The 576,716-nt window shown below is 41.8% G+C and overlaps 27 protein-coding genes, 5 long non-coding RNA genes and 1 other non-coding gene across 174 annotated transcripts; 21 read left to right on the top strand and 12 right to left on the bottom strand.

The window, feature by feature from the left end:
* Positions 1-10,494: 10,494 nt before the first annotated feature.
* Positions 10,495-85,821, bottom strand: LOC107996218 (homeotic protein distal-less). 5 transcript variants are annotated; one of them, XM_017054168.3, is made up of 5 exons: positions 83,964-85,821; positions 76,617-76,858; positions 16,874-17,045; positions 15,500-15,812; positions 10,495-14,898 (listed from the first exon to the last, which is right to left on the bottom strand). In XM_017054168.3, exons 1-5 carry the CDS (start codon positions 84,457-84,459, stop codon positions 14,880-14,882), a joined length of 1,242 nt encoding a protein of 413 aa, XP_016909657.1. In that variant the 5' UTR covers positions 84,460-85,821; the 3' UTR covers positions 10,495-14,879. The 5 variants fall into 5 exon arrangements, with proteins under 5 accessions (XP_016909657.1, XP_016909661.1, XP_016909659.1 ...); XM_017054172.3 differs by having other exon boundaries at positions 76,617-76,840; XM_017054170.3 differs by having other exon boundaries at positions 83,979-85,821.
* Positions 85,822-85,956: 135 nt separating this feature from the next.
* LOC114577308 (uncharacterized) lies at positions 85,957-87,348 on the top strand. The gene is made up of 3 exons (XR_003697294.2): positions 85,957-86,442; positions 86,572-86,794; positions 86,952-87,348. It is a non-coding gene; the product is annotated as an uncharacterized LOC114577308 (long non-coding RNA).
* A 21,589-nt stretch (positions 87,349-108,937) lies between these two features.
* On the bottom strand, positions 108,938-110,617 carry LOC107996184 (uncharacterized). Its single transcript, XM_017054105.3, has 6 exons — positions 110,601-110,617; positions 109,882-109,945; positions 109,548-109,726; positions 109,399-109,480; positions 109,237-109,327; positions 108,938-109,129 (listed from the first exon to the last, which is right to left on the bottom strand). The coding sequence occupies exons 2-6, from the start codon at positions 109,928-109,930 to the stop codon at positions 109,060-109,062; spliced, it is 471 nt and encodes a 156-aa protein (XP_016909594.1). The 5' UTR covers positions 109,931-109,945; positions 110,601-110,617; the 3' UTR covers positions 108,938-109,059.
* A 1,402-nt stretch (positions 110,618-112,019) lies between these two features.
* Positions 112,020-112,729, bottom strand: LOC107996229 (uncharacterized). Its single transcript, XR_009832413.1, has 3 exons — positions 112,674-112,729; positions 112,337-112,442; positions 112,020-112,163 (listed from the first exon to the last, which is right to left on the bottom strand). It is a non-coding gene; the product is annotated as an uncharacterized LOC107996229 (transcript).
* A 1,789-nt stretch (positions 112,730-114,518) lies between these two features.
* On the bottom strand, positions 114,519-118,892 carry LOC107996228 (uncharacterized). The gene is made up of 2 exons (XM_017054185.2): positions 118,737-118,892; positions 114,519-117,130 (listed from the first exon to the last, which is right to left on the bottom strand). Exon 2 carries the CDS (start codon positions 117,128-117,130, stop codon positions 116,423-116,425), a length of 708 nt encoding a protein of 235 aa, XP_016909674.2. The 5' UTR covers positions 118,737-118,892; the 3' UTR covers positions 114,519-116,422.
* Positions 118,893-122,642: 3,750 nt separating this feature from the next.
* On the top strand, positions 122,643-143,569 carry LOC107996223 (glutamate decarboxylase). 3 transcript variants are annotated; one of them, XR_001765754.3, is made up of 12 exons: positions 122,643-122,903; positions 123,830-123,915; positions 124,327-124,417; positions 126,963-127,199; positions 132,428-132,744; positions 133,003-133,254; positions 133,638-133,705; positions 137,592-137,670; positions 138,895-139,044; positions 139,280-139,474; positions 139,737-141,808; positions 141,938-143,569. XR_001765754.3 is itself a non-coding variant. In XM_017054178.3 (11 exons), the coding sequence occupies exons 2-11, from the start codon at positions 123,859-123,861 to the stop codon at positions 139,908-139,910; spliced, it is 1,620 nt and encodes a 539-aa protein (XP_016909667.1). In that variant the 5' UTR covers positions 122,643-122,903; positions 123,830-123,858; the 3' UTR covers positions 139,911-143,569. The 3 variants fall into 3 exon arrangements, 2 of the variants coding, with proteins under 2 accessions (XP_016909667.1, XP_061939926.1); XM_017054178.3 differs by having other exon boundaries at positions 139,737-143,569; XM_062083942.1 differs by lacking the exon at positions 123,830-123,915 and having other exon boundaries at positions 122,646-122,903; positions 139,737-143,569.
* Positions 126,940-132,432, bottom strand: LOC133667174 (uncharacterized). The gene is made up of 2 exons (XR_009832411.1): positions 131,973-132,432; positions 126,940-127,176 (listed from the first exon to the last, which is right to left on the bottom strand). It is a non-coding gene; the product is annotated as an uncharacterized LOC133667174 (long non-coding RNA).
* A 340-nt stretch (positions 143,570-143,909) lies between the features above and the next one.
* On the top strand, positions 143,910-146,342 carry LOC107996176 (fumarylacetoacetase). Its single transcript, XM_017054098.3, has 8 exons — positions 143,910-144,110; positions 144,592-144,821; positions 144,890-145,030; positions 145,102-145,355; positions 145,429-145,635; positions 145,725-145,870; positions 145,953-146,070; positions 146,147-146,342. The coding sequence occupies exons 1-8, from the start codon at positions 144,027-144,029 to the stop codon at positions 146,221-146,223; spliced, it is 1,257 nt and encodes a 418-aa protein (XP_016909587.2). The 5' UTR covers positions 143,910-144,026; the 3' UTR covers positions 146,224-146,342.
* Positions 146,343-146,480: 138 nt separating this feature from the next.
* LOC107996177 (fas apoptotic inhibitory molecule 1) lies at positions 146,481-148,114 on the top strand. Its single transcript, XM_017054099.3, has 5 exons — positions 146,481-146,568; positions 147,153-147,382; positions 147,456-147,581; positions 147,653-147,702; positions 147,764-148,114. Exons 1-5 carry the CDS (start codon positions 146,549-146,551, stop codon positions 147,932-147,934), a joined length of 597 nt encoding a protein of 198 aa, XP_016909588.1. The 5' UTR covers positions 146,481-146,548; the 3' UTR covers positions 147,935-148,114.
* Positions 148,115-148,173: 59 nt separating this feature from the next.
* LOC107996179 (uncharacterized) lies at positions 148,174-149,112 on the top strand. 2 transcript variants are annotated; one of them, XM_017054102.3, is made up of 3 exons: positions 148,174-148,301; positions 148,368-148,490; positions 148,589-149,112. In XM_017054102.3, the coding sequence occupies exons 1-3, from the start codon at positions 148,217-148,219 to the stop codon at positions 149,110-149,112; spliced, it is 732 nt and encodes a 243-aa protein (XP_016909591.3). In that variant the 5' UTR covers positions 148,174-148,216. The 2 variants fall into 2 exon arrangements, with proteins under 2 accessions (XP_016909591.3, XP_016909592.3); XM_017054103.3 differs by having other exon boundaries at positions 148,176-148,301; positions 148,391-148,490.
* Positions 149,113-149,277: 165 nt separating this feature from the next.
* On the top strand, positions 149,278-149,932 carry LOC133667173 (coiled-coil domain-containing protein 113). The gene is made up of 3 exons (XM_062083944.1): positions 149,278-149,419; positions 149,479-149,678; positions 149,769-149,932. The coding sequence occupies exons 1-3, from the start codon at positions 149,314-149,316 to the stop codon at positions 149,913-149,915; spliced, it is 453 nt and encodes a 150-aa protein (XP_061939928.1). The 5' UTR covers positions 149,278-149,313; the 3' UTR covers positions 149,916-149,932.
* Positions 149,933-150,392: 460 nt separating this feature from the next.
* On the top strand, positions 150,393-154,643 carry LOC107996204 (angiotensin-converting enzyme-like). The gene is made up of 13 exons (XM_017054155.3): positions 150,393-151,348; positions 151,680-151,817; positions 151,914-152,072; positions 152,135-152,234; positions 152,315-152,458; positions 152,545-152,848; positions 152,950-153,102; positions 153,163-153,287; positions 153,364-153,539; positions 153,620-153,780; positions 153,850-153,972; positions 154,049-154,233; positions 154,312-154,643. The coding sequence occupies exons 1-13, from the start codon at positions 151,259-151,261 to the stop codon at positions 154,407-154,409; spliced, it is 1,956 nt and encodes a 651-aa protein (XP_016909644.1). The 5' UTR covers positions 150,393-151,258; the 3' UTR covers positions 154,410-154,643.
* A 27-nt stretch (positions 154,644-154,670) lies between these two features.
* Positions 154,671-162,438, top strand: LOC107996206 (protein FAM210A). Of its 16 annotated transcripts, none has more exons than XR_009832405.1 (11): positions 154,732-154,885; positions 154,959-155,149; positions 155,224-155,512; positions 155,585-155,730; positions 155,804-155,883; positions 156,005-156,023; positions 156,187-160,126; positions 161,254-161,275; positions 161,354-161,953; positions 162,038-162,154; positions 162,263-162,438. XR_009832405.1 is itself a non-coding variant. In XM_017054159.3 (7 exons), the coding sequence occupies exons 2-7, from the start codon at positions 155,011-155,013 to the stop codon at positions 156,197-156,199; spliced, it is 690 nt and encodes a 229-aa protein (XP_016909648.1). In that variant the 5' UTR covers positions 154,733-154,885; positions 154,959-155,010; the 3' UTR covers positions 156,200-156,410. The 16 variants fall into 16 exon arrangements, 3 of the variants coding, with proteins under 3 accessions (XP_016909646.1, XP_016909647.1, XP_016909648.1); XR_009832404.1 differs by having other exon boundaries at positions 162,038-162,182; XR_009832406.1 differs by having other exon boundaries at positions 161,254-161,615; positions 161,726-161,953; positions 162,038-162,182.
* On the bottom strand, positions 156,462-163,175 carry LOC107996203 (LIM domain-containing protein jub). Its single transcript, XM_017054154.2, has 6 exons — positions 161,262-163,175; positions 160,261-160,351; positions 158,468-158,637; positions 158,336-158,398; positions 158,087-158,269; positions 156,462-158,007 (listed from the first exon to the last, which is right to left on the bottom strand). Exons 1-6 carry the CDS (start codon positions 163,173-163,175, stop codon positions 157,786-157,788), a joined length of 2,643 nt encoding a protein of 880 aa, XP_016909643.2. The 3' UTR covers positions 156,462-157,785.
* A 552-nt stretch (positions 163,176-163,727) lies between these two features.
* On the top strand, positions 163,728-176,650 carry LOC107996208 (uncharacterized). Of its 2 annotated transcripts, XM_062083945.1 has the most exons (5): positions 163,728-163,882; positions 164,069-164,154; positions 164,231-164,328; positions 164,920-165,088; positions 172,396-172,800. In XM_062083945.1, exons 1-5 carry the CDS (start codon positions 163,859-163,861, stop codon positions 172,403-172,405), a joined length of 387 nt encoding a protein of 128 aa, XP_061939929.1. In that variant the 5' UTR covers positions 163,728-163,858; the 3' UTR covers positions 172,406-172,800. The 2 variants fall into 2 exon arrangements, 1 of the variants encoding a protein (XP_061939929.1); XR_009832410.1 differs by lacking the exons at positions 163,728-163,882; positions 164,069-164,154; positions 164,231-164,328; positions 164,920-165,088 and adding exons at positions 170,779-171,763; positions 175,391-176,650 and having other exon boundaries at positions 172,396-175,232.
* A 1,050-nt stretch (positions 176,651-177,700) lies between these two features.
* Positions 177,701-213,786, top strand: LOC107996187 (uncharacterized). Of its 3 annotated transcripts, none has more exons than XM_017054116.3 (6): positions 177,701-178,256; positions 179,343-179,562; positions 202,173-202,429; positions 203,243-203,306; positions 203,450-203,698; positions 203,992-213,786. In XM_017054116.3, exons 2-6 carry the CDS (start codon positions 179,359-179,361, stop codon positions 204,343-204,345), a joined length of 1,128 nt encoding a protein of 375 aa, XP_016909605.2. In that variant the 5' UTR covers positions 177,701-178,256; positions 179,343-179,358; the 3' UTR covers positions 204,346-213,786. The 3 variants fall into 3 exon arrangements, with proteins under 3 accessions (XP_016909605.2, XP_028521711.2, XP_028521712.2); XM_028665911.2 differs by lacking the exons at positions 177,701-178,256; positions 179,343-179,562 and adding exons at positions 191,045-191,069; positions 191,151-191,290; XM_028665910.2 differs by lacking the exons at positions 177,701-178,256; positions 179,343-179,562 and adding an exon at positions 189,797-191,290.
* On the bottom strand, positions 180,422-181,068 carry LOC133667172 (uncharacterized). The gene is made up of 2 exons (XR_009832397.1): positions 180,912-181,068; positions 180,422-180,846 (listed from the first exon to the last, which is right to left on the bottom strand). It is a non-coding gene; the product is annotated as an uncharacterized LOC133667172 (long non-coding RNA).
* On the bottom strand, positions 206,431-286,665 carry LOC107996186 (voltage-dependent L-type calcium channel subunit beta-2). Of its 36 annotated transcripts, none has more exons than XM_062083906.1 (12): positions 286,323-286,643; positions 283,757-284,624; positions 257,713-257,802; positions 224,642-224,758; positions 223,355-223,474; positions 222,908-223,118; positions 221,708-221,796; positions 220,314-220,450; positions 220,076-220,241; positions 219,627-219,996; positions 218,646-218,684; positions 206,431-214,789 (listed from the first exon to the last, which is right to left on the bottom strand). In XM_062083906.1, the coding sequence occupies exons 2-12, from the start codon at positions 283,988-283,990 to the stop codon at positions 214,602-214,604; spliced, it is 1,761 nt and encodes a 586-aa protein (XP_061939890.1). In that variant the 5' UTR covers positions 283,991-284,624; positions 286,323-286,643; the 3' UTR covers positions 206,431-214,601. The 36 variants fall into 36 exon arrangements, 35 of the variants coding, with proteins under 35 accessions (XP_061939890.1, XP_061939900.1, XP_061939892.1 ...); XM_062083916.1 differs by lacking the exon at positions 218,646-218,684 and adding an exon at positions 217,659-217,720; XM_062083908.1 differs by having other exon boundaries at positions 222,944-223,118.
* Positions 286,666-286,699: 34 nt separating this feature from the next.
* LOC133667171 (uncharacterized) lies at positions 286,700-287,701 on the top strand. Its single transcript, XR_009832396.1, has 2 exons — positions 286,700-286,965; positions 287,090-287,701. It is a non-coding gene; the product is annotated as an uncharacterized LOC133667171 (long non-coding RNA).
* A 1,215-nt stretch (positions 287,702-288,916) lies between these two features.
* LOC107996185 (protein abrupt) lies at positions 288,917-358,121 on the top strand. Of its 13 annotated transcripts, none has more exons than XR_009832393.1 (9): positions 289,101-290,172; positions 307,238-307,665; positions 308,014-308,835; positions 327,080-327,310; positions 327,406-327,612; positions 327,719-327,881; positions 328,096-328,149; positions 329,168-330,223; positions 343,240-343,382. XR_009832393.1 is itself a non-coding variant. In XM_062083901.1 (9 exons), exons 3-9 carry the CDS (start codon positions 308,629-308,631, stop codon positions 343,734-343,736), a joined length of 1,524 nt encoding a protein of 507 aa, XP_061939885.1. In that variant the 5' UTR covers positions 289,102-290,172; positions 307,238-307,665; positions 308,014-308,628; the 3' UTR covers positions 343,737-345,866. The 13 variants fall into 13 exon arrangements, 11 of the variants coding, with proteins under 11 accessions (XP_016909601.2, XP_016909600.2, XP_061939885.1 ...); XR_009832394.1 differs by lacking the exon at positions 329,168-330,223 and adding an exon at positions 341,598-342,532 and having other exon boundaries at positions 289,102-290,172; positions 343,240-343,380; XM_062083901.1 differs by lacking the exon at positions 329,168-330,223 and adding an exon at positions 333,120-333,284 and having other exon boundaries at positions 289,102-290,172; positions 343,240-345,866.
* Positions 358,122-394,283: 36,162 nt separating this feature from the next.
* On the top strand, positions 394,284-404,268 carry LOC133667170 (uncharacterized). The gene is made up of 2 exons (XR_009832392.1): positions 394,284-398,377; positions 400,215-404,268. It is a non-coding gene; the product is annotated as an uncharacterized LOC133667170 (long non-coding RNA).
* A 116-nt stretch (positions 404,269-404,384) lies between these two features.
* LOC107996166 (putative sodium-dependent multivitamin transporter) lies at positions 404,385-503,674 on the bottom strand. 4 transcript variants are annotated; one of them, XM_017054075.3, is made up of 7 exons: positions 409,207-409,442; positions 408,750-408,887; positions 407,964-408,185; positions 407,543-407,886; positions 407,366-407,485; positions 406,630-407,301; positions 404,385-405,139 (listed from the first exon to the last, which is right to left on the bottom strand). In XM_017054075.3, exons 1-7 carry the CDS (start codon positions 409,210-409,212, stop codon positions 404,887-404,889), a joined length of 1,755 nt encoding a protein of 584 aa, XP_016909564.2. In that variant the 5' UTR covers positions 409,213-409,442; the 3' UTR covers positions 404,385-404,886. The 4 variants fall into 4 exon arrangements, with proteins under 4 accessions (XP_016909564.2, XP_061939879.1, XP_016909565.2 ...); XM_062083895.1 differs by lacking the exons at positions 408,750-408,887; positions 409,207-409,442 and adding an exon at positions 499,598-503,674; XM_017054076.3 differs by lacking the exon at positions 408,750-408,887 and having other exon boundaries at positions 409,207-409,430.
* Positions 437,665-524,897, top strand: LOC107996164 (tensin-1). 50 transcript variants are annotated; one of them, XM_062083845.1, is made up of 21 exons: positions 437,665-438,583; positions 458,606-459,052; positions 463,259-463,444; positions 483,308-483,385; positions 489,146-489,367; positions 489,874-490,037; positions 490,175-490,324; positions 493,805-494,102; positions 494,356-494,593; positions 509,600-509,883; positions 510,053-510,672; positions 516,001-516,214; positions 516,434-516,625; positions 517,704-518,315; positions 518,803-519,149; positions 519,565-519,654; positions 520,714-520,822; positions 520,919-521,102; positions 521,177-521,542; positions 521,661-521,943; positions 522,073-524,897. In XM_062083845.1, exons 2-21 carry the CDS (start codon positions 458,984-458,986, stop codon positions 522,230-522,232), a joined length of 4,866 nt encoding a protein of 1,621 aa, XP_061939829.1. In that variant the 5' UTR covers positions 437,665-438,583; positions 458,606-458,983; the 3' UTR covers positions 522,233-524,897. The 50 variants fall into 50 exon arrangements, with proteins under 50 accessions (XP_061939829.1, XP_061939832.1, XP_061939831.1 ...); XM_062083857.1 differs by lacking the exon at positions 437,665-438,583 and adding an exon at positions 447,221-455,466 and having other exon boundaries at positions 517,704-518,111; XM_062083843.1 differs by lacking the exon at positions 437,665-438,583 and adding an exon at positions 447,221-455,466.
* Positions 524,898-525,166: 269 nt separating this feature from the next.
* Positions 525,167-531,471, top strand: LOC107996167 (carboxypeptidase B-like). Of its 2 annotated transcripts, none has more exons than XM_028665920.2 (11): positions 525,167-525,302; positions 526,279-526,593; positions 526,678-526,777; positions 526,916-527,021; positions 527,443-527,604; positions 528,694-528,907; positions 528,998-529,228; positions 529,314-529,498; positions 530,076-530,238; positions 530,409-531,177; positions 531,325-531,471. In XM_028665920.2, the coding sequence occupies exons 2-10, from the start codon at positions 526,391-526,393 to the stop codon at positions 530,425-530,427; spliced, it is 1,383 nt and encodes a 460-aa protein (XP_028521721.1). In that variant the 5' UTR covers positions 525,167-525,302; positions 526,279-526,390; the 3' UTR covers positions 530,428-531,177; positions 531,325-531,471. The 2 variants fall into 2 exon arrangements, with proteins under 2 accessions (XP_028521721.1, XP_016909567.1); XM_017054078.3 differs by lacking the exon at positions 525,167-525,302 and adding an exon at positions 525,606-526,034.
* On the top strand, positions 531,135-532,679 carry LOC114577315 (trypsin-1-like). The gene is made up of 4 exons (XM_028665923.2): positions 531,135-531,177; positions 531,325-531,613; positions 532,021-532,336; positions 532,521-532,679. The coding sequence occupies exons 1-4, from the start codon at positions 531,135-531,137 to the stop codon at positions 532,677-532,679; spliced, it is 807 nt and encodes a 268-aa protein (XP_028521724.2).
* Positions 532,680-533,450: 771 nt separating this feature from the next.
* LOC107996165 (trypsin-1-like) lies at positions 533,451-534,988 on the top strand. Its single transcript, XM_028665922.2, has 4 exons — positions 533,451-533,631; positions 533,744-534,050; positions 534,251-534,560; positions 534,645-534,988. Exons 1-4 carry the CDS (start codon positions 533,580-533,582, stop codon positions 534,807-534,809), a joined length of 834 nt encoding a protein of 277 aa, XP_028521723.1. The 5' UTR covers positions 533,451-533,579; the 3' UTR covers positions 534,810-534,988.
* Positions 534,989-535,130: 142 nt separating this feature from the next.
* LOC107996170 (venom peptide isomerase heavy chain-like) lies at positions 535,131-536,463 on the top strand. Its single transcript, XM_017054081.3, has 4 exons — positions 535,131-535,298; positions 535,430-535,745; positions 535,808-536,123; positions 536,202-536,463. The coding sequence occupies exons 1-4, from the start codon at positions 535,202-535,204 to the stop codon at positions 536,370-536,372; spliced, it is 900 nt and encodes a 299-aa protein (XP_016909570.1). The 5' UTR covers positions 535,131-535,201; the 3' UTR covers positions 536,373-536,463.
* On the bottom strand, positions 536,409-539,905 carry LOC107996168 (carboxypeptidase B-like). Of its 2 annotated transcripts, XM_028665921.2 has the most exons (7): positions 539,476-539,791; positions 539,042-539,236; positions 537,941-538,051; positions 537,599-537,732; positions 537,341-537,516; positions 537,024-537,252; positions 536,409-536,945 (listed from the first exon to the last, which is right to left on the bottom strand). In XM_028665921.2, the coding sequence occupies exons 1-7, from the start codon at positions 539,768-539,770 to the stop codon at positions 536,583-536,585; spliced, it is 1,503 nt and encodes a 500-aa protein (XP_028521722.1). In that variant the 5' UTR covers positions 539,771-539,791; the 3' UTR covers positions 536,409-536,582. The 2 variants fall into 2 exon arrangements, with proteins under 2 accessions (XP_028521722.1, XP_016909569.1); XM_017054080.3 differs by lacking the exon at positions 537,941-538,051 and having other exon boundaries at positions 539,476-539,905.
* A 330-nt stretch (positions 539,906-540,235) lies between these two features.
* On the top strand, positions 540,236-542,411 carry LOC107996174 (uncharacterized). Of its 3 annotated transcripts, XR_003697310.2 has the most exons (6): positions 540,283-540,441; positions 541,091-541,295; positions 541,362-541,564; positions 541,625-541,767; positions 541,873-542,002; positions 542,129-542,411. XR_003697310.2 is itself a non-coding variant. In XM_017054094.3 (5 exons), exons 1-5 carry the CDS (start codon positions 540,334-540,336, stop codon positions 542,223-542,225), a joined length of 756 nt encoding a protein of 251 aa, XP_016909583.2. In that variant the 5' UTR covers positions 540,236-540,333; the 3' UTR covers positions 542,226-542,411. The 3 variants fall into 3 exon arrangements, 2 of the variants coding, with proteins under 2 accessions (XP_016909583.2, XP_061939881.1); XM_017054094.3 differs by lacking the exon at positions 541,873-542,002 and having other exon boundaries at positions 540,236-540,441; XM_062083897.1 differs by having other exon boundaries at positions 541,873-542,130.
* Positions 542,412-543,538: 1,127 nt separating this feature from the next.
* On the top strand, positions 543,539-569,399 carry LOC107996171 (piezo-type mechanosensitive ion channel component). Of its 13 annotated transcripts, XR_009832390.1 has the most exons (38): positions 543,539-543,926; positions 548,548-548,640; positions 551,101-551,316; positions 551,415-551,644; positions 551,797-552,228; positions 552,725-552,877; positions 553,922-554,033; positions 554,112-554,221; positions 554,306-554,572; positions 554,679-555,005; positions 555,087-555,379; positions 555,454-555,581; positions 555,660-555,802; positions 555,883-556,059; positions 556,131-556,641; positions 556,731-556,826; positions 556,920-557,362; positions 557,440-557,845; positions 559,519-559,581; positions 560,092-560,237; positions 560,952-561,122; positions 562,373-562,639; positions 562,734-562,810; positions 563,212-563,286; positions 564,026-564,302; positions 564,372-564,535; positions 564,621-564,761; positions 564,851-565,015; positions 565,088-565,235; positions 565,323-565,537; positions 565,602-565,760; positions 565,841-565,967; positions 566,041-566,447; positions 566,575-566,864; positions 566,943-567,195; positions 567,273-567,500; positions 567,589-568,375; positions 568,822-569,399. XR_009832390.1 is itself a non-coding variant. In XM_017054083.2 (37 exons), the coding sequence occupies exons 2-37, from the start codon at positions 548,577-548,579 to the stop codon at positions 567,674-567,676; spliced, it is 7,539 nt and encodes a 2,512-aa protein (XP_016909572.2). In that variant the 5' UTR covers positions 543,539-543,926; positions 548,548-548,576; the 3' UTR covers positions 567,677-568,765. The 13 variants fall into 13 exon arrangements, 11 of the variants coding, with proteins under 11 accessions (XP_016909572.2, XP_061939820.1, XP_061939821.1 ...); XR_009832391.1 differs by lacking the exon at positions 560,952-561,122; XM_017054083.2 differs by lacking the exon at positions 568,822-569,399 and having other exon boundaries at positions 552,755-552,877; positions 567,589-568,765.
* LOC107996173 (uncharacterized) lies at positions 568,751-570,626 on the bottom strand. The gene has a single exon (XM_017054093.3). The coding sequence runs from the start codon at positions 570,624-570,626 to the stop codon at positions 569,715-569,717; it is 912 nt and encodes a 303-aa protein (XP_016909582.1). The 3' UTR covers positions 568,751-569,714.
* A 603-nt stretch (positions 570,627-571,229) lies between these two features.
* LOC107996172 (venom serine carboxypeptidase) lies at positions 571,230-573,213 on the top strand. Its single transcript, XM_017054092.3, has 2 exons — positions 571,230-571,660; positions 571,809-573,213. The coding sequence occupies exons 1-2, from the start codon at positions 571,379-571,381 to the stop codon at positions 572,928-572,930; spliced, it is 1,404 nt and encodes a 467-aa protein (XP_016909581.1). The 5' UTR covers positions 571,230-571,378; the 3' UTR covers positions 572,931-573,213.
* LOC107996175 (lysosomal thioesterase PPT2 homolog) lies at positions 573,042-574,559 on the bottom strand. 2 transcript variants are annotated; one of them, XM_017054096.3, is made up of 4 exons: positions 574,318-574,559; positions 573,943-574,192; positions 573,739-573,857; positions 573,042-573,676 (listed from the first exon to the last, which is right to left on the bottom strand). In XM_017054096.3, exons 1-4 carry the CDS (start codon positions 574,468-574,470, stop codon positions 573,323-573,325), a joined length of 876 nt encoding a protein of 291 aa, XP_016909585.1. In that variant the 5' UTR covers positions 574,471-574,559; the 3' UTR covers positions 573,042-573,322. The 2 variants fall into 2 exon arrangements, with proteins under 2 accessions (XP_016909585.1, XP_016909586.1); XM_017054097.3 differs by having other exon boundaries at positions 574,268-574,461.
* Positions 574,560-576,716: the final 2,157 nt, after the last annotated feature.

Here is a 576,716-nt window from a genome sequence, read left to right as displayed (position 1 = left end):
TGGCCATGTTCGGCCATGTCGAGGCCGTGTCCAAAAACGATGGCGACGAAACGTCAAGTTTAACGAGGATCGAGTGTGAGGCGAATTTTAATCGGGAGAACGGTCGATATTTGATATACGCCTTTTTTGTACAATTACATATCAAGTTTATAAAAATGTTTTCCAATGTTGAATGCACGACGTGATGACAAGTATCAAAATTCTTCCCAATCCTGTTAAAATTGCGAAACCTGTTAAAGTCTTCCATCTTTCTAGCCTCGAAATCTTAATTAAAAAAAAAAAAAGAAAATCAGGAAATCGAAACAAACGAATTTACCAAGTCCCGTTGAGGTGTTCCTTTGTCGTTAGCTCTTATTAATGAGCTGCAGCGCACGTTCCTCCGGTAATCCGATTGTCGAGCAAATTCGAAAATAACAGCTCGTGAAATAAAACGCGGGATGCGTGTGCCCGAACAAAGGTCGAAGGGCGTTTGGCAAAAGAGGGAAGGGGGGAGGGAGGGTTGACGCGTGGCATCCGAACCCTGAAATCGGAGGCGATGATAGGTTAAAACGGTGATCCGTCGCTATATACCTACCTCCAACGAGTCTCGTTATCGTTGTTGTTGTACAAGGGGATCTCTCGCTCGACCCTTCGTGTTTCATCTAGCCCTTGGACGGGTTTCATGAACGTTAAACAACGATTGGCCCGATATTATCGATGTTTACGAAAACACGTTCCACATGTCTTGGCAACCTGACGTCGCTTATCTTATGCAAGTTATATGGATTTGAACGGGTGTACGCCATTTGTTCCTTTAAGAAGCTTGAAGACAAGGCGGTATCATAGGGGTACCTGAAGTATCATCATTAGTTTACATTGTGTATGCGGATATTTATAAAAAAATCTTAGACACCATATGTTGATGGGAAAGGCGATATATTATTCACCTCGAAAGTTTCTTATGCAGATTTTGATGCTAATGAATTTCGTTTTTCGAAAAAAAAAAAGAAAATGAAAGAAGAAAAAATTCGAAGAAGCGACGATAAAATTCTAACGACTAAAAATAATAGAACCGTTGAATCTTTTTTTGCATTTAGAAACGGCAACAACAATTTGTAAAAAAGATAAGAAACGTTTCGACAAAGCGATCGAATGAAAGAAAGAAAAGAAAAAGAAAGAAAGGAAAAAGAAAGAAACGTTCGTAGAGACATTGAAAAAAAGAAGTTGAAAACGTTTCTGACTGATAGGCGTGTCGGTTGAGGGGGTGTCGCCAGGAATATTTTATAAATTAATGTCAATGCGAACGACGATATCCAATTACACCGGAAGCACCCGGTACAGCACGGGGCCGACTTACTGTCGGGGGTTGGCTGCGAAATCGAAGGAGAGAAAAAGGAGAGAGAGAGAGGAGGGGGGGAGAATATCGGGGTGAAAAAAACTTACGGGGGGCGCGCACCGAGTCCTCCCACATTGTAAAGTACCCCTGCACTCTAACACCGGTCGGCTTTTTCATCGCGCATGCTTCTTTTCTTTTTTTTTTCTTTTCCTTTTTTTCTTTTTTTATAACCCTCCTCTCGATCGCGATTGTGTCCGAGACACCGGGGGCGTGAACTCGCCGATGCCGGCACTGGCCTCCAGGCATTTTTCGCATTTACAAGCGCCCCGAAGAACCGTTGGTGCTCGCGAATAGTCCAGCTGGCGACTCGCTCAAGGAAATTTGCGAGTTTGCACAACAAGCTGCAAACGTGTTTGCGTGTTGCACATGGATAATGTAAATAAGTTTTATGATTTTATGATTGCAAAAAATGATAAAAATGTTAGGAGCGAAGATCTTTATTCCGTTTGAATAATGCCTCTGATATCGGAGAATTTTTATTTTTTTTTTTAAGGATTTCTCTAATTCTGTTTTCTATGATTTTTATAAGTGTATTATTTTTTCGCTTTGATTTTATACATGTATTCGTTCAACTTCGTTTAACTCTGTATCATGATTATACTAATTGGCAAGCATCTTTGCAAACAATTTTTCGTTAAAATTTAATATTAAAAAATGTAATGTCTATATTTTCCCTTGATTTATTTTGCTTGCTTATTGTCCTATCTATCAGAAGATATTGATTGAGATAACTGTTTCAATGACATATTATTTTGGAGCCCACGATTCCGTCTCCCGCGTGGAATAATAGGTTGCGCCGATGATATCTTCGATTGTACGACAGCAATTGCTTGCTGAAAAAAAAAGCAAAGGAGAATTGCACATAATTGCCTTCTTCGATTTTCCCTTCCTTTGATTTGATCCAAAAAAAAAAAAAAAAAGAAAGAAGAGAAAAAAAAAGAAAAGGAACACCGACTTGCCTAACTTTTCCTGATCAATTATTCAACGCGCAATCGTGCGTTAGCTTTCCTTTCCTTTTTCCTTCGATTTCGTTTGATTGTACGATTTTCACTCGCCCGACCTACGATCGTTCCAGATGAAACCGTGAAAACGCTTGAAGTCTTTTTCTTTGAAGTCTATAGAACGATTTTAATTGTTCGAATTTTTTCTTCCATGATTGTCATTCCACTCGATAAATATATATTTTTTAACAATTTAACGGAGAACATTAAAATCTCTAGAGTCTAAATTGTATAAAGACATCAACAAAGCTAACGCCCCGCCAATTTTACTATAACGTATCTTCATTGTACATAAAAAAAAAAAAAAAGAAGAAAAAAAAGAACTATAGTTCAAATAGTGAATAAGAAATTAGATAGACAACGCGAACATCCAAGAATAAGAAAATTTCAAGAGCGTCTCGCGAGCGAACAACACGTTCTCCCCACGATTGAATAATACATGAAATGTTGCCTTTCTTAACGTCGTTCGCGGTCGGCCGACAAAAGAGATATCGACAAAAGAAGTTGGCCCTCGGTAATATAGACTCGTACGTCCAGCCTTCTTGAAACATGCATGAAAAACAAACAGATTCATCCGTCAATCCGACACCGTTAATTCGATAATACGTACGATATCGTCTCGATCCTTCCTTCCTTCCTTCCTTCCTTCCACGAGAGGGGGGTGGAATTGGGACAAGTAAGGGTGGCGGAAGAATTTAAATTCTTTCGAGGCTTCATCGAGGACCACGGATGATTTCGCCCTCCAAGAGATAAGATCTGAGATCACCGCTGGGCCCGTTAACGTCGGATTAGTGTCACCAGCCCTTTTACAAACCGACCCCACTCGACGAGAGTGGGTCAGAGGGTCGGACGACGCGCGCCCACTGTCCAATGGGACTTTAAATTCACTCTGCTTCGCTTCGGCTACCACCGTCCCGCAGGATGAAACGTTTCTTCAAATCTGTTTATTTTTGCGCCGACAGGTAGCTGGAGTGGCACCGTCGCTTCGAAAGAGCTCCTCCTCGGGAAGCCATCCTCTTCGATGGCTTGCCCCTTAATCCCCTTAACCCTTCTTAACGTCCCGGAATAAAGAATAAAGATGTGGACAGATCGGTTCGACGCACTTGACTTTTTTTTCTCTTTTTTTTCCTCTTTTTTTTCCAACGAAAATTCGGTCTTTCTGGACTTGCGAGAGTTCGAGTGAGAGAATCCTTGAGAAAGGAGAATCTGGGAAGAATTTTACTTTAGGTTTTTTTCGTGATGGACGAAAATTGTTTTTCAAGATTGAAGACAGGAAAATCGAGGAATGAAATTGAATGTGTTTTGTAATTAACTCCGAATTTTCATTGGAAAGTTCTTAAACCACGATTCGCGAGATTTCTTTAAAATTTTTCGGGGATGAAAATTTGGGATTTTGAATCGTTTCATTTTTTTTCCTTGTGTTAATTTGGATGTACGATGAAATGGGAAGAAAATTAGGAGAGTTCGATTCGCGTGGCATCGAGGCGTTTTATAAAAATTGCAACGAGAAAATTTACGAGGATGGAAACGCGAAAATGTATTCGATGAAGGAGTAAGTACAGGAAACAAGGAGGAGACTGAGACTTGATACATACGTCGGGATTAGCCCTGGCTCCTTAATGAGCGTTAATGGCACGTGATTTCTTAATCACCTTAACGATCACCATGCGCATAACTCGTCGCCGTGGACAGTGGGGACCAATAAAAACCAATTTATCCGATATACTCTCTGCGTTATACCGATTCATCTGACATTCTTTTCTTTTCCGCCTTCTGCGACGCAGCGATCATTATTTTTTCCTTTTCCATTTTTTTTTTCTTCTTCTTTTTCTCTCCTACTTAATAATCATTGCTTTATTCATTTGTCACGACTTAATTTTCTCAGAGGTTTACACACAATTTTTTTTTACATTAACCCGAGATTCATTTTCAATTATCGGCTTGTATTCACTTTGTAATACTTTAAATTAATCCTGGCTACTGGAACGGCTATTGAAATCAAAATGCATTAGAAAAACACATTAATTTCCTCGCAAAAATTCTCATTTCAATTTCAAATAAATATTACTCCATTTAAAAATTTGAAATTTAAATGTTATTTTATTTCACATTCAGAAAAACTTATTATTATTAACGAAGTGTGGTAAATATTTAATATTTACATATACCAAGTAGAACGATAATGATTCTGTCATACAAAGTAACAAACTCGAGAAAAATATATATATATGTATACGGATTATAATTTTTGAATATTAATGCGATTAGCGATATATGTATTACATATGTATTACATATATCGATGCAATGTGTCACTGTCGCATAACATGTCGATATAAGATCTTCAACTTGTTTTTCTTCTTACGCAAAAAAATTTCTCGCGCATAGTCATTAATAATGACGTTCTTATTCAATAGCGACAAGCTACGCGAGAATTTTCAATTTCGAGTCGAACGACATTAACATTGATCTCGAAAGATTATAGATTCGCGAAAAATCCAAAGAAAACTTTGAACAGACCATTGCTATTTCGCGTTCGCACAATTGTCTCGATTGCACGATTAATAATATCGCGTTTCGTAAAATTTTTTGGACCGTATTTTTCAAGTACAGTATTCATTATTTAATTATCGCGTAATTCGTTTTAAATCGTGTTGTGACTCGATAGTAATAATTATCAATCGCGAGTATAAATAGAAGAATATTTTATCGAGAACGAGTGATGACGAGTCAAATGAATTTTAATACTGAATTTTTTTCGTCAAATCCAATGGACACACATTTATGATGATTTTTTTACTATTCGTTTAATCGGTAGTAGAAGTGATATATATTTAATTGTAATCTTCGATTATCCATATTCGAAGCAATTAAGATTGTTCAAAGATGCTTGTACTTCGTATCATTTTTTTCCAATTTCGAAGAAAAACATTCGATCAACGTTCGAGACTTTAATTGCTCCGCTCATCCAGTATATCATTTTTCCTTTTTTTTCCCCTTTTTTTCTCTTTCTTCTCTTCTTGCCACATCTTATTTAATATGTGCGAAACGTCGTTTACCCGTTTAATTTCGTATTGAATATTCATACAGGCACGGTCACACAGTTTCCAGGCAATAAATACTACCATTTCCATGTAAATTCGACGCGGTTATTGTGTCATTTCGAAAGCGAAAAAAACATGATGCAAGCGAGCGTCGTCGTAGGACCGATTGTTGGATCATGTCGAGTCGATGCCTTGTTTTTCTCTTTCTCCTTCTTCCTCTTCTTCTTCTCCTTCCCCTTTTTATTTCCACGTTTCTATTCGCCAAGGACGCGTGGCGTCTTACCACGCCACGTGGCTTCAACCCCTTGCGAGACAAACGATACGCTGGGCGGAGTTCCGCGTTCGTTTCCTTTCGACCTTTGTGCCCATTGCGCCCTGCCACTCCTGCCAGCTGGATGTCCAGAAGGCGTCGCGACAATTCCACGTTTTAAAAGCCGTTATATAATGCACTTCCTCTTGTGAAATGATTCCATCATCTAGATCGATTTTCGAATTTTCATTCGATCTAATATTTCTCTCTCTTTTTCTTTTTAAATCGATATTATCGATTCCTTTCACGTTGCTATTGGATTTGATTTTGTTTTCGAGTCAATTCATCACTATTTTTCTTTATCTTTACCAACGATACGTTCGTATCGGTGTACTTTGACATTATAATTAATAAAACTAGTCAAACTCGTTTCTTCCGCAAGGGATTAAATTTGATTTAACGAAGAAATATGAAGGACGAAGAGATATGAAAAATATATATATATATATATTATAAATTAAATATTGGTATTATAATTTATTTATTAATTATTATTCCAGTAGAAATACCAATGGTAGAAATATTTCTATATATATACACTGTTGCGAGGTGTTTAAAAACATATAATCTGTAAAAACAAATCTGTTAAAAACATATAATAATAATGTAATCTATAAGCGTTTAAGATGTATTCAATATCCTCGTTTGTAAATTAATATGAGAATATAAAAGCGTTTAACAAAAGCGAATAGAATGGGATGCGATGAGAACGATGCGAAGAGGAATATCTCGTTATCGAATTAACATTATTATATCGTTGGCGAATAAACAGGAATGGTTGATTATAAATTCATTTAATATATTGATAAAAAACAGAGGTGAGCAATTAACGAGTTCAGGCCCTCCTTTTTTAAGAACAAAACTCTCCGTTGCAACATCACACGATACAATATGATCCTCTCATAAAATATATTAATTTTATTTCAACCACGTGAACATATATTTAATGTATTCTTATGAGATTCCAATGATCGATTACGGAGATTCCCACAATTCGAACAATTCCACTCGATATTATCGCGAAAGAAACGCTGTCGCTTTCGTTCGCCTCGTAAACATCGTGTTTTCTCGCGGCCACGGCCTTCAAGGCCGAACTCATTCGTTTCCATCCACACACGGAGGAGAATTATGAGATTAACGCGGTGAACGAGGCTCCGGCCAAGAGAGAAAGATGGCTGGGGCGGCCAGAAGGTTAGGGTTGCCCGACAATGTCGCGCAAACGAACGAGCCACCCTATGCGCGGGCCCGCCACGCCCTTCTTGCTGCGTGGAATCGCAAATTGGCACCCCAACCTGACCACCTCTTGCTTCCACCACGTCTAACTTCACTCCCCTAACTTTTCCTCTTTTCCTGCCCGTCGACACCCTTTCCTGCTCGACCTCCCTCGACCCGAGTCTGGACCACCGATTTCCGAACTTGATCACTATTGATATCATCGTCCTTATAATTTTCTTTCCCCCAACTCGTCCTATTATCGTTTATTAAATCTAAATTTTCCACCAACGAATCGTATGCGAATTTCTCTAAATTTTTCCAAGAAGATGGATAAATATCGGCGATCGATGTTCGAGGCATGTGATCGAAATTATCGTAATTTTCGAAACTCTAGCTTTCGTTACCGGAGATAGAAATCTCGCTTCCTTCTGAATTCGGATGAAGAATCGAACGAAACGAAAGTTTCCTCGAAAATCGACTCGCAATTCTTTCCTAATAATAATAATAATAACAATAACAACAATAATAATAATACACGTAACAGATTGAAACGAAGGACACATTTATCAGCGAGGCTTGTCACCGAGGTTGTCACGGTGCTTCTTCATCCCGAAGACAATCTAGCGAAAGAGAGTGGTCTAACAGCGATGATCCTCGGTCGGATAGAGGCGGTTTATGGTGGTGGAAGGAAGGGACGAGAAATAATAGAATTAGTTCGACCAGACGAGGAGACCTCCTCACTTAGCTCGCTATAATACGAGCCAAGTTCCGTCACGAAGACCTTAATATCCGCCACTTCCTCCGCCTCCCACTCGTTCGTTTGTTTATTCGATATCGTCCGCCGTCTTTAGCAGGCCGTGGCTCGCTCTTCCTGACCCCTGCACGATACTAATTCCCTTTCCTACTGCGCTATATTCTTTCCGTCCAACACGCGCGTGCGCTCGTGTATCATCGACGCCGATCATCGACACCGATTATCTTTCCCTTTCCCATTTTTTCGATTCCCCCTTTACTTTTTTTATTATAAATTATCCTATCCTATATATATATATATAATCTCGAATATAATTTCTTTCTCTCTCTCTCTCTCTCTCTCATTTTATCTTACATTTTATCATCCCGTTCGAAAAATTGGAGGAGAAAATTATTTCGATAATTATTTCAGAATCAGCGTCCCGATCCTCGTCCACGATAAAGCGACGTAGCGAAGTAGCGCGCGCTTCTCTCGCTCGCCTAAGTAAGCACGTGGAAGGCATCAAGATGATCGTGACGCGCGATACTTAACTTCTCGAGCAGTTTAATAGTTTAATTTTCTGCTCGCCTCGTGTGTTTGTTCTCGGCTTCTAGATTCGGATCTCATCTTCGGCGATGCAATTAAAGAGGTTGGAGGGCGGGGGGAGGGGGGGGGGAGGGGAGACAGGGATAATAGAACAAGGGGGATGTTGAGGGGAAGTTGAATTAAACGAGGCTTGGAACCACGTTTTGTCTGGAAACACGATCTTCGACACGGATTTTATTAAGACTCGGAAGTACTCGTTAACGATTGACGCGAATGATCTCCTCCTCTCCTCTTACCTCGTTAGCCTAACGAACTTGGGATAAACCGCAATTGACCCCGTTTCTCCCGCTTTTTTCTTGGATGGAAAAAAAAATAGCCCGGTCAATCTCTCTCAAGTTTTTCTCCCAAGTTTATCGTCCCTCTTGGAATAGTAATAGACGTTATAAATCCATTAGAAAACGATAGATAGAAAATGAGATACGAGATACAAGTAGCTCGAGATAGAAGCGTTTGATACGACGCGATATATATGTATATATGTATTGAACTCGTCAAACTCGAGCCACGCGCAACGAGTGAAAAACGTCTCTCGGAATTCGATCGGTTCGCCGAGTTTCAACGATGGAAAACGCCACTTGGCGTGGAAACAGAGAGAGAGAGAGAGAGAGAGAAAAGGAGAAAGAAAAACGAAAAGGAGCAGACAATCCACTCGACGTAATCTTTTCGAAGGTACGTCACAATGAATACCGACGCCTTACCCAGCCGAGGGCCCACACAGTCGAGAGAGAGAGAAAGAGAGAGGATCCATCGACCATTGTGTCCATTATAGGTTTTTGTCCCCCCTCCCCCGGTTGCAAGGTTTCCCCGTGCGTCTTGTGAGACTTTGTGCATTGTCGTGCCACCGCGTCGTGCCCTCTTTCCACCGCTCTCTTTCTCTCTTTTTCCACCTCCTTCCACACTCCTTGATTGTTCTTCTTCCCTTCTTTCTTTCTTTCTTTCTTTCTTTCTTTCTCCTCTCCCCCCCCTCTTCTCCCTTTTCACCGAGTATAAGTTTACGTTTGGAAACCGCGGCCGAGACGCGCACACCGCATTCATCGGTAACATCGGTACACCTTTTTCCGCCGATGGTCCCGCACGGACGAGCAAGCGTAGTCGCGCGTAGCGAACGAGTGAGCGAGTGGTGTGCCGAGAATGGCCGCTTTTGTCGAAAGAGGAAGAGTGGCCTTTGTCTCGTCGTAAATCAATATCCAGATAAACGAACGATTTAATCGTCGGATGGGTAATTGGCTTATTAAGCATCGCCGCGATTATTACGATCAGCCGAACTCGGATTGTAGCCGAGGAGAAGTAGTCACGATTGATGGAATCTCTCCGTGGTCCATGGATGTGCATCACATCGTACCGACGGATATCAGATGTAATTGTTTTTTTTTTTTTTCTAAGTATTCCGAGTATTTATCCGAGATGAGAAAGATAAAGAATTAATTTTTGATGCATCGGTTCAAGCGAAATAGTAAACTCGATTTTGAGATATTTTTTGGAACATCGGTCACATACCTTTCCTCTTGTTTTTTATTTTTTTGGTTTTGATCATGAGATTGATTCTATTCTAGAGAATTTTCGATATCCGAAATGATCTTTTTCTACGAAGTCTTGTCAAGATTCTTTGATTCTATCTCCTGATACATGATCAGAAAATACGTTGTTTGTAAAGTATGAAAGAAATATCGCGTAAAATGTATTCAGCGAAATAGAATAACATTTATACATACCAGAGGGAATTCCAGTTATTCCCATTAAGAAGTTCGTATCATGAAAAAATTCCACACGATTGAAATCTCGATATTTCACCAATTTTCCAAGACTTCCAAGACATCGTGTAGACCGGTAGAGGACGCGGGATAGTCGGTGGCTTTGCTTTAAGCGAGATAGGAGTACAGTTATCCATAAAAGTAGAGCATGCGTACACCGCCTCTAGAACGGCAGGTGGTGTCCGCTACCGGTGAACAAAGAGAAAAAGGGAAGAAAAAAGAAAAGAGAAAAAAGAAAAAGAAAAAAAAAAGGAACGTACCGTCAGGACATCGGATTTTGCCTTCGTTTTCTGCTCGGTTCTCGGTTCTTCCTGGAAACGAGCGATCCATCTATCTCTGTCCTCTTTTCGAAACACCACTTTCAACAACACCGCCATTTCCATTCCAAAATCACGAATAAATCGTGAGAGGAGAGGGTTGGTTGAATAATAAGGTTACACGTGAATTCAAATCGATCGATTTAAATTGAATTAATTAGTTATTATTCATATTTTATACAATAGTAATCATAATTAAGGTATTTTAGTCCTCGTAATATCTATATTCGTACAAGGGTACTTCAATAAAATTGATAAACTGGGGTCTGCCGTGTTGTTATTTAACCTATATGTATATAGACGATTCTCTGGCTTCCTCTCTTTCTCTCTCTCTCTCTCTCTTTCTTTCTTTCTTTCTTTCTTTTTTTTTCTTTTTCTTTAATCCCATATCTTTACACATCTTATCACAATATCGTATTTTACACAGATTCTTCTTCTTCTTTTTTTCTTCTTCTTCTTCTTCTCCTCCTCCAATTTTTGTATTTACGTCTTACGTGCTAACAGGGGGTTGGGCCCCGGTGCAATATTTACACGCACACGAGGGAAAAGGGGGATCGAACATTTTATAAATCTGTTCACGCCGCTCACATCCGACCCCCGTTTCAGCTTGCACCGGGACTAGTAACGCTAGTAAATTCTACGGACTCCATCTCTTGTTCCTCCTTTTTCTAACCCCTTGCATCTCTCTCTCTCTCTCTCTCTCTCTCTCATTCACGCACGATGCTCCATTATATTATCTGTTCGCAACACTCATCCCAACGCCAACGCTTCGTTCGCATCTCCATCGCAAAAGTCGAAGTCCGTTTCGCTCGTCCTCGGCCGGTTCTATTCTATTATCCCGCGAACTCGACGAAAGCGTGACAAAGCTGAAACTGCAACGCGTTACGCGTTTCTTCTCGCAACGGCGAACACAATCACGAAGGAGAGGAGGGGGAAGGGGAAAGGGGAGAGACACGCTTCTTTTTCCCCTCCCCTCGCGTACCCCCCTTTTTCCTCTTAATTTTTGCTCTCGAGGAGTCGACGAGAGCAGGATAAAAAAAAAAGAAAAAGAAAAAAAAAATTCGAATAACGGTATCCCGCGCGCGCGTTAAACACCTCGAAGACAAACACTTTCGTCCAGTTCGTCGCGCGAATCGAATTCGTTTTACGCTGTTTTTCTCGTTTTTTTTTACTCGCGCTCGCCTCTTCAACGCGCAACTTTTAGGAACTTCGAGGGGCACATTCGAGTGTTAATTTATTACGCACGCGCGCACGCCTCCTTTTTATTATTGCACCGAATCTAAACGCGTTCCTCTCCGTTTCCCTCCGTCGTGTGTCTCCGTCCGTTTTCAGGTTGCGGTCGGATCTAACGGCACTTATTATTTGGCGTAGCGAGGAAGGGAATCACTCTCGTCTAGATAATCAAGCTGAATCGAGGCGTGCGCCGTGACCGTCGTCGTTGGACGTTGACGTCGCGGGCGTCACCAAGGTGCGTCAAGGCGAGAGAACGATGGGAAAATTTTGGAGAAATGGCGAAAAACGGAGGGAAAACGCGTGGATCCTTTCCATCGTCGATCCGTTGCCGATACAACGAGGCTCCAGGCCTCGTTTTCTTTCTCTCGCGGATTTCGAGGTAACACGCGATGGCTCCAGATGTCCAGCGGCGTGAAACTGGCTTTGTACTCTGTTCCCATGTCGAGAGTTTCACGATGGGAAAGCTCGAGCGCGCTCGAGGAAATATTCTAACGGGGAATTGCCGGGGAATCACGAAACGTAATTCGGTCGAAAGAACCTTTGTTGATCTGTTTCATTCGATTAATCTTTCCGTTTCTTTAATTTTTTTATTTACTTAATTAATTCTCGCGTTCTTAAAAAATTCGAGCTATTCTCGAAATACGAATAAATTATTTAAATTTCGAAAGATACAAAAATTACGATTTGTAACACGTAACTGAATTCTTTTTTCTGAAATTAAATTATGAATTGATATTTTTAATTTTCATGTACTTTATAAATGAATAAAATATTCGGAATGCAAGTAAAAATATACACGGATCAAATTTGTTTCGTAATGAATGCGATAAGAAACATAGTGTTAATCAACTGTTATGAAATTCATATCACTCGAGTGAATAAAATCTTAATAAAAAAAAAAAAAAAAAAAAAAAAGAAAGAAAAAAGAGAAGAAAAAAAACCGTATTAAATATAGCGTATACAATATACGATAAAGTTAATCAGATTAATTGCTTTTAAGGATAACAAATCTAATTCCATTTGCGATATCTTATTATAAATTACACGCAATTACCCGGAATTATCTAAAATGATTTTACAATTATCATTTTAAATTATTATTATTCCAATTATATTATGCGCGTACGAGTTTCGAATCCGGTCGATACACCATGTTAAAAACAAATCGGTGATCGATCGATCGTGAATCGAAAAAAAAGACGAGGTTCTTTCGACGCAGCTTTCACGAAGTTTCACGAATCCTCGGGTGCGAATCGTCGAGACGGTGGCATCTCCGGAGGGGGCGAAAAAAGAAGGCAGAATCAGGAAGTAAAGGGAGCGTGCAAGACCGCGTTCTCATGAGACGACCATTATTGTTGCACCGACACGAGGATTTGGGTCAGGCGGTGGGGCACACCGGCCCTCCCAGTTTCCCCTGCAAACCGCAAGCATCGTTTCGTTTTCTTTTTCTTTTTCTTTTTTTTTTTTCGTCCTGCGGTTTCGTGGCGTCTCTTTGAAAGCTAGGCTACATCGGTATCGTCGTCGTGGTGATGGCAAGATGGCAAAGGGTGAGCCGGCATGGCCGACGGGGAACGGCGTAAAAACAGCGTAAAACCTTGAAAATTCGTCTCTCTTCCTCGGTTCCTACGATCGAAAATTATTTAGATTCGAGAATTACGAACAGAGGGTTAAAACGATATCGAAAGAAAGAGAATTTTTCCCAACGAGTTGAGTTGGAAACGAGAAAGATTACACGGGATCATCGCGAATGACAGATGTTTCCACGTTTCGTCCGTGCCCATTTTCGAGGAACTCTTTTTCACGAATGTTTCGTTTTTCTTCTTCGTTTCTTTCCCCTCCCCCCCTCTCTCCCTCTCCATTTATTTTTCTTTTTTTTCTCTATCTCTCTTTTCTCGTTCCTTTTTCACGAATTTAATGAACCGGCGCACTTGTCAGAACTGTCCGCCGCGACGTCGAGCGGGATAATGATTTTTTCCATCCTGGCCGTGCACGGCCTCGGGTTTCGTGGTAAATCGCGCGTATCTCTTCGTGTCCTCCGCTCCTTTTCGGAGGAGGGTCCCCTCGGTTGGTTAGGTTGCTTCATCCGGAAAGGAGGGGACCGGTGATTACACCGCGCCACCGTGATTGCCGAGATCGTTTGACTCACGAAAATGTCATTAGGATTTCATTACTTCCAACCGCCTTGAGGAACGACCGTTTCTCGGCGACTCGAGAGACTTTGTGCAACCTTCTCTCTTTCCCCTTAATTCCCTTTCTCTCTCTTTCGTCGCCTCCTCCTCTCCTGTCCACTCTGTTCGTCCCTCTCTGCTTCTGTCCTCTTTTCTCCCGCCCGCCTCTCCCTTCTCGCTCTTGCCGTTTCGTTTCGCCCGACGAGATCCAGCTTCCAGATCACGAAGTGGGTCAGTCGCCTCGGTTGGCCAACTGTCGCGAGGGATCGACCGATCTAACGTCATCGACCGCCAGCCACCAGATTGACATTTACGATGGAAATACGGGGCTCATCCTCGCGGCATTATATTTCTTCAGAACGCGGCGAACAGATCTAGAGACGATCTGGCGAGTGAACATCCTTGCCCCGTCGTCGTCTCCCCGCCATTTTCGCGGAGATCGACCGCTATCTTGACATTTAACGAAGCTGTCGGAAATTGTCCCCGCAAATCCACGATCGTTAAAATCCCATAGATCCGTAATTACGTTAGATCGATCGATCGACCGCCACCCGAATCTCTGGTATCGCGCGCGTTTCTCGAAGATCGCAAGGAGAGATCGCTTTCCGATCTCCGACCGAGGAGATTCCACGCGTAACCGTTGTTTGCGCGATCTTTCACGGCCGCCCGATTTTCACAGATGAGAAACGAGATCGTTCCATCCACCCGAATTGCGCGCCTATCGATCGCGCCACTCGCGATGCGACATCGTCCGTGATTCCTGACGATTCCTCGGCGAATATATATATATTTTTCCAACGTCGCGACTTTCGAATTTGAGTTTCTCGACTCGACGTCACCGCGATCGATTCCGTACATCGGATCAACGAACGCGAGGAATTTGATTTTACTCGTAAACCGACGGACGGGCCCAATACGTGAGGGGCCGCAAAAACCGGCCGATATGAACACGCGGCTGTCGTTAGAAGGAATGGAAACTATTTCTTTTTCTTTTTTATTAACATCGAACGTGAATTCCATCCCGACAGGTGGTATACGTATTCGCACTTTGGGGCAGGGGCGCTGCCACGTCCGCGGCGCCACGAAGAAACAGTTCCTCCTGAACACAGCTCGAAGGACATCTTCGTTAAACCGCCGGCCACACCCTGAAAAAATACCAGAGACGAACGAGCCATTAGAACCCAACCCTTCGAGCCATCCAGAACGAGAATCGAGGGGAGGGAAGGACGGTGGGTCGTTTTTCCGTGCCATTTCTTTGCTTCGTTCGTACCGTTTTAACGATTTAATCCTGCTATCTTCTTCCATCTCCGTGCAAATGGTTGCAATTTCATCTTCCGATTTCGATTCAACGGATACGTTATTGTTTCTAGAGTTACAATATATCCTCATATTTGAATAAACAACGAATATATTTCTTGAAAATTTATGCTCGAATTGTGCTCGAATCTCTAAATTTCTCCATATCTACGAAAAAGATTTATCCCCACGTATCCTCGTTAATTCAATGGAAATATTAATAAATATAAGAAATTCCATAGTGAAACGTTACCTTAATCGCGATATTCTACCTTCGAGAAATTTTCGAGAAATCGAATGTTACTGATATATACTTAAATTTATTTCCACGTGTATATTAAAAAGAAATCTTCGTAAAGTAATTGAAGGGATTCGAAACGACCCAACGATTCTATCGTTTCCCGCGTTTCTCGAACGAGCAATGCCCTCGAGAAGGAAAATGTCACTTACGTGAGTAGTCCGGGATTAGGATCCGCTTGGTACCACGAGTACTGTGGCATGTAGCCCGCGTGGTGCGGCGGCGGCGGCGGCGGGGGTGGATGGTGGCCAGGCGTGTGGGGGTGGTGGTGGGTGTGCGGTGGCGCGTGCGGATGCGGATGGTGCTTCATCTCGCCCGGCCAAGAGGGTGCGGGCGGGCTCTCGTTGTGCTGAGGCGACATCTCGCTTCCGGGGCTCGAACTGCCGGGGGTGTGACCCCCCGCGCCGCCTCCCATTCCGCCGAGGTAGCCTGTCGTCGGACTGCCCGACACCGAACTTCCGCCTCCTGAAAACGGTAACGGAGAACGGGTTCGAGATCGATCCTTCTCCTTCGGATATAGACTTATTTTGCACGGAGGAAGGGAGGGAGGAAGGGTGAGAAGGGAAGGGTGGAGCGTTTCGTTGACGGAACACGGAGGGATGATCCCGATGGGGGGCCGTTTGGGTTGATTTAGTGGATTGGGAGGAAATATTCGCGAGGATCGATCTGGAATCGAGGGAGTTGAAGGAGGGATGGTTGAAGAAGAGTGGGAAGAAAACGGGGATTGATTTGCGAGTATTTAAGAGAGGAGGAGGTGGAAGGAGGAAGTAGAGTGGATCTATCTAGAGGACAAGTTGATTTGTCGATATTAAATTTTTGTAAATCTTTGGTGTGGAATAGAAAAGATGATCGATGGAAGAGACCGAGTTGATTCAAGGATGTGGGTGGTTGGAGGAAAAGAGTAGATCGATGGATGGTAGATTGTCGATCTTGAAATCGATCGATCGAATTTTTATAGGAATAAATTAAAGAAAGAAACGAAGAAAGGAAAAAGGATTATTTAGAATCTAGATCGGAGATTTCAGAAAGTTCGTTAGAGATTCATCGGAACCAGTTGTATCTCGAAGTCTAGACATGCGGATGAGCAAGGTTGTCGAGCTGTTACGTGCCAGTGGCGATTCCATCTTTAATTGATTTATATCTTCCGATCCGATATTCGTGAATTACATTCGTGCCGCGAAGATAACAGCTGCACGGAATTTTTTGTACCTTTTTCTTTCTCTCTTTCTTCCCCCTCCCCCGACCTGATTAATCCGTCCACGTTTAACGCGCAAAACGTTCACCTCGTTAAGGCGAACTATCCGATCCAAATATCGATCCGAGAACCGATACCGAAACTGAATATTTTCGGTCTCATTAAAGCTATATAGAAATCGTGTCCGATTCGATCCTCGGCTTCAATCCTCGAGATACATACACAGATATGAGTAATAATTAAACGGTTCTCGACGTTGCGTGGATTATCCACGCGAGACGATCGAGATAATAATACTTTCTCCACGTACGAGAACACCCCGTGTACTCACCTCCTTGCATGAGACTTCCGGGTTGACCCGGTTGAGGGGATGGTCCCCCCGGTAGCGCGGTTCCACCGGCCAGAAGGCTACCGTGCTGCCCTCCGCCACCACCGCCGCCCTGCTGCGCCGCCTTCATCATCTTCTTGTATTTACTTCTTCTATTCTGGAACCAGATTTTCACCTGCAACAAAAATCGAACGGATCAGGTCAGGTGAAACTCGTTTCGCGACTTGTCAGTGGAGTATTGGCGAGCGAGACCGAAACGACGAGGGAGGGGAACGAGGAGTAAAAACGGGAGTTTGCACGGAGGGGGGAGGGAAAAGGGGGGCGGGCATAGGTAGGTAGGTAGGTAGGTAGGTAGGTAAAGAGGAGGTAAAAACAAAACAGAGAGAGGAGAGACTGCTACGTCGCAACCGAGGTTGATGTACTATTTAACGTGGACCGAGAGACGCTTGTGCGCCGCGTACGCCAGAGACCGGCAATTTTCACTGTCTCTGTTTGCCGCTGTCCTTCCGCCCGTCAAACATCCGATAATTACAGAGCCCGATATGAATTTCTGCGAGTACGCACCGATCGTAATGATACACGCTTGTTCGGTTAGCACACGTATATATATATATATCTCGCGAGAGGGACAAGCACGTAGTCTGCCACGATTTTATCGGGGTACAGCGATCGGTTGTATCGACGACGAACGAACGATGCAACTAACGTCGCTGGCTAACGTCGAATATAACGATAACGACGTCGAATCATCGTCGCGCTACCGGGTTTCGAATCGAGTACGGAGGAGGGGGAGGAGGAGGAAGGAGAGAGGGAGGGGAATAGGGGGAAAGAGAGAAGAAAGAGAGGAAGGGGAGAGGGGGGAAAAAGGACGTAAGAAACTGCTCGGTTTCGTAACTATCGTTTCTTTTGCCTAGACGCGGCGCACGAGGAACGTCGAGTTCGGCTTGTGCGACGGATACTAATGCGCCGGTGCCGCTCTTACGATTGCACATGCGGTGTTTTTTTTCTTTTTTTTTTTCTTTTTTTGTTTCTTGGCGCGATCTATACGCGAGCCGCGTGCACGTGACGCGGTGCTCAATCTTACGTAAGCACGGCTTAGGCGAGGAGAGAGAGGAAGACGGGAGAGGAACATTTCGTTTGCGAGTAAATGGCAAGCGTTAACCCTCGGATCAGGTTGAAAAAAAATCCAGGAAGCGGAGGATCGGCTTTTTCAACCGGTCAACGTTTCCTTTAATTCGCTCCTCCTTTTGGGGGAAATCGAGAGTTGGTTACTTTGTATGCTAATTCCTCGCTTCGGGGGACGAAACGTAACGGATGTCGGAAACGTGAATAATTGCGTCAACCCTTGCACGATCTGGTTCTCGTTCGTTGCGTTATTGAATTTTTTGCTTTCATCGATAAGATTTAACGCGTCGCAAATTACAAGCTTACCAATTCGACGCTGTTTCATCATCATGATGATGTTAAATTAATAACAAGAAAATATACATGAAATTTCTTCTCAAAATTTTAGCAAGAAAGCTTATAACTCTGGGCTTCGTAATTTGATCCAAATTTCAAATTGATATCGTTCCGTGAGAAAACCCAGACATATTGATTTTAAGATAACCTCCAACGAAAGCAAAATGCTTCCCTCGCCTCGAAGACCTCGTGGCGCGTAGAATTTAGGAAACTCGATACTTCCCTCCCCCCTGTAATCGAACGTTCAACCGTACACAGCAATTTCCTCTGTTAAATATTAATCGAAGAAACTGTACCTTCTTATCAATCACCGCGAGAGAGGAAGATCCAAGAATCCTCCGTGTCAACCCTCGAACGTTGCGCAACCGACGACCGAGCCGGACTTGGTGAGCTTAGTCCACGACTTTTTACGCCTTGGGCGTCAATCAAAAACCGTACGGTTACTTTAATTAACTAAGTCGGCTCCGTGAAGCACGGAGCCGGAGGCCACCGGTTGGCAAGGCGGAGAGATGGCCAGAACGAGCGGGAGCGAAGGAGAGGAGAATGAAAAGAGGGGGAGGGCGTTGTCACGTCAAAACGAGTTCATTAAAACCGCAGCCCGGCTTCGTCTAACCTCGAAAGAAACGCGCCACATCGTTTCGCGGCATTGTTTCGCGTTTTGCAAGGCGGAATCGGTCCGTTGAAACTTGCGCTCCGTCCATCAACTGAGTGCGCACGATGCGCGCTGTGTGTACACGCGAGGCTATGGTGCACGCGTTGTACGGTATGGTATAAAATGGCGCCGCCATTCGGTGCACGAAAAGTGCACGTTGCGCGCGAACAACCGCGAGATTCTTCTCCATAAGCCGCCTCCTACTGGGGAGCGTGTGCCCGGCGTGCCGGCGCAAATAAATCTCTTTCTAATTGCTCGATGAAAAAGTGGAGCGTGCTTGGATGGCGCAGGAGGATGGCGCCCGACAAAGGGGCCAGCGCTAAAACCTCATCCAAGAATGGTTTATTTCGTTCGTCGGCCTCTGGATCCTCAGTATTCGCTTTGTTTATTGATATTTACAACCATCGTGACACACGCGGTATACGGAGAAGAATATAAGAAGAAGAAGAAGAGGAGAAGGAGGAGGAGAAGGAGGAAGGCTTTTAGGGGACAACGGGGTGGTGACGCTTTTGTACCGCGAGATATTCGCTCGCGAGTTACTATTACGACTCTTTTTTGTCACATAATCCACGCGGTATCTTCTCGTCATAGTTTGTGACGCAGGTGTGGATGCCTCCGTTTCGAAGCGATGACGGGCTTCTTCTGCACGGAGGAAACTCTCGTAGGCCGATCGAACGAGACCAGTTCTGATCTACAGGATCTTTTCATCTACGAATAAATGAAGTATTCTCTCGTGTTATGCTCTCTTCAAGAGAGACCACTTTCCGACATCGATTATCGTAATCAGGCTAGCCACACGGATGCGGCGGGACATCCGGACGGCAGCAAGAATTCCGACAAAAAACGCACGGGCCGCGGTTTAAAATGTATGCAAATGCGCGTGACGAGTCGGCACCGCCTCGCGATGGAATACGTAAGTATACGAAGGGCGGAGGAAGAACAAGAGGACGATGAAGAATAAAAAAGAGCAAGACGAAGAGGAGGAGGAAGAAGAAGAAGAAGAAGAAGACGAAGAAGAAGAAAAGGAAGAAGGAGAAGAAGAGGCGGCGTGTGCGGAGCGGACATAACGCCGATGGCCACTGGAACGGCACGGTGGCAAGCTGCTGTTATCTCTTTCCCTCCAGCATCCCGAGCCACGTACAAACGCGCGTGCACCGGCTGTGTGCGTGGCTTTACGCCGCAGCCACTTGGAATGGCCGCCCCGTGTGCGAGTGCAAAAATTGCTCTCCTCCTGCAGTGGCCGGTGGTCGCGCGAACCTTTCCACGGGGGAGGAGGAGGGAAGAGAGGGGCGGAAGGGGAGACGACGTCGTCGCTGGCGTCGTTGACGTCGGACCAGCAACGGCTTCCGACGTGGCCCCCGGCGGAAGCCGCTCCGGTAACAGCCCCCGCCTGTCGATATCGCCGATGCATACTCAATGAGCGACAGATCGTCGCCTCGGGGTGAAGGGGCGTTGGGTATATAGAAGACGGAAAGGGGTACAGCGGCAGCAGCACCAGCAGCGGCACCAGCACCAGCAGCCGGGACAAGGTTCGAGAGTAAAAAAATACGGCAACGTTTCGCCTGCGTGAATCCCCGCGCGCGCACGCCGCCTGTTTAATATTTATGAGAGAGGCATCTAGGAATAATCTACGTCTAAATGAAAACGCTCCCACCGATTCGTGCCGCGATCTCCGAGAACACTCTCTCTTTCTCTCTCCCCCTTCTTGCATTTCTTGGCCCCAGCTGTTGTGCCAACAACTGGATGGATCGTCCTTAGACTGGTTCATCCACGATTAAATTATTCCCGCTTTGTTCGATAAAGGATCGTTTTCTTTTAAATTTTAAATTTCGTTCTTAAAGGCGAAAGAAAACGAGTGGCAGGGTACAACGGTTAGAATATCTATTGGTTTTTTTTTGTAATATTATTAAATCCGAAGGAAACACGACAATTCTGGTTCGATATCGAAAAGGGAAAAAAGAATCGCAAGCGATTCGCGGCGAAGACTGCGTCTGACCACAAACAGTGCTAATTCTACTGCGAGTCTAGGATTCTACCGCGCAAAGTTTCCAACCATAGTGTCTACGTGTATCTGTGCGCACATACACGCGCATAGCTCTCGATATTCGTCACTGAGTGATGTGTGTCAGCCGTGGATACCGTAATTGATGCTTGCAAAAATGTAGTCCTTGACTTGATAATACCAGTCGATAGTGGCACGCCGTTTCAGCGCGCAGTTCTGCTAACTGTAGTTACAACCTAGTTATACAATGGCGGGACGTATGGACGATAAAACTTTCGGAAGGTTTCGAAAGGTTATGGTAATGCGAACGTAAAAACGGAGAAGTTCCGTTGCATCTGACTCACGCGCTTCCTTGGGAAACGTCGGATCGTATCGTTCTAAAGCCGAGCTAAACTAGATACCAAATTTATTTCTGTGTATCCTTATTACGGGTAACGTTATCTCCTTTCCACGTAATAATCGCCGCTCTAACTTCTATCTTCTCTCTTCATCCTTTCTTTTTTTTAACGATATAATATAACGTGGAATTGGAGGAATCCTAATTTTCATTTTATATATATATATATATATATATATATATATATATATATATATATATATACCATATATATATATGGGTTGTGGAGCGAAATGTTAGATTAAAAAAAAAATTTTGTAAATGATGTACTAAGGAAGCTTTCCAATAGATTTCGCGTCATAGAAAAGTCTATTATCTATTCCATTAACGGTCTAGACTGTATCATTCCTCGAATAATCGAAACGGGGGCTGGACAATTAAACGCAATTAGTCTAATGGTGGTCGCTGCGTGAGCAATAACGCGATATAAAACCAATAGAGATGGCTGGAAGTCATAATTTCTCTAGCTATTGATAAGGCCGCACGCGGCCTGATATTGTTCCACGTTTTTAACACATTCCGTTTGACCAACGGCCACGATGTTTATCTACGTATAATTACTTTGTTTTTCGAATAAAACTCATCGGGAAACCAGTTTACAACTGTGCTGTATGCAACGCGATGTCGAACACCAATAACCTTAACAATATATATCCGTATACAAATTATTATCAATTATATCTAAGTAATCATTTTTCAAGAAATCTCTTTATCATTAAACGGGAGAAATAATCTTGTCCGATCAACTAGTAAAATTATTACAAATTATATTTTATAATACTTGAAATTATCTCTTCCAGCTTCGAATTATACACATTTTTGTAACATCTTCGTTCAGCATCGAAGCGGTAAATCCATCATTTCCAGAGTGGAAATCTTCCTAAATGTCCAAATTTATTCAAGACATGATTCTTCATCCTCCACCGTTACTGTAATATATTGCTCTTTCGAATTTCAACTATCTTCGTCTAACATCAAATCACGATCATTATCCTCGTTCATTATTCCACGGAGAGAAGCAATTAAATTTCGAAAGCCAAAACTAACAATCGATCCCATTTCTCGAGAAACGCGTGTCCAAGGCGTCGCACAAGAGTTGTCGAAAAAATACCGTGGAAGATACAACCGCGAATTATTTAGCCAATCATCGGGTTTCGTCCACCTTCGCCTCGCGGATGGCCGTTGATACAAAATTGAAGGTTATATCGCAACGGCGTATCGCCGGTCGGATCGGAGTTATATTCCCGTGGCGGGTCGATCCCTGTCCATACAGACAGGGGTCCCCTTTGGCGTGTTCTGAATGATCCAATCTGTCCGCACAATAAATAATCACGCGTATCGGCACGGCCTACCTGCGCCCTCCGAAACCCGTAACAAACTAATCCGTCATCGATGGCGGATGGCGGCCACACACTGCAACACGCATCTGAAAGGTTTTTCAACGGCGGATCGGCGATCGATCGAGATGGAAACGAGCATGTTATTCGCGCCAAACTCCAATTCTCGAATAAGGGGTGGGGGGTGAAACGAAACGAGGATGAGTTTGCCGGAAATCGTCAAACTTGTGACTTCGCGGAGGATGATGTTCGTCAACCTTTCGTTGCAACGATCATTCTTGCTATTTTAAATCGCGTGATGATCGTGTCGAGATGCGACTCTATCCTCGGGAATATAAATCACGAAGAATTAATTGAAACAAGCATTTGAAACGTACCGTGTGACGTTTCGTCCAACTAATATCGTTACTTATCGAATCACTCTATCAAATCGCATTGGTCCCGGCCGATTGCCCTCGTGGGAACGACGGAACCAACGAATCGGGGGATTCGAATTCGATTACGAAATTTTTATCAACGTGTATTCAACGCGTACAACGACACGAACGACATATGCGCCCGGTTTTCGAAACTGACTCGAACTGTTGGAACATGCGAGCAGATATCTACGTGGTTACCTATGTTTTCTATCTAGTTGAGGGTGGTAGGGGAGAGACGAGGGAAGGGAATAATAACAGCCGTGTAAATGCGTCACTAGGGCCCTGTTCGTTCGCATAATGCTATAATGTCTCCTCTTTTTTTCTTTCTTCTCTTCTTTTTTTTTTCTTTTTTTTTTTTTTATTTCGCTCGCCCGTTCACTCCCACAATGCAACGTTCGTCGGTTCGTCCCGTGGCCCGCTACTCCCCCGCGCCGGCCCCTGCTTCGCCGATTCCCACTTCCTGCCTGGCATCGGTGATGCGCAGTGCCACCTTAACAACAACGAAATTCCCCAGTGGTGCAACGGCTCGACCCCCTCCCTCTCCCCCTTACGCTTCGCGTTCTTCATCGTTGCGTTTCTACGTTTCTTTTCTCTCTCCGTTCCTCCTCCTCCTCCTCCTCCTTCTCTTTTTCTTCCTTTTTCTTTTTTTTCCGTTTCTTTTCCCATTTATTTCTTAGCGAATCCACGCTCCTAGCTTCTTCTTCGTTAGAACGCGAGAAACGTAAATAAGAAGCGGAGGACGAGCGAATCGAAAGGAGGGGTACCGTTACACATTTCCTCCGATGGTATCTGCCTGGTTTGGTCAGCTTCGAAAAAAAAAAAAGAAAAAAAAGAAAAAAACAAATTTAAGTTGGAGTTTCCGTTTACGGAAATAAGCTTCGACCGTGGTTGGACACGTTGGACAGATATCGATCAACGTTCGTGCGATATTCTCGCCTCGTCTGTGTTTCCCCATTTTTTTTCCTTTTTATCTTCCTCTTATTCCCCCTTCCTCTCCCCCTCCTCTCTCTCTCTCTTTTTTTCTAATCACGATCGCGAGAAGCGTTTTGTTCGTACCAACGATGCACAATGGAGCACGTGCGGCGCACGTTTGTTCGTCGAGCGGAGGAATCTTAATCGCGAACCGCGATTACCGCGCGGAGCGTTATTACGCGTATATTTTCAACGGCCAAGGATCTCTACGCCTCGTTTCTCGTCCGCGCGCGCGTCCTCTGGGGGGAGGAAGGGAGACGAAAAACGGTGAAATCGAAACACCACGTTTTACACCACGATCACGTAGAGACGTGCGCGGTGGCGGCGTGAGGCTGCGACAGCCGGAATACGAGCGGTACACGCGCGTACCCTGTCACCGTTTCCTTTGTCCCGGCTACCATTTGTTATTTTGTACATATTCATAACGCCGTTACATCATCGCGTACCGATGCATTCTCTCCGCCGGCCTTTTTCCTTCTCTCTTTTTCCCGTCTCTCTTTCCACCTGCGCGGACACGCACACCTCGTCCCGGTTACTGTTCATCGATACCCGCGCTCAGCCTGAATTCAGAATTGGGATTTAATAAAGCGGCCTGCCAGAGAAACTGGTGGAAAAATTCCGATCCATTCTCGATTACCAACTTATCCGATCGTCGTTTCTTTCAAAATTCACCTCGCCGATCCAACGTTTCTTTCCGCATCCCAGAAGCGATCCACTTCGTTGGAACAAGCTTCTCGCAAGATAAGAGAACAGGAACAGGATCTATGGCAAATGGGGAGAGCATTTAAAGCAGAGAATGCGACGTAATAAATATTTCGTGTCCTCCAATAGGGAACAAGCCTGGGCAAAAATTGTGAAACGTACGTACGTACGTAGGACGTAGGGGAGTCCCGTTACCTGTTTACGTGGTTTTATAACAAAATGCAGATGGAGCGGCGGAGCAAACGTTGAACCACATCTCTCTCTTTCTCCCATCTACAGAGGCAGATCCTTGCTTACGTGAGAAATCTTAGGGAACCGTTATTGTATATCGTAGCTGGCTGTCGTTCGCAAGACACAAAGGCCCTATTCATCCGCGTGCAATCGCATGCATAGGAACACTGATCCTGACTTCCACCTCGGCATGCCTCGCATCGCTTCGCGCCATCCTCTTCGGCAACCAGTGCCTCCTCGCTCGCTCAACCTCGTTAGATCGCGGCCAAAGAATAACATCCGGCGTTAGAACCTTTGGTTGCCACTAAAGGATATCCCGATTACACCCGAGGCTTTCTTCGCTACGAAAATATTCCGTCAACCGTTTAGAAACAGGCCTCTCTCCAACGACTTTCCGTCGATCGTCGCAAATTTTTCTCCACGACTTCCTCCACAACTTCCACTTTCCTTCGATATTCGAGGACAAGCGAACACGCTTTCGAGGAATATCCTTCGTCGAGACAACGTCATAAATCTTCCTCTCATCATCAACCCCTTCCTTCTCCCCCTTTGCAAAGTGGCTCGATCACGGCTCAACGGCTCGCGATCCTCGATCGTCATTGGCATAATTAACGACGCAGGCATCCAAGCTCGGCCGATTCCCATGTCGGTATTCGCGAGTTTCCACGAGCTGCTCTCGGAATAAGTCCTCGTTTGTAGGTGGATACCTTCGTCACGGTGAGCGGTTCGCACCATGCTTTACCGGACAATCGTGGTGGACGCGCTCGAGGACGATGAGCGGAGACAGGACAAGGGAGAGAGAGAAAGAGGCAGGCGGGGAAGGATGAGTGGAAAAAAGACGCGGGTAGGAGGGGGAGAGAGAGACAGAGAAAGAAAGAGAGAGAGAAGGGACCTTCTTCTTGGTAGCGGCCGCAGAGGAAGAAAACGAGGGAGTAGAGGGAGCAGGGGGGCAAGGGGCAAGGAGAATGTCGTGCTGTGCTCATCGAGGTGTAGATCCTCGTCCCCTGGGTCGTTCCTACGCCGTGGTCAGCGTCCCACTAAGCCACGGTCACGTTTACATTCGCGTTCTGACTGCGTTTAAATTGCACCCGTGCATAGAAAAATGAGCCTCTCCGTCTTTCCTACTCGTCGCTCGCCTCCTCCTCTCCCATTTCTCTTCCTCTCTTTCTCTTCCTCCTCTTTCTTTTTTTTTGAAGCGCGCTTTTCTCGCGCGTTCTTCGATTTTTTCCCGATCGTCTCACCGATTTCCATCGGCGCGTTCTCCGCCAAGGATATTTAAATGGAAATAAGGAAAAGAATAGCGAATCTTTGCCGCGATCTCGATAAATTTATATTTCCAACGATGATGCACGATACAGCCGTTCTACACTCGTTACATCATTACGTCGCAATTTTCAGACTCGCGTAGGGGTAAGAAGTAGAGAGAGAGAGAGCGAGGATAATTAATTTTCCTCTCTTGTCAATAAAGCGTACACGAAAAAATTATACAGATAAAATGTACTTGCTACAACATCGTCGAACCGCGTACAAAGAGAGAGATCATAAGAAATGGAATTAATATATCTCAATCTTCTTATTACTCTAAACCCTATCGATAACCCTAAACGTTAAGCATAAAATTGGATAAGATCGAGCGCGATTACGGCATATCCTCACGATGTCGCACGTGAGATTAAGATGTAAACGACACGTTGTAACCCGCAGGCCGATGGACTGATTGGCCCCTCTTTGTTCCTCTTTCGTGGAAACCGTAAAGTCCATTTGAAGCGCGCACAGTTCGCGCTCCGATGGGCTGCGAGAGCGTTCCTCGACTTTTACGGAAATCGGGAACCTGGGAGCACCGTGAGCCATGTACAGTGCTCGGCCTATGGTGGCGAATGACCTAGCCCGATCCATAAGCGTGTATACCTCGCCTCGAGAGCACCCCGCTTTCGCGAGACGAACACGAGCATGCGTGCGTGTGCGTGCGTGCTTTCACGAGGAGCGCGATGTTGGAGAGGGGCGGGGATTGAGATATCGGGGCACGGGCTGATAAATGAGCAGAGACGCGTTTTCTTTTATCAGGGACGCGCTTGTTATTAATCCGGTTCCCTGTCGCGGTTCAAATGCCGCGAATGCCTCCCTCTGAACAAGTCTTCCTAGCGACTTTCGATTCGAGATCACTAGACGCGAGGAAGCTCTGATGAACTTTTGAGGCTTTGAGTCGAGTTGATATTTTGATAAGATTCGATGTTGTTTTGGACCGATGGTCAAGATCGAACGAAAGTGTGTAAGGATGCTGATCTGATATTTGAAAAATTAATATATTCAACGGGATGGGATGAAGATGTAGGACGGTGGACGGGAATCTGGAGGAAATGGATAAGCGAGGTTTGTCAGTATCGTTGATCTGATATCAATACGTTCAATTTTTAATATTATCTGATGAATTCGAGTACGAGAAAGGACGCACAATGACCTGACAATGATTAAATCCGCGAAGAAATTAATGAATGAAATTAATAAAATTAATCTCGATACGGAATATCTACTTTCGGAACGAGTAATCAAGTGATATCGATACGACGGCTAAATTTTCACAATTTATAATATGATGGACGATAATCTATTCAGCCGTTATGAATTTCTCGAAGAGCAGAAAGGGTTCGATCAAACGTGTAACACTGGTGGAACATCATCGAAGCACCGAAGTAATTTCGGCGGACCTCGTCAACAGGTTTCCATCCGGCCGGGTCCAGAAAAGATTAATCTGCAGTTACGATCAAAAGAGCGGCTGTAACGGATGCTGCGCGTATGTAAATCGGCGGCGACGTGTCTCGCGGGCAAAAACTAGACTTCTTCGCTCGTGTTTACAGTAATAAATTACAAGTGGACAGCCACGGCGATGTCACTCTCGCGTATGCTCGCCGTGCACGCTTCCTCCGCGCTGTACGTCGCAGGATGATGAAGTGGCCTCTCCTTCCTCCCGGCCGGGATACGCATTATATCGCGCTTGTCTTTCCACACGTTTGCCTTATCCGTGTACGTACACCCCCGTGTAACTCCTAAGTACCAGCACACTTACGACTACGAAAATGAAACAGAAAACTCATTATCCTTCGTGTTGAAATCGCGCTCAATCGCGATGTCGAATTGAGAAATCCAAATATTTTTTAAAAATTAATTTCATTCCTCTCGTGCTTTTCCTCTTTCATATTATTCTTCCACGATTTTAACATTTTTCTACCATTACTCAGATTTCTCATATATATATATATATAATTTCCTATTTAATCACAATTATGCAATTATATAATTATATACGTCTCTCGTATCGTGTGGTATCGTATCGAAATCGATAAATCAATCATCGGTGGACACGAATAGACATCAAATAAAATTTGAGAAACGATACCAGCAACCAATAATTTTCCATACTCGTCATACTCGTGTGCATCGTTGTGTGCGAGACGTAAGGCAGAACAACAGGAGAGATAAAGTAACTTATCGTCCATCCCACGATACACACATCGATACACATATCCTCGATCTAAACATCGTGTCGAGGGGGAGGGGGAGGGAAATCCTCGTGATTAGCATAGATCGTCGCGTTTCCTGTTCCACGAAAAAAAGAAAAGAAAATTTCCGCTCGATCGAGGCAGGGATCGACGGTACACTAACCTGATTCGCAACAGGGATTGAGAAGAGGCCTCCCCCACCACTCGTATTTCCTCGTTTAAATTTCTCGCGACTGTTTAACCGGGTTCTCTCGCGGTTTCATCTCTCGAGCGATAAAATCGCGGCGGATTAAATACCGCGGTTGTTTCGTTTAATCGGGATTCCCTCTCCCCTCCCGCCCCCCTCAGTGGATGAGCACGAGCTACCTTTCGATTCTTATCGCAACGATTATCGCGCGTGGAAAGAGAGAGAAAGAGAGAAAGAAACAGAGGCGCGCGCGGTTTCCTTATGAATTTTGATGATATCTGATCGATGACTCGCGAGCAAAAATCCGACTCGTTAAAGGGAAATTTATAACCCGACCTATTCCAGTTTCGTGCCAGAGATTCTATGGACGGACGTGCCGCGTTGGAAACGGTAAATTATACGCGAGAGCTCGCACATGCACTTTCCGTTCGACTCTTTTCTCGTCCCTCTTATGCATTCTGTCTCCGTTCAACTCTTTTCGCCGATTTCCTGCATCCAGAAACGCAGCAGTGGATGACAGCGCGTACATCGGTTCGGTTGTATTCGGCCGATACGAAAATTTTCGAAACGTTGGGGGCCGTTTTGGGAGATATTTGATGCAAGAGCGGGATGCTTCGAGCGAAAAAAGTCGAGTTTGTTACACGTGCCACGTGCAATCGTCTATGAAATTATCGATATAGGCGGTTGGGTTTATCTTGTCTGAACCGTGTCAGGTATGATTTTTATTCGTGGTCGCGGAGAAATGCCGTTGAAGAAACGAAGAAGCGATCCGGTTGGAAATGGGGACAGTGTATCTTTTGCTTAATCGAATTCGTGTCAAACTTGTCGTCCGGCAAATTTCGAGCCGTCGGAAATAACGAATAATAAAACTCTTATTATTATTATTATTCTAACTATTGAAAAAGCGCGAATCTTTGAAACAATTTCAAAAATTTCGATTTCAAAAAATATGTATATATATATACAGAAAAATAAATCGTAAAAATCGTTCGCGCGGTTGAAACTAAAAAATTTCCAAAATTTTTACAAAATCAAAAGCAAAAAAAAAAAAAGAAAAAAAAAGAAACGAATCATAACGAAACTAGAAAACTTTCGCTTCTCCTAATTCCCCACCCAAACCGATCGTGTGCAGGAGCCGTAAGACGGTTCGAAATTATCCGAAGTGCTCTGGAGCACGTGCAATTTTCGAGCAGTTTCCGCGGGCTGGATATCGAAGAAAGAAGAGGATGGGCCGAGGGGAGGGTGGGTAATTTTAGCCAGGTTGCCGGTAATTTCACGCTTTTACTCGGCCAGGTTAGCAAGGCTTGGCTCGTTCTCGTGGAAAATGTCGTCCTCCTCGCGTACACTCGGCCGTACACATCGGAGCAAGACCGTCTCCTCTTCCTCTGTCGCGTTCGAGTAAAGGCCTTCGAGTGGGTGCGCGCACGAAAACCGCGAGACCGTACATCTAGATAGTTACGGGACATGACTTCCTCGCTCGCGGGATTTTATCGCCCCAGAAATCTGCTGCCGTGTGCATGAACGCTTACGTGTATCCGTGCATACATGCACGCATGCACGTTGCTGCACACAATCGCGCAGCCAACAACTTGCCGCCGCCCAAAGATTTGCGATTGTTCACTTGCCGGTTATGGCGGTGTCGCCGTGAACACCGGAGGACATCGATGGCCGATCGAACGAACACGAATGAAATATAAACGTGCGGAATTTTCGCGTAGGTATATAACTGTATGAATCGAAGGATTAAGGGAAAGTCGAGAAGGTTACGAACGTGGAATGACTAACGTGGGATTGGGACCATCGTGCGAGACAAAGGGAAGTAGCAAAGTATTATTGTAGAAGCGCATACCACACCGTGCGGATTAAGATCGTAGAATGGTTGAAAGGCACGAATCTCGTTTGGGTAAGGATACCGTTAATGCGCGATAGAAAAGCAAAAGTAATAGAAATTAGAAAAGCGGGGAGCGAACGAAGTTGAGAAAATTTCTAAGGCGAATCGAAGGATTAAGGGAAAGTTGGAAAGATTGGATTGCGATGGGATAACGTGGGATGGAGAATATACAGAATGAAAAGGAATAATCGAGGAATTAAGAATGCAGCGTAGGTACTTTCGATTCCTTTGGACAAATATTAAACCTATAATTATTAAAAAACTTTTAATAATTATAGGGAAACGAAATCAGGTAATTTCTACTCTAAAATATCTTTCTCTAAAATTTATAAAAATTACTCGAAAGAGAAAATTTCACGCATCGTTCCAGTCAATATAATTCTTTCTCCCTTTCCTTACGGTTTCCATCCGTATAACGGGGAGATACACGAGGGTGATCTGCGCGTTTCACTCACGCACTCGGCCCAAGGGAACTCAGGTGAGAGAGAGAGAGAAAGAGAAAGAAGGAGAGGAGAGAAAGAGAGAGAAAGGGAGAAGGAATTGTTGTTGGTCAAAGTCAGGCTGTTGGCTAGTCGGAGGCTCGACTCGAAGGAGCAATCGTTTGCAAGGAGCAACGAGCGATCGTTGATAAGGGTATAGATGCGCCCCGGGTGTAGGCGTAATAAATTGTTTGCTGATTCTATTGAGCCTACACGATGAAAACAATGGGGCAAATGAGAGACGGAGGACGACCGAGGAGGGATATCAAGGAAAATGAAATATTGCCTCGATCGTGGATGTCGCCGATGATCAACGTTCGATTTCTAATCCCAATTTTTATCGATCTTTGTTATTTAAATATACACTCGCATAAATATACAGATTATTAGATTCAATGTCGGAATCCTAACTCAAAGTATATTTACTGCACTGATTATAGTCGATCGAATGTAAGATAGGATCGTCCAATCTTTATTTTTATTTTGACGAGCGAAACAAATTCAAAGCTACTTCGAAAGCTGTCTCGAATTCTTGAATCGTTTTAAAATGTATCTAATTCTCTTTTATTCTTGGACGAGACAAATATTTCCACGGGCTCCGAAAATCCGTTTTTAATTAATAAAAATAATCGAACGTATATCGCGAAATCAACGATCGAGGCTACGACACAAAAAAGCGATCGTTTGTCGATCGGCTCGAAACCGTCTTCTCGGAGGCGAGAACGAGCGGAATCGTCTCGTTCTCTAAGCCTTCGTGAATCATTAAAGAGGCGGTGATCAAAAGAAGAACCGCGATGGAACGTATTCGACGATAGAGGAGCCCGTCTTCGGGAGTTAGACACCGGCAAAAGATCGCGTATCTCCGCCACCTCGCGCTGTCTCACGCGAGAGTATTGTTTCACGTTTAACGGCAAGGTGAGGTTATGCAATCCTTCTATTCGTGGAGGCGCGAGAAGACGAAGAGGACGAGGACGAAAGGAGGAAGGAGGAGGAGAAGAAGAAGGAGAAGAAGGAGAAGAAGAAGAAGAAGAAGAATAGAAGGAAGAAGGCAGTAGATTGTATCGCGACGTACGATCACCGTGGCTAACTATGATGCGACGTGTATGTGTATTTACGTGCACCCGCCTTTACCTGATTTCAGGACGCCGCACCATCTTTCTCTCTTCTTCTTACTTCCACCTCTTTCTTCCGAGTACGATGGAACGGGAGCTCGAGTATTTGTCGAATCGAAATTTTATATTCTATTTTATTTTTTTCAAGCGTTTGGATAACGTAAGTATCTGATTCGATGTTTGATATCGAACGGATTATCCTCTTTTTTTCCCCAAAAATCCAAAAATTTAATTTAAATTTAAGCAGTTTTTGAGAATTTTGGGAACGATATTGAAATTTTGAAATATCGAACAAGTAAATTTTGAAATTGTTGAACGATTATCGAAATATGAAATGTGAAATCTTCGGGACCGAGTTGCGATTTTTGAGAAAAATCAAAATTTTGACGAGAATTTTGGAATTTTGAATTGTTCGAGAAATAATAAAATTGTACGATTATTAAAAGTAGGTCGAATTATGATCGAAGAACGAGAAACGGTCAATGGAGCGCGAAGAGAAAGATATATATATATATATATATATTTCGCGTGTATTTCTTCGAATGGTTGGTGTCGGTACAGGCAGATGGAAAGCGTGACGCAAGGTTAAGAAGAAGTGGGTCGTATTTTTGCGGGAGCGAAGTTACAAGAACACCAACACACGCAATTAATACTAACCAACTCCCGATCGATCGGGACTAGCGATCTCTCGAATAATACTCAACGTCGTATTACCTCTTCTTCGTTTCTTCTTCGTCGAAGAATCTCGAGGATATCCTGCTCGTTAAATCCTCCCATTTAAAGCCACGATTTTCGCGCGAAGACAATGCGCGACGACCTTAAGAAGCTCCGCTGTTTTCCCGGCGCCTATAAGGCGCACGTTCATTAATCTCGATCGGTGAGTCACACACCGTGAAGAACTTTCATCGAGGCGTGGGCCCTTTGCTTCTTAACTCTTTCTTAACACACACACAAAAATCCGATGGAAAGCCATAAACCACCGATTCATTCGCCTCTATCTGCATACACGCTGCAGAGCCGACTCAAAAGAATCTTCCACGGATCGAAACGAATTCTCCGTCTTATTTCGTATCTAAAACGTTCGAACGTAATCGAGAGATAACATAGATTTTTCTTTTATCGATCGTGCGTAAAAAACTCAACGATAAAAAACACACACACACTTACAATACACTTACAATAAAATAAATTCAAGTCGCAGATAGAAATGCGAAGAGAGTGCCTCGTAACACGTGTCGAACGATCGAATTCCGAAACGTAAATGAAATATGTAAACACGATCGAGAACGTATGTACTCGCGATAATAATATTTATCCACCGAAACACGAGCGAAATACGAGCACGCGTATAAACAAAAGAATTACGACGTTCGTCGAGCCGATAATCCCTTAATAATAACAAACGAGGAACGAAACTTTTGCCGCGAAACTGTTCAATATACGTGTATCCCGTCGCAGGGAAGGAAGCAGAGAAAGAAAGGGGAGAAAAAAGGAAGAGAACGGGTATACGTAGGAGAAGCCGTTATAAGGTGGTGTCTGGGAAACGGTTAATAGGACAAATTACACTAATAAAAGGTAACAACGTCGGCCGTTTTCACGGTAGAATAACAATGGGCCTCGCAGGTCCATTTGAATATTTCCCTAATGCCCGGCCGGCCACGGCTGCGGCGGACATGCGCGCGCTTTTTCCTACGCATCAATGCCCAGTAGGTTCTGGGTTCCGTTGGTCGTCTGTCGTCCGGAAGGGTAGGTCCTGCCTACCACGAAACTCGCGTCCCCCGACTCGTGTCCTCTCTCTCTCTCTCTCTCTCCCTCCCTCCTCTCTTGGGGGAGAGCGGGCACCGTGTCCGACGACGTGGCATTAAATTCGTTCTGCCACCCTGGCCATTCGTCTGCCGCGCTCCCGGCTCCGTGTGCGAGCTGAGCCGCGCGTATATCCGCTCACGGTCGCACGCTGCCGCCCGGAATTTATTGTCTTTTGTAATTGGATTATTGAGCTGTAACCGGCCGCACGTGACGCGTTCCTTTTATACCGTGTGGCAAGGTTGTTGTACGGTAAAGACGGTGATAATCGTCGTTCGGTTTTGTTTCGGGCTCGTTGCGGGGGAAGACTTGGTAATCAGGAGCTCGAAATTGACCGTGTTCTTGGTTAAAAAAGAAGAAGAAGAAGAAGAAAGAGTAGTTTGTTGAATAATTTTTCATCGTTGAAAAATTTGCGTCGAAGAGATTTACGAGGACGAATGATCGATGGAATTTTATTTAAGCATTAATCGGAGATTATTTTGTTCAGAGAGATATTAAAATAGAATCGGGAATAACGTGGAGGAGTAATCGATGGAGGAACGTGGTAGGAGGATACGCCATGCTGGTTCATCGTGATCGGGGACTGCTTTGCTCCGGTATTGGACGAGGATCGATTGTCGGTAGGGCGCCGGTCGAGGGGGTTCCTCAAATACGGGGCTGCGTTAAAAGCACGCTTAATTTCACCGTGACACGGAGGTATCGCGTCCCGGCCAATCGGAGCATCGAACGATCACGGTCGAAAAAGGAGAACGCGATGACTGGGGATCCAGGACGTATCGATGGATCGAAACCTTCACGGTGCCGAGCGCACGACCGCGATTCCATCGCGATGCTCGCCACAATTATACTCCTTCTCGATTATGCTCAAACTATTTCCAATTTCGATTCCTTTATTCCTTCACGTACGAATAATTATTTCAATTGTTTCCCGCCGTCTAAAAATTAATCGTCGGAAAGTTTTCGGATTAAAGTTCACTTCGAAGTAAGCTCGATCGATTGTCCTATCCAAACTTTTCGCTCCTTTCAACTATCATTTTCAATGTGCAAGATGTAAGAATCGCCGCGATCGGTCCAAAATTATTACGTCCAAAGATCGATTGACCGCGGCGCGCCACTTGGGAGGATGGTTAAACGTCCGAAGGAAAAAAAAACATCCCGAAGATGTAATTCCCGAAGCGTGCAGGCCACGTCCGTGGCTCGTTAATTCGAACGTGTGGAAGAGCGGATGCGCCGAGTCCGCTCGTTTCCAGGCCACTTTTCACGAGGCTCCGCGTCCCGGCTCGAGGTGTGCTCCTCGTCGAACTCGAGCATCGGCAACTCGTGCTCGAGGAACGGAATGGGCGTGTATGCGCGGTCTCCATACCCGATATTCCCGGACGACTCACGACTCGCCGGAGAAACCATAAAGTTTCCGCCATAAGTTAGCGACCGGCAATGGGCAGTAAAAGGAACGGTTGGATTTTCATGCACCGGTTGAAAACGAGGGGGCTTACGCGTCCAGGAGAACGTAAAATCGCGGCTTTCCGACCCCTTTCGCTGCCTCTCGATTGTAAAACTCATCCCCGTATCCCGCCTTTTTTTTCTCCCCACTCGCGTTTCCCCTCCGCTTTCTCACCTGCCCGTTTTCAACGCCCCCCTCCCGCTAATTCGCTTTTTCTCGCGTTTCGAAACCAACGACTATCATCGGGCAAGTGGAAACGAGATGCGGAGATCCCGCCTAGGTATTGGCTTTTTACGGGTAAACGCGGAGAGGAACGTCTATTCTTTTTCGACATTACTCTTACGTCACGAGACACTTTTGAGAGTTTAATTGCTCGGAAAGAGTTTACGTTTATAAACTCGGTGACCGTTGTACGAAGTAATGGGCTCTAGATGGGACGGATTGCAACGTTTCGTTGCACGTTTCCCCTTACAATGATGTTTTACAATCGAAAAACAAGGAGCGCGGGTTACACACGGCGTAGCTGTTTTTACGATCACTTTCCTGTTTACCAGGAAAACACTCGATACGTAACACTCTATTAGCCAGAGGCTCCTTCCGAGGCGAGCGCGAGCGGGGTAATGTAATAAACGATACGAAATGCGGGGATTAATAGAATCATAAGGAAACGAGTTCCCGATATATATCGCGCGGATCGTTAATTGAAGTTTCCAACGTGCAGTCTCGAGAAGTGTAAAAAAATATATATAACATTCCGATCGCTGTTAATACTCTTCTCGCCGGAGATGGAATATTATTGAACGGTCCAGTTTCACGGTTCGTCGAGGAACTTGGCGCGAGCGTATCGGTTCTGAATGAAAACTGTTTCTGGTTCGACCAGAATTCCAACGTTGTGTCCCCACGTTTTCCGTCCGAGATACGGTATCAATGAGCGCGAATCGCGCGCAAATACACGCACGATTTTAATCGACGCGTATCGAGGCGGCCTCATTAGCCTGCTGGCCCCTTACGATATTCTCTGATAATTACGATATTCCGACGGATATACCTCATCGGATCGGTCGGATGGAATCGTGGACGGCAACTTTGACTCGCAATTTTTCTTACTAAGCATTCTTATTTTTTTTCTCTTTCCTGTTTTCTCTGCTTTTGTTTTTTTTTCTCTCTCTCTCTATTTCGATCTCGATTTGTCCGGCCTCCACATTTTTTTACGCCTTTCGAGTTTTCACGGGATAATTATTATACGTAATTTTTGCTCGGTGAATGGTAACGAACCAGTTTAAAAACGAGGAACAAAAATTGCTACCGTGTGCATGAGATGCAACATTTTCTTCGACAGCTGACATTATTTCAATATCTCGGGAGGTTTGAAAGAAGTGGTATTTCCACATTCTAACCGAGTTCTAAATGTTATTAAAGTTGTGGAAGCATATTTTAATATTCATACACGTGATATCGCGTTAAATTGGTCGTAAACTATCTTTCTCGCGAGATAATATTTATAACTTATCTTTTACACACCATTCCCAGATTTAGATTAGGTTAAAAAGTTCTTCCGTGATTCAACAAATCCAACTTGTCCAATTTCAAAAGTATTCGATTGTCCTGGCTCGGCCATCCATCTCGATACGTCGGAAAGTCCACTCTGGGTAAAAATTTCACTTTCAAAAATCCCCCCGGCTCCGCAATTTTCTTCACTCGACCCGACGCGATCATAAATCTTGATCGCGGTGGAACGTAAAGTGTCTTAAAAGGAAATCGTCCAGATGGAATCCAGTGGCCGAAAACTTTGCTTCTTCCCCTCCCTCTTCTTTTTTCTCTCTCCTCTCCTCTCCTCGTTGCGGGACACCGGGAGTTGGCGCGAAGTCTCGACTCGCTTTCAAAGAAACGAACGTTGAAACGGACTCGGCATGAAAGTAAGCGATAGCGATCCGACAACTTTAATTAACTTTGACATTGCCGCTGTAATTACGGGCGTCATTAAAGCCACCGGCATTGTAATTGAGTTAAGAAAAGCGATTTGCACCGGGAGCGAACTGGAAAAGTCTTGCCCGATCCGCGACGATCCTGGCCGTCCTCCAGCCAATTCTTTCACCTCCCCGCCTCGCGCTGTCGTCGCCATTTATTTACGACAAATATTGGCCAAACGATGGCATAACCGTGCGTAAATTATCCCGGCTGTTTAACTCGGCCGCTGCCGATGATTTATTCATCGCGAACCTTGCCATTTTTCCGCAACGATTACGTAATAATTCCTCCATCTCGCGGAGAAGGACGACGAAGGAGAATGAAGAATGTCGCGGAACAGGAGGGAAAAGAAGTGTCGAGTTTCTTTTCTTTTCTCTCTCTCTCTCTCTTTCTTTTCCTTGGATCTTACACAAAGTCAAGATCGAAGAGAGAAATATGGAATACGTTATAAATGTGTAATCGCGGTTTTTCATCGCGCGCGATTCCTCTTCGCGCGCCGGTACGCAATCGGGTCTCGATCTCGCGGGGTCAAGAGATTATTTTATGAATATGCATACGCCTTTACTCATACATATACATGCGCGGGTAATTCATAATGGTCCACTCCCCCTCGACGTGCAACGACTCCGTCGTTAATATCTAGTTTACTCTCGCGTTTTGCGCGCCGCCGGTATACCGGCGGGAGAAAGACCGGTAGGCCGTTTTAAGTGGCTTGTCGACACTTTGACAGAAACACGGTTACCACGAAACTGATATCACGTCGTCCAGCGTTCCACCTTTATGAATACTTATCGCGGGGGGGTCCGTCATCGAATAAAAAAAAAAGGAGAAAAAGGGAAGAGGAATGGAAGAAGGAATGGCGAGGAAGAATGATAGAGCGTAAACGATAATAAGATTCTTCTCACGCGAACAAATTTATTTTGTAATTATTTTAAACCGCCACTTTTTCCATTTTCCGACTCCGTAATCACGAAAGTGCAAACATATTTTATAAGTATAAATATATATATTCATTTGTCTGGAAATGGATTCTCTATATATCAAAACCGTTCCTCCGAGTTTACAGACGACGAATCAAATTCTTTATCGATAATCATCGAACAATCGTCGAAAAGATCGAATTACCAATTACCATAAATGCAATCGTTGGATGGTTATGCGCTTATCGATCCTGTATCGCGAAACGACACGCGAAATCTTGAATTAAACATAATAAACCCCCTCTCCCTTCCCACCTCGCGTACGTACATACGTACGTACGTACTCGCATCTTTTTCCCCCTCGAAAATTCACCTTTCTCTCTTCCCTTCCGTCTATCCACATGTTCCACTTGCACGCGAGCAAGAAGAGGTAGGGATGAGCGGGGAAGAGACGGTGGAAAGAAGGAGAGAAGAGGAGGAGGAGGAGAAGAAGGAGCATGGGCGAACGCTCGGTATTGATGCATAAAACGTGCATATTTACGGAGCCTGTTTTCACGGATGTGAACACCCGGTATGCACCGCTCGAGAGAGGAAGGCAACCGGGCCCCGGACTGCATCACGAGCGCCATTTATTTATTTTACCCCGGCGGATGGATAAAACTTGTTTACGGTGTACGGACACGGGCGTGTTGTGTGTACGCGCGTAGAAAACCGCGGTTCGCACAAAGCGCGGATTTGCCCGCGTAACGAATGACGACAGCGTTCGACCTCGTTGACGCTTCGATTTTCGTCTTTCCGTGGAGCGAAATAAAGAGAGAGAGAGAGAGAGAGGAGGATACTTGGTTCTCCTTGCTATCTTAACATTAACATCGGTGGTACCCTGCGACGGCACGGCTAGGGGAAGAGTAAGTAAGTAGTGAAGTTGGTGGAGTGAATCGACACGGTGGAGAAATAATTTCTACGCGGAGGAAAATGAAAATCATCTTGCGGCCTCGTGTTTGTGTTTAGGGACTGGCAGAATGATTGATCTCGGGTTGATACGGAAACGTTGGCCTCTGGAAGATTGATTATCGGTGTACTGGCAAGCGTGCAGTTGGTATACATAATCGTCGCGATTTGCATGAGCTCACCGTGCGTCTCCATCGTGTCTCTAATTAATAATTAGTCGTGACTGAGGCGCGTAGATCCGCAGATGGATGTACGATGTTCGCCGTTTGTTAGCCGACTTTTGTGCACTCCGTGCAATTCCGCGTTCGATATATCGCGAAATTTTGAAATATGATGTAATTACAGTTAGACGAGTTGTTTACGTTCAAATTTATCTTTCGTTTATCGGTAACGAGCGTTTCCACTTTCCGCCCCACGTGTGTCGTGTCCGTTATCGATTTCATAACTGTCGATGAACGAGAATATGAAATTAACGCCTCGGAAGGATAATTGGATTTAAGGGGTTTGATAATCCGCAAATGCAAAATGTCAATTGTCGTGTGATACTGGAAGGAAAAAAAAAAAGAAAATCATTTTATTTAATTAGAACATTTTCTTCAGTCAAATGATAAAACTTTAATGTGCCTATTGTATATTTTTCTTATCGTATGAAGTATCGAATTTAATATTTCAATGCTTGTCTAATTCCTTCCAATTTTTTCCAAAAGTCAAGCGAAATATCTTTCTTTCTTACCAATTCTCAAAAACTTTCCTACTCTAAAATATCCCTCAGATATAATTCCTCTAACGAATTAATTCTTTTCTTCTTTAAAACAAATATATATATATATATATATATATATATATATATTCGTATTCCTGCAAAATCCATATGCAAAATATCAAGCAATTGCATACATAATGTTCATAATTATCAACAATAGAATCGTATATCGCAATATCGAGTAACGAATATTGGGCAACAGTTGGCAAGTTGATGATGGCACGGGGAACCGGCTGCACCGGCTGGTGCCCGCACTTTTCATCCCTCTGGAATCACCATGTTTACGTGTTATATGTCCGTCTCTTTCCTCTTTTCCATTTTGAACGTTGTCTCCTTTGTTGTCTTGTGTACGGAAAAAAAACTCGTTCGAACGAATACATTTGCCCGATTCGTATCGGAAAACGGGCAGCGATGATTATTACACGAAGATGGACGATGTAGATATCCAATTGCGGAGGAATTAAATAACGTAGAGTGACTGCGAGTGACGCAGTCGAAGATATTCCGATTAGGAAAATTGATTTCGTAGATCGATTGGTCACGCATGAGATGCAAACCTCGTCTCGGCGTACCCCTTCCGCACGGTGATGCGTGACATTAAAACGGGGAATTTTTATCCTCCGTGACACGTACGTTGCGCCGATCCAGATACGTGGGAAGCTGTGCACGACACGCGTAGGAAGTGCGTGTTACCCACGCGCGTCACACGTTGTAATGTACCGTTGTGTAGTGTCTCGTTGATGGCCGCAGTGGAAAAGATCATAGAAAGTTGTACTGTAACACTGTAATTGAATCTACCCTCACGGTTCGTTTTCGACGAGGATGGAGAAGTGACGGAAGGAAAATTTTCTCGAGAAAAAGAAAGATTGGAAATTTTCGATTTCTTTTTCTTCGATCGACGATTTTCTGGACGGAACATCGGCTTGTTTGATGTGTTATTGTATTTATAAAAATATGTATATATAAAAGAAAAAAATAAATAAATTGAATCGGAACGAATGAAGATGGGATATGATACTTGAATTGAAAAATTTGGAAATTTTTTTCACGAAATTTCCCATCTCTTTGAAGATGGGAAGATAGGAGGGCAAGGAAAGTTGTTAAGATCGTTCACGCGTGATGGTACCAAGCTTCATTGTTGGAACAGGGAGGAAATAATTTTCAGCACGTCCTTGGAGAAGGGGGCATTTGTCCTCCCATCCGCAGACGGGCTCTTAATGGGTTTTTAGCCGAGGCCGTAAAACGCATTAAAACTCGTACCGATGACGAAGGAGGAGGTTCCTCCTTGCCAAAAATCAGGCTGTGCATCAAGGTTCCCCCTACAAATTCACGGCAGCACAGTGGTACTTAACACTCTTCACTTGTTTCGCTAGAAATGGCCAACTAACTTGTCAAACTCTACGTCCTTCCATCGTTTCTTCTTCTTCTTTTTCTTTTTCTCTCGTCGAAAATGATAATTTATCAATAACACGGATCGATGCTTGAAAATAATTGATCGAACGACTTACTATTAATAGTAACGAAAATTTAATATGAATTTACAACTTATTTCGGGGATAAAAACGATATTGCTGGAAGATTCTTGTAAAAAAAGGAAAAATGAAAGTTGAAGAATATTTTATAGGTCGATAAGATCGTAACGTTTCAAATTGAGATTCTGACAAGGTAACGGCGTTAGTGTTGGTACAATGTTGTATTGAGAAACACTGGCAGGACCATCGTGGGCGTACCTCAGCACATCCCATATACCTATACAGGTTATATAGTGCTATAGGCTTTTCGTGTTTAGGCGCAGTACTGCAGCCATGCCGCTTCCAAAAACTGCCGCAGTAAGACGATACTAATTTTCTATTAGGGTGTGCAAATGTGCAAAAACCGCCATTATTAGGTGACGAAAATCGATCCCTGTCCTCAACCCCTCTCGAGGTTGAACACGTTTCTCAACTTTCAGGAAACGAAGGCATTCACTTCGTGTCATTTCACGTCACTTTACTAGGTCCACCTATGAGCAACTTTCTGAACACTTTTATCTGAATCCAAATCATGACTCGTTTCTATCCTTGAAAAAATCAAGGAGAACCTGATAAAAGATCAAGATATCAAGATGATTTTGAAATATTTAATTAAAAAAAAAAAAAAAATAGGATTCAGAGCGTTAATTTACGATCAATTGAAAAATTGAATAAAATTCAATGATGATTCGAGATATCAGATATAAAGTGAGATTCAAAAATCGATTTACAACACAGAATTTTTAAAATACTTTTCGATAGAAATACCTTTACCTTCCTTAATTCAAAGAGAGATCCTAATTACAAATCCATTTATTCAATCAAGATCCCATTGAGTGAATATTCGCAACACTACGCAATATTACTCTCTACACCACATTACCTATCCAATGCCGCACAAATACCAGGAACCGAGTAGTTATCTAACAATTATCAGATTCATCAAGGTCGCCCATATCATTTTTGGGAACGGCCTTCGCAATCTTTCTTCAAACCTTTCCCTAAAATTGTCGTATTCGAATCTTTTCACAAATTCCCTTTCGTCGATCCTTCTGAAACATGTACCTCGAATCTGTGCATTGTTTCACAAACAATAATTGAATCAGAATCGAATCGAATACCCAGTGTAAAAATCGATTAGATACGTTTATTCCTAGCAACCTTTTTATCATCCAATATTTTATTCTCCAGCGCAATTCTGGTCACGATGAAAGTAAAAGGCAGAGCCGGTAGCGACATAGTGATAGTGGCAGTTGCGACGCTTCACATGGGATTGAGTTATAAAACTGTTCGATCGTGGAGCGGCTTTTAACAGGAAATAAAGCCGTGCAAATTATCCAGGTGAACGTCGGTTTGGGCAGGAAGGTAACGGAGAAGAGAGTATTATGGTGATCCGACGTATCATGGCCGGACGTTTAACGAGCAGTTAACGGGGTGCTCGGCTAATTACGCGCTGCCAATAACGTAACCAGTTTATGTTTCGGATCAACGGCTCAATAGACCCGAGCAAGATTTTCTTCACACGAGTCGTTAAATTAAGGTTGTATCTAATTTCAAATTTTCACGAATCTCTGAATTTTTTTAATTATTCCTCATTCCGATTTTTGATACGTTTAGATCGATTTTCGAAGGTGAAGAGAAGTTAAATTTTTCGGAAAATTGGATTCGGTTTTTGGAGTACGGCTCGAGTCGAGTTGAGTTTAAGACGTTTCGAAGTTGGATTTTGTAATTTCTTTGAAATTTGTTGAAAGATAAGCAGCTAGAGAACGATTTAAGAATCGTGCAAGATCCTTCATCGTAACCCTCTGCTACCCCAACAGCGTCAACAGCGATTACCGTTAATTAACGGAGACGAGAGTTGGCACGCTTCGACCAGGCTCAAATATTACTGCGTGATCAACGGTCGGACCAGCTGATAAGAATTAATCACAAAGAGGGATTCGATATTCGGTAGGCCGAAAAGATAGCGGAGCCCGAGAACTTCTAGCTTCGTGCAAAATCAACGAAGATAAGGAAGACGTATTAGATCCGTGAACCGAAGTAACAAAGTAGAGAGTCAGTTAGAACGAAGTAGAGAAGGAATTCGCGTGTAGTCAGGAACGTAGGCGGGTCTCTCTAGAAGGCTTTCGCCTCTATTCGAGTGCACAGGTCCAAAGTGGCTTTCACCAACTTGGAAGAGGATCACAATGCCTTGTTTCGAGAGGTTCCCGCGTAATTTTCTCGAAGGAAAGGAAAAAGGAAAAAAAAGAAGAAAGAAAAAAATCACGATTCCAAAATTCCTCCTCTCTCTTGGCTCGACATCTATATTTAATGAAATACAATTTTCAAAACTCTTATCGAATCCATCGCATGCGGTTTTCACGACTAAATCGAATAACTAAATCGAGTTTGCATGGCGTAGCTATTTTTATTTATCATGCCGCACGATGAACAGTCCGAGAAACGTACTGCACGGCTGTACTGTAACCGCGGAAGCGTATCGATTTGTAACGTTTTATCGAACACCTCTCCCCCTGCTTTTCCTTACGAAACTGCTTCCAAGTTTTAAGAAATGCCGCGTAGTTTCGTGCTGAGATTCTTCTTCTTTTTTTTTTTTTTCGGTAAAAATAGAACAAGGAAGAAACGTAGGGAAGAAGGGGGAAAAAGTTTCGTGTGGCTGTGTGTTGGTGCGGCGCGAGGCGCACAAGAAAACCAGCTTGTAACAAATTACATAAAAGACAAGAATCGCGGGATAAACGGGAGTAGAGAGAGAGAGGGAGAGGGGAGAAGAGGGGATATGTGTGTGGAAAGAGAGAAGGAGAATGGCAGCCGGGTAAACGTGTAAATTGCACGGACTGGCCACACGCGATACCGATCTAACGTGGTCCTGGATAGAGGTGATTAGAATGCGGTTGCAGCCAATTGAACGGTATCGATCGATTCGATATTCGGGTGTAAATCAGATCGTTGGCTGCTTGGAATGCTCGTGGTGGATATGCAACTCGTTTTACGTCGGATTATATAACGCGGATGCACGTGAAGAAATATCCTTTTGTATTTTCCGACAATCTTTGTACCTTTGAAGAAGTCTATTTTTAAATCAATAAAGTTAATAAATCAAAGTCAAGAGGATTCGGAATAGATTCTATTTTCAATCTCAAAATGTAAAAATTCCTCTTCTATCCGCGGGAAGTAATCTATCGCGATTAATTTAGAGATTCCTCTAAATCTTTCTTCACCGATAATTTCAAGCAACTCGTTGTCTCGAGTAATCGATCTCGAAACTACGTTAAATTTGCCAAAACTTAAAGCAAAAAAATGCTCGATCTCAGAAGAAAGAAATCACGCAGGATAGATTCGAACGGAGTGACCCAAATTTTCCATCCCACCAGCACCTAGGTACGTTCAATTACGATTCGATTAGTTGCTCTTACGCGCGGCCGATTTGCGATCGACGTCGCGTAGGCAGAGGAAAAAATCGGGCATTACACGCGTACGAATCGGTCTGGGAGATTAGAGATAAGGGGTGGCAAGAGGTGAAACGCATAAATCACGACGCCGTGTCCGCTCGATATCGATCTATTTAGACGGGAAACCGATTGGTACACGCGGCTCGATTGAGCCGCGCCGATCTAACCGATCCGCGCTTATAAATCAGAACTGGCCGCTATCTTTTTCCCGAATGCCGTGGATTTCTGCGCCGGCCGCGGCGATGCGCAGCAGAGGTCGGGCATAAATATTCAGCCTCGACAAGGCTGCTACACATGTATACGTACAAGAAGAGTTCTACCTCTTAGAGACGCGTACCTAAACCCGCCAAGATCGCGCCGCTTTTACCTCTTGGCCATTTCTGCGCTTCTATACGCTCGAGCCATGTGCACGGATGCACGTTTGCGCGCACTCGTATGCAGCTCGTTCTCGTCTAGTCTACATCGATCCAGCGTATACGTGTATCCGTGTTCGTGCACTTGAATTCGTGTGCAGAGAGGAGGGAGAGGGAGGGAGTGATACTTCGATCGGTTCGAGGAATTTAATTGGAAGTCGAAGAGCGATTCGATGATCTGGATTAAGGTTCTCTTTTATTGCTATTAAATGTGACTTTTTTTTTTCCTTTTGTCACCTCGCAATATATCCATCCGCGTTGATCCAGTTTAAGCGATAAATAAATAAATTTTAATAACGCGATCGATTGAGGAAGGATAGGTAGGAACAATAACTGATCGAAAATTTATGGGTCATGAGACAGGTGTAAATTGTAGCTGGTAAAGGTTTCGAGGAATATTTAATGGTTAAGTTCGAGGATAGATGGAACATTTGTCTTTTGTTTTCATTTCATTGGACGTTTGTCACAATTCAACGCGTTGGCGTGTTTCCTATTTTTCTATGACACGTTCCGTTCTCAACAGACAACGAGTATCAATTTTTAGTCACTGACATCAGAAATGTAAAGAATCTTGGAGAGATATTCGTCAATTTTTTTCTTTTTTCTTTTTTACTCTTAAGTAATATGTAGGTAAAAAGTTCCTTTTGCTCGCGGGAGGACGCGGCCTAAGACACGTGCATTCGCATATTTATAGTGGAACGAAGGACTCTGTGTTCTGTGAAATATCACCAACTTGACAAACGTCAGAATAATCGACTTCAATTCTACAATTACGTAACGAGCATTATTCTTGTCGAATAATCAAAAGCAATTAATTTCATAATTTTTCGAATTAATTGCAAAGAAATCCAATTCTCTTGATCCACTTATTACTCCCTATTGGATTAAAGTTTAATTTAATAAAAACATTAACTATTTTAGACGAAAAGGATTGCGCAATCGAAATTCAAAGAAAAAGGAAAGATGATACGATATGAAGAATGAACCGATATCCCTGCAACATCTAAAGGGAAACGGCGATCGATTAATCGTGGCAAACGGTTTAATTAACCAATGAACATGATTACGCCAATCTGTGAGATATGAAATTCTCTTTTTTGTGTACTACTTACTACCGCAGACGGATTAATTTCAAAGTAATCCAGGGAATGGATGCTATTGCAAATGATTTTTCTTATTAAAAGAGAAATTAACGAAATCAACGTCACGTTCGACTTTCCAAACGAAAAACATTGATCTTCGCTCGTTTGCGAAAATATCCAAGAACTAAAGATTAAAAAAGAAAAAAAAACTATTTTCATATTATATATTATAATATGATCAGATAACGATCAGCACAAAACAAAATGAATTTTAAACGAGTAACAGGAAACTACTACCAACTTGTTTCTTGATTATCATTTTATTAAAACGAACCGTGTTCGTCGGTAGATTTCTCGGTAGAAGTTTTTACTTACTCGATTGAAAATGTTGACGCACGTTTGACATCTTTCTAATCATAAAGTCGTGATTAGTTACTTGCGAGATGTAATAAAATCGATCGTCGTCTCGGCCTGTCCGTCTATGAATAATTTAATCGTGCAGCTACATAGACACGAGGGGAAAGAAAAGAAGAAGAAGAAGAAAAAAAGAAGGACGAATCCGCTGAAAAAGGGGAAAAATTGGAATGTTAATGTTATTCATTATAATACCCGTGAATTAATATATAATCTGACGTAGATTGCGCGACTTTTATTATCGATACTCGATACGTCGATTTCGCCGACCTTTATCTTCACCGTCACGTCGAATAGTTATACGCGGTACAACATCCTTTAGACATACATCGGAGAGGCTGGATCCTTTTACTCGGACAACACGAGTATAAGTAAAAGTTTTCGCCTGTTTACACCTGCCTACCCATTCTCGATAGATCCTCCTCCTTCATCGAGTGTCCCCTTGGGCCACGTATTTTTCTAACAACGACCCGTCGTCTCGATTTTTCCTGTCACTATCCTGTCCAAGAAACGCGCAACGAGCGCGAAGATTGTCAGAGTGGATACGCGGTGGATACCGTGCAAAACTCTCGACAAAACGAGCAATCTACTCTTGCTTCGTAAGAGTCTTACGAAAGAGTCTTCTCGATACCCGACAGATTTTCAAAAAAAAAAGAAATCTTCATTCGAACATTACGAAGCGAATTTATAAATAATTATTATAAATAATAAAAAACGGAAATATCGTTGTTTCAGCATCGAATCAATTTCGGTGGAAACCATTTTCGGTGGAAACAAATCGACGAATCGCAACGAATCGACGTAGACTACTTGGTGGAATCATCGGGTGGTCAAAGGACTTCCGGTCCTTCCTATGGTGGGACGGGGGCCTGAAAGGGCCGGATGCGTGGAAGCGTACCAGTCGGTCGTGGCCTCTTACGCAATCGCGTATTACTACGTGTCACCGTGGCAATCGTCATCGTCGGTGTGCACCGACGTATGGAGGAACGTGCACGCGGGAAAGAAAAGAACGACGAGAACGACGGAGGACAGAAGGATAGATACATCGACTTCTCTCCTCCGTTCCAAGTGGGGAAGTGGGGCCTTACGTAATTTCTTCTTCGCGAGAGCGACTCGCGGCTAGCGCACAATCGTGAATGTGGAGACCACTACAATCCTCGATCCCGTGTACGTGCATCTCTGCGAGGAAGACGCGTGATCGTTGGTTGCGTATATCCATCGTTTCGCGGAAATCGGACAATTTGTCGACGATTCGTTAACGCGGCCATTGCAGGTTTTTCGTTATTATTCTCCTTCACCGTGATGACAATGGAATATTTATTCTCTCCTTTTTTATTCTCTTCCCTTCCTCCCTCTCTCTCTCTCTCTCTCTGTCTCTCTACTTATTTTTCATTATCCTTTGTATTCTCGCTGGAATCGCGGGAAGAATCGCCTTCTGGCAGATTCCACGCGACCACGGGTAACCACGAAGAGGAGGCATAGATCATTAATTGAATCGCGATTCGAGCGGAAGAATTCGCTGATTCATCGACGTTAGTGGCACAGAAACGTACGAGCGAATAGGTTATTATTCAGAAACGCAATCGTATGCGTTTACGTTAAGAAAATCGATTTCATCCTTCCATCCTCGTCCAACTTTTCAACTGGTTGGAACGATCCGATGGACGATCCATCTCGGAATAGAACCGATTCCCCCTTGTTACCAGCCCAGTGAGATCGTTAAGCCTCTTTTTATACGCGCCGCCGGCATCGCTCCATCGATGCCTTTTTTTCTCTCTCTCTTCCTTCTCCTCCTCCTCCCCTCCGAGATTCTTCCGCGATGTGGAAAAACACATATTTATATATTATAGCGTCGCGTCGCGAGAAATGAAAATTCAACGCGGCGGATATTATTAGCATGTTGTGTGTCGTTGGTGTCGTGTCGATCGAACGCGTCGAGAGAGATCATGCCGCGGAAACGGGAGACGATTGCAATTATTTTTCGCGGCTGTTGACGAGGAGCCACGTTCCTCGGCTAATAAGTCATTGACGCTCGCCGTCACGTCAAGTATGTGCGTATCACTTGTATCCTACTTGCGTATCCCTCGCGAACCCGTTCTTCTAGCTTTCTATCCAACGTTCGATGTTTCCTCGACCAATTCATACGTACACAATGTTTCTTATCACTGATTGTCTCACGTCCCTCGATCCCTGTCCATTATTCGAAAAGGGATTTGATCCATCCCGTCGGAAAGAAAAATGGAGTTGCTACTTTCCGAATTATAACATCCGCACGGGAAATTTTAAAGTAATATATGAACTCGATTTAATCGTAATTCGATTCTCTTAGAATATTACGATTTTGTAGATTTTCGTGATTTTCGCGAGTGTCTTTTGCCTCATTTTTTTTTTTGTTTGAATCGAACCTGTTTGCTCGATGCATTTTAAGGGGATAATTTTGTGACAATGATTTTGCCAATATGTATTCTCGATCCGATTTCGAATTATACGGAATTTAAAAGAGCAAAGTGTGTGAAAAAAAAATTGTATACAAAGTTTGTAAAGATCATTCATAAAGTTTAGAAACAGCGAAAAGAATGTTATTTATTCTTAATCCATTGAACGCATACACGCTCAATGTACACGCAATTAAAGTAAAACCAGTTTTAATAAACTGTTTCCACTGTTGCTCTACATAATCACGACTACAGGTCTCGTATACGCGAGACAAAATTATTACTTAAAATATCTAAATCTTTTTCCATTTGAACCACTATATGAATCATAACATACGTTTTATCAATCGTAATATTTTAAACTAACTTGCTTTAATCACAATAATCAAAAGCACGAGTTACAATTAAATGACTAATGTAGCGCCAAACATTCTACGCCCATAAATAAACAAGTAAAAATTAAACAATTTAAATTCAAACTCAAATCGTAGCAATTACTTATGACTCAACTATTGAAACTAATCAAGATTTACAAATTAAATGTATATGTATTCCATTACTTTTTATCATTTTATCGATCATTTATATCAATAAATATCTGTATCTATAATTTTTTTTTAATGAGAAATGATATAACGAGTGAAAAAAACAAAAAGGAATTATTTTCTTTTTTTGTTTATACACATATCGCTATCATTTTATTAATTTACAAACACGAGATACAGCGTAAAGATGCTGAGACCGCATCGCATATATTAACATTTCCTGGAGAACCGGAAGAACGCCGACTTAGTTGCATTCATTTACGGTGGGAAACGTAATGATAAGTTGAAGAAGCAAAAAAAAAAATTCGTTTCATGGTCGCACATCGTTATCATTTTATTATTAATTTATAAATGCAGGCTCAAAAACCTGTGTTATTAACGTTTCCTGGAAAAAGAAGAAATTCAACTCGCATCTGCGCATTGCGATTTACAATAGAAAACGATGGTAATAAATTGAAGAAGAAAAGAAAATTCGTTTAGTTATTGCACATCGTCCATTTCATCGTTATCGTCGTTTTATTAATTTTGCAAACACGAGGCCGCTTCGTTATTAACGTTTCCTGGAGAACTGGAAGGGCACCGGTTCAGCCACAGGTGGTTCTCCTAGCCTGCTACCGATCTCCTCTTACTCTCCTTTCTTTCTCTCGCCTCTTCGCCTCTTTCCTCCCCTTTTGTCGCGCCTCCCGTTTCCCTCGCGCGTTTTAATAATACGCGCTGCGATCAAATAAAAGCGCCGCGCGCTCCCGGCCAGTAATTGCTCGGAATTGCGACGAGCACGTACAGCGCGATAAAATATTTCGCCTATAAAAAGCCGGTTCGGAATGTTTTATACATATGGAATATACTTCGCGGCGGCATGTTTATTCATCAGGATGGATCGGGGACAGATTCGAGATTTTCGTTCGTTCGCGTGGATCATTCGTTTTATACGTTTTATGTAAAGGTGTTATCGGCTCGTGCGCTGAATCGAAACGGTATCGATGATACGATAATTTAATTACGATTGGATAGTAGCAAAAGAATGCGAGCATAAGCAATGGGAATTGAAATTAAACCGGATGCCGATTAATATTTCAATTGGATGATTTTTGTCGAATTATCCTTTAATGAACGATTTGTAAAATGGAGGAAGGGGAAAGGATTTTTATTTAAAACGTGGTTTAACGTCTTAAAAATTACGTGATATTTAGTTGGTCCGGGTATTTTCTGGGTCAAGTGATTTTGGAACATTAGAGATTTCGAAGTCGTATAAAATCTAATAGTAGAGGAATCTTTTCTTCTAAGAGTCTCTCAGTCCGATATTTCCATTGTTTCTACGGATGAGTATGGAAGCATCGATACGCTACTTTGTTCGTACAGACTCCAAGTATTACCGTAATTCCATCTTACAACTAATGAAATATACAAGTTGTGCTATTCATCAAACCACGCTTGAGTCATGGTGAAGTCAAGAATGTTTCTTATCAGGAAACTTATTCACAATGTTTCCTAACCGAGACAATTGAAGCTACTATTTACCTACAGTGACAGGAAGTTACCGCATAACAGAAGGAAACTAGTTAAAAAAACAAAAGACTATAGATCGCTATTTCTAAAAGTTTAATAACCTAAATTACTTTAAAGTAATTTATTTCCCATATATCCAAGGTTCCAAGATTATTCTTCCTGCTCAAGATTTCGAAGCTGCTCAACCAAACAAAATCTTTCTTGTTTATCCAAAATCAATTGAATTCTTTATTTAAGAATCGTTCAAGAAAATTTCATAAATCAAATTCCGGGACAAAGATCCATAACAAAGATCCCTCCAAAGTTTTTCTCCAAAGCCTACAAACCAACACCTCTGAACGATCAAGATCGACAAGATCATCAAAGTCGGTGCTCTTTGTGCGTCTCTGTAAACGACTATATTTTCCATCTCGACAACCGAACAACCTTTCCTGCATATGCATATAAGCGTATATGCAGGAACGCGTCAGACCTGGAAACCTGAGGACGATTGTGCGGCCAGATGCCGACGCGCAGTTTCGAATCCGCGATCGAGAAATAAGAAGGAAGAAGAAGAAGAAGAAGAAGAAGAAGAAGAAACGAAGAAGGAAGCAGCAGGACTGTTGTATAGGTACGTCGTAATGACTGGATCTCGGGAAGCGGCCGATGGATCGCTCGAATACCATGGTAGCATCGCGAAGCCGCATTTTTCGCGTAACTGGAAAGACTGCGCGACCATGGGCGCCCTTTTCTCTCTTTCTTGAAGTGGCCGGTGTGAGCGGTGAAGAGAGAAAAAGGAAGAAGAGGTAGGAAAGAGGAGAGGCAGACGAGGAGTTGTTGTAAGAAACGAGGACGAAGAACGGACGAAGTTCAAGATGGGGAAGGGAGAGGGAAGGAAGGAGATCGAAGGTCGAAGAAGGAAGACAAGCGTGACTATCGTGGCCGATTACGACGATGGCCAAAAGGAAAATTCTGACTCGTAGGTGGCATTTTATCGTGATTAGAAATCCTTCCTCTTCTTCTTGATCGTCGAGCGGACGCTGCCAGTTGCTATACTCGTGGCAAGATGGACTGCCACGCTCGAGGGATCCTCTGACGCGTCGCATCCGCAACGACGGAATTCTTACATAACCCGCGCCACCTCTCGTTCCACGTTTATTGTTGCCGTTGCCTTCGTTTCTGTCGTTTGCTCGAAATGCCGATGTCGTCATTCCACCGGGGAATTCAGAAGGCGAGGAGATTGGTGGGCCACGGGGGGCACCAGAAGGTTGCACCAGAGACGCGAAATTTATTCTGGCGTTTGAGAAGTAATATCGAAAATTAATGACGAAATCAATGGATTACTCCAATATTTCAAATTCTCATTTCTGAATATTCCTACTTTTAGATTTCAGGATCGGAAAAAGTATACATAGATTAGTTTTGGGTTGGAAAAAGTATTCCACGCCATGGGGATGGAAGATTGGACAGAGACGCGTTTTTCTGGCGTTTGAAAGATGATTCTTTTTCAATACTGTCGAAAATTAATGGCGATTAGTGGCAATAATTCTCATTTCTGAAGATTCCTATTTTTGAATTAGATTTGGATCAGGAAAAGTATACATAGATTAGAAAAGTACAATAATGGCTACTCGAATATATCCCCGAGGAATAGATTGAAACGGCGAATGTATTATCGATCGACAACCGGGGACGAGGGTAAAAAGTGGAACGAGAGGAGGCGCCGCGGCCTCTACGAGGCGCGAATCTCGCGGCATGAAATCGCCGCGACGAGAGAAAACCTACGGGGCCTTATAATGGGTCGGAGAGCTGGTCGAGTTCTCAGGACGCGGATGGGGAGAGAAAGAGAGAGAGAGAGAGAGAAAGGGAGAACAGGTGCGTGACGTCAGGTGGGCAGCACCTCAGGGCCGCGCGAGTGAGGCCCCTTACTACTTTTCACTGAAACAGATCGGTGGTCAAACGGCGCCGCTCGCAAACGCGCGCACCTTCACACAAGCGTTTATTTCCCTTCGCGAGCTGAATAATCCGCGGACGGATCTCGTAGAAATCGCTATATCCTCGAGATCGATGCGAACAATTTTCTAAGTTGTCTATATTTTGTTTGGAAGAATATTGTAAATCGTTTTCACGCGATACGTAAGGAAAGAAAGATAGCAAGTAACGATTTCACAAAAATATAGAATTCCAAGTGGAAAGTAACAGGTTCGTAATGACTCGTCGCGATCGTAGAAAGCATGAAGAGGCAGGATGGCTTTCCCGGTTAGAAAATGATCGTCGAAAGGAGGAAAATCGAGAGTAGGGGCAGAGGAAGAGTAGAATCGTGTTCAGGATGAGATCACAAACAAATCCTTGATCCTCGACGAGGCGTCATGCGTTGATCCGTTGAAACGAAGATAACGTTGCATCCGTGGCGGATAGGAAGGCGAGGACAGAGGAGAGCCGAGCTTGTAAATTATGTATGAGAGTGTACTCATGGGAGATTACATAATGGCTTGTTTACGGCTGCACGTAAACAGCAATCAATGCAAGCAAACCACAATTGCGTTTCGTCGAGAGGATCGTAGGTTTCGACGCGAGCTGACGCGAAATCGAATTTGACGCGGAAACGGGGATACTGTCGAGATACTGATGGGCTTATCAATTATTTATGACCATCGACTGTCACTTTTTTACGTTATCCAAAAAGTATCGACACTCGATTCGAACGAAGCCTCTATTCTTTGCTCGAGAAAAAGAGTAATTAAGTAATTAAATTAAATCGTTGTTTTCTACCCACAAGACCACGATGACATTGGCAATTATTTATTAGAAGTTTAGAAACTTTGATCTATACAGATCCTGAAAACTAGTTAAAAGAAGATACGCAGAGGAATATTATAATCTTGATTATACATGATAAAAGAAATTTTGGTTCGTTGATAATTATGCATAAATCCTACAGTTTCTGACGCATGTGATTATAATCACATTACAGAATTTCAAGTTCGAATTCTTTCGATGACCGAGTCTTTTTTAACACAACTTCTCACAGTGGCACGCCGCGTAAATTACACGAATTAATTCGACGGTTTCTTTGAAGACAGTTAGCCTCTCTTAACGAGCATTTAACACAACACGGCCTATGCGAACGATTATTAATGACGGCGAATGTATTAAGCGGTATATGAACGTCTGGGGAAATCTATTTGCATCGTGTTGCACAGCCTATCCTACTCTCCAACATACTCCTTCTCCTTTCCATCCTTTTTTTCCTCATCTGTTCGTCGGTTTCTATTATAACCGTGACACGATCGTTCAAACGATATCGAGTGAAAACTTTGTTAATCAACAACACCAGGGATTTCAAATCTCTAGCAATCGTTTAAACGCATCAAATCCTCAAGATCGCAATATCGTTCGATCTTTCACCCATCGTTCGATAAACGATAACGAATCGTTTTCCCCTCCCCCCAATGATAACCATTATCATTCTCTCACACGCTTTATCCAACATTGTTCTCAGGATCTTTCCAATGCCCTCGACCAACCTCCTCCTCCTCCTCCTTCTCCTTTTTCATTCTCTCTTTCTCGCCCAGAGTTGCCGATGAAAAAAATGTAATTAAAGACGCGCGCTCGCGCGGTCCACTCACACTCACACACCCTCGCACACGCGTGTGCACACAGGTGTGTATACGTATATAATGAAAGTGGATGGCAACCGGCGGCTTGGCCGCTTCGAGTGAATGACGCCCGAAGGCCACGAAGGTGCCGCAACGTGTGTGCAGTTGCAGTGGTTACGTGCACACGCACGCAACAACCGCGGCTCTTAAGTGCCAGTTAGACGTTCAGCTTTGCGCGAAAAACTGCCTCCCGCCCCGCGGAAAGAAGGCGCATCGATTCGACATGGAGGCCAAGGGGAAAAAGGAATCGGCGGTGTGCATCAGGTGACACGAGGATTGGCGAGAAGGGTTCCATCAAGCGGGGGAAATTTTCTCCTCGTTCCGAGAAGAAACGAGGAGACCGAATGAATGAAGACATAGCGTGGTGTTTTTGCCACAACGAACTTGAAGAACCGTGAAGGAAAAATTCGTTTTCTCATCTTCGCTTTCGCGAGAGGGTGAAGCTTCGCGTTCGAAGATCGAAGAAGAGTTGCGTTGAAATCACCGACGATTGGAATTTGAAAGTAAGATTGTTCTTCGAAAGTAATTCTTGTAAAGTATTGGAAACAAAAAAAAAAAAAATGAAAATGAAAAATTAACGAGAATTATTCTCATTATAAATTTTATAATTAAACACTTGTGTACGAATATTCGTTATTTTTGTCGAACATTAATATCTGTCAATTGGTTTTTTTTATGAATTTGATTATTTATATAGTTATTATTTCCTAATTCATCCGAGGAGATTTCAATTTTTAATAAAATTGATCTGTAATAAATATAATAAGTATAATAAATATAATAAAGAAGCGTGCGAGTACAAGTTGGAATAAAAAAAGGAAGGCTCACGTTAAAGGAAAGCTTCCTTTTTTTTTTCTTTCTTTCTTTTTTCTCCTAACGTGGCTCGCGTTAAGAAGAAGAACGATAGCAGGCCGTAGCTACTTTCCACGTGTAATTGGGTTAGATACCACTCCCACTTTTTCTTTTTTACCCGCGAGATTTCCCATTATATCCTCCGTTGGCTGCCGATCCTTGCCACGACCAGAAGATCGATTCTGCCAAGGCGATCCCTCGTTTGTAACCGGAAGACCGGGAAAGGTATCGAGAGAAAAAGTCCATGTTTCTCTCTCTCTCTCTCATTCTCTCTCCCCACGACCACGTTAATAGGCAATCTTTCTTTTTCTCTCTCTCTGATTCCGTGTCTTTTTTTTTTCTTAATCAGGCAGACACACAACCATTACCTCCGTTTCCTTTCGCGAGAAGTTCGATGGAACGAGGCGTGATTCTGTTTTGAAACTTTTTCGAAAATTTCTATCTTTTGTTTGTATTAATGTCTTTTTTTTTTTTTCATTGAAACGATTTAACAAGAGTGAAAGAAGAGAATCGTATTTTATGATGTTGTTATTCGAGAACGAACTGGATGCATCGTACGAGAAAAACAAGAAAACGACCCACGTTTGAATGACGCAATTAACGCGATAGTTTCTTTTGTTCGATATTTAACTTTCGATACGCGAGAAAGCATCGTTCGGAGAGGAAGAGATGTGGACAGAGATTGTGTCAAACATCTACGCAATTATCAAAAATAAAATTAAGAGACCGTGAAAAAGAAGAGGGTACAATTTAACCATACCACGAATGAAAATTATTATTGGTAGTCATAAAAAATTACTAATTACCTTACTCATTTACGAAAATAAATATAAATTTCTACAATAATAATTAAGCAAATACGTTACGTAAAAATTACGAGACACCTACGCAGTTACCAAAAACAAAGTCAAGAGGCCGTGAAGAGGAAGAGGGTTCACAACAAATTGAACATTTTTTAATAAGAGGATGCAACTAAACGAGACGCGACCGAGTCGCTTTTGTTTTTGGAGGTCAGAACGAGAGGAGAGTGTTGAGCAGCACTAATTGACCTCAGGGGCCCGACTGACCCGGCGTGCGTCCGAGCTGACAGCCCGGACCAGCCGACGATTAAACTTCCCGTTAATATTGCTCGCTCGTTCTTTTTCCTTTCGTCTCTCCTCTTTCTCTCTCTCTCTCTTTTTTTCACTCTGCTTCTCCTATGCCAGTGCGTCTTCCTTTCTCCGTTTACCCCCGTTTCCCTCGCTCGTGTCCATCCTTACACGCTTATCGTACTCGTCCATCCAATTTCTCTCCTCTCTTCCTCAATTCGTCCCTCCCTTGCACAAAGTTTCTTCGCCAACCTTGCCTTTTCCTACACCTACGCCTCGCCGATACGAGATATCTATGAATATTTATGACGGCGATAGTCCGCCACCACCACCATCACTGCTACCGAGCACTCGGTCGAAAACTTGGCGCAACCAGGGGGTGCACAGAACCATCCCCGTTTCAACCTACCATCTAGAATTCGATGCGACGCATCACGCGATTGTGTCGTGTATCGATCTCACGATTGTTTTTGAAAGATCGAAATATCGATAAATGGGAAGGTCTTTTAATTAAAAGGAAAATTTTTAGTTAAAAGTGGAAACATCCTTTCTCGATCCTTCTTTATCATCATTCTCGAATCAGGACACGAGATATATAACCTTCGTGTAACGAGCGATGATACGAAGGAATGCGATACCTCGCCTCCCCACCATTAAGCAGCATTAAGCCATCCCTATCGGAGCAATTAAAAAAAAACTTTATAGAGGATACTCGAGATGACGATCAGCGCGTAACTGTCACGATCGAGGATCCCCTCTCTGAAACAAGTGTTTACGATGCACTTGCACGTGCATCGCAACGTCCATAACGCCACATCTGAAAAGGCGTTCGCCCCTTCCGGTCCCCATTCCCATCCGTTCCCCGAAATCGCTCGGCCATTTTCGACACTTCACGGTTCGAAGGTCCCCTTGGCCGCGATCTTCCGACTATTCTCCGACGTGCGGTGAGCGGAAGTCGAACTACTACTACTACTACTATTACTCATCGAGCGGGGGATACGTGGACGAGGTGATTTCGCGGTGAAAAATTTTCAGTGCGGCTGGTTTCCGGATCTGGTTGTCGTGGCCCGGCCAACGAGCGAATGAGCGAATGAGCGAGCACGGCCACGAACGCTCCTCGCTCCCTGTCATTATTTCCCACAGCCGCCGTATGTTTCTACGGTTCCGCTAGGCTAATCCCGAGGCTCGAGGAGAGGAACGATACGGAGGGGACACGGGGAGCGAGAGAGAGAAAGAGGGAAGAGGCCACTGTGAGAGGAAGGAAGGATTCCTCGAGGGGCCCCGCGTACAACCTGTCGTGTCCGCCTTGACAAAACAGCGAAATTGCCTTGGGGGATAACGGCGGCGGCGACCACGGTCAAGAAGAGCAAATTCTTCTTTTATCAAAAATGGAGAGAAAGAAATGGTTGGGCGGAAAGCAGCAGTTTTATGAAAGAAAGGGAGATAGCCCTTTCTCACGGATCCACCGTGCCCCTGTGCTTCGAACGAGAACGGTCGATGGGGTGGGTTCTTCGAGACGTTCGCTTCTCGAACGAATAATTTTTTGCCGAACTTTTGAAACGTGCGTCGAAACAAGTGGTGTAGTAGCATTTGTATTTTCTCTTTTTAAATAAAACGTAATTCTAATTGATTGAAGATTGTCAAGAAAATTGAACAGAAAATGCTAGATAACGATTGAATTTCCAACTTTGAAATTCCTCGATGCGAAGGCTAGAAGCAAATCAATCTGAATACGTTTTCGAATTGGAATTCCATTGTTTCCGGGGCGAGAAACTGCTTCGTTACTTCGTTTTTCTCTACGATTATTTCCTGATTGCGCTCTTACGTATGTACGTAAGGACTTGTGAATTATGACGTATGTGAATTATGCAGGTGAGGTCAGATATGAAAGCTAGGGCTCGGGGTTCGTAGGTTCGTGGTCGGCATACCGTGGTGCAGCGGCATCCTGCCTTTGTGAACGTTTTTCAGTTTCTCTCTTTCTCTTTCTCTCCCTCTCCCTCTTCCTCTTTCTCCTCTTCCCCTATCATTTCTCTCTCTCGGTTCGCGGCTGTTGCATCGCGCGCTTAGAACGGAACCACAGTGGCCACGGACGGAATAACGAGAAATTTGCCTTTGACAGTGGTTAAAAATAGAAGAGGCGGGATTTAATTGAATAAAAATCCAAACTCGGTCGTCCATTTATAGATACCGAAGGAAACTCCAAAGTCAGATATAAGTGTGCCGACGTTTCCTATGAACGGCGTTCGATAGGGGAGGATCGATGCACTCGTGGCAACGTCATGCATATATCATGCAAAAAGAAACACGCACGATTATAAAATATAAGGAAGAAAGGAAGGAAGGAGAGACGTTAATAAATAAATCAATCTTTGCATAGTACGTGTAAATACGCAATTCTTCTGAAAAAGGAAAAAAAGAAAAAAAAAATAATCGAGCGAGAAAAACTCGGTTAAACAGGGGTGGGATTATCCGAGGATTATTCAGGAATGTTCGATCCCATTCCTCGAAAGGGTACATCAGATCGGTGTCACTCGCGTGTAAGTTTGCAACGACGGGCGGGTCGAAGTTTAATTCTGGAGTGGTGGGTGTATCGACCTAGTACGGGCATGAGTTAATAATAACAAAGAATCTGGGCCCTCGTTTCGCTGTCGTTGCTCACGTCGTCGCAAGGAAGGGGGTTCTCGTAATGAAACAAAGTTTCTAATCGTTAGGCAGGCGCGCCTATCGATCCTCATCATCGTTCCTCGTTGCTCCTCGCCGGTTGATGGTCGTGGCAAGGAAAAGTTTGCCATTTAAATTGCCGGATAACTCGCCGCCGCGCTAGCACAAGTTGTACACAGTGATGTACAATCCACCTCCGCACCCGCGTAATCCGGATCCTAACCACCCTAAGCCCGGGAACCCATCGTTGTCATCCTCAATCGTTGACATCGTCGATTCTTCGTTGTATAATATTCTACGAGAGACACGTAGAACAACTATAGGCCAACTTTTTCGACGTTTCCGTTATCGTGAAACGCTGTAAAGTTGGACTGTAGCGTTCGATGAAGTTCAAACGACGTTGCTCGTGACGTTGACGACGACGCTTATACCGCATCAACGAGTCTTTTGTACTCGGTCGTCAGAATTCGTTAAGCGGATGAATTCGTGGAATAAATTTTAACCTTCTCGACACAACGATTTTGACGAGACATCGCGCGCATCTTCGAGGAAAAATTTCGCTTCGAGCGGTTCTGGGTTCTCCTTTGTCTTCAGATTATTTTCAGACTTCTTCTTTCTTTCTTTCTTTTTCTTTTTTTCTTCTTTTCCTTCGAAGCGGTATAAAAATATACGCGACGCCGTAAAATTATTCGAAATTAAATCGTTTCCGCGGCTCAGATGTTTTTTGCGAACACGCGAACTATTATCCGGTTCGTGTTGTAACGATGAAATTAACGATCCATGAAACCAATGCAACGTCCCGATGGAAATTAGCCTTAAACATTAGGATTAGGATTTTTATGTTTTCTGTTTCGTCGGTTATCGTAATTTTATTATCCAACGATTGTTAAAGAAACAAGGATTCTGTTTAGGCTCACGACAGTGCCACGAGTTCTTAATTTGAGCGGTACGATGAAAATTAGAAATTCATGGGATTTCTTCTTGGGAATTATCGCGAGAGATAACTTTAATTATTTGAAAAAGAAGGGGGGGAGGGAAAAGATGATGGAAGAAATGTATAATTTTGGAATATTTAGACTACCGACTTACGAGTTAGGGCTACGTATTCCTAACATTACGGCCTAGTTAATACGTATACCTCTCGAGAGGTAACACGATAGCACCATCGCGGCCCGATTTACAAAGAGGATCGATCGACAAAGGGCATCTGATAGAGGCTACACCGGGATCTTGCATTGAATGGATCGCGGTCGGTTCGTGGTGTGGTTTACGCGCTCCCAAACGCGAGTGGTATGATACCGGGGTGTAAGACTGCGAACATTTAAGCCCTACTTACACGTGCCAATTTGGAACTTCCAGTAACCTTGATCAGATTCGAATACCCAGAAAAATTTTAACGAATTATCGCAGTTCATCTAAGAATCTCGTTTAATATTGCACGAGTATCACACCGATATTATATCAAAAATCCTTCGATTCTCGTCACGATTATCTACCTTTCTTATTATCTACGTGCACTTCTTTGTTTCGTTTACGAAATCAAAGGAGAAGTAAAGTATAAAAGTATGAAAAAAAAGAAATAAATACAAATTCTTAATAAAGAAAAGAAAGGACAAAAAATGGGAAAGGTGGCGAAAGTCAGACTTGGAAGGGAGATCGAATCGCCTCGAAACTTTAATTTTAACATTCACACGTCACTCGCCACGTGCTCGCTGATAATGATCGATTCTACGTGATGTGAGATCGGTGGAAGAAAAGAAAAAAAAAAAGACAAAAAAAAATTGAGGATTTTTCAGCGGTGTGAGGCAAGCTTAAAACGCGAAGGGGCCCGGATCCTACGGTTTTGGAGGAAGAGTACAAAACGCAAAGGGCTCGGAGCAAAGACGAGACGGTGGGCGGGGCGCTTCTCGGGCTCCAAGGCGATCCACTCCGACCTCTACCTTCTTACTTAGAGAGATAGTAGGCGCGCATCAACGCGTTACATCTTTCATGAAACGGCAAATGAAAGTTAGAAGATTGGAAGAAAAAGTGGCCGGTGCGCGCGCGATATTTCGTTGCACGAGACGCGCGCTGTCCGAGGAATCGCGGTAACAACGCAACAAACGGCAGCTGGCTGAGATAGCATCGAGCATGATCGGTGCGAGGCTGCTCGATTCTGACAGCGCATTAAAACCCGCTCTTTTTTTCTCCATCTTCGTACAGTTATAATAACCTACGCCCGAAAATAAGTCGCGGATATTGCGATGAGACAGACGGCCCTCAACTCGCCGGGTAGACAATAATTATGGCCAGAGGCTTTGAGAAAGACACTCGCTTGTGTGTAGAGAGAAATTTTGTTTCGTTTCTTGTTCGAAGCTTCGTTAAAAATTGATGTCTTTATTTATTAGCAATGATGACTCGTTTTTGTCGAATAGCTGCAGGAAGCGAAAAAGTAACGAGAAATTTTTATCGTGCGAGAAAAAAGTGTATAGGAATAAATTTGTATTAAAAAAAAAAAAAAAAAGATTAAAACTTCGCTTGGAGAATTTTCATTTTTAATCTTATTCGAAATTATAATTTTAAATGAACGTAGCTCGCTAGACTGCTTTTTATTGATTTTTTTTTTTTTTGAAACTTGTAACTTGTTTTTAATTTTCTACGAGATCTTACGTAGAAAAATTCTCCAGAATGCGATCAATTATCAATTATATTTCGCTCGTGTATTTTCAATTTTTCATGATTGTCATGGGAACAGAATCGAGAATCTATATAAAATATATTAATCTCGACGACGATCATTCAATAATTACTCCTGTATCATGCATGATAGATATATTCAACCTCAACGTCGAATTGAGAAAAAAAATATCATTAATTCTAACTTCACACACTTTCGAACATCGTTTCTTCATCGATCATTTCTTATTTTTCATTCGTCGATAGAACAACCGGAGCTAGTTAAAATTCTTCGTAATCTTTTTTCGTAATCTTTTCGTAACACGAATGTTCCATACTTGACTATTTCGAAAAAAAGATCGTAGAAAAATAAATTTAGCCTATCCTATACCCACAAGGAGACTTATCCCTCACCAAAATGACGCGTATCGTCGTGATGATCGGATCGTGACCCTCGAACAGGATTCGAGCGGTTGCAAAAGATCTCGCGATGTGGTGCACGTCTCTGGTGAAGAAGAAGACGTCGGTGGATCGATCGATCGGCGATCGATGCCCGATTGAGACGTTGCTCGGGGTGCGCGCTGCCTCCGAACCCGGCTCCGAAGTCCTTTTTATTCTTCCCGCCACAGCTTTGTGTGCAGAAACGGATTGACGAACGATGTGTCAGCGGTGACAACTGGCGCATGCGCAGCCTGAATACGAAATGAAGCAGGACGTTCGGTCGCGCCCGGACGATCGGCTCCCGCGCCAGCTCACCACGAGCCCGCGCGTCTTTGCCCGCTCCATTTTTACCCATGTACCGAATGAATAATCGATGCCGATGTGTCGCGGACGATGGCGAATTCATCGGCCCGCCACATTTGTCATCACCTTTGGAATCTAGCGACACGTTCTTCTTCCGAGCCACGAGATCAGGTTTCGATCGACGATCGACGGACGTTCCTTTCGTTTAGAAAAAGTACAACAGGGAGGGAGGCATTTAGACGACGAATTAATTAATTACGTGCGTATGGGGAGTACGTCTGCAAGTTAGAAGCGATTCAATTACGAAACTATTCTGAAAATTGTAGACGAAAGAAATCCGATCCGGTTATATTAAGGCGAATTAAATGTGGATTGAAAATAGGTATTGATAGATGGGATAGAAATTGGTGGAGATTTAGTTACCAAATATAAGATGTATAATAATATAGATGTATTCGAGGCAAATGAGATTCTCCGGCAACCGAGTTACGCGATGTCAATGATAAGAAAGGGAAAAAGAAGCGCGAGGGGAAAAAGTGGTTGAGGAGATGATCGTGCCGGTGAAACGGGTTGTCCCGACTCGCAGATGCTCGTTTTCCTTTCACGATATCATATAGATAGTGTTTTTTTTTCTTCCTTTCTTTTTTCGCTCAATTAACGTCTCACGTTTCCGGAAGCGAGGGCCGCTCTCGACGGAATGAATCGGTTTTCGAAAAAACGTGAGATACGCACGAACCGCGGTTACGAGTACGAGTTTCGTACTTAATTTAATTTAATTCCTTTCCGAGGAACGTGAACCGCGCGCCCAGCCCGATAAATTGAATCGATATATACATAGGCTGTCAATCAAGGTCGTGCCTCGCCTCACGGAAATTCTCACAGCAAAAATAAAACGCCTCACGTAACTCGCGATTACGTAACAATGCGCGCACCTGTTCGTCAATAATCCAACGAAGATATCCGGCAATGCAATCTTCTACATGCCTTTCCCGAAATACATCGTTCCGTCAATCGTAGGAATCGATCGATCCGCCTCACTCCCTCTATTATCCACTCCGCTCGATCGAAATCCTCTCCTGGAAAAGAATCCGCTCCACGTGGATCACCAACCGGAGGCCGAACAAAGAAGAAGAATATAAACCCGTGGAGTAGTAGGTGAACACCTAAGGAGGTCCGCACCTCCCCACGAAGCCACGGTACAGGGTTGTAAAACGAGGCCCGGCCCGGAGCAATGCCGCAACTATGCGGTGTACATAGGGTCGCCTTGGCGGCAATAGAAGGCGAACGGAGGAACGTCGACGCTTGTGTGCAACGGTGGATCACGAGATGGGCAGAGGAAAGGGTGAAGCTGAACGAGGAAGGACGAGAGGGAGAGAGAGAGAGAGAAATACGCGAAGGGGAGCCGCCATGAAACAAACGAATACCGAAAGGGCTGACCTGGTGGAGAAAGAGGAAGGAAGAGAGAGAGAGAGAAAGAGAGAGAAGCAGAGAGAGAGAGGGAGGGAGAGAGAAGGAGAGAGCGGCTGTCGCTGGCAGAGAGAAGGGCGGTGGAGGAGGAGAAGGAGGAGGAGGAGGAGGAGAAGGAGGAGGAAGCAGCAGAAGAAGAAGAAGAAGGCGACTCCGGGTAAGAAACCGAGAAAGCAAAAGCGCGGGGACGCGCTGCCACTTCAAACGACCCGCGCATTCGTCCTCCCTCCACCCGGTCGAGGTGGTTGCCGCGCGAGTGGAGGATGGATACGCGAACGAGAAAAGGAGAGAGGAGGACGAGGAAAAGGAGAGACGGGATGAAGGAACCCGGGACGGCTACTCTGGATTCCTATAATTGTTCATTTTTGCAAATTCCCGAGTTTTTGCCCGGGGAGCCCGAGGAGTTCGGTAACCCCAGCGACCGTTTCGTTTCGTGCCTTCGTGGCTTCGATTCTTCTCTCCGGTGTCACTTTGGAGCATCTCTACGTGGGCAGCTGAGCTTCTGGCTTTTCGTGTTCCCCACGCTCGGTTCGAGGAACGATTCGAGACATCGTGCGGGAATTTGTATAATTTGGATAATGTTGGGGGATGCGTGTTCGTCGGTTGTTGTTCCACGCACGTGTGGAGACCACACGGGGCAGGTATGATAATTTTGTTTCAGCGTTTTGATATTCTTCTTTTTTTCTTTTTGTAGCTGGGCCGATATTCAGACTCTAGGTATGATATTCATTTCAATGTTGATCGACGAAGAAGAAACGATGTTCAAAGAAGTGAGGAGAAGTTAGGAATTTAGCAGAAACTTGTATTTTCGTTGCGAGATTAAAAAAAAGTAATTGAATAAAATTCGATGGATCGCGAGGCAGAAAGAGAGAGAGAAAGAGAGAAAGAAAGAGGGAGATAAACATTTTTTCCACGATCTCGCGTGAAATGCATAATTCCATGGTTGTGATCGTTAAAACTTGTCCAGAATATACTTCCCACCAGCTGCCAACTTCTCTTCTTTCTTCTTCTTTCTTCCTCGCTTCAAGTCTTTCTCGGAACTCGTAGAATTCTAGAGGTGATTCTCGCGTGCGAATCGTGAGTTTTCGAACTGGGACGATTTGTAACCGGATAGCAGAAGTCGTGAATTTTTTTTCCGTCAAGTTGAATAGTTGATGGAATCTGTTTGACGAGAGAAGGTAAGATAAGACTTCGAAGGTCGCGGATATCTTTTAAGGGAAAGAAATCTCTCTGTGGAAATTATAGTTTTCGTGGCATAAAATTCGGTCTATCCCTGTCATTTTCTCCTCAAACCCTGCAGACGATCGCAATTTTCTTTCTGAAATAATAGAGTCTTTAATCTAAAATTCTAAATATTAATGAAAGCAATTCATCCACATGGAATATTTTACTTGCACCTAGTAAGATAACTTGTACCTAGCTGATAGGTCGCTAAAATATGTACCCTTCTTACGCGAAACTTGTATTTCCAAGTAATATCTCCATTGATAAGAGGCAAGAAAATACATGTTCATTTGTAAAAAAAAAAAAAGAGAGAGAGAGAAAAGGAGAATCCAATTACGCATAAAAGTTATCAATCGAGAAGATAACGGAAAACGGAAAATAGTCGAGTTTAAACCGATAAAAAGAAACTTGTTCCATTTCGGAACACGAGGAACAAGCTCGTCGATCCCTGGATGTTCCCCGTTTCCCGAATTCTTAGATCCTCTTTCTTTCCAGGGGATCGTGCGCGACTGCCACGAGAGAGGGCTCGGATTTACCGGCGAAATGTTGGATTTATTAGATCGAGATACGCGTGGGCGTGCCTGGACGTGCCCCCCTGCCCACCCCTTTGGCCTTACCGTTAGCTACGTGCACGAGAGACTGTTCGAAGCTCGCGATGCACGAACCAAACTAACCTAGACACACCGGGAGAGAGGAGAAGCCGTGGTTAAGGAACACGCACACGCGTAGGTCGAGCCAAGAAAGTGAAGGAGGACCATCGCCAACAGACGTGGCTTGATGAAACTTTGAAACTCCTCTCCCGGACGTTATTGTTGCGCGTCGTTCTAGGAATCAAAAGAGAGAGAGAGAGAGAAAGAGATGTGGGTATCGTGAATTCGATCGTCGGCGCCGAACGATGATTTATAGACGAGTTGAGAGAGAGAGAAAGAGAGAGAAAGAGAGGGTGAATTCGTGAGACCAAGACGAAGAAGAAAAACGGAGGAGGAAGAAGAAAAAGATCGAAGAACGGAGGGAAAGCAATATGGAACCGTGCTATACCACGTTGGGAAGCGTATTACTCGTGGGAATCGTGAATCATCCCCTTTGGCCGAACACGGAGAATGTCCGAAGGCTTGAATATCGACTTCGATGAAGGAGAAACGGTGAGAAGTGACGGTGGATTGCGTGTGGTTAACGCTTCGCGTTAACGAGATGCGTAATGTCGGGAAAAGAGGCGAGAGCGGAAGTCTACGGGCCGGGTTTCTGGTCTGGGCCGAGGTCTGGGGAAAGTCCATGGGAGGGTAGCACGGTAGGAAGAGACGCGGAGGTCTAACTACGACCTATCTAAGACCGATTCACCAACACAGGAAAGCTAGGCTAGAGGAAGTCTTTTGCTTTACCTCCTGGCGGCAAGCAACGCCGCTGCAACTCGCCAGGTTATTTACAGCTTCTTGGCATGGAGGTGAGCTCTCGCGGAGCCCGGCCACTGCCAGCAAGAAGGAAGTAAGGATGATTTATATCCGCTGCTACCAGTGCTGCTCCCAACCCGCGATAATACCAATCATTATCATCGCTTAATAACAGGCATTACTGCCAACATTGAAATAATGTGTGTGTACCCCAAGCTGGCTCAGCCATGGCTGACCCATTCCTACACCATCGCGAAAGATACTCTTCATCCTCCTTTCTCTCTTTCTTTCTCTCTCTTCATCCTCCTTTCTTCCACGTTCCACACCATCATCAAACGTTAACATCGCCACCTACTCTTTTCTCCTCTTTCTCTATGCCCTCTACGAGATGTACGTATAGCACAGGGTCTGGATCTGGGTTGATATCGTAGACTGGTGCCCTTTTACCATAAAGTTGGTCAGGTGCAGGCGTGTGCGCGCGCGCGCACTCGCGCGCCACAAACGAAACGCAATGCGCCGCCGGTGATCTTCCTGAAAGATCTTCGAAGAAGGCGGGGTAAGGGAGGAGGGATTCGTTCCCTTCTCGGTGCAGGGATTCCTCGCACGAGGGAGGAAGGAAGAGGGCGCTCTTCTGCCGGTCGAAACCCCTCGAGCCTGTTTTGCGCGAATTCTTCTCGACTCCGCCGTGGTTCTCCACCCGAGGGACCCGCGTTCTTCCGCGCTCCTCGCCCAGGTATTTTTAGTTTTCGCCTCTTAATAATTTCTCAGAAAAGTCCAACGTCCTCTTCCCCTCCGCGTTCCTTTGTCCGACTTTTTCCAATCGGAAAGAGGGGGTGGGGGAAGAAGTGAAAACTCTCGCCGCTCGAATATCGGATGAAGGTGAACGTAAAAATCCGGTACGAGACGAAAATAATGGAAGGTGAATCTGTAATTGTTGTTTAATTAAGTAGAAGGCGTGTTTATTCATCATCCGTGAATTGAACCTTATTCGTGATTACTCTCATTAACCTTCAATTGGTACGGTGAAATGCCGGTTACGTAACCGGTGGGGTAGTGTCAATGTGATAAAAGAAGTAGGTTAAACGTACGCTTTATCTACCCGCCGCGCCGGGTACCATTGTGCTCGCGTTAATGTTCGAGCAGTTGCAAGTTTTCTAAATGATAAAGAAAGAAGAGAAAGAATTGAAATTCGATGTAAATAACGGTGTATATAATATCGAATCTCGGAACAATTTCTACTCCATTAATTTCCAATCTTATTAAAATTTAAACGAGCGACAATCCCGATAAAAAGAGAATTATTTCAATCCCCGGTTGAATTATCGGTTGAACGTAAATATCCGAATAATTGGTTATTAACGTTTATCGAAATAATACGAAAAGAAAATTGAAAGAAATCGGGGTGTGTAATCACACCCAATGTATCGAGGCAAACAAATGGCGCCCCTGTCTCACGGCAATCGACACGGTGGCGCTGCATTTCGCGTGGCGTACTGGAAGAATCGCGGCGGCCCGCCGTTTCTGCAAACATCGAACTCGTCTGCCAGTAATTATTGGTATTTGAGGCACTGTGGGAGGTCCCACGAGGCACGCCAACTCTTTCGATCCACGTACATGAACACGCCGCTGCGTGAAAATAATTATCGGCCTTCTCCGCTTCTTCAAGAGGCAGCCACAGTGCTGAAGAAGAGAGAAAGAAGGTATGCGAGTTCCAAGGAAGGGATACATCGCGGCAGCCATCGATAAAGGAAAGACGAGTTTCTATCGCTCTTTTACGTTCCTTTTCTTTTCTCCCGATCGGAAAAGTGCGATCTCCCTTGTTCATCTTTTTGCACTCTTCATATTTTTCTACCTCTTCTCTTTTTTTTTCTACTTTAGATAAAATTTACGATCAAAATGGAGCAAAATTTGATTCTCTTAATCGGGAAAATTTAATCGTAATTATCGAACTCCCTCAAATATATTTATTTTTCCATCTCGAACAAAATTATGATCGTCACGAAACTAAAAACCGCACGAAATTGTTTCCGATGAAACTGGTTAGCAAAAATTCACCGCAATTCATAGTTCATAGTGTTTGTATTTCTCGGCTGTGGAAAAACGAGACGAGTTGTTGCGGTTTGCAACAATTTGTTAGAATTTTAAAAAGTGGAAAGGGAGAGATTGGACGAAAGAATCGGTCGATTAAAGAAAGAAGAAAGAAGGGAAAAAGTAGTGAATTATCTCAAGGATACGAGAGAATTTCCCTAGGATGGACATGTAACCGTGCGCGAATCGGTACACTAGATTTTTCTTTTTCAATATTATTCTTCGCCCCATTGAACACTATTTAATTACCTATACGTATTTTTCATCGATGGATAAAGCGGTAACGCGACACAGTTACGTCAGGCGTGTATGACACGCGTGAAATAGCAAGCGAAATAGTGCGCGGGTTTCGTAGCCTGGCAGAAAAACTAGTATTACTAGATTCGCTTTTTTATCGGTCGTGGAACGGTTAAATGCGTTTTCCAGCTGGGGAACAAAAAATAACGCGCGATTAAGAGCGTCAAATATTGAAGAACGACTTGGAACGACACTTTGTTGATAACGTTGTTTTTCTTTTTTATAAAAAAAAGAAGAAGAAGAAGAAGAAAATCAATCGCACGCAAAATAAGAAACACTGAGGAAATTCGATCGATAAAATATAATTTCAAGTGCAGATTTCTTAATATTGAAAGAGGTAATACGATATCAAGGTTGACAAAATGTGTGTAGAGATATGAAATGTATATGCAAAGGAGAACCGGTGCATTGAAGCGATATTTATGTGGAATACGTTGATCGACTAAAAATTGTCGGTATATCTGGGTGAAGGAAAGTATACAGCGAAGACGTATGATTATAGCGACAACGCAATCCATTAGACAACGGAAACATCAATCCTATGGCGCGTACCATCGTGTACGACAACTTTCGTCGATTCCGAGGGAAAGTCTGAACCTATGTCGTTGCCTTTGACGATGTTGTCCCCGAACATCGCGCAATAAAACAGGCTGGACACGAATAAAAGGATTCACACGCGTATCAAGCGATTCAAATGATATCAACAAACTGTCCATTACGATTCGTTGTAATCCCTCGTTCGAAGGTACGAATCACTCACCCGTTTCCTATTTCCTTTTAACTCGTACCAAACAACTCGTACGCGATTAAATTATTATAAAAACACAATTTTTCTTCCTCCCATTATTACTTATATCCTCTAACTTTTCTCTTTTCACCATAATTGGAAAGCAAACAAAATTCAAACATTTCGAACGCTACAAATTTTATCTCACGAATTTTCATTCACGAATCATCAATCCCTCATAAATAAAATCATAAATAAAAGCAGCCCAGCAGAAACGAGTAACACGTAACGCATCGTGTTAACGAGGTAGCCGGATAACAAGATCGGAATAAAATTGAATTAAACAATGTCGTGCACGATTCACGTGGATCACCCGGCTCGGTGTACGAAAATACACAAGGGTGGGCGCGTGGGTGGCGCGCACGAACGATCCGTGGAATAATAAGTCGTGCCATGCCGCGGATCGCGTGCCACGCCGCGAACTTTCCCATTTGTAGCCCTGTGGTCGACAGATACAGAACCGATAGCGAGACACGATCGGTCCTTTATTAGTTTTATTGCGGGAATGTCGATAACGCGGAAGCTGACGGAACAGGGATGACGATGGCTCGTTTCGCGTAACGTAATACGGAGACGGGGAGTTCGATTCGTTCGTACGAGTTTTATTCGCTGGACACATTTCTTATCCCGACACGCACGAACCGGCTAACGCGTCGATAATAGCGCGATAAGCTCCATCAATGCTGGGTGGTTACTCGGATGGAAAAATAGAATGGAGTAAGACGTGGTGGAGGAGAAGGGTGGAGGAAAACTGGCCAGATCGAAGAAGAGAAAAGCGACTGGCTCGGTTAATTGGTCTCCTTCTTCCTTGGAAGAAAGAGTGTTTTGTATCGAGTGCACTTAAGGTAAAGTTTTTAGGTGAATTGGAAGATGGTTTCTTCGAGTACGATGACTTCGAGTCGATAAATATTCGTAGATATATTTATGCACGTTACTTTTTCCTGTATTTTTGTTTTAATTAGTTAGAATTAGAACTTGAACAGACATTGAAAAATTTAATATTACACTGTACTTTGGAATGATACTAAATTAAGCGTCATTAAGGAAAATTGACATTCGAAAATTAATTTCTGTTCTAAAAAAAAAAAGAAAAATTTGATTTTTATCTAATTTGAATGGAAAAGATTATTATTTAGAGGTGCGAGATGGGAGAAAAATTGTTAAAAAGTACAGTAATTTTTTCAAACGAGTATAAACGAGTGCAAATATTAATTACTATTACCATACGGACCGCCTAATATCGCTGAACACAATGCGGCTGACATTCTAACATTGGCGAGCACCACTTTCACGCCGGCCGTCGCCAAACACCGAGTAGAACAAGCGGTGTTCTACCTAATGATTCATACGCGAGTCCGTCCAGCAGAATCATCAATTATATTCGAGCCATTGTTCCGCGACTGGAGACCGGGCCCTCCATTATCTAATACATCTAACCTACAAAACTCGTACAGCTAGGTCGTGGCACGCTCCGCCATAGTTGGGTTCCACCTTTGAATCTGATAATAAAGATTAGAAACACAGGCATAAATATTTTATTATGCCGACTTGTTTAAATAGGATGAAAAATTCAGGGACAAAGTTCGCCCCGATCGTCAATCGACTTACATAAATTCTCGTAACGTTTATTACGTTCGAATTGGGATTATTAATTAATTCTACTTATCATTTATATATTTTCGCAGAAATTGAGTTCGTTATCCTTAGCGGCGATCTATGTATACGGGCGAAAGATCATGCCAAAGAGTGGTGGCATGTGGCTGCGCTGGCCAACGTCAATGATAGGCAGATAAATGGACGCAGATAAACGAGCGGAAAACGAGGGAAAGGTGGAGATACGGGGAGGAAAGACTCTGTGCGAGTGGTTATTCGCGGATCAACGTCTGCCACAACCATATTTCGCAAGTGATCCGGTGTTACGTAGTATTCCGGTAGCATGAAAGGAGGGAAAAAATCGTAGAATGCGTTCCCTCGTTACAATTTTTCTCTTTTCCTGATTGACAAGTGTCGGTCCTCTACGATATCTATTTAAAAAAAAAAAAAACTATCAGTCACGTTAATAAAAATTTCGATTCAGAGATAATCGATTTCCCTCGCTCTTTGAACTTTTAAACTCTTCGTTTCAAGGCATAGCATTCGATCGATCAAATCAAAAGTTCCCTCAGAGTCATCTTTTCTATATCAAATTCCGATAAAAGATCGTGTGCTCGATCTTCCTTTTTTCATCCCTCCCACTTCTGGCAAGATCCACTTTCTGAAACACAAACGCTAAATGCAATTAGTTATTCACGCCTTAACCTGCATCGATTTCGACAACACTCGAATTTTCCTCGAAATACGTTGCGTGGTTTGCAAGATACGCGATGCCGCTACTTATTGATCACGACAGAGATATGGAAGTTATCCGGGTAACGCAACAATCATTGATCGCACGATGCATTGTTCAATTCCGATTCGTTCGTACATTCGCCACATTCTTCTTTTCACATTGTTGCACAAAAAAAACAAATGCAACATTGCATAGCGTTTCTAGAAAGTTGCTACGAGAGAATGGAAGAATCTCGCTCGAATTCTCCAAGTTCTGCACGCAGGCAGAAAAGCGTTACATTAACCGATCGATCCAAGGTTTTGTATATCGGCGTTTACAGTGACAGCATTATCTTATTTCCGCGGCTGATCGATGGCAGAGGGTTGGTAGCCCGATTCGATCGTTCACCGTCGCGACATCGATACCGCCTACGTGTCTCCCACCCCTATGTGTCCGTTTCAATAATAAATAACAGGAAGCGTAAAGAATGATCGACGGGGGCGAGAATATCTCTCGATAGCAGGGAAACGTTACGAATATCTGTGCGCGCAGGTGTGCACGAATCGTGCGTGCACGTTTGGCCGAGAATTATTTGGCGGATTTCAGGGGGGGTAGAATGAACTCTCGTTCCATCGAACATCGAGATTTCGAATTCATTCCGCGTCCCGTTCTTCCCCTGCGCGACTTTCGAATCTCGTTTCGACGCGTTGGCATTCCCAGGGCCAATGAGGAGAGATCGAGCACGTTGCTCGGTCGAAGACGAAGAAAAAGACGAACACCACCACGCCCAAGGTACGTGGCAGGAACGCAGACGGCCGTGTTGGTACCTATGTAGCCGCGTCTACGTGTCTATCCCCTTTGCACGTACAAGCTCCTCCTCGTGGCGATATGTACTTGGCGTGTACGAGTACTATCCGTCCTTGTTACCCTCTCGCTCCCTCTTCATACCCTATGGCAGCACGGCGGCACGAACGCGCGCTACCACGTCCTCAAATTGAAGCCCCGAAGAAAAAGAGATGCGTGGCCTTCTCTCTTCGAACCTCGCCTCGCTTCGCTTCTTCCCTTCTTTCCTTCGTTCTCTTCTTCTTCTTCTTCTTCTTCTTCCTCCTCTTCTTCTTCTCCTTCCTCTTCTTCTCGCAATCCTTCGTGTTCTTCGTTTTCCGTCGTGGCAAAGTCGAACGGTGCGAGTAAAGCGAAGGGGAAACGAGGGAAGGAAGGAAGGAGGGGAGAGGAAGGAAAGGCTAAGAGGGATAAGAAAGACGCGACACAAACGGGAAAGAGGAACGGAGAGACGAAGCGGTTTCGAGGGGGAGGAGACCAGGAACGAAGGGAAGATGGAAGAGTATCCGAAGGCTGTGTAGGCGCCATGTTGCGGCTGGCGATGACAAGAAACCCGATGCGACGGTAGCGCAGGGCCAACGGTACAGACAGAGGCGCTTGCTCGAACGCCTTGATTGGCCGATTACAGATTATACACGGTGCACCCTGAAGAGATGCACCGGCAACGAGATTCCCGGGGATCGGCTACCGTGATGCCGGCACACGGCTCTTCCACGTATGCGTAAACGTATGTTGATTCGTCAATGCTTGGACGGTCTGCGATGCAAACTACCCTTATATGGGGAGAGAAAAGCGAAGCCCGGGGGAAAGTGGTTTTAAAGTGAAAGGAAGAAAAGAAATTGAGAATGTATCTCGTGCTCCACGAATATGGAGAAATTTTCGTGAATTTTTTTCCCTTTTCGAATTGGGAGAAACAAACGAATGAATTTGAATTTTTTGAATTCCGTAGACAAAAGTTAATAATTCCATCTCGAGGGAATCTTTAAAGAGATTCGATCGTTCGTAAAAACTTTATTACCGATTTTACTCGATCGGATATTCTTCGTAAAATTTCTTGGTAAAATTCTCACGAGAGAAGCTCGATATCGTTTTTCCCTTTACGCGTTAGATTTTGCAACAGAATAAACGAGCGTATACGGGTAACGACGATAACTTTCTACGAGGCTCTGTTGAAAGTAACAAATTGGATCTAGAAATAAAATTCCAATTCCAGAGATACCTCTATTGAAAATCAACGGTGGAAACGGTTCTTGTTCCGTGTTATTTTGCAAACAAACGTGACACGGTGCCGCGATTACTCATCAGCCTGCGTCGGGCTCGATTCTCTGCGCCCAAGTGGGAAGGGGAACAACTCCCGCGGAGCTCAGACTAATGAAATTATCCGGTCCGGGACCCCCTGCGACGACATCACCAACCTACGACAGCCAGTTATCCCGTGATTACGCAGTTACGTATCACAACGTGTCTACCTATGTGAAAACCTATGGTCTTTTGACGTCTATTGAGCGAAGGGAGGATCGGAGCACGAGTAAATCAATTTGAGGATCAATTTCCATCGTCGGTAAAAGATTACATCCGTTAATATTTACGAGATGTAGAAATCTTTGCATAATCGCCACTCTAAATAAATATGAATGAAAATATTAATCGCGATTTCTCTTCCCTTCTTTTCTTAGGATTGGGAGATTAAAATTTAATCTGAAACAACGGTCGATCGAATACTCGGTTGAGAAAATTGACAGAAACTCGAGAAATCCCATAAAATCACGAATTGCAAGTTCGATCATAAGTGAACGGCGCTATATACAAGAGGCGAAGGTAGATTTTGCGAGGTAGTTCAGCCTCGTTACAATTAGCTCGGAGGCGCGATCTAATAAATCGTTAATTGGAAACTGTGGGACTATCCGCGAGAAATTCATGGCCTCGAGGAGACCGGCTCCAATTATCCTTTTGACCACGGCTCCCTCCCTTAATAAATCGTTAATTGGAAACCGAGCCTGATAATTAGGGGAAAGCCTGCCGCGATGTCCACCGTGGAAAGGTGGAAAAACTTCGCGATCGTTCGGACACAATGATAATTTACGATGGCCTCGTTAGCGTTTCGCGGCGCTCCGTTTCTCCCCCTCTCGACACGCTACCGCTCCGGCAACCCTATCCCCGATGTCCAGGGCGTGGCGGATCGGTGATTTAGTAAAGTCATTTGTGCCGATAATGTTGACAGATGCCGTCCATCCTGGGTCCTGTTACGCTGGACTGTGCAACAGGATCTCCTCGTGATTTCAAGGGGTGGAAACGTGACTATCTCTCGCGGATATCGGGTAGAAATTTACCACGAAAAATGGCATACGCGATTTTTCTAACACGAAAGGATCGTGGGATTGATGTCTCATCGAATCGATTTCAATTTTGGATACAAAATCTTGGAAGATTGGAATCTTGAAACCCTTACGCGGATTGAGTAAATAAAAAAAGGGTTCGGTTGTTTCGTTTTTGAAGAAATATTTTGAAAGGAATATTGCGGGCTTGGAGGATTAAAAGATTTAGTTTCTAATTTGGGAGATTTTCAGTATTCTTAGGTGATTCCTCAAGTTTAAATTAGTAAGTTTAAAGTGTTTTATGAATACTACGCTAACGGTACCTCGGTGCAATAAAATTCATTGCGGCAATTGGAAATGCGGCATCGGGGTGTAAAAATAAAATACGACGACTGCTGCTCCTCCACTATGTGATAATACAGGTAGGAATAATACATGGGTTAAATTAAAGCTAAGCATCATCATTGAAATAGTCGTATATATCTCACCCGAACTCAATTATATCTTCTTCTGAACGTAACATCGGAAGATATTACTCGTTTCCGTAGAGGGATTTTCCCGGCGTACCCGGAGCTGAACCGAATGAAATTTTCATGGAAACCTGGACTTAATTGCCGAGATAACGTGAAAACACAGTGGATTCCAGGCGTAAAGAGTCACGGAACAACATATCCGCGTGTTGTTTCGCGTGACGAGTGCGGGCGTGCATCATCTTCGTCGACGATCGTGCACGTGAGAACACGTTAGATCGGTACTTCCGTGAGAGGGAAGGAGGACTGATCGTGGAGAAAGAAAAAAAGGGAGGGGGGAGAGGAAAAAAATGAAAGAGAAGGGACGTACTCGAAGAAGAAACTGACCTGCGTTTGCGTTAATCCAAGACTCGCCGCAAGCTCCGCTCTTTCCGGTAACGCGAGGTATTGCGTTCTCTGGAACCGCCTGTTGAGCTGTTGCAACTGAAGGCTGCTGTAAATCGTCCGTGGTTTCCTCATCTTCTTTCCTTTACCGTTCCTCAAGGAACCGCCGCCACCACCGCCGAGCTCGTCCACCAGACTGCCACCCTTGTCACCCAATGGCGAGAGGTCTGCGAACATGCACCACCCTAATATCAACTTTCAGAATCCTCATCACCGATTGTGTACGAACTAAAGAGAAATTGAACAGAAAGTTGGAACGATCGATTCGACGTTTCGAAGATTGGGACGAAAGATTTGGGAAAGAAAGGCGAGGGGAAGAAGATAAAAGATACGGTGGAGGTGTTGACTCTGGATGGAGAGGAAAGAGGATGGAAGGCTTGTCGAAGATCGCGACAAAGGTTCGGGCGTAGGTAGCCGCGATAAATCATGATTAATCTCGTGTAATTTGCCACGTGTGATCGTTATCGCGGCGAACAATATCGGAGTGCTAACCATAGTGTAATTAATTAAAAAAAAATTGTTATAAATTAATCATCGAATAATTACGCACCGACTAAATAAACGCATCGTGCCAGCCCGGCCAACGCTATCGTACGTACGATCGCGCCATTATGTTTATACCCTAATTACAATGTAGCGTAATACGGCGCACGGTGTGAATCCTTGAACGTAACACAGTCATTTAGAAATCCAAACAGGCGAGCCTTGTCATTTTCCACCGATGGTGATTTCAAGCAAATGTCAACAGTGATAAAAATTCGCCAAGTACGTATCAAAGGCATGGCCTCTAATTTAACTTCCCGTGCTTTCTGCGTTTCGGAAAAGGTAGAAATGGAATAGGGAAGAGAAGAAAACGACGAAATCTGAAATTATAATAGCAACTTGGAATTAGCGATACCGAATTTTGCATGTATACGATGCCGCGTACACTGTACACATACCCGCACATACACATCACACACGCGCTAGCACACACGACGACGTAAAATTCTTATGATTTATTGCAAAAAGGGAAGCGAGGGCGTGTAAGGGGTAACCCGTGGATCAACGAGTTACAAGATCGATCGCGAAACGACACGGCCGTAATTCTGATTACGCGTAAAATGGCAGATACATTTTATTAACGAGCGATTCCGTTTGCACGGCTGCTTATCCTCGCGGATACACCGCACTGTTCGCCGCCATTGTGACGAATGAGCAATCGCGTGTTGATACACACGAGGTTTCCATAGGCGAAAGATTCTTCGAGAAGGCGGTGTCCTTCGTTCAACGAGACACTGTTTTTGCGCTGTCGTGACCGATATCGTCGAATACATTAACCTACACTATATCCCGTCAGGTGAACGCGATAATGTTTATTCGGTGTTTTTATCGGTTTTATGGCTGGCGGGTGAGGGGAGTCGTGATGTCACCGAATATATATCGCATCACTTTGAAACGAATAATGGCTGCTTTGTTATCTGTTTGCCTATATATATTTTCATATAATGACTAATGTTTACTTACGAGAATTATTGAAAAGTACTATACCTCTGTTACTGGTTTAATTGGGCAGAAAAGCAATATTTATATACTCGTGTTTTGAGAATAGTAAAGGAATAATGCGGTAATTATAACATTTCCGGTTTGAAAATTTATATACTGTCAGCCAATTTCATATTCTAATTGTTTTTTTGTGTTCAGATTAAATATATGCTTTTTAACATACTAAGTGACTAATATAATATTGATTATAATCTATGTGTTTTTATGAATTTGTCACGATCACTCGAAAAATCTTCTTCTTATCGAAATAATTTCGAAGTTGTAAAGCATCATTAAGAAAATTTTTTAAAATATCATTCATTCGATTAAAAGGATATTCGCCCACACTGATATTTCATAAATTCCCACAAATGGAACACATCGACGCTGCAACTGTACGAGAATGTCACGCAGTATCGAATCGCATTTCTTATCACGAACACAACGAATTTATCGCCGCTCGTTGCCCATTGATTAGCCGATCAACCGCCTGTTAATCACAGCCTCTGATGCAACGCAAGTGCGGCCAAGTAAGAAAAATCGGTGGACGAAAGGAGTTTACGGTTTTACAACACATTTTTCTCGGGTGTAGAGCGGCCGCGTTGCGAGATCATTAACGCTCGGCCGTATGCAAAACGGCCGCTGAAAACCGCTCGCGTCGCGGTGAAACTGCTACTTTGCCGTAATTCGCTCATTTGCGAACGGTCGTGCGTTCCCAACTTCCTTCGCAACCTCGTTCCCTTCCCGATTTTCGCGTGTACGCGATCGATCGATTATTCAACGGGAATAATCGTCCTCGAAGGCAATTTGCCGACCTATATATATATATATATTCCCGATCGTGGAACATAAAACATAAATGCGTATCACCGAGAAGAAAAGCAGATGAACTATTTAGAAGTGGAATTTCTTAGATATGAGAATACAGATCAAGTTTTTTAGTAATTTTCTTCTAAATAATGTAGTCGTTGGTCAATTATTTTGGAATTTTACCGATGTATAGAATAGAATAGAATAGAAAATAAAAATAAATTCGTGAAACTTACTTTTGCTTGTTGAAGAAAATTAGGAAATTCAACAGTGGTAAAAAGCAGAGAAAAAAAAGGAAATAAAAATAGAGGAGATTATTGCAATATATTGTTGGTGCATTTGCATCTGCATCACTTCTGAACCCTCGAATAATTGTGTGAACAGCAGTTTGAATCGTTCATAAAAAAAACAAAAGCATTCTCATTGGCATATATATGAGTGAGTATACATAAATATGTTTAACGTCAGTACAAAATTCCCGTACAAGTTAATGGTTTCCACGAAAATCGAATAAGTTTCGGATCAAAAAATAACGCCTTCTGGAAGCTGTTCGAGTTGCACGTTGGACTAAACACCAGAGTTAGACGAATAGTTTATTGTGGATCGCGCTGCAGCTAGCCGCGACCGGTGCACTTTGCGTGACGACCATTCGAACCCTACTTTTCTCATTGTCAGCTGGAGGAGGGGGGAGGAACGAACCAGGATCCGGTTGAGTGGCAGCCGCACGATATCTACGGATGTATCTACGCCAGAGAAAACACGACTTCCGCGCAAAATCCTCTGGACGAGATGAACATCGAGACGAGGATCGAGGCCCATCGTCATCTTCGACGCCGTCATCCACCTCTGACTCGAGTGCAGACCGAGTCTGTAGGTATCCACAGGCGTGCTCCACAGGTCGGTGGAACGCTAATCCTTGTGAAAACAACCGTTTAATACCTAATCCATCACCCTGGGCCCGGGTTCGGGGGGCGAGTTCGAGGGGCGCGCATTGTCTTTGAACCGTTCCGGATTAATTTGGCCTGGTGGTTGGTCGCTGCCAGGTCCAGTGACTAATGTAGAGTTCGGTAAAGGTAGCCACGCTAATTGGATTCTGGTTCCACGGGTGCATTCGCTTCTTCGTTGCAACTTTGACTGGACGTGGATGGGGGAGGGAGGAGGAAGAGGAGAAGGGGGAGGGAGCGATGACAAGGGAGGCCGAAGTGAGAGCAGGGCAAGCACGAAGAGGAACGATGTTAATGGCTGGTTCATTTGTCGCGACGATGAGATTGCTCGCCGATATATTCTATCCGAGGGAGACAATGTTTGCGCATCGTCGAGTGTGAAATCGTGCGGAGGATCTTGGACAATTGTGTACACGATCTCGCCTCTCCTTTCGTATTCTCTTGGCTCTGATGTGTCGTCGTCGGTCAAGTCCCCGATGACTTCATTTAGAGATATTGAAAAAAATTGATGGAAGAAATTTTTCACGCGCGATGATTTCGAAATGTGCTGGTTAGACCGTGTATTTTTTTTTCTTTCATTAGATCTTGTTTCGTAATTAATCTCGTTATCAACGAGGTGTGATTTTTTTTGTACATATATATATAAATACCAATTTATTGAAATTACTGAAAATACTTAGATGGGAATATGAAAATATATTTGGAGAAGAAATAAAGAATTGTGGGAATTTCAAAGTAATTATTTTCAATTAAAAGAAAAAAATTCTCAACTAAACGTTCTACGAATTCTTCTCTTTTTTGAAATATTATTATTATGGAATAGTAAAATGTCGCGTATTTTGACAAAAAAGCTAGCAAAAAAGTTAGAGGCACAGAAGCACAGGTGGTTAGAGAAGCTCGAGAAGGATGTGCAAACAATGGCGTGCACCTTGGTAATTAACTCGATCGCGATTCTAAAACGATATTTATTATTTAATTAATTCAATCGCCTTCATCAGCGGGACAAACGAGGATTACGAGAGGAACGACGAGTAAATTCTTTCGTCGCAATTTGTCACACGCGTAAACGAGCCTCCTCGTAAACGATTAATCCCTAACGATCGGCACACGATACGTTCGAATTAACCAATTATCGCGGTACAATTACGACGAATCTCGCGTTACAACGCGGAAGACGCGTGTTGTGAAGAAGTGGAACAAGGAAAAAAAAACAAGAGAAAAAAATGGAAAAAGTAATTGCGATTGAATGATCTACGAGGATCGGCGAACGATCGATAAATGAACGGAGCGACACGTGGCGAGATCGTTCGATAAATCAATTTCCAGTGTTATCGTGGAACACTGTCACAACACTTTAATGAAAATCGACGGCACATTACGACACGACGCGGTCGTGGCAATTCGTCGGCCGGAGATCCAACTCCCTCGAGCGAAATTTTCTAGCCGGCCGATCCGGTTTTTTACGTACTCGTCATAATTCTATCCCATCGGAGCTCGTTCTAATGGTTTATGAAAACCGAGCACGAAAAAATTGTCATCCTAATGAGAGAAAATGACCTATAATCTGAACGATTCCACGGAACGGTCGTGGCCACTGAAGAACCCACATGGTAGAACGGTAGCCCATTACGTTACTACGATTCTAACCCTTGGAAAATGACACGCGTTTCTTTCTTTCGGCCTATTCGATGGTCAAGCATTTCCAATTTAATCGCGATCGATGTAAAAATATCAGGATCAGGAAAATTGCCGAGAATTCAACCCTCGCGATCGTTTACAGGATTCTTCCATTAGAGAAAAAGCGAACGATATCGCGTAATTCGCCACTGTATCTCGAGGGGCGAACCCCTTTCGATGCGCTTCCTCATCGGAGATTCATCGGTTCTTTTTCTTTTTTTTTTTTTTATTCTCATAGTAATTTCGATAAACTCACCGATTTAAGATTATCTATAACCGATATGTCTGTGCTTACGAACTATCCGAAGGGGTGGTACCAATGGGTGAAAGCCTCTCGTGGTTTCCATAATGCAGAAACGTTGGAACGTGCGCGTTCACGGGGGTAAAAGACAGGTGGAAGAAGAACATCGGTCATTATTAATTTACGGGGGTGGAAAGGGTTCTCAGAGGGTTGTCGATTGTCTCCCCTCGTAGGGACGGGTAGAAACGTGCATCTATAGCGAGAGTTTCCACGGAATGAGAAAAAAAAAAGAAAAAAAGAAAAAAGAAGAAGAAGTGAAACTCGTGTAAATTCCTCTTCAATTAATTTAGGATTTGTCTTCCGTGTCGCGAATACCGTCGCGTTTAAAGAACTGAATATTGCACGTTTACATCGACGCCAGGGGTATTGTTGTTCGTGGCCGTCGATTCGTGGATGACAGCTTCATTGGAGAGACGATACTACACCGATGGTGGAATGTATTCGAACGGATAATACTAACGACGACTGGTCGTTTTCTTCTTTTTCCATTCGTCGTGGCGACAAGGTTAGTTAGTGAAAGATCGATACCGACTTTTCTTTCACGATGAAACACCGGGAAATTCAAAGATAAGAATGTGTGAACGAATAATTGTATTTACATTGGTGAAATTTAATTGGCAATTTATTATCGCGCGAAGAAGGAAATAGAAATGAATATTAAAATTGCTTTAATAAAGATTGTTTACGCGAATTAATATATTTAGAAATATAATAAATATTTGCGATACTTTGTGCACGTTATAGAAAATAATTTTCTTCAAATTTTTGCTTATCACGCGCTCTTTCACTTTTGTAATATTTCATTTACCAATTACTATAATCTTCGTATCAATTTCATCCATTTTAACATCTCGAACATGTTTCGAAAAATTTTGGAAATATCCAATAAAAATTTTCTTTAAAAACAAAATTTTCCATAAACATTCATAATCGATTACTAGCACGAAAATCGAATTAAGAAGAAATGTCTTAGTATTCCAATTCGATAAGTTAGTATAAATATATTTCAACTATATATATTTGAAGTTGAAAAAAATTGACAAAGCAGAAAAAAAGAAGAAAAAGAGGAAGAAGGTGAGGAAGATGTGGAAAGAAACAGTGGAACAGTTGCGTATTTGGCTGTTTGAATATCTAACAGCGTTTTTCGAGGACACTGGGAGGCCGCGACTATTCTCATTCTGCCGAGGGGGGCTTTTTGTTTCGTTCGTTAGCCGCTTTGCGGGACTTTTTCGGGTCCCAAGAGGATTCTCTTTCCTAGTCGTATATCTTATTCCGCTTCTCGAACGTTATTGTGCCTGTCCAGGCCGTCGACCGACCACTACCTGCCACTCTAGATTCTCTCTTCCGTTTTCGTTTCTTTTTTGAATCATCCTTCCACACGAGAAACCAACATTCGAGGCAAGAGGTTCATTTTGCATCCATGGATCGACACACGTGACGTATTTCCATTGATCCGATCTATCGTACGGAGAAGATTAGATAATGAAACTACTAAGTGATGTTAGAAGCAAAGGAGTATCGTCTCTATGTAATTATCGATGAGTTATGACTGGAGTTATGGAATGGCGAATATGAATTTTCACTTAAGAAAACACGCAAGATTAAATGCATCTTTCTAAAGTAGAAATCTATCGGCGGGATTAGACAAGCGACATTATTCGAGGAATTAGGAAATATTATAATCGCATAACCACGAGGCTGGCACGATGCTTCTTTATAATCTCTTCGACAGTTGAAGTCCGCGCAATTTAAAATTGATTTCAAATCGTCCGATCGAAAACTTTGAAAAGTTCACGGTAAATTCGAATCTCATCCAGTTGATTGATTACAAATCGACACAGCAATCATCACCGTGAACCTTCCAACACCCCCTCGTCCCAAGAAATCACTAAAATATCACGCTTAAACAAACAAGACGTCGAAATTCAACATCCTCGCGATCCGATCGACTACCGATTTCGAGGGACGAAGGAGGCCAACAACTAGGTTAACTATTCTAATAATAGAAATATAAAAATGGCTGCGAATACATACAGTTAGGGTACTCACCGTCCTTGGGCGGCGAGGGGCATTGAGGCGCGTACGATCCCAGGTGATATCCGTAAGCGTTGTGCTGGTGCATGGGCGCGAACGGATATCCGGCCAGCGCGGACCTAGGACTGGGGAATCCTGCATCCGCGTGTTGCTGGTTCCCGCTGCCTGGTCCCGACGTTTGGTGACTTAGCGCCCCGACTTGATGGGAGAACTGATGGGCGCCGGGCACGTTGTGCCCACCTGGGTAACCGCCACGCAGGCTGGCAGGATTGTACAGATTATTGTGTTGCAGCTCGATGAACGCTGATTTGCCACTCTGCGAGACGGGCGTGCTCGAGGTCGTGCTGTCGCCGCCGTTCCCAGGTGGTCCAGGTGTCACCGAGCCCAGCCCCGTGTGATGAAGATGCTGTTCCATGTCGGAACCACCACCTCCTGCACCCGCACCACCGCCACCGCCGCCACCGCCTCCGCCTGACGGTCCACCGCCACCCGACATGCTGTTCGGGGTCGGGGTACTAGACGGACAGGGGTCGCCCGCCCCGAATGGGCTCCCCAGGTCCGTGAAGTTGAGCGTCGTCGTGCTGCCCGGACGCTCCACCTTAGTCGCGACGTCGATGCCGCCGCCACAGCCTACGGTTCTCGCGGACAAACTCGCCGACGACGTCGTCGCCGCCGCCGTCGCGCGAACACCGTACGGGGCCCGAATCTTGGGGGCCTCTGTTTCACGATTCGCGACTCTTCACTATTGTTGCCCGGATCACGGATACGTTGTTGGATCGTAGATGAGGAGAAGAGGCGACATCTCCGATTTTTTTGGCGACTTATTTCTTTCTTTTTCACGTGGATGGTTTGGCTGATTCCACTGGTGGCGATAAGAGAGACAGATGCTTGTTCGTTGACTCGAAGAACTGATTAGATCAGTCGCTGTAACTGTCACTGTAATTGTCACAGGATTTGATTACATGTATATATATATATATATATATATTGTTTCTCTCACGTGTTCACACGTATACACACTTATTTGAGAAATTTTTTGGTAGAGTTTGAGTTAGATCGATTACAGTTAAATCACTAAAAAGCACTTCACCCGCGTAGCAGTTTACGGAACTGAATCCAACTGTTGTTGTTTGTACGGTGACAAAGGATGTACACCAAAGTCATGCACAGGAAGTTTCGTGCGTCACTGCGCGAGCTCGTCACGCGTCAGCTCGTCATCGATTCGCGGTAACGTTCTCCACGACCGCGTAAACCGGCCATTGATGTGCGATTCTTTTCACTGCGCGACGGAGCGCGGGTATCGCGCTCTCGATTCTTCCGATCGCGATTTCAATTACCGGTCACTGTTAATCACGCCTCGATCGCACCACACCGGGTCGAGGTCCCGGCTTAATTGGGGGGGACACTTGGCCGAAATGGAAAATCCCGAGATCGGCGATATCGCAATTTGCGCTCCAACTCGTCCGACGGGGGACCGGCAATCTGTTGATCCGAATACTGTGCGGTCCTATCGTGACAGTACACTCGCGCGAACTGCGTGATTTAATTGTACGTCGCCGATGACACAGAGGCGTGCGCGCGCGCGCACGCTCGCTCTCGTTCAGCGGCAGCCAGCAAGTGCTTTTTCCACACGCGCGTATGCTGTGATTATTCGACGCCGATGAGCATCGTGGCTCGGCCGACGTGGTGTCGACGTGGAAAACGGTAACGACGATGCGCCGGCCAGGGTACAGAAGTAAGAAGAAGAAGAAGAAGGCGACGACGGCGACGAAGAAGAGAGAAAAGCACACACGCGCGCCTGGCCCAGTAACTGCAGTGCACACCGCGCGGCGCGGACCGGTATAATGATACATAATGAAGCCCGAGCCTCTCCCCGGAGCCCGGTGCACGGTTTCCGAAAGTCGCCGCGGTGGCGCCACTCAAGGCCACGCCCACACCGGCCGTTAGCGCGCCCACCGATTGGCCGCTCCACCATTCCCCCACTCCGCGGCTGTGACGTCTAGCTGCTCGATTGGTCGCGCGGAGGCCATTATGGTGTCCGTGTGGGCGGTGGCGTAACTCGGCCACGCCCACACGATTCCTGACACCCTCGGGGCCCCTTCGCTCGTCGAGGTGTTTTCTCTACCTGCCCGGGGACCCTTTTCGTTCGTCGTGCGCGTACTACGCTGCCACTACTCCCGACAGACTCCGTCGGGGGTATAGCTTGGCAAAGAAAGCCAGAGACCACGCTTCGACCAGCTACGCTTGTATGCATGGAACGCGGACTTTCGACCGCCAAAGAGACTCCCCCGGTTCCCCTATCGACCGCGAATTCGACGGGAATCGAGGGTTGAGGGTGACGCTGACATCTGGGACGCGAGTGAATTTCCTTTCTCCAAAGATCCGGTGGTTTTAGTTTTTGTTACGTTCCTCGAAATTGGAATGTTCTTTCATTCGCGGTTCTTGTAATCTTTCTTGTGACGCTTATTTTTATTTTATGGTAAATATTACGGTTCGATTTTTTTAAATTAATCAGAATGAAAAAAAAAATATTGAATTCGAAATTTTTTTTTCCTTTCAATTGATTCCTCGTGTTCTTCTGAATTTGGTTTTTATATTAAAAATGAAGAATTTAAGAAGATACAATGAAATAAAGGACAATCGAACGTCAACGTGACAGTTTGGCAACAGACGTCCTTGGCTCCGCCCATTAACCCACCGCGAAAGGAGTGGACCGGTATTGGAGGTGGAGCAGCTTGAACGACACGTTTTTCTGTTCTCACGTACACGCAACTCGTTTGCTAATTACTTGGATCCATTTTTCGAAGGGAATCTTTTATCGAACGTAGTCGGTACGGTAATTTTTCATTAAAGTCGTACATACCATATCTTCACGAATTAATTATTCATCGAAGATGTAAAATCATTTCTCATAGATTTTTCTCTTTCCTTGATATCCATTTTTCTTTTATTCTTCTCATTCGTCAAATATTTTTAACGATTCTACAGGATGGTTACAATCGTGGATCGTAGAAAATTGCACACCGCGAAAAGGAACAACGCGTCGATCCGTGTGACCTAAATTTTCCTCGAAAGATGCTAATCTGGTTGGCAGTCGCATTATAGGTAATAGAATTTTTTATCGGAACAATTTCGCGCCGGTTATGCAGAGGCCGGTAGCACGATGGAAGAAAAAAATTTCAGCCAGCGAGCAAATTTCGTAACGCGACTGGCCTTTTTTTGCCGATCGTATCGGTGCGAATGCAACAACACGGTAGACAAGTGAAGGCGCTGAAAAGGATAAAATCCTGGATAATCCAAAGCGTGGTTGCTCGCCCACGAGCAATCTTTGTTTCTTTTATGTCTCTATCTATATAATTAATACTCATCATCGAGATAAATTTTTCCAAAATAAAATTCAAAACAAAAATTCTTTATATTTTTTCTCCCATTTGTGCTATACGTTTCCACGATAAATCACCACCTCGTATTTCATATTATCGCACAAATGTCGCAACACGTTTTATCGAATGACGAGTCAACATTGTACAACATCGTCAAATATTTAGTCGTCCGTAATGTTGCCTGATTGCGAATGGGATGCGCGTCATTGGCTCTGGTTACGGGACAAGATTAAAGCTGACAAAATCAGGACGACAGCAAACGTCTAATTAAGTCGAAAGTCTTGGAGCGGGTGGGAAACGACACGTTCCTCGCAGCTCACCGCCCCTTATCTGATCGTTCCTAATCGTCTTCCCAGAATTGACGTTATTTTTTTCTCTTTCTCTCTCTCTCTCTCTCTCTCTCTCTCTCTCTCTCTCTCTCTCTTTCTTTCTCCCTTCCGCCGACGGCAATTTTTTCCATCCATTCTCCATAGTTACCAACGGATCCATTGTTCGTCACAGATTTAACTAGAATGGATTATTGCGGTAAATTTACCCGACCGCGTAATCGGTGAATAATTTTAATTATGCACAAATTTAAGCACATGCATGAATTGATATTATTTTATCTCACTCCCCTCTCATTTTGTCAACCCCGCATGGGAAATCTCAAATACGAGTCTGTTTACTTGGCATTCCCAGATATCGATGATAAGAATTCCAATTTCATCCTTCCCCTAGCCAGCTTCATCAACCACTATTTCACTTCTCCGAGGACCATCGTGCCAGGACAACAATAACATTCTCAGCACTCAAGTTTCGCGAATAACGCGGTAAATATATGCACGTATATTACAGGAAGTCGTGCCCTAACCGAGACCGAGTTCGAATTTCAAAAGCAAAAAAAAAAAAAGCGTCATTGCGATTCGACGAAAAAGCAGCACTGCATCCTGGCTAGACTAGTTAATAAAAATTTCTCACTCCTTCACTCTTACATCAGGATCACGATATTTTTCTACATCTTTCGCCAAATTCATTCTTTCCTTTTGCTTTGCTCCTTCACTTCTTTTCCGCCTTATTTTCATCAATTCCTCCTCCTCCTTATTTTTATCAATTCCTCCTCTTCCTTATTTTTATCAATTCCTCCTCCTCCTTATTTTTATCAATTCCTCCTCTTCCTTATTTTTATCAATTCCTCCTCTTCCTTATTTTTATCAATTCCTCTTCCTCCTTATTTTTATCAATTCCTCCTCTTCCTTATTTTTATCAATTCCTCCTCTTCCTTATTTTTATCAATTCCTCCTCCTCCTTATTTTTATCAATTCCTCCTCCTCCTTATTTTTATCAATTCCTCCTCCTCCTTATTTTTATCAATTCCTCCTCTTCCTTATTTTTATCAATTCCTCCTCTTCCTTATTTTTATCAATTCCTCCTCCTCCTTATTATTATCAATTCCTCCTCTTCCTTATTTTTATCAATTCCGCCTCCTCTCCCTTATTTTTATCAATTCCTCTTCCTCCTTATTTTTATCAATTCCGCCTCCTTATTTTTATCAATTCCTCCTCCTCTTTATTTTTATCAATTCCTCCTCTTCCTTATTTTTATCAATTCCGCCTCCTCCTTATTTTTATCAATTCCTCCTCCTCCTTATTTTTATCAATTCCTCCTCTTCCTTATTTTTATCAATTCCTCCTCTTCCTTATTTTTATCAATTCCTCTTCCTCCTTATTTTTATCAATTCCTCCTCCTCCTTATTTTTATCAATTCCTCCTCCTCCTTATTTTTATCAATTCCTCCTCTTCCTTATTTTTATCAATTCCTCCTCCTCCTTATTTTTATCAATTCCTCTTCCTCCTTATTTTTATCAATTCCTCCTCCTCCTTATTTTTATCAATTCCTCCTCTTCCTTATTTTTATCAATTCCTCCTCTTCCTTATTTTTATCAATTCCTCTTCCTCCTTATTTTTATCAATTCCTCCTCCTCCTTATTTTTATCAATTCCTCCTCCTCCTTATTTTTATCAATTCCTCCTCTTCCTTATTTTTATCAATTCCTCCTCTTTCTTATTTTTATCAATTCCTCCTCCTCCTTATTTTTATCAATTCCTCCACCTCCTTATTTTTATCAATTCCTCCTCCTCCTTATTTTTATCAATTCCTCCTCCTCCTTATTTTTATCAATTCCTCCTCTTCCTTATTTTTATCAATTCCTTCTCTTCCTTATTTTTATCAATTCCTCCACCTCTTTATTTTTATCAATTCCCCCTCTTCCTTATTTTTATCAATTCCTTCTCTTCTTTATTTTTATCAATTCCTCCTCCTCCTTTTCTTTTTTATCAATTCCTCTTCTAAGTCAAATTTATCAATTCCTCCCCCTCTTTATTTTTATCAATTCCTTCTATAACTATCCTCAGCGTTCAGGTTTCGCGAAAAACGCGGCAGATATATGCACGTCTATTAGAGATAATCGTGTCCGAACCGAGACCGAGTTCGTATTTCAAAAGCAAAAAAAAAAAAACGGGTCATTGTATCTTGGCGAAAAACCGCCAGTGTATTCTAGCTAGACGTTAATGAAAATTTTTCTCTCCTCCTTTGCATTAAAATCGCGATATTTCTTTCTATATCTTTTGCGAAATTCATTCTTTCCTTTTGCTTTGCTACTGCACTTTTTTATTTTTTTATTTCTGCCTTCCCCTTTGCATCAATATCGCGATATTTCTTTCTACATCTTTCGCCAAATTCATTCTTTCCTTTTGCTTTGTACCTCCACTTTTTTATCAATTCTTCCAGTTCTTTATTTTTATCAATTTCTCCTATAACCATCCTTATCACTCAGGTTTCGTAAATAATGCGCAAGATATGTGCACATGTATTAGAGAGAATCATGCCCTAATTAAGACCGAGTTCGAATTTGAACGGCAAAAAAAAAACATCATTGCGTCTCGGCGAAAAGCCGCTACTGCACCCTGGCTAGACGTTAATAAATAAAAATTAATAAAATTTCTCCCTTCCTCCTTGCATCAATATCGCGATATTTCTTTCTACATCTTTCGCCAAATTCATTCTTTCCTTTTGCTTTGCGTCTCCACTTTTTTTTATCAATTTTTCGTCTTTATTTTTATTAATTTTCCCGCTTCTTTATTTTTATCAATTCCTCCTCTTCCTTATTTTTATCAATTCCTCCTCTTCCTTATTTTTATCAATTCCTCCTCCTCCTTATTTTTATCAATTCCTCCTCCTCCTTATTTTTATCAATTCCTCTTCCTCCTTATTTTTATCAATTCCTCCTCTTCCTTATTTTTATCAATTCCACCACCTCCTTATTTTTATCAATTCCTCTTCCTCCTTATTTTTATCAATTCCTCCTCCTCCTTATTTTTATCAATTCCTCCTCTTCCTTATTTTTATCAATTCCTCCTCTTCCTTATTTTTATCAATTCCTCCTCCTCCTTATTTTTATCAGATTCGATTATTATTTTCCAAGGCGAGATGATTGAAGAATTAGGCGCGACAGAAGAAAGATGAGAATCAAGAGTAAAGAAGCATCGAAGTGGAGACTGCCGCGTTAACACAGGGGACATTTCTTTGGCCAAATGGTAATTACATCTAATCAGTAATGCTGGCCACAATTACCAGGCTCGGCAGCGGGTATCGTCTGCGATGATACTAGTTGCCGGATAATATACCGTTCATTAACATTGCATCACGTTCCGACTAAGCGCACACCTACTCGATGCTTCAATTACACGCGAATATTTATTTCCGATGCACCGTGAGATTAATTACACAATAATCGACCGCAATGGAAAGAGCTAATTTTCGCATAAAGGACAATTCAGATTCCGTATCCAAGAGCCGAGTTAATTCAAATCTATTTTTTGCTATTTTTCTGCAAGTTTTTATTTTTAAACGATAATAACGTGATTGAAATTAATATTTTTTAGATTGATTTCAATAGGTATCTTTTAAAAATATATATTCAACAATTGTCATGCATTGAACGATTTTATTTCTGGATTAACATTCAAGTTATTCTATTCATCCAAATAATGAGAAAGGAGAATTCGAAAAATCAGGTACCGAGACTCGTCGGAGGATTTTTAAGCAGTAGGTCAAAGGCTCGAGGATAACCAGTATTCGTGTTTTAAAGGATCCGTTTCCTCCCATCGATGGTTATAACCGGATGCAAAAATAACCATCGAAGTGCCGCCGGTGTGGTGCTTAAAATCGAATTTTTCTACGTCTCGCGAAGAAAATCACTTCCCTCTTGGTAATACAAGGGTACACGATGCGCCCTCAGGTACGGTACTAGGCCAAAAGAGCGTGGCACGCTCTTACCAGCGCGAAATTACATTGGGGGGCTAATTGCACGGCGGCGGTAGCGCAAACACGTGTCATCAGTTGACCACCACCACCACCACCATCACCACCGCCACGACCAACACCACCGACCCATCGGCATGGGCATCACCATGCAATGCCTATGGTGGGTAGCTGCCGCGGTCGGTTGTGTACGGTGAATTACGTAATTGAGGTAAATGGCGGCTATCCAGAGTGCGGGGAACTGTGCTAAATAAAATGCCATTCAATTAGGCGACGAGAGGACCCGCGTCGACGTTGCTCACCGTTACACTGTACGCCTGCCTGTGACGAGCCACCGTACAACTTTCCTAAAGCCGATAGCTTCTCTTCTCCTGTGCTCGAGCGAAACTTTCTACTTTAAAAAAGATCCCGCGACAGGAAGAATCGGCGGATAATTGAGCAGGCTTAATCAGCACGCCTTGTTGCTTCTCTTTCGAATGTCTGATCTCGGAATATCGGAATCTCTGTTCGGTGAATCGAATGAATGTTGAACTGTATTTGGGCAAAATGTGAAGAATTTAATGGAAATTTGACGTAAAATTTTTTTATTCGAATGAAACGTAAAAAAGGAGAAAATTTGGTTATGATAATGAAAACTTCAATAATTGAGTAAATAATTGAATTTTGTTTTTTTGACTGATATAACTCATCGTTGTGAAATAGATGATTGATGGAATAGCATAGATAAAAATTTTAATATAAAAGAATCTGAATTAAAATCCAGATTTTTAATCATATTCATAAAAAAATTAATTTTGTACAAATATCTGCAATCTACAGAAGAATTTAAATAAAATTTACTGAATGTCTATTCAAATTTAATAAAAATTTTCGAGGGATAAAATGAAAAAAATTGGTTGGTGTAATTAAATCTTAAGCACACTTTAGAAATATATGATGGTGTGACTGAAAAATTTAAGCGAAAAATTATAAAAACCTAATAGACTTTCACACGAAGAATTTTCAAGCTTTTATGTATCCATCTAAATGGTGAAAAAGATACATCGACGAATTTCCGCGTGTTTCTAATGGACCGATACGAGGGATGAAAGGGGAAGAAATCGATGGTTTAGCGAACGATGTTCCTTTCCATGGTTTCTTAACACACCTTCCATTTTTTTATGGACCAATTTTGCGATTCTATGCATCGAGAGAGGAAAACAGGAGCAACCATTCTCTTAGTGGAAAGTAGAATATAAACAGTAGCGGCGTGGAAACTCGCGGACGAAAATTACACGGCGAAGTGGCGGTTTTATACTATCCACGGTTCTCGTTTCCCGGGCAAATCAAAACGACGTAAAAATATTTCTAAATTACAGCGCGAAGTAACACTTTTATCGCCCCGGTGTAATTGCGACTCGCATCTCGCAAAACGAGAACTTTCTCTCGCCTCTACTTTCGCAGTTTCCGCGATCACCTCTTTTCCATTCCTTCTCATTTTCATTCCTGACTACGATCCAACGATTCTGCCTCCTTCTATCCCGTGGAAAAACAATTTTCATCGTCGTGCCTATTACACGACAGTATTAAATCAGAACAATTTTTCTTTAAATAATTCTCAGATAAATCGATAAAATTAAAAATATAGGTCAATGAAATACTAAGAGAAAATTTAAAAATTCATTTCAAAAGAGAAAAGAGAAAATCTTTACGTTAAAAATTATTGGTCCTAAAATTTAATTGAAAAAACAAAGTAAAAGGATTTAAAAGAATTATTGAATTTCAAAGAGATGCATTTTCGTTTGTAAAGTTCGAAAATTCCACACCCTTCAATTCGTTTTCATTATTCCACAATCGCGATCATGAGGGTACGAGCAAAACTCGGAAGGGATAGAGGCCGGCCGATGGCAGATCTCGAAGAGCTGCTCGACGCCCGGAGCAGTGACAAGCACCGATCATAATTTTCGTTCTTTACTGCCAGAGCAGTAAAAGCCTGGACGAGTATGGGTGGGCGTTGCCCGCAAACATTGTGTTTGACCGTGTTCCACACGGTATTACCCCGTCCAAAATCGTTTCCTATATTTAGCCATGTCCCACCCCCGCCTATACTTGGAAGTAACTTCAAACATCCTACGCGTTTGTAAAACTCTCTAAGAAAAATGGACGAAATCGGCTCGGCCGTAATAAAAAGCGCCACCTCCTTGAAACGAGTTTATTTCCAATTCGAAAATGCATCGAAACTAGCTATGTCCATTTATACGTGCGGACAGGCGTGTACTCTTTTTTATTTTCTTCTTTTCCTTTCTTTTTCACGAACCTAGTTTATGCAGGCAAACGTGTACAAACGTATGCGGGTATGAAATTATAGATCAGGTGCACCAGATCGCTGAAACATCCGGCTCATTAAAATTTCAGTTTCGTTTAATTCGATTCGTAGTGTTATGCAGTTTTGCGATATCGAGAAAAACAAATCGCATCAAAAGTATATCGAACGAGTTGCATTGAGTCGCGATAATATTTAACGAGATTCGCGAAATTTATGATCAATGAAAGAATCGGATGAAAAGACAAACAACAGAAGGAAGAACAAAGAGACTGTTCAGAAAGGAGGAGGAAAGAGGAGGAAATAACGAGGATCGTAAAGATGGTTTCTGTAAGGGATGAAAACGTCTTGGAGGAATGAATGGCGCGTTCATGGCGAGAATATCAATGAGGGAGAAGATTCATCGAGTTTCTCCAGAATCGTGTCAATTGATGAATATTTACGAACATCCAGGATTTATTTATAGATCGAAATCGTGGAAAATTATCTCGAATTTTTGGTAGGAATTTGTAATTTATAATTTATCTGATGAATATCTTGGAATTATAATATGATGCACGCGCACAATCTGATGATTAATCTCGGCGCATACGGGGAAATTAACGACGATCGAACTTCTCTAAATTAAATGTTCTCGTTCCCCTCGCGAACGCAGGTTTTTAATGATTGTTCTAGAAAATCGATCCGATTCGAGATTAACCGGCCATTTCCCACGTTGGAATCGACTGGAGGCAAAGATCGATCGAGGAAAAAGAGGAACATCCGCCGGCACCTGTAACCTTTCATTGAAGAGATGTCCAGAAGAGAGGGCCACACCCTTCAACGATGGCGTTCCTACACCCTCTGGCCGATCGTCACTTTCTACGATGAAACTCGGCTTTTGTTTCTACCGTTCCATTCACCTAAAACAGCCGCAAGACCACAACGTTTCCTCTCCCTTTTCCACGTATCTGGAGGAAGGGAAAGGAAAAAAGAAAAGAAAAAAATAACGCGGCGGTATCGGAGGGAGGATGGAGAGGGGAAAGGAAGACGAAGGGAATGGAAGGGTAGGAGACAGAGAGTAGGAAACGGGTCAGTATAATTACAGGGGCGATCTTGGCCGAGTTGGATGAGTGACAGTGGAGACCACCTTTCTCGATCTAATGGCTCTTCCGTTGAGGAAGTGACGATTCAAAATTAGCTTGGAAAAATTACTTTCCTATACGGCGGCAAGGTGGAAGACATTGGACCGAATCGTAAACCAAAATTCTACAAACGTATACACGTTCCATCACTTTTATTCTACAATTAACTCTCTTTCAACCCCTGATCGGATACAATTAATAAAACGTAAAGAAGATTCTTAAATACAAATCTGAGAACCTCAAAAGTTTTGATATAATTATATTCGACTCTTCAGAAACCGAACGAAGAATAATCTTGATAAAGTTAGTTAGGTTGCACTCTCCTATGATAATTGCAAACCAGAATCTCCATATCACCGTTTCCTCGAGCCCGTGAGAGAAGGGTGGCTTCGTGGCCGCGTACAAAAGCTGGAAGACAATGGAGGGCGGAAAAAAGGGCGCTCGAGAGGAAAGGAGAGAGAGAGAGAGTATTGAGAGAGAACGTCAGCTGGCCGCGTTCTCGCGTGACGACGCTCCGAACCGTCGGTTCGGCTCCCTTCGTCGTCGTCGAGGAAGGCCCGCTTCGTGTATCTCTGTCCTTCATTACACGTATCGTGGTGGTACACGAATACATACGCATGATCGTGTGTACGGACGGGCAACACGAAGGAACGGCAACAATCAGGTCGTGTGCGTGCCTGAAGCCGTGCGTGCACGCGCTCGCGCACGACCGAGCCTTCTAGCCTCTCTCTCTCCCGTGTACTCGTTCCCTTTTCCAGGAGAACCGCATACGGGGTGTTCTCGCATGTGCGTGCTAACAGAGAGAGCAACGTTGAGCTCTAGCCACGCTAGCCCGCAGCGCTCGATGTCAACTCGTTGCCATGCATCTGCCTAACCGGCCTTCGGCTGTCACGCCATTGCCGTGGAGCCGTGGAGCGATCTCACCGTGTTGCCCTCGTTCGCGAAAACCGGGAGATGGAACCATAAATGTTGCCCCTGCGTGAGATCTATTGATCGTGCAGTTAGCTTAGGCGATAATTATAGCCTGGTCTATGTCATGTTTCTTAAATCAAACTTTGTATTCTTTTATTTGTAATATTTGTTGGGAAGAATCAAAGGATCGATAGATACTAAGCCATAAATAGATAGAATGAAGCTTGAATAAAAGATTTGCCTTATTCTTTATTACTTCTTTAAACATTTTGTGCTCTTCTATAAATTTTTGTACATTTGTACAAATATTCATTGTCTACTTACGAATTATCTATGAGACCCTAAGACCCTCCGAAGGGATTTACGCAAATCTTCTTTTAGAATGTAAGTATAAATTTATTGTTTTCTACATTTGAAAAATGATAGGAATGGATCGTTGTTCAATTCCAAAAATAGCAGATTCATTTCGACGAGACTATAAATTTAACAACATTCTTCATCAATCACTTCTGTACTTGTTGTTAACACCCTTTTCCTAAAGTGGAATATTTCAAAGAGACCAATACAATAACTTCAACACCAACGAGACTCTTAAAAGAAGCAATGGTTAGCGAGGTATGAAGTCATCCCATCAGGTGGTCCATGATGGTTGCACGGTATGTACCGTTGATTGGCACGCAGCAGCAAGTGCAGAGAATTGCCTGCAGGGAAAGAAACGCGAAGATTCTTTGCGGGGAGAATTCGAGGGGTCGAAGAAGGGTGGTTAATCCCGTTGGACCCTAACCGTAGAATCTCCCCTTGTTCTTCTCTCTCTTGCTCTCTCTCTCTCTCTTTCTCTCTCGTAACATAATTGGCCCCTGCTTGATCTCTAGTCTGGTGCCAGAAGGGATTTCTAGGAGTCGACTCGGGCCCAGTCCAATTTCACCGCCGTTTATATCCCGCCTAAGAGACCTGGCTCCGATATTTATCGGTGATCCAATAAAAATCCGGATTCGATCGTTAAAAAAATACAATTGATTTACGAAGCGTGAGAAACGATAATGGCTCTCGACCGTGAAGGGAACGGTAGCGTTTGAATTTTACATTCCACCCTTACCTCGATAAAAATGAGGAAGAACGTTTGCAAATATGTCGTTCCAAACGAATCGATGAAACGATAAATTATTTCAGGGCGAGGTATATCTATATAAACCTCGTATAAGTTTTATTGCGACCGAGAACAAAGGAGAATCAATCCGGGAGAGGACAGAAAACAGAGTCGATGAGAGGGTAGCCGAAATAATTAGCGGTAAGCACGAAGAAGGTCGGTCGGAAGGCCGTGGCCAGGAAGCGGCGTGGGGAGTCCTGTGATCTTTGGGAAGTCACGGGTCAGCTATGTGTGCTTTGGCTCAGTTTTTGCTGGCGAATATTACCGCGAGCAATTAGCCCAGGCTCATTAGTTACTGTCCAATCAATCAAACCTTTGATCCTCGACGGAAGGAAGATACTTCCTTGTAAAACTGTTAATACGTGGAAGAGGTTGCGACGAAGAGGTAAGTTTCCTGGAATCTCCTCCTTCTATCTCTCGATCTCGTTTATTTCTCGATTTAACCAAAAGGATTTATTCCATCGAAGAGTTATAACTATCGATGTAAATTAAAATTATTTCTAAAAAAAAAAAAAGAAAATCACGATGTAGGAGAAGAAGAGGAATAAGAGATGGTTTCGAAAAATCGAATTAGAAGGAATATCGAAGAGAAGGCAATATCGTGGCACGACGCGGTGCAGCATCCATCTTCCTCAAGATCCACCGGTTGACCCTTTCCGCGGGAGTTAAACGAAAGACCAGGCAATCTACTCTGGCTGCTTGGTTCCCGTAGATTCATTAGTCAACTGGCTAAACACTGTTGCCGCTAAGTAAGCTGTAAAGCTTGAACTATCAACCACTCGGGGAAAAAGGACAACAAGGAGATGCGTAAGGATGAACTCGATTGATCGTCGCCGGATGATCGTGCAGAAATCGCTGTCACGTGGCTATTAGATTCTTTCCAGCAGCTGGTCGCGCCTTAATGGGCCCACTTAAAAGTCGATTAATTATAACCGGAGTAGGTTACCTTCTTCGGTCAGACGATTTTTACTTTCATCCGTGTTTTCTGAAACTTCATGAATCCTCGGGTTTCACGTCTCACTCGATGGTTTTATCTAATTAAAGATGTATCAACGATAGAGATAAATTAGATCTAAGTTAAATGCAGTTTAATACTTTGAGAATATCTTTTCCCACTTACGTGTAATTGTAGCTTATCTATCCCTTTCCATTTTAATACCATTCCACTGACATACATATCTTTCTACAATTCTGTTTCACTCGATCGTAATTCGAATCTAATTAAAACAAAAAAAAATATTTTCAATCGTAAAAGCTAATCCGAAAAATTAATTGATCCGTAAGTGCCTCGCTCGTTATCCTTCCATCTACTTTAAATCTCAAACTACCATTTTATGGCAAAACAAGAAGGAATAATCCAATTCCAAATTGTTCAAAATCTCATTGTCGATCTAAAATCTCAATTCTTTTCAAATTTTGATTTCTATCCGTCCCAAACTACTATCCTTGGACGTATATAAATCCTTTATAACGAAACGGGGAGGATCTTCTTTACTTTCGATTATCTTCGACACGAAATAACCCAAATACGAGGGCAGCACGTGGTCAAAACGCAACAGCTCGAGGGGACATTGGTACAGGGTGGTGTGACGTGGCCTGACACGATGTCGGGACTATCCGATCCCGGTGTTCGGGGCCAGGGTACATCGTGGCCGTACATGATGTATATGGTGCGCGGGAATAGGGGCGGGGCGGAGACAGATGGGCGTGCGGAGGATCCCTTTGAGGCTGCCGCGTGCGGCGCCAGTGCCTCTGCCCTGCAACTTGTTCTTTTACCTCTTTGCCTCCATCGAAAACCTGCGGTGGATGCTCGGAGCGGCTCCACCGAGGAAGCCCTTTCCCTGGCGCCACTTCGAGGAAACCATCCTCGTCCAATCCTTTCCTCGAGCGGAAACCAGTAACGTCGTCAATCCACGTCCACGTTAACTACGACCAAATTTGTCCTCCGTGTAACGGCGGTCATCAAAATGGATCGATCAGAGAAAAAAGAGAAAAGAAGGGAGAGAAAGATCGTTGCACAAAGTTTCGTGGATCTGCGTTTAGACGCGTACGATACGTCATACGCGTATAAGGAATCGTTGGGAAGTGGAGAAGCAGAGGCTTGTAATGCGAATGTAATTACTCAATTCATCTTGCGTCCGGGCTAATTGCGCGTTCTACGTGATCTCGATTAGCCGGGCCAGCGGCTTTAATTGCCCCTGAGTCGATTTTACGAGTCGCGCGCGATTCGCGTGTCTTGTAATCAGACATCACCGAGCAGAGGAGATTGATTACGGAAACGCTTGTTTCTGCCCAGTTCCGTTCGCCTCATGACACTTTCGCCCCTCGTTATTAACGATCTACACCCTAGATCGCGGGCTGTAAGTGTCAGTCGGCGTGATCTCGAGTATCATTCTTCGCCAGTCCATCTCGTGTATTTGTGTATGTGTGTCGGTTGATAAAAAGTCCGTTTTGCCTGATTATATAATTGGAGGAGGGGAGAAGGGGAGGGCCGATGAACGAAAAGGGAGGGCGAGAGATACCTTTGACTGCGATGGTTGCGCGATTTGGAGGAGGGAGGAGGGACATCGCCTGGAGGCAACCGAGTCGTTTTACCGAGAAGTGTTAGGAGAGAAGAGGCAAGGAATTTCCCGCGAGGCTCGCGTGTCCCGGATTTCAGGATCGTAGGGTGAATCCTCCTGGCGTCCTCGATCTTCTCTCTCGAAAAAGAGCCCCTCCAGGGGTTGACTAGACTCCGACTTAGGATACATAGGAGGCGAATCACGCGAACCCCGGGGCGATCGAAAGGTTAGCACGGAAACATCAGCCTCGCAGATCTCTCTTCCTCTCTTTCCTCTTTCCTGCAGATCGAGGAGAGGAAGGAGGGGGGGAGGGGGAAAGAAGCCTCGAAACTGAATTATGACCGTTGATTACTGTCGTTCGAACGTGTTGCTTCTACACCGTTTTATCTTGGCTGCAAACGATCCTGTCGAATATAGAAGCGGTTAGATCTTAGAAGTGGCTACTAAAGCGATGATATTCAACTTCTTCATTCTAAAGAATAAGAGAAAAAAAAAAAAAGAAGGAAAAAAAAACGTGGAAATTTATCTTTAATCCCGAAGACGTGCGTGATCTCCTGGAGTAATATTATAGGAAATACTAGCTACTCTTGAAGATTGATGTTTGTAGCAAAAATTGGAAAATTTTGCCTGTAGCGAATTTTCAACCAATGATGGATCTTAAGAAGAATTTCAGAAGGAAATGTATTTGATTCCTCTCATCTCGAAAGCTAATATAAGGATTCAATTGATTTACGATCCATCTCCCATATAGGTATTCACATATACAGTACTGTCGCGTGGCAGATCTTTTTAAAAAAGTGTCACAGGTAGTTGTAGCTTGAAAGATAAAAGCCGGATTATCCATCTAATCTATTGTCACCAGAATCGTGACAAACGCGTAACCAATTTCGAAGATAGAGATCGGTTACCAGAAAAGATTCTGAATGGATTTAGCACCCACTAAAAATGTGTAAATATTTGATGCAAAAAACATGTCTGAAAGGTACTGGTGAGGCCACCGTGTTGGTCAGTCGGTGTCCTTTATAGAAATCAGGTAGGTCTTTGGCTGCGGCCGACCTTTGTAGTCAGGCCTAACCTCGTTTGTGAAACAAGCCGGCTACAGGTACGCGATAGACAAAGACCTCACCGCTTGTTCGTTCGCCTGTTTAGGGATCTGGTTATAATTGCTTTTGAGGTTTCCAATATACCACGATATTTTTGGGTTTGTTTCTTTTATTATACTTCCATCGATTCCCTAATGAATCAAAGCAAAGATAGAAATAGGAAGGAGGCCGTATTTCGAAGATTTTCGAGTTTTGTTATCAAATTGTACAATTTTAAATTCGTGGAGAGGAATGGAACGATATTCGATGCATTTCTTTTCACTTTAATTCGATTCGGGAATAGGAAAAAGTTCGATCGATCGTGGACTGGAACCGACGTGAAATTTCGTGGTCACGAGTCAGGAGAAATCACAGGCTAGTCCAGTTTCCACAGCCTCCATTTACGAACCCTTTTCCTTGGAGCGCCAGGCGCCAACGTTTCACGCCTTCTCAAAGATCTATTGCTCTTTTTCTTTATTATGAAGTTATGGTTAGTTATAGGTCCCGAGATCTCTCAAAAATTATATTTCTTCAAATAGTTCCTTCAACGAAAATTCTATAAAACCAATCACGCTATATTTCTTATATTACCAATAAAAGTAATTTCTTAAAAAAAAAAAAAAGAAAAAGGAAGACAGAAAGATCTCGTTTTAAAGAGAAATATCAAAAATTCGTCAAAAAAGAAAAAGACTACAATATCGAGACTAAATTCCTGTCACAATGTTAATAAGAGTCCATCATAAAATAAATTATCCTCTCCAACTTGTACCTCTTCTACTCAACCACCTCTTTCTTTTTCCTTCTCATACACACCAGGAATCCCTCGCTCTCTGTTCACCGACCGTTTCAGTGCAAGTCATTCCAGAATAATTTATAACCCGAAGGATCGGCTAAACGGTCGAACTGAGTTAACTAAACGCCGTGCTAATTTCATTTAACGCCTGTATCTGCCGGAACTCTCTGCGGGGGGTTGTTTATCGAGTGTCCCTTACGACTCGTGGCCTCACCCCTTTCCTCTTCTTACCTTCTCGGAGCAAGCCTCAACTCTTCCACGATGCTTCTCCAGAAAGCTAACAAAAGATTCTTTTTCGACCTCCTATCCCTAATACCAATATACGATAGGTGCCACTTCTCGCGTGAAACGTGTGGGGTGAGACGGAGTCGAGAACACGAAGAAAAAGAGGGAGCAAGAAACGGCGGACGATAGTTTCTTTCGCCACGGCAATCAAAACGAATTCGATGGCCTCGTTAATGTCTGGTTTTATCGATTTGGGACCGAGCGTAAATTCCGCGGAACGACACCTACCCTCCTGACTCTTCATTAGATTCGAAACTCGCCGTGTTGAAAACGGATGGAAACGCGTTGCCCCGACACCCCTCCGAAACGATTCTATTGAAAATTACGACGACGCCTTTGGTCTACATTAAGAAATTCGTTCGGCTTCCGAAGTCTAGGAACTTTCTTTCTCTGATAAATTACGAGCCAATTTCTGGCACGTTCCTTTCGCATCGAATCGACCGATCTATTAAGAGAAGCCTGCAATCTCGCTAAGATTCTCTTCCTCTCGAGCGACGGCAAGATCGAGGATATAAAAAATTGTTTGGATTAGAGAACTGTGTCAACGATTATTCGCGTTCGCGTTTTCTTTTCTCATCGATCCTATTTCTTTTTTTCTTCTTTAAGATTAATTATCAAGCCTCGATAATATCGGCACGGTAGCTTCTTCGTTTCGGTCGACACTTTAATGGCTGACACATTGATTCAAGAGAACAGGCGGAGGGAGGAAGGACGAGCAAGAGGGGATAGATACGGAGAGGAGACGGTAGCAAGGACGTCTTTTATTTCTTTCGACTCCTCTCGGTACTACTACTACTACCTGGCACTCTCTTTCTCTTCGTTCGCAGGAAGATAAAGGATGGTAATTGTTTTTTTTCCTTCTTTTTCTCTTTTTTCCTCTCTTTCTCTCTCTCTCTCTCTCTTTCTCTGTCTTTTTCCCCTCCCTCTCGCCGTTCCTCTTGTCGAGTTTCTGTTCCTCCTCGAGCACAGGGCGTCGCGTTGCCTCGCCGTCATTACACGGCATGACAAGGCGCCTCTGTTCCAGGCTCCTCTCGACTTCTCGCCACTTTTTCTGCTCCCCATTCTCGTACCACCTTTTCACACGCTTCTGAACGGCAGAAAAGACTCGAACACGGCAGGAAGCGACGTCTCTACTTGTGCGCGGCCCGTGATAACCTTTCAACCCTCTTCAAGAAACCGTCTTCGCATTGTGAACGAGCGATTCGAAGTTGGGTAACAGGGAGGTGGGAACGGTTCGAGATAAAAGTCGATGATGACGAAATGGTATCTCGCGGTTGTAACACGGTTGCTGGATGACATGGACATTCGTTTCTTTTCACAAGGTTTTGTTTTAATATATCCTTAATATATCCTCTTAATATATCCTTGCCTTGTAAGACAGATCACGTAAAAGAATTTGTAAAATGTTTTAAAAATATAACGCATTTATATATAGAAAATATAATTATTGCATAGATATGGGGATTATAAAATTGGAATCATATTTTTTTCAACCGAAAAAATTTTTTTTCTCCAAATATTGCCAGAATTGCAATAGAAAATACTGCGAATTTCATACAGCTTTATTACAAGTTTGAAATCATCTCTCAATACAAGAATGAAAATGTTCATATACGTTCGAAACCTATAACTTTACAAAACTGAAAGATAAAAATTCAAGAATGATGAAACTTTACCGCAAAAATTGAAAGGTACAAACTGTTCGATCTTATTCCAAGAAAATTGTGCACGATTTTTGTCGTGGCGCACAAGGATCTGACTTCTTTTTTTTTTTCTTTTTTTCACACGAGCCGTATCCCGAGGGAAGTCCGGCCGGCAGGTTTACGAGTCCTACACTTGTACGTTCTCCTAATTGATCCATGCCCGGCCGCCAGTTCTACCTGCGGGGATGAGAAGGCGGCACACGGACAGAGACACGGCCGAGGCGAGCGCGCACACGCAGAATATCGGGAGTGAAAGCCACGGGCCCCTCTCGCAGGGTGAAACGGAGCAGGAACCAGGAACCAGGGCCTACATTTACTGGCGGCGAATTACCCTGCGTGGAAAAAGCTTCGGACGGAGCAGCCAGTTCCTCTCACCTTCCTACCCTCCTCTACCCTCTTCCTCGCCCTCTTCTCTAATTCAACTGCATCCTTCCAGATCTCTCCTCGTTTCAGGGCATTACACAGAATTTCTGGAAGAATGAATAAAGATCTTTCTTTTATGGGAGGAGGGATTAAAATGAAACCTTCCACCGAAGTAGTTTTTTGCGTAGATTTAAACACGAGGAGACGAATTTCATTACTGATTAATTCCTCGAAACGTGAGATATAAAATTCTCGGATTAATTCCGATATCGAATAATTCAAATCATACGTATATTCCTTCAAACTCTTTTCTCTCGTAAAAGATTTTCTTCTTGCTTAGTAAAATTTTCAAGTATCACTATATACCAAATTACGCAAGGAACTTCATATATGAAGATTCCACGGAAGATATCGAATAACACGATATCGAATATATATACCACGCATCCCAAACGAATCAAGTCCATTACCAAATTACGAGAGAAACACACCCAATCCCTCTCCTCCTACAAAAAGAATATCCTAAAAAGAAATATCGACCGTGGCAATTCCCAAAGCTTTTTATCGCGTCGAGCGATCGATCCGCTCCCTGTCCCCGTGTGCATGCGAATGTAAGAGCACGAGAATATCGCGGTTGTGTCCCATTGTTGATCGTAGGAGTGGTGGCGAGGCCGGTGGGTCGAAACGTGTTTCGGCGACACTGTCGAATTATTATCCCTCGTGCAAACGCGACAAGGACAGGAAACTGAAGTGGGCATCGTGGAAAGAAATAAAAGAGAGAGGGAAGACAGATTCACAGAGAATGGCGAACAGCGACAACAAGTTGTTCGTTAAATAGGTCGCCGATCGGGTGGCAGTCTCGTGAAGCACGGGTTGAGGAGAGAGAGAGAGAGAGACAGAGAGAGAGTCGGTTGCATGCCACAAATTGGCTCAAATATTTACGCAATTGGCATGATAACCGCATTACGTGATTATGTACGGTTGTTGCGCGCGATCTCGATGCTCACCCTCTCATCCCATCATCGCCACCACCCCTTCTCTCCTCTACTATGTTCCGCTCGTCTCTCTCTCTCTCTCTTTCTCTTTCTCTCTTCTTCATCGTCTGTTTCTGTCTCTTCGTTCCTATCTCTGTCGTTCTCCATTACGTCCCGTATAAACGACAAATCAGGGTTATTAAACGACTGGGACACGGGACACGCGCATTGTTCACTAGTTGTTGCCCATGCAACTTCCGCTTTCGACCTTCTTCCGGTTCTTTTCGTTTTCGATTCGTCTGTCGATTCGTCGATTCGTTGTTCGTCTCTGAATGGTCTCTGGAAAGAGATGATTTTCTTTTATGGTGAAGATCGAGAGAGATGGAGATTCGTGAGAGAATCCAACTTCTAAGTGAAATTTTTTAAAGTTTAAGATTGGAATTGAGCGCACTTTTGTTTAGAAATAGAAAAATCGGGGTTATTTATCTTTTGAATAATTCGTCGAGGAAATTGCAAATTTCTCGCAGTGTTTGCAGCATTTTTCAACAGTTCTACATTAATTGAATATCGTAAAAAATAATATGTGATTCCATGGATCTGGAAAACGAAGGATTTCTACTCGATCTTCACCGAGTAATGGCATAAAAGATTAGTCATCGGTGTAATCATCGATCGTTTGAATTGATCAGTGAATGCGAAAACGAAATAATCATATGTGCATTATAGAATATATATAGAAAAATTATAATAGTGAAGGAGTTAAACTACCCATTTTGTATCAAGTTTTATTATTGACTAGTTATTAATGTCCTTCAGTTCCTGGTACGCTTTGATCATCTTAAAAAAAATTGATCTAGAAATATAATCGTGAACAATCGTAAATTACAGTTTGCATAAAATACATCAAGATGTACTATCTTTTTTCGTTAAAAAATCTTCAATATTTATGTACACACTATCAAAGAATATTTCACTTGTAACATTCTAAGTCTTTAAATTTAAAATTCACATTTATATTTAAATTCGAACATTTAATTCAATAATTTACAATAACAAAATATCTTACACCTCACACCTCTTATCTTCAAACAAAATATCCAATCAATCTTCAAACACGCTTCTTACCACACACCTGATTAGCATACAACGAAGCATAACATTCCTCTACCTTTGTTCCTCCATCGATCGATCGATATTATAATAGAACTAATCTTTCGATCGCTAATCAACAGCATCGTTCACCTGCACCACGGGCAAAAACATTCATTATACCAATACCAATGGCCAACTGGCCGATATATATTTTTTTTCTCCATCTCCTATCCACCACCATCGGTTGGAAGAAACCGTAGGTATCGGTGTGATGGAAAAATGGGAGAATAGAAGGCCCACAAGCCGCCATCCCGGTCCCAGAGGCGAAGTTCTGCTTCGTGATTTCCTCCTCGGCCAAGGAGAGGCTTCTTCTTCGAAAATACAGTTACTCTGGCCGGCGATCTAACGCCGATCCGTTACGTAACACTCCGTGGAAACGCTCCGTGTCGACTTCACCTCGTCCCTCCGCCTCGAACGCGAGTTACGTGCGGTTTCCGTAAATTGCTACGTGCAAACCAGCCCGGTTGTTCACTGGTGTTCTCGTCCTCCCCCGTGCGCAGCATCTCTCCTCGTGTCTTCTGACACATCTCGCGCCTCGGATAATACCGAGAGGGAGACGGAGGCGGAGGGGGAGGGGAAAGGGTGGCGTGTTTCACGGAAACTCGGCGATGGTATTCGATGAAAAAATCGTGTATATACGCTTGGCCTCGCGGGAACGTGAAATTCGTCTTACGTGCGAATTATTCACGCGAGCAGAGAGGGAGGCGAGGAAAGGGAGGACGGAGGCGTGGAAGAGAGACGCGACTTTAAGATCCAGGACAAATCTTACTTCTCTCATCTTACGTCCTCCTCCTGCTACGTCCTCCTCCACCCTTCCTTTCCTCTGTTTCGGCCCTGTTGTGTTACAGCATTCGGTCTCGCCACGGTAGTCATTACTTGAATTAAATAATACTCGGTATAATTATTTGGAAAGTTTACGGCGAGATGTATGGGTCGCTCGTTCGGGGGAACGAGGAGGAGAGCGCGGCTTTTAATTACGCGGCTGGTTCCAAGCAACGCTTCTTCGAGGATTGCAACTCTCTGCATCCTCATCGGGGTAATTAGTCGATGTTTAGAAAGCTGCACGTTGGATCTATCGATGACGAGACGATCTAGTGTGCGCGATCTCGTGAATGTGGTACTCCGATTCGAAAAAAAGGCCTGGTTTCTTCCTTATTGTTCCTTATTGGCTGATTTACGCTATACGGGAATTCGGTTAAGGGTATACGAAAGAGATGGTTGACCGAATATGGCTTTGTAAGAATAATGAATTGAAATTACCGGTTACACGGTTGCCTCCGCGTAAACACCGAGCATTGATTTAAACACCGGGATTATTATAATTACAACAATTTATTGTCTCGGGGTGCAGCCGAGAGTACACAGGGAGAGGATGACTCGATAGAGGTATTGGTGGCGCCAACTCTTGGCAAGTTTTGGAAAGTTGAGAGTTCGATTCTGCTTGGTGGCGCCATCTTCCAATGCGCGCTGAAAACTGAACGCGGAAATTTGATCAATTTGTTTCGTTAAATTTTATTAACGCGTAGTTGGAAACGTTATTACGACTAATTTTCATACTTTGTTTAATCAATTTTTAGTCGATAGGATCGATATAATTTATATTTATATATTTCAATATGAATTACTATATAACAGAGTTTTATAAACTATATTTTATAATGTTAAAATTGTACGAATGGAGAACTTTTGTAAAGGATATACTGAATTTTGACGAGAATAAAATTTAACAAATTGCATCTTTCGTTTACGTAAAATTTAATCAAGGAAATTCTGAGACTTATCGACAGTAGATGAAAATTCCTTGAAAGTTTCCATAAAATGGTACTATAGAGATATATTTTCTAGAGATTCGTTTCATTTTAACCAGTATATGGTGCGAACAATCACATGGTTGATCAAAATTCTACTCTTTCATTAACATACGTATTGATATCATCGAAATATTATACGGATTAATATATTCCACATTATTATAAAAAATTGTAAAAATACATTAGCATCTTCAGCCTTTAAGAATTAAAATAACGAATAAAATTACAATAATCTATATCGCGTGGAGTAAAAAAGGGGTAGTTTTTTTTTTCTTTCGTATATTTTTCACAATAACTGTACAAGCGTACGCGATATTATGTATGTGACCCTTTCCCGTGTTATTTTTTACGCACGCCACGCGAGATCGATAATCGACAATTACGCGAGACTCGGTTGTTATGTACGTACATACGCGTACGCTCACGTTTCGAATATAACATCTAGGAAAATTATCTTCCATATGAAAACTGACAGGGGACGCTTGAAACTGCAATTTCGATCCTTTCGAAGACTGGCGCCTTTTAACCTATTCCTTTTTCAGTGACGGGATATGCATTACGATCGTTGCACAATCCTTTTCACGAATGACTATGCAATGAAATAGATCCTCTTTTTTTAAATTTTGTAATTTTTCAATATTTTTTTAATATCTGTTACTTCAAGTCCTGGATATTAGATTCATAGATCGTATGAGAATTATACCTAGAGGAGATTATTATTCGACTTTTTAATCGTTTCGACGCAGATGTGGCGAAGCGTATCATTTATTTATTTTTTTTTTTTAAGGATTACAATCGATGGCACGTGTAAACCATATGGCAGAAAAATTTGGCAACGAAAATTTTGGAATTATATATTTTTTATTCACTGTTCCTGGCAATTGCCACATGACTGGCAATTTCATTTTCGATAACAATCTTTAAATAACAACCGTTAAATGAATCGATAAGTAAAAAAAGGAAACGGTCTTGTATAATAATTCTTTAAAATATTTCGTATAGTGATATTTTATATTGCAAAAGAATTATCTGAGAATATTATTATGAATAGTATTTGTTACAGGAAATTAAAAGATAAAAATTCATTTTCTATTTACATGTTTATTTTTCATAATAGTTTACCCAACACCTTAAACACCAACGATGACTATTAAATATATTCATCCACGGGCATAATAACGTCGTCATGTCACTCCATTTATATTAATTCTCCTCCTTCTCCATGGGTTCGTTTCCCGTCCTCTTTTTTCGTTTCCATATTTCGTTGTCAACACTTGTCGAAAGAAACGAAACGAAAGTGAAAAAAAGTAGCCAAAGTTTTAAATATTTTTGTAGTCAAGAAATGTAATAATCTCTTTTTAATAATTTTTACAAACGTACTCGTCCGACGTGTCTTTAGAATAACCAGCCAGAGTTCGCCAGAGTTCTCGTGGTCCTTCTATCGCGAGAGGAAAATGTTGCCACGACCAATCTGTCAAAAAAAAATAATTGAATTAAATTTTTTGTCGTTTCAATTTCACTGATTTTAAAGAAATTTATTACCATCAACCGATGGATAATCCACGCGCCTTTTTATAGGTCTTGAAAAGGGTTCGTCGAGAGAATATTGCGGCCAAGATTCAGACTTAAAAAATACAAAGGTAAATTTGAATCGCGTTGGAATTGAAATTGTTTATTTTAATCACCACTACCTGACCATCGTGGTTTCCAAGTTTTGGAAGATTTTTTCGAGATTTAAAGAAATCGTCGTAACCTTCGCTGCGTCCCACGCGAGGAATATTCTTTGCGATTTTCAGGAAGAAAGCAGGCACTTCGTCGGCCGTCGAGACATTTTCACAAATTAGCAATGTCAAAATTGCGATCCAGATGGCTAGAAAATTTGGGGAGAAATTTTTAAAAAATCAACTCAAGAAAGCTATATCGAGACTCACCGATTAGGAAAAGAATGAAAGAAGGGAAGACACGTACTTCAAAAGAAAAAACTCACCAACATCAAAGAAAGCGGGATATTCCAAAAGAACTCACCACCAACGAAGAAACAACGCACGAATCCCAAAAAACGCAAACTTGTCATGGTCTCGCTTCGGATCTGCAAACGAACCGATCGAATCCTCAATCAATCCTCCGTTTCTCTAAGAAACCGATCGAATCGAATTGTAAACGACCACGTTTGTAACGAAGAATCTTATCTCGAGACTAGGTCCACTCCCGTTGAGACCATCCTCGTTTTCTCCTCCTCGAAAACGTATCGAAAACAACTTATCGAAGAAGATAGATCGCACGCGACACGCGTTCCACGAGTGTATGGTGGAAACTGAGCGATTTTTCCTAAGACTTCTTCCATTATCGCGACAAGTGGACAGAATGCTCGGGGTGTCCGTGGGCGAATGTATAGTTGAGTGTGCATTGAGAGAAACCCCATCGCATTTAAATATTGCGGATGTTTGTCGTGGCATCTGCGCGATGATCACGCGTGAGAAATCTTCAAGAACGTATAACTGTAACCGTTCGTACATTCGCGTTTTCGTTCGACATTGAAACAACGAATTTCAAGATCCGAGATACGCGTAAAATAATCGATCTGTTTCCCTTTATGGAAACATATACGGGTGTGTGTGTGAATGTGTAATTTTTTTCTTCTTACGTATAATTGGAGAAGCCAGAGAACGTTTAGAGGAGAGAATATTGAAATCAGTTCATACCTGATAAGCGCGATTTTCCAACACGTGTCGATGGTTACTTACCTTTTCGCGGGTGACGATAAACTGAACCGAAGCGTTCGATATCGCGGTATTTATGCAAGGATTGAGGATCAATTAGGTATTTCGATCAGGTCGATTTTAATGCAAATCGGAGCGGACACTTGTTGCACCCCTATGCCGTTGTCGAATGAATTTCAAGTTAAGCGGATTGTCGTCGAGTAATTTTTGTCCGAGGAATAATTGGAACAATTGTTTATTGTTCAGGTAATTCGTGTTGAATGATTTGAGTCATTAAATAAACGTGTAAGTTCGTTTCGAGTTTATTTATTTTTTTTTTTTTAAATTTTTCAGTTTCAGATTTCAAAGATGTTGATACGAGACTTATACGAGATCGTTTCGTTGTAATTTTTGAGATAAATTTGAAAGACATAAAAGTGAAAGAGTTGTTCAAGAAATATTTAACGAAATGATCTTTTTTATTTGATACAAATGATTTATTTATATAAATTTATTATCGTGTATTTTTTTTAGGGAAGACATTGATCGGTCAATTATTTTGCTTACAAAAATTGTTTTCTCGTTCACGCAAGAGTCAGCATAACCCTTATTCCGGCAGGTGATCGAAACGTGCTCTCCATATCGAATCGTTCGATCTGCATTTCAGATATTGGGAAATTCTGGAATTTCATTGAATCTCCACAACGCGATATGTAAATTATTTAAAATCAAACGCTTTCTCGATAGAAAGATTCTTTAAATTTTAGAGGATTAATTTTGTTTGGAATCTATAAGGAGCTAAAAGTTGAAAGAACAAAATTTATTCTTCATATATTGAATATTATAAATGATCATTTAAAAATCATTAAATAAAAAGAATTATCGTACAATTTTTTATATTTATAAATTTTCAAGTAGAAAAATAAACATGGAAATTAAATGTAAACGTAAAAAAAATGACAGAAGTATGTTGAAATATTGTTAAAACATTGAAATAATTTGAAGGAATATCAGACTTTATTATAGAAACATTTCAGAAACATTTACAGAATTGTTTAATTAGTATCGATATGAGATTTAAGCCTTATCCTACGAGGACGAGTGATCTGGACGATGCGACGAATTTCAAAGCGATAGAGTGATCGTTGAATCAAATATCGGCATGTTTTACACTATTAGACGTAGATAACGTATATTAAGCGACAGATATTAGAATTTGATGCTGGAATCTTGGTTCTGTATCTTTAGTTGGAGTCCTGACGTGACAGCCAAGCGTTGCATGTCTCGCTGACGACTTCGCAGACCGATGACATGGCTCGGCTAGTGATTTCGTAATCTGCATCACGAACAGTAAAAATCATTTATATCGAAAGGAAGGAATAATATATGGAGGAATACTCGAGACGAATAAAAATAAAAAATCTAGAAATTTGAGAATTTGATAAATTTTGAAATTACCAGTGATGGTGTTGGATCGCTTGCCGAAAATGCTTCCATTGAAAGGAGGCTTTCTGTAAGCGGCATCTACGCTGATGGCGAGGATGAAGAGGACAGCAACCATGGCGAGAACAAGGCGGGTGGATACCATTTTCATGCGAGTTTTGCGAGCTATTTGGAATTAAAATTATTTGATTATTATTTAAATTATTCGTTGAACTAAAAACGACGAGAGAAAGAAAGTAAAAATATGGTAGAATACTAGTTTGAAAGTTTTCCGAAGTTGTACTTTGATCAGTTATTAGAGGTTTTTCTTTTTAACAAGAAATAGTCAATTTACTCACAAATAAAAGGCGATGGGACTTGTGCGGTAGTTGATCAGCGAATGTTGTAAACAAGGCAAAAGCTTCGAGCTTTTATAGTAGAGAAATGAGCCGAAGATAAATATCCCTATCAAATACAGATTCGCCTACATTATTTACAAGTGAACTGAACAAAGAGTTGGTCTAAGAACATATCGATTTGATATTTTTTATGTTAAAAATATACCGTATCAACAGAAATAAAAAGCAAAGGGTATCTAAATTTCTTTAGTAAATCACAGAAGATTTAAAGAAGATTTTCTATGAAATAAATTTTTTTTTGTACGATATAACTGTAACTTGTAATTCTGATGGTTACCTTAAGCTGGAAGATGTCTTCTCGAAAGGAAGGATCGCTGTGATCTGTTGTTTTCGGAAGAAGGCTCGGCTTTTATAAGAAACCAGACTGCACATCGTCTTATGTGATGTGTAATATCATTATAGATCAATGTGACAAGCTATCAGGATCGAAATACAATTATACGTACTGATTACCTTCTGTCCCAAAGGAAATGACAATCTAGTTGGCAATAATGAAGAATTGTGTATAAAAGTAAAAAGAAAAAATATATATAACGAGTAATTTTATGTTAAATTGTAAAAAGAAATTATTATATATCATTTTTAATAAATTAGAATATTATTATATAACGTAATTATAATATACGCATTATAATTACGCATAATATTATGCAAAAAGTAAATATCTCTAGAATTAAAAAAACTTGGAAAAATTCATTTAACAGAACGTTTTTCATCGTCTTATTTAAATTTAATAATTAAATTTTTAAATGAATAAATCACTTAGGAATATTTATATTAATTCATGTTATTAAATTTATATATAAAATATGTGCAGATATTATACGATTTAATTTTTATCTAAAATATTTATTAATATTATAAGAAATAAACAATTTTTCAATTTTTTAGAATTAAATCTGAAAAAATATATTTTAAAGCATTGCATAAAAAATATGTTATAAAACATTATAATATGTATATTTTATATTTAAGGATTTCAACAATGTGTATTTTTGAAAAAAAAACGATAAAAATGTGTTGAATTAAATTCCTGAATCTTATTAGTAATCGTATAGTAAGAGCGAATGTAAGACAAGGAGAGTTTATAGTGAAAGAAGGATAGAGATAGGTACGAAATTATGAAATCAGCGCCATCTTCAGTGTGCCGCAAATGAAACACAAGTTAAACAAAGAGAGCAAATATTATAACAAGGATAGAAATAGAAGAATTGATTACTAGCGCCATCTCTCGTATTTTGACGATACTTTTCAAAAAATATGCAAAATATTATTTCCATAATTACTCAAGAGATGGCGCTGTTCTTTAATTCTTACAATACCTTATTTATATTAAAGAGGTTCCTTTTGGTCTTAAGAGATGGCGCCAGTATTTAATTCCTATCCTACTTTATCTATATTAAGGAGGTTCCTTTTATTTTCGAGAGATGGCGCTAATATTTAATTCTTATCCTACTTTATCTACATTAAAGAGGTTCCTTTTCTTTTTGAGAGATGGCGCCAGTGTTTAGTTCCTATATTATCTCTTTAATGCAGATAAAGTAGAATAGGAATTGAAAGCCAGCGCCATCTCTCGAAAATAAAAGGAACCTCCTTAATATAGATAAAGTAGGATAGGAATTAAATACTGGCGCCATCTCTTAAGACCAAAAGGAACCTCTTTAATATAAATAAGGTATTGTAAGAATTAAAGAACAGCGCCATCTCTTGAGTAATTATGGAAATAATATTTTGCATATTTTTTGAAAAGTATCGTCAAAATACGAGAGATGGCGCTAGTAATCAATTCTTCTATTTCTATCCTTGTTATAATATTTGCTCTCTTTGTTTAACTTGTGTTTCATTTGCGGCACACTGAAGATGGCGCTGATTTCATAATTTCGTACCTATCTCTATCCTTCTTTCACTATATACTCTCCTTGTCTTACATTCGCTCTATATTTATAAGTCGTATTTAACTACTTATAAATGATAGAAGCGAAATTTTAATTAATCGTGCGTAATATTTTAATTATCGATCTTTTTTATATTCCATTTAATATTGAAAATATTCATTATGAATTTGATTAAAACTTTTTTAAATAAAGTTCAAATAAGATTTAATTTAAGAATAGGCATTATATCGGATATTATGTTATTTATTTATCGTATGACAAAACATAATGCGAATATTATATTCACTTACATCATATATACATAATGTACAATCGCAAACAATAAATAATAGAAATATAATCAGAGAATGGAATAACTTGTATAATTTTAATGACAAATAGCATTTGAGCATAATATTCGTGATATATCTACCTTGATTATTTAATTTTATAACTGTTTCCTGACAGCAACCGCATATACATATCTTATGTGTACGTATCAGAATATAATAACGCATTATTAATATTAACAACGATTAAATTGTACATATCATATCCTAAATTTGTAAATTGGTACCCCAAATGTTTCGATTCCTTGGTATATCATAATATAATCAAATAAAATCTTGGATGGGATTATTTATATAAATATTTACAAAGCAATTATGTACTTATAACTATATGTAGCCAATAAATCGCTGAAGTCGAGTCTTTCGCGCACTTTTGATCGTTATTTCCGGATTATTTCGATGTTCACGTCGATATATCGCGAAGAATTTCCGTTTGTTCCGTTCATCTGTTTACGATCTTGCGAAAAACATAATCTGTAATTTTTACACGACAGATGGGATACTGCGTCGAAAGTGCGCAAGAGACAAAATTTGCATCGCTCAGGCATACTAGAAATCTACGTCTTATTGTCGCGTCACAACTTTTTTGAAACGGCACACTATATAAATAAACGAACGCACGTTTTTTTTACTCCCGCTCGAAGGAACGCGAAGGAAGATCATTTTGCAGCCATCGACCAATAATCGATTCCTCCCTCGACTCCGGAACGTGGTTACGTCAAAAAAAAAATAATAATAATCGCTTAAACAACAATTGGTACTCGCACGCTTGCATCTGCATTCTGCACTGTGATCTGTCGGATCTTATCGAGTCCTCGAGGCTTGGTACAGCCATATGCGAAGTAGCAAAGAGACTACGAAATGGAAGACATGGATTTTGTTTCGTTTCGCTTAACAAACATCTTAAAACATCTTTTTATTCTAATTCCCTTATTTAAATACAGGTGTCGTGTAAAAGATTATCCATTTACGATAAGAAGAAATCTTACAGAGCTATTACGCGATGATGACACGACGATGCACGCGTTAGTTGCATCGCGGCCACGTTATAAATATCGTTTTATTGCATAATACACACATCGCACTTTAGCGTCCCGTTCACACGCCTCGAGTCGGAACAATGCTCGTAATTGTGTATCGCCTTCAAAGTTTCTTAGACTGTAAATACGGTGCGAAGGAAGTGTTCTTTCTCTTATCGTGGAGACGGTCGATAGTCCGTTACAATGAAACACGTCTTTGTCTCAAAGAAAAATCCCTCTATTATTGCAGTGTGATAAAAAGCTTTTTCCTTGAACGTTAAGCTCCCCCCCATTAAGCGCGTGAACCGGACCTAGCGTCTAGAGAAAATCTTAAGCCTAAGAAAGCAATTAAGCCACGACCGATAATCGTTTCGAAAAAGGAACAAAAAAAAAATTCCAATTCTGAACGCCGTGATCTCATCGTGATCGATCTTGATCGATCAAGAGAGCATCTTCGGATAAAAGGGGAGCGAATTTCCCATATATATATATATATATATATATATATATATATTTTATCATCTCCTATACCTTCCGATATGGACAAATATCTCACACGATCGAAATGCACGCCCTTCCTCTCGACGAGGATTATCGGCCAACGCGTAGGTTAAGAAAAGAAAGGAAAAGAAAAGAGAAAAGAGCTAAACAATACGCGTTTTTATCAACTAAATAAGACTAACCTTACGTCCTATTATCGGTACCAATCGTCCCGACTAATCTACGAGATATGTAAATTCGTCCATCTCCTCTTCATCCGTCCCATCGCGTCCCTCCTTCACTTCAAGGTATAATGTCGCAATGACAGGCGCTGCCACCCTTACCGTTGTCGCACTGGCTGATACACCACAGATCCCAATCCATGGAATCCTCGTCCATAGGCGAATCATTGGGGCTCAAATTATCGGCGGTAGCGTTCTTCTCCATGCTCGACGTGTCGATCTCCACTTGCACGCTCCTCCCAGAAACGTTCTCCTCGATTCCACGCTGATCCCCGACAGAAGGGAGAAGAGCCACGGACCAACGTTCGTCGATCTTCTTCGACACGCTTCCGTCGATCTCGTTCAACCGATACCTCTCCAATTCCTCGGCCCATCGACGACGATTCTCCTTCTCCTCCTCCTCCTCCTCCACCTCCTCCCCATCGAGCTTTCTCGCCCTCTCATCACGGTCTACGTGGCGACAGGGGCAACGGTGACGCTTGACGAGCGACTCCCTGAACGCACGACAGACGGGGGTGTCGTCGTAGCGGAGGGTATCCGGCGAGGCGGCACCATGACACGGGGTCAGGCAGAGGACGAAGAGATTCGGGGACCGGGCTGCACCGGACTGAAGGACGAGGTGGTCCCGATGGTGGTCGCAGACTCCCGTGATTTCGGGGCTGGTGGTGTTCCGTGCATGGCAGAGGTGGACGCATGCGTGGTGAACCGGATGCGCGGCGACCGTGGCCAACAACAACGACAGCAACACCCACCGAGGTAGAGGCGTCATCTGAAAGTGATGGCTAATCGATACGGAAGCGGACGAGAAACGTTCCGATGGTTTCGGGGTCGGAGGAGGCATCGGAGGGATTGGTTATGGGTATCGAGAGTTTCTCCATCCTACACCATCTCTCTATCTCTCGCTGCTCCGGTATTTGCTCTCTGGTGTAAGCGATGTGCACACATATGCATGCACACACGTAGGGTGGCTCGAACGATGGGCGAATTGTGTAATGAACGAACGTGGAAAGAGGAAAGTGAACGAGGAATGACTCGAGTTTGATAAATTTATCTATTTGGAAATTAGTGAAACGTTTATATAAATTGTTGTAAACTATTTTTACAGGATGGAGAGATGAAATCTTTTTATTCCGCATATGTTTTCCATAACGGGTGTACGTATATTGCGCATGATCTGATTGTAAAATGATTAATAAATGTACCTATCTCCCTAAGGAATGATTAATGTCGCATAATATTCTGATTTATGATAATGTATGAAATATAATAATGATATGTACGTACGTTGAAATTCGAAATATGCTCATAATATGCTCATAATCAATTCTAACATGAGTAACGTTATTAATATTTAATCTATATTACTTCGTCGAATACCTCGTCATATCTAAATAAAAAAAAATATCAAGCATTCAATAAAAAAATAAATAAATAAATGAAGTGATTATTAATCAAATTGAATACGTTAGATACGATAGGTGGAGTTAACGATTGTGCGTTTCCTAAAAGGGATTATTTTTTAGTCGAAAGAAGAATTTGATTCTAGTATTACAGAACACTGTATTTCTCAAGTTCGATTGACAGAAAAGAATAGAATCTTGAGTATCCGTTATCGGTTTTGAGAGCCGTGTGTCAATAATTGGTCCCGTTTCGAGTTCGAAACGAGCAAACTTTGCTATAAATTCCATTAATTGTTAGCAGCAACTTGTATCTTTTCGAACGATCGGTCGCCTTTATTTCTGTATCGAATTGCTTCGAAGAGTTTCTCGAATTAAAGAAGAATTTACGAAGGAAAAAAACTCGAGACACGTTGAATTCTTTTTTAATCGTTATTGATTTTATATACATACGTTACAATTTTTAATTTTGTATATTTATTTTCATTGAAATCTAAAGAAATTTACCGAAGAATAAGCTTTCGAGATTTCAAATAATTTAAAAAAAAAGAAAATGGATTTGTATTGTATTTTTATTATTCAATTGACACGCGCGTATTATTATAGCGCTAATTTAAATTTCGTTTGAGAATACGGAGAAGCTGCACACCAGTTGCTTTTCAGTGCATGAAATAATCTTAGAAATCTTATTGCTCTTTCATTGCTTTGACTACCAAGCATTCAAATTCATTCATATATTCCTACGAATATTCGAAACGAGAAAATTAAAATTTCTTTTTACGACAAAGGATTTCACGTATCGAAAAATCATTTTTGAAAAATTTTCTTCCTTTTCCAATGTATAAAAATTTCAACGCTTTTACAAAAAATTATATATAGAAAATTTCATTTATAGGATTTCGATCGATATGAATTACAGGAGTAACGAACGTTCGAAAGAGTAAAAATTAAAATAATAAAATAAAAATAATAACTTACTCTGATATTTTTTAAAAAGAAAAGAACAGTAAGAATAGATTCTGAATGTAAAGTTGATCTTGTGAAATATCAGTCAGAGGATTTTGTTTTAACGACGCAGGCTACTGGACTCGACTGTTTGATCATCGACGATTAACTATCATTGGCGATACAGTCTGATTACATATAAATGCATTCAGGAGGCAATAACAGAAGATAACGATGGACGATTCGCATTTACGTTCATTTTTTTTTTCAGGAAGGGTCACTGTCCATTCGAGAGACATTGATCAACGAAAATTTTACAAATTATACATAGCTGTTCGTCTCTCCATTCATTTACATATATTATTATTTTTATTATTATAAAATATAATTCGCAATATCATTTTCACATGACACAATATGCTCGAGAAATTTCAATTTTCTCTTATAAATTGCAAAATAAATTGCTGTTATAGTAAAAATAAGATTACTGTATTGATAAATTAAAGTATATATCTTATGTCAACGATGAATGATTAGTTAAATAACGATAGCCAATTAGAAAAAAAGTAAGTAAAAATTATCTCCTAGAAAAGTTGTAAAACGACTGTTATGATAAAAAAAATCTACTTTTTCATTTCGTTATCTCCATTCATAGTTGAAGTCGTGTAATTATAAAGATGTTGCATAAGAGTCTCAATTAAATTGTGAATTCATGGGATGAAACCATATTTTAACCCATAATTAAAATCTTTGATCAACTTTATCTGCTCGTCCATGGAACCTTATCGCGAAACGATTCGATAACGATGATAGGAGATGATGCGATAGAAAAATATTAGACATTCATTACTATAAGAACGAAATAATATTTAATTTCATTTAAACCTCTCGTCTCGTTCGATATTAAAGATAGAATTTTTCATTTTCTGATCGTGAAATACGAATTTTTCCAAGGGATCATATATATCGTGTCACTGGCATTTACGTTTCCGCGAAATACCTGCCTACCAAATGAAAAATAACCCCGAACGAGATAAATGTGCAGACGAAATTCGCCAAGTTTTCAATCTAGGTTACTCGAAATTTGTTTCACAGAGCAAACGAGTAACTGTTGTCCGGCTCTATGAATATTCACGTTCACGCTTAATCCTTTCGCGTATGCACAAATACGTGCATATACACTATAGTATATGTGGGATATCGATCGGATTTCAATCATATCCGCGAAATTCTATCTTCTTCGAGTAAATTATCTTTGATCGTTTGAACTGTTAAATCACGTTCAACTCTCATTTCAATTCTTTGTCGATTTATTTGCAAGTTTGCCTAATAATTTTGCATTTGAATTCAATAATAAAATATTCGTTTCATTGTAACAATGAAAAATTATTATTATTTTTTTTTTCTTTTATTTAAAAACATTAGTAGTTTCTACTCGAATTTGAACAAAATATGATTACAAATAAAATACTTGAAATGTGCAAAGATGTATCTGTATTGAAAACAATCTATAATTGATCACTTACGATTGATCTTTGAGAGAAAGATAATCACTTCGATATCGAAAAAAAAATAAAATTCTGTTGGTAAATACATTAAATTGTAATATGAAGATAAAATAATTATGACCTATTTGTTTTATTACTTAATCTTACTTGAAAAAAAAATTTGATAAAATTGATTTTTTAGTTTAAATTAATTACTACATAATACTACATAATTGCATATCAGATAAATATGTGCATGGTAATATTTTTATATTGATTCGTAGACAAATTAATTTACGAAAAGAATGAAAAGAAAAAAAAAATTAAAGACTCGAGATTAAAAATTTTAAATTATAAATTTGCATTCTGCATTTCCTTTGAAACAAATAATCCGTATTATCTAAAAGCGCAATTCCTCTAATCGATTCTCTCGCGATTTTTCTTACTCGCGAAACAAAGCAAGAAAAAATGGGAAACAGCCTCGAGGAAACAATGAAAAAGAAACTTGGACACAAATAATTTGCATTCACTGTACCGACATCGAAAGATTTATCCAAAGACGTTCGAAGATTCTTCTCTTACTTGCTCCAGGCAAGCTCCATCGTTTCAATTTAAACTTTCTGAGAAGTAAGAAAAAAATATCTGTTAAATCTTTTCATCTTAGGCTTTTCATCTTCCTTTTCAAAATTTTACAATTAATAAAATATAAAAATGTCATCGTTATTAATTGATTAAATTACATTTTCGAATTTGAATTTTTAATCGAGATGTCGAAAAATTCTTATTGAAACGAATATTTAACGATTAAACAATTATATCAATACGTTTCAACAAATTAAAGATAATAATCGTCACTCGACTTTGTTTTATCTTCACGAGACTTGTCATACTGATATAATGAAATAATTGCAATCGCAATCGACAGAAACTCGAATGTACTCAACATATAACGATACGAATTATCCGATAAAATGGAAGGTAAGATCGGATACTCTTATCCTGCCTAAAACAAACTCTTTTCTTTTTCTCAAAGCGCTCCTCTTTGGATGATTTTACGAACGATTTTACACCAAGATTAGTGGTGGAACAAGGAGGATCGTTGAAAGAAAGGAACGAATTCGCATTATCCGGCGGTGTCTGAAAAACGTACGAGAAGAGGAGAAGGTGTATCGACCTCGACGATGCGATTAAGTACACTCGAGAACGAGTTGTTACGTCCCTGGCACTTTCTGGGTCTTGCCCTGTCCTCCACCCTCTCACGAAGGACGGAGGAAGTATTGATTAAATTCACTGTCGGCCATTTTGCCTCGCCATCCGATTGGCTGCCGTCCATTTTGTCCTTCCTACCCTTTCCTACCTCCTCTGTCTCTCTGTTTCTTCCTCCTCCTCTGTTTTTCATTCTCGTTACGTCTCTGTTTCCACTGTCTCTTTCTTTCTCTTTCCCTTTCTCTTTCTCCCTCCTTTCTTTCAGTTGCAAAGTTCTCAACCCCCACGAAGGAAACGAGAGTGGAAACAAGAGTGGAAACGAGAATGGAAACGTGAGTGGAAACGAGCATGCGTCGCGACATTTTCCGCGAAGAGAAATCGGCGATCGGAGATTTTTCTCTTTTTCACCATCCTCCCCATTCACGTTCCATCGTTTTTCCATCCCGGAAGAATTCTCTACGTTCGACTCTCCGCGTTCGAGAATCGCGTTCGTTCGCGTTCCTCTGAACCGAAACGAATCACAAATTCTTAGAAGGCTTTCAATTCTTTTTAAATAGATAATTTGAATTTCTCGAGATCCTCCGGGAATACTCTGTATTCTAGGACGCAATTTCTATTCCAACTATGATTCCTATTATTCCAACGATTCCTAGTATTTCCAATCGTTCAATCGAAAGAAATCAACGGAAGTCGAAAGAATTGATCTACCAACGTGCAAGGCATTTTTCACGTTTCGCCCAAATTAATTTACAATTAATTTCACCCACCAGTGAAATAATTTCAACATTATTGATCGGAAAACTATACTCGAAGTCATCACCATCATCCTCCAAGAATTTCACTGTCCTCGCCACCCCGAATAACGCGGGTATTTCGGCAAACGGGCAAGCGTGCCGGAGATTTCGCGGCTAAGTAGCCCCCTTGGAGCCCATCAGGTTCCACCTCGGGAGCGCATTCGTAAACGTATAAAAGGAGACAAGGGGTGCAGCATTCCCTTGCGGCGAGAACCACGCGAGATGATGCCTCGATGTATCTCGAGGGCCGGAGGAAACAGATAAAGCGTGGAGCGATACGTCACACTATCCTCTCTGACGTCAGTATGACGTTCGAACGGGGATTGGCCGAGGTTCGACACGCCTACGCGGGCCACCCCCGTGCCACAGCACCCCCAGCACCCGTGCACAGAGGGTTTCGTCGCCCCGCCCACGCAAAAACAACCCCCGCCAGGTGGAGGATAGGGTGCGTGGGTTGCACGAGAGAGAGAAACTGGGTCAGGCAGACTCGAGGCAGGCCGAGTCAGGCCGAGGCTCGAGAGTCGTCCAGGCGTTTTCGGCTGGAAGCAGTCCCTTGGAAACCACCCCGAAGCCCGTCGTCGCTTCCACCACGGTCTACCGTCGTTCCATCCACGAGTCCTTACACTCGGTTAGGACCGATTCCATCCCCTGTTGAGCGAGAGTGAGCGAGACGAGTGAGGATCAACCCCCTTCGAGGTGATACGAAGGAATTGGTGAGTGATTATATTTGGATAGGAACGGTTTAGTTGCAACCCCTTTCTCTCTGTCATCGTCCATCCGTTTTCGGATGATCGAAAGGGTTTTTGGAAATTTTTGGAAAGAGGATTGGAAAGGGAAAATTGGAAATGTAATTTTGATAAATTTGGGATATTTCTTCGAAATCCTTTCGATTCTTTGGGTAGATTTATTCTTTGTCGCTTTCACGCATTCCTCATTCTCGCTTCATTCCTGCTGATGGCATTGAGAAATTTTTGGACACATGGATCGTTTCGGATCGATTCGTTTTCATATTAGTTTTTGCATTTAGCTTTCTCCATTGTACGAGATATTGAATGATAAACAATGCTTCCAAGATTTATCCTTATTTTTTTTTTTTAGCATTTTTATATTTTTTAATATTCAATTAAAAATAAATACTATCTACATCTATGGATACTAATAAAAATTGGACAAAAAGCTGCACGATAATTATTATGTACTATAATTCGCACTATCTATCTATATTTTTAATAATCCTGTTTCATCAGAATGGTGTGATTTGATCTCTCTTCAGGACGATCTGTCGCTTTATCTTTTTACGCTCCAAGGACCAGTCGATCGGTTCAGAGAGCAACGATATCGATATTGAAATTTCAAGAATCGAAAAATTGAAAAGTTTTTAAGATATGGAACGAAACGAGAAAGAAAAAAAAAACAGAATGAAAATGAACAAAATGCTCTCTGTCCATGTTTCTTTGGTCGCTCGGCCTGCCGTGTTCCTTCGGCGTTTTAACTCTCGCTTCGCAATTGTGCAATTTCTGTCAAGCTCTTGCTGGATAATAATAATAATACAAAGAATAATAATAAGAAATAATAAAAGAAGTACGAAAGTTTGAAAGAAGCTCGACACTGAAGCGGACACTGTTGTTGATTGTTGTAGGAACTGAGGCGAGGGGCACAAGCAGAGACATGGACAATGTGCAAATGATCGGCACTAAAATCACAGCGATCAAGGAATACTTATATGTAAGGCATTCCATCTCGCTGCACGTCATTCATCCTGTGTTTCTCTATGTCTATCTTTTGTTTCTCTTCATTTTCTTTCATCGTTTGTCACTATGTCACCCATAATTCTTCTTTTCTTTCATTCCTTTTCTTATTATTTTTCTCGTTAACCCTTTCGTTTCCAGACTTCAATTTAAAAATCTTATAAAAAGTAAAAATGCTGTATTTATCAAATGTTAAAGATTATAAACAAATAATTTGGGAATGAAAGGATTAAGGAAGATGATTGCCTGAAAAGAATTTTCTTTCTTCGACAGAATTTTCGAAGAGATTTACTTTATAATTTATTATTCTGTATGGAACGTCAGTAATAAATGTTTTACCAATGTTCGTCGAATTCACTGATTGACAAATTTACGTTGTGAATTTCAGAATTTCGCCAGAACACATTCACCAACCAGACTAATGAGCTCCGAAAACACCTACTCGCTCTCCAAAGAGCACTGTAACTTGAAATATTCGGGTGAGTGTAAAGATTGCTTCTTTCAAAAATATTTTCAACGTCATCCAGCATGCTCTGGACATTGTAAGATATTTAAGCGTCAAAATAGCATGGAATTTTTTATAAACTCTATATTTCTACTTGTATATTATATTTATTCATTAAATCTATAAATTACTTTGCAACGCATTTCAACGTTACAGCTTACAGAACAAAACCTATTCTCCTGCACGATTCATTTTTACTTGTCTGACCACGTACGGTTTATATCTACTTATCCTACTGATTGTCTCGTCTCGCCACGAATCCAAGCAAATTATCGTTCTATATCGAATCATTTCCCTCGTGTATCCGGACTCTGAAGCCTCTGGCTTCCCGAGAATGAAATCCAGGAGTCACAATATTGTCCTGATTTCGCGAAGCTCGCGGATCGGAAGGGTGCATAATAATAGAGGATTTAGAATTGGCCTGAAGAGGCTCGTAGGCGACGAGTGGCTGAGGACAGATTACACGCCGCAGAAAGGGCGGAAGGGTTTGTTGTAGGGAATCTGTTTACGTTTTACCAACTGTAGAATAACGATAAGAGTTGTGCATATAAATTAGATTTAAAATATAATAAAAAGAAAAAAATTCAAAGTATCAGCCAAAGAATTTTGAAATTAATTTTTAAAGTTGTAGCTGCGCATCAAATTCTCTTAATTTTGTTATTAGTGTTTTCAATTATTATTAATTTTTATTTGGTTAATTTCTAGTTAAAATCATGAAGCAAAGAAATTGCAAAAATTTGTCAGAATTGAAAACGAAACATTTCTTCAAAACGTTTCTTCAAAGATTGGAGCAATCTCTTTCCCGCTCGTTACTATAAATTAACCCCGTAATCCCGCTTATAAATTGCTGGAACTAATTGCCACGTGTAACAACCCCTAGAAGGCGCTTTGATTAAACCTACGAATAGAGGGTTCGATGCATCTGGTGCCAAATGACGCATGAGTTCCACGTAGATGGAATCTGTAATTCATCCTGTTGAAATTGCATGTATTCGTTGTTTCTTGCATGATTCGATTGTTACAATTCAACTTACCGATTGTTGTGTGTGTTAATTTAATCGTTGATCGAATAAAAGTATTTACTTTGGTCTTGATCACTGAATCCATCGAAATTTTTACAATGCTTGAAAAAAAAAGGAAACTCTGACAGTCTTTTTTTGGACATTAGATTGATAGAGGTGGATTAGCCGAAGCAGAGCCCTTGGAAGCCAGGGATTTCTCTTGTCTAACCATGGGCTCAGAACGATTCACCATTCCACGCACCCTTCTTTCCCATTCGATTCTCATTCATCGTTCTCGTGATTATTGAAAAATACACTTGTTCTTCAGTGATAGTCTTCTATTTTTTTCTTGGACGAACTTCTATCTTAAAATATTTTTAAAATATTTAAAAAAAAAACGAAATATTTTAAGACAACGACGTGTCTTAAATTTTGTTAAATAGTTGTTCGTTATATTATTTCTATATTAATTTTTCTAAAAATTTTTATTTGGTAGGAGGAAGGGAGAGAAATTCTTTCTTAAAAAAAAATTCAAGCGTCCTTCGTTAAAATAAAGAAACAGAGACTTTAAGATACGAATACTGAATAGAGCAGAGTCTGTTTATCCATAGGATCTTCTTAATGCAATGGGAAAAGAAGGGTGGTTTACGGTATACTTTATGGTTACGTTGCGACTAAAGGACAGTTCAATTTACCAAGGATTTACCACAAACACATTAAAATGTCCCATTGTAAATGTTTTTTCTTTATCAAAGCAGAGCAAAGAAAAATCATCTTGAAATCTCGAATATTCCATTATTCTTTTTCTTTTTCGGGCCAAATCTATATTTTTTAAATATTTATTCTTATTTTGCATCATTGTATTCACGCTTTTCTCTTAAGCATTTTCATTCAATGTTGTGACATGTATGTTATGCGATTGCATGGAAACTTTTCGAACAGCAAAACGAGTCATCACCGACATAAGACACGAAGAAGAAGAGGAAGACGACGAGGAAGATGAGGAAGAGGACGAAGAAGTGAGATGGTGTCATCCCACCAAACAAGTGAGAGTGTGTCAATATAGGTCTATACTTTCAATTGTTTGATGAGGTGAAATCATTCTAATAATTGACGTTTTCTGGGATGGAGAGAGCCGGCGGTAGGTCGAAGGGCACACGAAATAAAAAAAAAAAAGGAAGGCTTAATTGAAACGGTATTAAATCGATCGGTGTCGCTGTAGAAAAGATTTCACTTGATTATAACAATTAGAGAGTCATCAGTAGACAATTTAGCCTATCATTACGATTAATTTTTTTGCGATCAAATGTGGTTGTTTGCATAACACATTAGAATTTGTTATCTTAACATCTTCGAAATTATAAAATTTAAAAAATAAAAAATTTGTCCTGAGAAAAGAAGGAAGAGGTAATGTCGAGTCTTCTTTGTCATAATTTTGAAGATACTAAGGGAACAAACAGCGATTTGAAGGATAGTAGGATGTCTATTATTCGAATTTTTAATTTTTATTGCTCTCAGATATCCTGCCGCAGAATGCCGAAGGTTATCCAGCGACCAGAGAGTTCCTGATGAAGGTGGTAGACATTCTGTTGGATTTCATCAAGTCCACGAATGATAGAAACGCAAAAGTGCTCGATTTCCATCACCCCTCCGACATGATGCGTCTCTTGGATCTCGAAATTCCCGATTCTGGCTTGACTCTTCAGCAACTTCTCATCGATTGTTCGACCACCTTGAAGTACCAAGTTAAAACAGGTAAGTTTTACGTCCATATTTAAAAATTTTATTAATTAATCTTAAAATTAGAATCTTAAAATTAAAAAAGTTGATAAAGTTAATATATCGGAATTAAATTAATTAATCTATGAATTTTAAATTTAAAAATTATGAAATAAAAATAAAAGGAGAGTTAAGAAGGATTAAATGATGTTTTTAAATCGACGATGAAAATTATCTGAGGGAAAAACTGGAGGGAATTCGAGGATGTCTAGCAGGGAATCGTTTAACACTGTACTATCGCATTTCCTTGCATTTGGAAGGGCGATAAGCCACGTAATTTCATATTCAATTTAGCATACGCGCTCTAGGAGCGGAGATAAGGTGGCTAGAGACACTTTCAGCATTTCCGCAGGCTTCAACCCCACGAAATATACACATTGCCCTCGTGCACGTGATAAATGAGCGAGGGTAACTGAAATAAAAAAGTTGTGCGGTATCTGCGTACACCATCTAAGTTGCTCCTTTTTTGGAATGAAATAGTTTTCAGTTGAAATTTCTATGATCTTTCGTAAATAGAGAGAATAGAAAAATAGGAATTAAACTGAATAACTAATTTTTTAAAAATATGAACTTAAAAACTCTTTTTAACTCTTTTAACTTTGTTTTTATTAAATCGAATTGCAAATTCTAAATTTCAAGACTCTGATTGGAAATTTTCAATAACTCTAAAACGAAATTTTTGATCTTGAATTGAATTTTCTATTTATGAATCTGTGAGAAAAAATTTCGAATCGCACAAGCCATGCACGAAATGTATTAATTCGGCCACTGGCGAATTCATCGAGGCTTTCGATCGAGGAAACGCCAAAAGTCAACCGCAAATCCCCCACGAAAGTTCGCTATCTCGGCCAGGATTCGATTACCAGGTTGAATAGATGCTAATGCACAATGGAAGAGGGCTAACCGAACTTAGGCCAGGAATCAAGCTTGTCTGGTAGCGAGAGTCGATGGTGACGAGCCACCCTTGTGTATAGAAAGACGCGTGCACCGTGTATACGGACAAAAACTCGTTATTAGATTACGTGCCACGAGACATTCCCTTCTAGTAACATAGCATTTGATCATAGTCATCGAAACCATGAAAAAAGGAAGGCATTCTCCCTTCTGCTGTGGAATCGATTGATAGGAGATACGTTTGGAAAATATTTTTTTGGGGTTGCTGGATGATAAGGTGATGATAGTCTTCTGAAATATGACGTGGTAAGAGAAGAAAAGATATCTGAGAGGTTTTAAGAATAGAAATTATTTATGAGAATATTTTTGGAATACTTTAAAAATAAAATATGAAATTAGGAATAAGTTTGTGGAATTTCCATTAATTTCCAAAAATCATGGAATAAATTAATTAATTGATTAACAATGAAATCTCGATTAATTGCGATACAGCTGGATACATCGTTGTTGATTTTTGTTTATCTTATTATATAATATACTATTCAACCACGAAGATTGGAAATTTCAATGTCTGGATAAGGACTGTACGTTTCCTTCGAAACTCGTCGATATCGGAAATAGATGCTCCAGTTAGTTCGACCTGGAAAACAAGATTCTCACATCTAAAGAAATTTCCAATAGTACATAAGACTTGGCAAGATTACAAAAAAAAAAAGAAAAAGAAGAAAATCGTTTTTCCATTTTCAATCTCTAATTTTCCATGAAAAACTTCGATTTCCGCTACCAAAATTAGGATCTCCTTTTTTCTTTCGAATCCAAGGATGAAAACTATCGGAATTCGGAAGGGGGGAAAAGCACGGGAAAGAAGAATACAAACTGTGCCCATCGAAAAACACGGTTGTAGCGTTAGTGCACGTGGCACCACTGGGCAGAGTGGTGAATTCAATAGGATCGGTGTAATTAAGAGCCATTTCTACACGATTTTCCCTCGGTGGGATCGAGGGAAATAGTAAATAGGGGCGAACGAGCGGAGAGGAGGAGGGGACCGCACACCATCGAGTGAACCCTTCGTCGAGCTTTCGCCGCGGACGCACCGGGTACACCCATTGGAATTTAAATTGATATCGATAGCTAGCCGTGGAATGTAGAAATCGTTTCGTCACGGAACGCACAAGTTGTTACGTCATTCGATCGGTATTCTCACCATGAATGGAATTCATCATGAAAATCATGGCTATCCAAATATCGTAACATCAACGACAAACCCGGAGAATGAAGAAAAAAAGAATTCTTGGCAATAAAAGATTTTTATTTAAAATATTAATCGTTTCTGATAATTCTCACAGTTATCCAAATATGAAGGAATAAAAATTTTATCAAATTGCCAATAATAGATATCTCGACAACGAAATAATGAATATTATGAACATGGAACCTGAAGTGTGTTATTAATTTTCTTCCATCGTTATTTGAGTTCGGACATTCGAAATGGTTTCTTTTTCGTGTATGATTGATTGCACGGTATTAATGTTAAGTCTGGGTTACACACTTCTCTTCTTACAAATCGTAAGCCCTATAATATATTACCCTGATCTGCGTGGAACAGGTTCTCCACGTTGTGTTCCCTTTCTCTTCTCGATGCGGGGAAAGAGGGCAAATTAGTCGGAAAATAATACCCTCAGACATTGTAATTGCTCGTAAAAGCAATCCAGTGAAAGAAACAAATCATGGAATCCATAGTATAATACTTATAACAAGTTTACTTCCATATGTTGACTCGAAAATTCATTGATATAAATATTTACGAGGAATATTTTTCAACAAATTAAACAAAGAAGCTGTTAATTTAACACAAATTCAATAATAATTATCTTTTTAAAATTAAATAAAAGATAATCTTTATATCAAATTATTTTGTAAATGTGAAAGAGATCACTTTCGGAGAAAAAGAAGATCGTTCTCCATTAGTTTTAAGAGTTGTCCTCTATTTTGCCATTACTTCGCGGCGATGGGAACGAGTCTAAGGGGATCTGGTTCGAAAATCCCTGCAACTCTATGCAGAATTAACATACACTTAAATCTGCATAATACGCCAACTTGCCTGGCTTATCTCGATCCGCACGTTGCACTCTCGTGCATTTGTTTTTTCTATCTTCCTTCAAATTACACAAACACCCCCAATTCCATCACGTATTGTTACACTGAATTTCATTAAACATTCTCACAATAGAGCACCAATTTTTAGAACACGTTTCCCTCATTTTTAAAAAACTTTTTACACTTTCCAATAGAAACTTTAGCAATATCCATTAAAACGATCTTCTATTTTCCCCCTTCCCTCTAAATTTATTCTTCGTATTTATTTTATAAAAAAAATTTCATTTAAGAAGCGAGGCATGCTGAAACTTGTACCCTCGATTTATCTAATGTGGATGTAAATGAGCTATAAAATACATTTGCAACGGATGATGGCGTACAATGGATAATCTCGCCAGCTGGTCGAAACAGTTTGTTTTTCCTGAGTTCTCCTCCTGATTTGAGAGCCTCTGCAAACAATCTAGTCGCGCAGCGACGCGTGTGACGCGCAAAATGCGGGCTCCTCGGACCATCGACCCTCGGTGCTCTTGGAAAAATCGGGGGTGGAGCAGGGAAAGGGAGACGTCTTGTTGCACACCCCAGAACCGGACGCGTGCCACGATCCACGGACCAAGATAATTGCGAATAACACCGCGACAAACGGCTCCAGATACCGCTGCCCGATATCGCCTTCTGGGGTGGAGACTTTTTTTGTCCAGATATACACTCGTCACGATGCTTTGGCCAGTGATTGAATTCCACCGTTAGGATTTCAGGAAAGAAAAGGAAGTGATAAGGAGTTATGGATATGATTATTTGGATTATTGATCTCTTTTCGAGGTAATTCAGTTTTGAGACGTATGTTAATTTGAAAAATTGAAACTTAAAAAAGAAGGTGTTAATGTGTAATTGAATTATTTAAATTTTATAAATTTATATTTAAGATTAATATTTTAAGATTTGTGAGTATTTTATCGTTAAAGTATTAAAGTATTGGAAAAAGTATTTTGATTATCGGGGTAGCAAAAAGATAAGAAATTGTGATTCGATTCCTGATCTCAAGGAAAATTACGATCTCAAGTTAGAAATCCAGATGTTACAAGGGGAACACTTAGACCCCCAATAGGTTGGCGTCACACGTCAATCAATCACTAATACCGTGAGATTAAAATGTCCAGACACCACCCTCTCACGAAACTTTCTCTCTCTCTCTCATTCTCTTAGTGTTTGGTCTTACTACCGAGGGTATTTATCGAAAAAGAACGTAACGCGACTCTGGAGGTTTCGCCCGGAAAACCGAATATGGCCGTTTGGTTATCAAAGGTTATCGTGCACTCGGGGGAAAAAGTCTTTTCGTGGCCGGATATTCAATGGAGTGAATCCATCAATTCTCGGGATCAAGGGATCTACGTTATTTAAGAGAATGATAGGATGTAAGGGTGGGCAAAAAAATCCTGCATCATGGAAAACATAAATTTCGAGCATATATATGGTAGCTATTGTTAAAAAAAACCTCTACTCTATGAATATAAATGTTTTCATTACGATTTCTATATTGCATAAACATCTCTTCTTAATGTTTAAAATTTACAAAATTGGTTCAATTTTTAATACAAATTATTCTTCATTGTAATCCTTCAATTTTATTTTGCAATTGCAAAAATATTTTTTTCCTAATATCTAAATTGACTCGTTGTTAATTCTTAATACAAAACATTATTAATTCTTAATAATAAAAAAAAAAGGAAATATAGCAAGGAGAAACGATAAGTTACTCACATGCAAGAAACAGTAGCGCTTGTACCCTCCGTCTGCATCAGAAGGCAGGCTCCCATCGAACAGAAGCATTAACCCTGATCCTGGCGCGATGTTCAGCAGAGCGGATGACAACGTACTCAGAGAGCGGCTTAAAGCTCTTTTCCCTCTTTCCATCCATGTGCCTTTCGACCTCACTGCCACTGCCACGAATCTACACTATATAATATAATTTTTGGCCACGTGCCACGTCACTGTTATTAATTACCCTACAATTAAGAATCGTCTTCGAACAATCACGATTTCAAAGGAATTAGAACCGCTACCCTTGATTCAAAATAGAAAACGATTAATTCGAACGCGTTTCTCTTCCATAATAATTGTTTCGCAAATCACAATCGACAATGAAAAGATATTCGTCTCTAGAATTGTTGAAAGATAAATTGATTCGATAATTCTTTTCTCTGGTTTTTGCTTAGGTCATCCACATTTTTTCAATCAATTGTCCTGCGGTCTGGACCTCGTCTCGATGGCTGGCGAATGGTTGACAGCGACAGCTAATACCAACATGTTCACCTACGAAATCGCGCCGGTGTTCATACTGATGGAGCACGTGGTGCTTCAGAAGATGAGAGAACTGATCGGTTGGAGCGGTGGCGACTCCATCCTTGCCCCAGGAGGTTCCATCAGTAATCTGTACGCCTTTCTCGCTGCCAGGCATAAAATGTTCCCTATGTACAAAGAGCGGGGCCTCTCCGCAGTGGGTGGACAGCTGGTTATGTTCACGTCTGACCAGGTACGTTTTGCTCTACTTATCGCTTTTGTGCCTTTGCGGTATGTCATCGATAAGATAGGATCGTATCGCTTAGGATAAAATTCTTATATAAAACGACGTGTTATCTTATTTATCTCTTGAGATACAGAGTTATAGATAATGGAATTATGAAATTATCGAAATAAAAACCTTATTTTTTTTTCCTTTTTTCTTTTCTAAATCTACGGAAAAATAAACGGAAATGTATGTTTGAAATTTTATTTATTTTCGTGCGAACAGTGCCATTATTCGGTGAAATCGTGCGCCGCTGTCTGCGGATTGGGAACGGACAATTGCGTGATGGTTCCTAGCGACGATCGAGGCCGAATGATTCCTTCGAAACTGGAAGAATTAATTCTTGAACGCAAGGCCAAAGGACACATCCCCTTCTTCGTGAACGCTACCGCAGGAACGACCGTCATTGGAGCGTTCGATCCTATTCCAGAAATCGCTGATATATGCCAGAGACACAAGCTCTGGCTGCACATCGACGTAAGTTTCTAGATCATTTAATTTTCTCCAATAATAATAAAACGATCAAGACAATATAATTTAATCGACCAGTGTAATGTGTACAAAATCGAGGATGAAAAGTGTTTCGAAGTTAGAAAGGAAGAACAGAGAATTCCACTTAGCTTAGACAGATTATTCAAATCTGCGTTCAACGTTCGAACGATAAATGCCAAATGCCTAAGAGCCTTAACGTAAATAATAAATGTGAGAAGCGTCATCTAGTCGACGGCCAGTATTTCGATCGGTTAAATTAGGGGAAAATTCGGAAAATCTGGGCTTTGCTCGAAGTCAAAACTTACGAAGTCTTTAATACACAACAATTCTTTAGTTTCTCTACATTTTACAAAATATTTTTTTCTCAGGCGGCTTGGGGTGGTGGACTGCTTCTCTCGAGAAAATACAGGCATCCTCGAATGACAGGCATCGAACGGTGAGTGAAAGAAAAAAAAAATAGAATAACTATCTTTGTAAAAATACGATACATCTTCACCCTCAAACTGTTCAATCTTCTCCTTAAGATATATATATATAGCTTTTCGATCAATCAGAAACACCTCCACACGTGTTCTATAGAGGGGTGGCTTAATCCTCATACTTTATAGTTTATTGAGGCTTAGTTTGATGGAGTCACTCGGAAACGAAGTATACACACACAATGTGGATAAAATCGATAAAGTTTCTTCCAAGTAGATAAAGTTTTTCCTGGCTAGAACGAGATTTAAACTTAAGAAAAGTCAGTTTGCATATGAATAGAGAACTGAGAATAGATATTGGTAGACTTCATCTGTAAATTAAATTTAGTCAATCGCAGGAACAATCATACGAAATTAATCAAACTTCAAACTCTGATTTTAATTCTACGTGTGCAGAATATTAACAATCTTTTCTCTTCATTATTATACTCATATTTAAAGAATAAAAACATTGAAATTTTAAGAATTGGCTTCATCTTCCTCTGAAAATAGAATTATTATTGTTTGGCTACTCGCAAAGTTTCTCGATTAACTATACATTAATCTACAATAATCTGGACACAATGTTGGAAATAATTCGGATAAATTAATCGACGCGGAAAGAAGATACCTGCTGGCAATTTCTCGACAGTATCGTAATCCATGGAATCGAGGGGATGGATGGAAAGGAGTGACTCCTGTCCTCGACACATGCGAACTTTCGCATATAGAATCGCGGAGGCGAGTGATGTCCGACCCCTCGTGCTGCAATTGGGGGTCAGGGATAGGCCGATTCAGGGGGTGGCTCGGATGGGGTTGGCGAGATTAATCCACGATTTGCATCCGGCCGCATCTGCTCCCTTCATTCAACCCCCAGACAGTCCGTGACCCGAAAAAAAGTGGCACGAGGCCTGTCGAGAAAATCATTTTCACTCGAAAAGTCATCCGAACTCGGAGTAATATCGAATACTCGCGTCGGCTTGCTTTCCAATTTCGTGGAATTTACTCGGAATTTTTTATTTAGAAAATTTTTTCCGCAACAACGGAATATTATAGCAACACGTATGCTACAAAAGATGCACGAACAATAGCTGTCATGCATATTTCTCTTTCTACGCGCGAGTAGTTATCGAGATGAATATTCTTTGTCGCGAAATGAAATTGAATGAAATTGAATCTTTAACATTTACCATTTTCGTATTGCAAATTTTTATAATAATATTCGGATCATAGAATTTCTTTCTACCATCGTTACAAAATATTATTTCCAATTTTAAATATTTTTCCAATATCTGTATTACCAATTTTCGAAACACATAATTTCGAATTGAAACTATTTTCACGATACTTCGAATTATTTTCATCAATAGTTCATAGTAATTCGATTTTCACAAAGCTTAAGAAAAAATCCGAGCAAAAGTCCTCCACACTCCATGCAATCGCCTTGAATTTCCTGCTTGCACAGACTGTACTCCAGAACTTCCTTCCTGTGAAGGTCTTGATTAAAATGGCAAACGAAAAATCCGAAGGACGAGCAACAGCTGGATCAGTTCCCTGGAGCGCATTTGCAGAACAGAACTCTCCTCTTTATATATCGACGGCGGCGCCGCATCGTACTGTGCCTTCCGCGGGTCTGAAATAAAAGACCGTGCCTCGACAATGCTGGATTAAACTCGTACAAAGGGAACAGAGCTTTCCTCGTTCTCTCGTTCAATGTCGCTCTCCGTCGCTCTCCAACCACTCCCTTCGTTGTTCATCCCTCGAACAGAACGGCGCGGACTCGCGAAAAGGAGGATCAGAAAGGAAAGGGAGATCGTGATTCCAGCGTCGCGACAAAGTCAGAAATGATTACGCATAAAAGGTGGTTGAGGAAGGAAGGAGAGGTCTGCAGGCGGAAGTGAAGTTGAAAGTCCTTCTCTCGATGGATTCGACAGTTTTGTCGCGGGCTTCCATGCTTTTCACGTGTATTTTTCCTTCGTATACACACGCTTTCATGCAAATTACACGATCCTCGATTCCCTGGAGCACGATTATTCCGATCTTTTTCGACGATCGCTGCGAATTGTCTTTGTTTTGTGAAGAGAGATGTTCTTTTAAGACTCGTCTATTCTATTTCTTTCTTTAAATATCGTTTGTTTGTATCTTCTTCTAATTTTGATTTTAATGTCAGAATGTCTACATAAGAATTATTAATTTTCTCTTCGTTCGAATTGGAGGAATCTGACTGAGTTTCAATTGAAAACCAGTTCTTTTTTTTTCGCGCTTAGCTTTTCCTAAGTGGTGAGGGATAATTAGCAACCCTCGTGATATATATTGCGCGGCTTTTGGGGTTGGCACCTAGGATGAATTTAAGAGTGAACGGAAGGGCGCTGCACGCGCCAACCCCAGCTGCGAATCGCATTAATCACTCGAGCTTTATACCCACACATTATGCACACTTTTATCGATACCTTTTTTTAACTAATGGAAAATTAGAACACGTGGAGCAACACGTTCAATCTTTCGATAACAAAAATTATATAACTCATTAATTGAATCGTGAACGATAAAATATAAAAGCTATTGAAGCTAAATGTGTAACTACAAAGTGTATTTATGAATGAAGTGATGCAAATTGTGCGAAGTGCACGAAATTTGGAATGGCACAAGCTCGTGAAAATGGCGGTGATACAACGTTACGATAAACTCGTATAAGGTTGAAGAGGATGCAGAAGAGTGACTAATGACAAACGGCTGTCGCCGACACGGATCTCTTTTCCTGGTTGCTTCGAGTACCCTCGCATCATCCACAGAGCAGTCGACAGACAAGTAGGGATAGTGTCGCGATATATGTGTCAGTTGCCAAGTGTCGATAACGTTTGTCATCGGACGGCCACGCTTGTCTGCACGTGCACGCCTGATTCTACTTGAGCCAAGTTAACCTCTATTTAAACGAAACGGTTGAAGCTTCTCAATAATTAACACTGAAATTTATCTATTCTATTTTTACTATCTTCCAACTTATATATACAAATATATCTCGTTCTAAAAATATTTGAAATTTCACCATGAGGATTTTTATATTTAAAAATATCGTATATCATTTATTTTTGTATGATAAGTTATTCTAATAGAAAGGTGAGCGACACTTGTTGAATGCATAGGAAATTAATGTCAAATAGTACACAGGTTCTCGCGTTTTGTGCCACGGATTAAGAAGGGTTAGGAGTTTTTGCCGCAAGGGTGTGTCTCTTAGGAGCAGGGTTAAATCCAATCCCGTGGCTATATTAATAGCTCTTCTCTCGAATTGATGGACCGCGCTGCGTGGAGGGAAAATAACTCATATTTTATCCCCTATTGGTCCCAGTGGGAGTGGATAAACGTTTGACGACCAGCTGAGCTCGACCGCCTTTCTCAGCCACCTTCGCTCCTTCTCGATAAATCGCTGATAAAATCTGTTCCAGTCGCTTCCTTTCATTTATCCCTTGTTATTGAATCGAAATTTGAATCGCAAAAAACTTTAAACTTCTTTATATTTATCGCGTATTTCGACTTTGATATCTTAGAATATTCTCTTTTTAATTATTCAAAATTATATCGCTCATTCCATATACTTTATAAAAAGGATTTCAAAATTTTAAGAAAAAAATTAATAATATTGTATAGTATTAATAAAAAAATCGTTCTTTTAAAGGACATAGAAAGATTTTTTGTAAGAAACTGTTATATTATCAATTTCACATTCTTTCAGTTTTCAAACTTTCAACCCCTTAACGACCATATCCAATTTTGATTTATTTCGAATAAAATAATTCGGTCTTTAAGGGGTTAATAACGATGTATGCGCATGATATTCTTCATAAAAAAAAACACGATCGTTCACAGAGCCGATTCCGTGACCTGGAACCCGCATAAACTCATGGGGGCGTTGCTTCAATGTTCGACGATTCACTTCAAGGAGGACGTAAGTCACTTTCAAATCGATTACTATTCGTCTTATCGTAATTGTAAAAATCGTTCCACGTGCATGTGTATCCTGGCGAACAAATCGACATCTCGAGATCCCGTGGACGGAAATTCCTGTCTTCTGTAAGGGTGATGACACAACGGTGGCTGCATTCCGAGGGGCCGAGACGTGTACGCGTTGGAACGCGGCACTGCAGGAATTTAATTAAACTAAGAGATAACATATGTTGCCGACCGTACCACCGTGGCTCGCACGAGGGTTTATTCGCCCCCGCACGCCTGCGTAGTTATATTGCCGACTCAGAACTTCCCCCTTGGATATTAAAATTCCGTGCACCGGCTGCCACGGAACGTTTCGAACGAGGGAACTTCTTTCCTTATTCTTAATATGTTACGTTTGGCGATCGGTTGGTTAAGAAATTGTTGCAAATTTGTAAGCACAGCTCGAGTATCGATTTGTAATATATAGTATATGATTTATGGAAATTTTAAAAAATTTTAATGAATTTTACGTTCAAATTATTCAAAATTAAAAAAAACTTGTAGGTGTTTTTCATCATTGTTGATGTTTGAATTAACAATTGAGATTTTCATTTTTTTTTTAATTTTTCTATAGATCTCTTCACTAATTACACATTATCTCTCACATATATATCATTTGAATTACAATCATCTATTGTATTTAAATGAGATATATTACAGTTTGACAATTCTAATGTTGAGAAAGACAATATACTTTTGATAATTTTTTAAATTCGTGCACATTTTTAAGCGTAATTTTCTTAATTTTCCTGTTGGTTACAGTAAAAACAAAATCCTTTTCGCTGCAATTTTTTTTTATTACATGGAAAAATAATGAAAGAAATGACACAATATTAAAAGAAAGAACGTTCGATTTACGAGGACATTCAACGAATACGAAATCGTAGAATCATGAGGTACAATGGCGACCTGTAGGGTGGCAGGATACCATTCGCCATTTTGTAAATTCAATATCCCTCAGTTTCCCTCTTCCTGCGCATGAGTTCTCATATCGACCGGGACCCGTCTCTCACGTTTGTTCTTTCTCGCGCCTGTCAATTAGAAAGTTTCTCAAACATAGCTCGAAACGTATGCTCATTGTGTCCTGTAAAATGAGTTGGAAAAACTGGAAAACCGAACAACAACAGACGAGACTATCCCCATCTCGCCTCCTCCATGCATTCGCTTCTTTATTTTCCAGGGTTTGCTGATTAGCTGCAATCAAATGTCAGCCGAGTATTTGTTCATGACAGACAAACTGTACGACGTGAAGTACGATACCGGCGATAAAGTGATTCAATGCGGGCGTCATAATGACATCTTCAAACTTTGGTTGCAATGGCGAGCCAAGGTAAATAGCATAGATCGAAGAAGAATTATGCTCGATTCGTGAAAACGAAACAAAAAATAAAAATAGGAAAATAAATTTTTTCACGAAGAAGATTGAATTAAGAAAATAATTTTGATATATTTTATTAGATAAGCGGTTAAAATTATGTTTAATTTAATGGAAACGAAAAAATGTGATAAAAATGGAAGAAGAAAGAAAAGGATTGCAGAGAGATAGAGAATTTTTTTTTATATAGGGTACAGAAGGATTCGGGAAACACATGGATCGACTGATGGAACTTTCGGAATACATGGTCAGAAGGATCAAGCAGATGCCTGACAAGTATTACCTAATCCTAGAGCCCGAAATGGTGAACGTCTGCTTCTGGTATTTGCCAACACGCGTTAGAAACATGCCGCATACTCAGGAGAGAATCAAAATCTTAGGAGATGTGAGATTAAATCCTAACTCTTCTAATTTTCTATTCTTTTTCTAAACTATTTTATAAATAACAGTATCTTTAAACATCTTGTGCATTTCAATTATCAAACTTCTCAATTACGAATTCCAATATTCTGATTAATTTGACCAAGCTCTGACTATTCTTGTGAATAATATAATACTTACAGATCTCTTCTTTATCACTGATTTACATAATAATAGCAATTAGCCAACAGTGGAAGAAACAACAGAGGAAAACAATGTGTTCACAGATCTGTCCAATCTTGAAAGGCCGAATGATGCAAGCTGGCACACTGATGGTAGGTTACCAGCCGGACGATCGACGACCCAATTTCTTCAGAAATATTATCTCGAGTGCCGCGGTCACGGAAGCGGATGTCGATTTTCTGCTGGCGGAAATGGACCGGTTAGGCCACGATCTGTAAGAAACCTGCCTGTTCTAATTAATTACATAATCAACCGAGGGGGCACGATTTAATGTAAATCGCGACACCATATCGAAAGTGAAATATTCCTGTTGATATTAGAAATTCATTAACGAGCAGGAGTTTAACCGCGTTTCATCACGTGTACAAAATCCGGAGGTCAAATTCGAGAATCGCAATCATGATTAATAATTTAAGCACCCACCTGCTCTCTTCTCTTTTCTATTAATGGAAACTTTCCATTATAAATCGATATCGTTTGATTAATCATAATTTACTTTTATTATCAACCATAAGAAATGAAAACCAATGGCTAAATTAACGATAATTGTTTCTCTATCGATGGAAATTATTATATTTTGCCTTTTTATAATTTAATTTGGTTATTCGTAATCGAAATTGACGAGAGAAGGGAGTGGTGATTATCATCGTAGCACGAAAAAGAAAAAAAACGCTTCTTCAGCATATTTACGAAGCAACAAACCGAAGATCAAAGGATACTCATAGCACGTAAGTTCTCTAGATATAAGCGTATATCCGTGAAACGAAAGAGTCAAGTTAAAAAAAAAAGCTCTAGCGATGCTTCCGGCCGTAAATGTTACTAGTTCTCATTCTCAGCGCTATAAGTACTTTCTTAGAGGGTGAAGGGAGACGAAGGGATAGCAACGATGTGTTTTCATCGTAAAATGAAGCAATAGTAAAGTATAGATATATCATCACGCTTATAGTCAACGATTCGGTCCCTTCATTTTTTTAAATCGATAATTTGATTTCTTGCTCGAGGATATATGCATACGAATGCACACAGTCAGTCCCGTTTCATTTATTATTATCCTTGCAGAATTTGTAGAGTCGAGATTGATCTCGAACGAACAATTAGATTTGCGCAAGTTGGCGCAAGTTGAACAATATAAACAAATAAGCGAATAAAAATTAAAAAAAAAAGGAATTCTTGAAATTGAAATGAATAAAAAAAAGAATTCGTTCGAATAGAACGAGATAGAATGTACAAAATATTTTTACTTGGAATGGAGTACTTATATAGAAGAAATATAAAGATAATATCACGATTAAAAACGATAACTTTAATTTCTCTGGTTAGATAGTTACAATTCATTTTGCTCGTTAATTCGTTGAGATGATTAAAATGAATTTGTTATTTATTGATCGTTTGCAAAATTTATCGTTATAATGAAAGAGGTATGGCATTCATTATTATACAAATGTATGTATGTTATTATTTATTATCGAAAGGTTTCATCAAAACAGAGAGAGAATATTTATTAATATAGGAAATTTGGGGGAAAAAAAGAAGTATAAATATAACGTTAAAACAAAAAAAAATATATAATTATATGAAGAACAAAGCGTATATTATATACATATATATATACATATATAAATATATATTTAGCGTTGAGATTTTAAAATACAAAACACAAACCCATGAAAGTACATGCTTTTTCAAGTATTCGTGCGAACGGTTGTCATTTAGTTCGTCGATTACCTTTATATACTGTTGGAAACTGATCTTATTATATAGTTGATGAAGTCTTCTTAGAAATTAGTTTTCATAGTTTATCGAAACGCGTTTACGTCTTTCACGCGACACTTTTAGAGGAATTCTATTCGATCGTTCGTTAGTTAGCCCATCACTTCTCACATATTGATTCGTTTCATTGATCGAAAATAAAGCATCATTAATCGTAGTTTTGTTTCTTTTTTTAAATGGGACGAATAAAAATATTTACGATAATTTTGCTCCTGTGAAAAACGACGAAAAAATCTCAATCTGTTCGACAAAGAGAATAAAAGGCAACACTTAAGAACCGAATGAATTCTATATAGATTTTTCGATTCACTCGCCACCGAGGTAAAGAATGAAGATTACTTTAAATGTAAGTAAATACAAAATATTTAGGTATATATTTAAGAAAGGATACCTAAATGTATTTATTGTATTAAATCTACGAATTTACTTAACGCTTTCTTTTCCCGTCGATACTTACCGAGCCGATATTCGATAGATATTCATGAAAAATCACAAGAACGAACGAACGAGATATGTGAAAGCATAGAAAAAACATGAAATATCCAGAGAACGTGTTAAAGTGTTAAGACAGGCAAAGGATCGATGCAATATTGTTTAATTAGTAGAATCGATATTTAAGTCAATCTTTAACGATCAATCTTAACGATACATCGATTTAAGATTGACGAGAAAGAAAGAAGGAGATTTGTTCGAATTGTTATATATAAAATCGAATGAAATCACGATGCATTAAACAGTATTATAAGCTGGCAGAGGTATGTATTTTTAAAAGAAAAAAAAGAAAAGAAAAATATGAAATGAAAGAAATAACAAATAACCATTCATCTGACCATGATTATCGATACCTGCAGAAGAGACACTTTATCGAATCGTTGTTGTTAATTGTCTACAATTTTATCGGCGTTATACATTTTTTTAACACCAGTCATTGATATTGCCGACGAATGGCTGATTTTACTTCGATGAATTCACTCTTGTATTTTATCGTAATTAAAAAAAAAAAAAATGAGAATATAACGTCATGCACACATATACATAGACACATATACGTACATCAAAGATTTACGAGAGGAGGAGGGGAAAAAGATAATATATTTGTACAGGCAATGAATTTATCTAAGTAGAAGTCTCGAATCTTTAATCCACATACAAATACACATACATTTGGCAAACTTAGGAATTTCACATCATTGTGAATGTAAATGTAAATGGTCGCCATATCAGTGCCGTTAATTAACTACGGTTTTGTATATTCTTGTGCCCATTTCCTCCATCTACTCATGAAGAACCGAAAATTTGTAAATAAGAAAATATATAGAATATGTTCACCATTTTATCGATGTGAAAATTATTTGAGATGTGTAATTAAAGTGTTATATTCTATTCCTGTGACATTGTTATTACATACTTTACGCTGTTATAAATCATTGTTACATACTGTATTGTAATTTAATACATTGTTGCACATATGCACTTTAGTTCTTATATCTATGCACTAGTAGCGAGATATGCATGATGCACTGTTGTATTTTTCGATGCACCTAATTAAAAATTTTTTTTTTTAATTTTCAAACCAAAGCACCAAACTAGACGAAATCGGCACAAGTATAATTAACGTTGGTCAATTCCTTTTCTTGTGATTTATCAAATTGATCCAGGGCTCATCAACCCTGACCTCGTTATTGTTAATTATTAGTCTTAAGTTGAAACAACAACAAAATCCGACGTCTTCCAAAATGAAAAAGAGAGAGAGAAAGAGAGAGAGAGAAAAAAATCAGAGCAGCTATCCTTATATTATAAAATTGTATGTAATTAAACAAAGAAAAAAAAAGAAGAAAACGAGAGTACATTTATATATATAATATTATATATATATATAAATAGATGAGGAGAAAATTATATATAAATAAATATATATATACATGTATGTACACGTGTGAGCAAAACTCTCCTTGACGACAAAATGAGCGAAAGAATATGGACTATGTAAAGATCTATGCGGCGTTAGCGATGATCGCTGACACGTCGTGATTCTATGACAAGTATCACCTAATTGACCCTATTATCCACTGTATATCAATGTCTAATAAACTGCTGTTATCCCAAATTGTCAATAAGTGTTACGTGTTATTGTTTGTATCCTATCATCAATACAAAAAAATTATTTAAAACAATCACCACGAATTTATAGACTATTAAAATTGATGTATTATTTGAAAATATATTGGGAATATTATATCATTTATATCATATATCATTATATCATTTATATCATAAATAACAAAATATGAATAGACAAAATATTTTGAAGAGATAAAATGCAAAAGTGGTAAAGAATTGCTCGACTAGACACGTGGTATATTAATTCGTCGATATTAAAAGTTTCGATATTAAAAGATGGAAAAAATTAGGAACCAGTTAGACCAGAGGCTCGTTCATAACAGATGAATAAATTATCTCATAGTGGCTAGTCGACCTTGACAAGCCTCTACCATTATCATATATACGTATATGAAAGTTTTAAAACAGTTGATTTAACTCAGTTGCGTGAAATAACCGTGATTATGAAGTCTTTTGTGGAATATTCCTCAGATTGTGATTTTCCAATTGAAAATCTTCCTTATGGTGTCTTTTCTACAAAAAATAATGTAAGTAATATAAAATAATGTATATCGAATTGTAACGTTATTCGTGGAAAGTTATAGGTTATGTAAATTTTAAAAAAATATTTTTCATTGTGATATAATTATAATTCATGACATATATTCATTTGATATAGTAACGATGATGAAAAATAACTAATATATTACGCGATAAATTTTAAAAATAATTTTTTTAGCGGCGTAGCTAAAATATTTTTGGCTTATTATTAGTGCAGTAAAGCGCCATCTAGCGATTGGAATAGTAAAAATAGACTATAAAGACGCGAATATTCTAATCAATTTCAAACAAAATTAATCGTTTGAAATGTTAAAAAAATCATTTGGAATGTTTGATAAATAAACTATCATCGATAATTTTTTTAATTTGAATTTTTTTAAATTGAATTTATCAATAATACCTACTGTCAAACCACATTATCGAATGTTGGTAACATACTGTATTAAGATAAATTTCAAACCTTTTCAGCCACAAAAAAGAATAGGAGTAGCAATAGGCGAGGAAATTTTAGATCTATCTGCTATTGCGCATCTTTTTGATGGACCATTATTAAAAAACAAGCAAGATGTATTTCGTCATGATTATCTCAACGATTTTATGGCCTTGGGAAGATCCGCTTGGATAGAAGCCAGAAATAAACTTCAAGACTTGTTATCAATCAGTAATCCAACCTTGCAAGAACCCAATATTCGTTCAAAGTAAAATAAGAATTGCAATAAAAATGAAAAATAACAAAAACGTATATTTTATACGATTATTTTTTCAGTGCCTTTGTAAAACAAAATGAAGCAATAATGCATCTACCAGCAAAAATTGGTGATTACACAGATTTTTATTCCTCGATTTATCACGCCACAAATGTGGGCATCATGTTCCGTGGAAAAGAAAATGCTCTGATGCCAAATTGGTAATTAATTAGCTTTAAATTAATCAATTAATCATAATAATAATTATGATTAATTGATTACACATCCATAGGAAACATTTACCAGTTGCTTATCATGGAAGAGCGAGTTCAGTCGTCGTTTCTGGGACACCGATAAGAAGACCTCTAGGTCAAACAGTTCCGATAGAGGATGCAGATCCAGTTTTTGGCCCTTCAAGATTAGTAGACTTTGAATTGGAAGTAGCTATCTTTGTCGGAGGACCACCTACAAATTTAGGTGATGCTGTTCCAGCGTCTAAAGCTTACGATCATATTTTTGGAATGGTTACTATGAACGACTGGAGTGGTAAATTTGACGCAATTATTAATAAATAACAAAATAAAAGTACATGGTCAATTGAAAAAAAAAAAAATTACAGCAAGAGACATTCAAAAATGGGAATATATTCCATTGGGACCCTTCGGTGCAAAAAATTTTGGAACTACCATTTCTCCATGGATAGTCACTATGGAAGCTCTAGAGCCTTTTAAAGTACCCAATGTGCATCAAAATCCAACCCCATTCCCCTATTTACAACACAATGAATCTTGTAACTTTGATATTAAATTAGAAGTTGACATTAAATGTAAGCGTTTCGTAAAAAAAAAAAATTGTTATTTAGAAAAACAAGAAAAAGAAGAAATTGTGTCATACTTTTTTATTATTTTTTTCTAGCTCCAAACGGTACCGTTACAACCGTCTGTCGCAGTAACTATAAATTCCAATACTGGACACCCCAACAACAATTAGCTCACCACACCGTAACCGGATGCAATATCAATCCAGGTGATTTAATGGCTTCCGGTACGATAAGTGGCGAGGTGTGTCTCTAAAATTTTTACCCATTACCTTTTCAATTAAATCGTCGATGTCCAGATGGTAAAAAATCCTGTTACGTTTCAGGCTGCTGATTCTTTTGGCTCCATGCTTGAGCTCAGTTGGAAAGGCACTCGTCCCATACTGTTAAAAGATGGGACCAGCCGGAAGTTCCTGCAAGATGATGACGAAGTGATTATTCGCGGTATGCTCGCTACTTTCGTTTGAATAATTTAACATGTATATAGCCAGATTATTGACAATCGAGCATTGTTTTACAGGTTATTGTGTCGATGGTGGGTACAGAATTGGATTTGGATCGTGTTCGGGGAAATTGTTACCTGCTCTTACGAAATGATTTTTTTTTAATATATTAAATTTCCTATACTTTGGAAGTTAATTTAAAAACTACTTATCATTTTCACTTTTGTATATTGTATACATTTATGAATAAAATAGATAGTGAATAAAAAATTATATATATAGTATATTAATATATATATAATATTATTGTTGGAATGTATGATGGAAATAAAATTCGATTGAATGAAAATTATGTTAACAACGTTGCGATGGAACATACTGTGATATAAAATAACTGGAATATCGATCCGTAAAAATAGTGAATTCGATCAATAAAGACAGCAGTACAGGTGCAGGTTGAACGTAAGTATCAACGAAACATGGCTGGTATGCTGTTAAAGTGAGTAAAATCCGATGAGATTTCGTTTATTTAACAATTTTTATTCGTAGATAAATAAAATAATGCACAAAAATTGTTTTTCGCACTTTTTTTTTACTTAAAAAAATATAATATCTATCATACAGTTGACATATTACGTAATTTATATTAAAAGAGGTCAGAAATCAGATCAATAATGTCAATGATATAGCACTATAATAATATCAGTAAACTAGAACTATCCATTTACCTTGACATAATTAATTTTCCTCGGTAATTTAATTTCTAATTTTATGAACAGTCATACATTTCAAATTGTACAGTCATAATACTTTACTATGTTCTTAAATTATGTTTTTAAATTCCAATAAATTTTATGATAATCTAATTCAAAACTGTGCATATATTTTTAATAATATTCAAACTTTATTGAACAATCATATAATGGTAAATCATTGTACTGTAATAAAAATTCTTTTTGAAAAAGAATATATTCTTTATTTTAAACATAAAAAATATAATTTTTTTGTACTTTAAATGACTTTAAATGACCTTAATATGATCTTAAATAATTTTGAAATAAACTTAAAGAACAAATTTTTTAGAAGTTTGCATACTTTGGAGGCGTTAGACGAACCAACAGCAAAATGGAACGTTCCTTTAAACGATGGAAATCATGTAATAGAATTCGAACATGGTACAGCGACAGGTCGTCGATTGGTAAGAATAGATGGGAAAGAAATATTTCACAGAGATTGGATGTTCAATCTAGTTGGAGACGAAGTCTTCATGTTCAATGGTAACAAATTCGTGATTAGAATCGATCCAATTCCTGGTAAGTATATATTTTACATTAATCACACGTATCGTTCAATTAAACGATCTCACTCTTTAAATAAATTACATAGGTTTAAAATATTCTTACACATTGTGGGTGAATGGCAAGACTTACAAACATTTTGTGAGATCGCAGTCAAAAATTTTGGAAACCTGGTTGGCTAAAGTTAAAAATGAAGAATACAGAATAGTGCTAGGTAATAATGCTTCCTTCTCGATAATAAAAAAGATTATTAGTAAAAAAGAAATAACAATATACGTTTTATAGATAAGCAAACGCAGAACGTTTGGGTTAATAGAGAACAGGTTGAAACAGAGGTAAAAAAAAATGATTTCTCTTATAAGTAAAATAAATTATAATTAAAATTGTTTACTTTAGAATGAATTTACCGATGATGGCGCAGAAATTCTATTCTCGGTAGGCGATATTCCAGCAACAATTAGAACTTATAGTTCTGGACAAAAAGATATTGGAATAATATATTCTTTATATATCGATGACATAGAGATCGAAAAAGAAACTCTACTAAAAGAAGATGAAGAAATATAACCGGATACACGATGAATTTATTTGATAATTATGTTTTTATTGTTTCACGTACCATAAAAATTTATTACACATTGTACATAATATACAACGAATCACTATGCAATAAAATCATTGAAATAATTTAATTAATTGTGAATCAAACTTTGCAATTAAAATCTTGAACACAGCAAAGAAAGAAAATTTCAGTTCTATTCAGGTCATAAGTAATAAAAATTCTAACCCTAGTTCTATTTTCATCCCAGATTTTTTCCCCGGATTTCTTTAAACGAATCATTAATCACAATGTCTCTGTCAATACGAGAAAGTATAATCAGCATCGGATCTCGAATGCTCCAAAGACACATAGAGGAAGACGTACATTACGATGGTGCGTGCCAATTAAATATCATAGATCAATGTTCCTCATTTTAACCTAATCTTCGATCGATTATAGTAATGACCATCGACGAGTTGCAGGAAATGCGAGAAAATTTGTTACAACAAATCTGGATGTTGACTTTAGAGAACGATATTTATGAACGATACTTGTCACGTCAGGATCCTCACAGTCTAAAAGGTAAAGAATAATTATTTCCTCTTAAAAACAAATATTAACAAATTTAAATCTCGCATCTCACAAAATTCACAAAACGATAAAAATTTTTAAAAATCAAGTCATAAAGGCTATCCTCGAGAGAGAAAAGATCACTCGAAGAATGACAGCGCACTTGATACCAAGAGCAATGTCGCATGTAAGCTTTCGGGAGAGTTTATTCAATATACACGATCCGGGAAGGCTAAGTCCAACCGTGCACAGCGCGTCTTCCCGATCACCATCCATAACGCGATTTAGAACGTCGAGTGTCGTAACATTGACCGAAGGAGCAAAGTTAGAGAACTTATTTAAACGATTATCTATTTCTTCTATCTCTTCTTATTTCGTTATTTCACGCATCAGAATCCCGATACCTCATCGTATAGTAATGGCGAAGAAGGAAATAGAGGAATTGAAGAAGAAATTGGATATTTTGCAAATGTATGTGAGAAAGAGGAAAATGGACTTGAAGGCTCACATAGACGAGATCGAAATACGGATCAATGAGATCCAAGAGGCGAAGGAGGATTTCGAAGTGGAAGTGGTTACGGAAGGCGTGGATCGATTGACAGGCAAGATACCTGCCGAACGACTGATCAGGTGATTGCGCGTGTGATCGGAACGTGTTGCAACGTGTTGTGAATACGTTTTGTTTTTTACGCGTGGGATCTCGCGAAGATTCATCGAGGAATGGCTGAAATCGGCGAGCACGATACTGGAGAGGCTGAGATTGAAGACGGCCACTGTAAAGCTTCAGATCAAAAGGGCCAGACTGCAACTTGCACAGAGGAAAGAGCTCGGGGAGATGCTTCACGTCATCGATTTCGAGAAATTGAGGATCGAGAATCAGGATTTTGCAAAGTTGCTCGAGGAGAAGAATCTTTATGTGATCGATATGAAGAAGATCGCAGGTGATTGATCGAGAGAGATCTGTTACGGAGATTGGGTATATATTTTCTGTTCGTAACAGGTTATTACCACTTGAAATTGACGCAACACAAGCAGAAACTGAACGATTTATCGGTAAAATTGAAGGAATTAAAGGAGGAGACCATGTTGAAACAGAAACAGATCGAGGAGATAAATACTGAGTATGATATTTACGCGAGCCAAGTGAAGCGGCAACAGAAAAAATTGACGCAATTGTTGAATTTCACGGAGAATCATACTGTAAAAATTTACATAATCTTATTTTTCCTTCCGATAAAATACGTATAGGTTGGTGGCAATACATATAAGGTAATATCATATTTTTTTTAGGCACCTGATATTTTAGACTTTATCAAACTTCAAGAAGAATACGTGGAATTAGAGAAATCTTATAAATTATTGCAGAGACGTAGGAATATAGAAAAGATAATATTCGAAGAATATAAGAAGCAAACAATATGGAAGAAGAAAAAATAAAAAAGAGGCAAAAAGTAGATTTATTTAAAACATTTACCTAGTTTTCCTATCATTGCAGTATCTAAAATCATTTCCACTATTCGAACGCAAAACGTTTCTTTGTTGGGAGCTAGGGATGCAATTATATCTGTAAAAGAATTACGATGGTCTAGTACCGTCACTGGTTACGCCACCGGATAATTGGAGTTACGGTGCTTGTTTAGAAGACGAAGGAAGCTTGAAACGATCGTCCACTTTCCATGACAATATATACTTTCCATAAAACGAATTATTTGAAAAAAATTTTTTTAAACGCAACGACGATTTAATAATTTTATTTTTTGATCCAGAAGTTCAATTTTTTATATATTTTACCCTCAATGGTAAAATCTTTTAACATTTTAATAACAATACTTCTTTCAAAATTTTTGCAATAAAAAATTTTATCAAAATAAATTTTACTAAAATAATTAAAATAAAAGTTATCATTCTCGAAAGTGGGATGAATTCACAATTTTTGAACATCATTGTTGAAACGATCATCAATAATTTCATTCAATTCACTTTTTCATAAAGATCCCTCGTTAGAGATTCTTGTTTCGGTTCTCTGATTTTTTTTTTTTACAAAAGAAACGAAGACTTCCATCCATTTCCCATTTCCATTCCAAATTGCATTCATGCATTGTTGTAAACGCATTAAGAAACTAAAATCGGGTTGAAGATGGGAGGATTTTGGCGTGTGCCACGGTATGTTGGATGGTCACGCTTCACGCACTGACGATGCCTGTCCCTTCCTCTTTTCGCCCGTGGAATATCCGTCCCGGAAGACCATGTCTCTCTTTCTGAATCTGGTGATTCAGTTTCGCGACGACAATCGACGATCGACGTACCGATTGTTCGATCAATTGCTGATCGAACTAGTGAATAGTATTTATCGAAATTTTTTTCGAAAAATTTAAATAATACTTTTTTACTTATTTGAAAGAGGAGTTGAAGATATCTTCATCAAATTTGATGAAGTTATACATGTGTGGTATACGATATAAAAAATTATCAAATCAAATCAAAAGTTATAAAAGGAAGTGAAAACTAGATTTTATGTATTAATCATTGTGAAAAAGAAAATTTATATTTCTTCTTCATCAATCTTGTTTAAAATATAATTTAAAAAAAAGAATAAAAAAAATAAAAAGTAGACGCATTAGTGAAATGATAAGAATAATATGCTCAGTGGTGCATGAAGAATCGATTAGTCAACATCCTGACTTTCTAATTCCATTTTATTTCCCGTGAGGATGAAAAACGATTTCGAGAACCATCCACGACTTTTTCTATTTATTTGATTGATTTTTGGTTCTATTTGAATGATGGTAAAGATGATGATCGTAAGAAAATTAATCGGTATCTTGATCGTTTGCTCTCTGATGCAAGGAAGCTTCAACAAATATTTAGAGGTAAATATAATATTAATTCAATGTTTTCTACTTCATTGTCGTTCGTAAATCGTTAACGGTATTTGGAGATGATATACTTTGATAAAAGCTTGCCTACTTGACACGGTTGGAGAAAGATTCATTATACCCTCAAGGATATTAGGCCAAATTCGTATTTAAAATTCTAATTAGTCATGCATCACATAATAGCACTATCTAGGCCAGAAGAGAATGATTTTCACGCTTAACAAATAGTGTTGCACAATTTTATTACATTGTTGTTTGGTTACATGAAGTAGAACGTGATCGAACGTATTAAAATCCCTTTCATCTTTCTTTGAATTTAATTCAGGGTATGAACGTGAATTTAGGGGATGCTTTGCAGTTTCTTAGAGAATATGACAATGAAGCTTCTGCGATGTGTACAAGAGTAATAACTGCGCAATGGAATTTTGCGACGAATGTCACTGAAGAGAATCGTCGAAGAATGGTAAACTATTAACTATTAAATACAAAATTCTAATAAAAATTTAATCTCCAAAAATCGTTATTTATATATATATTTATATTTCTTTATCTATCGTAGATAGAGGAACAATCTTTGAAATTGAAATTTGACCGAATTTCATGGAGGAAGGCTGTAAGTTTTGCTTGGAGTCGAATAGGAGATCCCTTCGCTCAAAGGGAACTCAAAATGATTGCTATAAAAGGACGAAATTCTTTGACTGATGACAAATTTAATGAGGTAAATATTAAGATATTATGATAGTCAATTGAAAGATTAAAAAAAATCGTTAATATTTTCAGTTACACAATCTTATATTGGAAATGAAGGAAATATACGCGAGAACACGAGTGTGTCCTTACAGAACTATAGAAGCAAATTGCGATCTAAGTTTGGATCACGGTTAGTTTCTACATCAAGTTTAAAGTAGAAGATAAATCGATATAAAAATATCAAATAACTGTATTCACATTTTTTTTCAGATGTGAATAAGGCAATGGCAAAATCGAAAAACTATGATGAATTGTTATATTATTGGCATGCTTGGCACGAAGCCACTGGGCCTCAATTGAAAAACAAATACATAAGATATGTTCAGTTAGCGAATCAAGCCGCTAGATTAAATGGTGATAGAATAAAATTATATTTAAACGTGTACATATAAATATTTATTCTAAAAACTTTCTCTTTTCAAGAATATCTTTCGATCTAGGATTTCAGGATGCTGGTGATCAAATGAGAGAATTCTTCGAAGAAGAATATTTCCAACAGAACACAGCGGATGTAATGTCCGCGATTATGCATTTGTACAAAAATCTCTTCACTTATGTGAGGACAAAATTATTCGAAAGATACGGGGACAAAGTGAGAAAGGATGGACCACTTCCGGCGCATATCTTTGGGAACATGTGGGCCCAAAATTGGGAAGAACTTTACGATCTGGTGCAACCGTTTCCGGCAAGTAAGAAACTTGATGTCACTTTGGAGATGATGATTCAAAGTTTCACGTCTTTAAGGTAATATTTATTCACACATTTAAATAAATTGATATTTAATTTTATCATTAATTGATATTCAAAAAAAAGAAAAAATTAAATAAGATTGAAAAATATTGAAGGATGTTCCAAATAGCAGAGGAATTTTTTACTTCACTCGGTATGAAACCAATGCCTCCTGAATTTTGGAGATTCTCCTTGTTTGAGAAACCTATCGACAGAGATGTAAAATGTTCTCCTAGCGCTTGGGATTTTTGCAATAGAATCGATTACAGGTATTTATCACTACTAATTGATTATATTACAATTTTACTTATTGAAATTTCATTTTACAGGATAAAGCAATGTACGAGAGTCACGATGGAAGATTTACTATCGGCTCATCACGAAATCGCTCGATTACAATATTATTTGCAGTATCGAGATCAACCATTATTATTTAGGAACGAGGCAATTCCAGGTGACGAGAAACATCATCAATCTAGTAATGAAAGTTGAATGACTGAATGAATATTAATTTCACGACTGTAAATTAGGATTTTTCGAGGCAGTCAGCGATGCAATCGAACTCTCAGTGTTCACGCCTCAACATTTAAGTAAACTCGAATTACATGACAATACTACGGATGATTATGGAAGCGATATCAACTTCTTAATGCTAATGGCGCTTCGTAAAATTGCCTATATGCCATTTGCTTACATAGTCGATGAGGTTTCGCAATATTTTATTTACAAATACGATATCTTTATTGAAATCGATATATAAAATTTGTATTTGTATTATGTTAAAAGTGGAGATGGTATGTATTCAACGAGGGTGTTGCGGATATGACGAACAAATGGTGGGAATTAAGGTTACAATACCAAGGAATTGTTCCACCAGTACCACGATCGGAAAGAGATTTCGATCCTGGTTCAAAATATCATGTACCAGCTGATGCTCTTTACGCCAAGTATTCAATTTTCATTACAGTTATAATGCAGTTTAATAAATCCCAATATTGATACGACTTTATTTTTAGATATTTTGTTGGTGTTGTTTTGCAATTTCAATTGTTCGAATCTTTATGTGAAATAGCAGGCCACACTGGTGATCTACACACCTGTGATTTTTACAGATCACGAGAAGCTGGAAGATTATTATCGTGCGTGATAAATTATTACGTGACGATAGATAAAAATTAAAAAAATATATCTTATTTCTTTTTTTTATTTCTTTAGCGATGTATTATCGATGGGTTCATCTAAACCTTGGAAAGATGTTATACGTCAAATGACAAGGGGAAGAACAAACAGAATGGATGCTGGAGCTATATTGAGATATTTCGAGCCCTTAAATCAATGGTTGAAACGACAAAATGAAATGGAACCGGTTGTCGGATGGATTACAAATCGCGACGATACAGGTAAATATAAAAATAATAAAAAAGACTATATTCTATAAAATATATATATAGCTATAATTGTTCTATAATTTATTTCAGCGTTATTTTTTCACTGGTACCAAAATAACGCTCGAAAAATCACCTCGCAATTATTTCTTCCATTGGTTTTAATTATTTCGCAAGTTCTAATGTATTAACAAATAAATATAGATTGAAATATCATTGTACATATAAAAAAAATTATGTAAATATCTTATGAAGTCTTTAAAACAAAATTTATGTAATCAAAGATAATTATATTTTATGTATATGTACTAGCAATTGATGCCAAAAATCAGCATATTTATATATTATATTAAAATGTTCCCATAATGTTTTGTATTGTAAATTTATTTATAAATATTCTGAATCAATCTTATTGCTATTAAAAATAATAACCAACAGTTGTTTATGAAGTTCCCTGACAAAATATCTTAGCAAACATGGCGGTCGCCTATATATCGATGCGTAGCTCGGTAGATGGCTCAGCTGTCGATGATTGTGTTCCGATCATCAAACAGTCTTTTACAATATACGACATAGAAAACATGTGAGTTTTTTTTTGCTAATATATTTACGTAATTTTTATTAATAACAACGTAAGTCAACGCCGCCAGAACATAAAAATCATCCGGTAAGTTGTTCTGTTCAATTTATCTGCGTAAAACGTGTGAATCGAAAGAATCAATATTATAATTGTCTCGCAGCACGAACAACAGGATTTTGTTGGTTAGAAATATCAACACTCGTCTTTAAAAAATGGATATGATTTTTTGCCGGGGCATGAGATTTGCATCTACTTTAGGATTTACTCCTATACTGACGACAAAAAATTTCTTAGAAACAACGCGTTTTATACAATATACGAATTCAGGACGTTGGAGATTTAAACTTTTCGGTAGGTTAACGCGTAAAGTTATTACTTTGACAATGATTCAAATATACGAGACAAGATGATATCGTCAATTTCAGAAAAGCATCTACATTATAGAAATTTGTCATGCAATTATGTCCCGTTTTTCAATCGTATTAAAGCGTATGAAATCCCATATAAGCATAAATTTACTAAGAACATTCTGGTGGCGCGATATTATAACTTGAACGCTAGTAAAAGGAATATTCCGAAGGTAGAACCGGCAAAAAAAGTAACAGTGTTTGCGAAAATGAAGCAAATGACGAAGGACTACTGGCATGTTTTAATACCAGTTCATATAATTACTTCTATAGGTTGGATGGTCTCGTTCTATTTTATAATTAAAAAGTAAGCTTTGTTATATGGTATTTGTATGGTAAGTTACACAATCACACTACTTTGCTATATCTACTTTTTCAGTGGTGTGGATATTACATACGTTATGGAACTTATGCATTTTAGTAAGAAATATGTAGAAGTGGTAAAAAACTCAGATGTTGGAAATTGGGCATTAGCATATCTTCTTTATAAAATATTCACACCTCTTAGATATACCATCACTATAGGTAATTAAAGACTTATGTATTAAATTTACGATTACGAAAAATGAATAATAATACATTCGTATATGACATATAGGATGTACAACAATGGCAATTAGACAACTTAGCAAATCGGGAATTGTAAAACCCCTGTCATTTGGTAAACAATCACATATGGTATGCAAATATAATTATATTTAAATTTTTTTTTATTTAATCTAAGATTTAAAACCCAATTTACTATTTCCAATTAAAACTGATATATATAAATTATTTCTTACATGCCTTCTTGATGTAGTCTGCATATGAAATTGTGTGTAGGTTTACTTTTTTTTATTATCAGAAATTAGAATTTATTTTTATTTTTATTTATCTCTATTATTATTTTTCTGCCTGTCTTAAATTTTACGCTATTTTTATATTTAGGGTATCTAATTTTATATTTCTTCGTATGTAACATGTACCCTATGTTGTAGACAGCAGAATCAAGTAAAACAACAAAAACAGGATTCAAAACGATAGAACGAAGTACGGAACCTCCGAAAACATAACGAATAGATAAGACGAAGCTGTTTAATCAATGGATAAAAATATATAAATCCGAAAACCTGGATGATCGGGTGGATGTATATTAATTCTTGTAAATGTGTAAACGTTATGATGTTACGATAAAAGAAAAATCTTGTATGTAATATTATACAAAAGATAATGTATAACTCCTTTACCTTTAAATCTTAAAAATGAACTAAGGCTGGTCAGATATATCTTTCTTTATTGAACGGATGTTTTTTTACTTTACATACCGTGCATACATTTAAATAACATTGTACTTTTCATCTACAATACACGCAACTTATCATCAGCCTATGTTATCTACACGCAGAAGTATTTATTAATCAGATATAGAGAAGCTTTTTTTTGGCAGCACATTTTGTGCGTTGTAGCATCTTAAAATTCTATTCATCTTTAATATATCGAATATTCCTAAATTCAAATATTAAGATTTATATAAATTTCCAACAATAACATTATGATTGTATTATTAAAATTCCTGAGTAATAATCATAAACGTCAAAGAGTATTAAATGAAATTTTTGATAATAATTGTAAATAGTAATTGATATATGATGTATTGTCGTAATAAATACTGTTAACAAACGCGATACATCGAATATGGTAATAATACGGTATATTTATTGTAGACCATCATACCGAGGCGAATCCAAATTCTTAATTGTAAAAAAAGGAAAAAACGGACACGATCTGATAAAATTGTGCACATACTATATACACGAACTAAAATAAGGAATCATTGCTTAACGACGATGTAATTATTATGCTAATATATCACAGTTGCCTGCGCAACTCGTTCATCCTAACGAGATTACTGCATTGTCGCAGTACCTTAAACAAAATAAATAAGAGCACATATATTAAATATACCGTTAACTTATATTAATAGCTGTCAATGGAAAATTGTTTCTTGTAGATCGCAAGGATATATACGTATATTGTTAAAAAAGATCAAACATCGACCTGACTATAAAATCTAAATGATCCCAAGAGGCAGTGTATGTATAAAGGCGTTTTAAGCTTATAGATATCGTCTGCAGTCAATATACATGCATCGTTCTTATACATACTATATTAATTATTGTATCTATATATATATATATATCCAACAAGACTCTTTCTATTGTTTTCAGATATATATTCTCGATATAGACTGCAGACTCGATATAGATCTGCAGACAATTTCTGTAAGTATCTACGCGCCTTAAATATTTCAATTCTGTATCCAGTCTTGCTAGGTTATGTCAACGTCTCACGTTATAGAGGAACAATAAAGCTATATTATTTTCATAGATATAGATTAATCATATTGCATAAATATTAACATCTGTGTTTTCTACGAATTTCTACTTTGTAAACTTTTGATACTTTGATAGACATACGTAAGTTTTATATTATTAATTAGGTCGGTTTGTTTAATCAGTTCTTATGATATTCATCATTGGATGATCGATACGCGAGCGCAGTTCAATTTTAAACATTCAATTTAAAATTTGTTAACTTAACTTATCCCATAAATTGATAGCTAGCTGATACTGGCTGTGGTGCCCTGGGTTGCGTGTGGGATATGCGTTGGATGTGGCACGCACGACACATAAGTCTACCATCGAGTGGGTAGCATCGTTTGTCCGGTTCATCGGTCAATTGCATGCCACAATCTTCACAAACGTAACAATCTACGTGGAAATCTTTGTCCATGGAAACGACTCTTACGGTTTCCTCTGTGCCCTGAAAAGCAAGATCTCTCATTATTCAAAATCGCGTCTATTTATAGAAGAAATTATATCACAAAAATGAAATTACTTACTTCGACTGGAGTGATTCCTTTACCACAGGAAGCACATTTTGGTGCGAACATTCTGTGGTAATCGTTTACGCAATAGATTTTATTATCAACATCCACGGTGAAGGGAACACCGTCAAGACATTCGTTGCAAACGCAACATCTAAAGCATCCTGGATGATAGGACTTCCCCATTGCTTGTAATATCTATGGACAAGGGAATACTCGGTTAATTACCAACATAAGTCATCTTAATATCGTCGACTTAATTACCATTTCCATGATGAGGTGACCGCAGATTGCGCATTTCTCGGCGGTTTGTTGGAAGCCAGAATACTACAGACAAAACGTTCTATGAGCTACGTCATCGTATCACGCGTCCATCGCAATTAGTGTCTTACGTACCAGATAATCTTCCTCACAGTATACCCTTCCGTGAACATTATAAAATGCTTTGCCACGTAACGCTCTTCCACACGAACAGCATATAAAGCAATTTGTGTGATAAAGGTTCCCCATGGCTTGGCAGGCTTGGCCAGCTCCAGTAACTTTTTCACCGCATGTATGACAAATACCTGACAGAAAATATCAACGTATACTTTACAGATATCGCGTCAAAACCATATGACAATATTTTCTTCATGGCAATAAACCCCTGAACTATTTTTGGAATTGTGCGAGTGCCTTGTCAACCATAACTCTATAGTTCGGTCGCATTGGCAGCGTTTAAAAATACCCCCATCGATACTCGACAATGAGATCCGCTCTTCAGGGTCGATAACTGTCAGAAACATAGGCTAATGGCACGATATAGAGGAACTAGCTGGAAGAAACGCACTTACAACTATCAATGGGTAATACCGGCCCTGCCATTCCCACCACAGAAATCCTTTATCCCTCATTCACCGTTCGTGACACTTGCAGTTTCGATTCAATAGTTCGGTTTCACTAGGCCAGTCTCGCTCGAACTAGAATCCGCCAACGAGTCGGACTAGTCTATCTATAACAAGATTACTTTACCGCGGCGAGCGCGACCTGGCCACGGTTGTTTGCCGTGTATAGGACGTTACACGAAGAATAGTAACTCGTACACAAAAACGAAGAGGAGTACAAACTAAGCTCAACCTAAACGCCAGGCTACCTCTCGACTCAACATTGGCTCGCTCAACTGAAGTTCCTATCCACTCGCGCGGATCTTTCAGTTCCTCTTTGCCTCGTGTTTAAGCTACGTTCAAATAAAATCTAGACCACTATCGTGTATGAATAATTCTGAAAATACTGGTTTTAAAAAAAAATGTTAGGAAACCGAATATAGGCATGGACGAAAGTAATTTGCATCGAATGCATGCTTATCTACATTGATAAGTGTTTCACGATTGTATAATTTTTCGAAATTATTAAAATAAGAAAACGTGAAACTTTATTTTTAACGTGTGACAAAATATTTTAGAAATTTTAAATAAGTAATGTTATAAATCTCTTCGTCGATTATGATGTGGAGGATAAATCATTGATATTTCTGCACCGTTATTATTTGAAGGTTCTATCTTTATATTCGTGCAATATTTTTCATTGAAATATCGAATAATTGATTTCAAAAGAGAATAGACTTCGAGCAAAATGCCCAATGTGAACATCACCTTACGTTGCATCGATACTCACGTATAATACAAGGGAGAAATGATATATGTATGCGTGTATCTTAACATACGCATGTAACGCGCACACTTGCGGTGCTTCATGTAGGTGCTAAGACACGTAGGTGGAAACGAATGGGCAGAGAGTGAATGTCAACGAAACGTCGTTGTTAAAAAGTTTCGCGACACACTGAAACTTGACTCCATTTTCCGAAACCGGTCTAACCAAGGAGGGAACTTGCGCCGTGGGAATTGGCACGGTACCCCTGCTAGTTTTTTATTCCTTCTCGGAATCGGCTGCAAATTATGGATCGGAACGTGTCGGAAATTAAGTCCCCTAATGATGGAATTATGCGAAATTATCGCATTTTTGATCTGTTTAAACATATTACATCAATATTGCTGGAAAAACGGATCACGATAATCGGTAAGAATAAATGAATATTGTTCCTAATAAAGATGATGCAACGAGAAAGTTTGGATCCAACAACAGATTTAAAGATATCGGTGGAATATCTTTGTGAACGTTCGACGATTGTTTTGGTATTGTTCGATTCTTACCAAAGTATTCCCCTTCTTCTTCTTGCTTTTCCATCTCCTCCTCGAGTTGTCTCGTCAACTCTTCTATTTTTCTCTCCGCTTCGGTGGGCCCCTGCAAGAAATAAATCACATCCCGCGTTGTGATCGGTCGGGTGACAAATGGTGCCATAGATCGAGATAGGATTTCGTCATAGGGACACATAAATTTGCATACTGTTACAAACAACGTTTCAAGAGGAAAAAAGAGAAAAGTCGATACATAGGGTATATTACATGCATCGCGGGAATGCGTACACAGTCTATGAATAAAATATTGCACGGTAACTATACAGCGTTTGTCAGGAGCTGACAATTTACAATGTGTGATTCAGCGCGAGTTCGAAGAAAGGACTCGTCACGAATCGTAAAATATCGCATTTCTTTTCCAACGATGCCAAAAGTCCTCGAAATTCATGCCAATTTTTTTTTTTTTTTTTTTTTTTTTTTTCTTTAACAAATCATGAAAGAAAATATTTTTCGAATTGTTTGAAACAGTATATCCATCTAGGCAGACGGCTAATCTTATCGTCACATAGGTCAGTCATTACGTAAAATATTGGCGATAACGATTGACATTCGTGACATCATCGTTTAAGTATGAAAAGAAACGCAAAATTTTTTATAACTTGTTTATAACTTGAACGGGATGAGAATGACAAAAAAATATACAATTTTTTTATTTTTTCTCCAACAATAATTTCTAGAAAATCATCGGAATACATTGTATAAATAAAATGTTAGTTGTTATAGCTTTTATATTAAATCAGTATGCAAATAGATCAGTATGCTTGGCAATCGGCCAACACAAATCGAAAGCAATGATGCGTTCTCGTAACCCAATTAATATGATTGTAGCGATACATTGTGGACTGATTTTACAAAGAAAAAAAGTAGAAAATACATTTATTAAAAAATTATTATATTAATTGGAGAAATTGGAGACAAGTTTCATATATTAATTTTTTTATGTTATAGTTCCTTACGGAAGGTCTCGGTGGTATGACATTGTAGGGTAGTAATCCCTTGCCAGATGGTTTCATTGGTGGACTGACTGACTTTCTTTCCTCTGGTTCAGGTTCGGATGGCCTTTGTAGCACAGGTACGCCAGCGTTTAAAAAGACAGGACCGGCCACACCACTGGTCACTCCTGGAGGGAGACTGGTAATTCTAGGTCCATGAATATTTGGATCAGATTCTGTAGTGGTAGGTGTACCAGTAGTCACTGGTGTTTGTATTTGACCACGTAGAGGACTTCCGATATTATTCGTGGAAGATGGTGATACATGTCTTGGTGAATTAATCACGTTTTGTGCGACTGTATCAGATGATATTTGATTGTGAGTTGGACTTGATTTTGGAGAACCTCTTATATTATTGTTATTAGTTACAATTCTGGAATTATCATTACGGCTAGGTGAATACATAGGAGATGGTTTTGATGTTTCAGAAGGATCAGGTACTTCCTGAACAAAATTTCTGTCATTTTGTAAATTACTTAATCTTAAATGCTCTGTTGATCTATTAGAAGAATAAATTGGAGAATTTCTGGCAGGAAAATCTGCTCTAGGTTCTTGATGATGATAATTTCTTTCATTTGGTGGCAACACTCTATTTGGAGAATAACAAGGAGAATTACGGCAAGCAGATTGCTCTGCTTGCCTCACACCGTAAACAGGTGAGTTTCTAGCTTGAGTTTCTCCTGTAATATTTGCATTTGTACTTCTTGTATTTGATTCTATGTATGGTTTATAATTTTGAGGACTATCCTGACGATATTGTGGTTGTTGTACGCTCTCTATATGATTTGAAGCTCTAAATCCATGCTGTCCACTTATTGAACTATCCAGAGTACCACGATAATGATGAGGTTCTGGAGGTAAGCGGATTGGTGGAGACTCACTGTGGTAAGGAAGTCCTGATCTGGGAGAATGTTGTTGTTGTTCAGAATTATAATTAAAATTTCTGGTTGGTGTTTGTAATTCAGATGGTGGAACATAAGCACTTCTACCAGCCTGATGATCCAAAGATGAAGAAGATCCTTGTAAGTACCTTGATGTAGAGGAGTCAACACATCGTTGTAAACTTGAACCATCATAACTTTGACCACGTATATTACTTCCTCTTTGTTGTGTATATGATAAACTTTGTGTTATACCTCTCTGATTTTGCGTTTGACCTACTTTACCAGTCATGACAACATAATCACCACCATTAATTGTAGCTGGATGATAATAATTTGGTGGAACTTGTGGACCAGGTTTATTTTGTGTATTATCTGGGAAATGTACTTCTTGAATATTTTCATATACAGGAGGTGCCTCATATGGAGGTAATTCTTTTGCTGGAGATGCAGATTGGTAACGATTTCCAGTAGGCACTTGTGGTTGTGCTTTTCTAAAAGTGGGTTCATAAGATTCACTTGCTAATGAACCTCTTGGACTACTTTTAGGACTTTTTCTAGATTCCACTGGATGATAATAAGGAGGATGAGGTTGATTTTGTTGCGGATAGTAGTCAATATTTTCATATACCGGTGCTTGTTGATGACTGATACGGTTTTGATTTTGTTGCTGAGCACTGATTTGTTCCACAGGTTTTGGTGTGGCAAATCTTGATGCAGCTATTATATTTTCACGTTCATATAATTTGTAATCAGTTGTTGATTGTCTACAAGTATCAGTATTACTTTCAATGAAACTTTCAATAGCACCAACTGGTCTACCAGACACTCTGGTATCCGTTCTTGTTATGGTATTTCTTGACACGGGTACCTGGGCCTCAGGTCGTGATCCCGTGACCCTACCGGTACCCGATGCACCGCCGGCGTCAATGGGTTCATCCCCGAGTTGCAGATAACCTAGCTTTTGTACGTAAGAATCGTCGGCCGAGTTACACATTGGCAGTGATTCACAGTAAGGCGATCGATGATAAGAGAAAAAGATTTCTTGATTATTGTGCGAAAATTATATATCAATATTGTTTAAAAATAAGACTTCAAAAAAATCATTACAAAGAAATTCGACATCGTTCAACAAGCTGAATCAGCTCGGTGGTCGTCATGTCAAATCGATTTTCTTCGACTTGTTTCTTCGCCTAACCTTTTTAAATCGTCTTTATATACACTTCTTTTTTTTTCACAATCGTAATTTTTTCATGAGCTGCGACAAAACACGACACACATATCGCGACGAAGTTTACTGGACAAAATCAGGGCCGTTTTTCCCCCACGATTTTGGGATACGCCCCGCGATCACGGCGCCTCAAACTCAGCTCTTCTTGCTTCGACTAGCGTTTTTTCACCGGCACAAAATCTCGGATAATTCGTTCCGTACGAAAAATCACCACCTGCGAAAATTCACACGATACGCACACACATGTATCTCACACGCATCGTGGTTCGTCAAACCAGATACCTACGAGACATTTTCCCCTGCTACGAATCATCCAGACGAAACCTGTGTTATTATCTTTCTCCACTATGTGGCGCCACAAACCCGATTTCAGTAAAGGAAAGTAAGATTCCTACATTCAAAATAACGACTTATCCTTTTAGTTGAATTGGCGCTATGGTCGGTGCAAAATGAAAATCCATCCGTTGACAAAGGTAATACAAAATATTTTCTTTTATTATAATAAAACTCAATTTTTTTCTTAGGAAATCAATTATTATTATTCAAGGATGACTACGTTTACATTGATATTTTTAAAGAATGTAACTTTCATCGATATATTTTACGAAAGAAAATGAATTTTTTTCGTAGACACAAAAACTAATAGATATCATTTTCAGCTTGCCTTAAAACGCATAAATGGATTCCTTCTCTCTTCCCTGTCACCCTTTACGTATTTAAATGAAGATATCTTTATCGAAAACAGGTAGGAATTTAACACGAGATCGTTCCCCCTCTCTACTGGTTGTTGGTAGAGCAGAAGCAAATGCATTCAGTAGTAGCCGAAACAGGTTTTTTCAGGACCTGGCTAGGAACAGAATGGACAGGTCGACAGGTAAAGATGCAGGATCCTGTCTCGCGCGCCATCATGCATTCACAGGTATCGTGTCTCGCATAATAATGTAACGTAATTCCAATACACACTGTCTGCGTTTTGTATCTACCATGATCGACACGTAGAAATTATCTATCAGTAGCATCTCTTGCATAGAATATTATCTATCAATCAGGAATATCTCTTGCATACACTTAAGTCAAGGATCAAAAAATGGATAGTTGATGATTTTTTTTATTATTTATTACATATCCCACATTAAGAGTACACGTTACAATTGCTTGAAAAGGCTTCTTGTGCTTGATTGATGTAACAAGACGGTCATCGATACTTCATCGATCTGAAAGATTTGGGATAATCGACGCCTTGTTCACGAGATCGCGTTACCGACAACGTGATCGATGGATTCTGAGAATGAAAGAAGCAATGAAATTAATCACGTATGTTCACTCGTATCGTGTTCTCAATTAATTTGCAACAATTGACACATAACCTCTCGGCGCGATGCATCTCCTCAATTAAAATCGAATCGTGTGACGATTGTCTGGATTAATGATTAAAATAACCGTTTTATCTTTCTTATATTCCAGAATATAATCCATAAAAATTAAATTAATTTTTTTTTTTATTTCAAAGTTCAATCATTGGCTCAAGTTTGCACATGTGCTGTAATCACCGTCTCGTTGTCTTCCTACGCGGGAAAGGAACCAACTTTTCATTCGTCGTGTCTCGCAGCTGTTCACCAATCGCAACAACGTGGGCGAAAGCGACCTCACACTCAACGAAAACTTTATATTTTCGAAAGGTGAACAAAAATCACAGATTTCTAGCCTTCGAGCCACCCACGAGACGGTAAAACCCACGTTTTTCCAAGCACCTGCGCGGCCATACATTAATACTGGTTGATACTGGTTGGTTAATACTGGTTGATCGATCGATCGATATCGCCTCTGACGTAACAGTACGTGTTTGAATCCCGTCTTTCCATTAGCCTGTTTCTTAATAACCAATCTCTCGTTCATAAATACTATAATAATGAATTATTAGAATTAAAAAATTTAAATCTCGTGAATTTTTGACGATAGAAAATCATAGTTGATTCGAAACCTATTAAAAAGATAATAATTAAAGGATCTAGGATTAGTAATTAGATAACAAGGGTAGATATAATTAAAACAAAAATACAGTTTTATTACTATTTACAATAAATATTCAAACTCGCGATTCATTGCGCGTGTGCAGCGAGCGGAAGTAGAGAAACTGACACCAGATCACGATCCATTTCTGTCGAACTGCGGTACAATATGACATCAGGGTTCTCATGTACTGCCACGTCGTTGTGACAATAAACACGCGGTTTACGGCCGCAAGATCGCACATGTGTTCACGTGCACACGCGCTTACGCATTTACGTACGCGTAAAGAGAGGTTGGCTGTGTCGTGGGCGAACACAGGAAACGTGCAGTCTTGTGCTACCCGCATGGCTCGGAATGCACGAGAATAGAATCGCGTCCGATCGTATCCGTGTACGCCCCTACACGCGCGTGTCCATCTGTCTTGGTGCACAATAGAAACGACACCCACCACCGCTCGTGCACTCAGGACAGAATTTATGTTTGTAGAGTGGTGGATGGATGTAGTATCAGTGGACGCTTGTATATTATAATGATCGGTTAACTACATCCTCTATACCGATCGCGCGTGTACGCGATAATGGTGTGTACGATACACCTGTGTGCAAGCTGTGCACAATACTCGCGCTTGGAGATGTACAGGTTGTTTCTCGACTCCAGTTGTACGGTGACTAGGCGGAAAAGACGATTTCTTCGCGGAAAAAGATGAAAGACCGATATATCCACGGCGTCGGGATGGTTTAATTAGATATAATTAGATCCTTTCTGTTTACCGATTTATTGTATACATATGCTGATTTATCGTGGCACAAAGGGGATTTTAGCTTTCTAAAAAAGGAAAGCGCGCGACCGTGTGATTTTTGTCGACAATTAGGAAAGTAAGATTTCGTTCACGATCAAATTTCCTCGAGTTCGACTTTCTTCCTTTTTCTTTATCCGTGCCGATAATGCGTTTATGCGAGCTTACACCGTTCCTTTTTGTGCCATCGAATCGAATTCCTACACCTTTTAATATCGATGCGACGCCCCAAGCAACGGAAGTCTTGCCGGTTCCCTCGTTTAACATGTGTGCAAGTGAGTTGCACGTGTTTCCATCGTGTATGTCTCGTTTCGTAACGACGTGTGAGTGGATTGTGTCGCATGCGAGACTGCTTCGTATTACGCTGCTTCTTGGTTGCTACCTTGTCAGGAATTCAGACGGATTTAGACGGACGATCGATGTGATTGAGATGTCGCATCGTCCAGAACTCCCTTAAGTTTCCTTCGATCTTGCTCGTGTTCTAACTAGAAATTTATCGATATTGAGAGTAATTATTCGTACATGTAATTATTAAGGATCTTCCCCATAGAACTAGTGAACGAGTGGAATGTTTACGATAATTAACGTCAGCACGAACGTAAGATTCTTTTTTCACGCGGTATACGAAACTCATCGAAAGTGGCACGAGACTTTACGAGTTTCATTAGCAATGCAAATTGTAGTTCGTTGCTTCTTCGCGTGAAACTGTTTCGATGGATAAAGAATATTTACCTAACAACGTCGAAATTCACGGTAATTTAATTAAAATCGAAGATCTTAACTCTTTAGAAGCAATAACCCATTCTTGCTATGCATTGACAATTAAAATTAATTTTTTTTTTACGCATAATTATAAGAAATTAGTCGATCAATCGATTTTAGTAGAAACTCTCACGCGAAGATGTTTGAGTCATAAAAGGTACTTAGCTCTGTCAGGTTACTTTCTATCGCCATAAACGCATCTTTATCCTCGAATGCCGAGAAAATAATCGCGGCACATTCGCAGTTCCCATCCATCTTCTGGGGAAACAATAGGTCGTCCCAAAGGAGGAGAGACGAAGAAAGACGAAGAAGGCAATCGCTTTCCTTTCTCAGAGGTACGAGTTAAAGAACGACGACCGTAACGAGGCTTTCGCGATCTTGAAAGCAAGAGGAGGTCTATGAATTTTAAAACTGTCTAATCGATAAATAATTAATTATACTTCGTGGAATATCCGGTTAAGCGCACTGTTCCTCGAACGATAAAGAAAAAAAAGGTGAAAGTGAAACAATAAAGGAAATCTCGGAAACGGGCGAAGAAATGGCAAAGCTTGCGTGATCTCGAAAGCAAGAGGATAGGAGAACCACACCGTTGGAAAATGGAACTAAAAACTAATGGAAACAAGATAGATTCGTTTGTCCATAACCGTGGAAGATGCGAATATGTGTAACGAACGGTTAATTTGGCTGCGTCACGCGATTCAGGAAGGCCGTTATACGCGAAGGACGCTTCCCACGTTATTTCGCGTCAGATGCTACGCTACTTATCCAGGGACACGTTCAAAATAATTTTCGAGTACCGTTGAAACGACCAATTTAATTCAGCGACGTCCTTAATTATCCACGAAGGAAGTTCCAATTAATATTTTGACCATTGAATCTAAAAGAAGAGTTGCAATTGCACGATGAACGAATTTCCTGCACTGGGATGGATGGATTGCGTTCCTTCGCGTTTTTAGGATCTTGTAACGAGGATACGATTGCGTTTTCTGCCTTTCAGGTGAATAATTGGTATCTGTGCGAATGGAAAGTGTACTACGGTTGCTATGAGAATACGAACGAAGATCGATTAAGTTTGAAACGAGGATGCAAGACTCTCGTTGCAGGAAATTTGGTTATTATTAATTAAGGAGCACGATTGGCTTGAGAAAAAAGTTGAAGTTAAACATTTGGACCAGAATTCGACGAGACACGTCTCGGTTCGCACGAGATCACACGAGATGGTCACGCGCTACCAGTTCCAAGGTATGGATGTCGAAACGTGGTGTGTTCGACAGAAGGTTTCGGGTTCCCAGATTCTCCGTTACGTCTTATATTAGGTCGTCTCGTAAATTAATCGCTGATAATTATAATATAATATTTATTCTAAAATTTCCCATAGCGAACTCCGTTTCTGCGGAGAAAATAAATTTGTTACATAGTTAGAGCTGTGTGGATGATTTCATTATGGCAACGAGAGCCGAGGGAAAAATGGCGAATTTGTGCCGGAAATATGAAATTCTTAAGCAACGAAAGTATCGTATGCACGGTCGCATATTGCACGGCGCCGGAAATGCGTAATACCCCGTGGTGAAAACTCGATCGCACCTTCATCATATCCTGAAATTAGTTAGTTGGTTAAAATTCTCAGAGCTCAGGAACAAGTTTCACCGCGATTAGAATTCTAACGATTTATGTCACTTATTTCTTAATTGCTATAAAACTATTTTCCCACGTACGATATTTAAAAATTTCTAATTGAAAGTTATTTCGCTACTCGATTACAGAGCTTATACAATTTAAGTAAACCATTGTGTTATCATTCGTAAAAAAAATATTCCACTAGTGTATTTTTTATTATAAATCTTATATTATAAGAAACTTTCGTGCTAATGGATCGTAATTGATTCGAGTTCGATTCGTTTCACGTGAGTTTCAAGTTGCACGCGATCTCTCTAATTGTGAATCACAGGAAGGCATCGTTGCAACTTGACCTCGAGCCAATCACCCGTTTCTCCAACTCATACCGCGGAAGTTCGATTTTCAGAAAAGAATTATCTTTTACCGACTTATTGCCGGAAATCCCTCGATGCCCTTATCTTGCCTTCTACGGAATTATACCTCATATATTCGATAAAATATCGTCCTTCGAGAAATCTGTGTCACGTACGCTTGATCAACGAATAAATAAATGCTAGAAAGCATCATTAAAACGATCGGTATGATTCACATATATAATTATTCCCGTTTCCATCTTGTCTAAATGATAGATAGTACAGATCCACGGTCTTTCCATGCAAGAACGCCATATTTACTCATCGTCACTTTATCGTATACAATTATCGTTCGATTGCACGAGCCAAGCTTTGATCAAAGATCAACAAATGAACCGTGATTTATTGCCATACTATTAGTATATCCGAGATACCGTCGAATCATGTAGTAGCCAGTGCCAAGAATACGTGACAAAACGCGCAACTCGATAAATGTCCACGTGCGTTTCGAGTAACGAGTACCATTGTCCAACTATGGCTTTACAATTCCCTCGGGGTGAGGGGAACAATAACCAAATATAATAATAATAATTTCTGTCCAACGTAATTTTACGACTTAGCTTTTTTACCTCATAACGGAGTGGTGCATGAAGTAACGGCACCTGGGTATCGACGTTAATTAATCGCATCTTGCATATGTCCGAATGCAGTCTTGTGTGGTAACTTCCGACATTCCTGCTGATTTGAAAAGAATGAAATTCATAGCCAGTGCGTGTACGCAACTATACGCGGGGACACACGTGTACGTGAGAAGTAACGTGCACGATAAGTTGACGCAGCAAGATGCGAAACGTTGTCGCAAGGAAGGCAGTTGCGTGCGTAATAAAGCACGCTGGGTGGTGGAATTTAGACAATTTTCAGTAATTGACATTGTTCCTTGCGACCATTCCTCGATTTTTAGTTCACGGATAACGGTATTAAATTGTGGTTTGTTAGCGGTATAACGTCGAGTAGTGGAATAGCGTGGAACAACAAGGATCGGAAAATGCGAAGGGATCTATTAAGATCGTTAAACGTATTGTCGAAATAATTAAAAATTACTTAAAGGATGTAAACAGAGTTAATTATATGCAACATTTTCGAGCGACGTACATTTACAAAATAGGAATAGGGGATAAAGAAGCAGGCGTGTGCCACAATCGAGTATGAAACACCACACCCTTGGTAGGGCCGCACCCTTGGCAAGGCGCGGTCTATTGCACCTTTCCACCCTTGCGACACGCAAACATACGCCGGATCATCACTCCACCGTTTCCACGTAATGAAGCCACTTTAGCATGATTACACGTGAAAGCATCCTGATGAAAGAGGAAATGGACGTCACACGGAAATAATGGACGTTTTTCGAGGAACAGCTCGTATATCTTTCGTGACAGAAGCTAATAATTCTAGCGACAACGCGAATCCTCTCCCGCTACGATTTCGATCTCGATTGTAATTATAAATCTGAACGTGACAACGAGGATCCGTTAGAAATTAGAAGCGGTTTGACGCACGAATCGTTTCCAACTCGGAGAGAATATCACTTTCCGTCTCATTAAAGTCGCGATCTTGTCAGCCATTTTCACCTTCTTCCGGAAACGAGCCCCCACTTCCGGGTGTACGCGCGATTTCGCGACGAACAATGCCCGTTCGATTCTATTCCACGGCGTATGCCCCTGTATTTCCGGCAATACTTAAATCGCTTCCACTTCCGGCGGAACTTAACCTATCTAACCGTGACGACGAAAATAAAAATCGACGAAAAATGAAGCTTTGCGAACTACACTTCTCTTTCGAAAATTGTTAAAAAATAAAAAATTACTTACCGATATTTAATATTTCATTAACGTTAGGAGTTTCTTTTTCTTCGATATTGCAATTTCATTTTAAATAGGATTATGAGATGACCGAGCTTCGTAAAATTTGTTTTATTACCAAGATGCTTACTGTTATGCAAGAGAATTTATTAGCATTGGTAGAGTGGCTTGTATCGGATGAGCAACATTACTTCCATCGTACAAGTACTGCCATTAATTACAACTTCGCGTGAACTTTGAACTTTTCACGGACGTTTTTCGTTTCAGAAGTTCCATCCAACTTCTTTTGAATCTGTATTCTACGATTTTCTACGATCGCCGGTTGAAGGTGTAGAGCATAACGAACGAGACTCGCATGGATCCGCGAACGACAGGATGATATACGTCCCGATTCTCCGGTTACGATAGATCCGCGGTTGAAAGACGATTTATTCCCTCGCGGCGTCTATTGTCAGTGGATGTTTGTCAGTGGGCGACCAGAATTGTTTACCCTATGACATACTCGCCGGCCTCTTAGTCATAACTTACTCGTCATACGATATTCAACGAGGCTACAGCGGCGTAAACGTGACGTACGTTTAAGATAAAAAGTATTTTAACAATGGAACATGAGCGTATGCCTCGGTCGTAGAATTATCAATCGTATTTGTCGAACGTGAGATGCGCCTCGAATTTCTTCCTATATATATGCAATATATAACAGGAAGTCGAAGATTAAATGGAATTCTCATCCTATCGTTTTGATACCACTTATCGTCTATTATAAATTAGAGAAGAGAGAAGGAGAAAAAAATAAACGAAGAGAGAATAAAAAATATTGCTTTTACCGATGCGGTAGAATAATTTTATACTTCCCGATCCGTTTGGGATTGCTCTTTGTCGTGTGCAAGGATATTCATCGCCCCTCGTTGCCATCTGTGTCAACCTCGTTCGAAGAAAGTTCACGAACCGTGTAATGTAAGTAAGTAAGTCGATCGTCGGAACGCAAGTAGGTGTTGCTGCCACTCCCGAATTACCGATCCTACACACTCGAAACCAATTAATCCATTATATAACGCGTACGTCATAGAAAGAATAATTACTTTCGTCGTTAATTAAACGCGCGTGACGTAACGTTCGAGTTCTGTTCGAGATCACTTGCAAATAATCCGTCTGAATAATTTCGATGTTACAATGACTGTACGTTTCCCTTTGTTGTAAATTCAAATGCTTCCGCTTGGCCCAATTCGCCCAAGGAGGTATTGGATATTTTTTTGATACGTGACACGTTTTCAAGAATGGCCTGAAAGGAACGGAAATTGGTTATTAAGCTTATCGAGCGAGATTTAACACCTGGAGTATGACTGGTCTAGTTTCGCCTGCCCTCGATGACTTTTCCTTTTTCTTTTGCCGGCTATAAATTAAGAATACTTTTAAGAATAAGAAAAGCTGATCGATTTTTACTTTCCGAATTATTACGATATCCAGTTTCCTCATGGGATATTCTCATACTCGAAAATCGGCCAATAGGCGTTCTAATTCATTCTTACGGATACTTCAGCGCAAGATCAATCAAATCCCAATTGAAATGTAATTTTTATCGTTTTTAGCGATATCTGACACATTTGATGAAGTGGATCTGAAAGAAACGACAGGCTTAAACGGTTTCGAGTCGCTTCAACGATGAAAGCAACACTCATGGGAATGAAGAACTCATCGAAGAACTATCTCGTGGACTAGATGCCGTCGGCGAATCTTGTTACAGCGAATGCCGCGGGATATGCAATCGAGAGATATGCTTCTCTCGATCCACTTAAAATTTTTTGGACTCCGTTACTCTGGTTTTCTTGCGCTACTTGCAACTAAAGGATGCTCGCATTACAGTACATTCGTATCGCGCGTAGGGCACACTTACTTCTAAGAATTTCCACTCGTTAAAGTAGATCGTCGTAATAAGAAACCAGTAACTTCCACTGTGACACATATTTTATCTCATAAATATGTTTATTTAATGATTTTACTCGTATTTGCGTGTTTAGCGAAAATTTCTCTACCGTTTTATTTGTTCACTCTATCTCTAGATAGAGTGTTTATTCGGATTATCGTTACAATTTACTTCTTGACTGACAGGATAATTGTCTCGTTCGTGTCAATTGGAAAAAAAAGCAGTCAAGTAATTTATAAAACCTATCCAATTTTCAACGAGTGGACAAATTATCGATCGTCGTAATTAGCAATCGATCTTATTTAACTTATTATTCTAATTTCGAATTATCTCGAGGATCGTGTTTTATAACAAATCTTTGAACAAACAGCACGATGTTATCGAATTTAGTATACAGTTACAGACGAAAACAACACCCATGGGAAACGAGAGGAACTCGACGATGACCATGGGGAAAGAGACCGTTCGATGTTGGGGTCCCTCTGAATGCATGCAGCACGGAACGGTCCCGGAAATCAGTCCCGTCACGCAGACCGGAAGCTGAACGATGCCACGACGATGGATTGACACTAAATCCCATCGCCCATTCTCTTCTTTTTCTCTCTCAATTCGATACAATTACCCTTTCCGTGTTAACAGGTTACGAGCCAAAATAAAACCCTCTCGCTGTCTTATTTAATTTTTAGAAAAAAAAAAAGAAAAAACAATTATTTCCCCGTACGATAATTTTACGCAAAATTTTTCCACGATGCTTAATAATCTTTTATCTGTCCCATTCTTTTTCAACATTCCTCTTCGAAAGGACCTGCAATTGTCTCGTCAAAATGAAACTGCGCGTCGAACTGTACATCGATACCGGCGCTTTGTCGGCCCGTTTCCGCCACAGTCCCGTAACCTAAAATTTAAAGATCCTCGGGGCTAATATTTTCAGATTGTAACACTCGGTTTAAGACGATATTCGGTTTCGATACAGGCGAACAGGTTCGCCTTGCAAGGTGAGATGCGTGCTTCTCCCGTTCTTTCATTCTCTTCCACCTTCTCTGTCTGCCGCGTTTTCGTCTCGAAACCCACACGAGCCCTCTTATATTCGTGTACTGTCGGCGCGTCGGTGCGCGTACGTGCACACGTAAGGGGCTCGTGCAGGTGCACAGTGGGCGTGCGCCGTGCAGCCTGCGAAAGAATTGCACACGAAGGAAGAGACTCGGCTGTGGGAAAGTAACGCAACACCATGAGAGCCTGGACCGCCGCTGCCAAACTCCCATAGCGGCGTGTATAGTGGTGCTGGATGCGCTCGCTGCGTGCACGAGGATAAAGTGGCTGACCACCGTGGTTCCGATATGCTCTCTGCCTTCGCCTTTCCTGTCTGTCAAGCCTGCTTCTACGAATTGCTGAAAATATTTTTAATCGTTACAGAATCTCTGTGATTCTGTAACAATAATGGTACGATTTAATATAATAAATCTTTCGTAGAATATAATTTTAAAATATGATCGAGTCTTTAATATTTGGAATAATATAGGATTGAAATGTTCTTTAATGAGAAAAGTTTCCAAAAAATTGAGAAACGACAGATCTTAAACGTTATCCAATTTTTCCACGTCGAAATTATATAATCTGTAAAAAATCTATTCCAGGAATTTTATTATCTTACCAATCCTGTAGTTTTCTTTCATCAAAAAAGTGCTTTGTGAGGGAGCCACGATATTTTTATCGCTTCGAGTGGTAGGACTTTTCAGATATGAAAGAGATTTTTACGATTCCGGGGCTGCTTCGACCACAATCCTCCACATTGTACGGAATTTAAGTACTTTCTAGGTTAGTCACGACGCTTTCATTGGTTAAAATGTGGAACGTTTGATGGAATGGAAGGAGATCTGAGTTACGGCGCGCCACGGAGGTGCCTCCATGATGAACGAGCGAATCGAAAGTCACACTCGAGTGCTCTTTTTCGCATGACATACATGTTTCAGACTTATCTGCCGATTGCAGCTGCGACGAGTACGATCTAGTTGCCGAGGCTAATTGAATTTTCTCCTTGAGATCGTCGTGGAACGAAGCCAGACCGCCGAGGGAAATGCTTCTCACAGGAGGCTCGTTGTTCGCGACAAAAGGGAAGAGTGTTGCACCAAGGAATCGCGATATCACGCGTCTCTGAAACGACACCGACGTTGCACCGTGTTTATTTCTTCTTACTTAAGGGTCGGAGAGCCCCTTATAAAATCCATCTGATCGTGCCGACATTGGAATCGGAATGCTGTGTACAACAGCACTTTGGTCTCGAATAATAAAGAACGACAATAAATATATAGATAAGAATAAAGGGAAAGCTTCTATCGAAAAAATTTGATGCAAGGAGAATATAATTTTTAAATTTGGCGAGTGAGAAGTATCATTTTCAAAATTTCTGATCGATGTACTTCCAACAATAGTACCTGTATTGTGTGTACGAGCATCGAATTACTAGGCCACCCTACAGAAATTCCCTAAGGATATTCTGCTCAGGTATAACGATATACCTTCCTTTTCTTACGATTCTCCACTCAAACAGCACCCTATTCTAACGCTCATCGATTTCGTTCGTGTCGGTTCTCTTCGTTGTGCCATTGTGAACGAAATAACGTTCGTAGAAAAAAAAATGAATAAATATTTTCTTTTTAAAGATAATCGCTCAAGGAATTCATAAGATCTTGGAGAAGAATATTCATATTACGTGGCGAGAGAAATCAGTAAAAATGATTATGACCGACAAGAAGGAAATAGAATTGGCCGCTTCTCTTCCGGAATGAAAGGAAAAATATAACTTTCGTTCGTATCTCATCTTCGATGGAAACACATTTGTCCGTTCTAGATTGTATCTGGAGCACTAGAAAAGGAAATTTTTTTTTTTTTTTTATGGGAAATAATCTTTAATTCTTCCGCGAGTACGAACATTTTTATATAACGAATTATGAATATTAAATTTATACCTTTACTCCTACGCGAGTTTATCGTTTCTCTTCGAAGGAAATCAACGTGAAATCTTTTTTTCCTCCTTTCGTACGTATGTAAAAATCGCCGCCCATACGTCCGTGTGATTTCGTGTGATTACGTAGGAAGCAATCCTTGTTCTTTTGTAATTTTATTTCCGATTTGTCAATACAGGCATATAAATAAAATATCGAATCTTCTTTAAGTCCAAAGACGAAACTTGCGTAAAAGATAACTCGTCATGGGTGATTTAACTATCGCGTAGGAGTTTATCAGAAACTAGACTGTTGTAATGTTTTTTATTTCCTATTAGAAAAAAAATTGTCTTAGAAGAAAAAAAATTCACATTCTCAGTGAGAAATATTTTAGAATATCGAAACAGATTTTTCAAACGTTTAAAATTATTTATTTCGAAAAATTCGCATACGATTCGCATCCTTTTCGAAGAAATTCACTCATAAGTTTTTGTTAGTTGCTATTTACATAGATTTATAGAGAGCTTGACAAGTTTTCTGCTAAACGAAAGGAGTAGAAATAACTAAACATGGCAGCTATTAGCGGCTTGACTGCATTTTTTTAAGAATCTCGAAAGTTGCGCGTGACATCCATTAGTAGGTAGAACTCGTTGTTCCAAAGACGTTTGTAATTTACACGCTTAGGAAGCTACACGAGACGTTTACAGAATTTCAATCGTCATTTAAGGCGTCACCTGTCACAGGTGAATTACTTCTCACCCCCTGGATCGCCTTATAACACTAAAAAAAAAATACCAATGAACACTTGTACCCACGTACTAAAAACTTATGTAAAATATCAAATCTAACTATCTTATATCTTTCCCCCTTTTTATACGACGTCGTTAAGTTCGTCGATATTCAAATTTGATCACGTATCTTCTCGCTTACGATAAACATTCTTGTCAAACCAAAAAAAGAAACCAGAAATAACTTGTACTACGAATAAATCATTTACGATTTTATTACATTAAATAATAAATTTATAGATTTATAAGAAATTAAAAATAAATAGAAATTAACGAAGAAAATTTTTTTTTACAAATTTTTTTACAATTTTTTACAAATTGAAATGCTTATTTTAATATCATAATAAAATTTTTGATAAAAATTATCAAAAATTTTTTTCAATTATGATGGAAAAATCATTTACGATTCTATTAGATTGAATAATAAATTTATAAATTTATAAAAAATTAAAAATAAGTAAAAGTTAACGAAGAAAGTATTTTTTTATTACAAATTGAAATGTTTATTTTAATATCACGATAAAAATTATCAAAAATTTTTTTCAGTTATGATGGAAAAATCATTTACGATTCTATTAGATTGAATAATAAATTTATAAATTTATAAAAACTTAAAAATAAGTTAAAAGTTAACGAAGAAAATATTTTTTTATTACAAATTGAAATGCTTATTTTAATATCACGATAAAAATTACCAAAAAATTTTTTTCAGTTATAGTGGAAAAATTTGCTACATTAAATACAATATTTAATAGAAAATAATTGCGAAATACGAATATTTAAAAAAAAATTACGTATTGAAACATGAAAATTTAAAAAAAATTTATCGACCACATATTTCCTTTTTTAAAAAATAAACCTCATTAAACCTCGTTTCGCCCAATTCGCATATCTTTTATCCTCGCCGACTTGTACATTTCCTAATATATGCACCCCTGAAAACCAATGAAGGGTCAGCGAAACGAGACGAAAGCAAAAAGCGAATTAAACTCCGGACATCCTTCTGGCTTACGAACGCCCATGCGTTGCTGAAAAATTACAATCTTCGAGATAAAAAGAGAAAACGCATAAAAAAAGAAATCGAAATAAAAAAAGGGAGAGAAGGGTGGACACACGACCGTAGGATACCAAGCTTCACGCCCCCGCACTCACACAGAGAGACGTAGTATAGTATAGAACGGTCGACGAGTCTCGTACGCTCGCAGGAAGGTCGTTTTCTTTCCTCTACGCCTCGTAAGTTTACTACGTCGACTTTACACAACGGCACACGCGTCCCGTACCCTTCAGTCGTAGCGCAGCTCTCGTCGCGTGTGGAACGGTCGCGTATTCGGTGCGACGGGTGATTTCAACGCTGGACGAAGCGCGTTTTTTATATATTTTTTTCTCTCGTTCGTGCATCGAATTTTTCGCAATCGTTTTTCGTAATTCGAGATAATAAAAAAAAACTGAGAATATTAAAAAATAAACTCGTATTTCGTGAATCGTGAATCGTCGACGAAGATAGTTTTTTTTTCGCGCAGAGTGTATCGTACCGTAGTGTATCAATCCGAAAATTAATATCTTAATGGACGAAATCGAAGAGGATTTAACAGTGACTATTCAATAGATAATGTGTTGTTAATCGAAGAGACGTAATATCAAGGGAAGAGAATTCATCTCGCAGCGTCGTAAGCGGCGTAATATCGTATTGGATGCACTCAATGCCACTTGTTCGCCAAGTGTAAACATGATTCCCGCGCATTGACGTATGCACCGGACCGCGTATGCGGGCTGCACTCAGCTGTGAATTCGTAAAAGTGAGTATTTGCGTGTGAATATTCATAACCGTTGTCGTATCGCCAACGATAATCGATCCTTCTTCGTCCATTTTTCTTTGGATACACGTGACGATATCCTTATTAGACTGCATTCGTCGGTATGCGTCTAATCGAGGAGGATATAATTAGCACGATCGATTTTATAGTATATCGAATTCATATCATGGGATAGGAAACGTTCTTAGAAACGTAACGTGTTGCCGCTTTTACGCATTATCGAGTTTCAAACGTAGAATAGTTGTTTATTATTAATAAGGGGGGGTATACAGTTAACGCTGTGAGAATGGTTGCCGCGTTTTTATTCTTCTTTTTTCGCTTCCTTGTTATGGAAACATTTAACAATCGGGCCACGTATTGGCTTCCTCCTTGAGCCGTTTCACGCGTTTCGTTGGTGTTTAGCTTCTGGCGCGCAGCTGCGTCGTTCTTACGTTGTTTACGCGACGTTCAAGGGCTTTCCCTTCGTCTATTTAGTCATACTGTTTTCGCCAATACATACGAAATTGCTACGTCGATGGCACTTACTTTTTTCTAACCGCCACCAGGTACCAGGTTAGCTCGGCAATCACCCGCTGCTCCATGATAATTATCGAACGTCCTTCACCACGCTTCTTTCCTTTTGTGGCCTTGAAGAGGGAACCTGAAGAAATTACCTGTTATATTAAACGTTCTATTCTCGATAAATATATATTATCCTATCTGGAATGAAATAGCTTTCGAGATAAGAACGGAATCGGAACGACCTGTTTTCAAAATTTTAAATTTCTTTTCAGCATCGGAAAAATCTAAATTTGTAATTGGTTACTATTATCGTAAATGGCTCGATCAAAATCTTTATTTTAGTAAAAATCAAAATTCGTTACGATAATAATTTCGAATTTATAATAAATAAATCGACAGCAATAAATATTCAGTTATATATTCAGTTATATTACAGTTTTTAAACGGAAAGATAAATTTATGTACCAAATATTCGAAAGAATATCTAATTGAGTTAAGAAATATATCATTTGACAAATTATATCTCGAACATAAATAAAGGAAAGAACAATGGAATTCTGGTTCCAGGTGAGATCAAAGAGGCATGCTGAAGCACGTGTCAGTCTCTCCTTGGAGAGGACGAGCGGACAGCGTGAGTCTCTCTTCGAGCGGAGGTACGAGTAGCTGCGGAAGCGGAAGTCCTACCCCTGGACACACACCGCCGCCTTCGAGAGCGTCCTCCTGCGCTTCACTCGCACCCCTAACCGCCCTTTCCAGCTTCTCACCCTCCGATGCGACGTCGCAACAGGTAAATCAACGATTGTCAAAAAAAAAAAAAAAAGAAGAAAAAAGAACTGGAGTTCTATTCTTTTTATTCGCATAAAATCAAACCCCATAAAAGATCGTGGTAGACGAAAGAGTCGCGCGTTTAAACGGGTAGAGAGCGAGGCAGGAGGGTACAAAAAGCAATGACGTGGTTCCTAATAAAGCAAACGAGTAGAACAAAACGTTATCCGTGACGGGCGTTGAAACGAAGTTCTCGTGAAAACGAGAATAAAACGATTCGATTGCACTTTATTAACAGATTAACACGTGTGTCCTTGCTCGTGTTAATGAAATTCGTCGACGAGAACTTCGTTTATTATAATCCGTGATTATATTTTTGTCGTTTAGATTACTCTCGCGATTATTCTCGATCGAATTATACAAAATTATAGCATTAAAAATTATCGTTAGCATCGATTCGTATTTCAAATTATTTCGCTGTAGCAAATTTTTTTAGTTATTAGTTAAGAAAGATAAATAGTTTACCCCGGTTATGATATATACGTTAAGCAATATTACAAGGAATATTTATCACCGATCAAGAGCATTATTTAAGAGAAATTCAAGAGTGAATCTTCATTAAAGTAAAGAATTCTCGCGTGCAAAAATTGGGGACACTTCCAAACGAGCGTTAATTGATTCAAGATTTATTCTTGAATATTTTTCACCGCTTTTGATATTAGCACTGACAGAAGTCAGGTTTGCGAAGAGGGTGAATTTCTCACGATCCAAGTGTCCCCAATTTTGTCAAGCTGCAACTGCAGGCAGTTCGGTTTCGCATCCCTTTTTTCGCTCGTGGAAACACGACTCTCCCGAGGCTCTTGATCCGAGCAAGATGTTTAGGGTGGCCAGTTTCGGCCGACATCTGGGACCGAAATCCTCGTCCATTTGAATACGAGCAAAACTTTCTACGAACACCGACGCATTGCCTCTTTCCATAGAATTTCGATCTTGTTGATATAATTGGCATATCAAGTTCGCATATCTTCATTCGCATACCTTCATTCGCGAATCATCATCGTCGATATACCGCCGCGTAGTAAATAAAAATTAGGGTCATCGCATTTAAAGCGCGAACTTTGCATTATTGCCGGCATCCTAGTTTCTATAGCTCCAGATATTAAATACACGACTGTTGAATAGCTCGGTTTTCATTGTATCTACGTTTGCCTGGCCTGTTTCGCACGAGGCCACGTCAAAGGTCGTTGCAAACGTGGTTGAATTCTTCCGTTAGCTTCTTCGAGGAGAATAATTGTGCGCCAACATCCTGGTCACAGTAGTTTGAATATTTTTGTAGTTATTTAGCGATCCCTGGAAGTCCGTATTACTCACCTCGAAGAGAGCCATAAGAGATGTTATTTAATTTACACCTTCGCGTAAGATTTTTCTACGAACTCGTGAAAAAGATGTTTCAATTTTTTCCTCTTCGGGGAGAAGATATATCGTTTTCTTCTTTCGAGTTTTCGGCGGCCTTTCGATGTGGCCTGAGTTTATATCTTCGTCCGCTTGTCCCCCAGTTTTTGTCCATGGAACCGGGAATTCTCTGTGAGAATCCCGCATGCCAAGGCGTCGCACATTGCGGACGACGACTCACAATGTGAAGTGAAAAACTATACCGCCGTAACCCTGGTGGATCCACTTAATCGCGCTTGCTCCCTGTCTACCGACCTTCGTTTCTTAATAGGTTGCTCGATATCAAATTAGAGGGATGACTGTGTCAAGTATAATCCGATCAAAATGAAAAACGCGATACGGTAGAAACGTTCTCTCCGCGTAAAATAATTCGTATCGATTTTTATGAAAATTTTTTCTAAAAATTGATATGGAAAAATCTTTTAAAGGATAACGAAAAGTTATGTTTTTCGAAGAGAAGACAGGGAGCAATGTTTCCCGGACAAAAGATGAAGAATAAACAAGTGTGCTCCGTTATAGATACCGAATGGCAGTCCGAAATATCGGCGCCGTGTGGATTACTGCATAATCGCTTCTTATGATAAGTTGTCGTCGTAGCTATTCAGTCGTCGAATAGATAACGAGTTGTACTTTGATATGTTACTCCAACTGCAATTTCTTTTTCTATATTCTTTGACCCTTGTAAGAATTCTTTTATCTTTTTTAACAGAAATTTTTCGCGTACCACTTTTCGTAATTGGAATAATTTACGATAATTTTTCTTTGATTTTTGTCTCTCTTTCTCTCTCTTTTTTTTTCTCTCGAAATTGAGAATCGAAACTATTAAAAGACTATTCCAATTTCGGTGCAACGCGATCACAGAAACATTATCGTATTGAAGATAAGATAAAGAAGCCGCGGAAGTGTCATGATCTTACGATTCCGTTTGCCGAGGAATACGTTGGAACCGGTATGTTGGAATAAAATGAAGTCTGGTCAAGTTTTTTTTTCAAAAACTTGCGTTAACTAACTGTAGAACGATCGCTGAGATGCTGTTGCGGCTTTCACTATACCACACAGCTTTACGTAACTTGGACGAATGAAATGAAAAATCGTCGGTTCGCGTGCAATGATCTCGATAATGTCAATGTCTTCTCCATTATGCAAAGTGGTACGTCATCACATCATTCTAGAAAATATGCTTGACTCTGAGCAGAAATTGTCGCTTCCAATTCTTCCAAAATTAAATTTCTTCTTTTATTCCTTCTTTTCTTACAAAATTATCGTGAAAACGTTTTTCCTTTTTTCTCGGCCATCGATAATGCGCTTTCTTCTTTCCACATAAATTTTCTATCATCCGTTCTTCGAGGTACATTCTCTTCCCATAGTATCAAAGGGTATCGAGGCGAATTAAAAACCGCAAGACTTTAAAGAAACTCGATCCTGAGGAGGATCTGGATCATACCTATCCTTGATCGATCATGGTATACGCGAAATCATGTTCCACCTTTTCGTTCCGCCTCTTCGTCCCGGACCTGTCCCTCGCGTTCTCGGACTTCGCAATATCCGGCGCGGCGGCCCGTGGTTCCGCCTTTCTTGTTTACGTGTACCCTTTATTCCAACCGGTCTCGATAAAACGTTGTTCTTCCATCGGAATGTTCGATTTTTATCGACGTCGATCGATCGACCTTCATCCTTGTGACCATTCACTCCTAGATCCTCTTTTTTCTGATTCGTCACAACAGCCTTCCTCGCTGATAAATAAATATTTGAGAGCATTTATTTTGTAATCCTTTTACTTTTTTTTTTTTTCAATTAGGGAAAGATCAATGGAGATGCTCGATCCTCTCGTCCTTATAAGTGACTATAATTATCTATTACTAGCATAGCTGTAGGATATTCCAAGGATTTGTAGACTTTTCTTTGACGATAGGTATTATAGTTTATATCAGATATTGTTTATTATATTGGGGCAATGATATTTTAGAAAAATGAATTTATAATCGTACGTCGGTAACTTTAGACTGATTAAATTCTTAGAATTTAGAACGATATCTAAAAGAAGAACAAAAATTTTTAATTAAAAGAGGGAACAAACGAAGAGACGCTTTTTCACACTATTCAGAAACTGATCTCACTTTCAACACGACTAACTTTTCTTCACGAATTTCTTGCCGCTCTGGGTAATAGCATTGTCTTCGAAACAATAATCAAAGTAGTAGTCCTTGCGCAACCAGATCTCCAATTGTCTTTTCATAAAGAAAAACTGAGTTTGAAGGAAGGAAAAGATCGAGGAAGAAAAAGATCTCGTGTCTTTCCCATCGATTGATCTCGAAGTGTGTAATAAATTGTTGTTCGATTATAACGTGCTGGGTCGCCCGCATGATATGGGAAGATGAACCAGAGCCTGGAGAAAAAAACCTCGTCACGTCTGGGCGAAGAATTTTTTTTTCTTCTACAAAAGCCGGTAGAAAGAGTGACAATACCCCATAATCAGGATACAAACGATTCCTTGACCGGTTCCAAGGATGCTCCTCTTACAGAATGCATCGTATAATCAACAAAGTTATGTCCTCCGCTAGAAGTCATCTTTTTTATTTTTTTTTTCTTTATGTATCCGCCCGAACGACGGACTGGGCACATATTCACACGATCAGAAAACTGGAGTACGAGGAGTAGAGGGGTTGTTCCTCGTTCCACGGTCTCCACGTTGATTTATTATCATGCTAATGAGTTTATGGAACGCTGCCTATTATGTAATAGTATTAAGTGGCGCTTTCCAACGACGAGGGAATGTTATTACGTCACGGTGTAGGAAAGCGTAATCGTTGCAATCGTTCCTTATCGAGGGTTACCGTTATCGAAGAAGGAAAACAACCCTTTAACTGGATTATTTTACTCGAATAATCGAATCGAGATGGAATTTGACGATTGTTGGAAGGAGAGAGACAGTGGATGGATCTCAAACGTAAATTTTCCACGCTCGAGTTTTATTTATTGCTAAACCGTCGAATGCAAGGTGTGACGTCTGATCGATTCGAGCCTCGTTCGAAAAAACACAATGAAATTACCGATCGATCCTTTCGATGCATACAATTTTTAGAATCGTCTGAAATATTTAGAAAGAAAGTCACGCAAGAAGATGCCGTCCCTCTCATCCATCGCGTATAATTATAGGTCATTATCCGCCTCTAAGTAAGAGGAACAACTCGCGAGGAATGAACTCTTCCGTTCGAGCGCATCAGGGACAAGGGATTTTTTTAAACGAGTGCCACCTCTTAAAGAAAACACTCTAACAAAAACATGGTTGACATGTGTGAAGGAAGAAATATCGAGGGAGGATAGAAGGTTTTTTCCAATGTTTCATGGATGGATTAGAACTCGCGCAACATTTTTCCACTCGAATATTCGATGCATAGTTGCGCTTATTTTCATTGACAATCCAAACTTTAGAAGAAACATATGTACGCGTATTCGGCAAAGCTGTTGGCAATAAATCGTGAAACGAACGAATCCGGAGATAACTTGGAGAAGGAGAGCAGTCGAGCGATTAAACGGATGGAATTCTCGTGCAATCTCGATCCGTTTCGTTTCTTTCGAGTGTTAAAACTTTCTCGAGATAAGGCCCGATTCATTCGCGGTTAAACGTATAAAATGTTGCGAGACTTCCGTCATCCTTCAATTAGTATACCGAGAATCGGTGATTCGGCTTCCGTCGAGATAACCGACCGGCTATCGATCATCGAACACAAATAAGAACGTCTTCTTGTCGTTTATCTGAACTGTACAGCCTCTTCCAGTGCCACCCTTTTCTTCCGTTATCTGTGCCGTTCACCCGTTTTTCCTCGAACTGCTCGCGTATCGGTGGAAAGAGGACAATCTGAAGATTGGCGCCAGTCAGAAGAATCACTGTAATGCACCACACTTTAAATAATTCGTTATTTATTCAAAATAGAAAATCTCATTCTCGTCTCTGCTGCGATCCTTGAATCGCTCTTTCTATTATCGTTATTATTATTAATTCTTTTAACATCATACGTTTAAGTATCTTTTTACTTCATCGAAATAAGAAGATAAAAATTCGTAAAGTTTAACAATCGATACTTCGAGGTTTTTTTCTAATTTGTAGAGGAAAAGAAGAAAATGAAAGTCGACGATGTTTTGAATCGAATGAAAGACAAGGTAATCGTTCATTGTCAAGTCGATGCTAATTTCGAATCGCATTGAAAGGAATACCTCGTAATCGAGGATCGTGGGCGAACGTTTGACATTCAGATCTCGGGATCGTTCGTTTTATTAGCGTAAACCGATCCGGTCGTTACCTCGTTCCCGGCTTATTAATCGTCACGGTTGATTCCGCCACTTCTGCTCGGTTTCAATGCCAGATGCGAATTCGGGATTGAAACCGTGTCCCTTATTATACCGCCGTCACATCCGCGATTTAACGTTTGAGCCGATCGTTCCAGCCGGAATTCGTTGCTTAACGCGCACGACAATCGCCGAATTACGCAACGTCGTGTGACGCACCTTTCAACTACGTTTCTCGGACAAAATCGACGGTAATGAGTTTTATCACGGGGCGAATTCTCTTCACGAACGATGACGAGGTCGATTAAGAAATTCGCTGCGTGATTCCATCATTTCATTTTTCTACTTTCGATAACTTTCGATTGCATTATGAGTGTAAGATTATCGATAGAAATATAAATAGAAATTGCACAGTGTCACCAGATCCGCTTATCCGCGCTGGATATCCCCAATATAAAGGAAATGATGGTATATTTGCCAGTATTGAATCACTAGAATCATCAAACGATAGAATTTATTCGAAGGCAAAGGAGAGAGAGTTCATTGATTTTGCCTCTCTTAAAATGTAATTCGAAAGATATAATTCGAAATCATGCTTGTTCGAAACGAAAGTAAGAAGTGGAACAAACGGACGAAGAGAACGTGAAAGGGTTTCTCCAACTGGGATACCTAAGAATCGTATTTTATTACCGCTCCTTTTCTCCTCGTAAATCTTAGTGTCCCGCAGGGACACCGGCACGTTGCAAAATCGTATCGTCGGTCAGCTCTGGATTCAAGGCCGTGCACAAGAAACTTCGATTACGAGTACAAAGACGTCGTACGTTCGATCGAGACTCGCGACCCATTCATGAGCATCACCGTGCGAATTCTTTAAGCATGAATGTTGGCTGGGATTGGTCACAAGTTGCCGGTGAAAGCATTCACCGGCAACCTATTCACACACGTGGTCAAACGAGTATGCGAAACTGCTCTTGACTGGCTGTATCGAGAATCAGCAGTGCCGCTTGTGACGCATGGCGAGCAATTAGGCTACTATTTCTCGTTGTTTATTGCGTCGTAACGGGATTAATCATCGTATCAGTTTCCCCGACAACGTAATTTAATCTCGAAAAATTGCAATTTTTTTTTTTCGTTACAGTATTATAAAATCGAAAAAAGAAAAAAATATTCGGCAATACAGTATTTCGCAATACATAATTACACGTATTCGCTTTCTCTTTCTCAAAAGTGGAAAAACGAGCTACTTTCCACGATTTCTTGGGAAACACCTACAGAGTGCATAACTTATCACCCGGATAACTATAATCCCCGTCACCGTACCCTCAGATTTGCCCACATGTACGCACTGTTCACGTCTCGAGCACGTGCCAACTAGCTGATAGCATGGGTCGTGGTGTGCACGTCGGTGCAAAGGCGCCAAAAGGTCTTGTGACACGAGGAATTCGCGTTACAAGACAATTGCGTGGATCGCGCTTATCCGTTCTTGATTCTTTCAACAAGCTTTCAACAATCGATCGATTGCTGCGTCCAACATCTAAATTGTTCGTTAAAGCTCTGCTAAAAAGAAATTTCCAAGAATTGTTCTCGAATATCTCGATTTTGGATTAATATATCGGAATTTTTCATTTTTCATTCCTTTCTCAATCTTCTTACGCAATTCCTTTTGGCCGTATTGAATTCTCGTATGTACTACACCTTACTATCGAAAACCTTTTTGTTCGATGGATTGTCGTTCCATCGATCGACATCTGTTCGAATAGTAACAATTGCGGTTCCAGTGCAGATGGCCGCGCTTCGTGTTCCTACGAACGTCGAACAATCATCGATTGCGACACTTAACATTCTTCCTGCATCGCTCTTGCTTTGCACCCTTTATGGATCGAATAATGATACCCTCGGTGGTTGGCACGATATTCGAAGCGAGGAAGAAGGTGGGACCGCCATGCGTGGTCAAATATACCGCGCGTGAAACATGTTTCTGCGTGTCATTCCTCTTTGTGATAGGTGTCCGGTAGCTTAGGAAAGTTTGCTCGACTTTACTCCACATCGATAGATCGAAACAGGATAACAACAATGGAATTATTTAATATTTCGCGAATGGGAAGAGATTTCGATCGAGACTTTGATGAAAGCAGTTCATTCATGGTTGGTACTCCGTACAATTTGGCACTGACAATGTACAATAAAGGCTTTCAGTAGTTCCATCGAAGATATGTTACAAATTTGTACCTTCTAACTTTTTTTTAAATATTCTCGGAAAGTAAATCTTTTACTTTTCCTCCAGTGTCTTTCGACATTTTAGAATTTCGAAAATTTTGGAGAAATTTAGAGTCATCTGTTAACACATTTCACTTCGTTATTTAGCAAATGTTTTTTAAAACATTTATTCATCAATAAATCGAAACAGAAATGTGTGCTATGCTCGAAATTTGTTAAAATTTTCATTCCAAAGAGAGTTTACCATCGTAAATAGAATCTAATCGTTTCTACAAAATACTCGGAGTGTCCTCACGCGTAGAATATAATACGAATTCCCTTCCGGAATCGTGCATGAGATAAAAATTTCGAGAAGTTTCGTGTTACCTACTCAACCGCAACACTTAATCATTCCGTCCATTCAAGTTATATATATATATACATACGATTCTTCTTTTCGTCGCTGCACACACGCTCTCGTTAACCTCTCGTATATATTTAAAATCGCAATGAAAACCATGGTGTATACGAGAGAAGAACCGCAAAAGTGTTACGATTTCTCGAGTCAATGGATAATTCGATGGTGTTATGCGTGCATAATTTCACCAAGATTCCATTGTAACTGTATATATATATATAATAACACGGCTTTCACCCCTCCCCCATGTTATGTTATGACTCGAGATAATGGAGATTTATCATCTTCTTCTATTTGCAAAAGATTTTTCTATCTTCGTCATTCACGTTCCCTCTTCGAACAGACGTCCCTAATAATTGCCTCGGTTTATACGTTTCCCTGACTACGGCTCAATAAATTCTCATTAATTATCAGGGGTCATGGAAGCCGCGCACAATAACGGGGAGCGTCTCGATTATATCGTTTTCTCTATGGACGAGATTTTGCGTGGTGTAACCGGCACAGATCTTCCTTCATCATTGGGAAATAGTAATGGAAACGGGGTACGGAGATCGCGGCTCGATCGAGCCCCGACCATCTGGCGCACAGTGCTCCCATTCACTCTTTCTTTCGTGAATTCTCCTCTCCCCCTCGTCCACTCCCCGTTGTCGTCGCTCTCTCTTATGCCCCCCTCCTCCCCTTTTACCGCCTTTGTGCTCTGTTCGCAGTGGTCCCTCGTTTTATATCTTCGCGCGATATCAACCGAGCCGACGTCGTCAACGCTCGTCTGATAATCGTGTTTGCCTTATGGCGAGTCTGAATCACTGAATCCCGCGAGAAGATAAACTCTCGACGCGAGTTTTCGTCAAATTTTTCTTCGCCGAAGAAAACTGTGACTTTTCGAGCTTTGGAATTTTTGAATTTTTATTTTAGAAAAACTCTATACGGGATAGATACTGCTTCCAGATCGGTCCCCGCGTTAGTTAAACTCCCTTGCCATTAACCTAGATCCTAGGTTTTAAATCTAGACTTCGATTTATCACTGTTTTAAAAGTCTACACGCATTTTTTAGTGGACGTAATAATATCTTAAGTATTCGGTTCAAAAGTTTATCTTAATGGAAGTTTCACTACATTCTTCGTACCAAATGATATTATTCTTTTTTTCTTTTTTTTTTTTTTATACAAGAAGAATCTTGTCTTATCGGTGCACGAGAAAAATCCTGATTTTGTTGTATGAGTAGGTTTGATGCAAATCATCCTTCGGTATGAATCACTTTGATCGCGCGCTAATTAGTCTATTACGAAACGTGTATGAGTCATTGTAACAAAGGGACAAGAGGCGGAAACCACATTGATGAGATGCATAGGATGGTATCGATTCGGAGAATACAGGCTGCTCGAACCGCTAACCGGACGGAAAACCGAATGGTAAAGTCGGAAATATGTACGCAAAATGATATTATTTGTGGTCCTCCTTTCTTCGTATTTCTCAAAAATCGACGCGAAAGCCCGTAACTTCGACTTCCGCTTGCAAAAAAATTTCGAACTTTACTTTCCTAATTCACTTTTACTTTCCCGATATTCGACGATCGAGAAATACGCTGTAAGAATAAATAAATACGAGGAAGGAACGTGGATAATTTTTAATTTTATTTAATTTTAATCAAAGGATTAATCACTGCATGAAATTTCAATTTAAATTTAAAATATTCGTTTAAGAGGGAAGGACGAAGTGGCAAGTGTTGACGTTAGTAGCCGCATTGTTTCCACACGCAACGAGTGGATTAAGGGAGCTCGCGCGATGGCCGGCCGGCCAGCGCACAGGATCGTTAAGGCGCGCTCGCGCGCGCTCGTTGAAACGCGTAAACGGTTGTGATACACGCTGCAGTAGCGTACGTGTTACGATGTATTATGAGTTAAACAACGTAATGATAGGCACGGCGCCAGTAACGCGGCGTATCTCTTGCGTGCCATGTAACGGGTGTCTCGAAACACGCGAGCTCCACGCGAGCTCGCCCCGAGTCTCTCGTGGACAATCGTCGAAAGTATCTTTTTTTCCACCGTCATTCGTTTCCACCGTCTCTTATTACTCCCGACCGGTTATAAATACCGTTACCACGATTTTATGCGTTAGCGATAGATGAAGTTCAAAGTTTTCCATTGTTCTTGGGAGTCGTTTATACACACGCGAGTGATAAAATTAATTGAAAGCTTAAGATTAAAATTATATTTGAACACGTACGATGTTGGACGACGTATGTTGCAAGATATAAACGGAAGAATATCATCGTACGCGAAAAATGACGGAATGATCAGGGCGGATCACAATTTCTCACAAAATCCATGCTGGGAGCTTCTTATCGCCGTGTTACCACGATTTCAACCTTACCCACGACTACTACTTGTGACGAAAGAGTTAAAGCACGGACACGAAACTTCCGGTGCAATGAACCCCGCACCGTTGAAGTAACGCGCGGCGTTGTTACGACACCAATATTAGTTTTACGACCAGCTTCTGGAAATAGATCGATGAAACCGTACGTCATCGAACGGTTGTTCGACAGCCTATGTTTAGTGGGCACAGTTGAAAGAGCGCAGAATGCACCTGCAACGCACCCTCCACCCACGAGGGGTTATAACACAGAGTCCAAAGGGACGTGACCGATCGTGGCAATATTCTCGCTTCCTTTTCCTCGGCCTATCTCAACTTGCTGGATAAATAGAGTCGTTCTATTTTTAAGGGAAATATTGGGAAATACGATCTCTTCATATTCAATAACGATCGCCAGCTTAAATATTTTTTCGCGAATTAGCGAAAATTGGAGAAATATTTCATTTGTTCGAAATCTTGTGGATTGAATGAGGGTTCGAGAGTCGAAACTCTCCATTAATCGAGGGCAGAAAGATATTTTGGAATCGTCAATTTAGAAAAAGTTGGAATGTCGTCGAAACGTATCGTTAACAGCTGTTTTTCGGTCTTAGTGACATAGTGTGACGACTTATTGACACTTGGTCAAGTGAAGTCAAGAGGACGGGTTAAACGAGCGTCATTGCTCGTTTATTTTCGACTTATTGGCAATAATCTCGTGCATCGTTAACGAAGCGGGGATTCCCCCTTGGCGCGAAAATCTACTTCGATTAATTTCCACCACGGAGGAAACGATCGATCGAGGGAGAATGAAATTATGGAAAATGGTAACTTTCGATACTCGCATACATTTCGCGGTGAGTGCCTAAGTTTTGCATTATTCATGAAAAGAACCACCTTCGTTCCAGATAACCCTACCCAAGCCGACGACCTTATCGCCTTATGGTCGCGGCAATTCCAGTCAGGTGTATGCATTGTGTATGCACCGAACGGAAGGGCGATTTTACGGGCCAGGTTTGAAGGGATCCAGAGGGATGGAGGAAACAGGGTGATTATGTACATAGATAAAAATAAGGGAACATTTTTCGTTTTCGTTTCTATTTTCTTTCTGGCTACGTGAAAAACACGTTGATTTGAACAAAATTATACGTCAAATTTTTCAATTTATCGCGTAATTTGGTGTAATTTCGGTATGTATAATTTTAAATGATCCACGATTTCGATTTGAACGAATCAAGATCGAATATTTTTTGGAATCTTATACTTCTAAATAATGATGAGATAAAATAATTTTTCTATTCCTCTATCGAACAATGTCCCGAATTTAATTATTTCTATTCTATTCGAGGAATTTCGAATCGCGTTTGATTTAAAAAATTTTAGATGAAGATACATCGGGGAGAGGTGAAGGATGTGAAACAATTTCACAACATTTGACGAAATACGAAATACGGCGAGTGAAAAATTCTGTTGAAACGAGATTAGAATCGTACTTACCTCGAGTTAATGCTAGAATCGTATTGTCACCCTTCCACGGTCCACGAACCGGATGTAAGCGTTCCGTGCGTGCTGGTTGTACCCGCTAATAATCGCGCGCGTGTTGGTGGTAACGGGGGACTTAAAGTTGGTCGAGTTGTTCTCGTTTAAAACAATCAGCAGCAGAGGAAGGACCAATTATACGGACCTGCGACCGTCTGTCACCGACCTCCTGTTCTCTTAATATCGTAGATCAGAGAGCACTAGTAAATATAAACAAGATGAACAGAAGAGGAGGAGGAGGAGGAGGAGGAGGAAGAAGAAGAAGAAAAGAATCGCCCTCCATCAATCACGGATGCAATTCGAGGATAAAATTCTGGGAAATAATGTCGATTCAACGTCACGAATCCCCTTTAACGAAATAATACCTTCAATTAAAACCCTACTTTCTCGAGAATCAATCCCCCCATAGATCCGTCGCGAGGATATAAATGATCCAGAGGATAGATAAACAAGATAATAATCTCACCTATTAAAAACGTAAGCCATAAACCGAACAAAGGGAAAAAAATTTAAGAGTTTCTATCTGGCTTTTAAGAGAGAAAGAGAGAAAAAGAAAAAACAGAGAAAAAATATTCTTGCGAATAAAGGGGTAATTTCGACCAATGAATCTTTTGCACATCTCGTCTAATGTATGATTAACGTGGAAGTAAAAGTTAAACAAGAAAGTTGGACACGCTTACGTGTGCAATTAGTCACCGTAAAAGATTTAATACTGGGTCATTCGTTTCTGGTAAACATCGACAGGATACTATTTTCAATTGGAACAATTACACATGCGCGCACACGCGTGATTAGAACGTAAATCACTCCGAGATGTTGTTACACATTCTCTCTGCCCGTTTCTAAAAGAGAGTCGAACGAATTTAAAGCCCGACTTCCGAGCTGGATTCACGATTTAATTTATCCGGCCATTAAGTCCTCGCGACCCACAAATCTCGCTTCGACGATTGTCGTTCCTTAATTCGGATGAGAACGGAACTGAGCGGATGGAAAAGAAAAAGAAAAAAAAAGAGAATGTGGAAAGCGACGAGAATAGATCCGTTTTAGGCCTGTTTTCACCTGTGTCGACGCGCGTGAAAATCTGATGCGAGATTCCCTCCTTAATTGCTCACAGTTTCTTCTCTCCTCGAGAATTCCTTCTCCGTAGCGACAATTAGTTTCACGTCTGCCCTCGCTCGCGTGGCGCGCGACCGACGTTTTAATTGGACGTATCAAGTGGGCTTATTTCTCGAAGAGCGGTGCTAGAGGTTCGTCAGACGTTTTACAGAGTAGAAGCACGCGTCTCGAGACCACATCGCATCGACGGAAGAGCTTGCGTACTCGTATTCGTTGGGAGCAGATCGCTACTTGAAAAGTGGAGGAGGAGGAGAAAGAGGAGGAGGAGGAGGAGGAGGTCGAACAGCCGCGTCCACTGCTCTCCACGGCTCTCGACCTCTCGAAGTGGACGCGAAGTCCGGGAGAGTCCCGTGTAAACAACAGCTGCGCTGATTTCCTGCCCGATGACTACTGTATGCTATATATATATATTAAAATATCGATTTCGATCGTGACGCGGAAGATCCCTCGCCCGGGCAATCTTGATGGAGTTTTACAAGTGGAACAAATGAAACAATCAGGTTCAACAATACGCGCGAAGAACGATTCCTCGGCATAAACCGTTTTCTGCGGTTCGTTGCGCGAAGCGTTTATTGGATTCATTATCTCCAATTATACAGTTACCGAAGCAAAAAATTGGCGCAACAACGCCGGAGAGAAACAGGATTGAATTACGATACGATGTTAGAAGCGTTGCAGCAATTTTTTAACTCCATCTTTCGATTTCTCGGGTAGCGTTTATGTCGATAATTTCTACGGTTATTCCCGGCCAATGGCCTATCTAAATATAAAACGAAAAAAGTCGATCCCATCAAGGATGCATTAACTCACGATTCAACGATTCAGAATGGCGGATCCAGACTCGCGGTGTCCATCAGCCGAGGAATCATTATCAACGAGCATGCATCCCGTTGCAGTTTTGCTTTCATCTCGTGCCAACGAGCCTTCGAATCCTCGGCCGCCATATGGCTGGAGAGAAAAAGTATCGGTAGGAAGGAAGTTTTCCAGCATGACCGTATTATGTTCCAAAGAACATATTGGGAGGAAGAGGATGGACGACGAGAGGGCGGTGCGTGCACGTGAAAGCGGGCACGCGATGAGGGCACGTGCCCTATATTCTTGAAGAGAGAGAAAGAGAGAGAGAAGTTCTTTTGTGGAAGCGCCGGAAACGGGTGTCAATTGTCAGCCACTTGGACGTGCATCACCGGACATTGTCGTTCTCCAGAGGCTGAATTCGAGAACGTCACGGCCCGTGTGGTCCTACGCGAATAATCGCACGACGATATGGATATATCCTTTCGCGAATAATCGCACTCAGAGCTACTTGTTGACACTTGGTTTCCGTAGAAAAGAAAATCTCGAATTAGAGAAAATTTAGGGAATTACGATGAATTATCTTGAGAATCCAAACTCTCGTTATTTAATTTTGGGAAGGGTTCGATCTTGCAACGCGTCTTTTCCAAAATTCTTTCGATTACTTAAAATTGATATTAATTAGGTATCTAAGAGAGCGCATCTCACAATCGACCGAATCGAAAGAATTTCTTATGACGATAGGAATCGTGCATAATCGGCTCACGTGCGCGTTAATCAATTGAAATGAGTGAGGGGGAGGGATCGGTTTGAAATTCAAGTCTCGTTTTCTCGTGTGGTTTCGAGTCTCGCCGCGTAATTTCACTTACTCCTCGGACACTTACTCTTTAATGAAACGTCGTTCGGTCGTCGATCCGCGATAAGGATGCTTGGCGTGCCACGAGGAATGGTTCATCGCATAGCATGGCGAACGCTTTCTGCGGTTGCCATTTGTCGAAACGGTATTCGACTGCATCGTTAGAGATTCGCTCTCGTTTTATACCTAATAATCGTCCGTGACGAGACGTTAATTAATCGTCTCTATGCGCTCCACGGATCGAGAAGCCCGAGCTCCATAAGACACAGGGATACGTGCGTCAATCTGGAAAATGTAGCGCAAAAAAAAAAACGTCTGATTGACGGCGAGATTACTTGCTACAGCCCATTTTACCACTTTCGTTTATTCACGTATGCTCGTTACATATTCCCTCAGAGATTGAATTTCTTCTTTTGGTACGATACATTTTGCGGCGAACATCGAACATCGTGTTTCTCATCGATGAGATTTTCCGTTATAACCAGTATTTGCACTGGTTAGACATTTATAGATTATTTTGTTTATCGAAACTATAGACGTTCATCCATTCTCGGTTCTACTACTAGTTGAGAGAAGAATGTTTTATACATACCATACGAAATGTTGAACTTGAAATATTCCCGTTAACCAAACAGTTTTATAATTATTCTGTGCGTAGCTGTTCAAGCTCCGATCTGTTCAATGTAAATCTACTAAAAATATTCGTTTCTACTTTGCTATTATTTTCAAAGATTTGAAAAGAAATGCTTGGATTCTTAAAATATTCATTTCGAAGCTCGTGGACGCACAGTGTCCGTAATTGCAACGTCCGACGACAGCACGAAACGCTTGCCTCCGTTAATGCAAGTGACAGTGATTGACCCTCGCGAGAAATTCTCGACCTCGCCACGCGAGCTCCCGATTGACCCTGTTGCGCCTCTTTTTCCGGGACAGAAAAAGAGCCAATCCATTCACGAGTCTTTGAATCAAACATCGTTACAAGAAGTTATCCTCGCTCGTTAAATACCGACGACCAAGTCCAAAACTTGGTTCGATACTCGCCGCGTTTCGTTTCAGATTCACGATAAGTTCGCTCATTGTTCGCCACTGCGGTATCGTCTACGGCGCATAACACAACTGCGTAAACAGGATATGCAAAACTAACTCGCAACGCGATTACGAAATCTGTTTTTCCTGTTCGTTGTTCGAATGATATTCCAGAATTCGTCGCTTCGAACGTATTCGTCTTTGGATGATTCACGTTATGAGTGCAATTTATGAATCTCATTAAGAATCTCGAGGTTCGACCAAAAGTCCATTCCTCGTTGGGATACGATGTAAAATACGAGAAAAATCCATCGGCGGAAAAGTAAAATACTTTTCGAAACGAGAACTCTTCTTCCACTCTCTCCCTCGCCAAGTTTCTAGGTCTCTCGCGTGGGTACACTGCTCCTTTCAGAATCGCTTCGACCGATTTCCAGGCCAATCTCGTCCCCGGATTCGATGAGAAATCAACGGGCTTCCCTCGTTTCCGCTGCGGATTCTTACTTTCGCGCCGCCACTTTCCCGCAGCTGGGAAACAATGAGCCACGAAAGCCTGGGAAGACTAATTGTCCACGGATAAAGCACACTTCGCACGCTCGATGCGAAACGTGTGTACATTTGGCGGTGGTAGTGGTAACGTTCGTTCGTTCTTTTGTGCCTCGATTCGTCGCACGACCCGGTTTACATAACTTCGCCCGATGTGTAACGGGGATAAAAATCGGATTGGGTAACCCCATCCCAGCTTCCTCCATTCGCGTAAGACCGAGGGAAATCTTGGTCGAGATCTTGGCGTTGGCGTTTCCCTTAATTAACGCGTGGCTTCTTCGCGCGTTCCAGGGATTCGGATGAGGATTTCGACGTCACAGTATCGTAACAACAAGACAAAGTATACGATACTTTGATGTGGTAGAGATAATCTTTGCTTTAGAATTGCTTGAAATCTTTTGTTGCATCGACGGTGATAATTAATAGTATTATATTATTTTTCAAGTAACAAGAATCGAGTTCACCGACTTTCCAAAAATTTATTCTTGCACGGTTAAAATATCTTGGATTGATTCGATTACAATTTTTTTTCCGGCTGATTAATTAAAGAAATCGATACGATCGAGCAACTAACAACGAGGAAACACGATATTAAAAGCGATCGATTTTTCGCTGACCGCGTTGGCCAACATTGATGACACGGGTAGCACAAGGTGTCTGTCTCCTGAATATTATATACGCTCGTCTTACGGCTCGTATTATACCTGGTCAGCGAACCCTTTGTCGCTGCAACGAAACGCAAGAGGATCGCTCTTATTTTTATTACAACTATATTTCCACCTATATTGGATGTCGTTTCCATAACGTGACCCCGTAACTATCAAGCAACAAGATCCTTCGAGGAATATACTTCTCAAGAGATGATTCAAGATAGAGAATCACTTTCCATCTTCCGACGTTAAATCCCGGTGAAGAAGCTCCCGGTGACCTTGATTTCCGTCCAGACCAAGGGCAACCGTGCGGAACAAGCGTTGCACGGTTTCGTGGAGGGAAGGATACGCGAGGAAGGATACGTATTCCAACCCGTATTCAAGGACGAGTTTTTGTTCTAAGCGTCGCCAGATCCTCCTCCTTCTGCTCTTCGTTTTCCTCCTCCATTTTTTCCCTTTTCGTTTTTTTCTTTTTTTTTTTCGGCCGGAAATCGGAGAGTGGGGACGCGTGCTCGAACAGCAGCACCTGAGGACATGAGCGCGGAGAGGAGAGAGGACAGTGGCGGCAGCTGAAAAGCACGTGCCAGCGCGGAAAGGGGTAAAGGAGGACCGTGTCGTTCGGGATTCAATGGAGTTCTGGGATAAGGAATTTATTATAAGGGAGTTCCTACCTGGGACTGGCCGATACTGCCACCATTCAAACCGAGGTCGTGCACCGCGTCTGCACGTGGGCTCGCATGAAAATTAATGAACACGCCGTTCGTGTGACGAAACGAAGGGAGAAGAAAGAAAGAAAGAATCGAAAAGTCGGCGAGGGAGCTGCCACCGCTTTATCGTCTTCGTTACGTGTCGCCTTTCGTTTCGTCGTTTCGTTCGCAGGTGTATATGTATAAGTAGACGAAAAGTTCGATCGACGTTTTAATTTTTTTTCTCTTTGTCTCTCTGTTATCTTTACTTTCTATTAATTATCTTGTTCGAATTATTTATAGATTGATGTTATTTTTTTTTTTTTTTACTTCTCTCGCGGTTTTTCTTCACGATGGAAATGTGCTCGTAAAATTTTATGCTCGGTGTTGAAAAAGCCGAGACGGGTAATAATAACGTTTGTCACAACGTATGGCGGTCAAAAAGGGGGGGGAAAAAAAAGATAGAAAGGGAAGCAGATAATGCATATTACTAGGCGTTGAGTGGTTCCATTGGCGTGGGACAGTCGTCGCGAAGAAATTGTAGACAAACCGGCCCAGCACGATTTTCTTCGCGCTCTAATTATAAAGTGGCTTCTCATAATCCCTCTCCATTTCCGAAAAATCGACCAAGCTTTTCTTCGAATTGCGAATTCCGAGTCTCTTCTCTTTCTCAGAGAAATTTCCATGCTTGGGAAACGCGATCCAACTAGTTCCAATAACGTTTCGCTCATCACCATTATCATCATCATCATCATCGTCGTCGCCGTCGTTGCGAATTAAGCAAATTGTGGCTGATATTATTAATTACAACGAAAAATATAGTTACGAGTACGATATAACGAGTTTGATAATTAAAGGCGATTTATTGAAAAACGATACTTTTACTAGAGAAAACACTTCTCAATTAATTCAATGAGAACGGTTTTACCTTTAATTACGTATAAATATGCAAATCTGTTAACGGATTAGAAAAATAGCAAGGCCGTTCAACAGCATTTCCGTTGAAAGGTGTCGTTTACCTTGCCTGGAATCGGGGATACGTGATATACCGGGTGTCGCATCAGCTTGCCATTCCATTCCAACCGGTGTAAAAGAATACAGATAACGATAAGCCCACGATAACGCGATCTATTTTCAGCACGTCGACGAACCACTGTGCGTATTTATACATGGAAATTCGCCGTGAATAACTGGACGATGTTGAAATAAACCATTGTGCGAAAGATTCACTCGGTTTGGACGGGGATTGACGATGGGTTGAAAACTCTAAAGTGCACGCATTCTTCGAAGCACGACGAAGATTTATAAGGGGCTTGATGAATTCCTGTTAAGGAAAGACCCTTCGTTATAACGCACCCTGCGAGCATATGGCGTCGTCCTCCATTCCACCCCAATGCTCTTCCTCAATCTCTCCCCCTCTGAATTCTTTCTTTTTAGAGTTTCACGCTCGATACGCCGGATTACTTACCCGCTGGATTTTCGTTTAACGCGAGTGGTGGACTTCCTCTTCGTCGAATTCCTGCCTGTTAACCACCTCATTAAAACGATTTCGTTTACACGAAAGAACGTTTTTTTGACTTCCACGAAGGGAACTGTTAATTCTTCAAAGTTTCACTTCTTCAAATTGTCTTGTTCTATTCTCGAATTAGAAAGTGAATACAATTTTTATTCAAAAACTTTAGAAGAGAATTAAATTATCCATCTGAGTTAAAACGGATCTATTTACATATGTACGAGTACATTATATTACAAAATAGAAAGTACACTATATTTTTATGATACATAAGATAAGAAAATTTAGTGTTTTACAAATATCTTAAAATTACATCAAACTTGTATTAGCAACGCTTTCATCGTGATGGATTTGAAAAATATTTTCACATGGAATATGGTTAAACGCAATCTTCGATGCAATCTTAGATTTGTCAAAATTGACGGGGCAAGAGTATTGAAATTGTTTCTTCTTTGGAATATAATTTTAACGATTACCTCCATGTTCCCGAACGAACACCTCTTCTCCAAACGGAAATATCCTGATGCGTATTTCGGTTTGTAACCGGCTGCAAGTTATTGATGTCTCCTGACGGGGTGGCTTCTCTCTCTGAAACTCGTGACGAGTGACAGACCCTCCCTTTGACACTTGTATGCGGTCCTCTACACACTTTTTCTACCTTCCGTGTTATTTTCTCTTTCATTAGCCGCCGCCAACGAGGAAAATACATCGAACAGTTTCTTCCTTTAACAACGATCGGTTGGCTCAGCATTCTCTTGGAATGCACTATATTACTCGTACCGTTATGTAAATATCGCGACGAACACGATCGACATTGTTGGCCCACAAAAATGTTATGACTGCTGCCTGTGTGGTTTTATAATGGACCCCTCGATAGTATCGTTTACAGTTTGTTAACCCATTAACTGCCATCTTTTTGTCCAAGTTTTTGTCCAAGATTTCATTGGGCCTAATCGCCCATCTCTTTTTTATTTATCCACTTTAAATTTCATCGATTTTTCAACAATTAAAATTATCCATTTCATTATCCAATATCGATACGATTTCGAAGTAAAAGATTTTAAAATAATAATTAAAAGAATTCGATCTTGCTTAAATGGATTGAAAATCAATAACTTATTCTATATTAAAAATTGTAATAATACGTTAATACAAGATCAATAGTTTTGAAATAATACAGGAAGAAAATATTAGAAGACACGAAACAAAGGAAAGTATCGCACACTGGGAAGTGGTAAAGGAATTTGAAATCGTGGAACAAGAAGCAAAGGCTTCGTGGCCACGTTCAAGGGGCAAAAAAAGTGGAAGAAAGATCGATACTGGGTGCACGAGCACCTGAGAATTCTTCGTAAACCGCATTTAATGTTCGCGCGTAATCGTATTGGAATTCCTTCGATGAATCAGAGATCTCGCAATTCTTGGCGACGATCTTTCGTCTCTTTTCCGAGAAAATTATTATTTATCGCATATCAGGTAACACGCGAAAGCTAGCTCAAAATTCTACAACAATCCAGGCCAGAGTTTCTAACGCGTTCATCTCTCTGTCTTTAATAAGCGTATACCGCTTTGCTAAAGGTAGTTAGAAACGAAACACGCCAATCTCTCTATCGATTCTGGGTCCTCGTAAAACACCACTGAGAATTCCACGATGAAGGCGTGCTTGAACCCCGCTGTTTGTTTAGCTGAAACGCAAATACGACCACGAGCCTGGCATTTACGTTCTCTCTCGTTCGTACGAAATTGAAATATCGAATGTATCGAAACGTCGAGAAAAAATTCTTGGAATAGAAAATGATACTTTACGTATATTACTTGTACAGGAGACGAAATGCGGAATAAAATATTTCAATTTTTAATCTATCTCTTTGTCTATGATTTAATATTATTTGCATACAAATGTACGAAATTAAAGTTGCACGCATCGAATAAATTTAGACTTATATTTAATTGGAATATATCGAATTTATTACGGACAAATGTATCGAACACGTAATAATTGACACGCGCGACCCTTGAACTCGTTCACGACACGAGCCTTTAAATATAATCTCCGTTTATCTCCAATCTATCCAGAAACCAAATAGCCAAATGGGGCCGATGCATAAAAGGATGATATTGACGTTACGAACTATACGATAAAAGGATAATCTCTCTGATATCCTCTTTGAAAACGTGCTTGCACGGCGTGGCCGTGGCTTAGCGAAAATCCAAACGAGCTCGATCATTCATTTCACATGATTTCGCTCGGTACACCGGTAGGTGAAATCATTGTGCGCTGACACGTAGCCGTGATTCGAGCAGCGGCAACTTTTATCACGGGCACGATTCGCCGCATTTGGCGCGGAGATTGTTACAGTTGGGAATAAAAGCGCGATCATAAAATCTGCCTACACGTGTTTTCGAAACATCGAGTATGGTACTTGCGAATGTGTGGGCCAAGCCTTCCACCAACCAACATCTGGTCTATTGATAGATTGGATTTCCTTATGCTTATAATTAGCCTCGATCCCAATTTGCCTTTCCCTGTTTCTCGGCTATTTGGGAGAAAGATTGAAGAATCCTCGATTGGAAATTTAAATGGAAATTTAATTTTGTTTGTATTCGAAATCTTGACGAAAACGATCCATGGATCATGTTACTGACATCGATTTTCACGAGACACCCCTCCCCTCCCCTTCCCTGTATTTAATATTACAGGCTACCGCTGCGTAAACGGGGCTTTAATCTTGACATATGAATACACACAAGGATGACTTTTAACCATCTGCGAACGGGGTGATCTGGTGTCTGGTTTATTTTCGGTGCACGCATCCCCTCGTAGCCGGCGTATCTGAAGGGTTGATAGCGTTTTATGCACCGCGCGTGGCCAACGTCTGTCTCCGGGTTAATTATGGACTAATTGTCAAGCTTCTTGTCGCGTTGGGTTTTTACCATTTTTTTCCCTCCTCTCTTTTTTTATTGACTCTTCCTTTCGACAACAGAACGTCTCGTTTTCCTGAGCTCCTTTTAAAACGAGCTCGTTTCCTTTCCTAGAAATAATCCTAATTCTTGCTTGTCAAAAAAAGGAATTGTTCAAACACTGTTAAACCTTTCGGAACAATACTTGGAAATATCAGCTCCTACAAATTATCTCCTATAAATCCTTGAATCCTATCCGAATAAAACCTCGATGAAATATTACTTTTAACAAAAATTCGTGATTCTTGCAGACAACCATAAAGGTGTACGCCAACTGTCTTCGGCCAGACATCGAGTACAAGACCCTGAGCATCACGTATGAGACGACTTGCCGTGAAATCGTCCAGAACCTATTGAACAAATACCGAATGAGGCACCGTGACCCGAGACTGTTCTACCTCACCATGGAGGTGACCGTGAGGAGACCGAACGTGAGGACCGTGCTCCCATTGGACGAGGACGCGAGGCCGGCCGTCTTGCAATCGTGTCATCCTCGTGGCGATTCCAGGTACGATTCTATCCATATCCCCTCGTTCTTCTTTCCTAGGGCTTTCCTTTCCCTCGGTTTCGCTCGGCTTCGTGACGTAATTTCAGGGCTTGCGACGGACCGTAAACATGACTTCTTGTGGGTCGATGAGCACGAGCCAACGACGAGCAACGTCTCTTCTTTCGAGAGAAAGAGAGAGAGAGAGAGACAGAGAGAGATTCCCTTTGTTCTTGGTTCCTCTGGAGTTGTCTGGCTTGACCGCGCACGAGACGTGCCTTTATTTATGCTAACGACTCGAAGAACGAGAAGAAGGAACACGTGTCCGCGTCATTCGCTAAGAGATTTTTAATCTAGGCGCCTTGTTTCTCTCGATTTCCATGGAAATTTAGATTTTGGACATGGAAAGAGACTGCTGAGAAACGATTCAATCTTGGAGAAAGGACGTACTTTTTTTTTTTTTTTTTTTAATTTAAGACGCAGGAAAGCAGGAGGATGTCTTCTCCTCGTAATTTGAATGAGAAACGAGTAAAGTTTTCTCGTTAGGGAAGATTTTCTTAATTTCGTTGTACAAACGTTTGTAAATCGAAGGGAGAGACGTTTGGATTTTAAGTATTGAGTCGGCCGGTAGAAGAAAGACTGGAAGTCACCGATGTTTTCTCGGCAGTTCGAAACTTCCGGCGAAGGTATACGTTACGTAGGCAGACAGTGTTTGACTGGAACGTTCCTTGGGCCCTTGTGTTTTTACGTAGAAGTAGCGTTGGTCGATCCCTTTTGAACTCACCGGCTTCTACGATGATCCACGGATCGGGATTCACGGATGTTTTCTTGTTGCAGATTCTCGTTGCAGACCCGCCGCGGAGGACTTGTCAAAATATACGACAGCGCGCTCATGTCCGGAGTAAGTTACGCGCACTTTATAACAATTTTTCACGTTTCCTCGTAAACTCGCGCGTGCACAGTTCATTTACGAGATCTCCTCTAACTGGAATACCATGTTTATTCCCTTTTTATTTATATATTTCTATTCTATTCTGTTCGCAGTCGAAATACAAAAGTCTGCTAGTGTCCGAGCAGACCACGGTCGATGAATTGATCCAGATGCTATTGAGTTGCTACAGTTCTAAGGAACGCGTCGAGCAATTCTCCCTTTACGAGGTCTGCGAAGGTGAAGAGTATCAAAGGAAGTTGCATCCTGACGATTCACCACTTAAAGTCACGCAACGATGGACAAGCGCCGATCGTCATCTTCGCATAAGACGCAATCCAGACTACAATCCTCATAGGAGAAAAGTAAGAGAATTAGCTTCGCCTTACGATTCTGCTAATCGAACCGCAATCGTTGAATAAATTTTCTAAATGTACTCGTAAAGTAAAATATTAAAACACGATTTCTATCGAACGTATATATATTATGCGCATTCTCGCGCTTCAACACAAAAGAATTCCACATCTTGGATGTACTCCAAGATGGCCGAATGTAATTACGAGTACAGGCGCATCTCAAAACAGTGCGTCAACTATCGGCATTATTCATAAGAATATAATAGAAAGTCAAATTTGTTACGCAATCGTTTTGTTTGCAGAGTATGTGGGCGTCAGACTCGAGCATCAGCATGGCGATGTCAAGATTGAATCTACACGGCACTCATCAGACTCATTACAACCAAGGGAATGACAACAACAATCATTTAGCGTTGTATCAGCACAAAGATACAAGTTCGATCAATAATAACAATCTCCATAAGATCGATCCGCATCTATCTTTAGGCTCTTTGAATCAGCAAGCAAGAATCGTGGTGCCCCATGCGACGCAACTTCCGCAGTTGCAAATCCCGCGGTTGCAACAATTGCCTCAAAGTGTCCCATCAACGCCAATCTCGTCGAAACATATTACGACGACCTCGTATGCGGACTATGAAAATTATTTGTTCATATAAATATTTTTAATTTACAATTTTATTTCGTGTACATTTGAAGAATTACGAAGATAATAAGACGCGAAATGGATCGGAGTTGCAGCTGTTCGAAATGCGCTGAGTTAGTTTGTTGCAGCTTTTAAATCGTATTGAACAGTATTTGACATTTGATTGAGCAGTGAAAGCTTCGCTATGAGAAGAGTTTGGAATAATTTTTTGAAGCGAAGAATTAAAGATTTCTTCTTTGCAAAGAAGCATATTTAAGATTGCACGAATTCTTTAGATTTGAGGTTACTTATCAAATGGTAGTTCGATATGATGGTAGAGGGAATATGGTTCGTGTCTCAGCTTTTCGCGTCGGTAAAACGGAACAAAGAGAATTTACAATTATAGTCAATAGCGAGAAACAATTGTACCAAAGGTAGACGTACGAAATATTAGATAAATAGTGTATTCATCCTTATATTGTATAAATGTATTGCGTTAGAAAGATATGCTAAAAATTGATTAAGAGAAAAAAATATAACGCATAAGTCTTTGAGACTTATCTAAGAAAGCAATGAGAATTTGAATTTTACCATGAGAATATTTTACGGCAAATTTGTATAAAATTTATACAATTATGGTATAAAATAGAGAGTTTAATATCTCATATTTATATCTCGGAAATGATATTTTATCCAAGAACGTTGCAGAATGCAACCTCTATTATTTATTTATAACAATCGTGTAGTGTCTAAGAGAACGAGCCAGAAATTTTAAATTATTTTTAATAGAATCCTGTGCTGTAAATTTCGTCGTGCAATACGATCGAACAGGGTTCGAGTATATTCGTGTAAATATATCCAATAAACGACGTGTTACAACAATTTTAATAATTACCACTAGCCAGTCAACCAGCAAATGTAAATGTTGATATAATTCTACATTTTAATTTTGTACGTATACGTCGTTCCTGTGCGAAATTATCGTATTCGTCAGTTGGCATTTAAAGACGCTACATACATTATTGATGCGTTATTTTTTTTTTTTTTTGTTTTTTTTACAAATCATTGTAAATAGAAAAGGTCTCTTTTACTTTATTACGTTTCGTCAATGTTGCACTGATTGCCAAAGAGTCGTCATGAAATAAAAAAATAAAAAAGAATATATCGTTTAATCGTACGACAAAACGAATAGAAGTTATCTTCTTTGTCACTTGCACGTATTGCAAATATGAAACTAAAAATTATCACGCATAGAAATAGTGCAAGTAGGACTTAACAGCGTAATTTATGTAATGAGTACAATGAAATTTGTATTATTTTGAATAACAAATAGAGTGTAAATATTCATCTTGTATCGTCGTTTATAATTTACCTAAGAAAATATCGTTTTACGTGTCTAAATTTTGATGGATATTTTAATTCACCTACAATCTGCATGTTTCCTTATAATCTTATAAAACGATATTATAATAATAATAATAATAAATATATGGAATGAGAAATCCCCAAAATATGAGAATACTATGAATATACTTGAAGTAATTTCAAACAACTTTCCTTTAGTAAAAACTTAGGATTTTGTTAACAAATTGTTAACAAAAAATTAATCATGGAGCATAAATTAATATGATGATAGAATATGAACAAATCCAAGCAAATGTATCGAAGAAAATTTGTTGAATATATAGTAAGTAATTTAAAAAAAAAAAGAAAATTATATCGAATTACATCCTATTTAGGAATAATGAATAAACTAATTAATTGTTATTTGTATAGAGCACAAAATATCGAATTCATTCGAAATGAATAATGTCAAATTGTAGTATAAAAAAACGAATATAAAAGTTTTTCAAGGAATAAACAATAAATATCTATTAAAAGAGAAGAGAAAAAACAAAAAACAAAAAAGGAAAATAGAAAAAAAATTGATAAAGAAAAGATGGAAAAGGGTTGATATTTGAAGAGGAATGACAAAAAAAGAGGAGAAGAGACTGATTAAATTTTTGGATCATCCATGTATTAACGAAGAATGACAAGTAACGAAGATCAATAAGTAAAATTTCAATCTAAATATTTCACTTATCTGATCTTGTTTAAAAACGAAATGAGACTACGTTGCTTCGTGTGATGATAAAAATTTTATTTACAAATGCGACAAATGTAGGAATTTTAGTTACCAGTGACGTATCGGAGAGAAACGAACGTGTAACGGGTTGGTCGATTATCGATCGCTATATATTTTCAGGATAATTCTTAACAATAACTCCTTTGTGAAATCTCAATTTCTTCCTTAATAATCTTGAACACGCATTCTCTTCTCCCGTGTCTCGTTCTCTCCGTGAGATCACTGATAGAGGAGAGAATCACTGAGATGTAACAATAATAAACTTTACATTAAATACGATTAGAATCTAGCTATTTTTTTTTCTTTTTTTCTTTTCAGGACTATGCGGAGTGTTACAATAATAGAAATATTCATTTTCCAAGGAGAAAGGATTCTTCTTGCGCGATACTTTCTGGAAAAAATTTGGACAAGGGGGCCGTGTCGAAAGGAATTTGAGGAGTGTAGGGACAAATAGGGAATGGGGAATATACTTTTTTTTTTTTTTTCGTTTGAAGTTTCAAAGGATAACATCACAGCATTGACATATTAACATCGAAACGATCAAAGCATCGCGCCGCTTCGAGATTTCGTCGAAGATGAAATTAATCCGATCCATCGATCGAATCGATTCGCTGTTCCCAAAATAATTTCGAAGCTCCCTCGCGTCCCGGTCAAAATGGACGGAGAATTTGAATCGTCGAAGAATTCTCGAAGGGCGCGCTGCCAGGGCCGTAGCACTTTTTCATTTTTTGCTATAGAACAATTTACAACATCTCGATAATTAATCGCCTCAATTCCATCTCCGAACAATCTCGCATTCTCGCGCACGGTGAACCGTGATCTCCTCTTTTCTTCGCATCTTTACATCATCCGTCTTTTTTCTTTCTCTCAAAAATTTCGTTCACGCAAACGCATACAAGCATATACACACTCTTTCTCCACTCTCTCATCTCATTCGTCACACTTACGATACGATTAGACGAATCGTTCGACTCGTTTGTAAATAGCGAAGCAAAATCAATTTATCCTTCTGAATAATAATACTCCCTTTATTCACTTTACTCGCACGCTGATTCCTCCGCGAGAACAATGAAATAAAATTCCCCTCTCATCTCTCTCTCTCTCTCTCTCTCTCTCTCGATTTTCTTACATCTCTTCCTTCGTTCGCTTGTCCACAATCGAAATCAATCGCGCCAGGGAATAATAGACAATATACACAGGGAAAAACCTTTGATCCAACGAACCAGCCGCAAAAGAAAATAAAGTGACTGAGGGCGTGGGTGTGTTACGTTTCCCATTTTTTCTTTTTCCTTTTTGGGGATACGTGTACACGCCACGTGGGATAGACACGCGTGAAAGCGTCGAAATTGAACACGTTAGAATTGATGTACTTGCAGGACAATCGTCGTCCTCGATGTGACGCCGGTTGATTCGAATCGACGATCGCATTGCGTATACGAGACAGCATGAGAAAAAGTAGCTCTTCAAGTTGATCATATCGACGTCATTTCTTCATTTTTATTCATCGAGTATTAATTGTAAAAAAAAAAAATTATAAAAATATTTAGCTGCGTTTCTTTTTTTTTTTCTTTTTCTTCTTTTTAACAATGTTTTATGCAATTTCTATTTCAATCTCTATAACAAGTCATCAGCTAATTCTAGAACGTTCTAAAATGTGTGATCGACGGTAAATCATCAAATCTTTTACGTTTCTTTTCTTTTTTTACTAACCATGTTTTTTGTTTTTTTTTTTCTAGGTTATGTCTACTCGAATAAATCAAATACGGAAAGCAGTAGCAGTAGCAGTAGCAACAGCAGCAGAAGAAGCCGATAACTCGCGTCGATTTTTTGCATTCTCTTCGCGCGGAAACGTATTTACGCGTTTATCAGATTATATGCATAATCGGAGACGAAAATCACGATTATCGAGTCGAACCGACAATGGCGTCCATCGCGATCCTTAACATCCTTAACTTCTTCTCTCTTACTCCCTTCTCGTATTTTCTCACTGTACACACGAGATATATACTTTCGAAATCACGCAACCAACAATATTTCATTGCGAAAGCCTTAAGGCTCGTTTACAAGGACAGGCGTTTCGCGATATCTCTAAAAGCACATCGAGGCACGGTCCGCATTCACGAAAAGGAGGATCTTTTATTTAAAAAAAATCTTTTTAAAAAAAAAGAATAAATTTTAAGAGGAAAGTATAGATCCTTCTTCGTTAATGCTTCGCGGTTCTCGCGGTTTTTTATTCTTCTATTATTTCTTCTTCTTCTTCTTCTTCGTCTTCTTCTTGGACCTTCCAACCATTCGCAATTGGGGGTTGCATTCTTCGAGGAAGGCGTCGATCGATCGCACGAAAATCGTTCGCCGCGACGCCGGCAAAAAGCAGCCTGAATTTTTTATTTTTTTTATTTTTTTTATTTTTTTTTTTCAACAACACGTTCACGTGCACACGGTGCAAGCCAACGCAACAACACACTTCTAATTAATTTTTAAAGATCAATTCGCGCCCTATTTTTTTTTTTTTTTTCTCTTTATACATCGAACGAATTGTACTTGCGCCCTTTCGACCCTCACTACCCTTGAAGAAAGGCTCGCCCTCGCTTCCAGTCTTCCCTTTCTCGTCTTTCCGTTTCTTCGTTAGACAGCTTAAACATCGATAATTAAACACTCGTAATAATGTTCTCGTTGAGTTTTTCAAGAGATATAATTCGATTGTGTTCCCGATTGGACTTTCAACGTTCCTGCGTGTCATCGCGTATTATTCTCCAGTGAATTTCCTTTTTTTTGTTTTTTCTTCTTTGCTTTACGAATTTTTCTTTTTCTCGTCTATTTTTTTTCTTTTTTTTTTTTTTTTTAATACTTTTTCTTTTAAGTTTTCTTTTAAGGGAAGATATATTTTTTTTTCCTTTTTTTCTCTTCATCTCCTTGCTAGAACAGAAGTAGTGTCGATTTTATATCGTATCGAACGAGTTTCTCGCGTGCGAGGTTTTTCTTTCTTTCTTTCTTTCTTTCTTTTTTAATCCTAAATCGGAGAAACACTACAGAGACTTTTTTTTTTCATTTTACGTAAATCCGAATTGCTGTCTGATCGAAAGCTATAAAGTTACGATTCATATTATAATTTATTTATTTAATTTCTTTTTTGCTCTCTCTCGTTTTGCCTCTTAATTTAACGCGCTAATGGACGTGTTGCAGATACGCTAGTATTCCAACGATATTATCGAAAAGAAAGATCGGACTGGAAGCCGCTAATATTCCTAATTAAACCAAAAAAAATCATTACGAACCGACGGATACTCGCGTCAGTAACTATTATATAGGGGATCGTTTCGTCGAAGAAATATCAAGGGTATCTCGATAATCGTATGATTTTGTGGATGTGGATTGTTTATGTGTATATATATATATATGACTCGTGTAAGACGTCGTATTTTCAGATCTGCGTGACGTGGGTTTTTAATAATCCGTTTGCTTATCGAGACTCTTAGAAAATATTATAAAAAATTTCCATTTCGCTATCAACTGGCGTCAACTGGACACCGTTACACATCCTCTATCGATCGCTTTAATTTACGTCGGATGACGTCTAGAAAAAGTACAGTATACAATAGCTATGATTTAAAAATCGGTTGGCCTAAGCGTCGCAACGCTATTAGTATTTATAATCGCAGGAACAGATAATTTTGTTAAAATAATCGAGCAGACGCGCGTTAATAACATGTTTTTGATACGAACAGCATCGGTTCGACACGAGGAAACATAGTTCGAAAGAAACTCCAGCTACTAACCGGCATTCGTTCGCAAATCACTTTCGAACACAGTCTCGAGTAAACGAAAATGCACGCGCTCGTTTTGTACTTCGAATATAGACTCTTTTATGCCGAAGTAGAAGCACGAGTATCCTCGAAAATAGACATCACCAGTGGTTTGCAAATATATATATATATTTCATCTAGTATTTACAAACGCTGGCTACAAAAAACATTTTACTAGTCAGCGATTAATAAATTCGAGTAACCAATAATACTCGAATAAAATCGAGTTCCTCGCGAAACTCGAAAATCGGATCGTTCCATTATTCGATATCGATTCTTCGGCTTCTCTTCTCGCTTTATAAAGCATCTTCGACAAGCAAAATTAGACCAAGAACACCAATTATCTCAGCCAATAAGATAAATTTCAATTTCAACAACGTTATCGAGCAAAGAATAAGAAATCGAAGCAAGAACGCATTCTTAAAGTTAAACACATTCGCGTGAAATGTTAGTTTGATCTCATTTGATGATGCCGTTCAAATTTAATGAACAATATCGCCAAGATATCTCCGTGATCTTCAACTATCGATACGATCGTTCAGCGACGAACGAAGGATATGTTTGACAAGAATTCGAATTTACTTTTCGATGAAACGACGCTAACGGATGAATGAAAGGAAGCGGAAGATGTAATGGAATCGCGATCCACGCTCGAGTTTCGAGGGAATCTTTCGCTTAACGAACATGTAATTCGAAAATTTCGTTACCGATCGTTTTCTTCCCTCTTCTGATTTTCTTCTCAAAGAAAATAAAAAACGTATCAGCGATCGGTCGAGATACGAGTGCGGAAACGATCGTTGTGATTAAATTTGGCTAAAATTTCACACAGCAATGGTCACATTTCGTGTCTTGAAAGTATTCGAACGTAATCGTTCCTAGGAAAGAAACGCTTCGTATTCGCTAGTTCTATAATAATATATAAGTTTGTAGCTAAAATTTCCTAAATTATTTTTTTAGAAAAATTCATTACGTTACGTTTCGTGTTTTATTTATTTTTTTTTTAATTTTTATTTTTATTTTTTTTGTCTTTTTTGTCTTTAATTATATTGGCCGTGCGCAAGGTTATTTTTGCAAAGAGAGCGGCGTGCTCGAGAACTCGTTCGTTCTACTTAAGAAACAACGTTGATGCGTGCCTCTAAAAAAAATTCAATATACACGAACGATCGGAACACGATCTGTGTTATCGGTTGTCACGATTGCACTCGAGTGAAAATCGGGCCTTCTTGCGCGATTAAATAATAATATTTATCGGTGAGAAATTTACAAATTGATCAGAGTTGTCGAAATTAATCGAGCTCTAATTGAATAGGAGGAAATTTCAACGGGAAAATTTTATAAATTTCAAGTCATTCAACATCGACGTAAAATTATAAAATTTTTAAAAATATCTCAACCTATAACTCGTAACTTGTCAGTTCACTAATATTATCCTGCACGAGGGCGCTAGTGCAATTTGATTGTGTTTCTATGTGTACACGCGTGTATGAGTGAGTATGTGTATGAAGTATGTGTGTGTGTATATATGTATGTATGTATACATATATATATATGCATGTGTGTATATATGTATGTATGTATCGAATCAATTATATCATAAATATTTTTCGTATTTTTAGTTGCAGCAAGTTCGTAGTGCGTAGTCAAAAGTGTCCACGCTTGATCACGAGGAGCGGAAGTGAATCTTAGATCCGTAAAAACAATGACGAAATCCGACAAATATTTTTCAACCATCAGTTGACGACACTGTCACATTCACGAAAAGATCGGAAACGGAAAGGACTCATCTTTTTAAAGGCTTCTTACAATATTTACACGATATCTATTGATTCTATGGTAATATAGTATCATTTTTCTCGCTTCACTTTTTCATCTCTTTCATTCTAATTTCTTTCATTTTCTCTTTCACTCGTTCTTTTTTTCATTCTTTCACTCGTTAATCTCGATCGGAATTTTTTTGTCGAACGACAAATGTGGAAGTGTTCATACTGTGTACATACGTATACAATATATATATATATATAATTTTTTTTTATATATATATCATTATTTTTATATATGTATACTATATACACAAAATGTGTTTCTCCGTGTATGTTCTATATGTATGTGTACGTCTGTATGTGTAACATGTGTATACCTGTATTCATTTCACCAAATAGACTCTAATAAAACGTATAAACACGTCAACCTAGCGCGGCGATCATCAACGCGCCATCGAAAATCGAAAACTTTCAATCATGTGTACGATAATTGATTATCTGATTCCCAACCCATCGCCACGCATCTTTATTCGATTCGTTTCTATTTTATTTTCTTTTTCTTTTTTTTTTTTTTTTCTCTTTCTCTCATCACGTGAAATCGTGAAATTTTTTTCGAATCTCGCGACAAACGCGCCACGAAATTTCTATATAATAAATCTCTATATATATATATAATAATAAGAATTTAATCATGCGATCGATCCTAATGTAATCGGCTAGAGTGATTCTCGATCTTTATATTTTCTTTTATCCTCTCTCACCATTACTCCCTAAATCGAAGCAACTATCGCTTTGTTCCGTCGGCCGAATCGAAATAATTCTACGCGAAAAATTTCTTGTTTCTCTTTTCGATTTTCTTCCCTCTTTCTTTTTTTCTCTTTTCCGATCTCGTCAACCGTCCGAACGATCGTCTATTTATCTAATTTCGAGCGAAGATCTCGTGGCGTTTTTCTTTTTTTTCTTAACAAAGACCCGATGCCGATTCACGAGCATTTCTCCTATAAATCATCGATCTTAAAAAATCTTATGATTCTCGTGGGGGTGGGTATAGGGGCCCAGGAGGAGTCAGCGCAAAAAATTAAGGCCCCAGGGCTCTTTTTTCCTCTCATTCTTTTTTTTTTTTTCCCTCACACTCGCATGTAATATAATCTTAATACCTCTCTTATCACTCTCTGATTCTGTATATAATTTTCTTTGGTTTGTTCTCGTGTACATACTCATCTCGTTGAGCTGGCTCCGCGAATGGGGGATTTATCCTGTGCGTACCTTCATCGACAAGGACATTCGATTATCAACCCGCCCATCGTTTTACGGAATTCCTGTTGGAAAAAATTTTCTCGTGAAAGTTTTCGTTGGCGTCATCCACCATCATCATTCTCTCTCTCTCTCTCTCTCTCTCTCTCTCTCTCTCTCTCTCTCTCTCTTTCTTTCACGCAACAATTCAACTCACAACTTTGCATAAACTGATCTAAAGAAAATTCTGTAAAACGAGGGGGAACGGAATAAAGCCATTTTACTCGACAATGATCTCTTTCTAGAACAGGATGTGTCTACGGTGTGTCTACGAGTATATAATACAATATAGAAACGATATAATTACGAAATCAATCAAGGCTTCTTTCTTTTTAATCGAGATACCATTAAGAAAATAGAATCTACATGTGTGTATATATATATATGTGTGTGTATGTATGTGTGTCTGCCACTATAGACACTTTACTTTGTTACGATTATTACGCCATGTATCTTGCATATCGCTGGAACTAAAAAAAAAAAAAAAAAGGAAATCACGCTAATTCGTTAATTATTGATTTCAGAGAAAGCTCCGTATATAAATCGATAAATCGCAACAGCGGAAAGAAAGATAGATCTGGTGGAAAACAAGTGGGGCAAGCGTGCACGCGTATCGCTAATTGTCTCAACAATCCAACAAAATAGGACGAAAGCAAGAACAATCGAAACTTGAAGGAAACTTCTTCTACTTCTCAACTTTCTCCACTACGATACGGTAAACAAAGTAAAAATAAGATACGGTATCTCTACGGTAGCGTACACGCTTAATCTCGGTTAACGAATGGCGTTCAACGATGCTGTGTATCTATCTATTGTACGTACATAATAACAAGAACTACTCTCGAGAGATATTATCGAGAGAAACGTAAAGAACGAAATAACAAAATTGATTATAAAGAAGAAATATTCTGCGTGACAAAGTACATACGTGCAACAAACGCACGCTGAATACAAATCGTGAACGAAAGGGCGATAATATCTATTATAAATCGTGGGATTTAAATTACGAACAACAAGGAAGGGAAGTTTCTAACTATCATTATTGTAAATAGCGATTCGAACAAAATGAACCATCTGAACGGGTAGCGACAGGAAAGAAACCCCACTAACAGACCAGAGCGGCAAATATTATTATTATCGTTATTATTTTTCTTTTTTTTTTCTTTTTTTTGCTTGTTTTCTTCGCTACGGTAGCGTAAAAAGCACGTTTTTCGTACGTTCAGTAGCGTACCAGGTGGCGACCCCACTAAAGAGCAGTGGTGCGCAGGTGGGGACAGCGCTGTAGCGACAGGCCCCGGGGCCCCAGCTCCTAAATGGCGTTCAATGCGCGCGGATCTTGCTGCTGGCGACGCCTAGATGCGCTCCCGTAATCGACGCCACTGACGTACGATTCCTCCTCGTTGCCGTAGTCGTGTTCACCACGATCGCCCCGATCACGATCCATCCTCTCCAGCCTCGACTTCCGGCTCCCCTCGCTCACGTGTCCACCGCTGTGTCCTGCATATTATTTCGTTATTTCATCGTCAATCAATTTTGGAACATTCTCGTTTGGAGATTGTTCACACGAGCTGTCCGTGGAGCTTGAATTTTTGTAACCTTTAACGATCCCTCTTAATCCGAATTTTTCTCAAATCCACATTAGGGAGGGATTTACTCGTAGAGTTACAGAAATTAAGCTGATTACAACCCTTGTTGTCAATACCATTTTTCACTTGGAATGTCTTTTGAATTTTGTTATCGAATTGTAAAAATTGAATTGCAATTTTTAATGAATTTTTCAAGTATTGACACGTAGGGTTTAATTGAGTGGGTAAAATTCGAAAGGATAGAGAGAAAATAAATTTTTCTTTCGCTTCGGAATATTGAATTTTCACAAGATGCTATGAATATGGAACAGCACTCCTTTCGAATTTTCGAAATCAAACTCGACGGAAAAAATAAAGCAACACGGGTGTCGAGTTCGATATCGATCAATGTCACTCAAAGGCTAGATTACACACGCAAAAAAAAACCAGTGTTATTTTAAAATTAAGCTAATTGTCACAGTATTTTGTAGAAGTACGAGTTAATCCATCTATGCGTCATATTTAGATACACCGTAACGACATATCACTCACACAATACATGCAAGCTAGCTATGCAAAAAGAGGGATAAATAGGATAAAAAAAAGAAAAACGAGAGGGGCAAAAAAGACACGGTTTGCAAAGACTCCGACGTTCAAACGGATTATCATTGCGCTGGAGCGCGAGCATCGACAATGTGGACGAGTTAAAACCTCGATTTGCAAGTTCTCCTTCACAGACTTGCTTCGACTGAAAAAAAAAGTGCTCTTTTAAGATAAAATTTCAATGCATTAAGTTAAGAGAGAGACAAAAAAAATGAAAAAAAAAAAAAAAGAATAGAACAGTAGAAGAGAGAGCATAAAAACAAGTCAATGACCAAAAAAGAAGATCCATCCATGATTCGTTCAGAAATTCCTCTTCGAAGTAATCACGTGTGTAATTCTATCCAAAAATCCTCTGTATATAATCCTCTCGGTTCCCATAAGTCTCGTTAATGCTTCTCGTTAGACTATTCTATGTGTCAACCCTATTCTATGTGAGAGGGGTTGGTGAAGGGGATTTTTTTGCGAGACAACCAAAAACAAAAGGGTGGAAAATAAAAACGAACAAACAACAGAACTGAAAGGGGGGGAGAAAAAAAAAAGAAAAAAAAGAGAGAAAGTCTCTAGTTAAAATTAGAATTTGCAACGACAACGTAAGGAATCATCAATTCAAACAACAAGAACTTGATCTCAACAGAGAGAATGGTGTCGAAATACGAGAAAAATAAAATAAAAATAAAATAAAATAAAATAAAATAAAAATATATATATATGAAAAAGTGAGGAACATTCGAGGTGAGAATGAAATGTAACGAAATGTAACCAATGGATTAATCGAAAATCAAATCCTTCTCTTTGGACAAGAGAGACAGGGTGTGGGATCCGGGTATCAAACCCGGTCTCAAACCCTGCCTGTACTTACTACGCGGCCTCATTTAAGGAGGTTTCCCTATAAACACAGTCTCTAATTCTCTCAAACGTCATCCTAATCCCCTTTCTATCGAGAATCGGGGGGAGGGGGGATGGACGACAGACTGTACAATTGGTCGGCCGATCAATCGCCGTAAAATCTCATCCTTGATGAGGAGGAAGTGTGGAAGAGCGTCGGTCGTTCTAGGCCCGACCGTCGTCGTGGGTGCGAGCGTTCTTTTAGCTCGACTCTTTGGGCCTGTTCTCATCACCGTAGGACAACTGGCCCTGTTTTCGGATGACTCCCGTGGCAGCCACCGCCTCCACGGCTTTTACACGTAAACAAAGAGAACATCGGAGTCAGAGCTGATTGCCGATCGTACTTTCGTTGATATATTTTTTTTCTTTTTCCTTTTTCTTTCGTTCTTTTCTTACTTTTTCTTTTTTGTTTTCATCTATTTATTTTCCTTTTCATTATTAATTTTAATCTTAATTCTGTCCGGAAATGATGATAGCTTTTCACGTGGAATATTTCCCTTTTCGTGTATCGTCGTCGAGGTTTGGTCGAGGATTGTTGAGATTCGTCGAGAACGGGGAAGAGAATTTTTTACGATGAAAAACGAAAGAAAAAAAGACAAAAAAGTATGCAGAGTGGTGCGATTTTTTACGTGATGTGTTAGTTCTTGCGTAGCATGAACACACGCGTGGATTTAACGTGATCGACTCTTCGACTGGCGTGGAAATTCAAAAGCGAAGATTTTACTCATCATTCATCGTTCTTTCTCTTAATTGATCTTCGTTTCGTTTTTTAAAAAATTCGTTTTTCAAATTCAAAATCTTTAGAAAGATACTATACGATAAGATCTCTTCGAAACGACCGAAGAATATTCGAGAATTTTTTACCACTCCAGTTGAGGAGATACGAAAATACACGATTCCGTGAAACGTGCTAACTTCATTCACGAAACTGTCAAGAAGATTTAAGTCATTTCCCCTCTTCGCGAGCCCTTTATCCGCGACAAGGATAAACTCGACGTCGTGAACGCTCGTTCACGCGACGTATCTCTTAATGAATATTAATGATCGAACAGATGTCACGGGTAAATCCACTCGTGTCGGGATAGTAGACAGAGCGCAGCGTGCACGAGGTAAGCTGCACAACTAGAATATAATAAACGATCGTGGAAATGAGGGTGAACGTGGCGAGAGAGAGAGAGAGAGAGAGAGAGAGAGAGAGAGAGAGAGAGAGAGATCGTTTTAGAAGGGATGATTGTATCTTCGTGATGGAGCGCATAAGGAAAGAGAGAAGAACGAAGAAAAGAAAACAAGATGAAAACGTGATTGAAACTAACGAGAACGAACGCGCCATTGTCTTGCAGTGGTTGGTACAAGTTTCCCGATCCATATATCGTCGCTGAAAAGAAATTCAATGTAAAAGGTGTCTTGTATGCGAAACGTATTTTCTTTCACCGTGATGCGTATATATATATATATCTTTCATTTTCCTTCTTCAGTTTCGTTCAAAGACTGCTAGTTTCTTCTCCTTGTCTGTCTGTCAAATCATGCTGAGTATGGAAATATCACTATTCAAACCAGCGTTGTTCATCAAACGTGCGGTCAACGTTTCTCTTAGAGAGATATTGAAAAATTGCCATTTTTTTTTTTTCTTTTTTCGTTTCGAACAGCGCTGATTTAAAATAGAAGAAAGAAAAGAGAGAGAGAAAAAAAGAGATAGAGAGCAGGGTATTTACAACGAGAACGAGAGACATAATTTCTCGCGCGTCATTCAAACGCTGTAGCGTGCACAGTAAAGAGAATAAGAAATACGTGCAGCGTAACATCGAAAGTATCGTAATAATTTACAAGGCTTCGAGTACAGGTTGCGTCCAGCGACTAGCAGTCTTCCCAATAAGAATAATTCTACATTCTAACACGAATCCATGCAAACGACTACGTGCAGCTAATGATACAAGTTACACTACAGACGTGTTTCATTACTAGCTTCGAATGTCGCCAGTGTTCATTCTCGAGGATCGAAGGATCATCGAGAAACGTAGAGAAACGTCGAGAAAACGGGAAGGACGGTTAACGCGTGTTTCGTTCGCGTGTTTTTTGTTTCTTTTTCTTTTTCAAAACATTCCTATGTAGACGTTTCGAAATAATTTCACCTCGATTTTTCTTTCTTTTCCATTTTTCTTTTTTCCTTTCTATCTTTCTACTTTTTCTTAAACGGAACACAGGCTGCGCGACAGTTGAAAACTCGTAGAAAAGACAAGAAAGAAAAAAAGAAGAAGGAACGCGGGTGTACAATGTTGCGCTCGAGGAAAAGGTTGGGTTACCTCTTGGCTCGTGGCCGTAGTAACTCTCATGATGGGCACCTGAAGAGGCAAGAAGAAAGTGTCGAGTGTTAGTTGACGGAATTGGGGCTCGTTAGAGTTTCAAGTGAGCTAGAAACCTCGACCTAGCCATTCAGGGCTGAGGGATTAGGATGGTATCGAGGCGAGAAGGATTGAAAGTGGTGGTGGACGAGAATAATGAGATGATGACGTGTCGCGATTATCGATAATTCATATCGTTGAATCACACGATACGATGATACATAGTGTAGGACGTGTAATGCGAACGTCTGGATTTATTCTTTTCGTCAATTCGTGTGTCGATGAAGGTCGATGCAATATGTAATATATCTCCCTTTGGAAAAATGAAATAATCCAATTATCGAGATGCGTGAGAATCGATTTTAAATACAAATACTCTACCACCTGATAATCGATCGAGCGTATCAACCCTAACCAGACCATTCTCCGCGATAATGAAACTCACGTAGAATATTTGTACTTGGAAACATTCGGCTACGAACTCGGGGGTGACGAACTCGAACGATTTTTCTCACGGGCCCAGCTCACTCATCCAACTTGTCTATCATCTTCGATCGAAAAATGAGAATCAAGAAGCGATGTTCAAAATGACAAGACTAGAATTTCATTTTATTTTACAGCAGTATTGTATTGATGGATGACAAACAGGCAATAGAACAGGCTCAGTAGAATCTAAAGTCTCAAATCTTCTCCGTTCTCCTTTGGTTCTACTGCCCTCCTCAGCTTTACTGCCCTCGGCTCCCAAAAATAAAAATTTGACCAATAAATTAACAAATAATGAGCGCAAAAATCGAATTATCAAGACGATGATGGCTCTGGTGGGGCCTGGAGCGAGAAGGTAAGGAGATAGGCCGTCAGTTCGTCACCCCAAGGTTACGAGATTCCCGACGATAATGTATACGACCATAATCGAGCTTAATCGCGTCGAGATAAACGTGATACCTGATGTGACGCGGGGTGTGAGCACGTCGACCGGCGCATCCGGCGCAGGAATGGGACGTGGCACGGCCGGGATCACTTGGGGATGCGTGGCTCTCCAATATGCTTCCAGGTACTCTGCCACGTGCTCGCAAGCCTCCTCCAGCTGATTCTCGTCCAGGATCACGTCGAACATCTCGGGTGGGCATTGGGCCAGCTTCTCGGCGGCCACCATTTGCACGTTCAGGTGTCTGATCTGCGACTTCCCCCGCGACTTGATCAACCTCTGGAGCACTTTGGGCGAGGAGATCTTCAGGTAGACGATCGTCGGCGCCAGACTGGTCTTCGCCAATTGAGACGGGTGATTGATCGTGTCGCAGTCCAACACTACCAACTGGATAGGATTGTTTTAAGAGAGTGATTATTTCTTCTTTCCAGGGAGAAAGATCGAAGGGGTTGAGAAAGCGTGGTACCTGAAGGGTTCTGGCGAGCTCGAAAATCCTCTCGATCTCGGCTTGAACCTCAGCCAAACAGCTGCTCCTGCTGGTGGATCGTTCCATGATCGCTCGTTTCGTTGGATTGTTGAGTAACGATCTCTTTGCCAATGAAATGTCCGCCATTACCCTAGTGATAATTATTCTGAAAAGGCGTTGACGTTAGAAACGATTTTGCTTTTAGGGTGGAGAGAAGGAAGGAAGAAGATGTACGTACCTGCCTCGGAACCTATGCTTCAAGTAATCGAACAACGCTTTCTGCATCATGTCCGTGACCTGATAACCCTTCAACGATGGACCGACCAACACGACGGGTCTCATGGATGGTACAACGTCGTAAGGTGTGGTCGTTTCCTGAAATCGTGACGGGGGAATGAGCGCAGACCGATCAAGAGGAGGTCCTGCACGCCAGGATCAGCCCCAAGATAGTCTCTCACTTACGTAGGACTTCGTGAGCACGGAATGCAACATTGAAAACATTGAAAACAGTTAATGGCCATGTCGACACGAGACATACGACCTATTCTCCTGCACGGCCAAAGACCTTTCCTCTTCTCGTATCCATCATCATCATCATCATTATCATCATCATCATCGTCATCATCATCCAAAGGCACTTTGGCCAAGCAGTGTGTTCGATAAACTACCGATCATACCTAAGCTATCAACGATCTCCTACGTACTAAAATAATCTAAAAGCTAATTCTATCTACATTCTCTTCATTGGCGAACCATTTTCAACGAAAATGTAGACTGTCTTTTCTCTCGTTACGAATCGTCATGGACGAGATCATCGTCGTTTTATCAACGATGGTTGATAAAAAGAAAAGAAAAAATGGTCCGCTGTGATCGATATTATCCGATCGATGCTAGAAATCTCTACTCACGTCGACACACTTGACGTACGAATAAAGAGGAACATCTATCGTGTTCAGCACAGAGCAGCCAGTTGATAAACGATCGTGAATGGAAGTTTATTCCTTTCGGTTACTATAACGTGTGGAAACTGATCGTGGAAATTATTAGATAAACTCTTCTGCTGAGAGTTATTCGCGCGAATCTGAATGCTCGATGATATTACGATCTCTGTCCTTTCTTACTTTCCTCTTCTTCTTCCTCGTTCGACGAATATCACGACGGACGCACAGAGAGAGAGAGAGAGAGATAGATAGATAGATAGATAGAGAGGTTTCGCAGTATCATACACACAGTCGCATACTCACAGAAATAAATCTGCTAGTCCTCGCGTGGTCCACGATATTTTCTAGCACCGACAGATAAATTTAGACACGTAAGCCTCGTCCACGTCATCAAGTTTTATCACATCGCACACGACGAATCTTTGCCAAATCGACGAAAAATTTCGATCGGTATTCGTCCAATTATTAGACTTTGCTAATCTATCGAACCACGTGAAGGACGAACGTTGGACGTGAAACGTTGGACGAGACTTGAGATCGTATGAGATGCTTTCGACGACTATACAGATACTAGATATCCAAATGAGAATCGAAGCGATCACGATGTCGACACGAGTATGTGCGTACACATAAAGAAAAAATAAGAGAAAAAGGAGTCGTCAGGAGACATCGCGATTCGACTGTCGTTTACCGGCTTCTTGAAGAAGTTCTTCCTTTTCTCCTTGGCCGGTGGTGTGGTCAACGTTGCCTTACCGCCCCGCACGCTGTCGCTGTCGTCACCTGTCGAGAAAAAAAGAATCGCTCGAATTAATCGTGGAAATTGATTATCCTTGGTAATTATCGTGCATCGTTAAGTGTCCCTCTTTCTCTCAAGGAAAATTATGTTATGCATTATGTGAGAAGCGATCGAATTGCGTACTAAGAACCTAAGGATAATTCTAATTAATTCGAATATATGCTCTCGATTGGATATGCTCGGAGAGATCTGCTGGAAAGCGACTAATAATGAGAGTTCATTTACAGCGAACAATAACTAATGTACGTATGGCGGAGAGTACAGAGTTCGTGTAGAGCGGTGATTGCCGTTGGGTTGGATCGATTTTGATTCGAATCTGATTGAATTGTGAGGTGGAGCGAACATTGCCTACTAATGTCAAGCGTGTGATCGTTGACTACGTGGGTGCGTGGGTCATTGACGAAAGAATTATTTTTCTGCCCATCCATTTTTTATAAAATGTTTTTCAAAGCTTTCTCGATCATTCTTATCGGAAAAAGAAGAATGTCAGGATTCGGCTCGGTTACCATCTTTATCTTCTAACTGGATCCAAAAGCGTTGCCGAATATTTTAACAAATCGAACAAAAAAGTTTTCAATGACCAACGCGAGCCAAAACTTCCTATACTCTAATTCGCAAAACTCGATCATTTCTAGCCGAGGATCCACCTCGATAACTAAAAAATAAAAAAAAGAGGAAAACGAGCAAAGAAGAATGGTGAAAGGTAAGAAAAGAAGCTCGCGACAGAGATGCGTATGGAGAGAAACGAAAACTAATAGAGTGTATTTGTATTTGTTCAGATACTTAGGGCCAACTCTTTGGGGAGATTTTTTTTTTTTTTTAATATTCGTATCTTTCTTTCCCCGTCATTTCGTTCTTTTCTTTTTCTTTTTTTTTATTCTCGGTCTCTCTTATGTTTCTCTTATTTTTCTCTTTTCTCTTTCCTCTCACTGTTTTTTTTTTTTTTTCGTTTTGCATATTTTTGCACGACCGAGGATCTCTCTCACTTCGTCGTCTGTTTTCACTGTCGGATCATCGATCGGTCGAAGAGAATTCCCGTACAGGTACACCGGTGGTTTTCGAGGGGCGGAAAGAAAGAAGGACGTGCTAGGATACCTGGTGTAGGTGGTGTGGAACCACGTGAGGGCATACCACTCTCGCCAAGGTTCCCTGAAGACCCTCCACGCGCCGAATAGAGACCCTTTGTACCACGTGCAGCGCTCGCCTGCTGCCTCAGGGCCTCCAACTTCACCGGGGATGGGATGAAACCGACGTCCGAGTTCTCTTTCACCAGCCTACCTATCCACCAGTTGTTGTCGTACTTCTCCTGTACACAGTTTCGTACACAGATTCTTACTTTCCTCGCTCGTTTAAATTTTCATTTCATTAATTATATAGATTGTATTAATCTACACTACTACTTCTTTAAATCGTTATCGAGGATTTTTGAATTTCTGAAAGATTTGGAATATTTCACTAACAAGAATTTTTATTATGTCTCTTACAGAGGATGATGATGATGCGAATATCTTCTCTTTTCGAGAAGAAAATAGGAAAACGTACCTTGATGTGCAGGAAGTCGCGAACCTCGAAGCTGACAGCCGAGCCATGGACCGGCGAATCATCGTCGACGGATCCGTCATAGCTCACATTGGTCCGCACTGCAAACGCTACCGGTTTCGTCTGAACAATTTACAAAAATTATCCTATTATTGGGAGTGCACGATTTTGTAATTTTTTTTTTTTTCAGATTGGAAGGATGGGACGGACGGTCTGTGTAAAAAAATTATTCTTCGAGGAGTATAAACGGAGTGTATAGTTTAAAAGGCGAGAAAGATAGTTTTATCGTTGGCATTATCGATTTTTTTTATTGGGTCACGTCGCATAATCCATTATACCGTGACGATACTCCGTTGCAACTGCAATTTAAGCGTAAATGCCGATCAGATCATGGATGATCGGTACATTGTCAACGTACCACGTGACGAAGAATAAAAGCGTAATAAACCGATAGGGTTGTCGCGATGCGCCTCGAAGGTCGTGGCTCAGTTAATCGATATTCATTTATCGCTCGTTCGAAGGTGATTCGACCGATCGGTGATGTTTCGATTCTTCATAATTCAATTCGTACCGCTCCAAATACCTTTGTTTCCTCGAAAATTAACACAAAGATACCGGAGAAAATGAGAATAATAGGATCGATTCGGAATGTTAATAATTTATTTCGAGAGAATCGGAAACGTTGGAAAACTTGTATTGCTTGGAATATACGAAAATTCGAAACGTTTGATAGGTCTTCTCCTTTCGGTTTGAAATGTCATAAATCAACAGCCTAACCCAAGAGTTCGTCGACCAAGAGGTGCGAGACTATTGGCCAATCGTGCACGTAACACGGAGCCAAGAAAGAAGAGAACGATGCCACGGAAGCTTCGAAACAACGGTCGGATAATTGCCGACCTCGCCGCGTTCTAACACGATCTATTATGAAAGGGAGGGAGGGCCTATAATTAGAGGGCAATAATATCACGGATGGCGACCGGCGATATAACGCATCCATTGTCGAAAAACAAAGGATCGCGCGTTAATTCGATTTCGTCCTCCGCGATGAAATCTCATTAGGCAGGCGCGCTTATTCATTGACACGCTTCTCATTCGTCGCGGACAGAGAGAAGGAACACAGAAGGAACATAGACGATGGAAAGTTGTTCGATCGATACGAAACGATTTACGAAAGGCTTGTGGAAAAACAAACTCGGGGGGTGGAGAGAGAAGAAAGGAGAAAGTGAGGGATAGAGAAAGAGAGAGAGAGAGTGATGTGAAACTAGAACATGCGAAAGATCAATGACTTACCCTGGCTTTTTCAAGTTGATTGAGGGCCTGCCTCTCCTTCTCACGACGCAAGCTCTCTTTCTCCTCGTCCAGCGAGAGATCCGAGCTCGGCTGTGAGTAGTTCGAGTCTGCCGAGCCCTGAAAATACAAAACAAACTCGTTTAAATTGCGCCTCCAAGCGGATCGCATTGTTGGATCGTTATCGAATCGAATCGTTTCGGTTCGATCGATACGTAATCCCTTTTCGATTTCTCTCCTAATGATACGTTTTTTATCTTTTCTTCTTGGAACTCGTATAGCGCAACACTCGTGAATTCTCTTCCCCTCCTCATTCCAATTTTATTTTATCCATATTATTTTCCGTTATTTATGAAAATTAGAGTTGAAGTGAAACGAATTCTTGGATGAATAACATTTTCCACGTATTATCGTTATGCAACGAAATTTAAATGGAAATTGGAAATAATTTCACAAGTGGCGAATTTCCTTTCTTTCACTGTTACTCGACGATCCAAATGTTGGCGAGCACGATTCTCGTGAGATTTTTTTCATCAAGCTCGCGTTCCGAGAATTGCAAGGAGCCGTAATATTTTGCCCACCACGGAAACCTTGGAGAAGTTCTCAAGGGTTTTGAGTGTCGGGGACCATTAGCTTAAAAAGAGAAGTTTCGCCTGTTCTGAAGCGGACTGTCCTCCCTCTGAAGAGGCTACCTCTTTGCAAACATCTTAACGCGCTAGTTTGCAATGGTTTGTCGGTTCGAAATCGAAGTTGCATAAGTAGGAGAAATCGTTTCCCCTGCAAACAATAAATACGAACTTTGAACGCGCTCGTTTCAAATTCGATCCGGTGATTACTTCGATCTCCGTTCCAATTTCGCGCATCTCTTAAAATCCGTGTCGCGCGATTACGATTCGGGAAAAAAATTTATCTTCTCTCGAAACAAATAAAGCGAGCAAGTGACGTGGACACGGATGTGTGGGAACGAATCGTATTCGATTCATTTTCAAAGAATCTTCTTTTTATTTCGTCACTGGAATAGTAAAAAAATTAAATGGTAAAATGCGACGATAATTGCGCATCGCGATACAAGTTTCAAATTGTCATATCCTCGATTCTTATATCCTCTTTCGAAATATTACCGCACCGTCAAAGAGAAGACGGGCCTGCCAAGAATCTCCACTCCTAAGAAGAGTAGAGATCCGTCAACGTATTCGGAACAGATTCACTGCTCTCCTTTTTTCTCTTTTCTTTTCCCTCCCCTCTCGATTTCCCATCATTTCCATTTCGTCTCCCCGTTCTCTCGAATCTCAATGTAGCGTATCTCCAAGATTAGGCGTCGCGAAATTTATGAGTACACGTTTATAATTCACCGTGGCCCGTTGAGTGCAATTTCTAGAATAATCGTTGCGACGATTGGGCAAACGGCGAAGCCGAGAATTATCGACGACAAAAATTAGGATTCTATCTATATACGATACTGCGCCGCAATTCGTTGCGTCACCACGCGAAACGTCCTGGCAAACGATTCAGGAGAACGTTACACGGTTAATCGCAACCACGGTTGGCGACAATGCGTGGGGCCTCGTAAAAAAGGATGCTCGTACGGTCAATTAATTCACCGTACGAGGAATTAATTGGATCGATCGCGTCCCGATCCCCGATGGAAGACGTGTCGATACCGTGGAGTTCGAGTTCGTAGCGACGAGAAAGTAGAAAACGAGAGACGTTGAAATTCTCTCTTCGTTCGGAGAATAGAGAGAGAGAGAGAGAGAGAGAGACGCAATTTCTAACAGTTTTATCGATCCCGAGTTACCGCGACATTGATGTATTGATCCACTTTTCAAAGTCAAAGCTTTTACCTGTAATTAGATACTTAATTAAATGCAAAGGATGCTCGGGTGTGTGTGTGTGTGTGTCGCGCCACTTGGACGGCCAGAATTTGCATTTCGACGGTGTTGCATTCGTCTGGTGTTGTACAAAGAGATGTATACGAAACGATTCGTTTGCTACTTCTCCACTTTCCTACCCTTAAAAATGAATTTTCTTTTTTTCCCTCTTTTTTTCCCTTTTTTTCTCTTCTCTCTTTCTCTCTCTCTCTTTCTCTTTTTTTTCTCTCTCTCTCTGTCGGGACGATGAATTCATTCGTTCGGGGCTTGTAACCATGCCAACGGTCTTTACTTAATCGTCTCTCTCTTCCTCTCTCTTCTCTCTCTCTCTCTCTCTCTCTCTCTCTCTCTCTCTCTCTCTCTCTCTCTCTCTCTCTCTCTCTCTTTCTACCTGTTTCCCGTGCGTGACTGTATAAACTCGTCTATGCGTGCTACCACGACCTTCTTCGACCCTCTTGGGGATCACGGGGACGGGAATTCTTTCGAACAATCGTATTGCGAATTTTTAGACGAGGAATTTTGTATGATTGGATAACACAGAGAAGAAATATAGGATATTAAATCAGGAAATTTTTCTGCCCTGGTACAGTTAACGTTATTGAAAAATAGCGATAATGGTGACAAGTTTTTTCGTTCGTCGAAAAAAAGAAAATAATAATAATAATAAAATCGAAGCGAAAAGATCGAGTCGAGTGAACTTTCGTTGTTATTATTAATACAAAATTGATAATAAAAGATGATAATAAACCGATAATACGGATGAGCGAAAGAGAGTGGAATAATGGAATTTTAGCGATGAGTAGAAGTAGAAGAAAGAAAATGAGAGTAGATAAGTGATGAAGTTCAAACGGAGTAAAAAAAATAAAAAAGAAAGAAAAAAAATAAAATCTGGACACGGGTAAAAGTGTAAAAAAGATAGATGTCTGTGAATAGGACGTGGAGGAGCAATGGAGCATACATGGGAACGCTCGGTTTCACGCTCAAAATGTAAACCGGATCGATTTAGATTGCAACGTAAAGGATCGAGGCTGTGCAACGATGATACGGCTGGTCGCTTTTATTTCACGCCAGGCTGATTAATGTAAAACTTCTGCGACGCATCGCACGCAATGGAAAACCCTTTATAAAACGGAGAAAATTGATGAAGACGCCTGGTAGGCGCCACGTTCATCCCTTGCAACTAATTTACTTTGTGGAGTAAGGAGGCCGATTCATTGACACCCTTTATCTGAAATCTGCCCCCCTCCCGTTACAACCATTATCCTCTTATAATCTTATCTGTATTTACGTCACGCGTAATAAAAAAAAAACAACTAAAGTAAAGTAGGAACTAAAAAAAAGATCGTTCGAGGAATATAAAGAGAAGATGATCATCCGATCAAATTATCGCGAGAATAATACGACGTTCGTGCAATCTTCAAGTTAATCTTCGAATTGAACGAACGAATTCGTTTGAATTTCTCCAAATTTAACGAAAAATTAATACAAACAGAAGTAAAACGAAATTTCGAAAGAAGCATCGATGTTAATGGATTTCCAAATATCCTAAAAAGTAAAGTATCGAGAAGACGTATAAATTCTGCAAAGCTATTTTCTGCTAAAATTAACACAAATTTAACAAAAAAAAAAAACAATATTGGAACGATTTTCCACGAGCGTTCATATTAAATTTTCAATGATCTCGAACGAATCTCTCTAAAGTATCCTTGCTGAACGCAACACAAAAGATTATCGAAAACACATTTCCCCTGGTGGTGTACCTGCGTGAATAGCTTGTTGTAGCCGGAATTGTGTTGATTGTATCCGATCATCGCCGGAAGGCAGGGCCGTCGTCGGCGGGGCCGTTGTTCGAGTGGCTTTCACCCACTTCCGGGCCCTTCGACTCCAAGTATTATGGCCCAGTTTCGTTCTCCCCGTGGTAAACTCACTCTGTGCCGACCACGTTGATCCGCTAAACTCTCGCTATTCTACCACACGCTACCGCATTGCGTCTTTCTCTCCTCCGCCCTCGGTCGCTCGGTTTTCACTTGAAACTGAACCTCTGACTGAAGCACACCTTGGTCGGAAAGAGTTACGCGCGGCGCCGCTACGCCATGCTGGCCGGCGCGAGTGTCACTCCGCGACTTCCCTCAGGCGTTCTTCCACGACTTTTTCCGCTTCCGTTTGCAAGCCATCCAAACGCCACACGTTCTACTCACGGCACAGCTCGGGGTTCATCGCGCCTCGGCCACCTGGTGCTTCGACTTTCGCGTGCATCGCGGGTTCTTGCGCGAGGCGAGCTCACTCTTGCACGATACCCTCCTCGTGTACACCCTCGAGCACGCTGCTGGCAAGAGGATCGTTCGGTGAGAGGGGAAAATGAGGAAATGGGACGAAGCACGAACGCAGGCAAACGCAGGTTAGATCGAGCGGTTCGAGATTCGTCTAGTCGTGATTCTGCGCTCGATGGACAACGAATCGAAACTTCGTTTTCGCGAACGTAATGATGTAGATTTCGAATCTTTAGATTCGAATCGCTCGTTGAAACGATACCAACGATATTTTAAAATATTGCCAAAAATCTCGCTTCTCAAATCTTTTTGTCATCGATCCATGAGTACTCCTTCTCTGTATATTCTTCCTCCAATTCGTTCTTCAGATTCGTCCAACGGAATCTCATTCTCCGAGAGGTTATATTGCGAAAACGATCAAGAAGAGTTATAAGAGAGACCTTCCTCCGGATCTTCGAAACAATCAACTCCAACTCTAATTCTGTCTACCTCTCTAGCACCGATCCATCGTCGACGGATCGTCCAATATAGATTTACACCCCTTTTCTCGGTGCCAGACTGGCGCTCGCTGCCACGAAATATGCTGATATAATTGCTCTCGAAGATCTTAACGAGAAAGGGTGAGCAACGTCTTGGTCCGAACGCGACTTCGATCTCGACTAACGACTGCCACCGCCATGTTAATTACATAGTAGCAATTAAAGTAACGACCAGGTGGATCTACGCCGTTGTCCCTGGACCACCCCGCCTCCCTGCAGCATCCTCGATACGCTCGATTTGAGATCGGTCCCGGAGTCTGGTCACGTATAACCGCCTATACATTTATATCTGTCTTCGACCAAGCTTTTTATCTCGTGGCTTAAAAAAAAAAAATTGGTTTAAAACCGATTCGAAGGTATTCCCATCGAATATCGAAAGGAATTTTCAACGTCCATGAGGATTTATTACGAACAAGATTAAAATATCGCTCGAACGATGATTATGTAATTTTAAAGATGTGCAAAGTTCTGATTATGTGTCATCCCGCGACCCTGTAACACGGTTAATAGTCGAGGATCGAGAGATCGAGTTGGTAAGGCTTCGATTATACGTGTGGCCACGATCAGAGGGTTGTTAAGAGGATTCCAGTTTTACGGTCGGATGGAACACGCAAATTCTTTCTCGTGCAGTGGTTGCAACGTCTCGGGATAGAAGAGAAAATAAAAATTTGATTATATCAGAGAGGAAAAAGTTAGTTCTTGGCGAAACGTTAGAGAACTAATCATTGCGATTCCCTTGATTGCTCCGAAATAATTAATTAGGCTCGTTATTATTATTGGATAGTCTGTAATATCCAACTGTGCATTAATTAAAAACGCGATAATTCTTTCCATCGAAAGAAAGAGAAAGAAATTTGGTCTGGAATTATCGGAGGCATGGGAAGAGGGCAATCGATTCCGTTGACCTCTTTGTAACTATGTGTGTCGTTGGAGTGCGCTATCCTTTTGTAAACAGTGGACGATTATTCGACGGAAAATTCGACGACGAATTCACCTTTCCACGATAACCACCAACAATTATCCTGCAATTATTACTCGAGGCGTTAAGAAGATCCGCGTGGGCAGAGGGTGGAAGAAACGAGTTCCTCCGTTCCGCGAATAATGGCAGTGTCCTTTGAAGAATAATAGGCTCTCCTTATCCTTAACCGCGCACCTTTTTTGTCTTCCCTCGAACGCGAAGTAATTTGCCCCGAGATTTCGCTCGCGATAAGCACAAACGAGTGGAAAGCTAAAGAAGGCGAAAAAAAAAAGAAAGAAAAAAGAAAAGAAAAGGAAATGTAAGGAGAAATGTGAGGAGAAAAATGGAGAGATGCGAACGGGGTCGTCCGAGAGCGTAGACGTTCCTTCGTCTCGATGGATACACTTGACCGGTTGCCTACATTCAGGAGTTTACGGGAAACTGACAAATCAGAGAGCCTGTAAAAGCGGAGGAGGAGGACGCTCTCGGAAGCGGGTCAACGACATCGTCGAGTGGCGAGTTCACGTTCATTCGATCGACTCAGACCCGTCGCGTTATCAACATTTATCGAGAAGGAAAAAAAAGGAAAAAGGAAAAGTTGCCTGCGCTCGTAGCCTATTTCTCTTTCTCTCTTTCTCTCTCTCTCTCTCTCTTTTCTTTCTCTCTTCTCTCTCTCTCTTCTCTAACCGAATCTCGTTCGTAACGTCTTCTTCTAATCAACGATTTGATGAATGTACCTGCTTTAGATCGTCTCACGCGGAAGTAGATAAGGAAAACAAATATCAACAGCTTGGAAACGTCGAAAAGTGGCCTGGGTCGCGTGCGTGGTACGCCGAGCCTCCCGGCACGACGCGTGTTTCCAACCAGATAAAGTATAAAAAAAACGTCCACGTCTTTCTTTCTTTCTACGCCACCTCGATCCTTGCCCTTCGATGCAACGTGTTGGATCTTTGGAATGATTATTCCTTATTTTTAAAAATTTTTTTTACTTATTCATTTTTTTTTTCTATTACTTTTTTTATTTTAAAAAATTTTTTTTTCTTTATTATTACTCAGAACACTGAACTCACACAGTCGAGCGTCGATTTCGAAAGGCACACGCGCGACTCGACGACGATGGGGTATCTCCGCGTACTGACACTCTACGTTTCCCTACCGTCCCCGCGAACGCGTTCCTGGCTGGGTTTAGTTGATACATCGGCCCAAGGGTTTGCCGACTCACCCGCTCTGTGGCGCCACCGAGGAAGCCGGACGACACCCCCGTGACTATATCGATCCACAACCCCCTCCCCCTCCCCATCCTCCCCTCTCTCCTCCCGATCTTCGCCACCCCTGACCGACCCGCACGACAACGCCAGGCCACTGCACCCTGAAGGCAACGTGTCCTATCAAACCTTACGAATACATACACGCGCGCGCGCGCGAGCGAGTGTGCACGCGAGTGTGCGATGAGGGCTGGAGGAAGAGGGTCGTGGATCTGTAACGCTTGGTAACGCGTGTGTATGCGCCGACCGCGATCGTAGTCGAATCGCGGAACCACGAGGCGTCTTCGACGCGGTCAAACGTTTCTACGAGGCCGAAACTGTGTCATTCGGATGAATCGAACGTTTGCCCTTACCCCTAGGTTCGTGCCATGTCTAGGAGGATCGAGTCTAGGAGGTTTCCGCGTTTGCTTCGATTCCATGAGAATTCTTTAGAATAGAATTCTAGAGATATATCTTTGTTCGTTTCGAATTTATCGATGATTAATCGTGAAGTCGTTGATATGTATAAAAATTGGATCGAAAGTGTCCTTTTTTTTTTAATTGAAGGAAATTAGGATATTATAAAGATGGAGGGATCGCTTGTTTAGTCGGACAAAGGAGGAGGAGATAAAAATCGAAAATTCGATATTGATTTTGAATCAGCAAGAGGAGGACGATTAATTGAATTTTCGACGTTGATAATCCATCGCGAGCCTACTTTGCCAACAAACAGGATTGATTTGACGAGGATTTCATATCGGATTGGCCGTGTTAAATATCGTCGTGGAATCCAATTTACCAACAAATCCCGCCACTATCTCGTTTCCACGAGAACTTTTTCTCCTTTCAAGCTGGGTTACAGGTTGATTCATAAACTGGGTTAAGCTGATATACTCTCGCCACTTGTCCTCTTTTAACTTTCTCGCGGAATCACCATGATTATTACACGAAAAGGAAAAAGAAAAAAGAAGAAGCTCCTCCTTTTTTCCTCGTGAAATGTGCAAAGTGGAGGACCGTATTATTATGGAAAATTCGTCGTCGCGACGAACGTGTTTGTTTCGAATCGAAAGAAACAACGATCTGTCCCTGTCTTTCTTAATTAAGTTAATTGGAAGATAAGTTTCCAAAGCACATAGTTTGGTATATGGAGCAGGACGCGCATGTCTGTTTCGCCGTGTCGAGTCGTAAGCCGCAAACCGATCGAATCGAAGAGGCCGTCGTTAGCTGTAGAAAGACACGTTCAGAAAATTCAGGCAGGGAGAAGATTCGATAGTTTTGCGCGAGAAGCCGTATACAATTTGCAAATGATGCAAAACACGCGTTGCAGAAGGCTGATTTGGCAAACTTGGCGACCGAGAGGACACTCTTCGAGCATCGAAGGACGTCGCAGCTATTTCAGTAGAAACGCGGCATTAGAGCATCCTGTCATTTAAAGTACAATTTTAAGAATAGATCGGTTACACAAGTCGTTCCTATGAAAACAATTTTGTCGTCCCGTTGTTATTCGATCTCGTATCAATCTTTTCTCGTTTCGCCCAACGATATTAAATTTATTAATCTATATATATATATTTAATTGTTCATATACAATTGATTAGGATTGAAATTTTAATAACGAATCTAAAATCTGTCAAGATCAATAGATTTTCTTGACTTCAGTGTTGGAAGAAGGACAACAAGACTTTTTCTTCGTCATCTTCAAAGTTTCATTTATCCCCTGACGTTTCGATTAATAATAGATAAAAATATCTAGACTGATAAAAAGGACTATTGAAATAATTATATCCAAATATCCAGAGCGTTTTCTCGTTTCATCCCCCAATTCGTTCGATCTTATTATCGGTATTAGTAGAGGTAAGAATTCGTTAGTCTCGTTCGTATTTCGTTTACCTTCCTTCTTCCAAAGGGTTTGTAGTGCTCCCGCCTGGCTGGTCGTCGAAAATGCGCCATTTTCTTGCCCCGTGTATCGCGGCAAGCCCCGTGAAAGAGCGGAGAACTCGCGTGTACCTTGCACTTCGTTCGGATAAACAGAGAAGGGTGAACAATCGGGTGAACCGTTTACACGATCGCCTACGTGGATCAGTTTTCGTCAGCTTCGCGAGTCCATCGACTTCCGGCACGAGGCGCGTCTGGTCCTGGTTCTAAACCGCATTTATCACTGGCCAACTGTCAGTTCCTTTATTCACTTCGCACACTCTGTCCGTCACACGGGATCACGACTCCGTTTTTGGCTTTGATCGCGGAGGATGCATCGAGGATCGTTCTCGCGAGACCTCGCCGATTTTTCTTTTTTCTTTTCTCCTTTTTTCTTTTCTTTTTTTTTTTTTTTCTTTTTCTTTTAAGTAGTCAACTGTACGGAAACGAGAAATAATTGTAGCGATAGAAGGTGGAACGATTAACAGGCTTGCTCGCGGAACGTCCGATCTTTGGACTCATGCCGAAAGGTGAACGCGATTGCTCGTGACGTGTTTCGGGTATATCGAACGCATAAATCTTTGGCCTTAACCTTGACTTTTCAACCCGATAGATTTTTACATTCGAAAGAAAGAAGAAGAATTTGGACAAGGAAGATAGAAGAAGATGTTCGATCTTTGTTACGACAGATTTTACCTTTGGTGGTAATTATCCTCTTATTATTAGACGGGATAGAATTGTATATATATATATATATATACATATAAATATGTATCGAGCTTATTGAAATTAGACAAAGGTCTATACAATTACTTGAGCTCCTTAATTAACCTCCTTGTCTCGTTAATCGACGCGATAGAATTGTCATACACGATTGACACATAAGCTATTCTCGAATCGCGTGCAATATATTATGCGTCCACTCGCTACGATCCAAACAAACGGAAGAGGACCTACCACTACGAGCTCAATGCATCCCACGCTCATTCATCCGTTTCTATCTACTCTAGACTACTTTCCCGACCGAGCCATCGAATCTTCGCACGTAGAGAATCGACTCCCCCCCGTCACTTTAACGACACTGCGTCCCGTTCACGAAGAAGTAGCCACGTAGTCACGTGTTTGCACCGGAGATGAAGAAAAAACGCGAAGGAACAGGCGAACAGAAACGTGATTTCTTTTCCTTTTTCTTCTCTTTTCTCTTCTCTCCTCCTCCTCTTCTTCTTCTTTTCGAATTCACGTTGATCGGTTCGCGAGCGCGTTGGAAATTCTCGTTGACGATTCTGTTTTCATCTCGATGTCGTCGATCAACAGCGACGAATGGACGCTGATCGATGGAAACTGGGTACGAGACGAGGCCGGTTCGCTCGAGCGTGTGCTACTGGTGCGACGAGTAGCTTTTGGAACGCATCACGACCTCCTCCGCTATAAATAAAACGGTGGCCGCCACACCGAAAACTCTGCCAGCCAGCCGGAGAGTGCTCGAACCGTCGTAATTTTCCTCGTTCAACCGAGGAACACAAGGGGGAGAGGAATACCAGCCGGCCTGTACGCGATTCCTAGCGAGACCGCGGTATGTGAATCAACCGGGTGGCCTTTGAGCGATACCCATCGACGCGATTCGCCCATGTGTAATGGTATTACGGTCGCCCGTGTTTGGACAGCTATGGAAATAGAGGGGAGCGGAGATGGAGAAATTTTGGACCAACATTTTGGGGATCGGAAAGATGTTTATACAATGGAAGAATCGAGAAAGTTAGTTAAGATAGAATCGAGAAGGATAAATTAATATTAGTCCTCTGTAATTCTGCTATCCTTTTGTGCGTGTATGTGTTTTTAATTCGAGATTGTTTATCACCACCTCCAATGTAATTTTGAATTAGGTAGAATTAAGAGGGTACTTTTATCGCGACGGATAAGAACAGTGACGGTATGCAAAAGCGGAAGTGAGGGCTCAAGAATATCACGGAACTGCATAATTTATATATATAATTTGTTACGGTCATTTTATATGACGCAAATGATTCCACAATGCAGATGTTGAGTAGACTTGTCAGAATTGGCCACTTGATTCATCGCGAATTTTCTACCAATGGAATTTAGATCAGAGGCCAACGCGTAATTGTTGATTCATTACTTCCTTGTAACTCGCGCGAGTAATGTTTTCTCGAAACATTTTCTACGAAAATTCGATGTCATCGTTTGCCACTGGAATGCCCGTTTCATTTACAACAACGCAACAAGGAGGCGTTCCTCCTTCGTTCTTCTCGAAGAAAGAGGAGCGGAAATGAAATTGCGACGCATGATGACCCCTTCTAAGGTTCTGTCAGCAATGGTCCATCAACAATTCGTTACGAACGAGATATAAAAGGAGTACCGTATAAAGGAGTTAGATGTCATAAAGATGAAGAGGCGTGAAGAGGATTGTGCGATGGAAGATTGGAAAAGTTGGCGGCGTCTTGTTGGAAGGCCGATGAGTCGAACGGGACTAAGATAGGATACAAACGAACATTGTAATCGATAAGTAGGTCTGGGTTGTGTCTAAGGTTGAATAAGGCTGGCGTGCCACTAAAATTTGTCAAAGCTGAACAAGTAGCCTCACGCCAAGGCAAACAATCCCTACAACGTCGTTGTTCTTAACGCTAGATCTACTAAAACTGTCAGAATGACGAGTTCCAGATTTTATATTTTTGTAATTATCACGGTACAACGGCCGCCTTCGGGAAAATTAACGGCTGACTTTTATCGAGACGTGGGATATCTATTTATTTATTTACCCTCGCGTGTATCCTTGTGCTTTATTCTTCCCAATTTTCGCCTTTCTATTATAAATTCTACTTATTGCCCACTTTACTCTCACCCTCTCTGACAACCAAATTTATAGATCGCTACGTTTCTCGTGTAAGAATTTCTCGAGTCAACCGTCTAACCTATCTTGAGACATTCGTTTCGTAATCCTGTCAGGATCACGAAGACACGATCGCTCGACGAGCTTATATAAAGATCGTCTTTAAACCCGCAGAAAAAAAAAAGGATAAAAATATAACGTGGAATGCCGAACCGGTGAATAATAAAAATTACACGGAATAATAATAAAATAATGGTTGAAATAGAATACGTAATGCAACAAATTGGAATAGGTAATGCGATCTAAAAGTAAAAAAAGGAAGCAGAGAAGAAAGGTTCGAGATTAAGTTTCTCAGCTCGAGAACTTTTTAAACTGATTTTCGTTCCGTGGAAACTATAAAATTAAAGGAGATATTTTTCCAAGATTTAAAATGCGATATTAAATTAAAATTCTTTATCTAACTATCTAACGTTTAAATTAAGAGGGGTGGAAATGCAGATTGCATCCCCGTTCAGTTCTTTTCGATCAAGGATTTAATTGGATCAGTCTTCTTGCTCGGGTCAAGAGGTCACCGATTTTCTTAATCATCGTTAATTTTTTTGTTCATTCCTGTTTCGAGCGAACGAATGCGTCTAGCGCAACCGGTTTCCACCTCCGCCTTTTTTTGCAAAACGTTTTGCCTCTCTGTCCATCGAAACTCCCTCGCGAAACCTCTGGAGGAAGTTGAAAAGACAGCGAAGAAATTCAATTATTTAAATCCGGATTCGGTACGCAAAGTTTATCGAGTGCTTGAACGTTTCTTCGTCGTTTAAATGTCAAATCCTGTAGTCGCAGGCGAATCGCGCGATGGCGCCTTCAAGTTTCTGTGCCAACAGACGCCAGTCACCTTTGGCACTGTACGGATGTGTCTGGTCTTTGAAAAAATTCCTTTATGTGACAGGATGCTATTAGTCACATCATAGCTCGACGTCAGAAAATTTCGATATCTTGAAAACATAATAAAATTTTATGGGAAATTTAAACGCGAGAGCATTCGCTTTGATCTCGAAGAAAATTTTAAGAAGATCAATAGATTTTTTTTTTGTTATCTCTCTATCGAAAATTTATGAAATTTTAATAATATTTGGATCGAAGAAAATTGATCTTTTCGAAGGAGAATATAATCAGCAAAGAAGATCTGAACAAAATATAGTTACGGAATAAGTATAAAATAGATTTACTATTCAATGTCACACAATCCAGAGACTACACGAGTCTCGTTATCATTCCAGTGTCACATGCGATATTACCGAAGGAGACAAGAAGTGGGATAAAAAAGAATTATAATTGGAAATAATAAATTTGGATCGATCTCAGTATTGTAATTGTAATATATGGAATATTGTTAATTACTTCACAAAAGATTCTGGCGTATGTATTACTTCGTGTATTCTTCTAAGCAAATCTAAAAAATACGAAGTTTTTACCATAGACAAGTGCAAACTAGATCTACCATCTCATGAAATTTTATGTATCATATTCTGAATTACCGATCGTGCAAGAGGATCTTGAAGTGCCCTCTACGATTTAGAGCCATAAATTTAGAATTTATACTCATTCTTATCATCACAAACTTGATAAATATAAAAATTAAAAAAGATTCATCTCTTTAAATTCCAATATAAATATGTATTATTACATATTTAGAATACATTCATCGGAGTATACATTTTAAATCTCTCTTAAGCGTAGAATTTTCTCTTACCGACATTCGATAAGGAAGATGTAAAGGGTTATAAAAGATCGAACAGCCCGTCAGATGACTCAAAATTGCTCTACTAATTCACACGAATTTACATTGAATTTATTAAATATCTTACATTTATACTTTTTGTATAAATGTTACAACTATTATGAAAAACAAAGATAAAGCATAGAATTAACAAATCGATAAGATGAACGAAAAACGCACGTGAAAATCATCTAGCACAAATCCGCAATTAATTTTCTTTTTCATCGCGAGTTATTATTTCACGAATATTAAAGCGTTGGAAATCTCTGTTTCGCTAGAAAAAAGAGATCTGAAAAAGCTATTAGCAGGATTGTCATCAGGCCGGAGGCTCTTTGAATAATCGTCTCTCGTTATTGTCTTGGAGCGGGAACGTCTGCCTCTGTGTCGGAAGAATCAATGCTTAAATGTACAGGCACCGAAAGTCTGCTTGCTTCTCGACCGGATGAATTCACAGCATTTTTAAGCGGCGCTTACCGAAACGTTTTAATTATTCACTGGTTGCCGGCAACTCCGCCGTTATTTCCATAGTAATTACAATCGCTAACTTCTTCTTTGTGCCAGACATTTTTCACCGCTATCTGCTCATCGGATCTCCAACGATTTCTACGAATCGTTCCAATTGGACCCTATCCCTATCTATCTTCCATTCCATCGCGAGGCGAACCTCGCATTTTAACCGACAATTGAAAATTGAATCTTTCGAGTTTATTCCTCCGATAAAATCCGATTTTAAAGGGGCATTTGAATAAAAAATTTGAAATATCAAAAATTGGAGTAAAAAAATATTCCAACCCCAAGTTCCAGAATTTATTAAATAAATAAATAACGAGGGGAGCAAACACGCCCACGCAATTTTTTTAAACAATCGACCCTCGTCTCGACAACAAGCTTCCCTAATTATTCGCCTCGGCAATTGCCAATTGTCTCCTCCGCAAAACAGAAATGTTTCCCCTTTTATTTACAACTATGCGCGGTCAAGTTGCTTCGAATGCCACGCCGTGCGTCACGCTAAATTTCATTTTCGCACAGGCGACCCCCACACCTGTTTCGTTTGCGACTCGCGGTTCGGTTGCATAATCGCAGTTGCCTCCGGGAATACTCTCGTTCAACTCTCGTCACGTCGAGGCGAAACGGTGCAGGATTTAGCATCTCTCCTCCTAGTGCACGTCCTCCAACCATCCCCTCTCCCCCTCTTTACCCCCTTTCAACCGATTCTTTTGCTCCGTTCAACAAAGAGGAGCACGAGCCTCGTCATCCTCCTCCTCCTCCTCCTCCTTCCAATACGAGTACGAATACGAATATTTTTCCAGAGGCACGCGAGACACGATTCCCCCGATTCCGTGACACGGATCGCAGCTGCGACTCTGCACCGGCGGCAATAAACGAAGGTCGAGCCGTAAATTGTTCTCGATTGCGGCGAATTAGCGAGCGATCGCTATCGCCAGACCTAAAATTATTTCCTCCAAGCGCGCGCGATAATCACGACGAATGCCAAGACGATCGCCAATAATTGCTCGACGACGATCGAACAACCCCTTCCCACGCCGCTCCCAAGTTTCCTCCGTGTCGTCGAGTCGGGAAGAAATTAAAAGTTCGGTCGCGATAGCAAAAGTTGCAGGTCTGACGCAAACGAGACGCACGCGTGTGTATCGGTTGGAAGGTGCGTGGAGAGTGGGGAGCAGCACTTTGCGAGATTTGTTGAGCGCGAATGAATTATAGATACAAAGTGCAACGCCGGTATGGAATTGCTGGGATGGAATTTTTTGTCTATTGTTCATTCATGATAATGAATTGCTCTAGCACAGCTGCATCTGCATGAGAACAAGTATCGTACGAAACAAGTGATGGATAATTGTCCGTTCGAAAGTTTAAATAGAAGAGGGAGATACAATAGAGCTTTCACGATACTTTGCCACAGAATACTCGCTGAGTAATGATCGTCAATGAGAGAGAAGTACGCGGAAAAATGTTCCGTTTTAGAGGAATGTTTGATATAGTTTAGAGCATCCCATATATGGATATATACGGCCACATATATTTATATATAACAGCTCTATGTGAAACGTTGTATACACAATCTTTACAAATTGCTGCCTGGATGGCCTGAATTCACCGTCTCTTGTATCTCATATAACAGCGTACACCATTTTTTTTTCACGTTTGAAATTTAAAAATTTCCTCCTCCGAATATTATTCTCGATTCGAAAAACTACGTGCACGTAGTACCCCTCCGTTCCTTCGTTCATTTCGTCTAAAAGCGAAATACTCGCATTCAGAGTGTATTTAGAAGCGAGTGGCGGCAGTTTCGAGAACCCGGAAATTCGAATTGTATTCAGTCCGTGTCAATTTACTCGCGGGGCCACGATCCTCTCGAGTTACTACGTTCGAAGAACAACAGCAAACTCCGCTGTTTTCGGCTGGCAACGGTAAACAGGGGCCCCGCGGTAGGTTTGGTTCCCTGAAGGGCCAGTCGACAGACGGCAGATGGCAAGCACCTGACAGAGTTCCCTTCTCGAGAGGTTCCTTTCCCGAAACCTGGCTCCCTCTTTTTCTCTCTCTTTCTCCCTCTCGATAACATCTTCGAGAAATTTTTGAAAAATTTTATATATTACATAACATATAATTTATATCGTTAGTATCGAAGCCAATCGAGAAAAAGAAACGAATAATACGTCGTGCTACGCGGCTCGATACATACATTTCGCCCTTGAACCGAGAATGAAGACGGGACGGGGAATCGAATATATATATATGTATATATGTGAAGGCGAATTAGATCCAATCGAACGATTAAGGACGACAGTCGACTTACCTCGAGACAGATTCTAGAATAAGAATAGAGGATCGAATAGAGAAGCGAAAACGAGGAATCGTTTTCCCCGGAAGAGATGAGTAATAGCCGAGCGACGATTCATTAAATGGCCGCCGCGTTGGAACAATACAAATTATTACCAATTATATTCCACGCCTGATAGTACCACGCTTGGATAATTATACGGGCTCGCGGAGCCCGTTCTTCATTATCCCTGTCATCCTCAGACGAGACTGTACAATGAATATGACCCACGATAATAATTATACGTGTCTCGCGAAGATCCTAATTTTGTGGGTCACAGACCCGGTGCGTCTTCCTCTTCTCTTCAATTACATCGTGTCCGTGGTGTTGATGCGACGATGGACAGGGTTGTAACGTTGGTAATGAGAAAATTGGGGGAGGGAGAGAGAGAGAGAGAAGAGCAATAATTAAACTAATCGAATTCAGGCTATTATGAAATTATATTTATCATCGAGACAATTACAAAACGCACGCGTATTCATTATGAAGCTAGAACTATCGAGAGGATTAACGAATATCGTTAACCAGTCGTTTCGCAATCTTTAGAAATTCCTGAAAAAAGGTATACCCACACCGGAGGATGATACGTTCAAAGAAATCGTCTCGAAGTTTTATGCAAATTCCGGGATCGGTAAGATCCTTTCTGTTCCTAGTATTTCCGACAGAGAATTATATGCGAGCCGGGTATGGGCTCGTTAAACGAAGGGACGGGGTTCGTGAAATCGGGCGGGAGAGAATTCCTGAGACGCCTTGGAAACTCTTTTATTGCGCCGACTTTGTACGAAATTTCGCCGTTTCGTAGAATTTTACGATCCACAGCCATCACGATCTGTACTCGCATCTACGGATACGAATAATGCATAAAAATCTTCTTCACCGCGGACCGATGATGATCACGGATCGTCCACTTCCTTTTCTCTCTCTCTCTCTCTCTCTCTCCTTTCCCTTTCTCTTTTTCTTTTCTTTTTTTCTTCTTCTTCTTTTATCGCAATTTCATAAAACTTCGAAAAATTTTATTATACCGTTTATTTTCTGGGCGGAGAAACACGACGAATGCGCGCACACCCGGCCAGTTAAGAAACGATGTTAGGATAATCCCGTCGTACGTTTTACTGGCCGCACTTACACGACTCCGTTGCACACCCACCCGGCGTCTACGCACCGTTGTGTAAGCGCGTGTATGCCTCTCTATATACCGGCCAGCTTTCTCTTTTTATAGCCTTCTAAGCATCGTGCCCGCCTCCGAGGCCTCACCACCAACCCAAAACTCGTGTGTGCCACCGTTGCACGTACACGAGTTGCACGCGTGGGTGTGACGTGGCCACGACGTGGACGCGCACTCGTGTGCACGGAGGTATCACGGAGGCGGATAGAGATTCATCGAGGTACCATTTTTGTACCAACCTTCGTCCCCGTGCTCAACTCCAGGAAAACTCCATCTTTTTCTTCTCCTCTTTCTTTTCTTTTTTCCTTTTCCTTTCGTTGATCGTCTCGTTGAATTATTCGAATAACGATATAACACTTCTTTAAACAGGATTAATTATGACACGCGAGGTTAAGAAAGATCTGCAGAATATCATATATCACACGATCAAAGATTACTCGATGTACGATTTCGAGCAGAATGGTTCGAAAAGTTAACAAAGTTTCGATAAATTGGAAAATCGATTTCATATTGTTCCCGAAAAGCCTGATCCCGATATCGCTCGTTTATCGTTAACAACAAGTTCACTCTGGAAAACTTTTTACGATCGTTTAATGTCCAAGGTAACACGAGCAGTTGTTCGCTTCCCTTTCTTCGAGGAGGAGCACGGTTGGACGTATTAAACGCGAGTATGGAATGATCTTTCCCCTCGCATTTAGACTTCTCTCTAATCACGGCCGGACTCCGGTAGAATATCGCGTCGAGGTTGCAGTTTCTCATGCAAATGGAACGACAGATAAGCAAGTTGCCGAAAGTGCTGGTACAGGCATAACGAGCCGATATTTTTCCCCACGAAATTCTCCCCACATTCTCGCCCTCTCTTCAATCCTTATTTCTACATTAAAGCGGATTTATCGCTCCCTTCTCCCATTATCTCTCCAGACACGGTTTATCAATGATCGATCCATTTTCGTGACGATTTTGGGAAGAATATCAATTTGCCCGATTTCGTCATCTTCTTCCCCTTAGAAATTTTATTTATATTCGAACGGGAGTAGGATGAAAGATCGTATTTCTCTTTTTCCTTTTTCTCTATCGTAGTGGAAATTTAATCGATAATCGTGGTCGCATGATATGAAAGGTGAAATAATTTCCCGTATCGAGTAATTTTCTTCTTTAGTCCTCCCTCTTGTTTAGAAGTTTTGTTCTTTTTGATTAGATCGATTGGTCGAAATTGGTAATGAAGAAGAATTTGGTAGGAAGGTGGCGGGGACGACATCGATAGAGTCATAGCAGAGACACTCGAGTTGGCCTCTCGAACGAAAATCGAGACGAGAAATCGGTCGATACCTCTCGAATAACAGGAATCCGTTCTGTACTCTCGTTACTGTAAGTGGTACGAGTACTCAGACACGCGCGAGCCACACAAATTACTCCTCGCTCGATCCCTGTTTACAGTCATTGGCACGTAACCGCGGCGCACGCGGTCGTGTTTGCACGCGCCTGCACGATCATCGAGGAAAGGGGAAATCACGAAGATCATTATTGGCCGCACCGCGATTACGCAACTCTGCGGATCCGTGCGATTCCCATGTTCCTTTCATAATTTATCAAGCTTTTCTCTCTCGAATCGAGTTTCATCTAATGGTAATTTTCCATCGTTGATAAAATTATTCGATGATAAAGTGACGGTGACCGATATTTCTGATAAATTTTACTTTATTTCGAAACGTTGAAAAAACGGTGGAAACTAATCGTATACTCTGCCATCTTATTAATTCGATAGTAAATTACATCAAGTAAAGATTGGAAGTTTCTTTGCGTTTGTCGAAATCGCAGAAAAACATGGAGAGTAATAAAGTAGTAAAAATTCGCGAAGAGATCGTAGCAGAGTTGATCTTTTCTTGTTCTTCCTTTTTTCTTTTTTATTCCTTTTCGATTTTATGGATTTGAGGATGTTGAGGAATAGAGGAAAAGAAGTCGAAGCCGACTTTGTCAACTGGTCAAACGTAATGAATTCCACCGAGCTGTTTACGACTTAACCAGCTTAATGTTTGAAGCATGGCCTTGTTGATTATTCCGTACACACCAATTCGTAGCGTTTCTATGAGTCATTTCGACTCGTTCTCTTCGTAAGAATCTTCTGTACTTCGCTTCGCGTCACGTCGTAAATTTTTCAACGAGAGAGAGAGAAAAAAAGAAACATTCCTATTCCATTTGAAAAAATCTGTAAAAATTATCCGATCGAATAGAACTTCGTTAAAAATTCTCGTTCCTTGTACCTACTATCTATATAAATTCTTCCTTTTTGCCATTTCTCGCGAATAATCAACAAAAAATTCGATTCGACGAATTAATTATTCCCCTCGGAAATCTCTCTTCTTAAGCTCGATCAATCGTATTTTCTCTCACTCTTTTAGCGCTCCATCCAGTTTTCATCGATCGAAATTTTCCCACGTTCACCTCCCAATCTTTCTCGAATCTTTCATCCGCTAATTGCACGCCTCGATCCAAAATATTCCTTCTCCCTGCTGTTCGATAAGTCGCCAGTAATTACTCAATGGACCAACCCCGCGGTAAGGAAACGTATTTCCCTCGCGATATCGAGCCGAGGAATCGAATCGCAATGGAAAAAAGGGAGAAGAGGCCGGTTGTACAAAAGGAGAGGAAGAAAGCGGTAAATCAACCGGTCGTTCATTAATGTGCAAACGCACGGGTCGAAAAAAGAGGTGAGGATGCGCGGCAAGGGGGAGGGGAGGACGTTCGAAGACTTTTCCTTCCCCCGATTCTACGAAGCGGCAATTAAGATCGGCGTGCAGTTCCATCGGCGACAAGCCGCGCTCGGCCGATATTTTTCTTTCTGCGCTATTAACGAGCCTCTCCTGCGAGAATAATAATTTAATCGGTAGGTACATCCTGGTCCGTTCCTTTTTTGCAAGGAACGCACCAGGGGAGAAAGGGGCGCAGACAAGTGGCGCGCAAACACGTGAAACGCGGACACGATCACGTTGCTTGTCCGGTTGTCGTTATACCGCAACCTAATTATCGGCCAATGGACTTGATCCGCCGTCCGAAATCCAATTGACGAGATGTCCACGACGACGATTCAAACGACGAATTAAACGGCCGCTCTTCTGTCGCCCGGCCGCAACATTTACATATTTAATGCCAAGGACTTGGCGTGAGTTACGATACACGAAATGTGGGCGTTGCCCACGACTTATTTTCTTTCGCAAGTGCGTATATATATATATATATACACATTTTATTTTTTTGGCGGAGAGTAGACGTGGAAATTATTCGAATTATTGCTCGACGTAGTACATTCCGCAATTAGAATGTCTCGTGAGGAAACGAAGGTTGATATTACACGATATATCCTGGAATTTACGTGGTAAAACTTAAGTTTCAAGCTTGACGAAGTAATTAAAAAAGAAAATGAAAAACAAAATTTAAATTTCGCACTTCGTCATTGTTTTCTCCCGGTATTAATTCAACTTGGACATTGTTAATTCGATGACAAAGCGCGTTTAAGCGACTCGAGACATTCACGTGCATCGACGTGAGTAACGACGCTATGCAATGACACTGGCAAAGTCATCCCATTGTCAACAGTGAGAGCGCATTTTAAGTGGAATTTACTCGCGAATCTCTACGAGCTCTATCAAACCTACCGTTTGTCAACAAGAAGCGCGATGGCTTCATTCATCCACCCACGTGATAACCGTTTTTCCCCCGTTCCATCGAGACATCGTCGAGCATGCGTCCGTTAATAAAAATATCCCTCGAAATTCCGCGGAATTTCCATTCCCCTTACCATTAACCATCGCAATCACCGTCGTAAAACCGGAGGGAACGAGCGGGCAGGTATAATCCGAAAGAGATTCAAAAAAATGTCGTTTACTCGAGTAACGATGAAGTTATTTCTCCGATTATAACCCCCCTCTCTCCTTCCTCTCTTATCCTCTTCAAATTCCTCCACCATCCTTCTCCATCCCCAAGCAGTTTCTCGAGCAAGGAAGTTGCATCGCGCGCGCAATTTTCGGAAAAATTTCATCTCTCCGGGTGGAAGGCGGGGGACGAGGAGGAGGATGCGATTTGCACCGTAAACTCTCGATTTACAGTGCATACGTCTCGGGCAGTGGCGCGCGATAATAAACCTATAGCCGCGATAAAGATAAACAGGTATCTCGGTAACAGAAGCGTAAACTTCTACGAGGCGAATATATCAGGTAACGATATGTTTTTTAAGGCGGCCATTATTTTCCAACTAGTTAACAACTTGTGCTTGAAAGCGGCGGGCGGGAGGATATCGATTATCAACCGCCATAAATATCGTAACGATTTCACGGGGCCCTAGATGCCCGCCGCGTATCGCCAACCGATCGCGAACAACCGAAACAGGTCTTGGTGGGTTCTTTGACGTTGGCGCGTATCCAGCCACCAGCAACAACACCGTATTATACACACCGCGCCGCGCCATCACCGACACCACAACCGCACGTGGGTGTTTAAAGGCTGTGCGCGCGCGAGAATCGACTTTCACGAAACGAATCGGTGCCGCCGCCGCCGTGCGCGGTTCGCGCGCGAGTAAACGGCCGAGTAAACGTGGCGTACACCGTACATGGAAACCCGTTTCCACGTTGCGCGGTGGTTTCCTGTTCTCGCCGTGGTTCACCGTGTCGCCCTTAAATAACGCAATTAAAACGTTCCTTCACGCGGCCGTATTCGCGGAGGAATCACTTACCGTCCGCCTTTATCTCTGGACGGATGAAAAAGTTAGCGGGTAAGACTGGTTCCATTACCGGGGCCCCGACAGCCACGAAATTAACTTTAACGCGCGAGAAACCTGGCCAATAGGGGGATCGGGACAGCCGCGATGAGGATACGCCATGAGGCGCTTCATAAGGCGTTGCAATTAACGAGGAATATTTCTTGCCAAGGGACCTGTGTAATTAACTATTATGATTAGGTATTGTGTTTATCGTGCAAACAATTGCGCAAGGGGGAATTCCAGGAATTCTCGTTCGATTAAATTTTTAATCTTCGCCGAGCAAACTTGGGATAAAAATGAGAAATGTTTTAAAATCAACGGGCGATCTTTTAACGCTGGAAAACGTTGATTGAGAAATGAATATGCGTGTTATTTCTACATAATGGGACGTAATGGCGCGTCGATTGAAACGCGTATTCAATTTAACTCGAATTATAATTACTCTTGATATTTGTCCGGTTTCGTACGACTCGACTGGATGCATATTTGCATTCGGAAAAAAACGCGAATAACGCGAGTCGCGCTAGTCGCTTTTATTCCTACCACGGGGGACTTAAATTTTAACGAGAGACGTAAATTATATTCCAGCGTTGTTACCGGCCAGAGTTTGGGGACTTTAGTGAAAGCCTCGAGCAGCCCGAACAATCTTTTCACACACGTCGCACACCATCGCCGTTGCCGTAGCCACAAACACGATCCGGTAATTCGCTCCCTGTTTTTAGAACTATTCGAAACTCACCAACACCAAATGCCATCCAGCATTTTTCATAATTTCCCCGATAACACACTGACATTTATACCGATCGAAAGTTCCCAATTTTTATCCAGCCACGCCGCATACATAGATAACGCCCTCGATTTCCTTACCAATTTATATTTATATCCTTCGTTAAAGCAAGCTTCGTCGAAAGAAAAAAGGAAAAAGGAAAATAAAAGACACACGCCAATCGTGCACACGTACGCGAAAGGCAATAAAGTCAATAACGTCTCTCCAAGTATCGCGTTATACGGTTTAACGAGCGACAAAGCGTCATCCGCGTAGAGGGCGCCTCTAATCTCTCTTAAGAAATACCCACGGTATACACGGCAAACGGTCTCTTCCTTTAAAACTTAACTAGTTTTATTATTGGCTCAAGGTATTTAGACTCGAACGTGTCGAAAGAGGAAAGACCGACGTTGGTTACGTGTGTGTACACAATACGTGTCACAAACCTATACCGTATGCGTACACATATCCGTGTGTAGACGAAGGAGTAGCAATAAATCGAAACGAAACGCTCTCTAAAGTGGCGCGGGTGCGGATGAATCCGTAAAACGGGCTGCTCGCGTGTGTGTTTTTTAATGGCTCGCGTCGTGGAAGAGAGAAAGCGAGGCGGAATTACAGTCGCGCCGGTAGCGCGCTTGGTATTTCGTCTGATTGGAATTAGCCCGTCGTTTATACTTTCCTAGGCGGTCTCTGGAAGCCGGCCTGTAAAGAGACGGCCAACCGCCTCGAACCTCGTCGACCTCTCGCGACGGAATCGCGCGCGTTGTTCTTGCTCGTTTGCGGACCGTTGCACGATTTACGGCGCGACGAAGCGTGGCTGCTGCACAAATCCCATCCTTACGATAAAATATTATTCGCGCAACGATGATAATTACAAGGAAAGCCCATGTTTCGACACGCGTGAAAAGCAGAAACAACAACAACAACAACAACAACAACAACAGCAACATTTTTCTTCCGTTTATTTCTACTTTCTCTGCCCTCCCTCTTGTTCCAACGAGCAGCAGTAACTCGTTACTCGCGTGACAAACTTTCTAACTGGAGCGGAGACTGGATTAATCGGGGGGATCGCAGGGCTGAAAGATCGGAAACAGCGATGGCGTACGGTGAGCAGCAGCGGAACGAGGAGTAACGAAGGAAAGGTACGTCGTTTAAAGAGTCCAGTCATCTCCGCAAGAGTTGACCTTGATCTTGAGAGAGGAGGAGGAGGAGGAGGAGGAGGAGAGGAGAGGCGAAGAGAGGAAAGAGAGAGAGGGAACGGTAAGGTGCACCACGAGGGCCAGAAATAAAGGCGGCAGTTAAGGCGCGTTTCGTCGCCTTCTTATTTTTGGCATTCGCGCGAATTCAAGGGGGACGTGCTAAAAATTCAATCCCACAGCTAAGAGTAACTCGTGTGTCACTCGGCTGACGTGAATGCATTCGACAATGGCACTTGGAGGAATTTACAATTCTTCTCTTCTCGTCTCTACCGATCGCTCATTCCGAGGAAATAGTCGACTAATAGTCGGCGGATTAGTCGTACTTAAAAGAGAAGAAAAGAAATCTAAATTTTAAGAATACGGTAATTTGCAGGGAAACGTATATACATATAATAAACATATAATAAGGAAACGATCCGCTGTATTCATAGCGCATGACGCTAACGCGTTCTCTATTTCGTTTCCAGGGCCCGAGGCTATCCTGAATATCGCATTAACTACTCGCTCGCTCGTTCGGCCATCGAGCAACGCTACCGATCCCAGATGATCAACCGAGAAAGCAGAACCTATTCCGAGAAGGCCTCGAAAACTCGTTCTCCAACAGAAATCGGTGAAAACTGGTCGAGTCTCGAGCCCGGCCTAAAGATTGGCGTAGTCGTAGAGCAAGACGGGGAGGGGGAGGGGGAGATGGCCGTGGGGTTTTTTCATGGTGTTGCGAGGGCCCGAGGAACAGCGGCGGGGCGCGACGGCGGTAGCGGTTTTCGGCTGTGCACTCTCGGCCTTAGAGAGGCCTTACACACCACCAGACGTAGCGTTTTCGTTTTCTCTCCTCTCTCGCGGTGCGCGCCGCGGTATAATGGCAACGTGTTTTCGTCTAATGTACTTTTTGTGATGTCCTTGATGGAGGAGTCTGCGAATGCAGGAGGACTAGAGGGCAGGCCCGGTGGGGCCTGCCACGGCGCGGCGAGACGGGGGAGAGTATCCACTCTGGATCGAAGCTAGAGAGGCAGAGGAGAGAGGGAGGAAGAGAAGGAGTTAAAGAGGAGAAGGGTGGGGAAGGTGGGCAGGAGGGCCCGGCAGCACCTCAACCCACCTCAACTTCGGGCCTAGTCAAGGTCAGTGCGGCAGGCCCCACCCTCCTTGTCCCCCTCCTTCTTCCTTCTTCTCGCTTCTTCTTCCTCCTCTTTCGTTCGCTCGTCTCTCCTTCCTCCTCTCTCCTTTCTCTTTCAGCTCCCTCCCTCTCCCTTTCTCCTCTCTCTCTCTCTCCCTCTCTCTCTCTCTTCTCACTTGGTTCCGCCGTATAACGTACCGCATTATCGCGTCATACCATGTTGGGACCCACGCCCTCCTCCAGAGTTTTTTGCCTTTCTCTCTCTCTCTCTCTCTCTCTCTCTCTCCCCTCCAGCCCACGAGAAAAACCCGCGAAATCCCAATTAGTAGAGATACTCGGTCGATACCGGTCAGCCACCGGCATTGAATCGCGACGCGAGCTCAAGAGCGATCGACGAGTTATCGCTGGATAATTCGGCACGATGATAATGATTATTCTGTTGGACGGAGGGAGGGGGAGGGTGGAAGGATTTACCGACGAGGAGCAGACACGAAGGTTGATCTTTTCGAATGATGGATTTTGAAGAATGGAGCAATTTGAATCTGAGGGAGGATGGGACTCGGTGGTCGGCTAATGATCGGATATCAGAATGATCCATATCGATAAAAGGAAGAAAGAATTAGGAGTCGTCCCTCTAATGATCTGTTTAATCATAAAGGCGAGGCAGGGGCCAATGGGTCCGGCGGTGTTGTCGGTTGAGCCGGTCATGCTCACACTTTTGCATCATGCACGTACACTAGAACCGTGTTAGGTTTCAAAGAAATGAAAGAAACAGAAGCGGCCGACGTTGATGAATGAAGCTGATGAATCAGACATCCTTCGTGGAGTATCCTCGAAAGACCTTTCTTTACGATCGCGGGTGTCATGATAAATAGACCATTTTTTTTATTCCCTCGTGTGATATCCGACGGAATTATGTATGACGCGCGTCCCGTGCATCCTTCGAACCTCCAATTCACCGCGCTCTCACAAGCTATAAATGATGAACGAATCTCGAGCTTACTCATAAAGAAATTCGTCTTCTCACAATTCGTCATCTTCTTCATACGCTCGATCTTCTCGTGGAAACGGAAATTCTTGCTCGAATATTTCGTCCATTCGGATATCGTCGATCGATTGAAATCTCGATAGAAAGAGAAAATGATGTGATCTCTCGTCCGAAATATATCTCTCATTCGGATTAAGAAAGTGTCGAGAAACACGATGATCGAGGAGCATCGAATCTACGAGGCGGCCGAATTTACGATCTCTGATTCTCCCTGTTACTCGCGTTGCATTTGCACCGCGGATACAGCTCGGAATGTCTGGCCGATAATGATCTACGACGAGGCGGGGATGGCGTTCTCGAGGGAATCGGCGATGAAGAGGAGCGAAGGAAGACGGGGAGATTAGGAGAGCGGAGAGGGAAGTAATCTGGAGGCTGAGGAGGTGAGTGAGCGAAGGCATGCTAGTACCGAACGAGATTGGATGCTGGCCGTGTAGGACGACTTTCGGGGCCCTGCTAGCCTGCCAAGAGTCTTTTAGATTCGGCGGACCCCTCCGGTCCCCTCCACCGCCCCAATGTGCCGCCATTCGTCGGGTGTCGAAGTTGCATTACCATCGACGCCATTCCATTTCGTTTCACGGTTTCGTGGTTCTCGTATTGTGGCTGAAAAATTCTCTGCCCAACCGACCATTTTACGTTTATTCGCCGTGGACCCATTTTATTGGACCCTCCCGCGTTCTGGAACACGTGTGGAGGGCTACCGTTGTGACAGGCGGCGATAAAAATTTTGACGATTCAAATAGAGGATTTATGCGGCTCTAAACCAGCCGCGTAATCAGCCTTCGATTCGTTTAATTGCGTTCTGACCAGCCATCGATCCTTTATACACACACGTACGGAACACGCACACACATATAGAATTCGACCGCGAGGATTTTCTAGGCCCCCCCTTCCTCCCTCCCCCTTTCCCCCTCCCCTACTCTCGATCTCGCGTTGCCTCGATCGTTCCACTCCTCCTTCCCGTATTCGACGTCGACTTTTCGACTTTCTAGCGATTCCTGTGTAGAGGTCTCGTACGTGTGTACGTGTGGCCACATTCACGACACACGCGCATACACGCGCAAACGTTCCCCACTTTACCATATGGTTTACAACGTTGAACTTGCACCGCCACCATCGGCGTCGGGTTACCCACCCCTCCCTCGACTCGTTCCTACTCAAAAAAAATCCGGCTGTAATGCGCCAAATGCATTCTTTGTCCGGGTACGAGTGTGAACGTGTTGCCTGTTAACCGTGTATTTTTGGACCGAGGATAAATAGAATCCATTTTTAACGCGACTTCTCTTGGGTTCCATGGTGATAACCATCTCATCGAGTAAAAAGTATTATATTCCAGAATTCATATATATATATATGTATATGCGTGTATATTTCTCTTCTCCGTTGAAAATCATCATCGAAAATCTACTTGACAAACACGTAAAAAATATATATATATATATAAAATTGGCCAACGCTTACGTTATCAACGCAACGAAATGGACGAAATTGTAAGTTTCTCGACGAGAAAAACGAACTTCGTTCGTCCGTGGATTAATTCGCGGTCTATTTTTCCGGCATTCGGTTTAATTACCCGTTTAATCCCTTTTTCCCGGGCGGGGAGTGTGCGTGAGGCCGCATTAATTGGGCCAGGCGACGCGCAGATGCGCGTTATGGCGTGCGTGATACGTACGAGTAGGAGCGGACCGAATGGTGCAGCTGCAGGTATATAAACGAAAAGAGAGGCCAGTGCAACGGTTTCAATTGTCCGCAATATGGCTGCCGCCTCAGCTAGGCCTCATAGTCGTTATCCTTGAGAGGCCCGTGCAGCGGTTTCGTTTTGTTTTAGAACGCGGGATGCGCGCGCGCGGGTGCGACTGTAAAAAGAAGAAGAAAGAACGAAGCGGTAGGTATACGGTCGAGGAAAGGACGGAGGCAGAAAATATTGGGGAGAGGAGGATGGAGGAGCGAGAGAGGGAGAGAGAGAGAGAGAGGACGAGAGGAACCACGCCGAAACGAGGGCCCGAATGTAGCAAAACCGTCTATATCCGTGACTATATACACCCATACCGGCGGCTTGTACAAGAAATGATAATTACCTCCCCCTCTCCCCCATCTCTTCCACCGTTTCTTCCACGTCCCCTATCCACCCGTATCGTTTCCTTCCTTCCCTCGACAATTACTCGTTTTATTCGAACGATTCGATTCTGCGGCTCTCGCGATTTGCGGTCGAGCCGGTCATCATGCGCCTTGGAATTATCGGGTAAAGGTGTTTTTACCGTCGTTACCCTCGGTAGTTTATTAACGCGCAAATGACCGGCGTTTCGACGATAGTAGTTGGTTTACGCGTGATGGAGCTTGTAATTCGGTAATGATCGAGTACGGTTTAAAGTGAAAAATAATCGTTTTATACGGCCGATCGTTTCGATCCCGGGGATCATACCCGATGGAGATGAAAAAATTAAGTGCTCCATTTTATGATGATCCGTAATCTAACACCGATACGTGCTGATCGATTTATTTGCTCGTTTCCTCTTTTTTTTTTCAACGTTTAACGTTTAATTGCAATTGCAGGGATTCGATGGAGGATTGTACGAGGCAGGGGGGAGAGGGTTCGGAGTTTTTATGGGCACGGTTCCCATGAAAAATCACTCCTGCTCCTCCACAATACTGCCCTCTGTGAGGCCAGTCATCCTCGATTCAACGGTCAGAAGCCATATGTTCCTGGCCGAATGTGCTAAGAAATCATTGAAGGAACCGCAGTAATGAGAGACCACCCATCGCGTGTTTCGCGGCGATCACCGGAAACTCGGATCGAAGCAGCTTCATTATGCGATTCAATGCATCGATGTTTTCGCTTAGCCACTTTTTTCCACGCCCGACCTCTCCCCCTCTCGATAATTGCATTCGCGAATTATCTCCTTTTGCGGCCGGTAATGAAGATACACGTTGCATTATGCATCTCAGCTTGTTGCCGTCGAGACGGTATATCACACCCCCGGAAATTAATGCTTCTGACGTATCGCGGATGGAAACAAAGTTATCGAGAACTTGTTTTCTCCTTTTCTTCCTCTTCGTTTCTTCAAAGTTGAAATTATTTCCATTATTGTTCGCTGCGCCAAATATGTTTTCCTTTTTGAATTACGATCACGAATTAAATCATTGGAAAAATTACGATAGGACGATACCTTGGAAATCTTGGAAACGTTCTCTTCTGGAGAAAGAGATTATTTTTGTGTAATGCCTATAAATAATTGGCAATGGAGTCTAGACGTTGAAAATCATGAAACCCTCTTCGAGGGTCTTCTGTACCTGGTATTCGAGAAATACGGTATTATGGCGGCCGTAAAGCACTAAAACACCCCGACAGTTGCGGAGGAGCAGTGAGGGAGGCCGTAAGTGGACATTAGCGGTGGCATTGTGAATCGAACCGCATCATCCAGCCGAAACCAGCTAGCTTCCATGGAGCACAAAGGGAATGCCGCCTTGGTTTGCGCCTTCTATCCTCTTTCCTTACGAATACATATATATATATGTGTGTATATAGTATATATACATACTTGCACCTATCCCACGATCTAACCTAGCCTTAGTACACACAGGTTCAGGTGTATTGGAGAAAGTCGTGGTAGTCTTACGCTTCTTGGATATTTTTCGGCTTCGGCTACTCGTGGCCTACTACGAGTGGTCCACGAGTAGAGGGGATCGTTAGAGGCGACCGACAACGATCGCTATTGGTTACCGAGATTGCGTTACCAGGGCTCCTGATGGAAGACGTTACGAGTGGAATTCATCGATGGCCAAATCGAAAAAACCACGATGATCCATGAATACGTTGAATCGTTAAAATCTTCGTGACTAATCGATCGATCGCTAAAAATCCATTAATACTCCGATACTTTCCTTCCGTCGAAGAGAGATTGAATTGCCAGGCGTCTATCATCGGACGGAACACGAAGCTTTTGATAAATCGACTTCTCATTCTCCCTCGTCAAGGGGACGCGAAGTTATCTCGAATCGAAAATGCGGAAATCTATCGGTGGGCAGAGGTTGGCAGGTATTGCAGCCGCGTTATTTTAAGAGATTTCAAGATCTCCAACAATGAAAACCGATTGGTTAGCTGGAATCCGTTTTAAGCAGGGGTTTAACTTTCCAAGAAATGGGAGAAGGAAATTCGTCAGGTTCGGAACAATGGTGAGAGTTCGCAGAGTTTCCATTTGCATCCAATGGAAAAAATCATCCCTTAGAAGGGTCGAATGACGTTTGTTATATTTGGCACGGATGGAAGGCGATTCGACCAGGTTTTCCAGTCATTTGCGTGCACACCCGTGGGGATGGTCAAGAGTTAGGTCAGGTTAGGGCTATCCCGACCTGTGTATCTCGTTCGGGAGGATAAATGCTCCCTTCGAAGTGGCTGGACCCCCGCTCGTCAAAAGAGTTTCACCTGACCCTCTTCAACCATATTCAGAGAGGGGTGCGTGCATCTCACGCCCCCCATGCTTTCGATTTTCCTGTCTCGGACGACAGGATCGAGTCTCTCTCCTTCCGAATTCTTTAATAGGAACTCACTCGATGATTCTCATTCGAAAATTCATCTTCCGTGCTTTCTTCTGTGTACCATCATCGACCTTCCATCTCGTTCGTTTGAATTTTAATTCTTTAAGCCTTATCTTTAAGCTCAAAATATTTTAGGAAAAATAACGTACTCAAGGCTATATCGTAACTGAATAATTGATTAACGATATTCGAGGCCTGTTTAAAAGGATCATTTCTATTCTATTCCATTCAATCTTTTAGTAAAAATCGATCCTCTCTCCGTCTTCTATCGCACACGAATCAATTTCAAAATATTCTACGTCGAAAATAGAATGATCACGCGAATAGATATAAACTTGTTCGACAATCTGGCTATAACTAGGTTGAGTATACGCACGTTCGATAGGTACTGGGACGATCCTTACGAAACAGGTTTCCTTAGAATCTGGCCAAAAGTAAGTGATTGTTAACGGTAGGCGAACGGATGTGCGCGAGACTTATCATCCCCGGCTTAATAGCCGACAAGGACGGAGCGCGTTCTCCGTCTCGGTTCAATGTCGATAATAAAATACCAATGAAGCCGAGTCGAAAGACCTGTTTTCACTCTGTGATCATTCCTGACTCTTCCCCCCTCCGTCTCTTTCCTCCTCTTATTCTCGATTCTCTCGACGTTAATCCGTGGAGCGTATGTAGGTGGGCGCACGCACCACGCAGCCTATGGTACCTGTCAAAAACTGGCGCTGCAACAATGCCCGAGGTCTGGGGGCCCCTTGGCAGAAGTTAACCGCAGCACAGCAGGGCTGCAAGGGCCAGTTCGCCAGTTCAGACGGGCCTTTTGCGTATCGCGAGAGAAATAAGTCATCCAATGGCGTGGAACTTCAACGATCGTCCGTTTGATTGAATTTTTCCATTTTCTCTCAGGAACAACCTCCTTCCCTGTTTCTCAATCGGACGTAAAATTTCTTAAATATCCGGTGAGTCTCTAAAGAGAAACTTAATCTTCCTTCTCCTTCGAAGGAACAACATTTTTTTTTTCTTCCTTTTCTCGCGAATAAAACGAGAATACGGTATTTACGAAAAATCGATCGTATCTCTCCTCATTTTATTTCTACTCCTTGTCGTATTTATTTATCAATTTGAAAAGTACAGCGGAAAAGAAGTTCTAATAAAGAAGCATTCGGATGATCGAGACACAGGTGTCTACGCCAGTGGGGCAGCAGGTCAATGCTGCCGTAAGGATCTCGGTGAGGACAAAGAGATCCTTTCCCCTCTCTGATCTTTTCCTCCCTCTTCAACAATCTCCCCTCTCTCTCTTCCCCCTTACCCTCTGGACTAGCCGTCATTGCACTGATGCAAGTGTGGCCGAATCGCGCGCACGTTAACTCCAACGACAAACTGCAGCTGCCGAATGCAACACCCCATCCCCTCCCCTTCTCCCCTTCAAAAAAGGAAAGGAAAGAAATTACAATCTCTCTCTTGTTGGTTTCTTCCAAACCGCTAAATAAAAATTATTCGATCAGAAATATTCTTCTGACAAATCATCGTGGTTAACAGCGGCCACGCAACGTTTTCTTCCTTCCTTCCTTCCTTCCTTCCTTCCTTTTCTTTTTTTTCTTTTTCCTTTCTTTTTTTTTTTTTTTTCATATAAGCAGAGCCAACTGTACAGCAAGCGTGTAGTAATATTATTCTTGATCTTCGGGACACGAAACGAAGAGACGAAGCGAAAGGAAAAAAAAGGGAGAGCGTATCTGTGTACCTGCCTACATTTCTCGACGGTGAAAACGAGAGCGCGGTTAGGAATTTACACTTGAAAGGTCGGAATTAACGCTTTCTTTTTCGGGCCCGTTTAGGGCCCTCGTTAGTACCATTGTCGCGGCTCGCGCGTCCCTAGCCTCACCGATTCTCTTCCCCGAAACGAATTAAGGCGGTGCCATTATTCCGGCGTGTTTTCTTTTGCGTGCGGAGCCCGTGAGTATTATTTTGCGGTTCGTTTTGCCAGTCTTCTCGAATCGAGACGAGTCACAACCCCCTCCCCTCGAGCGTCCAAGTGCAAACGGAGGAAGAAGCGAAGATGATTGAAAAAAAGTGCGAAGAGAAGAGTTTTGATAAAAAGCGTTCGAAAGAGTGATTCTTGAGTGTGCAATCGACTGTCGTTGTTTTTATTTTTTTTTTTTTTCCCCTCGAGATTTGCGCTTCGTTGTTCTGATAGAAGTTCACTTTTGGTGCTTGTTGAAAGCGATCGAATTGAATCTCGCGAATTGAATTTACTTACGACGATCGTCGATCTCGGAGGCACGCACAGATTCACTAATTGCAGATCATCGCGACCCTCGTGCAGCGTGGCTCTTCCGTTCGACCTTTCCTGGAAAGTCCATCAAATTCTTAATATTGAAAACGATTTTTTTCCTTCTTTTTTTTTTTTTTTTCGGTGCAACGGTGCTTTAATCTTCGCGCTGTGTGATGGAAGATGGAACAGACAAAAATGTTACGTATAATTACGAATAATCTCTCCCTTCTCCTGAATAAAAATTTTCTCCTTGAAGGAGAAGTTGACAGAGAGACGAACCTTTTTAACGAATCGTTTTGAAACGAAGGGAATCGAAGAAGCATTAATTTCTTTAATTGAAATCACTCTCTCAAGAAACAATCTCGAAACTTCGAACAACATTCCATATTAATACATTAATCATTATTGGCGAATAGATCCGACCAAGAGATGCGCATATATCTTTCTCTCGCCTCGCTACACGAGATCCTTCATTCACGAGCACTGTTTCATCGGCGAAGGGACTCCCAAGGACCTCGAGCAAAAAAGAGGCGAAGCCAAAAAAAAACGAGGAAAAAAAAACATTTCTTGTACAGTTGACCCTGCCTTTTCTCCCCCCTTCCCCCCCTTTACGATTCTAGTCCCGCGCATTGGACGAAACGATCTCGAGCGTAGAAAAAAAAAATAAAATAAAATAAAAAAAAAAAGGAAAGAAAGAAAGAAAGAAAGAAAGAAAGAAAGAGGGCGATTGGGTCAAGAAGTCTTGCGGATTCCCTCCAACAGTTGGAGTACTAATGATCCAAGCTGGCCGGGGTACATCAACGAGGTATCCGGTGTATCGTGTAACCCGCTAAGTGAAAATGCGCGTAGATCCAGCTGAGATACAAGATCACCGGTCCGCCTCCTCTGTCGCCCGCCTAGTCTCTCCTGCGAGAAACAATAAAAGCGGTAAACCGGCACCGACGTAATCCCGCAGGACCCACAGGCCTCGTTCCACGTCCGTGCACACAGGCGCGGGATCACGACGACACACACGGACAGGAGAGCTCCGTATCCAGATTTTTCGGGTGTGCAGCGTGTCTAATCCTAATGCGAGGACTTGGAAACGTTGCACGATTGCTTATGGCCGCTCGACAAAAGAGCCGTGACGACGCCAGGGATCTACCAGCCGCCATTTATCCGTCTGTTCCTGTTTTCTTGGCGCTGCGTTTATCACGTTTATGGGCTCGAGACTTCTTCTCTCTTCTTTTTTTTTCTTTTTTCTTTTTGTTGCTCACGCGCACGCGCGATTGTTCATTTCGTAATCATCGGTGGAATTTTTTTTTTCTTATTTTCGATTTATTGCGTAAAAATATCCGTTACGTTCCCCGCACAATCGTTTATCGCGTAAATTATTGCGCGATAATTTATCGATTAACGTACCCGATGCTCACGTCGAGCATAATGATCAACCGCTCAGAATTCTTCACAAGGAAACGAAAAATCCGGCAATCTTTCGAGTTATTTTTTTCAAGCTTGAAGAGAGAAAAGAATCGCGAAAAAAATTGCTTATATTTTCGATTGAATATTTTCTAATCTCTCCCTTTCTTTCTCTCTCTCTCTCTCTCTCTCCCCAAAATGAAATGTTATAAAACGAATAGTGCAGACGTTTCGAATAAGAGTTTCTCACCGCGCAATTCATTTTATTAGCCGTTGGTTGCTGCGGCGTTGGAGGGCGGAAGATTTTCGCGTGTCATCCTTCCCGCATCAGCAACGTTGACGTCGGGATCGGTTCTGGCCCGTGAAAAAGAAAGACGGGCAACCCCCTCCACGCGAACCCCCTCGACTTTTAGACTTTTCACCCAACCATACCTATTCGATCTCGGCGTGAATCCCGGAAAATTTATCTCCTCCTTTTTTTTTCTTCCACTTTTACTTCTTCTTCTTCTTCTTCTTCTTCTCCCCCCTCCCCCTTCCCATTTTTCGAACACAGACGGGCAGAGTTTCCCATGAGCATCGTAGGTATCGACACTCTGGAAGCGAACGAAAGAGATCGAAAGATCGAAGCGAGATGGGAAGCGAGAGAGCCGAAAGCGGGCACGAGGAAGAGAGAGAGAAGGAGAAGAGCAAGTGAGAATATATACCTGCTGGTGGATATTAAAGCGAACATCATACCCTCGTCACTTTTACTGGCCCTCTATCCGTCTCCTTCCCACTCGCCCATCCCCATCCTCCCCGTCCTTGTTACATCCAGACAAGCGGTTTCCCCACTCTCCTCTTCCTCCCTTCATCGTTCTATCCTTCTCGTACCACCTCGCATCGTATCCTGCAAGTTAAACACATCGAAAAGGAGGATGCTTTGCCCGGACACACAACTGCAAAGTCAAATCCTCCACGTTTCCTCCTCTGCCTTGGTTCGTAGTAACCCAACCTAAAGCCATCGATGATGGGGAGAGAGAGAAAAACGAGAGGGAGGGAGAGAGAGAGAGGAGCTCCCTTCTCGTGCACTTATGCTGCATTCCAGGCTTAGACGCTCGTTTCTACTCTCCATTTTCATCGTTCTCGCTTTACGGTCGCGTCGTTAGCCCTAAAAGCGACCCATGCTCTCTCTCTCTCTCTCTTTCTCTCTCTCTCTGCCTTCCCTACTCGACGTCGACGTTGGTTTCAGAGGCTCACCTGCTCGGATGGATCATGGGCCGCGGCTTAATCCCCCCGCGATATCGTGCCGGGGCCGAGCGTTACCTCGCCGACTTACGAGCAAACGTGCTATTCAGGATTAAACGTCGTTCCGCCACTTTTCATTGTAGGATCGCGTAGGAAATTTTCCAACGATTAAAATCCTTCCTTTTCCACTGCTGGGATATTATCTCGATTATCCTCGTGTTCTTGCTCGATTAACGAAGTTTCAGAGATTTCAGAGAAGAGAAGATAAGAGAAGCGAGAGAAATCAATTCGACGAAATCATCGATAAAGCGCAACAATTCATCGTCAGCCTGCGTTCTCTCCTCTCTCGAAAAACGTGACCTCGAAAAACGTAACTCCACTGTCTCAGCCGATGCGATCATACGCGCAGATACGCACATTCGACTGATTACGTTGATTGCGAGCGTAATGAGATCGGTCACCCGTCCCTGCTCAACGTATCCTCGACCCTGTGTCTATAATTACTCGAAATGCTCGATGTGTCCTCGAACCGAGGAGAGAGAAAGAAATGGAAATTTTGGGCTCGTGGAAATCAAAGGTGCAACGAAGCCGCGAGAGAGAGAGAGGAGAGGAACAATGGCGTTGCAAAGTTGCACCATGTGGTTACCGAGGCGTGAACCACATCACCCCCGTACGTCGAGGTGCACCTTCGATCCTTCGATTCCCCGCGCGTGTCGAGATTTGTTACGTTATCCTCAATGCCCAAAACGATCCACTGGCTTTCAGCGATCGAGAAAGACTCGTGTGTGTGTATTCTTCTCGAGATGAATGTGAACGAGGATGTGGAAGAGGGAGGGGGGTTGGAGTCACGCAACGAGGCAACTACGTGACCCATCACCTCCGCAGGCAGATTATCGGGAAGAAGTTTGCGCTTCGGTTCCTAGAGTTTGAAAACGTTTGAAAGAGAGAAAGAGGGCTGTGCGAGGAGAGAATCGTATTTTTTTTCTTGGCGGTTCAATCTGAATCGTCTGCGCGTGCACGTGACCGCGCAATCGATTGAACGTCGAAAGGAAAGAAATGGAACGGCAGGAAATTCGAAAAAAACATTTTTGTATTAACATTTGGTGTGCGACTGTGAAACGTTATCGGCGTTATTCCTCTTTCGTCGTTCGCTTGTTTTTCTCGCCGCGGTGAGAGTAATTGCTCGGAATCACGTAGGCCGTGAGCCGTGTCGATGGAAAAAGGGGGAAGAATGTTAATCGAAAGATAAAAGAACAAACGAGGAGAACTGTTGCTTAATGTACACGACGCCTGGTATCGACAGCCGGGCCGAAATTTATTAAACGTCGCCGTAAAGATCCTGCGGCGATCGTTTCAGCGGAAAAGCCAAGCCGTGGCCAGTTAGATGGAGGTTCGTTAAAAACTAGTTCTAACGGTACCGGTAGGACAGATTTTCTTGCAACACGGTATTTCCTGATAACGCAACTCACCTGGCTTCACCGACGCACGACATTAATACGCTTGTATTTATAATAACTCGCCCTCTTGCACGTAATAACCAGTCCTTCTGTAATTGCCCGAGCCACACCGCGTCCTCCTACGCGTAGCACGCAGACTTTGCGGATTCCTTTTCGATCCCTACTCCTATGTTGATCGGAATTCTACGGGAATAAAAAGGAAAAAAAGAAGCGGAAATCGAGAGAACTAGTTAGACAGAATTAATTACATCTCCCGGTATAATAATCAGAATCGTTTTTCTATTTAGACTCTCGTTCTCTCTCGACGATTTCAATTTTATTTGCAACTTGGAGCAAAATCGAATAATTTTCTACGTGCGCACACCGGCGTAACCTGTAATTACAAGATGGATAGCGATAGGCACCGCATTACTATTTTCGCATTTCCTTTTCGTAGCCATTCGAATCCGCGATTAATCACGATTCTTTCCGAGTCGAAATGAAAATTTTATCTCCTCTCTCGTCTCGATCCGTCTGGAGAAAGAGAAAGAGGAGAAGAGGGAGAAAGAGAGAGAGAGAGAGAGAGATCGAAGCGAGAAGCAGTTAGTCGCGTTAGCGCCGCAACGAAAGAGCGGTTCGCGCCCAACACGGCGCAATCTGGTCCCGATCGGTGCACGCTCGAATGCGCCCGCGTCCACAGCCGCGGCTGATCTTAATTACAATCGCAAATGAGACGGCGAGCGGATAATTGCGGCGCATGTCGCAAGTCGCTACAATGTCGTCCGGCTGGTGTCCCTACGGTGGAACACGGCCACGTATAGGCCACGTTTCTAAAAGCGAAAATAACGACCATTATGCGACCAAACGGTCGATCGTTTCCTTCGTATTTTCGTTTATTCGCTTAAAAGAAAGTTGGAAAGATTATTTTATACGTCAATTTTGATACGCGATTTGAGACGCGATTGTGAAGAAAAATATCGATTTCTTTGTTTTATCGTAAAATTATTATATATTTTTACGAACTTTACATGTATGGAGATATATGTATATATAGCACTACAATTACTACTACTACTAAGAATCTAGAAGACGACGAGTCCTTATCGAGGTCGAAATAATTGATTTAATAGCGCGGTCGCTTGTTTCCCGGAAGAAACGAGCGCAGTTTCCGGAATCTCTCGGGGAGTGAAACGTGTCGAAACGATGAATCCAATTATTCTTGTTATTTTTATGCGATAAACAAGCGAATCAAGTAACGGAGAAGAATTAAGAATATCGAGGAACGTTCTCTCCGATAAATATCTTTAAAGTTTCCTCTTTCCGATCGACGAAACCGATCGACGAAAGGAAGAATATTTAATTTCCGCGTTACCAAAGTACCAGTTTTTATCAAAGCTGATCCATCCAACGCGAAATGCTTTTCTACGTTTAAAAAGGATCGTGATTCGATCAACGAACCAAGGAAAACGTTTCTTCACTTACGGCGTCCCTTTCAATTTCGAAACGGTGTCATAGCGGAATCGTGAATTCCGTAGAGCGATAAAAAACTGGAGAAACGCCGAGTGCTGGATAATTATTGGATTATCCCGCTTTTAACCGCAACTTTACGCCTGTGCACGATATATTCTCCTATATTAAGTGTAGCCGAGTCTCGTGCATTCTAGCGACTGCAGTCGATCGATAGTTCGCCAATGCGTTTCCGTTGACACCCTTATAGACGATACAGTTGCATAAGTAACGTTTATATTTAGATCTTTTCCACGTTCAAGCCTGTCCACCTTTCTCCACCACGAGACTCTTCTTCTTAGACTCCTTTCCTTTCTATAAGCCTTCTATCCAATTTTATTCCCTTACTTTCCTCCGTCGCGTTCGCGTAATTGGTGAACGATTTTATTGGAAAATTTGGAACGCGACGTCGAAATTAAACTCTAAAAGAAGAATCCTTTTCTAAATTATTCCACGTGACACTTTTTTCTTCCCCGAATCGATCGACGATTCTGAATCTCGCCGATGAACGTAATCCACGCGTATTTACCAACCACACTTTCGCCGATTCAACTAAGATTTCACTTATTAAACGACGGTAAATCACTGGGCCGTGTCACCTCGTATCGTTTATCTCCTCGCCTGCGTTAATAATAATAATAATAAATCCGTTTTGTCCGTTTATCCAGCCATTTATTATATATGTAAATCGCGTAAACTTTCATTTTTTATGCGGCCTACAGTTTATTGCGTGCCGTTTGCCAAACGATCGCCATCCGAACCGATGTATATTGGCCCGATATTTCGCCTCCGATAGTTGAAACTAAAAACCTCCCCTTTGAGCGGACCAACGATCGATTAACCGATGACGCGTATCAGGCGACGACTCGTGCTTTGCGCCCGCCACGATTCTTTCAGCCAGACAAATTCGCGATTCTATCCTATCCGTGGGAACGATATTCCTTCCTTCCCTCCCTCCCTCTCGCAAAAAAAAAAAAGAAAATCGTTTCGATCGATTCTCCCCCTTCCTCTGTCTCCATTCGACTCGATAATCTCGACGACGATTATTGACGTTTTCGCTGCCGCGAGGAGATACGAACTCATTATTCGAGCCGGACTTTATCTTATCTAGCTTGTAAAGCTGGTAAACGATACATACGTGGAAATAGTGGCCTGGTTTCTCTCTCCTTGTATCGCGCGCAAAAATGATGTAAAGCAACTAGGGGGACAAGCCGTGTCTAATAGGCCGGCTTTGAGCGAGACGTTTTTTACAATTACGACCGGTAGAATCGAAGCAATTAGTATTTCTAACCGTGCACGTCGATTATTTGCGTTTTATCTTGATATGATTAATTATAAATCTCTTAAAGATTTTGCGAGATATATAATTAAGGATTTCTTTTTTTTTCTCCGATTTTTTCCTTGTTATATTAGGTGTAAATTATTGGACTACTCTCTCTCTCTCTCTCTCTCTTTGTTTCCCCCTTGAAGATCTCTTATCACTAATTTGCGAATTTATACTTTATGAATTTTATTACTTTCGCTCTTCCATACTTTTCTTTAATTACGTCGTCCATAAATTATTCGTGAATTATCTCCTCTCCAAAATGATACTTCTGTTTAACCTTTCTCTAAAGGAGAAGTTCAAGGAGTTCGATTGTCGAGTCGAATAATCACGAAGCAGATCTAGCAGAGGAGGAAAAAAAATTTCGAAGGAGAATTCGATCCAGAAATATTCACTCAAAAAAAAAAAAGACCCGTCAGAACTCGAAATCCCGAACGAAGACTATGGTTTCGCCTCGTTCCGAATCCACGAATCCGCAGTCAGAAATAAACAGAAAAATCCTGCGTTAATGAAACGCAGGTAAATCCGTGGACGAGGAGAGACGCGTACTTCAGACGTTCTGGAATTCCGTCTTATATAAAATGATACACTCGTGCGTGATCTATCTATCAAAATTGGATTTCTGGGCCCACGATTTCCGGGAATAATAATAGAATACGCGCACGAAATATTCGTTGCTACGCCCAGCCTCGAAATGAAAGAAAGAACACGGTGGCCATGGGTAATGAGTATAATCAAAACGATTTAGTAGGAAAGTAGCCGCGAGCTATATACACGGTAACATTTCTCTCTCTCTCTCTCTCTACTATACACATATACATACATATGTATACGTGCAGTTGAATTTGAATTTCGGCCGAGACGACTTTTACCTTTACACAGGGGCCGGTAATATTCGCCGGTCACGAAGACGCCATCTGATGGACGACCAAATTGCCGGGTCCGACCGTCTTAGAACTGCCCTTTTCCTATTCGTCTCTAGCTTCTTCTGCATTATTCTTCTCGTTCTCGTCTAGCTTCCTCCATACTTTTTTCTTTTTGCGGCCAAGCATAGCTACCGGCGAATCCAAATCCATCCACCAACGTTCCTCTATTCGCAGATGTTTGCCGGCCGTCTACGAGCCGCTTTATCTATCCCCCCCAAATCTGTGGTGGCGAACCGCAACAAGATTCGGCCAGTATATACTTTGATTCATACACGAATACGTCGAGATAATAATAATCGAGATAATTTGGAGGATGAGATCGCGTCTGGTCTCGTGCAATAAGTCTGGTAACGTTGAGAATTATTACGTGCGTAGGAATCGAAAGATTGATCGCAGGGAATCGAATTGATTTCATTATTCGAGCATCGAAGATAAGCGATAAGATAAAGCGGGGGATGAGTTCTATTTCCATCAACGTATCCACCAACGCAATTTTCAATCGTGTATAGAATGATAAATAAATCTCCGATGGAATATATTTTTCTATACCGAGTTATGTTTGTCTTGGCTCCTTTAGAATCGAGTCTTCGAAGGTGTCTCGAAAATATATTACAACACCCTGTATACGCGACGACGTGGAAACTTGCCAATATGTAGAAGGAGAATACGTAAAAGTTCGATTAACGTCACCAGCAATAGAACGTTCCATTCTATCGACAAAGTGATTCGAGTGGAGGCGAATCGCGTTCTCCGATGAGACCATCATCGTCTCCCTCTCTCTCTCTCTCTTCCATCGAAGATTCGCCTCGAAAATTACGGCTCGCGAAATGTTCACTCGAGGCTCGAGGGAGATCTGTTCCAAGGAAAAATCGTGTATCCTCTCCAATAACTTCATTCCTGGCTGGGTTTCGAGCGGAGGGCCAGGTATAAGAACAAAGGAAGGAGGAGGAAGGTCACGAGCGAGGAAGAAAAACGACACGTAGATGGAATTACCGTCTGGTCCGCCGATATATACTTGTTCGGTATATATCGTCGGGTGCCGGTAGATTTATGTAGGTTGGTGCGCAAGCAGGAGGCATTATGGTGGATAAACTAGGAAACCGGTGACCCAACTGCCGCTTTCGAATCGAACGTTATACCACCCTGGCCGAACACCCGTCCAAGGATCTTTGTTCTCTCCGCCCATGCTCCCAATTACGGTGCCTACACGTAATCATCTCTAGGTATTCAAAGTTAATTAAAATTCTTCCGTGAGTTTTTTCCTCCGCCCGTTATAATAATTATTTACACGATAATCACGCTCCTTAATTAAAAACGTCCTAACGTTTGAAAAAGAAAATTGAAATATTCCTTGCCGGGGGAAGGAAAGAAGTGGGATCTAATTTTAAATCGTCGTTCACTTTCGCTTCGCATTGCGTAACGTATTCGGATGAAAAATCGATCGTTATTTTCACTGTTTTTTCCCCCCCAACTTTTCCCCATCTAGTCGTGTATATAAATAAACGTGCATCGAGATGGATGGTGGAAAAAATGACGGCAAGGCGTGTTACGTCACGGAAACTGTAACAAGAGAGTTCAGCAGCCTTTCGACGTTGCGAGAAACAACAACAAAAACAACAGTTACAACAACAACAAGAACAAGGAGCACGGAGAGAACGGTCGAGGTTGTGTACAAGGCGACAGAGAGAAAACCGTCTCCTCTCGCCGAAGGGGGTCGAGATTATCGTTCGTGGGCTGGAAAGCCGAGGATAAACCGATGAAGGGTTGCTCTTCCAAACCAGTGGCGCGTGCCTGCTGTTGATCACCCCTTCCACGCCATATTATACCGATGCAACCCCGTTGAATCACGCCCCAATAGCCCGTTCAGCTGTCGCAAAAACCGGCTATACACACACACACACAGGCACACGACCGATTTCTCTCCAAGAACGAAATCTCTTAACAGAGGAACGTACTAATTTCTTTTTGTATTTTTTTTTTCTCTCTCTCTCGATCCACTCGGTCGAATCGTTTAATCGGCCAAGTGAACGATTCGAGAGATGCAGAAAAAGGTTTATTAAAATACGATAATCTTCCTCGCCGTTTACCTGAACCTATGTCTATATGTATACATATATATATATATATATATATATATATATATATATAAAATATAAAAGTTCTGAAAGGGATATAGACAGGAAAGGGATTGTTACGTAATAATGGCTCGATGTATATTTATTTCTGGATCGCCTTGGTCTGCCTTTGGTCTGGAGTGGAGAGAATATCTGCAACGGGTACTCTGATTATTCTCGTCCTATATGAACGAGGAGGAAGCTTCCGTTTTATTTTAAACGGTACGATTCATCCTCCATCCCGAGATTGATGTTTAATATTCGATATTCAGAATTTCAGAGAGAGAGAGAGAGAGAGAGAGCACCGAGTCGATTAAACATAAAATGGAAGATGGAATTTTACTACTTTTGCATTTACATGGCTTCCAGATTCTTGCTCTTAACGACACTTTGTTTTCAGAGGCCTCTGTCCGGATAATGGACAGTAAAAATCAAAGTTCGAGCCACGAAACAACGCTCAACCCACACGTGTCCTATGAAACTGTAGCCTCGATAGTTCACGCGATACATAGGCACCTGGCCGTGTGTGTACGTGCGTGTATGTGTAGTAATCCCCGCTGCTTGTATTTCCGCCTATTAATTTGTATAAGGCGATTGTCTCTCCTTCTTTTCCATACTTTTTTCTCGGTCGAAAGCCGCAGCATGGTAACCAGAAGGTAATTCGAGCACGGTTAAACGGGGGCCTGGGGAGCAAGAAGTCCCTTATGCTCTCTAAGTACTTAATAAGGTCCGACAAGGGCGTCCCTAAAGCCACTTTAACCGTGTGTTCCCCTTTTGGGATTAAGATTCTCGACATGCCGGAAGAAACGGCGGAGAAGAAATGCCGATAATCGTTTTCTAAACGTTTCTCTCTCTTTTTTTCCCTTTTTTCCCTCCCATTACAAGGGGTAATATTTATTCGACCGATGCGCTTGCGATGTTTATTAGACGTGCGGAAGATCGGCCAAGGATGAAGAATCGAAACTCGAGAACCAGGCAAAATGAGACATCCCACGATTCGTTATATATGTGTGACAATGTTCTGTGAAATTTTTTAAGAATTGCCTTCTTCTTTTCTCTTCTACGAGATCTCTACAAGATCTTGAAGATTTCGAAAATTTGTCGTAAATTTTTAACAAAAAAAAAAAAAAATATGAGAGGTTTTTCCGATTGTTAAACGATCGGGTGTCGCGAGGAGGGCGATTTAAACATTTTTCTGCTCGTTGCGGCGAGTGTTTTAATCGCATCTTCAACTGGCGTACACCTAGGACTGTCGTGGGGTCCCATCCGGACTGACCGCATTCTCACCCGCGTGACGTCAGCATCGAAAGAGATCCTCTTTACCATGGAGCTCTGGAGTAGAGGAAGCTCATGAATTTGCGCCTGGCTACATGTCGGCCGGGCGACCTTAAAAATTCCCGGTGTTCGTTTATGGCCAGCTAATTAGATTTTTATCTTCATTAACGGCCCGCCCGACGAATCCAGTCTCGTGAATCGTTTCTTCTTCGTCGTTCACGGTTCACGCGTTGCTCCACAGCTTGCGGTTACCAGTGTACCGGGTGTCTCTCGATTAATTCTCATCGATTATCAACTGGCCAAGACAAATAGATTCTTCTGTTTTATTTTCCGTTGTTTTTTTTTCTTTTTTCTTTTTCAAAAGACATTCAATAATTTTTCGATAGTTCGTTCGTGACGATTAGAATGTTCCCGTTTAGAAAACTTAAAAAAGATCGGAAATAAAATGTAAAAGTAAAATTCGAAAAGTTCTTAACTAAGTGTTAAACGTGTTCGATAAAAAGTACAAATCCCTCGAGTCTATTTCTCAAAATACGTGAGATTTGTTGCTTTTATGAATCGTTCTTAAAGAAAAAAGAAACGACGATAGTGTTAGTACACGGCAGGATTCGTCTCGAAATCTTTCTTCTGCGAGGTAATAAACGCCATATATGCGTCATAAACAAATCACAAAATCAACAACAAGTCTCTGTACAAACAAGTTTCATCAATACTTTCCTTTCTCTCTCTCTCTTTCTCTTTCTTTCTCGTAAAAATATCACGTCTCACCTAAATGTTTTCAAATCTCTTGGTGGGTGTGCGTACGCTCCTCCTTCGCGCACTGAAAAATCGATCTATCCATCATTCCCAAAATACCAAAATACTTCTCGAGAGAAAGAGAGAAGGCGAAAAAAAAAATATCGTAAGACATCGTACATTTTCATCACGAACTTCGATTAAATTCTCGAGAAAAAGAAAAAAAAAAAAAGAAAGAAATCACGGCTTATATATCCATATCGCATTTACAAACTCTCTTTATTACCACGACGGTGATTCCCGGTTAACGCTTAATTCCCATTTTTCACGTGTAACGTGTCATTAGCGAATCCTGATGGAAAGGTTGACGTTAAATTTAAAATACGTAAGGTGCAAGGAGAAGGAGGCAGGTGCGTCGGTTTCACAATTTATTCATGAATTCGTTTAATCGGTCTCTGCTTGTTGCCGGGCTATCTGGTTTCCTAGCTTTTTTACACGGGCCGGTTAATCAACGTTTCATTCGTAGAAAATCGTTACCGATAACGAGGGCCATAAATTCTTTATTAGCCTGGATATACATTTAGCCTGCCCTCCCTTCTCGCCCTTCTTCCCCTCTTCACCACTCTCCAACTATTGCCAAACGTCATGCTGTTTTTAATACGTAGATCGAGCTTTAAGGTAACGAGGAGACACTGTCGTTATCTCTCGCTCGGTTTGCTCGCTTCGAAATCAAGAGAGGAGACTTTACTTTACTTATTGCCGGGTCAGAGAAAGAGAGAGAGAAGAAGAGTCTGGCTAATTTTCAAAATCGTCAAATGTTCGAGGGAGTCGTGCTCCTCTCGAGGTACGAGTTCCATGACGACTTCCTGTTGTAGCCCGATAGATCGCGCGACTTGGATCCGACAACGATTTATTAAATTTAAAAAACGACGATCGGACGATCGGTTTCTGGACTTGGCGGAGAGGAGAGATCGAGGGGAGGGATAAAAGTGGAAGAAAGGAGATCGATTCGGATCGAGAATACCGTACTGAGTATGTAAAGGCAATAAAGATACCGGCGGAATTTATAGAATCGTTCTTGCGCTTCCTATTTCGCTCTTGGATTCGCTCGCGCCGCCAACCAAGAAATTACATAATCCTCGAGCACCAGGCCGCGGTAAATTACGGTTTTATAGGCGCTGCTTAAAGGAATTATCTCGAAGCTAAGTTGGGTTAAGTAATCTCGATCCTTTTCCACTTCGTTTCGACCGACTGTGGAAGGGGGGTGAGGGAGAGGGAGTTGTAGGAAAGATTGGTAGGCGAAATTATGTCGCGAGTCGCTCCTCTCCCCCTCTTCCTCCCGAGGGGAGGAACAAGAGGTTTGGTAAAGGAAGAATGGAGGTCGAAGATGGCCACGATAATCGATATCGAGGGTTTCTTCTCTCGTCGTGGAATTCGAATGTTTGACGTTTGGCTGAATTCCACCGCGAGGCTCGTAGCATGGGGTAGTGGTTGGTTTTTCCAACGAGTTGGGAAACGGAAGTACGCGATCGATATTAAAAAAAGGAAAAGAAGAAGGCCTCCTCTCCAAGATCCATCTTTCTCGACGCTTGATGGATCTCGAAATAACGAATCGATTCTTCTCTTTGGAAGACTTTTTTCTTTTTTTTTTCTTCGATCGATGACAACGTTTCGCGCACCACGACCACGAAAGAATTTATTTTTCAAATCGCTTCACAAGGGACGATGATTTCGACGGATAATTTTATAGGATAGTTTTCAAATGATGGGGCGAACTTTGGCAACGGCAGCGTCGAACAAAATCGCCTATCCACGAACGAAGACGATTCGTTTTTTGCCCGAGTTCACCTTCCGCTCGACGCAGAAAGAACAGGGATCGTAACTGGATCGTCCCGCTTCCTAGAAGTTCCTAGAAAGTTATGTCGCGGATTTCAGCGAGCTTAACGATCCCCTGGAATTCTTATTGCCGCAATGAAAGCCGCTTAGCCGGGCTCCCTCTCTCTCTCTCTCTCTCGATTCTAGGCGATCGAAATACCGCGACGAACGGGCAGGATCGCTCTTTTTGCCGTGGTACGCTTGTGTTTCGAAGTCGCGGTTTCTGGGAAGAGGGTGGCACGAAGCGGGGGCCAGGAATGCGGAGGAAAAGGACGAGACGCTGCTACATATTTATCGTACCGCTTTGTCAAAGGCCTCTACCAACGCAAAACCGAAGCTTAGATGCAAGCGAGCGGTGCGCAAGAAACGGATCAGCCTTATTAATTAATTTAACCGGGCTAAATGACCCAAAGAACACGCGATTCCATTCCGACGCGGCCCGATCTCGATGCGTGTGAACCGGGAATACGAAAGTTTTTCGAGAGGAAACCGGTGGACGAGAGATCTTGCTCGGAGCGTACGTGGAATTTGTATGAATAACGACCGTATAATCTCCCCTGCCTCCTTGTGATTCTTCAATAATGGAAAATTTGAAAAAAGTGTAACTTCGGATAAGCGAATTTATACGAAGGTTCGATCGTTGGATGGAATTTCGTTGTAACTCTAGGATTCTGAAACCTACATCCATTATATCGAAATATTTCTTAAATATTTTTTAATTTCTTTCTTCTCCGTTACAGTTCGAAATAACGAAAGAATATCGTCCACGATTTATTTTCATTTATTTCAAATTTCTTGTCCCATCGTAGGATCAATAGCAAAGTTGGCAATGGCGAAAAAAACGAAAAGAGAAACAATGACAATCGCCGCGAAAAAGATGCGTAAAATAAACATCAGGATCGTATTAATTAACAAACGATCCTTCCGAAGAAATTCATCACTCTTGGTTCCCCAACAAGAATTCGTTTCTTTCTCCGATACGTCGAACGCACACACGATAAAACGCGTGTACGGCCTCTCAGTCAAATTTTTGACACGATCCTCTGGGACAAGGAAGGAACTAGTTTCGAGCTCCGAAGGTCTTCTAGTCTCTCGAGTTCGTAATCGAGGTAGCCCTCGCCGTACAGCCGCATTAATGGCGCGTCTAAGGCGGCCAACGGGAACAAAATGAATTTTTCGAAGGCGAACAGAGAGGAGAGAGAGAGAGGGAGGGAGGGAGGGCCCGCGTGATGGAAAGAGGGGAAGAGGGGAGAGCAGTCCCGGGGCTGGGCATGGCTTACGACCGCTTCTTGCTAGAAACGCATGAATAATGCAACAATTGGCCGGAGAGAGGACGATCCTTTGTTTTCGCAGACCCTTCGTTACAGGCCGCCAAATTGCTCGCGAGCTATCCATCTCGTCCGCTAGTCACCGACCAATTTCGTGTACACTTCGTCTCTCTCTTTCCTCCCAATTCTTTTCGCGAAAATGATCAATCCTTCCTCGCCTCCCTCCCGATTAATAATTACCAGTCCAGACGTCATCCACGTCGAATCATCCCCGCAGCTGCGTTTCACTTGGATAGAAGGGACGATGGATGCACACGTGGATAATCTGTTCCACGAAATGGATTAGATTAGCGAAACCAGTGTGCGAGGATCTAGGAGGATCGCGAATCCGTTCGACGGATTTCGACTTCTCGAGATTATGGTTGACTCTGTTTTCGATATTGATAGCGTGGGTTTTATGCCCGTTTCTCTAAGTAAGAGAGTGAAAACGAATCGAAGAAATTTGTTTGTGCAAGTTATTCGTACAATGCTTTATGGTTTATCGTTGGTAATATCGTTAGGTATCGAGATGAGATTGTCTCTTTATGCTATTACCTGTTGTTTCATTTTGAAAAGACACGCGATATTTTCTTTCTATCTAAAGTTGCGTGAACGATACAGTGAATTTCAATATAACGACCAAAAGTTTTAAATTTCTTACGTACAAGTTAAGAACAAGTGGCAGCTGTTATTATCGTTCTTCTAAAATTCACTGGTCCAAAGAAAGAAAAAGAAAATGGGAGAAGGGGAAGGAGGAGAAGGAGGAGGAGGAATGGAAACCAGGATTTATCGGAATTATCTTAATGAAGTGTCACTAATGTCCATCTTCGACGTTTCTCTTTCCTCCGGCAGAGAGATCCCTTGGAAAGATCCTTCATCCCCCTCACCCGGAGATGTCAGGTAGCTAGCAGTCCTACTGCTGCATTCTCGAAGATTTTCTATGATAAAGTGGCCGTGGAATCTTGGAATGAGGTACGTAGCGGGCCTTCCACGGTCTTTCTTCCCTCTTTTGGAAACGATCCAGACCAAGGGTTTTGTAAAGTCGGGCGCAACGAGTTTGACGAGAATTATCCCGGACAGGTGAAGTAATTCGAACCCCATCGTCTATAAATAATCCAGTCTTTCCGGATCCATGAGCTCACCATAGATACACCAGTTATGCTCTTCGTTTGTAATCGAGGATCGTACAACAAATTCTTCTAAAAATCCCTGCGGAATTCGTACCATCAACGTATCGTAAAATGGGCAATCGAAGTTGTGTACGTATGTGTAGACACGTTGAAATTGAAGACTTATGACGATTTTAATACAATCGTTATAATTTACCGATCCTCCCGCGGTGTATAATTATTATTCGATACACGTTATTACAATTCGATTCCTGTCATCCCCGATCACCTTTAAAAAAAGGAAAAAAAAAAGAAAAAAAGGAGGGGAAAAAAAAGGAGGTATCCATCTAAGAATATCGCGCTAATGAACGGACAATCAGGGTTCCTCGTGAGAAAATGTTTTCGTCCAGGTAGATAGGATACGCTCCTCTCGCGTATAGGAATATTTTTAGCACAGGTAGGGCATGTTATGCGTCTATGAGCGGTAAACACACGGTAAAAATCGACGTTGGAGCGGGTGGAACCGAAAAACGCCCCCTCATCCATCCTCGAACGGACACAGACACGCACGCTCTCTCTCTCTCTCTCTCTCTTCCTCCTCTTCCCTCCTCCTCGTTGCATCGACGTACGGGCAAAAGGATCTCGGTGGGATGTTGGTATTGGTAAAAACGTCGGTGATGCTGGTACCTGTTTCGATTTACCTGAGAAAGGACTCTGTTCTCGGTTCGGGGGGAAGAAAGAGCGGGGAGAAGATACATTGGGCGAAGGAAGGAGAGAGACGGGTTCTCCGTGGCCGAAAGCAACGCTCGGGAGCGTCGATGATCCGAAGGTGGGTAGAAAGGGACGGAGTTAGTTTAACCCTCCCGATCCCCTGTCATTTGCCGCGAGCTTCAAGTTCGTGAAGACCTCGAAGGCTTCGTCGTCCACCTATTCCCGCGTGCATCTACGATTCTTTCGCTCCACCCACTCGTACACGCGTGAACCTCGGTAGTCGTCGCCGTCGTTGGTTGTGCGGTTACAAACACACGCGGCGCATACCTGGACGGACTTGGCGTATACACCCTCTCCTCCCCCGTCGGACCATCTCCTCTCATCCCTGCTTACCTTTATACCTTTATACCTGCCATAGACGGAGCTTCGTGCACCGACGTGGAGAGAGGAAGAGAGAGATACACACGTCATTAAATAATCCTTGGCCAACGCTCATCAGGATCTTTACGAGGCGAAATAATATTCGGCCGACCGTTCCTGCGGATAGCCCCGCGATATTTTACGTAAGGATCATCCCGACGCTTCGTCTCCCTCTCTCGCTTCGACTTGCCGATCCTTACCGATTCCGATCCTCCTTCTCCCTCCCCCCACGATTATTCCACGTATGTATTCCTCTCGTCAGCCGACGAATTTCTCTGTTTTTTCTCCTCTCCTTCTTCTCTCTCTCTCTCTCTCTCTCACGTTTCCCTCTCCTTCTGATTTGTTATTGCGCACGAGACTCGCCGTGGCGTATCACGCGAACGCGAGAGATCATGTTTTATTTATGCCTTACTTACGACCGCTCTCACTTGGAAACCCGACGATCTTTGGATATTACCTCGAGATCTTGATACGCGATGGTAATTACGTCGGTTTTTAACAAGTTATGGTTATTGAAACGTGGAAGACGGGGGAAGAGTGGAACGCGCGACGAGTTAATTAATCTTCCAACATTCGTGATTCCTATTGTTTCTTCTTTTCCCCTTCTTTCATTCTTCCCCTTGTACGATAGACTCGGGAAGATGTATAAATTTATCAGAGGGCGGCCGATTCAGAAAGGGAAGAGGAAGAAAAGAAGGCGTTGTGCAATCAATAATAAACCCAATCTGAAACAGCGAGCAATGATTTATCGGGCCAGAAGCGAGAAGCTGAACGGAAGTTCAGTGAATCGTGACGGTGGATTTATCGTACGAGTTCTATCTTTAAGCGAACCGGCGAACGAGGAAACGATTGCGAAGCTTTAAATAATGCGGCAAGTAGAGGAGAGTAGGGCGGAAAGTAAACTGGAAAGTGCATAATATAACTCGTAGACGCGTAATGCCTCGTTTTTCGAGAAAATGAGGATCGAAAATTTTCCTCTCTCGGACAGCACGAGCCATCTTACTCTCTCGAGTAAGTTTCCTACTTCCAATTGCTTATAAACAAAGACCAGAATAGATGTAATGGCCTCTGAAATAACAAACAAATTCTCTGGCCAAGTAATGCGCGTTTACTTCACCGTTTTCAGCCTTGATTCTCTCTCTCTCTCTCTCTCTACGATTAAATTTTCAAACGATCATTCGATCCAAAGTCCAACTTGTTATATCTCTTTCAATAGGGACCAAGATATCGAAGAAACGTCGAAATCCCGATATTCCCGTCACGAAAACGCGACTCCACGTATCTGCTTTATCGATGCAATGAAACCTTAACGTTGCAATTGTTTTCGACACCACCGGTCGAAACGTCGTGATTATTATTCCACGTTCAACCGGATTCCAGCCGGACCGGAAACTCCAATTTCTCGTGTCGCGCCATCTGCTCCCCGATAATTATTCCAAGACCGCCGTTATCGAGGTGTACTCAGGGCGTCAACTTCTATTACGATTTCCAGCTACCTATCCGTCTTGTCCCTCTAAATCCTTCTCCCTCTCCCTCTCTCTCTTTCTCTCTCTGCCTCCTTCTCTTTCTCAGCTACCATAGAAATTCTCGGCTCGCGTGTTTCACGCGACTCTTGTCCGCAAACAATGCTCGATCTTTCGTGGATCTTTCCAATTAAGCGGGCAGAGGGTCTCGACCGATCAGGTGCAAAGGAAAGAGGGGGTGCACACCGAGCGTTATATTCGTTTTTCATTGCCCTTGGGGCACCGGTTAGAAAAGGGAAGTCTCGAGAAATCTCCTCCAACTCTTCGCTTCGTTATTTGCTCTTTTTCTTCCTCTTCTTCTTCTCCTTTTTCTTTCTTTTCCTTCTTTCGTTTCCTCCTTCGATTCCACGATACGAGTTGGCGACACTCGTTGGCCCCGTTCCGAGAAGAATAATAATTCTGCAATTTCGGAGGCACGCGGTCGTCTGGCCCTTCTTCTTTTTTTCTTTCTTTTCCGCGCCACCAATTCCGCAGGTGTACGCGCTTCGAGCATAAGCAGCCATCGTCTGCGACGATGATTTGCGAGCCCTTCCTTCCTTCCTTCCTCCCTCCCTCCCTCCCTTCCTCTCTCCCTTTTTGCAGTCGCGCCTGTCCGCTTCTATATTAGCGGCTTCACGCTGTCGCCTGTACGCCTGTCTGCGTGCGCGGACGGACGAAAGGGCGAAAAGGGGACGAAAGGAGCGGGCGTAGTAAGACTCGGCCGGGCGGTTTAGAAACGTGTTTAAGGAGCGGCAAAGGTGGAGACGGGAGGAACGGAAGAGTGCAACTATGGCGCGGTGTAACAAAACACGGTCTAGAAGCGGAGCCGAAAAGCCTGGCCTGCCTAGAACAACAAAGCCCCTCGCGATCACGTCCCACCTCTGGTACGAGATCCCTCTTCCTTTCTTATCCTTCCTTATCCTTCGCCATCTTCTTCGTTCCTGCACGTAAATCTTTCCGTGTCCTCCTCGCGCTCTATTACAATCGAAAGCGCGAAAAATTTCTGTTCGCGAGAAGAAAGGAAGGAGGAAGGAAGATTCGTTCCTCTAAATCTCGATCGATCGAAGGAGCAGAGAACAGATCTATCATCGTTTCGTCGAAAGAAAGCTCGGTCGTAATAGCGCGGAACGCGAAATCCTTGTGTGAAAAAAAAGTGGCGTGGATGGAACAAGATCAAGGACGAGACAAAGGAACTTTTAATTAGGAAACGCTAAGAGAGGCGCATTATACGGATTCCTGCCAGTCGAGAGAGAAGTAGACCGGTTCATATATATATATATATATATATACGCACACCGCGAGTGGTCCATTAAGAATAATTTGGACGGTGAATCGGGAGGGACCTCACTCCGCGGTCCGGCTGCGCGCGGATAGAAAAGGAGGAGGGAAGAAGAGAGAGAGGAGGGATTGTTTGAAGGAATCCTTTCTCGGCGAGGAAGGGGAGAAAGAAAGAGAGAGAGAGAGAAAGGGAGAGAGGAAAAAAGGAGGAAGGAAGGGAACGACGGGCGTGCAAACCCGTTTGGCCGTTAGCGGACTCCTTGAGCCTGCAGCACGCTCGCTCTAGCTCGCTCCAAAGCGGGGACGATCGTTTGCCGCGCTCACGGCTAAAAGTCTGAGGTGGTGCTCTTTTGCTCTTGCCGGCTTGTACACTGACCTATATTCGATGGAACCGGGTCTGGAGACTCGAAGCGACCAACCATCGGAGACCCACTAGCCCGAAGAACTCTGTGGATCGAAGTGTGCGTGCTCCATCCTCGCGTACACGTATATATTACACGAAGGCACGCGTAGGGAAGGAAACTACTCGTCTACTCCTCTATCGATCGACGAATTTTACGTGGCGTCGTACGTGGCGTTACCTCGTAAAACGCCCCCATGTTTTTTCGAGAGGGGGAGGAGGGAAATAGCGTATCGGCATTTTCCAGCGTAGCGCGTCCGCTAACGTGCTCCGTTGCGTCGAATGATGCAGTTAGATCGATGCAGCCTCGGCCTGGCCGAGCAGAAGCTATTTACGTGCCTCTGAATCTTTTAGCGCGTGACGCACTTCGGGGACTATCTGGCGCGCGATAATCGATCCTGCATCACCGTCTCGCGGAGATGAGAGGGGATCGATGATCGGTGAACTTGGGTACGATGCGTGGGTGTGGGTCTGTCGAAACATCGCGCCCATTCTTGTACCACGATTATCCAGGTATTTTCCCTTTTTTTTCCCCGGGGATTGTTCTTTCCGCGACCTTAATGCTTTCCGGTCTGAGGCGCGGGTTTAATGAAAAAAACGCTGAGTTATGTGGCATGAGCGTGCGCTTTTTAGACCGTAATACGAGCGATTTCGATGTACACCGGGGCGTGTAACCGTGGAAATGTCGCGCTCACCTCCACGGCCAATCTCTCACACGGTGGTTTACGACCGGGGGGAATGGCTGTGGCAACGATTTGCGCGGTTTGACGGTTGTTAACGGTGTAACTATACCTTTCAACGGGTATCTCCATGCATTATAATTGGTGTGCTGAAATTGCGATTCTTTTTTTTTCAGCATCAGGAATGTATCTTCGTGTTTTTTTAGCAATTGCAAATTTTTCTTTAAAATTGACATCGAAACGTCCAATATTTCGGAAGCGAAATTTTAATCTCGCGGATAAATAATGTTGTTTTCCTTGTTACAGACGTGTTTTGAAATCGAAAAGACGGGATTAGGCCCGGAAAAATAAAAGTACTCGAAAAGTGTGTTTCGCTCGACGCCAATTTTGCGGTGAATCGAAAAAACCTTCGCATGACCAAGTTTACACCCTGAGAGACGACAGGATATATCCGTGAATCTGGGTTAAGCGAGGATCATCCGAGTCACGGATGACTTATAACTTAGATTGAAACATCCATCCGCGAAACTTGATCGATTTGTATTTTTCATCGAGGTGAGACATCTTGAATTTTGAAACACGGGTCGAGATTAAGTCTAAGTCGGACATCTTCGTTGTACAAATCTTAATAATATTCTTGTAAATTGTTCGAGTGCCTGAAATTTTTCCATCTTATCGTTTTAACGGTACTCTCAGCAGTTAAAGAAATCGTTCCAAGTGTTCTTAAAAATTGATGAAAGAGAAAATCTTACGACTATTCCGATTATTCGAATATGTTTAGAAACATCATCTAAACACGGGTCTAACTCTTCGAAAGCATTCTTCGTATTCCTCAAAATTTCGTTATTGAAAAGGGTTAACATTTAATTAAACACGACGATACACAACGATAAACATCAAACACGAGTAAAAATCGTAAGAATCTAGTAATTACATTCCATTAACAACGCGATAACGGAACCGCGCGATAATCAATGAGAAAACACGGCGAATAAACAAATTCAAAGATCGGTGGCTTGCATATGAGCCACGTACCTATGTATGTTCCATAAATATGCAAAATTTCATTTGCATTCGCCGCACGAGCAATCCTCGGTGCACACCAATCGGATGGAGAGGAGATCTTGTGAAAATTTTGCAAATCGAACTCTCGATTATTCGATTACGAGTTCACCTGTCCCAATTTTCACGACCGAGAATCTTTGAAATGGAAAATTTAACGGATGATTCTAGAGGTTAGAGACGAACCCGAAAATTGATATACAAAAACGTGCATTAAAACTTGTTCTTCGAGTATTAGACGAAGTGAGACAGTACTACCTCCGTCTTATTTTATCTAATGCAAATTTAACTTTTTGCGACGAAATTTTCAGAATAAAAAGAGAATCGTGCGACGAAAGAAGAAAATTTTATTTCAAAAGAATTTTCTAGGCGCAACAGAAGTTTTTTTGAAATTTCAATTATCTCTAATTTTAGTTTAAACGAAGTTGAAAAATATTCCATTATCGTATAAAACGGTGGAACATCTTTTGACATCTGTTTGTGCCTCGAAGAGTTAAATTTCTTGCCTATATAATTTAATCAACTCTTTTATCTATCCTTTTAGCCCCTCTTCGAAATCGATTCTTGAAAGATTTCTCGAGATAAATATCAATTATAAACATATTAGCATATCGTACATTTTAACGCGTTTAATTCACGAATCTGTCACAATGCGCACTTTTCGCGTTTGTTAGCCACTATCTGGGCTATATATTAGTGCGGAGGAACGATAATCAATCGTTTAAAAACCGCACACCTCGTCGCTTTTGCGTTCTGGCATTGAAAAATGATCGATAATTGGCTGTATACCGTGTGACAAGCCACCGGAAAGTCCCGATTAAGTTGGCATGATTATCATGGTCGGTATATATAGTAATATAGTTGCATTTTAATAAGCGGCCAGTTATTTGCATGATTATAGGTGTATACCGCGATTATAAAGCGTGCGCCGGGTTGAGCATACGCGATCGAGATAAGTGAAGGGTTGCCTTTGATAAACACGCTCGTGATTGATACCGGAACACGCGTAAAGATGACGATTAAAGACGCTCGAGGAAGGAAAGGAAGAGGAGGAGGAGAAAGGGAAAACACGCTGTCGGCGTATGCGAATTATATGCGCATAACGTTTCAATATACCTTCGTATGTATGTGAATAATACGGCGATGCGTGTTTCGTAAATGGTCGATGAACCTGAGTGTGTTTACTCGAAAACGAATATTATTACTCGAAAAAGTTTTTGAAAGAAACTCGTTCGCGCTCGACTCGTAAACTCGGCTTGTAAACGAGCGTGTTGTAAACCGATTTGCATATCGAGTGGAAAGCTAAACGGATAAATCAGAGCGGAGTGTGTCCAGGTGTATAATTTCTTGAATCATTATGCGCGTATGTGGATAAATAGGTGCGCGTTTCTGGCACGTGATAAAGCTCAACGTTGAATTATTGAGAAACGTATCGCTGAAAGGGTATGAAAAATTAAAAGGCTCGAGCATCTTGGCAAGGAAGGAGCATCGAGGGAGCTAAAACTTTGGCTAACTTTTCCCTCGCAATCACGAAACGAAACAATCTTGCAGGAAAATTGAGAAATAGAGGACTCTCTCGCGAAACTTCGATTCGAGCCATGCGGCGTGGAATAATTAAAAACTTTGCTTGCTCTCCTCCTTTATTCATTTCTCCTTTGTCTCTGCCGCGTAAATTTATTACGATCTTTGGGGATACCGTGGACGACGTTCCACGGTACAAAACATGGCCCAGTTTTCCAAAGCGTACGCAAGCGTCACGACTATTTCCATCCACGGGAATAGAGGGAAGAAAGGGAGGGGGGAGTGGGTTAAAAAGAAGCGTTCCAAAGAGACTCGATTCCATTTTCCACCCCATCATCTCGTGTCTGTCTCATTAGCACTTCTGACCCTCGAGACGAGAAAAAGAGAGTGGGCCTGCTCTCCTCTATCGCGGAGAAAGCCAAGCCGAGCCAAGCCGAGCCAAGCCCGGCTGAATGCAGCTGCAAATGAGGGGCACCAACGATGCTGCGGTCGCCGGCGTATAACTAGTTCTCTCTATGAAACATGGAGAAGCGCTAAATGAAGTGGTTGGTCGTTGGAATAGCGTGGATATGAGGGACGACACGACGGTGGAAACAGGCCGAGGAGACTTGCTTTGATCAGACTATCCCGACCATCTTTCATTTTCTTACGTTCCTCTCCGTCGCGTTCACCATTCTCTCTCTCTCTCTCTCTCTCTCGCGTGAACGCAGCCGGAATAAATTAGGCGACTCTTCGCATTCCTTTCCCGGTGAACTAGTTTTCTGGAATTCTGTCTACCCTTACGAAAAAGTACCGAGAGATATCTCAGTACTTTTGATTCCTCTTTTGTAAAAAAAGAAAAAGAAAAGGAAAAGGAAAAGAAAAAAGAAAAAAAGCGTCGATGATAAATCACGTCGCGCTCGATGGTTGGACAGAGCTCTCTATAAATTATCGAAAACGCGATATTGCGTAATCTTCGACTAATGCAATGTTGGAGTAAAGTGTATAAATTATAGGGAGATTAACGATCGGTAATGGTACGTGGTATGGAAAATAGGATTCGATCGACGAGTACCACCGAGGTTGATGGAAAGTTTGTACAGTACAGCGGGAATGGCGTGCAAACGGTAACGTAATGGTAACGTAACGTTGCGCAATGGTAGGCGAAATATCAAAGAGAAATGTTTCAGACGAATGCTCGCAATTCCCTTCCACGAATTTCTATATATATATACGTGTTTTTCTAAGTTTAAACGAGACACCCTCTCTGTGCGTGGATATTGCTTCCTGGAAATTTTCATATGTGACGGCACGTTGTGCAACATCTATCACACCCCGTATGCTCAAACTTCGTAAACAGGATGAATAGATGCGTGTCGACGATTCGATAGATGTGAATTTCAAAGAAAAGACAAATAGCTTTTAACTTTTCCATAACGTTATTGCTCGTATATGAAATAATTTGGATCTGTTGGACGTTTGGGAGTGTTGAGAGAGTACGCTTCTTTCGTGAAACTTTTAAAATTAATGAATATTTCGATATAGGTGGCGAAAGATAAGTATGAAAGGCAGATAAAATAGAGTGCTCGAATTAAATAATCGATATCGTCTATTGTTTCCTCCACGTGTGTACAAATAACATTGCACGCGATGCAAATATAAAAAATACAAAAAGAAAAAAAGAAAAAAAAATGTTCGTTGAAACAACAATTCGATTTCAAAATTAATATCAAACATCGAGCAACATTCTTCCTTAGAAATGGTACCAAAAAATCTTGACCTTGATGCAAAAAGTGGAGTACCTCATCCCCTTTCACACCTCGCATTCACAAGCTCCTTCAAGTCTACTTCTGTAATAATGATACCCACTGCTTATCACCATCCGACCAACAGTGGTATCAAAAACCTTGACCTTTGTACAGTCTCAAGTGGCCTTTTTCTTCCCACCTTTTATTACCTACTCTCACCTCTCACCCCCCAAACTCTACAATCCCAACTCTACTCTATTCATCACCCTATTCTACGAACCCTATCAAATCCATGTTTCTCGTCCCAAAAAACCGATAATTCAAAAAAAGAAAAACACGGATTCAGCGGATTCATTGGTCCAACAAAATTGCGGATCCGGCTGTTGTTATCAAATTAAAAAAAAAAAAGAGAGAAAGCGTAAAATCACGGATGATCGATCCAGCGATCGGGATTATCGATTCGAAGGAAAAAAGCAGAAACGCAAAATAAGAAACTCACCGGGTTGTTGGTGAGCGCCGAGGTGGACGCAGCGGTAGGATGATGATCGTAATCCAGGTAATCGTCCCGCACCCTCTCCACGTCGTCCCTGTCGTCCCTGATGTCCCTGTCCCGGTAATCCCTGAGATCCCTGGGGTCCCGGTCGCGTAGGTCCCGAAGGTCGCGGAAGTCGCGTTGTTCTTGGAGGTCGCAACGGCTCACGTGGTCCCGTTCACCGCGAAGCTGCCTCGACATCGCCGTCGGCTCCTCCTCCTGCGAGTCGAGCAGCAGCTGCTCGGCTCCACCGCCACCTCCTCCACCACCGCCTCCGCCACCTCCAGCACCACCTCCGCGTCGGGCGGGATAACGCCGGAGGTCACACCATCCTACCTCGTCCCCCGCCCCTCCGGCGACCTCGCCGCGGGGCAACCGAGCCGTGCCTGGGGCCCTCACCACCGATCTGCCTCGAACCTCCTGCCCCCGCGGCCCCTCGGGGGGCTCCACCACATCACACCCGAACGCTACGCTTTTTGGACCCCTCACGACCCAACTCTTCTTCTTCCACTTGCGATTCTACGCGACCCTCCCCTCCGATTCTTTTCTTTTCTTCCGATCTTCTCTTTCTCTCTCTCTCTCTCTCTCTCGTTCCTTTTTCCTTTTTTCCTTCCTCCTCTCGATTCTTCTTTTCTCCTCTTTCGTAGAGGAGCTTCTTTTTTTACAAGATTTTCGAGATCGTTCTTATTAGGGCGTTTTGTCTCTCGCAAGTAGAAGATTACTTGCTCGTTCTCACGGGGCGAGTGGGTGACTAGAGGCGACGAAGCGGCAGTGGAGAAACGGAAGTAGCGAGAGAGTGGCGGCTGAAGATGACGCGCTTCGAGTGTAAATAAATCTGTAAATAAAGGCGGGTTGAAGAGATTAATACGGGATCGATCGAAACGATTGGACGTGATTGAGAGAGAGAGAGGTGTTGGAGATGTGTGTATGTGCGGCGAATTTGGATTGTAAATTGGCCGGTTGATTGATACTTGAATTTATTGTTATTGGATTGGATTTAGATTATATTTTTAAGTTAGGAAGAACGCGAATATTTGTTGTTTTATTATGTTATGTTGGATGAAAAAGTTGTCACGACGATTACGATATAACACGTTTTATCGGTCAGAGGTTGATGGAACAGATTAACGATTGGAATAGTTTGCCGCGCGAAAATATCCGTGGATATGTTTTCATACACACACGCGCGCGAAGAAAAGGCGAGACTATTCGATAAAGGGGCCTATAGTCGTCACAGTCTTTGGCGTACGATGTAACACTAGCGCAACTACGTAAGATGTAAATTCAATTTTCACGCCGTTACCATACGTCGCGACGGATAATTCAATTTAAATTTAGCGAGCCAAGCTATTTTGACACAATGACACGTGTTCCCCCATTGTTTCCTCGTGTATTCTCTATCCAACGTTTCGTCAATGTCTTTGGTAGTTTACGTTTCTTGCTTGGATCGACAAATCGATGTTTTCGTAACCGTAACATATCGACACAAATTGTAATTCAAAACGATTTAAATAATATATATATATCGAACACTTTCAAAAGCGTAACTCGATTAAATTTTCCGGGAAAATAATTTTTTCTTTCTAATATCACAAAATTTCATTCACAAACCAGTCACAAATTTTATCAAAACTGTTACCTCAACGATCGTTGGAACAGTTATTAGCTATGCGAACCTCGACTCGTTAAATCGATGACCATTAATTAAAGTGTCACCGATGGAAGACGAAAACCATTGATAGTGATAAACGTGGAACTTCTCTCTGCCAAGGTCAGACCCGAGCATTCGAAAGTTATGGCTGCTCTCTGCATCGCTACCTCGAGTGGTTAGCGCAAAACGTGACGTGTCTCCCGACCACGGGTATAATAGCTCTACTCTAGCAATACTCGAAGAAAGAGAGACGCGGAAGGAACGTTGCGAGGCGCGAACTGGCATGAAATCAAACGATGAAACGGTGCGTAAACCGTCCTCTCCGACGTTCCAGCCTTTCGAAGGAGAGAGGGTGGCAACGAAGCTCGGCCCAAGGTGGGGTGAGTTGAGGTTAGGTCACGCCGCAGACCGCGAATGTAGGGTTGTGGGTCGCGCCCGGTCGAGCTCAGCTGCGCTGCGACCTAAAGGGGTTGCGGTTTGTCTCCGCTCAGACACGACCATTAAACCGTCCCCTCTATTTCTCGAGCAGAAAGATGCTCTAACGAACCCTCTCTCTGTAATTTTCCCCCCTTTCGATCACCACCTCTTACGATCTTTTCACAGGTTATTGCGTAAAGGAGCGCGTTACGCGACAGTAGAATGTGACGGTCACGAGTCAGACCGAGAGTCGGACGCGGTGACGCGTCGACTGGGTATCGTAACGGTATCGCCGCCTTATTTTTCCAGATAATTCGATTCCGTAAATGAGAGAATACGGGGAAAGGATCGATCCATCCTGCGTTACGAGTCGCGATTCCAAAGGCACGAGCGTATGGACGGAGCACCGTATGGAAATTGTGTAAGTAAGTAACCACGGAGCCGGAGTCGTATCGTGAAACTTACTTGTAGGTCCGACCCAGTATGTCTCTCGCGAGCTTTTCCAAAGTCAAAAGACGAGCACACCACTGGCGAATCACACTTTCGCGCGCGGCTCGCGTCCCACCGCGAGCGATTAACCCGAATAACGCGCTCGATGGCCGTTACAGGGGAAAATGGAACGAGGATTATTCGCGACCCGAACGACGGATTTCCGCGTGGACGATCCGGCGGCAAGAAAGTGTCCACGACGTCGAAACGACGGTGACGGTTGGGGCCGTGCTCGCGTCGACGGCTGCTGCTACCGCGGCTCGCGCTACCTCGGCCGGTCTCGGTCGGCCTCGTCCTACCTCGGTCTTGCTCGGCTCTTGTATCGTGACGTCGCGCGGGGACGTGAAAACCCCGGCTGTCTAAAGTATCGATCGCATGCGCCAGCGCACGCGAGCTACGCTGCGGCGCGTCAACACGCGCCTTTCTCCACTGGCGTGAGGGTTGCTCGACACGTGGTCGCGTTTCCGATCCTTTTCTTTTTCTTAATCTCACCTTGTATCGGCGATAGAGGTGGCTCGATCGGATTGGTGGCTGGAAGTTGGAAATGATCTGGTGGAACTTGAGGTCTGTAGCAGGCGGTTCGATGAGACGAGCTGGCGGTCTTCTGGGATCGCAGGGTGTAAGTGTCAAGGGATGACCTTGCTTTCAACCGCATTCATTGTAACAGCCTTGTATATGGATACTCCTGCGGTATGGATAATATAGATATCGAGATTCCATTGATTTGAATTTTAATTTTTTAGGAATTGTTGAAGATTTCGTCTGTTTATTTATATAAATAAATAAATATTCGTAGAGGAGATGGATAGATTGTGAAGGAAGAATATACTCGATATCTTCTGATCAGTCCCGTTCAAATTCACCGATATTTCTCTTATTCTTTCTCTTATTATTTGAATTACAAATGAGGAGATAGAGATATAAGAGGACGATGATTTCAATGATGCTTCATCGATGGATAATCATATTGCTGGAAGAGACTTTCGCATCGTACGATGAATTAACGATGAACTTTCGTTAAACGTCGCTTTTGTGACGTGTTTTAAGTTTCAATTTAGAAATAGCGTTGTCGAGTAACGTAAACTGACGATTAAAATAAATTGCATTACAAACATCGTTATTGCAATTGACTCTCGTTGCACTTGTGTAGTCTATTTCCAAACGACTATACGTCGTTAAGTTATTTGTCGTGAAATAGTCGTTAAGAGCATCGTTTTCGTTTAATTATATGTTATTAACTTACTTAATGCTTAATGCGACGATCTGAGTTGAATGAAAATTAATACAATTAATAGTTGTAATTAGTCAAACGGATTATAGATAATAAATATATAGAGATACATATTCATAAATAATCGATGAGAATATCAAGTTTCATTCGATCTTATCTAGTTCTGGTATTCGAAGTTTATAACGTTGAAAAGGGATAAAACCACCCCCTTCGATCGATAGTCCCGACATCTGACGGAGGGTAGAAGAAGTGTCATGAAAGAAACTAAATACACTTGCAAGAGAGAAGAAACGAAGATCTGCAGTTTTCTACGAGAGAAACAGTCACTCCCCTCATGATTCCATTCCGTGATTTCGTTTCCCTTACCGACCTGCAGTGATAACACTCGAGTTTACCCCAATTTTAACTTTCGATGAAGACACATCTATTTCAAACAAATAGTCACGTTCTAATCGAACGTTATTGATCGTAAAATAAAGTACCACGAATTGAATGGTAACAGCGTGGATACCTATGCAGTGCTGCATGCTGGTGGCTGGAATCAGAACATCGTCTTTCTCTACGGTAATTGTTTAAATTGGTCGTTTAAAGACGAAGTGTTCGTTTATGATATCTTTAAACTTTTACACACAACGATTGACATCATAGTGGAATTAAAGGAATCATCATTTCCATCATTGGGGTAGTGGAATAATTAATTAACGAGAGTTTAAACGAACGTTTTCGTTGATATGTCTATAACGAAAGACTACCAGCGAAATTCAGCCCACGAAACGAAACTCACAAAAATTCTATCCCTAAACCTCTAAAGAAACCAATAAGATTCAACATATCCTTGGCACCTAGACACCCTATGCTTATACCACACAAAAAAAAAGAAGTTTCCCCTCCAAATATAGAAACAATTCCCTTTCCCCTTTCGCACTCTTCCTTTCTCTCTCAAAAAATAACCCTTTCCCGCTACCTGCTCTACCGTTGCGTTATCCAATCATCGATCAACCGCGACAAAGGATCGTCTGTCTGGTGACAGCAGCAGGAGCGTGGTGACTTCCGGTCGGAAGTGGCGTTCCTCCATCATCCGTGACAACGCGTGTACCGAGCGAGCCAGTTGTCGGCCGCGTATCGGCGCGAGTCACCGCGCGGCGACGATGCTACACTCTTTTCAGCCGACCACGTTCATCATCCCCGCGGCTACGCCGTAAGGTGGCAACGTTGCTCTCGCGCGAGAGAGGTTCGTAGTCAGGCGCAAAGGGGCAATGCTACCGCTCGCGCCAACAATACAACGCTGGTAGGGGAACGTGTATGTATAGAGCGGACTCTAGAAGCGTGTTCGCGTTTCTGGTGGGAGTGAGTCGTCTAGCACGAGCAGAGAGGTTCGGGGCGACGTGGTGGGGGCAAGTCAACAGCCGATGGTGGGGATGGAATACCGGGTAGCGCGAGAGGGAAGCCGATAGCGAGAGCAGGAGAGAGTTAGATGGTGGAGAGGGAGCGAGAGGCCGCCGAAAGCGCATAGCGGCCCATAATTCGGTGCGCCGCCCCGCAATCAGGTTCGTGCTCGATGTTTCTAACCGCCTCGCTCGTCGCAGCCGGGAGAGAGAGACGGTAGTGCACGTTTTTACGTTTGTTCGTCAGCTACGTTTGACTAAGTACAGTCCGGGATAGAACGGAGCACGTCTCGCGCGCTCTATTTTTCTATATATTTTTTGTTCTCTTTTCTCGTTTAACCGTTCTCTTCCACGGCGGATCGTAATCTCGTCGCTTGCGCGTCCCTCTTGTTTATTTGTCCGATAGATACGCGGCTGACAGAGACGCTATTCTCTCGGGAATCCTTAGTTTGTACATATTCCGTATCGTCGTGTGGAAAAGCCGGAAAGGCTTGTCGAAGGCTACGTTTGTCTATCCGGGGGATACGAAGGACTAACGAGTGTGAGGGAAAGCCTGTTAAACACACACGGAAAGGAAGAAGAAGGAACGCAGTGGTTCGCCGGCGTAGACTCGCAACAGAGAAGAGCGCGCGTCTCGCTGCCAGTCAACCAGTCGGCCATTCAGTCAGTCAGTCGATCATTCAGTCAGTGCCGGTTCTACACTCCGAACGTTTTCTTCTCTCTGTCTGTTTATATTCAGTCCCGAGTTCCTCAATGGTGGCTGTCTCGATGTGTTTTGCTGGCAACCAACGATAATCCTTTGTCTGTAAGTGAAACGAGAAACGGGAACACGAAGAAAACCGATCGAAAACTTGGATCCTATTGGTGGTGTTGTACGATTTTTGTGTTCCATCGTTGAAGACACAAATACACACGAAGTAAACGATATCCCTGGCCAAAAGCTTGGAAGGAAAATGTGCCGCCAACGGACACGGCCAGTGAATTGATAAATTTCATACGTGATGATTTTCTTACGTTAGCAATTCGTTGATTGTTGGTGATGATTGTGCTGGTTCGCTATGTACACGCCTTCACGTCGTGAGCGTCGTCGTTAAAAAAAGGAAGGAGGAAGGAGGGAGCCTTTTCCGCCGATTCAAACGTCCATCCTTAACGTACATCTAAACGTACATCTCTCGTCGTGTCTTTCTTCCCTTGGTCCACGTATAGTCACGTAAATATATAAAACAGATAAAGAAAAGAGAGAAACGAAATGGAACACATGCATGCTCTAAAATCGCGTCTCGAGCGCACGTGCACACACGTGCACGAAGAATATGAGCGTGTTATGGCCGCGACGCGCTACACCGCTCTGATTATTAACGAGTTATTACCGCGATACTAATTAAGTTTAATCGCAAGGCCGCCGTTCGTTAAAGTTAATTGCACGATCGACCACGGCCCACGTCGTTAACTACGCCGTCACTGCTCTCGCTGCGTAGTCATGCCTTTATAGAAATTACGTGGACTCGACTTCGTGAGTAGGACGCGCGAAAATCCTTGCTCGTACTGTCGCCATTTTTTTTTTCTTCTCTCTGCGCCATACACCTTCGAGATTCGTGTTTAAAATTACATCGAAGAATTCTTCCGCGATATTGGATCCGTGGTCACAGTATAATCGTGTTGCAGAGTTGCGTGAATTGCAATTGCACCAGTTTGTGTCACGAGGCTCGTGTTTCTCGCGGTTTCGAGTCCACACAGTAGCCGTATATCATTTTATCATCGTCCGTTTATATACGTACGATCTGTAAGTAACACGTTTTTGCTTTGGTTCATAGTTGATGAGTTTAGTTCTCTAGCTTTTTTCATCTGTGTCTCCAGCGAAACGATCGTATCGTAATCGTCTCGCTCGAATGACTCGTTCGTTAATTTGTTTGCCGCCTTGCCTACCGTTTCTTAGCCGCGTTACGTCGCCAACCGTTTCTCCAAATCCCTTTCCACTCATCTCATTCCGATTAGACTTTATTATTCCAGCTCTTAAAAGTACGTTCCTTTTTTTTTTTTTTTTTTTCATTCGTTCGAATGATTGATCGATGAATTTAATTGTTTGAATTTAAATCGATTATCGTTTATGAAAAGATTGTGAATTTTCAGGATCGTGTGATTTTTAATTAATCTCAATTTGATACAGTCTGTTTTCTTGACAATCGATTATTGTATTCTTGATTATTTCTTGATCAAATTCAAAAAGATTTCTTTGTAGTGATTATTTTTATATGTATATCTTAAGCTTTCTATTATATTATTCTCATATATTTCATCATATAAAATTTCATTATTGAATACTTCGATTTCTTGAATTATTTACTGAACTTTTTAAAAATTTAAGAGAATTGGAGCAAAATAAAACAAATCGAAATAATATCACGAAGAGCGAAACGATTCTTCTTTAACAATATTTTCCAAATTCCGTCAATGTTTCGAGTCGTAGGTTTCTTAAAATGATTCATTAGCCATTACATTAACATAGTTAACATATTTATCGAATGATTCCTCGATTTTCTATCCCCACCGCGATCGGTCGTTGAATTTCGTGTCCCTTCGGTTTTATGTTAATGCAGGCCGGTTCCTATGCACATGTCACAACTAGGATTCCAGACTAGGAATTTGTTTCAAGTTCGTAGGCCGTTCGTTGCGACACGCACACGCGTCGTATATTGCGTGCGACGCGTGTGATCAATAAATCGGGCTGTGCACCACGTACACTAACTCATCGCCGCGTGTACACACGTGACGTGCACACTGTTCCAGTCCTAAAACGCACGGTCTAAACGTACAACACCGCTCCTTTTCAACTCGAGCAACAATGTATCAAAAGCAGCCAGGTCAGAACGTTCGTGTGGAAAAATTTCTTGAAGCGACGTCCTCCACCGCGTGGACTATGTCACGCGTCTCAAGATTTTGTTATTATTACGCATTTGGTTGCTAGGAATCCGTCGACGTAGGATTTTTTTTTGATTTTAGTAACCTCTCTTGGAATCGAAACATTCCACTTGTAAAGCGTAGAATTTTATTATAACGTGGCGTGATATTTGATTGCATCTCTCGATTTTTTTACTTTTTTATTTTTTATTTTTTTATTTTTTTTTTTCATTTTTCTACGCTCATTATTCTCTCTGGATATTACATTTTATCGAGTTGAACTTGTTTTATAATATTAACGGTTTAGAGGTACGGTTTGTAATTAAAGTTTCTGATTAAAGTTCCTCTAAGTATTTTCATTTAAAGTTCTTAACTAACTGTGAATGTAATGCTCGAATTTTTGTATCGCCAAGGCAACTATGATTTCACAGTAATTGTTCTTACTAGAATTTTTGTCAGCGTTTACCGTACACTGGCTCACTTTCTCCTTGGCCTATCATCTTATAACAGGCTTCCCGTCGTGTTTTTGATAAATTCGATACGAAACTTCCTGGACGCACGGGATGTTGGACACGTAACAAATGTACGCATACGTATTATCTCGGCAACTAGTACACAACTCTTACGCCGTGCCCATAGGTCGAATTTTTTTCCTCTATTAAAATCTTTCCTCGAACCAACGTTTCTCTCGACGTATAAATAGAAATCGATATTTCGAAGGTAAATTTTAATTATAATCTTGTGAGGATTCGTTAATCAACCTCATAAATATAACCGTATAAATTTATTTTCAATCCTAAAATAAAAAAAAAACAAGGAGAAGAAGAAGGAGAAGAAGAATGATTGGAAAATTTTATTTTATAAATATTTATTTCGTCCTCCGTTCTTTCTCTCCTTCTCTCTTTTCAATTTTTTTTTTTTTTCTTTTTACGATGAATTTGCAAGGTTGATTAACGCCATGGCTCATACTAGAAACGGAAATCCCCCGAGCCAATGTCTTTCCACATGGCGGCCGATGGTTATTTGATCGATACGAGCCCTCGCTCTCTCCGCTTTTCACCGTGAGCATTGCGACCCTTTTATTAATGACTGACTCACACGCATCTCGATAAGCCGCGATAGTCACGAGCCTCGCATTTGGGAACGTTCCACGCACACGAAGGTCGTATCTTTTCGGGACGATTTATTAAGTACTTTACCATTGCCAGTACTACTCTCCCTTTGTACGATTCTCAATTCCATCAATCGTACGTTATTCCATTCGAAAATGGAATAAAGAGAAAGGAGAGGAGAGGAATGATTGTTATTTTTAAAATGCTCAGTTTATCTGGATCGATTATCGATCTTTTAATTCTGTAATTTTGTTGTCTGCGTAATACTGTGACGAAATAAAAGAATCGTGCGACGTAAGAATTAAAAGCTCACGAAATTTACAATGTAGAAATCGTTGCAAATTTTTCAATTGTTCAATGTTGATAACAGTTTTAATCTATCGCGACATTAATCGCTGATTTTTATCGTTCCCACGATTCGTGTTAGATAGGGATCGACGTGTACGGTCTTTTAAGCGCAATTCCCATATTTAAATACAACAATTTCTTAAATATTTATCAGAATGTATAGCGTATACCTTTATAGCAACCTCTCAGAATTCACCATGATTCATTCAGAATTCTGAATCATGGCAAATTTTAAATAATACTCCATATCGATAATAATAGATCCGCGATAGAAAACTAGAAATTCAACAATTTTATTTTAAACATGATTTACGGTACTTTCGATAAACGAGATTAGGAATAGATCCGCGACAGAGGATTGGGAAAATTTTGACAATTTGTCGAGAGACGCTACACTTTTTCTACCAAATTTCCAATTCCTATTTCGAATTCGTAAATCACGCAGGATTTGAAATAATTTTATCCTGTATCGATAATAGAGATTAGAATTGGTCCACGATAGAAAATTGAAATATAAGCGGTACACGGTGGCAAAGCGGAGCAAAAACAGTGCAAATTAACCGAATTATGGAAGCGTCACGTTTGCTAATGATTTATGCGCGACAATGTGCCGGTAATTGGCAACGTGCACGCAGTGAGCGACGCGCGGCCTGTCCACCGATTAATTAATGAATTGACGGGCACGAGATTGCGGCCGCAAAATGATGTACATACATTCGTCACTGGGAGACGGTCAATTGTCGGTGCTGGAGCGCAAACTTCGTCGTTTGTCACCGTTTGTCGCCATTTGTCGCGGTTTGTCGTTCTGCGCTTTAAAAACAATTCTTAAGCCGCGTTCTCATTGACGCGACAAGATGCAACATTTTGGCAAGGTTTCGATCTTTTTTTTCTTTTTTTTGTGAAGAAAAATCGATTGTAGAGTATTTCTACGCGTTTTTATTTTAATTATGGCAAGAAGAGAATTGCTCTAGAGAATTGCTCGAGTGTTAATCGTTTAATTTTTGAAGGTAAAGGATTTTTTAATAAATCCAGCCGACCAGTTTTTGGCTTCTCAGTAAATATTAATCAATAAACATTAGCATGGTTCGTTCATTTCATTGTTAAAACAAAATCTTTCAAATATTTCTTTTATTGGTAATGTTTCATTGTTGCTTCATCGAAAACGTAACTTCTCTCATATATCGTAATCTAGTCTAGTACAAGAATATGTGCAAAAGAAAAGTTTTTTCCTTCTTAAATCTCTCGTTGGGTATTTAACCGGCAGCAGGAAGTACATTTTCGAAGCGATACATCCGGTCGATCGACCATATTAAGAAAAAAAAGAAAAGAAGAAGAGGATAGAAAAAGGAGGCAGAGCAGGGACTAATAAATAGAGGAGGTGATCGCGCGATGATCGAATAACGCAATAAAAAGATAATTACTGGAAAATGGAAGCCAATAATGGCCGGGTATAAAATTTTACAAGCGGACGTCCACGTTTCTTCTCTATGGTTTCTCTATAATCCATTGTTACAAATTTTTCTTCCTTCTTTTTTTTTCCCCCATCCTCCTCCATTATTCTAGCCTTGCCCCGCTCCGAGAGTACATTTTTCGGGGTACTCGTAAAATCGACCGGTTTCGAAAGCGATCTTTGTAATTCCAATGCCCGTCTCTCCTACAACTCTGAACATAGTTAATACATAGTTTGCTCCTAAAGTACGTTTTTCGGGGTCAGCCAGTGGGCCCTGGAATTGTTTTAGAGAGCGGACCAAGCGGCGAACCGCAATGAGATAACAGAAATTAAGGGTTCTAGGGAACCGTGGCTACGTACCTGGCTCTACGGTTTGGAAAAACACGTACGCACTCACACTCTCGAAATCTCGCTTCTAGTCGTGTACATACGTACCTGCTGCGAGAGGCCGAGAATGGGGGCCTCGAGGGAACGTAGCAGCTGGCCCGATAATTGCGCCGGCGATATTATTAATGGTCCCAAAGATTTGCTTCGGCCCGGAACCCAGGTAGACGAGCTGGTACTGTACTTGCCACGCTCCGCGCCCATCTTAATCCTCGTCTGCTACGTGAAAAATGTACAGGATGTAATCGTGCACAATGATACTTGGCTTGGATTTCTTGGGATTTTGTGCGAATAGTATTCTTTTCTTTTTTCCTCTCTTTTCGTCATCTTTGTAGCGAGCTTTTCGAATTTTTCATTCCTTTCTCCGTTCCTTCCTTTTAAATCCGGATTTTCCAAGGATCGATTATTTTTAGATGTAGAATCGTAATAATTCTATTAATTCTTGGATCGTTATTTATTTCTATACGTTTTATCAGCGTGTATAATATTGGTCGGAGAAGATTGTTATTCGTATGAGAGGATGAGAAACACTGGTTTAGATCATTTTAGAATAGGTAAAAATATTTGGAGGTATTTTTTTTCCAGAGATGAGATTTATAGTGGGATTCTTGTTTTCAAATGTGCGCGTGTTGGAATAGAAGGTTGATATCTGTTTTGGAATAAATTGTTGATTTATAGTACATACACCCTTATTTAAATGTTTCGAGATAAAGTGCCAACGTATTAGCTGTTTGAATAAAAAACATGATTTATATTAAAGTTTTATTAAAAATAGAAGATATTCCAAGACGGGCAGGAATGTATATCAGATAAATTCTTTCTCAAGGTGGTTATCAAAGATTACTCAGAACCTGAAATAATTTACAATCATCAAGGCTATAGATACAAGTAATTCGTTTCGTTAATCCTGGAAGCTTTCATTTATCATAAATGTTCTCGATATCGACGATTGACCGAAGATAAGATTCTGCAATGTGGTACAATAAAAAGTAACGATTCGGAGAAAATGGCGTGGATATTCGAATATTGCACAAACAGAAAAATAAAATAAAATAACATTTAAACTTTCTAGAAGTAAAGAAACTTCGATAAATCTTGGACAAAGACATCCGTGCAAATTTCCACGGATATTCTATAGATCCTAAGCGAACAAGGGAAAACGAGAATTGTCGGTCCTCCTAAGAAGGGTCAGGATGTAGGGGGGGTCCAAGAGAATGTTTATTTTCGGGCGCACAAATGGAACGCTCGAACTGCACACTTTCATTACAGCTTTACCGAAAAACTTCACATTCTCTGTGCGTTCCACTCTCGGTAACTCGACCGCCACAGCTTGGTGGTGCAGCTTCTTCCTTCGCCCTCCCCTCCCTCCATCTCCTATAGTCGATGGTCCTCTGGATATTTTCTCGTTTTCCAACTTCCAACGTGGTCTGCGTTCCGTCCGTTTCGAGGACTCTCGTTGAAAAGGTCGAGTAATACGAGCCAACGTTATGGCTCTCCCCTCCCTCTTCCCTCCCCCTCCGATCTAACGTACACGTGTACACATCCGCAAGAGGAGTACGGCTCGCCACGGCACACCCACCGTCGTGAAAATCCACCGTTTTCACTTTCGTCGAACCGACGAAAAAACTTTCACCGTATCGATTCCTGCGCGGCGTGTCCAGGGAACGACAGACACTTGACTCTTGAACTGAAACGGAATCAAGGACGTTCGACGACGTGTTTCATTCATCGTACGTTTCCTCGTCCTCTGCCGCGTGGCCGGATATTCCTTTTTAATATTTAAGCCGCGTGACGTGTCAGGTCCCTCGAGGAGGAGAGGGCCGCGAAGAAAATCACGCATTCCCCATTCCCGCGAATACATTTCAATATTTAGGAACGATGCCTCCCGACTGCAAACGTTCCTCTCTCGCACCGTGCACGGTGTTTTTTGAATAATTTTCGAAGCGGAAACATCTCGCGATGCGTGTCGATTTTTCTCCGCATTCTACGTACCAGATGTACGTAGCAATGTGCAACAGCGTTCTTGAGAATATGTACGAGATCTTTTTTTTTTTTTTTTTCGATAGTTATATGTAGATTATTTGCTAAGAGATTGGTTCTGTTTGGACGTGTATCTATCGCTGATGGAGTTATTCGTGCCAGTTGAAACGGCTTTTGTACGTTTGTAGTTTGAAAAAGAGCAGCATTTCGTTATCGGGGAATTTTCTCATCTAATACATTACAGATAATACGCCGCCAACTATCTGTTTTCTTATCGTGATGCATACACGATTCCTTTTTTTTTTTTTAAATGGTCGACACAGCGAAATCGATTTAATTTTACGTGAGATAAGGATATTACGTTTATGCATGTGAAATGTCTTCTTTCTATTTTTTTTCTTTTTTTTTTTAAATAAACCTTTGCACCAGCGTTCTGTTATTATTCACTTTTCGATCCGTCGAACAAAAGTTACCGGAATATTTCCCCCTTTTTCATCGTGAATTCTTTAATTTCACGATTCTTTAATTCGAAAGTTCTCCGAGCAAACTCGAGGAAGAAAAAAAAGACAGAAAGAAATGACCACAGCGAGAAACATTGACAAGCTTCCGATCGCTTTTTACCATCTCCTCGAACGGCACAAATGGCTCGCAGCTTTTCTTGCTCGCAGATCTCCTTTTTCCTTTTTCCCTATCCGTCCTTGAAATCTCCGTCCAACAACGAGCGCATAACGGTCTCTGAGAGATCGGATCTGTGGCGATCGATGACGAAGATATCTTCGCCGGAGCCATCGATGTCCTCCGGATCTGGAATCCGAATGTGGTCGATCATAATAGTCGCGAGTAGGCAGAGGGCGGAGGAGGAAGAGGTATCCCCGAGGAGGCGAGAGGGGGCTGAATCGAGAGCCACACCTCGAATTCGCGGCATTCCTGATACGTGTAGCCAATCTCTTCTAGCTCTCTCGCCTCGAGATCTATCCGTGTCACACTCATCCCTTGGCACGACTCCTTTCCATCCAAAGGATCGACACGATCGATCGATCGCACACGCGTGCATTTCCTGCTCGCGCATAAAATACCGCGAGCCGCTGGTTATCTGCTTGGCCGGTCGTTAGCCCGGCCGTTTTTCCACGCCGCGGAAAAATCGGTTCGTGCGGATAATAATCGTCAACTATTACGGATTAGATACACGTTGTGAAACGATGAATTATCGATAGGGAATGTTTTTTTTTTTCGAGGATATATTGGGAAGAATCTCGTGTATTTTTCTCTTCGCTTTTTACATGGAAGATCGAAATTCTTTATTTTTTGGTTGGTAGATTGTAGATAGATTTTGAATTAATCTGCGTAGAATTTTCATAATGCGGAGAATGTCTCGTTAACCTTTGTACGTCCTTGTACCTAGAAAAATTACTACTTCTATTTTAAACAAGGTAGATTTTTTTAGAATTAAATTTTAGAATTCTCTCTCTCTTATATATATATATATATATATATAAAATACATATATATATAATATATATATATTGTATCGTAATATATGGAGTTGATAGAAGTTGATTATTCGAGGATTATTAATTAATGGATAGATTATCGAAATAAAGAAGTGTTGTTTGGATTATTTGAATGTTAGGAGAACGAGGCGATTACGAAGGAATTGCCCAACCATACGAAATTGGCCAGTCACTTCGCCTTGAAAATCGTATAGTAAGTACGATAAATTACCAATGACGAATAAAAAAAGAAATTCGTCGAAAGTAATCGGCGATCCTTGAAGGTAAACACACAGAATTTCGTGATCGATACGCAGCTCGCGTGAATAATCAAGCCTCGCCGGTCGTAATACCGGCCATTAATCGATCTCAACTTTGTCTTTATCTACGGACAACGTTAATCGTTTGATAAGGGTCCCTCGATTACGCGTATCGGTTATATATGTCTGAAGGAAATGTAATTATTTTCGTCGCGACGGATTTCGTAGATATCGGCAACGTTTGCTCAAAGAAGTTGAGTTTATTGTTTCGATAAAATTGCATGTACTCCCCGATGGTACGTTCTCTAAATGAAATATATTCCGATCGAGATCGAATTTTCTTGGCCGAGTCGGGTAAAAAGTCGACAGATAAGATTTTTTTGTCGAGAGTTTTTTTAACGAAGCTTTTAACAAGGTTATTGAATTTTATTTCAGCTAATTACGTACGCGATACGCGAACCGGATCTTTTGTAAATACAAGGCGTTTCATTTTCGAGGCGACGTTTGTACGATTGTCAATCAAAAATCAATCCATTCATTAATTATTATAAATTTTCTGGTATTTCCCCCTCGAAAACAATAAACGCGTACGATATTAACGATTATTTAGATAAAGCATTATCACTCTTGCGAATTATTGTTTCGAGAAACAAATGCATTCGTCAGCCAATTATAACAAATTATCATTCGTCATTTCAATTATTTGGAAAAAGATCTTTCTGTGTTATTCATCTTGATAAAAAGAATATAATTATCAATTATTCGGTAAACATATATATAAAAAGAGGATATATATATATATAAAAGAAGAGAAGAGAGAAATTTCCTCTATTCCCTAAAATTTTGTTTATGTAATAATTTGCAAGTAATAATATTTATCACAATTTATCACGTATCGTGGTCGTGTTATTTAACTAAAACGATTCTATCGGAATTCAATCGTTACGTTTTCTAGTAACAATTAAGAACAGTATTAAAAAATAAATAAATAAATCTCTAATCGATGCGTCACGTATCATGGATGGTTAACACTCGGATCGAGTGAAAAATGCGCTCGACACGACGAGTAATCGATCTTAATACCGATCTCCCGTATCTATTCCCGCTCGTTCCCTCGCCACGGCACGCAGATCCCGCGGTTTCGCGATAAAAACGCAATATTCTGCAACCGACTGCAAGATAACGCGTTCCATATTGCAGAGAGCTAACGAGATAACACTCGCGTTATTTACGTACGCGCGCGGAGCATTGTGCTGCATCACCAGCTTTTTCCCTATTTCGATCCCCCTTTCTATCCGCCATTTTTCTGTCCCGTCATATTGATTCGCGCAAAACCGGCCCCCCACTATTTCGATATTCAAGTTTATCTCGAAAAAGAAAAAAAAAATTCGCTCTACGATTATTTTATCTCGAAGGTTTCGTTTCACCTGGGATCCACCAGGATGAATTTCGTCCTTCCTTTTCTCCTTCTTCCTCTTTTTCTCGATGCTCCAAGAAGAAACTAAGAAACTATCGTAGCTACGTCGCATAAAACCAATTGCAATATTTGATGGATGAATTTTGTCCTTCTTTTCGATAGATCCTTCTCCTGAGGAAATTAAGAAACAATCATCTGTATAAAACTTCGATATTCAATTTTACATTGGAAAAGAAAAAGAAATCTACTCGATGATTATATCGTTTCGTTTCGACCTGGCGTCGATGGATAAATTTCATTCGTTCCAAGAACTTAAGTAATCGTGAAACGTTCACTCGATAGAGATAGGGAGGGAGACGGAACGATACACGGTGAATTTGGATGACGAAGACGAGCACGAGGCTTTAGGTACCGGGGACCTCATTAACGCATCGATTGCTAAATGTCTTCTAATTGGACGGTAAGAGATCGTGGGGAGAGCACGGTTGGTTATCAAAGGGTCGTCAACCTGAGAACTATCGAGGAAATACCTGTAAACACGAGCATATACGGGTATAGACACAGTATCACGCGTGAATCCGTGAGTCGATGGATGGAAGCCTGTTGATAAGCGCGATCACGCGATCTCTCGTTTACCGCTCGAGTCTGGAAAAGTGTTCATGGATCAATAGGAAATTGGAAAAACGTAGATTATTAACGATTCTCTTCTCGATAACCGATTTATTCTTCTTATCGTGTATTACCGTATCTCGATATATACGTATAATAGTTTATACCAATCGTGAATCGAGATTCGACTACATAATTTGAAGAAATTGTATAGATTGTGAAATTATTTCGAAGGAATATCTATTCGTTTGAGTTAGGAGCGGAAATGCAAAAATGTGAGATTTAAAATGCAAAGATCCAACTTTCGTTAAAATTCGATATATCGCTTCAGAGAAAGAAAGGAAACAGGAAAAGTCTTTCCAACGTACGATAGGAAGGCGAGAACAAAGAAGGAGACGAAGCACGGCTCGATCGTTAAATTTTTCTTCGACTCCAGTTCCCTCGAATTCGAATTGATTCGTTGAAACGTAAAGGAAGGAGGAAGAATGGTTAACTTTCTTCGCCTTCCCTCGAATTCAAATTAATTAGCAAGTATACAACACAGAAGGTAAATTTCGCAGTCGATCGAAGGCGCGTAATAAATTTGTCGCGTTTCGCAAATCGTTCGGAAAGCGAAAGCACTTTTGCAACGTGGTGTCGCGTTCTACACGGTAGAAAGTACGAAGCTGTTCGCCAGACGGAGAGGAAAGTGTGATCATCGAAACGAGTATTTTCGACGTACGCGTACACCGCGAGAGTCGGAACAGCGCACGCCCCGCACGTTTGAGACGAGTCGACGTAGCGACGCGGTCGGTGAAAGTCATTTGGCCGCCGGTGGTGGGCTGATTATTATGCTATCCGGGCAATCGTCATTCAATTATTACACTCGGTGACCCCCGTCTTCGCGCCGCGTAATTACGTGGATCGGGCGCGCGGAACAGAGAGCGGGCCGCCTACTGCGCCGCGCGAAATTCAACCCGTATGCAAATGATCGGCCGTTCAACACCTTTTCGAATTCAATTTGCGTACATGCGCCTCGTGTCGTTGTACGGCAAGCCTTGGGAAACACGGTATCGTCGACTGTGGCCGACTGTTTTCGGCTCGATTTTATGGTTCGAGAATCGGAAAAAGGGAGTCGCGTATTTGCGGAAGTGGATGTCTGATCGTGACAGGAATTATTTACTGCGCCTACTTGTGTATCCCTATTGTGTATTTGAAGGAACTTTTCGGGATTTTTCTTCTTTTTCAAATGAGATTTATATTGGGGATCGAATCGATCCAAGTTGTCGATTTTGTTTGCTTTTCAAGCAGCCTACCTTTTATATTTGCTCATTTAAAAGATTTTCATTAAAACGGTTAAACCTTGAATTCCCTTTGAAGAAAGAGAAAAACGAACGATGAGACTGTAAACTGTCGTCGGCGCAAATATTTTTTAATCGAAGTTATTTTTGTACGTCCCGATATACCTACTATTGACTTTTGAGTAGCAAGACTCTCGGAATCTCTCGTTAAACAATACGGCATTAGAGATGTCGGTGTTCGAAAGATTCGCAAATAAATTGTTGCTTGTCGCGCGTATGGAAGCAAGATAATGCTTGGCGTGAAAAATAAAAATATTTATTCCACCAGCGGCGAGCCGATAAGGTTTATTGACTCGCAATTACACCGCGTCGAATTAAATCGAATGGACATGCAAATGATCCCGAAGGTGTTGAACGGTTTACAATTTCACATCGCATTTGCATACGCCGTGAACAATACGGAACGTCTGGGGCGTTTTTCAATTTAAAAAAAAAAAACTCCGATTATTTCCACCGATGACACAAACTCGTCCGGGATTTTAATTGCATCCACCTCGCGTATCATTAATTAATCGAACCTCTCCACCAAGAGGAAGAAAATGGCGAGGGAGGGGGAGGGGGGAGCAGCGTCGTTTACTCGCGAACGAAAAGATCGACGGAAGCGCATTCAGGTGAAGCGTTTGCCCGTGGCGAATCGAGAAAACTCGATAAAGTTGTATTGAAAAGTATTGGCACGGTGCGTGGCCAATGCGGGGAGTAATGCGATAGGCGTTGTTGACTCGCGATTATAAACGTGTTGCGCCGCACTGCAATGAGCTTTACGATCGCCCCGTTGAATATAAAACGCGGATCACGGCTTTTCGAGGAAGTTGCACGCCCCGACGTCCTTGATTCGGTTCGGCGAAATTTTTTTTCTCCCCCCAATGAATGTATTTAAACGCTCCTGTCTTCTTTTTTCCTTTTTTTCTTGATTTATCGCGCGCGTGTATCGCGTACATTGTGCACACTTTGGATCATCGTAAATAGCACGGATAAAATAAAAATAAAGTAAAATAATATGAAGCAAAGTGGGATGAAAAAGGGGGAGGGGGAATGAACATTCGTGGAATGATCGATAAAAAAATCCTCTCGAGAGTTACGCGAACATTTTTCCTTTTACTCGCCACTTTTAATTCTTCGATTTCTATCCGTTATTAAAAAAAAAATCTAATCGTTTCCCTCCGTCCAAAAATAAATCCATCCGAAACGAAACGTTGAAAAACGACGAAGAGAAGGATTGAAACAAAAGTTTCTAACAAAATTCCAAAATAATCTTCGCGCGTCCCTCGTCCTTCGAACGAGAATCTCCGCTGCGAATCTCGAACCTTTTAAAAAATCACGCGCATATTTATGAAACCGGACGTACCGTGAATATGATTCGTTCTCTTCTAATTAAAACGAGCAACGAACTGTGCTCGGTGTACAACAGTGTATCGCGAACAGATCGAAGTATTCGAGCCACGGGCGCAAAATAACGATCGCTAATGATGTCGGTCTTCTCCGACATTCTCTCTCTCTCCCTTTCCCTCTCTTTCTTTCCGTTTCTGTCCGTCGATCCCATAGGCAGCGCCTCCATAAATCACTCGCTCGCCGTCAGACGTATGCAGATCATTCCCGTTTCTACCTCGCGAAAATAAGTCTTCTTTTGTGCACGCGTGTTCTAAATTACGAAACGTGTGTCTCGTTCCTCGAAACGGATCGAAGACGAAGTAATTAACGCGTGGGTTCGAAGATCGGAACATCTGAGAGGAGGGGGAGGCAGAGGAGCCCTTAATTATCTCATTCAATATTTGCCACGTCGAAAACGCGCGGTTCAATTTTCATCGATATATATATATATACAATCGGCTTTTGTGTTGGTTTGTGGAATCGGTGCGATAGGAAAGGGAGGGGGAGGAGGAGGCGGGCTTAAGCGCGAATACCAGACACGAACACGATCGATCGAAATATATTCAGGGACGCGCGATTCATTCATACGATATAATGGAATATGCCGGGGAACGTGCACACACGTGGAAACGCGACACGATTTCGCACGCACGCGGTCTTCTTCGCTCTTGCCGCGAAACACCTGATCGAGAGCCGAGTCGAGTCGAGTGTTTGAGAATCGAACATTTTCGAACTCGAAGCTCGTACGTGGATATAAACGTGGACCGAGGTATTGTTGAGTTTCTGCTTTTGAGAGAGGCAGAGATGGGATGGCGGTATTGTATTAATAATACCTCTCCCTTTTGTTTCTTTTCTCTCTCTCTCTCTTCTCTTTTTTGTCTTTTCAATTAATCGGTACTTTTCCATATTTTCCCCGCCGATTCTTTTCGTCAAATTGTCGTTCGATTCGAACGAGTTTTATTTTATCGCGATATCGTGCGGAACATTGTTAGACACCACTTTTAAAAATATCCCGGCAAGTGTGATAGTCGTGCGGGTATTAATAGAGCGTAATACTATGCGCTATATTCTGTCGAATGCTATAGCGTATGATACAAAGTTCGATGTATCAACACGAGATTGTACTCGACACACGTTATTGCGTGATTAGTTTTTTGTATGTATGTGTATATATTTCGGATATAGTCAAAACAGAAGCTTAGATTTCTGTTAATTTAGCAAAACACATTTTTCTTTTTTCTGTTTTCCACGTTGCGGTATAAATAAATTAACACGCGAAGCGAGAACGATATTATGAACGTACCGTGGATAAAGGTGAAGGCGGGATTACGATACGTCGTAACGAAAATCGTAAAAAAAGGAAAAAAAAGAATGCGTTATTTCGCGTCATTATTTCATTCACAATTCGATGAATCTCACCGCGTTTTAAATCACGATATACACCTTATATAGGTATATATAGGTCGATCAGCTGTGAATATTTGGAATTCCGCCTCTGGGCGGCGATCGCATAGCACTCGGGGGAAAATGCGTATTTGATTTCAATATCGAAACTGAGATAACGCGCGCTCCACGCCTCGTAACGCTTTCTAGGTATGCGGTTGTGAAATCCTCTCGGCTGGTCATTATGTCAGTTTCATAATGCCGCGAGTGCTCGGAGGCGTACAGTTTTGATTCCTGTCGCGTCGCAGCCCGATATTGCATCGATTTTCCTCTTTTTCTCGCTCGTGTCTTTTCTCTCGGCAACGGAATTCTGATCCGCAGCCGCCGTTAAATGGACAAAAATACGACGAATATCCCGCGCACGATTCCTCGCGAGTAATGTTCCCGATCGTTTTAGAAAGTGTATCGATTCGACGGAATTTCCTACGTTTCGTTCGATTTCTTGAAACGACCTCCACCCCCTCCCTCGTCGCGACTCGCCCGCGTGTTTTTCGATCAGCGTGGCGGTGGCTCGGTGAACGGTGCTGTAATTTAAAAGGGATCGGTGCCAAATAGACGCCAAGCATTGGCCTGTTTACAAAGTGTTATTTATCGATGATGGGTAATCGAATTCCTTTATGTTATTTCGCGTGAAATCTGATCCCACTTTTTGTAATTAGAGGTGGAAGATCGGCCGTATAAATAGACGATAAATAGATGATATCGATTTTCCACAGAGTATCGAAGTTTCGTTCCATTTCGAGTACGACACCATCATTTTTTTATCCTCACGATTTTTCTAATTTTACTTGGTACATCGCGTACGATGAAAATAGAACTCGGACTCATTGAACCCTTTTCAACTTTGACGTATTAAAGCGTTCACTTTTAATTACGAATGACTCATAAAATTTTTATCTCAGCGACGGAGGGAAGAGAAAAAAGAAAGGAAAAAAAAAAGAAAGAAAGGAAGCGTAGGACGGGAAATTTATTTACGACTCTCGTATTTTACGTCCAGTTTTCAATCATAGTAAGCTCACCGCTCCAATCGAGCCAGCCAATCTTACGTATCTTGGTTTTCTAATGTCAATTTTGTCGACCCTGTTACAAAGTAAATCCCGTAAACAACACCGATAACCGCGTTATCGTTTCGCGATATTCGTGGGATTCACGATTTCCTCTCTCGTTACTATTATGCCTCTCGTTACTATTATTCCTCTACTCTTTCTCGTTTCTTTTTTCCTTCTCTCCTCTCCCTTCCCCCCTTTCATCCACCTTCTTCGTTCTTTCCACCAAATTTATTCTCGGATAAGGATCTAAGGGTTACGGGCTTATCTACGATTTTGACAGACGAGCCGAAGATTTCCGTGAAGAGAAATCCGTGTCCGGCCGTCGGAATCGATCGTTTGTTGCACGAAGGATAAATTATTCGATGGTTGGAAAATCGCGATGGTATCGCGAGGGGAGAGGACTGTGTTCGTGATGCAACGCACAAAAGAATCGACACGCCTCGTGTAAAACGTATGCGGCACGTTGACGCGTCGAAAGGAACCGGATACCATGCTCTCGAATTTTTTCTCTTCCTCCCCTCCTTCCCCCTCCTCTCGTCCATTCATTCTGATCGAACGGATGCAAGAGCATATCCACTTATCTCTTGGATCGAGCCGAACCGAGTCGAGAAACTGATAAAACAACAAGGACAAGAGAAACCGATACGAACGGAAAAGATGGACAATGGAAGGATGGAGAATGTGTAATTCCCCGTCACGGGGAAGGAAATAAGTGATCATTATCCAGGATTAAAATCAGGAGACAAATTACGATCAAACGCGTTTCACTATGGCGTTATATAAAATTCCTTATCAATAATCCATCGTTTCTCGATTTCCAGCTCGATGAAATCGATTACCGATTTGTCGTTTGATGATCCCCTCCCCATCCCCCCCTCCCCCACGAGATCGATAAACGATGTACCAGTTCGATATCGATCGGACCAGAACTGACTGAATGAGTTGGTGTCGAGCCACTGCGTTTCCTCGATCGCGGAATAAAAACGAACGAGTGAAATTGTTGCTCGATTAATTTATCCTCATTTATCCCGCTCTGATCTTGAACGCGAGTCGAGTCTAGTAACGCGAGTCGACTTAACTAAAGATTCCGCTTGTTCGATCCGTTTGTTTCCTTTTCTTTTTTGCAGAAGAGGAGAGATCGAGGCGGGTAAATAGGCGAAGTGGGGTGACGAGCAAACGGGGCGATCGGAGAAAAAGGAAGGATCGAGAAGGAGGAGGAGGAGGAGGAGGTGGAGGAGGAGATAACAAGGGCATGATAAGCAAGGACACGGGCGTTGGACGAATATCAGGTGACACGGTAGACGATAGCCAAGGAGGGTTCAGCGTCCGAGGAGGAAGGAGGAAGGTGTATCGACAGATTCGCCGTCTTGTCTCACGGCAACGGATGTCGGAATGACGCGTCGATCAAGCCGTGGCTGGGCAGAGGGTGCAAGGACTTCGTTAAACGGAAGAAAGTGATAGTCGTGGACTCGCTTCGGAGGAGGCGGAGAGGCGGAGTTGGTCGGAGAAGGGAGAGGAAGAAGAAGGAAGCGTCGGAGATCGTCGAACTTATCAGGTAAGGGAGATAAGGTATTTTTAATTTTCTTATTTCTTTTTTCTTTCCGTTTGTTTGTTCCTTTTTCGAGAAAGTTGAGCAAGCACACGAGGCAACGCGTCTAAAATTTTAACGTTAATGGGGAAAAGAGGTAATGAAGCTAGTCTTGAACGGCCTCGAGTGTCCGTCCTCTTTTTAATCGGTCGTAAAATAGCGTTTAAAGAAATGGAGATTCGTCGGATTGTTAAAACGAAATTTAAAACACGAATAAACGTTTCGTTGTTGAAAGATATCGCGTATATATATATATATATATATCTCGCCGTCGCGTGGATCAAAGACTCGCAATAAACGCCACGTTATTTTCAGAAGCGATCGCGGGCTCATTGTCTCGTCACTCTCCAGCAACGGCGACGGATAACGTCCTCTCGTCGCTATCACGATGTTGTCGTTATGAGATTCGTCGTATTTCCTTATACCTGACGGTCAAAAATACTGTTCGATAACTTCTTCCCCAAGCGAACAGAGAAAGCGAATAAAATAGAAGGAATCTCGAGCGGACCAAGTAAAAAGAAAAAAAAGAGAAAGAAATCACGCGAAAATCGCCAAGTACAAGAGGACAGAACTGGAAAAAGAAACGAGACTGCTACCAAAGAATTTGATTCGAGGACGTTGGAGGGAAGAGGGTCAAAGTTAACTGACCGAAAGCACGCGTAGCAAAGGAAACAGTGATCTCGTTTAACCTTGGAGAGGAGAGAGAGAAGAGAGAGCGAGAGCATCGTGGATCGCAGAACGTAATCGCGCAAGGACAGGCAACCGACTGTCCGTGTGGCTGTTGCGTTGGAAGGGTGCCGATAAAAGAATAGAGGGGTGCGTGGTGAAACGCGACGAGAGGGTGAAGTGAAGGTGTCCTCGTGGGGTGCCAGAGTGAGCACGATAGCACCTCTGGTGCCCTCGGCCGTGGGTCCCGAGGGGACGGACGCCATGGCGGCCTCTTCGTCCTCGTCGAGCGGCGAGCAACAGTACTCACTCAGGTGGAACGACTTCCACTCGAGCATCCTCAGCTCATTTCGTCATCTGAGGGACGAGGAGGATTTCGTGGACGTGACCCTGGCATGCGACAGTAGCAGCTTCACCGCGCACAAGGTCGTTCTCTCTGCGTGCAGTCCTTACTTCCGCCGCCTCCTCAAGGTCAGTGCTTTTTCTCCTTTCGTTTCTTTCCCTTCTCTCTCTTTCTTCTTCTTCTTCTTCTTCTTTCTTCTTTTTGGATTTCGCATTTTTAGGCATTTCCACTTTGTACGAGCGTCTCTCGATCTTTGCACAATTTTCTTTATTTATCGATCTCGTGAAAATTAGTAAGCAATGTTGGTCACAAAGAGCTTACTACATTGATGGGAAAAAGATTGAGAAATGCAGGAATGATAAAACGTTATTTGAGGGACAAAATTTCGCGTCCACTCTGAGTTAAAACATCGCGTTAAATTATATATAACCACGAACATGATTTTCCTTTTCTTAGCGCAATTCATTTATTTTTTTCGGTGATATATCGGCTATCTCTGTTTCCCCTTCGATTGGTAGAAAATAGTGAAATCGATTCGAAGCGTCGAACAGCGTTAATTGTATTGCGAAAAAAAGGGACGACGTTCTCGGTGGAATTCGGCGAACGTGTTACGTTTCGATATTCTGTTTTGCCAAATTGCCGCGCGAAGTGAAATCGCTTTCGCGAGAAAAATTCGTTCTCGGTCCGCCGGTGCATGGAGAAGCAATTGTATAACAATTGTATTTTAATTTGCACGAATAATATTTGATGTTCCTCCATCGTTGAAAACTCACGAAGAACGGATATTTCGGAATAACATTTTCAATCGAGGAAAACAATGTGTTCTATTCCCGTGATGAGTGGGTGCGAATTACCGTGGCAAAGAAAAAGTAATTTTTTTTTTTTCTTTTTTTCAACCGACCAAGACGGATAGAGGGTAGATAGGACACCGATTTCTTCGACCGCTACAATTTCCTGTAACGTCAGTCACATAAATCGCGTGTACAACATTGTTGCATGAATTAGAACCGTACCATGTTATTTTCCTTAATCAACCCAGGATAATTGCTATCATTTCCATTGCGGTCTTTGCAATAATAAAAAAAAAAAAAAGAGAAAGAAAGAAAGAACAAACCTGTAGAATTTAATATCCATTTAATACAAGTTAAACGTGAACGTGTTTTAAATACGTTTATGAAGCCTTCTATTACCGTTTAAATTTTCTTGAAAATTATTCGAGAAATCGACTATGAAAAGGCCAATTTACACCGTTCTCGTGCGCATAATGCACACCCGACGAGAGTGTAAAATTTGGACGATTCACCCCGTTGGATTTCGGAGAACGGAAGAAAGTAATTACGGCCATCGCGAAGGGAAGAATCGAGAAACGACTTCCGGCTGGATTTACATAATAACTCGAAGTGGATCCCTTGCGTCGTCAGGGAATTCGAATCGTTCCCCGGTGGCCGAAGGATTATCGATCACTCGAACGTGTCGTCACGATATCGTCCACCCCCTTCGAGAACCCTTCGTTCCCCCCAATTCTTTTCCTTCTCGATCGATATCCCTCGAGAAAGAGACTTCTAAATCGTTTCAACGTTCTTGGACAAAACGATCAGGATCGAGAGATCGTAATTGAAGAACATAATTGAAATTCAGAGAACAGAAATTCAAAATTATTTCATATGTCGCGGCATTTTAATTTTACCCCCACGATCCGAAAGGAGAAATTTATGGAAAAACTAGATACGTGTAGATATCCAAAGAATCTCGGTCGAGTAATGTTGAGTATTATTAAACTCGATAGAATTTTTCCTCTCGAGATATAAATCAAACAGATTATAGAAAGAACCTACCTACCTATTTACGATGCTTTCGTTTCGTCGAGACTACGAATTAAATACGAAGTTTCAAAAAAGGGAAAAAATCTAACGTTTCTCTGGATAGTTTATTTAAAAATTCGTAGACGCACGAATGAAAAAAAAAACAATAAGAATCGTTCCACATATTATATAGCAAAGCTCGGCAAGAGATTGACATCGACTAGGCCAACTCGACTTTCTAATTGACGTGTACCGCTAATTGATTTTAAGTGTCAGTCACGGTACTACTTGCTCTTGAGCATCGAGTTAATAACGATTCGTCCTCGTGTTTGCGACACTACGTCATACAAGAGGAGCGAGAAGCAGTGTAATATCGCCGCTTAAATATAAGTCACGCGGACGATGTAATAAAAATCATGCGTTGCGCGGCCACGCAAGGTGGAGTCTCCGCTCATTAACATCCACGTTATTATACTTTCACTGGCGTCCTAGTGGCGTTGGAACGTTTGTTTAATATTCGTAGGCACGTCGGCGGGTTTGCGATTATTATTACTCCGTTCGCTGTGTAAAAATTGTGGGAAAGGGAGGGGATTGTGGACGTCGTGGAAGGTTAAATCGAGGCTGGTACAATTGGCCAGGATTAATAGGGACGTAACGGAAGAGGATCGAAGAGGAGAGTTGGTCCATGGGCCGCGGCGTTGTATTTTCGGCCGGCGAATATTTTCGCGTCCAGTTCTCGATATCGCGCGCAACGATAACGAATCTGCCCGAACCACCTGACAGTCGTGTTTCGTTTTGATTTATGCGTTGGTGCGCACACCGGTGCGACGATTTACGACAGACCGTTCATTTGACTATCGGCCGGCACTCGATGACGAATCACTGAGTTATCGACTACGTCCGCAATGATATTTGCCAAAATACGACCTCTGCTCTCCCCTCCGTGCACACGATCCCGTGTATCGATGATAAATTTCAACCTGGATCGATAATGCATCGGACAATGACCCCTGCCGGGTTCAGAGATAAAATTTCCGGAGAGAAAGCGCCTCGATCGATGGGAAATTCGATGTATTTCCCTGGAGGAATTTTCAAACTTCGAACGCTTCAATTGAGATTTCTATAAAACATTTCTTTTCAATCATCATTTTGAGGAATATTCAATAACAGTAGTTGTTGGCACGCCTTCTTCCGCGTATCATTCCAACATAGCTATCATCCCATATACATTTATTTATCAGATTAGAATACTTGCTCCTTCCTTTTTTAACGACATCTTCGTCTCCTCTACCGAGTTTCGATCCAATTTCTCAGCTCTGTCTCTCTCTCTCTTTCTCTCGACTATTAAATCGATCGTAAACTTCGCGCAACGAACTTACGAACGCGGCTCGAGGCAAGATAATTTCGCTTGGATCGAGAACCCAAGTCCAGCCAAGTTGCAGCAGCGTTATTAAAACACGCGTGTAACGGCGTGTCATTCTCCTCCCCGCGGAATAAGTACAAGATGCATCGGAAGTTACGGTAATATCGCTGCTGGAAGATTAATTCTTCTCCGCGGAGCGGTGGTGATCGTGGTTGCCGTGCATTAATGCAGTTATCTCGATGCGTGACAGTGTTCGAAAGGAGTGCCTTCTTAGCATGGATCTTGACCGATCCAGGGGAAGAAGGAGAGAAGGATATATGGTGGAAAACAGGCTTGACTAGTTCTCATAGTTTATGGCCGAGTTAATGGCTACGATCGTATCGAACCTCGGGGTAAATTGTTATATGACTTCTCTGCCATCTACTCGCTATCTTCGATATAAATTTCACGGATTCCATGACAGTTCCGCGTGTAATGGAAAAGTAAAAGAAGGGAAATCTTCGCAGAACCGATTCACCGCGATTCGTATTAATAGATCGCTACATTGTGATGTGATTCGTCGCGTAGATTCCAGCAATCTGAATGCGTTCCCGTTGAACGGACTACTCTGGAATGCGTTGAAGAAAACGGAGAAAAACTCGCGTGGAGGGAAAATCGAGGTGAATTCGTGTTTTATCGAGAGCTCTCGATTCTTGGCTTTAAGAAATGCGGCGAATATTTAAATTAAACCGAGATAGAGTTACTCGAATTTGGTTAGAATTGGACGAAGGAGGCTCGTTCGTTGAAATCGTAAGGCTATATTAATCGCGAGCGTATAGATAGAGGTGCACGCATCGGGAGAAATATATGGCGTGAAAATAATGATATAAAGGGACGGACGGTCGCGAAAATGGAAGCGACGACAGCGTTATTTCGAGCGTTGTTTGGAAAAGCAATATGGCCGGTGTGGTAAATTACAATGAGGTAGGCCGGGTGAGACGCGTTATAATTGGAGAACTAGGAGGGCCGGTGAAATCCAATCGATCCGATCGAAATTGATATCGTTATCGGCGCAGGATGGTTTAAAATATAGCAACAGCGAATACAAAGTTTACGCGAGAAGTCGTGATAAAATATTATATTGTTTACGCGAGAAAGAGAGAGAGAGAACTTGTTATCGCGAAATTGTCAGCTTTGTAATTTTTACTAATATATAAACCAGCAAAGAAAGTGTGCACTAGTAGATATATGTTTATGAAATAAAATTCTTCGTACAAATCTCTCGGTTCGCGATACCGTACGCCTTTTGGACGCCTCTAGAGATTCAAGCGTGCTACTCTTTTAACTCGAATCATCGGAATCATCTCCGCGATTTTCAAAAAGAAAAAAAAAATCCGAGGATTCGAATTGAGGAAAGATAAAAAGCTCGAGAAAATGTGGAAATCTCTTTGTTCCGAATATAAACGAGGCAAGCCATCCAGCCGGAGAGAGGGTTGATGATCGAAGCTAGAGTTAACCCAAATCCAATTCCTCGCCTCGTCCGTGTCTCCGAGAGGGAATCTGTTTCGAAAGAAAACACGGAGAAGGTGGAGGGGCGAGGGGGGAAGAGGGGATCGATGGGAGAAACTTAGCCGCGTATCGTGAAACTCGAAGGAAAGAACGACACGTGGTGAGAGCAAGGAACAGAGAATTACGCTTGCACAATCCCATCGCGTGGCGCGGTGGCGGGCAAGGTGCTCCATATTCTATATTTAAAGGCGTGCGCAGGCCTCTTCTCCGGCCTTTGAAAAGAGAGAGACGGAGGGAGGATCTCAACACGTGCGTGTGCGTGAGTACGCACGCGCTCACGATCCCTCGCCCTCGCGTACTCGCGCGCTACTTGCTCGCTCCTCTTCGTCTCGTGACCGATCGCATTTAAATTTACCAATGCGATGCTCGCCGTCCAGACGTCGGGGAAGAGGAGAAGAAAGAAGGAATGAAAGAAAGAGAAGAGATAAAAAGGGCACGCTCTGGAAATATACGGGGAGAGGACGCTCGATCTTATTTGTTTCCGGTTGCTCGCGCGGTGATTCGAAACGATCGCCTGTAACGAGAACCTCTTCTCTCGTGGAGGAGAAGAAAAAGAGAGAGAGGGATCGTGACGTCTATTTTCTACCCGAAGAGCCTCGAAATCGTTCGAGGATCGACCGAGGATGCTACCGAGTTGGAAAGAGAGGAATCACTTTGAGATCCGCGGATGTAATTTACAAGCGTGTAAAGGAGACATCGCGAGGAAATCTCTCTTGACTTCTTTTCGAAGCGAACGTTGCCTTATTTACGAGAATGATTTTCGAATACTTTCGAAGAAATACGTATCTCGTATTTCGTAAAGTATCTCCGTATATCGGGTCGAAATTCGCGTCTATTTCGAGTTTAAAGAGATATTTCGTTGTCGTGCTTTCGAAAAAATGGGGGGAGGGGGCGACTCGTACGATGGTGAAAGCGAAACGGAAAGAAAGAACGAAAAGATCGATAAAATAAACTGTTATGCTCGACGCGGCGTATACGTTTCGAATCTATCTTTCGTACCTATTGTGTCGTATTTCATTGATGAGCCGATCTCTCTACGTAACGAGAACAATCGGCTTATTACATCCCAGGCTAAAACACTCGTGTCAATTGTACGATACAACGTGCGATTTCTTTCGTTTCGTATTATTCTCGGAATCGCGGTATAGATAAGCAAACGGAACCCAGGCTCCAATCAAATCCTCTTGCTCTTTCCGTCTCGCAACGTCACGGCTGTTTACGATTACGCGCGTCATGGCCAGCACACCCACGCGACGAGCAAAAAACGAGTCGTATAATGGCGAGTCGAGTAATGATTCTCACCAGCCGGTGGAGTAACGATCCGATGGAAACTTACGACCGGGGATCCCCACCTAACCGAACGGACGTAACCGCATAATTGTACGGTTCAACGTTTCTCGACGAATGCCATCTGTCGTTCTCCAGAAAAACGTCTCGTTACGTCTTATTACGATCGATGCTATTACTACTCTCTTATCTCGGTTTTACGCCATTTTTCTCTGCGTAGAATCAACTGGATGACAAGCGTTGATCGATATTTAAGTTGGACCGCCAGATCCATTTCGTGGAATTTTCGGAAAAATTATTGTAATCGTTGTATCGATATCTTCTCCTATTCTCCTATGTCGTTTGAACGGTGTCGATAATTTTGATTATCGATAAAAAAAAAAAAAAGAAACAAACAAAATGGATCGACGAGGAAAGATGTTTATAAAGAGTGTTGTTTGAATTTTGATCGTGATAATCGGTACGTTTCTAGTATTCACGCCAGACGTTGTTGGCTCGACAAATATCTAGTAATTATACAAGCCCTGTAGAATAGCGTAAATTGACGTCTACACCGAGTGTTTATTCTACCTTATTAGATAATACCGCTCCATTAATCCGATATTTGATCAATTGATCGTCGTTTGGGTAATCGAAACTACGGCTGAAACTTCCTTCTTAGTTTGCATCACGATTTATCAAGCGCTAGCCAATAGCAGTAACTTTCCGACTCTAGCAAAATCGATAACTCTAATACGTAACGTAATATCAGCTACTTGGTCGAGTAACATTCCAAACTTACGCCATATTTAAACCGAGAGAGTGATTCGATCCTGAGAGAGCTATCAAAACGTGTCGTACTCGATCTCGAAAGCTTCGATCACGTATCTCGGACGATACGTTTCAATTTTTCTCGGTTAACGAAAAAAGAAAAGGTTAGGAATCGGTTGATCTTGCGAGACGTAGATGGTGCTCCATTCGCTGGGCCAGTAGAAGAAACGCAAATGGTCTACGCGTTAAAAAGGTTGGCAGCGCGCGTGCTTTAATGTACGCGGATACGTGCAGCGTAAGTGGTTCTCTAGAAACGGCCGTAAAGGAAAACAAGCCACGATTTCATGACGTTACCTCGGATATACGGCGTCATTTAACCCCTCTAACCCGCGTACTTCTTTCGACCAAGGTTCCATTAATGGGCCGCGTTTCTAGCTCGAAATGACGTTTGAATTAGAAAGAGCTCCGCTCTCTTAATTTTTTCCCTTCCTTTCTATTTTTATTTTCAGCTTTTTTTTTTTTTTGCTTTGTTTTTCGTTTCCTTTTTTCTCTCTCTTTCGCTTTATTCGAAGATAAGCATCAAGTAAAGTTTGTCAAGATGTCACGACGTTTGACGTATAGTCCGGAATATACGAAGATATACTGGAATTAGTTTGGAATTAATTAGAAATACGTGTAACGAAACGTTTTTTCCTCTACCGGTTCTCTTCTCTCTCTGTCTCTTTTTCTTCCTTTCTTTCTCTCTTTTTCTCATTCTTCCGTTCTCTCGTCTCGTCCGTTCCTCTGTGATCTATGCGCAAGAGAATAACTGGAATTGGCGCGGATTCGTTAAAATGTCTACGGTTGCACTGCTATGATGAATAACTAGAATTTCAGTGTGTTTCTCTCAACAATAATCGATGGCATTTAACGATTGTAAATTTTATGCGCGACCTTTGCTCGGCCGTCGCGACTTCGCATTAAAAATAAATTAAGAAGAAAGATGCCGAATATGATATTGAATACTGTGCCTTTCTATTTCGTTTCCATGAAACGAGCAACATCGAAAACAACCATGGATTAATAAGACGATTTTTTTGCTTTTACGCATTATCAATTTTTTTTCTTCTTTTTTTTAAATTTTTTTTTATCATTCTTTCCCCCTCCCCCCCTTTTTTTTGTTTCTTTTACTTCGAAAAACAAGAACATCATTCAACAGACAATATAGTTTTATCCAACGATTAAGACAATGTCGCGCCTAAGTTAAATTTAGAGACTATAATAATACCTCATAGTCATTAGCGTTTTACATTAATGCGTTGAATTATAAACATGATGCAACATGCATTTCAACGAATCGTGATACCAGTTGGAAAGTAAAACAACGCGACATATTTACCAGATTCAACAAAACCAGACGAATGAATTATTCGTCTCCAATTAATTAAATTATTTTCGAACGATCATACACCATTTCCGTTCTAATAAACGCGTCATACGAAAACTCTCGTCCCACGATGTGCTACGGCAGAATACTCGTTTCCCTGTACGCGACCCCCTCTCCGTCGCGCCGATATCGGACCGGTGAATTATCCTAACTGACTCATTTCTATCGCCAACGCATCGAACCACCAATCTCTGTGGCCCACCGCATCTCGTAACTTTCTACCCGTATTATCTATCTCGTGGTACGTATCGCGTTGTACGATATACGTAGTACAATCACGTACACGTGGACGAATCGATCAGAGATTTATTCCACACGACTCGATCGAGCGGCATTACGATATATAGCGTATGTGTCCGTGTCTGGCCGCAATACGCCGCGACCATGAATAATTTGATTCTGGTAATCAGGTCGAATATCGTACGTCGCACGATTTCGAGCGGCGTAGAAATATTTTTCGTGTAAGACGTCGTACCGCGTCGAATTTAGACAGCCGTAGTACATCTGTCGACTATAATATCCATTGACTCGTAAGTAAGTATGTACCCCAACACTGTTGCGCGGAAACAGACGCGTGTAACCCGAGTGTTACCGCCTGTGTGCGTGCACACGTATCACACATAGGGAATATACTGGTCGCTAGTCTTAAAATAAGACCGGCCACCGCACCGTAATAAATTCTGCGTGCCTCCTCCTCCCCCTCGCGTATCGTGCGTGTGTGTGTCTCCTCTTCCAAGTGTCAGCCGAAGAGAGACGGAGAGGCAGACAGAGAGAGAGAGAGAGAGAGGTAGGGTGATAGAGCGAGGCAGGGTGGCGGAGGGAGCGGAAAGAGAGGAAAAAAAGAGAGGAAAGAGAAAAAAGAGGGAGTGAGAGAGAGGAGAGAGAGAGAGAAAGAATAAAATGAGTCACACGTCGGAGGGATCGAAAAGACGCGGCGACCCCTTCCCCTCTTCTTTTTCTTCTTCTTCTTCTTCTTCTGCTTCTTCTTCGTCTCCAACCCTATCTTGTCGAGTGCGCACCAGAAGCACGCGCGTTACTTTATAAATGTGCTCGCCAGAAGATGTTGCTATATATGTTAGCGTGTAATTCAAGAATTCGAGCGGCGACACACTGCTCGCTCACGACACACGAAATCCGGAGAAAGCTGACGGAGAAATACACGAGGAGGAGGAGGAGGAGGGACGAAGTTCGTCTTTTTTTTTTTTAATTCGGATATCGTGCCAGAAGGATGTGTCAGAAGGATGTACTTGGCTTTTTAGCTCCTCCTCAGTTGTTTGGGATATCATGGAGAGAAATTACGATTGTTTTTTTCTTCTTTTTTTTGTCTCTCGTAAGCTGGATCATCGAATCCTTTTGTTTACGATTTATACGTCGTACGGAGCAAAGATAGGGGTAGCGCTGATAAAGTGAATGCGCACAAAGTAATCGTGAAATATCCTCCAATATCGCGCAATTATTGTCGGCGGGCAAACAACAGCCCCTTTGTTCACCGTTTTCTTTACCACTGAGTCACTGGATCAACAAAACGTGGCTTTTTCTGCCGACTGACATCCACACCCGCCCGTCCACCGCTGATGTTTCTCGAAACGTTTTATTCCCGCCGGTTTTGCGACAATGCATTAACATTCTTTTACATTCAACCGGATCCTCCGCGGTTTCGTTTTCCAGAGGACGCCTCGTCCAACTTCGGTGTTTTATAACGTGGGCATTACTCGCTGGAAATACTGAGCTGAATCATCCTCCGGTGGCAACGGACTCCCGATTCCAATTTTTCTTTTCCTCGGTTCAATTTAGCTCGATATCATAACGGTACCACGGATTTCGTTAATTTCGAGACAATCTCACCCGAGTCGCTTTCTCTCCAACGTCCACCCACGTGATTCGACACACGCTGCAATGCAAGAACACGATACATTATCGCACGTCGTCCTTTCCCTACCTACTGGAATCGATCATCGAACTGGCTTCTCTATATTTTCTCTCGTTCCAAACCGATTATTCATTTCCAAACGTCATTGCATCACGCCGTGTTCCTAGAAACACGTAGCCGGCGCAAACACCTTATCGGCAAATCTTATCGAAATCGTACACGTTTAAATTTAAACCGCGATAGATTAACCCATTCGTATCCCTCGCGATCGCCACGCGAATAAATAAATCAAAACCTGTATTCGTGCCCCGCGACCCACCACTGCGTGTTCGCTCACCCACCGCACGGAAAATATCTCTTTTGCGACACACGCGATGCATTAAATATCATAGATTCCATTCCTTTCTTTTCTCTTTCTTCTTCCTTTTCCTTTCTTTTCACCGTTCACCGCCAATAAATCCGAATTTCCGCCACGGGGTGGGAACAAAACGCGTAGAGGAGCTCTGCGGGTGGGACGTGGGGGGTGTCACGAGCGTGAAATAGACGCGTGCACGTATAATTACGCTCGCCGTACACCTACGTCGCGTGGACATCGTGTAACGATCCGTTAATAACGTTACCGTTAACCACGCATTAGCGGTCACCGTGGCTATTTGCATATCGGATCGGTAATTTCCATCTGACGCCGGCGGGAGAAACGAGAGAGGAGAGGACGGCACGACGGTTGTGTACCAGTTTGCGTGTGTCGTGTATACCGTGATACATACCGGGAGGATGTGTTAAACGCTGCGCGTTGCTGTCTACTAGGTACCCCTTGCTGCGGCCTCCGCGCCATTACGGAGAACCCGTGTATGTGCCCGGTGATTTATCCAACGCGGCCGAATCGAAACCGTCCTCCCGATCCGAAATGGATATGTATGTATATATACGTATACACGAGTACAAACACGTAACGGATTGAATTTAAAATGCGCGAAGATCAACCCGGCCGATAGCTGAAATAACAGTTACGTTTCTCTCTGCTAACTATCAATTACACACTGTTTTGCGGACGGGTGGTGTGGGAACGTTGGAAGATTAGAAACTCGAAATGTTTGTATCTCTCGTTTTTTCCCCTTCCTTCCTTCTTTCTCTCTTTTTTTTTTTTTTTTTTTTCCTTCGTTTCTCGAGATACTCGTGGTATTTCGAGATATTAATACGATGATTTACGCCGGTGTTTTCCAACTTCCTTCGAGCTGCGACTTTTTTTTTCTACCCGTTACTCGAGCACTTTGCAATTCCCTCCCTCGTGAGAAGGGAAGGAGAGAGTTAAAAAAGTTAGCGGCTTCCGATTAATTAGCAATTAGATTTTTTTCCAAAGAACGTGGCAATTGATTAACAACACGGACAACTCCTTGATAAGTTGTTAAGTTAAAGTTGGGAATCACTGAGTTATATAGCAACGCTGAAAATAAAGCCGAATAATTTCGATATTCGTCGATGAGGGATACACGTATATATATATATATTATTGATTTAGAAGCCGAATTTTATTTCCAGTCCGGTGTCTCGACGCGGATTGCATCTTGCTCTCCCGAGTGTCTTCATATTTTAAAATATCTTGCCTCCCACCGACCAGCCGGCACATCTAAATATATACATACAGCGGTGCTCGTGTCAATTTGCGGGAACTCGGAATGCACGGAGGCCAGAACGAGAGGGAGACACAGGAAGACTGGACATCGCACATTTTCCACCACCTCCTTCCATTTCTCTCTTCTTCTTGCCCCTCCTCTCTCACGCTTGTATTTCACTTTCATGAGGTGGAGAGCAAGGATCGTCCGGGGTTTCTTCCATCGCGTTAAACGTGCTCTCTACGCCTCTAATAAGCCCCCGGCATTCTCGTTTTTCGTTAATGCGGCGTCTATGCACACGGTGCACTCGCATTACGCTTAATGTCGCGCAGCAGTGGCACACATGCGGCCAGCGTATTATCGCCGGTATATTATTGTGCTGCGTGTGCGTATAACGTGTTCCTCTCCATCCTCTTCCCACTTCCATTCTTTCTTTTTTATTTTTCTTTTCATACGTCGTCTCCTCTCCTTTCGTCCGTCGTCTCGTTTCCCGTTCTCCTTCTCGTTCCTTTATTTCTCTCTCTCTCTCTGTTCCCTCTCGCTTATTCCCTTTCCACCGGCGAGCGAGCGAGCGAGTACGAGCCAAGCGAAATGACGACGGTCGCGCGTGTACCGAGAGACACATTATGCCTCCGTGTATTTTTATCAACGGAAGTGCGTAGTTGTACGTGCGCGCATTCCTGCACAGCCTGCGCCTGGAAAAGCGACGCCGAAGGTGGAGGAGGGAGCGTGAAACGCGCCGCGCGTACACACACATACGCATGTGCACTCCTGTGTTCCCGCCATTGTCGCTGCCACACGCGCCTCTCCTCGCCGGGCATCCGCTCTCTTCGAGCCCGGCCTTCCATAATTTTACATTTGATTCCCTGTACATCGGTCTGTAGTTGTAAAGAATTTCCGTGCTGGGAAATTCTATCTCGTGATGCGAGTTTATCCGAACATCTATCTGGAACGAATTACTATAGAAGATTCCCGGTGCTGTTTGTTTCAAGTTAAATCGAAGTAGATTCGGATAAGTAGATCCGATATTAATAAGGAGTTCGATCAACTCCTTATTAATACGTGTTGTAATAGTCCCTCGATTCTTAATTCTCAAGATGAACAATCTGATCTAGCTACATTCAAGATGTACATGTGGATAAGAGAAATTTAGATTTGGGAGGAGGGAAGAAAGGAGTGGTGAACCGCGTGGTGACCAAGTTTGATCGATACCACGAGCGGTGCTAGGCTTGCCCCGGCTGCTTACCTCGTGATTTGACTGGTTAACACGGGGAAAAGCTTAAAAACATGCGTCAGTGAAACATCAACTACCCAGATAAGCAGATAAGAGGAGAGTAGTGTGCACACGTGCAACCACTTGTCCGTGTATTTGTCCATAAGGGAGGGTCGCGTGTATGGGGCGAACGGATACGTTTCGCGAAGCCATGACGGCTGCTCGTTCACTGCATAACCGGATCAGAAACCATGCAATCGTATCTACTTTTCTACTTACGGTTTAGTTGGGGTGCTTCGCCTACATGCGATCACGGCACAGCCGCGTCGCGCGATTACGAGAATTTTTTTTCGAACGATGCTCATCGCCCCAACCCCTTCCACCCCGTGGAAAGGGCGCGGGAATCGAGGTGTATCGGAAGCCTTGGAATCGTTCCAATACAGCTGTTCAAAGTTGAAAACAATTTCTACCCGATGCGATTCTATTCCATGTGTTTGAATGCGGTAGAAAGATCTCGTCGAACGGATTACGCAGACGGCTAAGATTTTTCATAGTGAATCGCGAATATATTAATTCGTGGCGATTCGATACACACGCTTAACCAGAGAATAACATGCTCGTATTAATTCGATAAGCAAATATATATACACGAGCGAGTGAATAAACTTTAACTAGGAGAATGGATTTTCAATGATCGAAAAAAAAAATCTAATCGATCCTTTTTTATATCCAATTACCCCCTATCAATTTTTAAATTTGAAATTTCTCGGATAAATTTTTATCAATTTCACAAGTGGCGAAATGGTAAAAAATTTCGAAAGAGAAAAAAAAATTGTAACGTTTATAATGTTTTTTTTCAATCATTCATATTCGATTAATAAATTCTCGAAACGAATGTGTGTTTATATTCTATACGCCCGTAGCGAACATATTTCGATATTTCGATCGACATTGTATCGAAACTTTAATATAAACACGCGCGCGTATATCAAAGTTCGCGTAGCGAATATAAACAAACGATTTCATTTCATTGTCGAAAGCGAGACGATACGCACTTACGACGCGGCGCTCCTCGATTTTCGCGAGTGGATCGTCGTTTAATCGTGAAATCTTTGATCGCACGACGAACAGGGATTGAATTATACTTCGCCCTCCCTCTCCCCTCCTCCCTTGCTAAATAATTCCGCTCATTTTTCCGCGGATTAATTCTCATTAGCGGGCGTTTTCTACGGGATTCGCGTTAACGGAACGATATCGAGATACGAAGGAAACGTGGGAAATTCTCTCGCTCACTTATTATATCAAGCTTTTGTACAACGTGCACAGAGGAAATATTTTTTTAGAATCGGTTAGCGTGTATATATATATATCATCGGTCGCTACGATTTCCTAGCCAGTTCTGTGTGTGTGTGTGCGTGCGCGTGTGTTCAATCAGGTTGGAATCCAGATACGTCTGCTTTCTAAAAACCGTAAGTAACGCAAGAAGAAGATCGTTGGATCGATTAAAGCGGTCCAAGTATAGTGGGAAAGGGAGGAGGGAGGGATATCGTTTCTTTCGTATGGATCGTTGGTGAGCTTCGATTATTCCTTACCCGCGGTTAAGGAGTAATTCGAGTCCTTTTTCGTCATTTGTCAGTGAAGCGAAAAAACTGTGGTGCATCAACAACGTTTTTTGAATTCGTCACTCTTTGTTATTTGATTGCGATAACGCGAATGCGTGCTCGATTATTCCGATAAGGTGTAAGAAAGTGATAAAATATGATTGTGATAAAATAGCGCAGAGTGTTACGAACTTCTTTCGATGATAAACGAAGTACGTATCGTTTTTCGTATCGTTTTTTAATTCGGTGCATAAAGATGTGTCGTCGAAAAATTGAATATCTCACAAGTTGAAAGATACGGATACGGTGCATATTTCTGCGCATCAACTTTTGCCACTTTTCTTCTGTTTCAATCCGTACAATCATCTTTTAAATTTTCTACGAGCTTTCACGTATCTAAACGATTCTCTACGAAATGAAATAGAAAAATGGACTTGAATTAATCTGGCATTTAAGTGCGGAATAGATTAAATGGAAATAAAGAAGAACGTATGGGACACAATGAAGGTGAACCAGAAAGAATAAATATTTAGCTGCGGAATGCGTGTGCCGCGTATAATGTAAGCAATTACATCGTTGTTCGTTTTTAGATCGCGACTTCCGATATCGAAGGAAGATCCTACGAAGGAACTTGATGCGTTTTTAACGAGAATAAAATGGTGGCGAGATAACGCAATAATTAATTGTCCGGTTATCTCGAATTTTTATATCCCCCGGTTTTCATTTCAACGCCCCGGCTATCGTCTTTAATGGATCGGAATACGTCGGTTAATTACGCTTTGTTTTTCCTATCCTATCAACTTGAAACTTTCGGGCCCGGTAATGGCGGGTGGAACGGCCGATATTGATATTCGATGGAAATATAACGGAACTTTGGAATAAGCTATTCCAATTCCATCTTTGGACGGCTGGTTTGTTGAAATGTCGCTGAAACTTATCGATCACTTCCGCCTCTCCCCCCTTTCTTTCCTTTCGTTCGAACTTCGCGGCGCTTACGAGTCTACGAGTAAGGGCAAGAACTCGAATTTCGAATTGAAAGGAATTTCCTTTTTTTTTTTCCTCCCCCCCTTTTTTTCTAATCTTTTTAAGTGGCGAGGCCGCTCGAGTCGAATAGTAGGAGGAGAAAGATAAAACGGACGGTAAATGTATCAAGAATCGACTTTAATCATTCATGGGCGCGATGGAAACGCACTTTTTTCACTGGTTGTTGACGGAATGCATACGCGAAATATAATTCCCGGCTCGAGGTGGCACGTCTCACGCGTATTATTACGTGTACGGCACCGACGTGTCTAATTACGTTCGGTTCAATTTCGACATTACGTTTCGATGAGAATTAATATCTAGGGGAGACCTTATTATTAAATCGTGTTTTAAATTATATAATCTCTCGATCTTTCTTTTCGTTTTAAACTTTACGAATCGAGAGAACGAAATCGAATTGGGGAAAAGATAAAACGGAGGGGGAGGGGAGGGAAAATTTAACGCAACGTCTTTCGACTAAATTTCTGTCCGCGAACAGAATTTGATAAACTCAACAGTGAATAATTTTATTCGCAAATTAACCCAACTTTCCTCGAGTTTAATTTTACAAAAATATATTACCGAATATATGCACAAAAGAAGCTATATAAAAAAGAAATAACGAGAGATAATATTTTTCACAACAATCGTGGAAAACACTCGCCTGGAACGTCTCTCGGTGCTCGTGTACGACGCACGAGCGTCCATACAATTAATTATTGACCCGTTTTAATCGCGTTAGGTCTAATTAGCGGGGAGAGGGAGTCCGTCTCAAAGTTGTTAATTAAATTGGTTAATGCGATAAAGGAGTCCATAGCGGAGTTCTCTCCGTTCCCTTTCTCTTCTCGCCTCTTTCGCCCCCCTTTCCGATTCTACATATCGGTCGCTGGTTCTCGTGTCTTTGTGTACCGCCCGCGCGGAAATGCACCGCGAAACGCAGACCAGAGATACTTTCATCCACGGCGATTATTTCAATTATACCAGCCGGTCTCACGATCAGGCCGAAACTCCTCCCCTCCCCTCTTTCTCTCTCTCTTTCTCTCTCCTCTCCTCGCGTATGCAGTCACGGTTTGCGGAGGGAATAGCCGCGGCGTGACGACGAGTAATGTACGAGTAGATGTTTATGCCGTCGCCACGGTGTATCGTAATCCTATTGAGGCGAGGCTGTTATAATATAAGAATTTCAATTGAAAGGATTACAATAAGTCGTGTAATTCCGTTATTCGTGTGCTTTTTCGTTAATGGAATTTTTCTTACGTAAATATACGTGTATACATACGTACATATAATTTTCTCTGGTAATAATTTTTAGAATCCTTTCCGATATATAGGTTTCTTGGCGAGTAACGTTCCTCTTGTTTACAAAAATCGAATGACTCAGTGATGAAGCGTTTTCGTGCGCTTTTCCGTGGCGATTTTATTGATTTACAGCCAGTTTATTATAAGCCCGTCGCTTTTTCAATTCTTCGTCTTCGATAAATTAATTCTTGAAACGTCAAAGTGGATCCCCGCCCTATTTTATTATCGATCCCTTCCATATCTTTTTTTCGCGTAATCGTAAATTTAAAAATATAAAAATATACAAACGAAATTACAACGTGCAACGTCTGAAAATAATTTATTTAGGTGTAGTTGGCATCAAATGTCACGGGTTAATGGGGCAAATATAAGGAATGCAGATTGATATTACTTATATATATCCAAGTTCAGTTTTAACCCACGTTTCGATCCTTTCTTCGGTCCGTCTATTGTGCCGGGCACAATTATAGAGCAACAGATTAATCCCAAGAAATCCTTATCCCAATTTCTAAATATATAATATCCGAGAAATCGTTGGGCAACAAAAATTTCCAGAACGAGTCGCGCTTATACGTATCAATCGATCGCGATTATTCCTTTCATATTTCGAACGTATGAAAAAAAAGAAAAAGCGACTAAATTTCAAAACGGATCGAGGGAGATCGAGTTTCAACCGGTCGATCGCTGTTACAAAACCTTGGAACGATTACAATAAATCGATAGCTGCCTACAATAATAAATATTTTTTCACGTCTCTTTTACGTTACACTCGAAACACACCGTGCGTGTCTCTATAGAGATATTCCAACCTGTTTCCCTTCCTCTCTCGTCGGCCAGAATTCCTCTCGAATTCTCTCGCGGATCGACGACACCTCCGCGCCTCGAAATAACCGGGTGGCAGCCGAGTTGCCACGGGAAGGCCGGCAGTCATTAATTATAATTAATATCGGTGCCGATAATGGCAGTTGCCGCGGTCCATATATCGGCGGAACATAGATCGGCGAGAACGCCTCTAACGTGTAAGCGGCCGCTATATACGTCCGTATAAATTTCCATCTTCCATCGAGATGATCGTCGTCGATGGTACACAGCCGCGTCCATACGAGTGGTGGTCAATTTGTAGTAGTAGCAATAGTGGTAGTAGTGGTGGTAGTAATAATAGCAGTAATAGTGGTGGTGGTACCAGTCAATTTCGCTCGGTTGTTGTTGGCGAATTGGAAGGAAAAAAGGATGGGATGAAAAACGGAAGTGGAAAGACGCGGAATAGAGAAGGGAGAAAGAGATAGCTGTACAAGTCGGTTCGACTTAAAAGGCATCGACGACGTGGATTAAACGTTGCTCGTTATACGTGTCGTGGTTGTAAATCGTCCTTGTAAATCAATTGACCGGATCTGGCCGGGCTGAACGACCTGATAAATAGGATTAACCGATTTACGGTGGACGAGATTCGTCCTGTATCGATCATAATCAAGCGGGATATCGCGAATCTGAAATTAATTTTCTCGACCGGTCGAGAAGAAGGCGAGAAGAGTGATCGTCGTTTCTTTATTCTCTTCTCTTTTGTTGCACGACCGCAGGCCAATCCATGCCAGCATCCGATCGTGATCCTGAGGGACGTCGCCTCGTCGGACATGGAGTCGTTGCTGCGCTTCATGTACCACGGAGAGGTGCACGTAGGTCAGGAACAGCTCGCCGCGTTCCTAAAGACGGCGCAGATGCTTCAGGTTCGAGGGTTGGCCGATGTGAACAGCGGCGCTGCCAAAATTCCTCCTCCCTCGTCCTCCGGCGGGAACAATGGCAGTGCGCCGGTAAATACGAGTTTCAACTTTCGAGATTACAAGCTACCGATTTAAATTTGGACATAGTACGCGGTAATTGGACATTGGATTTTCGGACTTGACAGGCGACACCGCGCAATCCTTGGCAAGACAACGGCAGAGGAGAGTTGAACGAGAGCGGTCTGAGCCCACCACCAGAGAAGAGACCTAGAAGCTACAGCCCACCGTTGGGTAACCACGTGGAGCCCAAGACCGACCTTCAAGAATCGCTTTTGGGCCAGGCTTTGGCGGAGGGACCCACGATACACACGACACCCACCAACAACGTTCAGGTACGGTGGCTCGAAAATATTTAGAACGGTCGTTGACCACCGTTCAAACAATGTTTCGTTTACGGAGAATAAGACTCGGAAGAGGGATGATTTTTATCGGTTACAGGCGCAATCTACCGGCGAGGATTCGAACTCCATGTCGGACAACGAGGAGGAGATGTCGAATAACGACAGCATCCTGAACTCGGTGAAGACCGAACCAAGCGACATCCTGAATGATTCTATGGAACATCATCGTAATTCGTTTCCGGCGCTCTTGGGAATACCAGGTAATTTGATCGAAATTACCTCGCTTCCTTTATTTTTTTATTTTTATTTTTTTCTTCCTTGATAAACGTATCGTAACTCTATCTCATCGACTCGATCGAAATTAATCTTTTGAACGGGGTCGATGTATCGCATTGTATTTCCTATTTAGAGTTGACGACCAGTGTGAATGACCAGATACAGGTTTGTGATTATGATCGTACTTGATACTTACAGGACTGATACCAGGACCGTCCGGGATCCACGCGGCGAATCAGGATCCGAATTACGGTAAGTGATCAGAAACCAACGATTCGATTCTCGACTCGGTTTTATTACGTATTCGTAAGCCCAGACTTATAATATCCTCCCGTCGATTCCCTCAAGACTCTGGTCTCTCGTTGTTGCGTTGAATGCATGGAACTCTCGTACCTCTCACAACCCTGCATCCCCTTGCCCAATTTACTCCTTTTGGAAAAAGAAAAAGGAAATAAATAAGAAAGAATAATTGTTGATAATGAAACGAAAAAAAAAAAAAAAAAAGAAAGAAAACAAAATGGTGAGCAACAGCGTGTCGTAGAGCTACGTCTCCGACGGCTCTTCGAGTTCGTTTGCCGGAACAATATCGATTTTCCTCCGCAAAAATGGCCTGCGATCATTAGAAACGGTATCGTTAGGGTTGCCATGCAAATGAGAAACTCGATTCTTTTTTTTAATAATAATCTCGAATTCTTTGAACGACCCTTCTTGCTAAGGCTAATTGGTCGGCGAGGTACGAATTCGATCGACTGTTTAAAACTGTTTATGGAAAATAGAAATAAATAAATAAATAAAAATGACGTGAGGGTGGAGGTACGGAAATGGCAACGAAGAAGAACAAAGTACACACGTTACCACATTCAACAAACAGATATATATATATATGTATATGTATATATGTATAAAAATCCTGACGAAACATTAAATTAACACATATATAAATGTGAAATATTAAACAATTGAAATTAAAAGAGTGCGACAAAAACATTTTGACAAAATACAATCTACAATCTACGATTCGATCATAAATATTCAGGGAATTAAACAAACAACACGCAATTGGGGGAGGGAAACAGTGTAACAGAAATATAAGAGGAAAAAAAAATATAAATAAATAAACGGAAATAAAGTAAACAAAAAAAAAGAATATCAAATATAAACGAACAGAATTGAAAACGAAGGGCTGTGGGAGGACAGAAAAAAAAAATTGAATAGTGTTTAAGGGATCGTACGAGGTTGGCTGAGGACTGACATTGGCTGGTGGTTCCAGGGCGATGGCAGCCCTCTGGAGGAGACGGTTCAAGCTCGAGTTCCGGTTGGTTGCCGGGTACGTCCTCCACGAGGAACGAGCACGCCGGGTCTGGAACTTACCAGAGCGGAGTTCACAACTCGAAAGGTCAGGATCTGTCGTCTCTGCTCCAGCAGCATCACCATCACCATCACCTCCACGCCACCAGCCAAGCGTCGCAGCAACACGCCCTAAATGCCCTGAACTCGCTCAACTCCCTGAATACCGAGCAGCTGTCGATCATGCATCAAAAGTTGCAGAACAATCTGCAAACGTTGCAGCAACAACAGCAAACAGCATCCGCGAAAAACGAACTGAATCTGATGCTTCAATCGTGCGCCAAGGAGAAGATTCAAGAGAGTATGGCGTTGTTCCATCAACAGACCCATCAACAGCGTCGGTTCCACCAGCAGACCGACAACGCGAGCCAATCCGGTAAACCAAAGTGTCCGGAGTGCGGGAAAATCTACTCGAACAATTCGAATCTGAAGCAGCACATCGTGAACGTGCACACGGTTCAAACGGAGTACGTCTCGTGTCACGTGTGCAGCAAGCAGTTCAAGACGAAACAGTACCTCCAGATACATCTGTTGTCGATGCACGGTATCCGGAAACGGAAGAGCTACCCGTTGTATCAGATGCAGACACAGATGCAACAACAACAACAACAACAACAGCAATCGTCGGGCGGCCAAGTGTCCGGCGGTCAGCAGCAATCGCAACAGCAATATCCGGCTCCGGAGAGATGGTCCGGAGGAGAGGACAAACAGTGATCGAAACGCTTGTCTCGTGTATCGTTGATCGATCGAAGAACCACGCCAGAGACACGTGTGCCTCCCTTGGACCACGTATATAGGGGTGAAAAAGGGAATAGAGAGGGTCGATGAGAGTGGATGCTGGTAATCTGTATAGTTGGCCCTGGAGGAACTCTGATAGATAGCTCGGAATTATTTGGGATTAAGACAACTACAACCTCGCAATAATCTTTGTAGTAGATTTTATTGTACATACGCGAATCGCAAACGTGCGCATAGGGAAGTAAGTATTTTTCGCGTGGAATACTACACTTGCATATAGATAGTTTATTTTATTTTTTTTTTTTTTTTCTTTTTTTCGGTTCTTTTTCTTCTCCGCGCGTTTTTTGCCTCTCTCTGCCCCCTCTTTTTTTCTTTTTCTTTTTTTTTTTTCTTTTTTTTCTATTCCTTTTGATAGTTAGGTTAAAAGAACGGAGGTGGCGATAGGCAAGAGGAGGGTGAAACAGGGTGCTGATACGAGGATTGGCCGACCTATTTTCGTATTGTACCGCAGTGCGCAGCCAATCCTTCGAGGCAGCGATAAGTAAGCCCCCCCGCGATTGGCCAGCGGAGACTTCTTGAAATTCTCGCCGGAATTCTTATCGGTATAAATAGTAGGTGAGGAAGAAAGAAGGATGCGTCAGCCTCGTTTCTTCGAAAAGAGAGTCATTCACGGGAAAACGTCGATAGGGCTGTATTCACCCTTTTTCGAGGATTCGCGGTCTTTAAGGGGAAACGGACGGGCAATTCTAAAGGAATAGCTGAACCGATGAAAATAACCTTTCTAATGGAACCGAATCTTATCCTGAATATTTCTCTCCTCCTTTTCCTCTTTCTTCTCCTCTTTTTCTTCTTCCTTTTTTTTCGAATCAAATTTTCCTCTCCTCCTCCTCCTCCTCCTCCTACTCCTCCTTAATGCAAAATCCCTCGTCTCTGACGAGGCTGCAATTAGATCGACCGAATTGCCGAGGTGTATTTTTATTACAAAGGAAAATACCGAGCGAATTATTTCGAACGTTTCGTGGCGTTGAAACGAATTTGGGGCGTAATATTCGTTTGTCTTTTACCGGGTTATACACTTCGGGATGCTTTTAAAATATTGACACGCATAGCTAAAACTGGTAGCCAGAAACACGGAGGCGCGTTTCATTTGCTCTCTGTCGCTTTCTCATCTTGACGCGTCGCATTTCGCCGCGGCAGATATATATATACGTATATACACACACACGCGCGATACGTTTGAACGTGTGCGTTTGAGTGCAACATTGTGCACCATCGCCACCACCACCAAGTACGTGCATACACGTCGAACGTGCCCGCGCACATTTAGGCACACGGAATTACGAGGGCAGAAAGAGATAGACCGGGTTGTATTGATCTCGAGGATTCAACAAACAGCACCTAGTGCCTCCCGCTCCTTCCTCTCTAACTTCACCTTACTCCTCCACCTCACCCCTATCTCTCGCTTCCTTCTCCACGTATTTCATAGGATTCGGCTTGTCTTCTGGATGGAGTTCGGCGAGCTCTACCCCTATAACACCCCATTCGATAGTTTCTCTAGTTATCCTACAGTCTTTTCTTTTTCTATTTCTTTTCTACGTAAATTGTAATCGCGAAATTATGTGTATTCGAGACAATATATTTATTATTCAATTTCAATATCATTTCGATGTTCGAATCGGTCTTGGCAATTCTTCTTCGACGTTTACGGTTGTTCATCGTGTATATATCAGTGTCTTCTTGCCAACTTTATTCGCCTACTTTTTACTCTTTTTCACAATTAGTTTTAGCACGATGATAGTAACACGATATATTTCGAAATGCTATATATTTCGAATATAAATAATGTAGGATATATCGCGTAATCTTGGTGCAATATCACGCAAGACGTTCAAGAATCGAAGAGTAAATGGATCTACGCCGCTCAATGGATCGAATTATCTATCGTTAAGGTTGCACGGTGTCAGTGTCGGACCAGAGTTTTTCGAGGGTAGAAGAGAGGAAAGTTGGAGGAGGACACGCGATACTCGGCCCTAGTGAGCGTAGGCCACGCGATGCCTAATACACGATCAGCCTACAACCCCCATTGGGAACCCCTGGCAAAACAAACCCTGCCTGGCTTATCCAATTCCACGGCATTTCCACGAATCTCTTCCATCTCTTGTCTGTGCTACCCAACCCTGAAGCTCGTAGTTCCGACGTAAATGGAGGTGGAGCATTTGTTTCAGCCACCCCTTTGTCCTCTCTCTCTCTCTCTCTCTGTTCGTTCAATCCTTCGTTCTCGTTTTCTCCGTTTTTACCATCAACCCGCAATCCCTGCCATTCAACCGGTTGGATCGTCTTGTTCTTATTTCCTTGGCGTGAAACTGCGTCACCTTTGAGAGCTACCAAGCTCTAAAAGCACTCGCCGCCTCTGGTTTCACAGACAGGGCGAGGAAATGGTTTTACTTCCTCCTGTCGCCGAAGGTGATGGCCTGGTAACATATGTCTTTCTTTCCTTGTCTTTTCTTTGTGAGATGTGTTTTTTTTTAATGTTTGATATTATGTTTGGTATGGAATTAGTATAAATTTAATAATTTTCATAAATCAAACGTGTTTTGGTTTTGAGTAATTAACGAATGGTTCAAGAAAAAATTGTATAAAATTTTCTATGTTTTTTTCTTATAATTTTCTTTAATTTCTTCTTCTTCTTTTTTTTTTTTTCCTAATCTAATTCTTTCTCATCATCAAACGCAGGAAATCTTAGAGGACACTGGCGAAATCGACTCTCCATTTTCCACTCTTCACAGATTAGAGTCATCTATCACCCGGATTCGATCCGGATAACCGTTCGTTTCGGACCTTGGCCAGATTCTTATCAACCTGATAAATTTCCTCGATAAAAAACGTTGGCGTGTCTGTTCCACCGTTTGACCAAACTTGCTCCTCGTATATACCGTGATAACCTTCGACGTATATTGGGGGAAAAGTTTGGAAGAGCGATGATTACGATAGAAATTGCAAAGGAAAGTATAAAAGTCGATCGCGTGATTATCGCGTCCGAGGAAAGAATGAAAGATCTGCCCGTTTGTATCACGCGTGTCACGTAGTCGGAGCAAGTTTGCGGGAAATAACTTTCTTCCTTCTTTAATTCCGCGCAGTTGTGACACTTCTTGCTTCTCCCTTCTTTGTGTGCACCGCTCGGAATACAGATTCCTCCATTGGCCGAGGGCTAAGGGGTGGCGTTAAAACTTCCAAAGAGAAAGAACAAAAAAGGAGGAAAGAAAGAAAGAAGGGAAGGAACCTCGAACAAATAACACGCGAAGGTATGATCGATTAAGTAAGTATAATCTGGCTTGGAAAGTGGTTAGAGAAGGGCAAAGTGGAAGAGACAAAGAGAGGAGAGGAAGAACAGGAAATGAGATGGGATGTAAGGATATTGTGGCCCACTTCGGCGATCAGATACATCGAAGCTTTAGGGTTGATGGAAAAAAAGATGGCCACTCATGAGGGAAGGGGGGGTATGGTGAATCGGTTGAAGAATAAAAATGGGATTTTGTACGATAAGCGGCCACGTATACCGTCGAGTCCAAATGTTTTCTCGGTGGATTTCTCTTTTTTTTTTTTTTTTTTCCCCTCTCTTTACCTCGTCGTTGCGTATTTTTTGGTCTTTTCGCTGCTCTCTTTTTTTTTCCTCTACTTCCCAAGGTCCATCTTATCCCCGATTTCCCGCTGGTCCTTCTCGTTTCTTGTCTCCTTAATGTTCCGGAATCCCTTTTTTTTTCCCTCGCTCTCACTCACCCTCGTGGCATCCACGTGTTGGCGGCGCGCGCGAGGGGAGGGAAGGATCGACCGACCCGAAGGGCGGTTCATCCGATATTGCGTCGTCCGGACAAATGACAATTGCAATTCCCTTTTGAAATCTATCGCATTAGTCTTCTGTCCGGACGACGAATCGTTAGATCGCTGCGTGAAATTACTCGTCCTTATCCTTATCGCTCGTTTCTTGTTTCATTTCGATGGCTAGAAAGATCGATGGGAAATTTTTTTATTATCGATAATGTTATTTTATCTAAATTCAGTTGGTTATTTATAGCGTTATTTCCTCGATTTAATTGAGATTGATCAATTTCGACATGTATGGGGAAGAGTCGTCGACGGAAAATTGACAGGAAGCGCCATTAACGCGAAGAATATAACGCCACGAAATTAGAGCGAGGAAGAGTCACGAATGCTTTGACACACGCTATAAACCCGTTTAACTTCACGAGTTACGTGCCACAGACGTCGGCCTTTCGAAATTACGAAAGTTTGGCTCGTCATCAAGAAAAAAAAAATGACGAACAAAGACTGCGCGCGGCTGGAGCATGTGTGTCATATACCGCTCCTTTTACTATTATTCCTCTTTTGCGCGATATCGTTTTCATTTCGTCGATTATTTCCGGGTTAAATGGGAAAGAGAATAAAACGAGTAATTCTTGTTTGGATTTCAAGAAAATTTCGTAACGTAGAAAAAGAAGGAAAAATATCGTGGGGTTAATTAAAGGAGCTAAACCCACGCTTTCTTGCATCGAGCGGCGAACGTCTTAATTAAATAACTCTGTAATTACCGATTCGCGTTATTTTTTTTTTCTTTTCTTTTTTTAATTTTCCAATACGACAAGTTCCCATACCATCCAATTTAAATTTCCCAATTTCTGAGGAACATGGAATAGAATTCATCTACTGTATGCAGGAATACTAGACTCGTTCCGGCCGGAGCGTATCGATTGTTCCGCGTCGAACGTAGAGGAACGATAGAATGAGATTGGGTTTCACGGTTGCAGCAACGACGGATGGGGTGGTGGTGCAGCACACTTTAGCAGGAAGATTGATTAAGCTGCCGCAGCCACCGCCGCCCACGCGAGGTATATTAAAGACGTGACCCGACATAAAGGAGAACCCCCTTCGTCTTCAGCTACCATCCGTCTCTTTCTCCCCCTTCATCCACCCCTATCTTCTCTCTGACCACATTGATTTTCCACGCCACTCTCTCTATCTTCCATCTTACCTCTCTTTCTCCTTCTCCATCCCGTTTCCTCGCATCGCCTTCGCCCTCGTCTTCTTCTTCTTCTTATTCCTCCTTTTCCTCCTCTTCCTCCTCTTTCCTCCCCGGTAATTTTCTCTTCGCCGCAAATTCTCTCTCTCTCTCTCTTTGTCTCGCTCGCTCTTCCAACAAGTACAAACAAGTACGATGGAAGAAACGTTTTCTCGCGTTTCTCCTCCTTTTCCTCCTCCTCCTCCTCCTCTGTTATCGTCGCCGGGCCACCACCATGCTCCTCTATCTATCTATCTATCTATCTATCGTTGTTTACTTTACTCGTAAGCTCGAGCCAACACTCGAAGAAGAAAGAGGAACAGGACCAGAGCGAGCGACCGACCGACGGAGTTCCCTGTCTTCCCTTCAAGCTTTGCAAGTTTGATTGAATTCCAACGAGTGGCTGGTATCAGGAAATGGACAAGTTGATTCGAGCTCTGTGTTCCACCTTCCTCTCTCTTTTTCTCTCTCCTCTCTTCCCTGCCCACAAAGAGTCTTTTTTCCCTTCTTCTTTCCATCAGACGTCCGCTAGAAAGCTTTTAGCCTTTCCTATCCGAGTTTCGAACCCAGGGGGGAGGAAGGGAGGGGGTTATTTTCGGTTCTCACGTTCACCGGTAGGGATTAGAGAGGACGCGAGAGATTACAGAGTTTCGTTATTGCCGCGCTAAATGTTCGTCCCCGTTGTAGTCACTGAATTAAACGGGGGGGAGATAGAGCTTTTATTAAAAGCACGCGCGACGCTTCAATTTTAAAACCGTGCCGCGGATAGGCGTGTTTGAAATTAAAATAAAGGTTGGAAAATAAAACGGCAGCGGAGAGAGAAAGGTCAAGGGTGATGGAGATGGCGGAACGAATGGGATATATATTTCATCCCTCCCCTCCTTTATTCCACGCGTTCTATTTCTCATTTTCTACCTTTCCATTGGAATTATATTTCTCCTGGAACATTTCGTTGTCCACGTTGTCAAGAATTTTCGACGCCGTATTTTCACTTTCCTTCGAAGCGATTCATCAATTTTCAGCCGAAGCCACTTACCCCCGACCGTGCCCCATCCACTTCTTCTTCTTCTTCTTCTCTTTCTCCTTTTTCGTTCCTTGTATCTGTGCAACCGTCAACCTCTCGCCGGATTTGGGATATTCATTTTCCTTGAAATTCCCGCTGGGAAGAGATTTTTCTCTTCTTCAACGGCTACTTTCCACGCTCCTCGTGAAATCGATCAGCGAGCATAAAATTCATTTCCATCTATTTCCATTCGATACAAGATACGTGCGAATCCGTGGATAGGACTATCATCGTATTAATAGCGACGCTCTCGCTCTTTCATCCCTCGCGATTAAACGATTCTCGCGCTACCTCCAAAAAAAAAAAAAGAAAAAAGAAAAGGAAACTATCGATTATCTATCCCCCTCAATAAATACGTTAGAATTAGTCGATTTCCTATCGGGTGAAGATTCACGGCGACGCAACAAATGTCCTCTAAAAATACGAAGAAACGGGAACAGTCGCGCTCTGCGAAGTCGGTTGAGCGACGCGCAAAAGCCATCGGATGGTTTTCATGAACGAGAGAGAGAGCGAGAGAGAGAGCAAGAGAGAAAGAGAGAGAGAGAGAGACGAGTTGTGAGAAGGCGAGAGACGGTTACGAGGGCAGCAGTGGAGAGCGGGACGAGGGAGGAGGGGTTGAAGTGAGAATGAGAGGGATGGAAGAGAGAAAGAGAGAGAGAGAGAAAGGGAGAGAGGGAGGGAGCAAGAGAGAGAGTAAGAGAAGAAAAAGGGGGAGAGAGAGTGAGAGGATGAGAGAAAGAGAAAGAGAGACAGAGAGAGAGAGAGAGGCCGCGCTTCCCCCGAGGGTCCTGGGATCGATCCCTGTGCAATTTCCCGCACATGTCCGCATTGATCTGCCCTCACTTGCCCCCGGCGCCCACCCTTGCCACACTGAACCACCGCCACCCCCACTGACGCCGTCACTGACGCCGCTGCCGCCACCACCAACCACCCTTAGCTTCTTCGGGATCCCCACGATCGTCCAAACACCCCGTCTCTCACGCCGTTCACTGTCCAAAGTCTGTTTGGAACTACTACTCGTTACCTCCACCCCGGATATTCGACCAACCCCCTTATAGTTTCCCAGTAACGTGCCTTAGGAAAGGGGGAGGACGTGCCTTGCTCGTAGACACGCGCGTCTTGTCACGCGTCACACGCGATACGCCTCGCGGCGAACACGATTTTTCAATTTGAGGGAAAAAGAAAAGAAAGGGAGAAAGAAAGAAAGGAAGAAAGGAGGGAGGGAGGGAGGGTGGGTGGGTTGGTTGCGCGCGTTGGCTTCGCTCCCCGTGATTGGCAGCTTCTTCCGCTCTCCCATGGGGCGGTTGTCTATCTCATCGAAAAGCGTGTCGCTTTTCAAATTTCCCTGTGCTGCCGCGACGACGTGGGGATTAATTAAAAGAGCGACGAAAGGGAGGAAATAGCACTACAGCTAGTTCGACAGCGAGCTTCGTGAATATGAACGTGGAAACACGGTTAAAACGTGTTCGAGACGAAAGGACAAAAATTACTCTCGTCGACGCTCTTCTTCCCTTCCCTCCCTCCCTTCCTTCTTTCCCTCTTCTTTCTCTCTTGCTTCCTTCTTCCTCCGCGAACCCTCACGAGGAAGCTCGTAAAAAACTTAGGGCAACGAGGGGCGTCGCGATGGAAGTGGATGCGCACGAGGGCCACGAGGCAACGTGGCCTATCTAAATTAAACTTTTCTCTCTTCTCCGCGTCCCTCCTCTTCACCCTACCATCCGTTCACCGAGCCCCCATACATCAGCCTGTCATAAACCTAAGCCGTGCCAAGCCGCGTTCGATGTAACCGATCGTTAAACTTCGCTACCGGAAACCAGGTGTACCTTCCGACGGGAATAACCGTTCGAAGGAACTGAAAGGCACGCGGGATGGATAAAGAGAGCGCGGGGTTATTGATCGCTTCGAAATTGCTTGCTTCGCTTCGCCTATGGAAATGTTAAACTAGGCCTATCGAAAAACTTCTCCTTTGCCCCAACTTTCCCGCTCCCTAGTTTTCACTAGGAATTACAGCGCGATGAGAATGAAGCGAGAGAGAAGAAATATAGCGGATATAACGGAAGAATATTTCGTTACATTTATTATCAAAACGCGTAAAAATGTTACTGGAAGAATGTTTCGTCAAGTCAAGTTGTTGTAACTGGATTGCAACGGGAGCATCGAAACGTCCGCGAAAGAGAAGACGGTGATCTTCTTCCCCTGATTAGTTCCCCGGGGAGCGAATGGCCGACATGATTGAAAGGATCCATGGTTCTGTTCGCGTCAGAGAGATATAGAGAATTGGCCGGCGGTTTCTCGTCGATATCCTCCGCGCGATCGCGTGGATCGACGTTTTCAAGATATTTCGTTGCGTAAGACGAGAGGCAGACGGCAAAGAAGTTTGCCGGAAAGCCGAAGACATCGATCTTCGGCTTCCCTTCAGCCAATCAGCGTGCCGACTGCTTCTTGAGAAGCGGCTCCTCGTTAATGCAGCGCAATTCGTCGGAGCGACGCTGCTAATGGACTGGCGCAATCATCCCAAGCCTCGCTACCGAATCTCCTTTCTCCGTCAACAACGTTCCTTCCTTCCTTCCTTCCTTCCTTCCTTCCTTCCTTCCTGCCTGCTTGCCTGCCTGCCTGCTTGCCTGCCTCGTCTAACCTCTGCTCCATTTTCTGCCTACGCTTCACAACTCTGTCACTTCCTGTTTTCTTCGCTCTTCGTTCGTCTTTGTCTTTTTCACTCCTCGTGTTGGCTCTCTAACCACTCTGCCATTCTTTTCAGTTTTCCCGACTTACCATCTGCCTCTCTTTTCAAAGTGGAACGTTGTTCTTTCCTCGTTCCGATTTTTCCATTCATCTTTCCTCGCCTATTTTTCCTTAATTTTTCTCTCTCGAAATTCTTTCTTTTTCTTTCTATTTTCGTTTTGCGTCCCTCATTATTTTCCGACTGTCATTCTCCCTTTCTTCGTGTATTTCGTGGGTGAAGTGGATATAGTACAAGAGACGCTGCAGGAAGGTAAAAGTGAAACTTCTTAACGAGACGAGATTCTCTCGGTTCCTTTCTTTAGATTGGTTTCTTTAGAAACATCCTGTATACAACCATCACGTGTCTGCCTTTCATTCCACTTTCGTGGTTCCACTCCGTCACACGATCGTTCATTCCGTTTCTACCCTCGTGCTCTCTCTTCCGGTTCGTCGTACCACCTCATCCATTCCCATTTCTCCTATGTTCTATCACTCTCTTCCGACCGATCGGCTCAGAGATCCGTTGTAATCAAGCGCGCTCGTGCCCCACGCTTCCTACCTTCCCCCGCCCAGATCGATCGAACTGGTACGATTACTCAACCGACTTACGCGATTCTAACAACAGAGAAAAGAAAAACTTTCGAGATTGTTCAACCGTCGCTCTGTCCCTTTACTCTTTCACGCCGATCGTGTTTCCTCTGAAGAATATATCGCGCCAATAACATTGACGGGTAAAAATTCAAGCGGTGAAAAAAGGATGGAAAAGAAAAGAAAATGATCAATTTTCGTTGCTCGTCGGCGAGTTTATTTTTCGTCGGCTAATAGGTACCGGGCAGGGTGAAAAGGATTCGACGGGTGGAATGCACGGCGTGACCTTAATTCCACGGCGGAACGCGATGTAGCCGATACGTAAATCATCGTTGAATACGGTTTTCCGGGTGTGTACGTTCGCGTAATTCTAACAAATCGGCTCGTCCCGACTGTAAATCAGAAGGCGGCGTGCCGCATTCCCTTTATGCAGCTACCATAAAGGCCGCTTTTTACCCGTTCACGGCTCCTTATATCCGGGTTATATATTTCACGGTAGGGCAAAAATTAATCCTTATCCCCTTTCTGTTTGATTGGATTTGTCGCGGGACAAACGCATTAACATTGTCGTAAATTAAACGCGGCTTCGAATAATTCTTGGCGAATTCGTTCAAATATTATTCAGCGCGATGGTAGAGGTGGGGGCGGGATCGAGAGGATGGCAGCAGCGAGCTTTATGGAAGACGATTTCGAAGGCGGATACCTGTCACGCCGTGCCTGCACATCCTTCCCCTTTTACGTAATGAGACGTGCACGAAAGTGGGAGAGGCCTTTTGCTTAGAGATTCGTAGGAAAGATAGTCGTAACGAGGCGTAGAGGGTGGATCAATACGAGGGTTCTTACGTAGTTTGCTCTCTCTCTCTCTCTCTATCTGTCTATCTCTTCACTGTCTTCTCCTTTCTTCGTATATTCTCTTTCTCTCTCTCTCTCTCCCCCATCCTTTCGTCTCTAACGACTCCACCCCTCTTGTCCTTCGTCTTCGCTTATCTTCTTCTTACATCTGAAACTCTCTTCTCTCTGAATTTTTTATTACTTTTTGTTTTTTCTCTCTTTGTCTGACTCTCTTGTCTCTCTTTTTCTTTTCTCTACTCTTTTCTCTGCCTCTCTCTCTCTCTCTCTCTCTCTCTGTGGCGCCGAGAGCTTGAAATGCAAGAGGACGAAGGTGGCGACTTCTATCTTCCATCATCCAAGCTTCTGTCAAAGAAGCGCGACCAGGATGGGATTTCCATCGGTGACCGTTTCCCGCGGGCATTACCGCGGATCGAATTTGAAAAGAAACGATAATCGAGAACAAAGGAAAGGGAATGATCGACGAAACATTTTGAGAATCTCAAGGGATGGGATCGAAAGACGTGTGCGATTCTGCACGATGATCGTGATAATCGAAATATAGAATTTTTGTTGAAAGCGTCAATGGTTGACGGCTACGACATCATCAACGACATCAACAAGTACAACAACAACAACAACAACAATCAACAACAACAACAACACACCAAACATCCTACAACCGGGCATGCCCTGAGAGTACGAGAGTAGCCTGCGTGCGTGTGTGTCCAGGTATGAGAATGCGTGTGCATGGAGTGCAACCTGTGTGCACGTGGCGGTGAAAAAGAGAGGGAGAGAAAGAGAGAGAGGAAGAGGATAGATCGATCGGATACGATAGCGTGTGGCCCGAGGGTGCGGAGCATGACCGAGAGAGAAAGTGAGAAAACGGCAGAGAGTGAGAGAGAGAGAGAGAGAGAGAGAGGAGTGAGTAAGAAAAAGGAAAGGAACTCGTGTGAGAGGCTGGTCACGCGTGTGTGACTCCTGCGTGGGTGTGTGTCGGTGCAGAGAGAGAGAGAGAGAGAGAGAGGCAACGTGTGTGAATGTACATAAGAAGGAGCGACTTGTGTACGATTGTGTACGTGAAGAGAAAGAGAGAAGAGTAAATGTGGCGGGCGGCAGTTAGAAAAAGAAGGAATGAACGACGGAGAGAAATAAATCGTGAGTGCAAGGGAGAGTAAGAGATGGGGAATGATGGAGAAAAAATGAGCGAGCGAATGAGTATGTAAGTAAGATAAAGGAAGAAACAGAGAGAGAGAGAGAGAGAGAGAGAGGGAGAGGAAGGGATATGAAAAGAGAAAAAGAAAGAAACGAAAGAGAGAGAAAGACAGACAGAATCAACTGACGGGCACGTCCTGGTTGTAGGATCGGTGATGCCGAAGAGGGAGGAAGCCGCGTTGGCGGCGGTGGCTGCGGCCGCCAACGAAACTACGGCAGCCGTGGAGAATTTCGCGAGACTCTACACGGCACTGCGCCACGACGATGCTAGGCCTCTCTGCCGTTACTGCGGCAGAAGCTACTCGTCACCGAGCAACCTTCGACAACACGTGAAAAATGTCCACTCGAATTGGCCGCCCCCGGAGACGTGGCCGCAGTGCAACGTGTGCGGGAAACGGTGCAAGACCAAGCATTACCTGATCAATCATCAGCTTCAGGCGCACGGGATACACCAACGGCCAAACTTGAACAATCCTAATCAGCAACAGCATCAGTCGCCCTCTTCGTCCTCCTCGTTGCCATGAGTACAATCCTCCTCGTGCTCCGCCATCCCCACGTCGTCGTCGTCGTCGTCGTCGAACACCACCCATGAGAAACGATCCGCGACCAGATGAAGTCGAGCGTCGTTCCCTCGCGCCTCTCGCCGATACAGGATAGCCTTGTTCGGTGTCGAAACGAAGCCGGATTCTCGGTCGGGTTATTTTCGAATTGGAATGAATCGGTGTATCCACATTCGCGATGGAAATTATTCGAGGTCGATTGGATTTGATAGAATTATCGTCGCGTTATTTTTACGAGGGGTGGGATATTGGAGGAAACTGGGTGAATCAGGTTATGCCTATTAAACTATTTATATATGGTTCGAAACGCGTGACGTTCGAAGCATGGCCCGCTAGTATCCTGTATCATCGAGATCGCATTTAGATATTCCTATTTTCTATAGAGTTTAAACGAGAGGATTAGCCGAGGCAGCAGCGATCGGGAATTTCGTTCGCGAAAGAGGACTTGGATGGTTTTATGTGATTGTAACCGAGGCAACGTTCCAGAGAGATTACGATATCATATTTATCACGAAAGACAAGGTACATACATAGAAGATATCCGTAATAGTAGATTTCCGGCAAGAAAGTAAGAAAAGAATAATCGCATGGCACGAAATATCTACTGATCGAGTGATGCACGATGATATTCGCTCGATCGTTTGCGCAATGGAAATGAGGTATTTTCCGAGTTATAAACAAAGAACACACGCTTACACACCTCCGCCACCTTCGAGCCAAAACGCGTGTCCAGTTCTTATCCTTGGAAATGTAATATCCGGAGAAGCGTCCGTGCTCAGCCACCCCACGCATACAAATATACCACACAGTACATTCGCAGAGAGAATCGAACGGTCCCGCCCCCCCCCCCTAATAATCTGGCACGTGAGATTCTGCCTGGACACGTTCAAGCATCTCTGCCGTAGCAGTATTCGATTTACGCGATGATTGCACGAATTCCATGGAGTCCTCTGTCTGCCAATTGCGCGCGATATCGAGCAGAGAGAGAGCAATTAGCGATCCGTCAGATATATATATATATATATAAACCGGTAACCGGTAACCATTTGCGGGAAATGTAACCTCCTCTCTAGATATTCCGCATGAATCAATGGGGATGTTGCGGGTGGGTGTAGGGCCGGGTGGAACGCGTATTCGCGCGCTTTGGTACTCTCTGTTTTTATTAGGGGTTGGGTTTGAGTTTATGGTGGTGGTGGCTGGTGGTAACGTTGGTGTGGTGGTGGTTGCAGATCACGGGCTCGATGAGGCAGAGGGCGCGGCTTACCACCACCACCACAGCCATCACCAGCAACATCATCGGCATCGTCATCATCATCCACTATCCGTTCCTCCTCCTCACCATCATCATCATCAGGCGCTACAGGAAGACGACCAGCAGCAGCAGCAGCAACAGCAACAGCAAGACCAGTCGACGACCACCGCGTCGACCACCAACACCACCACGACCAAGTATCAACGGAGCCCGGCTGACTACAGGCAACAGAAGATGATACGCGATCATCATCAACAGCACGGTTACAGGTGTCCCCTTTGTTGTAGGACGTTGCAGGACATCAGCACGATGAGGGCTCACTTGGAGCATCATTATCCGCGCGACTCGCCAACCTGTCCCGTTGCCTCGTGCGCGAAAACATTCTCTCATCCCAACAGCGTGAGGAATCACATGCGTTTGAAGCATCCGGTACAATGGGATCAGATAAAGACGCTCAGATGGACTTACGTCTGATAAACAGGCCGATGGATAATATTATCCGGGTTACCTTAGACTCGCGTAGCCATTTTTTTTCTTCTCTTTTTTTTTTTTCTCTCTTATCGGGTTTTCTCTACTTATTTTTCCCCCCCTATTTTTTCGTTCTTTTAATCTCTCTCTTTGTCTTTCTTGCTTCGAGCTTGTTTGTTCTTTTTCTCCAATCTCGTATTCTCTTCTTTCGTATGCTCGCTTTTTTTCTTTTTTTTTCTTTCTTTCTTTCTTTCTTTCTTTTTTTTTTTTTACATCCCCAATATAAAAGTTTCGCCGTTTATCGATTGCATATACACGTGTCTTGGTAGTCTCAGAGGGTGGAGGGCGCGTTTCAAGGAAAAATGTCTCGCGTGCCAGAGTCTATAAAGAGTTCGAAGGTATTGTATACACGATATTGCGATCTGGTTGAATGTAAGTATAACATCTTGGGGAGGAGGAGGAGGGGAGGAGGGTTAAGAAATGATTTCGGGACGAGTCTGCGCGCCTACGATGATCGGTCCCCTTTTTAGTGCTTTATTATTGAGACAATTGTCGCACAAGCACCCACCTCTCTTCCTGACAATTAAACGAGAAGCGCACATTTTGTAAATATTCGGGAGATTATTATTATTAATATTAATATTAATATTAATATTATTATTATTATTATTATTATTATTATAATTATTATTATTATTATTATTATTATATATATATATATATACATAAGAAAGAAAGAAGGAATATATTATATATATATAAATATATATAAATATAAATAAATAGAGAGAGTATATATATATATATAAAAAGAGTAAATCTATATATATATAGAAAGAGAGAGAGAAAGAGTTGATTTTGTATAAAAAGAAAATGTACGAAACAGTATTTCTAGTAGAGCCTGATTAATAAAAAAAAAAGTAAATAAATAAATAAATAAAAAAGTAATAAGAATGGATAAAACGGTAGTCACACCAATAGAGATCGTGTATTAATAAAATCGACGTTGATTATACGACTACGATAATGTAATAACGGTTAGGTTAACGTAATCTTAAACAAGAGAAAACAATGTTCCTCTAAAGCTGAGTAAGCCAGCCTTACGTTAACGAGCGTAGTTTTTAAGAAATGAGCGTAAAACACGAGTCGAGAATTTCTTTAGATTACGAGCGGAACGTTAGTCGATCTTGTAATCGTAACAGCTGAAAAATCGAAACGATACGAAAATTGGAATCCGAAGATTTTACGCGCGAGAAAATAAAAATAAAGATAGGTAAACGAATAAAAATAAAAAGTTGGACGAGATTAGTTTTGCGATGCTTCCGTAATCGTTATCCGAAGAAACGCGCCGCAATACGAATAATTAATTAATACTTATATTTACACGTAAATTCACACGCGTAGAGAAAAAAAATATTATATATATTATATATATATATATATTAAACAACAGACGAACATATGTAATAACATATGTATAACGTATATAAGCGAACATTTGAAAAACGATCGACGAACAGAACACGATGAACGAGTCGATTCGAACAGCGCCTAGCCTTATTTTTCTACAATCTTCTGTTTTTTCGTCAGTATTCTCTAGATAGAAGAATATATCCCAGACAGGTTAAGTTTTTTTCGACACACCGATAGTTACTAGAGGATACGCTGCGAATAAATTACGAGGAAATTATATAAATATATATAAATATAAATACATATACGCGTGTGCACGAGTTGTTGGTTGCGCGAGTGATGATGGTATTCACAAGAAAGAAACGAATTTCTTTATTCAAACGAATTGATTATTCAACGATTAATCTCGATCACGAGATTATTTTTTTTTCTTTTCTTTTTCTTTTCTTTTCTTTTTCTTTTTTTTTTTCACTTTATATATATCTTTTCTTTTCATCAATAAACACGACACGATGAACGCGCCTTGATTTTACAAATTTTTGGAAATGGAAATGGATGGAAATCGCTTTCACACAAGCGACAGCTCGTGCCACGGACAATGTATAGAGCATCATACGCACTATTTTAGCAGATACTAGGGTACGTAAGATTATACGTAAGACACACGAAATAAAGTATATACTATTTAAGTAATGCTTTGTACAATAAAAGGTATTCAAAGAAGATGACGTGGCTGATCAATCCATCAATGGACATCCATCTTTATTCGATTTACCGAATAGCCGAATCCGAGGCGAACGAGATTCTAAAAACGAGAACGGAACAAAAAAAGTTTAATCTTTCCTTTAAGTTTTATCTTCTTTCGTTTCTAATCTAACTTTTTCTAGCTACTCTTCCCACGTGGTTTACCCGGTCTAGGACTTGCGCCGCCACCATCGGCCACCGCAAGCTCCTCGAAAAACGATAGAGGAAACTTTCACTTGGGGAAACTCGCCTTCATCACCCTTTTGTTTGTCTTCTTTTTTCAGTGGCCCGCCGCGGCTTGGACATGATGCGGGTCCGCGCCACAGATCCACGCCCCTGCCCGAAATGCGGTAAGATCTATCGATCCGCCCACACATTGCGCACTCACCTGGAAGATAAGCACACGATCTGTCCGGGGTATCGTTGCGTGCTGTGCGGTACCGTGGCCAAGTCGAGGAACTCGTTGCACTCGCACATGTCGCGCCAACATCGAGGGATCAGCACCAAGGATCTACCGGTCCTACCGATGCCCAGCCCGTTCGACCCTGAATTGGCGTCTCGTCTGTTGGCCAAGGCAGGTGTCAAGGTGAGTCCCGCCGAGTTGCGAGCCCGTGCAAGCCCCACCGGCCCGAGAAGGGGCGATATGAGGCTCGAGATACCACGAGGGGGCGCCCCGTCCGAGGCTGGGAGCAGCATCTGCGGCGGGGACGATCCGGAGGATCTCACTTTGCCGCTCAGCCTCAGGTATGGATCACCCACGCCCAATAACAACACCGTGATCACCAAGGTGAGCGGCAGCGGCAACAACGGCGGCGGCAGCACCAAGAACTCGACCACGACCGCGATAGCGGCCAAGTCTTTGGACACGTTGCACGGCAGCCGCGAGCCGAACACGGCGCCCCTTCATCCACCCGGCCATCTTCATCCGAGTCATCACAACACCAGCGCGACGGGATCAGCCATTCTCGACACATATTTGCAATTTATAGCTGAGAATTCCGGTTTGACGACGATGGGCCTCAGCCCCGAACAAGCTGCCGCCGTTGCGGCGGCGCACGCGGCCAAGATGGCGCACATGAGCGCCATGGACAAGTTGGGCGGTCGTGGGATCGAGGATTATCCCATGATCGGCCGAGACGAGGGTCGGGGGCCCGGTGTGGTGCACGAGGATCGCCAGGACGCGATGCAGGACAGGCACGTTGGATTGTTGGAGGAGGGGGAGTCGTCGGGGGGCGAAGAGGACGATTTCAGCGAGAACGAGGAGCCGGAAATCGTTAAAGCCGAATAGGTGGCAATCTGCGACTATAGTTTGTTACACGAGTGACCCGATTATTAGGAAGCGCTTTGGAGAGACGCGTTTTTTTTTTTTGGATCCGATCTTGGATCTAAGCGCGTTCCCTTCGCTCGCAGTCAAATCCATCCACTACCTCAGTAGAGACTTGTCCCATTGTTTTCTTTTCGTTGCGGGAGAATAGAATTTTTGTTTTTTTTCTTTTTTTTTTTTTTTGTTTTTCCAAAGAAAAGATGAAGAAAGAAGATGAAACGAAGTCATGACACACACACACACGTATAATTCACACGTTTACATTTATATAAAACCGGGCCGGTTCCGAATCGGAGAAACGAATCCCTCCTTCGCTACACTCGGAGAAACGGATCGTTCAATTTCCGTTTTCCCTTTTGCTTTACGATACATACACACGCATGGAAACACACATGAACACATATACATATATACTCCGTCACACATCATGTAAACACGTGTATGTAATGCGCGTATACAGTTTTTACCCCAGTATAAAATATTCCATCTGTCTACCTCAGTGAACCACGATAAACGATAAGTGATAGGACAGACCAAGACGAATCTCACGGACGACGATGATGATGTTTCGGGGAGAGGAGAGAGAATCAGAATCAGGGAGATGATAAAAAAGAAATGATATCGCCATGGCTATTCATTCTTCGCATGATTTTTACTCATTTATGAAAAATGATTTATGAATACGAAGAACGATATCGATATATCGCGACAGACGTCGTTCAACCGGTTCCAACGAGCCGGCGCTTTCACGGTCTCGTCGAACCGATGATTCGTTCGTCGAAAAAAAAAGGAGAGGTCGCCCCGACGAAACCTTAGACGAGAGGATGCTAGGGAGGATCAATTGTTCGATTCTTTTTATTTTCTAAAACGCTGTTTGAGAGAAAGAGGGAGAAAGGGAGAAAGAGAGAGAGAGAAAAGAGAAAACGGTGACCGTCGCGTATATAAACGCGACTCCCGAGAAGATATTATTATTATTATATTATATTATATTATTATTATTATTATTATTATATATAAATGTTGAGGAAAAATATATATTGTCTAGATTTATAGAGAAGTTAGTATACCACGACGCGTACGTACGTATGTACACAATACGAATAACAAAAAAAAAAAAGAGAATAACGATAAGAATTGGAGGGAAAAGGACGCGTTAAAGTAACGAGTAGAATGATACACGTGTTTAACGTTAGGGTTCAGCACCCTCTGTATTTTTTAGACGCGTGCATCTTTCCAACGTACATACAATCACTTACAGACGCGAATACACGGCATTAAGTACATTAAAATACATACACAGTACCATTTTTCACGTATGGTTGTACACACATGTGCACTCACACATATACACACACGAGAGAGAGAGAGAGAGAGAGAGAGAGAGAGCGAGAAAGAGAGAGATTATGTTTCCACGCTTGATTTGAATTCGTGCGCGAATCAATTACGTACGGTCGTGTCTCGTCAAGAGAGTCGCTTTAGAATCGCGACGATTATTACGATTGTTAATTATCTATTCGTTTTATCATAGGGATAAAAAAAAAGGCGGGATATGCAAAGCCGGAGAAACCGGGTAATCTCATCGTGTCGATCAATGAAATATTCTCGTTTCGTTTGGTTAAACTTAGGCTAAAACTTAGGTGTTCGAACGAAGAAATTGGCTAGCTTTCTTTGACCGGCCAGAAAGAGATATAATTGTTATATGATAAAACGTGATAAAATAGAATCTCGTTAGGATTCGAGAGATGGTCGAGACGATGCGTTCTACTCGGTTCTGGAAAATGGAATTAGGCGAGTAGCGCGCGAAACTACGAAAAAAAAAAAAAAAGAAAAGGCCTCGACTAGGATGAATCAATTAATTTTATTCTTGTCGTTCTTTTTTTTTTTTTTTTTATACCCTTTTTCCTAGTTTTCATTCTTTCATAGAAAATCCGTCGAATCAATCGAAATGGGAAAAGAGAATCATCCCCTAAGGGCTTGCCATGACTTTTCTTAGTACTTAAGTTCTTTATTTCGATCATTTTCTCTTGAAGGGAACGACACGATTCTTTCTATCCGTAGAGATCTTCTCACAGACGACTAGTTGCTCGTGTATTGTTTTTTGTTGTGTGTTTTCTTTTTTCGAAAGAAAAAAAAAAGAGAGAGAGAAGAAACGCGACGCAAGGAAACAAGGTGGAAGCCACGAGTGGAAAGGAAGAACTGTTTCATCTTTTCTTGAACTTCGTCTTGCTCCTAATGGAGCATCGATCGGACTCTTTCCGCATTCTTGAACGTGTCGTTAGCTCTGACTCATCTCGATACTCCTCTCTAGCCTCGTTTTATTTATAAATCCGTTAACGTCTCTTCTCGTCCTCTAACGATTTTTCGTTTCACGATAAATTGTATTTCAAATTTTATTTTTTATTTATATTTTTCTTTTTCTTTTTTTTTCGATCATCCTCGTAAATTATACACACGTGGTTCTCGTTCCACGAGTGGCGATGAAGATATATATATATATATATAAAATGGGAAAGAAAGAAAAAAGTTAGAGGCAGTTTCGAAGATCGTAACTGCGCGCGCGATTTCGTGTCCAGGTTCGAGAAGTATAATATTAAAATGGTTCCTACTAATTGAATGCATACACGAGCTACTTTGATTTACAGTATATCTTGAGAATATATATTATATACATATAAATATATATATATATATATACACATATACACACACACACACACACACACACACAATATACACATAATTAGATACGTCTAGGAAAAAAAAAGAGAAATTTAGCAATACGTAGTGGCGCATCGCGTTTTAAACAAAAAGTTTCTTCCCTTTCATATTCTTTATTATAATAATTATTAATTTCGTCCTTTCTTATTATTTTGTTTCATTTCTTCTTTTTTTTTTTTTAATGCGCGAATTCTTTTTTCTTGCGCGAATGTGCATGGAAGAGTGACGAATGACGAATAAGTGAGAAAATCGATTATGGCTGAAGATGAATCCTTTTTTTTCTTCTTTTAGATCTTTAACACCTATTTTTATTCTTTCTTTCCTTTTTTTCTTTTTTCTTTCTTTCTTTTTTTCTTTTTTGCCTAGATTTAGTAGGTTGTAAACAATACTCGCAGTATACTAACCCTTTCTTAGCCTGTAAGAGCATTTTATCTATGAAACACAGGGACTCTTAGTGATTTTGTCGCTATAGGAATACGTCGTTCACGAACGGAATATAAGCTGTGTACTTCTGCGCGAGACGATACGTCCAAGAAAGAGAGGGGAAAAAAAAAGAAGTAGTAGATTCGAAAAATCAAAAAAAAAAAAAAAAAAAAAAAAAAGAAAAAGGAAAAAAAAGAGAGAGAGAAAAAAAGAAACCGATCGATCGTGGATCGAGCGCGAGACGAGCAAACTTTTTGATGAGCAGCGTCGAAAACCAACCCCCTTTCGACGAATTCTCGAGATCTTATTTATTAGAGAGATTTTAAGCTTACTAATCGAAGAGTATAAACTTTTTATCCGCGACAATAATTAAGAGAGAACTGATCGTATCGAAACAATGTTCACAGAATTATCAGGATAAGGGAATTAGAAGGGGCAGGGTGTTGAAGAAGTTCGACGCTGAGATTCTTCGATTTTTTAAAACTTTATATTGTACATACATACGGTGGAGTATTTGTATACGATCGAAATACTTGTATACGAATCCGCGGGGAAGAGGCCACGGGTAGATCTTTGTAGAGAAAGAAAAAGGAAAAAAAAAATAGTAGAATCATAATACCGTTTATCGTGCGCTCTCGATCCGTGTTATTTTTAACGTTTGTTACGGACAGATGAAATTTTTAATCGCTCGTTCGCTTCGCAGAAAGATTCACGAGTCGTCGCTGCGCGAATTTGTACGGTGGAAAGCTTCGTGGATAGACGTGTTTTATTGTAGAACGGAGAAAATGCGGGAATATGATCGATCGAAACGCGAATCCAGGTCTAATCGGTACAAAGAAACCACTTCTTGCCTTGAAGAAAGCTCTCTATAAATATTACGGATCAGGTGCGATCGTGTCGCGAGAGAAGAGTTAAGATAAAAATTGAAATTAAAAAAAAAAAGAGGAGGAACCCGAAGGAAGAAAAATAAAGAATAATAAGTAAATAAATAAGAAAAAAAAAAGAGGAAATTCTTCGCAGAGTACAAATTTATTCGCGATGTTTGTCGAGGAGAAGAATCTTAAAGAGAAGAAAACAAAGAGATAATGGAAAATAAGAAAAAAAAAAAAAAGAAAATATCGTGGACATCGATCGAAGGAGGAAGCTAAAAGGTTTTCTAGGTATCGTTATACGCGTTTGTGACAACTGTCTGTCCGGATCAGAACGAAGAAGGGAGGAAAGTGGAAAATAGGGTTTGATCGTTTTTTTTTCCTTTGTGCCATTGTGAATAATTAATCAAACACGACGAGGTTTAAGACTTTCTTTTTCCTTTTAATCTTTTTCATCTTTTTTTTTTCTTCCATTCGTTTTCGTTGTCATTATTCTTTCGCTATTTCTTCACCGGAGAAAAATTGCACAGAAAGCGTCTCCCCTTAATTATTTCAATAATCCTCCATGACGATCAACAAATCGTACACGCGTTGATCGTAGTCGCGTGGAAAAGTTGATGAACCCAAACACAAGTGATCTCGTCGATAGACTTTCTTCTTCGCTTTTCTTTTAATCTTTTGTCAATTTTTTGTTTTTCTTCTTCTTCTTTTTTTTTTTTTTTTTTTCTTTAACTGTACAGATACAAGCGTCGATTTCGATCAATCGTCGCGATAATGTACGTTATATAGAAACACGTACACATTGAAATATATATTTATATATGTACACTGACACATGTACAGATTTATCGAACGCTGCAAATGCGTATGCATACATAAATACACACACAGATATACACATACACACACGTTTACGTACAGGCACGTAAGCAAACATTATAGTTAAAAGGGTTGGCGGGGTGCGTTCGTCTATCCCTTTAAAGTGACAGATATTCACGATACCCTCCCTGCAGATCATAGTTTTCTACGACAGTATTTATATAGCTATATATACATATAAATAATTATATCTATATAAATATATATATATACACAATCAGAAATATATTGTATGTATATACGAAATGTACATATACATATTAAAATATTTTTACACGAACGATCCCCTTTATCGCGCCAGCACCCCGTCATCTCACCCTTCAGTCGGGTGTATCCCCGGTATTGAAAAAAAATAGTCCGTTGAACGTAGTTCGCAATAGTCATTTGGAATAAAATAATCACCAACTACAGTATTGCAATAGTTGTTAGAGAGACAATCGTGTGAACGTAATCGTGGAAAACGCTCCCCTTTTCTAACGGATGGATTAAATTGGGAAAAAAAAGGTAAAAAAGAAAATGAAAAAATTAAAACAAAAAATAAAATAGAAGAAAGAAAGAAAAAAAGAACAAACTGGCTCGCAACAAGCAAACACTTTTGATCGCGTGAAAATATCGCGAAACGAATCGAAAACGAAGAGGAGCGGATGAAATATTCTTGGCTACCCGATGATTCTTGGTCGAAGAAAATAAGAAAAAGAAGTATGAAAGAAAAGGTGGTGAACGCACGACAGAACACTCGTCTTCCGTATCGGCGAGCCGCCGCGGCTCTCTCGGTATCGACAATAATAAACGGCGAGCGTGCCGGCGCTCGTAAATGCCGAATCGTGCGAGTGCACTCGTCTCCGCGTGGCTTTACGGTGATTATAAAGTCGGATTAACGACGCCGTAAACGCGGCTAAACCTTTCGCGAATAGTTCGCCAGTCGGGAACGTTTCGTTCGAGTTCTTAGGGGGGGAAATGCAAATAAACCGTCTCTGAAATTCTCTTGCCTACCGGAATAAAGGGAATCCGGCAAAGTCTTTCGGCTTTCGGATATCCTGGCTATAGAGGATATCTTCGTGGCTCGAGCGAGAGCAATGTAAACTTGAGAGCATTGTCGAACCGCGAACCGTGTCTTTTCGAAAAAGATTTGCGAATAATTATACGAATAATTATAATTAAATATCGCCCTGCTTAATATCGATCGAATCTTCGTTCCGTTCGTTCCTTTTTTTTCTTCTTCTTCTTCTTCTTAAATTATATTACAAGATATACAGGACTGGCGAATGTTGTTCTGTCGTGCGTTAAATTTTTGATCACGCAATTCAATCATTGATGATCGAAGTCGAGGGGAGAGGGAGGACGTGACAAGGGAGAATCAGTTTTTTCTTTTTCTTTTTCTCTCGAAACTTAAAAATTTCGCAAGGGAGCGATCTACCACCTCAGGTACTCTGAAAAATTGACACGATTACATGATGCATTGTTGTAAATGTAATAACAAACTCAGGAAATCTGAAGCAACCAGGCCGTGATACTATTACTTATAGAAACTACTACTGCTACTGCTACTACTACTACTACTACCACTACTACTACTACTACTACTACCACTACTACTACTGTTACTACTATTACTACTACTACTACTACTATTACTACTACTACTACTACTACTACTACTGCTACTCCTACTGCTACTGCTACTACTACTACTACTACTACTGCTACTACTACTGCTACTACTACTACTACTACTACTACTATTACTACTACTATTACTACTACTACTACTACTACTACTACTACTACTACTACTACTATTACTACTACTACTACTACTACTACTACTACTACTACTACTACTACTACTACTACTACTACTACTACTATTACTACTACTACTACTACTACTACTACTACTACTACTACTACTACTGCTACTACTACTACTACTACAGGTTTGATTCTTTATGCGTTAAACGGACGCTCGGATGATTCGCGAGCCAGCGTCTATTCTGTTTTGTTTCGTTTGTTTATTTGTTTCTTGTTTGTTACGAGATTTTACTCTGGCAAGTGGCAAGGCGTGTGCACACCGCGTGTCTGTGAATCTGCAGCGAATGTGCCCCGTGAAATCGATTGGAGCCGTTCCATTCGCGAAAAAAGAAAGGCCATAAACGAACTATATTACACGATTACATTATATTATATTGTATCCGACTTGATGCATCTTCATACAAATTATTTCGTCATCACACGTTGTCGCGACGAATCGCACGGCTCGAATTTGTTTCGCGAGCCACGTACGTGATTATGCGATTATTAGACAGGCAGAGGGAATTTATTAAAAAGAAAAAAAGAAAAAAAAAATAAGGGAAAAAAGAAATGTTTGTGAAAAATCACCACAGCTACCTCCATAATTAATTAAATATCAGTCTTCTTCTCGCGCTATATTCACGCTCATGATTACCTAAAGCATATAAAGTAACGTTACTTTTTACGATGACGTTCGGGGGCGAGTAATTCGTCATCTCGACGAAACCATTGCATCTCCGCATAGCGAGTATATTATTATAATATAATAATTATGTATACACAACGTTTATATACACATAGTCAGAAGCGCGGGATAATATAGCCTCCACGGATTATATAGATTATAAGGATTTGCCTCCTTCCGCGGAACAGTCGAGCCGGCAATGGAACAATACAATAATAAAGAAGAAGAAGAAGAAAAAAAGGTGTAGAAAGAATTTCGTCGAACGTCGGTCGCGTTTCGATGTGGAAATTATATTTTAGACAGACTGCTCAAAATAATTCGAAGATTTACGTTTCTAAGTGATAACGAGATAGAGGATGAATCGCCGGTCGCGTTTCGATGCGAGGATTGCGAACACTGCTCAAACTATTTCGTTTCTGTACGAATACACACACAGACTTAGGTAAATCGAATGAAATAGCCATAGTAGGATATTGTTATTATTATTATTATTATTTTTTTATTAAATTTCTTCTATCCAGAGATCGCTAGAGATACATTCGAAACATCTTCGAAATTGTGGCGGTAATGGAAACTTGAGTCGAGATAGATCAAACGGTGTTATCCACCGTTGCTTTTTCCGATGCAAGTCGATATAGATTATATTCGCAGAATTCAATGTTCTTTTTTTTTTTTCTTTTTATTAGAAAAAATATCTCTACAATGTCGAGGATGTTCGAAGTCATTAGCACTCGAATCACAAATATATAGAACACACAAATGATAGAATTCTTCTCTGATTACTTTGAGCGGAAAAGATGGAAAAAGATGGGAAAAAAAGAACGACTTGTATCTGGTCGGAGATTACAATGGAGCTACCTCAGTTTTACGATATATAATGTAATATCGACATAGAACGCGCACTCGAGCCGCATTTTTCTCGCTGAAAATGGACAAGAAATACTATTTCACTGCCAAGCGTGCCATGCTCGACTATTCCGCGTGCGACAGTGCTGAATTCCAAAATCACAATGCAATACGTTGTACTTACAGTCGTTTTTACGCGTTGACTCGTCGATATATACCGGTTAGTGATTTTACTGCTGCATAGAGAGAGAGAGAGAGAGAGAGAGAGAGGGAGAGGGAGAGAGAGAGAGAGAGAGAGAGAGAAGAATGAAAGAGATGATCGTACGACAGAACGAGAGAGAAATCGAGGAAAAAAAATACATTTTTTTTTCGCGTGAATGCGTTAATGCGTGATACACGATGTTACACCGCGTGCAAGCCAGGTGAAAATGTAGAGATTTTTTAAAGGTGTGACAGAGAAGGAAGAATGTTAAAGTGAGAAAGAAGACTAGAATGCGAGATGACCGTGTAAGAAGAAGAAGAAGAAGAAGAAGAAGAAAAAAATACGTTCGGATGGCCTCCTATTATTATATTATATGCATATAATTATATATATTATTAGAAAGTGAGAAGAAAAGAGGAAAAATATAAAATATACCTATCTACGTGATATTTTACAGAGAACATAATCAGGGACGCGTCGTAACCATAGACGTATAATTATTATATTATATATTATATAATAGAGTCTCTTTCTAGTGATAGAAAAAAAGGAAAAAAAAAAAACCATAAACTCTTAACTTATTTTGTAACTCATCGTCGGATCTGAGGAAGAGGAACACGGTCGCGTGACGAAACCAATGAGCGTGCAATTCTCGACGTACGGCGTGATCAAATTTCAACATATTTTTCGAAACAATACAATGATGATAGAGAAATGATCGATCGTGACAGGTTTCCACCGTTTCTTACAAAATCTCCATAAAATTTTAAATTCGCCATTCTCACGGAGGGAACTTTTGATGGGAACGACGAGCGAAACGTTCAATCTTTAAGCGTCATTGTCGTTCAAAAGTTCATCGTTATAATTAATTTAATTATAGCCACGCTTTCGTTGAAACGAAAAATTTGGCTTAATTTTCATATTCCTGCGTACACGGCCACGATCTCGATCTCGATCCTTTCTTTTTTTAACGATTTTTATCCCGCGGATACATCCGGATCCATTTTCCATCACGATTTTCCTCCATGAGACGGATAATTCTCGTGTTTCTTTTTTTTTTTTTTTTTTCTTTTTCTTTTTCTTTCGCCGTTTATTAATTTTGAATATCATCGACATACGGGGGCCAGGGTGAAACCACACCACGTTTTGTCTGCGGAGCGTATTATCGATTTGCTTGTTATATCGTTATCGTCGCCTTGCTGAACCGGCGCGATTCTCCCATTAATCGTAAACGCTAGCTATCGGCGTAATTTGCATATTGATCGTGCAGAAAGAGAAATAAGAAGAGAGGAAAAGAAGAAGTGGAAGAAGAAAAGAGATTGAAAAAAGAAAGAAAGGAAAAGAAAAGAAGGAAAAATGCGGACGAACATTGTCGGAAAGAAAAATAAAATGTTGTAAAAATTTGCGAGAATTTCGAGCATATCCGTAAGAGCGAAGAGTTTCGAAAAGTGGTGGGAAGAAAAAGGGAGTAAAAGAAAAAACGAGAAATAATGATAGAGAGAATGGTTATGAGAGAGTGAGAGAGTGTGTGTGAGAGAGAGAAAGAGGGGAGGAGGGGAGAGAGAGAGAGAGAGAGAAAGAGAGTGAGAGAATTAGCGATCATCATGGGCCCCGTCATCGAGACGCAACGCCACCTCGTTCTTTACTTAACGGTTAACTATCATTAAGGTGCTTCAATATTGTTACGTTACGTTTTTTTTATTACCGTCATTTAATATTAATGTTATTATTATTATTGTCATTATCATTTCATTATTATTAGCTTCGCTAGATCGTGTTTAGAAAAGAATGATGTACATCTGTCTCCTGGCAGGGAATCGAGGAAAAAAAAAAGAAACAAGGAAAACGAGATCGCGTTATTTCGTGGGCATTAAAAGAAAAGGGGAGAGGGGGGGGGGAAAAAAAAGAAAAAAACGTGCATAGAAGGAAAACGCTTCACGCTTCACGAATATATTCTTTTCCTTCGTCCTTTTGGATTTTTTTATTTTTCTTTTATCTTTCGTTGTATTTTTCTTCGCCCATCGATTTTTTTTTTTCGCCCACGTTTCTCGCCATTGAGACAGAGGCAGTCTTGCTATAACGTGAACGAGCCAGTATGTCAGATATATCCTGTTTTCTTTTCCCCTGAAAATCCTATATCTTGTCTTGTCTTCCCAATTCTTTCCTCTCCTTTCTTTCTTTTTTTTTTTTCTTTAATGCCTTGTAAATACCAATCTATTAGTCTATTTATCTACCTGATCGTTCCAACGAATTTCCCCAAATTTCTTAAATCTGATCTGATTATTATTTTATCTTTCTTTTTTTTTCTTCTTTTTTTTTTTTATAATTTTTTGTTTCCCCTTCCTTCCTTCCTTCCTTCCTTCCTTCCTTTCTTCCTTCCTTCCTTTACACATACTATGTTACTACTTTATGTTCAATACGTTTTTATTTTGCCATTCTTAGCATGTAAGCCATCCAACTTGCCAATACGATTACAATAAAATATGTTTAGAAAGGAGAGAAACTGTGCTGCGTTCAGTTCACGCCCATTTATTTCAGTTCCTTCTTTTCTCGTTCGCGTTTCGAGCGTAAGTATCCTTAACCTAAAATCGATTTTGATTTTACCGATTTTCGAGGAACGGTAAGTCGGAAACATCCATCTATACAAATCGTGCACAAATTATTATCTTATATCCATCCTATCTTTTATTCCCTTCGACTCGGACAAACTTAATCTTTAGCTTAGCCCATTACTTCCGCTTCGTGTATGATTTCAGACCGAAATCTCTACCCTTTCCAATATTTCAAATTGATAATCACGCCGTACGTCGTCGATCTTTCCATTCCACAAGTGGATCACAGAATATTCATAGAACGCATAGTGGTGGAAATTTCGTTCGATCGAAGTACAAAATCATCCTCGAGATTTACACAGATGTACACGGAAAAGGCCACACTTTCGATCCGACGGATAATTTCCTCGAAATAAGTAATCGAGAGACAAATCTGAAAGAGGAGAGAATATATTTTTTTTCGTAACGAAAAAGAAAAAAAGAAAAAATAGAAGAAAGAAGTAGAGGATTCGAACGATTTACACCGCGGGGAATGCGGTCGACGCGTTTTATCGCCGTTTATTATTTATCGAGGTTGCCCGCATCCAGGAATAATGGATCGGGCCGGAAATTGCCTCTAAATACGTTGGGAAGCGTGAAACCGTGCAACGATGCACGATGCATCGCGCTCGAAGGGAGAGGAAGGAAGCCGAGGGGGTGGTGGAATGTTCACGTATCACGTGCGTAGTTGAAGCTACGGATTCCTTGCGTAATTTTCAAGCGTAATCGGGTAAACCAGTGTTATCCGTCGCGAGATTGTGACGATCGTAAAATCGATGCGATCACGTGAGTCACGTACCCCTTTTTTCCCCCCTTTCATCGCCGATTTTTCATCGAAACTCGACCAGAATATTATGATACAAATCGGCTAAATCAAACATTCGTGTTACGCGAGTACTTTGCAACTTTCTTTCTTTCGATCGAAATTCGTATCTGTCGCATTATTATTTAGAAATTCATTTTTACACGCTGTTCTCTCGATCGGAGAGACACAAGCGCGGCGAATGAAAATATTCGTTGTTTCTTGACGTAATGATCTTTCTTAGAAATGATTTGTTTGATTAAATTTTTCATGCGTGAAAAATCAAGCTACTTGTTCTATCAGTTTCCGTTCGCACGGATCTCTGTCTCGATTCGCGTGCAATCGATCGAAAGTGAGAACGTCTGGCCCGAGGGAAGAGCCGTTTTTTTAAAGGTTGCCAACCGAAAGAGGAACGGAGCCCGGGGCTTGGATTCGAAGAGAGAAAAGGTCCGCTTTAATACGGATGCGCGCGACGTTCCCATCGATTCGACGTCGCGTATTTCACGCGGAGAGCGGGTTTCCTCATCCTGGAAACGGATCGTCGTCGAATGTGCGAGCGCGTGGAGAAAAAAGGTCGGGTAATTTTTATACCGGCCGCGCCATGCTTCGTGGACGCCTCGTTAACTTAACGAGACGTTTTTCTAACGGATCGTCGCGATCTCCACTTCTCCTCCTACGAACGTTCGATGGAAGCCTTTTATCGAATCGTGTCGAGAGAAGTTGGTGCGTTACGTAGCTCTGGTGCCTTCTTACGGCCTGTTTGTACGCAAATCGCACCACGAATTCGTCCATTTAGAGTAATTTCTTTTCTTTTTTTTTTTTTTCTTCTTGACTCTAATTTCCCTCCTCTTTGTTTCTTTCCTTTTTTTTTTCTTTTTCTTGCGTTTCGTTCATCGGATCGATTATCGAATTTGGAAAGAGAAAAATATATTATATCGGGATTTAGATTTCAAACGAACGATTCCTTTCGTGAAACGAAATTTGGATTTCTTCCAATGTATCACGGAAGATGAATGGAAGAAAACGTTTGGTTTTAATTTGGAGATTTAAATACGTCTGTGTAGCAATTGAGAATTTACTTATAGATCGGGTGAAGACGAATCGGGTACATCAGGCGATCACAGTTCCTATTTTGCTCCCAGCAAATTTAATATAAGGCGCTACGTGTGTATGAGTAACTGAAAGAGAGAATATATCTGGTTATACAATAAGACTTTAGACTATTGTGCGTATATTGTAACGATAACTTATAGTTAAAATAAACTATGTGTATCAGACGCGGTTATTACTTGTCGGGGAATACGTATTTTATAATTGGATGGGTATTATAAAATTGCTTGATCCGAGTTTTTGCCTTCTAACTTGGAAAGGAATTTTTTTTTCCTTTTTTAATACGTGTTAGAATTATTTAAACATTGCTAAATATTAATTCACGATTTGTACGATTGTTGATCTTCGTGACGTACATGCTATTAGACAGTTTACAAATTTTTTACTTAATTTTTTTTAGCATATTTTATTCGTTTATATAGAATATTGTAGATGCATATATTGATCATTATGTACATATTGAATTTGCAGTCATATGATCCTAATAAAAAATCGTGAAATATATTTTCCATTTTTTAACTATTCAAGCTATGAAATTTTATTATTTCTTTCAAACAAATTTCAATTTTTTTGTGAAGTAGTAAATTCAACAATTGCGAACTGTGATTAATCGATGATAATAATTTTCAGGTCGAATTATTATTTTTTACGACTGTGGATAATATAGTCACATCCTGTGTGGACGATAATTTATTCACTTTTATCGATTCATTTGTCTCAATAAAATATAAATTATCGTATTAAATTATTTGCAAAATATTGAAAATTATGATATTTAAATATCTAAAATTAAAATTTTCGTTCGCACGATATAGGAGAGTTTATTGGATATATTTAATCTTGCTTGCCAAGCGGTGTTAAATAAAGAAAGAATAGAAACTAGCGCCATCTCTCGAATACGAAAGGAAGGACAAAATAGGCCAAAAACCGACTCTTGGCGCCATCTCTCGAATACGAAAGGAAGGACAAAATAGGCCAAAAACCGACTCTTGGCGCCATCTCTCGAGTATTTCTATAAACTCTGAAATTTTTAATGACCGAGAGATGGCGCCAGGAGTCGCGTATTTGCTATTTTCATCCTTGTCTAACCATTTTCTATCCTTAGATTTTGAGTTTCATTTGCGGCACACTGAAGATGGCGCTGATTGCAGTATTTTTACTCTATCTCCATCCTTCTCTCGCTGTTTCCTTTCCTTGTCTACATCTTAGTTATTCACGCGCTCGATAGATGGCGGTAAGAGTCATTCATTTAGCCTGTCTTTATCCTTTTCCCACATGTTTTCCTTTCCTTTTCCATACTTGCTCCGTATTTATACGCTCAAGAGACGGTTCCAATATCTGATTAACTTTACTATCGAATTAAAACATTTTACAAACGATAATTATTCGATCCAATTTTTATATTTACATTCCTATTATCATTTTATACGCTATATTTATATTCTTATTATTTCATACGTATACAAATTGTTGTCTACGCATATATTACATATATTTCTTATCTCCCCATTGAATCATTTTATACCCGCAATCTTTCCACGGTTGACATCGTTCACCCGCGAAATTTTCTCGAAACGGATTCGTTACCGTGCCAAGGCCAATTTTCCTCGCTAAGAATAATGATCACGTAGATCCCAGCCCACTTATAAATATATAAACAGCTCTCGATCATAGATGCATGAAGCATCGTGGCGAAGAGGGGATCTTTTCGCAAGGTAAGTTTATCAATCTCTATCGATACATATCGATCGAAATCACGACTGACAACTCGACTTATTATTATTACAGGCTCGTACCGTTCGATGTTATCGCCACTGTTTACGGATAATCGTTAATCGACCAAGTGCAAGCAACACTGTTGCGGACGGGCGACGAATTCGAGATGATTTTCACGCTTCGTTTCACCCTCGATTCGCGCGGAACAATCGAAAATGGTTGGGTCAAAGGGTTACGATTGTACGAAATCGGATACGGTACGATTGCCTTCGTTGCGTCCCCGTTGCGAGGGATAATGGCGTGAAGGGTCAAGAGAAGAGAACGCGAAAGGTTAGCCACGACTGGGACAAAAGGGAACGGAAGAAAAGAAAAAGTCAACGGTACACATAAGCGACATTCCACGCTTGCTTTCGAGTAGCTGCTAATGAACGTGACTGTGGGGCCAGGAAGTTCGGTGCGCTTTATGCTAATGTCTAAACAAATGGCCGGCCTCGTGAAAAACGACTTTTGTGTTGCGCCATCGTACGTATGCACGTTTCTTCTTCGTCGTTGCGCCAGAAATCTCAACGAGAGGGAGGGGGATCTCTCCTCACCCTTGAAGAAAAAGAAAAAGCTCGTGAAAGAGTAATGCGTTCCGGGAGAGGCCGCACGAGCTGCTGATTACTTTTCCTTCTCGCAAGGCCATGCACCACGAGTCGAGAAGAAGTTTCCTTTTTTTTCTCGACCAGCATTAAATTGCAACGGCTCGTCGAATTACTAATGACTCGCGGCCACTGCTGGAATCCATTCTCCCCCCTCTCTCCCCTGGGCTAACGATCTCCTCTTTTCGTTTCGCGCCCGATAAAACCCTCTCCTCGCCTCGTCAAAGGGTCGAGAGAAGGGATCGACACGGTGAAAAAAATAGTGCACGAGGGTCGAAGCGTATTTTCGTATTAACGATACAATGCTTCGTTATTCGTGGCCAACGCTATTCTGTTTGATCCATCAATGCGTAACCATTACCCGGAGTCATTACCGAGTAACTCCATATATATATGTACACTTTTCGAAGGTGTGTGAAAAAAAGCTGAGACCCTCTTAATTCCAATATAAGAATATACGCGATTCGTTGTTCGAAAGTCGACAAAGGATGGAACGGTGAGAAGAGGGTTCAAAAGTTTTTGTTTCGTTTTGTTATTCTTCCGTTTTATCGCGTGAAAAGCGAAAAAGGGAGCGAGTGAAAGGGATTGAAGTTAGAGGTGGGAGGGAGGGAGCGTAATTTTCAAACAATTCCACGAGTATTTCTCATCCATTGTGCGATCATTGGCCATTGCAACCGCCGTAGATATTCATGCGTGCCACATACCGCGAAACGGATAGCATAAATCTTTAATGAGGGAACAGTTACGAGAGCGCGAAGAATTTCTTCCCCGCGGCCTCTCCTCCACCACAGTGGACCGAGGAGTTTAAAAATGGGTCGGTCGTCGATGTCACGGCTCACTGCTGACTCGCGTAATTACCGGTGACGACGCGTTTCCGCGACTGAACCGCCTCTTTCGACGCCTGCTAAATACTTGTCCCTTCTCTCCCCCTCGAGAGGGAGGGTGACGAATTTTCTTGGAAAAGGAATCGAGGAAATTGCCATTCGGTAATTGCACCGTGATAGCATCGTGACGGATGTGTACATACGGGAGGGGATCCCCTTTTCTTTCCAAAATTCTCCCTAATTGGCCGACAGCTGGACAGTCGAAGGAATTGTGTAACTGTAATTGCCTTTTCCCCCCCGTCGGAAACGCGTTAATATCGTACGATCCACGCACGAACCAAATTATTTTCGTGCCAAGTATTCTAGAACGGGTCTGGGACGAGTTTTCCATTCCGTGTCTTTTCCCGAACACATCGATTTACATGGAAACTATTCGTCCAATGCTCGAACGATATTCCGTCTATTCTCTTCGACTACTCTTTACGATAATTCCTTGGCGTGTTCTAAATAACTCTTACGTTTATTTATTATCGTAAGTGATCGAGGATAAAAGTGGGCGATTTTTCGAGCGATATTTTGATCTACATTAAAAAAAAAAAAAAGGAAAGGAAAGGAAAAGAGAAACGCGATGAAAAGAAAGCGTGGCGCGCCCAGCCACGGGAAGTCAGTTTCCCATACCTTCCAGTTCCCGGAAGATCCATCAAACCCTTCACGACCAATTACCGTCTCATTGTGACCCGCCACGTTTCGATCGCACGCATTATGTCTGCCCGCTAATTTTTCCGCGAGCCATCGATAAAAAAAAAGAAAAAAAGAGCTGACCATTTCCGCGCCTAACTTCCGCCCAACTCTCGCCGATCCTTTGACACGGGCGGAGGCTCGAGAGAGAGAGAGAGAGAGAGAGGAACGAGCAAAATGGAAAAGAGCTTTGTCAGAAAGGGTCAGCTCGTGCGTGTCGCCGAGGATGACTCAACGAGACCGCTTTTCGGCTCTTTCTCGATTCGCAGCACACACAAGCGAACCCTTTTACAAACACTCGTGTCGTTCATCGTATCATCGGCCAATTACCTGTGGCCCGTGTCCAAGAAACGACGCCTCGAGTCGTTGTGTGACTCACCACGCGTTATTCCTTCCCTCGGCGTTCATCGCGCTCTGTATTCCCGCCACCCGGTATATTAAAACGTGTATTAAAACGAGCGGAGGGCGGGCAAACAATAACGATAATGAGTTAACAGGGCCCATCTGCCCTCGATGAAGGGCGTGCTGCGCGCGTCTGGATGGAAGTCATCGACAGACAGATACCGTAATGGAAATCGATCTATTTCAGCTTGCTGGCGCACGCTATATATAACTCGGGTGGACCGCGAGTTAATCGTTTTTCATGGACCGATGTGCACAGTTTCGAGAAACGTTGAATCGATTGAATCGTAACTCTTTCGAAACTCGATGAGCGGCGATGGTTGATCGATGTAACCTCGGTGTCTATTCTATTAATGGACGCGACACACGGTGATGTGTTAATCGAATGTAGCTGGAACGAAGCGTACGATATTCTTGGCTGTGTTAGGTTAAGTTAATTGCAGGGTGTGTCTCGTTAGAAAAGGGGTGGAATTTAGGTTATTAGGTGAATGGAGATTGGGATAATTTTGGCAATCTTTAAAAATAATCTTTCGCGTCTTATTGACGTTCGATTCGATGAGAAAATAAAGACGAAATAGAAGAGTTGATTCATAATTTCAGGTTTATCTCAGAATATTAGGTATATCGGTATCAGAGATCTGTTGAGAGAATCGTGAATGGTTCTCGCAAAGGAGGAGAGTGAAAACGGTTCGCGGCAAAGTCGGCTCGCTCGAGCTTCCTACGTGCATCGAAACGAATAGACGAATAAACTATGCGAGGTGTAACTGTTTTCTTTTCACGGCTGGCCGTATCGGGCACGCAAATGGCGGTGATTGGCATGCGGTTCGAGATTCGCGCGCGAACGGAAACGAACTGTTTCTGTGTCGTGAAAGGGTTGGTCCCTGACATTGATCGCTCGATTGTCTCCGCCTAGAGCCCAAACGTGGCGATCTAGCGCGATGATCTAACGCGACGATGACCGTTCGTTGACCCTATCGAGACCCCATCGTTTCCACGCGTCGCGCTATTTCTGATGTTTTACGCGTCGCAAATTATATCGCGCCCCCTTCCCTCCCTCCAAATCTCTCTCGTCTTCCCTCGAATATCCTCGAAATCGCCTTAAACTCGAGTTATTCCGCTTCTGTTCGTGTATACGACAAATATGGAGGAGAGTTTTTAGATCTCTTTTAATTTTTTCCTCGTCTCGAGTTACCATTTTCCTTTTCTTTTCTTCTCTCTTACGAAAGAAATCTTTCATCCAAAAATCATTCGCTTGTAACTCACTCGCTCGTTCACCAAGTATATCCAATTACAATCCCGCACAGAGATCAAGTCATATTGAATTCTATCGATTCGATTTCTACTTGATTCGTGTATAAATATAGCGGAGAGTTTTTAGATCTCTTTTAATTTTCTTCGTCTCGAGTTACCATTTTCCTTTTCTTTTCTTCTCTCTTACGAAAGAAAGTTTCGTAGTTCGTATCAATTTTCATCCAAAAATCATTCTCTCGTTCACGAAGTGTATCCCGCACAGAGATCAAATTCACGAATTCTATCGATTCTATTTTTGCTTCGTGTGTATGACAAATATGGCGGAGAGTTTAGATCTCTTTTAATTTTCCTCGTCTTTACCATTTTCCTTTTCTTTTCTTCTCTCTTACGAAAGAAACATTCGTAGTTCGTATCAATTTTCATCCAAAAATCATTCGCTTGTAACTCACTCGCTCGTTTACGGACTCGTTTACTAGTATACTCTAATTCACCCAACTGCAATCCCGGACAGAGATCAAGTCCACGAGCGATTCTATCAATCTCCTTTCGAGCGTTTACTATCGGGCGGCGAGCCGGTGCACGGCATCTTTTACGGGACCGGTCGCGATTTTATTGCGGACTCTATTGAATTTCAATCGGACCCACGGTTGCCGTAAAGTTACAGTTATACGACGTATAAACTAGTCCGGTGCTCGAGGGGCAGACACACGGCGGGGATGCGATTCCGCGCGATGAATAAAAAGCGGTTCGCTCGATCGTACGATTTCTCCTCCGCGTTTCGCCTCGTTTATATCCGCCCAATTAAAATCTCTCGAGAAAGTCTCGAGAGCGTTCCAACCGCGATTTTTCGGCCTCCGAGCCGCGCCTCGAGGAAAAATCCTCCTGTCGTGAAGGAAATATTCGCCGCCAACGACGGATCTCTGCGAGCGAATTCTTCCAAGGTAATTGGTTTCGAGAATAGCGATTGCCTTCGCCTCTTCTTCGCCTTACGTTTATTTTACGTGCCTTTTGTTTTCCTTGAAAATTCCATCCGTCGATATACTCGATCGACCCGGATCCCCTTCTCCTCTCCCTTCGAAATTTGTTTCAACCGTGTTTAGCATCGGGTTTTGGTAAATGGAATTTCGAGTGATTTATACGCGGGGAACGGAATCTATCGATTTACAGAGATAAACGTTTAAGCTTTGTATAAAGTTGGATTGGAAATTGCGTTTTTTTTTTACTTTTGGAACGTATTTTTCTTTCTTTTTTTTTTTTTTTTTACAGAAATAAATCAACGATGGACTATACTTTATTGATTACTTATTTTCCAAAAATAATTTAGAAATAATGATTTAAACGCGAGGATTTTTAATAATCAATAACGATTATTCGTAATTTTAAACGTTGCAGAGAAGAAATCGATTCGACTGCAGCAACTAATTTTGTAAATTATTTAAAAGAAAAAATTGATTATTTTTTTGCTGCATGCTACAGGAAATTTTGTACAAGTTACGCACAGAGGCGAGAGGAAAATAAACACGTTTCGTGGAATGGCAAACGGCAGACGCCGAAGAGTTGGCCGCGTTTATATATCTGAATAGAAGTGTGAATAGCGACGAGCAAGACGATGATGTGGGTTTGTCGTTGGGAGAAATCGATCCTCGTGAAAAGAAGCATTGACGAAATGGGCGCACAGATGTTTCGGTGGATGGCAGGATGTCCAGGTGGTAAGTGTGGCACGCGACTCCGTCAAAAATGCATTAAAAGGCCGGCCCGATACCTCGGGATGAATGAGCGAACCGAATGAATGGGGAAACTGGCTGATGGCCGAGCTGTTACTCGAAGAATACGTGATAGGCCTGCCGAACGGTAGGGGGAATGGGAATTTTATTCCACTCTGTTTTCCTCGTTCTCTCTATCCGACACTCCTGTCCTTTCTTATCCCTCTGTTAAAATTATCTTTTCTCGTCAATCGAAATTTTTAAATTTAATCGAAGATTTTCTTCTTCGGTGTCTTTTTTCTTAAATTTTCTCCCGAGAAATTTCGATGGAATCAGATTTTTCAAATCTTTCGACTTTTACACAATCACAATCGAGGAAATAAATTTTTGTAAATCATTATTTTAGTATCGCTTCGTTCGATTCCATCTTTCGTCGATCTTTTTGTTGGATGCTCTTGTGAGCATTAACTTCATCCCATCGACGTTAATCGTATTATCGTATCGATTCAAAAGAGAGTTTCTTTCTTTTTCCTCTATTACTTTTAAGTTCGTTAAAGCGCAGTACACCTCGTTAATATCTGTTCCATTTTATTTTCAACGAAAATTAGATATCTCTTAGTTGGCTACTTATCGATCGTCGGGATTAAATTCAGCTTTAAATAGCTTTAAGTGGAGGTAGAAAGTAATTGCCAGGGATAAGTATAGGGCGGTAGCTGGTACCGGTATTAAAGCGTAACTAAAGAACACCGGGAAAGAGTTGTAGGTCTGGAGACCGATAATCCGCAACCGGGCCCGTGTTTCCGCTGTTTCAACGTGTTTCAACTATTACTCGGCAATGAGCCGAGATAAGCCGAGAATTGGTATTATAATCGCGTTCGACAGATTTTCCGCAACAAGTTTTCATTATAACCATTCAGCGATGATTATACGATCGATATTATAACAAATTTGTGTGGAATTTGGCGATTCGTGTCACGTTATTTCCATGATTTTAACAATAACGTACGATCAACGTGGATCGGTTTGGAAAATTTCCTACGTGCAAGACCGATTGGGGAATCTTTTTCAATCGTTAATGAAAAGAAAAAGTTAAATATTTCCACTTTGAAAATACTTTTACAGCTGTGAATCAAAGATATATTTTGTGACCCACTTTCCGTTTTGTTCGGTATACAGGCCGAATCAGGGAACTGGGTCGAGTTGCATCGCGTCGAAAGTGTTTGAGAAAGAAATCCATTATAAAATAAAAGTAATATAAACTCTGCGTGGCATCCGCTCTTATCACGCGCTCAAGTGCATCCATCCAAAATAGATCTATCCCTCCCTTTTCTCTTAAATGAGATTTCTCGTTTCTTCATCCCTTCTCGAACGTATAAAAAAAAATTCAGCCAAACGATATTGGATTCTATTTTTTCTTAATCTAGTATCGTTCACGACGTTTACACAGTCGTAAATTCTTCTTCTCAGGATATATGTTAAAAGATAAATGTCTATCGACACGCTGTTAATACGGTGTCACGTATTTCAAGACACGTTTTCACGCCGCGTTTCGGCCTCGATTGCTCGTTACACGCGTACCTTACGTCTTCATCGAGCAAGGAACAAATTACGGTTACGGGTGTCGAACAAGATCGATGGAAACACGCGAGATTTTATATCCACGTTAATCTCAAATCCATGGTGGAAACGACTAGCTTTCATATTTAAAATGTCGGTCCATTTGGAAATCGACAGTGGGTTGCGATAAATTAGAATTAAAATTTTAATTAAATTCCAACCCAGACTCGTTTTTCCAACCGTAGAGAAAACTATTTAGTAGTAGTAGTAGTAGTTTCGTCCGAATTCGTTATTAAAATTCTGAGTCGAGATTCGTGAATAATTAATATCCCTTCTTTGTCGGTTCCCTGGGATTTCGTCACATGCTCGACGATTCGATTCCACGAGGCTCTCTCCCTCGTGTTTGTTAACGATTTATAGAACATGCGAGAATGAAAGAAAAATAAACTCTCTATGGTCGGAGGATAAACAATCGAGATAGAGGAAAATAGGGATCGAGAGGGTTTCGAATTCGGTTTACGTTGATTCGGTGCACCTTTCCTCCTTTATATGTATATATATACAGTTCTTTTCATCTTGATCTCGTTCGTGAGGAATGCAGAAATTATTTTTTCTCTGAATCTTCTTTATTAAAGTCGATAAATCGTCAGAGGGTGCTGTGTACGAAAACTATGCTCTCACTTGAAAGGGAGTTCGACGAAATTTATTTATCAGATATTTCAACTCTGGTTCCCATAAGCTTCCATACCTTCACGGAATTCTCCGTTCTGCCTCAAAAATTTTATTCAATCGTTCCATAAAATAATTCATCGTGAAAAGAAAGATGAAAAGGTCGTTTTAGAATTATTAAAATTTTAAATCAGATTTTATATACGTACGATATAAACCTTTCTCTCTTCTGTTTCCATTCCCAAAATTATATTTTAATTTCAACGATCGTTCTGTAAAATAATTTAATTCGATCGTTTAACAAAAAAGAAAAAAGATACAAAGCTTGCTTTGATATGATTAGAATTTAAAATCAGATTTCCATACAACACTGGTGAGAATTTATCGTGTAAGGGGAGGGAGGGGTGAGAAAGAAGTTATTCAAAACGGTAATGGTTAATTTGTAACCGGCATAACCATGGCATACACGTTCCATCGCATTAAAAGACGTCTCTATTTCCGAGAAGGGAAAGGTCTTTCGGGGCGGCGCTGTGAATTTTGACACTAGCCTGGAATCCCGACAGGAATAACGGGAATCGGATTCGTACCCGATGGTCCGCACACGCGGGGCCGAGCCTTATGGTTTCCGTGTCACGTGACACCGTAACGCAATTACACATCCCTTGCCCTAAGCTCTCTATCCCACGATCCCGTTACGGTTCGCGGCAAGGTGCGAAACCCACCACCTATAATACATTAATGATACGTTTTGCGGCGTTTCTTTTTCCACGATTCCGCGAATGGAGAGCATTAATGCCTCGTGGAATTGACCTCCGATTATCGAGGCATTCGATAATACGTTTTCAAATGATCGATCGTTAGATTTTAATTTTTTCACGTCTTTTTTTCTTTTTTTTCTCTTTCTACTGCTAATTTGATTTTCTCATTTCATTTTCGCTTTTCATTTCGTTCCCCTTTTAATATATTTTTGAGGATTTGAAGGTAACAGACACGTTACATTTTCATACATACAGTTTAAAAGAAGAAAAACGAAGGGAGGAATTTATTTTCAAAGGGAACGAGGAATCGTAATTACAAATTTCTTTCGAGAATGTGTGCCTTTTCAAACATTTTTCCCCGTTTTCCTTTTTTTAATTTTTTAGATTCTTATGAAACAAACTCATGTATCCTATATATTCCCTTCGACGCGCTCCTCGAAATCTCTCCGGCCCATTAATCTCGCGTTTTACGAGAACTCGCCCCTACCCTTCAACGGCAAACTCGCGAAGAAGAGGTCGCACGGATTTATATCCTGGCACACAGTCGTCCGCGAAGCGTGGACGACGTGGATGTGGCCAAACTTTTGATCGATAGCGTAATTACACGGCGGTAAAAGTAAGCCGGTGTGCCAGCAGTTCACCCTCCTCCTCATGACGATCATCTTTCTTTTTTTCGCATCGTTCTAACGCGCCTACGAGCCCATTCAAACTATCTCGATACGTAATCGGACGGTTGATTTATCCTTTCATTACACGTTAATTCGTTCGTTATTTACACTCGGCGCGTAATTTAGATTCGGCTCGTTTAATCCGCCCCTAATCTTGTCCTTGCTTCCAAAAACCAACGTGATTCTCACCTTATTTGCTTTCCATTTCTTCCTGCCTTTCTTTTTTTTTTTCTTTCTCTTGTTCACTTAATCATTTACGTCAAGCGGTAATGGGCGACGATATCGTTGATTTATAAGAGAAATTGAGATTTTTTTTCGTATCCCATTACGTTTTCATTTTATTTATTTCTTGCTCTTTTCTATTAGTTACGTTGTAGTTGATTTACGAGGGAAATCGAGCAATCGATTTTTCGTATCGACGAATCGTTTGTTTCCACGAAACTTTCTATCTCGATGCACGAACATCAAGAATTGTTTCGCAGTAAACAGAAATGTTTAATTACGCGGACGCCGCCGCTTAATTACAGCCAGGCAACGTTCATTGTAGTCTTTGATTACTGCGGTTGCGGCGTACTCTCCCAGAAACGAAAGTCCGCGGCCATTTTTGAAAATCCCCGCGTAAAATGCACTTGCCTGCTTTCTGCCATGCTTTAGAGGGAAATTTTATTTCTTTTTTTTTCCCCCCGAGATGCTCGTTATTTAAACTCGATTGAAAGAGCACGATACCATTCGTCCGAATTTCGCTTTTCTCTTTTTAAACGTTTCCTTTTAAACAATCTACCTAACTTTTCGAAACCGGAAATAGCAAAAGGAGTGCGTACGAGTATTCCTAATGGGAAATGAAAATACTACGAAACCTATTTCCCTGGATTTCGAGTCCAAAACAATTTAGGAATCTGCTATGAGCGTACATAAATATTTGTAATACCAAGTTACCAAAAATATCAAAGTTATTTCTTAAAAAGATACACGTTTCAGATTCCACAACTTTGAGAAAACGAAAAGTAGCATAAAGAATAAATTCGTGAATTAATAACGTTGAACGAATGAAATATATAAAGATTCAAGGATAAACGGGGAACAAAAAGACAAAATGTCCCGATAAATCGTCCGAATACGTTAAGGCAAAGACCACGGCGAAGAAAGGGGAAACTCGATTAATGGGAAACGGTTTATCGCCGATAAATCGTGTTCCGGCTCGATGGGAAAAAATCTGCAACTTTATCGAGCGAGAAATTTATTATTCGCGTGCGAAATTTTCCTCGCCCATAAATCCTGATCGATTAATCAGAGGGTTGTTATCCCCGTTAATCTAATCTCCGTGGATCGCGAAAGCGAGAAAGTAGCGCCTCCGCGTCGCTTTCTCGATCGCTCCGCTCCTCCGTTGCCTTTTTCTTTTTTCCCCTTCTTTTGGGACGCGCGTATATCCAAACGCCCACGCGTTTCACGCGTCTATTATTCGTTTCGAGGTTGAGAGAAAGGGAGACCGCACGCGACGAAGCAAGCGGAAACGCGTAAGCCAGCCAGTGGTGAACTGCTTTTGCTTTATCGCTTCGTTTTCGCTCTGTTCGCCCTTGCTACAGTCAGGGAAAAATCCTGGGACGTCACATCGGGATACGTTGAATTATTTTTGGAGTGGCGGATGGAATTAACTTATTAGTCGAAGGCTTAGCGATTTAGTCTTGAATTCGGGGAGATCTAAACCTGTACGTATGATGTATGAAGGATTTTGAAAGAGAATGCTTCCTTTTTTTTTTTGACAGAGAAAATATTCAGAACTTTGTGATTGTTAACTTGAGAGCAAGAAAAAGAATTATGCAATTTGTACTTTATTTAGAATACAATTTATATTGACCCTTGATTTCGCGATTAAGAATTTTTATCCACGATGAAATATCGAATATATCGAATAATTTACCCACAATAGAATATTTACGAATGCTACGTTTTAAAGAAAAGAATCAAGAAATCTATAAAATCTGCAAAGATTTCTCCAAACTAATAGAAAAGAAGGATGATAAAAGATTCTACACACGATTCTCCATTATTTGCATTAACAATCCAGCCACGCGGCGAGAAAGTGGAAAGTAGTTGTGCAAAATAGTTACATTTTACCGCATTATTTGTCCTCGTCGTTGTCATAATGCCGGCAGAAGAATCTCTCGGGTGGAACAGAGAAAAAGAATGCACGGAAGGGGGAATATTTGCAGAACAGGCAGACGAATGCGTTTTACCTCCTCGCGAGTGGCATATTTCCAAGGGCTATTCACGAATTCGTTCCCGGATGCGAGATTATTACGCGAACAAGACGATGTCCGAGCTATATTTTCAAAGATGAAACGTGTGAAATCGCGCGAAATCGATTTTACATTCGAACGATTTTCCATTCGTGAAAGTAAATAAAGTAAAGTTTAGAGAATTAGGAAATTCGAATTATCATCCTCTGTCGATGAATTTTTTAAAGGAAGAATCGAAGAAGGGTCTCGTTATTTATCGAAACGAACAAAAGTGAAATTTATCAGCCTCGATTGGATTTTCTTAATTTTCCACGGTATAATTGCGCATCGAGAGAATGAATTATCGCTCGTAAATTCCATTTCATCTTTTTCTGGTTTTCCATTCAGTATGCGTCCCCTTTTATGAATCATTTCCATTATAAATTTCAATCGGGGGCCGAATACTTTCGGCTCAGAGGAAATATCTCTTAACCCCTTTAGTGTTATTATAGTTCATCATTAGAGGTGCATTCCACGGATAGGATGAATAGTTTATTATCATATTAATTTTATATTAACGTACATAAAAATTTTTCATAATCCAAGTATGGATTATTTTCGTTTCAGAGATCACATCGATCATCCGATGATATCGAATCGTTTAAGATTCAAGTTTTTTTTTCTTTTTAAAGAGAAGGTTCGAAATAAAAAAAATAGGGTAAAGTTAAGGCAAAATAGAAGTTTTACTCGTGATTTTCAATCGTGATGTACGAGGCTCCGAGTGTTCCGATACTCGATATTGCACCGTGTTTCATAGATAGAACGCATTAAAGTGCATATAGTTTCAGTAGTGTAATACCGACCTCTGGAACCACTACGATAATCCGTATTACCAACATTATCATACGAATTTAAAGGGCAATACGCTCGGGATTTAATCCGCAAGTGCTGCGGTCAAATTACAGTTTATACGGAATTAAAAAATTTTTTCTATTACCACATTCTCCTATCTCTTCGATAAATATTTTAATTAACGCCGATTTTCCTTTTTCCTCTGCTCTAAATGCAAAAAGCAAAAAACTACAAAAGAAGGAAGAGAAGAAGAAGAAGAAGAAGAAGAAGCAAGAAAAAGAAATTTTAAAATCCTCACCACTTACTCACCCCTTAAAGATGAGTAACGTTCTCCATAAGCCAACGAGGAAAGCTCGTGTTTGATAAACGATCGTTTTTGATTCATTTTAATCCGTGGCATGGTCGAAAACATCGGGTGACGTTCAATTAATCAACATCTCCGCCTCTTTATCGAAACCGACAACCAAAGCTGCGAAACGTTCGATCAGAGAGTCGGTGAGATAAATCGGTGGAAAGGGAGGCAAGGAAAATGCAGGCCAATGCGGAGTACACAGCCCATTTGGCTATCTGACGTAGCCTCACGAAAGTTAACAGGACGCCGAGAGAGAGAGAGGAGGAGAGAGGGAGGGAGAAAGAGAGAATCCCTTGGAATTGGCTGACCTCTTGGCTCTCTTGTGGTCTCCGGAATAACTTTGTTCCCTCGAACCAACCTCCTCCTCTTTGCACCCTGCGACCGCGTACGTCACTGGCCCACCCTTACAGCCGGGAAGCTCGGATCGGCAAGGGTTATATTACGTTTCGTTCCACCTATAACGAGGCCAGGGCGAGCTAGTTCGATCTCTCTCGTTTAACACATCCAATGCGGATGACGTGAATGTTCTTGCGGATTTTCTATCGTGTCGCGTACGATCGCGTTAGTTTTCAAGTAGGCGAAAGACGGACAAATATTTTCCACACATCCGGCTTAAGTATCGTCGCTAGGATCAATATGTGAAGATTTTGAATGTAGCGAAGGAAGTGAAGTAAAAGCCAAGATATAATCTTTGTAAAATATTAAATTTGACAATTGATTTCGACAAAGTTCGCTATCGGTTTAAAGGATATCGAAAAAATGGTACTAAATTTCCAAATTCTTTTGACTTTCTATTGAGTACTTTAGAATATTACCGATAATATCAATTGTGATTGATACAATTATTTTGCATTTCGTTAGATTTTTCAATCGTTTTACAACTCTTCTTTCCATTTAACAGTGTTCGAAGGCCACGAGGGACCTAGTTCGATTTTTATCGCAATATTAAATGTGTTAAGGAGAAGGATTTTCGTTATCCAGGAGACGAGACGCGTTAAGGAAAAGGGCAAAAGTTTTCTCATCTTCTGGTTGACCCGATTCTTTACGATCCTTTGGCCTGGTTTTCTTCTCTTTTATGATATCTCGCGCGCGTGCCTAATTCCTCGACGCGGAGATGGGTTTCGAAGCAACGCCTTTAAACGGAAAAGAAAAATCTTGCGAGAGGAAAGAGACGCGTTGGAAAAACAGCGAACGTTCGCAGATACGATCTGGAATTGAGGGGAGGAGTAAGTTTGTTGCCTTAAATTTTATTTTATCGCCGTTGTCTCGCCGGCGAACAAACTTTTACGAGATTTTCTCTTGAGGAATAATTTGCGATGGGTTTTTGTTCCAGGAAATGGTACGTTTAGGTAGAGATTACGATTCGAACCGTCCGAGGATGTAATTTTGTAATACGAAGGGAGAATAAAAGTGGTGGAATAGGACGATCTTCGATTTTTCTATGATTACCGGCGCTTTGAGATCGCCGGGCTATCGACCATCCTTTGGCCGAGTAACCTGTAGTTAGTCGGTGGTCGTTGATGATTACACTGTTCCACTGTTACGTCTGGCGATTACCTGAGTTCCGTGAACGTCTTTGGAAAGTTACTAGAAAGTGTCCAGTCGGATCCAGGGAACGGAGGAAGAAGTTTGAGGAAAATTATAGCGACTTTTCCACGGAATAACAATTCGAAAACACCGAATAAATAATAAAATAACGAGGAAAGTAAAGCAAGTTTTCAATATCATCAAGAAAAGTTTGAGAAAATCTTCATCGTATACCGTTTATCATATAAGCAAAGTAAATCCAAAAAATACCTTCAACGTTTATCTTGACAATTTAAAAAGTTCCCAGAGTTTTTACTTCAACTTCTACTATCGTTATTACTCTTCGGATAGAAGACTCGCTCCATAGAAGATTCTCCGCAACGCGGTGTAGTGTAATTTCCTCCCCCTCTCCCTGTCTAACAGTTGTTTCGTGGAAACGAAGAAAACGTGGCCGCGCCTTCCGGATTCACAACCCTTTCTGGCCTAAGGCGAGCAGCACGTGCCCAGAAAGAGATCCGAGGCCGGGTGCCCGCGATATTAAGTATTCCACTCGCATTACCTCCCGCTGAACAGAAAGTTACACACGCCTCGTTATGCGGCCAGAAGCGGCACCAACAGCGTTCTGCAAACTTAATTAGCGACTACGGACATTGGGAAAGGAGAGACACTTCGAAGAAGCCGATGATTTATCTGGCCGGGGTCCCTGCAGGCCCTGGAATCTCGTTTCGTGGCCGTGAAAGGGGGCAGCTCTTCGATTGTAATTGCTGCGCAACTACGTAGTTACATGTGCATGTGTAATTGCATCAACGGAGATATAGTAACGAAACTGCTCGTCGAGTTATGCGTGTACGGAGACGCAAACATTTGCAACGTAAAATAATTTGAATCGTGTTAATAATTTGAAAAATGGGTCGCTTTTCAATTTAAAAAAATTCAATAGAATAGTTTGGAATTTATTGCGCGGCAAAAGATCAAATATGAATCTATTTGATTAAAAAAAAAGAAAAAAGAGAAGTCGATATCTTCGTTAGTTTAGCGAGAAAATAGCTCGTGAGACTTTATGTGGGTCACTTTATACAGCGTGGAGTGAAAATTACTATTGTTAAAACAATGGCAAGGATAAAAAGGAAATGAAGGAACGTAAATTGAACGGATACATATTGCTACGATAATTTAAAACATTTATTAATCGAACACGTTACATTGTTTCACGAAAAAAATATTTCACGCAAAATTCCCTTAATTAACTGCCACGTACATTTTAATTGTAAACTGAACTTAATCACCTCGAATCGAACAAGTGTTAACGCGATTTTAATTTAGTTATCAAGAAAACCAGGCAAACATCCGAAATCCGCCCATTTCAACAGGAAATAAACACAACTCCCGATATATATATATATATATATCGTTAAAAATGTATCGATTCGGTAATTAATCGGTAATATTTTTTTATTACGCTATTACGAAACTGTTCCTGTTATCGACCCGAGTTTATCCGCTCTTCGTGTTTTCACTCTCGTGTCACAATTGCACGGATTACGTAAATCGTTGAGAAAAATTTCAAATAACTTAATATCGTTGTTTGTTCGTCTAAATAGATCGCCGGAAAAGAAAAAAATTCCACGTTACGTTGGAAACTTGATTTCCGATTCCCGATGATGATCGGTCGGAACGATGGCGAGGCTCGTGTGTAAATACGTGTGGTGGAGCAAGTACGGGTTTATGGGCCCCCCTCTCGTAAAGATCCGCTGCACCACGACGAGATGTAAACACGGTTCCCGTTGATACTGCGCTTGTACGACATAGTACGGGGTACGGGGCATTTCGTTTCACGTGGTAACGTAATTTGCCTCCGTGCAGGGGGACCCATGTCAATGTTTCCCCATCGACACCGTTACCATCCTGTCATAACTCGAATATACCGGCCAGACGATGAAGCATATAAGTACCGGTTTTAAGGGTTGCGTAGGTACGAAGATGATTTTTAAGAGATACAACCTTGTTACGTATGTATCTCTCATCAAATATACGCGGATAATAAGTGTGGAGAGTGTAAGATGAATCGGATGATCGATATGGCGAGAGATGAAAGAGGATGGAGAAAGAGAGAGAGCGTGTGTAGGTCCAGTATGCGGACACGTTAGTCCATAGGGTTGACTCGTGACACGAAGATGTTTGTACAAGTGTACGAGCTTCATCTATTTTCATCTGACATCTGTGTTCTGAGACTTGAAACGATCGGTAAAAAAAAAAAAAAGGAGCGATCATAAAGTTATTCCACTATAAAATCTCTTGAAACGTCTTCTGAGAAATTCATGGCCGGGAAGATGGAGCCATGGGTTTGGTTCGATTTACTTTTTTTTAACTCGTAGACAAACGACATTACCTTCTCGATCGACGAACGCTCTATAAAGATAGGAGCGAAGGAGCAAAGCAAATATATTAAGCATCCCAAAAAAGAGAAAAAAAAGAATCGGTTCGAGATCGTTGTTTGCCGAGGATAAGAATCTCCGATGATTTTCGTGATCGTCGCAGAAACGGGAAGGCGGAGGCGCAGATGCGGAGAGTTGCGCTGCGTTTCGACACGGATTGTCGATTCCTTCCGCCCCTCTGTCCGGCCCTCAGAGCGCTCTTCGGGGTCCCGGCTGGTATTTTCTGTCAGTCGACGGCAGGCCGCGGGTCGAGCTGGTCGAGAAAAGCTGACGCTCGTAAAATCAAGTCGATTCACATTTATTCACGCACGCGTGTATAACGTTTTTCAATTTCTGTTTGATAATTTTCCAAGAACGGAGGAATATAAATAATAAAAAAATATTGTCGTTTTATAAATATCTATCCATTTTACAATCGGAAGAAGAAAAAAGAAAAAAGAAAATAAATTTCTAAAACGAACAAAATATTGAATTAAAAAAATAATTGTAAAATGTCACAGAACTTTCTACAAATTTGCACGAGATTCAATTACGATCCATTATCGGTGGTATTCTCCGGATAATTCATGGAACTTGATGAAAACCAAGGAGATTGATCGACGAGACTGCGTTGACAGTTGACCAGAAGTTAATCCGAGCTTGAGTCTGCTGTAACATCATCAACTTCACGATAAACTCAAGTTTCTAAAAAGAATTTCTAAAGAAAAAAAAAAAAATTCAATCGACGAGAGGAAGAAAAGATTATCGAAATTAAAATTCGTAAAAATTATACGATAGACGTTTATTATATGATTATTAATACATATATATATTAGTGCAAAGGATTGTCCATGAAGAGGAGATAAGGAGCCGCGGTGTGACCCGGCCTGTCAAGCCGCGTATAAAATCGACGATAGCGAAGCGGACGGCCGGCAGTGTCGCGGGAGCCGCGCGCGAGAGAGGACGTCCTCGTTAGTGTGCTACGTCGACGCAGCGTGGAAAAAGCAACGTGGAAACGCAAAACCGACCGATGCTCCCTACCACGCCGTGTTTCCATCTCGTCAACCGAGTTTACGCAACGTTTCTCTCTCTCTCTCTCCTTCTCTCTCTCCGTCTCTCTGTGTTCGTGTTTATCCTTTATCTATCTCGTTAATTCATCCGTGTGCCTGAACGAATCTATTAATCGAAAATCTGGAAAGGAGATCATGCGATATAATGGACGATCGATTGGACATTGTGCAAAGGAAGATAATTAATTCGAGAAGTTTCGTTTCTTCGATGGACGGGATCACGGTGAACTTGGTCTGGCCGGGAGAGGCGTGTTAGTATTGTTTACGAAACAGTGACCGGACGAAAGGAAACTGCGAAGTTTGGAATTCGTATATTTCGGTGAAGAGGATTCTTCCGCGCGAGAGAAAAGTATTATTGAGACTCGCGTCGCGTTTTAATAAATATAATCGGCGTTTTGAAAACGCGTGAATTTTAAAAAGTTAAAAAGTTCTCACGAGAGGAGGAATCCGCGAGATGCAGCGAACGAGCGACGCGGATACGAGCGGAAAGCCTTGAGGGATTTGCGGAAGGAGGAGGACGAGGAACGAGCTAGGAAGAGAGAATCGTGGGAGAGAAGAGTAGGGAGAGGAATCGGAGTCGCGAACAAGAGGCAACAGAGAGGCGAGAAAACACTCGAGGAATGCCGTGGATAAAGTGTTTGGGCGGCGGAGGCGGAAAGGCCAGAAGAGGCAAACCACTCAGCGTCAGCCAGCCAATCCACCTGCTCGTCAAGGTATGATTCGTCTTTGCTTTTTCTCACGAATTTTCTCTCTTTCTCTCTCTCTCTCTCTCTCTCTCTCTCTCTCTCTCTCTCTCTCCATATCGACTTTTCTTCGCGTTTTAACGGGGTTAAGGGTTCTGTTGAAAAAAAAAATTAGTGTCGATATATCCGCGTACAGATTGGTGGCGCACATGGCTCCGATTAATCCGGCCATCGATGCTCCCCCCTCTCTCTCTCTCTTTTTTTTTTTTTACAGCGTTGAAGAGATCCTCGACTCGAATCTCGAAGGGATTCTGGTCGAGATACCGCCAGATCTTTTATGGGCGGTTTTTTAATTTTATTGGCGCGATTACGCGCCGCTAAATCGCGTATATACACGATCACCCACTCGAATAGCTCGATCAGGGTATATTTAGAACGATCACTGACGTGAATATTAATTTAGGCGAACCTTTGAGTCGGTTTATCGTTACTTTCTATCAAACGTTTAGGATTCCATTCACGGAAAAAAAAAAAAAAAAAGAAAAAGAAAAAGAAAAACGTGAAGCGAAGGCTAGACGGATATATCTACAGAAAATAATCTCATCGATTTCTTTACTTCTTCGAGAAATTGTTCTCTTGAGGTCTGGACTCTCCTATCATCCCGTCGATAATTCGGCGATAAACTTGTCCCATTCTTTGTCCCGATTGCCTTCCATAACCTTCGATAGTTTCTCGAAACAAAGGGATAAAACTAACAGATAAGCAAGCACGAGGCATTTAATAAGCAGTCGCGTTTCAAGACGGAGAAAGATAGGTTAGTTTATGAAGATGCAACGAAGAAACGAAGGAAAAAAAAAAACCAGGATATGAAAAAGGTTAGAAAATGATTATTAGGCGAGCGTTTCTTTCACGGTTGGAATGCCGTAAAGGCTAGATACAAAACGTTTAGAATGACGAAGGAGCGCCATGGTGGCCTCCACCAAACCAGTCTTGATTTATTAATTTCTTCCAAGACCTGGCTCTCTTTGTGAGACCGACCGACGATTCGGTGTATCGATTCGATGATACTTCGGCACGATCTACCAATTAAATTGATAATAGCGCCGCGTTACCTGCTCGTTATCGTGCCTCCCTCTCACTCGTAACGCAATCGTTAAGTGACACCCACTCGTGTGCGATCGTGACGATAAGAGGGATGGCCCTTGAAGGGACGACAGAACTGCGAGAGGATCGTGATGCTTGGTATTTCGATGAAATCCTCCATAGGGATTTGACACCTCTGTTATTCCAATTTTATTGATTGTTCAAAAAGATTTGGAGTGCAGTTAGGAAAAATTAATTGTATTTGTATTTTATATTTTTTATATCAAGTAAAAATTAGTAGTCCAAGAATAATATTTTAGGATTTATTAGTAATTTTTAAATATTGGTGAAATTGATACTTTTAGAGAGGATTGTTCGCATCTCGAAATCTCTTGTATCGAATATATTGTTGGAGAAAAAAGGATGGAGTTTCGGAGTTCGGAAAATTAGGTCTATTTTATATTTTTATTCGTTTCGTTAATTTGAACAATCCAATGAATTTTGAATTTATTCCATTAAAAAATATTTCAGACTTTAGGATGACCAATAAATATTGGCAAAAAATCGTGGTGGTCAATATTTTTGTGAAAATGTTGACACTTCGCATTGATTGTTCAAATTATTTTGGAGCGTAGCCAGGAAAAAAATGTGCTACATTTGGATTTTCTATTTACCGAGTGGTGATCAGTGCGAACGGTCTAGTGGTCGAATTCCTTCTGTCTAAGACTAATATTTAGAAATAGCTAGTCCGATTCTTTGGTTCTAGTCCAAGTTTTGTATAGAGTTATTTCGAGAACGATTTAAACGAACGATCCTAGTGAATAACTGGTTGATTTAAGTAGTTAGAAAATTACCGAGCCTTAAATATCGATAAAGTATGTGCGTTGGAGGAAAATATTACCTTGTCACGATAGACGTGTACGGCTTATCGAAGCAATTATCGAAACACAAAGGCAAACTTGGAAACAAGGTCGTGCCTCTTTTCGCGCATTTTCCTCCATTCTTTCCGTTTTTTTCTTTTTTTTTTTTTTTTTTAGCAACGCCCGCTATTCAGTATGCTTTTTATGCAAACAACGTCGTCGGGGTGAATAATTAAACGAAGTGAAATTGAATCAACGGCGGTTACATCGAGATTAATTCATAGGGAGGCAAGAAACGACCGATCCACAAATTAATTAAACATCCGCCCGAAATTGAATCGATCTCATTTACAATTCTCGATTGTCATGTCGCGAGTTGTAATAATTTTTCTCTCGAGAGCCGTACGTGTCATCCGTCTTACAAAATAATTCGTCAAATGCGACACCGATGCGCACGTTTTAAATGTACCAATTAATTGATTCGATATCTTTACTCGTTTGTAATATTGATAATTGTCATTTGATGAGATGGAAAATTCAAAATTGTCTATTTTAAATTGAAAGAAACTTGATTACTTGGTGTTGAAAAGAAATTAATTTCCAATCCCGATACGTTACACATGCGTTGTAAGCACGCGAGGAGTACGAAATTCCCTTTGCGACGTCTTTCGTTTCACGTAGCATCGTTAAGGGGAGAAAAATCGTTGGTTAAATAGCGGCTCGCAATTAAATAATAGCGAAGCGTGCCACCACCCGCCGCGTCGTGCAATAGCGATTTCATTAGAGCGCCACTATATCCCCCTCCCTTCGTGGTCGTCGTTTGCTCGTAAAAATCACGCAGACTCGAGAATTTCGCCGCTCGTGTTTGTCCTTCTTATTTACACGGAAACGAGCGACGAGATGACACGAAGATAAAAAAAAAAAAGAGAAAAAGAAGAGCCATCTCTTTACCACTTCCCGCCGCTTTTTACCACCGCATTTTTTACGATTAACAGGTGTTTCTCGAAATCTTGAGACGTTGGATATCGCGACGTGTGCGAGCTATCCTCGAGATCGTGCGAGCTCGATGCCTGTTATTACGTAGGTACCATTATCGGTATTGTTGTGTACACCTGCATTGATCAGAGGTAGCTTGTGCGCGACGCCCATCGATCGGCCAGTACTGCCCAGAGTTGGCAATTAAATTAGCGAGCCCCTGGCAATTCCGCTATTTTTCGCGCGAGCTTTATTTTACGTAATGATACTCGAGACGGGACGAAAGGTCGCGACACGAACGATTCCGAGGTGTGTCTTTGGAGAATTTTCGCTTAATTCTAGCTTAGAGTCGGTTTCATTAGTTATACTCACCCGAGTAACTACGAATCTCGACCCTTTCGTCGACACAAGAAGGGGGAGGGGGGATTCGTACCTCTTCGAATCGTTGCAACTCGGTCAGATTCGCGCTTCTTGTTTCATCATTTTTGCAAATGTGCATAAATGAGCGTACCTATCTGCAAGCCTGTTTATCAGAACAGAATTCCACGCGTTGCATCACGTTCCTCGTGGCGCTATAGCTGCTTTGTACAAAGGCAATTAAGTCACTGCACCTGCCACGCAATTATGCGAACCGTTTTTTTTTCCTCTTTTCTTGTTTTTTTCTTCCTCGAGACACGCTCACGCTCACGTGGTAAACGTTTGCCTATCCTTTCTTTCATTCTCCTTTTTTTCTCTCTCTTTTTCTCTCTCTCTCTCTCTCCCTCCCGATACCGATCTTGTGCAAGCTTAATGATACCAATTGGTTCGGGTAGATCGCCACGATCGATTCCCGTGTATATACTCGAGAAACTCGGTTGAGAAAATTATTAAATTCAATGGTATGCTTGGACACGCGTGCGCGAGAAAAATATCAATGGAACAGGATCGATCGGTCGATCCTGGAAAACGATCGGTGGAAAACAGCCGACACGCTTCGATTACCTTTGGTCGAAAGGTTAAAAGCCGGGTAGATGTGCTATCTTTCCCGGTGAATCAGCGGAGCTTCGTAATTCTGGGGGGAAGATTAGGAAAGCCTCATAACTATCGTCATCATCGTGCATTGCACACCGGTAACCGGTACGTGTATCAGGTCGTATATTACGTGGAACGCGCATGCCATTGACTCGTACACACACGGAAAAACAATGTTTCATTGCATGGGCCCACTCCCTTCGTACGCCATCCTTTCCACTTTTTCTAGGTCGGCCTGTATGTCAATTATTGTATCGTAGAGATGTTGAAATTTGTACATGGGAACGTTTGGGAAATGTTTTGCAAATGTATACTCTCGAAACGAAATTTGTTTAAATTCCTTCACGTAATACGCTCAATCGCGTCTGCTGAAAATTAAACATGCGGGTCCAAATAATCGCGTGAACAACGTCACGAGTACAATTACAGTAATTGTAAACGGGTTCACTTTAACTTCATAGAAGAAGAGATAGAATCTCATATCGAATCACCCTACCGGAAATTCCAATTTCATAAAATAATAGATCGAAAATAGTGGATCAAGGTTGAAAAAGATAAGTTTTGATTTCGAGGAAATGATTTTAAACGATAGAACGGGATTAAGAAGATGGAGAATCGAAAATGAAATGGCATCAGCTTTTCGAACGGTCATCGATATATTATATTATATTATGTCCAAGGTTGAAGAAGAGCGTGTTTTTTTTTTCTACGCGAAACGTCAAAGTGTCCGCGAGTTAGACACGTGCGTGGGCGTCGATAATGTTGTGACACCGTTTAAAAGGTGTAAAGTAAAGGCCGTGTGTGCGAAGCAAACAATTTTCGAGTTTATTGAGCGGAGGCCCCGCGGGCGATTCGGTTCCAGGAGCCGAGACCGTGCGCGTAGGTAGAGATATATTATTGCGTTTCAAAAGGTTAACAGCCCATCCCCGTCCCATCTCGACCAACTTTTACAATAAATATAGAACGTTTCGTAACGATTCGGCTATTCCATCGACTTGAGGAATTTTGGATGCACACCCTTCTTCCTCTCCATCATATTCATAAACACGATTCGCAAACAACGCTTCTATCGAAGTTTCAGCCTTATCTCAAAGTTCTCGTGGAATCTCTTGGATGGCTGTTGGTACACGCGATCGGTGTTAATCGGTGTCCAAATTCGAGGCAAATTGCTCTAACAAGATTAGAACGAGATAGTCAATTACTCCATCAACTCCATCCTTGCTCTATTTTTGTTCCAGGCGCAAGGGTGTCCCCGAGAACGAACGTTCGAAAAATGATATCCCTTCAACACGCGGCTCATTTTTCAACTCTCGTCCCATTTGCCAAATTATCTATGACTTTTGTAAAAAAAAAAAGGGAAAAAAAAGAGAAAGAAAAATGTACGTGAAAATTCAAAACTTTTCATGGACGGATAGATGTGAACGTCGAAATTAAGGGGAGGCAAGAAATTTGCAAAGTTTTCGAACGAATGAGCGGCAAGATTGAAACGAGAGCGCGAGATTCAATTGAGAAATTATTCGAGAATTTTCCAGACGAGACGGCCAGCTTCGTAAAGGAGGAAATACGCGAAAAAGCGGCACAGAGAAAGAGACTTAACGAGCGCCGGGCCGAGAGAAAAGAAACGAACAGCGGCGGCGGAGATTAAATCGCGCGATATCACGGCTAACGATTCGAATCCTGCGACGATGCCCCCGACCTCTTGAGATTCCTTAATTGCAGCTGCACGCCGGTGCAAGCAATTAAAAGTTGTTCAATTGGGACACACGTATCTCTCGGTGTCTCGCAGTTTTATCCACCCTTTGGGTCAACTGTCTGTTTCTTTCCCTCCCCCTCCCTCGATGGATTATCTTCATAGAAAGATACTTCCGTCAGCCTGCTTATCCTCTTTTTTTATAAACGCGCGTACGAGATGAGATCCTGCTGACGCAACATTTCCACGCGTCAACTTAAATTGGGTTTTCGAAGCTATCGAAGAGTGATAAGAAATGATGATCGATAGGAGAGAAAGGAGGTGGAGAATTTTTTTCATAGTTTATAAATTGTATGCGTCTAAGATGCACAACGGTGTGTTCGTGTTATTTAGGATCGGTATCTCATCCTTCAACGGTGAGATAGAAGATGTTTATATTCGATGAAAGACGAAGGATTTTTCTTATCGTCCAAATTATTTATTTACGATATTGGATAAAATGCAGCGTTTCCATCCGAACAAAAATTACTCATTACAATATCGGATATAAATTATTATACCCGCGATAAAATTCTTTATCTTCTCCTCTTAAAAATAAGAGGAACAAAAGAATTTGTCGTTGAACTGTCCAACATTCGAAAATCCTTCTCGATTTTCATTTGTTCACCGATGAACAAAACGAAGTCATCCGCGATAAACATCCATCGCAAAATCGTTCGAAACCGTTCTCCAAAGCGACCCAAGCGCTTCTTCAAACTTTCTACCGCGTCGAATCAACGAATCCTCCTCCAAAAGAGGATTTTCGCGACGTTCCCAAGCGTTTTCCATCGATGAAACGCAATAGAAAAAAGCAGCGAGCCGTAGATCTCCTCGAGAGGACGTTGAACGATGGTAATAAGGAAGCAGGGACCGGAGGGCCTCCGGGATCGTCTCTCATTGTTTCTGAATAATTGATGCTGCACTTGGCGTCGTCGAGGAGGAGAACAATCGAGTCGATCGTGTGTGGCTCGTGTGTGGTTTCTCTCTCTACCTTAAAGCCCTGCCTCCGCGATTTACACGCGGCACGATCCATCAACGAATTATCTGGAATCGCGAAAAGCAAATTTCGCGACGTCGGCGAGGTAAACACGCACACGTGTAATATGATAATCCCGTCCAATATCGCGAAATGTCAGAAAACACGCGCGCATTTCGCAGCACATTTCGCCGTGTGCAGTCTCGTTACGAGGCATGTCAGCGAGCATCGACGTTGCGAAAGGAATTTGTTACCTCTGCTCGTGGATACGGATACGTATACGATAGTTTTCGAACAGAATCATTGTTGTCGCACGCGCGGTGACGTAATTTTACGTGTCGCGCCGGGGATGGGAAAGGATCTTACTCTTTTTTCCCCGCGAACATCGATTTGCATGCATCGATTTAATTCGTACGTGGGAGGGGAACTGTTGCTTGCGTTAAGAGTGCCGCGATTTTTTTTTTTAGGTCTGAAATTCTGAGAAAGTTCATTGATTAATTTTTCTACCTATTATTGCAAATTATTATTGAGAAGGATCGAAAAACGTGAAACGATAGGACAATATTCCATTGGATGGTGGGAAAAACGAGGATTTTTTTTAATGAATGGAGAGAGGATTTCTAAAATTAGCAGAGATATTGGCGAGAGTTTATGCACGGAGAATGGGATTTTCTTGGAGAGAACCGTTCGTGCACCGCCATTTTCCCTTAGAATCGAAGTCTCGTTCCCCCATGTCCGCGATTCGAATGCTCGACGACTGCAGCTGGATCCCGGGTAATTCCAAGCAATCAGCCCGAGACAAACCCTTTTCACCGAGAGTACCGCGACACGACAGAATTCTTCCGTCGGCCGCGGAGGTGAACAAAGGTCGCCGGATGATTTCTCGAGAGCCGGTAATGAGCAACGCGAGAGGAGCATAGCGGAAAATACGTGAAATCTGTTATTTCCTCCTTTGCTTTGGCTCAAACACGTGTACAACGAGGGACGACATATTACTTTTCCGTCACTTTGCATTACCTTGCCAATTAGGGACAAAGAGATTTAACTTTTAGAATTCTTCAACTTGGAAAGAATTCCTCCTTCTTCTTAGAGTTGACGAAGAAATGAATTTCGATTCTTGAGAAAAAAAAATAAAAAAATCTGATCCTATTCTTCATTTTTTGGATCGGATTTCAGGAACTACAACGAAAGTATCTTCCTTTTCTTTTAGACTTTTACCGTTCTCCACTTTTTCCGATCATATCTCGGTACTTTTCCAAAAATCTCTTATCCTTCGATTCAGTCGTTTCAAATTTTCTTTTTTAACGTATAAAAATATAAAACCATCGCATCACTCTTTATTCTCCGTTTCTCTTTCTCCAGAAATCCAAAGAATTCTTCAAATCACTTGTTATCACACTCGGATCGGGAAATTATAACGAATCTTCTGTTTGGCCAGACGTTCGACTTAGAAAAGTCATCGACGCCGCGGTCACGTCTCGGATTTCTCACGAGCACCACCTCTCTTTATCTATCCTCCCCCTCCCGTGCAAGCCATCCTCTCGTGTAGCAGAGAGATGCTCGTGGCGAGCGAACCGTGCGGCGGCAGAAGAAGTACGGGACCGTGGCGAGGAACGCGGTCTACCGTGTATAAAAGGGTGAAAGGTGAAGATCAGTTAAGGGTGATATAGTGGAGGCGTTTAGTTAAATCGATCAGATATGGGCTATGCATGGCACCCTCCGCCACCGTCTTTCCCTGAATTATGAGCAACCTTCACTCGCGTTTTCCTTCCTTCCTTCCTTCCTTCCTTTCTCCCTTCCCCGATCTGCGATTCCCAAAAAATCTGCATACACGATGCAAAGACCGACGTAACTCGGTATTCGAGGTCGAAAAGTAGAAAGGAGCAGGTTATTTTCCAGCTCGTTAGGATTTTATTCGCGGCTAATCTTCTTAGACCGCGTTACTCGGGTTGCCCACGATTAAACAGGCCCCCCTAGACTTTGCTTTTAGATTAACACCGTTTTAAACTGGTTGGCCGCGGTCTCTCACGTGGTGGTAATCGTGGTAGCACTTAGAGAGCTAGAGAGAGGATTTCCGTGAGAGGATTACGCGTGGAGAGAAAAGAGAGATACGGTAAGAGAGATCTCGGCTAAAAAGTATCCGTCTGAAGGAAACCGTCTAATCACCGGGACCCACGGTTTCCAGAATTACGAGGGACTCTTTAGCTCGGACGATTTATCGTCCGTCCACGAGCGTGGAAACGAGCGTTTCGCTTCATCAACGGTATCGAGAACGGTCCAAGGATAATGGGCTAACCAGTAAACTAACCATTACCCTTTCCTCCTCCCGAGAAACGATATTGCGTTTAGCGCGATTTAAAGGCGGAGAAAGCGCTTGAAAATTGTTGTCGATATTGAAAAGAAAAGAGGCAAGAAATGGATCCGATCGTGCGCGAGGATATTTACCAATAAAACTTAATTCAAAGGGGATAAAAATCGGTGTATTCCGTTTCCAATCGTTTTCGACTTTTCGCTCGAGGAGTAAAATTTGCTTTGAAAAAAACTCTATCGATACGAGATCTGGATTGAAAAGACCGTTTGGATTCGTTGGCCCGTTTAATCGATCGTTTCCGGCCGGGCGTTCCATTCCATGAAAATCGAAATCAGAGACGCCACGCGTGTCGTGAATCGCGGCGATGAAAGCGCAAAGTCGGGGAAAAGGAGGGCGGGATTCGATCGAGCGAATAAACGTTTGAGCACGCTTCCTGTTTCGATCATTTTGACCGTGCGCTACCGTGGGTTGCGCAATCGGATCGTACGATCGAGTCGAGTAATGATCGCGTGTGATACGACTTACGTACACCAAAGATCCCCGAGGGTAATTTCCACGAAAATCACGATTTTACCTGGTTGGTCGTGGACAAAGGCCTCGTCCGACAGACGAGAATTTATGGATCGAATTGATGTCCTCGAACGAAGGGAAGGGGACACTGATAAAACATGATCGTCGCTCGATCGAACCAGATTCCACGTTCTGTCCTTCGTGAGAAGCAGCAAGAGTGGTACGATTGATTTAATCGCTCGATCGAGGCAAAATCGTGTCGGATAGTTGGCCGCGGCGATCATCGAGCGAATACGTAATATTCTTTTGAAACGGTGACGTAACGAGAGCCTCTGTTTCCTGCTCGATGGAAGATAACGCGCTAATGAAAATGGTCTCGTTAAAAATTTACAATGGAGTGGCGTGGCTAGTTAAAATCGAATCGGCTTACGTAATTTTCTTCCCGTTTGCCGACGGTAAACAACCGTCGTTTTTACGATTTTACTTTCCGAGTTTATTAAAACAATAATCGAGATACTTTGCATAGAATTCTCGTTGACGTAAAAAAAAAAAAAAAGAAAGAAAAAGTAGCGGGTAATTTGAAAAAGTAATTTCGTCAGAATCTTTGTTTAAAATAAAAAATTATCTTCAATCTCGCGTTTATTAGCTCGACTCCAATAGCCGTTTTTTCGGAAAAGTATTCGTGGAAAGCAATGATATTATATCTCTCGAAACTACCGTGACAATAATATTTTATAAACGAAATCGTACTTTTCCGTAAAAGTCGACGAACGACCGAGATCTTTCCATTTTTGGCGATTTCACGAACGAATTGCCTCGAATCATCGCCCGTTTCTCTCTTGTCAACACGAACGTAATAATAACAACAATCGTTCCTCGTCGCCTCGTTTCACGATTACGACCGACAGTGTTCGATAGGTCGTCGCGATTCGCGTTTCTGTCTCTCGTCTTTCGCCTCCCGTATTAAACCTTAGTCTTAAAATCCAGTTAACTGGACCGAGTTACGTGATTTTCCGGCATATAGTTGGCACCGGTGGATGCTTTCTTCGCGCGGTAAAACACAACCGTTCCAGAAAACGCCGCCATTATTCACGTTATTGCGAGACCAGGATGCTGGAATACGCGACGCGTGGTCGTCGTTCCATATATTCCACCGTCTGGCAAACTTCCCGAATATTCCCTACCTCTCTTTGAAATAACCGTGTGCCGTTTACGCGCGCGCGCCTGTGTGCATCCAGATTAAAAGTCGGCCCGAATTTTCTACGTCCTCGGGCACGGACTCTCCCTATAATCCTGTCTCTGGCGCCTGTAATCCAACGCGCCTACGTGCAAATCCAAATAGAGAGATTGAAACAGGTGTGCAATTATCTGGCGCCGTTTATACTTGGATTTCGCAACCCCGATATTGCGATCCTTGTTTCGAGTTCCCTAGAGATCGCGTCCCTCCTTCTGTCCTCTCTTGGATCCTCTAAATCGTTCTCTATGTGTGTCTCCTTGTAATCTTGTAATCCTTTCTTCCGGGATTACAACTTTGCTGGACGATATTAAGAATACAATATAGTAGAAATCTGTTTATCTTTCATATTTTTACGTCCAAGCAATAGGATATAGTTTGAATTGGGTATCGACTAAAATTTCATTCCACTAATGAATTCCAATTGGAAACAGGATATGCGTAACAAAATTAACACCGAAGGAAAGAGGTGTTCTTCTTTATTCAAAGAAGTTCGAATCCCTTCCCCCTTTGATGAAGTTTCAAACGAGTTTCCTTGTCGAGGGAGAGGCAGGATCCTTATTAAATTTTTCCACTAGAATATTCACGGGGGCGCGAAATCATGGCCCGCGCCTCATTTACCCTTTCGTCTATATCCTTTCTGCATTTTTTTCTTCTTCTCGTCTATCATCAACGCCCTCCGCTGGTATTTCTACCTGTAACAACCCCCTCGAGTCTGGCGAGACGACTAATATCCGCCGCGTGTACCCCCGTCAACGACAAAGACGCGTTATTATGCACGTCCCCAACGCGATGCCTGCTTTCAAACAACCCTCTTCCCCGCCGCGGTGGCAAACAATAACAACCGTGTCTAGTCGCTTGCGTGGCACGAACGCGAGTGCAGGAAGTGCATGGCCGATTTACCGACGACAGTCGCGGTGCTCGTGCAACGCGACACTTCCGTTTAAATTAACCCGCGTGACAAATTATTAATCTTCGTTGGCCGCGGTTGCACAAGAAACAAGGAATAGCGGTTTTTGTTTGCCGATTCATTCGTGCTTTCTTTTTTTTTTTGGATCTTTGACTTTGAAATTTCAATTTTTCGCCTCGGATGGTTATTTCAAATTAGGTAAAGTATTCGTGGAATAGATAAATTTATCGTGACTCCAATTTATATTTTTCTAAGTAAGTGGAATATTTAAATTATTCTCCCCCTCTCTCTCTGTTTCTGTAAAAATATAAAGATTTTTCGTGAATTGATTTCAGGATCGTGGTTATCCAGAGAATTATCCTGTTAGTTTCGATTCGCGAATTACCATCGGAGAAACGATGTTAGCAACTTGGAAATCGCGAATTATCCCTGCTCGTTCACGTGTATTTACGATCACGTTGAAATTGCGGGACGTAACATTGGTGGATCGTGATCCTCGATCCCTCGATCGCGAGCGTCGCTTCAACCTAACCTTTGGACACGCGGTTCATTTTGTCGAACTCGGCCACTTACCGTCACCCTTCTGCGAGACGTACTCGCAAGGCGTTTAGAGATTCCCAAGGGCAATAACGGATGGCAAATATTTACCAGCCGGAAATTACGCGTCTCCTTACGCTGTGACGTCTTCGATAACAAAATAAATATACAGCGTGGCGCGCAAACAAGGATGCATCATCGCGCCTCCCAACATTACGCGCAAATATTCCATATCTATCGACATAATAGCCGTCATAAATTCATTTATGAATAGGAAGCCAACACTCGGGCCCGATCGTAAATATCCTCGAGCTTATTTTTTCCCCCCTGTATCTCGATCGATAACGAATGGAAAACACGAGGATCATCCATCTTAACGATTCCTCTGAGTGAGTACAGCTTCGAGTACGGTTACGCGGTTTCGTGGTCGTAATTCTCCCCCGCTTAATTGTATTAATAAATCCAATTAGAGTGGCCGACGTCGATTGAACGATAGCCAATAATCTCTTAGATGCCACTGTTGGAGAGCTGTTCTTCTCGCGACAACGACGAGGATCGTTGTTGCAGATTCGAGGCTAGATTCACGCGTTTCCCTCCTTCCCTGTTGCCGTTTCTTTGAAAAAAAATCTTTGAACGGATCTTCTCAGATCGATCGAATGGAAATTCCATTCTCGTTAAGCGGCGTGGAACAAGTTGAAGATATTCGAGGCTGATCGTGTCGCGCGGTTGCAGAGAAGGAAGAACGGCGAAGCTAGAAATAAGATTCGATACGACAGGGGGGAGAGGGGACGCGTAGAGCGAAAAATAACGAAGAAGATAGATAGAAGTGGAGGTTTGTTCGGCATCTACGACGAGCCAAGGTACGACGAAGCAGATTAGAGCAGGTCGGGGCACGGTGAGATCTCATCTCGTCTGCCCCTCTCTCTCTCTTTCTAGGTAGCCGCTTTTCATCCTCTTTCGCCCTCTCTCCCTTCCTCGCATCCATTCCATTCTCCTGTCGCCCTTGAATACCTCGGTCCTAACGACACAGGACGCACGGTTATAAACGAAAGGTCCCTTTCCTAGGGGAGCATCGTCGCTCCTTATCGTCACCTATGGAGAAGAATCTAGAACCGGTTTCTCCATCTCTCTCTCTCCCTCTCTCTTCTCCTTCCATCCGTCCGTTTAAAGAATCGCTTGTTCATTAATATGACAGCTTATTACGCGCGTGCCAATAGTCTTTTCTTCATCGATCGAACGTTACGTTTATACGATCTCCCGTTCTTTTCTGCTTCGTTCGAAAGAAATCAATTCGAAAATCGCGTTAAGGGGAGTTGAAACTTTGAGAATCTTCAATTATCTTCTTTTATCCTTTCTTTCATCAACGATAAAAGAACCTACGAATAGTTGTTCGCTTAATTTAACTTGGAATTTTACGCACATTTCCTCGAAGCTTGTATTCACGTGGAAGGGATCGATTAAGAAAATACAGGGGACTTTCGTTCGAAGCCAGCTTTATTCGAATCTCGTGTCACGCTGTGAAATCCTTTGATCCCAAGTCTCGAAGGCACAATGGGTCGATTTAAGGCGAATAAACGGCTCCTTCGGGAGCCCTCGACGCATATCTAAATATTTCGACCGCTAATGTGCCCCCGTATCACGAGGGCACGTTCGAGGGGGCCATTAAAGAATTCGCTGCTCGTTCACCGGGGCTGCACGCAACGCATCCCGGCCGAAGAAAGAACGTGCCGGGGAAAAGGATTTCAGGGGGAAAGGCGAGGGAGGGTAGAAAAGGCATTATGCAAATGCGAGATTCCAAAATGCTCGCACGAAGGGGTCGTTTAACGCGAGAGTTTCGCGGATATGACGCGATTAATCAGACCAGCTCGAACACGTCTTTATACGCGTGTTCCGAGTGAAAAAGATTTATCGAATCATCCGTTGCTCGTTTCGAAATATATCTCTACCCGTTTTGTTTCAAGGATTCGCTTTACTTCCAGACGAGAAGCTAGAGAGTCATCCTCGTGGAAGGGAGGAATCGCGGTGCTTGCATAGACGATTGATAAATTCGTGTGGAACGGATGCGTCGAGATGCATGCCGGTGCCTTTCAGACTGGAACGAGGCTAACGCGTTTTATGGAGGAGGTTGAGGGATATTGATGCGGATGCGGGCGTCTTTCTGACATCGACGAAAACCGAGCTTGCCTCCGAGAAATATCACGCGAGTGCTTTAACGTATTTCTCCAAATTCGTTTCCCGTGCATTCTAGCGAATGCATCATCTCTCGATGAAAAAAATTCGTAAAACTTCACTCCCGTGCTTTTCCTCGAAAATTAGTAAAAAAAAAAGTATGATCACCAAAATTAATTTCAATGACTTTTTTTACTTCACGTAATTTTCCTTCCGTAGAAAATATCCTCCTACAAGAACCGCGAAGTCAGAGACGAGTGTTGGCGAAAAAGTGGGCGAAAGGGTTGAGAGAAAGAAGAGCGCGCGATCATCTTCGCCGTTGGTCCAGCACGAAGGTTCCTTCGTCTTTTCGCCGCGGGCCATTATTCTACACGTGCGAACATTTCGCGGGAACAATGGTCGTTGGGAGGAGTTTTCGTCCCGAGTTAGGAGATCGCGTCCGGTCCGTATTATTCCGGGGAGGGGGTTCCTGGAACGGCGCTCGTTTGTCGGCAAAAATAAGAAGCCGTGAAGAAAAACTGTGAAAGCTGCTCGAAAGGTCCTCGAGGAACCTGTCGACTCGGCAGGCAGACCCAGCCAGAAACGAGAGGATCGACCACCACTCTCTTACGGTTTCCTCCTTCCTCCGCACGTGTTTCCTTTTCTCTTTTTCCTTCGCAGCCTCTTCAAGGGGGCCAAACTCAACCCCTCAGCTCCTCTCTTCCCCGCTCAGCCACGCTCATTGTTCGTCCCTTCTGATTGCCTTCTCGCGGGGACATTTTCCAAAACTAATTGGCCCGTCGCCTCATTAAACACGAAACTCGACCGCCTGATGACCGACTTTGGACACCGCAGTCTGGATCTCTGACTCCCCGAGGACGGAGTTGAAGATCCACCAGATTTCGACGGAGTTAATTAATCGCGGAGGATCGCAGATGTTCGAGGTGATTTTGCGGAGACAAAAGCTGTTCTAAATTTTGCTCTAGGATCCTTCGTATATCCTTCCTTTCGACTCGCACCTTTCTTTTCCTTCGTACATAAGAACGCATTTAATTTATTCCGCGTGAACTCGAAGAGAGATCGATCGGCCAATTCGATTCAATTCTCGATATACGCATAAACGATCTAAATCGATCAATTCCATCGAGATGAATCATCTCGTCTTTCCTCACGGAAACGAAACGATACTGTAGCTGACTGTAGCGTGTACAGTAACGATACACGCTACTTAACTCTAGGTCCGTGTTATAGAAATCGGTTATAGAGATGGATGATGCACGGATCGTGAGGGACGAGAGATTCGTTCGATTCGTTGTGGGTGTACCGGTGCATTCACCCACGCGGCGGGGATTGAATCGACGCAACGGGTGGGAGGCGAGGCCACCCGTGGAATCGCGTTTTACATAATCGGTCAGTCGCGAGGGATAAAGTAACGACGCGTTCGCGAGCCGGATATGCTCGTGAATATTGCCGGTGAAACAGCGTGTAACATCGACTACCAACTGGTGCAAGTCCGCCCGAGGAACGAAAACTCATCCCCTGAAATATCGATCCGTGTAGTTTAAATCCCTGCCACATATACATATATATATAAAACCACGTTGTATATTCTCTTCCCCCGTGGCCCTGTTTCGAGAACGTACATCGCATCGTCGAATTGGTGTATCAAACCCGTTTCCCATGCGAACGACGTAATCATCGTCCGGCATCGAAGATAAATTTTGACGAACACGGGTACGAGATGGGGCGCGATATTATTCTCTCGAAGCATTCTCGAAGAGGAAGAACAAGACGGGGGAAGGTGTAATTTAACGGTGGGCGAGGGTCTGAGAAAGAAAGGGGGTCCTCTAATCCGTGGAAAAGGAAGGATTTCGTTGAAAGGGACGGGCAAAGACAAAGGGGCATATCCGTTGATCGACGACACCAGAGGGCCAGGTTTCCAGGGCCAGGAAAGCGCATCTCTGACCTCCCACTGAGATAAATCGTCGTGGGATCCGAGACTCCCGTTGTTGTTGTCCAACCTGCGCCCCCCTTCTCGATCGACCGGTTAATCTTGGATCACCTGTGCAACCTGTCCTCCGCTTCCTGCGATCTCGAATTACGCGTGGAAAAAAAAGAAGAAACATTGGACGTTTCGTTTACACGGTTTCTAGGCAGAAAGAAAGGAAAGGCGTTCTCCTTGCTCCCATGAGTTAACTTTTCGATGATTGGCGAATCCTTTGAGGATACGTTTACCTCGACCCTTCGGGATAAGATTAACGCTGTGAAGAGGAAAGAAGAGATTTTTCCTCGAGCAGCGTCAAAACACACGGACCGAACCGCAGCCACCGCCATCACCACCGTTCACGACAATTATCGTCTCCACGAGTTAAACACTTCCGTCGGCAATACTCGACCGAGGAGGGGACTCTAACCAAGAAGAAGAAGAAAAAGTGGTTGGAGAGAGTTTTAACGTCGTCTCTGGATGACGGGTTAATTGCTGTTTGTCGCGCGCGTTCACACGAAGATGGAGGAAATGGATGGGAGGTCGGGGAGAAATTGGTCGAACGGATTGCGGAGCCGGGCCGGTGACCCGGATCCTTTTCACCGTGAAAAGGTATTTTTTAATTCTGATATATCGAGATTGAACGAATCTGAATTGGAGGAAATTATCGCGAGCGGATGGATGGAAAAGAATTGGAAGGGTTACAGAGAAAAAGATGCTACGAAATCGTTCCGAATTGCTCCATTTTCTCGGCGCAGAAATCGTTGGAGAGAATTCTCGAGGATCGTGTACACGGTTAGAACGATCTGTGGAGAAATTCGACGAGCAATTTGGAATTTATCGCGAATCAGGAGATTCGACTGGCGGAAATCGGCGGGTAGGATGCCTGGAGGGACGAGCGGCACTGTTCAAAGCGATGGCCGAGAAGTTGCACGCGCGTGGGATCGTGACAGGCTCGTTGAACGGCGAAGAAGCTGTCTCGAAGGGAAACAAAGTCTGGCTCGTTAATCCACGGTTGCCACTTGGCGGGAAAACGGAACGCGAGTCGATACAGCCGAGCCAATGCCAGGCCAACTGCGGTTCCGAAAAATATACGTGGAAAATCGAGCCTTCGATTCTGGCACGCTCCTCGCCAACTTACGTAACTCGGTCGTTGCACTTCGCTCTGAAATTTTGCCACGCTGTTTCCTGATTCCACCTTTAGTTGTTTCTACGAATTTCCGAAATATCCGCGTCCGAATAATAATCCAGGTCGTTACCTCGTGCTCGGGATTGGCGTTCAAACGTTCACCCCTCCCCATTGTTCGAACAATGAAATTTCTCCTGTTGAAACTTTGAATCGAATCTTCGATGCAACGTCTCAAAAACTGCGGAGAAAAATTATCCGAGTATAAAACGCACTGGAACAGTTCCTCTCAATTTTCGAATTAGCATCGATTAAAAGGATCGAGCGACGATAACGAAGCGCTACTGCACGCGTGGAGGCATGCCTGAGCGTAAACGATCAAGCCACGTGGCGCGTAAATGCAAAAAGCATCGTCTAGATTTCCGATCGAGCGTTTCCCGGGGCGTGTCGCGTCTGGAATCGTGGAGGCCGTGTTCCGGTCGCGGCCTTAGTTACGTTACATCGTTAACGCGTGTCAACGAGGATGCGAGTCCGTCAACGTCCAGCCGAGGCCATTGTCTTCATCCCCGGACGAAGGCATTGTTGTCGGCGGTCGAGGAAAGGCGGAAAGAACGATGGAATTCCCGTGGTGGAGGGCACGGGTGGATCGAGGAAGAATGGTGGAACTAAGAAGAGGAAGAGGGAAGAGGGAAGCGAGGAATGCGAAACGCGCGCAAGTGTGCACGCGAGCAATCGCGTTCCGCGGTGATCGTGGGCGAGATCCAGGCGAGCTTCTTTCCTTTTCCCATGCGAATGTCACGTTAACGCGTAAAAATGTAAAAATAGATACATCGTGGACGACGTCCCACGGCAAGGATAAGAAGCCGCGAAGAAAAATGAACGGAGGATGATAGAAATGTGGAAACGAGAAAGAGAGAAAGAGAGGGAGAGATAAAGGTTATCGCGAGGCGGAATCGCGTTCCATGCTCGATTTTTAATCGACGTACTCTCGTGTTTGAGTTTGCCGCGGGGTATTAAACGTCGTGGACTGGTTCTTTATCCGATACCGACGCAATTATTCCTGCCTCGAGGGTAATTAAGATCCGATGCGAGTCGTATCGATTTTGATAAGCGATCGGGATAATAGATGCTCGGTTGTGATTGCGCAATCCAATCGTGCCGCCCGGTTTTTACCACCTATTGAAGACCTCTTCTCAGAATGTCATCTTTCGATCATGGGATTCCATCAGAGTTGCGTTAAATCGATTGAAAATTGGATAGACGAGCATTGTTATCACGTTGTGGGTATTCGATGAAGAAAGAAAGAAAGTCGTGGCGCGGTGTCTTCTATTGGTCAATTTGGAAAAGATTCCAACCAGGAGTAACGATATCTTTTGAATGAATGTGATTTATACGTTAATTACGAGATACCTTGATAACCTTGATGCGATCTTAAAATAACCTTGAGCAGCCATGGGATGACCCCTTTTAACCTCTTGAAATGACTTTAAATATTAATCGAACGACCTCGATGAACCCTGGCTTTTAAATAATCCTAGCTGCTAATCATCGTCGGACACGATTCTCCGTGATCTTTTTGCGACCTTCGAATAACCTTGACTCCCCACCATCACTTTTAAATCCAACGACGCTACTATCTATCCCAACTTTACTACTTTACTCCTTCTCGTGACCCGCTAAACGAACTTCGCTATCCACTTCCAAGGAAAACCATTGTTCGATCAGATCCAAATGATATTATAGATTTCGCTTGAGATTATTCGAATCTAAAGAGAGATTATGATAATTTCTCGAGTAAAAAGTCAAAGTTAAATCTCTCGAAACGCGAGAAGAGAAAGAAGAAAGATATCATCATGGAAAGGGCCAAATGGTCTTCGTGGTTATCCGATAGTATGCACATACGTATGAGGTCGGGGCACAACGGCCGCTCGAAGTTTTGAAGCGTTCTTCCCTCTCTTTCTCTCTCTCTTTTTCTCTTTCTCTCTCTCGCTCAGCCGTGGTCCGTGGAATCGCATTTAAAATTGAAATCACGGTCGCCCCCTTCTCTGCCCCGTACACCACGAACCTTCATACAACGTACAGTGTCCGCCTCGGTACGATCTTGATCATCGAACTCCTCTTTTTCTCTCCCTCTCTTTTTTATTTTCTTCGATATCTCCTCTCCCTTATACACTTTCGTTCCTTTTTTTTCTTTTTCTTTCGCTCCATTCCCCACCACCAGCACCGTCACTACCCCTTCCGTCGATCCCCTCCATTGCGTTTCCTACGGTCTCTCGTACGCGACCACACGGTGCCCCATGAATTTTCATCAGTTCGATCTGTCTGGCGCTCGTCCAGCACGAAATTTCCATCATCCTACCGTTCGTTCATTCATCGATCGCCACCGATCATCGTCCAGGATCAATCTTTATCTTCCAATCCTCGTGATCGCCCAAGCGATCAATCTCAATTTCGAAGAATACGAGAGAAATTTATCATTGTATATCGCATCGTTGATTATTATTCGGCAATCTTGCTGATTTTCAACTGTGAAGTGAAAATCATGAAGTGAAACGTGGTTGGTGCTATACCTTCTGCCCGTGGAGTTAGAGTTATTATTCAAGTTGGAATAATCGTCCAATTTGTTGTACGATCTACGTTTTTCCTCTCTAGGAATGCATAGAATAAATTACTTTCTATTTGAAAAAAAAAGAGAAAAAAAATACGCGAAAGTAAAAACAACAGAGAGATGAAAGAATTCCCCGCATATTCCCCTCGGAATGTCTGTAATTGCGAATTTAGAGAAAAAGAATGTCGCTTCATCTACGTCATTCCCAAGCATCACCGGTAGCCGGTAAACTCGACGATTCCAGCTAACCCCGAAGCACCGACGTTCCCGGTAGCGATCATTTCACACGGCTGTCCGTAAATCCGCGTCACGAAGACCGTTAGCAACAGTTCGAGACAGCGATGGCCGCTTCTCTCCTCCATCACTCCTCGAAGGTCGGGACGAAGAGTCGGTTCGTCGGGTGGTTTTGCGGTTGTTCTCCTCTCGAACAACTCCTTCCAACGTATACAATGTGAAATAGCAAAAAGAAGAAGAGGGAGAAGAAGAAAAAGATGACAAAAAAAAGGAAAAAAAAAAAAGAACTACCACCACTCGACTCGATATTTTCTTCCAAAGGTGAGTCTTCGTAGTGCTTTTTTTTTTCTTCGTTTTGCTCGGAGGTTAGGTGCCGCAACGGCCATAAGATCCCCGTGCATCTGACGTAAGATGGATATCGTATTCCCTATAATGCATAGCCGGCCGTATATATCGTGAATTCCGTGAAGAAGAAGCGGCTTGCGCATCCACGGCTTGCACGAACTGTCTTTTGCATAGGTTATCGTGAAAGACCCGGGATACGGCCGGACCTCGCATTCTTTTCGCCCTAGCCTCGGGCCCAGCCTCGCCTCGCCTCGCCACCGGGCCCTTTTCTCGCGTTTCTTCCACGTGGATGCGATTCCTCGAACGTTTCTTTTCCCGCAAGAACCTGGAATCTCGATCGCGATTGGAATTTTCGAGCTGATTTAATTGGGTTTCGAATCTGCCTATTTCGTAGTTCGGGAAAGGTTGAACGATATCCTCCTGGATGATATTTTTGGAACGATTCGCGAGGGATATCTTTCGAGAAAATGGAATATAATTTGTACGAAAAAGATCGTTATTATCGTTGGAGGCTTCCCACGATGGTAATCTGACCAACGTTTCTAATAAGCATAAATTATTCGTATAGCGACGTTAATTAGGATATGTCAAACGGAAACGTTGAGCGTTGCGCAACGTTATTAATAACGCGCTCGGAGAGCGAGTACCACGGAGACGTTCTTTTTTTATCCTTTTCTTTTTTCTTCTTATTCTTTTTAACGAGAATAAGGTTTCGAGCGCGAGAAAGGAGCGGCCGGTTTTTCGGTCGGCTTGGTGATGGATTATCGGATAGAGAGTTTCGTGAAAGGCGAGGAAATATCTGGTGGCAGTGGTCGCGACGATCCGCCCCTGGGTGCGCAGCTGATACTTACATCTGCCGTGATCTTATTGCCCTCCCGCGCTTCGTTTATTCGCATTTGTCCGGTACTTTGTCGGCGTGGTTGTTGTACCACCGAGGTGTTCGATGTATCGACCTCGATCGAGTCCCGCGCATTGTGCCGGCTTTATGGCCGTGGTCACGCAACGGATACCGGCTGCACGCCGCTTCTCCATGAAATCGTCCGATCGCTCCGAGCGCTACTCCTCTCGACCGTTCCTAATCGGCTTTCGAAAGTTACTTCCGTTTCGCTCTCCAATCTTTTTTTCCTTTTTCATCGATTCGAATTGAAAAAAATTCTGCATTTTTTCGAAACGCTTTTCCTTTCTTTCTTTCTTTCTTTCTTTTCTCTTTTCCAAGCTGGAATAAAATTATGACGAGTTTGAAAAAGGAAAATATTGGAGGATAAAAGATTCGTTATCTCTGGTCGTTCATCTACGCTTGAAACGATCAACCATCACTTTTGCGCGCCTCCCCTCTTTTCTAATCGAAGGGAGAAGGTGGGCCCCTGATTGCGCGGATATCCGTGCCGGAAGAGCGTTGCTGAACTGGCGTCGCTTGTGGAAGCCAGTCAATTTCTCAACGAGGAGAAAGGACGCGACGAAAGACAATTAACAAGCTTGCCTTTCTAGATTCGCGCTGCCGTGGCTTCTGATACAGTGGATCTCTACGTGGGAGGCGGATTTACAACCAACGGAAGAAATGCATAAAACTTGACTCGTCGCGATCCTAGTCGTGATGACTCGGTTGGTTTCTCTTGCGGTGCCTGTTGGGCTAGTGTATAATTAAATTTCATGGAAATGACAGCTTCGAACGGCAAACAGTTTTACGACGTTTCGTAAACGAGGATTGGAGGATTAATCATCCCTGGCCGCTTGTAAATCGTTCCTTACCACCGATCGGATGCAAATGCCTTTGTCAACGTTATTTATCTCTAAGAGAGGATATCTCTTAGAGATCGTCACCGATATATATTTTTACAACATTGCGATTCTCTTCCAGTTCATTATCCGAGGAAAATTAATCTATGCAGTAGGATTTCGATTTATCATTTCCATTCGACTTTGAGTAGTGGCGAATAAAGTGGGAGGAGGAAATATTTAATTCCAGGAACAGAATTTCGCGAAGGGAATAATAAAGTGTCGATTGAAGGAAAAACAGGAAAAAATTGGGACACTTGATAAACGGAGATCTTGGATTGTTTCCAAACGATTTAGAATTTGAGATTGAATTCAACATTTTTCTTAAGCTTCAAGATATCGAGGAGAGAATAATTGAGAGAATAATCATCCTTCAAAAAAAGAAACGAGCAAAATAATAATTTTCTCTCCTTATCGAGAAACAATCCCTTGATCAGGTTAACGATCAGGGAACTTGTTTGATCCATGTCGAATATTGTATCGATCTACGACGTTCTCACGCGTGTACCACCTTTCTTCTCTTTTTTAAGGATCCCTCTTTCGCCAGGATGGGCGCGCCTCGGTCAACAGGATTCTTCTCGTTGCACGCGGAATTTATACGTGCCAACGTTTGAACGAGTGGACGCACGTGTCTCGACGGAACGAAAATTTCACTGATCGATGACGCGTACGAAACACCGGGCCTCCGGCAGGAAATTAATCGACCGATCGCCGCAGGGGCGCGGCTGTTATTTTTATTCCGAGAAATATCTACGAATTCCCTTCAACACGTACAGAAAAGCATCGCTTTTAATTCGAGCTTTTAATTTTACGCGACACATGGGGCTCGACACGTCCGGACTTTATACGCGCTATTCGTCGGTTGGACGAATTGTCGTGTATTTTCGTCTGGCATTTTACACGCCATATTACTCTTCCGCCGTGACAACTATTTCTTCCCTTCCCTTCCCTTCCTTTCTTCCTTTCATTTTTTTCACGCGGAATGCGTCTCGAATTTACTCACCGAACGAAATAAATTAACGAACGAATTACACAAAGCCTTTCCCAGCCATCGCCGGACCCCTCGGAGACAATTACACGATAAATTACGACAATTCCGGTTCCGCAAACGCGGCGGCGTTTTGCGCGTCCATTTTGCGCCGTTGATTTTCACGCGTGAATAACGGGAGGATGCACGGCCGATCGGTGTTTTCGGTGTGAAATTTAATGAAACGGACGGCCGCTTACGTTGAAAGAATCAATTATCCTTTATTGCGTGTCTCTCGATGGTGTTGTCGAGCTTGCTGGGCGTGGATGACAACGTGGATGGAACGTGGAGGTTTAATTAAACGGATAGGTTCGCGCCGTCGGGAATCGCGCTTCGGGGATAAGTTGTTCGCGCGATCATCCCCCTCTTCCTCCCCTCCCCTCCCCGTGTTTCGCAAAATTATTACGTTCCAGATTGCGTATTACGCGACCCAGATGTGTTTGGATGTAATTTCACTCGTGGATGGCTCACGTCCGTTTCCTGGCCAATCGTCCCTCGTTGAATCGCGAATGAACGATGCGGAAAGATGACGAACGGCCGCGAAATAGCAGCGGATTATAATTAAACGCATTATTATAATTCATCGAATTATTGGAAAATTTGGTGGACGAGCTCGAAGGGATGTAACGAGATGGTGATTAGATTTCATTCAGTTCGTATCGATCGCGAATGGACGATTTTTGTGTATTAATTTTAATCAAATTTTTGGTGATAGATCCTTCGTTTTTTTTTTTTTTTACGAAGGGATGATTCAAAAATTGTTTGGGACAAGTTTGCAGATTCTGTGGAATGTTTGATCCGAGGAAACACGAGGTAATCCAATGCGGTTATATGAAGGGAAGACTGAATCGAGCATTTACTTTATTAATGAGTATTATTCGTTGAACTGCATGCGTCGGATTATTTCCGTTTGATCGGAAAATTGGGAGAAAGTACTCGAGGTACTTAAGTACTTTGCGGAAAGCAAAGGGTTCCAAATTTATAAATAATTTCCCTCGTTTTTCAAGCACATCCTCTTACTGGGAAGATTCATGTTCCTGTCAGACGAGCTGGTTAGAGGCAGCACTGCTCTCGTTGGAAGCAGTTGAGTTTCACTTGGTACGTAAGGTTCTTAACATCCATAAATTTATAAAATTTGTACATTATATCTCTCGTAGAAGAAACGGTATAAAGGACTTTCCCTTACGCTCCACTCCTGGAAAACTTTAACGATATATATGATCTTCAATTTATAATCGTTGGAACGCTCTCCCAGCTCTCTGAAGCGATCGCGAAAACGTGAACTTGAAGCTTAATTCGAGCGGATTTTATTCTCGATTCGATGCCTTCTTATTTCATTTCCTGTTCTCCAAGACGAAGACCTGGCTGTTCGTAGTTTTACCCTCGTTCTGTCTTCGCCGCCTGATTCGGGACTCCAAGAAGGGGACGAACAAGCTTGGATCCGGTTCACGGGCGTCCTTGTGAAATATCCTGCTCGTGATCAAACTCGTTACGTATCCAACGATCAACGTGATCAAAAATCCAAGCGGGTTGTACCAGATGTACGATATACGATACAAATAAAAATACGAGGAATCGTCCACGTGTCTGAAATTTAAGAAAGAGAATTGAAATAACACTAGCAACGAGACTACACGTTAGAAATCGAATCGTTTAACAAATTAGAAGCAGGAAAGTCTGAACAGATAAATAAAAAAATAATATGACCGAACGAGCGCGTAATTAAGATCTCGATAGAACATTTGTACGAGTCGTAACAGAAGTTAAGTAGCGGCACGGTGGATTAGAAATCGAATCGCGCGATCAATCTGATGAAAAGTTTAAATTAATTTGTAACCATACGACATACGAAATAGAAATAAAAGCTAAAGAGACTCGTTCACGCGTCTATTAAAATTCAGAATTGGATTAACTTCTCTGGATAGAACGGAATATATCGCGCTGTATAATCACAACAGAAGTTACAAGCAACGAGGTGCGCTGGAAACTGGGCCGTTTATAACAAACCGTAGGAAAGGAAGGAGAAAAATATGATCGGCTATATTAGAGGCGTTTGTCCGAAGAGAAAGCAATATCGTATGCAACGTAGCAGGGATTTTAAAGGGGGTAATTACGGTTTATTAACGCGTAATTAGCGTTAGTTACCATCGTGGGAAACGACGAGGAGCGAGCCGTGAAAGCGAGCCACTCTCGAAAGAAATCGGGAATCAACGGTTGCTTCTTGGCCGTTCGAAGTATCCGCTATCCATGGGATCCACGCCCGCTATCGCAAACGTATAACGATCGTATATCGATTCACCGTTGATTTATGTATCCAATTACGTTTTGAACGCGATGAAAACTGTCGTTGGATAAGAAAAAAGTTCCGAGTGTTCCGTTTCCGTAAATTCATTTCGTTGCCTATCTGCCCTGGATGGAGGAACGAAGGGAATGCGGCGTGCTCGCCGTCCGCCTTTTCCTCACCGAGCATTTCGAGCACTCGCCGCTTTTTGCGCCAATAACGTTCCAGAAGCGAGTCGAACGGTAACACGTGTGGTAACACAATTTTCCTTGGCGGGAAGGAAAGAGAGCGTAGTACACTTCTAGGAAGTGTTCCATAGGTCTGAGAAAATTATCGTTGGAATTTATTTCATATATTGGCCGATAGATCAGAAACTGGGAGGGTTATATTCGTAGTTACGAGACAATAAATCGATTCTTTCCAAGTTTTCTCGTGGAACGAAAGAAGAATATTTCATCGAAGAAAATTATTCATATCCTCCTTCACGTTATTACAAATTGCGAGAACATTTCTTATTGCGTAAAAAAAAAAAGAGAACAAGTTACTTTTATCCTATAAAAGAATGGAACTTCTCTTGTTCTCGTTAATTGCGTCTTACGCGTCAAAGGGAATCGATAAAAGCGATAGTTTTTGTTTTTTAATTTGCCCGAGGAAAAGTTGCCACTTCCGCCTATTAACCAATTGTTTTCTCTTCGAACGAATTCGACTTCGAAAACTTTTTACTACTCAAGATACTCAAGATTCGAAACAAGACTCGGTAACAAGCTCGCTTTCTTAACGAGCAAGAAATTCTTACTCTTCAAATTGAGTGGCGTTTCGATGATCGAACAGCGAGGTGGAATTGTCGCAGCCTTCGACGGACAGTGGAAGTAATTGCACCTGCGGTTTCGGCCCAAACGCGGCCCATATACAGGTGATGAGCGCCGAGACGATCCCCGTGATGGCTCCACTCTCGTTGGCCCTCTCCACGAACATCCCCAGCGTGAAAATGCCCAGGATCGGACCCCCGATAGCCCCAGATATTCCTATGGCAGTTTCGACCAGAGAACCCATTGATCTGGCGATGAAGGCGACGGCCAAGCAACTGAAACCGTTCGAAACAGCCAGAACTTTGCCGATCAGAGTGGCTCTCTCTTCTGGAAATTGTAGACCAATTTTACGACAGGCGGGTTTCACGTAATCCTCGAGAGCCACGGCGGCCAAGGAATTCAACATGGCGGAAATGGTGCTGAGGCTCGCGCTGAATACACCGGATATGAAGAGGCCAGTGACCCCTGGCACTCGCGACATTCTATTAGCCGCGAAATACGGCATTATTTTGTCGAAGCTGGAAATTTTACCGGACATGAGAGGATCGCAGTTTCTGTAGACAGCGTACAGGACCAGGCCGGAGAACGACGTCATGATGCCTAGAGCCAAGGTGATCGGGCCGCTCAGAATGAGCGCGTGTTGCGAAGCTTTCAGACTCCTGGTAACGAGATAAATAAAATAGTGTTACAAGCTCGAACAAGATCGATCGTGAAGACGCTTACTTTGCGGTGAGCAGACGTTGAACTTGAACCTGGTTCACGGCGTATAGAGAGAGGAAAATCGTCGTGCCACCTATCAGCAATCCCCACCAGGTATGCCTCACGGTCGGATCAATCCTGAAACTTAGAAACGGAACAATTTCCCGATCGAATTCAACTCTCGAGCAACTCGTCCCTTACTCGAAGAATTCTATTCGACCACCCTGCTGGGCGACGGTCCACACGTTGGACAACCCTCCGTCGAGGTCGCCGGCCGCTATGCCGAGGACGCAACCGATTCCAACGAACATGAGCAATCCTTGAAAGACGTCTGTGATGAGGACAGCCTTGATGCCACCCACCGTAGAATAGAAAGTGCAAATCATCCCTATTAACAGGACGCTCGCGTTCCCTGACAGGCCAGTCGTCGCTTCGAGGGCCAACGATGGGGCGAACAACACCACTCCGGTGTACAGCAACAGTTGGAGGAAGTTGGCGCAGCTTGTGACCAGTCGTGCTCCGATTCCGAATCGTTTCTCCAGGTACTGGGACAGAGATTTTCCAATCTCGATCTTCTAAATCCATTTCCAAGATCCATCACATAAATCTATCCAATTTTTACCTCGTACACGCTCATGCTCTTCAAGTGGGTGAAGACGGGGAGGTAGAAGTACAAGGCGATCGGCGTGCCGAAGAAGCCACCCAGGTATAGAAGCATGATCTGCGTACCGTGGACGTAATTTTCCGCGCTGATTCCTAGCAGGGTGATCGCCGACATGAAAGACACCGTGAGCGCGATAGCCAAGGGAACGACGCCCATCGTTCGATTGGCGGAGAAGTACTCCTGTCGATGCCAATTAACGTTAGACTCGCACCTTTCTCGCGTGATACGAGATCACTTCTCGAGAGAGGGGGATAATTAATAACATAAATCGTAGGATTAATGTATCAATCGCGAAACAGGAATTTCGATTTCGAATTCCCCCTTCGATCGATTCTATTGGAACATCGGTATTGGGGGATGAAAAAGCTGGTGTTATTTCGTACAAGTATCGTTATTACCGCTCGATCGTTCCTCGACTCCCTCTAAATTCGATTCGTAATAACGTTTCAGCGTTGATCAACGGTTCCGTCTTTTATTCGTCGCCGCTCGCGGCCAACCAGCCCACAGATAAATTAAATAGCGCGGCCGATAGTTGGCAATTTGCGTCGATAGGAATATTTATCGCGCGGCTGGATCGATCGAGCGATAACGGTGAAAGATCCAAGTTGTGGAACCGCCGGATCTCCGAGTATGTGGATGTGCGGACGTGGCGTTGTATCGCTCGGTTTATCACGGTTATTGGATCGCGACCGGATAGACCAGATGTCGATTCGATCGGCGAAATTAATTTTCCAAGGGCTTAACCTCGGCCGTGCGTTGCCTGCCTCCGGTGAATCGGTAGTAGATCCCGATCCCGGCCGAGATCGACAACATTACGCCGATGACAAGATAATCCGCCCATTGCAGCTTCGATACCTCGTCGCTCCCCTTGCTCTCCTCCCCCTGAAATCCAATCGTCCCGTTTTTCTTTCCTCTTTTCTTTTTCTTTTCCTCTTTTTATCATAACTTTGATCACGTTGTTCACTCGCGAACAAAACAACATCTTCTTTTCTTTCCCTTTCCCCCCCGCGATCAGATCGACTCCTTTGATAATATGGAACGTCAACGTGATAGATGATGAATATATATTCTAGGGATCGTCATTCGAATTTAACGAGTCGATCATTCGACCAATCTCGAAGCATATCCGTAAATGAATCGACGTATAATTACGGAAGAAAAAGAGAGAGAGAGATAACGTTTCTGGGGAAAGATCACTCACGTCCATTCCTGTGGGATCCGTTCGTGTGATGAACGATCAACTATCGCGCCGATACGCGAGAAATTCGATATCGCCAACTTGTTTGCCGATATGGTATCTCGCTCCTTCCTCAATGTTTCTGCGGCGGCGAAGAAGAACAGGCTGCAAAACGTGCCGCACGCAGGGAACTCGCGAACCCTCGACCGTTTCCCCAACACCGATGGAGCCGATGGAAGAGGAGACGAGCGAATACACCCGAATGGGGAAACCGATCCTCGATGAAGTTATCACCTGCGTGCTCGCTGCGTGGAGCGGGGAGGAGAGCGAGAGAAAATCGCTCCATTACGTAAAACGTGGCTCAGCACGTTTCCTGTCAAAGGCACGCGAGGCCTCTCTTTACCACCAGAAAAAAAAATTGGTGGTAAATTGGAGGAATATTCACAGCCGGTCAGTTGGCCGTGACGAGGAGGAAACGATAGAGAGAGAGTTGGAAAGAGAGTGGATCGTAAGGGAGGTGGTTCAAAATAACGGGGCGTTGAGAAAAAAACGAAGCTTATGATTTAACGGTTTCGTTTTCAATCGTGAAAAATCGGTAAGAAATTGGTCACCCTTGCGAAAGAACCAGTTGCCGATTGGCGTCGAATAATCGCGCCACGAATAATTTATCTCTTAAAGGTTAATGAATTCGAGATAAAGAGGAATTTTCGTCCGTTGGGCGGATTCCTGTCTCTGAGGTGGTGCAACAGGGAGCGTGAAAGAGTTATTCGAGATACTCCTCCTTCGTCGATCGAGCGTTTCTTTTCGAACTTGTTTAATTGGAAACGAAACGAAAGGGGATTGATTGGTTGGTTACGAGCAACGAACGAACGAAGAGGAAGAACGAATCGAGTAAACAAGTGCTGTGGGGTTCGCTCGAAATGCTACGCCACTGCGTCCACCGGTGCATAACAATTATTCGCGAGACGGTAGCTTCTGTTCTGTAATGTAATTTCCTAGCATTATGAGGCACAATCGACGGGCCATCGGTTATTATTGAAGGAGCACCCGTAGATACGCACGAGTATCGAGAATTCCACCGACTCATCGATCTTTATCGTTGGATATGCACAAAGGTTATCGAGATTGGAAATTTCTAAATACGACTTCTTGGTTGATAGAGGAGAGTGCGTGAAATTTAATTCGATTTTTCTCCTTTTTTCAAAGGGATTAATCTAATATATATTTAATGGAGTCTTTATCCAGTTTCAATGAAATCTTGTTAGAAAATTAAGAACAGTCTGGTTCAAATTCAATGAAGTCTTGTCCACATTGAACAGGGGATCTTGTTTCACGTCCATCAAGTAATCTACTGTTAACTATGATTTAACCTACTTGCTCGTATTCCATCGCCAACGTTCCTTCGTTTCTTTGCAAATTCTCTGTTAACGATCGCATCGATTATTATCAACGAAAGTATCGCGAAGGATCGTGCTCTTCTCTTTTTCTTTTTTTTACATCAACACCGAAGCTCTTGGAAATCTTGGAAGCTCTCGTTTAACGCGAGCGGATTGGCCGACACGCCGCACGATTTGTCGAGCTGAATTTATTCGTTGGGACGTAATTGTCCGCTAAACTCGACGAGGTTAATAGAGATCCCTGTTGAGAGGATCGTTCAATTTTCGACATTGTTACACGACGACCGTTGCCTCGCTTCGTTTTACGCCGATGCTGCTCGCCGATGGCGAGGAGGAGAAAGACGATACACGACGATACACGAGGAAAGAGGAGAAAAGGAGGAGCCCCGTAAGTGGCGAATTCCCGTCATTAAGTCGTTAGTCGGACGCAGGACAGCAGGCCAACCGTCGGTTAACTGGCTGCTGAACTTGATCGGCCAATCGTTGACCCTTGCCGTTTCATCTTGAAATTTCCCATGTGTTTAGCCCCCCTCCCCTCCTACTCTCACCCCTGTTTCTTTTTTAATTCCCTGGAAATTGAACCGCTGGCTACTACGAATACACGGATATACGGGCTATTCGGTGCGAAATATAGAAAATGTACTCGTATTACGTAAAACGTCTTTACATCGCAAGGACGAATTCATGGGATTTCGTGCAAAGTCTACGAAGCATTCGAGTACACGGATTTGAATTGGAAATGTTCTTTGTCGAAGAAAGATTGCACGGCGATCTTCCTTCTCTTGCGCGTTCTAAGCGATAGCTAAGAATACTCGGTCAAGTTGATCGAACAAACGGTAACCATTTTCAAATATTGAATTTGGAGAAAGAAAGAGATCTCTCCTTTCAAGGAAATGGGGAGGGGATCCCTTGTAAAAGGGGAATCGCATCTCTCTTTGAATCCGAGAGAGATGCGATCAAGGCCCGTTTGATTTCTTTCTACCCATTCGATCCGATTCGGTAGAAAGAGGTGCAGAGGGTGGTGTATTCATCAATCCATCAGATTGGAAAGTGAATCTCCAAAGCGTGAATTTCTGTCAACGAGTCTCTTTCTCTCTTTCCCTCTTCCCTCTTTCTCGTAGCCTTGAGGAAGATTCTGGCCAGATTCTACTGTTTAGATAATAACCACGTCGTGTTTCTCTCTCGCGGTTTCCCCTTTTGGTCAGGGTTCAGGGAGGGGGAAGAGACGAGACACGCTTCTTAGAATGAAGATCAGACGTGCTTTTGCCTAAAGCACGCGCTCCTCCACATCCTAAGGAGAAGCTCGTTATTATAGTTGGACACTCAAAGTAAGATGTGTCGAGAGTGCTTCTTTAAATTCGTTTACATTCACAACACATGTTTCTTCGCGGTTAATTTTTCTATATGAAACATGGAAAGAGATTTCGAGGCACATACATGGAATAACACAAAGATACGAAGTCTTCGGATTTTGAAAGAAGAAACGCGAGTTGCGAGTGGAAAAAATGCAAAATTAATATTCGAAGAATTTCAAACGTGGATAATTCTCGATATTCATAATAGATAGGCAAATATAGAGAGCATAAATTTGCATTTAATATTTAAAAGGAGCGTTGAATATTTAGACCTCATCTCTGCTGAAACTCGTATTTTTATCACCGCGACGTCCACGAAAAAAAAACTACATTAAAAAAAAAAAAAGGAGAAAAAGAAAAAAGGAAAAAAAAATTTACATTCGTCCCATTTAAAAAACACGAGTGTTTCATGCATTTTAACGTTGAAACACCGGAAAGTAGCCGATGTAACAGCTGCCCCACTTACGCTCGACACTTAACAATGCCGCATATATATTTTTTTTTTTGCCAGCGCGATAATCCCAAGGCCACGAGTGTTTCCAACAGCGTATCGCTCGAATGGAAATTAAAAAATATAATTTTACGCCAATTCCACGCATCATCGTTCGAATGGCGCGCGAAGGAAGTCGCGTTTCCGCCATTATGGCAGCCATGAGTGACGATCTGATAATGAGCGTGTACGCGTGCCATTCGTCCACTCCGTGTAAATTAATTTTAACGGTAAAACCCGTTGTGTTCCACGGTCACGGTTTTTAGTCTCGACTATGGAGCGTATTTTTCGTGGTCTTAATTAATTCGTCGCGTCCAATTTGCTCCTCATCGACGCTCAACGCCTATTAAAGCTGATGACGATTCCATCGGCTGTTATGACTCCCGCCAATTATCGTTAATTAAGTATTCCACAGATGACGATATCGACCGTGCGTTGCGAATTTCTATTAACCATCGTTTTCGAACTATATATATATATATATGTATATGTATAGGTGCACTTATGCGAATATATCATCGTGGCTTAATGGTTTTAATTGGATTCAATTCTGTGAATTATATACAATTATAATCAGATTCAACGCGCGGTATATTTATAATTTAAAGGCTTTTTTTACGTTTCTAGGTCAAGTGTATCGCAAAGCGATCGATCCATCGATTATCGATCTAAAAGATTGTGATTCCGATTAAGATAAACGAAAGAGAAAATCATCACTCGGTCGAAATCGATCTTGTCTGCGAATATCAAAAAAAAAAAAATAGTACCTTGATCTCGCCGATAATACCAAAGAGAATATTAATCACCTTGGTCAACACGCGTCGTCAATCTATATGCATATTAATCGACAGTAGACAACTCTGTTACCGTATCGCCGACCGACAATCAATCGTCGGAGAAAAGTAAATTCCTTTCGAAACACCAACTCCACCAATTTCTCCGATTTCCTTTTTTCTACGTCCACGCTTCGTTCGCCGTTATTCTCTCCTCTACCGGGAACCGTGCTGTTTCGCGTTGCTGGAACCGTGACAAAGGGTTCGACACGACAAGGCGAAGTATTAAAATTCCAACACGGTCCAACACGAGCTAACGAAGTGTGACAATCGGCCATTTTTCGGTGCCAGCGAGCAAAAAAAAAAGAAAGAAAGAACAAACGTAGCGCACGATCTTTCCTCCCATACGTATATACGCGTGTGTACGCGTGTTTGTACAACTATCCTCGCGGCCGAGATCCCCAGATAAAGTTCACAATGGCTTAACTAACCGGTATACCGTGTACCCAGTGAGAAACGACCTTACGTAATTCGATCATTTGCATCGATGATGCATCGTCGTGAATGGATCTGAACACGCGTTATCACGGATAGAGGGCCCACTGTCGATAATTATGCGTTTCGCCGGCAACGATCGGTTAAAGAGGGGGGAGAGCGCAATATAGAAACGAGAACGAGATACAAAATGGTACCGTAGGCGTTCGAGTCGATTCCGGCCGCAACAACGGAATTTTCTGCCGGGTTAATCCCAGCAGAAATTATCGAAAGTACGAGCTGCAATCACGATTCGGTGGAATATCGGCAGCGGGCTCTTCGTATCCGGCCACCGTTAAATGGGGCACCACGCGCGGGTAATGGAAAGCGGGTTCGGGTCATCAGATTTAATGACACCTCTAATATTAACAGCAATGGTATATCGGCGTATATAGTTCGCTATATATGAAAATTGGAACGCGGGATATTTGCTATATGGGAATACTCGTTCGATGTTAATATGCGCGTTATAATGCACTTTTTTTTACTCTTGTAAATTATACACACACACATATATACGTTTAACACATGAATCGTATTATCTTCCAGCGCAGAATTCAAAAATAGTTGAAAAATTTCAATGGGGAATCGCGAAATGTAGGAGGAAAGCGAGGGAAATTTTCATCCGATGAACCAATCAATTTCGCGATTCTTGAATTATCGGGTATTTTTCACGTGAAGGAAAATTCAGGGATTACCTTTGAGGAGTGTCTTCGAGGGAATTTCGATAAAAAGAAAACGGTATTAAAAATGAATCGACTGGAAAAATCGACTGGCCGATAACGAACACAGAAACACTCTCCGATTCGAGCGTGGATCGTGATCGACACGAGAGCAGTTTCGTGTTTTCCGCTCTCGTTCCTGGAAAGTCGATGGACAAGATAGCGATGGCTGGGATTGATGTGTGCAGAGCGCGAGGCGTGTTCCCTGGGTGTATAATCTTGGGCGGGGAATTTGCGGGAGGATTAATGCCCTTTCAACCGGTCGCCCCTCGGGTGCTTCGTCTTCCTAGTCCGGCCATGTTTCATAATCGGCCATGGGGCAGCGAGCGTGGCGAACCGTTCGCGGAATTTGTTTCGTAAATCAACCGTGTAGAATCGACGAGAAATGTAACGTCGTAGGGAATGCAAGCCTACTGCTAATGCACCGTGTTTTATAAATTTACGGCGAGGGGGCCTTTTTCTTTTTCCTAACCTAACTGGAAATGAAAGAGAAAAGAAAAAGAAAAAATGGACGAATCTCGAAGCTTCCTGTTCGATCCCTCTCTTTCTCTCTCGCTTTTTGACTCGTCATCGTCTCGTCGTGTCATTTTCCCGCTCCGGAGGATCGATAATACGCGGTTGCAGCACACGTGGAACACGAAACTGCTTTTACTTGTCGTCGACACGCGACGACCCGCTCTTCGAAGATTGCCTCGCTAATCCTCCTCTCCCTCCTCCCTTTGAGGGCTAATTATCTCCTGCCGACGCGTAATACGTTGATCACGTGGCCGTAATAATAATAATGCCGGAAACGTGTCCTCGAAGAATCGTCGGGGAATCCGCGAGAACGCGTTGCGTGACTTTCGAGGCGAGCTCGATCTTTGGACGGAGCGTGGGCCGTGTTTCGTTTGTTCCGCGCTCTTTTGAGGCCATGGGAAAATTGGGAGAACGAAGAAGAGGGCGAGAAGGGAGAGGAAGAACGATACGAGTTGACGAGTTTCGACGTCTCGGTGTATAAGTTTGTTGGATTATACGGATTGGCGTGTATAATCATTTTTTTTCCCGGATCAACGGATTATTTCACATCGGGGAGAGGGTGGAGAAGCTGGTTCGTCGTTATCAACAAAAAATTTTTACGCGTGCGAGACGACACAATGCTCTTTCTTCGTTTCAATCATACTAATGGCGGTCAAAAGAACGAGGCTGTTTGAATCTGAAATTCGTGGCTCCATGAAAATGATACGAAAATGATACGGATGTAGAATGATATCCTTTCTTTTCTTTTTTTTTTTTTGTTTGTTACATATGCGCGTAGGCAACTCGTACTCTTAATAAGAATCGAACGAATGATCCAAAATTCATTTTGACAAAAGGAACGATGACGTCGTGAATGGTACCCGTTAATAGATCTGCTTAACAAGGTGAATTACGGTCTGGATGTTGACGGCAGAGCTAAAATTGCATCGGGGATCTTGTTGTCCTGTCAATCATTATTGAACGAGAAACCGCTTTACAAACTGTGCCGACGTCCCCGGGACGAATATTCACCGAACGTTCAATGATATCTGATATCATCCATCATCGATCGATCCGTTTCGTGTTTAAATCGTATCATTTATCCAACGTAAAAAAAAAGCTTATTCGAATGATATAAAGAAGAAGATAAATCTTCATGAATGGTGAAAATTATCGACCGATTCGTGGCATTATTTTGACGACACGACCAAGTACGCTATATCCGCGATATTATAAATTTTATTCGTCGCGGGTATATTTTAATATCGGAGAGATTAGATCATGCGCTATATGCGATGATTAATGCAGATGCATGCATCACGTTTGTACGTGGTCGGGATGCGAAACGAATGAGAATTGTATTTCAATATATCTTTACGTATGCGCTTTATTAAAGAACAGCGAACTCATACGATGTTGAGGATTCATCGACAATTTTACATATCGAGCCAAAATTTAGAGTGTTCCATCAAAATTGACTTAACGATTAACCATATCACAATTATCTGGTTTCCATTAACAAATACTTGGATAATAATTGATCGTTTTCGAATTTCAAATCAATCCTTGCTTTCTGGCTCATTTTTAATTCCTTCGTACGAGGTATAAATTTTTATTTCAAATTATTTCAAATGCTTTCCCGATGAACCCACCGGTAGTATCCAAGACAAAAAGCCTTCCTTTCTAACCTTCTTTTTTATACAAAGAGAGGTACAAGATCGTTGGAAAGAAAAGAAGCGGCGAATATAACATTACAACCCTCGATCGCAAGATACTAATATAAATTCCAATGCGAAACGATCTGAATTATAATAATTACACGCGTTCCTTTTCAATTTATCTTAGAATTAATTTCTTCACGATCGCATCGATTCATCGCGGATGTTTTCGCTCTCCGCCTATTATTGTTTATATATCCCGCATGGAGAAATTCGTGGCAATAACCATTCACTAAACTCGACGTCCTACTCGCCTCTTTAAAACGTTGATTTACGAGCCGTAATCATCAACATCGTTACGTGTACGCGTAGAGGCAGGGCCCTGACAATGAGCGCTTCCATTCAATCATCTCCCCGTATTATAACAAACGTGGAGGAGAGGTCCTTGAACCTTGATTTATACCGGCCGTTTGTCCACGGGACGCATCGTGGTGATCGATCCACTTTTAATTTGTACCAATTAAGCTGGAAACAAGAGGAACGCGTTGTACCGAGCCGACACCATCGCCGCCGGTTGAAATAGTTACGAGGTCGTGACTAGCCAGTCGTGTGTTGTGCCGTGTTGCGTTCGTGACCGGCTGTGTATTTCTCAATTTCAATCGAGCTCTCTTCGATTCAATTAGCCGATCCGCGTAAAACTTGCCGATAAACCGATTAGAGTTTCGTCGGCCCGATGAAACGTCTGGTTAAACTTGAGCGAGGATTTATGTTTCTCGTTCCGTTTGAGGTGGCGGATTACGAGGATCGTCCGTAATGTTAATAACGTTCGTTCGATTGAATCTCGAAGCGAAGGTTATTACGAAGAAAAAAACGAAATTATTCGATAAACAACCGAAACGACGGGAAGGATAGGGGGAAGATAATTAATATCTCCGACGAGATGTTGCGTTTAATCGTGAGATTGATTCGATAAGGATTATTGCATAAAGGATCGATTAGCATTTTCATGCGTGTGGACATGCACAACGATTTCATTGAGAGGTCGCATCTCCGTTTCAATAATTCACGATTGCGCGCAAGCGAGGAAAGAGGCGACGTTGTGGAAAGGATGGTAGTCGGTCCGAATATGGGACACTGTAATTACGCAGAACGCAAGTATTATTACGTTACATAACCGGCGTAGGTACGTCACGAGAGACTGACATATGATTTTCCATGGATAAACATAGGGAGAGAGAGAGAGGGAGGGATTTAACCTTCCATTAAATGCATGCAGAGATGCACCATTAATTTTTACGACACGGTGCACGATACAGATTTTGCAATAATCACAATTCAGAGAGAGAGAGATAAAAATAAAAAATTACTTTGAAGTTACAGGTATTTACGAAGATCAAAGAATTATTGACAATATTCTATCATTTAATGTTAATCCATAATTATAAATTCATTTTGATAAATCTTCGTTCCACCCTCTCCTCCTTTCGTCAATTTGTTTTTTTAACGTCATCGCTATAATAGATCGCTATAAATTAATCCAAGATCCCGGGAAAATGAGCCAAAATGGCGGATATGTGTACGTTATTGCGCAACACTCGATCGAGTGTGCAACTATGCAAGCTATAAATACATATATATAGTACGTATATCTCTCTGCGGAGAAACGTGGCTTCATCACTCGCAATTGATATTTCCCTCGAGCCACTTGGTGACGTGAGCAACCCATAGGTGCGTACGTGAATCGTTTCTTGAATGGGCTGTGGGTGGTTTCGATGAATCGAAAGATCGCTACATTTGATCGTGACGAGTTTATCGAACCTTTACGCGGTTCACTTTCTTCTTCTAAAAAATCGTAGAGAAATGAGGGAAAGATAGGAAAAAAGGAAAAATATATATATCCAAGACGAAACCTAATACCGATCGATCAAGATCGTGCTCGATTTTCTAACTTCCATAGATCTCGCGTAACACGCTCGTGACTCATGCGAGAAACTCTTTGCAAGAACATGCCTCTGCCGTTCTCTCTCTCTCTCTTTCTCTCTCCGATTCAGGCAGACCGACAGGAAGTGCAACATATCCAGGATCTCGCGACTAGGCGACACATTATATGGTCACTCGAGCAATTAATCGAGACCCGTCGCCTCGACAGTCTTTGACTTAGGCACGTTTCACGCCACGCATCTCGCGACAAACCTCGATACGTTTCTTGCGGACCATTCTCGAGAGAAGAATAATCGAGAACGATCGGGAGAAATCGGACAAGCTCTCTGTACGTCCATTCCCGATACGTTCTTTCGCCGTCTCTCGCCGTCAAACCTCGAGGCGTGTCCAATCGAGTCGAGCGCCCGGCTTCCACGCCCGCGTAGAATCACGTAGACGCGGGAAGAGAGGAAAGGACAGGATGGGAGGAAAGGTAATCGCGTCAAATTGCATTACACCCTTCCCTCTCGCGACTCTTTTCTCCATCCGATCGCTGCTGCCAATAAAACACGATCGTTAATTGCGAGATGGAAGAGGAGAAAAGTCGTTAATCGAGATGATCCCCGAAAGGGAACCGAGAACGAAGGATCCTATTTGTCACGTCCCAGTTCTGTTATATGTATAACGCCCCATCGTAATCCCGTCAACGTGAAAATACCTCGCGTCCAACCACGCTCGATTTGTCTCGATTCAAGCTATCACATCGTTTCTTCTCGCCGATCTTTTTCTTCTTCTTCTTCTTCTTCTTCTTCTTCTTCTCGTATTTTTAACACGACGCCTTCGTCGAAATCGTTATTTAAAAGGCTTTTCCATCTTTCCTCCATCTTCTCTCCATTTTTTATCCACACGTCGTTTGCGCAACCGATCGTTCGGGAAAATTCAAATCATTCTACTCCGTCATTATCCCACTTTTGACTTGCTTATCTGGTGACGCAAGCGTCGGGACACACTCTCGCCCCGGATCGAAAATTATTTTAATCCTATCCGTGTCGCGGCTTTATCGACGAATGTGAAATCCGCTTCGGGCGTTTCGTCCCGTTGACAGGGGGGAGGGGAAAAAATCGGTTGGTTGGAAACCAACTCGAGGCGTGGAATGTCTGGCCAGTATTTACTTTGGAGCAGCTCACTCCAGGTGGAACGATTTTGCCCGGGAAACAGATTGAAACTTCGGCCAACTAATAATACCGGGAAAACTTGAGAGAGAGGGAGAGAGAGGTTTGACCACGGAGTTGTGGCAAGAATCGATGAAGTCGATAAATTGTCGGCGAAATTATAGATGGTAATAAAGTTTGCAAGTTGATATCGGATAGGAGGTATTTCTTCTCGAGAAAAAAAAAAGAAAAAAGAGCGTATTACGTGGTTTAAGAGCTTCAGGGAACGAGATTGGTTGGCAAAAAACGGGGACTCGTTCCATCTCGCGATTTCACGAGTGTTCCAAGATCCCGGGTACGGGCTGCATATGCACTCGAGCTCGCTGTTAGAACTAGGTGGAGTCTAGTTTGCACGAGCAAGAGGAGGCCACTCTTGGTTGAAGAGGTTGTACGGAACGCACGAAGCCTCGTGGAAGATAACACCGAGGCCGATTTAATTAACGATAAGTAATTACGAGGCCAGTGTTGCTTAATTGTAAAGACCGGGCAACATTATTTTCGTATCACGGCGCAAATTACACGTGTAGCTCTATTACGATTAGAATCGTGGTCTCGTTCCGCTTATTTTACGATCCTCATTAACCGTGGCGAGGAAAAAGCGGAGGGGGATAAAAATCGGTGAAATTGTTTTTTGGGGAGGAGGGGAAACGGATGGGCGATTGTTCGATAATTTATTACCGATCGATTGCATAAAAATGTGGAAACGAATTGGTTTCTGGATTTTTTGTTTTCGTAATCATCGAAAAAAAACGTGCTGCAACCTTTGAGTCAATAATGTTCCCCTCGATTTCCCACGGAAAGTATAAATAAACGTATCCAATTGCTTCCATAACGATTCATCAATTTTTTTTTTTTAATATCACGTTTGCACGTATCGTGCGACGACGCGTTTCCCTCGAACAGGAAAATTATATTTTGCAAAATTGATAAAGTAATCGTCCATGCGCGTAATGATTTATCCAAGGACGAGAACCGTTCGACTTTATGCATTCGATTTTATCGCGCAAGAGGCAAACTTCAAACAAGAAAAGTAAACGCAGTAAGAAATATTCTTCTTCCATTCGTTAGCGCGTCGCGTTAAAAATTGATCCAAAGCGATTGCCGATCGATCGTTCGCTTCGCACCGTCTCGCGAAAAGCAACGAGATAACCAGTAAAGTCGAGGTGATCGGGGAATCGTTTAAATGTAATAACAGCCGGCTTTGTACAGTCGTTATCCCCGGCTGGAACAGCTGTTTCCACCGGTCACGAGCGTTTGCCAAGAGCTCGTGGAGAGAACGTTCCACGTGGAAACTGGGGAAGTGGAGCGACCGATCCAAGGAAGACAAGGGCCAACGACGAGACGAGAATCATAAAGCGTTTCTTTCTCCTCGTAGCCGTGAATAACGCGTCCCTTGAAGTGGCACTCCGTGAACTAAGCGAAATAAGCGCCGTCTCCGCTTGCCTTCCGCTCGAGAAAAGACGAGATGGATTATACACAGAGCCGGGGCGAAAGGTTCTAATTGCGAGAAACGCGGAAATCGATGAAGTAAACGAGCGAGAGCTCGCCTCGAAGGGACTCGTTTCACCTCGTTTTATCGAGATCACCTACCGCGCTCTAGGTGAAAAGAAATCGGGACAAGAACTTCCATTGAATTTATTACGCCGGCCCCCCTAATAATGCGCGTATACAGAATTGCACACACCCAATTTACCATTCATTACGATTTACGGAACGTTGCATTGTTCTTGGCGCAAAAAGCGGAAATCTTACGTGCCGCCTCGTTTTCCCTCGCCTCACCTTTCGATCCTTTCGAACAACCAAACTCTCGATTTAATTCATTCCACCGGCGAAATGGAGGCTATTAGCCCGCGGTTTCGTCGAGGTTTTTGCCCCCCGGTTTCAAATCCGTAACGTGGTAAATCATTCTCTTATCTGGAACGATCATCTTAACAAGCCGATTTCTTCTCTTTCTCTTTCCCGAGAGATCGACAACGACAACGTCGTGATATCGGGTAATATTTTTTTATTTTTTTATTCCTCGGAGGACTCTATTAAGTAGAGAAAAAATTAACCAAATTAATCCTACGGATACCAAAGTAGGTATCCGTAATTTCTCTTTCATCTTTCCGGAAACGAGTTCTCCGAATGTGTTTGATATTTATTTATTTTTTATTTAACGCGCGCTGTTCTTTCCAAACGCAGCACCGCGCCTTTCAGAAGCGGTCTCGAAGGGGTGTTGGTGTCAGAAAAATTACGAGCGTTTCTGAAACAAACGACTTATTGGCCCGGCGAGCGGAGAACGCGGCTCGGTCTTTGTTCGACTGCGTGGAACGGTGTCTGTGACCGCGTGGTATCGTCGTCAACTCGTCCATGGATAAGTTCCAAGACGACGTGGAGGGCGTCTGTGGCGAAGGGCCGGCCGGAAGATTTATACGCAACCTTCCTTCCATATGCGCGCGGTCCAAGTAGGATTATGATGTTTCCAAGTAACCAAACACACCCTACGCCTCTACCAAGTGACACGTGTGAGTCTTTTTTCCTTTATTGCGTGTTTTTATAGTCCCATTTATAGGGATATGGTCGAATGTTTCGAAGCGCTACGGAAGAAGAAAAAGTGAAGTAAATTAGTCGCGATTACGTTCCAAGATCAATTAGGGATGGCGATAAAAACGCGATATCTTTTATTTGGTAAACATTATCGTGGAATTGAAATAAAATATTCACGCGAAAGCGACGATATTTTGAAGAGTCTTAATCGAAACAAACGGATCGATCTCTCGATATAGATATCCTTCTCGAGATTCCAAAATCAAATCTCCAAAACGTATCTCTTGCTCGATATCGCACACATATTTTTGTCATTAATATCAGAGATATACGATAAGGTATAAATAGACCGATCCATCGAGAGCACGTAATCGAAAGGGTCGAAAATCTATCGTAGCTCGCATTCCGAACTCAACAGCTCGACGTTATTACGCATACCTACGATATTTATGCCTCTCCTTCCTATCGAATTCCATTGTCGTGGTCGAAACATAACTCGAAAGCATCAACGATCTCTCCTCCGTTTCGCTTTCCACTGGTCGGTCCGCCGTGGAAGAATCAAAGTTTATGCGTCCGGCTCGTTTGATTCGCGACGCGCGATAAATTCCCATTTGCCTTTATCGAGGGCCGTAAAAAAATCCCCCGTAATAACATCGAATTTATATACTTGCACCAGTTTACCGTCCTCTCGCGATATTAGAAATAAAAGACGATGCAGAAACGAGTGTTAACGCCGGATTATTTTCGATCGATTTAGGACTCTCGCTTTCGCGCGCCGCCATTTTTCGATCAGTCGGCTTATTGGCCCTGTCCATTCCGTTCTTATGGATAACCAGAAACCTCCGGAAGATTGGTGGCTCCACGGGGGGAGAGTCACGATTGGCCGAATAATCCAAAGACCCGTTTGTCATCGTTAGGTAAATCCACGGCGAGTGAATCCAACCGATTCGATTCCACACGGAATTACGGCCGGCAGATCGAGCAACAGTTTCGAAACGAGGGATCTTCCTCCCTGTCCACCGGCTATCGGTACGATATAAACTTCGCTCGATTTGCTTCTTCGTCTTATTGTTGGAGACCATTATTGTCGCACCGTGCTTGGTCTTGTCGCGGGTCGCGGTGTTATCCGTGTTATGGCACCGATAACCGATGATGAAATAAGTTTGGCGCGCTCGTAACATTTGTCACATTCCTCGTATCCCGCTCTTGTATGCAATTCTTGTACGCGTACTCGTTTGGATAATGTGCTATTTCGTTTTTTACATTTTCCAAACTTTTGAGGAAAATTTTGAAAAGAAACCGTATTTCTTTGGATATTATGTACGATTCTGAAATAGCAATTGATTTTTGCAGAATAATAAGCACGAGTATCTATCCTCCACGACGAGTTTCTTTCTTCGAGAAGTTGCATTTTGGAAAATGGGAAAATAATTGTAGGAATAGAAGGGGTATTAAGAACGAATTATACATTTCTTTGGATATTATGTACGATTCTGAAATAGCAATTGATTTTTGCAGAATAATAAGCACGAGTATCTATCCTCCACGACGAGTTTCTTTCTTCGAGAAGTTGCATTTTGGAAAATGGGAAAATAATTGTAGGAATAGAAGGGGTATTAAGAACGAATTATACATTTCTTTGGATATTATATACGATTCTGAAATAGCAATTGATTTTTGCAGAATTATAAGCACGAGTATCTATCCTCCAGTTTCTTTCTTCGAGGAGAGGTCGCATTTTGGAAAATAGGAAAATAATCGTTGTGGGAGTACAAATGAAATTCCACTCCATTGGCGAAATTCTTGGGAATCATTTCTTTGTCAGGGGAATATTTTTGTGTATTCGATTCGGGGAGTTTCTCACAGTCTCCAGCGTGACGGATGACGAACACATTGGCGCCGTGGCAGTCCGATCGTGGCGAAGAAAAAGCACGCGATTGCAGAGAAGTAAGCGAGGCGATGTCGGGTCTTATCTCGTCGTCGCGGCTGCGTGTTCCACTGACTTTGAACGATTGGCTGTTCCTTGTACGAGGCGGGAAGAAAGTCGATTAATTCGACCGTTCACGCTCCAAGCGTTTCTTCTCCTTCCAAACTTCCCAACTGCTGCGCTATCCAAGCGGCCGCAACTTCTCCCAAGTTTTAAAATCCGAGAAATTCTTTTAAGAAATTAGATATCGAACGATAACACTACTTATCTTAAATGGATACACAATCAGAGTTTCTTCTCTTCTACGCTGTAAGACTGTTTATTCCAAAAAGTTTCCTCGAAAGTTCTGGACTGGAAACCGATATCCAAATTTCTCAGTTGTAACAATTTCCAAGAGAATAAGTCAGTCAGTGTGTCTTGTCTTCGAGCTTTTGTCTTCCCACGCGGCCAACGCTATCGCTAGAAATCGTCGGAACAGTTTCTCCGATGTTCACAGTTCTAAACCACGGTCCCAATGTCCATCAATTTTCCCCAAGAATTTCTCTCTTTCTCTCTCTCTCTCTCTCTCTCTCTCTCTTTCTCTCTCTCTCTCGTATAATTTTTAAGGGATCGCCGCGTTGGTCCGAGACACATGGTTCACGCGCGTGTATTCAATTGGCGGTCACTCCTACGCTAAAATCCGACCGTGGAACCGGTTGAGTTGCACGAGGAAGCGCATACCGTCCTCCCCCCCTTCGTTGCGCGCTTTACTCGAGATGCAGAATCGGCGGGGCGTCCGTGTTGCACGTGCAACGTAATCTCGCGCGGTGTGTCAAGTACACCGTTGCTCCTTTATCGCCGTGTATCTGGATCTTTCAACAAGATCTCTCTACCCTCTCGCCTAGGTAGATCCATCGTCGTCCACCGGCTGCTTGCAATTCGAGACCCGGTGTCAATAATATCTCTCCAGTTGCATCGCGGCCTCGGGGCAAAAATTCCTGTCCGCGTAAGAGAAGATTCTAATCGCGTTTCGAGAAGAGAAAAACGGGAAATGGGAAGAGAGAAAGGGGAGAGAGAGAGAGAGGAAGAGAGAGAGAGAAGATGGTAGGAAGGAACGCTAACGGTGGTTGGGTACGTGTACCTTCGTGACGAGAGAAATCGTTTCTATTTCGCGATTCTTCGGTACACAGAGATATCGAAGAGGAACGATGATCGATAGAGAGAAGTTTTGCAGGTTTTATGCGGATATTGATCCCGAGATCGGAGGAGGATATAAATGGTCGGTGAGGTCGAATGGATTTCCCGTTTGATCCGTCTTGCGTCTAGGATGTCGGATTATGTTAATTCGTCGCTTTAAATTTCGCCTCGACATCGACGTCTGCTTACTTTCGCACTTCTTGGCGTGTTACTTTTCGACTTCGAGACCACATACGACGGGACTGGATACGTTCCGCTGATCTTTCGCTTTTTTTCGCGCGTTGTCTTTGATACGAAGTTGAAACGAACAAGAGATTCTTTCATCGTATAATTTTTTATTCGAGATGACAATACCTTGGATTCGTCGTCGTTGTCAACTTTTTTTCTCTATCGAGTTCACGCACGAATTTTATCTCTTGTCATCGACAACGTAGAACTCGTATCCGGAATTTCCTTGCGAAATTCTTTCCTCTCCCTCTCTCGTACGAAACTCGCGCGTAGTAGTAGCCAGTCTTTTCCATTCGAATGTTTTCCACGCGCAAATAAGTCAAACGAAACGTTCGTACACGTGGAAAACCGTGCACAGGATCCACGCTGGTTTCTGGCGAAGAAGTATAACTTGAGTGGATGCCGGCCGCGAATAAAATGCACCGGGAGAGGAGGAATAAAATAAAATAAAAAGAAAAAATGAGAGGGAGGAGCGAGAGGTGGGCACGATCCTGATCGGTGGTAATCCTTGCCAACGCCGCTGTAAATCGTTGGCGTAGAGGGAGGCGAAAATCCGGAGAAGAGGAGGGCACTTTGGAGGCGGCCGAGCGAGATCTCGATCGTGGAGAGGCAAGTTCGTAGGTGGACGCGCGAACGAGAGTCGAAAATTTATTCGAGCCGTGCTTGCGTTCGAATAAATTTCCATTTTCGAACGCGTTGAACGTTCGCGCCCTGTTCGGCCTTGCGATGCTTTGTGATCGTTCCTTGCAGACGTGGACGAGAAAATCTGGCGCGGTTCAAGATTATTGTTAACGATCACAGAGACATCCGTGATTCTTGCAGCGTGAAGAGTGACACCGCGAGTTCTTCCTCTCGCAAAACGCTGCCAGGACCCGTGTTTCATTAAATTACCACGCTGTTCAAACAGCACGGGTCTTGGATCCGTTTCGACGCGATAATATTCACGAGCCAGGCTCGAATCCGACGTGAGGCATGTACGTTTCTGCAGTTTGTTGGGGCGCGATGCACACGACGCTCTGAATACTGACGACGATAATTCATCCTTCCTTTCCTTCCTTCCTTCCTTCCTTCTTCTCGCAGCGTTTCCCGCTCTAATACACACGCGCGCGAGTTCCAAGAGAGGAGTAGCGGTGTAACGCGATCGCAGAGATGTTTTCGAGGAAGTACGTACGGTTGGATTTAATGCCACTGTCTGCACATACACGCGCATGGACGAGACGGAGGGTACAACAAGCCTCTTCCTATGCACGGTCTATCATCCGCGCAAAGATGTTGTCATTGGAGGCATTAGCCTCGTTTATATTCTTCTTTTCTCTCCCCCCCGTTCTCCGCTCCTCCGTTTCTATCGCGTTAGACCACCCCGGTAAATCGTATTTCAACTCTCGATCGGCCGCTTCTTCTTCTTCTTCCTCCTCCGTCTCTCTCCCTTTCACCGCCTCTCTATGCATCCCGCGTTCACGATTCATCGATACTGGCCCCCTCCTCCCCCTGTAATGACTTCGCGTCGCGCTCCTTCTCCTTTTTCCGCGTCGATAAATTTGTATTTACGGTCCGCGCTCCGTGATCCTCTCCGGTATTTGGAGCTCCCTCTTCACGGCGCTTTGTTACGCGATCGATTTCCGTATTTCCGTCCTCTTCCCTTTCTCCCCTTTGAATCGACGCGACGAAGATGAATTTAATCGAAAGATTTTTCTTCTTTTTTATTTTCTCGGCCTCGCTTCGTTTACGCTCCCCTCTCTCTCTGTAGACACTCTCTACACTCTCTCCGTTTGCATTCCACGCGCTGTTCGCATTCCCTTTTTAACGCTCTCCCGTTTGTTTACACCCTTGGCCTGTTTGTTTCCATTCCCCTCGTTCCTTCCGAATACACGCGTGTTCCGCTTTCGAAAAGGATGGATGGAACATTCAGAAGCGGGGGAAGAGCGGAAGAAAGAGAGCAGAGACTGGTATCTCGGAATGCCAACAATCCAGCAACCAAGTTCCACCATCCATCCGAAACCATCGATGCAGACGTCATTATCGACCCTCCCCCTAAACGAATCTTGCCTCGTGTCTGACAGCGTCTCGCGGAACAAGCGCATCGTCTGCCGGGAACACCTATATACCCGTCGAGCAAAAAGCGTGGCTTTGAGAGGATAGGCGAGCGGAAAGGGAGAAAGAAGAAGCGTGTGCGAAACGGGCGTGGAGGGGGAGAAAGGAAAGGAAAGAGAAAAGAAAAAGGTAAAAAAAAATACACGTGCACTCGGCCGTGATCGTCTCTCTCTCCTTTGTATCTACGCCCGGTTAATGCGAGCCGAAGTGTTCCGAGTCAAAGCGCAAACACAACCCGACAAAGCCGACTCTGTTCAACCGCTCGTCCTTCCTCCTCGGCCAAACTCCTTTCTCCTCCTCGCTTTTACACCATACCTCTCTCCCTCGCTCTTTCCAGTCAAAGAGGATGAAGGGTATCGTCCCAAGAGCGGAACGCACTTGATTTCCACTCGACTCGATCCACGCCCAGAACTTTGAACCCGTTCGACTCGATCCATCCAGAAAGAGAGAGAGAGAGATGCGGCTACGAGTGTGTGTGCCTCTCCTCTCGTGTGCCAGTACCACGAGAGCGTCGAGTATAACCGCCGGTTAATTAACAATCGTGATGGAAATTGGGATGGATGTATCTCCACCTAGTTCCAAAATCCTTTACTCCTTCTCCGCTTTCAAACCCCTCCCCTCGATCGCTGCTGGTTTGAAATTGCAACACCCGGTTTGTCTCTCGGTCTCCGTTTGCAGGAAGCGATCGAGCGTTGCCGATTTTCGCGTACAATTACAGTTTTCGCGCTTTTACGGGATTCAATTTCGGTTGACGGGAACGAGCTCGAGGCGAAGCGTAGTTTAAGTGGTCGAGGCTGCAAAGAGAGGCACGATGGACGGCGGCACTTCGTATCCGCGACAATATTCGTTCTTTCGATTCCTTTTCCCCTCGTTTCAAAATTTCCAGCCTCTCCATTTTTTCTTTTTTACCTTCGATTCCGAGAAGGTGAAGAAAGTTTCCCCCTCGTGAATTTCCGTGCACGAAAACGGCGCAACGATGCGCAACCTATTAAAATTCCGAGTGGCCGTCCATCCTCGATATTCCCGGCGAGATCCCGCCTCACCTCCGCGGATCGAATAAAATTCCAGCCTCGTTCTGTCGCTGGTGTAATCGTTTCGGCGTTTACACCACGGGACGGGGAATTAATATTGCGTTTCGATCGCGGGAATAAAATACGGACGACACCGACCTCGACCTCGAGAGTACTACTACCACTTGTTTTCGAGGAGAAAGGTGGACGAGTAGAAAGATTGACTGACCGGCCGCCTACGGACGTATCAAAGATCATCGGGGCTTGGATGGATTTTCACCGGGATTAAAGATCAATTAATCGTGCGTGATCGATGGCCACCGTTGCTCCGTTCAAAGGTCGCTCTCGCTGATGAATCCGACAATTAGTTTTATCCGGGATATCGAGTGTTTAATCCTCGGGGAGGAGGAGGCGGCAAACGAGAATTGGAATTAAGTTACCGCGAAATCGAATGGTATTTATTGTTTTTATCGAGCAAGATCGGTATTCGCGATAAATCATCGTTACAAGAAGAGCGAGATTAAGACTCGCGACATAATCCCGGTGGAACATCAATTATTACTCGATAAAAGAAAGAGAGAGATATATGTGTATGTACTTGGTTTTTGTGAGAGATCGATTAAACCGGATAACGAAGAGAATTATTCAACCGGCTGGGTAATTTCCATGTTAATCGATCGTGTTTCGTTATTTAATAGACTGGTGATTATCCGCGGTCCCCCGGCTCTTTAATTACCAGTCAAACTACAATTAATAACCAATTATTAGCTGGATATTGAAATTGAGTAATAAAATGTACGGAAGACAGTGAGCGCTTACGAGAGAGGTTGTTGGTAATTTATACCGAATAATTCACGATCCGTGGATGAGATTTTTAATTACCTAATGGAGCAACGATTTCGACGAGAGGCCGCCTGTGTATAGCCATCCATCCAGTCTACGGAATGATATTACGGATACGCGATTTGTAGTTTCGTAAAAAAAGATAGAGAAGAGGATGGGACAGGGGAAGGAGGAAGAATGGAAGCTGCGTGACCACTGTTCACGGTGGAACAGCTTTTGCATACGGTGACCAAATAAAGGAAGGCGGTTCTTCCGCCTGTGCGGATTGTAGTATTTGAGTGGAGTGGCGATAATTCAACCGGTGACTCGCGTGCCCGCCCGATAACACCGATAATTACGAAATATTACGGCCTCTTAATGGGCCGCTATTTTACGATCCATGCTGGTGCAGTTCTCGATTTCGAAGCTGTAGCAAAGTTTTTTCCGATAGACAGAGCGGCAAGCTAACACTGAACCGTGACTCAGGGGGATGGGGGTAACATTGGATTTTGATTTTGAGCGGGGGATGTTGTAGACGAGGGATGGTATCGTGTCGGAGAAAGTTCTCGAGTTGTTTCGGAACGGATCGAATATTGGATCGACGGAAGGGCTGGGATAGAGAGAAGAAGAAGAATTATTTTCCGCGACGAGGAAAATATGGGATCGTGCGTGGAATGCTGGAAGTTGCGTGCGGTTGGTATTGGGTTAATTGCGACGAAACAAACGACGCAGAAATATTCCTTAGAATTCATCGTTCCCTGGAAATCGATACGATGGAATTCTCTGTTTTTCAACTTGCTACTCGTACGTAAATTCGTGTTTCACGAAGCTAGTCGGAACGATCGGGTTTAATTCGCTCTCGGCTTTAGAACTGGTCTGAATTCTTTCCATTGATTACGCGGAAAAAATGAGGAGAGGGGAACGAGAAGAATGAAACCAGTATGTCGATAATGCGATAAAAATGGATTTTAATCAATTTATAATACCTTTGGAATGGAATAGTTGTATAAGAAAAAAAAAAGTATCACCAGAGCAGCTAATCAAGGTGATCAACTTTGTCTCGGAAAAAGAAAAAGAAAAAAGTAGCAGATATTAATCTCTGTAACGGCGTTCGTGTTCCTTAGATACCTTCTTGCAGATAATAATTTTTCAAAGATAACGTTCAGGGCGTAAGTCATCGGATTTTTCGAAACGCGATTCGACTCGGTTGTCCGACCGATGTCGCTCTTACTCCCCTTACATCCTTACGCGGTAATCCGTAAATAAAGGGATTCGTTTACAGATCGATATTCGATCCCGATATTCGTCTCTCCTCGATGTTTCATTCGCTCGATTAATCACGATCAATTAAGGGGATCGTCGGAATATAAACATTGGACTCGAGCCATTTTCAACGAAACGAGTAATAAAAATTGTTGAGCGATAGGCTTGAAAATGCGCGAGTTGTTGTCCCCTTTATCAACAGGGACGATCGAATTCTCGGAAAAGCCGATTGGATTGTCCCGCTCCTCGATCGTGAAGGGGAATCGTGAATCGGTTGTCCCTCAAGCGGGACGTGGCGAAATTTGGCTCGACTCCACGGATCGTTTTCTTCGAATCGATCGAAGCGGAGTGAAAGCCCGACGAAGGGGTTATCCGCTCGCCAGAGAAGAGGCGAGTGTTCGCGTGTTTGTAATCGGAACCCGCGCACGCTCGAGGCGTTCCGTTCGCGCATACAGTTGCGCGGGCCGTCCGCAGTGATACGGAGATCCGCTTATGGATATTCGTCGGACGGATCGGGAGACGGAACAATTACACTCGATCAAAGTGGTCTAGAAAGCCGGTGAAACTTCTTCTTCCTCCCGTTTCCTCGTTTTCCTCCCGCCGCCTCTTCGCCGCGCGTTCGGTCGAGAAATGCCACTTGACTCGTGAATAATAATTTCGAGTGGAAGAAGAAAGTTTTTGTGCGGCTGAAGGGAACGGTTGAACAAGCGCTTCATTTAGACCGTCTAGACCTTATTGAAACTAACCAGTGAAGAGGTACTTATCCGTTAATTAAATTCGGTGAAAAAATGCAGGAGAAAAAAGGAAAAAGAAGCATGGGAGCGTGATGGAGGGACACTCGTAACAACGAACGTTTAAAAGGGGAAAATTATTCGATTAATTCGATTAATTTCAGTCTTTCTTCTCTCGATTGATTTCAGAGCGAGTTCGAGCCACAATGTCACGTGTTCCGGACGAAGCAGTTGCGCAAGCCGCGTCCGTGCCATTTGTGCCATCAGGCGGTGATCAAACAGGCATCGTGCTGCAGAGGTGAGTCGATAAGTTCATTCCCTACGTGGTAAGCTCGTGCTCCGTTGGCCTGAAAGGATTCGGTCGGTAGCTCTGTCACAGCTGTGCACGGTAAAAAAGTGTGGGAACCCCTTGCGATAAAAATGCGGAGGGATATTTGAACGATGATCGATTCGAGACGAGTCCAATCTCCTAATGAAACTCGTCCTATTTGTTCCATTTCTTATACGATAAATGTATTTCTTTAATCGACATTTTTTTGAAATTATATCTTTCCCGTTTTTTATTCTCCATTCTGACTCTTTTGAAACTTTTAAATGTTAATTTTTTTTTCTTCGCTATAGATCGTAATTACAATGTCTCACGTGTTAAATTAAAATTTTTGTCTCGTTTTCAGTGTGCAAGTACATCTGCCACAAAACCTGCGAGGACAAGGTGAGTAAACGTACATACGCAACACCACCCTGACAAGATTTCAGCCCGAACGAGGGGCAATTAGATGGGTCCCCGGATGCATCATTTCTCACGAATTAGTATACACGATCAGGTAGCGTCTTCTCGGAAACTTTGCGACAGAGTGGATACTTGGAGAGCCCTTTGCACGTACACGAAGAGAGTCTCTCCTGCCTCGGTGCACGATTCTCCATCGTACTTCCTGGTGCTCGAACAAATCTCCTATGCCTCTCCCCTCCAACCCTCCTGCCCCCAACCCGACAACGTCCGACAAAACGTTCTTCTCGAACGAAGCTCTTCAACGAGTTCGAGCCTGCTCCGTCTATCAATAGCTATTTTTTTTTTCAAAGCCACGCGCTTCGCACAGTTTGCAAAACCGGAAGCGATCGACCGAGAAGAACGAAAGAAGCCGTGAACGGAACAGAACGGAGCAGACACCCACTTAAACGGATGCATCTTAATTCGAGCCACCAGCTCGATCGATGAGATTTCTCGGGTTCCTCGAAGCCCTCGCCGATACGAGCCGTGCGCGAGAATCGTGGCAGAACCGATTCTACCTGTGTGAAACGGACACGGTGTGGGTTCAGTCACCGGGCAGGGGGGCACGAGCCTTACCTTACTTACCTTACCTTCTTCGTATCTTCAAGTGCTCCTGTGTCACACTCGCTTGAACACACGCGCGTCGAGGAACGCGGGATGCTAGGTTGACCGCACACACACACACACACACACACACACACACAGGCGTACGGTCGGTTAAACGCGAAGAGGAACGGAAGGATGAACAGTGGGCAGTAGGCTGAGACGAGGAGAGCAGAGGAGAGCACGATTTCCTTCTGGAAAGTGGCGAGACGACGTCGTTTGTTACGAGGCTTTTTCGCGACGCAAAACGTTTCGTCGCCACCGATCCCTTTGATATCTATTTCGACGAGACGGAGAGCTTCCATTACCGGTCGGCGATGGAATCGGTCCGGTTTGGGGGAGGGGAGGAGAGGGGGCTCGGATCGGTGAAAGCGGAGAAAAGTTAACGTCTTCGTACGATGTTTAACACGTTTAACACGCGGATACATCGGTCGCAAGCGATGTCCCTCGCTCGAGACTTTCGCCGAAAGCTTGTCACCGTCGCCGACCAATTAGGGGGGATCCGGACTGGCGCTATGACGTTTCGACATTTCGGGAACGAGAGAAGGGGGAGGGGGGGATGGGTATCGAGTTTAATTAGCAGGATCGTTGGGGGACGGATTATTGGGACGATCGCCAACGCGGAAACTGAGCATACACTCGATTATCCAGTTGTGGATCGAGATAAAAAAGATTACAATTCCGGTCTAATTGGCGATTCCAGAGCTATCCCCTTCCCGTCCTCCCCTCGATATTAACGACTGTGACCATAAACGCTTAAACGATGGGAGATCCACGAACGGATATACCGGAGAAACCGCCCTACCGGTTTATCGAATCGTCGATCCTCTTTCCTGTATTCCGCGAGATCGCTCGAGATTTTTAGGATTTTAGTTAAAGCTTAAAGTCCCCTTTCAAGGGGGGTCTCGAAAGCCAACCGGTCTTCGCGCTCCTTGGAAGTATTGCGCGTTTCCTCTGAAAACGTTTTGAAATTCGAGGCTAGTCACGGTGTTTCTTCACAGCGCGTTGTCACGTGGTCGCGTTGTCATCTAGAAATTCTGTTCGCGGTATCGTGGAACATCAGCCTTCTTCTTATAACGGCATGATGTAATTTGTCGGGGCTCGCGCTACCGAGAAACGCTCGTTTTTCTTTCATTCTTGAAACTGTTCGAAACAAATGTTGAAGCGATGTTCTTCGTTTTCGAAACGTATCTCTCTCTTTCTCTCTCGTTCATATTTATTAACCCATCGGATATAAAAGCGCATGTTTGCGGAATACAATTATTTTTGAAGCCACAAGTAAGCAAGCAACCGTCCACGGTTTCCATGTAACGTTGCAACGCTACCGTATGTTCGACCAAGCCATACATCACGCCACCTATCTCGCAAGATACGCGTTGGTATGTGCTAGTGGAAGGTATTGATATCATCGTTTAGCCGGTAACTTTCCTCCTGGAATTCTCTTAGCCCTAGAGGGGGGAAGAAGTTGAGAACCGCTAACGAACGAGCTAACGAACGACATCGTTCGTCGAATATGGAAAGGCCAGATGTTTCCTTGACATCGAAGGTCGCCTCCTCCTCCTCCTCCTCTCTCTTTCTCTCTCTCTCTCTCTCTGCATTCTCTTTCGCTGGTTAAATTCGCCGAAACTCGGATCCGTCGAGTTATTTCATGAACTATCGCGAAACTTTCAAACACTATCAATCTCCCAAACATCGAAGCTCCCCCTCCCCCCGCCCCAGCAAACCTTTCCTCCATCGGAGGATTGGAAAAGTTAGCCAGGTTTCTCGTTGTACCCGTTTATTTATGGTCGATTGGTCGATCTCCATACCGCGCGTGAAAGCAGGATCAGTGTCAAGGATCGGTGAACAAAATTTCGATCGTTGAACGTCCTTGCTCCCCGAACGTCACGACGAACGAACGGCTCAGTCATCCTTGCGGCGAGGCTGGTAGCGAGCAGAAGAAAAAGAGGGAGGAGCACCACGACCAAGCCCTTTTAGCGGATCGAGCAGCTTCCTTCGAGCACACCGGTACATAGTTTACTCGCAACAAGTCGCGGGGTGCATCGACCGTCCACCGTTGTGAACCGTGGCCACGTCTCGTCCTCGCCAAGTACGAAACCCGTGGCTACCATACCTGGTGGTGGCACGGTGTGTACCGCCACCTCGGCCTTCCAAGATTGTAAACAGCCGTGCAAGAACCGGGGAAACCAGACGATGGCTAACGTTTGGTCCCGCTTCTCTCTCTCTTTCTTCTCTCTTCCTTCCACCTCTCCCTTCCCCTCATTTTCTTCCTCCCTCCGCCTCCTCCTCTCCGCTTCTTCTTCCTTCTTCGAGGATCGTCGAGATGCGCCCAGGTGCGAGCGTCGATATTAAGCCGGTCGGCGTTCCTCCGCGTCCGCAACTCGAGGAGGAAGAACTCGAGGAGGAAGAACTCGAAGAGGAAGAACTCGATGAGGAGAGGGCGAGGAAGGATAGGTTTCTCTCTCTCGGGTGATGAAAATTCAGGGAGGGAAAGAGAAGCAGCAGTTTTCGAAGGGAATCCAAGGGATTACCGATTGCGCCATTGTTTCCGTGGAGGTTCAGGGTTGGGGAGGTCGAGCACTCTGATGCATTGCCTCTTATTTCCTCTCCTTTCTCTTTATTTCTCGCCCGTGACACACACCATGGGCGTTGATGCATCATCAGCACCAGCTCGGATATGATCCGGCTTGATACCCTTGTTCGTGACAAATGAAGGATCGTTGTCGGTGTTGATTCAAGAAAACGGAGATAAGGAGATTGGATAAGGAGAGTTGCTTGATTGTGGGGCGTGTACGCGCGAGCATAAGCGTTGAAGAAAATTGGAATTCGAGATGTTGTTGGCCAGACGGTGCTGAGATTCGAGGCGGAAACTTAAATTGGAGTTGAATTGCGTTAAATTTCAACCTCATACTTCTCGAGTCGAGGAGAGAACTCGAAACAATCGCGAGACAACGCGTTGATCGTTGTCTCCCTTTACAGCCACGTATCGTGCTCGTGTTTTTGAAAGGAAAACGCGTCTACGACGTCCCAACTGACGTCTTATTCTACTCACGCGGAGAGAGATTCCTCCTTAAAGCGAGATGTGGAAAGTTGTACGTAAAAAAAAAAAAAGAAAAAGAAAAACAAAAAAAGCTCCTCTCTCCGCGTGTATACGAAGACACCCTCGAAATTACATTACGCTTCGATTACGAACAACGAAATTACAATCGAACTCATTCGAAATGGCGATAAATTGATATCTGGACAAACTCTCAACCAAGAAATTAAAACGATTAAAAATTGGCACGAAGTTTCTTTGGCCAATTCAAGAAATTCGACAATTCAAAAAGTACGAAACCTCAACTTAAAAATTATCAGCTTTATTTTCTCCGAGTTTCTCGCCAAGGAATCGCGACGAATTAAAATTAAAATCCTTTCGAAATTACTCGTACCCCGATTCCGATCCGATCGCGTCCCGATCGAGTTTTCGTGGCCTTCCTTCTCCGCTCACATTTTCGCAGGGTTAATCGGCTCGCACACGTTTCGGAATCGCGGAAGGAAAATCGATGCGATCGCGTGCGAGGGCTGTAACGGGATTCGGAGCGGGGTCGGCGGGGCTATTGATCGGACGAGGAGGTAAAGTTGATCGAGGAGGAGGAGGAGGAGGAAGATCGAGACACGCGGTAAGACGAGATGGATGAATGACGAGATGACGAACGGAGGGGAAAAGGAGAAGAAGAGGAAGAGAAAAAAGGACGTCTCGCGGTGTCGCGACATTGGGAACGGCGGTCAACCGACAACCGCATTTTAATGACTAATAACCTCTTCGTGATTGAGCGGCGTGTCGCGAAAGTAGGCGGAATTTACGGGGACGCGATCCCCCCTCCTCCCCCCCGTATTCTTGTGCCATTGATTTATTGCCATTATGCAAGGAATTATCCCTTAGCCAAGCGTTCCTCCTAGCTACATCGGACGTGGAACACGCTAAGGTCCCATTCCAACGTTGGGTCGTTGACTCTCCTCGCATCGATGTTTTCCTTCCTCCCTTCCCGTTTTTATGCTAATCACATTGTTCCTTACCTTCCCTTTCCGTCTTGGAAAATGAGAAAAATTTAGAAATTCGTTTTCAGAAGAGAAAATTTTTATATCGATTCAAATCGAGCGCCCGTACGATTTGAATTCAATTTTGAACGAACCGAAGAGGTATATATTAACACGTATCGATATAAAATTTAAATTCACGAATAATCGTGTTAGAGAAATAGAAATGAAAAAGGACGAAATGAGTTGACACGATGAATTTCAATTTCGTGTTACCGATAACGTTATATTTCTCCTAATAATTTGATGATTTCAACGCTGCAGAATGATGAGAAAAAGTTAGACGCATTATTGTCATTTACGCGCGTCACGTGTTTTCGATATAAAAATCCGACGAATTATCAGCTTGCTCGAAAATTCAATTTTCTCCTTCTTTCTCTCCGTGTGTGTGTGTATCTTCTGTGTGAGCGTGTGTCGATCGCGTTACGCGGACGCCGAAGTGTGAATTATTTCGCGGCGGTAACGAACGGCCGATAAATAAGGCCGGCCTCTGTCTATACATTAACGATATAAATATATTCGCGACGGTGTTGGGCTGCGATAAATCAGCGAGTGCTCGTATATAATTCTTAACGTCTTCGGCGTAACAGCGGGTTGTTAAGATTCGACCACAAATTTTCTTCCCGGTCTCCGCGTATTTGGTGGGGTGTCTACCTGCGGCGATAGCGATGGGCTCCGTGCACGCGCGATGCGGACCTCTCCAGTCCGCGAACAGCGCTCCAACGCGAAGGACGTGGGAAAGATCGATTCGCCGTCGGTGTTCTCGATCCATCCATGCATTCCTATATCCATCGATCTTTCCATCCGTCCGCGATATCTCTCCTATCCGGCCAACGATATCGCCCTCTTCCTCGATCTCCGCATCTCTTCGTTCGATGAAAGTTCGGTGGTGGTGGTCATCTTGTTAGAAACGGGAAGGAGAAGATCATTCGGGATCACTCGTGTCGCGAGGGACGTGAGATCGATCTACACGAATGAGAAAAATCCGAACGAGGTGAAGTGAAGTGACCGTGCCGCGGAAAATATTTTCCACGATCCTGTTTTTTTCATGTTTCTCGCGAAGGAAGGAAGGGAGGAAGGAAGGAAGGCGGAGGAAGGTGTTGTGCGTGGCCTCGTCTCGTGGAGACGATTTCGGTATCGAATTACACGCGGGGGAGGGGAATAATCGGATATTGGATCGATCTGTCGATAATAAAAATTCGGAAACGCGCGCGAAAGAAGGAGGAGGAGGAGGAGGAGGAGGTGGTGGTGGGTCGTCGAACCCAGCGTGGACACTGAGACGAAATTAGTCGCGGCTTCGATCCACCCGTGACCTTGACCGGTGTTGACCAGCCTAACGAAAATCGAGAGTGGTCCGTCGGGTATCGAATAATCGTTCTCCTCGCTCGAATCTGAGAGGAATCGCGACACGCCGCGACTTCTTCTTCGAGGAGAGAACGAGAGAAAGAGAGAGAGAGACACACACACGGAGGAGAGGATATTTGGACGTGAAGTGAGATGCGCCATTTTCGAGAACCGATGCGAGGAGGTGAACGATCCTTGGAGCGTTTCGCCGCAGACCGGTAATGGGATACCAGAGGTGACGGCAAGATGAACGGTCACGGTTCCACCAATAAGGTACTTGCGCCATGTTCCGTTTTCTTTTCCCCGCACTTTTTCTTTTCTTCTTTTCTTTTCTTTTCCCCTCCGTTTCTTGCCCGTGTCGCCCGCGCGCACGCGGTTTCTTCTTCTTGTTGCGTTCTAAATTCGCCGCGCAACGAGTTTAGGCCTCGTGCACACCGGGACCGATCGAATGGCGGAGATAACATCGAGGATATCGAGGGGTGATACTCGAGATACGGAATTGTTCGTTGATAAATTCTTGAGAGCGAGCAGAACGGATTAAGAATTATCGGCAGTGAATCCGTTTTGCTCGGCGATATCGATGGGTTTCATTCGCGTTTAATTTCCCGACAGAAATGTTCTTTTGAAATGATGCTCGGTCGAGAGGATGATCGAGAAAGGTCGAGAAACGGTGGAGAGGTTTGTGCAGGTTCGTGGAAACGCTCGAGTTTGGCTTGGCTCGCGTTTTTCTTTATTTCGTTCGGTGTGCACGAGCCCTTATATTTAGCTATGGCGAAGGAATTCTCCACGTTCGCGCCACGATGATGTCCGCGCCTTCCGCTCGCAAAACGATATTCGAATCTGTATCGTTTTAATCGACCTTATCGCGAATAATTTCATTGAACAAACTCGCGCGATGTAATCCGATATTAATTGGATTATTTTTAATCCAGTGACTAAGAGTGGGAAACTGACCGCGACTTTATCGATTTCGTGTTTATCGAAGGCTACTGTGGAATCGCTCGACGAACATTCATACGCAACAGTTCGCAATTGTTGGATAAATTCTGGCTGAATGAGAGAAAAGACGGAAGGAGAGAGGCAAGACTCGATAAGACTCGTTGATTAGATAAGAAGCACGGTGACAGGTATGGCACCGTTTGCGCGTGTAAAAACACGCGCGTTACTTCCCTTCACCCGTTCCTCAAACCTTTCCAACTCGTATTCGAATCTCTATCGATTTACCTCCATCCACTCATCCCGTGCCGTCCATCTCTGGATCCGCGCCATTTTTCGCCGTAATTACGAAAAAATTCCCGATCGATCTGCCGCTAATAGGAAGGATTGCGTTATTCGAGCAGCAATTGTCGGTAAATAACGCTGATAAATCCGTATCTATGTCAGACAATTTTAATTATCGAGGAGAGATAGCGAGGGAACGGAGTCGAGGCGAGTCGTGTCGTGCTGGAGCGATAGCGCGCAACGCTACGTACGATGCTCGTTCGAAATTTCGATAGTCGATATATCGGGATATACCTCTCCGTCCCTCTTCCGTGCGTCCAGATTGATCGAACGGCTCGAATGGCAAACCTTTCTCTCTCTCTCTCTCTCTCTGTATACCTGGCTATGCGCCAATCCTCGAGTGAAAAGCATTCGAGGGACTCCTTTTTTTTTCGCACGCAAAAACCGAAAGGCAAAGTTTCCCTTTTTTCCCCTCCGCCCGGTGTGTGCATTGTCCCGTGGCTCGCGAGTGGAGTACATCGATAATCGTGCTTCCTGCGCAGGCACCGGATATCTGTGTCGTCACGTTTTTAGCATACCTCCTATCGCTTGTTTGCTCTTCGAAGCGAAGTCAAATTGACTGGGCTCGAGGAACTCGTTCCTTTTGTCGTCGGGGACGAGTTGGAATGACGGATATTGATTCTGGTTCGAGGGGGAAGGTTGGGGAGAAAAAGTGGCTGAAAATGGGAATTTCGAATGCTGGCTTTTCGAATTTCGCGCGAATTGTACACCGTGGCGAAGGGCGGAGGATAGAGGATACGAGAATCGAGCGTGTGTGTACACGATCTTTTTTAATTTAGGAAGGAGAGGCCGATCGATCGACGTCGCGCTAATACATGGAGCCTTGAACGAAATGGATGCTCCCTCCTTTCCATCCAGATATCCATCCCCGTTCCGATTTCTATTCGCGGTTAAGGAGGAAACGCGAAAAGAGGACTCAGTCAAGGCTGAAAAACGGTTGAAATTCGCAAACATAACCGAAACGGTCCTTCCGAGAATCGCGTTTGGCTTTTAAGGTCGCGCATAATGCGCCTTTTCCCTGAAATTCCTCTCGACTCTTTCTCTCCTCCTCCCCTTCCTCCTGCGTGTGTACTTTGCAACGGGACGTTTCGCGCTATGTACGGCAATCTGTCCGGGCCACTTGAGCACACCTAGTCGAAAGTGTGCACACAGGCCCGATGAAATATTCATGAAATTTCCCGGAAAGTACGAGATGCGATGTACTTATTAATAGCGACGAGCAGTCGGCGAATTAGCGTCGGGAATGAATCGCGACTCGTTCGTTTCGTATTCGTTTGCGCATGTATATTTGCAGATCTGATCGGGAACCTTCGTGATTTTGAACATTAGAAATATCTTAAACTTTTGCTCGTTCCTTAACAAAAAATCGGATCTATTCGAAGATTATCAAAGGAAGTAAAATGGAAATATCGATTTTATATTTTCCGTCGTGGAAAAATCTCTCGTTCATCCGCGTCACGTATTAAAAAATTGTTAAATTATCGTGGAAAATTAGTCCGCGCGGATCTTAAACCTTTGCTCGTTTCATAAAAGAATCGGATCTATTCCATGGTCAACGATTATCAAAAGAAATAAGATGGAAATATGGACTCGGAGCGATTTTACATTTCCCATCGTGGAAAAAAATCTCTCGTTCAAAATCCGCGTTGCAAAACTGTTGAATTGCACAACAATTATCGTGAAAATCGTCGTGGGAAAAGAATTCATCTGCACAGATTTGATATCCGAGGACAAACGATGCCGGGGATAGAAAAACGTTTAAAGAAACGTCTCCATTCTGAATACAGCATTCACCGCTATTTCTCGTATCCAATATTCCTCCACGAGGTCCACGAGAGTTTCGTCGAAGAGAAGAAACAAGAAGGCCCAATGAGATACCTCTGCGAACTTCTCGTCCGAGTTGGAGAGACGAGAAACTTGTCGAGAAACTGACTCGAAACACCGCCAGGATTCGCGGATGCATTATAGAGTTTAAGAAAGTTGCCCGGCTCTCGAGACGTTTCCTTATTGCCCGAAAAACCCTACGACAATCCCTACGTGCCTTTGGCAAAACAACAAATTCCAGCCCCCTCATCCTTCGATATTAAACTTCTCCATCCCCCTCCTTCGCCGTGCGAAATCTCGATAGAACGTAATAGAATTTCGCCTCCATCGAAATGAATTCTACGGTTCTCCCCTCGCTCTTCCAGAAGGCATCGAAATTCGCATCGTCCTCCCTCTCGAGCGACCCTTCCAACCAACGGTGACACGAGACTTCCGCTCGCAACGATCCTCGCAGCGATGACGCGGTGGAAACGCGGGGAGAAGTGGGGATCGAAAGAAAACGAGGGTGGATCTCTGGTCCTGGTTTTTTGTCCGGTTAACCTCGGATTACCGGCCATAACGTTTTACGAGCACGACTCGAGGGGAATCGTCCCGCTCGTAAGGAGCTCGTAAACGACTTGCATAAAATTGATTCGCCGCGGTCGGCATCGGCCGACACCGCTCGTCCATTCTCGAAAACCGGGGGTTCCTCCTCGATTCCCGAATCGATCGTGGAAATAAATTCCGTGGATAAATTTCTCGAGGTGGGAGGGGGATCGGCGCCGATTATGCGCCGATTTCTCGCCTCGAACGTTGGTCCAAGCTCGTTATCGAGAGGATACGGAGTTTGGGAATCGGACAGCGGTCCCCGAGGTAGTCGCCGATTTAGATAACGATATCGGTTTAATTGCGGATCCGTTTAAAAATCCGGGGGAAAATTTACGAGACAAATTTATTAGGCGACGAGATTCACGAACGAGACTATTGGCAAAGGCAATTCTAATTCCGTGGGATGAAAATGTTCGATAAGATAAGCGGGCGATTCGCGTTTGGTCGTCTCGAGGATCGTTTACAGTGTAAACAGCCGAGTTTTATCTGTTTGTGAATTTTGCGCGAGATGTTGTTCTTATAAAGAAGATTCGCGATGCTCGTTTTCGATGTTATTCCCACTTGTTGGCATGAAGAATTTCGGTAAATATTCCCTTCCTCGCGCTTGAAAATTTCTCCACGCGATTACAAACTGTATTATGAATTAACTTTTCGAAATTCGCGTGCATTTTAATCGATTTAAAGAAAACGCACACACAAACGCGCTTCTTGTTCGGCGATAACGTCTAAAGAAATTGCGGGAAAACAAGAGAGGCAATAAAGTGAAATGGGATCGAACGTCGCACGAATTCAATTTTTCCCAAATTTCCAAGCTCTCCTGGAAAGGCAGCCATTCTCCTCGCTCCTGTTTTAATTTACTGAAACGACTGCAGGCGCGGGTCAACGGCTTAATAACGTGGGACGAAGAGAGAGAGAGAGAGGTGGAACGTATCGAGTCGGTTGTTGCCTCGGTGGACGCGAATCCGTGGCATTCCGGTAGTTTCACGGGGGGACAGAAAAGCCGTGTACGTGGGCGTGACGACCGCGCGAATCGGTGTCTCGCCGTGAAACGGATCTCCTTTGTCGAGAGCCAGCTCGCACGCGTGCGTAAGTGCAACGCGTATCGAGGCGCGTGCAACCTCGCCCGAACCCGATAAATCGATATTGCACGCTTCACGCTACACGCAGATCACTGGATCGGAGAGTAACGGAGCCTCGTGTGGACGGGTATGAAGACGATGATGAAATTTCTATCTTGCTTTCTCAAAGATTCGCTCGCCCAGATTTAGGATTAATCGTTTCGTCGTATATTTGAAAATTTTTCTTGAAAAAAAGATCGTTCGATATCTCTCTCGAAAGAAAATTGCAAAATTTATATATTTACCATATTGTACGAATATGGATGTGCGGATATGGAACTGCGTCAAGGTTATTTCTTTAAGGCAATGTAAATTAAGATTTAGATTGACCGGTTATTTTTGATAGGGAAGGGAAATTTTCGTTTGACGGTATTCGGCCGAGCAGAAGGTATAACGAGTGGGCAAAGATCAGGTACGAAGTCCACGCGAGGTTTCCGTCTGTTTTCCTACCTGAGAAATGTAGCCCAGACCGGCGAGCAAACACGTGTTCACGCGGCGATCGCGTGAATTGTGGAATCCGAAAAGGAATCCTTTGAAAGGCTGGACAAAAGGGTTCACACGCGTGTACGCGCACTGGGTTTGTGGGTTAGACGCGGAGGAATCATTCGGGCGGAGGAACGAAGCGCTAATGAATATTGATTCTCCGCTCGGCTTCGTTCTGGCCGAGGTCGATGCATTAGCGTCATTAACGCTTCTCGACGACGAGACGAAAAGAGGTGAGCTAAAAAAAAATAAAAAAAAGATGAAATCTGACCGCAAAATATCAGAGATCGGTCTCGAAAAATACAAACAACTCTCGCGTATAGAGTTTGTTTAAAAAAAAAAATTTCTTCCGAGAATCGATCCGAGATATCGAAAACCGATCCTCCACGTCGAATCGTCGTATCCTTTACACGTTATCGGTGAATAAATAAATGTGTGCACCTTGATCGAAACGGGAATTTGCCGTGTCCCGATCGCGATATGGGAAAGTTCAAAGTCAAGCACGAGTTGGTGAAGCGGCACTGCATTCGCGTATCTAATCGGCGAGGAGTTGATATTATAAACGCCGAGCCGCTCCCCGTATGCAGCATTGAACGTGATCAATTGGCAGACTGCGAAACAATTTAATGCGATTAGAGCTTAACCAGGGAGCGGCCGCCAGTGTCTGTCCGCTGTCAAATTTCCTGGCCAATCGGATTCTTGGTAGAGGAGATTCGTGCCAGGTCACCCGTTCTCCCGATCCCTGCCAAACTTTGCAAAAATTATTTCTTACATCGAGCCACGTCGATTCTAAAAATATTCTCGATAATTATATATCGTTGATTAGATTATTCTTCGAAGATGGGATAGCTGGTAACGAAGGACGGTAAGGACGTTGAAGATAAATCACGGTCAAAGCGGAATCTTTTCCTATCTTATCGATTATCTTTAAAGAGAACTTTTTTTCTCTATCTCTCTCTATCTCTCTCGTCGTGCTTAACCAGGAACTCGATTCGTCGAGCGATTAAGGAAAAGAACTGGCAACGGTCGCTTTTCACCGATCCATCGGAATCGTTTGCTTGGCCCGTCGTAAGATTCGGGTTGATTACCGACGTAAAAACCAAAGGGTTTATCCGGACGGAGAGAATTTCAAAACGAGCTTAAACGACCAACCTAATTTCGATTCGAAAACGATGAAAAAGTTATGACTCTTTAAGAAGAAGGAGGCGAAAGGCAAAGCAGTTTCATATCCATGAAATTGGTCCGGTCAAATATTTCTAAACTTCCTGAAACGGGATCCCAGACAGCTTTCAATTCAAGATTCGAACGTAAACTTTCTGCTGGGTATTCAAAGCATCGAGAACGTACAATCTCTCGAGCAACAATCTTTCTCGCTATTGTCAATCTCTCGAAGCTTTGTGAACATGAGGAAGTTGGATATACAATTTCGAGACGAAACAATAATTTTTCCGAACAGATCTTACTTATTGAAAAATTTTCGTGAATGGAGAAATTACGAGACGTTAAAAAGAGATAGAGCTTGATCGTCCTCTTTCTGCGGAACCAACGGTTCATCGGGGAATGACGGCAAAAGAATCGCTGTATTGCCAGCCCGCTTACACGCCAATTTATCGCGTCTGTGGGTGCCCGTTAGTCACTGGCTAATATCGCGTTGTCCATGCTCCGATCTAGCCTGAACTAATCTTGCAGAGAAAGAAAAACGGCCCCAACAAACGGGCACAGGAAAATGTTGGATAAATTTTTTACCACCCGATTCACGATCGATCGACGAGTTGACTATTAGCTGTCATTAGAAGCGATCGGTCAATGATTCGATCGTTTTTTCATCATTTTTAACCATCGAACAAACGCTATTGGAATTGAGAATAATGCGCAATTCGAGTAACGAGCCGATATATTTTAGGAGCGTGAGGGGAAACATCATTAAGGGAAGATGGAATGGAAATGGTAATAATTACGATTATTAATCAGCCTGGTAGAGTCACTTACGCGAGGAACACGAATCGATTAGCGCTCAACTGCGTGCCAGTGATTCGCGTGGGCGATCGACGATCTACGACTAGTTTCCAGGCTTTCGTGTTACTCGTATGCGTCATCGCGAGAGAAAGGGGGGAAAAAAAGGTGGCAGAGGAAGCTGTTCTTATCCACCGTGACGAGGAGAAAACGTCATTTGACGTTAATTACCGCTCGAAAAGGTGAATGATTACGTACGTACGAAGATGAAGATGGCGAGGAGGAATCCGTGATTCGATTCGAGAGATTATTTACGATTGTTAATGAAGAAACTTGGCGCGGAAACCAGCCGTCGTATCGATCGAGAATTCCCTACTTCCCAACTTGTAATTTCCACGAATGATCAATGGGTTATCGGCCGTTACCGATGCACCGCCTGCTTATCCGCTGCTTCATTAGCTATCCCGAGTTTAATGCGCCGACTGGACGCGTTTGTAACCGATGAGAAATCGTGTCGAGCCGAACGAAGATTAATTTCCTCCTTCCATCGATACTTACGATCGTGAAATTTATTAAAAGTGTCGCCAATTCGTTTTATCGTTACACGGCTAAATCTAAATCTCATTCATATTCGATTGTCCGAGGATCAAAGCTGCGAAAGATGGTTCACGAACGAACGATCGATCCAACGATCCGAGGTTCAATAACCTCGTGGAAACGCGATACCGGACGCGTATCCGAGAGAATCAAATCTCTTTCGAACGATCGATACATCCATCCGCGAGGGGACGATCGAAATTTCGTTAAAATTAAATGGAAACTCCGATGGCAAAAGGAGGAGACGACCGATCTCGCGGAATCTCCAACAACCTGTGTCGCTCCTGTAACGAGAGGAGAAGTATTAAACGAGACAGACAGAAGGTGTCATTTATGACGTTTACGAGGTAGCCAGGCTAATTGGCAGGCGGGAGGAGTACGCTAGGCGAGAAGAAGCCGAGCTGGGTAATTAGAAATATTAATCAAGAGGCGTTGGTCGGTTGCCAGCGGCTCGAATTCAGCGGTTGGAAAACCGTTTTGCCAGTTGGCCAATGTTCACCGCCGCGTTTGCGTGCCTCCGCTTTCTTCATTGTGCGCGTCTGGTGGATGCATTCCCGCGCGATAAACCGGTAACCGCACGGCCGTTACACCGCGTACACCGCGGCCACTTTGTCCCAGCGTTGTCTACACCCCTTTGGTAACCTTAAAGCCACGTTTACAAGTGTCGGCGGCTAGATTCACGGCCGTCCTGTCACGATCGTGCGTACGTAAGTCTCCGCGCCTCTGGCGCGAATCGATTTAACGACGTTTAAGAACATGTTGGAGTGCGTGTACACGCCGGTACGTTCGATACCATACGCCTATTCCTACGCCTCGCGGCTGGGAAGGTTTTTCAAGGTTTTGATGCTCGCGTTGCGTTGGCGAGGTAACGAGAAAGGGTGCCGAGGTTTTGCTCTCGGTGGTGAAAAGATATATTGAGGATATTGCTTTCGAAGCAACGGCAGCCCCCCCGCTCCGTATTTTTAGCTTCCTTTCATTCCAAGAGGTTTCTATTGTCGCGTAGTAGTCTCATTCTAACCGAGGAGGTTCTTCTTAACGTTGAAACGAAACACAGGACCCTTTTATTCCCGTTTCGTTCAATATAGGATCCCGGGGATAGAGAAACGGGGACAGGGATATTTATCCCCCCCCCTTCCCTCCTCAGATTTTTCGAGGCTTGGATCGAGAGACAAGTTCAAAAATTGCGTATTCGAAAATGATGGCCGGCAATTTTCGTCTCGCTTCCCTCGTAGAACCGATCCGTATAATTTTTAATCGGATGGAACGAACGCGATCTTATAATGAGGTATAATCGATGTCAATTTCAATAATTACGCGAGATTACACGTGTATTTGATGATACGCAGCAAGATCGGCAGAAGAATGCCGATGATGCATGTATCGGGCGAGCCGAGTCGAGCGATCATTACGATCCGTTCCACCTCGCGTAAGCAATTTCTTCTTGTCGGTTTCTAGATCGACTGTGCCCGCTAATGCGAAAGCAGATTTATCGCGGCGCGCGTTCCTACGTGTCGAAGAAGCGATGAGAAATTGGCCGCGGCCAATGAAAATCAGAACGATACGGTTGTACGTAACTCGCGAGCGATGCATCTTCCACCTAGTGTCTCTCTCTCTCCCTCTTCCCCTTCCCCCTCTTTCTCCGCTTCAGTCAGGATGAAATGGACCTTAACGAGAGAGACCGGGCTGCGCAACTGCGATATCTGTCAAGACGTTTCCTCGTCCGCATCGCAACGATCGATCTTTATTTCTCCGCGAATCTCTCTCCCTCTCCCCCTCTCCTTCTCGCCTTCTTTTGTGTCAGCCCAGACCGGAAGAGAAAGTGGCGAAACCGAGGCGGATTCTCTCGGGCAGAAAAACCGCGACGTCTCGTCGCACGTCGCGTCCAATGATCGCTCGTTCCCTCGCGCGGACCTGAATGGACGCGCGCGTTGGAAAAAGACGTGGGCGTAGCAGTGACGTAACCGTAATTCCCCTCGCGGCAGAATCCTTCGATCCTTGGAGATGATAAACGGGGGTACCGTTACGGCGCGTTGGACGCGCGCGGCCTTACTTTACAACCGCCGCTCGCTCGTCCACGGAACACGATCGTCCCGTACCCTCTTTTTATTCCCCCTTGAGGGGACGTGTTTTTTCATTATCATAAGGTAGCCAGGGAGTATCGTAAAGTGTGCGAGTTATTTCGACCCCCGCCTATTACGTACCTCTTTAAATCTCTGCGTTTCCCTCCCGGTCTTATTTACGCGAAGGAGGTCTCGTCCGCGATAATGAAAAAGAAAGGGAGAAGAGAGTATATACTGGCCCTCCCTGTCCTTCGAGAAACGATTAATAAATCGCGAAGCAACGACGGGGGACGGGGATGGGGAGGAAATTTCGTGGAACGGGGGGATTATTATTCTCTTAACTCGTCCCGTCAATTAAGCGCGAGATAGCCTCGTTCGTGATAGATGAAAAAAGGCATGGAAGAAAGCTACTCTCGTTTCACTTTCGTTCCGCGCTCATCCTCGCTCGGCTGGTTATGTTAATTCCCGTGAAATTCGATGAAATTCTCCGCGTTCTAACACGTAAGTTTCGCGCGATTAATCGTCGGTGGAGAATGGTTTATATTTAGAAAGCGGAGGGGGTGGAGCGAGAAGTTTGACGAAGGGAAATAACCTGTGAATAATTCACGAGGAGCTAGCGAAAGATTAATGGATGCCAATTGACTCGGTGAATCGAAAGGATTCGCTGATGCAAAGATGCGAGGCGAGCTAGGCAGATAGATGGGTGGCTCTGTTCCTGGAGCGTGTGGGCCTCGATAGCGGGCGGCTGGATGGGAACGCGCGCGTAACAAAAACGCGCGTAACAAAAAAAATATAACACGCGGCCGGATTCGTTTTTCAAAGGATCGCGCGGCTGTGGCGAGCCGCGATTGGCGAAACGGCCACGTCCTCGTGGTGATCCCGGCGACCTTGAAGCCGTGGCTACCATAACATCGACGAACAGCCTCGCCTCTCATCCCTCCGCATCCCTTCTTCTTCCAGACCTCCGGCCGTATAATATCGATATATTAGGCAGCGTTCACAACGGGCTCCTTCTCTCTTCGTTTTCCTCTTCGTTCGTTTCTTCCGTTCAAAGTCCCTTTTTAAGGCTTCCACTTCGCGTCTCCTCCCCGCCGTGTCGATATTCACAAAGAAATCACAACGATCACGATTCTAATTCCATCTCGAATGATTAAATTGCACGGATGAAAGGGGAAAGACGAATGGAAAAAGCGAAGGAAGAATGGTAAACTTTGCGGAAGAAGGTTGAGCGACGGGTAAACGAAATTTCTTTGAAGTCGAAAATGAACTAAACATTTGCTCTAATAATTCGACTGCCTATGGCAAAGGACAGCCTTTTCCTTTCCTGCTTTATAAAACGCACACCTGGTTTGGACGTTTAATTACGTTGCACGAGCTTGCAGTACATACTTTGCCTGATACACGACTGTCCTGAATTAAAGCACGGCAATATCGACTGATATATTCACTGGCACGTGAGGATATCAAATAAAGAGATCAAATAAGAGTATCCAGTCGAAAGAATTTAACGGAAAGATTTTTGGGAAAGGAGAAAAGAAATGGCGAAGAATATCTAGGAAGATCTCCAAAGGCGACATTGCAGAAATCCAAGAATAGCTATCGAGTGGGGCTAAAACTGCAAAGTAACCGGCGCAAAAATACTACGCGACGTGACACGCCAAGTGTATATAACTGATCGATCGTGACAAACCAGACAGGAGAACCCCTTGATCGAAGTGGCCTCCTCTTTCTCTCGCTCGAGAAGACTACTAACACTTGACCGCGCCGAGTCAATCGAGTGCAATCGAACTTTGTTCTTTCTTTCCTTATTGCGTGGACGACCGCATGCGGACCGTCTAGGTGCCGGGGAAAAATGCCTCGTCGCGACGAGTGGCCAGAGAACGCGTATATATACATATCCACGCTCGGTAAACCTTGCGACCGAAAGAGAGCAACGAGAAGGAAGAACAAACACGATCCGATCGGATGGATCTTTCATATATATATACACACGAGCAGTCCCATCGAAGTGGGTTAACGCGTAAAACGTTCAAGATGTGCGGCTGAAGAAAGTCGTAACTCAAAGGTGATCCGGCCACTCGTTATTATTCATGGAGATTGGAATTGGGTCAGGGAGTCTCGATCGATTACGTTCACGATCGTGGGTCCTCGAAAGAGAATCGTCGATGGGATCGTCGTCTCGGAAAGAGAGATCTCGAATTCGTGAAACGGAATCTTCCTTCTCGATCTTCGCGCGTCTACGCTTAATCGCGTTTCACGGGTATGTATGTATATATGTGGGTCAGTGAGACGAATCGACATCTGCTTGTGCACTCCCCTTATCGATCGGCGCCTTATCGGGAGTAAACATGGAAAGGCTTGGTTGTACTACGCAGATAAGGGACGGCGGCCTACCAAGTCGACGGAGAGAATTCATTCATTCTTTATTCGAGCCACTACGGCAAATGACAACGACGAGTCCCGTAATTGAGCGGGAACTTTGGGAGCTTTGACCGGCGATTAAACGATCGTCGACGTGCTTTATCGCGGTTGCTAAGGTCGACCGGATATTGTTTGCTCGAACTGGTATATACACCGAGGGAGGGAACGATCCGAGGACCGATCGAAGTATATTTTATTTGGGGAGGATGGGGGGAGGGGGCAGAAGATTAAAAGAGCAGCACTGTTTGTATCGACGAAACGAACCATGCGAGATTCGATACGAGGGAAAGGAATGAAAAAAAGGAGAGAGAAACTCGAATCCAGCTATCGAAACTGCGTCTAGAACTACTAGCGTGCGAGCGCGGGGGAGATCCGCTCGAACAAATAATCCTCCTCGTCGGGCGAAGCGCATCGAAGAAGAGTTATTCTCGATCGAGAATAGCTTCGCGTATTCGTGGGCTGTTCACCTCGTCGCCTCCAAGGCCGAATGAATGATAAACGAAAAAGGTTACGGTCTCGTCCAGTGTTCGCAACACGATGAACACTCGAGCTTTGGTGCTCGAGCTCTCCGCCGATCGACCAACCAGTCTGCCCAGCCACCCACTTTAATCTGCCACCCACGGAGGTGTGTGTATAACCAAGGCGTACACTGTTCTCCAGTGTTTGCATTCCTTCTCCTCGGCTCTCCTGTCATTCGAGCACGGACCGCACGAAAACGCGCCATGCCCGCCGCGTTCATCGTCCGCCTCTACTTGGAATAAAATACGATTCTTCCTCCCTCTTACGTACACGAACCAGACGAAATGATCTCTCGTGGAAATGATTCACGCGTATTATTACAAGAGAAAGTGTTATATTTCTCGAAGAATCGTCGAGTGGAATCGGCGATAATTTTTTCTTCTTCCTCTTTTTCGTTTATTCTTTTACTTCTCTACCTTTTTATCTTTTTTCATATGTATCGTATTCCTTCCCTCTGCGAAATTTTTTTAAAGCTTAAAACTTAAAACTCGATATTATTTCGACGTTGCATTTCGGATCGTTGATTCATAAAACGAGAAACGAACGAACCGCTGGTAGCATTAAAATCCGAGCCATAATAACGTGCACACGCGTGCAAACACCGACTATTGCTCGCCCGTTGTCGCGATAACGTTCATGGAAAAACTACTGCTCGACTTTACGATGAGCGATAGCGGCATAGGTGTGCAATACGCGCCTCGACCGCGGGCAAAACTCGTACTACCTCGAAACTACCGTTCGACAACGTTCGTTCGAGGAAAAAAAAAAGAAAAAGAAGAAAAAGAAAAATTCAGTTGAAAAGAAAAAGAAAAGAAATCGCGAACGATCCCATATTTCGTCGTTCGATTCATCCACGATTCCCGATAAAAACTAAAAACTTTCACCATTCGTACCATTTTCGAAACTTGCCCTGAGTCATCGTATCCCAATCGCGAGCCGTTCATCAATAGGGGCCCAAACAATGGCCCAAACGCGGCGATCGTTTCGAGGCTTTAATTATCGCCGGCTGAGTTTAATTGTCCAATCGGACGCGCGACGAATCCCCAACCGGTCGAAGGAGAACAAATTGCATTCCGCGAATCACCCGATCGGCACGCAATTATGCCCGAGAGACAGGTCGGCGGACAATGTCTCATAACTCAGCGGGCCGACTTCCTTATGACTCCATTGTGCCTCGCGCGTCCTTGCTCGATGATCGCGCGACGCGCCCTCCGCTCCGAACAGGATGGCCGCTTGCCTCGTCCACTCTTCGACCAAGGGATCGTCCCCGTGGCCGGTGTTTACACGTGTCGGCACCGCTCGAAAGGAACTCGTTCTCCTCGTGCAAACGACTCTGCATTACCGGACGGGGTATCACGGGTTACACGCGTGCGTGGGTCGTGTCGAGGGGAGCCTTTTTCCTCCTCTTCCACGCGCAGAGAGCGTGCGTGTGCGGCGTGTACGTGGTCGTCGGGACACGTGGGTGTCGTGCCCACCTTATTCTGCAACGCGCTCACGTGTTACACCTTAGCTTTTTCCTCTGGATGGATATCTTTCCTCTGGCATCATTGGATCATCGAGAGGGAAGATGTGGAGAAAGGATGTGGGGCGCCAAGTGTGCGTTGAATTTGGTTGCCGAGCGTACGAAGATGGGTTTATTCGATTAGGGGACACGTTTTCGCGAACGATCTCTTCTTTTCTTCCCCGAAGCGAAATTTTGTAATGGACCTTCTCCTTCTCTGGGACAGAAGGGGAAGAGTTTTTACTTAAACGAATATCGTGTCGGGGAAGAAGGAGTTGTTCGTGAACCAGATTGCGCTCGAACCATCACTGCCGATCTTGATTACTCGATTATCGGTATTATCGCAATTTCCGTTCCTCCTCGGCGAAGGCCGATTGTTAAAGCGCCCGCCAAGATGCTAATAACGCATTACGTTCTCTTTCATTGGCAGCAGTGCTGCGCCAACTTGTCCAAGAACCGGTTGTTACATCAATCCGGAGTGACAGCCCATTCAAAACTACTCTCTTCGTAGAATTCAAATGTTTCGTCTGGAAAAAATTTTCTTCTCTCCTTCTCTCCCGAACACGTTTCATATCATCGATGCGGGCAAATGTTGAAAAATTCTTCTCGCTTATTCGTCGAATATTCGAAAATGAATATTCTTTTTCCATTTAAAAACTTGCTCTTAAATAAAATATATTAAACTATGAACTAATTCCAAGATTCGTAAAGTTGAAAGATATGAAGGAATGGAATATATTTTAATCAAGAAAGATAATTCTCCGTCAACCGGTGTCCTACAATTCGTACGATCATTCTTAATAAATGTATCCAGGGCTAGCGGAAATAATCGTAATCAAACCCGCATGCCTTCCTCCGCATGCCGTCATCTTCCCACCGTTTCGTTAAATTATGGCCAATCCTTTTTCGAGCGCGAGCAAGAAGCGAACGCAGCGAAAAAATGGTGGACCACGAAAAATATCGGAGAACAAAGGACGAGCATGGACCAATTTCTCGTCCACCAGTTCATAATTCTTGCCGCCAAGCGCAAGGTCCGATTGGTTACGCAAGCACAGCAGGCGTTCGGTCCGCATCGCCGCGACTGCAGGGACTCCTGCTGCAGTTTATAGCCCCCCTCCCCTCTCCATGCCCCTCGTCTACATTCCAGAGCTTCGGCCTCTTCCCCCCAGCGAAACCACCGCGACAATATTTGCGGGAATTCGCGAAGATAACCGAGGCGATAAAAAGGAACGGTTAAAATCTCTGCTGCGACGGTGGCACATGGCTTCCAAGATTCGAGATGGCGGAAGATGTAACCTCTTTCGGAAAAGAGGGGAAGAAAGAGAGAAGGAAAAACATTAGCGAAATGAAAAAAAAAGAAAGAGACGTTACTCGAATTTAAACGGTTGATTCACCGGCTCGGTGGAAAAGTTTGAATATAATTCTTATTTTATATAGAGCGAGGGGGAAATTTGCAGGGGGAAAGTTTGCGATAATCCTTCGGAGATTGGAATTGTAAAATACCTCTTTTCTTTCCTTTTTTTAAATTCGTCGTGACGAAGAAAAATTGTCAATAACTCTTATCAGGAGTTACGCAGGAGGAGGAACATAACCCGCGGAAAGTTTTACGGAAACTTTCGTAAGCGATTCATCATCCTTCTAACGGAACGATACGGTATTCCGTCGTTTCCTTCGTGGAAGCGCGAGAAAACGTATTTTTAAAAACGTAAAAATATACATGGATGAATCGAATACCGATATTTTGACAGCGCATCGTTTCGAGACACGGATCAAATCGAAATCAGCCAATTTTTGAAAGTTGATTAAATTGGAGAAATTTAACTAAATTTGCAAAAAAACCGCAGCCAATCTCCGACCACCATCGACTCTAATTCCAACTCTAACTCCCGCTTCTTCTTCTTCGAAACGTTGAAACTAAATTTCGACTCCCCGCGGGGAGGAGAGAAGCCTAAAAGCTTAAGCTGCGTTCCGCATTCACGACGAAGCGAGCCACGGCGGAGAGGGGGAGCGAGGGGGGTCCGCGCGTGCACATGCGACACACGGTCTAGCTTCTTGTTCCGCGTGATCTCCGCGGCCAGTTGCGGTACGCGCATACGTGCAGGCGCACGTTGGTCGAGCGAGAGTAGCTGGTCTCCACGAGCTGGGGACATTTCCGTGCCCGGCGGAAAATTGCCAATTCGTCGAACGTCTTCGCCTCTCGTCCGCGCGTTTACGCTCTTGCGTGATATTCGAATTTACGCGTTACGTGCTCCATATCCATCCATACGTGGCGGGAATCAACTCGACTCGAACGTTTGATCCCCCGCCGAATTTCACCGCGCCTCCGATCGCGATTTATTTTACGATGGACGACGGGTTGAAGAGGAGCGCGAGTCCGTGGATTCGATCAACCGACCTTGTGTAACGCGTGTGCGTGTACGTCGGTAAAATTGGCTCCGTTTGATCGAATTACGCTTCGTTCGTCGTCGTCGTCGTCGTCGTCGTAGTTTCTCTACGACACGACTACTACTCGCCCTGTGCTCGCCCGCTTTTACGAGCGTTTCGACGATAATTAAATTGCAATTTCGAAGAGAGGACACTTGATGGAAGGGAGGCAGAGGGGCTGACATTTAAAATCGAGCACTCGAGGAGAAGCTTTCAATTCAATTAAGTCCGATTCCTGAATCCGGAGGGAGGGGGGACTGCGTCATTAGCATCCGTCGTCGTAAAAGTTTTATTGTTTCGGGAGGGAAGGAGATAGAGGAGATCTGTAAAGGCGGCCTTTCTGATATCTTCTCTGGGATCCTCGTCGGTGCGGATTTCCTCGGAGCTGTATGGATAAATATTTACTAGAAATATCCTCTGTCCCGTCCCGTTGAGCGCCGGGGAACTGGCGGAGTGGATCGTGAGCGCCGCGATCTCTCCTGCTCTGCCAGTCGTTGTACGTGGATACATGTGAGAGCACGTAGCGCGCGCGATTCCGTCCTCGTAGCTCGTGAGAAACTCGATTCTCGCTCGCCTTGTTTTCCGCCGTTTCTGTGTTTTCGCTCGGTTCGACTCGATAGATCGATCGATCGATCGGATTAAGTGCGCACGGTGTTTCGATCAGACGCGATGAATCACTCTGACCAAGTTATATTCTTTCTTTATTTCCCTCCCCCTCCCCGTCCCGCCTCCCATTCTGAAGAGGTTCGCGCGAGAAGAAAATTTTGAATTCGATAAGATACGCGGCTATGCTTGTTGTTCGGATATCATTATTGCGCAACAATTGGACTCGATCGAAAGAAAAGACTCGTTGCGTAGTAATTTTCAATCCAAGTCCTCGTACTTCGATCTTCCGTGTATTATTCGGCTCGCGAATATGTTTTACGTATCGTGTCGATTTTCTTCCACCTCCAATCCTCTTATTAACAATTCCGATTGCGGGCAAAATTTTTCGCTAAATATTAAATATTTAAACGCTTTTCCTTTCACGAACAACATTCTTTTCAACGAGTGCCTCTTACAGTTCAACAAAGAGACGATAGATAAGAGAAATTCGTCATCGGGACGAACGCTCGGCCGTTCGTGTGCGCTTTTTTTTTTTATTTACATAACAAAACTCGGGGCTAAGAAAAGGAAAGGAAATTCCTTTACTTCTGGTAACCACGCTCTACGCGCTCGCACTTTCGTATAAATATTTATTCGCTGTACGCGCGCGGATGCGGCGTTACGAAACGGATCGATTGTCCCCATCCCCCTTCCCCCCCGATTTCGCAACGGAGTACAAGTTGGCGTTACTCGTCGGAGAAAGAAAGGAAGAAAGAAAAAAAGAGAGAAGCGCGGCGATATTGTTTCAATATAGGGGGAACGTGGGCGCACGATAACGGCACACGTGGCACACATTTACGTGTGCGCGCAGGTGAAGCCTATCCCGATCGGTTTTCCGGGGAAAAGAAGAGGAGTAACGAGTGTTCGGGGTAACCTGAATTTCTCGCGGTGAACGGGACAAAGCCGTTGTCAGCCGGGCAACAAACGGCGTCCAACGGTTAAATTAGTGGATCTGGCGAGCTTTTCACCCGCCGGTGCAATCTCGATCCCCGACCGGTCGAGCGAGAGATCGTTTATCCACCCTCGAGCTATGTCCGGCTTCGTTCTCACGTGGATATCGTGCTTGGGTTTTGAACGCGCGAGAGGGGAGGAGGCTTGCAGGAGGAAAAATGTGGTCGAGAATTCTTGGGATATTGGGATATCGGGACAGAAAGGATGTTTCGAAGCCCGACCGGCTTGAAATTTGAGAAATTGGGAGTTAAAGTTTCTGGTTTTTAGGTTATTTATCAAATTAACTACCGCTTTGTCGATTGTTTTCCAATTATTGTTTGGATGTTTGATGTTCATTTCGAAACTGGTAGAATTAGAATTCCAGTTAGATTCTAAGCGATTCGATCTTGCGAACTTTGATCGGTGTTTAGGTTTTCTTTTCCAACGGAGAGCAGCGATTTTGGAGGCGAGACAGTAAGTTTCTCCCCCTCCCAATCACGGGAAAGATTAAAGAAAGTAATCCTTTAGGAGGAATCCAAGTTTCCTCTGGAAACTCTTGGACGTTCTCGTGATAAATAGGAATTGGACGAGACATAAGTTTTACTTAAAAAAGTGAAACTAAAAGCAGACCCGCTGTTTGCAAAAGCGAAACAGCTGTGCAAACACAGGCCCGACCAAATGCTGGAAATTTTTCCCTACCCAAAAATTCCTCCGCTTTACGAATTCTGTTGGCGAATTTCTCTCCGCTTTCTAACTGTAACGCCTGCCACTGATCCTATCGAGTTCGTTCGCTCGCCAAATCGCGGTACTCTCCTCTACGGGATCCTCTACGAATGAACAAAAGTTGTCTCGGATCGACGAAGGAATCTCCGTGTCTCGTATCGAACCCCGTGAGAAATTCGCGTCGATTTCTCCTCCGCTGTGTGTGATTGAGAAACCGTACACGTTTTACACGCCCTTACCGGTATCAATGGCCGGTATCGATCGAAATCTTAGCACCGGTCTGAAATACGAGATGCCACGGAGGAACGGTCGAGTCGAGAGGGGAAAAAGGGAGGTCGGTAATTTGGCGTGGGCGGCAGGGTCAGTTGGAGGGATGACAAGTGGGGGTGTCCAAATAGCGGGTCGAGCGCTTGGAATTCGCCAGGGATCGATTCGATTTAATTAAACTCTTGCCGAATTCCTGGACACCTCGTCGCTCGAGCACCGTTAGGCTCGTCACGTGCGGATACGCGTAATCCCTTCGATCATCGTCGTTTCGCCTCGAATTTCCCAATTTCCCTCTACGTGCTCGTCGAGAAATTTGGGAACGATTGGGAACAGAGTTGAACTCGTTGTTGATCGAATATTGTAACAACTCAGGATGTTATCAGGGAGGAATGACGCGAGAGGATGATGTTGTTAGAGGAAGAAAATTGTCGATAATACGATACGGTAATTGATAATTAATGATACTGCTCGCGTAATGACACGAGGAATAGCTCTCGAAGAAGTCGATACGGAGAACTGGAACAACGAGTATTAAAGTGGATCAAGCGGTGGTAATAAGAAAAAGTATTATCGATCTTTTTCCAATGTAAGAAAAATAAAACTCTTCTTTACCTGGAAAAAACACATCCTTGAATCCTCGAGAAAAAAAAAAAGAAAAATCATCGATACGAGAACGTTAACCTATACCTCGTTAACCTGCAATCTGTCCCGTACCTTGAGCGCCGTCCCGCTTCGTCAGAGTGTTATTTCACCGCGACGTAAAAGCCGTTGTTCTGTCGCGAAAGAGGACGCGCCGCGAATCGATATCGGTTTCGGGAAGGACCTGGTGCCCTATCTGCGCCAAGTCACGCGAATCCAGGGCGTGGACGGAATCGCGGATGGGCGAAAAATCTCGAGTCCTCGATCCGTAAAACCCCGATCTGTGAACGAATCGCTCATATCCGTTCTCTTTCGTTGGCAGAATTCGTGTCACCACGCTCGCCGATGCTCCACGTTTCGTTAATTAGCGCTCGGCCGGGCAGAGAGGGGAGGACAAGCGGCCATTCCTCGCTACGATGTCGGCTCGAGCGAAAAGTGAGGGCCGATCGTGCGATATGGGCATTAGCTTGCGACCTTCCGTCGCAGTTTTCGCCTCGCGTCATCGACTATTTGTGTATCTAAAAAGACGTAGCGGATTCTGAGGTGGAGGGAGAGAGGCGGAGAGAGTGAGAGGGAGAAGAAGAGAGGGAGGAGGAGAGAAGAGGAACGGTAGCCGTGGCGAGAGGATATAAAGAAGTTCCGTCTCGTCGAGTTGGTTGAAGATAGAGCGGATAATTCGGCCGACTTCTGGGCAAACTCGATGCGAGGGAATGCCCGCGGGATGAAGGCAAAGCTGTCGCGAAAAGAACTGGATGATCTCTTTAGCGAGGTATTAAAAAAAAAAAAAAAAGAAAAGAAGAGGAGATTCGTGGCAATTCGACGAGATGCGTAGAGTATCTCGTAGAAGCTACTGGAACTTTTCTTTTTTTACAACTCGCAATATATCTCGAACGTTTTAATTTTATCCGGAATAATTTTTAGGTTCAGACAGGGAAAATTGGCTGGTGTTATTAAAGAGATTTCGTACGCGGTTTGAAAAACAAAAATAGAAAATATATAACACGAGCCTATAAACCTGAATAGCTAGGCGATATATCATGCTCTTGAGGTCGCTGTGTTTTTACAGGTGGCCATTAAGCCACGCCGTTTCTGCGTCATCGAAAGAATGCAAATTGATGTTTCAACCGGAACAAGGTTGCCCATTCTAGATAAATAATTTCTATATCCGCGTATATACGTCGCGCTCAATAAGCGACGAGGCGCAATTTTTCGAGTCGAGTGGATAGTGCGTGTAGTTAGTTAGGGGGGACGGCGATCATTAATCAATTTCAGTTTAAACGTAATTACGTTCTATCACGCCCCCTCCCCCTTGAGACGCATCAGTCGGGAAGTGTTCTAGGATCCCGATAAGCGATATTCTCCTATCTGGATCTTGTATCTGTCTTTTTGGGGCGACACTCCCGTGCTAATTGGCACGATATCTTCACGGTTCTCCAATCTATCCACGGCAATTAATAATAAAACGGGGGATACAATGTGTAACGAAACGTGTACAGACGGTGATAAATCGATCACGCGTGATCCTGATTCTGCTTTAAAATTAATTAAGGAACCGGATAGGATCTGGTTGCCGCGTCGAAACGAATCCGGAGGAATGATCGATATCTGCCGTTTTCTTTCACCCTCGCCGCCGTGTTTTCCTTTATCAACGTCGATATCTGATCGCCGAGATCACCGTGTAAGATTAACCGTTATCTATCACGTAATTCCTGTCCGCGCAATACGACCGCAAAGAAGCAAGGTACGCGTACACGTACGTACGGGTGAGACATGCTCCAGTGACTTACGAGCAGCGAGAAAATTGATCGGGCCGCGCATCGACGCCTGTTCTCCAGCTGAACCTCCACACCGCTCCGTTTTACTCGTTTTATTCCAGATCTTCGTTGCCGTTGTTGATTAAACGACGTAAACGTGGTAAGCGGCATGGATTAGAGACAATTAATTTTTTTGAACGGCCTCACTCTGTTAATTCATGGCTGCGTTTCGTTTAATTGCACCGTTGATAGTTGATAATAATCGTTTGATAAGTACAAATTAATGCAATGTCGAGCCCATTCTCGCGATTTTAAAATATCAAACGCGCAAAGAATTTTATAAAGAATTTTCCTAATTTTCCGATTCTCGAAAATATTATGACTTTTCAAAATAGTTTTTTCATTTTCGAATATATATATACCGTCTATATAATCGATAATTCGTTCCCTTTTTTAACAACCACGCGATCTTGACGTTATCGACGAACCGTGACGACGCCATTCAATCGTGATAACTTTTGGACGAGTTTCAAGCGGCTTTCTCGGAACGGAGTTTCGCTCGTTTCCCCATGCATTTTATTAATCTTGGCGCAATTAAGATAAACGCTTTACATCGGCCAGTCTGTAGACATTATCATTATCGCGAGTAGAAATTGTAATCTCTTCGGTCTGCCGTCTTAATTAATCCCTCGTATTTACGCGAAACGTTCACCCCATCCCTGTTACATACGTAATTTATATTTCATACTCGAGAGATCGAAACACCTCTCTTACGCGATTCCTATATATATATTTCGCCCCTTGCCTAATTACGCGTGTTACGTAATCCCTCTCTCTGTGTGTTAGCTGCTTGTCGCTTAATTAAAACCACGCCTTTATTTACACGAGGAGGCAATCGTGGCCGGTGTAAACGCGGTGTACCGTATTCCCGACCCCCACGATCTACCGATCGATACTGGACAGACCGGGTATACCCGTCGATCTCGATCTCTGGGATCACTCTCGAACGCGAAGAGGCCTTCAATCGCGGCTACCCTTTAATTCGTACGTTTGTTCGTGCTCGTTTCGTCGTAATATCTTGAGGAAGATAAACGTGCCGCGCTTACGGATCATTGTCGAGGTGTATAGACACAACAGGGATAGGAGCAATCTCGTGGGATATCGGATATCGGAAGAGGGTGTATTCTCTGATTGACATTAGAATCAGCTGGGGAAAGCCGATTTGGAAATTTATTCTTTCTAAATTTAGTCTTTTAACGTAACGACGATTTGATGCATATTCCGTGGGAAAAAGTGATAACCTTCGGCCTTCTTTAAGTTATTCGGTAACGTTACGCAATATCCTTCCCGTCGTGGTATATTCTTGGAATTGGATAATGCAAATATGCTATAGAATTATCGTATATCGATATGAGCGGGATCGTTTCTTTTTTCGTGAAGAATAAGAAAAATTTGATATTTTCCGTGAGGAAAAACAAGGATAGATTTAATCTGATCGTCCAAAGCGGGGCGAATTTTCACTGCTCGCGTTTCGAATCTTCGAAATTTAATCCGGGCGAGAGATTTACCGGCGTTGTCCCTATCCGCGAATGGATTCCAGAAATCCAGAATTTATCTCCGCTGAAGGGGGACCGTGGAGATCCCGTGCTCGTTTTCGAATGCAACGCGAACAAAGATTGATCGTAGCGTAGGAACGGCTTGTACGAGGACGAGACGTGGCCCGACATGTAAAAACATGTGCGTGAAGATTGGATTTTTTTTTTAAAACGAGCCCCGTCGTCGTTGTTGAATTAATGAAGCGCGTGGAAATTTTCGCTTGGAAAAGGAAAAGAACACGTACGTATTTTATCGTACGTGGATGTAAAAATATTCGCGTGACGAATATTTTTCGATCCTTACTCTTTTTCCTTTTTTTTTCTCAGTTAATAAATTTCATCGTTGCGTTTCGAGGGTCGAGGTTTGTTGATCGATCGAGAAGAAAAAATGAGAAGTGGAGAAGGAACGAAATAGAGAGTAAAAATAGAGGGGAAAGGAGGAGAATTTATAGAGGGAAGATCGCGAATTGTTCAAGCTGTAACGCCAAAAAAAAAAGGCCACGCGATTCCTTCTCTCAATTGCACGCGCAATTAGCCACGATGCGCGATGGATGGAATCGCGCGCATTGTGCCTGCGTAATTTTGAGGTAAACACGGAGAACAGTTCTCGGAAATTATTCTCATTCGTCGTGGAATTAATTCCTATTGCGCCACTCCAGGGAGCATCGCTCCACTCCGTCGTTTTCGATCCTTTACACGGATAAATATCTCAAAGAAGGAGGAGGGGGGAGTTTTGGGAGGAAGGGAGGAAGAGGAGAAGCTAGAGAACCATTTCTCGCCGTGGAACAGCAAGCAGTTCCACTTACGACTTCCATTATACCGCTATGCTAATCGTTATTATGGCAGGTGGTTGCGTAACTATAATTATCGTACAGCGAGAAACGTTGTTCCTTTTAGTCGTGTGGCACGATCGCACGCGATCTTTTGTTTCGTGGATACGTTTTCAAGAGGTCCATGAACCTCCTCAATAAGGTGCCTGACACGTTTATTCTTTCAAAACTTCTCCAAAAGGATAGCACATATATTCACAAGGCTATATTTCAGAATTTCAAGAATACGCATACAACGATTTTCCCAACCTTTTTTCCCCCAAATAATTCATTCCTACAATGATTACTCGCTTGTAAGTTCGAAACTCTTCGTATCTCCTCGTAGTAACAACTGCGTAGATGAACTGCGCCTTTCGAAACCAGTTTTTCATCGGACCGTGCCAACCTATCGTTCACGATACAATTGTTCGGAGGCAAATATCCGCGACTAATCGAACTGTGTCATCGCGCGTTTCACGATGGTGCGCAGACGTGTGCGTAAGCGACTCGTGCGCTCTGATTCCTCGAGGATTCGCGTCTTCGCCATTCCGCCTTCTTAATGGCAACCTTTTAATATCAATCACGTTCTCTATTTTTTTCTCCGTCTCGTTTCGTAATTGTCGTCAAGCAATTACGAATGGGGATGCAATCCAGTTTACTTTCGTGAGACAGGAATTCTTGATTTTAATTAGGGAAATATTAAGTTGGACGGGCAGAGAAATGGAATACGGGGATGAAAATGGATTTCGCGTTCCCATTCAATTATTAAAGTAAAACGGCTCGTTGAATTTTCACGAATCGCTGTTTTTATCCGCAGGGTGCTAGATTCCGGGATACCTCGCAGCAAATCCATAAGCAATGGCAGGCGGATCCGGCACGAGCGTTTCCAACAGTTGGCACCGTTGGCACCACAGGCTCGATCTCACCGACGTCGGGCGAAATTTCAACCCCGAATTCGACGCCCAGCCCAAGCCCTAGCCCCACTAACAGTCAACAAGTCGCGGTAAGTAGCTCTGACCCTGTTATCGATTTCCTCCTGTCCGTCAAACTGTTCGTCGAAAGGTCGTCGCCGAATTTCACCCGATGAATGGAATCGTGACCAGGGTCGACGATACAGAAAGTGTCGGTTTAACTTGGGGAGAGCACAGAGGGAAAGTCGTTTGAATAATTCTTGAAAGTGTTAATAGATTTTTTCTCCCTTGATAATTTCCTTGAATCTTGTAAAAATTGATTTAAATTAAAATGCGATTTCAAGTTATCCGTATTTTATTTTATGAAGCAAACAATTTTAAAAAGAATTTTTAAATTTTTCCCAAGTTATTATTCTAGGAAGGTATAGATCGTCGACGATATAATTTTTAAAAGTTATCTCACGGGACAAGAAGCTGTTCACATATATTTGCAAAAAAATTTGATGACGGAGTCGGATGAGAGGATACGAATCGTGTGAAATAAAATTCGTCCGAAAATTCATGCTCTTCTCGAGAGCCTGTAAGGTTTCACCTGTCTCGTACGATGAAATCTCGATATATATATATATATACACCTCCTCCGGACGTAAATCTCCGAATGGTGGCGATGGGACATTAGATATAGGAACATCGAATATTCTCGAGGGATATATATCAACAGGATTCTACCATATACGTGGACCAAGACTCGAGTTAGCACCTTTACGTCAGCTTACGTGCATTGTATCAAGAATGGACAGCTCGTGACGAAATTACGTACGGATATATAAATTAGAATATATAAATAATGATGTGATAAAATTTTTAAACGTACCTCGTACGATCGAACGTATTTTATTTTTTTTAATAAAATGAACTGCAACATTTCAGAAAAATATAAAAAAAAGAATCCATCACGAGAGACAGATCTCAGGCAGCGCACGCATATTCAACGAATTCTCTATTTCTATTATCGGTTTTCAGAATTCTATCTGCAGATAACGCGCATCCTGCGTAGTGGTACATAGATACATAGATATCTGTACACGCGCGTACAAATATAAATGCGCATCATTGTTCGCGATGATTCTATCGACATGCCGTGCCCGTACAACGAATTGAAATTGCAATCGAGATGAGGGTTTCAACCCTTTGCGATTTGCACTTTGATATCTGTGCGTTCAAGTTTGATTCACCGGGTCACCGGTGAGTTTGGACGGAGAGAAATTACTCGTTTCGTATCGTAGATGATCTCGTTACGTTGAAACTGATCGATTTCTCGTTGAAAAATAACGGATACTTTTTTGAAGTAGAAGAAGCAAAAAAAAAACGAACGTTCAACCTGTTGCACATCTACCCTCCCACCTCTTCTTTTTTTATTAAAAAGAGAATAATAATACGCGCAAATCTCGCGTGTTTAAACGTGCGAGCGATAAAAATACGAGATGATTCGATCGCGAGCTTTAAAAATCGAACGGAACGTTCAGTCATGTTCGTGTCGCAATCGTTGAACGATACAATCTTGTTTTTCATCCGCGGAGATCATTCTCGGCTAAGCGTGAAATTCCGATATGACGAAGGCAGCTTGATATTTTCGGTGACATCAACATCAAAACAATTTGTACCGTATATATATACATATATATATATAGGGATCGCCGATGATCCCATCCTTATTTTTTGCCCGGCTGACCTAATTAAGCAATTACGAGGGGGCCAGTGGATCACTATCGTGCAACGAATTCCGGCCATTGAAAACAAAACCGCAACGATGTACACACGGTGGCTGCGATTAAACAACTGGCTTCCATTCGGAATCGTCCAATTGGTGTAAAGTCCAATTGGATTATCGAGGGTCGTCCAGTTGCACGTTAGCCAGACATTATTATCGCGTCGATGCCGATTAACCGATGCGCCGCGCCGCTTCGTCGCGCCATGTCGCGCAATCATTTTCATCGTCGAAACATAATATAACTCGTATAACTCGGATCCGTGTAATTGTAATTGACCGATCGATCAGTCGTCACGATCGAACAATCGAAGATCTTTAAGAGAAAGGGGAAGGATTCTTAAAGGAAGAGATAGAGGAGATTTTTCTCGAAATTCCAACATTCGAAGGAAACAATCTTGGAACGACGATTGCAGGAACGCACGATGGAGAATTGATTCTTGGAAAACGAAATGCTACGAATAAGATCTTTACGTCGAGATCGCAAAATATTAAGCGTATACTTGGAAATCAATTTTTTTATTCTACGTTTCTTTTTCAAACGGTATCCCTCAAAGAATATAATCAGCGTAAACGTTCTATCGAGCGATCAACATTAAAGATTCTTCTTTGACGAGAAATCAGAACTCGATTTACCAATCCTCTATGCAAAGAAGTGTACCATCCCTTATGCGAGTGCCATTTCCCAGTTAACTTTATCATTATGCTTCTTGCGATTTCTTAAACGCTTTTTCTCCACGCGATCGGTCAGCTTTTCGATAATTGACGTTTTAATCGACAATTAGTAACAACGTATCATACGTTGTATCATACCTTTTAAACCCGCGTGTAAACTAGGATACGATCGTCGGTAATACCCGATACAGCCTGGACTGTATGGACCAGTGAATTGATAATGATGACAAACGATAGCGTGTTGTGTGGATTAACCGATATTGCGATTGCAAGCTCATACTTCTCAAAGTTGCCAAGAAATACAAATTGTAAAAAAGTTTGCGAAGATATGTGTATTTTGTGAGAAATTATATAAAGAGCGATCATTGATCGAGAATCTCTAGAATCTGCAAATCAATTTTCTGAGCAACGATTTCCATTTTATTTTAAAAGTAAAGTTTGATTTCGAATCTAAGAGAGCTACGTTACTCCCAGAGCACGAATTTCCAGTCTATTACACGCAGTTTCACGATGCGAAATTTCGATAAGATTGTTCGGGCCTCGTGCTCTTCGAAGGGAAGAGAAGGGGTAGAAATGTTTGTTTCGTGAATTTCGTCGAGAGGTTGCCGCTTTCGGCTGTTTGGTTATGGCGACGAGCAAGGAAACAGGAGTCACGAGGTCAAGAGGGCCTCGAGTCTAAAGAAAAAATAAAGAGAGGAATGGAAAAAGAAAAAGAGGCCGCGAGTCCTTGAGAGTCCTGCAGCTGCCAGTCGTCATCGGTTCATTGAACGCAGGAAACCGTCGCGCGTGTTCCACGTCTTGACCGTTTAGTGCTTGCAGAGGGGGTTAGGAAATAGGGTTGAGGTCGTTAAAGTGTTGACGGCAAAAGACGCGGTTCGCTGTTAGGCAGCTGGGCACGAGCACCTTATTTTTTTTTTTTTTCTCGCTTTAGGATTTCTTCGAGGTTGAGGAGTATGCGTATGTATAAATATATATATATATACACACGTTGTCGTGGCATGTCACAATAATGTGATCATTTGACGAGTTGTTAAGTGGATGGTTTGAGAGACAAATTGGTTGTTTTGTCGAAGACAAAGGAGTAGCAATCTTACACAACATTTGATCTTTCGAGCACAAATTAATCTTCGGTTTAGTAACAGAATAATAATGAAATTTTATTATGATTAATTTCAACATTAATTTTGAAAACAGATTCTTATGAGGTAGATAATATATTTATATCTATAAAGTATAAAAAAATTTTTATTATATATCTTTATAGCTTTTTATATACATCTATAAACAATATTAAGAAATATCCTTATTTATTATTATTCTCGCCAGTGTTCAGAGTTCAAATCACCCCTTTGTGTACTACCTCTTCGCGGAACGCTGAGAGATAGAAACAACCGATGGAATTTCGGAAATTGATGAATGCAAATTGAGCAAACCCATACGAGTCAGAGGTCGGTACACAGAGAGCGGTCTTGTTCGCCTTTTATGCGCAACGCTTTCTGCATTTTCGATGCAATTAATCTCGCGTTGGCCCGTGTACCAATGATCGTATACGAATTCGCGTCAAGGCGGTGGAAACACGCCGCGCCATTCAAGTTGTTGCATCACGCCGAGCATTAATCTTATTTAACTTAATTGCACGGGCTGCTTTGTGTGTTGCAGGCAAACGCACTGCAAACGAAATTTTGCCCGCGTAACCTTGCTTCCCTTACCGAGAATGGATACAATGCTTGCAATTATTAGAGAATTAATCAATCACCCCGATCCTCGATCTATTCCTCGAACTCATTCCTCACTTCATCGCTCATCTTTATCGATTCGATTCGAAGGGGAAAAAGTGCATCTTACTTTCGCGAGTGAAATCACGATGTATTTATTTTCATCGTAAAAAATTAACCAATCGTTCTTTTCTTAATCTTCCAAATTTCCAAAATCCTACCAAAGTTTTCGTTAATATAATACAAGAGAGATGCACTCACTCCCCTATTAATTAAATTCCTATTAATTAAATAATGTTTATCGATTCGTTCACTTTTTCGTATCCGACGTAGTTTTCTCCTTCGTTTTGCCATTTTCAAAATAAATTATAAGGGTTACAAGAATCGGAAGAAACGGGGAGAAAAATGATATACAAACGAAGCAAAATCCTCGGCGCTGTATCCACTTAAGAAAACACAAACGCGCTCTTGAAAGAGCATAATCGAGCCTGTTCAAGAGCTGTCCATGCCATCGAGAGACGTTTTCCAAGCCACCGCTGTTTTCCTTTCGCCACCGAGATACGAGCGCAAGCTGCGTCTGCCACGTAAATCGAACGGATTTATTTACGGTTCGAAAGGGGTAGCTGGCTTCGATCTTTGGCGACAGAAGGAAAAAGGGAAGCGGCCACTTTCACCAGCCAGCCACCAGGCACGCGATCTCCATCCATCCCCCGTTCTGGAGGCCACCTCTGATTTCCGGTTAAATTTAGACGCGCCACGCGTCGACTACCAAACCTTTCTAAACCTTCCTAAACGGCGAGTTTGATTGAGATTCGCCCGAAACTTATAAACTATAAACTTTATAACAGGAAGGGATGGAAGGCAAGGAGGAATTGGCAACCAACGAATTAAATTCCGTTATGCGAGCGATCCTTGATTCAAGGATTTGTGCGTCTTCGTTCGAAAAGCAATGTTATCTTATCGACGAGACTTTCTTCTTCGAGCTTAATCTATTTTTTAAACAGGGATCTTGAAACTTATGAAGAGAATTTACACGATATATTCGGAATTAAAGGAGAATTTTCTTTATATCGAGAAACACGATTTTTCTTTGTTAATTTATTTATCACATAGAATGAAAAATTCATTCATATAATGTCATACAGATGTGATGACATATTTTTATCAATATTCTATTTGCATTAAAACGGATAATACTCTAACTAAACTCTGTCCCTTGCTTGAATATATCAAACACACTCGGCTTCGAATCTTCTTTCACTTTACGAAAACGTATCGAACCCTTTCACACCCTGAACTCTTCTCAAACCCGGAACTGCGAGAAACTTGTTGAAATATGTATCGCGCGACATATGCCGGGTTTAACACGTCCCCGGACTTTTGCGAGCGAGACGATCCTCCCTCTCTCGTCTCCAAGTTTTATTCGCGCGTCGTCGTTTCACAGTTGGGATCCTCTCCCCCGTGAACGATTTGTCATCGTGTACCGGATCGTCTATCCCATCCACGGAACCCCCTCACCCCCTTTCTCTCTCGAAGGATGCGCCAAAGGCTTGGGGCGCCTCTAAGTGCATCGAAATTTATGAACCGACGTCTCCGCTTCCCTCGCCCCGGGCGCTCGAATCCGAACCCGAACGATTAATGCCTCGGTTCCTCGGCTGAATTTCGCGTTGGAAGCGTGAAAAATGTTGCGACATCCTATCCTCCCCCGTACGCGAAATACAAAGCGTATAGGTATGCACTCTGGGGAACGTATGAATGGTCTGATTGATTTCGAGAGAGAAAGAGAGAGAGAGAGAGAGATTGCTCGGTTATTTAGAGAGCAACATCTCTCGAAATTTAATTGCGTGGATTCGAGAAATTGGAACGCGAGTTGCACGAGTAATTTCTTTGAAGATTGTTGTTTCTTGGTTTTCTCAATTTAGAATGTGCAATAAATCTTGGAATTTATTTTTCTTCTGAAATTTAGTCACGAACCGATTTGAAAATTGGAACGAGATTTCTAAATTTAAGATTTCTATTATATTTCCGAGTTTTTATCAATTTTTTATTTCAAACTTTGGAATTTCCTTTTTTGAAAAGCCTTCAATTTTTTCGCTTCGCCACCTTCGATCGACCGATTTCCACGCAGTGAAGGAGCGCAGTGCCGCCTCGCCTCTCGAACATCCAAAGATCTGATCGTTCCCATAATTCAGAACGAGCGCGGTCACTCTCAGGAGCCTTCCCTCCTTTCGTACGACGTCGATGTGCATAAAAGAGATTTAAGGTATCGTAAAATATCATTCGACCGTTTCGAGATTTCGTTTCAATGGCGAGACTCACCTGGAAACCAGCTATCTTGGCGAGCTCGATATCTTCTAATTACGCCGGAGATTCGTCGAGTCGATAAAGAATTCGAATGGATGGGGCGTATAAAATCATTCTTTCTTTTTTTTTTTTTTTCTTTTCCTCTTCTTTCGATCGACGTCGTTCATCCTCCTCGCGAATATCCTCGTATTTCGTTTGTCGTATTATTTTGCCAATACACGCTGACACGCGTGGGTGGTGGTTGCGAAACACGAGCGTTAAACTGCGTTTTTCTTCTTTTTTTTCTTTTTTTTTTTACGTGACTACCGATTATTATTATTATTACAGGCCGATCCAATTCTATTAATACAATGGCCGGGAGAAAATGGGTCGAAAGTGTCGGCCAGTGTGTTATTACCATTTAGTTACCGTTCCCTGTTGTCGAGTGTGATTTTAACCCTTGCCTGCCGGGGTGAAACGTTTAACGCGTAACCGAGGCGAAGTGTGGTTAATTCGATATCGGGCGGCTGGTTAACTGAATTGTGAACACGAATCGAGCATTGGTGTTTAATTGGACGAAATGTTGGATAATTGACAATGATTACGACGATAAATTAATCGTATAGATGACAGTGGTATTTGGTATGTAATACATGTATACACATTTTTATAAATATCATATGTTGGATCGATCAATTTTATATTTCAGATTTATAAATTTCAATGGCATCGTCAATTTTATTGTCCGATAATTCGATGGATTTCAACGCGGTCAACGTTTATAAATTTTACATTTGAACGTGTAATAACACGTTGTAAATATCGGAGAGATTGAATTTACGAATTCTCTTCGATCCACGCGTTTTTCCATCGATCATCGACGTTCGATGAGACTGAAACACATTTGTGAAACATTTGATATCGAATTCGTATGCATGCGAGTTTTTGAACACAGCTTGTCCATAGAAAATGAAAATTAACGATGCAAAATCGGGGAGGACGGTTAACCGGTGAAACGACCCACCTGTTCACTCGACTCGAATAATTAAAGAAGACCATGTGTATATAATTAAACGCTCGAAATTAATTTCGTGCCACGAGTTCGAGTGTGTTTCATTGATTATCAAGGATGACTGTTGAAAAGAAAGAAGATTGATGCGACATTTAAAGAGTAAGGGGAGAAGAGAGAGGGGTGGAGGGGGTATAGTTTTCGTGAATTGACGAAGACGCCGTTTATCAATTGCGAGCAATCGGAACACGATCGAGGATCAAGGACACGAGGGATGACACGACGCGTAGGATCGAATGGATCGAGACAAATGATCCAGGCCCAGGCGAACCGGTTTCGAATCGATAAAAGTGACGAAGAGATGCCTCGAGATTGAATTTGTATCGATAATCGAATTCCTGTGTGTACAAGAACGAATAATCATCGAGAATCCTGTCTCCTCTCCTCTTTTATCGAACCTTTGCGATAATCTCTCTCTCTCTCTCTCTCTCTCTCTCTCCTCGTAGCCCGGATTTGCATATCGTCGCAATATAACATGCACCAGAATTATTTTTTTTTTTTATATTTTGACCTTTCATCCATGCAAATGGATGGAAATTCCATCGAGGATTTCGTGTACGAGATATTATTCTGGCTGATTTTAAAATTAAAAAGAGTAATTACGATATGGACTCGGATGTTTAATCTTGATTAGATTCTTTTCTTGACAACCGTGTTTTCCAATTTTTATTTAAAATTTTAAATCGCCAATTTGTGTATCGAAACGAAGATTTTTTTTTATAGATTCAAACAGGCAAACAAATTCTTTATTGCATGTAGAGGAAGAGGACCATTATACAGTGCCGTGAATATATATAACTATAACTATTGCGAAAGAGTCTGAATAAATCATGAGTATTTATCATCGCGAGATTTCCTGTATAGAAACGGGATCTGAAATGCATGTTGCTGAACAAAATAGGATTCGAGATACTCGTCTTCGCTCGATAGAGATTCAAAGAAAAATTGAAAAACGTTGAGAGATGAAATAAATGTCTCGAATATCCAATTTTTACAATATCCATTAACCGTTCCATTGAAAATTAATTGAAAATTTAGATCGATCGACCGTCTTTACCATTATCAAAAATAATTACGGAAAAATCAAATCGAAAAGAGGATTGAAATTTTACTCGCACGATGAGAAAATTATATCGCAAGTAACTTAATTTTTTAATTTTTTAAAAGTTTCAACGAGCCTCGAGATGTTGCATTTTTTTATTTCAAGAGGAAGGACGATCTTAGGCAAAAAGACGAGGGAGAAAGAAATGGAGAAACGAAGCGCGGTCTCGGGGCGCCTTGGTCGGGGCATCGCGCAAGCGCGTTCCGTATACTTAAACCTATACGTTCCGTGCGTGATCCGAAAGACACGACGCTCCATTCGAGTTCCGTCGGCTTTTGCCATCGAACGTGCCGCGCGTCCTTTCCTCGCGGCTTCGCTTTACTGCGTTTGCTCGTTTTTGCTTCGCCTTCTCCTCGAAAGAAAAAAAGGAATAAAAGGACGTCTTAGAGCGAGAAGTAGAACGAGAGTAGGAAAAAAAAATTTATCGGTGATGAACCATGCACTCCCGGTTGAACGTTGAAGATGGCTCGATCGATGATACGATCGAGGGAGCATCGTGATACGAGAGTACGAAGATTCTTGGATCGTTGGAGAGGGTGGCCGGTAGTGAGAGTCGTAGTGCGTTTCGAAAATTGATCGGCAGTCAATTGTTTCGTGGGTGACAGCTGTCAACATGCTGTCCACCGTTCAGTGTCACGGTGACGTGCATCAACGGAACTATCACGTCGCGTATACGGTGAGTCCTTCTCTCTTTTCCTTTTCTTTTTGCACATCTCTCTATGGAAATTTCGAGCCGGCTCGCGAAGTTGATCGAAGCCGATGATGACAGGCGAACGATAATTAAACGACGGCTCCTCGTCCGGATGAGCTTATCCGCCCGTGGAATGATGTAAGTGAAACGGATGTAACGTCGTTTCCCAGAAATTCCACTGTCGTGTAACTCTCTCGAAATAGAGATTACTTCGATAAACGCGTACACAGGATGATCGTACAAATATCCTTGACATCCGATCGAGTCTCGTGAAAGACTCGATTCGAAAGAATGGACGGATTTTCATCCTCCTTCTTTTTCTTCTTCCTCGAACAACCGTAACAAGAATCTTTTCCAACGGTTCATTCGTTGCGTTCTAACCGTCTTTTCAATACGTCTTTTCTAGGTGTTTCGCCGATCGTTTTTGAACGACATAATAGATGGGTTCAACGGGACGGTGTATCGCGAAGTCAGCTTTTTTTTACATGTGCTGATTCCTAAAACTGGCGGCCATTCATTCGAATAAAAAGCATTTTACCTACGTTTCGTTTCCAAACGTTTATCCACGCTTGTATACGGACGGTGTAAACATTTATACTTGATCGTAAACCCGCTGGAAACCTATCGACTGCTTGTTGACGCGCCCGACTTTAGAAATATTGCGCATATTACATTTCCAAGAAAGAAACAATAATAAACACAACGGACATCTACGCTGTACAATTGTCCATTAAAATTATCGAAATCCGTATCGTATCCTTGTTACAATCTCGTCAAGCATTCGATAAGTTCCATCGATCCCTCTCCTTCTCCTTCTCCTCCCAGAATAAACATTTACGAAAAAAGAAAGAATCCGGTTTAATATTATTGTTGTTGGACGATATTCCATAAAACGCACTTCCTCGCTCGATCCGCGAATATGTATCGAACGCGTATCGCGACCTCCCGGCGCCTTACGTCATTTGTCTATTCTCGGTCCGGCTTTATCGTCTCGAACCCCGCGTTTACCCCGGCTGTCGCGGAATTTTCAACCGTCCACGAGTTTCCACGCACGAGGAGAAAAGCCGCGAGAGAGGAGAAAGAGAAACTGTCAGAAAGAGTCTGTCACTAGGAGATTAGATACCGTAAACGAGCGTCTCTTTCTCTCTCTCTCTCTCTCTTTCTACGCGTTTCGCAGTCGCAACGTGTTTCGTGTCCGTGAAACGTGAGCGCGTATTAAATTATACCGTGCGTCGAATTTCGAGAGAGAGACAAAAAGACAGAGATTTCGAAATTTTGTTTCGTAACTAAAAAAGGGGGGGGGGCGGGGAGAGGGGAGTAGGAAGCGATACAGGTTCCGTGAAATAAAAGAAGAAGAGACAAATGACAGTAAAAGGAAAAGTTCCGCCTCGAAACCATTTTTAGAGGAGAGGAAATTAGGGTACAACTTTCGATACTCCCCCGTGTATTTCATCCCCTCGTTACAAATTCCAAGTTTCCACGCTTGGAGGTGTTTCGAGGCGATTCGTTTTAAAACTCCGCTCCCCAATTTGTGTCAAACAGTGTATCGCCAACTTGCGATCCCTGGCAAACTTCCTTCGGACCTGCTTCCCTTCCACGCCTCTCCCCGCACCTCGCTCGCTTGGATTCGTGAAACACTAGTCCCCATCCTTGAAACTTGCCCCCGTCCATGCTCGGCCGACGTGCAAAAGGAGATGCGACTAACAATTAACTGAAGGAGGGACGTGTCGACGCAAGATAGTTACAAGTTCTCGAACAAATTAAGCGACCAGTGCACTACTCCCCGTTCCGAGAGGCGGAAACTCGCCCCTCGGAAACCGTATTACGGAAAGTAAATTATAACTCGCCGGCTGGTTAAATTGAATTACAAGAAAGAGACTTATCGGGTTAAACATTCCGTAATTTTGCAATATTCTTTTCTCTTTACGCGCATTAGCGTAGGTTAAGGTGTACGCGTTATTCTTCTTAACCTTCTTAACGATCGAAACGTGGGGCTTTAAGGAGAGGGATTTAAGGAAGGAGGAGCGGTCGTGGGGATGGATTTCATCGTAGGTCTCGAGTCGAGTCGCCCGTTTCTCGGCGCGCGTACGCGTGAAACCGCCGCGAGGGAAACGCGAGAATCAGGAAGCGTCGCCGCCGCCACCTTTTCCAACGCGCGGACGGAAAAAAGCGCGGCGTCGAGTGACTCTTTCGCGGAAGTGCGCGTGTATCATGTGTGTACGGGTGTAACACGAGAACACGAGGAGGAGAGGGCGTGCGAGATCTCGAAGGACGGAATAACCGTGGAAGTGATCCGTTCACACCCGCTTGGATTGGTTTGGGAGGGGAAAAGGATTCGCGTTGTAGAAATCTTCGCCGGATATACGGGTATTCGGTTGCTGTTAAATCAATAAAAAATGCAGAAAATTTTCGCTCCGAGGAACATCTTTCAAAGAGAAATTCCGCGTACGTAAATTCCGTAAAAAGTCACGGACAAGATCGTTACATCATTCTCGATAGCGTTAGAGGCCTCTTAATCATGAATGAACGATAAAGCGAGCTGAATGAAAGAATAAATCTTTCCCCCTCCACCTCTCGTCCCTTCTTCTATATTGCATCCATCGCGAAAAGCACGTGTCCATTTGTATCCGAAATACGCGAACATTTGTCTTTGATCCGATCCTCGACACGCGCAAGAATTTCGTCGCCGTCCATCGAGGAGGAGAATAATCGTGCGAACAACTCTTTCGGTGTCGGTGTGTCGAATTCGCGTAGGAGAAGGCGTTTCTCGGGATAAGGCGCGGGGGCGTTTATTTACGGATAACTAAGGACAAGTTGTCGCGGGGCCGTTAATCGATGGGCCCCCTCGAACGAAAAAGAGGGCCGTACACGGAGGCAGGCCGTGATCCGCGATTTGCCGTGTGCTCGCCTAATGTCGTGGCCGATTACCACGCTGTAACAGACGGAATCGAGGAGAGGCACGGTTGGCGAGAAAACCAGTTTAGCACGTGTATGGTCTTGTTCCAGAGGTACCAGTTCGTTGAGTCCCTCAAGTTCATCGACTTGACGCGACGTATCTGGTTCCCAATGCATGCACGCGATACGTGCAAACTTTATTGCATCCTATTCGCGCGCTCGAAACTTGATTCAATCCGACGAACCAGAGAATCCTACGATCCTTTTCTCGTGCCTCGTCCTCCTCTCCAATACGACCTCCTTTTCCTTTTTCCCCCTTTTTTTCTTTCGAGAGAGAAGGAGAGGAATTTATCAAGACTCGCCTCTCCTCGCTCGTGTCGGCTCGGCGAGCTTCTCTCCACGAAGATACGAGGACGTTTACGACGCGCAAAGGAACTTTTCATTGAAACTGCCGACTCGATACTCGAGCATTTGCGCATATCAGGAAGTTGATAACGGCGTGCGTTATTCACCAAGAGGAGAGGGGCTCTTTGTCGACGGCCGATTTTTTATCCCACGCGCTCGATCGTCGTTTATCGTTCGTCAGTCATAATAAAATGGAATTCAACGTACGAACGAACTTGGAAAATTGTTCTCTGAACAGACATCCGTACATGCATGTATATATATATATATATTAGGTGTGTTCCAGTTGTACGTCGAAGTAGGTGAGCCATGTCGTTTCAACAGATTGTGACAAGCAGCGGCTAGCAATTGCCTATGATCCCGTATGCGTATGCACACAACAGAGCGGTGTAACGTGGTGTGCTCTTGTTTGATCTGCGTGTGCACGCCAGATGCCATATTAATTCGTCTACAATCTAATCCCGGATTTTTTAATCGTTGCCGAAGTACATTTCCGTGCTCGGCTGGCAGCGACGTCGCGAACCACGAATAAACCAGTGTAACGACTGTTGTTGACACAATTGCTGGCGCAAATTTAATAAGTCGTCGTGGTCGTCATCTTGGTCGTCGTCGTGGTCGAAACACCGCCGTTACTATTGCTACACTATTGCCAGCGTTCGGTTTGATTTATCGCCGCGCTTTGATGCGAGAAGCTGGCCTACTCGAGAACGATTGGGAAGGAGAGCGATTTTTCTCAAGATGACGTCAATCAGTGGGGGTATAAATATTAATAATATTAATAAGTTGGGAAGAAAAAATAAATAAGCTTGTTTATCGAGCAAAAACGTCATACGATCGAGACCTTGAACTTTGTGATCAGTTGTTACGCCGTAGTAATTGCACGCTTAGAATTTCCGCGTGATAATCCTGGCTGAACGTCGTTAACCGTCTGGAAGAGGAGGAGTATTGCGCTTTTCGTTCTTTACGAAATCGGTTTATTCTGATCCGAGAGTTCGATCCTTGCTTCAACTCTGAGGCAATAAAGTCTCGAGAAGATCGAATAGGAAAATGAATGTTGCTTGAGAAATCGAGCCGAATTTAAGGGAAAGTATTTTTCTCGTAAAATCGTCAATTCAATTTAGAACGCGTCAAGGAAAAGAAATTACAAGGAGGAACAGAGAGGAATTATCTTTTATAAAAATATACATTTTACGAAATCGTGACTTGATTTTAGAGAGAGACCCGAGAGATCCAAGGAGAGAGGAGAAGATTTGACGACGCCGTCCTCCGAAAAGATTATCTGAAGCCAATTACGTCGACACAAACTCGCGAACACGTCATATAGGTCATATAGATCCAAGTCCATCCAATGCTCGCATGAGAAGAAACTGTAATGGACCGCGTAGTTTTAATAGAGAAATCCCTCTCTTTATGCCATCTTTTTCGTGGGATCACACAAGAAACGCACAACAGAAGGAAATTTCGATAACTGGCGACGATCCAGGAAACTGGAATCGAAATTGGAATCGCGAATGATCGGTTACCTATGAACTTTCCATTCCCCGCTGTCTGTCCAGTCTTGGATCAAGCAATCTAATCTGAAATCTTGGAAATCATTTTATTCGAAACCTCGGCTCGTTTCGTTCTCCCTTCCCTCGGATTTTTCTAGTTTCTCTCTCTCTCTCTCGCGATTTATTCGCTCGCTTTGCATTCGACGCGAATGCCACTCGACCCGATGGACGAGCACAATTAACATTTGTTTCTGCATTAACGAAATGGAAAGTGGAAGAATTAGAGAATTAATTGGAAGGAATGTTCTCGGTGTCCTGGTATTGGATTAGTTCAACGAAGAGCATGGTTCAGAGGTTTTAATAAAACCGAGCGATGCGCATCGCTCGAAACAATTAAAGAGATCGCGTTTCCAAGCAAATTCAGGAATGCGAGCCGAAATACCGTACAATGTTGAGTCCGCTGAAAACTACAGTGACTCGGGTAAACGCATTTCTTGGCTGAGAAAGTATCAAGTTTCCATCCGTACGAGTTTATCGTAACGTTGCCTATACTCGGCTGCCTATGATATAGAAATTAAACCTTCTCACTTTCTCTCTCTCTTCCTCTCCTTCTTTTTTTCCAACCACGCACGACGAATAATAAAGCAATTTGTCACACGTTCATAAATTTCCAAGACGATGATCGTGTCCAGCGTGTAGAGGAGAGCGTGTAGAAGAGGGTAGAAACCGGCTGGTTCACGCGAAGGTTCATGGGTCAGAGATAAAGCGAAGCTTCTTCAGATAAAACGCGTGCTTCTTTCGCGCTCTCTACGATCTCTATCGGGTATTATATTGCGCCTACGTACGATCGTACGTACGTACGTTCACGTAAAACTCGTCGAGGACGCGCGACGGAGAAAGAAAGAAAGAAAGGAATAAGAAGGAGGAATAAAAGAATTCGATATTGCTTTCTTTCGAGTGTTGCTTCTTTGAATCTTGAGCGAGCGCATGCGATAATGGATATTTATAACGATGAACTGGAAGATTATCATTTCCTATGAGATCATAGAAGAGCACACAAAGAGTGGGAGAGAGAAAGAGAAAGAGAGAGAGAGAGAGAGAAAAGTGTTTGTCGGTTTGCGTAAAAAAAAAAGAAGGAAAAAAAACGAGATGTTGCGTAAGTATCCGTCATTAAGCGCGTGTAAATCTTGCAAATATTACACTAGCGACGCGAAGTTTCCTGTCTCAGTCAAGGATGCGATGGTTGAGTCAATTGTTTCCTCTTTGCATTCGTGGCATTCGTATTTCGAATAACTGTCCTCTTGTTGACAGTTTGTTTACCGTGTATCAGAGTTCCGGTCGTCGGTGTTCATCTTTTTCGATTTCGAGATTTTCGAGTGTGATTGAGATCTCGAAATCTTCGACACGGTGTCGAGAAAATCACGTCGTTTTCGGTGTCCTCGAAATAAAAATTTTAATTAGGCGCGGATAGTCGTAAGAGAGGTATCGCGAGATGAATTTCACACGATTCGATAAACCTCGAACGGTTAAATTTAAATATCGCTTGGTCGATTTTCATCGTTTCACAGGTTTCGCAATTTATCCATTGATGTAATCGCGACGTGACTCCGATCTTCGATGTTATTTTGACTCTTTCCTCATAGGACGAGTCACGATCGTATCGAAGCGATTCCTCCTCGCAGCTGTGCTCTCGTTCGACGTGATTCTCAATCGTAATGCGCGGTTCGTTACAGGGCATAAGTCAATTAAGTCGGTATTAGCCAATCGGGTCCTTTTCTTTGCCGGGGCAGCTTTGCCTCCTCCGTTCATTATTTCGTTCGTATCTCATCACGTTCGTTAAATTATTCCAAATCGATATTTTACGCGCGAAATTCTCGAGAAATCTCTTTGGAGAAATTCCACCATTTCGATTCTCATTTATGTATATATTCGTCTTTCGCTGTTTCTATTCCAACGAAATTATATTTATGAATATTTTCGTTTCTGGAGAGAATAAATACAATATATTTCTGGGAGTTTCGAATTTTTTTTTTTTATTAATAGATTGTCTCCTCTACTCCCCGTTTCATTTAAATGGCACGCATGTAACACGGTGTCACGCGTGACTAAAATTATATTCCATTCGTGGACGTGGCTAATTAACATCGAAGAAGGTTAAACGTCGCCGCTACGTCGAGACGCTCGAATTTAATATGCGAATTTCCTGGCCCGAATTTGCATTTTTTAAAGTTTCATCTGCCTCCGACCCGGCCAATAGGAACAGAAACCGTTTCCAACTCGAAACTCGAGCCGCCAGCTAAGCAATCTGTCCGCCTGGCGACTTGATTCGCTGTATTACCTATTCCTCGTTGTTAAAAATTCGCTCCTCCATCAACCTTCACGCTTACACCGTGCAAAAGCGCTACACTACACCTCTTTACAAATCTCGTTCAATTTTCCCCCCTTTGCCTTGCAAATCTTCTTTTGGAGAAGAAGAGCTTACTCAACTTGGAGATCGAGACCGTTCTACATTATTTATCTTCTTCAAATCAGAAATATTTATCTTCGAATATCTTTATCCCCGAATACTTTTCTCTCGCGGCCAATGAGAAAGCACAGTCCATCCATTTAATAATATTTCCTCACAGCGTGTTGCACCGGGTTACAATAATCCGATCTTTTTCTCCCTCTTAATATACGCATGTATACCCGTATTTCTGAGAATTTAGATGTTAAAATTGGCCGGTTGATTTATCGGTTTTGCGGGTTTCGCGCTGCACGAGGCGCGGGGCCCGACAGAGGCCGAGGCACATTACCTGGTGGACTTTATAGAATCATATTGCCACGAGGGAAGATAAAAATCGCTTATATCCAACCCTCCTTCTCGGCTTGGTATTTTCGTGGCTACCACTTAAATTATCGATACCGTGAATCTGAATTACCACGTTTCGCATCTTTATTCACGCCGGCTCGCCGGACAAGGACACGCGTCTATTTATCCAACCATCTAGTCCTGGTAAAACGTGTTCCAACCGCGAAAGCCTATGGGCTAGTTAAAGTGATTTATCGCCCCGTAAAATATATTCCTCTTGTCCGCCGTGTTCGAGCAGAAACAGCCAGTGGCCAATTTAGTTTCAATTCTCGTGCTAAATGTCTTCGAGCGAGTCGTGAAAAATATTCGTCCATTGTTCCTTGGCAAGCGTCGACTCGAATACCTGAAAAATATCATTTCGTCCAACCGGAGAAACATTAGGCCCGAAATGGAAATTTCATTCGTTTTTATTTATCGACGCTTCGAGCCAGATATATCAATCCTTTCTCGACGAGTTATCCCATTTTTTCGATAGAAAAATATATGAAAGTCCGTAGAATTTTAAGTCGAGCTTGTCAGATTTGAAATTGATATTCCAAGAGGTAAGAGCAATCGGCACGCATATCGATAATTTATCTCGAATAAATTTAAAGTAAATTGGAATCGGAGAAAGTCGGATTGACGGTCCTCCGTTAAAATCCTTTTTAACAAACTGATCCAATATTAAATTATATAATTTGCGTGATATCTCCATTTCTAAAGGCATACTATACATTTCCCTTGATCCCTTGATTCTTCAAAATCGAGAAAACGAACGACGAAAAAGAAAAGAAGAAAGTGTTATCTCAAAAATTCCTCCTCCAAACGAAACGCTCCTGCAAGGGAATCTCTCGTCCCGTCCCTCGAAATCGTCCCGCGAAAATCGAACTCCCACTCCTTTCGAACCGCCAACTCCTCCCCCAACTCACCCTGTCAAAAATCAAAAACCCTCCGTTCTCCATTCGAGCTCGTGGAAGCTGGTGGAATCGTGGAAGGAGGCATGGAATTTCACGGGTGTGCGACAAGTTGGCCAAGTAATTATATTTACAGGGAGTGGCACTCGACCTACAACCTCGAAACTCAAACCCTTTTTCCCTGTGCCGCGCACCGCGCGATCCTGTGGAAATCCGCGGCGCAGGACCAGGCCTGCGTGCAAACACGGGACGCTGGTTCTCGTCTCCATGGTTACGTACACCTCCCCTCCGCCCCAACCCCTGCTGGCTCGGCGGACGTGGCACGGAGCAGGAGATGCAGGCTTTCATCCCTCTGTACGGGCGCAGCGCCGGGGCGGCTCCCGTGCGGCGCAGACGTTCGTGCCGGTTGACCCAGGTCGCGTGATCCTTTCTTTCCCCGAGCTTCTCTTCTTTTCTCCGCTTTACAGATCGAGTGTCGATCGAAAAAACGTGTCGAAGAAACGGGAAAACGGGAGGAGGAGCAACCGAAGAGGAGGTGATTCTCGCCCCGATTCCTCAAAATTTGCAACTTCGAAATAAAGGAGCGTCGAGCGTTGGTTCAGCTGAGGGTGGCTCGGTGACCTTGAGCTGGTAGACCTTGAAGAGGCGTGTGAAATAATTAGTAATGGGGAGCATGGAAGATTAGTTAATTTTTTCACGATAAATGGGAAGCAGATGGATCGATGGATCTTCACGTGTGATCGATGAAGAAAGATTGGTGGATGGAAAATTGGTGCCGTGACTCGATATTGGGTTTGAGAAGAAAGAAGGGGAGGTCGAGTCGTGGGTGAAGAGCGTTCGATTGGCACGAGAAACGAGTGGATACATGTTGTAGATGTTGGTTCGGAAGATGCGATCGTTTCTCCTTTTTCTATCTGGCGAACGGAAGAGGCGCGATAGAAACGCGGCTGACAGGCGCCGAGAGATTAACAGGGATGATGTTGGTCGATGATTCATAGTTGTTGGCAGAGGTTTCTCGCGGTTTCTCGCGAGGAGAAGAAGACGGCGGAGGAAAAGCAAAGGCGGTGCCCGATGTTGCGGAACTGTTCGTAACGAACACGCCAGTCAACGGCGCCGATCGACACGTGGCTCGTCCTCGACGCTTCTTTCGTTGCAACTTTTCTCCCACGCTTTTCTTCCACGATCGACATTTCTTGGGTGATACGAATAACTATTTTGAAAACAGATTGTCGAGTAATCGATCGAATCGAATCGATAATATTCTACGTGTTCTCTTTATAAATTACACGTGATCAAAACGAAAGAATATATATATATAGATGATACGAGGAGATATCGTATTATTAGAGATTTCTGAATTCGCAATTGCACGGATCCCTTATCCAAACGAGCATGACAAACTCGAACAGTAGCTCGCTGTCGCGTGTCTGGCTACGAGCAAATTGCTGCCGTTGCGGTGACACGAGGCAGGACACCGTGAACAATAACCTGAAGGATGAGACGCCACTGCGGGAGGAGACCGAGACCCTTTTGCACCGTATCGCATTCACGGTTTGGCACACTGCCCTCCATATAGAGAGCGAGGTGCGTGGGCTGCTTCCTCTCCTCGTTGAATCTTCCTGTGTCTATTCTCGGATATTTCTATACGACATAAACATACATAAATGGGAAGGGAAGAAAAATGATAGGAAATTACGACTGGACGATTTCGAATCGAAAGGAATTAAATCGACGCACACACGTATCCCTTTTGATGGCCGCGATAGCGGAAATTTGTTTTCACAGAGATTTACGTAGATCGAAGCGAAATGGGAATCGATGATGTTTATTATCAGACGCGTACCTCGCATCGGCTCGAATTTACGCAACAGCTGTTTTCAGCCATTCGAACAATGGAAATAATTTACGCCCCGGTATTTGTTATCGTAACGCGACGGGCAACCCATTTCCTTTTGCGACGCCCTTAATTCCTTCAGTCGAATACCCGTTTTCGTTTCTCTCTTTTTCTCCGTTCTCTCTCTCTCTCTCTCCCTTCTTCGTCTCGTGTTCGCTTCTTCCGCTCGAGGCACAAGCCGAGGATCTCTTTATAATTCATTTCTTTCCCTTTTTCCGTTGCAGCATAATGGGGGTTACGAGACTCAACCGAAGAATGTTAACACCATCTCGAGAAGCAAGCAGCAGCAGCAACAACAACAGGTAAAGAAAAATAAAATTTCCCTACTTTTTCTTTTCTTTTTTTTTCTCCGTAATTCGCTCCACGTATCCCCACGCACGTTATATAAGCCGTAAATCATCTCGAACGATAGATAGATGTTGAAGACGAAAGGAGAATCGAGAATTTTTGTCTCTCCTTCGAAAATTGCGCTCGCCCGTCCCGTCTCGTCCGCGCCGGCTCTCATAAATTATTCATCGGAATCTCGGTTACTACCAGCTCGGCTAATGAACCGATTCGAAATTTGCTCCGATGGACGCGCTCCTCTTTGTCCCGCGTTAAATTTTCTCGCGCGAACCACCTCCTTTTGAGATGGAAGAAACAAGTGGATGGAAATAAGCGGCCGGTTGATGGCCAAGCGATCCGCGGCTACATACATGCGTGGCTTATCGTTGTATCCGATAAGAAAGGCCGCGATTCGCAGGCCCGACCCTCTCTAAATATTTAATATTAAACCGAACCGACCGCGATTCGTATACGTAGGAGGAAGCGTGTGTATACGCTCGACACGTTGGAGGATCAGAGTCGATTACATCAGCCCCGTGGCTTCATTTATTCCGCGGGAAAACACGGCCAGGACCTATTTACATTCGAAACGTTGCCCGTCGTTCCTCGGCTGAACAACGTTCTCTACACCCGCGATTCGACGATTCGGTTTCGCGGACGATCGCTATGCAAAATTGAGTCCTCGATTCGCCTACGAAATTACCCTTCGAGGCGTACATACGTATGAAATCATTTGCATCGCCTCGATACGTAATCGTTGGACGATAGATGGGATTTCGACGAGTGGCTTCGTATAAAAAGTTTTATTATTCCGGTTTGTTCGGTTGCTCGGGACGAAACAGGATCGAAAATTGAAAAATATCGTCGCTTTATTTCACTCCAACTCTCCAGTCCGCTCGAAATTCATTCTCGAATCGAGCATTGGATTATTTTTTATGAGTTTGATTGAATTTTATAGGTAGGAAATTAGCGAAACCGAAGATGTTTGAAAAATTTGAAAGCCGAAGTTGCAACGACAACGTAGTGAGAAAAGTTGCCGAATATATATATATGCATTTATGGGAAACGTGGAAAAAATGGATACGCGAAAGATGTGCCCAAAGCGTGGAAAAGTAACGCCTAATGCGAACGAATCCTCGATTCTCTTCACAAATACGAGCAAAGAGGAGTTTTACAATTTTCCACTAATTTTATACGCTTATTTTTCTCGTTTTTTAAACGAGGACACCGTGTTATTATTATATACACCGAGCGATATATATTTGCGATAACTATCTTGGATAACGCAACAACTTTAGAAGAAGTTTTAAAGCCGAAGGGAAGGGAATGAAAAACGAATCCGAGAAGCGGATTGGGAAGGGAAATGTTTTACGCTTTATTAGGAGGATTTTCCCCCTCTTCCTTCTCCTTCTTTCCTTTCCACTGCTTTGGAAATCATAGCAGCGGGTAGGCCGGTAGGCAGCAGCCGGCCATCTTTTACGCGTTAACGTCTCGACACCGGAGAAAATTATTCGGTAAAATGGCAGTAAGCTAGCTTACCGTACCAACGTTCCGCCGAGAGAAAGAGAGAGAGAGAGAGAGAGAATCAACCGATCCTCCGTCGAGATAATCCCAAGTATATTGACGTCGCCCGTGTATAAATGCATTCTCGTAACCCTTGTCCAACTTCGTGCCGCGGCAGTTCTCGCGAAAATATGTACACGCGTGTACACATAAATATATGTATATACACGCGGAATATTGAACGTGAAACGCGGCGTGATCGGAGAGAATTCTGACAATTGCTCGTAACTGGTTATTACCGATTGTCGCGACGAATCGTTCCTCAATGGCCAATCGTGGCTAACGGCTTGGAAATTTATTGCAAAATTGGTCTATCGATTTCTCGCGTCGCTCGGTGTCGTTCAATGTAACGCTCGATGCAGAGATACACGCGTTACGCGTACGGATAGAAACTTTCTATTTTTATCCCCCAATCGTTTCAATATATCGTTTTGTATCGAATCTAAATTCAACTTGGAGCTTCGTTTCGAATTGGTATAGAAATTAATTCGACGGGGTAAATTAATTAAATTAATTTGGAAATAAGGGGACGGGTTAATTTGCATCGGATAATGAGGGAGCAAATTGATTTTGGAAGGACAATATCAATCAGAATTGAATATAGTTACCTTGTGACTTGCGTTCCGTTTCCTTTCTCCGTTTCAACTTCTGAAATTCCGTATTCATATTTCGTGTAATTGGAGATGGTTGATAAATGATTAATAAGAGAAAACGGGGAAGGAAAAACTCGGTCGGAAGAATTCGAGTAATTTGAATCTGATGGAGATTTAATAATCTCTCGCGAGAAATAGTGGGAAGAGTGTAGGAACGCCTTGCAATAACAGAGAATTCCGATAAGTTTGGAATTTACCTTTGGCCGGATCTTTCGCGAAACATTCCTGTATCGATCGGATCTCGGCGATGTTAACGAGGAGTACACACATCGGGGCGGAAAGAAGTCGATAACGATAAAACCCACTCTCTCTCTCTCTCTCTCTCGCCACTTTGCTTGCAATTAGAAATTAGCCGGCCGGCAATTACGCGGATTAACGATAATTGACGTTACCGGCACGACGCTCCATTCACGCCCCCGAATAATAATTACTTCCTAGTAATGCCACGGCCTATGCACGAGCATCCTATACACGAGAAGATCTTCTAAAAAAAAAACGATATTCTCCAGTGATCGAGTCTTCCGTTTTCCTATTGGAGAGGAACGCGGTCTCTTCTAGACCCTTTCCTGGAATGGAAACAAGCCGTTTCGAATTATCCGCGCGCGTTTGAAGTTGCGTTATATACCGTAACGTGGTGTATGCGACGTTAATAGTAACGAGTAAGCAAGGGAGGAGCGAATTTCCCGTGAAAAATATCGGTTTCCGTGAAAAATGCTTCTCGCCTTCGCGGTATGTTTGTATCGTGGCGGCCTCTGGTATCGAAGCGAACGAAACACGTGCACGTTTAATTTCCTCCATTCTTTCGTTCTCGTTTCTTCCCATTTATAATTAATTGGTCAAAATTTCGCGAAAGATAGTTGTATCAACGGGAGAAACAAAAAGAAACTAAAAAAGTCTATGACTTTTTTCCTCCTTTCCTCTTCCTACCTTTCCCCCTCCCCTCTCTTCCCCATTATTTCGCAATAACAATTCAATAGCTCGAACAATTTGGCCCTGCAATTTCGATCTAATTTCCATCCATCTCCCTCCCCTCTCCTTCTTCCTCCGGGAAATTTATTCAAATATATTTCCGTCCGTCCACGTGGTAAATCGAAAATTTAACGATTCCGCCTCGAGGAAAAGAGAGAACGAGAGAAGGAGGAAAAGGAGGAGGCATCGAGTAGCCGAGTGGCGAGTCAAAAGAGGCGCGGAAGCGAGCGGATATCGAGCCAAGGCGAAGCGAGAGAAAGAGGAAGGTGCCTAAAAATACGTTTATGGGATCGTAACGCGGCTCGCCGCTTCTCTCTCTCCCTCTCCCTCTCTCTCCCTCTCTCTCTCGCGGATTCGCAGCCAGCTTCGCCTCGCGCGTTCTGTCGCGGACGATCATAAATCCCTCCCTTCGGCCTCACGTGTGAAATTGCCATTACAGTCTTACCGCAGCTGTCGCTCCTTCGTGCCTCGCCGCCGCCGCGTCCTTCGTGTTTCTCGCGTGTCGTTCGCTTAGGATTCGAAGATCGAGTCGGGGGAGGGAGAGGGGAGCTGCTCTCGCGCCCGAGAGATGATGCGACCATCCGTCGATGCGAGATCGAGAATCCGGTGTCATCTGGGAGATATTCGCGCGATTTGTCGGGCGTCACGCGCGAGCAAGTCGATAATATCGTCCGACACGCCGGCCTGATTTTTCATTCGCGGCTCGCGTTTTGCGCGATATCGCAAGTTACGTTAGGGCGCCGCCTTTTTCTCACTCGCCTCGATGAATTGAGAGAGAGAGAGACGAGGAAAATGAACGTTTCGGAGATAGGAAGTCGCATTTCTTGGATACTTTAAAGGAGGAAGGTCTTTATCGATTCTTTGACAGTAAGTAATTTCTTAACGATAACGATTTATCGTTATTGTAAACTTGCAATTTTCTGCGATACGATATTTTTCGCGATGCGAGATAGCGGGAGCGGAGAATTATCGGTATTTTTCTTTCTTTTTTTTTCCTTTTTATTAATTCGAGACAACTCGACGGAGTTCGAGGAGGTTAGAATTAACGTCATTATTGTTCCCTGGCACGTAGGATCGGATATATGAGATTTCAATATAATACCCCGTTGAGATGACCGAGAATCAACGTTAATGCGTTAATATCGAGACCCATATTTGTTAGATCGAAACCGTAGATGCCACGGAATGGCGAATTCCGTATATTAATAAATACTTCCAGTTGGAAAACGTGGCTTCGTTTCCACGCGTTCACGATTTATCACGTGGTCTCGGAGGAAACGAACGATTCACTCGCCCGTTCGTCTCCTCGAACTCGAGAATCAGCCTCGTTCGAGCAGACGCGGCGCAATTCGCGGACAAGGAACTTATTCATATTTCTCGGTCGATTTTTCCGCGTCGCCCTTGAGGCAGTGTTAACCATTGGCCGCTTTATCCGCTCTCCGCGCACGCGTCTCTCGCCTAATGACGAGCGTGACTTTGACTCAAGTCACGCTACCTGGGCGAATTCGTTACATCATACGGTGCACGCGGAGAAGAGAAATGGTTGGGAGGAAGGAGGAGGGGGATGGGTGAAACGTCAGCTGTGCGGAGGAGAGAAGAGAGTCGGCGGGGCAAAAGGCAAAAGACGTCGAACGAATTCAGTGGAATCGAGGCAACGCACAATAGGAGGTAGTCTGTCGCCGTGCATCGTGTCGTGCCGTGCTTGCATCCTTCTTAGTCGGCTTCCCGCCAGGATAAAAGCTCCTCGAGCCGCGACTCGAGCGCCGAACAACTCGATGTCGACTCGTTACGAGATTCCCGTAGGGACAACATGCCGGACAACGCGGTCGTCCAGGTCAGGATCGTCTACGCACCGAAATATTCCAAGGTTCTTCATTTTCGAGAGAAAAATTAATTTTCCGGACGAAAAATTGTTGCTTCGGGACGAATTGTTGACGAATTGTTAGCGAATCTTGGGTGGATAAGTGTAATTGTAAATTGCTCCCTCGAGTCGTACGATAGAGCTTTAGACGGGGAGAAAGGGGAAATAATTTACGAAATTGTCGTCAAAAATTAATCTTAGAATAAAAATCCGTTATCCTTGAAAAGAAATACGAAGCCGATGAATGCAGTTTACAGTAAGTTTTCCTTTACAGTAAAAGGAGAATCTTGTAAAACTAGGTTGCGCGTACTCTAAAATAATTTGTTTTCCCTTCGTTGAAGTAGCTAGTGAACTATTTTCTTGAATCTTTCCTTCCCCGGAATGTTATTGTACAAGAAGAATTTCATACAATGCAATTTGTGGAACCGGATCGCATACACTCGAAACTGCCTTTAAAATAATTTATTTCCCGTAGCGAGGAGAAGCGTGGCTCGAGTAACAGCGCTTCCCGGAGAACCTTTCTCAGGAGAATTTTGACGCACAACGAAATACGTTAAATTAGACTTTCTCTCTTTCTCTCTCTTTCTCTCTCTCTCTCTCTTTCTATATATATATATATATATATATCTTATTGAGAAAATACAGTGGAAAATCCCAAAGGAATTAATTACGAAAACTCGTGCGCGTTTCAGATTCAGACGTCCTCGTCGACGACGACACCCGCGAGGACGCCAGGCGTCGGGGCGGACGCGACGACGACAGGATCCGGGAAAGGCGGTGGCCGTGTGACGGAAGTGATGGAGCTTTGTTACGTCACCGAAAGAATCATCGCGCTCTGGTACAGGGAGGATGCGCAGGGAGTCCTCGAACACGCTACCGCTCTTCTGCGTGGAAAGCACGCTGATAATTATATGGTGAGAGCGGCGAGTAAATGGCGGCGAGATTAATGGGCCGGTTTAAACCGATATAACCGATTTTTCTTCTTCTCTTTTCACCAAATAATAACAATACCTATTAAACGGAGGAAGCCAGCTTAGGATAATGTTGCCGGTGTACCATCTGCTATATCGACTAACGCGCTCTAATCGGCGGTATTATTAATTAATAAGCTATCCTCGCTATCCCTGAATATCTTAATACGGAGGTAAGTGATGCCCGATCGATCCCAGGTACAAGGAATTTTTCGAACGGTCGTTATCTTTCGAATATCTTTATCTCAGCCTCTTATATATATATAAAGGACTCTTGTCCCTCCTCTTGCTCCTTCAAGCCTGTTAAATTTTACGATATCACGCCGCGAACAGAAGTCACTGACCATTACCCTACCATTGGTGACATCGAATCGCAAAAATTTTCCAATTTTTCCATTTTGGAAGAAGAATTCGGACAGAGTTTGTTGATAACATTAACCCGTTTCCAGATATTCAATCTTTCGTCGCCGGGTCGTGCGGGAGAGCCAAACACGAGGGAAGCGGGATGGCCTCAGGGTCTGGCGCCCAGTTTGGAAAGATTGTGCGCCCTGTGCAAGGAGCTGGACTCCTGGCTGAACGGGGCTCCGAATCGCGTGGTCGTCCTCCACGCCAGGTGAGTCCTCTCTCTCTTGGTCGTTTCTTTGGCCGAACGGACGGACGGAGGGGGAGGAGGAGGAGGAGGAGGAGGAGGAGGGAGGTCCGTCGTCGTAGAGGAAGGCGAAGAAAAGCTCATTCCGCGCATCTGTTCAGGGGAAGCAAAGAACGATTGGGTGTGGCTGTGTCCGCTTACATGAACTACAGCAGCATCTGCGGCGGACGTGATCAGGCGTTGGACAGGTTTGCTATGAGGAGATTCCTCGACGACAAGATTGGATCCCTGCAGGTTCCCTCGCATCGAAGGTAATCACCGCGGTGCATGACGTTGCTTGCCTGTGTTGACGTTGGGACGATAAAGCAAACTTTATCGCCTCTTAGTCGCGAATAACTAAGATAATGCTTGGTCGAGGCGGCATCGACGGGCGTGGCCGCATCCAGCAACCACCTTGCGAATCGTTGATCGCGTTAAATCCCTTATTTCGAAGGGAAGCGTTGCCTCGAATCTTCTCCTCTTACGTAAAATTATTATGTCATAATTAATGGATGCGCGCCACGCAATACAGAGTTAATTGTAATCGTGAGAATAGGATTCTTCTTTTTTTCTTTTTTCTTCCTTTTTCTTCTTCTTTTTTTTTTCCTCGAAACGTTGAATAGCGTGAGAGATTTCGGTTAATTGATTATTGAGGAGAATAGCGTTTGATATCGGTTTGTTATCATTTCGAAGCGATCTTTTACTATCGGGCAATTAATAAATTGTAGAGAGACGCGTGAAAATATTTTTTTACACGACTGCGTTTAGTATTTTGCTCGATTCTAATGCGTATTTGATGACTCCGTAAAAAGTGGAAGTTAAAAGCTTTCTATATCATAGCGTCAATAAAACGGTCGTAAAAGTCCCGTAAATTCTATGATAAAATACTCCACTCAAGGCCGATATAATTCTCTGAATGTAGTCACACTTGTACCAGCTAACAGATATATCTGGCTCATCGTGCTCATCCTTTTAAACCATTGATCGAATAGATACGAGATTTGTTTCGTAAGGTGTAATTAGGTTCTTCTCTACTTTAACGATTCGAAAACTTTTTACGAATTGAATTTAGTCCCGCGCGTTAACGGTCGACGAAATTTTTTTTAAATTTAATTAATTTTCAGAAAAATAATTTCAAAAAATTATCGCACGCTATCCCCGGATGAGTTACTTGCACGAAAGCTGAAAAAGTGGTAGAAGGTGACATCTAGCGAAAACCTACTGAATTTTGCGAAAACTCCAATAACTCTAGTAACGATTCTAAAACTGCACGGAAATATAACTCACTTCAGAGGCTAAATGACCTCGTTTCCTTCTATTATATATATATATATATATATGTATAAAATAGAAAGGAAGATATTTATATTCCTTTACTTTTAATCCTTAGTCCTTTAATCCCAAGATACAACGATCTTATCAAAATTCCACTCTAATTTTTCTTAAATATTCTCACGTGCGATGTAATAATTCCTTCCACTACCATCCATCGCTCAAGGATACTCGATAAATAAGACGGTCGTCCGCCTCCGCGTCGCCAGAAGCGTTTCAACGCTTCGATTAAAAAATCCAGTTGAAATAAACGCGATCCCCGATAGGTAAAGCTATCAGCCATCCGCGCGCGTTTACCACGTCTCTTTAAGTTTTCGTCGTTCACACGGGCGATCGTAATGATCCCCGATCGAAGGGAGGGGGATATCCTTATACGCGGAAGGTTGCACACGGCGGAGCCTTGTCGTCTTCCTCGTTCCATCGTCCGCGATCTCACATCCCCCGAACGATCGAGTTTCCCCATTAATTCCACGAGCGGCGAGCATTAGCATGTCGTTAGCCGTGTATTCCCCGCGAACGTATGAATCCATTATCGAGAGCCGAGGCTCTGGATAGAAGCTCATCGTGTAACGCGCGAGCGCAGCACCTTGGGTGCCACCGAGAAAGGAGCGGGTATTTTTTTTCCTTCCCCCTCTGCCTCGCCAGAGGGGATCGAGGAGATCGTATCTGCTTCGTTACGAGCGACACGCGGGGATATTCGTGAGAGATCGACGCGAAATTACGGTCATGAGCGCTCACGAAGCCTGCATAATCGACAGGTATCCTTGGGACGACGGTTCTCTCCGATTTCTCATCTTCTCGTCTGATCTTCCGCGTTTGCCGCGCGTGTATCCAATCGTGTGTGAGATTAATCGAGCGTGAATTTTCGAACGAAGAAATTTTCGTTTCGTTCGGTGCGTCGAAGCAGAAGATTCCTGTTTCGTGGGGATGTTTCGTCTAACGTTTCATCTCGCTGCACCGTTATATGAGGGATAAGGGGTAGAAGTAAGTGAGAAGTTAGAAAAGTCAGTTGGTGGCCGTCACAGCTACGGGGAACGTTGCGATGCTTTGGCGCGATGCGTTTGCGAGAGGGTGGCCAAATATGGCGAAACGTTCGCGCGAGGTAGACATTCGGCCGTACGTGATTGGATAGGAATTATTACGGAAACGGTCGCGGTTCGCACACGTTCTTTTTTTCGCTTCCTCGAGCATTTCGCCATGGAAACGAGCCTCGTGTCCTGACCATCCTGGTTGGTTTAAATGGGATTGGATTAATGAGGAGGGAAAAAAAAAAAAAAAAAAGAAAAAAGTAGATTTGCCTTGACCTAAGTGTAAATAACGTGGTATTTAGGCGTTAATTGCTGTATCGTGTCGCGTGTCGTAATGTTTCTATTATGAAATTTTAGAACACGCTAGTCACGCTAATCTTTATATTTTTTTTTTTAACGATTGGTTGTGTTAATATTGGAGTTAAAATTTTTTTTTACGTATAATTATCAAAAACGTAAGTCTTTACTATCGATAAATTTGACTAATTTTATCTTCGGAATAGTAATTTAATTAAAATTTTACCTCGAAATTCGATGAAAATCCCTATCGAAATTACGAAAACTTTGAACCGCTTTAACTCCGAGGATATTAATTCCCGGTCAATGGGTGAAAGATTGTTAGAAGCGCGAAACTTTACCCTTTAAAACGCTTTTTCATTTATCCCGATACGACTTCCGGTTCCCGAGATATCGTCGAGTAAAGAAGAGGTAATTTTTAATATTTAGCTTAAATCCGATTGAACTCTATTAAAATTAGTAAAAATTTGAAGCGCTATAACTCCGAAGATAATGACTTCCGGTCAATGAGTGAAAAATGATTAGAAGCGCGGAACCTTCCCCTTCAAAACGCTCTTTCATTTATCCCGATACGACTTCCGGTTGCCGAGATATCGTCGTGTAAAGAAAAAGTTAATTTTTAATCGTTTACTATCCCCATCCTTGTTTCTTATTCGGAATTCTCGCTCGCACCTCGTCTCGCTGACCTATCCCAAACTCCAGACAAGCGATTCCTGGAAAAACGTAGTACGCATTTCCAGGAAGAAATGTAGGTCAGTAGATCGCGGACCCATTCATAATTTCGCGCTATGTTAAACGCATGCGGAAACTTCGAGTCCTTGTATCTCGACGACCGTACGAGATATCGAGATAAAACAAAAAGGGACTTCAACGGTACACTTTCCTCTATTTTCTACGTGGATTTTGATCACGAAAATTTGATTTTTTCTCACATTTTTTTTACACGAAAAATCGAAATCCTATTCGTGATTCTACGCGAACGCATTGCGATTTTGGCATACGCGACGTAAAAGTGTTTACGTATTTACGTTTCATCATATGTTTCGCGTCGATGGGCGAATACTTTTAAAAATTGTTGCCGTTCCTTTTCCTCAGGTACATCAAATATTTCAGCGGACTTTTATCAGGCTCCTTAAGGATCAGTCAATCCCCGCTCTATTTAACGCATCTCACCGTCCTCGGCGTTCCGCTCTTCGAGCCCACGGGTTGCCGGGCATTCCTCAAGGTCTACGAAGGTCTGAATCCCGTCTACACCTCGGATCTCTACTCCGTGACGAATGCTCGCGAGTTCACCGTGAATCTCGGGGGTCTTCGTCTGAGGGGAGACATTCTGGTGAAATGTTACCATAGAGTGTACTCGAAGCAGAGCCGGGAAGTAATGTTTTCCCTGCAGGTAAGACCGACTAAACTACCACCAAACTTCCCCAATTATCTAATAATCATTCACAACGCCACACTGCATTCACACCGCTACATTTCACGTGTAATTTCTCTTTTTCTCGTGTGCAATTTCCTCTCCAATTCTAATCACGTAGATTTCCTCGAGGAACAAATTAAATTAACGCAATTAGATCCTCAATCATTAAGTTTAGTTCATCGAGCTCGTAGAAGAAGCATTAAGAAACGGGTTGATATTGTTTCCGCAGTTCCACACCTGCGTGATTACGGAGAACGTGGTCTCCTTCCCTCGATCGGAGCTCGACGTCGCCTGCGACGACCCGAGGTGTCCACCCGACAGCGTGGTCACGCTGTACTTCGCTACCGACGCCAAACGTCAGGACGGGCCTGTACCAGCGCCGACGCCCGCTGTTCCCCACGCCTCGGCTCATCACGACCCCATCCTCCACTGGGACAGCTACACGAATCTCGAGATCAGCGACGACGGTGAGCAATCATCCCCGTGTTGGTCGGTCTTATTGTTTACACCACCGCCAAGGGTGCTTACGACGAAGGAATTCGAAGAAGTCGCGGTTGATTAACGACGAGAGTAGAAAGATGGAACGAGGCGCTCGATTAGGTTAGATTAGAGTAGATTACAACGCGGCCGTATCAATTTGGCGCAATTGCTCGTGCGTTAGATCGGGTTACCGCGGGGAGGTCACTTCACTTGAGGCCGAGGAGAATTGGAAGAGGGTGTCGAAAATGAAGAGGAAAATTGTAGGTTAGATGATGTGTGTTGCGTAACGGTGGACGGTTTGTGTCGTCTTGACTGGAATTTTTCTGTTTCACTTTATTCCTTATTTCTCTAAGATACTTCTTGTCGATAACGTTCTTCAAGCGTTTTCGAGTAACGAGGATACTGTTATTTCATATTAGATCAGGGATCTAGGGATTTAATCTATCCTCGAAGAAAATCGGCAGAAAGAGAGGGACGAAATTTTAGTTTCTACGATTGTTTCAAAATACTAGACAGGATATTTTATTTTGTCCCTCCTGTTCAAAAGCGTGTTTAGTTTCTGACGACTTTATCGGGAAAAGTTCGGATTTGGAGAGGATCGGTGAGACGATAACGTGACGACTCGTCGTGCGATTAATTAAACCGATAAGACAAAAACTGGCGATTCAAGTGACGGAAACTCATCGGCCCCCGGGACTAATTCGCGTTAATTTTCATCCTGATGGTAGCCAATTAACCTCGATCCGTCGGCGAGAAGCAGTCAGAAATACAACTTGGCTCGGAGGGAGGAGAAAGAAAGGGTTACAGGTAGGAAAGAAGCGGACAGAGACGAAAACGTAGCGGTTAATGCGATGTATTTAAACTGGGTGACTAACGTCGCCGGAAATACGTCCTGTCAGACAGAGGTAAAATGGCGGTTTATCGCCGCGACAAACGCGTTTTCGTCCGGAAATAGATCAAAGGTCGACTTGCCTAACGACCGGGCCACGATGGAAGGAACTCCGTAATAAGTTCGATTTCTTTTCACCTTCGAGCATGCTCTCGCTGTCTCTTTTTCCCCCAAAGCCAAGATAAAAGTTCTCGATCTTGCAATTAAAAAATCTCCCACGCCATATCTCGTTGATCGATGGCTTGATTTAATTAAATCTCCTCCTCTCCTCAGGAAACGGTATTAAATATTTTTTAGCCAATCTCGAGTTTCAAAAATATTCAATAGATACGTAAGAATTTGAAGATATTTTGAAGATTTCGAGAAAAGATTTGAAAATTCGAAACTCGGCGAAATTTCTTTCGAAGAAAAAAGACGAAGGATCGACAAGATTGGAAATATCTACATTTCTTTGATATCTTTGATATCCCATCGATGGAAGGGCAAATAGAGTGCACGAATAGATGGATGATGGATCTCGTGGAGGCGCAACATGAAATCCTGGGCCCCGATTTCCCCCAAATTCCGACCTACGTTAAACGAAACGAAGCGAATCGTCGCCCACGATACTCCTACCCATTCGAACCATTTCGAATATTCGGAACGGTTACATCACACCGTGACGCGTCCGTCGAATCGCCGGGGAAAAGAAACGAGAGACGAGTCCGATTCAATTCGTTTCGTTAACGATCGGCCCATGCCTCCGATAAAGCTGTGACCTAAATTGTTGCCGATGGTTACATCGATGTGGTTCTCGAGGTTTACGAGGTTCGAAAACGATACCGAGGGAGAAAAGTGGGGAGAAACAACGCAGCGGATCTCCGCTAAGTAAGTAAAGAAAGAAAAAGAAAAAGTCTGGATCCGGACGAGGAGAGGAAAGAAGAAATGAAACCTAACCGCGATTCGTTTCGTTAATCAAAAAAATAAAACGGAATGAAACTTGGAGAATATAAACGTTTGCCCCCGTGTCATGGCACCACGAATCGATTTTATATATGTATATATACATATTGATTTCATTTTTCAGGCTACATTTATATTCCGTCAAATCCGACGCGGATTTTCTTCCTGGTATTGACGCGTCGCGTCGCCTACGGTTTTTCATTTCTCTCTTCCCGTTGTCACTGGCGCAACGTATCGAAACGTGCATTCGATAAATAAATACACCTGACTGCCGATCGACTCTTTCATATTCGACCGGATAATTGAAACCGCGGGTCGGCCGCCGGTAAATTGACGAATTTTCACGGATAGACATTTCGATGGGAATTTTCCTCGTTAAAAAATCCGCGGTTTTCGGTATCACGTATTTCCGCTCTGGTTATTTTTCTCAAAGTGGAAACGCGGAGGGATGGGATGAAAGGTGGAAGGAACGATTATACCAGGAAGTGTAACGAACCTTCAAGTTGTGAACCTTGAGGAATAAAGTAGTAGGTGTTGCGGGAGGTTGCCCACACGGTGCACCCACGCCATGGAAAATAAGATTCCAAGAGCTTGTTCCTTCTCGCTTTACAAACGATCGACTTTAACGACCCGATGCGAGATGCAAGATGCACGCCAGCAGGGAAGCTTTGCCGAGTTTCTTCCATGTTCGAGGGGAAAATGTGAAATAGATTATAAAATTTTCTCCATTTCCGAGATCGAGATCTATCTCGACTCGTCGATTCAAATAGTTAAATTTATTCATTATCATCGGATAGATGGAATATTCGTAAACGAAAAAATTCTCCAGCAAATTCTTTCGAAATTCCGATATTCTCTAGAACGGAACGTTAATTTTAAATTAATTTTTACGCAACGTCAATTAGGATTCCTATCCTTTGATCGAGATATTCGTCGTGCAGTATCACGTACTTGGACTTAATCTCACGAAGGATCCCCTTCCGATCGAATTTTTCGAAGAGAGCGAACCTCCTCGAACGAAGGAGAAGAAATTTTATTACATTTTCTCTTTACACTCCTGGATGGAATGGGAATAGGAAACCGGGACGAGGAAATAAAGACGGAATCGAGCCTTATGGCAACGTGGAAATCTAGAATTAAGAGCACGCCCCTCGAATCAAATGGTACAGGGAGAAAATAACGAGGAGTGTTTTTTCTTTTTTTTTTTTTTTGCACCGTGGCCGATCATTACGTTTGCCCCCTTTCATTTGTAAGATCCCTTATCCATCCTCCTATACTTGTTCACTGTCTTATTCATCCTTAATCCGCGTGAATTTCTTGATAACGGCCAATGATCGAGCGACAAGTGGAATTCGACTAAATTATTATTATCCTAGATCTCGGTCAAAGTTAATCGAGAGATCATTTTCTAAAGATTCTAGAAAATTTCCTAGGAAATTTTGTAAAGTGTATATAATATTTGCATTTTTTCTTTCTTCGTTATTGAAATTCTTTTCTGCCAGATTTTTTTTATTATTCTTTTTTATTGCTAGGATTTCTTCTCCTCTTTTTCCCTATTTTTTTAAATTTATTCGATAAAAATTGAATTTCAACTTTCGTCCCGGGAGTCGTTTCCAGAGGGAAACTTTAAAAATAACGCTTGAACTTGCAACGAATTCTCGTATTAATCTTCAATAAGGGTCTACGTAAGAATTTGGATTTCTTATTAAATTCAAATGCGAATAATTCTAATGCAATATTATGCGATATTTATTCGCAAATCTCTCGCTATATACCACACATTTCTCCTCTCCCCTTACCTAATAATTAATAATTGATAAATAGGTCATCCGTCATCAAAATTTATGCACTCGAAAATAGAAGGAGGATAGCTATATGGATGCTGTACAAAGTGCAGTTTATCCTTGAAGCCGCCACTTGATGCTTTAATTTAGAACTTTACTAATACCACGAAGGCTATTAAAACCGTGAGCGCACCCGACCAATTTTAATTCCAAATATTTCCACTATCTTCTTCATCGAAACCTACCCCCCTTCCGCTTTCTCTCTCCAGTCTACCCTTCTCTTCGCCGCACTTCCTGTTCTCCCGATTCCTCCTTTTAAAGAAATATACGAGAAACGAATCGGTCGTTAAATATCTTCCGCCCGAAAGGTTTTGCCCCCAATTTATAGAAAACCGCTTCTCTCCCCCCCAACCGTTCCCAAACCGATAAACTTTTATCGGCCGTAGAAGAAATAGCACCCACGCGACCACGTTCGTAAAACGAACGATTATTTTCCATTATATTTGTCTCTGTTTTTGTATCTATCCATCTATCTATCTACGAGAAAGTGAAAAGTAAAATTCGTTTTTTTTCAAAAAAAGGAAAAAATTAAAAAAGTCAGAGAAAAAAATTAAAAAAGGGAGACAAGAAATGTGGAGAAGGTCGATCCTCCGACGAGAAGACGGAAATGTAAAGAACAGTGGAAGGTAGTGTTCCGTTGGTGGGGGAGGAGTTTGGTTTATTCTTGGCGTCGGGACGAGACGGTGCTTAATAGTTTTCGCGCGATTCTACGAAGCACGAAGCCTCGAGCGGATTATCCGACGCTCCGTTCGGTGTGCGTGTTTATATTATACAAACCGTAGTGGAATTTCGTTTGTTTATATATCGATTTCGACACGGAACGACGCCAGACACGGAACGAAATTCGACGTGGATGGAAGCGTTTTCGAGCACCGTGCGTATTTCGTAAGTGGAGAATTTCTTTTTATCGTTTGCAAAAAACAACCATCGTCGTTTGCTTTTACGTTTAATCAACTTCAATCTGATTGCTCGCGAATTTTTTGGTTTAGAATTTTTACTAGAATTTTTACTAGAAGCTATCCAAGAATCTTACTTTCGATGCATCGAAATTCATTATTTGTATTATCCGAGAAAAAATACGAGTTTCTTCGAATACATGGAACGCGTGCGCGAGGGGAAAAGCTCGGAATAGAGACTTGTGTGATCCAAAATTGGTAAATCGGCCGCTACTCTCGCTCCAAAGAAACAACGTGATACGGTGGAAAGTGTGTTCTTGGAAAGGCCGTTTGTAATTCGTTGGAAAAACGTACCTTGGATGGAAGTGAGCACTAAGTGTGTGGACAACTTCCGTCCGCGGAGCGTAAGATTTCACTTACGTGAATACGCTGTCAATGGACATCGATATTTCCAAGCGGAATGTCGCTTTCCTTCGTCGTTTTCAATCCGTTATCGTTCAATCATTTCTATCCTTGTTCCACCGATATATCTCGTTCGATCTCTCTCGTGAAATTCTTCTTCTTCTTCTTCTTCTTCTTCTTCTCACGATTCGTCAATCGTGATCTTTTCCTTCCTTCGAGGCTGAAATCATATCGAGAAACCTAACTCGAACGTAATCCAAATTTTCCAGATGTATTAATTCCGAGTTATCGATAATTTGGTGGATAAATTATGAAAATTTTGTGTTCCAAAGATGTCTGGTAGGCTCGTATATCTAAAAGACAAATTGACGAGGATCAGGTTAGAGGGATACTTTGTAGTTCAATGTTGCTTTGATAAAAGTAATGGTAAAAGAGTTGCTGCTCTAACGATTTTATCAAAGTAACCTCAATTACCTTGATAACCCTTGTGAAAGTGTCACTTGACTTGGTGTGATAAATAATTTAGCAAATTATATTTCAACGTACAAACAGAAATTGAGAATACAGGAGTTGAAAATACGAAGTACAGCGATGAATAAGATAACGAGTGGCTCGATTAACTTGGAACGAAGAGAAAAATAATTGATCGTTTGACGGTGCAGCGTCAAAGTATTGGCCGGTATATCCCCTTAACGGCACGAAAGGGCGAATCGGTTGCACAATGGATATCGAAGTGGTGACGAAATAAAAATGCGCGAGAGAGTTGCTCCGGGGTTGGAGTAAACAATGGTGACGTAACAGCAGGAAGACGTACGACCAAGAGCGACAAGACAATGGCCTGTTGTCTCTGTTTTCTCTCCTCTCGACCCTTTCTCTCCGCCTCTCTTCTACTCTCCTGATCCAAAGACTCGACGACGAACATTTTCTCTTCCCTCGTTTCGCCGCGCACAATTTCTTCGACAGTGACCGAACAAAAGGCTGAGGTCGTGCCGTGGAAACGACTTTTGAGAGTCGGCACACAAGCTTTGTTTCCTTGTTTCCCGCCGTGTTAAAAATAATCTCGAACCAAGAGGCATTCGCTTGGAATCGATACACCTCGCATCGCGAATATTAAACTCGGCACATTTATTTTCCTATTTTATTTATTTCCCTTTCTTTCTTTCTTTTTCTTTTTTCACTTGGAATTCTCGCTCCTTAGTCTCGGGATCTCGAAATTTTTCCACAAAATTTCCACGAGCGATACGTCGAGAAATTTTACTTGAGCGAAAATAAAAAGAAACATTTTCACGCGCGCGTGTCGTCAATTTCGCCTCGAATTGGTTCGGTTTCCCGGCAGTTTCGTTTTTTCGTGCGCCGAGCCACGCGTCACGCGTCGCCTCACCTTACGCACAAATCGTGCACGCGTCCTTGTCCCAGTTCGGCCACTAGGAATACCGCTTGCCACTTGCCAACGCCAGCCTGACCAACTTTTCGCTCCGTCCTCGTCACTGGCCGACAGAAGTAGAAATAGCCACGATACGCTCGGACGAGCGCGAGCCGGTGCCGCGGGGACAAACATCGATCTGGATTTACCGGTGATGAATCACGCGCCGCTCGATTTACGATTTTTGATCGGGGAAGTTGGCGGCGAGAAGCTTTCGAGAAACTCGGCCGCGCCTTCGCTCCGCGATTGACTCGACTCTCGCGGAGGGGGAAATGTTTTCTTTAATTATCCCCGGAGGGGAGGCAGGCGAGGGAGGAATTTTATAAGTCGAATCTTACGTTTTAACGAGCGTGGAATTGCGAATAATAGAGAGATATCCACTTTTATACGAAGTTGTAAAATTGCGTAACGAAAGGTAACGAGGCTCGTGTTTTACGTAGTTCAATAATTTCGACGTTAAAGTCGTACGAGGATTCGCCGTTATTATCGTAAATGACGCTCACGGTCCGTTTATCGTATAACACGAAATTGTAGAAGAATGAACGTGCCGTTAACCATGATCCGTCGGTTTAATAATATCAACGGACGGTAAATTATGGCACAAAAGATGACGAATGAAAGGCAAGGAAGAGTAATTACGCAATAGAGCGAAATAGGATCTTTGGAAGCTTGCACTCTCGGTTCCCTCTGATAAACGGTCGGGCGGATGATTGTTCGAAAATGTCAGGAATACAAAGTACGACGTTGTCTTTTGTTCCACAGAGAGCAAACTCTCTAGGATTCAAACAGCTGATTTGTATGTATGATGTAAGTCATGCGACGAGACGATGCTCCTCCGATCTAGTTGCCTCGGCATATTTATGCAAATTTCTCGCGACACACGAGGCCATTATTCGGGGCGACCCGAACCCGGATCATTATTAGGCTACCGGCAATTTCACCCTCCTGTGCTTATTTAATGCGAGATCCGGATTGGACGAATTACACGCGCTTGAATAGTCGGCGGCCCGTGTTTAGCGATCGTTACGGGTGTCACGTATGATTCTCGTAAATGCACACTGACACACTTGACGCCACCAGCCTGTTTACGCCTCGCGTAATTTTATCGCGACGATCGTTTGATCGAGTCACGGCCAGGCCCGAAACGGATCGGGTATAAAATACGATCGTGGCGGCGATTTATTTCGTCGATCGCTAAAATTAGAAACGGAACGATGAAAGAGGAAATTTCTTTTTCCGGATTTTTTTTTGGAGGAAGGGAATCCGGAGAAACGACGAAGTTCTATAACGATTTCTCGGCATTCAAAGTATCGATGTTGGATAAAATTTCAAGTATAGACTCATTCCCTTGAAGAAACATTGGTTCTTCTAGAGGAACGAATCTAAGAGTGATCCGTTCCAACTCGATGTTCCATCTCAAGAAGAGCAACGTCGAAGGAGCGATGGTGGCAATTATTCGAGCTTGTGTTGGAAGAGAGGAGACGGGTAGCAAATGTATGGCCGGCAATTAATAATTCATCATCCGGCGGCGTGATTGAACGCGTTGAAAGGCACACGACGGGTATTGGAACGACACGCTTGCAAAGGACACGTGCCATAACGCGTAATACGCATCCTATCGCGGAATGCGTGCTCGATCTGGCCGCGCGATGATTACTAATTTTCGCGATGCGTTCGTTCTACGCGATGCACGTTAACGAAGGAACCGAGCATCGTTTGTAACCGAGCCTCCTTCGCCGCAATTTGTATCTCGTACAAATCCGAATAGCAATGGAAATCCTTGGATCCTCGCTCGGGTCCTTTTTCCTTTTCGTATATCCTTCCTTGCCAAGGAAATGCAATATTCATTTTTAATCTTGGAAAGTTTCTTAAAAATTTCAATTGTACTCTCAAATATATCAAAAGTTTGAAATTTTTATTTTCCTATCGAGTTTAAAGAGATGGAACTCAAGTGGAGATCCGCTTCGTTCCTCGTAAATGTTCCTCTTTTCCACGTTAGAATTCTGTACAGATATGGTTCTAAGAATTAAAGATACGATATATATAGTTTAGATATGTATCTTTCACCTTTTTTAACGAAAGATACAAATTACGAGTGGATGCAATAGTGGGTATAACCTCTGGAAGAAAAGGATTTATTCGAATGTTGCGCGAATCGTGCGAATTCGTTCGGATCTATCGATCAGAGATAAGAAAAACTGCTCTCGGTTCTCGTGGAGGGAACGAGCCCACTAGGAGGAACGAACTCGGAACGAACGAGTTGGAACAAATGAAAGAGCGTGTAGTACACGAGCCGTGCCTCTCTGTGCGCCCCGATTGAAGATTCTAAAGACAGATTGTGTCACCACGTCCTCTCCGATTGTTGGAGGGAAGAAAGGGGCGAATTTAGTGGCGAGCGTGGCCCGAGTTAGTCCAAACCGAACGATGAGCGCTCTTCGTGCGTGTACGCGCGCACGCACGCACGAAACATCGACTCGAACGATCGAGTCGCGGCGACGACGAAGACGACGACGACGACGACGAAGCCGAGGCAAGAGCTGCGGAGCTGAGTGTTGCCGTAGAAGGACTGGCGACTGGAGGCCAGTCGAATGAGTAGAGGGGCCACCGTGAACACGCAATACCCGCGAGGAGAGTTGCACACACGCTTACGCGGGTCAGGAACCACGTGAACGATACTATGATACTACCTCGTGCGGAGAGGCAGAAATTACTCTCTCGAGGAGATGGAATTTTCGTCAAGTTGATGAAAGTGCTCGGATCGAACGAATTACAAAATTTTCAATCCCGATAGAATTCTATATATATAACATTTTAAACTTGGAATTCGATTTTCGAAGGATTCGCAACACGATGAGCAAAATGCGCTTTCCTCAGAAAATAATCCCATTAATTTTAGCCGGCAATTGCGCAACATTTTCGACACAATATTAAACGACCGAGCTGCCAAAAGGAAGTAACTGACAGCCAAGATTCAAACACGTGTAACCTATCCTATTTTCGAACCAGACACGCCAACGGTAACGATCGAAAAACATCCCCCGCCCGATCAACGTGGACTTTTCGGGGAAAAAAACGAAACGAGCGAGTACACGGAAGAAACGGCTCGCTCCAGAGGTGTGCACACACGCGTACACATACGCGCGCACGTACAGAGCAGGCGCGGATTCGGTATCGTAACGCGGCGAGTACTCGTGTTTATTCATGGGCAGAGCGTGGAGGCAGAAGGAGAGACTTTGCCATGCCAGCTCGTTGCGTAGGATGAAACGAGGCCTGCCTCCAATGATGATGACGATAGCCCCGGTTACACACGCTGGTGCGCTGGTGAACGATGGTGTGACGTAGCCACGGGTGGCAGTGGTGGTGGTGGTGGTGGTGGTCGGATTGATGCTGATCGCGATGACGGCGGTGGTGGAGAGCGGTGGTGGTGATCACCATCGTGCAGCATTTGCAACGTACAGTGCCGTTTCTGTGCTCCCGGTGAACGGAACACGCGTTTCTTCTCGCCGAGATCTCGCCGACCAGAATCGCCTTCTTTGCTCGGCCGATCGTGAAACCCGACCCACCACGGCCATCCTTGGGACTCCGCCGATTTTTCTTCTTCCCCGACCTTAAACCGGAATTGGGATCTCGATCAAAGGTGAATCCAGCGTATCTTTATATAATATCGGTGTTGTGTCGGCGAAAACAATCGATAGTTCGCGTTTCGTCCTTTCTCCCTTCCTTTTTTTTTCATTTACGCGCTCCAATTGGAATGGAATTTTTCGTCTCTTTCGATTTCCAAATAGGAGGAAAGAATCGTTACGCCCCTCCGCCTCGTATTTTTTCTCGTTCGTGCCCGAACAAGGTATATATATATATATATATTCCGTGGTGCGTGGATCGTTGCCCACTTCCCCATCGCCGTCTCACGAATCTCTATAAGGCCGTCAAACGAGTAATTCGTCCGTACGTCTCCCTTTCTCTTTCTCTTTCTCCGTTTCGCACGCGCTCGACTCGAGTCACCCTGTCCTTCTCCCTCGCCTCGTAGCAGCTGCACTCTCTTCCTCGTGGAGGGGGAGGAGGGCGGGCGGGGAGACCCTCTACGGGCCTGTCTCGACTCTTTTCTCCTCCGCGAAAGATAATGACGGTGCCGCGGCGGCCGTATGAATAGAAACCGGCCAATGGCGAATTTTACTACCATAAGACCGTCGAGAGTAATCCGCATGGGGCCGTGAATGGCGGGAAAGGAGGGCGGAAGGGAGGAAATAAAGTAAGGAGGGAACGGCGGGGGAGGGGGGAGGAAAGAGGAAGAAGGGAGAACCGGCTAAAGCGATGACGTCTCCGCGCGAGAATCTAATTACCATATTCACCTCGACGAGGCAACCTTACGATCCTACCGTTGCCTACACCGCTTATTAATACGTACGCGTTTGAGCATACGTACAGGGGATAGGGGTTGAACGAGGAATAGTGTAACACGAAACGATTCCTTAGTGAAATCTGTTATGTATCGGTATGCTCCTCGATGTCTATATATATATTTTCGTTTCTATCCGCTAAGAAAGGAATCCCGCTCCTTCTGACCACCTCTCTTATGTTTTCTCGAACTAAGAATATATATATATATATTTATACGCGATGTTGGATATGGTCGTTGAAACGGCGTGAAATGAAACTGGAAACTGAAATTTTCGCGCAGAGGATTGCACGCGGATAAGCTAGGGGATTGGAAATCGATCGAAGGATAAATAATTTTTCGAGTAATCTGATTCTCGTTCTATCGGAGAATAGATTTAAAAAAAGAAATAATTTTGTCGTTCGAGACAATTGTGTTTTCCTTTTTGTTTTTGTTTTTTTGAAAAATCTCCGGGGAAAAACTTATTCTTGAAACGGTCCGTGTCTCGATTTTTTTTCGCAGAAAATCGCTTCGTGATGTGTTGTTACGTAAGTTGTTTAAAAGAACCACTCGGCGAGATTATCTATTAATGAAATATTGATACTCGATCGTAAATTCCAAGGCTTTCACAAACGACTTCACGAGTTATTTTCAAAAGAGTAATAATAAATTTTCCATCGAATTTCCTTCCTCTCGTCAAACTCGCTCGCTTCAAAATAAACTCTATTATTTTTCTTGTTCTTTTCTTTTTTTTTTTTTTCTTTTTCGCCGAGAAATTACCCACGATATTATACATTGAACGATGCAATAAGAAACGATGCCCGCGTTTTCTTAATCAACGATGAGTACGGGCGAAAAAGTGCGCGGCGGGGACGTTATTAAAGAGCGCGATATGAAATTAGATCGCCTCTCTTAGGCGAACCTCTTGCGGCTGCCGTTGCGTTGTCCGTTCACGGTCGTCGTTAATTCCATCGTTTACTCGGCGAGGTGCGACGCGAGTGCACCCGAGCACGATGTTCCCGAGCGATTGTTTATGACGATCGGAGCTCGTGGAAACGTGGACCGTTCCCTCGTCCGCTCGCTTCTCTTCGGGGAACCCGCTCAAAGGAAGAAGATACGGTTTTATCGCTTCCTCTGTTAACTCGATTTAACGACTCGATTCGCGAATCGTGCCGCGATGATTTCTTCCTTCCAGAGTGGATACGGTCGAGCGTTGGAGCGTGCGAGATTCGTACACTTACGCTTACGTAATCGCGGTTGGAAGGGGAAGGGGATTTTATTCCAAGCGTAGAATTGACGAGTCCAAAAAGTTTAGGCGCGTGGAAATAAAAAGGGGGAAAGGGAAGAGTATTAAAGAACGAAGCAGGACGAGATAAACGTCGAGCAGAGGTTACTTTTGAATCACCTTATCTCGCGAAAATTACGCTCGCATCACGTGACGCGATACGATGTACCATGCACCGGTCATAACTCCATCAACGATGGCCGTAACTTCTCAGCCGGCACGAATCGCGTTTACACCGACCCGTGGCTAAAAGCGTACGCGGTATCGAGCCAAAAAACAATCGATGCATCGTACGCTGGCCGCGTACAGATAAGAATCGAGATGTACAATAAAGTTTGCGATCGAACCCCGTCCTTGGCTTACTCCTGCTGGATCGGCCCTGTTTTCGCCGATGCGGATACAGGGAAGGGGCGAGAGAGGCCGAGAATGGCAATAACGGACGAGGCAGAAACGTAATCGTTGCGTGGACGTATCATTTGGCGCAATAAATCCGCGCGAATCGTGAACGGCCATTGGCCAAAGGCGACGTACATCGCTTGTGTACATCGATTGGACAGTGTGCGTGCAAGTTGCAGCTGCGGCTCGTGCACGTGTTAAGTGTTCGTCGTTAGATCTCTCTTCGATGTTTACCGCGATGATTAGCGTGATCTATGTGCCTTCTATTGTGCCATCAACTCGATAGAAATTGATGCCGTCATTTCTTAAGAATCGCTCTCGAAATTAATCTCGGAAAAAAACGGCGTATTCTCGTGCGCTGTGAGAAGAGCCTTTCCAAGAAGAATCAACGCAACGAACGTAAACGTTCGTAAATGTACCCCTCTTTTGTCGATCGACGATCGACAATACCTTACATTTCCAACATTAATATTAGATAAACGATTGAATATGGTTAAATTTAATTTGACCGCCATCTTTAATATCTCTCTAAACGTGCAAACTCGATCGGAATTGGTTGTTGGGGATATCGTTTCACGGATACGATTAGCCAAAGATCTCGATCTTGGAAAGGAAGCACGCGAGACACTTCCTCCGGGCGATCGGTAAACGATCAGTTCCAGAGAATCGGTCGAAAACCTTAAATCTCACCTTTCAGACGGGCTTCCTCGAAACAATTCTGGGTGGTCGTCTCCCAACTAGACGGCAACCGATTCGATCTTCCCTTAGATTTCTCTTCCCTTCAGAATCCTCCTCGCGCACGTACTCTTCCTTTTTTCCCCTCTTCTTAAGAATCATTGTTGAACTTTATCTTAACGCGGCGGGATAAAGCGAGCGCTCGTATCGCGACCGAAGCCCGCGATAAAGGTATCAGTGTCGTTGCAGCTTCTTATCTCGGCCTCGCGAGTATTCGCCCCGGTGATTTACTGCGTCGTTTGCGTTTTCGCTCGGCATGGGCCAGCGCCGGATTCAGATTCCTCCCTCGTCCTCCAACCTCGGTTGGAGAAAGAGCGTCGCGATAATCCTCTTGATCGGGATCAAGAGCAACAGGCTGGTCGTTCGCGGCGTGTTTCGCGTTTGCGCGCGGGTGTTAAATGCGTTCCATGTGCCGGCCGAGGTAGATTACGCGCCACCGACCAGTTTCCTTCTCCTCCCTCTCCTCTCGCCGAGAGAACGCAGTAAAAATGATTTATGCACGGCGAGATGCGTCGTTTCAGATAGGATGGGATGGGATCGGACGATTGAATTCAGGCGAGAATCGCATGCGTTGAGTCATGACCATGTTTCGCGTACGCGTGGATGGACCATCGATCTCGATGGATATCGAGATCGAAGAAGAAACGGGGGATGAGAATGACGGGTCGAAAGGGATTGAACGAATTTATTCAAAATTCTCCTTTCTTTTCACTCGTCAATTCGACTTCGTTTTCGAAAGAATTTTAATAATCGCGAGGGATGAATTCTCGACGCGCTCGAATTTTCGAGAAACGGAAAAGCCAAACTCGAGGCTGATGGCGCGTCCACGAGTGCGTCGACGCCACTTTTAGAATCGGAGCAGTTCTCTAAAAGCCGTTTTACCTTTTTCTCTTCTTTCTTTCTTTCATCTTCGATCGCGGCGGGGGAATATTCGAACGCATCGAAAGGAATATCTTTCTCGAACCAACGCTCTCCTTCTCCTAAACGTTTCCAATTCGCTAGAGGTTGTAAAGAAAACACCGCGATCGATTACTCTCGACTATTCCCACGGGAACAAGTTTGGATCGAAAGTTTGGACGATGGCAGTGATGAAAGGATGCTTCCTTTCTTTCGAGTCTCGATCTTGGGATTTCGATCACGAACCGTGATGCAGGAAGATGGATATTTTCGCCCCGTGCCTGAGGAGAGGAGTGTCCTCGCGCGTCCCCTAAGACGCATACGTGTCGCTTTACGCGAGAACGAGGATTTCTGCGAATCCGGGATGAAAGCTCGCACGCGATTGCTCTCGTCACGCGAAGCGTGATTTCTCTTGCCGATCTTCTCGGAAGACAGCAAAGGATTTCGGCTTCCCTTTGCTTGCACTCTCCCCGCGGATAAGAAAGAAGGGGGATTCGCGCGTGAATTCTATTCTAGCATGACCACGAGGGACACGTGGATTGGCGTTAAATTGGCCCGACGATTCTGGAAGAAGGAAAGAGGATAGGACACATCGCGATACACGTGGTGTCCCTTTTACCCTCTGCTTGCAATTAGTCTCCGCTCAATTTCATCGGTCGATGATTTACAATCGATTGTTTCCCTGTAACGAGACTCTTTGTCCGCCAATGAGTCTGAAAATTGCAGCGAATTTCTCGCGAGGAGAATCGAGAGAAACAGGGAGGTTAAATTATCAGAAACGGTATTAACAAAGCACGCTTTGACAGATTAGAAATTAAATTCGATTCTCCACCGAGACGAATATATATATTGGTCTCGTGTGCGTTGGTTATAGAAATATAATCCGATCGAACGGAAATTTTTGTTCAGAAGGACGGGAAACTCCATTATCACCGCCACCACCTTCGAGCTCCTCCGTTCAGACGTCGCCTCGCGGATTGGGTTACACCTGCGGTCCCATAGATGGATCCCTGTACGCTGTGGTACACCAGGGTGCTGCCGGTGGTGCCCGTGGCTCGCCATTGACAGTTTCCATGGACAGCGGAATTAGCAGCGCCCCGCCACAACGACCTAGCCCGCCCGAGCCGGAGCCGGATAACCAGGCTCACGGCGATCTCGATAAACTGCTCCATGATATGATGCTCACCGTCGAGGTAAGCTCTCTTCGTCGATCGAACTTTCCTACGTTCTTTACTTTTCGAACGTTGGAAGATAAGAATAACGGGAAAATCATTTGTTACTCGAGAGAAATTTCGTGTTAAAATTTCTTTCCACTCTTCCTCTCTCGTTTCTCGCCGAACGAACGAATCTTGTTAATTTCAGTCGATGCCGGATCCCCCAACAGAGGATTACAGAACGGACAGGAGCGAGAAGATGTACATTCAAGAAACTCGCAGCTATAGCAGCCATGCGAGCAGCCATTCCCCCTCCACTTATTCGACGCTGAAGGATTCGTACAGGAATTACAGCGGCGGGAAAGAATCGAGCCCCCCGTACAACTCGAGCAGCAGTTACAGCACCCTGAAGAACGAATATCGCGAGCCGCCCACCAAGATGGACCATCGAAGGGACGAGTTCGAGTATCGCGTATCGCCCGACCGAAAGATCGAATCCTCGACCGATCCGTACAGGAAGCACGGTGACTCGTTCTCGCCACCTGGAAACATCGATTACATAGACGAGGATATACCTTATCACGCCAGGCAGACGAGTCAACCGTTCTCTTACGGCGCCACCACCGACATGCTCAAACATCAGAAACTTTCCTCCCCCTCTTTGGTGAGGAAGGCGTCCGTACGCGGCACCGCGCCCGTCGTCGATTTCGAGGACATTCTCGGGGAGAACTCGAGGAGACCCGTCAGCCCTTTGAGCCCCAACACCCCCGATCCTCCGCCAGAATTCGCCAACGGCTCTGCTAAGAACGCCTCGGATCACGTGGACGGGTGAGCGATGCATATATCTTCACACCTCTTCGCTAACTTTTATTTATTAATTAGAAATATCGAATCTTTCAAACTGCTTACACATCGTTCTAAGATAATAAGGGATAATATTAAGAGTTTGGAATAACGCGCTTTATTGAAAAATAACTCTCCGAAAAAACGTATCATTATCTTTTCTCTTTCGAAATATTTTTTCGAAAAAAACGATCTTTAGAAAAATGACGATTCTCGTCAAAACAACTCTCTCTCTCTCTCTCTCTCTCTCTCTCTCTCTATGTATGTATATATATATATATATATACCTTCGACAAACCGATTACGGGATCCCTTTTCCTGGCACGATTCCCGGCTAACGTTTAACATCGAGACAAGCTCTAGCTACACTACGTGTAACAAATCCCATAATTAAATGCGCTCGGCCCGTCTCTAATAATACTTCGAGGGGTGAGACCGCGGTGAGGCCCGGCTCGTGGAACCGTTTCGTCACGCCCGACGTACATTGTGAAACTGCGATGAGGAGAGACGAGGAGAGAGATCAGGAGGAGGAGGAGGTGGTGGAGATTTTCCGCCCGGGATCGAAGTGGCGCAAACTGGGCCATTCCACTGGCAGAGGTTCCAGTGGACGTGTCGCAACTCCTCCGAATAGGGCGCCGCAAAAGGACTCGATCGAAACGAAGGAGAGAGAGAGAGAGAGTGGGATAGAGAGGATGGAAAGGACAGGAGGATAAAGGACGTACAATTAATAAATTGTCTACCCATAGGCGGACGCGATTGCGACGCAGTGCGGTCGTCGTATTTCTGCCAGGAATGGCGAACGCGGTCGTCGTGAGTCATTGTCGGCCGGCCGGTGCAAATGGAAAGAGAAAAGTCGGTGGATGCGGACGATGCTGGCACGGACACGCGTCGTATCGCGTTATGAAATACGAGTTTCGCGGTCGGAGGATGGATACTGGCGAGCCAACGACCGCATTGTCGCCTCGTTGATTCGCCGTTCTGGAACGTTGCGTCCAGTTTTAGAAATATATCGGAGAGCGGAGTTGACGGAGGAGAGAGAGAGGGGAGAAGGGGGGATTTTAATCGAATTTTATTCTCATACGCGAGATTGTTCTATTTTCGATGTTGTCGTTGATTGGAGAATTGATCATGGGGAACGAGCTCGCGTGATTAACCCTATGCACAGAAATTATTAATTCTTGCCTCGAGTTGGAATATATACGAACACGTCCACTTGAATTGATCTACAGACATTTTATTCCACGCAATATTCGAGAATATTAAAATTGGGGTGAGGAATGGACTTTGAAACGTTTCGTAATTCGAAAGATCGCGCGGATAAAAGATTTTGCAAGATTTTTCATCCCCGTCGAACGATTCGTGGACATTTCCTGAATCTCTCGAAATTTTATCATTCGAGAAGAAACGAATAAGATCGGACACTTAACAAGTTTGTTAAACCGTACACGTTCGCTGGAGTTCGTCGAACTGGACCGGCAGTTCGACGGTAAAATACTCGTTTCGTTTTGTGTATCGAGTCGCTGGAGGGCCGAAAGCCGTGAAAATAAACGTCCCTTGTGCGGAGCCGAGGCGGAGAGCGAGCGAAACCGCAAGTTTCGCCCGGATATTTATGAAGAAGCGTGATCCGCTACGATGGAGAAACAGGCGACGTTTATGGTCGAGGAGGTCGACAGACGTTTGGCAGGTCTGCTTTCTCAGCCGCAAAGAAGCTCTCCTTTCGGGGGCTTCACCGTTCGTTCCTTGTCTCTCGATCCTGCTTTTCCTCCCTTACCCTCCCCGTCCCGACTCGTAGCCGTTTAAATTCCATCTACGGCCGCTGCGCTGCCTCTGAAACAATCGTTCCAAGTACCGGAGGCTATCTGTACCTCGATCGATGCCGTTTCATCCGATTTCAAGATAACATTCCTCCCTTTGATCCCGTTCCTGGAAATAAATTGTCAAGTACTCGGAAGCGATTCTCGCATTTTCGAAAAATGACGATTCGTTCGCGAAATCTCGTCGATTTATATAAGGAATATCCGAGAGAAATCGATGATTTGTTTGATATTTTATTTACTGCGATCCTAATCATTTCGTTATTAATTCGTACGCTTGTTACTTATGCTCTACAAATTTGCGGAACGAATCGAAATCTTCAGGGGACGGTAAAATTGGATAGCGGCTAAATTTTTTAAGAATCTAAGCTTAGAAAACGGCGACGATTGATTCCATTAAGAAACCGCGTCTGCGGTATTCGAGAAACGTCGCCGAAAATACGACGGAAATAGAAATATTCTGAGATTCGTTGAAGGGAGAGGGAGAATGTCCCTATTCGCGGGACTTCGACCGTCCTCTGACATAATTATAAATATAGAACGGACGAGAGTCGGTAAATCGGCCGGCACCAGACTCACCCCTTTTGTTTTTTCTTCTTTTTCTTCTTCTTCCCCTTTTTCTTTTTCTCCTTGTTTTCGTTCCTCTTCTTCTTCTTCTTCTTCTTCTTCTTCTTCTTCTTCTCCACTTTCTCGTTTGTTCTTTGTTTCCCGCACTTCTGCAACTGCATTTTCTTTCCGCTGGCAATTTTTCCATCGCCGGAGGAGCTTCGTGGAAGCGGAGCGCTCGGATACGGAAGTCATTCGAAGCAGAAAGGGAGCACAAAAGCGGTTCGTAAAGGCTTCGCGCAATTTTCCACGACGAGCTCGCGTTTCCGACGTCCTTTCCGGACGTCCTATCCTGGACTGCTCTTCCCTCTAACCGCGATATTATTTCGAGGAAGATCAGTCTCTCGCTCCGTGAAAAATTCTCTCGTGCTCGATGCCGAGATAAATCATCATTTCTCCGGGGAAAATACCACCAGAATCTTCTTCGATACTTTATAAATTTCCTTCTCAAATTTATTTCGTTTCGATCGTAGAACGGTGGTTTTCTTTCTTCGTTTTGCGCGAGGTCATAAAGTGCGAATATTTTTTTTTTAGCAAGTAGGAAAGTTAATTTTTAATATCTACCTTTCGTCGATAATTTTCTCTCGCTAGGAGAATTTCGAATGTTTTTTAAAACCTTCGTTCGAAGTTTTATTTTTTAAAACTTTTTTATAACAAGGAATTTCTATCGTCGAGAGACAAATATTTATAAATGGATGATAAATATCTGTAAATCGATGTATCGACGCGTAATACAGGTAAACAGGAAAAAAATTAGCTATGCCAAAACGATCGGCTTGTTTTTCTTACTTCACGTGGAAAGGAGCTCCTTAAATAATTTGAATGTTACAACAGTAATATTCGCAGCTCGTTCTTAGAAATAGTAATCGAGCAATCGAATACACTCCAAACACGACGTTAAAATTTATAGCCCTTGCACAGAGGTTAACGCGAATTTACACTCATTGCTTCAGAATTTATAGTTATTGTTACTCTTCCAAAACGCGGACTACGAAATTGCTATTAAACAAGATTACGTGTCCGGCGGTGTTACACGTCGTAAAATATTGGCTACACGAAATGAAACTGTTTTACATCCGGCCTAGGAAATCGCATAAACGATCCCGAAAATATCGATCTCGAAAAAAAAAAAAATAAAATAAAATAAAAAAAAAGAGATTGGATCAACGTAACGAGCTCGAATTCTACTATTCGAAACGCGAGAATCTTTTGCGGAGATAGAGAATATCCGTTTCGGTTTATTTCAAACCGACACCTAACCGGGATAGAACGCTTGTCCTCGTAAATTCCATTGCCATTAAATTCCCTCCCTCCTTCACTCCTCCCCTTTTTTTTTATTTCACGGATAGAAATGGAACGTTTTAATTTCACCAGGAACGTTTCGTTGCGTCGTTACGCGTGCAAATTTTACGCGTTCCCGCGCGAATATGAAATGAAATCACCGTTACAACGTTTTTTGGCCAACTTGGATTTTTCGATTGATATCATTCTCGTAAAAATGCGAGATATTCGTTTTTTTCCGCGAACATTTATTAAAATCCAATTCAACGACGTGTATTTCTTTGAAAATAATTTCAAAAATCGTCGACTATTCCGTGCTTGCGTTTCTTTCAGTTTAATAGAACGAAATATGTTAGAGAGAATTAAGAAAACAACGTGACAGATATATACGAAATCGGTAATCAAATTGTTGGAAGGTGGGTATATTAAAACGGGAATGGGAAATAATTTCTCGAATTTGATGCAAGTCGGGAACAGAAATCTCCAACTTCTTCGTCTTAAACGTTTCGCGCATGGAACAGACAAGTTGATCTTTCAAAGCTCGTTACACTTCCCCTCTCCCTTGCGTGGAAAGGAAAGGGGGTTGATTTTCCATCAGTTTGCAGAAACTGAGAAATCCTATTTACGGTTCTCTCTTTCACCGGCGTGAAATTTACGTCGTCGTTTGATCTCGCGGCGAATTAACTTGCCATCCAAACCCGGTGCGCATCCACCACACGAGCCTCTGCACTGACACGCGCCACGATTTCTACAGTTCGTCCTTTTCGCGCGAATTATTCGAACGCATTTTCGCGTTAAAATCCTTCCAATCCCCGCGCGAACGAATATTTTTCATATTGTGCATTCGACGAATACCAGCGCGACGGTTTAATTTATTAATTGGAAAAACAGAGATCGTGATAAAAATCGTAAGGAAATATCCATTATTTCCATTTTGGAGCGCTCGATCGCGAGGGCGTGGTCGTTCCACAGCGAGGAAGGAATTTCGTTAGCCGTTTAAAAGGGAGAAGGATAAAAATCGGATTGAGAGAAGCGGTTGATCGAAGCACACGAACGGAAATCGATGGAGCGACCCCATCGATCAGGATGCAATTATCCAGGATCTATCTTGGTAGGAGGTCCTGCCTTCCTCCGACTCTGGAACCGTGACGTGGCCCCGTTCTAACGAGGCTTTGTTACACGCTTCCGTGCCCCGTCTCGTGTTCCCTCCCCCCGAGAAAGTAGCTTCTCGTGTTTTCGTCGCCGCCCGGCCTCGCGAGTAACTCGAGTCGGTGTAACTCTTCCTCCTCGCTGGGAAGGCGAGGAAAGCGAGAAATCACGATTTACAGGATGAAAACAGCTGGTTCGCGGCAAGTAGCCAGAGATTCTAATCCGTGACAAAGGATCGAGCTTTCTTTCCATCCTTTTTAAAGAGAATTATACGCTTGAGAGAGAGAAAGAGAGAGAGAGAGAGTTTAGTTTAAGTTACGAGTGCTCTTCTTTTGTAATTTTGTCTTTCGCGGACGGATTAGGTTGGGCGAAAATTATTAGAAGGCGCAGTAACGCGGTGATTAAGAAAGTTTTCCGGCGCAGAATGGGAAAGTTTTTACCTTGTTCCACTCTTCTCGTTCAGATTATCATGGTTGAGGCAACAGCAGTTGAAACTTGCCGCGAGGAGGGATGAAAGAAACCCGGGGAAACTTTGGCGACAAGAAACCGGAAATCGCGTGATCGGCGAGCTGAGAAGCTTGCAGAGGGGAAGGATGAGGCACGACGGATACGCCAGCGATTCTGCGGTTCTTGACGACGATGAGGACACGTGGCTTATCAATTCCACTTCCGGGCAGGTAAAAAAAAATATCATTGAAACAGCGCTCGAATTTCTCCAGACTAAAAATTTCATCCAAATTAAATTACTATGATCCTCTCGATCTTCTTTGATGCAACAACAGTGAAAAAAAAAAAACAACAATAAAATCACGATATTTCTTTTCTCACGATTTTCCTTTCGCGAGTATTATTTTATATCGCAACAGCTAACAAATTTGTAACTTGCAATTTTCCAGTCACAATCGAGGGCAGCGCTTTACACATCCGCGCCGGCGAGCCCGTTGCTTCCGCAACGGTCGAGCAGCCGGAAGTACAACGGTACCACCGGAACCGGTACCCTGGGACGGCCACGGGCCGAGAGCGTGAACGAGCGTCCCTTCATGTCCATGAAACGAGCATACGAATATCGCAAATACAGCAACAACCAGGTAAACCGAGGAAGTATACGCTGTACACACAGTTGGAGAGCAAGTAGTTAGAGATAGGGGGGAGGGGGGAGAAGAAAGAAAAAAGTAGTTTGCAGCACACGTGTGTGGGCAGTGGGATCGATCGTGTTTAACGAGCGCTTCGTGTCCAGGAGCATAATAAAATGTTTATCGTCGTGTGCATACACGGAGGGAACGAGAGCACGCCGCTCTCGATTACGCGAAATAAATATTTATTAAGCCGCGGGATGGGAAAAGAAAGGGAAAAAGAAAGAAAGAGAGAAAGAAGGAAAAAAGAACGCGGTATTATTAGGCCGGGAGCCATTTCACCCGGAGCGGTGAACTACTTAAAATAATTATCGGTAATAAGGATAATAAATCCGAAACGGCGGCACGATCGATTCTACCTTTGCGCGAATGAAACGGCGGCAGCACGAACGCTACAATTTAGTCCCTCGTAGATCGCGATTGTAAAACCAGCTCCCATTGCGGTCCCGTGTTTTATGGTTTTATATATATATATATGCCCCTCAGTTAGATCCTAAACAACAACTCTCCCTTTACACCGTAGAATTCGCAAAAGAAGAGAGAGAAAAAAAAGAATAGAAAAGAAAAGATCGCTTTCCTTTTAGTGCCATGAGTATCTATAATTTAACCCTTTCTTCTGCCCACCTTTTTTCCAACGGTTATTACAAGCGAGGCGTTGCTCGCACGATTGATGCGCTATTAGATAGTCCAAGCTGATTTTTACGATACGAAATTTCTTTCTTTCCACGAAGAAAGTTGCCTCTTCCATCTTCGATAATCGCGATACGCCATATGAATACGCATCGAAATTTATCGTCGTTTATTTGCAACCCGATCTCGTCGCGTTCGTGACGATCGGGTAAAACGTGGATCGCGTTAAAATTTAATAGGAGGCCGATAGGTTGGAAATTAACGCGATTAACCGGTACGCTAATGGAGGATCGCGGTGATCCGATCGGTAATAGGGAATCAGCCCGTGTAAACACTCGGTGGCAGGAAAGGATTAAAACAACCCCGTCTCCCTCTAGCATGAAGCGCTTGGCTTGCTTTTCAGAGCCCTCCGACATCCCCCCGCTCAGGCTTAGCAAGCACGCGACCCTTAGGATTAGCAGTGCAGCTACAAACATCGTTCATTAACACGGACAAGCCTCAACCACCAAGGCCAGAGTCGCGTAGCGACAGCTTTGCTCGCGCTGACGCTTTGTTGCGCGAGCACAACAGGCAGCAACAACAGCAGCAGCTGGCCGCGGTCAACACGGAGCAACAGAAACAACCGATTGGCCAAGATTTCGCCACGACCATGCCTCGTAACTCTCGACCGGAATCGAGAAATCGAATCGTGTGTTTGAGCTCGACCACGTTGGCCGGAAACGTTGAAAGGACCACCGACCACGTGGACGGAGGATTGTTGACGATGGTCGATCAGCAACAATCGAGCGCGCGCAACAATCCGGACCCTCTCGTGAGCCTCATTCAATCATTGGCTGAAATTTCGCCCATTCGATCATCCCATACGGTGACTAACAGCAACAAGACAGACACGAACGATCATCACGCGCCGAGTATAGGCGCGGCAACCACCACCACTGCGAGCAGCAACGTTGTTAACGCCATCACTAATTGCTCCCCTAACCAGTCGCCCAAAGCATGGCAGAATTGCACCCAGGTTTGTCCCCCCCTGTCTCCTTCAGCGGCCATCCTCTTACTCTAGTAGTTTTCACTCTTAGTTCGCACGCCAGGAGAGAGATTTTCATCGTTTTCTCTTTCGTTCGTCGAATTTTTTAACGGATCAAAAACTTGCTTTTCTCGATCAGACGATTTATCGATTCTTAAATAGGATCTAATCGGTTTGTCCGTTTGTTATATTCGGTGAATCCATGCTTTTCGAAGTTAAAATTCGCTAATGTGACAAGTTTATTATCGTAACAATATGCACGAACAAAATTTCTCTCCGATCATTCCATATGTTTTCACCGCAGATCTTATCTTTCGTACATTTTCGAAAATCGCTTGGAACACCACGCTTGAACCGGAAGCACTAGAAGAGAGATTTATAAGTATGCCGCATCTTTTTGTAAACGAGAAGCATATTCGAAACGTTTCGATGGTTTTAAGAAAAAAGGGATGGTTAAAAATCGGACGAAAACTTGCAGTCGCACAATGACTCCGCTTCATCGTGGACCGAGAGGAGCGTAAGTCCCGGAAGCGCGGTGGTGAGCAGCGCGTCGAGGCCTCAAACTCCGGCATTTCCGGTGCATCCTCGGACCCCGTACGTGAACAACTCCTCGCCCACGGTCACGTTCGCGGCTGATCGCTCTTACGGCACCAACGCCACATACAACGTGAACAACAACAACAATAATTTAAATAACGTCGAGGCAGCCGGGAACAACAACAACAACGTCGGAAATTACGCGAGCGAACGAACGATCTACATCGAAGAACGAAGAGAAGTCTCGAAAGAGACGGGGCTTCCACCCAAGAGTCCGACAACACAGAGGTGGGTTACTATTTTTTTTCGCTCGTTGATCAATTTTCATTAATTTTCGTTTTTAAATTGTTTCATTCCCTCGATCGGTGTAGATTGTGAAATATTCGATGAAAATATGAAAAGAAATTGATTCGCGATTAATCGTATCTCTTTGTTTCTCTTTGTTTTTCAATCGATTCAACGATTGAGTTCGATTCGAGAATTATTAGAATAATGATTATAAGAATTAAGAGAGAATTAGAGATTAATTCAATTTTTTTAACGAATTAAAACAGGATGATTTTCTTTTTCTTTCTTTCTTTCTTTCTTTTTTTTTTTGAATTATTTTTTAAAAGGCAAAAATCATTCGATGGAGTATTTATCTTCCATCGAACATTGCTGGTGGAGCAATGATTATGACACAGTACGATATTCGTGATTCTAGACGCTTGAGTTTCCCGGCAAGCGGGCCACTTAAACAAACGCATAACAAACGATGGCCGCTCACTAACCAATCGGCGTCGTTCGACTATAGGTAATATATATTGTTTCAGAGCACTGGAACGCGTGTAAAATGATGGATCCGCGTTTCTGAACGACGGGATGCGCCGTGAATGTTTAATGTCGTGCCACTAACTATCTGTATCGGTGTATATATACATATACGTTATCCAGCTGCAACCGCATCGTGAAGTAAGGGACGTGAAAGTAAAATATGGGGATCGATAATGTAAAATTAATTGGAATATTTGAAAGTATCCAGGGCATGGCTCGATTGAAATGGAGATTGATCGATACGGTTGCAGAGGTGCGTTTTTCACGATCAGCATCGTGATGAAAAAAAAAAAACTGAAGAGCTAAGAAACACGCATTGTTCGTGTGTGAGTGTGTGTCTATATTTGCACCTGTCGGACTAACAAAAGCTCGAGCTTCTTGCATCGTGAAAGCACGACTGTCATCCAACAGAATGTACAAGTATCACCAAAGTTAAAAAGAAAAAAAAAATAAGGAAACTCGCGTAATAATTATCATCAGGCAGGCTTTTTATTAATAAATAATAAATTCCAGAAAGAAGGAAACATTCGCGTGATATCGTTGATTAACATATACATATATAATAATAACGTGCACTATCATTTATTTAATGACAACTGTTTTCTTGGTAATCGTATCTGTATATAGACGTGTGTGCGTGTGTGTGAATCGTCGTTCTTAGATTGAGAAAAAATGAAAAAAGCAGTAAATTACGACGATATTCGTGTCTCTCTTTCTCTCTCTCTCTCTCTTTCTCTCTCACATTCATTTTCTGCCTGTACTTCCTTAATCGATGTATTCCTTTTCCCCTGTCCTTTCATTTTTTTTCCCCCTTTGCTCTTGTATGTACCACATTTCCAGTGTTTTCTCACGGCGTACACGCCATCTTGCACGAATCACCTGACAATACACACACATACACACACACATACACGTTGTACACACACATACACGTTGTACACACACAAAGATCACAAAATACACGCGTCTGCCTGCACGCGGAAAACGAACCTTCTCGAAAATGCAGTTTGTAACGATGCGTGTGATTGCTTCCTTGTAGCAAGGACCGATCTGTTTCTCCGATAAACGAGCCAACGATGCAACAGTCGCAAGCTGTCTCGCGCAGCCCTGGTACTCCGACCCATATCGAATTCGCCCAAAGTCCTAAGGTAACGTATAAACGTTTTCTTAAAAATCAATAAAATCATTCCACGTTATTTCTTATTCTCATCGTTAAATTTTATTTTTTTTTTCTTCCTCTTTAGAGTGCCACGTCGTACACTTCCATAAACAGCGGTGGCCAATCGTCTCCTCAGGTGCAGTATTACGGTTCAAGACGGTCCAGTGTACACTCGAACACCGAGCCTCAAGAAGTGGCCGACGTGAACGTGAAATTCGTGCGCGACACGAGCAGAATCTGGTACAAACCTAACATATCTCGGGAGCAAGGTATTACACACGAAGAAGAAGGATAAAGAAGAATCGTTAAGGGGAATGATATTAATTAACGTGACGTTTCTCAGCGATCTCGATGCTGAAGGACGCAGCGCCAGGGACGTTCGTCGTCCGGGACAGCAATTCCTTCCCAGGGGCCTTTGGACTCGCCCTGAAGGTGGCGACCCCGCCTCCAGGTGCGCCCAGCAGTCCCAGGGACCCGTCTAGCGAGCTGGTCAGGCACTTTTTAATCGAGCCCACCTCGAGAGGCGTCAGATTAAAGGGATGCGCCAACGAGCCGGTTTTCAGCTCGTTATCGGCGTTGGTTTACCAGCACAGCTTGATGGCGATGGCTTTACCTTGCCCGCTCTTGCTCCCAGAACCGGAAGCTGCAGCCAGAGCCCTTGATTCGCCAGGGACGAACAGCACGCAGCAACTGCTCGCACAGGGTGCAGGTAAATCGATCGAAAGGAATCGATCGTTCCTCCTCCGATGGTTTCTTCCTTTCTTTTTTTCTTAAATTCGTGGATCGAATTTCCGCAAATTCGTGCCGTTGATCGTCTTTTCTTCCAGCCTGCAATGTTTTGTACCTGTTCACCATGGACATGGAATCGTTGACCGGGCCTCAAGCCATCAAGAAGGCAGTGACGACCATGTTCGAGCAAAAGCCGTTGCCCGCCGCGACCATAGTTCATTTCAAAGTTTCCACCCAAGGGATCACTCTGACGGATAACGCGCGAAAGTTGTTCTTCCGTAGGCATTATCCCACGAATAATATCAGTTATTGCGGTTTGGACACGGAGGAGCGCACCTGGGATTTCGCCAGCGAGGAGACCGGCCGATCGGTCAGCGCCCAGTACGTTGCTCTTTCTTTATGTGTTTGGAAATCATTATTCGGTCGATTTTTTTTTTTTTTTTTTAAGTTTAATACTTGCAAAGAAGCGAAATAATATTCCCTTACGATCGTGACGTTTCTTCGTTCCAGTCGATGTTTCGGATTCGTTGCCAGGAAACCGGCGCACAAATCGGACAACCAGTGTCACGTGTTCGCCGAGCTAGAACCGGAACAACCAGCCACGGCCATAGTGAATTTCGTGAACAAGGTCATGATGGGCAACTCCATAGCGAAGGCCAACATCGTGTAAATCGTTTTTTATTCGTCTCACGCGTCCTCCAAGATGCATGAATAACGGTTTTTCGTCTTCGAGGCCTGACAAGAATCGATGAAAAAGAAAAAGAGAAGAAAAGAAAAGAAAAAAAAAACCCATAAAAGCGCGATTCATCGCGAAGAATGAATACAGCTTGACCGCCGTTTCACCGAGAAGAAATATAGTTATATATGTATGAGCGTGCTGTTCGTTCGAAAACGACGATTAGTTTGACTCTCGTCGATAGATGTTGGCGCGTTGTTGAACGTAGAGACAGAGTCAGTAGAGCATGAAAACGTTCTAAGCAAAACTATTAGGTAGAGATTAGAACGATAGGGAATTGATTCGTTATTGTTCTAAACGGAAGAGGTTTATATGATACGATATATATATATATATATATACATGAAACTCGATTCCATCCTCCGTGTCGGTGTGATCACACGTTTCATCGCAGAAGAGAATGAAATTAATTAATTAGAACGCGACGATCGTTACTACTCGTTGTTTACAATTATTAATAGGTGATAGTAGAGTAATATAAAATACCCGGATACCCGGAGCAAAGTACGATGGCGGGATTGCAACTTCCACGTGTTGTATTGCGTTGTATTTTTGTATGGAAAATATTCGAGGATATCTTTACCTTAAGAATTATTATCACGAATTATTCCTCTATATACATATTTTCTACGAATTTTTTACGTCTACTTAACTCCACCTCCACCAGAGGATCTACTGCTACCAATGTCAACCGCATCGCGATCGAAAAGCAATCTATCTAGAGCCACTATTGACTAGCGTCCCGCTGATATCGATTTCGTTTTCTTTCTTTTCTCTCTCTCTTTTTATAATCGCAATCATTATATATTCGTTCAGAGACGAAGTTACAGAACACGACGTTATACTTTGCTTCCACCACGAGATACACCGTTGCGCGAAAACGCGTATTATTGCAAGCGAACGTACCGATAGTTGGTAGCTATAGTTGACGAGTTAATCGACCGTGCTCTGTGCGGGAATCTCGGAAAGATCGTCGCGCGTTCGAAGCGCAGTCTCGCGAGTACGTGTCTCGATCGCAGAAGATAATAATAAAAAAAAGAAAAAAAGAATAGTTTGCACGCGTATGTACGTACACATTGTTATAAAAAAAAAAAAAGAAAAAAAAAAGAAAAAAGGAAAAGAAGAAAAAAAAAAGAAGAGGAAGATCGCAAGAAAATATAGTTGAATATATTATATATAATATATATATATATATAATATAATATATATAATATAATATATATATATATTATTAACCACGTTATACGTTGAGACTCTCGAGTAATGTTTATCGAAGAAAATGTTACGTCGTTGTGCGGAGCCGTGCCTGTGTATCGTAGCCCGCCATGTTCCACGAGAAAGCAGCGGTTCAACGTTACGTTACGATGGTAAAACGTTCTATAAATAAACTGTAAATAAGTTGAAACACGAGAAAGTATGAAAAACACAGTGTCGGGCGGAAGGGAGGAGGAGACAATCCGAAAGAGCTCACCGAGATAAGAATCGACGATAAAGGTCGAGGAATAAAATGGGGGGAGGGGAGGGGGAAAAAGAAAAAAAGGAAGAGAAATTTTTAATTTTTTTTCTTTTTTTTTTCTCTTTTTTTTTTTTTCCTTCGAAACGCGTCAACGTGACGGAACTGAATATAAATAAACGATACTCGATGAGAAGTAGAGAGCGGTATCGAAATCGAAACATCACATTTTGTTTGGTGACTCCCCGTAGGTTCTTGCCATTTGATTCGTCCTCGCGAGTGACGTCCTCCTTCGTTCGTCTAGAAAAAAAAAAAAGAAAAAGAGAAAGAAAAAGGAAAAAAATTGGAAAATATGCGTCGACGAAGGAAGATGAGATCGGCGGGGACGACGACAAGCAGTCAATTATCACGGAAAAAAAAATCGTTATACGTGTAATTACGACAATACCGTGCCACGAGAGGATCCACGATATAAGAAAGAAAAAAATAAAATATCGTTTATCGTCGTTCCTCGACGTCGCGAAAATTTTTCCTTTCCTACTTTCCCTTCGTCTTCTTTTTTTTTCCTACTGTTCTTGAACTGCAAGATCGAGAAGATCAGTCTGGATCTCGTTGCAAGGATCTCCCTCTTCTTTTATCCAATCCGATCGTCGATGGATGGACGGAACGAAGATCGAGGGACTTTTCTTTTTTTTTTTTTCTTCGTCATAGACACCGTGCTGCTAGTCAAAATTCGATGTGTACACTCGAACGAACGGGAAAAACGAATTCTGAGACAAGATACAGATCTCGATCGCAAGAGAACAATCGATCCGAAGATTTTTCTTCTCGATCAATCTCCTCTATTTTCTTCCTCGATGCCGTTCCCCGTGGCCGAGTTCCTCCGGCCGCGTGGCGCGATCATTCTCCCGTCTCTTTGTATTGTGTATGTTTCAATTTCTTTTCGTACAAGTGGAAAGCCGACTAACAGAGTAACATTAATTTAACACCAGTCATTATTATAATATAATTATTAATTATTATTACTTATTTACGCTCTATCATTACGTACATTCACGCAATAATTGTATTGCCGCAATATACCGGGGAACACCCGGGTAATGCTCTTATAGTTGTAAACGATAATAAATCATATTCGCAGCGTAATCCCGAATAATCCAATCCTCTTTTCATTTCAGGAGAACATGTTTTAATATTTGAAACGATGGAGAGGAATGACAGCTTTGCCCCCTCCGCCCCCTCTTTTTCTTTTTTCTTGTTTCTTCTCACAAAACATGCTCGTCATTATATCTAAATCTGGATTAATAACCTTACTTCAACGATGCAAAAGTAGAATGATCAAAAGTGAACGGGTGAAAATTATATCGACGTAAAATACAGTAAAAACTTTACTTTCCTCGTTGACTTGTAAATATCTATGTGTAGTATGTAAAATTCCTGCTAAAATGAAAGGAAAACCGGTCAAAAGAAGAAAGAAAAAAAAAATAGCATGATTTCATTCCGTAACCTCGTATTTTACGTTCGAAGAGAATTGAACAAGGATTAGACAAGGTAGGTAAGAGAATTACCTCCTCCGATTACCGTTAACGAATTAGAATGGAATGGAGCTGTGTCGCGAATAAAAGTGTTAGAATATTTCCTCTCGACCGGATTCCTCTCGATCGAATGTTGAATCGATGTGCTTTCGACGCAATAAGCAATAAATGATTAACTCTCGGAACGATTCAAAAAAACAAAAAAATAAAAATAATTAAATAAATAAGTAGAATCATAATCGACAAGAATTGGGAAAAGAATTAAAGCTATGAATCATCGATCCATCCACGTAGATTTTTTTCTTCACGAAGGATCAAGTAGAGTGGAATTTATTTATTCCATTAACCTTCTATCCACCATCCACGAGGCCATAAAAGTTCCCACGAGGTGTATTGAATACCGCACAGAAATCCCGTAAGTCAAGCCCGTGGGGCAGGTCCAGTGAAATTGTCGTTTTTCGCGTACGGAGCAACGGAGTCGGAAAGACTGGTTTGCACCAGACAGGGATTAGTCAACGGGAAGACGTCGCGACGACCGTACATTCCGGGCCTGATTCAGGCCGACCATGGCTGTCGACTCGAACTCGATTTTCCGCCTCGTGTTCGGCTTATCGGTGATCATCGCCTCGAATCGAGCCACGGCTCGACCGCAGCGCGCCGATTTCGAATTTTTCCCCGCGGGGGAGTACAATTGCTCGTCCTTGAACAATAACGATTGGTCCTTCGATAAGAAGAATCGTGAAGCAAGGTTGGAGGAATATTATTTTCCGTGGCTGAATTTCGAATTTCGATATTAGATCTTTTTTTTTTTTGTTCAATTTTGAATTCAACGATGATATTTGAATGTTGTCATTATCGTCGATCGTGACTTGTAATTTTTCAATATATTTCTCGCTCGTTGGAATTTGAAGATAAAGATCGGATTTCCAGTGATTAAAGATAAAACCACGGTCGGAGATTTTGAAAAAAAAGAATGGTGGATTTTGTTTTAGATTTACGGTAGGAGAGGATATCGTATACAACGAGACCGAGGATGATTTAACAATCGATAATGAAATCAGAGGATTTTCTTTCTCGAACATCGTTGATTCTGTGTTCACCGTGATGGCTAACGGACTCGATTCCATCGTGACTAGTATCATCGGCACGGAGAAAAGTGGCAAGCCTAAACCCAACAGAGTGAATTACAAAAATTATCAATTGATCAGATTGTTCCCTAGTTCCCAAGGGCACGTGAAAGAGTTAAAGGAGCTGAAGGAGGCCGAGACTGAGGATATTAAATTTTGGAGCGAACCGATGTACAACAAGTGTGTTTCGTGTATTTTCTCTTCCTCTTCTCCAATCTTAATTCTATGGATCGCGTGAATTATTTTTATAATCGTTTATTCTAGAACAACCGACGTAGTCGTTGCTCCAGATCTTGTCTCCGAGCTGAAAATATTCCTTAGAGACAAAGGAATCGATTTCAAAGTTTTGATAACGAACATTCAGGTACGAGATGGTATCGGAGAAAAGTAGATTGTGAAAAAAAGAAAGAAAAAAAAAAGACCGAGTCGAAGATAAACTCGATAGGGATTTGATTTTTACGACAAATCGTTTAATTGCTTCTTTCCTTTTTTATTGCGATAGAAAACGATAGCGAATCAAAATCCAAAAATGTCGAAGGAACAACGCGACGATCTCGTCTCGAGCCAGGGGCACAGTATGACTTGGAAACGATATCATCGATATGGAGGTACGACAACTTGTCGAACTTGGAGATTTCCTTATTTTATTATTCCGATATTCAAACATCCGTTAGTTACATCAATCCGTATACTTTTGAAATTCCACGTTCGGAAAACGTGAATCTTGGCGAAACAAACTCATAACTCTTTCTCATTGAACTTTTCTAATAAAGGAAACTTTCAGCGCGAATATGATCCCCTGGTTCCAAGTAGCCCCTCCACCGTTCTCAATCTCCTCTTACCATTCCTGCCTTCCTCCTATACCATATCCCAAGCTATCTCTCCCCACTACTCCCCACTACAGGATAATAATATTCCTGTTAGATGAATTCACAAGAATTCTCGAGCGTTACGACGCGCTCTACAACGTTTTTAATTTATAACGAAATTATAAACAAAATCTTTATGAGTGTTTCTTTTTTTTCTCAGAGATCGTCAGGTACATGGAGTATCTGACTCTAAAGTATCCCAAACTGGTCGAAGTGATAACTATAGGTCATAGTTACGAGGGTCAACCCATTAAAATGGTCAAAATTTCGAACGGGCGAAACAAAAGGAATGGATCCAAATCGACTGTCTGGATAGACGCTGGTGAGTTTCGATTCCCATACTATGTTTCCCGTAGAAAAAACTTACTTACATCGGTAGAAAAAGAAAGAGAAGAGGAAGAAGAATACGTGAAAAATTATACAGACATTCGTGGTGCGTTCGTACCTTGTTCAAATTTTCTTCGAATCGCAGCGCATTTGATCTTTGACAGCACGAAAGCGGTTTCTTTATTATTATTCTCGTTGGTTATTCCGTGGATTTACGGTTCAAACGACGTTATATACTCCGCATAATAAACGTGGAAATCCTTCCGCGAGACTGCACGCACGAAGCAATTTCTAGCCTGGAATTCATTTCTTTTTAAAAGAAATGATTTCCTGTGTACGATTAAAATTCCAAGGTCAGCAAGATAGGATCTTGGGTTCGTAATAAGAGAGGAAGATACTACTCTTCGTCGATAGATACGGAAATCTATGATATATTTATTTATTTATTCTTTTTTTTTTTAAGTATAACGCTAAATATAATTGATAAAATATTCGTTTATAATTGGTTCTTGCAAAACCAGTTTAAAATTACGTCAGAAATTTATATCTAGAGATTACCTCATTTAATTATAAGCAAGTAAACATACTGTAAACACCGAGCATGAATCGATGTCTACCTCGAGAAACAGTTATTCCTGTATGAATAAGTCAGCATCTCGTACAGCATACTCTTAATGCGTAGTTTCGTAGCTCTTTCTAATTATCCCGTTTCGACCGACCAACCAAATATTACGGTAATAAATTACCGGAAGGTATGCAGATGAAGTACAGAAATAGAAAAACTTCTTTCTTCCTGGGATTAATTTAATTACTCGAATTTTACTCGATGATATAATTAAATCAAAATATCGAATTCCTGGAAATTTTTTCCTTTTTTTGCGAGCAATAAAGATTTTCTTGGAGAAAGTTATGAATTTTAACCTCGATTCCCTTTAATTGTCGGAGCATGAAATTTTTCTTAAAAAGAAAGAAAGAAAGAAAGAAAGAAGTTTCGAGGAGGCAGAATTTTTCATGCTCGACGCGTTCCACGCGATCCTGTCCCGTTATTCCGTATTTTTTCTCGAATTGTCCTCACATTCGGTAGGTATGCACGCGCGCGAATGGATCGGTTCCGCTGTGGCGACCTACATCATCAGCCAGTTAGTCGAGAAGAACTCGAGCTACGCTAAATTGCTGGAGAGTTCAGACTGGATGATCTTACCTGTCGCGAATCCGGACGGCTACGAGTACAGTCACACGAGTGACAGATTGTGGAGAAAGACGAGGAGCAATCACGAGGAGAATCAAGAGGACAGTCGGTACGATCTCGTATCCTCGTGTCGTATTTTTTAGAAAATGAGCTCGACGCTTCGTAAACAAGAATGAATGGTCAATAAATGTTTTTCTAGGTACACCGATTACAGCTTCCTTCAACTATTGAACCATTATACGAAGTGGTTATGGGGTAAGTGCGAGGGCGTCGACCCGAACAGGAATTTTGGATACCATTGGGGCGAGGTGAAGGAGGGTGGGGCCAGTCTGGACCCCTGCCACGAAACTTACGCCGGTCCACGAGCCTTCTCTGAACCGGAAACCAAGGCTATGGCCGATTACATCTTGGCCAATAAGAAGGATATCAGGTATATCGGATGGATATGGCGATCGATTCAAATTTCACGTTTGATTTCCGTGAATGGAATGATGGATAAAATAAAATTTTTCAAGGGTTTATCTGACGTTGCACTCTTATTCGCAAATGTGGCTCGTGCCGTGGGGATACACGTATTCGAAACCGTCCGATTACACGGAATTGATGAACGTAGCTAAAAAAGCGATAGGGGCGATCTCGAAGGTGCACGGGACCGATTATCAACTCGGTCCATCAGCCGATTTGTTATATCCAACCTCAGGTACGGATTAATTACACAGATATGGAAGGTGAAAAGTAAACGATTCTTATCAATCTTGTTTCGATAATTAAAAATTATTCTCACCTTCATTTATGTGCTCTCTCTTATGTGTTTGTTTTGTAACAACTAATTAAACTGATAACTAATGGACTGAGTTGAGTATAAGACTTGACCGAAAGACGAGATTATATGTAGAATTAATATTTTATATATAGGATCATATATAGAAAAAATAAAGAAATATTTTTAAAAGTGTCAAGTAATAATACGAAATGTTTTTTTTTCTTTCTTTTTTGAACGAGCAATTAATCAAGAAATCGTGATGCAATTTTTTTTGGATTTTCGTTTATATTTTACATCAGATTTGTACAAAAATATTAAATACTTAAATTTAATTATATCGTTGCATGAATATCTTTTAAGCAAATTCAGAAGACAAAGGAACGGTCAATGAAAATACGATAACTTAGAAATTTTGCAATTTTTGCAACGAAGATAATGAAAATCTTATTGATTTTAGCTGTTTGCTAAGATTCTTATTGAATAGAAAAATTGAAAAATACTTGATAAATTTTAGGTGCTTCTGACGATTGGGCCAAGGGTGTAGCCGGGATAAAATACGCTTACACGTTGGAACTTCGAGATCGAGGAACATACGGATTCTTGCTTCCAGCATCGCAAATCGTGCCTACTGCTCGTGAAATTTGGGCAGGGATAAGAACGATCGCTCGTTTAGTAACGTGAGCACTGATCTCTCATTTTCTGAGAGTTGAAATAAGTTTCATCGTTCTTCGTGTTTACAGAGATTAGAAAGTTTTTTAATAATGAAATATCTGAAAAATCTGTAGGGATTGATAACATTGCTGATAATGTTTAGTATTGATGTAAATCAAAGATAATTTTTTTTCAGGAGCAATTATCGAATATGATGTGAGAAATTCTTTTTCGAGGGAATTAAAATATAATAAAATTAATTATTAGCGGGATTTTTATATTTATTGTATACGTTTTAAATAGAAATACGATCGCGTATGATTATAATTGATTTAAACGATGATGTGTAAATATTGTAAATTATTCATAGAGATAATTTAATCTAATAAATGTATATCCAAGGTTGATCAATTTAAAATGATTTATGAATGGCGTATAACGAAATGTAATGAAAATTTTAAAAATTGTGATTCACCATTGTGAGATAAAAACGAGTTGAAAACATTTCAATACTTACTTAAACGATTAGAATTTATGTTATTATAAATATAATTATGATTTTGTTAATTTTTTTATATCTATAAGAATTTTAACAATTTAATTAAACTATTCAATTGAAACACTCGAATTTAATCATTGAAACCTTAATTAAAGCAATAATAATTGAGAATATTATTAATTATTGGAGATGAAAAAATTTGATCTGATGGAAATCTTGAAATCTTATTGGTCGATAATCAATATCGTTTTTCAAAGATGAAGATTTTATTTTAATGTAAATATCTGACGTAAAAATAGTATCGAGTGGATCCCTTATCAATTATAATTTTAAATTATTATCAGATATCGAGTTACAACATTCTATATAAATCGTAATTTCCACTAGATATTTCAAATTATGTACAGACAATCGTACATAACAATGCTCACCAAGTGTCTATTGGTTACTATTTTCGTAATCCAGGGTAAGAAAATAATCTTAATATAATTAATCTCACTTATTATTTAAGTCTATTAAATATACTTATATTTTTACATTTTTAATAAATCTTAATAAGATTCAATATTATCAAATTAAGATAATAAAGATATTAATAGATATTATCTTACAGCCTGTTTGGCCAAATCCTTGGAACCCCGTATCACGGATGGCGTCCCCGCCACTCGTGGTGAATTCCCATACCAAGTTTCTGTCCAATGGGGAATTCCACCCTTAACTCAATACAGCCACTCGTGCGGTGGATCCATCTTGAACGAAAGATACGTCCTGACCGCTGGACACTGCGTCATGAAAGTTGGAAAGTCTAGAGTGATTGCTGGCAAATACGAGCTGAACAAGGATGAATCTTCTCAACAAGTCGTTAACGTGGCAAGGAGTATCGTTCACAAAGGATACAAAGGGTGAGTAAAATTTATTTCATCTTGGAAGAATTATTCTAATCTTGTATTTAAAATAAAATCAATTTAAAACTTGATGGTCAATTTGTTGAAATAAAAGAAAAAAGGAAAAGAAAAAAAGAAAAAAAGAAAGAGAGAAAGAAAAATGGAATCTTGATGATCTTTAAAGAAGTAAAATGGAAATCATATTGGAATCAAAATATTATTGAAATGGTATATCAAAATATCTTCTTCGTCATTTTTTTTTTTTTCATTGATCAAGAAAAACGATACGTAATCTCGTCTCGACATTTCCCATTCTCGAAATAAATGAGACGAGATAAGAAGAGAGGTCTTCAATTGTTGACTTAGAATAAAATCGGTATCGCTCGTGCTCCACTAATATAATTTTTTTCTTTATTTTACTTTAGTGGAGTTGCGCAACACGACATCGCTCTTCTCGTCCTGAGCTCCCCCTTGAAATTCAACAACTTGGTACAACCTATTACCCTGCCCAAACAAGGAGAGAAACAAACTGGACAAGCTGTACTCTCTGGATGGGGATCAATCTCTAAAACAGTAAAACCAACCTTACCAAACATCCTTCAAAAGGCTAATGTACCTATCCTGGACAACGCTGAATGCTTGAAAGAACTCACTTCCCAATCCGTTGTTGGAAACCAACCTGAATTGTTCGACACTCAAGTCTGTAGTGGTATCGCTGGCAAAGAGGTGTCTGCCTGTTCTGTAAGTACATTAATTTATTTTGAATCATTAAATGGTTGTATATATATATTTTTTTTATTAAAACTTGATTTGTTTCTGAGATCTTTTTAAATTATACATCGAGACGAAAGTGGATTTGAAAAGATTCAAAAAGAAAGTTGAAAGATTTTATTATTCTAAGAAATCTTTTATTTTATTTTTATAGGGTGACTCTGGCGGCCCGCTCGCCCAAAAGGTGGGTCAAAAATCTGTACAAGTTGGTATCGTTTCATGGGGTATGATGCCCTGTGGATCATCTCACATGCCCTCCGTATATACTCGTGTGGCCTCTTACGTAAATTGGATCCATGAAAATATGTCTTAAGCTCGATTATGATTGATTGATTGGTTTGTGATTGATTTGACAAAGTTTGTTTGTAAAATTCTTTTTAATAATGAAAACAAAATTTTAATAAAGGAAAAAAAATTAATATATTTAACGAAAACAAAAAAAATTTAAAGAAAACGATATATTTAAAAAAAACAAAAAATCTCTAAAATAAAATTTTATAATTGGAATTTTTCGAATAAAACAATAAAAAAGGATTTCGAAATTTTTATTCACTTTACCTTTGTCTTCTATTTTAATTCGATAAAATAATATAAAATAATAAAATACGATAAATTACAATTCAAAAGATTAAAAATTAATCAATGTAGATAAATCGGAAAGATTAATTAAAAAGAAAACAGAGATAAATAAGATAAATTTCTTTTTTTAAAAATTTCATTTCCTATTTTTTATTAAAATACAATGATTCATAAAAATTATCAAATGTTTAGATCTTATGATAGAAAATCTTTCTACATATAATATAAAATATTTGCGAAAGAAAGAAATAATATTTAAAAATCTAAATGCGTCACCAATACCGATAACCTTAATTAGTAAATATATATATAATAATATTACTTTAATTATTATTATCGTTATCTCGTGCCCGATGTGAAAAAAATAGAACGATTCGAGTACAGACACTTTAAAATTCACTCATTGCACAATTCTAAGAAAAAACATTCTCTTACATAGGAAACTGATAAAAGAAGCGCACCATCAATTCTATAAAAATAATAAATACGGAATAGATGACTGTGGAAACTTTGTAATCTTATGCTTATCAATAACTCTTCCATGAATTAAACCTTAATTTTTTCGATTCCCTGATATCGATAACGCACGATCTATATAAACTGTGCCCAGAATGCAATATCTCAAATTATCAAAATGTCTCTCAAACTGATTCTTTACATCGCCTTTCTCGTGGCGATCGCCTCTGGTAAGTGAAATTTTAACATAGATCGTCGTAAAAAATCAGATATCAAATTTTTCATCTTTACTTTTCATCGATCGCATTTTATTCGATCCAATTATTCGTTCCTCGTTTACAGCAAAATCCTATCGTGGCTTCAGAATACCGTTATTCGACACTCGCATAGTCGGAGGAAACGAAGCTAGACAAGGACAATACCCGTGGCAAGTTTCTTTGCAATGGGGATGGTTGTTCGGCTACTCTCATTTCTGCGGTGGTGCGATTTTATCCGACCAATGGATAGTCACGGCTGGACACTGTGTCCTGGCTGTTCCGAGCTACGGTGATTTCATAGTCAAAGCCGGAAAGCACGACTTGAAATTAGTGGAAAGCACCGAGCAAAGTATCGCGGTTGAGAGAACGTTCGTGCACGAGAAATACACAGGGTAATTGAAACGTCACTTAAATTTAAAAAACGAATATATAATAGAGATTCTCCTAAGATTCTTCTCAATTTTCATCTATAAAATAATTTCATTTAGAATAGAATATTAACTGTACTATTAATTTGTTCATCGATTATTTTTCCAGATCTATCTATCCTCTTTAATTTACAGATTCAACGTATTATCCTTATTAATTTCAGAGATGTAGCTCCCTACGATATTGCGTTACTGAAACTGGCGAAACCATTGAAATTGGGCAGCGTTGTACAACCGATTAATCTTCCAAGTGCTCCATCGAACACGCCAACCGGAAACGTGACTTTGACTGGTTGGGGATCGACATCGAGAACCAATACCCCGATAATGCCCAACAAACTTCAAACGGTCGATTTGCCGTTGATCAATCTGACCAGTTGCAAACAAGCCATAGAAAAACTTACTGGTCCTTCACCGTTGCACGAGACTAACATTTGCACTGGACCGCTCACCGGTGGTTTCTCCGCGTGTAGCGTAAGTATCACTCGCCCTTCGAGATATTTATGGACTTGAACTTAATTAAAATTAATTACGAATTAATTTCAATCGCGATCAAAGGGCGATTCCGGCGGTCCGCTGGCACTGAACACGACTGGAAAAGCTGAACTCGTTGGAATCGTTTCTTGGGGAATCGTCCCATGTGGAACCGTCGGTGCTCCGTCCGTATACACCAAGGTTTCCTCCTTCCTCACCTGGATTGGACACATCATGGCAACGAGCTGAATAACTTAATTCCTAATAATCTTATTGATTAAAGAGTTTTGATATATACGATAAAAATATAAAATGTTTTATAAGTATATTGCGAGATTGTGCAAAATATAAAGAATTGTATTTATAATTAATCACTTCAAAAGTTATATCTATTCTTGATACGAGAAATAAAAAATTCTTCAACACCATTCAACCAGCCATTAATGGATAAAGAAAGGGGAGGGATGGGAGAAAAAGAGTTTGTCGTCGAGGTACGATAAACTAGTTTAAATTCTAGTTGTTCCAAGTTGTGTAGGTTGTTGTAGGTAGGAAGAAATGATTCCAGTTCCTCTTCGATATGTGCTTTTCCGCGGCTGCTTTCGCCTTCTAGACACTCGTCATTCGATCTCGATTCCTCGGTGATGAAACAGTTCCACGAAATGACGAATAATCGCGTTCACGGAAAATTGTTACTAATTCTTCGCTTAATAAGTCTGGCGTGGTGTGCACAAGTTGAGGGTGAGAGGAAAAAAAAAGAAATTTCATTCAATTTTATCGTATCGTTATTGCTATCTAAAAAGTTAGACGATAGAGCCGATGGATTAATCCTATCTGAACTCAATTCTTCTCGTCTCTTCATCGCTCGTTAGAGACGATCTCGAGCATAGCGATGTTGGCGCAAAGACCAACGAGGATCGTCGGAGGGAGGGACGCGGAGAAAGGGTTGCACCCTTGGCAGGTGTCGGTGCAGTGGGGCGATCCAAGGAGAAAAATCCCGACGAAACACATTTGCGGCGGTAGTTTAATAACAGCGGGATGGATATTGACAGCTGGCCATTGCAAAACTCTGTCACCACCCATGGGAGAATTTCGAATACTCGCCGGCAAGTACAAATTGAAAATGATCGAGGAGACCGAACAGGAGAGATTGGTGAACAGGGTGTTCGTTCATCCACGATACGAAGGGTGAGATTTTTTTTATCATCCGCACACAATTACGATTCGAAAAATTGAAATATCGAATTCAGGCGCGTAGGGCCGTATGATATCGCATTGATGCAAGTGGAACGACCATTCGAGTTGAATCTTTTCGTCTCCACCGTTTCTTTGCCGTATCCCGATACGATTCCCGTTGGAGACGCTATGCTGACTGGGTGGGGTAGTATTGGAAGGAGCCAGGCTCACGAATCGCCGGAGAATCTTCAAGCAGCCATACTCCCGATCATTAATTACCAATTGTGCAACAAGATGATTGCGAAAAGTTTAAAACCGAAGGAAAAGAATCCTCTTCATCCGACGAATGTCTGCACTGGTCCTTTGGATGGCAGTTTGGCAGCTTGCAAAGTATAATGATAAAAAAGGAAAAGTTCGATCGATCCCCTCGTCACATTTTCTAATTCGAAAATATATCAAATTTTTCAGGGTGACTCGGGGGGGCCTTTAGTGACGAAGAACGGGTTCGATGAAGCGGAGGTGGTGGGAATAGTTTCGTGGGGTTTGTTTCCTTGCGGAAGGAAAAACGCACCCTCCGTCTACACAAGAGTTTCCGCCTTCATCACGTGGATCGCCATAATCATGTTAAATTACTCGTAAATCGATAATTGCTAAGGATAAGAATTACCTCAAGAATCATTGTTAACGCTTGTTTGTTTTTTATTCAATAAATAATTTCCGTTTTCGATCATCTTATTTCCTACATATACATATATATAAAAATATAATAATGTACATATACATATCGCGTAATTATATATATTAACATAGTTATTGTTATTTATACAACTTAAGCTACGATTCAACGAATTACAAAGATTTGCAAGCTTCCGTGACGACCATGACCGCGGCCAACGCTTCCTTAGCCGTTGGGATAATGTAACGAGATGGTAGAACGAAGCCGTACTTGCCAGTGTCCCTTAACTCGATCGTGTACGTATATTTCATCTTGAGGATGGCCTTCGCCCAGTCGTCGGAGCCACCGGAAGCCGCGTACAATGTCGTGGCGCTGTTTCCAACCGTGTAAACGCTTCTTGCCCCGTCCGCCTTCCTCATTGCCGTAGACACTTGCTTGCCAACGGCGTCGAGATCCGCGTAATCAGGCGGCACCCGTTTGTCGTAGCCCCAAGGGTACAAGATGTATTGGCCGTAACTATGGAACGTCAGATATGCCTGGATACATAACACGAGTGAGCGATCGATCCTCCAAAATTGAATAATCGGTTAATAATGAATCAATAATGGTCTCACTTTAAAATTGGCGGAGCTAGCTTCGAAGAAATATCGAATGGCGTTGGTCTCCGGTTCAGAGAACGGGCCTGAGCCAGCGTAAATTTCCCGACAAGGATCTTTGCTGGTTCCCAGGCCACCCCATCGATAGCCGAAGTTCCGGTTAAGATCGACACCGGTGCACAGACTGCCCACCGAACGCTTCCTGTTCTTTCTCCATAAACGGTCTTTCGTAAACGTGTACTCGTACCTGCCCAACGGAAGGAAGAAACGTAGAGCCAATTAACCGTATACTCTTTGTATACACGGATATACAGATACGAGATATTTCAATTTACCCATCAGGATTCACGACAGGGAGAATATAATAATCGGCCTCGAGTGTCTCGCTGTTTTCGACCAAGTGATTGATAACGTAAGTGACCGAGGCCGGAGAAATCCATTCTCGAGCGTGAATACCTCCGTCGATCCACAATGCCGGGGAATTTGGTTTTCCGTTGCTTATTCTTATAACCTATCTCGCGGATTATTTTTTCCTTTTTATCGCATTGCCCGTATTTTTCTTTCTTCTTTGTATCGTTCGTAAAAATACGTACCTTGAGAGGCCTCCCTTCGACAGAGTGACCGATGGTGACGACAGAACAAACGTCGGGGAAAGTGTCAGCCAGGTAGTCGAGGTATCCGTGAATGTCCTCGAGTCGGTGGTAACTGGTCCATTCCATTCGATGACCTGACGGGTATACCTTCAAGATTATTCAGAGGTTGCACGTTCGGTGTCCTTGGACGAGACGTGAAAATATTCCGCTCCGTGGATTCAGAGACGAGGATTCGAATTAATTGATATCCGATTGATTTTTTTTTTCAATAAATTCAATGTTCAAACGAAAGATAGAATTATTCTGAATCGACGAAGCGGGTTATGCGCGCAAGAGCCTCACCCCTAAATTGCCAAGAGCCACCGACACCGTACACGCTAGTTACAGGATAACGAAGAGGACGTGAATATTTACTTGGCCTGATCGCGACTCTCTGCCACCAAGCGTAACGAGCTAGAAAATTACTAAAAAAGCTCAGTATTCAGTGGTGTATTTATGACCTTAGTCGTTAGTTAGTCGTTCAAGCTTGTCGTGGAAGATCGTACAAGAAATTTTGCTAATTAATGAAACATAATAAGCGAAATGAATTTTTCGATTCGGAAGCAGTTGTATAATTCGATCGGTAAAATCGTATCAAGAAATTGTATCGTTTGTTGAAGAAAATTTGTCGAGATGTAATAAGATTCAAGAGTTCTCGTTTTCGCTAACTTTCGAACCGGGCCAATTGCCAATGCGCATCTGGGAGACTGTCTGGGAGCAAATAACGGTACCGCGATAGAAACAACAAAATCGAAAACATCTTTGGTCGAATTGGAGATGCGCGGACACACATAACTGTTAATGTTAATCAACATTGTCGACGTATCGAAACTAGGTTAACGGGTTAAATCGTGACGAGGGCAATAACCTGGTAAACTTTCCGGTCGAAAAGGTGTTTTTTCTTTTTGACGACGCTGAAAAAAATCTCTTTGCCGAATCCAAAAGTAGCGTAGGCAAGAAGTGAACGTTTAGAGCCTCGAGTCGAAAAAAACACGAAGGTGTTAAAATGTCGTTAATCAAATCACGATTTCACGCGATTATTCAGAACGAATCAAAACCGATAATAAATCGTCGATAAAATACACTTATCGAAATCACTTTCGAATATACCGATGACTATGTATGAATGACGTTCCCGGCTTTCTTCGCCGCGTGACTCGAATGCGCGATAACTCTTTAAGTGAGTGAGTCGTCAAACGTCATCATTCGTGTCAGTGGAACAAATAAAATAACAAGCGAAACGTAGTTGAATTGCAATCCTGATGAGCGAAATCGATCGTAAAAGCGTCGCGGTTGCTAATAAATGGCGATGATTTTCGGGCAAATGAGAAGAGAAAGAAGAAGTATCAGGCAGGAGGAAAGCGATGGAATTGCGATGATCAATGAAATATCGTTGGTGCAAACCTTTACGGCCTTGCAGCTCCTCCATCTCTTGCTCGGAAAGCGATGGATTTTCCTCGTCTATCGCTTTCTGCAAATCCTCGATCACTACTTGATAGTTCAAGTCTTTTTGTTTCAAGTAGCGAGACACTCTCGAAATTTCTTCTGAACGTACCATTACATCTACTGCTGTGTCGTTGCCAGCCCATAACGACAATACTGTACAAAGAATAGAGAAATAAAAATAAGAGGATTATTTTTATCCTCTCACAACTTCTATCTTATTTTTGTATAAATTAATTTTAGAAACGTCGATGGATATTCGCATCCAATTTTTAAATTAAAAATCGACACGATCTTTTTTTTCCATTCACTTTTAAACTTTTAATCCTTACGATCAAGAAACTAAACTCTCGATTTTAAAAATTCTCTCTGAATGGATGGAAAAATTTACGAACATCCAGCTTCCTGGAAGTCCATGGTGACGTTCGACACTATGTCCTTGTGCCCTTCCACCCTCCAAACCTGAGCACCATCGTAAGTTACTTTGGCATCCCTCACTCTGACCGCTCTTTGAATCGTCTTCGAGTTTTCCGGGGCAGGCTCGTCCACGATCTCGATCCAGTCGGGGATCACGAATTCTCGTTTCTGACGATCGACCACCGCCGCCGCCTCGGCGACCACGGCAACGACAAAAAGAAAGGAAACGCACGCGATGAAGCGTGCATTATGTGATCGACTGGTCCTCTCCATCGCGAACAACTGTCCTTGGATCGACAATAGTCCCTGCTTTTATAATATTCGAGCCGGTCGACGATCGGGAGTAACGGGACTTAACGAGCTCGCCTCGATCCTTCTCGATCGCGGATCGTTTCGAGGATCTTTGACCCCATCTTTGAAAAAATTGAAATATATTTCCATGAAATTCATCAATCGATATTTTTATCTACCACTTACGCGTAGATAAAATTTTTAATACGTTATTCGATGAGATCTCTTGACGAAATGGTGAATCGAGATGGAGAGCTTTAAAGATTAAAAATTAAAAATATGAAACGTATAAAATTAACTTTAATGATTATGTAATACGATAACATAATTACACAATTAATTTTACCAGGATTTTATCAATATTTAATGACATATATTGTTACAATTTTTATTGTAACTAATGTCAACGATACGTAGTTATTTCGTCACACGAATTTAAAGCAGTATCAACGTGCTTTCAATCAAGGAATATTCCGCGCAAGCGTCCTCGCGCTCATTCGGTCATCGCGTGGTGCTTCTGATCGCATTTAAGTGCGGGTTGAATTATGAAGCTGCAACTATCGGGGGACACGGCTCATTCTAAACGAAATCGTAAAATCATGAAGATTTTGTTGGCGATAGCCTGCCTGGTCGGATTGGTCGCAACTTTCGAGGTATCGTTTCGAATTTAACATTGGAAATATCACTGATACAATTGCGTCTCAATTGCGTACCGTTATCCGAAAATCGTCGCGAGATTTTTTTTAATATTGTTTGGTAATGAAGAACGAATAAGAGAAAATAAGAAGGACGAAGATTGGAATTTGGAAATAATGGAATTTCTGTAACGAGGTTGAAGAAATTCCATTTTTGAGATAGCAGAAGAATTGGGAGAAGATCGAAAAGAGATGACGAAGTGATTAAAAAATCGTTAAGAATATTAAACGGTGATTTTTCCGATGAAATTCCGAGGAATGAATTTCCATCGCTCGATTACGAAAGAAATAAAAGAGGATCGAAGTACATCGTTTTGTGCTTTTCTGGACTGCATAAGGTTTCCCTCATCTGCTTAATACGCGTTCGATTCTTGGCGAGGACATTAGAAACTTGACGTGCGTGAAAGTCGTGGAAATTTAGTCGGGATGAGAATTATTCACGAGACATCGCATGAAATTATTCGTCATCTCGTTTTCTCGATTACACGATTAAACCACCATTCACAATTTTCAGGATTTATCGATTGATGATTAGACAAACAATACTTACTTTTTAATTTTAATTTTTTTTTATTCCCTTTTACTAACTTGTCAAATTTTATTCCAGAAAAACAATCTCACTGTAATCGACCAGGTGTATCTGGACATTATGATAGACGATCATCCAGTGGGAAGAATCGTCATAGGGTTATTCAGTGATATCGTGCCTAAAACTACGAAGAATTTTCTCACCTTAGCCACTACAGGGATTGGAGGGAAAACTTATAAGCATAGCACGTTTCATCGAGTGATTAAGAAATTTATGATACAGGGTAATTCAAAATGGAATTATTTAACAAAAATTGTAGAGGAATTCGTTAATTTTTGGTACTTTTCAGGTGGAGATATAGAGAATGGAGACGGTACTGGATCGATCAGTATCTATGGGAAAACGTTTGACGACGAGAATTTTGAGATTGGTCACAATGCGCCCATGTACGTGAGCATGGCGAATGCCGGAAAGAATACGAATGGATGTCAATTCTTTATTACGACTATTCCTACACCCTGGTTAGATGGAAAGCATACCGTGTTTGGAAAGGTAACGAGAAAATATGTTTGTCGAGGATGCAGAAACTTTTACTTTTATTTTTTCTTGTAGGTGATCGAAGGGCAAGATGTAGTTTTCAAGATCGAGCAGACGAAAACGGATGCTGATGATGTGCCGATTAAACCCGTGATTATCTTCGAATGTGGTTCCATTCCTACCCCGTCTCCGTTTAAAGTGGATGACAATATTTACAAGTAAGTCGATCAATTTTTTTTTATAAAGTATCGCAGTAGAAGAATCGTAGTCTTTTAAGTATTTATTAATCTTTGCTAGTTATAACTTTTTAATTTTTTTTTTAGAAATGTATAAATTTAAAGTATATATATATATATATATATATGAGTTTCATCGTAAATCGTAGTATTTGATTATATCTTGTAGAGAAAAAAAATGCAGTAGAAATGCAGGATATAGTATAAGAAATAAAAGGTATGTAATTGATCTATAGAAAACTATAAATTTATTAAAATGTATTAAAATTAAATGTAATTTCGAATAAGTACAACTTTTAATCGATTAATAAATTATAATAAATATTTATCTGTTAATTTCCAGTATCTGGGCATGGATAAAAGCAACATCTATACCATTAGGTTTCAGTTTCTCGGTTCTGGCCGTGTTCCATTATATGATGAAGAAACTAGATGTGTAATTAAAATATATATAAATTTATTTCAAAAACGAAAGGATTCAGACGGATTCAAAAAATTATGCCTATAATGGGTACGAGAAGTAATGAGAAAAACTGCATTTCGTAACTTTATAGTTACTGAAAGGCAAAGAAAAAGAAATCACAAGGACGAATTATTATCACGAAATAAAACTTTCTAAAACTAAATCACAATTTGAGACACGAGCAACGAGAATCGTAAATTAATTCTAGGAAAATGCATTTCCCTTCTTTTTATAATATTTCGTTCGCTCGTGAATAATATCAAGACGCAGTCGCCATCTGGTAACGAATCGATTGTACTAATCCATTGAATTTGCAAGGAACTTTCAAATACCTACTCCCATGATTTAACACTCGTTATTTAACATCTCCATCATCATTATTGAATCCTGTTAATCTAGAAGCTCAAAAAATAACAGGAGCAGAATTATGCTACGATCTAAACTCACCTCCATTCTTTTTTTCATAATTTTCCATCCTTATTTGAAACCTTCTCCACACTTCTACTATCCTGTTAACTTGCGAGCAAATAACAGGAGCAGAGGTAAGTTATAAATTAAAATTGGTATTTTGACTAGAATATCTTTCTTGTCGTATATGATACCTCTACCGTTGTTCTGCATTTCTGTTAATATCAGATGAAAATGACAGTAACTGGATAAATCGAATTGGTGTTCAGAACAGAATTTATCTTCCTCCATTTAAAACCTCCATTATAGTTCTACATTCCCAATAACTCACGCGATTTTTAGTTGAATTCCATATTCAGAGAAGATAATAAGCGTGTTTTATACTTTATTCTTACTTCTCTTGCCCGGCTTGTGAATGTATGATATGAAAACGATAAAATGGAACAAGGAATTTGAAAAGAATATTTATATCTTACGTTATTTATTTATTTTTTTAAATTTATATTTTTGTTTCATCCAATCAAAAATTCAAATTAACATTCAGAAAGACGGTCAAAATTCTGAATCGAGGAGTACAAAAATCAATCTTCGAACTTGCCCGAAAAATAAATTAATCGAAAACCAAGCCTCAACGATAAGATAAAACCTAAAAATTAGTACTTATATCGATCTAATTATCATTCGATCTAATAACAATCATCTTCACATAACAAATAAATCATAATTAAATAATTGGAAAAAAATATATCATTTTATTAAAAGAAGAAAACAATCCCCAAATATCGATGATTCCTTCGTCGCGTAACGACTCTCCGAATAGTCCGCTACTGTATACAGGAAATGACGCAAAAGATGTACGCAGGCGCGGACATTCTACGCCAGAGACGGGCGTAGAACGGTTCAGTGTATGTTGAGCCGGCGTTGATCGCCGTTCGTCGTTCGAGGCGTATCGGTGTAATCGTGATACGTGCGGATGAGTCACGATTCCTCGTCAAAGAAAAAAAAAAAGAAAAAAGAAAAACGCCTCGTGGGCGTTCGTGAATCGTTCCACTCGAGAATCACGTATCGTGGAGTGTATTTAAATCGAACGTTAAATATAACATTAAGCGAGGGGAAGATCGAGTGAGTGTGTGACAGCGTGAGTTTTCACGCGTGTTGGAGCCGGGAAGCGTATGTTGCTCTCCTGGAAGTTCGATCGACGTGAACACAATCGGGAGAAGAATTGTCGTGAGGGATGCTTTGAGGCACCGGTGGAGTGGTTTCATTCAAGGTGAGCGTGTTCTTCTTCTATCTTCTATCTCTCTCTCTTTCGACCCTTTTCTGCGCCGATTCCAGTCAGCTGATTATGCCTCGACGTGGTTGGTAGTTGGATTATACGCGTGTGTGGATTCGTATACGTATACGTTATTCTGGGAATAAGCGATGATGGTACGTTCAACCCAAGTTGGATGGTTGGTTAAAGGGGAAAAATCATACATGGATGTGGGCGTATGATTGATAGAATGAATTGGAATGAATTTTTGATGTGTGATGCATGGTATAGTATACACATTGGTAAGAAAATAAGTTTGGAATATAATACAATAAGAAATTTTTATCCTAGATGAAAGAATGGAGGACAGATGGAATTATTATTAGGGATTATTTATGTAAAAAATAAAGAATAAAAATACATCAACGAAAAATAGAGGTGAAGTGTGAAAGAATTGATCGAGACATTGTGATGATTCAGCTGCTGTTTATCATTTATTAAATTTAATAATAATCTTCGAAAATAGATTGATGATTGAATGCCGTTGATTTATTCGCGTAATTTTTACAATGCGGAACTTGGCTCGTTCGTAGGAAACGCAAGTCGCTCGTAAAACGGTTGACATTTTGTTCATTTACGATTTGGCAAAGGTAAAGAAACGTCGTAAATCGAAGCAAATTTTCGAAACGAAATTCGACCGTAACGTTGTTTATTGCGACTCACGATTGGAAGATCGCCGGTACAAAAACAAATATATGGATTCTCGAAATTTAGGGGCCGTATCTTGTATATGAGATAAGAATGAATCATGTTCGTTACGTCGTGTCTTCCTGCGAATTTACGTGTATATATATATATACATATGTGTGTCGACGAAACAACCGATAATACAATACATTATCGTCTCGCCGCATGAAGGTGTTTACAACGCGTATTTCGCCGTAGATAATTGACCTGTTTTAAATTAATTAGAATTAGAAAAGTACTTAAAATATTTTTAAAATTAGAACATAATCAATGTTTAAATAACAGCGATTATCCAAATTTTTGTATTGCAATTATACTATATCTCATTGTCAATAAAATATGTTACTAAAAATATGTTGAAACAAAAATTTGGATTATCGTTATTAAGAAAATGTTAATGTTCGCTTAATAAATTGTTCGTAGGAAGATAGGAAGAGAATAACAAGAAAGGAATATAAATTTTCGTTAAATTTAAAACGGAATAGAATTAATTGACGCAATAACACGGATTTAGATAAAACGTTTAAGTACTGAAAAAGCATGGTCGGTTATCAGGAAGGATCAGGAAACCCAACACGAATTATATTCATCCTGAAAGCGTAACGAGGGATGTGCACACTCCCTTAATCAACTTGTTGTTGCGTGCGTCACGCACGTACGCAAGATGGGCACGCAATGCGCACGTTTCTTCCTAAAATTGGTATATATATCCGAGAAATTTAATGGAATATAACAGCGGGAATCAAAGCGTGAGCTTTTTCAAAGGTAATTATTCCTAAAAGACTTCCTATATCGTGTTTCATGATTACGTTTTTCTTTTTTTTTTCTTCTTCTTCCTTTTATTTTTTTTTTTTTTTTTGTATTCTCTAAATAGAAATTTAACGATCGTTAATACGCGTTTTCCATTAATTAAATAGAAAGTAAGAATAGTTTTCTCGTCTTTGTCTCTTTATCACGCATTTGAAAAGTTAATGAATGTCTCCATAAAAGGAAGACGATAACTGTCACGTGTTTTCATTCAGGAACGAGCCAGCCTATTCTGTATAACAGAAATGTTGGACGTTTTCTATGAAAGTTGAGTTAGCTTCTCATTCTCTTGAACTTTTCGAGTTAAAATTAAACTCGGGATTTTACAATACCTTCATCGACATTGATTCCAGGCCGAAAACTGGCGAATATTAATCGAACGACCGATGTTAATTTTGCGAACTTGTCGTATATTATATATATTCCGTTTATCGACAAGTCTAAGATTATAAAATTATAAAAATACTCTTTGCACCGGAGTTTAAATAAAGGAAATCATATCATTCAATCATGAAGCGCGTTATCTGTTTGCCCAATGGAAATCAATAAGATAATCGTGATCGAACTAATAGATATTCTATAAAAGTAGTGAAAACGATGAAAATACGAAACGCATCTTTGCTCGGATGTTTGATTAATATTCGCGCAAAATATACCTCTTTCTTTCTTGTATATATTATAATACGAGTACATCGATCAAGTTGACGAAATGAAAGTAATCCGCAAGTGCAGCTGTAATTTAATTCGCGTAATGTTTCTCAAACCGGTTTAGAGTATGAATAAGACATTTTCATTTTAAGTTGATTAAAATGCAGCTTCTCGCGCTGAGTCGGTTAAGTAACATAAATGCACTTAATGCAAAATAGTGTGATCTCTTTCAAAACAAAATTTCTCCTAGGTTTCGAGATTTCACGATGGAGATATATAGAGAGAATATAGTTTCATTTAATTTAACTTAACTCGAAAATTGATTGAATAACTAATTGAAATAATAAATTTCAAAAAATCTTGAATTCTTTCCCTTTCTCTCTGTTTTATAAATAATACTTATTCTTTTTCTTTCTTTTACGTTTATTTAATCGCGATTACAAATCTGTTTCAGAGGATTAGTAAAATTTCACCAGGTTCGGTGTATGCCAATTATCGTTGCCAGTTCTGTAGTATTTACACAATCTGTCGATCTGAACACGTAGGTGTGATCATCGATCGTGTATCCTATCGAAACTTCGATATTTATAAAAACGAGGACGTTGTTCTCTCTTTTCTTCTTTAAGTCACGCGACAGGTGAGGATGATCTTTGATGAAACAAAAAGAAAGAAAAAAATGTCGTTGCACGATATTTATACAGTATAATCGCATCGTAAAGCAAGAATGCACAAGGCAAAGGTAATCCACCGCGAAAGAATTCGAATTTTTCTTGACGCAGATTGGAAATTCCTAACATGTCGCAATTTTATTTCGTTATTTAAATTTCATTTGTTCGAGGATTCGTTTTTTTTCTTTTTCTTTTCGTTTCAATCCTCGAATAACAATATGATATTATTTTTCAATTATACAAGCGATTCGTAATACGATTCGATATACAAGTATAAAATGATATCGTATGTCAATGATACAACATGGATGACAATAAATTTTGATATATAATTACTTCCGTCAATAATACTTCCATCTTTTCATCCTTCGACGAAAGAACGTCTTAAGGATCGCTTTATAATATATTAAATTCTCCATGTAGGTCAAATGATAAAATCTTATGCACAAGAAAAAAATGTTGCATTGTATACATTTATTGGAGGACTTCACGAAGAGGCGATCTCTACAGTTTGAGATAAATGAAGATGAACAGTCTAGTCGAGATGTTCAGTGTCAGCACTATTGATATAAAACTCGAGACAAGTCGAATCTTCTTTTTCTTATATTTCACAACGTTCCTCCTTCTTTTGATTATTATTCTTCATTAATATCGAGTAGTGGTAAAATTAAAAACAAATTGGACGCACCTTGTGCACCAGTCCAACCCCATATAATTTCTTGGTAATTAAATTGGGCGTGTCAGTTTTTATCGAAAAACATGCAGCATTTTCGTTTCTCGGAACCATTTGATAATTTCAACCTTTTTCTATTTCCATTTTCATCGATCGTGAATGAACATGCAAATATTTTTTACGAAATATTTGCTCAACGAATGCAACGAAAATTGAAAAATGATTTCTAAAAAGAATCTTGCGTTCTTTCTTCTTTTTTTTTCTTTTCCATTTTATTTATATGGAATGGTGCACAGAGGCATTTAAATTCTTTTTAACGAAGAGGAAGTGGCAAGATTCGACAAAAATGTGATATGGATGATTGTCCAAAAAACGGAACGGAAACAGATTGATTTTCGATGGTGAAACCGAACGCTGACACCATCGTGAAATCTTAGACGGAAGCAGGAAATGGGCGCAGATGGTGTACACGTCACACTCCAGAGACATCGACTATATATCAGGATGATATTAAATGCCTGGAATGATCGCAAACCTTTTCAATTACACCTTGTCAATGTCATTTTGCAAATAAGTATCGTGTATAGGTTAAAGTACAATTTATATTTGATCTAATCGAATGTATTTTCATCGATCCGTGAAGGGAATTTAATTAAATAAAGCCCATAAAGGATGCACTCTTATATACTATACTGTTCCGTATTTATACTTCGATCGGATCAAATTGATCAAACCTCGTTCTGTCAACGAGGCAATTCTGTTAATTTGACAATTCGTATGAAGAAAATGTCAGAGGATGGTCGCGTACGTTTTTTTCGTGAAAAATTTCCGAGGGCTGGGATGATGTAACGAGGGGGTGGTTAAATTCTGTGGAGCGTAAATTTCGACGGGGGTCAGGTCGGTTGTAAAAACGAAGGGCGGGTGTAAGAACGTTGGTGCCGCGGTCTCATGGCAAAACGAGGTTAAAGGTATCCGACTGCGGCAGTGTCGTATCGATTCCAGTCGAGCTGACATTGCCGCCGTGAAATCTCGAGATGTTGACAACGTACACGGTGGATTGTTTTACTCGCAACTTTTCTCTCTCTCTGTGTTTCAGGGTGAAAGGGCATACGAGCAGATCGAGGCATGTCCAAGTATTGGCTGAACGTGGCCCTCATCAGGGTTCTGTTACCGCTCGTCTTCACCGGATGTGAGTGTCTATGTTAAACGCATCTTTCGAAAATTTTTAATCGAAATGCTACGAATAATTTCGTCGATAGGAAAAAAATTATTCGACGATTTAAATTTGGATTTAGATTTGGATTATTAAAATGTTAACAATATTGGAACAGATAAGGATGCATATAAATTGTGCGTTTCTATTGATAAGCTTCTACTGAGGAAATCTTACGTCATTACGTTACGATAGGAGCGTGAATTATTAGAATTATTAGGGAATGTTAAAAACTTAATTACAAAATTATTTCTTCTCTTTCGTCTTAAAAATTAAGAGTAAAAAATAAGAAAAGAAAAAAATTTAACTTTGGTCAACGTAGAAAATTAGTAGGTTTCGTAGAAAATTTTGAAGATTCAAAATTTTTATATATATTAAATATATAAAAGGAAACGCATCGATGATATCACAGTGTTAAAATAGCTATGATTTGTACTCGACTACTGACCTTAGGTCTAAACTATGTCGATTCTTGAAAGCGAATGAATGGTGTGAAATTGCAAACTGCAAAGGCATACAGTATGTTCGAAGGCAAAATCTAGAAATAGACGAATAAGCAATAGAGAATCTGAGAAATTCACTCTTTTCCTTTCACTTCTCATTTAGTCTCGTTTCAATATCTCATCGTCGTTACAACACCCATCACGAAAGAAAATAATTATCGTGACAAAATTAACATTATAACATATTATAATTTAAATTACGTTATAAAAATCGTAATACAAATTTATCATCGGATATCAAAAGTTTTCATATATTGACCGTTCCATTAGCCAGTTTAATACTATTATTAATTATCAGGGTGTTATCAACGCGCCACATGTTAGATCATTCCAGATCCGCCTAACAGTATGTCATAAATAACATTGTCGCCATTGATTGCCTCATTTTAGCCGATAATAAAATATCTTCTAAATAACCTATCTCATCAATTAATATTTCATTATTGATTGCAATTTCAGAGAAAACAATAAATTAGATTAGCTGTACGTACGTATCCATCGTAATCAACATTCCAAAAATATAAATATCGTCGTTTCCAAAGTAGATGATAAAATAAAAAAAAAAAAAAACGAGCGTTTTCGAATATAGTTAAAAGAGACGTATATTTACGCGATACAAGTCAGAGGAAGCCTCTCAGAATTGCATAGTAATAGGGTCGAGGCAAGTTTAGTCTCGATTTATAATTAGGTTAGGGAATTTTATTCCACAACTCGATCAAGTCGTCGTTACTTTATTCGTTTAAATTATATGAGAATATTTCTCGAAGCAGAAAGTAATCGATTGCGAGTCAAAGACCTTTATTTAGAGGAAAGGAAGTTTTAATTCGCGCAATCTTTTTATCGTTCGTGATAATTTCGAGAGACTGTTTTGATCTTTCGACCTCGATAGTCCATAGACTAAAAAATAAAAATAAAATTACGACGTTGGATGTATTGGATGTTATCTGTGAAATTACGATGCGCACAAGCTGGCACGAGTAATTAGTTGACTCGTAATCTTCTTTATAATTAACGAAATCCCGTTAAAGTACACACGAATTACACTCACGTGCTCACAGAGAATGAAAAATATGTATAAAAACAATTTTTTTTTTAATAATTCGCAATTAAGTCGCCTTAATCTTTAATTTCGATCTTCTCGATCTACGAAACGAGATACGTCGATGAAATGTGAGGGAAACAGAGACGCAAAACGTTCGGGAATAACGAAGTAACTCGTAACACCAATGCTGGAACAGGGAGAGAATAACTCCGAGTTTGCTTGGCAGCCGGTCAAACTTTTCGTTTGTGAATACAGAGAAGAGAAAATAGTAAGCAGAATGCATGCCGCGAATAGAAAGCGCTCATAGAGGACTGGAACGAAATGGAATGAGTTTCGAGCACGATCCCCGACGAGATGTTTTTCCTTTGAAGAAACAGAGCGCGTTCGCCAGAAGACGCTCGCAACGAAGAAATTAATTACGTTTCACGCTTGCTAACGATTCCTAATCAACGTTCCGAATCCTGGTGCTTTTTCGATTAATTATAGATTTAATTATAAACAACGTGTATTCCATTTCACGGAACGCGTATAATGATACGTGTAGAAGAAATTCTTGAAGCGTAATGACACGTGGATGATTAGAATTGTTGAAGAAAACGTGAATTGTTGAATTTTCATTCGGAGATACATCAGGGAATAAAATGTCAGTCGTTGTATAGTTTCATCTGTGTTGAAGTCCCTCGGTTGAAATTGACCTTTCTTCCACCCTATTTCTTCTCGTACCAAAATGAAACGAACAGCATCTCTGCTACGTGGCGAATATCGTTTGGAAAATGTCGTTGGGAAATACGAAAAAATACGTTTCGCATTCTGGTTTAGATAATAATGGATAAGAACGTGGATCGACATTAAGGAATGATATTAAAAAAAATTTGTAATTGTTCGAAACAGGTATAGTATGGAGGCCTGTAGGATTGTCACTAGTTTATTTGGCTCTGATGCTATATTCGCCCCACGTGCCAATACCGGACGCAAAAACAATGGCCGGCCACACGGGCCACTATTTAAAAACTTGCATCGGTCTGTCTTTTCTCACAACAACCAGCCAAATCACTTTCCACATAGTTTTATTGGCCCTGCCCACTTACGGACACTTCCTCCACAATTGTACGTAAGGAAAGTTTCAAGGAAAGAGAATGTTTGCCAATTTTTAAATACACTTTGGAATAAAAAAAATTGTCTTTTCTTTGATGAATAATTTCTAGGCGAACCTATGGAAGTGATCTTCAGACATTTAGGTTTCGTAAGGCTAGATAGCGCGACCGAGTGGGAGATATTCTTCTGGTTGACACCAGAATTAATCGTCTTACCTACTAGTATAATAATATATTTCATATGTCGTTTCCTATCGCAAAAAACGATCACCGAAGAAGGCGACGCCTCATTGCATCAAAACATCGAGGCCTCTAAGAAAATCGTAGATGGAAATATTAAGGTATCGTTCAATTTTTTTCTTTTTTTTGTAAATAAAAATATAACATCGATATAATTTTTTCGCCTTTCATAAGTTTTTCAAAACACGCACGAAACAATAATTAATTAAGTTGCTTAGAGAATTGGAGCTAACGTATTATTTTCCGTGCTCAGATCATCAACTTCTTAGGACGCATAGGTACTTACGTGGTACTGGCATCGTTATGCATCACAGCATGTCTGAGACCTTCGATCGAAGGCGGTTTCTATTTCCTCATCTTCTTGGGAGCTTCGACCTGGTGGGCGTGCAACAAAGAGCTTCGAAAAGGGTTTGCCAGGCTGTGCAGGATCTTGATGGCAGTCGTGGTACTTCATATCCTGGTTCTGCTCAGCTACCAGAATCAAATACCTCAAGAATTAATACCCGTGAACAGCAGTTGGCAACGATATCTTGCCCTGATTCCTGTTTATCGAATCAACTGCTCCAATCCAAGATACGTGGAATATACCGATTATACAGATTGGCTGATTTACGGATACTCCCTGAGACTGTTCTGGCTTTATTTCGTTTTGGCGTTGCAATCACAGTTCCTGAGCAAAAAGCCGGTGAGTTTATCGTTAGTGTATTTTTATTTATTTATTTATTTTTGCTAATATTGGGAATATTTTAAACTCGAGATAAACGCGAACTAATTAATCGACGAATCGAAATTAAATTACGATAGTAGAACGTAACGAAAGATTAGTAATGCGAGGATTATTAATTGGTCGGACCAAGTTTTTATCGAATTAAAATTTTAAATAATACCGTCAAGTTTGAGATATCAGTTGAAGTATTTAGAACCGCGAATATTCAGAAGTTCGTCGATAATAAAATTTACAATTTAATTGAAATTCATCCAAGCATGAATCATATTAACGATGCGAGTCGCGTGCAATGTGCCTGTTAATGTGACTTAATTAACCTTCTTACGGTTAAGGAAAAAACGATTAACACACCGATATATCGGCTGAATAACACGATCTAAGCTTGTAATAATCTATTTTTACTAACTGTTCGAACAACAAGTGTATCTGGTAACACACGTGTCTTTCTTTGAAGAACGTTGCTTTTACTAACGAGGCGTTCCAGGCAAAGAAAGTGAAACGTTTGAGCGGAAAACTGGAGAATCTGAACACTCCGTTGTCCAGGCACGTTTCCATCAGGAGAAGGACACCATCTCAAAGATGGCAATCGGCGCGACGAAAGGCTCGCGTAAGGATCTCGTCGTCCTGCATGAGCCGAGTTTTCTCTTTTTTCTTCTTCTTCTTTCTCTTCTTCTTCTTTCTCTCTAATCACATTTTTTAGATCTTCGATTGTACATACAATTTATCACCGATTATTATTTTACGTTATCGAACATCGATACGATCATACATATGTGCCATCGTTCATTTATCATGGTAAAAGAGAGAAAAAGAAAATGCACATTTTTGTGCCATTATTATATAACTTATCATGGCAGAAAGAAAATGTATAAAATATCATTATGGAATGTATATACAGTAACCATACCGTGAAATTAATAATTTACATTATTTATTTATTTATTTATTTTATTTTGCTTTATTTTTTGATTGGCGAAGGCGATAAAAATTATGGAAGAAGAAGGTATAATAAATTTATGTTAAGATCATTTTGTTTTCCACCGCCTCCATTCAGACAACTCCCGAGTTTTTATTTACTATCGCCTTCCAGATTTGCGGTTGTTCTTTAATGCTGAGCAAATTCCTTTTCCATTTGGATGCCGCTATGTTTAGTTTGCCATTGTTTTAGAAGCCGATCGTTAATTCATCGTTCTCACCTGTCGACGAGCGCACACCCGTACGTATAATGATTAAGTTTGCACGTTTCACTTATATATACAGCAATTTAATTTATTTAATTTTAATTTCTCTTATTCGATCAATTTTGCTTTTATCTTTTATTTCAAGCACATTTTTTCTTTTTTGTTTATATTTTTTTCTTTTTTTTCCTTTTTTTTATTTAAATAATCGATACATATTTTGGAAATCTTTATGGTAGCTATTGGTGAAGGTAAATCCATTTCATTTATACACAGCATGCATGCGCACGCTTGGAAAACGAGATTTTGTTTCACGAACAATATACATTTAATTCAAATTTAAATTGTTTAGAATAAATTAGAATAAAAATTAAGATTATTAAATGAAAAGAGACGAGTTAAAACGCTGTGTAGAAATATTGAGAATGTTTGTTTTTATATTCGGAGAATAGTTTAGTTAATTTTATCGACAGTTGATGCGATTTGGGTCCGGGAGAACGGGGCTACTGCAAGATTCAACTGGAAGTGTTATCGTCCAGGATGGCCATCAGGATGACAACATTCAGATGCAGAGTCTCAGCGATGGTTTGTTAAATTAGCTTCCATTGAATAAAAAAAATAAAATAAAATAAAATTTATTAACCGATAGAAATATTTTTCTAGCTGGTCCAGATGAACAATCCGGAATTATCGAACATATCATTATGGCTATATATTCGATCTTCCAATTAATAATTAATTCGTCTTATCTTGCCACGAATATCATAATGATGGTAAAAATTAACAAGTCAGATATTTATTAAATTTTCTTTGAAACTTGAAATTATTTTAATTTCTTTCTCGCCCATTATTATTAGACGTGGAGTATAATGTATCACAGTTGGACAACTTTTGCACTCTTATTGTGGGCATTGATCCTTTGGATGGTCCCTAATAAACGCGCTTTGATGATGAAATGCTCTCCCTTCATCGTTTTTTATTCAATGCTCCTTGTCATCGTGCAATACGTTTATAGCATGGATTTGACCGAAGAAGAATTACCAACGCAAATAAACAGGATAAAAGTGTCAGAAATCGGTTTCATCAAAACTGATGAGCTAAGTTGCTGGCATCTAGTGGTCAAAGTAAAAAAAAAAATGAAATAAAATAAAAAAAATAATTTCCAAATTATAATCTAACTTATACAAAATACATTATCTTATTTTCAAAATGCTAACAATTAATTTTCAGTGTCTATTCCTATCGATGTTCTGGATAACCATGAGACAATACACGGTCGAAAGAACGAGGCAGAGACGTTCCTCGGCGTTGAGAGACATGGTGGCACCATTGCACGTATCTGTTTCGACAGCTACCACAGCGATGAACCAGGAAGCCCCGGAAATTAAAAGCAAATTCATGTTGGATGTCGGTATACTTTTGAGAAAATTGTTGACCAAATTTTGGATCGCAGTGGTGACCATCATGCTGTTCATTTGTGGAATCACTGGTGAACGTATGACGGTGTTCAGGATCATTTACATGTCTCTCTTCCTTGTTCTGGTTATCACCTTCCAGGTACGTCGGGGGAAACAAAAGAAATAATCAGTTAAAAATAAAACTAATTCTTTCCTTTCTTTCTTTCTTTCTTTCTTATAGATATCTTGGACAGTTTGGAGAAAGATGATGTATCCATTCTGGCTTACAGTTATCGGTTATTCCGTAATCATGCTGATTCTTGTATACACTTATCAATTTCACAATTTTCCAGAATATTGGAGTTATTTGCATATCGACGAGAACTTGCAAAAAGATATCGGTTTAGAAAAATACGAGATTAAGGATCTTTTCGTTAGATTACTCACACCGACATTCTTCGTAATTATTACGGTTCTTCAGATCCATTATTTTCACAAAGATTTCTTAGAAGTGACCGATCTCGATAAATTCGGGTCAGCATATGGAATTTCTGTTAAATAAATTAACCGTATTGAATAAATTAATATTAAAAAAAAAAAAATTGTAGACTCGAGAATCCTCAAATGGAACGACCGAGCCTTGGCCATTCACCGATTTTAACTATGCCACCATCCTCTCCAGAACAAATTTTTCTCAATGACGAAAAACCTAAATACACGTTGAAACAGTTAAAACGTACGATGAATTCATGCATCTTTTTTTTTAATGATAATTAATACGATAAAAAAATGCTGACTTGACGAAAATTTTCAGACATGTCTAAAATAGAACTGGTAGCGTTATTTAGCGATATAACAACGCACGTAAAAAATTTTTACAACTATATTTGGCTCTTTTTCGAAATTCATATGCAAAAGATCATTTTTATTTCTGTGATGCTTCTCTGCGTGAACGATGTGAGTTTGAATCGGATCGAAGATATGTCGAAGATATAAATTTATCTAAATTTTATTCAATAAAATTCTTTGTATTCCAGGTCTGTGCTATTAATTTAATATTCGTCTTGATATCAGTTATAATGATCAATTTTCGAAGAAGCATTCAAATATGCACCGTGAATATAGTAGCAGCGATAATCGGTATATTAATGGTTGGAAAAATGCTGTATCAAATTCAGTATATCAATCACAGCAATTGGGATATTAATTGCACGGTGAATACAAATACGATGCACATGATTGATAAGCTTCTTCAAGAAAAATATTTATCTTTTATCGTTTACAGGTAGTTCCAGAGAATCATCAATATAGCAGCAATAACAGTATGTACAACATAGCGGAATGGTTTGGAATAAAGAAAGCCGAGCCAGGAAATCTGGCAGAGTTGTTGAAGGGCTACATAGGAATCATAGTGGTGACCACTCTCAGAAAGATAATTAGAATTCGACAATGTTTCTACAGAAAAGCACGAGGAGAACCTTTGGACAGGCCTCATGTCATGTTCCCTTTAATCACTAGACAGCATGCTGACGAAGGAATACCGCAATGCTTGAAATTCCTTTTCAATTACGCATTCTACAAGTTTGGCGTGGAATTCTGTTTGATAGGAATCGTGGCGCTTATCGCTACCAGACTCGATTTCTATTCGGTCCTCTATGGTATTTGGCTTTTAATATTGTTCTGTCTGAGGAGAAGAATCTTATCCAAAATTTGGCCCTTCTTCAAGTTTTTCATTATAATTCTTCTACCTATTCAATATGCTTTCGTCGTGGCACCTCCCCCATGGCTTTGCATAGGTAATTGAACATGTTGAAAGTGATTAGAAATTTAAAACAATTTCACATTTAGAGATCACACGGAGACGGAGTTTTTCTTAATTTTTTAGACTATCCATGGGAAAAGTCAGGAATTTTGAGGGTATTACAGGAGTGGATGTACCTGCCAGATCCTGATTTTCCACCTAATGCTAGAAAACTAATGTGTAAGTCTATTGTGTAATGGAAAAAAAAATTCAAGCGCGATCTTCATTTATCTCTGGACAAGACATCTTGATTTTTATCTTTTTCAAATATAGGTGATTTTCTGCTATTAATGATGATCGTCAGGCAAAGCCTCGTTTTCAAAATCGAAAAGCGAAGCGAGGCAACTGGCCAAGAGTTTCCAGCCGGTCACAATTATTCCGTATACGAAAACATAGAGAAACCAAATTTCGTAAATCCTGTGAAGGATTACGTGTCTGATGCTCACACTTATTTAGATATAGTGAAACGTGGCGTATTGATAAGTTTGATGTGGATCGCTTTATCGATCGTGTTCCTGGCTGGAACAGAGAGGACCAATCTGTTCTCGTTGGGTTACTTGATCGGTGCATTCGTGTTCCTCTGGCAAGGAAGCGACTTTTACTTGAGGCCAGTGCAAACGATTTTAACATGGTGGAACTTGTTGATCGGCTACAACGTGGTCGTCATATTCGCCAAGTCTCTGTTCCAAGGTGTCGGTTGCGTGATGATAGAGCAGGTATATACCTCGTTTGTCGCGTTTCGATTTTGTTAAATATATATTAATTCGAACGAATAAAATATCGAAACTTTTAGATGCAAATGGTAGCGTGTCCGTTCATTCAATTGTTCGGTATAATTTGTGTAAGAAAATTCAAAAGTCCGATCACCGATTTGATCCCGGAAAAATTGGATTGCGACGTGCCCGAGGAGGACATAGGGATGATCTGGGACGGGTTGTGCTTCACCTTCCTATTATTCCAGAAACGATTGTTCAAGAGCTACTACTTTTTCCACATAGTCAACGAAACGAAAGCTATGAGCATCCTGGCATCGAGAGGCGCGGAATTATTGGAAGAGTTGCATCAGAAACGCATCGAGATCCAAGAAAACATCGAGAAGAACGTGTTGCAAAAGTTGAAATTCAAGATGGACCAGATCAAGGCGAATCAGAGGAAAATTCAAGGCCCCAGTTACAGGGAGCCAGAGATACACGCAGTTGGTAAGAATCATTTCAATGCTTCCTTAATTATCTTTCTTCAAAGTATATTATAGGACGATCAGATCAGATTGACGGGATGAAATCATTTGTCCAATAATCCCCCCACAAAAATCCTTCCTCGAACATCCCTACTTAAACTTCTCCCTCCCTCTCCTTACTCTCTCGACCAACGTGCACCCCGTACACGCAATAATAAACAAGAAACAAGCTCGAAACTCGATTCATCATCTCGATACATCTTCTCTATAACTGTTCTCTGTATTTGGTGCACGCGAAAAAAAAAAAGAAGGAGAGGCGCCTCTGGCGAGGTCTTCCAGCGTAAGCTCGTGCGTCTCTTCCGGTCGCACCCCTCCTCAAGGTTATCAGACGCCTGTCGACGACGACGACGAGCCGGAGGACGAGCCACCCCCGTTGACACCGCGGGCCGCCTCTCTATTGCAGGCGCCCACGCCCAATTCCGCTGTGATGACGGTCAGCCTCGAGGGTTATCTCGAGCCGACCCGTATTTCTTTCGGTTCCCCGCCGAGTAGCGAGTTGAATCCACGTGGACCGTCGCCGGACGAGACCTTCCCCGTGTTCTCGCCACCGCCGTACGATAGAAGGGCGCACGATCGATCCCTCACCTCGTCCTCGATCAGACGTCACCGGCGTCAATCGAGCTTCATCGGCCCTCCATGGATGAACGGGTTGCAGACACCGAGGCAGTCGATCGTCTCCACCGCATCTCGTTCCCCGCAATCTCATCACACATGTAACGACACAAGATCGGGAACAAGATCATCGTCGTCGATCCGCTACGATGTCCTGTACATACGCTTCCGCGAGAGCACTTATATAGATCATCTATCTGAAGCACCCATCTTTCCTTTCGTGTTTTATTCGTTTCTTTCTTTCTCGATGGTTTTTTTTTTTCTTCGAGATCCTCCTAGGGAGTATCTCAGGATTTTTTCCTTTTTTTTTTTGATTTTTGTATAAAATTAACGTTAAGTTACGTCTCATCTATCAGATAAAGTTTCTTCGGTAGTTTTTGATTCTTGATATTTTACGTCATTGATTTCTCGATGTGTAGAATGTGTTCGATCGATCTTTCACGAGGTTGGAAATTTTTCCCCCCTCTATCTCTTCTTTTTCCGTTCCGTTTCGAGAATTTGTATCTTTCTTTTGTTGCCGCTTCCGTCGAGTTTCGATCGATCTCTGTTAGATCTGTGTCGTGTTAGATCCGTTTTTTGAATCTCGTTAGATGTACATAATTGAATCACTATCATCACGTTCGTGTAACTCGGTTTTATACACGTAAGTTTGCTTTCGCATATTCGAACATTCGCATTCTTCCCATTCCATCATTTTCTCATAATTGATTTTTACCTCTTATCTTATATATATATATATCTTATATACATCCATATATATATATATATAAGAAGGAAAATTTATTATTATTAATTGAGATCTAAAAAAAAAAAAAAAATTCCGTTTATCTCTCTCGACAGATCGTCCCGTATCCCGGCTATCGTGACGGCCAAGGAATCGAGATGCTGGATACGATTACGTGTAATATAGATATTGTATATTATTGTAAGATAGATCTCTATATCCAACTGTGCAGACGAGTGTTCCACATCGTTTTTCAGTTTTTTACATATACCTCTTTGTGTTTTTTCTTTTCCGGTTAGATACTCTCTATCCAAGGACACGGCCGTTGTACAGAGTTCGCGCGCCAAAGACCAACAAAGAGGGTAAATGAAAATTATTATTTTCTTTTCCGCAGCTTATCTGGGCTTTGTCCAATACCCAACGTGTCCAACACCCAACCCACTCGACTAACTATCCTTGTGCTTTTACAGAACTTCACACTGTACATATTATAATATGAGACATGTGTCACACGAAGTTCTAATAATGTATAGCATACCGATGATGGTGGCGGGTGCATCTTTATGTATAACGCGTGTATCTTCGTGGATTGTACTAACGATTTATCTAGATGCGATAGATGTAACATGTTTTTTAATTAATTAAATAGTCATTTCTTGTGGAGTAATTTTACGATCTTGTTTAAATCTTTTTTAAATCTTCTTTTCTTAGCACAACTCGTTAAGTTAAGTTGTTAAAAAGAGATATCGTAGCATGGCTTTGGCATAAATATATATAAATATATATATATATACAGTGTAAGGTATGAGGGTATGATTGGATTTTTCAATCCGAAGTTTATTAAAAAGGAATTTTTTTTTCCTTTTGATCAGCTATTAGATCGGGTGACTATTATATGTTCGACGAATTGGACGACGACGATGTCACCGACATGATCCCGGACACCGAGTCCGAGAAGAGGGAAGCGGAGAAACGTCGCGAGTTGGAGCAACGCGGAAGAAGAATGACCATTTCCGAGGTACGTCGACTTTTGTAGAAATCTACTGGACGCTATCGAACTGAATTTGAACGTTACTTATTCTTTAGAGAGGGTTTATACGATAAGAATCTCTGGTTTGTCTGCTATGAATTTTCTGAAAATCTGAAAGTTTGACTAATCGAAGAATGCTTGATCCACTGAGAAATTCTGCGAAACGAAAATTCCCCCACATATTATTTTACATATATATATACCATCGAAACCGAAAAACAATATTTTTATTTTTTTTTTTTTAATTTCTCCCATCCCATCAGTTATCGATTTGGTTAATTACTTCAGTTAACTTTGTTAACTTATTTGTCATTCGGTTAACTCAGTTAACTACAATTATACTTATAATATTCAATATCACGCTCGTTCCTCGACGAATCTATCAGATGGATCATCGGATCATGGCCAAAGGTTGACTTTGTTCTCCTTTGTGTGTGCATTAAATTCTTGCATTATTCTATCGATCCATCCACTAAACCCTCGCCCTCTCCCCCTCTCCCCCTCTCCCACTCGTATAAAAGAATCGGTCCCCTCTCAACCCCAGCCCACCCCCGTTTCCCCCCGAATTTTCACTATTTTCACAATTTTCACTATCCTTGGCCCATCGAGGAGACCATCAGACAGCAGACAACAATATACGAAAGAAGGCAATACGGTATTGCATGGAGTGAAAAATGACTCAAAAGTCTGGTCCCCTTGCAGTTGATGAACACGCTGATTAAGACAGACATTGAGATCGCGACGCACGTCGCCATGTATGGAGGGACTGAAAAGGACGCGCTGAAACTACGTCGTCGGAGTGAGCCTTTAACAAGGAAGAAATCGTCTATGTCGTATCTCAGTGCACGTTCCGAGACCGCAGTGGCCACCGATGTGAGACCCCCCTTAAAAGGCTGCATGTCACTGCTACAGGCTCTCTTTTTCTTACCTTTCCATAATCTTTTCCTTGTTCATTTTTTTTTATTTTTTTTTTTATTTATATTTTCTGTTTTCTTTTTTTCTTCTTCTTCTTTTCTCTTTTTCGTTTCTCTCTTTTCCATTCTTATACATACACACATATATATATATATATAGCCTCCTCCATCTCGATATCGTTTAATCTCTCTGATTAATAATTCTTTCATTTTCTCTCTACTACTTCTTTTTCTTCTTCTTCTTCCTCTCTGTAATTATCTTTGTATTGTATCATTGTTTCCTAATAATATATCGTCGATCATCAGTGTCTTCTATAATAATTTATTATCTGTGAATAAATTCTTATCAGCTTTCGTTGTAATATACCCATTACATTTTTTCTTTATTTTTTAAAATTGTTTATTTATATTATTTATTTATATTCCTTGATTTATTTGTATTTATTTTCTTTTCTTTTATACTTATATATATATATTTTTTTTGTTTTGTTGTCATCATCTCATTTACATTGAATACGAACATATTTATTGAGAAATTTTTTATTCAAATTAATCAGTCAGCTACGCAAAACTCACATTTTCTAACACGTTTTAACATAACAATACACAAGATAATACATCCACACAGCAAACCAGCGAGTAATAGCGATATTAATTATATTGTACAAATATTTATATTTTGCTAGTTATTACAGTGCTTCGACCGTGTAATTATTATTCTTTTTTCTTTTCGCATCTTACAGCTTTGCAAAGAAAAAAAAAGAAAAAAATAATAATAATAATGACGGAAGCGGTGGCGTACCATTTACGTCGATTCTCCTTTTTTTTTTATGTTTTTTATGTCATTTCTTTTTAATGTTGTAGTCGCAGGAGGCTCCTCATCGTTGGTGTATATAATCTGCCGCTCGATACTTAGCTTAATTTGTTTTCATTACGTTTACAGCGACTGTAGCACCGTAATCTCACGCTTTTAATATCTTAACAATAATCTTTGATGTCGATCGATCGCATACGCTGAATTTGAAATCCACCATTGTTCAAATCTTAATCATAATAATCGCGGAGGAATTTATAATACACGGATTTGATTATTATTATTGAAGTTAAGAAACGCTCGATTCTTATTGATCTTCAAATTCGGCGTAGCAAAATATACGACGGTTTCGAGATAGATTAATAATATAAATGATAATTTTCCATTGAAATTAGGCTGCTGATGTCACATCAGCAGACGTAGAAACCGAAGAGAAAGACGAGGAGGAACGTGAGAAGACGGAAGTAACGGACGTCGAAGAAGAAAAAAAGCATGAAGAGGAAATACCGAAGGAAGAAAGAATATCGATCGCGACGTATTTCAACTTTCTCATAGCAATAATTAATAGCACCTTCATATCGATGACAAGATATCTGAATCGATTTTCACGGGACTACAGATACATTCGTAAAGTTTTAACGAAAGAGAAAAAATTATTGAAGGTACATAAGTTGGTGCCAATCGTGAATAGATTAATCAATAATTCCGTGAATTATCCTCTCTTCGTTTTCTTCATTTTTATTTTTTTTTTTACAGGCAAAGCCAGATCTACAAATGGGGATGCGACTTGGTATGAATCAAATGTGGCAGCCAATGAATTTTCTGAAGAAAGAGTAAGATTTGATAGATAAGATAAATTTTAATTTAAAAAAAAGAAAAGAAAAACACTCCTTTGCCATTCCAGCTTCTTTAAATATTTGTTAGAAGACGCCTTATCGTACAGATATCATATCGTAGAGAAAGAATTTACGTTTAGCAAGAATTCAGAGATGATTTTAAGGATTCGATTCGATGTTAGATCGTTCAATTTCTTGCAAACTCTTCCGATATGCACCTCACATTTGACATTTTAGAGCTTTAGTAGTATTGCACTTGCCCCAAATATTCCCTTCTTCTCGATAGAATCGTTTGAAGCCCCCTTCGAAAAAAAAGAAAAAAGGTAGATCATATCTTCTCCCGCTATATAAAGTAGATATTGTAGAAGCTAGAGTAGTAAATGTGCTCGACCTGACAGATCGACTAATGGAAATACCGAGGAAATTCACGATGCTGGTGAAGGTCCTAGCCAACCACGACCGCAAGAGCAGAGGTAAGAGTTGAAAATCAGAAAATGCTTCGTTTTTAAATAAAACTTGTCCAAAACGCTATATATTAATCGCTTAAATTAACAGTTTCATGCTATTGAATAAATTCTGTTTAGAGTTTCTTCCATTTAAATTCCATTAATAATTAACAAACTCTATTTAAATGATTTTCTTCAAAAAGTTTTTCATCCACATTTATCGTAGCTTATGAATATAATTTGAACTAACGTTAGACAGAGAGAAAGTGTTATTTTCAATAGGAAAAGCAGCACACTGATGGTCTCTTACATTCGAATTGTGGCATCGAGTTTGGAGCGAGGATTGGACATATCCTCCTCCAGGTATCGAGAGTATTTTATAAAATTCATGATTGATTTCAAATTATTGTCTCCATTCTCACTCAATATTCAATGTTGAACGCATCCTCTGCAACATTTTTTGCAAGCAGCACGTTTATATTATAATTTCTTCTGCCCTCTCTTCGAATTTTCAATAGTTGAACGGTTAGTTATTTTGTTATCGTAAGGATAATAAATATTGTAATTGTATAAATGTTTATATTTCCAAAAAATCATATATCATTTTTTATTCGGTATTATATTTATACAGGTTTTATGTGCTTTATACGTGCTTTGGTATCGATATTTCGCAAAAGAATTTCTCTTCTGCGAATTATATATTATGATTATAATTAAGATGTATCGTATTTTCAATATAATTGACGATAAATTTTTATTTCCACAGCACACTTTTCTCCGAGATTTCACCTGTTCAACACGATGATGATCGTGGCGAATTATCAGAAGCCGATCAACCACCAATTATACAATTATTGGCGTCTATTTGGTTTGCAATTTTGTCGCATTCGTCTCTATTTTGTTACTTCATGGTATTCCTTCATCAAATTAAAAATGCATCTGTTCTCTCCATTCCTCTACCTCTCATGGTATTCTTCTGGGGTTCGTTAACCATCCCTCGACCCTCGAAAACGTTTTGGATAACGTTGATCGCGTACACCGAGGTGAAATATTATTTTTCCTAGTAATTTTTCAAAAGAGAAGTTTTTCGATTATTTTTTTTTTTTTTTTAGGCAATTGTTATCGTGAAGTGTATCTTTCAATTGGAAGTATTGCCCTGGAATCGAGATCCTGCACCGAATAACCCTCTCTTCACCCCTAGGATTATGGGAGTTGAACGCAAATTTAATTATGCTCTGTGGGACTTATTATTGCTCCTCGTGGTGTTCTTCCACAGGTAAAGTGTACAAATTTAATACAAATATTTTTAAAATCGTTTCTCCGTTCATTGGGAAAATGAAACAAAAATATACAATTTTTAGATTTATGCTCAAGTCATTGGGTCAATGGACATCTTTGTCTTTGAAACCGAGAAAAATTATTCCTTCGACTTTAACTTTAGTTCCGTCCAAACCACCAGAAAGAGGCCAAGGAGAGCCTGTAACATTACGACATGAGATGAAGTACATTAATTTTTTTAAACTTTTTTATTTTATGAACTTGGAAATTTTTTTTATTAATTTTTATCTTATAACTTTTTCTCATTTTAAAGAGAGAATATTCACGCGACACCTACGGGAAGAATTCTGAATCTTCAACCAGGTGTGATTGATGGTGAAAGTGTGCGAACCAATGATGAGTACGAGCAACTTGTCGCGGTTCAAGGGGAGGAAAGCAATCCTTTGGAGCAAGAGTTTACCAAAGTTATGAAACTGATGTAAATAGATAGTTTTTCATTTAACAGAAGTTTTACATTTAATATTTATTTAATAGCATGATTTATTTTCAGGGTCGTCAAATATACGGAACCAATGAAAAATTTTTTCCGTAAAATCCTTAGTCCATATGGAAAAGAAAAGACGAACGTATACGCTTACATGTTCCTCTGCGACTTTTTCAATTTTTTGCTGTTCATTTTTGGATTTTCCGCATTTGGAGTGAATAATTTTTCCAAATACTTTTTCTCAAATTTTGATTACAATTATTCTTCTTTAATCGCGATATCTATTAATTTTTTTTTTTAGACACAACAAGGTGATGGTGGTGTCGCAGCTTATTTACAAGAAAATAGAGTCCCGATGCCGTTTCTATTGATGTTGCTATTACAATTCTCATTGATAATCATCGATAGAGCCTTGTTTCTAAAGAAATCGATCTTGGGCAAATTAATTTTCCATTACTTCCTAATACTTGGCATTCACATTTGGATGTTCTTCATTTTGCCGAGCGTAACTGAAAGGTATCGTGTGGTTCTTTATCGTACAAAAATTCCATTTCGAATATTTAATTAAAAATAATCGTAGACGATTCAACGAGAGGCTACCGCCTCAAATTTGGTACATGGTCAAGTGTTTCTATCTCTTATTGGCAGCCTATCAATTAAGACAAGGTTATCCAACGAGGATACTTGGTAATTTCCTGTGCAAGAATTACAGTATTATCAACTACGTTTTATTCAAAGGGTCAGAATATTTTCCTTCGTTCAAAAACAGTTTCCTAGAATTCGTTTCGAACGAACAATCTATTTATAATTTCTTCACAGATTCATGTTGGTCCCATTCTTGTTCGAGTTGAGAGCAGTAATGGATTGGATCTGGACGGATACTTCCATGACAATAATGGATTGGTTCAAAATGGAAGATATCTTCGCCAATATTTATCAAATCAAGGTAATGTTGTGCAATATATGTATAAATTACATATAAATTACTAAAAAAAAAAAAAAAAATTCAAAAATTACAGTGTATGCGAGGGGTAGAAACAGATTTCCCTCAACCACGAGGCGAGAAGAAGGGTCAGATAAGCAAATACTTGATGGGTGGTGCTGCTCTTTTTTTCATGATCGGATTAATATGGTTCCCTTTGCTCTTATTTGCCCTCGGTGGCACCGTCGGCATCTCCAATCTACCATACGACGTTTCCATGAGAATAAGAATCGGCCCTCACGAGCCCATTTACTCCATGTCGGCGCAAGCTCAATCCATCATGGAATACAGCCAATTCGATTACACGAGATTTACCAATTTGTACGTGAGAGACAAACCTGCGATGACTTTTCTCGAGAACTACATACATTCTGATGTTGCTGCCGTGAGATTGAGCGGATTCTCTAGGAAATTATGGAATATATCTCCGCCAGACTTGGAAAAGTAGGATAATAAAAATCATTTTTATCCTCTTCGAGTTAAGATTGAAACACGTTGTTAACTTTATATTATTCCTTTATATTATTCTTGTAACGAGATTGATTTTTCACGTAATATTATTCTGATTCAGATTGATAGAGGAATTAAGAGATAACGAAACAACCGTGATTGTTCACGTGGAGTGGACGGTTTCTCGGAGGACAGACGCGAAAGATGCGACTGGAATAACCACGACAATTCGAGACATAAAATTGAAACCGTATGAAAACAAGGAATTTAATCCCGTGAGAGAAATGTTAGCCAATATACTTTCCAACTTAACGATCCCCCACACCAGCACTATCATATTGCCATATGCTTTCCCAAAATTTCTGAAAGTAACCGGTCGAACCACCACCATTGTTCCACAATTAATGATGCGTAAGTTTGATGATCCATAACGAATAATGAAACGATGAAGATAAATCGTAAAACGTTGCATACTAAATTAATTTTCAGCAAAATGGTTGGAAATAGAGAACGAGAAAAAAATAAGAGATATTCATCTGTATAGAAACATTAGTCTTTTTTTATCTTCGGAACCGGATTGTTGCTCGCATAAAAAATGGTGGGTCGTTAATGAGGTCTGCAACGACACTTTGTACGAAAATTTATTAAGCAGAATACCTCTAAATGACTGCAAATACATCATGATGTATTTATTCAACGATAAAACGTTCCCCGAAGGACTGAGTTTTATCAGTGGATTAGGGTACGTTTAGTTCGAACTGTCTATTGTGATTAACTTAAATATTCACAACTCATTTGATCCTTGTACTGTTTCTGTAGAATCTTAGGTCTGTACACTACAGCCGTAATAGTCATAAGTCAAATGACCAGGAAGGTTGTGACTGATTTGGCGCCGAGAATTATGTTCGATGATCTGCCCTACGTCGATAGGATACTTCGATTGTGCTTGGATATTTATTTGGTCCGTGAGAGTGGAGAGTTGAGCCTCGAGGAAGATTTGTTTGCCAAATTGATATTCCTTTATAGATCACCAGAGACGTTGATCAGGTTGCTGTGAAATCAAATCATCAGTTATATATAAAAAGAAACGTGTTATCGAATTTTCAGGATATCACGAAAATAAATTTTTGTTCAGGTGGACGAGGCTTCCCGAGGAAGGGGAGAGAACTGATAACGAAGATCAAGATGACGCGGATGAGGATGTTGCGATATCTCGGCAATAAATTGTCGAACGTTTATAAGGGTATAAACGTTACGAACGAAACAATATTTGGCCTGTTCTTTGGCCAAGAACTTTTGTTGAGTCGAAGATTTTGAATATTTTATCACTTATCGCGATGTGAATTCATTATCAGTAATTTCGGATAAGACAATAGTTCGCGCATTTATTGCGAAAGTGACGCGAAGAATGGTTCGAAAAATTCGAAAAACTCAGGAATTTATTATAACCGTGTTTATTGTTAAAGAATTGATTAACGAAGATCGTTCCTATCTTCGAATATGTATATTATAAAGATGTATATACGCAAGTAATGCAAAGAGGAAATTATATAATTAGAAGAAGCGGAAGATTTGAAAATTTGAGAAAAGTTCGAGGATACATTATACGATAGAATTATTTATTTCTTAATCGTATTTTTAAGCGAAACAGGTTTTATTAATTTTTATTTTAATATTTATAGGATAAGGAATTTAATATTAATAATATTTATCGCTTTATCGTATTCATATTTTAAGATATGAAAAATTGTGATTACGAAACATCAATAATTCTATTTGAAAAAAATGCTTTATAAAATTAAGCATCTAATGAATAAGATTGTTACAGCACGTGCAGGATAGTGCTAGTTTTTATCTCTAATTTACTACAATTCATGCCTAAACCGAACTGTATTTCTAGCATTTAAATTACATCTTCATAGGTAAGAAGTTAAACTCTTTACTATTAAAATGTTAGAATTCTCGATACTGCCGATAGCAAGATCTTTCGTTCTCTTTTATACGTTTTTCTAATCGTCAATTCATCTAGCTCTCATAAGTAATTATCTGGCCATTTTGCCAAGCCTCAAATATATTTTATATATTTAAAAATATTCGAAGAAAATCTTGACATCATAAGAATTAACATTATTTGTAAATATGCATTGTACGATGTGCATCTGTGTCGCAAAACATTGTATCATGTCGCCTTAATATGCCTTTTAAGAGTATCTTCGAATATATATAAATTGTTTCAAACGAAAACGTAGCATAATTTATTTATTAAATTTCTATTGTAAGAAATGTATATATAAAAATGTCATTGTAAAATACTTTATTGAATATTTCTTTATAAAGGAAGATTTACAATTTATTTTTTTTTTTTCAGTTCGATAAAGATATCAACTACAAATCAGCACAGAATATGTTATAATATAACAAGGAATACATATTAAATGCAGCTTATACATCTAAACCGCATAACATAGTTTTATTTTCTTAAATCTTTTTTAAAAAATATTAGTAAAAATGTTAAAAAATATATCATCTCGTTAATATCAGCACACATATTATCACTTTTCACTCAAGATATATAATAATAAAAAAAATATCATATAACTAAAAGATGTGCAAAATTTTACATTCCGATAATTAACTATTAATATTATATGGAAAGTTATAGACTAAGCAATATTGTGCAAAACACGTATTTTCCAAAACACGTAGATAAATTATCGATGATAGCATGATTTGTTTTACATAAAAAATGTCCAGACTTAATCAAGCGAATGTTTTTCTACGAAAGAAATATAATTCTATGAGGAAAATGTAAATGATTCTACAAGGAAAATAAAAGTGATTCTACGAAGAAAATGTAAAGTGGAAAATCCACTGTTTTAATTTATAATTGGTTTTATATGTAACATGGAATTAAAAATACAAATAAAAAATCAAATCATAAGGGAATATGAAGGTCACAATAAATTCGATATCGATGTATCGACTGTTCACTATATTTACGGAAAATTTACGGAAGATCCCTTTTTTAAAATTCTGTATTTTTATTTATATATATATGTATTAGTATTTAGTATTATTTTTTTTTATTTCGAGAATTTTACAAATCTGTTCATTTCGTTCTATTCATTCATATAATATTAATAACTGATAATTAATAATATATTAATAATATTTGATAATTAGAGCATAACAATAACAGTGGAATGATACTTTTCATGGACAAATTCTGAATATACAGAATCAGAAAAGTGTACATTTTTGCTATTGTTTAGACAATTCCTTACATTTCAATTTCAATGCAATATTCTCTTGTTTTAAGAATTCAAACTCTTCCATCTTTTTGTTAAGTTCTTCATTTCTTTTTTGTAACATAACAATATCCTCTTGTAATCTTTCGTTTTGTGCAATCAGACTTTTCACTCTATTTGACTCTTTACTAGGATGCATTTCATTAATTATGTCATCTGTTTGACACAATAAATGTTTAATCAGATTTGCTTGAGAATTAATATGCAATTCTTGCATTGCTTTTAAAATTTTTGTGTTTTCCTGTTTTGTGCATATACTCACAATATCCTTAATGGCATTAAGGAGTGCAACAGGATCAATTTCTTTGGATTCTACTTTTCTAACATCATGAGTTTTTGTTTTTTCTTTAGTTTTTTCTTCCACTTGGGAAGTTCCTTCTTTTAAATAATCTGGAGGTCTATTATTTTCCTTGGCAAATACATCTGAGGTTTGGACATTTTCTTTACTACTTCCAGAACGGCGTACTTTATCTTTTATTACTTTGCTTTCTGAAATTCTTGTTCTTGATTCTTTATTCTTTGTTTTACTCTCATCTTGAACATCTTGTTCTTTTCCATCACTTTTCACCTTATTCTCAATTGGTTTCAATTTTGATTCAATGGGTTTATCTTTTCTTTCAGATGTTTTTATTCTTATTTGTTGTTTTTTTATATCATGTTCAGACAACTTTCTTATATCTCTTGTATTTAATTCTTTCTTAGGTTGTTTTTCAGATTGCACATTCTCTCCCCTATTTGGCCGCAATTGCTGCAAGGGAGAAGATGTTGCATTTCTTGTTGTTACATGACGATCTACTGAATAAGCATTTACAGTTTTAACATCAGTAGATACTAATTCCAAATCTTCTAGGAAAGAATCATTCATATTTCTTTAATTTCTTTTATTTCAACAACAAATAAAATAAAATAAAACAAATTCTGTTAAAGTAACAATAAAGATAATAGTGTTACTGTTATAGTTAGTTTTATAAATTAATTTTTTAGATTTATTAATAACAATTGTTTCTTTTCAGATTTGGGTCACAGTATCATCAAAAAATAATACTATTAACTTTTATATTTGAATTCATTACAAAAAGTCAAAGTTTTGATTATTTTTCAACCTTTAATCGAAACAAGTATATAACTTTGCATACAATAGCATTGTTTATAATGTACTTTGGTTTAAAAATAGGAATAAATTCTACGTTAACCTTCAATCAAATTACGGAACACAATGTATATATAATTCAAACCTAATTTATCTTATATTGATATAGTCAGCTGATACGTTACTATTTCTAAACGCCATCTATAAAAATCTAATTGACATTTCGTATTATGAAATTAATAATATTAATATCATTCTTTTTTATTTGGTTTTAATTTCGAATTAAAATTATATAAAAACATAAAATTTATACTTTTTTTTTTTAATTTTAATTTTATATTCATGTACTAATAAACACTCGATATGCTTGCAGGTAATTTAGCATGTTGGCAACAATGGCGCGCCGGTATAAAAACATTTATTTTGCGTTCAATTAAAGCACTTGTGTTCTGATCGCGTGTGACAACGGAAGTTGTTTTCTAAGAAGCCATTTTTTTAGTGTAATTGTGTTTTATCATTAAAACACAATGAAGAAATTTGTACTTCTACAATTTTTATTTTTTATTTCATTTGCAAGAGGATTTACAAACGTTTATCCTAAACCCAAATATTATCCTCTTCTTCATGGAGAAGATGCTGGTATACCTCTTTTTTTAACACCACTTATAGAAAATGGTAAAATAGATGAAGCTCGTAATAAAGCTGTTATACAACACAAAGAAATGAACGCTATCAGTAGTTATGCTGGTTTTTTAACAGTTAATAAAAAGTATAATTCGAATATGTTCTTTTGGTTTTTCCCAGCTTTGGTAAGTAAGTAATTTCATATTTTTATTTTTATTAATAAAAGAAATATAGGATAAATAAAAATATTTTGAATGAAGTAGATAAATAAAAAATATATAAAAAATTATGTGTAAAAAAAAATATAGCGAGATAGAAATACTTTTTGTATAGCATGATCCAAAAATTGCTCCTGTAGTATTGTGGCTACAAGGTGGTCCTGGAGCTACATCAATGTATGGATTATTCTTAGAAAATGGTCCATTTATAGTTACTAAGAATAAAACTCTTAAAATGCGCGAATATTCTTGGAATAAATGTCATAATTTATTATATATTGATAATCCAGTTGGTACTGGATTCAGTTTCACTGAAGATGAGAAAGGCTATGCTACCAATGAAACACATGTGGGAAGAGATGTACATACTGCATTAGTTCAATTTTTTGAATTATTCCCAGAACTTCAAACCAATGACTTTTATGTCACTGGTGAATCATATGGTGGAAAATATGTACCAGCAGTATCTCATGCTATTAAAGATTATAATATCAAAGCAAAGGTAAAGATAAATTTAAAGGGTTTGGCAATTGGAAATGGATTGACCGATCCAGTGAATCAACTGGATTATGGGGATTATTTGTATCAATTGGGTCTGCTTGATGCAAATGGCAGAGATCTATTTCAAAAATATGAGGAACAAGGTAAAAATTTAATTAAACAAGAAAAATGGCTGGAAGCTTTTGATTTGTTTGATGAACTTCTTGATGGAGATATAACACAGCAACCTTCACTCTTTAAAAATTTAACTGGTTTTGATTATTATTTTAATTATTTGTATAAAAAAGATCCAAGTAATGAGTCTGATTATATGGTAGAGTGGCTTCAAAGAGCAGATGTCAGAAAAGCTATACATGTTGGCAATCGCACATTTATTCCTGAATCTAAAAAAGTAGAAACATATATGAAAGCTGATGTTATGCAATCTTTAGCAATTCTTATAGCAGATCTTACTCAACATTATAGAATTCTCATATATAATGGACAACTTGATATTATTGTTGCATATCCTTTAACAGAAAATTATTTACAAAAATTAAAATGGCCTGGTGCAGAAAAATATAAAACAGCACAAAGAAAAGTATGGTTTGTTGGAAATGAATTAGCTGGATATTCAAAGAGTGTTGATAACTTGACTGAAGTTTTGGTAAGAAATGCTGGGCATATGGTTCCTCTTGATCAGCCGAAGTGGGCTCTTGATCTCATTACACGTTTTACACATAATAAGAGTTTTTAAGTAGTTTACTAATAAAATTTACTCAATCATTTTGCCTAATTAGTTATAGTACTTATATTTATTAAAAATGTAAGATTTAAATTTAAAATTATGATTCTTTAACAAATTGTATACTCAATAAAAATATTTTATTTTATAAAAAAAAACATTTAATAATTAAAAAAAAACATACACATTAGATAATTTTTTTTGTAAAATATTAAAAATTTTTTTGTTAAAAAATAAAGAATATATCTATTATGTATTTAATTTTCGTAAAAATTAATAAAGTGTATAGAATTCACGTGATATGTATAAAATTTGTTATATCAAATATCATGATTCAAGAGATCTTTGGAGTTTTCTTTATCTTATATGGCAACAATTATCTAATCTAGAATAAGAATATTACATTAATCTAAATATGGCAGTAAAAAGTCATCTACTATAGATATATTTTTATGCCATTCATAATGAGGAACATTTGGCACTGTGATGAGAATTAATCTTCCACTTTCATCTAATGTTTTTAGTCCAATTAAATCATCTTTATAAATACTTCGATCACGCATATTTATCACAGTTTCGTTAACATCGTAATATCCGAAATGACTGCTTTGCCATGGAGTAATAACACCATCCTCAGGTCCACCAACAAGTACCATACGTTTTAATTTGGTGAGACCTTCTTTAAATGCTGACAATTTCGTCGAATTTTTTTCATTATTCACATATGGTAGAAAATTACTATATTTATAGTATAATTTCTAAAAGAAAAACGCAGCTATAAATTGTTGAGAAATAATTAAAAAATCGTGTGTATACTCACTTGATGATGAGGATCATTCCAATAATTCCCAATACTGGTATGTTGTCCAATTTTCGAATAAAATAATTCATAGGCAGTTTCACACACCAAGTCGGGGAAAAATAAATGAAGAAATTGAGCTGGAATGAAATACAGAATAACAATTTGAAAAATGACAATTCCTTTGTTTGTTGTCCTTTCAAAGATGGCACTATAATCACCTACTTCCATATTGTCCCGCTTGTGGCGAGCTCAAGGAAATAAAATTTCTGACATTGTGTTCAGGAAATGTTTGTAGTATTGCTCTGGCTAATAAACCACCTTGACTATAACCAACTAAATTTATTCCCTCGGGAAATGCAGCACCAATAGATATAATATCCATGCCTATTTCTTCCACTTGGCGCCACATTGATTCCAAGCTACTCCATCCGGCATATCTTGGAGTATTATAAACCTGTGTCCCTGGATGCATCTAAAATCGATTTATTTATGGACAATAATTATTTTAAAAAGCTAAAATATTTATTAAAAATCCCGCCAAACTTACATAGGTGCGACATCTGCAATACTCTTTGTTTTATTATTTGAATTACTTACTTCTTGTATTCTATTACTAATAAGTTCCATACTGTCGCTTCCAGTGAGAACGCCGTGAATAACGACCACGGCATGATAACTTTCGACATCGTTGTTAAATATATTTAAAAGCAAAAGAATAAAATTAAGAACCGTATAATTCGCGGTAGCCATCGATGATAAGTGACTGATACTTTCAAGAGCATCATATCATGTAGTGTTTAAATCTACTTTCCATTGGAACGATAAAATTTCAAGCGAGCCGCAAATGATCAATGCACGTTTTGATTGGATCGACACGACTTTCATCATTGCTATTCTATAGTTTTATTGAGATGGCGGCTTAAGCCACGATTTTGATGACATCTTTCGTAAGAAAGGAATGGTTTATAGTTGTATTCTGTTGGAAAGGGAGAAATTTCATTTATCGATGATAAATTTCCACATTTAATAATTATTCGAAAGATTAAAATCAATGTTTATTCTGTCAATACTACAAATATCTTTAAGAAAATTATAATATTTAATGGCGTTTTCGCTCAAGAGTAGTTTAATCGGAATAATTATTATTTGAAGTCTATTATCGATTAATTATGGAAATATAACAATCGATGGTCAATACTGATCGATAGACCGAAGTTAACGACTGGGAAAGAAATTCAATTACATTCTGAAATAATCTAGTACAATGCTCATTAGGTTCCTAATCCTTTTGCAGCTGTATGGAAGGTTGCCGGGCACGTGGCATTTCCCGTGCTTCAACCATATATCACCGGTGTCCTGACATCACCCCTAGTTGGCATACGAAACTCACGTCTTAGAGGATGGATGCTTACTGCATTGTTTCGACCAACGTCATTCTCGATTATCATTTCATGGTTCCATAATGTAAATAAACTTTTACCACCATCGAAGAACTGAAAATTACTACAATTTTAAAAGAAATACTTGTGGTAATTCTTTCAAGATCTTTTAAGAGAACTTAATCTTATATAGTTGCCAAATGACTGAAATAAAAAAAGCAAAAAAATTTCAGAATTCATAGATTTTTATCGGCAATTCAATTATCATGAAAATTCAGATATATTCATAGTCGCAAGGTATTGAAGTACTCGAATGGAATAGATATCTCTTTTGTTTTAAGAAATTAGATCGTTGCGCAACAATTTAACCGGAAGAAATACCTGAAAATGAATCATGCTTACGTATTTCTGATGTCGCACACTCTGGCATTAATCGAGTCCCCAGAAGCTTTGAAACTGCCAACGTTTCTTTCTCTCGCCAAAAGAGGGAATGAAGGGGAAAGAGAACGAGAAGAGAGGAAAGACGGCCAATCCAATTCCACGCTCAAACCCGACCATCGTGATGGCGGAGGGTGGCGAAAAAACGCAGCCACGCCAGAGCGCAAGGCGAGCTTTAGGTCTCGGAGCTTTTTTGCGTTTAATCAAGGATATTCGCGGTCGGCTGACTCGCTATTTTAGTCTACCAAGTGCTAACCGAGCCGCGCAACCACCGTATCGCAGCAAGTGGATGAAGGAATCTTCGTCCTTTGACCTCTCAGGGACGCTCCTATCTGTCTTTCGTAATTCGACATGCATTTTCTCTTACTTTTCACGATACATGTCTCCAATATAATACTTTGTTATAACAACAAATTAATAGGTACTCGATGCAAGAGACACATTTTCTTACTTATGGAGATTTTATCGAAATTTAGAATGTTATTTAGAGAAGAGGATTAACATTTTCGCGTTTCGATGAGAAGATTACAACGATTATCGTATTGTGTGGAATATTATATTATATAGTGAGAATATATTTGATTATTTTACAACGACGCGACGCCGAAAAATTAAAATATTTCAGAGATGTTGCATCATCCCTGATGCAATGATAATTCACCTTTCTATAGGCGAATGGTAGTAATTCAGCTTCCGGTTTTGTAAATTCAAATGTACACAAAGCGTAGGACGGAACAGTGCCATCGTAATATTTGCAAAAATATGCAGGCCGCTGCTGGTGGATATGTTTTTCATCCCCACACTGTCTTTATTCAGTTATGAAGATAAAAGGGCCAACAAAATAATTCTTCCCGCATAAAGGTGCAAAAAACGAGAGAAGGGGCCATGAAACGGTAATACGAAACATCCGTTTTTCTTTAAACGGAAACTTAAATAAGAGATCAAGAAAGGCGCCGCGTAAAATATATAATTAAAATCGTCCGTCATAAATGTGCCGTTTAATTTTCAGGTGCAAGAGTTTCTTTTTTACCGGTCGCCAAAAGGAATCATAGACACTCTCGAACTCAAGAATCGACTCGAGAGCCTGTTTAAGGCCACCCTCTGGCTCTCGGTAAGTACAGAGGCGGGAGAGAAGACGAAGTGGGTGGTACGGTGTCGGAGGAACGGCCGGGAGATTAG

The sequence above is a fragment of the Apis cerana genome, linkage group LG13 (genome assembly GCF_029169275.1).
Source record: "Apis cerana isolate GH-2021 linkage group LG13, AcerK_1.0, whole genome shotgun sequence".
NCBI classification, from domain to species: Eukaryota; Metazoa; Arthropoda; class Insecta; order Hymenoptera; family Apidae; genus Apis; species Apis cerana.
The sequence above is the reverse complement of the archived record's forward strand: the minus strand, read 5'-3'. Positions and strand labels throughout refer to the sequence as shown.

What these genes read in the sequence shown, in the direction of transcription:
- LOC107996218 (XM_017054168.3), bottom strand. Translation starts at nt 84,459, where the DNA reads ATGTCGGGTGGCGGTGGACCGTCAGGCGGAGGCGGTGGCGGCGGTGGC. An exon ending in GGACGGTGAGTACCCTAACT is followed by an intron (nt 76,859 to 83,963) that starts GTATGTATTCGC and finishes AGTTGATATTAG; the next exon opens with GGTGGTGCATGTTCGCAGAC. An exon ending in CGGAAGTCTCATGCAAGGAG is followed by an intron (nt 15,813 to 16,873) that starts GTGAGTACACGG and finishes TACCGTTTTCAG; the next exon opens with GAGGCGGAAGTTCGGTGTCG.
- LOC107996184 (XM_017054105.3), bottom strand. Translation starts at nt 109,930, where the DNA reads ATGACAAGTTTGCGTTTTTTGGGATTCGTGCGTTGTTTCTTCGTTGGT. An exon ending in GGATTATCCATCGGTTGATG is followed by an intron (nt 109,328 to 109,398) that starts GTAATAAATTTC and finishes TTTTTTTGACAG; the next exon opens with ATTGGTCGTGGCAACATTTT. An exon ending in TCTAAAGACACGTCGGACGA is followed by an intron (nt 109,130 to 109,236) that starts GTACGTTTGTAA and finishes TCTTTCGACAAG; the next exon opens with TGTTGACAACGAAATATGGA.
- LOC107996228 (XM_017054185.2), bottom strand. Translation starts at nt 117,130, where the DNA reads ATGACGCCTCTACCTCGGTGGGTGTTGCTGTCGTTGTTGTTGGCCACG.
- LOC107996223 (XM_017054178.3), top strand. Translation starts at nt 123,859, where the DNA reads ATGGACAATGTGCAAATGATCGGCACTAAAATCACAGCGATCAAGGAA. An exon ending in TTATGTTCACGTCTGACCAG is followed by an intron (nt 132,745 to 133,002) that starts GTACGTTTTGCT and finishes TCGTGCGAACAG; the next exon opens with TGCCATTATTCGGTGAAATC. An exon ending in GAATCAAAATCTTAGGAGAT is followed by an intron (nt 139,475 to 139,736) that starts GTGAGATTAAAT and finishes ATGTGTTCACAG; the next exon opens with ATCTGTCCAATCTTGAAAGG.
- LOC107996176 (XM_017054098.3), top strand. Translation starts at nt 144,027, where the DNA reads ATGAAGTCTTTTGTGGAATATTCCTCAGATTGTGATTTTCCAATTGAA. An exon ending in TCTTTTCTACAAAAAATAAT is followed by an intron (nt 144,111 to 144,591) that starts GTAAGTAATATA and finishes AAACCTTTTCAG; the next exon opens with CCACAAAAAAGAATAGGAGT. An exon ending in TACTATGAACGACTGGAGTG is followed by an intron (nt 145,356 to 145,428) that starts GTAAATTTGACG and finishes AAAAAATTACAG; the next exon opens with CAAGAGACATTCAAAAATGG.
- LOC107996177 (XM_017054099.3), top strand. Translation starts at nt 146,549, where the DNA reads ATGGCTGGTATGCTGTTAAA. An exon ending in TAGAATCGATCCAATTCCTG is followed by an intron (nt 147,383 to 147,455) that starts GTAAGTATATAT and finishes TAAATTACATAG; the next exon opens with GTTTAAAATATTCTTACACA. An exon ending in AGAATACAGAATAGTGCTAG is followed by an intron (nt 147,582 to 147,652) that starts GTAATAATGCTT and finishes TACGTTTTATAG; the next exon opens with ATAAGCAAACGCAGAACGTT.
- LOC107996179 (XM_017054102.3), top strand. Translation starts at nt 148,217, where the DNA reads ATGTCTCTGTCAATACGAGAAAGTATAATCAGCATCGGATCTCGAATG. An exon ending in GGAAGACGTACATTACGATG is followed by an intron (nt 148,302 to 148,367) that starts GTGCGTGCCAAT and finishes GATCGATTATAG; the next exon opens with TAATGACCATCGACGAGTTG. An exon ending in GGATCCTCACAGTCTAAAAG is followed by an intron (nt 148,491 to 148,588) that starts GTAAAGAATAAT and finishes TTAAAAATCAAG; the next exon opens with TCATAAAGGCTATCCTCGAG.
- LOC133667173 (XM_062083944.1), top strand. Translation starts at nt 149,314, where the DNA reads ATGCTTCACGTCATCGATTTCGAGAAATTGAGGATCGAGAATCAGGAT. An exon ending in CGATATGAAGAAGATCGCAG is followed by an intron (nt 149,420 to 149,478) that starts GTGATTGATCGA and finishes TGTTCGTAACAG; the next exon opens with GTTATTACCACTTGAAATTG. An exon ending in ATTTCACGGAGAATCATACT is followed by an intron (nt 149,679 to 149,768) that starts GTAAAAATTTAC and finishes TATTTTTTTTAG; the next exon opens with GCACCTGATATTTTAGACTT.
- LOC107996204 (XM_017054155.3), top strand. Translation starts at nt 151,259, where the DNA reads ATGATGGTAAAGATGATGATCGTAAGAAAATTAATCGGTATCTTGATC. An exon ending in CGATCTAAGTTTGGATCACG is followed by an intron (nt 152,235 to 152,314) that starts GTTAGTTTCTAC and finishes ATTTTTTTTCAG; the next exon opens with ATGTGAATAAGGCAATGGCA. An exon ending in GCTGATGCTCTTTACGCCAA is followed by an intron (nt 153,781 to 153,849) that starts GTATTCAATTTT and finishes CTTTATTTTTAG; the next exon opens with ATATTTTGTTGGTGTTGTTT.
- LOC107996206 (XM_017054157.3), top strand. Translation starts at nt 155,011, where the DNA reads ATGGATATGATTTTTTGCCGGGGCATGAGATTTGCATCTACTTTAGGA. An exon ending in TTGGAGATTTAAACTTTTCG is followed by an intron (nt 155,150 to 155,223) that starts GTAGGTTAACGC and finishes CGTCAATTTCAG; the next exon opens with AAAAGCATCTACATTATAGA. An exon ending in TAGATATACCATCACTATAG is followed by an intron (nt 155,731 to 155,803) that starts GTAATTAAAGAC and finishes TATGACATATAG; the next exon opens with GATGTACAACAATGGCAATT.
- LOC107996203 (XM_017054154.2), bottom strand. Translation starts at nt 163,175, where the DNA reads ATGTGTAACTCGGCCGACGATTCTTACGTACAAAAGCTAGGTTATCTG. An exon ending in AGAAGAAGGGGAATACTTTG is followed by an intron (nt 158,638 to 160,260) that starts GTAAGAATCGAA and finishes ATTTTCTGTCAG; the next exon opens with GTATTTGTCATACATGCGGT. An exon ending in AAGGAATCACTCCAGTCGAA is followed by an intron (nt 158,008 to 158,086) that starts GTAAGTAATTTC and finishes CTTGCTTTTCAG; the next exon opens with GGCACAGAGGAAACCGTAAG.
- LOC107996208 (XM_062083945.1), top strand. Translation starts at nt 163,859, where the DNA reads ATGAAAATCCATCCGTTGACAAAG. An exon ending in GATATCTTTATCGAAAACAG is followed by an intron (nt 164,155 to 164,230) that starts GTAGGAATTTAA and finishes ATTCAGTAGTAG; the next exon opens with CCGAAACAGGTTTTTTCAGG. An exon ending in GCGCCATCATGCATTCACAG is followed by an intron (nt 164,329 to 164,919) that starts GTATCGTGTCTC and finishes TTTATTTCAAAG; the next exon opens with TTCAATCATTGGCTCAAGTT.
- LOC107996187 (XM_028665910.2), top strand. Translation starts at nt 191,060, where the DNA reads ATGGAAAATGGTAACTTTCGATACTCGCATACATTTCGCGGTGAGTGC. An exon ending in CATCCTCGTGGCGATTCCAG is followed by an intron (nt 202,430 to 203,242) that starts GTACGATTCTAT and finishes TTCTTGTTGCAG; the next exon opens with ATTCTCGTTGCAGACCCGCC. An exon ending in ACAGCGCGCTCATGTCCGGA is followed by an intron (nt 203,307 to 203,449) that starts GTAAGTTACGCG and finishes TTCTGTTCGCAG; the next exon opens with TCGAAATACAAAAGTCTGCT.
- LOC107996186 (XM_062083906.1), bottom strand. Translation starts at nt 283,990, where the DNA reads ATGTCGAGGCAGCTTCGCGGTGAACGGGACCACGTGAGCCGTTGCGAC. An exon ending in AGAACTTCTTCAAGAAGCCG is followed by an intron (nt 220,451 to 221,707) that starts GTAAACGACAGT and finishes TCACGATTTCAG; the next exon opens with GAAACGACCACACCTTACGA. An exon ending in AAGCATAGGTTCCGAGGCAG is followed by an intron (nt 220,242 to 220,313) that starts GTACGTACATCT and finishes ACGCCTTTTCAG; the next exon opens with AATAATTATCACTAGGGTAA.
- LOC107996185 (XM_017054112.3), top strand. Translation starts at nt 308,629, where the DNA reads ATGGCGGCCTCTTCGTCCTCGTCGAGCGGCGAGCAACAGTACTCACTC. An exon ending in GGAACAATGGCAGTGCGCCG is followed by an intron (nt 327,311 to 327,405) that starts GTAAATACGAGT and finishes CGGACTTGACAG; the next exon opens with GCGACACCGCGCAATCCTTG. An exon ending in GGCGCTCTTGGGAATACCAG is followed by an intron (nt 327,882 to 328,095) that starts GTAATTTGATCG and finishes TGATACTTACAG; the next exon opens with GACTGATACCAGGACCGTCC.
- LOC107996166 (XM_017054075.3), bottom strand. An exon ending in GCAGGCAACGCACGGCCGAG is followed by an intron (nt 408,186 to 408,749) that starts GTTAAGCCCTTG and finishes TGGCATCGACAG; the next exon opens with GAGTACTTCTCCGCCAATCG. An exon ending in AACGCCACTCAATTTGAAGA is followed by an intron (nt 405,140 to 406,629) that starts GTAAGAATTTCT and finishes CTTAAATTTCAG; the next exon opens with ACACGTGGACGATTCCTCGT.
- LOC107996164 (XM_062083845.1), top strand. Translation starts at nt 458,984, where the DNA reads ATGCGAGGGAATGCCCGCGGGATGAAGGCAAAGCTGTCGCGAAAAGAA. An exon ending in TCTCGAGATCAGCGACGACG is followed by an intron (nt 494,594 to 509,599) that starts GTGAGCAATCAT and finishes ATTTTTGTTCAG; the next exon opens with AAGGACGGGAAACTCCATTA. An exon ending in GCCTCGGATCACGTGGACGG is followed by an intron (nt 510,673 to 516,000) that starts GTGAGCGATGCA and finishes CTTCTCGTTCAG; the next exon opens with ATTATCATGGTTGAGGCAAC.
- LOC107996167 (XM_017054078.3), top strand. Translation starts at nt 525,853, where the DNA reads ATGGCTGTCGACTCGAACTCGATTTTCCGCCTCGTGTTCGGCTTATCG. An exon ending in ACGATATCATCGATATGGAG is followed by an intron (nt 527,022 to 527,442) that starts GTACGACAACTT and finishes TTTTTTTCTCAG; the next exon opens with AGATCGTCAGGTACATGGAG. An exon ending in GACTGTCTGGATAGACGCTG is followed by an intron (nt 527,605 to 528,693) that starts GTGAGTTTCGAT and finishes CACATTCGGTAG; the next exon opens with GTATGCACGCGCGCGAATGG.
- LOC114577315 (XM_028665923.2), top strand. Translation starts at nt 531,135, where the DNA reads ATGCTCACCAAGTGTCTATTGGTTACTATTTTCGTAATCCAGG. An exon ending in GTTCACAAAGGATACAAAGG is followed by an intron (nt 531,614 to 532,020) that starts GTGAGTAAAATT and finishes ATTTTACTTTAG; the next exon opens with TGGAGTTGCGCAACACGACA. An exon ending in AAGAGGTGTCTGCCTGTTCT is followed by an intron (nt 532,337 to 532,520) that starts GTAAGTACATTA and finishes TTATTTTTATAG; the next exon opens with GGTGACTCTGGCGGCCCGCT.
- LOC107996165 (XM_028665922.2), top strand. Translation starts at nt 533,580, where the DNA reads ATGTCTCTCAAACTGATTCTTTACATCGCCTTTCTCGTGGCGATCGCC. An exon ending in GTGCACGAGAAATACACAGG is followed by an intron (nt 534,051 to 534,250) that starts GTAATTGAAACG and finishes TATTAATTTCAG; the next exon opens with AGATGTAGCTCCCTACGATA. An exon ending in GTGGTTTCTCCGCGTGTAGC is followed by an intron (nt 534,561 to 534,644) that starts GTAAGTATCACT and finishes TCGCGATCAAAG; the next exon opens with GGCGATTCCGGCGGTCCGCT.
- LOC107996170 (XM_017054081.3), top strand. Translation starts at nt 535,202, where the DNA reads ATGAAACAGTTCCACGAAATGACGAATAATCGCGTTCACGGAAAATTG. An exon ending in GTGGTGTGCACAAGTTGAGG is followed by an intron (nt 535,299 to 535,429) that starts GTGAGAGGAAAA and finishes ATCGCTCGTTAG; the next exon opens with AGACGATCTCGAGCATAGCG. An exon ending in GCAGTTTGGCAGCTTGCAAA is followed by an intron (nt 536,124 to 536,201) that starts GTATAATGATAA and finishes CAAATTTTTCAG; the next exon opens with GGTGACTCGGGGGGGCCTTT.
- LOC107996168 (XM_028665921.2), bottom strand. Translation starts at nt 539,770, where the DNA reads ATGGAGAGGACCAGTCGATCACATAATGCACGCTTCATCGCGTGCGTT. An exon ending in GGAGCTGCAAGGCCGTAAAG is followed by an intron (nt 538,052 to 539,041) that starts GTTTGCACCAAC and finishes GTAATTTTCTAG; the next exon opens with CTCGTTACGCTTGGTGGCAG. An exon ending in TGGCTCTTGGCAATTTAGGG is followed by an intron (nt 537,733 to 537,940) that starts GTGAGGCTCTTG and finishes TATACCCGTCAG; the next exon opens with GTCATCGAATGGAATGGACC.
- LOC107996174 (XM_017054094.3), top strand. Translation starts at nt 540,334, where the DNA reads ATGAAGCTGCAACTATCGGGGGACACGGCTCATTCTAAACGAAATCGT. An exon ending in GATTGGTCGCAACTTTCGAG is followed by an intron (nt 540,442 to 541,090) that starts GTATCGTTTCGA and finishes ATTTTATTCCAG; the next exon opens with AAAAACAATCTCACTGTAAT. An exon ending in GTGGATGACAATATTTACAA is followed by an intron (nt 541,768 to 542,128) that starts GTAAGTCGATCA and finishes GTTAATTTCCAG; the next exon opens with TATCTGGGCATGGATAAAAG.
- LOC107996171 (XM_062083836.1), top strand. Translation starts at nt 548,577, where the DNA reads ATGTCCAAGTATTGGCTGAACGTGGCCCTCATCAGGGTTCTGTTACCG. An exon ending in GCCAGAGATACACGCAGTTG is followed by an intron (nt 557,846 to 559,518) that starts GTAAGAATCATT and finishes TTTTCCGGTTAG; the next exon opens with ATACTCTCTATCCAAGGACA. An exon ending in CCAATATTTATCAAATCAAG is followed by an intron (nt 565,968 to 566,040) that starts GTAATGTTGTGC and finishes CAAAAATTACAG; the next exon opens with TGTATGCGAGGGGTAGAAAC.
- LOC107996173 (XM_017054093.3), bottom strand. Translation starts at nt 570,626, where the DNA reads ATGAATGATTCTTTCCTAGAAGATTTGGAATTAGTATCTACTGATGTT.
- LOC107996172 (XM_017054092.3), top strand. Translation starts at nt 571,379, where the DNA reads ATGAAGAAATTTGTACTTCTACAATTTTTATTTTTTATTTCATTTGCA. An exon ending in TTTGGTTTTTCCCAGCTTTG is followed by an intron (nt 571,661 to 571,808) that starts GTAAGTAAGTAA and finishes CTTTTTGTATAG; the next exon opens with CATGATCCAAAAATTGCTCC.
- LOC107996175 (XM_017054096.3), bottom strand. Translation starts at nt 574,470, where the DNA reads ATGGCTACCGCGAATTATACGGTTCTTAATTTTATTCTTTTGCTTTTA. An exon ending in TTAGTAATAGAATACAAGAA is followed by an intron (nt 574,193 to 574,317) that starts GTAAGTAATTCA and finishes AATCGATTTTAG; the next exon opens with ATGCATCCAGGGACACAGGT. An exon ending in GGAATGATCCTCATCATCAA is followed by an intron (nt 573,677 to 573,738) that starts GTGAGTATACAC and finishes TTTTTCTTTTAG; the next exon opens with AAATTATACTATAAATATAG.